The 505,140-nt window shown below is 37.8% G+C and overlaps 15 protein-coding genes across 32 annotated transcripts in view; 7 read left to right on the top strand and 8 right to left on the bottom strand.

Annotated features, from left to right (window-relative positions):
- LOC306852335 (MAGUK p55 subfamily member 7-like) overlaps positions 1-10,078 on the top strand; it is a 156,471-nt gene extending 146,393 nt beyond the window's left edge. For 2 of the 3 annotated variants that reach the window (XM_079389072.1, XM_079389073.1), the window contains 3 exons: positions 511-619; positions 2,251-2,394; positions 7,710-10,057. In XM_079389072.1, coding sequence (XP_079245198.1) covers positions 511-619; positions 2,251-2,394; positions 7,710-7,889 — 433 coding nt within the window. In that variant the 3' untranslated portion in view covers positions 7,890-10,057. Of the gene's footprint in view, positions 1-510; positions 620-2,250; positions 2,395-7,709 lie in introns of all 3 variants that reach the window. The other variant, XM_079389071.1, reaches the window with a different exon arrangement.
- Positions 10,079-39,635: 29,557 nt separating this feature from the next.
- Positions 39,636-107,359, top strand: LOC306852388 (outer dynein arm-docking complex subunit 2-like). Its single transcript, XM_079389148.1, has 20 exons — positions 39,636-39,740; positions 39,942-40,182; positions 40,347-40,504; positions 41,358-41,484; positions 41,733-41,839; positions 44,425-44,564; positions 45,636-45,752; positions 52,100-52,320; positions 64,690-64,824; positions 66,175-66,319; positions 78,486-78,632; positions 79,440-79,649; positions 80,481-80,714; positions 82,052-82,162; positions 82,331-82,485; positions 91,170-91,412; positions 94,040-94,154; positions 98,244-98,432; positions 98,673-98,894; positions 106,763-107,359. Exons 2-20 carry the CDS (start codon positions 39,965-39,967, stop codon positions 106,874-106,876), a joined length of 3,108 nt encoding a protein of 1,035 aa, XP_079245274.1. The 5' UTR covers positions 39,636-39,740; positions 39,942-39,964; the 3' UTR covers positions 106,877-107,359.
- A 9,579-nt stretch (positions 107,360-116,938) lies between these two features.
- Positions 116,939-144,259, top strand: LOC306852386 (homeobox protein Mohawk-like). Its single transcript, XM_079389144.1, has 7 exons — positions 116,939-117,075; positions 117,730-118,006; positions 120,346-120,505; positions 121,808-121,961; positions 126,595-126,924; positions 141,754-141,787; positions 141,864-144,259. Exons 2-7 carry the CDS (start codon positions 117,831-117,833, stop codon positions 142,054-142,056), a joined length of 1,047 nt encoding a protein of 348 aa, XP_079245270.1. The 5' UTR covers positions 116,939-117,075; positions 117,730-117,830; the 3' UTR covers positions 142,057-144,259.
- LOC306852387 (ras-related protein Rab-18-B-like) lies at positions 126,517-169,916 on the bottom strand. 3 transcript variants are annotated; one of them, XM_079389146.1, is made up of 8 exons: positions 169,718-169,916; positions 169,419-169,474; positions 167,690-167,751; positions 167,300-167,372; positions 166,948-167,066; positions 166,573-166,639; positions 165,575-165,772; positions 126,517-127,054 (listed from the first exon to the last, which is right to left on the bottom strand). In XM_079389146.1, the coding sequence occupies exons 1-7, from the start codon at positions 169,783-169,785 to the stop codon at positions 165,600-165,602; spliced, it is 618 nt and encodes a 205-aa protein (XP_079245272.1). In that variant the 5' UTR covers positions 169,786-169,916; the 3' UTR covers positions 126,517-127,054; positions 165,575-165,599. The 3 variants fall into 3 exon arrangements, with proteins under 3 accessions (XP_079245272.1, XP_079245271.1, XP_079245273.1); XM_079389145.1 differs by lacking the exon at positions 126,517-127,054 and adding an exon at positions 163,982-165,335 and having other exon boundaries at positions 169,718-169,904; XM_079389147.1 differs by lacking the exon at positions 126,517-127,054 and having other exon boundaries at positions 163,982-165,772; positions 166,573-166,635; positions 166,944-167,066; positions 169,718-169,890.
- A 524-nt stretch (positions 169,917-170,440) lies between these two features.
- LOC306852332 (actin filament-associated protein 1-like) lies at positions 170,441-220,229 on the bottom strand. Of its 2 annotated transcripts, none has more exons than XM_079389068.1 (17): positions 220,098-220,229; positions 198,304-198,432; positions 198,076-198,158; positions 187,073-187,181; positions 186,714-186,925; positions 185,754-185,933; positions 182,244-182,336; positions 181,440-181,512; positions 179,331-179,480; positions 177,457-177,668; positions 177,086-177,231; positions 175,189-175,306; positions 174,184-174,304; positions 173,521-173,685; positions 173,072-173,262; positions 172,783-172,947; positions 170,441-172,622 (listed from the first exon to the last, which is right to left on the bottom strand). In XM_079389068.1, exons 1-17 carry the CDS (start codon positions 220,117-220,119, stop codon positions 172,596-172,598), a joined length of 2,196 nt encoding a protein of 731 aa, XP_079245194.1. In that variant the 5' UTR covers positions 220,120-220,229; the 3' UTR covers positions 170,441-172,595. The 2 variants fall into 2 exon arrangements, with proteins under 2 accessions (XP_079245194.1, XP_079245193.1); XM_079389067.1 differs by lacking the exon at positions 220,098-220,229 and adding an exon at positions 204,725-205,140.
- A 274-nt stretch (positions 220,230-220,503) lies between these two features.
- Positions 220,504-286,307, bottom strand: LOC306852334 (actin-binding LIM protein 2-like). Of its 5 annotated transcripts, XM_079389070.1 has the most exons (23): positions 271,051-271,228; positions 263,676-263,831; positions 250,865-251,048; positions 247,932-248,044; positions 247,646-247,772; positions 247,302-247,395; positions 244,050-244,137; positions 241,409-241,467; positions 238,457-238,507; positions 237,461-237,538; positions 237,176-237,319; positions 236,767-236,799; positions 236,141-236,258; positions 234,997-235,230; positions 232,599-232,700; positions 231,633-231,686; positions 230,376-230,419; positions 229,358-229,463; positions 228,924-228,982; positions 227,841-227,898; positions 227,706-227,713; positions 225,529-225,609; positions 220,599-223,587 (listed from the first exon to the last, which is right to left on the bottom strand). In XM_079389070.1, exons 1-23 carry the CDS (start codon positions 271,064-271,066, stop codon positions 223,474-223,476), a joined length of 2,121 nt encoding a protein of 706 aa, XP_079245196.1. In that variant the 5' UTR covers positions 271,067-271,228; the 3' UTR covers positions 220,599-223,473. The 5 variants fall into 5 exon arrangements, 1 of the variants encoding a protein (XP_079245196.1); XR_013782573.1 differs by lacking the exons at positions 227,706-227,713; positions 271,051-271,228 and adding an exon at positions 286,006-286,307 and having other exon boundaries at positions 220,504-223,587; positions 227,837-227,898; XR_013782575.1 differs by lacking the exon at positions 227,706-227,713 and having other exon boundaries at positions 220,504-223,587; positions 227,837-227,898; positions 271,051-271,239.
- Positions 286,308-286,917: 610 nt separating this feature from the next.
- LOC306852644 (borealin-2-like) lies at positions 286,918-291,026 on the bottom strand. Its single transcript, XM_079389644.1, has 10 exons — positions 290,799-291,026; positions 290,583-290,714; positions 290,467-290,507; positions 290,334-290,385; positions 290,190-290,260; positions 288,479-288,528; positions 287,810-287,893; positions 287,642-287,708; positions 287,483-287,569; positions 286,918-287,390 (listed from the first exon to the last, which is right to left on the bottom strand). The coding sequence occupies exons 1-10, from the start codon at positions 290,914-290,916 to the stop codon at positions 287,340-287,342; spliced, it is 753 nt and encodes a 250-aa protein (XP_079245770.1). The 5' UTR covers positions 290,917-291,026; the 3' UTR covers positions 286,918-287,339.
- Positions 291,027-298,160: 7,134 nt separating this feature from the next.
- On the top strand, positions 298,161-308,036 carry LOC306852529 (rRNA N(6)-adenosine-methyltransferase ZCCHC4-like). Of its 6 annotated transcripts, none has more exons than XR_013782624.1 (14): positions 298,161-298,681; positions 298,777-298,895; positions 299,954-300,036; positions 300,211-300,489; positions 300,753-300,833; positions 305,387-305,459; positions 305,539-305,686; positions 306,134-306,234; positions 306,310-306,431; positions 306,658-306,733; positions 306,806-306,857; positions 306,952-307,084; positions 307,498-307,656; positions 307,770-308,036. XR_013782624.1 is itself a non-coding variant. In XM_079389432.1 (13 exons), the coding sequence occupies exons 1-13, from the start codon at positions 298,588-298,590 to the stop codon at positions 307,592-307,594; spliced, it is 1,458 nt and encodes a 485-aa protein (XP_079245558.1). In that variant the 5' UTR covers positions 298,161-298,587; the 3' UTR covers positions 307,595-308,036. The 6 variants fall into 6 exon arrangements, 4 of the variants coding, with proteins under 4 accessions (XP_079245558.1, XP_079245557.1, XP_079245556.1 ...); XR_013782625.1 differs by having other exon boundaries at positions 298,468-298,681; positions 307,498-307,669; XM_079389432.1 differs by having other exon boundaries at positions 307,498-308,036.
- LOC306852531 (putative E3 ubiquitin-protein ligase TRIML1) lies at positions 300,796-305,108 on the bottom strand. Its single transcript, XM_079389434.1, has 7 exons — positions 305,038-305,108; positions 304,440-304,608; positions 303,716-303,805; positions 303,260-303,490; positions 303,152-303,171; positions 302,847-302,989; positions 300,796-302,109 (listed from the first exon to the last, which is right to left on the bottom strand). Exons 2-7 carry the CDS (start codon positions 304,590-304,592, stop codon positions 301,517-301,519), a joined length of 1,230 nt encoding a protein of 409 aa, XP_079245560.1. The 5' UTR covers positions 304,593-304,608; positions 305,038-305,108; the 3' UTR covers positions 300,796-301,516.
- Positions 307,985-314,062, bottom strand: LOC306852530 (major facilitator superfamily domain-containing protein 8). Its single transcript, XM_079389433.1, has 12 exons — positions 313,681-314,062; positions 313,224-313,297; positions 312,829-312,872; positions 311,967-312,207; positions 311,349-311,462; positions 311,066-311,210; positions 310,853-310,911; positions 310,638-310,746; positions 310,426-310,560; positions 309,976-310,079; positions 309,031-309,257; positions 307,985-308,925 (listed from the first exon to the last, which is right to left on the bottom strand). Exons 1-12 carry the CDS (start codon positions 313,734-313,736, stop codon positions 308,707-308,709), a joined length of 1,527 nt encoding a protein of 508 aa, XP_079245559.1. The 5' UTR covers positions 313,737-314,062; the 3' UTR covers positions 307,985-308,706.
- A 15,449-nt stretch (positions 314,063-329,511) lies between these two features.
- On the top strand, positions 329,512-335,072 carry LOC306852528 (uncharacterized protein). Its single transcript, XM_079389428.1, has 4 exons — positions 329,512-331,056; positions 331,177-331,303; positions 331,473-331,601; positions 333,228-335,072. The coding sequence occupies exons 1-4, from the start codon at positions 330,743-330,745 to the stop codon at positions 333,279-333,281; spliced, it is 624 nt and encodes a 207-aa protein (XP_079245554.1). The 5' UTR covers positions 329,512-330,742; the 3' UTR covers positions 333,282-335,072.
- Positions 335,073-338,509: 3,437 nt separating this feature from the next.
- Positions 338,510-363,121, bottom strand: LOC306852340 (inositol polyphosphate multikinase-like). Its single transcript, XM_079389086.1, has 6 exons — positions 362,471-363,121; positions 360,555-360,640; positions 352,657-352,753; positions 352,393-352,565; positions 342,139-342,220; positions 338,510-341,584 (listed from the first exon to the last, which is right to left on the bottom strand). The coding sequence occupies exons 1-6, from the start codon at positions 362,616-362,618 to the stop codon at positions 341,052-341,054; spliced, it is 1,119 nt and encodes a 372-aa protein (XP_079245212.1). The 5' UTR covers positions 362,619-363,121; the 3' UTR covers positions 338,510-341,051.
- A 133-nt stretch (positions 363,122-363,254) lies between these two features.
- LOC306852337 (ubiquitin-conjugating enzyme E2 D4-like) lies at positions 363,255-382,840 on the bottom strand. Of its 4 annotated transcripts, none has more exons than XM_079389077.1 (14): positions 382,740-382,840; positions 382,225-382,393; positions 381,722-381,768; positions 381,337-381,485; positions 380,547-380,671; positions 380,351-380,453; positions 380,008-380,234; positions 378,922-379,074; positions 367,461-367,524; positions 367,334-367,365; positions 366,849-366,926; positions 366,663-366,768; positions 366,460-366,553; positions 363,536-364,213 (listed from the first exon to the last, which is right to left on the bottom strand). In XM_079389077.1, the coding sequence occupies exons 2-14, from the start codon at positions 382,390-382,392 to the stop codon at positions 364,168-364,170; spliced, it is 1,392 nt and encodes a 463-aa protein (XP_079245203.1). In that variant the 5' UTR covers position 382,393; positions 382,740-382,840; the 3' UTR covers positions 363,536-364,167. The 4 variants fall into 4 exon arrangements, with proteins under 4 accessions (XP_079245206.1, XP_079245203.1, XP_079245204.1 ...); XM_079389078.1 differs by having other exon boundaries at positions 363,545-364,213; positions 380,008-380,204; XM_079389079.1 differs by lacking the exons at positions 363,536-364,213; positions 366,460-366,553; positions 366,663-366,768; ... (1 more) ...; positions 367,334-367,365; positions 367,461-367,524 and adding an exon at positions 375,960-377,835.
- Positions 374,086-377,234, top strand: LOC306852341 (transcription factor A, mitochondrial-like). The gene is made up of 7 exons (XM_079389087.1): positions 374,086-374,311; positions 374,617-374,744; positions 374,824-374,894; positions 375,199-375,348; positions 375,494-375,589; positions 376,272-376,328; positions 376,621-377,234. Exons 1-7 carry the CDS (start codon positions 374,226-374,228, stop codon positions 376,861-376,863), a joined length of 831 nt encoding a protein of 276 aa, XP_079245213.1. The 5' UTR covers positions 374,086-374,225; the 3' UTR covers positions 376,864-377,234.
- A 6,151-nt stretch (positions 382,841-388,991) lies between the features above and the next one.
- LOC306852331 (protein bicaudal C homolog 1-like) lies at positions 388,992-504,138 on the top strand. The gene is made up of 21 exons (XM_079389066.1): positions 388,992-389,287; positions 404,197-404,243; positions 437,162-437,231; positions 460,671-460,750; positions 461,705-461,863; positions 463,164-463,217; positions 468,088-468,276; positions 473,213-473,464; positions 482,269-482,400; positions 486,326-486,539; positions 487,667-487,825; positions 488,168-488,349; positions 488,474-488,615; positions 493,326-493,479; positions 493,598-493,754; positions 495,510-495,549; positions 496,836-496,990; positions 497,202-497,355; positions 498,898-499,055; positions 499,911-500,010; positions 503,896-504,138. The coding sequence occupies exons 1-21, from the start codon at positions 389,092-389,094 to the stop codon at positions 504,024-504,026; spliced, it is 2,925 nt and encodes a 974-aa protein (XP_079245192.1). The 5' UTR covers positions 388,992-389,091; the 3' UTR covers positions 504,027-504,138.
- The last annotated feature ends 1,002 nt before the right edge of the window (positions 504,139-505,140 follow it).

Below are 505,140 nucleotides of genomic sequence, written 5' to 3'. Positions count from 1 at the left end.
CTTTCTAAGACGGATGTCCTAAAAATACACACCGGTGTTCTGTGACGCTGATCAGGGGGGAAAAAAATCAATGGATTGGATTGAACGAGAGGCAGATTAAATACTGGAAAAGTGTTTGTTTGTCTTTGTCTTCTCAAGAAGTCAAGTTACTCTTGCTGTTGGCATTCAAGCCTGACTGTGCTGCAAGGAAACAGGTGTTACTGATTTAAACTGTAACATAGAAGATTATATAAAAGAGCCTTGTGTCAGACTGTCTGGAATCGCCATGTGGGGAAGAATGCGAGTGATGGTGAACACACCATGCGTGTCTAAGCAGCCTTATACACTAAAAGCATCAGGACAGGCTGGGAGTAAATAATGGCTTAGTTTCCTGTCATTATACTGTCCATTGGCTTTTCTTTGTATTCTAGGGTGGGGTCACGTAGACCCATGGGCATTGCTTTTGCATTTAGAGCCATCAATCATTACATCAAACCTCTCCTGTTTTTTCTGTCTTTTCTTATGCCTCAGGTTCATTGAACACGGCGAGTATAAGGGAAACTACTATGGGACGAGCATCGACTCTGTACGTTCAGTCCTGTCCAAGAACAAAGTGTGCCTTCTAGACATACAGCCACATGTGAGTAACTCCTCAGATACACATTCTACCTCTCCATTTTACCTCCCTCTGCGTCACTCCATTCTTCAGTCTCTGTTCCAGATTTATTTTCCCCCCTTTCACAGGTGTGACATTCCACACTATTCCTACTGGATCTTTTCTGAGATCAGCGTGGTGTGTGTGTTTGAGTTTGCACTCATCCTTTTGGTCTTCAGGTCGGGCAGGAGATCTAATGTCATCTCTGCTAACTGTCCCACGTTTGAAGATTTCCTTAGGTTTTGTGTTATTCTGAGAGTAGTGTAGGGGAAAATGATTTAGTTGGTTGAGTCTTCGCAGAACTGTATCAGTGTCCACACTGAAGTCAGCGAAAGACCTTCATCACCTCTGCCTCAGACATCTTACCTTGGTGGTCTGAGCCTGGCTTCTCTCTTGGAGTAGTGAGAGAGAGAGAATAAGCCAGTGACATGGTTGTCTGTATTATGAAACACATTCTTAGTGTCAAGAACCTCTCCTTGTCCTTTGGTTCTTCTTTTTCTATACCTCTTATCTCTTATATTTCACACAGTGTGCCAAGTCTGTAAAACCAGGAGAGAGCTGTATCTGTTAGCATTCCCATTCATTTCAATGGCACAGACACCTTCAGTGGAGCAAGATATTTGTGAAAATTAAAATTATTTACTCACTCATTCCAGAGGTGTCGTTTCAAATCCTTATGCTGTTATTTTAGCTCACGGAATACAAAAAGAGACTTTTAAAAAAGGTCTTACATTTCTAAAGGACCATGGTTATCAAAATAAAAAAACACAATTTGTACAATTTATAGACCGTGTGTACATTATGATAGCTTTGTATGAAGAAGAGACTAAATTGACCAAATCTATATCCAGCATAGCTCTCCAATCTCAGTTGGAAGAAGGAACCAGAAGAATTTACAATTTTAAGAATTCAGAGTAATTTATATACAAATGTTTTTTTTTCTCTCCAAGTTGAAGCATAAATCTGATATGGAAATAATCTAAAATATAACAACAGCCAATTCAAATATGCTGTATGATATGATTTCAAAAAGTGTGATAATTTTGTGATAATTTTGTTGCTTTTTTGGCATTATGCAGCTTAACAGACCTTGGCCACTTTTTGCTACAGTAAATGATGTTGACATGTTTAAATTTTGAATGAATGATCCCCTTAAATGTACAGTAGCAAAAACAGGCTGTTTAATTATAGGGCTAGGAAATAATGGTGATTTTCAAAACTAGATCACAGCTATTGTGGAAAAATGCTATAAAACTTTACAATATGCTTTAAAGCCCATGATTAATTCAGTCAGTTGAAAAATCTCCAGACAAAAAATGTGGTAAAGTTCAGTGGTCTGATTGTTTTGAAGATTTCATCAGGATCTCGACTACCTGAAGTGTAATGTGTCTGACCAAAGAGCTTTATTTTCACTCATGGAGTCAGATCAGTTGAGCTCAGTGTGAATCAGCTGCTCTGTTTTCTGTCAAAATGTAACTGTGACTAACAGTAATAATGTACAGAAGTATCAATGTCAAACTAAATCATGATGGCATGAGTGATGCTGCTTTAATGACTGCGGTTCACCCTGCTCTCTTTATCTTTCTCCCCTTTTTTCCACATTCTCTCTCCATCAGACGCTAAAGCATCTTCGCACAGCTGAGTTCAAGCCCTATGTGGTGTTTGTGAAGCCTCCACCCATCGAGCGTTTGAGAGAGACCAGGAAGAGCGCAAAAGTCATCTCAGGCAAAGATGATAAGAACTTGTCCAAATCGTTCTCGGTAATATACACCACACACAGCTTCGACTTCATTCTGTCCATCTGTCAACCTCTCTCATCCTGATTGGATCTCTTTTCTCTCTCACAATAGGTTTTAGGTCGTGTTCACTAAGTTTTCATTCCACTATCTCACATAGTTCTTGGTGATATAAGAAATAGATTTCATCACTTACTGGCAACATTCACATCATTTATTATAGTCATTTTCCTTTTGGACCTTGCAAACAAATCCAGGTTTAGTGCTTTAACGTGTTTGTGTGTGTGTGTGTGTGTGTGTGTGTGTGTGTGTGTGCGTGCGTGCGCGCGCGCACCTCATGTGTATAAGTGTTTGTGTAACCGCTCCCCTGAGCATCAACCTTATATGAGACCCATGAGCTCACACTATACCTGTATGACTGCACTCAAAGAAAACACATGAAATCAATTAACACATACACCAGACCCTTACCCTGTCCTGCCGTTAGTTTGTGTTATGTGTGTGTGCAATATGGTGGTGAATATGCGAGGTATCTAATGACTTTCCCAGAGTTCAGCTCTTGCCTGTGTATCTCGCTGTGTGTCTGCACCGGGGCCAAGCGCGCTTGCTACAGGATAAGTGACCCCAGGAACCTGACTCCACCACACGCAGAGATGGCTTGATGCCGATTGTTACCGCAGAGACTTTCTATGTCGAATGTGGTTAGGAGCTCCAAACACGTGCTCACCTGTCAACCTGTTGACCCAACAAGTGTTCAAATGCAATAAATACTATTTTTCAGCCTTTTGCACAACACAAACTAGCAACAGTCACTCATGGCAATTTAGCACAGTGATTCAACTGAATGCTAATCATTTTAAAGTTATTTTGTATGCCTTTTGTTAGGATAGGACAGTAGTCAGGATAGGACGCTAATCAGTTTAACACATCAGCTTTGGTCTGTTTTATCCATTTTGATTTCATAGAAGCAAATTCTATCAGTCACACGTGTACCAACAGTTCATCTAGGCTGCAGTGTGACAAATGGATGCACAATATTGAAAAAAAAAAACTGACATTGTGATTATTTTGGAAATCCTTTTATTTTTTCCCAAATTTTTTTTTTTTCATTTACATTTTTCTAGATTAGTTTTTTTTCCCAATTGAATTTTTCTAGACTCTGTTTTAATGGTTAAATTAAACCAGAAACAATTTTTTCTGGTAAATTAATTTTTCTGGTAAATATTCCTTTAAAAGCCTTTTTTACACTGTCAAAATCAGTGGCTTCAGCGGCTCAGATGTTGGGGAGTAAATGACGTCTGCTATATTCATTATAATATCCAACTAAACACTTCAATCGCTTAATCGGAGACATTCTTGTCTTCCCCTGCACCGGAGTCGTAACAGCGCTCCGCTCACTCAGGGTGGGTCCAAGGTAAGACGGCCTTGTCAATCAACTATCGTGGGAGCAGTCTGCGTAGAACTACGTCATTCTGACAGGAATCTCAGAACAGCCTGATTTGAGAGAGGGGATTTTAAAACGTTTTTTTTTTTTAAAAACACTGAGTGGATTTTTGTCATTATAGGATGGATGTGTACACACACTTCCAACACACATTTATGCTCAAACAACTTGTAAAGTGAATTTTGCATCCAATGACCCCTTTCAGTAATGTATTTCTGTCACAGTTTCTTCAAGTTAAAATGAACTTTCATTTTGGCGGCTTGCTGTGAAGACCTTTAAGTTTCTGTTTGTATGATGATATTTTTATTTTATTTTTTTAAAGAAATGTTAGAATGCTCATGAAGTGACTCTCAGTAGTTCTACAGATTATGTATTAATTCATGTACTCATATTTTAAGGTCACACTTTAGAATGTGTAGTAAATTTATTCACTCATTCATTCACTCAGAGACACACAGAACATGCAGGATTCATATTTAAATAGTATTTTTGTAGCTTAATGTTGACAGGCACTAGTCCATATTGCACTTTGAATTAAGTGTTCTCACCTACTTTTAATTTATTCATCCAAAATTTGGCAAATTCCATGACATTCCGCTTTATACAATAAATCCCTTTCTTTCTTTTTTTTTACTGCATTCCATGATTCTTTTTTCCACATCACGGAAATCATAGGACCCTGTGTAAAGAATTACAGGAATTTTCACCCGATAACTTGAATAGCTATATTTGGGAAGAATTTTGTTGGGGAGTGCTTATGCATAAAAAAAAAAAAAAAAAAAAATATATATATATATATATATATATATATATATATATATATATATATATATATATATATATATATATATATATATATATATATATATATATATATATATATATATATATATATATATATATATATATATATATATATATATATATATATATAAATATAAATAAAAGCTGTGAAATGGATTTTTATTTGAGTGTAAATCATCATTTTAGGGTTAAACAATTTGGAAAAACATGAAAATAATTTACAGGAACCAACTGAAACCTCTTTCAGTAACCATAAATGGAGAAAAAAAGATTTCTTTCCACTTGAGCTTTGAGAGGCCATGTTTCCACTGTTTTTGACAGTGGGATATGATTATTTTCAATATGACTATATATGACTTTGAAGTATAAGAAATATATAGCAAGAGTACTGTTGTACTGTAAAATGAAGTATTTATAATAATAATAATTGCAGTTTTATTACATTTTTTTTCTTAATTTCCTAATTTTCAAATATTAAACCAGCATTTGTTTTTACGTTTTGACAGCAAGAAATATGTTCTTCCGGTTTCAAAGGTGAAGTAGCACTAGCACATAGTTTGTAGCTTAACTTTGAGACGCTGAAACACTGTATCATGAGCTGCTTGTGTGTACATGAACAGTGCTGAGCTTCACTCTTTTTGTAGTGATTTTAAATAAATCACAGCCTTCATGATTTGCCATCGTGTTAAACCATATCCCAATAATCCATTTTATTTTGATATATTGTGCAGCATTTATAATGCATTTCATTATTCTCATTTCAACAACTTTGAAACTAAATAGATGCTGGTCACATTAATTCAAACCACTGAATGTGTGATTAGACCACACAGTACTCCCCAAAGTTTTAAATTCCCCGAAAGCTCAAGGATTATGCCATTGTCAGTGGGAATGTTGCCCTGGCTATCTCTGTTATAAGAGGAACTGTACCAAAGGCTGTCCACACAATCCTCAGCAACTTCTGCCTGCTTTCAACAGGTCGCTGTGGGTACTAGTAAAGGGGAAAAAGAAAGCCTTCGTAGCTGGCCAAACTTAGCAAAAGTGCATTATAGACCTTGACAGTGTTAAAGGCACCCAGATTCAGCCTATTATAGGTACGTAAGAAAAATTGTGTTTGATGAAATGTCACAGACATATTTTATCCAGGACTTTGCAGTATTTCTGTCCCAGAGAGAGAGAGAGAGACGCTGCGTCTGTTAGAATCATGAACTTGAGCGCTGTCGGCTCTGTGCAAGAAAACAGGCATCCCTTTGTTTCTGTGAATCCAGTCTTCCATTCGATTGTTCTCCCTTTTAGTATCGCTTGTATAACATTAATGTGTAGAATATCAAAGTATCAATCATTCTCTTTTTAGGAGTAGCAAAAAAAAAACCTTGGAATTTCATAAAAATGTCATCAGAGGTGGAAGAGCAGAGGGTTTCATTGACTGGCATTAAATCGTCATAATGAGGAATGGAAACATAAGCTAAAAATTGGAGGATGTTTTTTTTTCTTCTTCTTTTTTTCTTGTCCTGTGCTCCGTGAAAGTCAGCCCAGTCCACAAATGAAGTGCCCTTACTTTGGGAATATAAAAACAGGGACCTCTTGACGACCCAGAGATGTCCTTTTTGAACTGGTTTAATGATAAGGGCAGGTGCACTTTATATGATCCAATAAAAATCGATTTTCCGGCAAGGATTGAGAGATAAGCAGACCTTACGCTGACTGTGGAGGGGGGGGGGAGCGACAGGCAGCTTAGTACTGAAGAAATTCTTCAGTTTTTGAAGAGGGAAGATCTGTATTTTGAATGAGAGAGCGCATTAGAACCTTTGGGAAATAAACAATCGGAAAGAAATGCAGAGGAAAAATAAATTTAAACCCTTGAAACTGATCAGATTTGGTAATAACACTCCCCTGGAGGCACAACATCTGTTATACCTCAATTAGCATGAGGTTTTTATTTGATGACAGAATGAAGAAAAAATATCTTCAGACCTTGGGCCAAACCTTTGACTATTTAGGCCAAATACAAGCTAATCCACCACGTTGAACCAGAGCTTTATTAAAGCCATGACCAAGTCAATGAACTGCGACTTTTGATGCATTCTGCCAATAACTGTCAGATTGAGAGACTGCTGTAATTTTCAGAACGCCAGCAGCTCTGTGACCCAAATGAAACAGAAATGCTGACTAAATCTCAACCCTTGATCAGGAAAGATGGGAAGGCTTCAATAGACAGTGGGAGGGGAAGTTGCACCATGGCTTCGTCAAGCCTGCAGCTGTCTTGTATGCTAATGCCAAATTCCAACATTTCCATACCTTACTATGTGCTTAGTTAGCTTCCCTGCAAAATTTCAAATGTTTTAAATCTGGTCAAAAGCTTCTGATTTAGAGTGGCGATATGTTTTATAGTGTCATATCGCTCTCAGTATGGGTTCCATGTTTATGTGTTAAGTGTATATTAGTAAAGCCACTCAAACCCTGCCATGTTCCTTGAGACTGGCACCAAATGCCAAGATTGCCCACATAAACACTTTAGGACCCACAAGCCCAGAAAGTTCAAAGGCCACTCTAGAAAGTCCATAACTAGCCTATACCAAGACTGTCATGTCATGAAAAGAGTTCTTAGTGGTGTGAGGTGATGTGTTTGTTATAAAGTATGTCTGATTTTAGGTTTTCTGCAATGTCAGTTTGTTTTGAATGGTAAAAATATTTAATGAATAATGACTCTTGATCATTTTCTTGGGCTTTTAATCACCAGTGTGTAACACATGCCAGGGTATAAAATTGCGGTCTGTTTATTCACTCCACTGTTCCTGTGATCAAAACCACTGGAGATTCAGACCTCAAACTATAACTCTAACTGTGTAGAACATTAAATATCAGTTTTATCTTTTATCACATGTTGATATTTTTGCATTTCTGCATCTAAAGCTGTTTTATTGTAAACAAAAAAGAATACTTTTTAATTAAGTCAATGTTGAGGGCATCTATGAAAGTCCTTTTTATAAGCTGTTTTTTTGAATACTGTGGGAAAGTGTGTGTTTGTACTTTTTTGGAGCATTTTTTTGTCTTTTAAAAATAACTTTGACTGAATTTGTTTGTTGTTTAGGAGGAGGACTTCCAGGAAATGATCACTACCGCTCAGATGATTGAAGACCAGTACGGTCACCTCTTTGAAAAGGTCATTGTGAACGATGACCTCACGATTGCCTTCAACGAGCTCAAGCAGGCGCTCAGGAAAGTGGAGACGGAAGCTCACTGGGTGCCCGTCAACTGGACTCATTCCTGAGTGTCAGCACAAAACAGGACAAAAAGAACAAGGGAACAAGGCGCCAAATTTGGGGGGAAATACGGGAAGGACTTAAGAACTGTGAAAGTTTTGTTTTATTGTGTATTTTTATTTTTGGCTGTAGATGGTGGCAGGGAAATATTTTAGTTGTCTTAACTCATCTGAAGTGGTTTATCTGTTTTTGGAGACTAAAGTGTTGTTTTTTGTCGTGGCGAATACAGCTGAACGGGTGTAACTGCACTCAGAAAGAAATTGTTTAGCCGCCGCTGAGTGTGTGTTTCTGACTGCCAATCAAGTGGTCTGGTGGTGTTGACCACTCCTTAGTGTATTTTTAACATTAGTTTATAGAAACCAAAGGGATGATTATTATTTTTCTGTGCTCAAAGTACACTTTTTTTTGTATTTCAGAACTTGTAGTCCATTGGCCTGTCACTCTGCAGCTAGTTTAATCAACACCGCATTAACAATATATATGGGGGGAGGGATCAAGTAATGTTCAGTAGGCCCAAAGTGGTTTTATTTAAATAGAAAATTTAATATATTTTGATATTTTTTGGACTTTTAAGCCCGTTCCCTGTTGAGATTTTTTTAAATTAAAATGTAAGAGTTGTGAGGATTTATTTAGCCTTTTTAGTAAGTGCTCATGGCTGATCAAAGCCTCAGGGTCCCTGTAGACAGAGCTTTTATTAATGTACGGTATAACCCGATGTGTGCAGAAGCTGACTTCTTTCTTTCAGTTCCATCTATCTGTTTTTCTCTATTCCCTTTTCCTTCCATTTTCATTTTACTTTATTGCCCAGTCCACAAGGACTAGCTGTTGTTGAGGGCAGGCATTTGGAAAGGACATATGAGGGAATGTACTCAGTCGGAGCTCATTAGTCAAGAGGATTGGAAGCCTAACAGCAGCACTTCCACAATTGAATCTCAGTGAAATTGATGTTAAATGGTAACCTGAAATGTTACAAAGCATTTCAGACAGGATTAGTTCAGCCAAAAATTTAAATTCTGTCGTAATTCAGTTCTATTGTATAACTTGGAGGACTTGAATATAGAACACGAGTCAAATGGACTTCAGTGGTGCTTTATTTTTGGTGCTCAACAGTCCCCTTCTAACATAACTCGTGTGTAACAAGTACAGAAAGAATGTCATATGGATTTGTAACCACTAGTGATGCTCTAAAATTTCAGCAACCTAAGACGGAAACAAAAAATAGTTTCCAGCCTAAATAGTTTTGATAGAACCAGTGACGTTTAATTAACGCTTCTCAGATGATGCATTTTGACTGTCACAATCTATTTTGTGCACCTAAAGGGAATAAGGTACTAAAGGGTCAGCAGTCTGGATGCATTTCAACATGAGAAAAAGAAAGCTAAAGTAAATAAAAAATAGTAAAATTTGTTCGACTGAAATATCAAGAGGTGGCTCATTTCTGAAGACTTTGACTCCTTTCATTTAATTTAATCATCTGAGAACATCGCACCCAGAAGTTACCCAAATTTAATTACCCAAGCTTTGTTTTTTTGTTTTTTTGGGTTTCGACTAAATTACAAATTTTATTTTTCAGTGTTATTGTTAAAAAAATAATTTTGGTGCATCACTAGTAACAACATGAGGGTGCGTAAATGTCGACAGAATTGTCATTTACTGGGTGAACTATAGGTGAAGTCTTTTCAGACATTAAAGGGATAAAGATATGTCACTCAATATGTGTTTTGTTGTCATTTTCTTCTTTTAATACATTGGTTTGCAGTCAAACAGTGTCAATCTCTCACTCTGTACTGTTAGTGTATTTAGTTTAGTCCTGCAATCCACATAAACACAAATCAAAATCAAGGTGCACTGAGGTTTGTTCATTTGCTTCACTGTTATGTTTGTCCTTGCCTTGTTTTTCATATATTTCTGTTTTTATTTTCATACAAAACAGATTCAAACCTTTTGGCAAGCTTCAAAGTCTTTCTTGAATGAAATATGCAAAGTGAATATTGAATCCTCTATTTGACTAATATACCTCTATATCTGGTTGTCTGTCCTCTGCCAAGTGGTCTCGGATGAATTTTGTGGAAGACTCATCTGAACAGCAGTTCATGTACCTGTATTGTTTCGTTCTGTCAGTGATCACGAGTTTACAACCTGTGCTCTTATAAAATATCTCCTCCAAATGGACATTAAATATGTCAGTCAGTTGTGTTCTGTGGAGAGATGTGTTTTTGTTCATAGTTCCATAATTAATAACCAGTGTTTCCTTTAATAGTTAATTCACATTCAGGCACAAAGGGCCAGCCGGACAGACTCCTCGCTCAGGACTCATTCACTACTGAGATCTCGCTGTCTGATGAAATGCCAACACAGCGACCCATAATCCTCCAGCTCCCTCTCCATCACACAGTCCTGCCGTTGCCGCTCAGAGCTGATAGTGAGCTGACTGATGAAAGGGATGGATGACATGAGACAGGAAGATGAACAGGGGTTGAGTGTAGCTGGCCAGGAAAGAGGTCACCATGTTTTTTTAAGATTGATAGAAGCCCACTTCATGTGTCACTAATTTCTTTTGTGTTTTCACCCTTGTTCTTAGTATTAGTAAAGGGAGAGTTCACCCAAATTACTCCATTTCTTCTGTGGAACACAAAAGGTGAATTATTGAAAGTTTTATTTTGGCTCCAGGGCAACATAACCATAAAAGTGGTCTATATGATTTGGGCAATGTTTACCAAGTGTTCTAAAGTCATACAATAGATAGACTTGTGAAATTTAAAACATTTTGACCTTTTTTTTTTTTTTTTTTTTTACGTGTTTGAGAGAAAGCGCCATCTCTGATCCATAAATGAACCATTCTTTTGAGTTGAATCTTTTTAACGAATCTGTTCGCCAGATTCACAAAACAGGTCTGAATCATTTGTTCATGAATCAGACAGATGCAGTTCTCAAGTTCAATGACTACACAGGTTGGTAATTGGTAAATAAAAATGTAAAGGTTCACCAAAAAATGTAAAAACTGTCACTTTTCTCGAAATATCTTTTTTTTTATTCAGCAGAAGAAAGTATGATAAATCATGCAGATTTGGAATGACATGAGGATGAGTAAACATTGTTTTCATTTGAATTGTGCCTTTAAATTTTGTTACGTTTCTCACAGACTTACATTATAGTGCACAGGTCATATGGACTCTCTTTATGCTTTTATTGTGCTTTTGGCAAAGGCAAGAACCAGAAAAAACAGGGCTTAAAACAAGGAAAGAGCCCAAAATGTCAGTGTTAAAACATTCTTGAGCACGTCCTTGCTCTCTTTTCCATCCATTTCCCCCTCACTTCTTTTCCTTTAGCCTGTCAAACACAGGAAGTGTGTCACAGGACTGCTGATCTGGTGAAGCGTGGGAATGCTGGGATGTTGTAATGCTGTTGTAATAATAATAAGGATGTGTTTGTGTGTGTCAGGTAGAGACCATTATACCAACCTCCTCTGATTACCATCTTTGTCGCAACAGGCCTGTCAGAAAGCCAGTGCCACTTACAGCCATGACGGAGCTCAGCAGGTTTGGCAGGAGTAAAATGAGGCAATGAGAGAGCGAGTCGGGCCGGAGGGGGAAAAGACAGACCGTCTACTTTAAACTTAATCAGCACTGGTGCCACCGTGCCTTAGCACTTGTCTGTCTGAAGCTGTGGCCATTGTGTTGAAAACGTTTTGATGCCTTGCTCACTTAGCACACCTCCTGATCTCTTTGAGGCAGATCCTGGGGTGAAAAGTCCAGCAGCCCCACTTAGTTTGTCTGTTCTCTATTCATTTAGTCTTTGTGGAGATTAATTTAGGTACCTCCATTTTTGTTTGTTTTCTCCATGTGTCAGAGGTTCTCAGGATTCTTTCAGAGTTCCCAGGGCTCTTGTGATGGTGCCACGCTTGGCTTTTCCTTCTTAGTTAAACCGTGCAAACGGTGTGGATGAATGATGGTCTGTTTCATTAGGAAAGGTTGTGTGTAGTATGTAAGCGAGACGCTCTCAGGAGGAGGGAGGAATGAGCGTCTTTATGTCTCAAGGTCGTGTTCATGACGTGCCCATCAAACAAACTAATGTTTGGCGTGTTTTTCAGAGAAACTCATGCATCCAGTGGCATCAAGGACATATTTTTGTAACTTTTTTTTTTTAATTGCTGTATGTTTTCTTTTACTTTTTTTAAACTATACCACTGTTCACAGCTTTGAGGTCTGTGAGTTTTTTATAACTTAAAGAATTCTCAAGGCTGATCATATTTATCAAATAAATATTGATTATGAAATACTAATTTAATTCCATTGCAATATATTTTAAAATGTAATTTATTTCTGTGATGGCAAAGCTTACTTTCTCGAGTCTTCGGTGTCATATAATACTTCAGAAATCATTCTAATATGCTGATTTTGTGATGAAGAAACATTTCTTATTGCTATTATTAAAATATTAAAACAGTTTTGCTGCTTAATATTTTTATAGAAAATGTGATGCCTGTTTTCAGGACACTTTGATAAATATAAAGTTTAAAAGAACATTATTTATTTATCTTTCTGTATTTTTTGCTACTTTTGGTGTTATATCTTATCATGTATTATTATTATTATTATTATTATTATTATTATTTAATAAATAAACCAAACTCGGTTGTCAATTTCAGTGATCGTAATACATTTATGATGTTTGGATATAAGTTGGCATTTTAGTTAACATTTAACACTTTAGTGTTTCATGAGGAAAAAGTTGTCAGTTTGAGCAACGTGTGTGTGTGTGTGTGTGTGTGTGTGTGTGTGAGAGATTTGTATTTATTTTTACCTACCTGCTCTGAAATCTGAGGGTATGCTTGGTCCATCAGTTTAAACAGGTATGACTCTTCTGCTTGCACCAACTTCAGCTCCTCAAGCATGAGGATATCAGATGAAGAATCAGTGTTCAGTATGTTTGACAAACCCTTTGTGCGTGTTTCTTTCTACGCTTTTAGCCTTGCATCAGTCTGTTTGGTGTTCTCCCGCAGCTGAGATCAGAGCAGACAGGAAAGCATGTAGTCAGATTAGGTTTCTGCCACACTGTCATTAATAATCAAGCAGCCCTGGAGAGGAACACGACCATTACCACTGACACATCTTCATTTGAATGAAAGGACCACGTTCCCCGCTTCAGTCAGTCTCTCCCTCTTGTTCTGTTATTTCCCACCACAACTCTTTTGCAGACCGTTATATTCACTATATGTCACTGATTAAGTCAATGATGTTGATTTGAAGATTATATACTGTACATTATCTTTCCATTCTGCATGCCCTCTCCAGGGAATGAAATCATCCCAAGCTTCTCTGGACCACAACGTGACTCAATATGAAGGTGGGGGAGCCAGAGGAGCATGGCTAAAATGAAAGCTCCGCTTTCCACTTTGTTTTAAAGTGAACCGTTTAGTAAATCCTTAAAAGGTTTCTTTCTTTTATCCAAATTGTCATGCCTCTCCTCTACATAAATCTCTGTAGAGTGTTGTGGTGATGACGTAGGCCAACCCACAGGTTAACATCACCCTGGTTCCCTTGTTTCACTCTGGCTTTTGGATTATTGCAGAAAATAATCTCTGTGGCCAACAAAAGTTTGATTCTTACATTTACATCATGATCATCACAAATCAACACAACTTTGATCAAATTTAAAGCCGAATTACAATCGAGAAGCAAATCTCTAACTGTGGCCTATAAACAAATTACGCCACAGCCACATGACTTCAGTGTCACCACCTTTAAGCTTCCAACAACTTTCAGTCTTTATTAAAATAATGAGACAATTTAAAAAAAAAAAATCCCTTAAAGTTTGTAAGAATAGTTTGCAGGAGTGAGATTATAAACATGCTGAGGCTGCAAAATTGGACTAGTTAGTAGATAAGTTTACCTGTTCAGCATAATGTTTAATGACCCCAACAACCTCTGTACACTGTAAAAAAAAATTTTTTAAGTTGTAATTTTTTACAAGCAAATACTATTTCAGTCGTCCAGTTAATGTCTTACTTCCCTTTGTAACTTAATTGTAAAATTTACTAACAATTTTTTTCAGTGTTGTAGCATCTACCTTTTTCAAGATGTTTTTTTTTTTTAAATCACAAAAGGGTATTATGTATTTTGTCGTAGAATAATACATTGAGCTTGTTTCACACATTCAACCAAAAACCTATTGACTTCAGAATGATACAACCAGAAGTTCTAAAATGCTGACTTGTTTCTGGGTTTTGACCTACAAAAATAAGTCATCCCTGCAGCTCTATTAATCAGGCCCTTTGTCCAGGGACCACAGAGTCGAGGAGTGAGAACCACAGAGCAAGCCATCCAATCCTGGTGTTTGAAACGTTTCTGCAGTGTTTCCCTCCTGCTGTGTAGATTATTAGAGGTCGAGGCCTCCTTCCTGATATACACTCCAATCATTTTGATTTAAAGGCCAATGTGAGGTTGTCTGGCCCCTTCTTCCTGATCCTGACCCCTCTCTCCTGTGGATGTGGTGCAAGCCTTAGTATTCTTCACTGGACTGGATGAGTTACACAGAGCAGAAGTGGAGGTGGATGCGTGGGTGGGTCACTGGGGTTAGGGGGTCTCTCTACTACTACTACTGAAGTTTGATATTCGTCCAAAAAGACACTCTGGAGGGACAAGCAATTTCTCTAGTGCTTAGATTCTCATTATTCCCAAACTTTTATCTCTCTACACTTTCCTCTTGTCTTCTTTGACCCATAATTCAAGCATTATCACTCGCTTTTTCACTCACAATAGTACATATCTCCTCTTTCTGTCCCCGTCCTGGCTGGATTTGAACACATAAGTCCTTGCGATGTGACACTTTACTGTCTGGCTTGTTAATACTTTGTCCTCAAGCTGTTTGTCTGCTTTGGCTCTCAGTCCACTCTGGTTTTCTCATCTGACCTTAGAGAGACAGAGAAAAGGGTAACAGGAGACAAAGAGGAAAGACATACAAGACAAAGGGTGGTGGAGTGGGTACAGAAGGGAAGAATGGGCTTTCTCTTGTATTAACTGTACATTACTTCACGTCTGAGATGTAGACTCTTGCAGGTCTGTGTAACCTTGAGCTGCTCCTCTTAATCAAAATGAGACGTCGGAGCATTTCACCCCAGTGATGGTATTAGATATGTAGATATGAATTTAATGTGTAGCAGTGAGGTCACCACTATGTGCATAATCATCTAAAAGCAGTTTGGAGGTCGAAGGTTAATGTACTTCATTTGAGTCGAGCACTGTTGCTATCCAACTGATGTATGCAGAGTTGAAACTCAGTTCAGGAACCTGTCTGCTAAAAACATAATGACAACAGGAACAAATGAGTAATTTTAAGGCATTATGCTGACAATGTGTAGACAATATGCAGAGGGACCACTGACGGTGTAAAGACGGACTGATGGAATGCATTGACTTCTACGTATGCACATGAGGTGTTTAGGGAAATAATTGAAAATGTTAAGGGAATGTATCGACAGTGTTTGCAGAACAATTTGGCTGAGTCTTGAGAATATCAGGGTAACTCGTAGGCTACTAAGAAAAGCCCCCCCCCCCCCCTGTTTTCTTAAACTCCCCCTCACTGCTCTCAATGGAGCCTCTTCAGTCCTAACATTATACTAATTACGTGACCAGAACAACCACACTCATAGTTAACAGAGAGCAGAGTTGAGTGGGTGTCAGGAGCTAAATCATCTGAATGAATTGTGAAATAAAAAAAAAACAACAGCAAAAATAGTGCATGCATGGGGGAAGTCACTGTTTATATTATATTTATTTGTATAGATTTAATGTGTTTAGTCATCAAATCATTTATTGTATTATATTTTTATTTCATATTTATATGATTAGGAATGCTAAAGCTTATTTATAAATTTTATATTAGTTTGACAGTCATTTATTTTATTAATTCAAGAAATTACTCTGTTTTCAGTAAGCATACATTACATTTTTCAAGGGACTAAGACATAATAATGTTACAAAAGTCTGGTTTCAATTAAATGCTGTTCATTTGTACTTTGTATTCATCAAAGAATCTGAAAAAAAAATGTAACATGGTTTCCACAAAAATATTAGGAATAATCTGAAATGTTTATTGTACACCATCTTTTTGCATATGCATTTGTAGGAGGATTGCAATAGTCAATTTTATTGTACTTGTGCCAGAATTTAAAGGGATAGTTCACCCTAAAATTAACATTCTATCATTAATTACACACCCTCATGTCGTTCCAAACCCATAAGACCTTCGATCATCTTCAGAACACAAATTAAGATATTCATAATGAAATCCGAGAGCTTTCTGACCATGCATAGACATTCAAGGGCCAGAAAGGTAGAAAGGACATCCTTAAAATAGTCCATGTGAAATCAGTGTAATTTTATGAGAGCTACAAGAATAGTTTTTGTGCACAAAGAAAACAAAAATAAAGATCTTCTATTCTGTCTCAGTCTTTGCCACGTGTTCATGAGAGTACGACAGTGTATGCGTGTGGTGCTGCTAACGCAGGCAGAAGGCGGCAGAAGATGATGCATGCTGTGCATAAAGTCTTTGTAAACACATCTGAAGATTCTAATGGAGAGGATGACTTGCAATTTTTTGCCCAGCCTTACATATTTGAACCAGAATATACAGATGATGAACTAAGAGAGATAGATGTTCTATGTCCCATGCATGTGTCATGGTGTTCTTGTGATCATGGATAGAAGACTGACGTGGAAAAGAACAAATTGTTGAAAGAAGTCATTATTTTTGTTTTCTTTGCATACAAAAAGTATTCTAGTAGCTTCGTAAAATTACGGTTGAACCACTGATGTCAAATGGACTATTTTAACAATGTCCTTGCTACCTTTCTGGGTCTTGAACGTGTCCGTTGTGTTGCTGTCTATACAGGGTCAGAAATCTCTCGGATTTCATCAAAAATATCATAATTCTAAGATATTTTTCCTAAGGATTCCTAAGATGGCGCCGGTGAGATCGGCTGCCGTCACGACTGCTCCGACCAAACTTTGTCTTCTTTTGTTATTTTTTCGTATTGTTAACTATAAACACCGGTTTCTTTTTGTAAGATGGCCATTCTTACATACGACAGGGCCACTCTTATTTCTATTGGTGCACAATGCACTAACCTTTCGCCGTTTTTGAACCCGGACCCATCCTGGCCAAGCGAGATCCTGAGGAGGAACAAAGGACGCGACCCGTACCGGCGTCCTCGAGGGAAACGAGCCGGCGTCAGGAACAGGCTGAGGGCACGCGCACACAGCGCTCCCTTACCAAGTGTCCTGCTCGCCAATGTCCAGTCGCTGGATAACAAACTCGATGACCTCAGGGCAAGAGTCAGGTTCCAGAGGGACATTCGGGACTGCAACCTTCTCTGCTTCACCGAGACATGGCTGAACCCAGCGGTACCAGACCACGCCATCCAGCCGGCCGAGTTCTTCTCGGTTTACCGCATGGACAGAACGCTGGACTCGGGGAAGACTGGTGGAGACTGGTGGAGACAGGTGGAGTATGTCTGATGGTGAACAAACACTGGTGCGACAGCGCGAGCATTGTACCCCTCTCACGCTCCTGCACACCGAATCTTGAACTTCTGACCATCAAATGTCGCCCTTTTTATCTCCCTCGGGAATTTAGCTCGGTCATCGTCAGTGCCGTTTATATTCCACCTCAAGCGGACACGGACACTGCGATATGGGATTTACATGAAACACTACACCTTCACCAGACACAGCACCGGGACGCCGCATTCATTGTTTTGGGAGATTTCAACAGTGCCAACCTCAAGCGTGCACTGCCGAACTTCCATCAGCACATCAGCTGCCCCACCAGGGGCGAAAGGACATTAGATCACTGTTACACCCCATACAAGAACAGCTACAAGGCACAGTCACAACCACCGTTTGGGAAATCGGACCACGCCGCCATCTTCCTCATGCCTGTTTACAAACAGAGGCTGAAACAGGAAGCCCCGGTGCAGAGGGAGGTCCAACGCTGGACGGACCAATCGGTGGCCGCTCTGCAGGATGCGCTAGATGACGCAGACTGGGACATGTTCCGGCGCAGCTCTGATGACGTCAGCTTGTTTACGGAAGCGTTTGTGGGATTTATAGAGAAACTAATGGATGATACGGTGCAGAAAACCATCATCAGGACGTTTCCCAACCAGAAGCCGTGGGCGGATAAAACCATCCGCGACGCCCTGAGATCCCGCTCCGCTGCCTACAACACAGGGCTCATCACCGGGAACATGGATGACTACAAGGCTGCATCTTACAGCGTGCGCAGATTGGTGAAGGAGGCGAAGCAGCGCTACGGGAGGAAACTAGAGTCGCAATTCCAACATGGCGGCTCTAGGAGCCTGTGGCAGGGACTTAGAACCATCACGGACTATAAAACACCACCCTCCAGATCGGGGAATGCGGACGCTTCTCTGGCTGACGAGCTGAACACTTTTTATGCTCGCTTCGAGGCTGCAGCTAATCACGCTAGCGGCGCTAGCAGTGCTAACTGCATGCACGCTGAGGAAGCCGGTGAGGACATCGTGTTCACCATCACGGAGCATGACGTGAGGAGGGCATTCAGGAGAGTGAACATCAGGAAGGCAGCAGGACCAGATGGCATCACAGGTCGGGTTCTGAAGGCCTGCGCTGACCAGCTAGCACCGGTGTTCACCGAGATCTTCAACCTCTCCCTGGAACAGTCCATAGTCCCCTCATGCTTTAAGCAGTCCACCATTGTTCCTGTCCCCAAGAAACCGCAGCCCACCTGCCTAAACGACTATCGCCCTGTAGCCCTCACATCAGTGGTGATGAAGTGCTTTGAGAGACTGGTCAGAGACTTCATCATTGCATCACTACCAGACACACTGGATCCACTACAGTTTGCATACAGGCATAACCGCTCCACGGAGGATGCCATCTCACACCTCCTCCACACCACAACAAGTCACCTGGACTGCAGAAAAGGGAATTATGTAAAAATGCTGTTTGTGGACTACAGTTCAGCGTTTAACACCATAATTCCCTCCACACTCACCTCCAAGTTGGAGGTCCTTGGTCTCAGCACATACTTGTGCCAATGGATCTCCAGCTTCCTGAAGGACAGACAGCAAGCCGTACGGATGGGTAAACACACCTCATCCTCCATCACCCTAAGTACTGGAGCCCCTCAAGGTTGTGTTCTGAGCCCCCTGCTCTACTCACTGTACACTTATGACTGTGTGGCCACTTCCAACTCCACCACCATCATCAAGTTTGCTGATGACACTGTTGTGTTGGGCCTGATCTCAGACAACGACGAGACGGCCTACATACAGGAGATTAAGAACCTGGAGAGTTGGTGCCAGGTGAATAGTCTACACCTGAACATCAGCAAAACTAAGGAGCTGATAGTGGACTTCAGTACGAAGCAGGAGCGGTCATACCAGCCGATCACGATCAACGGGACTCCAGTGGAGAGAGTGGACAGCTTCAGATACCTGGGTGTTCACATCACGCAGGACTTGACTTGGTCCTGTCATACCAGCACCCTGGTGAAGAAGGCCAGGCAGCGTCTGTACCATCTGAGATGCTTAAAGGACTTTAGACTTCCCTCTCGAGTGCTTAAGACTTTTTACACCTGCACCATCGAGAGCGTCCTGACGGGCAGCATCACTTCCTGGTTCGGGAACTGCACTATACAGGACAGACGAGCCCTCCAGAGGGTGGTGCGTTCAGCGGAACGTACCATTCACACCGAGCTCCCTGACCTGCAGGACATCTACAGCAAGCGGTGCCTGACCAGGGCCAGGAAGATAGTGAAGGACCTCAGCCATCCCAACAATGGACTCTTTTCTCTGCTGCGTTCAGGGAGATGCTTCCGCTCCATGAAGGCGAACACAGAGAGAATGAGGAGGAGCTTCTTCCCGCAGGCCATTCGGAGTCTTAACCACTCTCCACTCTAATCACACCACCCCACACTTCCACTTTGCACATTTTCAAATACAATCTGCACTAATTTGTAGAAGGTTACGTAAGGATAAATGAGTGGGACTTACATACCATTTGTCTTTGTCTTTAGTATTCCTTTTACTCACTTATACACTTTACTGCACTGCACAGCACACGGACACTTTATCACTGACATACACTTTACTTTTTATAGAATCTATATAGAATCATATTCTATTTTTTATTCTTCATATCTATTTTTATTCTCATATCTATTTGTTATTTTATTTTATTGCTAGTTTATTTCTGTATATATGTTTACTGTACTTTTTCTATTTGTATTTTTGTAAACTTGAGGTTTTTCTTAATTTTGTTGGACAATTTGTTGGACAGTCGTACAATACATTTCACTACATGTCGTACTATGTATGTATATGTATGTGACAAATAAAATTTGAATTTGAATTTGAATTTAATTTGTGTTCCGAAGATGAACGAAGGTCTAGGTTTGGAACAACATAAGGGTGAGTAATTAATCACAGAATTTTCATTTTTGAACTATCCCTTTAACAGCCAAAAAAAGCACGTCTTAACCCACTCAGCATTTGACATGGCTGTGATAGTTTCTAATTTGCACTACTCTTGGTAGATAGCGTTGCACATTAATAGAAATGAGCTGGCTGTGTGTATTCTGTGTGTATTCCATTATCTGCATCTTGTCAGTAGATCACCTGTATAACTTTCCACTTCCATTTTGCACTTTTATTGTTAGTTTGCCCTGTTTTTAATAAATCTGGCTGCAAATCGGCATATTAGAATGACTTCTGAAGGATCATGTGACATTGAAGCCTGGAGTAATGGTTCCTGAAAATTTAGTTTTGCCATCACAGGAATAAATTATATTTTAAAATACATTAAAATGGAAAACAATATTTCACAATATTGCTGTTTTACTATATTTGTGATCATAAATAACAGTCTTGGTGAGCATATAAGAGACTTACTTGGTCTTACTGATCCCAAACTTGTGAACAGAATATACTGTATAGTTTTTACTAACCATTTTCATTTCTGTTTTTTTCCACTTAGGAGAAGGAAGAATTTGTACAATGGAAGTGTTTGTAAGCTTGATGAGACTGTAGGACTGTTTTTTTTCTCAGCTTGAGTGAGAAGACAATGATTCAAGATTGGTCTCCAGACTAAAGCACACACACTCATTAGGTACAGTGTTCACTGGCTGAGACTGTCTATCCTCAGACTCTGACATGGCAGCGCTGAAGGAAACTGTGACAGTTGCAATCATCATCAACCAACAAATATTCCCCTGCAGGTTATGCACGCACATACAAACTGACACACTCAGCAAGCTTACGTACAAACTTGTCATTAAGCAGGCTCCTCAGTTTTGACATAACATACACTTTGCCTAAATTGGCCACTGTAGCCTCATAGGAGAATTTCAGTGGGTTCGTTTTTGGCCCAGGTGTGTGGGTGTTTATTCATGAGTGTCTTCTAGCTCACTTAGCTCTTGACCAGTAAATGTTGGACACTGATTATCCTTCCTAACTATATGTTTTCCAAAAAGACTTCTTTTATGAGTCAGATTATTATTCAAACTATTATTATCTATTAAATTATTTTTTTTAATCTGCAAGGACACGTTAAATTGATCAAAAGTGACATTAAAGTCATAATTACGTTGGAAAGAAGATTTCTATTTCACACAAATTCTGTTCTTTTGTATTCTTCTTTCTATTCATCAAAGAATGAATAGAAAGAAGAAAGTTAAGTAACACAAATGTCTTCAACATTGATCATAATAAGAAATTAATCTTGAACATATTAGAATGATTTATCAAGCATTATGTGACAAAACTGGAGTAATGGTTAATGGAAATCCAGCTTTGCCATCACTGGAATAAATAAAATTTTGAAATATATTAATGTTACGTGTCTGTTTCTGTTTAGTCCCCTTTTGCCCTTATTTGGTTCTTCCTGTTCTAGTTTAGTTAATTAGTAATCATCCTTTAGTCCTGTCACCTGTTTTGTGTTAATTATCTAGTTTGCTCCTGTGTTCCCCGGTCTTTATAAGTCCTCAGTTCTCCTTATGTCTTTGTCAAGTCTTAAAGTTATGCTTACGATTGTTTGAAGATTGATTTGTTGTATTCTGAAACTCTTGTGTTATTAAAGATCTGTTTTTCTACTTACCCGCTGGTTCCTGCAGTCCTTCGAGGAGCGTACCATAACAGAAGACTTGACCGAACAGAAGATGAGGAAGCAGCTGATATTGATTCCCCGCAAGGGAGGTTCGGGGATATTCAGCGAGCTTCCTCCGCTCGCGGCGATGATGATGCCGCCGCCCGCGACTATGATGATTCCGTCCACGGCGATGATTATGCCGCCGTTCGAGGCGATGAGGGTTCCGCCCGCGGCAAAGATAGTTCCGCTGTCCGAGGCGAAGATGGTTCTGCCGTCCACGGCGATGATTCCGCCTGCGGCGATGATTGTGCCGCCGTCCGCGGCTATCCCAAAACCGCCGTCAGTCACGGCCCACGCAAGCCTGTCAACTGATGCGCACGTGCCTTTGGGCATATTAGTGGAATTCGATGGGATGACTTGGAGTCCGGAGTCTGTTCCTGTGCCTGCTCCTCGCAAGTTCCCTCCTGTACCAGCTCTTCTCAAGTGCCCTCCAGTGCCTGCTCTTCGCAAGTGCCCTCCAGTGCCTGCTCTTCGCAAGTGCCCTCCAGTGCCTACTACTCGCAAGTATTCTCCTGGATCCCTGCTGTTCCCGTCTAGCCCTTCTGAGTCCCCGCTGGTCCCGTTTGGCCCTCCTAAGTCTCTGCTGGTCCCGTACAGATCCGCGCCTTCCAGAGCGCTCCCGAGAAGCCGCACTGGCAGAGCGCTCCCGAGAGTCCACACTTCCAGAGCACCTCCGAGAATTTGTGCTGCCTGAGCGCCTCCTAGAATTAGCGCTGTCCGAGGGCCCCCGAGAATCCCGTTCTCAGCCCACGGCCAGGAGTGCCGATCCCGATCCCCGAGAATCCAGTTCTCAAGCCACGGCCAGGAGTGCCGATCCCGATCCCAGAGAATCCAGTTCAAAGACCACGGCCAGGAGTGCCGATCCCAATCCCTGAGAATTCAATTCTCAGACCACTGCCAGGAGTGCCGATCCCGATGCCCGAGAATCCAGTTCTCAAGTCACGGCCAGGAGTGCCGTTCCCGATCCCTGGGAATCCGCGCTGCAAGAGCGCCCCACAGAAAACTTCCCCAAGAATTTTTTTTTTGGGAGGGGGGGGCTATAGGGTCACGGCCTGTGTGGCCAGGCCAAGTGCCAAGGCCACAGAATCTCCTGATCCGCCATGGCTCCCCGAGTCTCCAGTCCCGCCATGGCCTCCCTCCTGGGTCTCCTGTCCCGCCATGGCCTCCTGTCCCGCCATGGCCTCCTGGGTCTCCTGTCCCACCACGGCCGTCCAAGTCTCCAGTCCCGCCATGGCGCTCGGTGCCACCTGCCCCACCATGGCGCTCCGAGTCACCTGACCCGCCCTGGAGGCTTCCCGTGTCTCCTCCCTGTCCTGGCCCTGCTCCAGCCTCCAGGGCGCCCCCCCCCCCCCGACGCACCTTCCTGGAGGGGGGCGATATCTGTCACGGTTTAGTTTCCTTTCAGTTCTGTTTTGACCTTATTTGGTAGTTCCTGTTCTGGTTTAGTTAATTAGTAATCATTGTTTAGTCCTGTCACCTGTTTTGTGTTAATTATCTAGTTTGCTCCTGTGTTCCCCCGGTCTTTATAAGTCCTCAGTTCTCCTTATGTCTTTGTCAAGTCTTAAATTTATGCTTACGATTGTTTGAAGATTGATTTGTTGTATTCTGAAACTCTTGTGTTATTAAAGATCTGTTTTTCTACTTACCCGCTGGTTCCTGCAGTCCTTCGTGGAGCGTAACCATAACAATTAAAATAATATTTTTTTAAATTGTAATATTTCACAGTAATGCTGTTTTTAATCAAATAAATGCAGCCTGGTGAGCAAAAGAGACTTCTTTAAAAAAGAAAATCATACCAACCCCAAAATTTTGAATAGCAGTGTACATGTATAAATGATGTACAAGACCATTTGATAATTTATTGTATTTCTTTTAGAATTGTATAATTTGTCTATATTACCCAGGATCAAAATGATACACTGAACCTTGTCAACTTCGACAGGCTGACGTATCGCACACTAAAACACATTCACTAATACTGTGGCTCTAAGCTTTATATGTGTCTGCATGACCCGGTCTCTCTCCTTAACACTATGGTATGTTCACATCTCCAGGATGTGTGAACCTCCCCATAGCAATATTTAACCCTAACAGGTTGTCATCAGCTCAGAACATTTAAAACGTGTCACACGTTAGATGACTCATGTAACACACCATCAGCGCAAACACAACATAAAAGAGGCTTTTGCCCCTGACGAGAGCCTGGAACCACTAAAGCACTAAATCCTGGCCTGCGTGTAGAAATCCCTCTCTAAAGTAAGGTGCTGTGAACTGCATGCGAGAGCGGTCACCTTTAATTAGAGCTTAAGAGGCAGATGTTGCGCATATCACTATCTGATCTGAGTGAAGGGAAAATAAAAGAATTCTAGTCCTAAGAGCCACATGGAATCTGTGCCTGCAGAACTCCATTTCCACTGAATTCCACAGTTTTTTACTTGGTTATGATTTTTTGGCCCTTTTTTTTAATACTTTGACTAAAATGTTTATACTTTCTGCCTCAAAAAAAAAAAAGAAAAAAAGGTAATCCTGCTCCATTACTTGTAATTGCAACTTTATATCATAATTGTGAGGGGTTTTTTCACTTATAATGACAGCTTTATATCTTCCAGTTGTGATTTTTACATCTCGTAAAGTGACTTTTTACGTCAGAATGTTTTTGTTAAAATACATTATTTAAACTTTTTTGTAATTTGTAATGCAAAAGGCTTCCACATTCGCTTGTATTATATGAGTATATTGTTATAAAAGTATTATTTGACTACAAAGTTTTACATACTGTATTTTCCACAAGTTTTTTTTTCACATAAAAAATATACTGGTTCGTTTTTGACAAGACTTGTATAATCTTGAGCAAAAGTGCAAATACAAATACCAATTTCTATTTAAATTCCTTTTAATTATATATATTGCAGCCAGTTATATCTAATGATCAGTAGCACTTTATAATAAAGTCCTTTTAGTTAATGTAAGTTAATACATTAACAAGCTATACATTTGTTGCAGTATTTATTTATCTTGGTTAAAGTTACTAAATAAAATTTACTATGTTAGCCGAGGTCCATTAAATAATAATAACAGAAACAACTTTAGATGGATACTGGGTAGAAATCTTGACTCGCTGTCCTGTTTTTGGAGTCTGTCCAAACAGAGGAAAAGAATTGTTGAACCCCAGAGACCTGCCCTTTGAGTTGCCATTACGCCAACTCTCAGCATTTAAGCATGCTTGCCCCACTCAGCTTCCACCTGACGTCTACAGACACCTGAGGTATAGAAAGGAGGTGCGGACCGAGGGCTTTGTCTTTGATCAGGCCTCTGCTGTTAGCGAGCATGGCAGTGCTTGTGATCTGAGGAAACATCAGCGCTGTCTTACGTGACTTTAAGTGCTTTTCCATGGTGCCATAGAGGGATATCACTGTTACAAAGTTCTTCTGTTTTTTCTCCATGTCATGTGCTCCTCATTCCTTCCAGGTCTTTCCTCTCTATCTTCCCCCACTAAATTACAAGAACGGTGCAGTGTTGGGCCTATTAAGACCTAAACTCTTAACCAATGACCGTGTTAGACAAACAGCCCGACACCACAATGCACACATGCAACGCCACCCAGCACATGCAAGAGAGAAATACCAAGTGGCTCATCTGTGTCCATTCATCGAGACAGGAGGGCAGGGGAGAAAGGGAGAGAAAGAACTGTGAAAGGGAGAGAAGAAGCCTGTGATGTTTGCCCGCAGAGTTTATAAAACAGAAGTCAAGCTGTATTAAACCACCCGGCACATTACTGCCATAGACTCTGCCAAACCCTGACAGCCTCCCCAGACCGCACTTTCAAAATAATAATTACACCACGAGAGAGAGGAAAGAACATTAAGATGTGTGCTTCGGCTCAAACATGCCTTTGAAATCATAGAAGCACCAGTTATCAGCAGGAGAGGGAGGTGTGGGTGTACAACCGGACGCTGGGGAGCCGTCGTCAGTTGGAGAGCGGGAAACCCAAGGCATATGTAGTGTGGATTAAGTATGATGATTTGGGGGGAGGGGCAGGTCTAGAAGTCAAATGAGAGAAAATAATGAGCAGATCCAATAAACAGTCAGATAGAGTTTACTGAAACGTAATCCAGATTATATGTAATCTGGATTACGAAGTCAGATTCCAAAAATTAAGTATTTATAATTAGAGTAAATTACATTTTAAAATACTCGTAATCAGACTACAGTTACTTTTTAATGGATTACAAGATTACATATTATTCACACAATAGCATTAAATTATTAATAATTCATTGATTCTCCCTAATTTCTCTTTTTAATCTTTTAGATTTTCATTTCTAAAATAGCCTACTGATTATATACATATTATATATTTGTATATATAGTCCAGTTTTGTGGACATTCACACAAAGATCAGTCATTGGTCAGGTGGCGACAGCATTTGACCACTGGATCTACAAAAATCATTTCAGGTTTAAGAAGGGTTTCAACATTGCATCAACTACTGATGAACACATTCATTTTTATTTGAATTATAAGCCTACTCTGTAGGTTTTTTAACCATGTATTTGCACATATTCATGTTATTTCTTAGTTACGTGTAATGCAGGCATTGCAAAACTAAACCTTATTCATCAAATATATTTGCCTTAAGTACCCCTGAGATTTTAAAATAAATATTTCAAGTAATTAAGTATCACATTTGCATGTTCACGGTTTCTTTGATGTTGATTAATGATCACATGGCATGCAGGTAAATACAAATATATAATCTTTTTTAGTAAGTGTTTTATTTCAAACTAAAACTATAGAAATACAAAGACTGTTCACTCCTATACTTATGAATGGGAGAAACTGCAACGCGCAATATGGAGGAATAGTCCCACCTTCTAAATGAAAGAGCCAAATTTCCCATAGAAACCTGACTAGACCGGCCAATGCACATGTGCAGTATAATCAGGTTATGATTCAGCATGCGCATTGGCTGGTCTATCCAGAAAAATAAGATACAACATTCATGGGGCAATTAATTTCAGATTTTTGTTGTTGATTTGACATGTAATTTAATTGTGAGTTCAGCGAGCAGTTTTTGAGATTTCAGGATTCCTCCATTCATTAAGATAGGTCTTGTACGAGCTGCCCGGAGGCATTGCAAATGTGGCCACCTAGTGAAGAGACTTTCCTCGAAAGGGAGTTTTTTTTAAAAAGGATTTATTTTCATTTTAAAAATTTTATTATTTAATTAATTGTCAGCTTTTCATTAAACTCACAACCCCCTGCAGTTCCTTTACGAACCCTAGTTTGGGAAACCTTGATGTAATATAATGTTTAATGCACTTCATGTTGTAAATTTCAATGAATGGAACAAGTTTTCTTACTCTTTGCATTTTTTACATCATTATGCTACAAAATAATGCTATTTAAATCAATGTGATAAACGCGTTAAATCAAAAGTAATCTAAAAGTAATCTGATTATATTACCTAAAATGTGCAATGTAACGGATTACATTACTGACTACAATTTTTGTCATGTAATCTGGAATCAGTAACGGATTACAATTGGTAAGTAATCTACCCTGCTATTTGTGTCTTTATGTTGAATCTTTTTGTTGAAAATATTTTGGAAAAAAATCCATGTTTGATGTCATTAAACGCTTGATTTTCAGTGCAAAATGGTATCAGGAGGCTACCTTTAGACTGCAGGCAAATTTGACCCAAATCTGTTTTGTTTTTTTCTTTGTTTATAACAGTGTAAACCGCACAAACCACGTGGATTCTGATCTTTTCGATTTCGAAATTGTGCCACTTCCATATGTGGTCCTAAATCAGACACAGGTCCGATGTTTTGCAATTTAACATCAGTCTGAACAGTCATATCATGATTCATGCGACTTTTACGTCACTGGTTGTTCTTTGGTCACTCAATGAATATGGAAAACAGCTGTGAAGATAATGGGTCTAGAGACAGTGAAAGCCATATAAAAATGAACTCCCTTTCTCCTTGCTTTCATCGTCCTCATCGCATCCTTATGAATATTTTTGGCTTCCTCAGCACGTCATATTATAAATGAATGTGAAAACATTGGCATCAGTAGCATCCATGTTTACTTTTCTATGACCGTGTGCTGTTTTTGCTATTGTTCTTTGTACATACTGGTCAGTTTGGAACAGAGAACTTTGTGTCAGTACATCATAAATGGAACGAGGCATAAGTTTCCTTTTGGGGATTTATCATGTCGCATCTCACCGCATCCAGTGTAGCCAGCATCGCTGATTATAATAGGTTCTATTGTATTTTATCGCATCCAGTGTAGACACGGTGTAGGGCTTACAGTGTGAACACAGCCAAAATTATCAAGTGAGTAATATTCCGAGCATCAGTCTTCCCAAATGTATTCAATTTTATGTTGATATGATTTTCTCGAAGACATGATTTGAGGTTGCTTGATCAGCTTATTTCATATCTGTAAAGTTCTGGTTAAAGTTCTCGTTGATCTAGTCTGAGGTATTGGGGTTCTGTGGAACAACGATGAAAAATGTTAAATAAACAATGTCCAAAAAACCCACTCCAATATGTACTACTGTCACAAAGAACCATTATTGTTTTTTACCATAAATCCATATATTCATAAATATCCTTTTAACATCTATATTTGAAAGTCAGACTCCTGCTCCAAAGAAAGCACAGACACACAGCGGTTTGACATGCGCACACATCACATGAAAGCCGCAATTGTAGGTTTTGAAGCAGGCCAGGCCAGCACTGATATTCATTGTTACAGTGAAAACATTTTGTCGTATCTGATGTTGTTTTCTCAGTAGAGAAAGAAAGTTTAGTGCAAAAATAATTGACTTTATTGCCTCCCTTTTATAGTGTGGCTCCTTTACAAACACCCTGTGCGGTGATTTGTAATGTGTTTACCTTTCCCTGTGCCCGGTGGAAGTGTTGGCTTGGGCTCGGGATCTCAAGTTTGTGTTTGTTGCATATACCGTAGACATGAAAGTTATGACTGTTGTTTTAGAGCAAGAAAAACTTCAGAAAGATGAAGAACAGGTCTTTATTGCAGAAAGAAACAAATGTAAAATCTAAAACCTCAAGAATTTTCTTTCTTTTTTCCATTTCCCCCTTTATCCTCAAACTTTTTAACAAATTAACCCTTCTCTTGACTTGGGGTCATTTCTGACTTATAATAAAGCTGAAGATCACAACTTTTTGGTATCAGAGTTTCTGACAGAATTTCTAAACCAAAACAGCAAATGCAAGTTTTCATATTATATATAAATATAATGCGCTGTATTTCTGTTTTATTTAGATTTATATTCCCTTTTGTAAATTATGGAATTTAAAAATTAGCCTAAAAATTACATTTAAAGATATAAATGGGCCATTTTCTTTGAAATACTCAATTATGTAGGTCATTACATAATTTAAATATTATTTTAGTTTTTTAAATGCACGTTGGAAAAGAAAAAAGTTTTTTTTGTTGTTTTTTTAATGTAAAGTCAAATTGGGTTCAGTTTCTTAGGAAAAAGGGTCAGTGGAGTTACTATGACAGTTTCTTTTTTTTCCTTTTATTTCTTTTTTCTCTTTTTGTTCTCTGTTCGTTTTTCCAAGAATGTTAGAGAAAATAAATGTATATCAGGAAACATTACTGCTATTCTCTAAAAAGTAAGAATAAAAAAGAGCAGGTGCAGAGTCTATTTGAATGAAAATATTAAACAGACTGTTTCTTATAGTGCGGGTCAGTGAATCTCTCCAACCCCGCCAGCTAGTGCTGTTTAACAACCTGTTATTGCAATACGAGTTTCTGTCATAAATCAAAAAGCCAGTCTCCTTAAACCATCCTAGTTGCTTTGACAGTCCTGGAGCTTATCGTGCTAAACTAGGAAGAGATGAGCGCACGGCAGCCGTGAATCCCATCACACAACGCTTCATAAACATACTGATGCACCAAGGTCTTTCTCTGTCTGCTGTTGAAAATTAAGTGAGGTTGACTTTGGCACCCAACTCCCTATATGTGTCTGCCTGTCTGGTCTATCAAACCATTGTAAGGGTTTAAGCATTTTCACTTTGGCTCGTGCACGCACACACATTAACACACACTCACACTTGTACAGCTGCCTGTGCAAACACCCTATAAAACGGTCTATTATTCATAATGAGCAAATAACGGTAGCATTTATATTTGAGTCTGGGATGAGATGTAGCCGATTAGCGGAATGCAAACGCTTGTGAGTTCAGTTTGAGACAATGTGGAGTGCATCGGCTGAAAATGTGTGTTCATAACAGGTCATCAACTCTCTTGTTCATTATAAGTTAGTCTCACAATCTTACAGCTTTATCCCCCATAATCTTTGCTCTAAAGTCTGCTCACAAGATCAAGCTCACAGCTGGGAAGTAGCATGGTGGGCTTTTCTCGTTCCCCCCTCCTCATATTAGTCTATCTTACTCCATCTACTCCTGCTGATTTTCCTTTTTACGAGTATCTGACAGATTTTGCAGGTGTTCATTACCGTGACCAAAGTCACCCGTGTTCCAGCCAGGCTGCTTGTGGAGTTTAACGGAGTTGTTGAACTGTACTTAACTGTGCTGAACTGCTGTTGACTTCCATCCCTGTGCAGTAATGGGATTGTCCGCTGTGGGAGCTTTAGGTCTAGGTACGCTACTTCATTAAAGAAAAAAAATCCAGAGTGTGCTGTTGTAGACATGTAAATTATTTTGCATTTCATGCAACACAATTTGTGAAGTCAGTCGGTCCTCCAGTCAGATGTTTATTTCAAGGGGAATCGTTATTTTATAATACATATCGCTCCAACACTTGGCTACTTTAGCCACTTTTCCACTGTCGGTCAGGATGTTACCTTTCCCTACCATGCTTATTTCAGCACGATTACAAACCGTTGGCTAACGGCCCTCTGGTAGAATGTGTGTACTGATGTCAGCACTCAAGATTTTTCGCCACTGTGTTTAACCTCTGTTTCCAATAATCACAGTTTTTGTTAAAGCTACAATGTAACTTTTGGCCCTCTAGCGGTTAAAAAATAAAACTGTATGTGTCTTGCAGAAGAACATTGTTTTGGCCTACCTGGTCTCATGGCATAAATGTACGTTAGGGCACTTTTTAGCGAGACGTGAAATAAGTACCAATAAGTAAATATCACTGCAGCTTCCAAAAGAAATTAACACTAGAGGCAGTAAAACTCTGATGCCTTTTATTCCTTTTCACACTAATTTACAGAGTTTTGATAAATAAAGCATAATTTTCGCACGATTACTTCAAGAATATCATGTTATGACTTCAAAACAATATCAATATACTGGGAGATCTGAAAACTGATGCTTTTGAACGTTAGCATCACACATATCCAGCTTCATATCTATGGGTTTTCATAGACGGTAGGTTTGTTCGGTAGCTCACGGAGTACGTACTTGAGGAGCTCCAGTTCGAATCCCGTGTAACTACGGTTCGACAAAACAGTTCAAATCTGAATATAAGAAAGTTCAAATAGCACGGTTGCATCAACAAATGTGATGACACTCAACTCTACCTTTCATTCCATCCCGATGAGCCGACGATATCTGCTCGCAGCTCAGCATATCTAACAGACATATCTTGCTGGATGAAAGACCATCACCTTCAACTCAACCTAGCTAAGACAGAACTGCTTGTAGTTTCAGCAAACCCATCACTTCATCACAATTTCACCTTCCAGTTAGGCTCATCAACAATAATTCCTTTAAAAACAGCCAGAAACCTTGGAGTTGTGATGTGTTTGATGTTAAGATGAATTTCTCAGACCACATTGCTAAAACTGCCCGGTCCTGCAGATTTGCATTATACAATATTAAGAAGATCAGGCCCTTTCTCTTGGAACATGCGACACAAATCCTTGTTCAGGCTCTTGTTCTGTCCAGTCTTGACTATTGCAATGCTCTCTTGGCAGGTCTTCCAGCCAATTCCATCAAACCTCTACAATGAATCCAAAATGCCGCTGCAAGATTCATCTTTAATGAGTCGAAAAGAATGCACGTCACACCTCTGTTCATCAATTTGCACTGGCTACCAATAGCTGCTCGCATTAAATTCAAGGCATTAATGTTTGCCTACAGAACCACCTCTGGCTCTGCACCCCTTTACCTAAATCCATTACTTCAGATTTATGTGCCCTCTAGAAGCTTGCGTTCTGCAAGTGAACGACACATTATTATGCCATCCCAAAGAGGCACAAAATCACTTTTATAGACTTTTTCATTAACTGTTCCCATCTGGTGGAATGACATGCCCAACTCAATCCAAGCAGCTGAATCCTTAGCCATCTTCAAGAAACTGCTAAAAACACATCTCTTCCATCTTTATTTGATCCTCTAACTCTAGCACTCTCTATTCTAATTCTATTTTATCTATCTGTCTTTTTATTTACAAAAAACACACATTTGACCCTCTATCAATTGCATATTTATTATCTAACTACTAGCTTTTCTTGTTAAACTAACACTAGCTTTTTTTTTATTGTCTACTTGTTTCCTATATAAAAAAAAATTAAAACACTAGGTTTCTTTTTTCTATATTCTATCTACTCATTTTCTTAAAAAAAAACAACCTTTCTATGTGTACTGCGTTAGGCTAACCAAGACTTGTCATAGCACTTGCATGTTGTAGCTCTTTTGTTGGTTTTGATTGCCTCTAATGTCCTCATTTGTAAGTCGCTTTGGATAAAAGCGTCTGCTAAATGACTAAATGTAAATGTTTTTATATTAGTTTTGCAATTGGGTAGGTTTAGGGTTGGGTTTGGTGTAGGGCATATTTCCAACATGATAGAGCATTCATTTTTAGCGACAGTCTTCGGATATTTGAATTCTGAACCGCTGCAATACGTACCTGAAGCTACAATACGTACCTATATCAACGTAATAAAAACGTCCCAGGGTTGACGTATTGAGCCCATGTTTTAGCGCCACTCAGAGGACATTTCTCTTTGAAACTGCGGCGAAACGTGCAGTAAGGTACGTAAAACTGCTGAAAATTCGGCAGAACACGCTACAAAATCTCCAACTGGTTTTCGATTATTCGGATGTTTTGCTGAACATAGTAGTCGGCGGAGCTGCATCGCTGTTTAGACGCTTCAGGACGTGCAGACGGGGAAGCGAGCCGGCGCGCTTGTGAAGCTCAGACAGCGTGGATTTCAAATGCCCTTGCCTAGCACCCATCTGGCTAATCTCCGCCTCTACACCCAACAAAACGGACGAAATCCTCCTACTTTCCCGGTTTAACAAGGACTTTTCAAACTCTGCTGCTCTGTGTTTCATAGAAACCTGGCTGAACGACACCATTCCAGACAGTGTGTTACATCTGCCTAATTTCACGCTGATCAGAGCAGATTGCGATGCAGAATCAATGGGAAAACCGCGCGGCGGCGGGACATGCTTTTACATAAATGAGAGGTGGTGTACAGATGTAACTGTTAAAGAAGATGTGCTGTTCAGATCTAGAAACGCTTTTCATCAACTGTAAACCTTTCTACTCGCCGCGGGAGTTCTGCTCCTTCATTTTCGTGAGTGTCTACATTCCACCGCAAGGGCACGTGAGCACAGCTTTACAGAAATTCGCTGATCTGATCACAGACACAGAACAACAACACCTGGACTCTGTTTTAATCATTCTCGGGAATTTAATAAAGCAAATCTCTCCCGCGAACTGCCAAAATACAGACAGCATGTTACATGTCCCACCAGAGACAGTAATATATTGGATCACTGTTACACAGTGATGAATATCACTCTGTTCCACAAGCAACTTTATGACTCTCTGATCACTGTTTAGTTCATCTTATTCCAACCTACAGGCAGAAACTTAAATCTGTTAAACCTGTATTAAGGACTGTAAAGAGATGGACTAATGAGACAGGCTTCTCTGAAGGACATCACTGGACCCTTACTGGAACCCCTGCAGTTTGCCTACAGAGCAAACAGGTCTGTGGATGATGCAGTCAACATGGGACTGCATTACACACTGCAACACCTAGACAGACCAGGGACTTATGTGAGGATCCTGTTTGTGGACTTCAGCTCTGCTTTTAACACCATTATCCCGGAAACCCTTCATAATAAACTAACCCAGCTCTCCGTCCCCACCTCCGTCTGCCAGTGGATCAACAGCTTCCTGACAGACAGACAGCAGTTAGTAAAGCTTGGCAAATTCACATCCAGCACTCGCACCATCAGCACTGGAGCTCCTCAGGGCTGCGTTCTCTCCCCACTGCTCTTCTCCCTCTACACCAACGACTGCACCTCTAAAGACCCCTCTGTCAAGCTCCTGAAGTTCGCAGACGACACCACACTGATTGGCCTTATCCAGGACGGTGACGAGTCTGCTTACAGACAGGAGGTTAAGGAGCTGGCTGTCTGGTGCAGTCTCAATAACCTGGAGCTTAACACGCTCAAAACTGTGGAGATGATTGTGGACTTCAGGAGAAACCCCCCTGCTCTCCCCCCACTCACCATCATGAACAGCACTGTGACTGCAGTGGAGTCATTCAGATTCCTGGGCACCACCATCTCTCAGGACATTCACATTGAGTCCATTGTGAAAAAGGCCCAGCAGAGGTTGTACTTTCTTCGCCAGCTGAGGAAGTTCAACCTGCCACAGGACTTACTGAAACAGTTCTACTCCGCCATCATCGAATCCATCCTCTGCACCTCAATAACTGTCTGGTTCAGCTCAGCTACCAAATCTGACCTCAGAAGACTACGGAGGGTAGTCCGGACTGCTGAGCGAATCATTGGTACAACCCTCCCCACTCTCCAAGAACTGTACTTATCCAGAGTGAGCAAAAGGGCTGGTAAAATCACTCTGGACCCCTCACATCCAGCACACAACCTCTTTGAACTGTTACCGTCTGGTCGACGCTACAGAGCTCTGAGCACCAGAACGACCAGACACAGGAACAGTTTCTTCCCTCAGGCAATACATCTCATGAACACTCAATAATAAACGTGGAACACACAACTAATACATTATCCATTCACCACACTCACTTATTTTATTTTTATTTTTCTCATTTCTAATTTGCACATACTTGACCTGTACATACATAGTCACCTATATTATATATTATATATTGTTTTGTTTTTTTTGCTGCTTTGTACATTGGTTATTGGCTATTTCTTGTTATTTTGTTTTTATTACCTGTGTCCTGTCCTGTTTTGTGTAAAAAAAAAAAAAAAGCATCCGAAATGAAATAATTCTCTACCATAGTTTGTGCAAACGGTACATCAAAAGAGTACTATGGCTGAATACATAGTATGCGAAAAACAGTAGACAAAAAGAACCCGGATGACTTACTACTTCTGGCAAGATTTTGAAATGCGCATTATTTGATGGACACATTTACTATCCCATGAGGCAACAGGAGATGAGTTGTGAACTGATACTGTAGGTCAGATGACCATATCAACACCCCTTTGTAGTAAGTCCTTACTACACAGTACATGACTTCAAATGGTTCTCTGTGGAGCCTCTGGTGCTGTTACATCCAATCATGGTCTGGCCCCTATCCCCAGGGAGTGCGTGTGAAGGCATGGTGTCATTCCATGACCAACCAGCCAATAAATAACCGTACCTAATCATACTTGCTGCTCCACGGCACGACAAAGTGTAGACACATCAGCATACAGTTCCTGCCAATCAGCTGGTAAATAAACGTATCTGACCTTTGCTGCTCTGCGACACTTGAACAGAACACAAACATGTTCATCTGAGAAATGCGTTGTCTTCTGGGGTTTCTCACCACACTCGACATCCAAGGTGCATTTTGAGCCCCGGATTCCCATGGTGTGCACATGTGATGTCTGGTGCCAATTCATACACTGTCACTCTGAGAAAGGTGTACTTCTGACTTCTTGTTACACCCAAAGCAAGGTGCATGAGTGCTAGTCCCCAGAGACAATTTTTCCGGGGAACGTTTTTTTGAGCATGGTTTCTTTGGCATGTTCCCAATGAGAATGGGTAACAAATTTCTATCTGGATACTTTAGATCGTTCATGGGCCCTGTGTCTCACCTGGTTCCCCTTTGACAGCAACGTTGCCCAAAGTTGTCCAGCAACATTGCTCAAAAAGTTGCCCCGTGTATTATCAGCCTTAGTTGCTAGACATAAATGGGGATATCCAAATTCTGATGAATAATTCAGTTGTTTTCATACAACTTACTTGATCAGCGGAAACATCTGTATTCAACTGTTTACCTAAAACCCACAACTATAACTCTAGACTGATGATACACAGGGCAACTTTTTGAGCAACTTTAGTTAATGTTGCCGTCAATGGGCAACCAGGTGAGACACAGGGCCCACGACCGATCTAAAGTATCTAGATAGAAATTTGTTACCCATTTTCAGTAGGAAACTGCCTAAGCAGCATTGCTCAAAAAAAGTTGCCTGGCAAAATTGCTCAAAAAGTTGCCCTGGCCTGTATATCATCAGCCTAAGAGGAAATGCTTTGTTACTGAACTTAAGCAGATTTTTCTACTTCATTGTAGTTTCAACTTTTAAGAAAAAAATAAATACTTGTTTTTAAAAATTGAGATATTTAGGTCAAGTTTAACTTCACATGCTGTTTTAAAAATGCTGCACTCTTGTGTGAGATCTGATGCTTAAAACAGCAAGACACAGCAGTCAAAGACTGCGACTGCAAAGAAAATGATTTAGAAAGCAACACAAAAACGTGTAGTGTTTGAACTGGCCCTAACTCCTGTAGGTCGTGCCCTTTATCGCCCCAAAACTTGTATGTAATCCATCCCGAGCCTGAATTCCCCTCGTTAATGGACTGTTTTGAGAGTGGAGAGTGAGCTGTGGACGGATGCAATCACAGCATCCGTGCTTGAAGACAGAGCTGCGCCTCGTAAATCTTCTGCTGTGTGTTCCCACTTCAGCTCAATCAGCATCACTGCCGGACCGTTCCAGAAGCTGCCTTTGTTTATTATGCCGAGTTTGAGTCAAAGGCAGAGAGAGTTGGAGGAGCTGACAGGTGCTTCTGACCACAGGCTGTGTGTGTTTATGTTTGAAGGAAACTCTGGTGCACCAGCTCATTGTTCTTAGCCTTCTTAACGAACAGCAATTAGTAAGAGCTAATGAGTGAATAGTGGATTACAAGTGTTTTTCTGTGTTCGTTCTTTTCTGTTTGTCTTTCATTCTTTCTTGACATTCTATTTGAACCCTCTAATTCATTTTCGTTTCTCTCCGATCGATCACCTGTTTCCCGCTTCTGTAGCAGTTTTTAATTTTAATGTTTTTTTTTATGTGTAGGCCTATAGTATCCCTTTTCTACCCACTATTATTGTTAGATTTCTGAATAAAATTGAACTCAAATGTGCATTTTACTAGCTTGTCAATAGAATGGCATAAATTGCATAAAATAATCATACAGTCAGCATTTCTGAACAATCTTTAGCATAAAAAAATGTTAAACTTAGTTCATTTAAGTTAAGTAAATGTAGTTAAAATGTTTTTTCTTCCAAATTTTTTTCAAGGGCTTTCGGCCCTTTGGGGGACCCTTGACTCCAGTTTGAAAACCCCTGTGCTGGGATTCCAGTGCCATCATCTTGAATCTATTTTCAATTTATCATTGAATGATTGCAGACATGAGAGTGAGGGATCGCAATACTTTAACGATGGAGAGGGTCTGTTTTTTATTGCTCTCAGAGACTCGGCATTACCTCTTGTGGGCTCCCCTCTTTAGACTGTTGGATTTCCAAGAAGTGGCTGGGCCAGACAAAATGTCACACAGTAAGATCGACGACACTGATTTGCACCAATTTATTCAACTGAGGATGAAAGACTGGGCTTTTGCAAATACATGTAGAATAAAAGCATGTCTGGACTGTAGGTATAAATCAAAATGTTGACACAGTTAAGTGAGCATTTGCATTTCTTTTCTGCTTCAGTTCATCATCGCTATATGGCCGTATGGTTGCAAATGACCAGACTGTTGCAAAAAAGGAGCAAGAACAGACATTTTCCCAGGTTTAAAATCAAAGGCCTATACCGCTGCCTGCTTATTTCCTAATCTACACACAAAAAAAATATACAGTAGTATTATGGTAATTAAACCCATCCAGTGTTGTTTACTAGTGACGTTCGTGGAAGCTCTGAAATACCCATGTTTTATACCACTTGACAGACACGATTAAATGAATTAAAGTCTCTGCTCCTGTCATTTATTTTGTAAATTGAAGTCTAGTGGAAATGCTTGTAAATTTCCATGTAATATTAAATGCCTGGAGAAATTCTTAGTAATTATCTCTTGATCTGCAGCAAGAAGTGAAATCATTAATTCAGAAAGAGAGAATAATCTAAAGAGCACTATTTAAGTGAAAAAGCATGGACATTTCTGTAATGTTAATCTCCAGGTCATCGGTATGGTTTGGCAGTGAGCGAGAGGGGCTAATACACCTGGCACTAGGCCTTGCATCTGCATGATCTGAAAATAGGGAGCTCCTGTTTGGTTTTGGTTCACTTGAAAGCTCATGAGTGAGACCTATCAAAGTTAAACCCAGCGTGAATAATGTTGTGCTGAATTCACTTATTTTGAGAGGCTGTACGGGCAGATCAATGGGGAAATTAAGTCTTTTCTGTGGCCCAAATGCCTGTGTGTAATTTTCTGCCAAACCATACAGCACAGCACGGAAGTTTATTAAGAGCCTCTTAAAAGTGTGGTTCTGTGGGCACGCAACCCCAGAGAGAAAACAAACAGTTGACATAATACAGAAGCCTTTAATTCGGTCAGGTAAGCTCGTTTTGGACCTCACAATGTTTGCATAGCAAAATCATCCTAATGTGAATGTTGATCATCCATATTCAATAAAATGTTTCCTGCAAACACAAAAAGAAAAAGCTGAGCCCTTTGCCTACCAGTGTTGCCAACTAAGTTTCTGGGGAAGTTGCTAAAACTGGTAAACTGTAAACTATACATTCTTCAGCAGTGTATTAGTAGTTAGTTATATGCTACACTCTAAGAAGAGTCTGTAAAAATAGGGCATAATCCACTATGTTAATATGAAAGAATTTTCCATATTGATTTTTCAGTTTTTTTACCTGCATTTTAAATTATGCATTGAATTTTGTGTTTTTGGGTTACAGGGTTACAATGGAAAACGGATATGTCTTGGAAAATTAGTACCTTTTCCATTTTTATAGATATTTTTCTTATAGTGTACTAACTGATCAATAATCGCAGGTACAAGCTAACAAGGTGTAGGCTATCATAAATGAACAATTATTCAATTATTATTATTGTTATTAAATTGAACAATTGCAAATAGCAGTTACTTAATAGCAAACTTAATTCATGTGATGTGTGTTCTGCTAGGCATCTTTGGTTTCCTCTTTGTGTAATTTATCACTAAACAAAAGTTGCTAAAAGTTGCCAAATAATTTTTTTAAATAACTAAATTTGTTGCTAGGTGCTGTTGGAAGAAAAAGTTGCTAGAGTCTGAAAGGTTGCTAAATTTAGCAACAAAATTGTGCCTTCTCTTCTGTTTTTGACCCTCTCTTCTCTTCGTTGTTTGGCCGTATCTTAGCAACCGAAGCCTGCCAGTTGTTCGTTTCTGTTTACTTAGTAACTCGAAAAGTTATTTGAAGAGGAAAACGGTTAGAAACGTTGTATATACTTGTTTAGTCACGTGTGTTGGTGAGTAATAAACCGTTTTATAAATCGACATTTTCAAGAGGGTCACACATATTGCGCCTTTAAAGTTAAATAATAATAATAATCCATTAGATATGAGGGAAAAACCACATATCGGTCCTCGCGCTTTAATGCATGCATTGATATAGTTTTATCCTTCTCATGTTTTATTAACAGTGTTAACTAACTCTGTTTTAATGTTAGGTTAAGACTATCTGTTGTCCGTCATGGGAGAGACACTCTCTAGGGCAATTCAGTGGAGTTCTGATGCGGATGAACTCGAGAACAGCCCTCTGAATAATGACATACTGACTGAAATCCTGCTCTTCACGGAGGACTTCGACGACAGATGCCCACAGGAGGCCAGGACTCTATTCCGGGAGCCTTTACAATGGAAAACATCTCTAGAAGGGACTGATTTCACATCAGATATATATGACACCAGGTAATAGCAACAACTGGAGATTATGTTAGATGTGCAGTTGACTAAGAATAGCATGACATTAGCTTTAGAGAAATAAGAAAGATTACATCTAATTTAATTTTCTGCTTTGACTATACCATATTTCTGATTTTTCTTACCTACCCTTTGCCGTTTCCCTTTTTCAGAGGAGAAACAGCTGTGTCCCTGGAATGTGATGATAAAGGAAGTCCCCTTCTCCAGCTGAGTCCACCTGACATTACAGTGCGCTCATTTCACCATCTCTCTAACCTTTTGCAAATAAGCAAAGATAAAAAGATGAAGGAGATCCGGGCCTGTTTGGAAGGTGAGCTGCATGCAGAACATACAGTAATAATTAGTAGTACTACTAATTTGTCTGAAATAACGTTCTGTTATTCCTTATTTCTTGTAGCCAGTAGAAATATTAACACATTTGCAGCCTTCATTATTCCAGTGCTTACATTCATTTATGATGGAGGATGTGGAATCCCAAAATCTGAGACCACATTGAGAATCTGGATTTTATTTTTTAAACTTGGAACTAAAAACATAAAATGAGTAATATTTAAGATTCTGCCCTATTTAAAGGACCCAGTCAAATAACATTTGTGCCATTGATCATGTCACCTATACAGTCAGTCAGATGTTCTTCCACCGAAGCACAAGGAAAACATGATCACCAGGCTTTACACAAACTTATGGAGTTTTGTGCAGCTTGATTGCTGCTGTCATTTAAAGCAAGAAGAGGAATAAGTAAATATACTAAGACAATTTGAAATTCATGTTAATTTCAGTTCAGTTTTAATTGATAATATAACTTGTAATAAAAAAGTCAGTACCAATTAGACAAATGTGAAATAGAAGCATTTTCTCTAGTGGTCTTTGGCTTTTAGACCACAGTTTTTAAAGCACATTTTCCATCTTAAGATTAATTCCAGGCATGCTTTCTGCAGCTTTTGGATAACATTTTTAAATGTGTAGTCGATAAGCTTTTGCTAACACTTGGTGGACTCTTGTTTGTCCCAATAGTACCAGTGTTTTTTATACTGACACCTATCGCCCTGGTTCCAAGAGTCTTGGAGTGAAACCTGCAATGTGGCTAAGGGAAAAAACAAAGATGAGTGGAAGTGTTTTTGTATGAGAAACAGGTGTGAATAATATGTGTTAATGGCCAACAGTTAACAGGGAGCCAATACAGAAGATCTTTGGGCCCATCTCTCCCACAATACACGAAGACAAGCTATTCAATATCCTGCATCAGCTAGACGAGAAGCTGTTAAGTATTGCTATCAGACCAATCACCGGGTAAACACTCTTTCTGTATACATATACTGTACACTGCCTTCAATCAAAGCAGTCAGCCATGCTTTAATATCTTTTAATATAAATTTACAATGAAGATACTAAAAAAGATATTATATGTAGATCTTCATCCACACCGCTTGACAAATAATGATTTCGCTTTGGAGTTGTACATGCATTCATAGTTATATTACTGTTACTGATTAATGAGCTGTATTTTTGTTCTGTGTTGTGTGTGTGCTTTTGCCCAGAGAGGGCAGGCTAAGCCCAGCAGCTGTTAATACAGAGGTAGATCTGTTGAAGAGATTCTGTGGAACAGGAGAAAACCGGGTGCTGAAGTCTGTGAGCTACACATCAGGTTTGCATTATCCTCACTTTTCCCCCCTCTCCATCACTTCTGCTCATTTTATCTCTTTCTTTCTGTCATTCACTCACTTCCAGACTTATTTTCACCCTCAATCTGATTAATCTCATTTCTCTCGTACAAATTTCTCCCTCACTCGCTCTTTCTCTCTCTGAGTTGATGCTGGGAGCGAGTGATTATAGTTTTCCGGCATGAATGAGAGTTGTTAAATTGGACAAAAGTTGTACAGTAATTTAGACATTGGGAAAAACGGAGACAACTTCTCACGTGTGACTGTCAGACATGGCTGCAAATGCTTGACTGATGCCTTGTAAACTCAGTATTTTTTGCTTGTTTTCCAGTACTACAGTAAACATTCTTGAAAAGTAAAATTTCATAAAATAATAAGTCTTCATATAAATTTATTAAAATTAAGTGAGCTTATGCTTAAAACGAGAAAAAAATCTTCCAAGCGGGTAAATTAAATTTTTTTTTTCATTTTAAATCAAGCACCATTTTTCTTGTTACATAAATTAAAAAAAATAAAAAATCTCAGAAAGAAGAATTTTATCGTATGTCATTTTTCTTTCCAATTAAAGACAATTTGCACCAGATTTTGTACTTTTGTCTATTTTATTACTTCAAAGTAAATACATTTTTGTGTGTTTCAATTACGAACACATTAGGCAGACCTACGCTAACAAAAACGAGATGAACGCCACTAACGTGGCTGTTAGTGATGGTGTGCAGAGCTGCGACAGGAAGAGTGGTGCCGAGTTAAATATAGCCACTGAACTCAAGAGAGGTTGGTGTCAGATAACTTAAAAGATGGATCTGTAGAGACAACTGAGGTGACAGTTGGCCCCAGCGAAATGCTCACAGTCCCACTTTCAGAGTCGAACCTCATGCAGGTGTGCGGGGCCGACATCCATGCTGATGTAAAACGAACAGCCTGCCAAAAATGAAATCAATAACAACTGATATCAGAGTTCAGCAAACAGTTTTTCTCAAGGTTTTAGAGAATTCAGATAAGGAGTGGTGATGGTGCAGTGGATAAGACACATGCCTTTGGTGTGAGAGACCCGGGTTCGAATCCACTGTGAGACGCCAATGTGTCCCTGAGCAAGACACTTAACCCCCTAGTTGCTCCAGAGGTGTGCGACCTCTGACATATATAGCAATTGTAAGTCGCTTTGGATAAAAGCGTCAGCTAAATGAATAAATGTAAATGTAAGAGTGTTCTAGGTGAAAATTATGTGAGGTGCTCAAAAAAGTAGGCAAAGCATACTTCCAGAGGTGGGAATGAACTATATTCAGCTAAACAGAGTTATTATTTTCTTGACAGTACTAGAAGACTGTATAAGCATAAAATGTCTCTGACAATTTCAGTTTCTGCGGAATTTTGTGGGCGAAAAAAGATCCATTGTCCATTGTCATTTACATAGGGATCTATGAAGTCAATTTCAAACCAAGCAGCTTTCTATTGGTCAGTTTGGTGAATTTGTGTGAAATTTGCATGAGGAAATCTTTTGCCCGTGAGTGAAATTTCGAACTGTGGAGATTCCTGTAGAAAAGACTTGATTTCAACCAAACTACTAAATTCAGTAAATGTGACAACACACTAAGGAATCTCTGCCCATTTTTTTGACAGATTATCCCAGGCAAAATCCAGAAATTTCACTAGGAATCAGTGCAACTGGGAATTTTCTGTGAGGTTGAAAGATAACCCTAACCCAAAGCAGGTTTTTTACAGACTTGCCACGTTGAACAACCTAAAACTGCTTGTTTTTTTTTGTTTTGTCTGCGAATTTTCACTAATGTGACCACATATTTAAGATTGAAACATTTTCCAGGGTCATTTTCCTATAAGGAGCTCACAAAATTTAGTAGTTATGACCATTTTAGTGCTTATTGGCTTATGATTAACACTCTTAAATGTCAAAAAATCTTTTCTCTCTGCCTTACACTCAGTCTTCAAGCCATCACCATTAGTGGCAGTTCTGGATATCCTTTAAATATAACATGTCTGTAGTCTCCGCAACATGGAAACCATTACATATGTCAGATTTCAGTTTACAAAGAGATTCATCAATTCTTCCCTTCTCCCTGAGGAGAACGGGCAGATTTGCTTGTGCCATAACAATCAACTGTTTTTGGAAAGAGGAGTGCGGCCTGCAAATTTTGAATGATGGATGTGGCTTCTTTTGAAAAATGTGTCCCCGAATGCGGAGTAAAAATTGGAAGCTTCTATTGCAAATAAAAAGGGGTGGTGGGGGGGGGGGGCACCATGAGGATGCACAGGGCGATTTGGAGCATGTGGAGTATCGGCGGGGGTGTTTGGCGAGGGTGATTTATCTTGGGGTTATGTCTGCAGCAGCTCAGTCCTGAACAAAAATCAGTCATCTTCACTGGCAAGGCTACTGGGAGAGAGTGTCCATCTGCCCCGGTGGGAGCCAGCACTGTATGAACTTTCCAAAACTGAAGTTTTATTGCAAATATTTACTGTTGAGAGGTGACAACGGTGCACTAATTTAACATTTGACACGATATGCATGTAACAAAATATACAAATCTCTAAAGCATAAATCTTGCCTCCACAGATCACGTGTTCTCCAATGGTTGTCGTTCTCCACCGTGGAGGCAGATGGATGGAGAGATCTGCTCCCTTATAATTGAGACCTGTGACACAGAGCCCACGCTGTTCATCACTTGCAGTACAAGCGGAGTTTTCTTCGATGAGGTGAGAAAACTGTCAAGAAAGTAATAACAGTCATTTGGTATGTTGGTTTTAGATTGCTCTAGGAACACAATTCTCTGTCAAAACAAAACACTGTACTGCTACATTGATGTCAAAAATGATGGAATTCAGCTACATAACGTATCATCTGCCATTAGTAATCAGTTTCAGAAGTGTGGACATTCCCTCAGTTGATTATATATTGTATTTTTATCATGGAACCAATTACAGTGGAGACTGATAATCTAAACTGGGCATATCCCAACAAGCCTGACCTGAGCACCTAGCAGATGGAAATTAATGCATCCCATCGGAATGCTGAATGATGCAATGAGTTTTCTGAATCTGAAACATGTCAGGCTGTCGAGAGCAAATTTTGGTAGACAATTTGATACACAATGTGCTCTTAATGTGTTTGAAAGGTATGGTATACGGACACTTTTCCAAACATGAGGTAAATGAAACTGAAAAGTTTAGACATGACAGTTATATGATTCTGTTCCAGATCTGCTTCTCTTGCTGTGTTCAGTGTTTCTAGTCGCCCCACAAAACTAAATATGCGTACAATTAATCAAAAGCAACATTTCACACACCACAATATTTTTCATTCAGAGTGCCACTTAATCAAGTACATATCTATTTTTATCTTCGTGTTTTTTTCTTCAAACTAATTTCTCTCCCCCTCCACCTCTCTCTAAATGTCCTAGTCTGTGTTCTGTTCAATGCTTTCTGACACTCACCTGTTCATTGTACATTTGAGGTCAGTTTCAATCTACTGCAAATGACAGTGATGCTAATTGTATAGATTAGATATTTAATCAGAACAATTCACCTCTAAACCTCAAAGATTAAAAGTTCAAAGTACAGTTATGTCTGTGCATGTGTGTGACACTGATGGAAGTTTTATGTGAGTGTTGAAACTTTTCTCTTGCTCTTTCACTTGTCTTTTTCAAATATGATGTTATGATTGAGATCTATTGTAACCTGACTAATATCTCAGCCAAAATATACTTATACACCATTGGGAATGTTGTCAATATGTGTTTAAACTTGCATTATGATTTAATTTTCCAGAGAATCAATGGAGAAGGAGGTGTAAACTACTATATGAGAAAAAGTGAACTCTACAAAGACATTATTACACTGCTGAAAAACATGTCTCCCCATTTTTCTGCGGCTGCTAATGAACAGGTATTGCTTAACACCACAGGAATACAGCAGTTTTATCTCATTCAGCATATATTAGTCATGCCTTATTTCCTCAATTGTTGGTTTAATACCAGTGATTGGCATTGTTGGGTTTCCATTTCTCTGATCGTTTTAGTTATCCTCTTCTACTGCATTTGGCCTTAAAATGCTCCAGATGGCCATTTCTGAACACATGACAGTGGTTTCATTATAGTGTCTGCTGCACACCACAGCGTTTTGGAAATCCTAACCATGCTCTTGGGCAATCCTAACATGTGAATGACATAATTCATGGTTATGCACTAATCATCCAAAATTTGACAACACAATTGTGACAAACTTATATAATCCATCTCCTAACATTAAAAAAGCTCATTAATTGCACATCTCAGATGCTAGATGGGTTTCTTCATCTACCTAAAAGCGAGTATTGGAAAAGCTTGGAGCTCAATAGCGGTGGTCTGGATAGCCTGAAATTTCTGGCATCAGAGACGGATGACATCATCATGCAAGTATGCCATACTCTTGACAGACATGTGCAGCCAAGTAGACGTTTGCTATTAGTGAAATGGAGTGGATGTTATTCATAGTACAATAACATATATTTGTATTTGATATTTGTGAATTAGCAATTATGATATGGATGGGTGCAAGTTACCAGAAGACTGCAAGTGCCCAATGGGGTGGTGGTGGCGCAGTGGATAAGACACATGCCTTTGGTGTGAGAGACCCGGGTTCGAATCCACTGTGAGACACCAATGTGTCCCTGAGCAAGACACTTAACCCCCTAGTTGCTCCAGAGGTGTGCGACCTCTGACATGTATAGCAATTGTAAGTCGCTTTGGATAAAAGCGTCAGCTAAATGAATAAATGTAAATGTAAATAGCTTTGTTTTGATTTAGTTAAGGTACAGTATACGACCTTTCAAAGGTTTGATGTCAGTAAGATTTGTTTTTATAATGTTTTATAAGAAATTAATATTTTTATCTGGTAAGAATACCTTAAATTTATCAAATGTATAATATTACAAAAGAAATCAGTTTCAAATAAATTATTCCTTCTTAACTTAGTATTCATGAAAGAATCATTTCAGCACATTTTCAACATTGATAATAATAGGAAATTTTCATGTCATTTTTATTTATATAGCGCTTTTTACAAAACAATTTCTTTCAAAGCATCTTTACAGAAAATCATAATGTTCATGTTTATAATATAATAACTTAATATTGTCATACCTTAAAGTCACATTTAATAGATTAGAGCTGGGTAATAATTTAATTTAAATTTGCAAAAACAGTCATGTTTGCTATATAGTATATAAATCGATTTACTTGAGTCGACTGTATGTGTGCAGGTAAAGTTGAATATACTCATTTTTCCCAAAATATATTATATTTCATGATATTACTGTTTTTATTGTATTTCCGATCAAATAAATGCAGCAAAAGAGATTAACATTAATTCAAAACGTTAGAAAATCTTACCAACCCCAAATTTTTGAATGTTGTGTACATGTATAGCTTTTCATGTTTTCAATATTTACTTCTAATATCCGCAATTTTGCCATAAGCATATGGGAAGTGCTCTGACACATTGTATGGAGTTATAGCACCTCAGTTAACCCCTCTTTAAGTCTGATACTGCTCTCCTCTCTCATCCTATCTTATTTGTACTAATTTGTCTAATAAAGGCAAAAATTCGAAATAATAACACTAATAACAACTGAAAAAAATGCGTATTAAACATGTAGGCTACTGATTCAGCTATTCATTTTGAATTCCAAATATTTGTAAACAGACTCGAGGAAAGAGGCCAACACTTCAAACATAGACACACAAACAGAAGAGCTGTCCTTCAACTGGCAGCAGTGTGCTCCTCAGCCTGTGGTGTGAGGTATGCAGCCTAAGATTAATCACAGCTGAGGAGAAGAGAGCAAAGGGAAAGAAGGGACAACCTAATGTCTACACTTCTCTCAGAGTGTCTGCTTGTCACAATAACCAAGAGAGAGACAGATTAAGAGACTGAGCTGGAGAGCGAGGGAGTTCTCTCTTCTGTCACTGTGCTATTTTTCACATCACCACAGTGTGAAAGAATGTGAGAACAGGCCAGTTAGTCAGATCCCTCTGAATTAAGTAAAAGACAAATTAACAAATTGGGTCTCCGATAATGGCCTCAAGATGTGGTGAAAAGTGTGTTTATTGTGTGAGGTATGATATCCTATTTTTCATCACTGACATAATGTGTTTGTTGGAAAAATGTTTTGTTTTACAGCACCAAATATTTAGCCCTTTCTACATGAGATTTTACAGACAAGAATTATATCAAAAATAATTTTTAAATATACAACATCTTTCTTTTCTTTTCGTGTGTGTGTATGTGGTTTTTTTGGGGGGTGGGGGGGGGTGACTCAATGTTGTCCAGATCTGTCTTCAGCTTCATCGGTAGCACAGTTCAGTAAATGCCTTTTTGTTGATGCAGACAAAGGATTTCCTCCAACTTGTACTTTTTTTTTCTTAAAATAAAGTCCTCAGATCCACGCTAATGTTTTATGCCGACCGTTGGCGGTTTTATAACCGACATAATTCTGTCCTTGAGCAATATAAACGGAAACTCCATCATCGAGACAGATTTCTCTTTATGTTCGTTGCTAAATGATGGTGATGTTATCTCTCGCCGATATAGTTTGCAGATGGAAAGTGAAGGCAGACAGAAAGATTACTGCTCTACCATATAGTAATGGTTATTGTCTAGCACTACTCTGCCGGTGTAAAAAAACTCTGTCTGGTGCTCCCGTCAGTTACCTTGAGGACAAAAAGTATAAAATGTTCCTTTCATCTATTCATTCTGCATTCAGAGCCAGTTTTCAGACACAAACTAAGCCTGCTGCAGAGTTTTACCTTTACTCTCAGCAGAGATGTCCAAATTAAACTCTGTCAGGTCCAGGACAGGCTTCATCTTCCTTACTTGAGGAACGGTTCCCATGAGTCTGTGCTCAGTAGCTCTGCTCACCTTCCATAACACTTGCCTCTGATGAATGTTCAGTCTAAGTATGCTATCATTCTAAAGCTCTATGAGAAAAAGCTGAAGTAGAGCTATATGCTCTACTTGTTTATTTGACACTATGTCTCTGGATCTACATCCTTTGTAGGTCCTAGAACAACATCCTCAGTAACCAATCAAAGCCTTAACGCTTTAAAATCAGAAGGCAATGATTGAATAATAGGAATGTTGTTTCAGGAACAACAAAGGATGTTGATAAAGGAACATGTCCTACTTGTGTAAATCACGTCAGGCTGTTTATTTGGTACATAACAGTCACAGTCATATTTGCTATTGCTGAAAGGTGTCTGAATATTGTTGCCAATATATATTTTTTGATATTACCGTTCTTATCGAGACAGGAAATGCTACTTCAAAGTTCATATTGACTATGGTTAACCTACTGAACAGATGGTGCACTTCTGGTGTGATATTCTGGAATGATTTTTCCTTGCCATGTTGCCTTTGGCTTGCTCACTGGGGGTATTAAGGCACTATTTTCTGCAAAGCTGCTTTGAAACAATATGTATTGCTGAAAAGAATGAGGTGAATATTCTCAGTGCGGTTTTAGTGTTTGGTTTTTTTTAACAAGGCTGGATATGTGCTAGCAGGTTGAGTTCGATTATTGGTGGCAGTGAGGAGAAAGAGTTTATTATTCTTTGAAGCTATGATGCCAGGCAGGCGGTTCAGCGTGTGAGCGTTTGTGTGTGTAAAAATGCCCACCAGACTTTCATGTTTTATTATGCCAGCGGGCGGGAGCGCAACCATGAGCGCTAGCAGCTGACGGGTGATGGACAGAGGCCGTAAAGAGAGCCATAAAAGTAGTCTGCTTAGACACAAATCAAACCCCTCTTTGTTCTCCATATTTTGCATTGGTTCCTTGTTTTCTAGATTTCATAAGTTTGCTTTTCTATGTCTTTCTTTCCATGTCTTTCTAAGGTCTTCCAAACACATTTGTTCTCCTTTTTGCTCAAGACTCTCATCACCTTCTACAAATACACATTTATCCACCTGAAAGGAACCCGTTACGTTAGGGCGCATGTTGATTTGAGTGAAGATAATGCTTTTAGTCGCATAATGGGATTCTTGTAACCTGAAAAGTTCAGCAGAGAATAGGCTCTGCATTGCAGCCTGAATTTGCTGTAATAAGTCTCAGACACGCTCTGGTCCTTCAGCCATCAGTCAAGCACCGGACTGTGATTATTCGGTCCAGAAACCCTCAGCACACACCAGCTCTCAGCCAAAGACAACAGGCTGTATCTCCTAACATATCAGCTGCGTGAGGAACCGATGCTTTTTTATACTTTTATCAGATCAGACACTTTTAATCTAACATGCACAGCCAGGGCTGAGCAGAAGGTGACATTCATCAGGGAAAAGATATCATACTCTACTGCTTTGTCAGACTTTGACAGGAAGACTGTCGCTCTGTTCCAAAACCTAGTAAGCTTCCTCTGAAGAAGGTAGGATTTCAATGCATCATAGACACACTCTCAATGCGAAGGTTGTTTCAAAAGGTGACTTATTTATGCTGCCTTGAAAGAAACCTAGAAACTACAAATTCTAATGCAGAATTCTGTGTGTCCTTTGAAAAGCAGTAACAGAATGTAATGCAATGAAAAACAAACAAAGTGAAAGAAATACCTAGAAATACCTTTAATTTATTAGATTGTGAAGAATATTGATAAGGATACACTACCGTTCAAAAGTTTGGAGTCAATAAGGTTTCAGTTGTCAGTGCTTCCACAAAATATTAACAGCACAACTTTTTCAACATTAATAATAAGAAATGTTTCTTGAGCACTTCAGCAAATTAGAATGATTTCTGAAGGATTATGTGACACTGAAGACTACAATAATAACTGCTGAATTTAGCATTTCCATCTCTGGATAAATTACATTTTAAAATGTATTAAAATAGAAAAGTTAATATTATAATATTTCACAAAATGACTGTAATTGATCACATAAATGCAGCCTAAGAGACTTTTAAAAACATTTCAAATCTTACAGACCCCAAACTTTAGAACTGTAGTGAATATAAATATAAAATATTATACATTTTATATATATTGAGTAAAATATACTAATTTTTAATAACAATTTGACCTAAACATTGTGTATGTTTATGCATATTAGAGTATTGCATCATCAATTGTGAGTACCATCTATAATAGTCAGCTCACTGGGTTTTGAAATAGACTTCCCTTGTCTTGCAAATCTCTGTCTTTCTTTCTTTATAGTTAGATGTTGTAGTAGTTTGAGGTTTATTGAGCACTTTTTGAGGTTTTCTCTTGATATTCAGCCTTCTGTTTGGGATGCCATACACTGGAGAGTTCACTCTCCCTACTTGGTCTTGGACAGGGTTTATGCAGGTTTATTACTTCAATTATCATATTAAAGGTGGGTGGAGTGGTATAACGAAATGGATATAACGTTGGCTGTTCTTAACTTTGGCCTTCTTTAGGCCAGACAAGCTCATGAAAGGCACAAAGTGTGCTTAGCCCAGCTGGATCTACACAGAGTCCCTTGTGCCATATTAAAAGCGTTTTCCCTTGTGTACTCTTTCTGAACTCTTCCTCTCTCATACTATTCTCTCTTCTTCTTGCACTTTATGTTTTCTTGCTACATCTCTCTAAATGATGGAACCAATGAAGGGCTGATGGCAGGTGCCTGCGACTAAAATCTTTCCTGCCTCTTAACCATATGTCTCCTGTTGAGCTTCTTACAAAGTTAATAAAGAAGTAGGAGAAAGAGAAAGTCTCTTATAATTTCAAAAAATCATTGTTGCATTACTTTGCCACAAAGATTCCAATGACTGTGTGCCAAATTTCCATCTGCAGTTCAAGAATGTACAGAAACAATAAACCTCTCATATTGTATAGGCAATTAACAGAAGAAATTTTGGAAATATGTTTCTATTTTTATTTTTTTTATTATTTTTTCATTTATTCTCATAACTCAAAGGCAGGATTGTTTTTCTGGCAGCAGACTGTGGAGAAATGTATGTATTATATAAATGTTCAGGGATACAAATTCATAAGTGGGATTAAGTTTTTATACGTCTCTTTTTTAGAATGAAAAGTCTGCACTAGCTCGAAGATGAGTGTGTGATGTGCCTCCCCAATAAAGAGACAATATGTCAGATGTAAAATGGAAAATAAGAGTGCATTCATGAAGAACTTTGTTAAATGAAGAATACTTGAAAGGAAGAACTCTTAACTACCCAAGTCTGTGTATTTGGTACAAATTGAGACATGTCCTTTTCCTAACTATCTTGTTTATGTTTTATTCACTCTTTTCTACAGGACTTTGCCATTCAAGATGTGCCATCCACTAAAAAGATCTTACATGTGGAAACGGTTGATGCTGAGGAAACAGGCCAAACCCTGAAGTCTTACGATCATGAGGAAAAGAATGTGCCTGAGAAGGCGAGACAACAGTTTGTGCCGAACAAGCCGGGCGGTACGAAGAAGAAATTAGAACCATCTTTAAAATGGAAGAGCCTCGGCCTCACGTCATCTTATGAGTAAGTGATAATTCCAAATCCCAGTGGACTCCCAAAAAACCATCAGAGCTTGAACATCAGAGGCCACAACACTGATGATTGCTGGAGTGCTGCATGCATTCTACATACTTTGTAGATACACAGTTCAACAGTCAGGCAGACTTGGTTATATGTATTATGCATTAGTGGCTGTTCTCTTGTGAGTGTCAGTTGGTGAAGTCATGGCATAGCTATCCATAGTGACTGTCAGCTGATAAAGCCAGAGTTTATCACTCAGTTATGTGTTCTCCTCGTTGGATTGATCTAGCAGACAAATCAGCCCTTTAGCTATGTTGTTACTGGTAAACCTCCTCTGACCAGTCATCTAGGATTTCCAAAACAATAATCCTTTGTTTTGGAGAAATAAGAATTTCCCAGATGTGAAATTTTATGGTGTTCTGCCAGAACCAAACTTGCATTCAAATTATGTAAGCTTTCTCTGTAATGTGTCACAGAACTAGACACACTCTAGAGAGCTTTAGAAGGCTGAAACAAACATATTACCTGAGGGGAGAAAAAAAAACAATTAAACAATTCTCAAAAAATGAAAGGGAAATGCAACAAAGGCACCAGTTAAACTGAAAATTGAAGTGGCTTTTTAAAACATTGTACATGGAACATCCACATATATTCATAGATGATACTTATGTGGTACAAATAAAATATCAGACTAGACATGCAAATCATACAAGGCATGTAACATCATCACAGGTGAATTTAAAATTGGAAAAGTTTTACCTGACCTTTTTTGTACCACAAAAACAATTTAAATCATTGAGGGCAAAAAAGGCAGCTTTGGACTTCCGGTTTGCCGATGTAAGAGAGAGCAGCAGAGACGAAGACCTCCCACCCACACTCCTTTAAAATATATTAAAGCGTCTTTTTTTTTTTTTTTAAACCTAATTGCTTCACAATTTAAAATATAATAACTATATTCAGCTCAAAAAAGAGAAATGAGCAACTCGAAGCAGAAGCAAGGTACTGTGCCAGCAACACGATCAGGTGCTACCCTAGCGGGGAAGTTAGCAGCTATGGCGGCGAACGATACTGCTAGCAACAAGGATAAACCTGAAAAAGACAACACGGATAACTTGTTGATGAGTCAACTAGTCTCCGAACTGGCAAAACAGCGGGCCAGCTTAAAAGAGGACATGGCAGGCTTGATTCAGTCAAGCCGCTGCAGGCCTCTCTCGATACGTTACGCGAGACAGTAAGCTCGTTCCAACACCGACTCACGTCTACTGAAGTATTAGTCGGCGAAAACTTCGAAAGGCTCGTCGCCGCGGAAGCGTCGATTAAATCCTTGAAGGCACAAAATTAATCTCTTCTTGACCAAATTGATGACCTTGAAAACAGATCCAGAAGGTCTAACCTACGTATTATTAACATTCCGGAAGGCAGTGAGGATGGAAAAGACCCCGTCGCATTCGTATCTGGACTGCTTAAAGATTACTATGGACGGTGTGTTTGACAGGCCTCCTGAACTAAACCTGGAGCAGGGCAATCTCCAAGACCATTCATTGTCTGCTTCCACCGTTTTCAGGAAAAGGAAAAAGCACTTCACTGGGCCAGGCGACATGATGTTAAATTCAACGGAGTGTCACTGAGGTTATACCCGGACACGAGCGCAGCTTTAGCGAAGAAACGCGCCGGATTCAAAGAAGTCAAACACTCCCTCTACCAGAAAGGAATAAAGTTTCAGCTTCTGTATCCTGCCCGTCTCCGTGTGAAATTAGGTGAGGAAACTCACACTTTTGATTCACCTGCAGCTGCCGAGGCTTTTTACAAACAACGCATTCTTGCACAGAACTGACTGACTTTGGCCGTAAATGCTCTGTCTGCATAGTTATGTGGCACTGTTAGTATACTCAAGGCAATGAGGACTTTTTTTTTTTCCTTTCTCTCTCTACTTATCTAATACTTTAAGAAAAGACAGAATGTTTGTTTTTGTTTATTGCCTTTACGTTTATGCGGTACAATGCGTAATAATGACGCTGAGTATATATAGTGGTTTGGGATCCCTCAAGAAGGTCGAGTGGAAAAGACTGGATAATCAGGACTCGTGCAAGTTAAACAGGTTTCTGCGGCTTGTTTCAGTTGGGGAAACAAGCATAAGGAATATGTTGGGAAGTTTTATTCTGTGTTACGTTTATCCAAAAATGTTGTTTTATGTTATGTTTTCAGATTAATTTAACAGTGAGGAAACATGTATATTGTTGATTGCATCTTTGATCTGTGATTGTCTGTTTAAATTAATATTTGGCCATGTCTAATATGGCCGATTTAACTAAATTTCCTGGGGGTTCGAAAGTTAGATTTGTTAGCTGGAATGTGCCTAAATGGCCCAACCAAAAGAGGCAGAAGTTTTACATATTTAAAAAAAATTAAATCTGAAATAATATATTTACAGGAAACCCATCTACGCATTAGTGATCATTTTAGGCTTAGGAAATCATGGGTGGGTCAAATTTTTCACTCTAGTTTTAACTCTAAAGCAAGGGGCGCTGCCATTTTGATACACAAAAACATTCAATTTACAGCGTCTGCTGTCATTGCAGATCCTCAGGGAAGATATGTTATTGTCTCTGGGAGTTTATATCATGTCCCTGTTTTACTAGTTAACGTATATGCCCCCAACTGGGATGATGTGAGTTTTATTAATAAGCTTGTTTCTTTGTTGCCAGACCTTAACTCCCATTGATTTTTGGTGGTGACATAAATTGTGTTATGGATCCATCCCTTGACCGCTCTAATCCAAAATCTTTATCCTGTTCTAAAATGGCCCAAGCCATTTTCAAGTTGATCCTTGGCGATTTCAGTTCCCACACAGCAAAGTATATTCCTATTTCTCACAAGTTCACCACTCCTATTCAAGAATCAATTATTTTTTTTATAGATAAATCTCTCCTTCCTTCTGTTGAACAAATCGATTATTTACCTATTGTGGAATCAGACCATGCACCCGTGCATTTAGATCTTATTTGCAATTTGAGGTATAATGAAAAACCTTTGTGGAGACTAAATACATCCTTACTATCAGATCCTGCATTTTGTACATTCATAAATACAGCTATAGATCATTTCCTATTACACAATAGGTTAGAATCTACATCAGCATCTACATTGTGGGAGACACTTAAAGTAGTAATCAGGGGAGAAATAATTTCATATACTTCCACTCTCAATAAAAAATTTAAATAAAGACTAGATGATTTAATTGATTCTATTAAAAGATTAGATTACCTGTATTCCACATGTCCCTCACCTGAACTCTATAAGGAAAGGTTGAACCTTCAAATTCAGTATAATCTGCTATCAACAAATAAAACCGAATGGTGTTTATTACGTTCTAAAGGATATATATATGAACATGGTGAAAAAGCAGGACGACTTTTAGCCCACCAATTAAAATCTAAAGCTGCCTCTCAAATTATACCTCAAATTAGCAACATTGACAATGATTTAATAGCTAATCCCATTGAAATTAATAACACTTTTACAAACTACTTTTTAAATTTGTATACTTCTGAAAGCCCTGAATCTAACTCTGTAATGTTGGAATTTTTAGACAATGTAGATTTTCCCACCCTTAATTCTGAGCAGAAAACCTATTTAGATAAGAATATACAAGAAGAAGAAATTTTAAATGCAATCTCATTAATGCAGAATAAAAAAACTCCTGGGCCTGATGGCTACCCTATAGATTTTTATAAAACATTTGCAGATAAATTAGCCCCTATTCTTCTTGATATGTTTATGGATTCTTTGGAAAAGGGTAGCCTGCCACAAACCTTAAATGAAGCAAACATTATTCTTTTGTTAAAACCTGGTAAAGATCCTTTTCCTCTATCAAGGGGTACAAGACAAGGATGCCCTCTTAGCCCTTTACTTTTTACTTTAGCTATCGAGCCCCTATCCATAGCATTAAGATGCTCACAGCATTTTACGGGCATTAACAGCCCAGTCAACAATTTGATCTCACAATGATGTCACTATGAGCTCACAATATTCTCATGGTGTGGTCACAATGTGTGTGTCACAGTGAACTAAAAGTGTAACCACACAGCGCTCTCACTGTGTGCTCATACTTTGTTCACAACATGAGGTCACTGCACACTCACAGTGCGCTCATACGGTGGTCAAAATATGAGGCCACATCACACTCACTGTGCGCTCATACTGTGGTCACTGTGCACTCATACTGTGATCATTGTGCGCTCATAATGTGGTCACTGTGCGCTCATACTGTGATCACTGTGCGCTCATACTGTGATCACTATGCGCTCATAATGTGGTCACTGTGCGCTCATACTGTGATCACTGTGCGCTCATACTGTGGTCACTGTGCACTCATACTGTGATCACTGTGCGCTCATACTGTGGTCACTGTGCACTCATACTGTGATCACTGTGCACTCATACTGTGATCACTGTGCGCTCATACTGTGATCACTGTGCGCTCATACTGTGGTCACTGTGCACTCATACTGTGATCATTGTGCGCTCATAATGTGGTCACTGTGCGCTCATACTGTGATCATTGTGCGCTCATACTGTGGTCACTGTGCACTCATACTGTGATCATTGTGCGCTCATAATGTGGTCACTGTGCGCTCATACTGTGATCACTGTGCGCTCATACTGTGATCACTGTGCGCTCATACTGTGATCACTGTGCGCTCATACTGTGGTCACTGTGCGCTCATACTGTGGTCACTGTGCGCTCATACTTTGATCACTGTGCGCTCATACTGTGGTCACTGTGCGCTCATACTGTGATCACTGTGCGCTCATAATGTTGTCACTGTGCGCTCATACTGTGGTCACTGTGCGCTCATACTGTGATCACTGTGCGCTCATAATGTGGTCACTGTGCGCTCATAATGTGGTCACTGTGCGCTCATAATGTGGTCACTGTGCGCTCATAATGTGGTCACTGTGCGCTCATACTGTGGTCATTGTGAGGTTACTGCACTCATACTGTGAGGTCACCATATGAGACCACTGTGCAATAATTGTGTTCACCGTTATCTAAAATGGATCAGTCATCTCAAACATTTACAAGCACATTCTTTATTTCCATCAACAAAGGCAATCAAACAAAAAGTCAGTTTTTTTCTTTATTTTGTTTTCTTTTCAGCCTGGTGTTGGCATTGGACACAAAAATTTCAACTTGGCGAATACATTCAGCTTCTGGTGTAGTTATTGTGATGACTTTTTGCTTCTTCACCTCGATTTCATTGTGTGTTTGAAAAGACCTGACACATCCTAAAAACACAAAGAGCAAGGTGTTAACATTACATTTTCTGTAGCAACGTTCAGATGCACATACCACAACTTATAGACTTACTTTTCAAACATGTCAGGAGCACAGGTGGCAACACCTTCTTCCCATCTTTCCCCGTTCGGTTATACAGACAGAGAACATCATCTGTCGCCATGCTTTTTAAACTCTGTCTCACCATCTCACCTATATTGGAGCTGCCGTGAGTATGGATGAGATAGTGTACCTGACAAAAACATACATAATATTGTTATGATTAAAATATACCAGGCTTCAACATTTCATTTACATGGTATCTGCTGCAAAAAATTATCAATTAAACTGTCGCTTTGTTGTAAAAATAAACGTAAGATTTATATAGTAGTACTAACATAAAGCTCTCGATAATTTTTGTCTTCTTCAAGCCTCTGACAGAAGGCTTCAAACGTTTCAAAGCTGGAGCACTGTTGTTGTTTAAAAAGTTCCTCATGGGCATCTTCATCTGCCCGCTTCATGAGAACAGACTTAACTTTTGCCAAGTCGTTCATGATGACAGCTTGTCTCTGTTCCAACATTTGAATTTGTTGGAGAATCTTAGTATTCAGATCTGAAATTTTTTAATAATTAGATTCTTATTTAGCCAAGGATGTTTTATTTCTGTAGAATTAAATAATGTCTAATTGATATATAACATACCAAACAATTTCTCATTTTTCAATTTATCAATTTCTTATAAAAATTACATACATAAGGTCAGTTAAATTGCATTTATATAAATCAATTATATTGTTTATATAATTGTTTTCTCTAAATCAATTAAACTGATTTTTTCCTTAATCGTTTTATCCACAATGCACATGTAGGTGGTTCAGAGTTATAATTTAATTGTGGGGACATTTGGTACAATGTCAAAAAAAACAAACAAAAAAAAAACAATAACATCCCTTATGGAAATCATCCAGACAGTCACCTGAACAATGTGAATTTGAATGATCAAATTAGCTTCACCAGATTCAATTTAAGTAAAAATAAAAAAAGTTTTTTCATACTCACCAGATGTTTTGACACACAGAACTTTCTGAATAAGTGGACTCTTGACTATTTTCAAGAAAATACATAAGACAAGTACAATAATACAAAAATACATAAGAAAATTATAAAGCTGATTATGCTAAGTTCCTTAGAGAAGTTAAAACACAAGCTTACCATGGTATATGGGAGTTTTGGCCAGCTGAACATTCTTTGTCTTCAGACCAACTCGCTTCATTGCGTTTCTTGACTTCTTTAAATGCACATCATCTGTTTAGCACATGAAAATAAGTATGATCACCTAATCTTTTGCCATAACAAACCTTCAATGTATACACACCTGGTATCCTGGTTTGCACTGGAATTTCTTTAGAAGTCATGTGATGTTGTTGAAGATCGTGAAATTCTGAGAGGAAGACATAGAAGTAAGTGGCTTAATGTACATCAATACATGAATGCATGGGTTTTCAAACTGGGGTCGGGGGACCCACAACAGGCCTCCAGAGGGTTGTAAGGGTCTTCAAAAAATTTATACAAAACAGACAAAGCAGAAATATTAATGTATTCAAACATTGTTAGTCACATTTTTCAGTTCTTGATAGATACATTTTTCCTGAAGTGTTTATATTTGTTTTGTATCTTTAGTATGGGATTTGTAAGGCAGTCTTCTTTGTAAAGCTTCTATAAAACTAATACATTTGAACTAAAAATGTTTATCTTCAGGTTTACATGCCCAACATTACTCTTAAGTATGAATTTAAAAGTTTGTTTTTTATTACAGGAAAGGGGTCCTTAGCTAAAGGTTCATCATATATGGTGGGTTTTGGCAATATAAAGTGTAAAAACCTCTGCATAGTAACACATTATCCACACCATAATACATGGATTTATCTTTTGTACATGTGTGTACAGTATATGTCTAAATCACCTGAGAAAGCAGAGCTTTTGGGATCATCCTCATCTTCTTTCCCCACTTCTCTGAAGAGTATCTTTAAAGACAGATCATGCAGAAGAAAAAAACATTTTATTAAATAAAAGTTTAGTTAAAAAGTTAAAACACTCTCACACTGAACTTTCTGAATGAGTGGAATATTGACTAATGTTCAAAAGAAGAAATAAAATAATCAAAACTTGATTGAAAAAATATATAAAAGTGCTTTAGAGAGTTCAAAGTTCTTCATAAAAGTTAAAACAGGCTAACCATGGTAAATAGGAGGTTTGGGCAGTGGAACATTTCTTGACTTCAGACCAGATTGCTTCACTTCATTTCCTGACTGCTTCAAGTTCATATCTGTTTAGTACATAAAAATAAAGAATGATCACAGAGTTATGCCTAAATTGTTTTCTGCATACCAATAATTTCAGTATATACAGACCTTCACAGGAAGATGTCTCTGAATTGATGTCACTTTCATCACAGAGCTTATTTTTCCTTTTTCTCTTCTCAGGTAATTCCACAACTGCAGGGTCTCTCATTGAATAAGTAATTGAGTCCTCTGCTGCTGAGACCCCAGTTGTGTAATCTGAGATGTATTGATTTGCTTGATCATAGTCTCCTGTTAGTGGGAAATTTATGTATACTATGTGTATAATGGAAATTCAGTCAACTATTTATTCATCATAGAATGAATAAATAAATATATTATGATTAGCAAATTTATAAGACCACCTATCATAATAAAGAGAACATAAATATTTTAGAAATCTGTAAAATACTTATTTAAAACTAAAATATTGTCTTATATTAGACATATAACAAACTGAAACAACTTGAATTTGTGTTCTTATACCCACATTTCAGCCACAGATTAAACTATTCTCAGAAGTCACAAATTAATCAAGTGTAACATTTAACTATTAAAACCTATTTTTCTATTATGGACTGTAAGTACATAACTGTAATTGGGCATAATAAATATAAGTATAAATATAAATATATTGAAATATATGTTAGTAATGTTGTAACGATCTGACATAACAGGCCTAACAATTCACAAATACTGATATGCAAACTAGCTGCAGCTAGCCATCTGCTGTGATTACTGAAGCCAGGTAAAATGGCTGGTGCACATGTAGCATGTGTGAGCAGTACTTTGCTAAAAAAAAGACCAGACCAAATTGCATATCTAAATTATAATATCATCTGAAAGTATGTAAATAGCCCACTCACCATTTCTGCAGTGTAACAATTCCTTGCACAACTTTTTCTTCATCTTCTTTACATGTTTTATGGTGGTTGGAAAACCAGCTTAGATGGTGAATTTACCACCGCCAACTGGACAGGAGTGTGAAGCATTCACAAATGAGCTCACGCTTTACTCACATGGTGAGGATCACAGTATGAGGATCAGATGAACTGACAATGAGCTCACGCTGTACTCACATGGTGAGGATCACAGTATGAGGATCAGATGAACTCACAATGAGCTCACGCTTTACTCACACGGTGAGGATCACAGTATGAGGATCAGATGAACTCACAATGAGCTCACGCTGTACTCAATGGTGAGGATCACAGTATGAGGATCAGATGAACTCACAATGAGCTCACGCTTTACTCACACGGTGAGGATCACAGTATGAGGATCAGATGAACTCACAATGAGCTCACGCTTTACTCAATGGTGAGGATCACAGTATGAGGATCAGATGAACTCACAATGAGCTCACGCTTTACTCACACGGTGAGGATCACAGTATGAGGATCAGATGAACTCACAATGAGCTCACGCTTTACTCAATGGTGAGGATCACAGTATGAGGATCAGATGAACTCACAATGAGCTCACGCTTTACTCACACGGTGAGGATCACAGTATGAGGATCAGATGAACTCACAATGAGCTCACGCTGTACTCACACGGTGAGGATCACAGTATGAGGATCAGATGAACTCACAATGAGCTCACGCTTTACTCACACGGTGAGGATCACAGTATGAGGATCAGATGAACTCACAATGAGCTCACGCTTTACTCACATTGTGAGGATCACAGTATGAGGATCAGATGAACTCACAATGAGCTCACGTTGTACTCACACGGTGAGGATCACAGTATGAGGATCAGATGAACTCACAATGAGCTCACGCTTTACTCACACGGTGAGGATCACAGTATGAGGATCAGATGAACTCACAATGAGCTCACGCTTTACTCACACGGTGAGGATCACAGTATGAGGATCAGATGAACTCACAATGAGCTCACGCTTTACTCACACGGTGAGGATCACAGTATGAGGATCAGATGAACTCACAATGAGCTCACGCTTTACTCAATGGTGAGGATCACAGTATGAGGATCAGATGAACTCACAATGAGCTCACGCTGTACTCACACGGTGAGGATCACAGTATGAGGATCAGATGAACTCACAATGAGCTCACGCTGTACTCACACGGTGAGGATCACAGTATGAGGATCAGATGAACTCACAATGAGCTCACGCTTTACTCACACGGTGAGGATCACAGTATGAGGATCAGATGAACTCACAATGAGCTCACGCTGTACTCACACGGTGAGGATCACAGTATGAGGATCAGATGAACTCACAATGAGCTCACGCTTTACTCACACGGTGAGGATCACAGTATGAGGATCAGATGAACTCACAATGAGCTCACGCTTTACTCACACGGTGAGGATCACAGTATGACGATTGTGTGATCTCACTGTGATCATCGCATGATCTCACGTGTTGACTGGGAGTAGAGTCATAGAACATAGAATATCCTTATATGCCGATGATATGCTGTTATACCTTTCAGATCCGATTACAAGTATTCCGCAAGTAGTTAAGATATTGAATCAATTTGGAACTTTCTCAGGTTATAAGTTAAACTTTTCAAAAAGTGTTTGTTTCCCCATAAACAACAAGGGTCTCGATATTTCGAGTAAGGATATACCCTTTCAGCTGTCTGTATCAGGTTTTAAATATTTAGGAATAAATATTACACAGGGATTCTCTAACCTTTACAAAGAGAACTTTGCTCCTTTAATTGACAAGTTAAAACTACACCTCAAAAAATGGAACTCGTTGTTTCTTTCTCTTGCAGGAAGAATTAATTGTGTAAAAATGAACATTTGACCAAGGTTCCTGTACTTGTTTCAGTGTATCCCAATCTTTCTACCTAAATCTTTTTTTCAGAATTTAGACAGACTGATCTCATCATTTATATGGGGTGGAAAAACACCTAGGATTCGGAAGGAATTTCTCCAAAGATAAAAATCTCAAGGTGGATTGGCACTTCCTAATTTTAGGTATTATTATTGGGCTGCAAATATTTCAAAAGTACTTTATTGGCTTCAGATCCCCAAAGATGTCTGGTGTATTTCAGAGGTGAATTCTTGTATTTCTTCATCTCTTCTTGCTTTAGTTTTATCCAAATTGCCCCTTTGTATTTCATTGTATACTCAGTGCCCAGTTGTAGCAAACACCCTCAAGATTTGGTTTCAATTTAGACAATGTTTTGGTTTCAAAGATTTCTCCATAACCAGCCCTATATGCAAGAATCACCTATTCTTTCCAGGTCAATTGGACTCAGTCTTTAGTCAATGGCAACAGTTGGACCTTGTCAAATTCAGTGATCTTTTGCCCCATTCTCATCTCTCTCTTCAAAATACAAACTGCCGAGATCACATTTGTTTAGATATTTTCAAGTTCGGCATCTAATCCAAAACCATTGTCCCACATATCCCTCCATTCCTCCTAGTACAGGATTGGATGCAGTTTTAAATATTCCCTTACATTTGAAGGGAGTAATTTCTAATGTATATAACACTTTAATGTCAATAAAAAATATTAATCTAGACAAAATTCATGCAGAATGGTCAAAGGATTTGGGAATGGATATATCAGAGGAAACCTGGAACAATGCATTACTCAGAGTGAATGGAACAACCTCCTGTACTCGTTTAGGTTTAATTCAGTTCAAGGTCCTCCATAGACTTTACTACAGTAAGGTTCTTCTTTCCAAGATATACACAAATGTAACCGACACATGTGAGCGATGTCGCTCTGCTGAAGCAGATTTGGCTTATATGTTTTGGGCTTGCCCCAGACTGTTTGCTTACTGGACAACTATATTTACAATTTTGTCTGAGGCATATAGTAAAGATATTAGGCCTAGTTTTGAAATGGCTGTTTTTGGAGTACCTGAACAAGGCACAGTCATGTCCAAAAATTGTCAAGTCGCTTGTGCTTTCGCGTGTCTTTTGGCTCGGAGAAGAATATTACTTGATTGGAAATCAAGTAAGCCACCTTTAGTTTCACTCTGGCTTAGTGATGTGATGCTGTTTTTAAAATTGGAGAAAATTAAATATCCACCAAACATTTTTATTCAGTATGGACCCCTATTATCTCATATTTTGAAAAAGGTGTAACTCTTCCCCCAAACTAAAATTAATAGTAAAGTTAATAAGACCTGTGCATACTTAAACGGATAACGCAATCAAACCCAATGTGCTAACATTGATGTTAAGTATTTCCTTAGTTTTTGTACTATAAAAACTTTGTGATTTATTTATTTACGTTTATTTTATTTTAATTTATGTAAATTTTCATTTTTATTGTGTTTTTTTTTTGGGGGGGGGGGGGGGTCGGTGGGGTGGGTTGTGGGAAGAGGGAGTAAAAGAAAGAAAAAAAGAGAATGTTTGTCAACTCTTTGTATATAATGTCACCCTGTTCTTCCTTCAATAAAAATATATAAAAAAAAAAAAAAGGCAGCTTTGAAACTTTAAGTCGACTTGAAACTTTTTTTCCTATCCAAGTAAAATGACTTCTAGAAACGAGAAACAAATGCAGGCATTTGATTGTTTCCCATCTGAAATTGATTGGTTTGTATACATTTGTTAATTGCTGAAGTCATTTCATGTGAGTGACAAGTTCAACAATTCTGAAAAGTTTTTTAAAAATAATGATATGCGCAGTTAAATCATTATAATTAACATTAAGCAACATTCCATAAAACAAATAGTTAATTTTGATTTCATGGTGACTTTTTAAAATGTATAAACATGTTAAATATCTGATTGTTGTTATGTTTTTTTTTCCAGTGAGGTAGAGGAGAAGTCTAGAAGGAGCAGAGAAAGCAAGAAGATCTTGGAAAATGGCACCCCCGCATCCGAGAACAAAAAAAAAGCAAATTTTTCTGGATCATCTTTGCCAGGCTGCCAATCTTCTCAAAAAATTTATGCCACCATAATATCAGTCCACATAAAGCGCCTTTTCATTGTACATATGGTATTTTCTCTGAGGTAAAAACCTAACCATTGAAACAGGATCTGAAAAACCCTCTCCCAGGAACACGCATAATTGAATAACCCTTTATTCTCCCGGCCAAACATAAAAAAAAACTTATCCAATCACTGAATTGGAAATAAAGACTCACTTTCAGGGCAAATTATTTCAGCTGTGGATAAGTATTCATTTTATAGCCTTTAATAAGACACGGATGAAGCAGCCGTTCAGGTTGGTGTGCACATAGAACGGTCGTCTGGTGCTACTGGGAGTAGCGGTCTATAATAACCGGCCTGTGCCTGAGCCGCTGATAACCCTGTTCCTTCTCCTGACTCCTCTCTGTCTGTTTGGCGATGCTGAGTGAAAACTCCAGCTGTCCCCATAACATCGACTGCCAGAGTACACAGTCCTGCCTGTAAGGAGTTCTGGGTGTAGCCGCAGTCTCTCTTTCCCAAGTCCTACTGCTAATAGAAACGTTTTAAATGTAGCTTTCTGAAGATCGTTTGTGTGTTCATTGTCTACAAACACATTAGTAATATAATGCATAACACACTAAGCCAGCACACTTACAATCATTCGCATTGCGGTACACACATTTTACTTCTAGTAAGTGACTAACACCATTTTCGTAGTTTTTCATGGCGGGAATTACAAAGAGACAAGTCCGCTGCTGTCCGGCAATACTGTTATCCCCTGGAAAACATATCTGAGTCCCTCTGGCCTCTTCTCCGTGTATACTGGGTTTCATGACTCGTTTGACGAAACATTCATTTCAGTAGCCTGATCCGCTTTAACGGCCATCTGCGTTTGTGCGTGCGTGTATAAGCTTGCGATGAAAGAGTTCAGAAACGCACTGATGACCACTCCAGTCTTCCTCTCTCTCTGTTGCTCTGTCTCTGTTCTCTCCATCCCCTGCCGTTTAATTTGATGCCATGGCTTAAGATGACACTTCAAATACACACATGAGTTTGATGGCCGTTGTGTCCAAGGGTTTGAGCATGAAGGCCTTTCAGAGAGCAATAATTCATTCCACATTGGATTCAGAGAGATTTTACCAGAGCTTTGAGAGAATGTGCTGTGTGGTTTGGCTTGCACCTGCTCCAACTCTCCTCTGATTTGATGTATTAAGCTCTATTTATTATAGAAAGGGCTTTTTCTGTAATGCCCTGTTATGTATGGATAGTTCTCTTTTCTACCCTGAGAAAATTCTGTGGGAGAGTACTGTGTCTGAAAGACATGAAATTGTGGGCCAGCTTGAATATTAATACGTCTAATAGGTGCATATGTGTGTGTATGTGCAGTAAAAGCCCAGGAGGAGCTGACGATTTCAGTGAGAGTTCATCAGAGGATGAGGAAGATGAAGAACAGCCTGAAAGACGTGCCGAGATCCCCACCGACCTGCCCTCTGAATACTGGCAGATCCAGAAACTAGTCAAATACTTAAAGGTAAAAACACACATTGGCTTGTATATGAACACACCAACACTAGGGCTGTCATGGAGCCCGGTTTTCAGTACACAATTACTGTGGCCAAAATAATTAACTATAATGATATTATCATGATATATATATATATATATATATATATATATATATATATATATATATATATAATATTGTTAATTGTTCTCTTGCTATCTATAGAGAAATTATGCTGTCAGTAAAATTCACCTTTTTTTTCAAAACATATTTTATGTTTTCCGGAAAATAAAAATGAATCACACTAAAAATATTAATACTGGGAGACAGAAAGAGGTTTTGTAACTATAACATGAGCATACAAAATCATACTTCCTGTAGACAGTGTTGCCAGGGTTGTGGTTTTCCCAAGTTTTTTAGACTACTTTCATAATACAACTGCAATTTTTTTGGCTACTTTTATAATGTACTGCAGCCATTAAAGCGTTTATCTGTAGACAAAGAAAATTGATTCTTTTACTAATGTGCATTGATTCTTGGAATGAATACCTGGCAACCTAAAGAAGAAATAGTAACTGAAGAAAAGATGGCACATTTGGAGCTCCAGTACCTGTCAACTGTGATTGGACAGGGGGAAAATTAGGCTAATTTTTATTCTGTTTAGGCGACCTTTGAGTTGGCTTAAGGCTGAACATTTTTCATGGCAAGTCTGGGGTGTCTAATATCCCATCTTTTTAACAGAATCCAAAAAATGTCCACTCTGGTGAGCAAATTTTTTCGAGTACAGGCAGAGTGCCTCACTTTTGTCTGGCATCTCCTCTGACATGATTTTTGTGCAGCAGTATACCTACACATCGTTGTCTTTTTTCTGTTTTATGGTGGTTTGCAACCAGCATTAAGGTGCAGTATTCCCACTTGTTGGAGTGTTGACCAGATAATGGCACAGGATTATTTGCCATATTATCATGTGTAGTATTAACATGATATCAGCATTTCATTTTCTAAATGTCGTGTTTATCATCAATACTGGTATATTGCAACACCCCTAGTCAATACATTAAAGGGGTGTTTACAAATAACTCAATTTGCAAATCTGCTTTTATAATTTAGTAAATATTATCATATAGGCCTACTCTAGATAAAAAGGGCACTGATGTCAAACACCCAAGGGCACAGTGCATACACATTTTTAAAAGGATCTTCTTCAGTGTAGGGAGCTATAAATCATGTAAAGGAAAACATCCAAGCAAAGTTCAGCCGCAGGTAGATATTTTTAGCCCAGTAAATGTGATTTTCCCAAAGGGAGGTGCTCATCCTCTGGCTAACGTCAGGAAAAAGAAGCACTTGATTCTTACCGAATGATCTTTTGGAAAGTGGTTTTGAAAAGTTAGTTTTTTTGTGATTTGTGTGAGGTGTTTGGGGATGCGTTTGTTACAGTGCTGTGTTCAACTCTAGACAGGATGTGTTTGTAACGTACCCTTCCCAGCATTCTATCTGTCTGGAAACCACAGTTCTTATTTATGAGGGTTTGTCCAGTAGCGCTCTTATAATGTCATTACCATCAGAAGCCGAAACACAGTCTGTGCCCAACTAAATATCTGTTTTATTTTTGGAGTGAAGGTTCAGATTTTCTCCTCCCCTCTGTCTTTTCTTGTGCTCTATTCCAGGGTATAGACATGCGTTTGTATTTCTGGGAGATTACGTTTCTATAAGGTGATGCATGAATGATCGGACTTGTGCTTTAATGGCTGTTTATCTAGGGATATTTTTGCAATGTACATTACCTGAACTGTACATTTACATGTCTTCGTGTTTGCCTTTCTGTACACATGTACGCTGGGCAGTTTGCACCAGTGACTATATCCTTTCATGATGTTCATGGCAGTATTAGTGTTATATTAAGAAATCGTGCATGTCTTCAGACCACAAAACATATTACACACACCAAACTCCATTCAGTCATTGCCTGGATTTGTCAAAGCACGAGCGTTGAGTATAATTGCACGTTCACACATTCACAGACGCACTTTGTAACTGCGTCAGTGTGTAGAGGAGGTGGCCAGGGGCTGTTTGTCTCACTAGATTCAGCCCAACTGCCTCATTAGCTTGAATTAGAGAAACATGGCAGGCAAACAAAGTTGCATAGAAACATTCTCTCTCACTCTGCCTTCTCCCAATTACCCCGTTCTACTCCTCGTTAATCGCTTGTAAGTAAATGAATTGCTAGTGCCTTAGTGCTCTTATATGCTGAAATAGGGTTTGCAATTTTCACCAATGTGATTAGCCAAATTTTATATTACTGACTCAGTTTGACTGAAACGTTGCAGAGTGTCTCTGTCTGCTCAGGAAATGTCTAAATCTGCATCTCTCTCTCTGCAGTAGCTCAAGCCTCACTTACATAGCGCTCACTGTTTCTTGCAGACTGCAAGACTGAGGAATACTCTCTCAGAAAAGTAATGTGCATAAATGGATTTTTAGATTTTTTTTTTTAATAATCCTCAGCATGACATTAATTTAAAGAATAAATCATCTGCAAAAGCTACACTTTTCCATCTGTGTAGTGGCAGAAGTTGAAATTCCTGTCAGAATAGAACAGTTGATATTTGTAACCAGAGTAATGTATACGTCTTGTTATCTGACATGGCCGTTATGAGGTCTTGCTCCCTCTACTGGACAAAGTGAGTAATAAAATGAATGTGTCAGATCAAGCTGCCAGTCCTCCTCATCTCAGTCCTGTGTGATGCAGTGGAGTCAAGCAGATTGCTTTTCTTCATTACAAAAGCTTTATCCCTGTATAAAAAAAAAAAAAAAAAGGTTTATAAACGGTGCATGGTCAAATCAGAATTCTAATTAAAGCTTTTATTTTATATGGAGCGATTTCATTGAGATTACTTGACCAGCCAAATTGTATTCTCTTTACCAATGTGACATTCAGTACACTATGATTAAAAAAGTTTCTTATGCTCACAAAGGCTGCATTTATTTGGTTAAAAAACAACTAATAATTTCAAGAAAACAATTGTGCTGCTTAATATTTTGTGGAAACCATGATATATATGTTTTGAAGTTGAAAGTTTTGTGACAACATAAATGTCTTTACTGTCACTTTTAATCAGATTTGTTAATGTAGATGCTGAAAAAAATATTAAAATAAAAAAAATAATAATATAAAAAAATCTCACTGACCCCAAGCTTTTGAACAATAATAATAATAAAAAAAAATACTCAGCAGTTTGTCATTCTGGTCTTTTATCTATCATAGGAGACAGCAGCTGAAATTTACACAAAGATAAACAGTATTATCTACAGCAGTACACCCATTCCATCCAAATGGTTTGAGTATGTGTGTGTGTACCCTTGCAAGAGTAGGTGCTCGTAAATACACTGTGGATATGCTGTTTTGCATCAAGTTAATACTGTCCATTAAATCCGATACCTCTTTGCTCTTAAATCTAGAGGAGACTGCTCTGCTGTGTGGCTCTATGGCTCTATGGCTTCTCTCTGTGTAAATCATTTATACAGCTGTCTTTATCTTGCTCTGGAGAGCTTGCTGCTTAATTGAGGATAAATGATAATGATCAGACCTCAGTCAGCTTCTCTATAAATTAAATCTAATGTGTGTATCATACACAACACTCGTGCCAGAATGAACATTCACATTCTCTTTTCCTAATACCTCCTTGTTCTCCTGATTATTCTGCCACTTTTTTCTTTCGGTCATCTCAATTTTCTCCAGAGCATCAGTATAGCTTTGTTTTCTTCTTAGGTTTTATTTATATATCCATTTTCTGTTTGTCTTTTCCTCCTTTTTCCTTTCTGCTTTCTTTCTCTGTTTTCTCATCCTTCTGTGATTTGCTCTTCAGGAGAATTTGCTAATTTTCTGAGCTCTGTCTGCAATGGGCAGGATTTATGAATGCTGGCTCATTCCACACTGTTTTTTGCTAAACATTTCAAGTATTCTTTCCTCAGGATAGATTTTTATGGTGACACATGTGCTGTCACTGGGACCTGCTTTTCTGCTCTCAAACTGAACTACAATCTATCAGCTCGCTCGGTAGTTTTGTGACAGTTAAATTGTTTCAGATACCACTAGGCTTGGTTATTTATTGAAGACAAATGTTTTCAACAAGTAAAGAACAATGCAACAAGCTTTTCTGCCTTTTTAACGTTGATCACAGATGAATGTTTCCAACCTTTTTTTCTGAAGACGTTTTAATACAGCTGTCAGATATGGCCTGCAGACCTGGGCAAGGAGAAAGTAAGTGAAAACATTTTCTAAAGGACGTTGACACCATTTTATAGCGCATAAGGTTATTTCTGATACATCTGTGAGTGAGTGAAGCAGTTTTGAAGCAGCTTTACAGAAAATTATGATGTCAATGTTTAATGTTAATATCTTCATACATTATAGTTGCATTTAGCAGATTATAGCTGTGTAATAATATAAAGTACATTTTGGGAAGGTGTACACTATCAATCAGCTGAAATTTGCTATATAGTATTTATCATTTTATGTGAGTATACTTTATGTATGCAGGTAAAGTTGGATATACTAATATAAAGTTGGATATACATTCATGGCCAAAATATCGGTACTCTTGCAATTATGTCAGAAAATGCAACACTTCTCTCAGAAAATTGTTTCAATTGAAAATGTTTTGGTATTCACATGCTTATTGTTTTTGTTTGCACTGCAACAACACACACAAAAAAAAACAGAGAAGAAAAGTCAAACTTGATCAAATTTCACACAGAACTCAAAAATAGACTGGACAAAATTATTGGCACCTTGTCAAAATTGTAAGAAATAATTGCTTTTCAAGCATGTGATGCTGATGTAATTTCTATTTAGACACACCTTGCAACCTGTTAAAATGGAGAAAAGTTGACTCAACCTTTGTGTTGTGTGTCACACTGAGCATGGAGAAAAGAAAGAAGTGTAAAGAGTTGTGGAAAAATTGTGGAAAAACATGGACAATCTCAAGGCCACAAGTCCATATTCAGACATCTTAATGTTCCTGTGTCCACTGTGCGCAATATCATCAAGACGTTTACAGCTAATGGCACTGTAGCTAACCTCCCTGGACGTTGACGGAAGAGCAAAATTAATGAAAAATTACAACGAGGGATTGTTCAAATGGTGGATAAAGAACTCCGATTAACTTCCAAACAAATTCAAGCTGATCTGCAGACACAGGGTACAACAGTGTCAGCTCGTACTATCCGTCGCCATCTGAATGGAAAGGGACGCTATGGTAGGAGACCCAGGAGGACACCACTGCTGACACAAAAGCATAAAAAAGCAAGACTGGAGTTTGCCAAAACTTATGTGACAAAACCACAATCCTTTTGGGAGAATGTACTGTGGACAGATGAGATAAAAGTAGAGCTTTTTGGTAAAGGACATCATGGCCCTGTTTAAAGAAAAACAAATGAGGCCTTCAAGAAAAGAACACAGTCCCTACAGTCAAACATGGTGGAGGTTCAAAGATGTTTTGGGGTTGCATTGCTGCTTCTGTCACTGGATACCTTAACTGTGTGAATGGTATCATGAAATCTGACGATTAAGAATTTTGGGGACGCAACATAGTGGCCAGTGTCAGAAAGCTGCGTCTCCACCAGAGATCATGGTCTTCCAGCAGGACAATGACCCGAAACACGATTCAAAAAGCACTCAGAAATGGTTACAAACAAAGCGTTGGAGAGTTCTGAAGTGGCCAGCAATGAGTCCATATCTGAATCCCATAGAGCACCTGTGGAGAGATCTCAAAACAGCAGTTGGGAAAAGGCATCCTTCAAATCTGAATGACCTGGAGCAGTTTGCAAAAGAAGAGTGATCCAAAATTCCAGTAGAGGGGTGTAAGAAACTCATTCATGGTTACAGGAAGCGATTGATTTCAGTTATTTTTTTAACTGAAGGTGCTACCAAATATTAAGTTAAGGTAGCACTTAATAGTAAATATTAAGTTTTTTTTTGTGTGTTGTTCTAATGCAAACAAAAAAAATAAACATGTGAGTACCAAAATATTCGCAACTGCAACAATTTTCTGAAGGGTTGCATCTTCTGACAGAATTGCGAGGGTGCCGATATTTTTGGCCATGACTGTACTAATAAAATACCTATATTGAAGACTGGTGATCCTGCTAATGTAATTTAACTATAGACCCATCAGTATTTTCCCAGTTGTTTCTAAAGTAATTGAAAAGGTCGTTTGCAATAAATTTGTAGAGCATTTAAATCTTGGTTATTTTCCATTACATCCTATGCAGATTGGATTTAGGGCACATCACTCTACGGAGACAGCAAACTGTTATTTCGTGGAACAAATTAAATCCAGTCTTGATAAGGGAGGTGCTGTTGTTGCTGTCTTCCTTGATTTTAGAAAGGCTTTTGATACTGTTAATCATAATGTTCTTTTATCTAAATTATCAAAGTTCAGTTTTTCTACTAATACACATTTCCCCGGTTTCACAGACAAGGCTTAAGCTTAGTCCTAGACTAAAATGTAAATCTGAGCTGTTTCAACTGAAAGAAACTTGCACTAACTGATCTTAAAACATGTTCAGTTTTGTCTTAAGATGCACACCAGTAATGCTTTTTTCTAAGGCATGTTAATAAAAATTACTTAAATGTCCTAATTGGACTATGGCCTAATCCTGGTTTAGGCTAAGCCCTGTCTATGAAACTGGAATCATACTTAAATTTAAGAAAACAATGCACAAGAATTAATGATGCGCACCATTTCTTGACTGTAATGGACCAATTTTGTTTAGCTTATATATTATTGATCTGCCTACAGTTTGTCCAGAGGTCCAGGTTCAGATGTATGCAGATGATAGTTGTTTATAATTATGCTATGACAAAAGAACAAGTTGTTATCAAACTTACTGCTGCATTGAACAAAGTGGGAATGTATTTTTCCATCTAGAGAGTTGCTGAGCATTGTCCAGATATTTTAGTCAAAGGAGAGGTAATAAATATTGTTGAGCATTTAAACTATTTGGGTATGATTATGGATTCTAATTTAAATAATAAAAAAACATTAAAATGATCGCTAAAAGTGCTAGAGCACGTTTGTTACCTGTGGCTGCTGCTAAACTCTTAATGCACACAATGATTCTCCCTCATTTATCTTATTGTGCTACAAGTTGGTCCCATATAAGTAAAACTATGTTAAAACCATTATATACTATTTATAAACAAGCTGTGAAAACATGCTTATATCAGCTTGTGTGCTTGATGTATAAACTACTTCATGATCTTGCACCACCACCTCTTAAGCAATGTGTGACTTTCTGTAAGGACAATATTAGGCAGACTAGGTCATCAGTTAGAGGTGATTGTTTGACTAAATATAAGAAAACTGATTTTGGACAATCTGCTTTTTCAGTTGTGGAGTTATGGAGTGTGTTGTGATATTGTATGTGTTGTATGCATTATATTATTTGTGACTGAATATTGTAATTTTGTAACAACATCCTGCCCAGGGACTGCAGGTGCAAATTAGCTTTATAGCTAACTCTGGCACAACACTTCTGTTGTGCATTGTCCCTGTTAAATAAATGAAATAATCTAAAACTAAAAACTATCCAATATATAGAGCGGTGTGATAATATAGCTTACATTTTGTGACGTTGTAAACAATCAGTTGAGATTTAATATATAATATATTTTACTTTAAATAAATAAAAGATGTCACTGGGGTGCACCTTTGTACCTTATTTGCCCCTAAAGGGTACATGTCTTCTGAGAGACTCTGCCTCTCCAAGTCATCCCTTTTATAGCTAATCATGTTACAGAAGTAAAGATGGGCAGAGGCTCTCCAATCTGTGAAAGAGTGCGTAAAAAAATTGTGGAATACTTTAAAAACAACATTCTTCAACGTCAAATTGAAAAGGCTTTGCAAATCTCATCATCTACAGTGCAAAACATCAACACAAGTTTCAGAGAAACTGGACAAATCTCTGTGCTGACGTTGAGGAACATTTAATCATGTTACAGACCTGATGTCAATTAACTTAATTAGTTGCTAGATATTCTCCCAGCTGAATCTTTTCAAAATGTCTTGCTTTTTCAGCCCTTTGTTGCCCCAGTGCCAACTTTTTTGAGACCTGCAGCAGGCATCAAATTTGAAATGAGCTCATTTAGTGGATAAGTGTAAAATTTCTCCTTTTAAACATTTATGTTCTCTATGTTCTATTGTGAATAAAATATTGGCTCATGTTGTTTAACTCAAGCCAATATTTTACTCATGTTGAATAAAATATTGGCTCATGTTTCATTCGCTTCCGTAGCCTGATGGCAAAAACTGAGAGACTTAGGAGGAGCTTCTTCCCCCAGGCCATCAGGCTCCTAAACTCTAACTCTGTGTCATAATATCACTTGACTCCATGTAATATCACCATATCAACAAGTTGTTCATTCATAATTTTTTCTCCATGTAAATATCATATATCAATAAGCTATTCATAATTTTTCTCTACCTCATAATGCTGCTATTCAAATACCCTGTACAACTTTTTGCACATTATTTTTTGCACATTCCTCTCATTACTATTTGTCAACAACATACTGACCTGCACATTTATATTTATATTTTTTATCCTATCTTATCTTATTTTATCTTATCTTTTATTTTATGTTTGTACTTCTTCTTAATATTTGTATACTTTATAATTGCACTGTCCTTGGAGCGGACCTGACCTACATTTCACTGCTGGTTATACTCTGTATAATTGTGTATGTGACAAATAAAACTCTTGAATCTTGAATCTTGAATCTTGAATTAAAAGTCTTTTAGTTTTCATTTTATTCAAATTTAAAAAATGTCCCAACATTTCCAGAATTCCGGTTGCATTTTAGTACTCAAAGTGATAAGTATTAAGTATTTTTAAATGTTTTTAAAATTGAAATGTCTCTTTTGCTCACCAATGCTATATGTATTTGATCAAAAATACAGTAAGACAGTAATATTGTGAAATATTATTAGTTTAAAATTGTTTTATATTTGAATACATTTTAAAATATAATTTATTCCTGTGATGGCAAAGCCTTTCAGAATTTTCAGGGGCCATTACTCTAGGCTTCATTGTCAGATGATCCTTCAAAAATATTCTAATATGCTTCAAAAACATTGAAAAATCTTAATGATTCCAACTCAATGAATTAAACTTTATTAATAGAGCTATGTGATAATATGAAAGTAATAAAATAAGAACAAATGGACAAATTACAAGCAATAACACAAATAAATACAATAGAACAAAGATAAGATACAAAGATACAAATGAAATAAAAATTGCTTTAAGTTTTTCAGGTAGGCCTAACAGTGGTATTCAGAAACTAAAATACTATAATGTATAAATGAAAATACAGTTGAATCCATATTAAAGCTAAAGAAGTTATTCAGTCAATCGGAGCAGAGTGATTTTCTTTTATTCTTTAATTAACATTAATGACATCAGACAGAAGGTATATTCAGCAGCTGACACATCAGATTTTCTCCCAACTCTTTACATTTTTTATTTTTAACTCCGTTAAGACTGCTTACGAAAATACTCTCCAATATGGGCACCCTGGTGAATGATTTTGTATGTCCATTTAAGCATAATAAGATGCAAAAAAAACTCAATATAGTAGTAGAGTGCTGTCTGAATTGTGGCTCTCTGTGTGCATGCTTTGGTTGTGTGCGCACAGAAAACCGTGCCGGAGCCCTGATTTGAGTTCTAGTTCTTGGCTAGGGTTAGCAAAGCTTCTGGCTCACCCTAGCCCCCCCGTGGAGCCGGGCCTGCAGCTGAGATTGGCTATATATACAGTAGTAAGTGTAGTAACATCCCTAAGTAAGTTTGCACATCCCTGCAGTCACATATGAGAGGTGAGATAGCACATACTCAAACTCTATAACATTAATGTGAGTAAGGTGTATAGTAATATCAAATGATAAACCTGTCAGTCATCCGTGTTCACAGCTTTTATCTGTGTGTGCATCTGTCCTGAACATCTGTCTTCACACCACAGACTGTGAGTGAGGGCCCGTTAGATTCAAGACAGAGATATTATAAAAGACCTTCAGATGTTTTCTGATTTGTAAAGAATGTCTACAGCACATTGAGACCAAAGCTGCTAGAAAATGAAAGCATATGAACATTGGATTTCTTTTTCCCTGGTATCAGTACTAAATATAGCTTCATGTTTTTACAAGGATCATTGCTAACCCATCAAATGCTTTGAAGATGGAGAGAGTGGCAAGACAGAGAGTGCAGTGGATTCACTGCTAGTTTGGGTGCACATTTGGTCCAGCCGCTTAATGTGGACAACACATGTTCTTTTTCTCTCACTCTTGCTTTCTTCTTCTGTATCTTTCTGTTTTCAACTCTCTATGACTATTTTTCTCACTACTTATCACTGTCTCTGTCTGTCTCCTTCATCGCTTCATTAGTTTCTTCATATTTCCCCACACCTTTTTTTCAACTCTACCCTTCATTCTTCATTATGAGTCCTATCATGTTCTCCTGTTCTCACATCCACGTTCATTGTTTGTCTTCTTCCAAGGCATATTAAACCAAGTGCTACTTTTTAGAGATGTGCAATATACACCATATCTGTTACTTTTTATTAATATCCATGCCATCATCTAAAACTCATTTAAAGTTAATCTTAAAAAACACTAATAATTTAATAACATTGTTAAATGTAACCTTTAGCAAATCTCAAATGACAATGTTTTGATGCCTGAATTCACTTAGCATTCCTATAGTATTTAAGATGAATGATTTTATTTTAGATAAAATAGCACATATTTTAATATCAGACATTTATTACTTACTTGCCATAATTGTGAAAATAATTGCTTATTGTATTTTTCTGTCCTCTTTGCCATTCTTTAATTCTTCAATTCTATTTTATGCCACTCTTTAATTGCAAATAATATGCAATTAAGTCCCTGAAATCTTTACATTTAGTTCCCACTTAAGTATATTTTTTTAAAGTATATTATTTCCTTAACTACTCTTTTTTTTTTAATTATTATGCTAAAGTGTCCTACTTTTCACAAGGGGCTACTTGAACCAGAATAAAATAGGTATGCAAACTGGGACGTACCATGTGTCTAATAAACAAGGGTGCGAGACTGGCCTAATCACTGGATCTTATCTGTTTCGTGTTTTATGAAAAAGAAACATGAGTGTTTATTCAGTTTTGCACTTGAGTGTCACATTACAAAGGTCTGCTGCACGAGCAGCGTTACAGCAGCTTACATGCCTCTTTGGGACCTACTGCAATGAGCACAACTCCAGCCTTGGAGAGAAAAGCCTGTCTTTGTTTGTATTCATAAGAGCCGCTCCATAAAAAAAGGAGGAGAAAAACGAGGCATCACATTAAAAACACGCGTGGAAGTCAGGTTTCTGGTGTTTTCTCTAGAGGAAAGCTGATCTTAGATCTGTGGTTTTGACCTAAACAAACAGCAATCACTAAAGAAGCCACAATTTCTTGATTAAAGATGATTAATAGTGTAGTATTTTTGCTGGATCCTCTGCTTTATTTATCTGTCACTCGCTCTTCTGTTATTTCATTCCATCGATAAAAGACATGCCGTGAATGATATCAAAACCGCAGTCGTCTGCGATACATATCTGTTAAGGAGCTTGGCCCAACAAATGCCACATGTTTGGTTTGTTGTACTCACTGTGTAGGCAACTTCTGAGGAACGACCATCCTAAAACACTGTGTATATAGCAACTGTCAAAACAGAGCTTTTTCTAAGGCTAATCCATTATCATCTCCAACATTTCAGAGCTTGTTTTCGTTTAATTGCAAACTTAGGTCATTGTCTATGGTTTCAGGCCGCAGCACAGCAGTAGTCTGTATCAAAGGATCTCTCCCCACCCCTGTTTATAGTCACAATACCAAACACTTATACACAACATGTGGTCAACAAAATAAGACTCGAAGGGAAGTTGATTTTGGGGTTTGGGTCAAATGGGTCGAAAAAAGAGGTTCATGGAGAATTATATAATGCAAATCTGCCTTCACACTCACGCATATAACACATATAAAGTCATACAGAACTGTGAAGTCAACGTGTCGTTTTAGAGGAATGAAATATATAAAACAATAGCTGTTTTTGTTCATCTGCCCATGGGTTATGATGGAGCAGCTAATGTAATTGCTGCACATGTGTTTGTGTGTGAACAGGGGGCTAATCAGACAGCCACATTGATTGTGTTGTGCGCTTTGAGAGACTTTAACCTGGTCCAGGAGACGTGTCAGCTGGCTATCAGAGACGTGGGGGGGCTGGAGGTTCTCATCAACCTGCTTGACACAGATGACATCAGATGTAAAGTAAGTGCATCCAGACTCAATTAATTGGGTCAGAGGTCACAGTTTGAGTCTGAGAAATGTTTATTTTTCTGTTTTTCATTTATTTAGTTTATATTCTTACAGATGTACACTACTGTTCAAAAGTTTGTGGTTGGTAAGATTTTTAATGTTCACAAGATAAAACAGCAAAATTTGGAAATATTATTAAAATTTAAATGTATTGTAAAATGTATTTTATTACTCTGATTGGCAAAGCTGAATTTTCAGAATCTTAACTCCAGTCTTTAGTATCACACGATCCTTCAGAAATCACTCTAATATGCTTATTTGGTGCTCAAGAAACATTTTGTATTATTATCAATGTTGAAAACAGTTGTACTGCTTAATATTTTGGGGGAAATTGTGATACACTTTTTTCGGGATTCTTTGAACAGTAGAAAGTTCAAAGGAACAGCATTTATTTGGAATAGAAATATTTTGTAATATTATACACGTCTTTAAATGAGTCCTTGCTGAATACAGGTTATCATTTCTTTCATAAAAATACATACCAACCCCAGCTCTTTGAACTAAATTTTTAATTGTTACATTAAACATGCACAAGTGACACTTACTATTATAAAGGCATATCAAACAAAAATATGTTAAGGCCACTGCAATTTTTGCTCTTTTGACATTACAACAGTAAAGTAAAAGTTCATAAATTTCAAAAAATATACATTTAAATAATCAAAAAATATACATCCATACATTTCAATCAATTCAACAGCATTAGATATGTAAAGCAGTTATTCTAAAAATTGATACTTTAATCTCTTTTGCTGTTAGATTGGTTCTTTGAAGATCTTGAAGGAGATCAGTTGTAACTCTCAGATTCGGCAAACCATCGCTGATCTGGGTGGTTTGCAGACCATGGTGTCCATCCTGGACTCTCCTGACAAAGAGCTGAAGTGCCTGGCTGCAGAGACCATCGCCAATGTGGCCAAGTTCAGACGGGCCCGCAGGACGGTCCGACAACATGGTGGCATCAAGAGACTGGTGAGAAATGTGAAATCTGTTCCTGTGTGTGTTTGTCAAAACAGGTTGACTATGATTAAAAACTTGCATAAGGAAAGGAGACAAAAGGATGAAGGGTATGTTGAAGGTACATACATACGCTCTCTTTCTTTCGAGACTGTTTCTCCCAATCATTTTCTATGCCAGCATCAAAGGGAGCACATTGCAGGTAAAAACAGATTGAATGTCGTGCTCCCCCTCATCTTGACATGTGTGTTTATTGACAGAGTGACGCTCGGTATGATTAGAGCTTGTGTGTTACTCTGCTCTGTATATTTACTCGGGGCCAGACTCGGACATTCTCAATGTAGCTATCATAGATTAGTTACATTTAAAGACCCAGACCACCTCTGAATGGCACTCGCGTGTAATGCTGTGTTAGAGTGGTCTTTCTGGCTTGACAGCAGGGGAAACATGAAATTTACTCTTTGAAGGATGTGGTCATTTGTAGATTTTGGTGTGACATAGTCTGAATTTTCAAGCCCTCTTTAGTAACAGTCTTTGGCTGATGATGAATGTTTAGATGATTGTTGGCAGTTTCAGGGCAGGAGATTGTGTTCCACATCCTGCAGACTCAGTGACAGAAGTGCACTGAAGATGTCATAAAGTACACCATGACCCTATTAATAAAACATTCACGTTCGTTTTGACGTGACATGACTCTCCTACCTTAATGCGGAGTGAAATTAAAACAATATAAAGCACAATAATGTAATAATAATAATATGTGAAGCAGAGTGACAAATCTATTGCAGTATTTCAAAGCTCAAGCACAGGAAAGTGTGTTTGAAAAGTTGAAGTTGTTTCTGGCAGGTGGAGTTGTTGGACTGCTTGCCTAATGGTGTGTCTCTGAGTGCGGAGCAGGAGAGGGATGCGGAGGTGGCGCGCTGTGGGGCTCTGGCTCTTTGGAGCTGCAGCAAGAGCACCAGGAACAAGGAGTCTATCCGTCAGGCCGGGGGAATCCCTCTGCTCGCCCGACTGCTCAAGTCATCACAGAAGAACATGCTCATCCCTGTGGTGGGAACCTTGCAGGAGTGCGCTTCTGAGGTTTGCTTCATCATGTTGAACCAAAAGCAGATGCTTAAAATGTTTATTTGAAATTTTTTTAATAGCTACACTGAAATAAATTTAGTGTCGGATTCACTTTGAAGCAATTTTCAAAAATTGCTAGTAAATCTCACAAATAATTACAAAGAAAATGCAAGTTAATATTTTTGATTAAACATGACATTTTGAGAGTCCCTACAGGATTGCATTCTATTTTTTTGTGATGTTTGCAATCAAAATGACTGATTTTGTAGTGATAATGTACAGAAATTTGCAAAAACAAATTAGGATAGCACATTTACCATATTATAAATTGTTAGACACACAACACTCATGCATGATGCAAAGAACAAACAAAATGCATAATTCAGTTAGATAATTATTATTTAGTTTTTGTGAGACCTAAATTTTTGTTGTTATTGTTCGGTAAAATGACAAATTATGCAGGACCGCCAAAAAATGGTTTTGTTGATTTTGCGTTGGATTTAGGGATCGCAGAATTGCGAAAAACTTCAGTACAAATACTGAAATACTATAGTATGCCTGTGTAAAACGTAGAAGGAAATTAAAAAACGTAGAGACATTTATAATGTTAAAAATGTTTCAAATAAATTCTGTTCTTTTAAACTTTCTATTCATCAAAGAATCCTAAAAATGTCATGATCTCCACAAAAATAATAAGCAGTTTTCAACATTGATGATGATAATAAATGTTTCTTAAGCGCCAAATTAGCATATTACATTTATGCTGATGCTTTACACACTTCCTCAGAAACTGCGGATCAGGTTCGATTTTCTGCGTTTTCGCATCCATAGCATGCATTGTGATAGGAAAGGATGAGGAATACGGAAAAACGCACGCAAAAATTTCGTACTCGGTGTGCTTTAGTGTGTTAAAAATAATAATAATAATAATAAATAAATAATAATCTCACAGACCCCTACTTTATGAACAGTAGTTTAATTTTAATCCTAAATGTATTTTATAGCAATTATCTATATGCCATAGCATTATAAAAAGCATAAAATACTTTAAAGTATATTTATTTACATACACAAAAGTATTGTGAAACATAATGCAAGCTTCAAATGCTATATGTAAAGCCACTCTATACAAGGACACTTGACTGAAAATAGCACGCCTTACTTTTGACTGGCAGATTGTTTCTATTAAATGACCAGTTTGAAGATGTGAATGACTGTATGAGGCCAGAAGCAAGAAACCCTAGGATGAAATAAGCGCTATGCCGCTGCACGCAGTGTTGTTTGGCAAGGCAGAGTGGTTTTTACAGTAGGTGTTCAGCGTAGAGAGTCATTCTGTATGTTTGTGTTGGCAGAAGAGCTACAGAATTGCTATACAGACTGAGGGCATGATTGAGGATCTGGTGAAGAACCTCAGCTGTGACAACCAGGAGCTCCAAATGCACTGTGCCAGCGCTATCTTTAAGGTACGGCCGTATACACTCAACTACACTTTTCTTTGGCACCGTATAAAAGGACTGAGGTTGAAATGAAAATATTAATTTAGCCCTGACTCTGATTGTCAGTGTGGCACACAACTCGATGCTGCCTAAATCTGTGTACTGTATATGTGTGCGGCTTCACTCCTGTGTTAGTGTGCAGAAGATAAACATACCCGTGATTTGGTGCGGCAGTACGACGGACTGAAACCACTGGTCATGTTGCTCAACGAAGCTGAAAACAAGCAGTTACTAGCTGCCACGACTGGAGCCATCTGGAAATGTTCCATCAGCTTGGAAAATGTAGCTAAGTATGTGCATGTAACTGCAGAGCTTCTGCACAAACTTTTCTTTCATTTTTCAGAAAAATTATGACAGTTTTCCTCTTAGATCAACCGTAATTACTCATAATGTGTGGACAAAATATTTCATACAGTATATTAATTCACATATTTGATCAAAAATTAGAAAAAGATCAAAAATTACATTTCTGATCTTGCAGAATACAGGTTCATTGTGTGATCAGTAGATATTTTGATCTCAGAGTGGCATATTTAGACTAGGAGGAGTCCAGTCAACGTGAGATGCGTAATTGGCTCCAGATTTGGTCAAATTGTGCACCACTCATGAAAAGGGGTCCTTCAACTTAGTGAAGGATAGAGGATGTGCAATCAAACGCAGCCTTCGTTTTTATGAGATGTCTCATTTGTTCACTTCTAACGCTCAGATTTTCCATGGCTCAAAGCTGTCAACCATTGTCCATCTGAGTGTAGCTACAGAAGTGATTATTTGAAGAGAGAGCAAAAGTTTTTATAAACTCTGTGAATGAGCTCTGATCTTTTATTATGACTTTTTGCTAGAGGAATGTCAATTGTTCTTTTACCCATACCGCTAACAAAAGATGAAGTAAAGTGTTGATTTTATAGACACCCGTGATGTGTTAGTCGAGGCCGTTGCTCCATTAGTGGCAAGTGGGCTGTGGGAGATGTGGAATGCTTCTCTGAAACAGTCGTGCTGTAATAATCAGGAGTGTAACCTGAAAGACTCTTAAACTGTTTGTCACGTAAAGCACGCTGGTCTTTATTCCAACGTCACTTAGCTCAGTGAAGATGATGACTATCCTGCAGGCTTTCTTGGTGTAATTTTTCTGGCGGCTGATGTCTTTTAAGCCAGTCATTTTCCCCCATAAATACAAAAAAACCTTGGAATCATCATCTGGCTTGCCCATTCTGTCACACAAGCACTCTGTAGTAATCTTAGCTCAAGGGGGAATATTAATAATTAATCATAACTCTTTAGAATTAATTATAATATTTTGATAAGTTAATAGAATCAGCTTGATAAAGCAGAAATTACAATAAAATCAATTGATCAGGTCGTCTAGTGAACGCTCAGTATTGATTATTTATGAATTCAAAGAAATCTTAATTTCTAGGCTAAGAGAAATACCCTTTTTAAGGTACAGTACTACTCAGAGCATGTAACAAGATCGAAATCGTTAAATTGACTTTGTTGCAAGCAGGGAATCAGAAACAAATACTCGTATGTATTGTGCACAAAGTTTTACACTGAAAAAGCCGACCCCAATGGGTTAACTAAATCACAAACACATAACTAGACTAAATGAACACATACATATACACACACACACATCATACATACATGGTACATGGGATGGGTAAGTGGGACTGGTTGAATGAAACCGGACAGAAACAGGGGAAATGAGGCTTAGTTGACCATCTGAAAGAACCATCAGTCTCTAATTCAAAGCACAGTATACAACAGCTTACAACAGCCCTCTGTGTGGTGAAAGGAACGATACTTGCATTTGACTTGGCTGTGAAACGAGAGTCTCGTGAAGCTTCTGAAGAAGGTCTGGATGGTTCCATTCGATGGCCGAAGTTGCAATCTCTTGAAACTCCGAGGTTGTTCATAACTCTTTTTGGGGTTGAGAGAGTCCTCTCTTCTAAGTAAGCACATGGTTGTGTGTAAAATGGGGCCTGCTGGCCCTGTGGCCTGCAGTGGAGTTCTATGTTGGGGCCTGCCGAGTGCGCCCGCACCGGCTCAGGCGCTCCATGAGTACAACCATACGGGCAGCAATCAGAAGATTTAGCAGAAGAAGAGGCGGACCTGTGCGTGAGCCCTTTAAAGTCAGGGAAGAGTCACACCTTTCAGGATGGGCTTGACCATTGAGAAAGGCTGAATTTCCAAGCGGGAGGCTGGAAATATTAGGGGGTTTTATGACCCTTTGTCTGAGGGCATGGTTCGAAAGGCTCTGGCAGTCTATACTTTGATTAAATTACACACGCACCTGGCATTCTATGAGAAGTTGGTGTACACCAAAGTGTGTGTCATCAAATGAGCTTTAATTTGGTAGGAGACATGATATAGGTGGGGTTACATTAACTAGTACTTCACTCATAAAGCATGCATAAAACAAAATACAATGTAGGATAAACTATACAAGATAGTTAAAATCATACACACAATGTCCTGGGATGCATGTTTATCTGTAGAAAGGTTTGTCTATCAGTGACAAGGAGGAAAGTTTGTTTGTATGGGCATTGCGTGGGTTTCAGAAGGGTGCGTTCTTACGGCACATCTCTCATACTTTTGAGCAATAAAACAGACTTATCAGGTGGTTGCCCTGGTAACTGAGCCCTTTAGGGTGCTCTTTCGGCGGGAAGGGTCCATAGACCCTCACAGATTGTTTGTTGAAAGAGGGTTTGCTGGATTATTCATTAAATATAATGAATAAATGTGTGCCTGATTGGTCCAAATGCTACAACTCTCATATAATAGTGATTTACACATATTACTTTGCTTTGCAGTATGCGCTTGGGGACATGTACTCTACAGAGCTCAAAAATGCATTTTTTAATTCCACCATTACCGGTCTATAAATTATCAGGTGTTATTTTCACAACTTTGAAGCCAAGTGTAACGGAACTGCAGGACACAAAGGTAAATGGTTCAAGTGACAAGGTTTATTTACAGAGTGGGTGAACACACAGCAAAGGTGGACGACGTGGAAATAGGTGAGTGGTGATTCTTCGTGAGTATGGTGATAGATCGTCAGGATTCTAACAGGCCCTTCTTTCTTTGCAGGTCCGTGGTTAACTGCAGTATCAGAGAGCTCGGGGAAGACGGCGTTCACCAGGAGCTGGATCCTGAGAGCGAAAAGGATGACGAGGAACAGGGCAGAAGGTAAGACAGGTAGGGAATTTCAGGTAGTATACTCAGCCAGTAGCTTCGTAAGAGGTCAGTCCTGTAGTCACAACAGCTTGCAGCATGTTACGTCACTTCAAGATCGGACCAAGAAGTGAGCTGAGGGAAGTGCTTTTATGAGTGTGGTGATTGATGAGGTGCAGGTGCGGGTGATGATTGGAGATAAACAGGTGACAGTGATGAGTGACGGGGAGGACGGGCCATTCTGTGACATTACCTCCCCCTCCCGGATGGCGCGTCCCGCGACGTAACAACAATAATACCGGGGAGGGGGGGTGGGTGCCCTGGAGGCTGGAGCAGAACCTGGACAGGACAGGGAAGCCTCCAGGGCGGATCAGGAGCCTTAGGAGGCCAGGGCAGGACTGGAGGCTCGGGAGACCATGGCGGATCAGGAGACTCGGGGAGCCATGGCGGATCAGGAGACTCGGGATGCCATGGCGGGACAGGATGCTTGGGCAGCCATGGCGGATCAGGAGACTCGGGGAGCCATGGCGGGACAGGAGGCTTGGGCAGCCATGGCAGATCAGGGAGCTTGGGCAGCCATGGCAGATCAGGGAGCTTGGGCAGCCATGGCCATATTTTTTGGGAAGCCCAAAGGGATTCATGAGGCCATGAGAAATGAGCCATAGTGGCCCTGACCAAATGTCTCTAGCAAGGCCACTATGGCTACCAGGATTACAAGTATATAGCCCCCCCCCAAAATTTCTTTGGGAATGTTCCCCATAAGGGGTCTCACCGGAGGAGCGGGCTCTGTGGGGCGCTCAGAGGGAGCGGGCTCTAGGGGGCGCTCTGGAGGAGCGGGCACTTGGGGGCGCTCTGGAGGAGCGGGCACTTGGGGGCGCTCTGGAGGAGCGGGCACTTGGGGGCGCTCTGGAGGAGCGGATTCTTGGGGGCGCACGGGAGGCGCGGAGCTGGATAGAACCAGCGGAGACGCAGGGGGGCGCTCTTGCAGCGCGGACATTAGGGGGCGCACGGGAGGCGCGGAGCTGGGCGGGACCAGCGGGAACTCGGGTGGGCTGGACGGGACCAGCGGGAACTCGGGTGGGCTGGACGGGACCAGCGGGAACTCGGGTGGGCTGGACGGGACCAGCGGGAACTCGGGTGGGCTGGACGGGACCAGCGGGAACTCAGGAGAGCACTTGCGAGGTGCAGGAATTGGTGGGCGCAGACGAGGAGCAGGCAATGGAAGGCACTGGCGAGGAGCTGGCACTGGAGGGCGCTTGCGAGGAGCAGGTACTGGAGGGCACTGGTGAGAAGAAGACATTGGAGAAAGAATGGGAGCTGAGAACTCCGGGGGAAGAGCCTCATCCATTAGCCCCTCGTTCTGCGTTGGCGGAGCCTGAGTGTTAGTGGGCTGTGGAATCATCCCCATCTCCAACGGCGCAACGTTCATCGCCGGTTGCGGCGGATTCCTCATCGCCGCTGACGGAACATACTTCGCCGTGGGTGGCGGAAACATCCTCACCGCGGGCGGAGGAAGCAGGTGGATCGGCAACGACCCTCCGTTGCGGGGAACCAAAACCAGCCGCCTCCTTTTCGGTTAGGTCCGATCTTCTGTAACGGAACTGCAGGACACAAAGGTAAGTGGTTCAAGTGACAAGGTTTATTTACAGAGTGGGTGAACACACAGCAAAGGTGGACGACGTGGAAATAGGTAAGTGGTGATTCTTCGTGAGTATGGTGATAGATCGTCAGGATTCTAACAGTCCCTTCTTTCTTTGCAGGTCCGTGGTTAACTGCAGTATCAGAGAGCTCGGGGAAGACTGCGTTCACCAGGAGCTGGATCCTGAGAGCGAAGAGGATGACGAGGAACAGGGCAGAAGGTAAGTAAGACAGGTAGGGAATTTCAGGTAGTATACTCAGCCAGTAGCTTCGTAAGAGGTCAGTCCTTGTAGTCACAACAGCTTGCAGCATGTTACGTCACTTCAAGATCGGACCGAGAAGTGAGCTGAGGGAAGTGCTTTTATGAGTGTGGTGATTGGAGATTGATGAGGTGCAGGTGCGGGTGATGATTGGAGATAAACAGGTGACAGTGATGAGTGACGGGGAGGACGGGCCATTCTGTGACACCAAGGAGCTGATAAATCTACATTTTTACTTTATGATAAGAGCATTTTTTTTTGTATTTTATGGGATTGTTATAGACTAGGATCTGTAGAAGGATCTACTGTCTGGCCCCACACCAGCAGCAAATAGAATAGTATTGAAAGAGGAATTCAGAGGGAGGCTTGTGTCTGAAATGGCCCAGTAGCAGCATGGCCGCGCTCTCTCTCCACCTCATAAGTCAAAGCTGACAAAGGCTCATCCTGCGTTTACATCAGGCTTAGTTTGCTGAAACTGGAGGCAGGTGCCCCATGCCACATTCAATTCACTTAATGTCCCATTAGCCAAATAAGTGTCTTCTAAGAAAAGTAATGCTCTGTGAAAACATTCAGTTAAGATTGGGGCCACGCTAATACCTCTGAAGAAGCCTCGTTGAAATTTATGCTTAAAAGTGAGATTAAATAAGCCAGTAAGCAAAGTGTGTGAACACTACTGAAGGGCAAACTCCTGTTCATACCAAAAAAGATAACTATAACCAAAAATATTGAAACGATCATTCTGGAGAACAGTGGAGTCCAAGCCACAACTAAAAAAATAACAATACAGAGGGACAATATTGTTTTCAGATCATTTTAGAGTTGTTGTTGTTTTTTCTCCAGGTGATGAACAATATTGTTAAATGGGCTTAATACTCCTCCCAAAAATGAAAATTCTGTCATCATTAACTCATTCTCCTGCCGTCCCAGATGTACATGGCTTTCTATCCTCGGTGGAACACAAACAGAGATTAGAAAAAGTAATCCAGCCAACTGTCAAATGAGTGTTAGTTCATTTTGTGTGGTTTTTGATGCATTGAGGTTTTTTTTTATTCTGTTGAAGACAAGTCTTTTTGTTCTCAAAGCACTACATTTTTATGATTTTCTTACTTTTGCAACACATTTTTCACCATATTTTATGCAGAACAGGGTCTTTTTATCAGTGTATTCTTATATCAACTCTTTATCTTTATCCAGAACATAATAAAAATTAGTTTCATGCTAAATGTGCCAAACTAGAGTTACACCTCTCCCACTTGTGTTATGTTCACTTGCGCAGGTGGCTGGTTTAAAGTTTTAGATGTCAGCTGTATAGAGAACCACTGTGTTACTGGCAGAATATTTAATGCAAACTTGGACATGAAGAAAGAACTGGTTTTATTACATTTTTTTTTTTGTACAACATCAAGGTCGAACACAGCATTTGGAATAAAACAAACCAACCATTTATGTAAAATTAAATCTGCTGAGGGAGTGGAGTGCTAGGTCAGTGATCATTTACCAGGGAGTGTTTTCCCAATCCATATGGTCTCGGTGTAAGCGCAGTGTGCCATTTCAGAAACAATCAAGGCCTGGCATTTTAAGGCGAAAATCAGTTCAGAATGTATTTTACAGTGGTCATAATTTTGAGGTGCTTTTCCTTCTTATTTTTCTGAGAGTCCTGGTGTTGCCAGCAGCAGACAGCATGTCTTTGTGTGGCTGATGAGAGGGTCCAGTGAGTCCAGCAGAAAGAGGGGTTCAGGGCTGGGTCGAAGGGGCTTTTAGAAGGTGGTAGTGACTGAAGAGGATGTGAGGCCTCCACAAATGTGCTGGGAAAGGCATATGTTAACCATTTACCTGATTAATGATGCATAAAATTAAAATTGTTATAACAAGAAAAATATTATAATGGTTATGCTAATAACCTGAATTTTATTATACACAAAGTTTTATACTCAGAGTTTTTAGTTACATAATGCAATATCACAGTCATCTATGATCTTTCAGCTAAGAATTCACGAAATGCTTAATTACGTACTAATTTCTAGTGATGAATATTCTAAATAGGGCAAAATAATTTAAATGGACTGAAATCACTGACCGAAACAGTGACTTTTAATTAATGCCATCCAATGGAGTGCTTTACCATGTCAGCACTTTGCCGTTACCAAAACTGATGCTGGAGCAGCAAAAATATTGAGAGCTGGCTTATTGCTGAAGAATTTAACTAACAAAATTTGAACAGCGTACGGAGTTCAATTACCCAGTTACCTAAATTTAATTACCAAAATTTTATCCAAATAAACACTTGGTTTCAGTGTTTCGGTGAAAAATAAAATAACATCAAATAAATGAATAAAAATGTGTACCACTACTGATTTCTCTTATTTTCCCACGGCAGTGCCATCAAAGTCCATAATTGTTTCATTTTTAAATTACTGTCCTTTGCTGTTGCTAAGCTTTACAGAACACCCCATAGAAATTAACTAGAGATTTCTATGAACAGTGAAATACTATGTAAAATGTCCTCATAAAGTAGTAACAATTTATTGGATTTTATTATTAAATGATTAGTTTAAAATTAACCTACATTAGAAAAGTATAAAAAGCTTGTCTGAGAAAATGGGTGAAAGCAACAGTTGCGAAGTCAGGAATGTTTTAGCTGTGGGTCTTAGCAAATGGACAGTTGTTGTTTTGTGTTTTTTTGGTCACTTAGAGATCTAAAAATTATTTTTGCAGTCTTTAGGATGCCGTTAGGAGCTCTAAAACAATGCATACTAACTTTTTAACCTTTTTTGGGGGTGGTTGTAGCGCTGTTTCATGTTGTTTCTCTTGGCATGATTATTTGGCAGGTTGATGTTGGCTTTACAAAAATAGACAACACCCACAATCCATTAATCAGAGGTAACATGTAATTGCTCAATAACTTTAATGTAGCATGCTGATAACACTGCACGGATGGCATCTCTGTTTTACATGCTGTGTTTAAGTGTAGGCCTGACCTTTTTTCTGACTTTTATGCTGTGCTAATTTTGGCAGCTTTTTTTTATTTTATTTCAGTTTTACTTGCAAGAAAATGTTTGGTTGACTTTGACCAGAGCCAAGTGACCTTAGACACTCAATGGTCTTCAGGACTTCTTAGCCAGAAACCGTAACTGTGAATAAAAACAGCCATATAGCATAACCGTACATCAGAGATTAGTTGAGACTCCCTGAAACCACATTATTTGCCTTTTAAATGTTTACTGTAGTTCACCACTACTTGGCAAACAAATCCAGAATCGCACCAAAAGCACTTGTTGTCTTGCTCCAAACCAGAAAATGTGGTCATTGAGCATAAATGCATATTGAGCGCAGCGTGGGAAATGTTGCGGTGATAAAGCATCACCGGATTTATTCTCCTTTGAGATATCCACTATGCATATGAATGCTTCCTGTTGCTATTTAAGGTTTTGAGTCTTCATGTTTTTATAATACATTGCATGATGGAAAAAAACGCTTCATCTAATTATAAACAAACCATTTCATGTTTTTGTGTCCATTGAAGAAAGGTCCTTCAGAGCAATATTGACACAACTTGTTCTCTTTCATGGAATTCCCATGGATTTCCCATTATCCCATCAACTACCACATTTAAACACACAGGGGAAAATCGCACTATTCATTACAAAACTTTATACAGCTTTCAACTTTATTTTCAGCTGTGATTTAAATTTTTTGAAGTAAGTGTGTTCACAGAGGAAATGTGCCCAAGTTTGGGAAAAAAGAGTGCACCATAAATGCTCGTTGCATGGAAGCAACAGGAAATGGTATGTTTCTTGGAGATAAGCAATCGATGACTTGGTATATTGAGTCCTAGTATTATTTCATTGAAAACACTTCGGGCATGCATACGAGTAATAATTTCTTGCTCTCTTTCTCTCTCATAGGTTTCAGGAGTATAAGGCACTAGAAACTCTGGTAGGTCTGCTCAAAGACCAACCTGAAGAGGTACTTGTTAATGTAGTGGGCGCTTTGGGAGAATGTGGCCAAATATCGGAGAATCTTGCCACCATCCGCAAAAGCAGTGGTATCCAGCCTTTGGTCAACTTACTCACCGGCACCAACCAGGCCCTTCTAGTAAATGTCACAAGAGCCGTGGGAGCCTGTGCCACTGACCCTGAGAACATGGCGTAAGTCTTACCTCTTACCATAACATTCTTAAATGTGTCTTTTACAAATCAAATAACTCTCTACACAGTATTACTATAACACATTTCCCTTGCTCATATCAGAGTGTTTTCACTGTTTTTGTATTACCTAATCAACCTGGATCCAAAACAGTTGTCCAGAAACAATCCAGCAGCTGACAATGCTCATAGTATCCAACCTTGGCCTTGTAATCCCTCTCACTGTTGCCATTGGCTTGGTTTAGGATGACAAGGCATTGTTTTTGTTCTCTGTAAAAGATTCCATGTCCACCGCTTCTGCGGCGGATCCAACGGGTCCTGGGATGTGCCACTTGACCAGTCTTCATGCTCCACACAAGCAGGGCAAGAGCCCTCAGCCCTGCTTCTGTAATTACAGGGCTCAGAGATCTGTGTTTACTCTACCTGCTGTGAGACTCATAGCTGTGGCCAGGGTGGAGGCCTTTTATTGTCTCAATGCGGTCAGTTTGTATAAGCTGTAAAGCACTTCTGACAACGGCCATTGGACTTGCTAAACAGAAACAGGCAGGCGAGCATAAGCACAGATGAGTACACAGAATGTTTTTTTCAGCTTACTGTACAAGATTATGGTCCGTGTTAAGTGTCGTACAATAAAAACACTGTGTACTCATGAAATAATAGGAAGAAACATATTTTAGGGTGCTCTCACAGGCTGCCTGCAAAAACAAATGAACAACGCGACCAGTGTAGTCTAATTTTGGGTATCGAATCCGGAAATCTGTATCAATACCCAACCCTAGTGGTGACATATGGTTAACAAACAGAAAAACAAGTATCATTGTCTTTAATAAATGCAGAGCACAGAACTGCCATGTAATTCACACATTCACAGAGATTTGAGTATTGGTTTTTCTGTATATTTAACACATCTGACTCTCATTGCTTTTACAAGACTGTTATAGACTGCAGTCCCCTTCTTAATTAATGCTGGACACAAATGAAGAGCGTTTGGTTCCCCTCTCTTTGGCACCCAAGCTCACACAGCCTTTGTCTGAAAGATTAATACGTTTATGGATGTGAGCAACCACAGTGGTGTTGTAAAAGTCCACAAAGCTTGTTTTTGAAGAAATAAGGTCATTTATTTCATTTTAAATCTTTGAGTGACCAAGAACTTCAGTCCTGTAGACCTATGTACCAGCTCTTGAACATGTTGTTCTTGTTTTCTCATGGAATCTATATTTAGGACTTGTCTTTTTATTCCCATTTCCTTGTAGTAACAAAGAGTCTTTTTTAATGTTTTTCATTCCTCTTTGTTCCGTGTTGATGGTTTATTTTGAGATTTAAGCACAGTAGTCTACAAAGCAATTAGCATAGCTCATATTTGATGATTGTTTTCTTTCATAGAACAGCATGTTCAGGCCTGTCTCTGAAATTAAAACCAGTAAAAGGAATTCATGACGGTCTGTCCTCCACACGGTACAAAATAATCTGTCAAAACTCTCAAAATTATTGGTCAGTTTAAAAACATACAAATGACCTTTTCAGAATGATTTACTGAAATATTATATCTTTATACATGATTGATGGCCAACTAAATTTTCCATTTGTGTTGTCAAACACACAAACTTCCACGGCTAAACCAGCCCAGGAACTGATTTCTAGATACATCCTACTATTGTAGTGTTGAGTGCATCTTACCTGTTCAAATGCAGCATTATGTCCTGCTCCTGAAGGATTTAGTGGCCTGTTGGGATAGCGTGGGGCTCTCCCTGTTATCATGCTTTTCAAACTGATTTATTATGAGGATGGGGTCGGGGGGTACATTTGGCGTTAAGATAGCTCTGACCAGTGCTCAGCCCGGCCTCCGTTCACTGCCTCCCCCCTTTGCAGTGTGGTTTAGCAATTATGACAGCATTGAATGTCGGCCTTGTCGCTGGATGCACACATGGGAAACAGGTTACATGTTATTTATACCTGACAAACGGACCGCACTGAAGAGTCATTTTCCCGTTCTTCCCAGAGCCTGACTACATCCTTTAGTAGAATCATATCCGCAGCATGAAATACAGCCTGTTCTTAAGTAAACCTCACTCAGAAGCAGTGAAATATAGAAAGACTTGTCTCTGAGAATGTTTGACTTGGAAAACGTACTTTCCCTGGGTTTTTTCCTCCTCGGAGTCGCCGACAAGAACCAAGTTAAACGGTGCGCTCCGTGCAAGTGTGCGTGAATGTGTGTGTTTGTCCACGGTCCGCTATAAATATCCGCACGGACCTCCTAAAAGCATTGTACGGGTCAGGCCTCGGCCAGGCTGATGCAAACATGTTTTAATGGAGTTGTTGGAAGGTTTGGAAGGTGAGCAGGGGGTACCAGCGTAAGGGACTGAGCAGGTGGGATGTGATGGGAAAGCCATGCTGAGCAGCTTTCTGATCTGCTACTGGAATGTTTTGATCATCACACCAGGAGGGACAGTCTGATACAAAAGCCAATCTGATCCCTGGGGAAAACAGACATATAAACATATTGAGAAAACAAGTCAGGAGTTTACACTGTACATTGCACTCTAAACTATGTAATTTAGGGTGATAAATCAGGTTGGTGTGACATCTCTCTCAGTATCCAGAAGATACAAGTTGTTATTCTTCTCTCTCAGGATAATCGATCGTCTTGATGGTGTACGTCTTCTTTGGTCTTTGCTGAAGAACCCCAATCCAGAAGTTCAGGCCAGTGCTGCCTGGGCCATCTGCCCCTGCATTGAGAATGCAAAGGTATGTTTAATTACGCCCAGTTTCGAAACGTGTTCATCTGTATCTCGCCATGTTGAAATGACGGTGTTTCAATAAACACAATAGATTGACTAGAGATGCACAAGTTGCCCAAATCTAATGCCTTTGTGGTATCAGTACTGAAAGAACACGAAGAACAGAGAAGCTTACGCTTGCAAACGAACTACTAAATGCACATTTAACCTAGAGCGCTGCCCTCTATATCATTAACTTTCTACCAATCCACAAGTAAACATAGAAATCACACGTTCAGAATTACAACTTCCAGTAAGTCTGCTTTCTTGAGCCTCTTGTGTAACGGATTAACACAAATGCATTATTGTTCCTGTAGATTATCAGCACAGTTGCAAATGAAAAGAGCATTGTTATATAATGTATGTTTATTTTTTTTATATATAAATCAAAAGTTTTCTGCTTCTTCCAGAATTTTTTATCTTTTCTTTCTCTGTGTAGCCTCCTGGCTGTGATGTGTCGCTAAAACAATGCAGGTTCACTTCATGGACTGCAATGGGTCAGCAGCCCTTAGTATGCGCATTCGGGGAGAGGAGAGTGAGAGTTGGTGGCAAGGGCTATGTGAAATTGCATACCCATCCAGATCAGGAACCTGATCGGCCTTACAGCAGCAGTTATTTAGATAAAGGCCCATGTGGATTGAGTTAGCAGCTCCAGGGCCAGATTTATGAGAATTATGCTTGAGGTACTGCATCTGGGGATTTCAAAATCCCTACCATCGCACAAACACGCGCTCACAGCTGCTTACTATGAATCCTCTAGTGATTATTAGCTACTGTAAGATAGTTCAGCATGTAGTGTTGTCTGCTTTAATGAGGACCATGCTTAATTGGTCCAAATAATCAAGTTGTGGTCCCATTGATGATTTCTGTGAAGTTTTGTCTGCAAAATGTTTGAAGCACAACTCACACAGAAATCACTTTAAAACCAAACACTTTTCTGTTGGTTAACAAGGTGAATCAGCTTGAGCCAACTTTTAAACCTGTATAGAAAAATCGTTTGCCTTGGCCTCACCTTCACAATGCAGTTGAGTTGTACTCAATGTTACTATGTACTGATAAAATGTAAATCTTGAAAATGCAATGTAAAGGATAGATCTCTTTTTGGATAGATCTTCATATTCTTTCCTTGTTTTCATTAGAAATATATCGGCTTCTTGAAAGTTGTGACACACTGAGCTGTCCTGTCAACCTGCACCAGTGACACTAGTCAGGCATGTTAAATAGGTGGCAGAGCCTGTCGGTGAGAGAGATCACTCTGATATATATAAAAGATGAAGCCAAGTGGGCATAGAAAGAACCCAACTAATCACACATATTCAGAGAAGCTTTGTAGCGAATCCATAGTAAGGCAAGCACTGCTTTGTTTACAGTTTGCATATCCGCAGTCCTAGGTCTTCCGATGTCTCTTTTTGAATGGTGAAAACAGGCTACTGCCACCTGCTGGTTTGGAGAGTTATTTCCTCTAATGCAGTTGCAGAATATATGTGCTAGTTGGTCGGTGGATGTAGTATTTATTTACAGTGTGTTCAAGCAAAACCAGAAGCAGGTGGTGTGAGGAGACGCCATAATCTGCTTTTGTTGCTTTTGATGTGCGCTTTAAATTAGAACATCTTCCAAAAGCATTCATGTAAATGTTAAGTAAGTAATAATTGATAACAGGCTGTTGAATTATTAGAAAAATAATGCACACCCGAGGTGGTGATTACACCTCGGGTGTGCATTATTTTTCTAATAATTCAACGGACCGAAGTCAATTATTCCGCTTATACTATGGTTGCCACACCTCATGACATTGATCAGATGATATATTTCAAGGCATTCGTCCGGTTTTTCTACTTAAATCACTATTGTGAGTAGGATTATTTCTTCCGCAGCTCATCCAACGCCTCCCTTGCTAATTCCAAAACGCTGATCCGTTGATAGCAGACTAATGCAGTTAATAACTAAGTTATGAGAGGAGAGAGAGAGAGATTACCTCTGTGAGTCTGTGCGTCTCTCAAAAGCGTTCGGCAGCAATGTCTAGTTATAGTGAAACTTAAAGTTCATTTTCTTCACGAACAGCGCCGTTGTTGTTACCTCGCTTGTGAGAATTCATGTAGTTTTTAAGTTGTTAAACTATGTAGCACTAAGTATATTAACGTGTGTGCAAACTGTATGTGCTTCTGTGAGGGAGAGAGTGCGGGGAGAGATAGAGTAGGCTATGTGCTTTCCGTACATAATAAAACGTAATATTGTGGCAAAACATGGATATGATCTATCGTTTTTATCCTTTTGTTTGCTAAATTTATTTGTTTGGCAAGTGTCGTTGTGGGTTTTGGTTCTTTGGCTGTTTTAGGCTGTAAGGACCTTTTGAAATAACGCGAATCATTTGGCGAAGTGATATGGACATGGAACTCCTGCGGTGCCTGGAACTACATTCGCCGTGCGTTTCCCTGAAAATAATTGCACACCTTAGAACGTTCGTCAGCCAATCAGATTCAAGCATTCAACGGCCCCGTAGTATAAAATGTTATACTTCACACTCAATTCTCTGAATGCTATAATTTATTGAGTGCAATTCCCCAATTTTTCTCTCTCATATTCACTCTCTCAGCATCTTGTTCTTCCCTTTTTCTCTCTTGGGCCTTTTCCTTTCCCTATTTAAGCTAGGCTTACATTGGTTTTTGAACACTGTTTGTGTTTCATCCGTTCTCCCTTTTTCTCCCTCACTCTTCCTCCCTCTCTGCACGTCTCGCTTCGTGCTGTGTTTGCTGATGTGGAACTTAGTTGGGGATGTGTTTGTGGGCCCTGGGTTGAAAGGGTTCCTCAGTGACCCTATCGCAGCTGGTGGCTCTGCCATACTTCCTCTTCTGCTCCCGCTTCTCTCTCTCTCTCTCTTGCTTTCCCAGTGTTCATCAGTATTCCTGTACTGCCATTTCCTGTGTGAGACACGCTGCAGATTCCTCCCCTCTCCTCCCTGATCTCTGCCCAGACACACTAAACACAGAGCTCATCCTCTGGCATCACTTTAGACGCTCACCCTGCTCTGCACGCATGACCTGCTTTGGGTTTCCTCTTCTCTTTCTGGGTCTGCAGGATGGAAGTCTGATTTCTGCTGTGCTGTGTACAAGAGTTGATTAAGGTTAAGCTGTGTTGTGAAATACAGGGTTATAGAGGGACAGACTGTATTGTTCTCAAGAGAACCCCAGAGGACTGTACTTACAAGAGAGTCAGGGACTTTGTTCTCTAGGTTAGGAGACTCCAATTCACACAAAGCTGAACTCAAGTCATGGTTGTGTCGTGTTGTACATGACCAGAACAGAAGCAGCAACCTGTGGTACTCCATAATTATTCCTTGTCATCGCAAGGGACATCTTTATTCAATAAAAATAGCAGGTGGGAATACAAGATTGGGTTGTTTACTGAATGTTTGGCTTCATCTGATTCCAAAACCATAATGATATGCCTCTGTACCATCAATAAAGATATCACTGTATTATCTTATAATCATTTTTAACTGTCTGGTGCCATGCTGGCATGCTACATACCCTCTGGCACAACTGAAATGACTGGACTGAATATAAAAGAGTGCCTAAAGTTGCTATTTCTGTGCAATATGTGTGGGCTTGTGTGTTTTTAATGCCCGCTGTTCTACTGCGGTTGACCCTCTACTTTGGCATGAGCTTTCACGTGACCTGAGGCCTTTGGGAGAAGGCCTCCATCATGGTGCCACCAAGCCTAAAACCAGCTCTGCTTTACACACACGAAGACAAAGGGAAAAATAACAAATGCTGCTCCTTTTTTTTCAGCCATATTTCTTCTCTGAGGTGAGTATGTTCTCTAGGTAGTGTGGACTGATTAAGTTTGACTTGTTCAGGTTTCATATGTGACAGAATGAGTACAGACTTGCTGATTCTCACAGTCTGTGTCTTTTCCCAAAGCATGCTGCAGTGTCTCCATGTATCATAAGAGAAATGTGGCTATTCTCAATAGTTCCATGAATGATTTAACAAATGATAACACATAAAAATAAACGTTTTTGCAATTCATGACATTGTCTTGTTTTCTCTGTGTTTAGGATGCTGGAGAAATGGTGCGTTCCTTTGTGGGAGGTTTGGAGCTCATTGTTAACCTGCTAAAATCACAGAATAAAGACGTGCTGGCCAGTGTTTGTGCAGCCATTGCCAAAATTGCTAAAGATGTGGAGAACCTGGCAGTTATTACAGATCATGGTGTGGTTCCCATGCTGGCCAATCTCACCAATACAGTAAGTGCTGATCTAGTCATGTTTCACATTGACAAATTCCCTTCTCTGAAATTAGAGGCATTTTTGTTATTCTAATGTAAGCCAAACAAACAGTAAAGACACCTCATAGTATTAATGTACTTTTTCTTTTACTGAAAATGTAACCGTATGTTCAATTGTAACGATACTAAAAATGTATATCCGTCAATACTCGATTTAATTAGGTTTTCTCTGTCTCCCTCTCTTTGTGTGATTGTACAGGGGGACGATAAGTTACGGCAGTACCTGGCAGAAGCCATCGCCTGCTGCTGTACGTGGGGGAGTAATTGTGTATCATTTGGGGAAGCTGGAGCTGTAGCCCCACTGGTACACTACCTTCGATCAAAAGACCCTTCGGTGCACCAAGCGACGGCCCAGGCTCTGTTTGAGCTGTCTAAAGACCCTAACAACTGCATCACAATGCATGAAAATGGAGTAGTCAAGGTACTGCATGATCTCATTTTTCGCATTGCTAGCTGAGAGCTTTCTCCAAAGCACAAGCAGGGTTGGCACATGAAAACATCACTAATAAGCTTTGAGAGGATGTATTTCAAACTATTTTTGAGCAATGAGGGCAGGAGAACAAGGCATGTTTTTTTGTTTTTTTTTTAAGTTGGTGGGGGTGATGGTTTTGTAGGGGGAGCGGAAGTTGGAGCGTTTTCTAACCGTCATGGGAATTCAGCAGAGCAAACAGCAGTGTGTATACTGAGCTTCGCTCCGCCACCCCCCAGTTATCCCTTGAGCCCTAGCATGCCAGGGCTGCTGAGCATTGAAAGGCTGTTGCGTGGGGAACGGTTGCTCAGCACACTGCTGGGAAGAAGGAGCAGAATGTGACTGTGGCATGACTTTGGCCAGGACAGACTGGTTTGGGGTGACAGAACACTGCCGGGATACTTTCTGAGTGGCAGTTTCTGGAATCCACTCAATATGGTGCTCAAATCAAAAGATACACGCTATGTTAGACAACAATGCCTTACATGGTCTTTAAAACCTTCCGTAATAATTGCTCAATTTACAAGTAACTAAACAGATGTATGTATTAGGTGTTATGTAGGTTTTATTGTAGCTCTTGCAGGGTCATTTAGGGAAAACTTCTCTCCACTAAAGACAAAAATCAAGCATTTCAAGATGTGGCTGTTAGAGTGACAGGTCTAGACTGCAGCAGCTCAAAAGAAACCTAATGCATTTTATTATAGAACTCCATACTGTTCATAACCTAGTGATTAGCATAACCCTTAAAAAACTATTTCACTCTCTGAAAAATTGTACCTTTAGGGGTAGGACAGATTGTCCCTTGGGCAGTGCCCTTAAAGAGACATGTTTTACATTATTTTACATTACAAAATTCATAGTAGCAACTTAAGGGTATATATAACTACTCAAAGGTACAAATATGCACCTTTTAGTTGTGCATAAGGTACGAAGTTAAAGGGGTCATGACATGAACAATTTGCCTTGATCTTTTGGCATATAAGAGGTCTTTGTACCATCCTGCAAGTACCATGGCTTAAAACGTCCTACTCATAAACAAAGCATTTATTTAATTAAGCAACAAAAATAGCTTGTTTTGGATCCGAGGGGCAAAGTGACTTCACCTGGGTGCAGTCATTTGCATAAACACTGCCTCCAGAGCAAGACATCGATGAATAGTCTTTTCACCATAGGCCAGTGGCATTCAGTCATTTAACGCCTTGACACTTGATCACACAGAATGCAAGTGTTGCATTGTGTCAAAAGCAAATAGAAATTACAATTACTGCTGCTATCTTGTCTACACTGGATACAGTATACAGATGCGTGTTCGCTTTCTGACACAGTCCACATGCTTGATTCTGTCTTCAGAAGGACAAATGAAGTGAAAGAATGCTCGCTTTGAGCGGAACAAGTGGAGAGTTTATTTTTAATGGCACCCCGGATCGTGTCAGAGGATTGATCGGAGCATTTTGTTTTGTAAACGGGGCACGGTATTATGGAGAGTTCACAAAGAAATAATTTTTTCGAAAGATGAAGCAGTACTACTGTATATCTGACTTCAGCTGCATCACAAAGTTTAAGTAAATGATTTCATAATGCTTTGTCTGGAAATGACTGTTTTATTTTGATTATGTTTTCAAAACACACATGCAGTAGCGAGGGGGCGTTGATACTGTTTGCAGTGACGTTAGCCAATCATAACAGTAGACGATTACTGAGAAGCCTTAAAGGACACACCCCTTAAAAACAGCCTGTTTCTGAGAGAGGTTTAGAATGAGGGTTGAAAAATATTTTTCCCTTATTTATTGTTTTGTTCGTGCAAAAAAACTTTATTAACATTATAAGTAAACCTCAAGGAACATATTAAAGTAATAAACAAAAATCCATGTCATGACCCCTTTAAGGGTACTTTCCCAGTGACAAGATGTTGTATCTCTAAGTGTACTATTTTTGCACTATTTTCTGACACTGAAAGTCTAAGAGGTCTTTTATATAGACTAAACCAGCAACCTTCATGTACTCAGACTGGGTTCAGCATAGACTCGAGATACTCTCTACCTGATGACTGTGCAGTTAACACTAGTGAACTATGTATTCTGTATAAAAGATGAAATTTTATTTATGTATAATGTAATTCAGTTTGGGAAAAAATAAAATGTTTTGGCAATATTCAAATTTAACCACATTTCACTTTCCCAATGAGTTTTTCACATGAGAAAACGGTTTGAGAGCTCGTACGTACAGTTAAAATGCTTCCCCCACACCCCCAATAACAACTGGATATAAATTATGAGAGCGGTTGTCGTGTTGCAGCCAAATATTTTTTCCCATGTTTTTTTAATGGTGTGCTGTAGTCTGATGTGCTGGTGCAGTGAATGTGGTTCAGCTCAGCCCATAATTCGAGGCTGGACTGAACTTTGGGTGTTCCAAAAGAGTAATGTCCAATTTGCAAAAATCGTTAAGGCGAATGTTTTTTTGCCCGGTTCAAGCAATGACAAAAACTGGACAGCTCAGTGTTTGTGTCTGTGTGAATGCTTGTGTCTGCATGAGCTGCACCATCCAGCCTTCAATTGCACCCTCATTACCTCTTTAACTTGTTCTCACTGACATATTTGCTGCCTCCACCTGAACAACCACCAGCACAACTGTCATTTAAAATGATATATCGGCTATTGTGACAGAAGACATGTTAAAACAATATTTCCTAACATTGTAAATGGGTTTTGAGAGACAGTTTATCAGGGAACGATGTCTGCGCTGCAGTCTAATTTATGAAGGGGTGTAAAACTCAAGACTGCCTCTTGCTATTATTGCAATCGTATTTCAGAGTCTCTCAAGCTCTTGTACACCCAACAGCGTAGAGCTGTAACGATTTCATCCGCTCTCTTCTCCCTTTCTCGCTTTGCATGCTGTGCCCTCTCAGACTTATGTTCTGTCTGTAACTTTGCAACGCGACGTTCTTAATGGTGTAGAACTCAGTCCCCCAAGCTTTAGCAGAGGAAATTAAGCATTGAGAAGAAGGTATTTTACACTGGAAAATACATTAGAGATGGTCTCTGCACCCTCCAGCCTCTCCGAATTCTGCATTTACACTTTTTACACAATTTATTTAAACTCAAACAACTTTTAATATTCCATTTGAATATTTCATAAAATATGAAAGAGCATTTTAAATTGGTTCTGAAACAAAAGCCTTTTATGATTTTACAAGTGTGTTACACCTCACAAAAACAGGCGTACAAGTTCAGCCCATTTGGGAACTACTATGGCTTGGGTTGCTCATCTCTGAAAGACACTGTTCAGCATGTTGTGTTTATGAGCGTCCTGTGGTAATTAAACACACACTCCGTTTGATTTGACATGCACGCTCAGTATCTCACAGCTTTCATTCGGGTGTGCCTCGTTGTGCCTGATGCTCAGAAAACTCTTTTCATCCAGTTTCTCTTTCCCTCCAGCACACCGCCACAGCTTTGCAGATTGTTTGTTGAAACCATAAATCCTTGCAGACAGCTTTAGCCAGATTTTTCAGTTAAAGAACTCCTTTCATAGGCAAAAATACCTTTGCTAGACAAATTACAAAATACGAACGGTAATTATCAGCCGTTTTCATCTGAGAGGATTCCAGCTGGTGCGAGTTGCCAGATCTTGGTATGTTTTGTGCGGCTTAGACTGTGTTTTTTGTGGACTGCGAATCTGCGCTTATCTTGTGTGAAAGTCCTGTGATGTTGCTTCTGATTTCCCTCCTGTCCTGTTTATGTGTTCAAAACAAGTATGCGTGCAAATGTGCTTATATGTGAAAATAATATGAAGGAGAGAGCATGATTTAGCCTCGACCTGTAGAAATATTCCATACGTTTCCTTTTAGTCATGGTCTGTGTATAGCAGGTTGAAGCTGCTGTGGATATGGCAAGCAGATGACGTCCTTATATACACTTAGGCTATTCAGTCTTCTCTCTTTCCCTCTCTCTCGCTGAGCTCTCTGATCTGGCTACTGTAGCATGTGTCTGAAGTTTGGAGTGTTTTATGTCTTGAAACAGCATGATTTAACCCTCTATTTTGTCTGAGGTGAGGAATGCAGGGTATCTCAGGTGTAAGAATAGAAAAAGGTTTAAGAGTTGTGTGTAGTTACCTCGAAAAGCCTTAAAATACTTTTTTCTTTGCATGTTTATTCAGGAATAAGAATAAAGAAAACAGGAGGAAGAGCCTGGAAAAAAATAGACTGAGGATAATTTCAACCTGAAAGTGTATATGGAAAATAGTAAAAGAAAGGAAGAGACATCTTATGTTACATCTCTCCTCAACCACCACCAGTGTGCAGCATCCACTTAGATGATGCGACGGCAGCCACAGTACAACGGCGCCAGTGCGCTCACCACACACCAGCTACAGGTGGAGAGGAGAGTGTGATAGAGCCAATCAAGTGGATGGGGATTACTAGGAAATATATATATTTCCCAATTTAATTCAATGTTGAGTCGCAAATTCTTGATTCAATTTGATTCCAATTTTGAGTTCTAACATCCATTTTGCTTATATTTAAAGAAATTCTGTTGCTGCTAATATGTAAATTATACAGGTCATGTTTCAGACTAGTGTTCTTACTGTTAACTAAAACTGAAAACTTGTAAAAGTTGTTTTTGGTAATAGAAATTAAGCTGAAATTAAATAAAATATAAATATAAGATGGAAAAACTTGGCAACTAACTGAAATAAGTACTAAAATTACTAAAACTTAAAATTGAAAAAAATAAAGCTATATGTTGAACAAAAACTAACAATAAATAAAATAATTACTATTGTTCTAATAAACTAATGTTAAAATCAAAAGATTAATAAAAGCTAATTCAAAACATTATTAAATGCTATAATAGTATGTAAATTATATTAACATAACACTTTTTCAGACTGATTTAAACAGGTAACTTTTTGAACTATTAAAAGTAACTGCTCATTAGGGTAGGTTCAATGATCAGACTAAACTGGTCACACTTTTTGATTCACTAAAAAGAACCAGTTCATATGAGTCATTTGTCATGAATTGTATTACAGTGATCTTGTTGTGTGCAGCTCACAAGAACAATATGCCATTTAGGGGACAAGTCATTTAGAACTGGGGAAGAAAACTGGAATTGTGAAGTAAAAAGGTAAAGAAAAAAGTGAGGGTAGAGGACGAGAACAAGTAGAGGCGGGTGGACGGTGGGCTTTTACTGAGATTTAAACCCTCTCCTTAGGAAACGGCAGCTTACCGCTGCTGCACTTAACACCACAACACCTACACGCGTGACATGGCATGTGTGTGCAAGCATGCGTACATGTGTGAGAACTTACGTACATGTGCTTGTGCTGAAAGAGAAGCCTGGGAAAACATGTTCACTCTACCTTCCTGGAGGTCAGGATTCTCCCGCTCTTGCGGCATATAAGACAGAAGAAAGTCTTAGAGGCTCTGATTCATTTTTCAAATATGAGGCAAGTTATCATGTTACTGAGGTTTGGGAGTATTTAACAAGTGGACTATTATAGTCTGTTCAGGAACCAGCTGGGAGAGCTGAGAGGGGCAGGGGTAGACAGAGAGCAGTGCTTATCTGAGGCTCCGCTCCAGGCCCTAGGAGCCCCTGTTTGGCCACGGCTGAATAACACTCTATGAGCTCTGGCAAACGGTGGCTGACCCTGTCGCGGGCATCCTCTGACTGCTCACAAAAGCAGCTTGTCTGAACGTGCTGGCATGTTGCTGCAGCCTCGTGTTTGCATCCGTTCGCCTCTTCGAGGTGTTTTGGGATCTATTTTAAAAACGGCAAATCTGAAAATCCAGCTGAACATGATAACTGTTACATTCATGTGCTGGAGAGAGACTGCTGAAATTATGTGAAGAACCTGGAAGCGATTTTAACAAATAAAGACGAGGAGAGATGCTATCGAAGCTGTTGTTTTTGTGTAAGTCAGTTCAGTTCAGGAATCCGGTGGAGCTCACAGATAGAATATTAGTCTTTCCATCTGTTTATTCTTCACTATTTAACTTTTAGCAAGGAATTTTGGGAATGTCTTGCCTCTCTGTGCCTTGGCTTAGTGTTGTCTATATAAACTTGGTGCATGTGTGTAGAACATGAAGAGTTCAAACTCAGCCTTAACACAACACTTATCTCAGCCATGAATAGATCTCAAATCCACAAGCACTGACACCGTTTTAGAAAGGATTTTAAGGATGTACATTATATTACAGTATATTACCGGTCAATATTGGAGATTTTTTTATTATTATTATTTCAGTCAATATTAGGTATTGTCATCTAATTCTCACCCCAAAAAAAGAAAGATTCTATCATCATTTATTCACCCTCATGTCATTCCAAACCCATAAGACTTTGCTCATCTTCAGAAATCAAAGGAATATATTCTCTCGCCAATCTGTGCAACCAAAATGTTCACGCTTCCAAAAGTACAAAAAGACATTTTGTATTAGAAGTAATCCAAATGAATCAAGCAGTTTAATCCAAGAATTCTGCAGAAACATTATCACTTTGTATGATTAACAAATGTAGTATTTTATTCATATAAACATTGATCAACACACACACGTAGAGCATATCAAATACGGTAAACACTAGTGCAATAAAACATATATGGAACCATAAACAAATATGATTTTTTCGTGCTTGCTTGACTTGTAGTATTTAATTCACTTGTAGCACTTAAATCAATTGCGTAATCGGCCATAACATGAAAATATTCTTTGACTTACAGTATTGGTATCGGCCAGAATTTTGAAATTCTGAAATGCATAATAAATTATTTATTTGAATATATGTGTGACAACATGCTCATATCCTGCCTTTAAGCATTCAGAAACAAAAAGATCCATGTTTTTTGAGAATCTGGTTTGACCATGGCCTGCTAAAGTAAAACTTCTGGCCTAAATGTTCTGGCATAAACTGGATGAAGCTCAATGAATGACCTCCTATTGGTACTGCAGTGAAGGACACATACATACCAAACAGATTTAGACTGCCTGTTGTGCCAGTGTGTTTTCCCGCAGTTTGTGTTTATTTAGATTTAGGAACACAACTCACCACTAATCTTTCTCTGTCTGTCTCTCTCCCTCCCTCGACAGAAAGACAACTGTATTATAACTTACCCACAGTGTGGCATTGGCACAAACGCTACCCCTTAGGTTCACTTTGTGTGACAGTATAATAAGAAACTCTCACTTATCTCACAATAAAAGAAAAAGCTTTTAATATATGGTCTGAATGTTCCAGAAAGTGGTCTTTTTTAGAGTCTGGTGTTGAGAGAACGGATCAAAAGAAGCAGGTTACACAAGGCTGAAGTGGAGGGATCTGATATGACCTTTGATCTGATGGAGGGTGCAGCCAAACTGTGGTTTAGTACATGGCCAAATGTTCAGGGCTCTACAATAGGAGAATTTCTAAACAACTACTCAACCTATTCATTGCAGTAACAAACACAATTCCTCTAATACACTCACTCACATAAATTCTGTGCCATATTCTCACTTTCTACCTCTTATCTCGCTCTCTAAACACACCGATATGTGAGTTAATGAGCCGGCGCAGTGCCACTGCCATCCAGTAGGCAGCGGGTCTTGGCAGCCGCAGGAGCTGTAAACTCCTCTGGCAAAAATCTGCAGTGTGCAAACAGTTGCATTTATAGCTTAATAACAGATTAGATGTCTCCTTCAAGCCCCAGGAAAGAACTGCTGTAAGAGGCCTTTGTGAATGACTCTTATTGTAGCTATGCGGTTTTCGTTCTGTCTAATGAAAGGAGAATGTTGGCCAGCGTTATCATTTCATGTTGTTTCTGACATGTTCCTCTCTTCTTCACAGCTCCTGCTCATCATGATCGAATCCACGGATGAGATTCTGCAGGAGGCAGCAGCCAGCTGTGTGGCCAACATTCGATGCCTGGCACTGGCCAATGACAAGGCTAAATATGGGTAAAAGTGACCGCATCTTCCCTTCAATCTCACCCGAAGTGGGCAAGAAATGAGTTACTTTACCCACTCAATGAGTATAAATGGATCAGCTGTGATGCCCGATGTGTGTTTATTTATATTTTACTTCAGCTTTGTAATAATAGGAAGCATTTAGCCAAAGCTAAACATGTCATTAATTAATTCGTTGGAGTCTACAACCCTGGCTCAGCCCTGTCTCAGCCTTTTCCCTCAATTTCCTTATCGCAGCATCTAATTTAACAATAACAATAAACGCTTTCTTCTCCTATGTGTGTACACGCCAAATGTTCCACAGTTTACGTTCTCTGAAGTGGTTTCGAGCATGAATACAATACATTCACGAATGCAGCAGGTACTGTTGTCCACACGTCTGAGTAACAGGCACATCTGGTGATGTGACTTTTGTTTAAAAAGTTCATGCAACCCTGTAATTGAAGACTGCTTGCTGATTAAAGCAGAAGCACTCACCATATTTTCTTCTTCTCTCTTACTTAGATGCTTACAGACACGATAGTTATTCAGGCCTTATGATGACCACATACACAAACATATAGGGAAAATAACACCAACAAAACACACTCATACACATGGTTTCAACCAGACAAAGACAGTCCCATTAATGGGAAAAAATGCTCATAAATTCAATCAACAGTGACGTGAATGGGCAGAATGCTTGGAGAACTTGGAACAATGCCGTAGCAGGTCCCTTCTGCACTGTGAGTAAATATGATTTTGTGCATTATTGATGTGCAGCAGCTCCCTGATGAGATGGAGTATTTTGTGTTATTATTTGTTATTGAAAAAATATGAATGGCTCCTCTCAATGTCCTCATTAATTCTGCCTGTTAAAAGTAGGAGCGAGTATGAGGAAAATGAGACCACCTCAACAGTACAGCAGCAGCGTGCCTTTTGCTCAGACAGCCCCATAAAATGTAATCCTTAAAAATAATCATGTTTTATATTATCGGCATCAATCCAATGTCCAGTACTTTCACTACCAGATATAATGAACGCAAAACAACAAAACAAGCAAAGATACAATTACGCAAACTTGTGGAACAAACAGTGGAAATTTGTCATATAATGACTCAAATGTCAATGCTGCACTGTAAAAATGTGCAGTTATTCATTTAGAGGTATTTAGGAGATATTTTTTACCTGATCTGAACCTGATTCTTGACTTTAGATAGTGTAACATGCTGTAGATAGATTAAGTCAACTATCCTTTATTCTTATGACTAAATAAAAATCAGTGTTTCCATTGGGTTGGGTGGGTCCAACATGTAATTAAATGTAAATTTTTAGGTTTTTGTGAGCTTACTTTTGCCGATCAACCAAAATCAGTGCATTCGTGGTAATCTGTTGTGGTACAGCGTGTTTCTTTTAAGGACTACAGAGAACAGCCTCTGCTACAGAATACGTGGAAGACTGAATTCAAAGCAAGACTTATAGTTTTAATATTCTTAAATTGTGACAGTAAATTTATTAATAATGTATGTTTTTACTTCAACTAATAATTTAACATCTTATAATTGGATCTGAAGACATTGCAGTAATTATTACAGTTAAAGTTTAAGTTAAGATTTATTATGCCAGCCTAAAACACTTGTGATGATAACCAACCACCCAGTGCAATATCTCTGCTCACACCATGTAAGAAATCACATTTGCAGTTTTCTACAGTATTTAAATATGTGAAGTAGGAGACAAACGGAACTGAATATTTGAATGTTTGAATCAATATCGAGCTTGATTATAGCTGATTTCCTGTGGCTCCGTATTTGTCATACTGGATTCTCCTGTGTTGAGTCTATCATGTATGGCTAAGTGCAGTTTACTTCAACAGAATATAAACCAAGAGACTCTAAATGAGAATCATTGTCTTCTGAGTATACGACTCTGATCACCAAAAATAAATAAGGCCTTTTTAAACCCAAGCAGTGCAGATGTTACAACCGCTACCCTTTTTTTTTTTACTTCCCCTCTTCATCCATCTTTGTCTCTCTGTTTCTCTCTCTGAGGCTGATGACTAGTAGGACATGCCTAACTAAGATCATTAAACAAATGTTGCATGTTTGACTGAAGTACAGGAATTTATGGGATGGTGAGTTGAGGACAGAGGACATGTTTAAGTCATTGGGATGAGAATTAGTGCTCTAGCGTCTGTCTTCCTGCCCTGTCAGCTCAAAAGTGCAGACCGTTCTCAACCGCACTGCCTCAGCCTGTTCAAACCTCAGTTCGCTTCTTATCCAGCCATACTTTTGTTTTAAAAATGAAAATCGCTACCTGAAATCTTAAATGAGAGAAAAAATTTCATCTCAGTGGATTTGAACATGTGTCTCTGCAAACGTCTTGTGAATCTGTTATTTGATGAAGGATATTTTTCAAAGCTAATGAGGGGTTTTGTCATCACACTCACACACACACACCAGTTGAGCCCTTAATATTTGGAAGTCAGTGGGGATGGAAATACGCTGAGAAATGTTGCGGTCATGCTTCACCTAAACCTCCATCTCTGCCCTCACCGAGAAATCTGACCTCATCACAACAACCAGGAATCGTTCCCTTATTAGATTTTGATTGAATTACATTGAATACAGTCTCATTTGTATAAAATCACAATTCAGTGTGTTTACTTAAGGTCGTGGTGGGATGGAGTGCGTGCGCATGTGCTGCTTTTTGTGAAAATGAAATGCGTCTGTTTGAAGTGGAGGGTTCCCGCAGCTCCCTACGCAGTGGGAGTAGAATATTTCATAAAGAAACTAATGACTAGTAAAATTTTCTTCCAAATATCAGAAGTGGCTTTGCCTTGCCTCAAGAGGACAAGAAGGCTGTGTTTTAATATAAAGCCAAATCGGGAGTAGAGCATCATGGCCGTTAGAATACACTGGAAGTGCACGCTCACTTAACACACAGACCAAAGTTCTGCATGCTCAATTCACTAGCTTTTTAGAGATTCTTCTGGTTTCACACACACACTTGCATACTAGTTTGCTCAGTATGTAGCAACAAAGTGTTAGGTTTCTGTTCTTTTGTGGTCACAAACCCTCAAAATGTAATACGCTCTCAAAGGTTAAATATGTCTTGTAATGCCTTTGCATAACTAGATGGTTTTGGTTTGCTCGCTCACTCTCTGCTTATTGCTCCAGTTCCCTCCCTCTGTCTTTTTTTCTCTTTTAAATGGTTTAACTGCCTCAAATGAATTCTGACATTCCCATCCATAAAGTGTAAATAACTAGCTGGCCTAACAATAAATAAACAGAGAAATGAGAGTGCAAATACCACAGTGTCTGGGTCGGCTTTCAGACCTATCCCCTATAAAGAGCTCAATGACTTTAATAAAGAGTGCATTGGTGCTGACAGGCTATGCTTATGGTTACATACTTTATGGAGTTCACCGATTTATTACAATAGGAAAAATCACCTGTAGTATCAACCAGGGGCATAGGAATTATCTAAAATGGGGGTAGGGGGTGATAAATCTCATCAGCCTCTCTTCAAAATAAAGCAGTTTTAAAGAACTTAAGCATTTGGCCTATTGAGCCATTTTTATGAACTTTTACAATGAGAACTAAGTGTGTTTGAGCACGAGAGATTACTGTGTTCATGGTCAGTGCTAACAATAAAAGGTCAGAGATTAAAAACTTGTTAAATGTTAAAAGTTGCAAATAGTTTAAATTTGTTTAACAGCATTAACCTATTGTGTGTGTATGTATGTGTGTGTGTGTGTGTGTGTGTGTGTGTGCGTTTATGTGGTTTATGAGGACACAAATTTGTATAATGACATGGGTATGACAGAGGTATTACAATATGAAGGTGGTTTATGAGGACACTGCCTATGTCCCCGTAATTCAAAAGGCTTAAAAAACATACTAAATGGTGTTTTTTTGAAAATCTAAAAATGCACAAAGTCTCCTGTGAGGGCTAAGTTTAGGTGTAGGGTTGGTGTAGGGCAATAGCACACACAGTTTGTTCAGTATAAAAACCATTACGCCTATGGAGAGTCCCCATAAACCACAAAAACCAACATGTGTGTGTGTGTGTATGTGTGTGTGTGTGTGTGTGTATTTGTGCTGTCAAACGATTATAAAAGTTTTTGTTTACATAGCATATGTGAATACTGTGTATATTTTTGTATATATAAATACACACCCATGCATGTATATATTTAAGAAAAATGTTACTTTTATGTATATTTATATTTTTATATAATATAAATTATATGAATATAAATATATACATGTATTTTGTACAAATATTTTTGTGTGTAATTATATATATACATAATAAGTATACACATACTATATAAATAAAAACTTTTATTTTGGATGCGATTAATTGCAATTGATCGTTTGACAGCAATGAATCAATTGACCCTCCATAAAGACCCTCCCCCTTCGTTACTGTTTCTAGCCATGCAAGCCATGCCGCTCTCATGCTACACATCATGTTCTCACACAGTGAAAAATACATTGTGGAGCAAAGATGACACTGACAACGTAGCAACATTATTTCAACCACGGAAAGATTTCAATACACTATTTTTCAAGTTTAAGTTGCCAAAGTGATCTGCTCTCCTGACTGATTTGCTTGCTGGACAAAATAGCGGATTTGTCGTTATGATTGGTTGGTTAGCCTGTCAGTCAAGCTCCCTGAAAAGGGTCAGTTGCTTCTCTGTCTTGCTAATGTCAAGGAGACTGTTGGGCTTATGAATATTAATCTTGTCTGCATTCGCTCAAACTGAATGATTCAATTACTTATAAAGACATTGGCTGCATCCAAATATGCATACTTCCCTACTATATAGTGAACGAAAAACAGTATGTGAAAAGAGTAGTATGTCCGAATTCACAGTATTCATACAGGCAAAAAGTCCCTGAATCACTTGCAATTTCTGACAAGATTCTGGAGTGTGCATCCAATGAACACTTTATTATCCCATGAGGTAGGATTTGTGATGTGACTCAACTGACATAGGTAACATTACATATTTTGTACATCTGGATTACATTCATTCTACAAACATTCATACTATATAGAATGTTTTTTAAAAGTTGTTGAGTAATTACTTATTCAAAAGAAGTACCCACTAAGAGAGAATGATGTTACTGTTTTGCCTTAGTTTTTGCCGACGCAACAAAGCCGGCAGAAGCTTCAGATTGGTCCTAAAGGAAACATGTTTTTTCAACAAATCATTTAAATGAATGATTCAGTGATTCAAAACAATATGTGAAATGAGTACTATGTCCAAATTCACAATATTCACAAATACTTGGTGGGATTCTGAAGTGCGCAGAAAATGGACACATGAGGCAATAGGAGAGGATTTATGAACAGCAGCAAAGTGAAATGACTGATGCTGTAGGTCACATGACACAGGGGTGCACACAAGTTCGGCCATAAGAGAACCTGGAGATTTGGTTTGGTCCTCACACTGCACATAGTGTGACCCATTAAATAGAACTTAAAAAAAAGAAAATAATAGTGATAATATTATTGCACTTTATTTTAGTTTTTTAAAATAAAATAATAAGGTGTGATAATATTTTTATATTTTAAAATAAAAAGGGAGTATTAAATACAATTATTTTATAGTAAACTTAAAAATAAAATGCTAACATTTACTCTCATTTTAATCTGAATTTTCATAATTTTCAAACTTAAAATCAGCAAGCTCTTATTTTGGTAGATTACCAGAAAGTAAGTATATGCGCTGCTGGGTTTAGCGCTGACAATTGAAGAGCATCAGTGAATGAAATGTCAGAGTTTTGCATTTTGCTTTGAAAATGCCAGCGTGTAGCCTAGATTTATGCTTTCAGTTTGAATAGAAATCTTATACATTGCAGTTTGCCAATAGTAATTGTGCATTAACAGCTGTCAACCATGTCGCAATGAGCATTCTGAACTTATTTACACAGCGCACTTTTTATTTTGGTCTTGCATGAGTCCTGTGTACCACTTATGTGCACCCCTGCAAATGTATACATTTGAATTAAATTCATACTATATACAACATTTTTGTAACGGACGAAAGATAACATTCAAAAGAAGTAAAATGTTTTAAACAAATCATTTGAGTTAACAATTCAACGACTCATTCATAAAAACAGTTTCCTATGTAACTTACCTTACTGCTGTAACAATGCAACTTGCAGAATGTATTATATTATATTAGTATGATGCCAGTTAATGAGTCTGATATGACAATATGATTGTAACCTGATATAAGTGTATATAGCCTACTAAGTATACATTACCTACCTCCCACACACACACATCAAACACTTGGACATATAGAAGGTCTAGAGCAGCACAGACCTTCCCCTTTCTGGGTTCTAAACCTGCCTGGGAGGCTTGTGGCTCTGGACCAAGAATGATATTATCCTTGAATTTTCATCAGGATGTGTTCATCAAGCTCTCAGCACCCAACATGGGTGAGAGAAAGAGAGAGGAGGTTGAGACCGAGACGGAAAAAGACAGACAGAGGGAGTACAGCGGCAGGCCAACTGCTGATGATTATCAGATTTTTTTCTGCTCATATAGTGTGTTCGAGACTGTGTAATGGGAGCTTTTTGCTTTGGATTTTTACACAGCAGGAGAAGGTGGTGGTAACTGATCGGACCAGATATATCAAACTGCTGCCAGTCATCCTTATGTGCCACAATCTTTTATGGTTTTTACGTATTTGATGTACTGTTGCTAGTTGCTTATAATGCTATCTGTAAATCACATAATGGCAGCATGTCTAAATGTGCTCCATGTAATGTTATATTGAAGTTCCTTTGTTCTCCTGAAATCTAAAATAAACCTTGCGCTGTCAGCATGCACACAGGATTCTTAATATGAGGTCACGAAGCGTCCAACCTCAATACACCAACCGCACGAATAAGCAGCCACTTCAAAAAAGGACCAGTATTACCTCTGAAAACAGTGCAACCTAAAAAGATAACAGCGTGCCAAAACACAGAGCCAGGCGACCCAGTAGATTACTAAACAAAACACGACACGCATACTTCACAGGCATTGATGTATTTTAGGAAACCGTCTTTAAAAGAAAAACGCTGCTTAAAAAAGAAAGGCGAGGTGGGAAAAAATGAACCAAAAGCTCAACACAATTATTCTTCAAGACATTGTGTTTGCCAGCTTGAAAGACACTAATGCCATTCAGACTGGACACCGTAATGGCCTTAAGTATGTGTGGAAATGCTACTGCGAGTATACATACTTTGTCTTGTGCTCTAAATGTTTAAGGTAATTTGAAAAACACCGATTGAATCACTTTTAACAATCTCTAATGGGTGTAATTGTTGAACAGTTTATATTTTCCACAAGGCCCAATGATTTTAACAAATCTTGTCTGTGGCTTATTTCTTTAAGTGGCCCCAACAGCACAACTTTCAGTGGCTGCTCAACTCAAGGCCAGTGTGAAAATGTTGCTTTAAATGAGGGACAGACTGTATTAATGGTACCACAAAATGGATTTGAGCTTTTAATGAGAGGACATGTTGACTTCGAGCTAGTGTTAGGAAATTACAACTACGGCAAAAGAGCTACCTGCGTTTAATTTAGCCCAGTTCCATTACTCTTCGGTTCGCCATGTTGGAAACTGTGAGAAACATGGTTGGATCTCGTCTAGCCCTAACACATCCTGAAAGCTTCAGCGGTGTGGCATTTAGTTGAATAATACATCTTGGTTTGTCATCAAACTTGTGTGTTGAACGTGGGGTTTGGGTTAGTTCTTCATAAACACTTAATTGTTTTTTTATGCATATGCTGTTGCGGCAACTCAGCGAATAAAACACAAGTATGTTGCCCCAGCACAAGAGGAAATAAAATAGTAATGAAGAACACTTGGGTTCATTGTTCCCGGGTTCAGTAAAAGATGTCAGGTTTTCTCTTTGCAAGCCAACCTGCATCTTTAACTTGAAAATAAAGGTACCAAAAGGAGGTTTTCCCAGTGATGCTGTAGAACAGGGGTGTCAAACCGGAGCCCTGCAGAGTTTAGATGCAACCCTAATTAAATGCACCCGATCCAGCTAATCGAGTCCTTCGGGCTTATTTGAAAACTACATGGTTTGTGTGTTGGAGCAGGGTTGGAACAAAACTCTGCAGGGCTGCAGCCCTCCAGAAACCGAGTTTGACATCCCTGCTGTAGAAGAACAGTTTTGGGTTCCGCAAAGAACCTTACAATGAACAGTTCTTAAAAGAACCATTTTTTTCAACACTTTAATCCAGAACCTATTTTCTATAAATGCCAATGAAGAACCTTTATTTTTAAGAGTGTACTGTCAAATTATAGGTATTTAGTGATACCATCAGCAGGTCTTCGGTTCTCTCCGAGTTTTTCCTTGCCCACTGATGACCCACGGAGCTGCTTTGTGACAGCTTGATAGAAACTGTACAAATAAACCTGACTAGATCTTAAATAAGACACTTGGTCTGGCAGACACCCAAAGCACCAGGGCAGTTTACTGGTGAAGTGCATTTGAGGGTCATTACACTTTCAGCAAGGCTTCACAGCACACATTATCTCTCCCTCTTACCACACCACAGCAGTGGGCATCCCACAAAAAGAAGTACACCACAAAGTGATGTGACTACCTGCCCAGGGGCATGTGGTTTCCCTGGAGATGCCACTGTTGGAGTAAACCTGTGGGCACCCACATGTGGTAAACCCCTGGTAGACGAGAGACAGTAAGAGAAAAGACATCATTTCAGTGGTCGTTAGTGGTCGAGCAGCACTGTCTTTTTCTCTCCATGGACAGCATTCACGAGGGGAGTGAGTCACTCTGCTGATCTCCGGGAGTGTTTGTTCATTAAATAGGTAAAAATACACCCAAATAAAAGGAACGCGCCAATTATACGGGGCGTAAGGAGCGCACATGTGCCTCAGAGTTTAGTCACTTCACCTCCAAACACTACCCTGGATAAACCCGAAAGACACAGTCAATAGCATTCAATGCGACGTGTAAATCGTGTAATTTGGGAAAATGAGAGAGTACCAGATTCACATCGACGCTCGCGAGGGAACTCACGCGAGCAGTGTTTCCAGATAAAGCATCGCACATGGCGTTGATATAATTAATTTGTTTATATATTGGTTTATAGAGGTTCTTAAGCGAACTGGAATAGAAGTAATTGTAGACCTCGGTAACGATGTTTGGGAAAGAATTAGGTTGTTCAATGAAGTGATTCCGCTCTCAAAATGTAAAGACAATAAAAATGAGGTCTCGAGGGATTTTTCTGTCCTGGAGCGGTAAGCGTTTTTGGTGAACGAGAGGAACCCAGACTTCCGCAAGGTCTCTCGTTATTGCAGAGAATGAAATCAAATATATGATTTAATGATAGCATGGGATTTGATACGATGTCTGATATGAAATACACATTAGATTACTTTAAGATAGTCAGAACATGCACTTTAACGATAACGAATCACGATCTAGAACTTGAACAAGACAATTATCAGGGACGCTCATATGTACCCTTAGTAAAAACGTAGGCTATTTTATATAGGCTATGTGTATGCAGGCCTAGCCTACTTGACATTAATTTAGGCTACCTATTTTATGCAGCCTAAGTAGTGGATTTATAAGCTAATTTGTCAAATATTTAATACTAGTTCATTTAACACTGGTTATTTAGTTACAGAGAAAAGATCACTTCTTTAATTTCGTGCTATTAGTCTCTTCTCCTAAATATAAATGACTTATTTCTCCACTCGACTGTAATTTATCCATTCATTTGTCTAACGTCAAAAATGTGACCGTTTTGCACATCAGACTCAGGTGAAGCTGCTTCTGATAAACTGCGTCCAATAACACCAGCTCTGGCTGATTTGAGTAACTTTATACAACTCTCATGCAGTCTGCTGATGGACGCGTTCCAGACGTGAACCCACACAAGGGAATACACTGTTGCGCTGGATGTCTCCCGGTAGCCTCCCCCTGCAGGGCGGCGGAACCGGCATAAAACAATCACTGTATGTTCGCTGTCTGAGCCGCTTAGCTGGGAAACACGAGACGAGTCGTGTATTCATGTTTCCGGGCGCGCATGAATAAAGCACAGAGGCGAAAGCGGTTCGTGTGGTTTGCGCACAGGATCTTAGAGCGGAGAACATGTGAGAGGAATGGGAAACTGGAAACTGGATTGCACTTTACAGAAAGACGCAGAAGGGGTTACGTTCAGGTAGGTTCATTCGGCCTATATTTTACAAGTGTTTTCAGTTATGACTTTTAAATGTTTTCTCTAAGCGAGTCGTGTCGCGTCACATTCATTGAACAGTTTTTTGGTTCATTTCCATCGCGCACTATGGATTGCATAGAAGGTCCACAAATGTTAACTTTTGTTCCCTCGTGAATCGGGTTCTCTCTCCATAGGGATGTAAAAAAATAGATAAGAAGTATGGAAAAAATATTTAATCGCATCAGATAAAGTAGGTTAGCTGAAAAATATTTCTACATGTAAAATGACACACGTTCTGATCTAGTCGTATGAAATAGGTTATTTGTGCGTTACGCGGGATTATAGACCTCCTTGTGTCAAACAGGCATCATTCATTCTGAATACTTCTGATGGATGTAATGCAAGCTTGCATAAATAAACTCTGCAGAGGTTTCAAACATATCAGAGTTATCAGTTCCATCAAATATTCCTCACCCGCGCCTGTCTCAGACTTGCGCTTAATTAGACTTGAGTGTTTTGTTTTGACTGAGGCGTTTTTAGGCTACATTAAAATGAAAACAGTTTTTACCTACAGAGAATGAAGTTTGTTTGAAATGTACGTCTGGGGGGACTCACCGATGATAGTGAACATAAATGTCATCTTTTTCTGTTTCGCAGGATTTTGACAAGGCGCAGCGGCTCCGTTGAGTAGGACATCCCCGCGGCGGCCAGGGCGCGTTCAGCGGACACAGGGGGAAAGAAGGACTAATATACCAAAGATGAACGCAATTGTGTTTAATAAGTTAAGCAGCCAGGTTTTATTCGAAGAGAAGGCGAATGAGGTGGAAAGAAGCAGTCGAAATTATCTAGAGGTGATAGATGGACAGCATCCCGACCTGCTCGCCAGCAGCCCAGTCATCAAAGACAGCTCAGCTATCCGGCACAGGAGATCCGGGTATGTCACAAACTTCAGTGTCTTTTATAAAATGTACTGCAGGTTCGTGGACGTGTTTCCTACTTAAAAAAAATAAAAATAAGATAAAATAAAAATCCATTAACAATACTCCAGAAATGAAGCAGATGCAATATTTTCATCATGTTTCATTAAGTGAAATATTTGTTTCCATCAATTTCACTCGATTTTCTTAATCAGAAAACTTAGAAAAAATAGAACGTTTTATCCCTGCAGATTGTCACATTAGCACCGCAAGATTTAAAGGTTGGATTTTTTTCACAGTGGATGATAACTGCTTTGCACGTCATTTATTTTTCAGGACGGAATAATCAGTCTAATATACTTAGCAGGAAAAAAAAAACGAATATAATGATAGCCTGTTTAAGTAATCTGTGGTCATTTTAACGCTGTTAATGCTTTTAACCGCGTGACAGCACGGAGAACCTTATTAAAGATAAACATCAAGTTGTTCAGTTTTAGATCCAACGGTGAAAAGCAGGGGCACGTCCAACTGTTTGACTTTTCATAGTCTTTGTGTTTTTTCTTTCCATAGATTTGCGCTCAGTTGTGGTTAGAGAGCACATGGTTCGAATTTACAGCCTGTTCGCCTTCTTCTTATCTGGGATACGTTGAGGTTTCAAAAAGAGAATTTCAGGAAATTAATATTCACAATTCAATTAAGTCGCTGTCGATGGTGCTGAATTAGCGGGGGCTTGTCGTTGGGGTACATGGGGTCATTCGTGTTCGGTAGCAAATTTAAAACACGTCCAGGCCTGTTTCTAATAAATAAACATTTCCTTCAACTCTATGTGTGGTCCAGTCAATCACGAATATTTTTGTAGTGAAGGCGCAAGAAGGATCCATGTCATCCCTTATTTGCCCTCCGAACCCAGCGCGTTCAGCCTCACCGCCCCAAGCTGTTTACCCCAACCTGTTTTCTATTTGCAGACAACACAGTGCTTCATTATACGACTGCGATACACAGCAACACCGAACCTAAAAGTGATGTCTTGTGAAAAACTTGTGCAAACATCCTCCGCTGCGGGTGCGTCTGGCTCGCGCTTACTGAAGGTCCGTTTGCGCGTGTAAGCGGAGCCAATAGGATAACACTATATCCGCGCTGCTGGCCTCAAGGGGAATATCACTGCTAATGAAAATTATTAATATAAATACAGAGGTGTGTGTCGCCGATATCAAGAACAGGCAGGGAAAGAAACTTCTTTAGGTTGTTAATACAGTTCTGGGTTACAAGGAAAATATTTGCTGAACATGAACCTCGGAGCGTTGGGGGAAAATATGTTAAATGTGCAGTCAGTCAGGTTTTTGGAAGATAACAAGGTGATATAACAGCGCCATACTGACATCTACAGGTTTAAATAACCAGCTTCTGTTCTCTCTCGAAAATAAAGGTTCAAATTAGAAGAAAAACTGACTTATGGGCCGATGCTACAGGAGAGCATTTTAAAGTTTTACAAACAACTTCTCTCTCTCTCTCTTTGGAGAACCGCCTACTGAAACAATGCGTTGCTCTGAAGAACCTGTATTGGGTTCCTGATGAAAGAGGAAGCATTAAAGAACCTTTATTTTAAAAAGTGTGACACTTAACATGAATTGAGAATAAAAGTGACTGTCAGACTTTGTACACATTTTGTTGTGCAAATCTGCAGATTTGTTTTTATTTTATTTTTTCAAACCATTCCAGTCCCTAGACTAGAGGAATACATAGCACATGTGTCATTGTGCAGATGCTGGATTACATGCAGCTATTTCAGTGCACCTTTATTGTTTTTTGCAGCCGGACTGTGAACTGATTTTGAATGAAAAACCCTCACTGGGAGAGTTAATTATAGCATGATGCTGGTTTTAAAGAGCAGGAGTGTTAATTAGGCTTTCATGTAAGAATATGTAACCCTTACAGAATCTCTTAAAATTGAACATAACATTTTTAGATGTTTTCTTTTAAACATTGCTTGTATTTTTAATTTAAATTTTCAACAAAAAGTTCTAAACGTTTACCCCGAGGCCTTTGGTCTACTCATTGAATGTCACTTTTACATGAAGGTGGTTATTTCATATTGATAATCATAATAATAATAATAAACATTTAATTTAGTCTGTTAATTCTTCAATATATTTTGTAGATTATTTTCCTGACATTTCTTAGCAATAAAACACAAGGCAGCAAGAATTCCCCCAAAGAATTAAAAATACTTTTCTCACTGTGGAAAATATGTAATAAATCAATCCTATGGAATTTCTCCTCATGAGTGCCCATTCTGAAGTCTTGTGCAATTGTCATGAGATTTATGTGGCTTGTGTCGGTTTGTTTTTCTCCATAGGTCTCGTCAGAACCCAGGAAAGGTACGGCATAAACGGCAAGCTCTGCAAGACATGGCCAGACCTTTGAAACAGTGGCTCTACAAACACCGGGACAATCCGTACCCCACTAAAACAGAGAAAATCCTTCTTGCGCTTGGCTCACAAATGACACTTGTGCAGGTGAGTAAGTTCATTTTCCACAACTTTTCCATACACGTGCTACCAAGAGCTACTAGTTCTTGACAGAAGGATTATTAAAATGACAGTTTTCTTTTACATCGAGATGAAAATGCAGGTGTTCATTCCAAACACAAGTTGCAACCAACTCAGGTTTACTCTAGTGAAGGTTTTCTCTTTTATTGTTTAACCAATATATATATATATATATATATATATATATATATATATATATATATATATATATATATATATATATATATATATAACAATTCAGAGACATTCTGGCCTGTGTTTAACTCTTCACATATGTGTTTTCCAGTCCGTGCTGAGTGTCAGTTTGTGTGTACATATCTGTCTCAGTCTGTGTCTCTGTATATACATGAAGACATAAACATGTTCTCTAAATTTGTTAAGAATTGGCCCAGCCTGAAGATGCTATTCTGGATGACCCTACAAATTTAATCTGGTTCTAATATTCATTAAAAGGACCCATTTTTAAAAAATGTGAGCAGGCAGCACTGCAATATGGGGAAAAAAGACTTACAAACCCAAAACTTGTGCTCAATTTTAGTGAATAAATAATCTTACGTGACTGAGCAAATCGTGAACATCTCTAGAGTTTAGAATACACTTGAACTTTTCTCATTGCTTGAGTACTTTGCTACCACGTCCTGTGATACTCAATGCTTCCCTCAAAAACTGGCCTCCATTGACCAGCTTAAAGTGAAAAATATGCCTTTTGCTCTTTGAGAACTTTATATAAAGCAGAGGTCAGGAAACTCAGAGCTTGAATAACATTTTTAAAGCACAATGCCTGTCATAAGTGGCTTAAATGTGTATCGGGCATGAAAAGTTTTCCTAGTATAACATCTAATGGTCTCTGGTTTCTGTGAAATGGAGAAGGCTGGGTTAAATATTGTTTTTATTGCAAAAAGACAGACGTCGGGCAGAGGAAAAGGAATATTATTAGGTGAGAGTGGCAGAGGCCAGAATAAGCACCCAGGTCGTCATCGTCTCAGTTGAAGAAGACTTAATGTGATGTTACATTGACAGTGTTCCTGGGATATCTGCGTGTGGCATCAGCCTGCTATTTTTAATAGTTTTCATAGTTTCCCAATAAATAAAGCAGTATATGGAGCTTTTAGTCCAAACACACACATCTATGTATAGAAGACAGTATAGTAGAGAAAAACTGAATCAATAATAAACATCTTTTGTGTCTTTTATGAACATTCCTAATTCCTTATATTTATTGGTCATTCTTTCCTCAGTAGCATTCCAACACCCTCCCTCTTTTCTCAGGTGTCTAACTGGTTTGCCAATGCTCGACGGCGGCTGAAGAACACAGTTAGGCAGCCTGATTTGAGTTGGGCCCTTAGGATCAAACTCTACAACAAATATGTCCAGGGCAACGCGGAAAGACTGAGCGTCAGCAGTAATGACTCCTGCTCTGATGGTACGACACACACTCATGCTTGCACATACAGTCACACGTGTAAAAACAACGGAGCCTAATTATTATGGCAGTGCCCTTATTGAGACTTATCCAAAAACACATTCACAGAAGTGCCAAGGTTGAATGTGATGCTGAAACCAAGGATGTCAAAGACTAAATATACGGTTTAACAATCTGTCACTGAAAAACTCATATTGATCAACCATTGATTAGAAAATTGGTTGTCCACAATGTTCGTGGTGATGAAATGCACACTTAAAGGGACAGTTCACCCAAAAATAAAACTCCTGTCATGATAAAAAATTATCTTTTAAAATATATCTGTGTTTTTTGTGCATATAATAAAAGTCATCTGGCTCTAATGTTGGTTTGGACCTCACTCTCTTTTATTGTATGGACAAAAACAGTTCTTCAAAACATCTTCTTTTGTGTTCCACAGAAGAAAGGGTGATTAAGGTCATTGAGGGTGATTAAATGATTGCATAATTTGAATTTTTGGGTGATTTTACCAGTGTAAAGTTTAACAATCAGTCATATTGATCAAGCACCAATAAACCACTCATATTTGTGGTTGTTATGGTCCAGGATGACACACACACCAAAAGGGATACTTCACACAAGAATTAGAATTCTGTCATGATTTACTCACCTGTATGACTTTCTTTCTTCTGTCAAACACAAAGCATCTTGTAAAAAATGGGTTTTTGGTCCATACAATGAAAGTCAATGGGGTCCAATACTGTTTCATTTTATGGACACAAACCGTTCTTTCTTAAGTCAGTTCCTTTATTCAACAGCACTTTAGAGTTTAAGTCAATGATTATATAGGTTTACAAGACAAACGGTGTCCTGAAAACAACAAGGACAAGTCAAGAGATAAGTAACAGTAATGGTATATGATTTATTCTGTTTTATTCTGCCTTTTCGTGCCTTTTCCTTGGAATTGTATTAGTGATTAATGATCAATATCCCTAATAGTTTTCCTTCTAAAGAGGTGAGGGTGCATAAACTAATGAACTATCCCTTTAAGAAGGTGCATACGTAGTCAGACATGTACAATATGTGTTGCACAGATATTGCAATAAACACTATTCATCACTGCTTGAGTATATACACACAGTGCAAGTAAAACAGCTCTTTAAAACAAACAAGCACAAACAAATTCACCTATCCTGGTGCTGAATTTGTGTGTTGTGGTATTTATAAGAAACTGTTTGGGGTTTATTCAACATGTAGCTGAAACAGACCAGACAGGATGCTTAAACGCGGATGTTTTATTACAACGCAGTCAGTGCAACACTCCAAACATTTTTATAGCATCGTATAGCAGCCGAGCCATAAATCAGGATCGGGGTATGTCGAGCACAGCGCTTGTGTGTGCATCCTCCTCTGTGTTTAAGTTAACTGGACCGACGCGTAGGCTTACAGACAGTCATACACACTGTGATTAACACACCACAACGGGGCGTCAGGACTCAACCACAAACACTCGCACACAATCTTGCACTTACATGCACAAACACAAAAACATCCTAACTATCTAAAGTTTTCTCTTTTCCTTCTGTCTTTTACGCTCTAATTCACACGCTAAGGCGTTACAACTACAGGGATGTTGCTGGCTGTCTGACAGACTGCATGTTTGTTGGCCGTTATCGCTCAACATAAGCATCCGTACACAATGAGACATTCAGTCAGAACACTTATCATCCCCCTGTGCTTAACAGTGACCTCCAAACGCACACTCTGTATTTGGTGCCTTGATTAGATGTCTTGGATGAGGACACACACGCTGTGGTTAGAAGAGGAATGCCCAGTCTGTGCCTCTCACATCTCTCATTCTACAAATAACTTTTTTCTTACACTGAAAAATGGCACAGAAACTGTGTCAGCAGCCTAGCTTAACCTTTGACCTCAAATTCCGTCATTATCAAATCTAAACTTGTCATAGAATTTATGCACAGAACTTAAAATGAAAAATGATTGTGTCAACTCTTTTGAAGGTGTATTGATAACTAGTTACTGTATGTTGGTATATTGTTAAAAGTTTTGATGCGCTAAACCTTTTTTCTTTAAAGAAATTCACTTTTTAAACATTTACAGAGGAAAACATGTATTTCTCTTGATCAGAGCACACATAAAGCATAGAAAGATTATATTCTCACGGTTGAGTAAATAATACATTATTAATCTATAAAAACGTAAAAAAAATCAACATTTTAAATGACAATTAAGGTCATTGACCCTCCATATTCAATGATGTACTGCTTTATATATGTATAAAGAAATGAGGGGAGAATGTTTAGCTGAAAAAATTAAAACATGCCTTTTCTATCTGTATTTCTTCTGATGTTGGGGTTGATTCTGTGACCTGTTTTCTGTGCGATACACCCACATATTGGTTCACAATCATGATTATACAAGTAGAACATCATGTAACATCATACAAGTTGTTTACTATGCATATGGAATGTCTAGTTGTTTAGAGGGAACACTTTGTTGCACAGACGTTTCATCAGGTCTGTCGTTTCCAAGTCTGAGCTCAGTAATTATGTGCTACAGAAGATCTGAGCTTCAGACACGCTCTTCACACATTTGAGTCAAGATAGAGCCTTGCAGTGAAATCCTAGCTCACTTAGGAGGCATTCACTCACGCAATCCTATCCCTGTATCCTAGGAAATATTGTGTTTGTGTGAACTCCAGTGTGTTTACCTTTGTTTCCTACATTATGGAATGGTTGTCAAGGTAGAATACAATACGGGTGCACTAAAGCAATCTTTAAAAAATATTGACTTTTAGGATGTGGAGTGAGCAATGTGGTTCTGATACACTGAAAAAAAAAATCAAAAAAGTAATTTGGCCTTCTTAAATGAGTAAATAAATAAAAAAGGAATTATAAATGAAATTGCTGAAGTGATTTTATAGATTTGACATTTAGATTATAACTTTTAGATTTGCCTATACATGTGATAAGGCAAAACGTGTGCTGAAGACCACAAGGACAAGTCAAGAGATAAATAGCAATGGTGGAACTGCAAGTGATAAATGGTCTAATTTTATTCTGCAACAAAAGTATTAACTTCTGTCACTTCCTGACATTAATGACAATGTCAAAATAGAGAAAACATTTTGGACCTTCCATTCTGTTGTATTGCAATCAATAATAATGCTCTTGATTGTTTTCTTTCAAGAATGAACAAACAAAGTCTCACAAATCATCCAGTAATAAAACATGTCAGTGTCTCTTATTCATATTCTTTAATGATTCACTGATGGGACTACAGGTGGCTAAGCAAATAATAAGAGATGAGTGATTGGGTGTTTTTTACAGAAAGATCAACAGAACGGAAAGATCAACTGAACACGCTCTCTCCAAGGCTGAGATATGACATTGGAATGTCCGAAGAGTTTTTTTGCCCTGTTGATGAGAAAGTTAATACTTTTATTGGTTTTGTTACCAAAAAGCAGAATGAAATCAGATGATTTATCACTTGCAGTTCTACCAAAGTTATTTATCTCTTGACTTCTCCTTGCGGTTTTCAGTACTTTGGCAAAAATAACAGACAAGTCTGTACCATGATTAATGAACATCATACGGTTGTTGCATTTACACTTCAGTCTAGAACAAAAGCCGCTACTGTGTGAAAGTAGATAAATCTATATAGTCAAAGCAATCCATTGGCCCTAATAAAACTCTTTGTTTTACTACAATTCAAAAGTTTGGTTGGTAAGATTTTTTAAATTATTTAAATGCTCACCAAGGCTGCATTTATTTGATCCATAATGCAAATAATAAAAAAAAACAATGCTATCACAATTTAAATAATTGTTTTCTATTTTAATCTGCTCTAAAATGTAATTTATTCCTGAGATGGCTAAGTGAAAGTCTTCACAAATCATTCAAATACGCTGATTTACTGCTCAATTAGTTGCTCCTTAATATTTTTGGAAACAGTGATACATTTTATTTTAAAATTCTTTGATTAATAGAAAGTCCAATAGAACAGCATTTAATATAGAAATCTTTTGTAACATTATACATTTCTGTACTATCACTCCTGATTAATTTAAATTAAATAAAAGTATTAATTTCCTTAAAAGAAAATGACCAAACCACCAAACTTTTGAACAGTAGAATAGGTGCCATTCTTGTCCATCGGTTCTGTTTGTTCGCTTGCTTGATTTGCCTTGATTTTGTTCATTTTATCACATGCATATTAAAATATTTATTTAATCTTTTGTAAATATATTTGAATCTTGAACATTATTTTATTATATTTTCATACTTTTTCAAATGATGCCATTCTAGGCTCAAAGGTTCAGCTGTCCTCTGCTTCAGCCTCTGTAGCAGCAATCAGTCTCTCAGCACTAAATTTGATCTGACACACTCACTTGCAGTTGGGAGGCCCATGTTTTCAAGGAGTGTAATCCAGTCAAGAGTTTTCAATATGCTGGAGGCGTCATGCAGAAGAGAAGGGTGATTAAATGAAAATGTGACCGTGTCGCTCCCTGCTGAGATGGCGTAAAGGGCAGGAGATCAAAATATTGACTTTTTATAGTTCAGTTCTTTTTATTTTGCAAATGTCTTCTCAAATGTGTATTTACATATTTGCATGTATCCTACATCACCTCCAGATGGTGACCCAGCAGCACGGGCCCAGGTTGGGGAATTCAGCAAGCCAATGTACCAGAGCGTCATCAAGAAGGAAGCTGGCGCTGTGGGTGTGGGTCTTCGAGCCGCTGCAGACGCCTCATTGTCTGATGACTACGTGTCGCCACCTAAATACAAGAGCAGTCTGTTGCACCGTTACCTTAACGATTCGCTCCGCCACGTAATGGCGGCCAACGGTGTAATGGACGCACGGAGAAGGAACCACTCAGGCTCTTTCAGCTCTAATGAGTATGATGAAGACCTGCTGTCACCGTCTTCTTCTGAAGCAGAAGCCAACTTTATCTACAGAACTGGTGAGCTGCTGCCAGTCTTACATTCTTTCCTTGTCTGTGTGTCTTTGTGAGGAAGAAGGGCATCTTGAAGCGGTTTCTTTAGCCCAGTATCAGCTGTGTTTTGGTCTATGTATGATTTTGGCTTCTTGTCCTACAGCAAGGAGAGTCACAGAAGGGTCATATGTTTTCTCTATTCTACACATACACATAGTTCTATAAATCATTTCATTTCAGCTTGACATTTGCAAATATTATGAAATACGTTTTTAATAGTATGAAAATACTAGTAAGTTAAAAATATTTCAGTTCAATAGTTCAAAGAATGTGCACTTTTTTATTAAGCTTTGTACTTTTGATAAAACGTTTAAGATCATGGAAGTTCAGATTTGAACTTGCAATGAAACGGAACATACTGTACAGTAAACATAGTTCATCCTAGTCTTCAGCCCATTAACTATCAGTACTTCTTTAGTCAGTCAGACAATTATTCTCTCTTTTCAATCTTCATTCTCTCCTTATCTTCTTTTTTTTCAATATTACACACTTTTTCTCTCAACACAGTTTTGAGTTCATGTCCAGCATCCACTACTAAGAAACAAGAAGTCTTTAATCAAAAGAGAGTTTGTGAGGGAAAGAGATGTTTGTGTGTTATTGCAAGTGTGGAAGTGTATATCAACCTTATGGTTAAAGATGTCAGAAGCCTAAGTGTGTGTGTGTGTGGAATATAATTTTAGTCTCTGTCATGTCTGAAGTGAGCACAACTCTGACCTAAAGAATTTTCTCTTCGAGTCTCTTCTATTGTGTATCTTAAACATAACCACATCTCACCTCATGGTGGACTAATTCATAACATAGGTCACTATATAAAGTCTGAATGTCTCTTTAGGGGTTTCAGCTTTTAAATTCTGTAGAACATCTGAGAGGTTCTTAAAACAACTTATGAAAGTGCATTAATATGTATTTTTTAATGTTATAATTTTTAATGAGATTCAATGGGTTTTTGCAGTATATACATTACTGTTAAAAAAATTGGGGGTCCATAAATTTAATTAATATTAATTCAGCAAGGAGATATTAAAGTAATTGAAACCGGCAGTAAAGACTTTTACATTGTTACAAAAAAATTCTATTATAAAGAAATACTGCTTTTGAACTTTCTTTTGAAGAAATCCTTAAAAAATTAAATACAAATCACAGTTTCCACAAAAATGCAAAGCAGCACAAATATTTTCAACATTGATAAAAATTATATTAGAATGATTTCTGACACTTAATAAGTAATGAACCATTTTTGGCCATTTTCTACCGGTTTCTTCATTGCAGCTGCTACATAATGACTTTATCCCCTTTCTAGAGCTTTCATCTAACCCAGCATTTCTCATTTACCAAAAAAGACAAGCTCTGCCAAAGTTTAGGCCTCTCTAACTCGTCTGTTTAAGGTCAGCATTGGTTCGGAGTCTCTCTGTAGGAAGCGTCTGCAGTCCTCACAGTCAGCTGTGTTTGCTCCCATGTGCTGTTTAAGTCCTCCAGGTGTTTGTGATGTTATCGCAAATCTTTTAGACATTGCGAAATGACAAATATGTTTCAGGAGAGTTCTGGCAATTATTTAAGCCCTGTTCATCATCATCTGGAAGCATGTCAGCCTCTATTGATCATTCGTAGGAATGTATGTGAGATACTGTGTCTGCGACGAAGGCCTTCGAGCGCATGTGTTTGCTCTTTCTTCTCTTTGAGAAAGAGTTTCTTCAGGTCAGAACACTGCGTCTTTGTCCTGACAGGATTCATAACTGATAACATTGTTTGCTCTTCTTCGCTTACATATTGTTGTTCACATCAAGCCTCCGGGATCTCGCCGTGCAGTCTTTGTTTTACTTTGTTTCTCATTTCATTTCGCCATTTCTTACTGACAAACATGGTTTGCATTATTTCGGGGCTGAGGAACAGAATGCTGGAATTCTCTTCAAACCCAAAAGCTGTTGCTAACTACTTTCTGGACCAACGTTTAAACTCCCTGTGCGCTATGTGACGCAAGGCTGCTTATGTAGACACTTGCTGAGATGGACAGAGGGAAAGAGTTTTGGTGTATTTTGATGCTTATTTCAGTTTTAATCAGTTCTTCCAAAACGCAGTTATACTTTTAAAGAATATTTATGAGTTTTGTGTTTTTTCTCAGATTTCATAATAAATACCATTTTTTGGATAAGGATTCTGATGGCTTTCAGGTAGATGAATTGTCTGTTTGTCAGCTTGCAGATGAGAAGATCACACAGCAACATTTGCGCAACAACTAATAAGGGATCAATCAGAACAAAATACAACAATAAACTCTGAATTAAATTTATATTGAATTTGTCATTCAGTCTTGCTGCTGGTTAAAAGGGGTTTGTATCGTTTCCTCCTAAGATTTCACTCTCTCTTTTCCCTCTGCTATTCTCTTTCTTTCCATTTTCTTATTTCTACATTCCAGAATATTTTCATACAAATATTCCTCAAGTTTCAGACTAATACGGCATGAGGTTGAAATTTTAGATCTACGGTCTATGTTTTCTTTTTTTAAAACAGCTGTCTGTCTGTCTCTGCACTGTGTTAGCCAAGGCGCTAATGTTTTAGCTCAGACATCTTTAAACCAAAGTGGCATCTCAGAATTCACTGGTTAAATGTAGCTTAATGGAACAAATTGGATCTAAAGGAGCTCTCTCTTCCTTTCTATCACTCCTCACTTGACGTTTCACAGATCAGACGTGGCAAAGGAGCCTTCAGGCCAGCAAAGCCTCTGATGGAAAACTAAAGAGGCCATTGTGTAAGAAAAATACTAAATAAAACGCAACAGGAACCCTGATGGGAGTTTCATTGAAAACAAGAAGTGAGAGAATTCCAGGGTACATGCCAGAGATTTTATGTCAAATTGCACTTTAATGGGATATTTAATGGCAGGAATCTCACTCAGTGTTTTCCCTGCATGCATGGTACGAGCTTTAGGGCCGTCCTGTATGATATAGATCACTATGCCACACTGTCAGAGTGGATGGGAGCTCGCAGTAAAGTGAGAGCATGCAGGAAAATATTTCTCAGAACTTTCTCAGATGTATTTTCACAGGTTGCATCAGGGGCTGGTGGAAAGCGAAAGTGTATCATATGGGACATAAACTGGCTGCTGCACCATTTATTCTAGAGCGATATGTTATTTGTCCTCATATTGCTTTCAACAGACTCTGTGTGATCCAGTTATTGTAACCGATGTGTCATTTGAGGAGTTTATGAATATATTATGATATTATGCTTCAGTGAACTGAAATGAATGAGATGAAAGTGATATATATCTGAATACTTAAATCTAATTTGAGGGTTTTTGGTACTGCTGCCTATTACACCCGTTCAAAATATTTTGAGTATATTTAAGATTTTTTTATAATCCCTCTGATTTATATATATATATATATATATATATATATATATATATATATATATATATATATATATATAGATTTTTAAAAGAAATGAACAGTTTTATTCAAAAGAAAGCATTAAACGTAAAGGGCAATGATTCTCCTTCAGTCACCAAGAATGTCACCTGTGTTTAATGACATGAAAAGACATTCTTTTTCAAGGTCAGTGGACATTAAACAGAAGCAGGAGGCAGAAATATGTTAAATGAAAACAGAGAGGCTTGACAAGGCCACCGGGGCTTACAGGTGCCAGTCACTCATAAGAGTCCTGCAGACTCATTGGACTGAAGCCACCAAAAGAAAATGCTTTAAAAGTCATTGTCCAAGAAAAGTACAATCTCTCCAACTCAGAAACATTAGAGCAGATTTCAGGCCAACCTGACCGCAATCAGAGGCAGGTGGGCAATTCATCCAAGCCTAAACATGCAACCGAGTGGGAGCACGTAAATTCAGGCATTATTAATGTGCAGGGCCTGCTGTTCATCAGATGATTGACAGCCCTCTGTGTGTACAGCTGGAAATACACAGCACACATTTATTGCTGTTTTTGCACAGTTGTACTACACATCCAACCACATACAGTACATAAAAACATTGAGAGTCTGATGCCATTAAAAAGCTTGAAAGTCTCTCTTTCTCTCAAATCACGACAGCCTTTGGCTAACATATTTTAGCGTTGTTTGACAGTGACATACAGTGCAGGGGGAGGGATGTAGAATTTAGAGAAACAGCCTGGCAAGGCTATGGCATTTAAAGAGTACATGCTGAACTGCCTGATTTACGGTAGCTAACTGCTCACTGACCACAGAGCAGCAGGACACTGATCCAGCTCTGCTATACACATCCTAAATGGCAGAAAACACTTATGAAAACATCTCTATTTCATTTCGAACTTCAAAGCTGTAATATTAAGCTTCACCATTAGATTTTATGTTATTTTAGTACACGCTCAGAAAAAAAGGTACAAAAGCTGTCCCTGGAGCAGTACCCTTTAAAAAAAGTACTAATGTGTTCCACCCAAGTGACAGCTTTTGTACCTTATTTATTTATTTATTGTGAGAGTGTAGTAAATATTCCCACATACACAATTGTGAATGTGTAGTTGAGGCATAACATGCCCATGGTTGATCTTTTTTGATCAACATTAAAACCATTGGTTGAAATATAAATTCATTTACAAGGTAAATTGCATATTTTAGGTACTCTATATAATATAATTAATCTAATGTAATATAAGGCTGTTTAAAACGGTTTTAAAAGTATTTCATGTCAACTACCCATACGTGCTCACAGGAACACCAAGATTTCCTTCTCTTGGAGAAGTTTTCTCCATTCTCCCTCTCCATCCCTCACAAAACAGGGAGGGACGACTGGACAATCCTAAAGAAAGAGGAGGCTGAGGCCAAGATTTACTTCAGACTCTAGGTTACAGTTGTCAGGATGGGGTCTCATCATCCATCATCAAAGGGAGAGAGGAGAGCATGTTGAGAGAAGTGAAAGGTGGAGAAAAGAGAGATGAAGGAAGGGAGTAGGAAAGGAAGAAAGGGGAGATGAGCTGGAAATTGGAGGATGAAAGCTGAAGTATTGTGAAAGAGAGTTAAAATAGTGGATAATGCACAATTAAAGCCACATAAAAAATGAGATGAGGAAATATGCAACTCCTCTTGTTATAATGAGAGATATGAACAAATACAGAAACCTAGACAAGTGATTGCACTCAGTATACTACTAAGTTTTTGCAATAGTATTTTCATGGCTTTTATAAATGAATTTTTACATTACAATTTTTTACAGTGTAATAATAATAATACATAATCATGATAAAATTGTAAAGAGTAATCTAACTAGCATTTTTATTAGAAATCTTTAGTATTCACCGTAGGTTTATAAAAGGATCTTGGAGAGCAAGTAAGCACCCTCTTAGTAGCATGAATAAATATCTTATTTTATTTTATTTATCCAGACACTGTTAGAAGTTTTCGTCCATCTTTTATAATTTAGTTTTTGGAGCCATTTGTAACTTGAAAATGATTCATTTCAAAATGTATTCCAAAAACTGAATTCTTAGTGTCTCGGCACGGTTCTGTGTATAAACTGTTCTGAAGCTCAAGAGCAATATATCGTGATGCATTGCAAATAGTCCGAGGCACACTTGAAAAGTGAGTGCGTGTTTATTGTGGTGACTTGTGTGGAGGAGAGGTGTAAACAGACGCACACTGCTCTGGCTGCTTACATGTGAGAATAGATAGCAGACAGGAGGAAAGAAACAGAGAATGAATGGGAGGCTGTTAGTTGAGTGTGGAGAACCTAATGTCTTTAAACTGAAACTTCCACAATTAGAGCATCAGAAATAGTAAAGCAGGGCCTGTGCATATTTGTCTTAACTTGGAAAGTAAAGTTTTGTTGGAAGGGGGAAAACAAAAAGAGTCAGTTTCACAAGAATAGATTAACAAATGAAAATAGAAATAAGAGAATCAAAGAGCGCATGTTAAAAAAAAGAAAGAATGTGCATGTGAGAAGGAACATCATAGCAATTAATTTAAATATGTATTTTTGGATCAAGTCTGCAATCATTATTTAGTTCAGAAAACACTTTCAAACATTGTTATATTATATTCAATCGCAGTTTTTTTGTTTTTTTTCCTGAGGTTGCGGTTAAAAGCAATTCTGTATTCATCTCTGGGAAGAATTAACATACTAACTTGTAATGCGAGATCAAAACAAGCTTTTCCATTCTGCAAAATCATTTACAATGATTCCAAAGTTTCTTGCTTTTAATCATTTTTTCCATTTTGGAATGACACTAAAGCTGAAGCAAAACTGAATTTTATTGGAGCTGAAACAGGTTTGTGATGCGTTCTAGATGGAGCCTTATCTACGTCTGATAGCACTTTAAGCAAATGCTTTCAGTATGAGCCTCTCTCTCTCCCTCTCTCTGTCCTTCTGTCTCTCTTCCTGACATACGTCAGAGTGCAGATACTGTCTTGTAATACCTCAGTGGCGTGCTATGTCCTCTAGCTAGCGTGTTTGAAGTCTGTTTGTGGGACTTTTATAGGTAACGATGGGGTGAGAGATCAGAATCATTCGTCCAGCCATTAGCAAATAGCAGATCCACTCGTCCGTGTCCAGAACAGGAAGCCAAGGGATGACCTCTAAGTCTTCTGAATGGTCAAGACTGGATTCCTCTGAGAAAATTCCTCTTTTTCCAGAGTGTTTCCTTCATCATGAAATTCAAGGGTGATTTCCTTCACCCAAAAATGGTCATCCTTTACTCACCCTCATGATGTTTCAAAACTGTATGACTTTTTCTTCTGCGGAGCAGAAAAGAAGATCATTTCTTAAACTTGATTTCTTAAATTGGTGGTAGCCCAACATTTCAATATTTGAATGTGTTTTGATTACCATTGACTTCAATTGTCTGAACAAAAATCATTTGAGAGATTTCTCCAAATATTTTCTTTTATGTTCCACAGAATAGAAAGTCAAACAGGTTTGGAATGACGTGAGGATGAATGAATGATAAAATAATTATTATATCTCTTTAACAGTTTTAATATTTGTATCCTGTAATAATTGCTGTTCAAAAGCACACTGCATGTCATCCATTTATGTTAAATACAAAAAAAGAATCAATTATCAATGTGAACAATTACACCTGTTAATTATGAAATCATTTTACTATAAAAATAGCTGTGAAACAATGCACAACATATCATTACACAATAAACTGCATTAAATAACTGTCATGTTCCTATGATAGATTAAATTAATTCTACAGTCAGAGTAGTGATGTGATTTTCCTTATATTCCGTATTTTAAAAGCTTTTAATTAATACAAAACACCTAAAAAATAGCTACACATGAAACAATTGATATGTTTAAGACAGCGAGTATAAGAATAATCTGACAGCATCACTATAATCACTATAATCCATCACTACTTAGGCCTAAAATAGCATATTATTAAATATAATGTTAGTTACATAACACAATAAAACAACAGATGATTTTACTACAGGAGCAATTTTGCGCCCCATTTAAAACATCTGGGGCATTTGTGTCACTTTTGCCTGATGCCCATAGTTAATTTGTGACTCTGGTACAGACTGTTCTGTTATTTGGTTGGTACAGAGTGTGTTGTGGTGATTTGTGTTTACTCTGACTGGTAGATACAAAATGAGGAGATGATTTCACATATTTCATACAAAGATGCCAAGGCTGTAAATGCTATTGGTGGCAGCTGCTTTATCTTGGCCATGATCGGACTGTCATTGTTTGTCATCTGCTGTGCAGACGCACTGAAATCCTAAAAATATGAAATTAAATCTGTCTTAAGATGAGCTTTAATGTTTATGAGAGGCCATGTGTCCATGAGCGATTACTGATAAACGTGAATGGAATGGAGAGAATGGAAGAACGGAGTCAGTAATAGGTCTGCTGTTTAAAGACGGCCATTACAGTGAATGAAACCTCAACCAAAAGTATGATCTGGGAAGGCAATGGGAAAACAAGAACCATGACATTAGGTTTAAAAAAACTGAACGTCAGAGACAAGTTGAAGAGAGAAACAGAACAGAAATTATCACAGGAAACAGCCTAAAAAAATGGAAGCAAACTAAAAGACAAATTCATATTAAGATGGATTTATCTAGAGAGTGACCAGAAGAGACAGACACTCGAAAGAAAGACAGCGAGACAGAAAGACGGAGTGGATGTTGAACTAGGGAGGAGGAGGCTGTCATCCTGGACAGCTAGTGAGGGTAGAGCTGGCAGAGCAGAGACGACACATGTGCCAACTTCATTTTAACATCATTCACAGGCCTTCAGTGACATTATTAAAGAACAACGTTCATTTTTCTCAAGCACACTTTGGACGCCCAGAGTAAAAATGAGACACCAAGAACTGATGATGTCTGTCTGCTTTGGGCAAAACCAATTTTCCTGCCCTTTATTTGAAAGGCTGTGAAAGATGTGACTGATATTTTATAAACCAGTAAAAGCAGGCAGAGATTATGGTCATGGTTTTGGAAAACAGTTAAGACCTCTCCAGTTTTTCTGTTTGTTGCATTATAAATGTGACAAATTCGTTGTCTGTTATTTTCTGATGTTCACTCATTTTAGCAGGTTATCTTGTTGAACTATAACCGCTTCTCTTTGTTCTACATGCTGGGATGTTTCTCGACGACTCAGAAGCAGTACGTGCCATGCTCAGTCACCACAGATTGACATTGACGTCTTTTCCATTCTCGTCTACGTGGCTCCGTAGCCAAAAAGTCATGACATCTTGCCCAGATTCCATTTGTCACTTCTCTTCACGCAGCTGATAGATGGATGATCAAAAGAAAAAATGAACGGACGGATAAAGGTATATTTTCCAGCCCCAGTCTGCTCTTGACATGCCAACCATGATGCCATTCTGTCTCAGTTGTGATTGCTCATTGAGAGTTTGCACAGAAACAGACCTGTAATATTTTACCCAGTCATCCAGGCCGCCAATGTCCAGTCAACCCTGCCTGTAGAGTTTTCATTCTATATTCTACATGTACGAGTCATTTGCTACCCTTGAATTCAAGTTGTGTTAATGTCACAAACTTTTGCAGTCGAGGGACAGAAAGATCAGCTTGCTCTCTGTGTTCGTCAATGAAAAGGCCATTTTCTCTCTTAAGAGTATGTAATCTACACCAGATACTTGTGATTACTGAGTACTGACAGTACAGTACAGTACAGGACTGACCTGATTATACTTTAATAGGTTGGCTGAAAGGTCTAGTATTATTTCTGCTTAAAGGATGAGCAGAGTTTGAGATTATTGCTTGGAGTTTTGTGTCTTAGTGAATTTTGATCATCCAGTGTTTATGTGTGTGGATGCGTCTCTTTAAAAGGAATGATTCACCAAAGAATTCAAAGAATTCTCATCATTTACTCACCCTCATGTCAGTTTAAACATTTGTGACTTTCTTTCCTCTGTGGAACACAAAAGTAGACATTCTGAAAAAAATGGTTTGTTTTGCTTATTTTAATGAAAGTCCAGTGCTGTTTTGGATCAAACTGGCTTTCATTATATGCATAAAAACAACAGAAACACTCTTTAAAATATCTGCTTTCTTCAGAGGAAAGAAAGTCATACAGGTTTAAATGATATGAAGGTGAGTAAAAAATATCACAATATCAAAAATATCAAAAAGTTTAAATTGAATTTGACCTTTTATGGGCATTTTTTACCTTTTATAAAGCCATTTTTTTCTAAAAGTGTGCATCACCTTTTGAGTAATTATTTTTTTACATTTAATCAGTCAATAAGACATTTGTGCTTTTACCAAGCAAATGGAGTCAGTATTGACAAAATTCATCTTTGCAATGCAGAGGAAACATAGAAGTTGCATCTGAATGGCATTTAGATGCTTTTACACACTGTTTAATGCAGCTCAGAGGGATATGTATGCCAGCAGTTACAAATGCATAAATTATGTTTTGATATTTTAAACATAAAACATTGGCAACTGATGTTTGAAATTAATTAAAAAATTAAAAGATACTTTAAATGTGAAATTAAAACCGCCAGAAGGTGGCAGCAAGTCACTATTAACAAGTGAGTCATTGCGATTGAATCAAATCATTTAATGGGAGATTCATTCAGGAACGAAACACTATCATGTTGCTCAGAGACACAAAACAGTGTTGTGGCTGTGTTTGGATTTATTTTTGTTGGCGTAATTGAGCAAAAACAGGCAATACGCTGTCTAAAACGTAAGTCTATTAATTAACTTCTTGCTTATTGAACTGTTGTAAAAATCATTTGTAATCATGCTGATTTTTGGAGATAAAAAACGGCACTCTTCTGTGATATTGATTAACTATATGAAATTATGTAAATATATACATTTTCTGCCCCCATATCTTGAATTTTGTGATTATTCTAAATGCATTTTCATAGACTGAATCATGCAGTGAAAGAACGCACTCCCATGCACACACGCAATAGTCTAACCTAATAGGATAATTTGCTGTAATAGGATTAGTCCAATGAATATTTCGGTTTGTAATGCGTACCCAACCGAAAGCCTCGTACCGAACAGTTCAATACGAATACGTGTATTGTTACACCCCTAATAGATAGATAGATACTGTACATGCAATCTGCTAGCAATCAAACAATTTACTGCACAGCACAAGCTGACTGGCTTCTGCTGAAGCAAGCAGGCCAATGATTCTTCAGTCTTTGCAGCAAGTCTCTCTGAAACACTCCACCTCCCCCAGCTCCACCTGTCTAGATCTGCTATGGGATTTATGTCTGTCTGTTCATGCAGTAGCAGCATATCTTTCATGCTCATAGCAGCCACAACGTACAAGGCAAATCTAGTTTGCCAAGACCAAATAAATTAACATTGTCATATCCAATATGCCATTATTTGTCTGTGTAATTGAAAGCAGTTTGTGCAGTAGTATGTAGTGTACAGAGGCCATACATCTACTGCAGGTGTTTGCTGGTCTGACATCTCTCAGTATCTTGCAGAGATATCAAATTTTTTAGCACTTCTTTCTGATCTGTTCTTTCTCTTCCCATTTCCTGTGGTGATGGTAAGTGTACTGGGGTATTTTCAACACATCAGGCCTCTCTAAAAGCATTTTTATGGAGTATCACAAAAGTCCCCCAACACACAGCTAATAGAACCATTTCAAAACAGACCCGTTCAGTAGCAAAGAGCGCTTTAAAAACAGATTTAAAAACACCAGAAAAATAGTAACATCTAGAATATTTTGATTTATAGAGGATTTATAATTTCTTTGGCACAGCCATTGTTTTAAAAAATCTGAGATTTAGATGTTTTAGGCAGCAGCATTTGGAAATTGCAGTGGGTCTGCATCCAATTTTCAACAAGAGTTTCCTTGGGGGAGAGAGATCGGAGTCACAGTCTGCTCCCAAAAGAGGGTCGCTTAATGCACCGTGCAGACAAGCCCCCTTAGCACTGCTGGACACATCACATCAACATGAGTGACAGACATCAGCATCTGTATAGAGTTCAAAGGTTTTTTTTTTATTTATTTTTTTATACATGTTATGTTGATGAAGGCTACATTTATTTGATCAAAAAAAAAAAATCAGTTCCAGTCTTTAGTGTCACATGATCCTTCAGAAATTATTCTAATATGCTGATTTGGTGCCAATTATTATAAATATTAAAAACAGTTCAAATGTTATGTGTTGGATAATATGCATAATATTGTGTAAATTGTAATACATTTTTTAGGATGAAACTGAACTATGATAAATACAGTTCAATTGTTAGTTGTTTAGTTTTTAACAATATTTCAAACATTTAAAAATGTATTTCATATGGCACCAACAAAAATTGTTTTGTATATATATACTTTAAAAAAATCAAAGGTTTAAGCCTTTTTCTTATTAAAATCTCAACACAACACTAAGCCCTAGAAATATCAGAATGACTTCTTTTTATAAATTAAAATGTTCATCATGCAAGACGTATTGAAGTCATAGCATATTGTATTTCTGAACAATAACTGATGCAGAAAAAAAAAGTCATGACATTAGCCATTTCTTCTCATTTTCTTCTTTCTGTTTTCCAGATTCCATCTGTTTCTATTCTAGTGGCTTCACCTCTCACCCTCCCTCTCTTTCTTTTCTTCTATTCCTGAACATCAAGAGATTCATGTTATTTAGTAGATTAGATACCATTTTAAGAGTGAGGAACAGGAGAATGTTGTCTTTATTTGTTAGGCTAGTGGTTGTCAGTAGAAACCAGCCATACAACTGCCAAGAGAGTAAACTGAGCTACTGTCACTGTGGGAATAATGTCAGACAAAAGCAGCAGCTCTATCACACAATCTGAATGCTGTCCAAATCAAATTCATATTCTGTCCTGGAGCTGGTATTTTTAGGAAACCAAACCTGGATTTTCACAGTAGCAGTTTCTAAGCAGTCTATGTTGTTTGTATTTATCATCATATTCATACCGTTGATGAATGAGCTTGTCCAAGACAGAACAGACAGTTACGAGACTGAGAAAAGAGCAAACTTGGAAGAGCTGAATACTGGGGAAAAAAACTGTGTAATAATTTCAACATTTAATGGCATGTGCAGCGAAGGACTGAATATCTGCTTTTGACAAAAAACAGATCTAGATGTGTTGTTTGTATAAAGTGCAATGAGAACAGCAAATCACAAAGCCCTCTGAAAGTAAAAGCTTATCTACAAAAGAGAACAAACAGCCACCACAACCAAATCCTGTAAATACAGAGAGATACAGAATGCGAAAAGTCAAACTGACACAAATACGGTCAAAGGAAATAAAAGACATGAAATATTGTGACAGGAACATTATGGGATAATTCGGAAAAATACTGAGAGAAATCAAACTCAGACTGGATGAATTAAGGCGAGATTTCCCGACGGAGAATCTCTAATCGTTCCATCTTTACATGAACTACTTGTTTCGCAATCACACACTCCACTTTGGTTAATTGAACCCCAAACACATCTGTGAATTTCGAGAGGAGAAGCTCACTGTTATTCTGACTAACACGCTCATTCTCAGCCGTGTAAAACTATTAACACAACTGAACACACTGAGCACAACAGGATATTTCCCAATCAGCCTCACGCCAGCCTCAGGCGGTAATGGCCGCTGCTGGCCTTTCGTCAACACCCAGTTACCATTCAGCGCACATGTGAACGGTTTTTAAGGAAAAACAAGTTTAACACCGGCTCAGACGAGCCGTTGGGGATGATTAGGTGTTGTTTGGCCCTGCAGGTGTTCAGGCAGAGCTCCAATGTCCGTTCCGGATCCAAGGAGTGTGTGTGAGCACAAGGTTTGGGATCGGATGAGGGGAACGCATGAGAAGCGCTGCCTCAGGGGGGAGAACCGAGACATCCGGAATAATGGCATGGGGTTTAACTCGCCAAACTAATGCTACCCTGATCTGGATTTAGAGAATGATTCAGCGCCTGTAAAAGTCATTCTAGATGAAAGTGTGAGGCATGTTAAACCATAACTGTCATGTCCAGTAAGAAATCAGCCTGGCATAATATCATACCTCTCTTTACAATCATTTTACAAGATTGCAGGGTTATGTGTGCGCATTAAGAGGAAAAAATGACATGCTTGTTGTTTGGGGCAGTTTGTACTTGCAATTCAAGACTAGCAGTCTCATAATTTATTATAGATTTAATACTGAACGCTGAAATCACTTGGATGCATCGGATCGGTCTAATTTTGATCAGTCTTGATAATGAAATGCATTTAGGGAACAAAAGTTTCCTTTTGTCAATGTACAGTACATTATGTTTGTGCACTAATATGAAATAGAATGTACCGAAACATTTCTTGAACAAAATATGCATTTGTGATACAGAAAGATCCCTTTGTTCACAAAATTAGGCTTCCTTAAAAGAGAAATAAACTTGCAATTCTGAGGAAAGAACATGATAAACATGGGATTGCAAGAAATATAGTTAAATGTGGTTATAAACCCACAATTCTGAGAACGACCGAATTGTAAGCGAGATTGCGAGATATAAAATTACAATTCAAAGAAAAGTCATAATTATGAGATGAAATTCACAGAATTCTGAATTTACAAGACATTAACTCAAAATTGCAAGACACAAAGAATTGCTACATACTGTTATAAACCCACAATTCTGAGAAAGAAAGAAATCGCTAAATATAAAATCAGAAGAATAAAAGATACAAAAATCATAATAGATACAAAAAAATTACCTTACTTTACCTTAAATTGCAAGATATAAATTGGAATTTCAGGAAATGAAGTAAGAATTTTCAAAATTAAAAGTCAATTAACTTTTTTATCCTGTGGTAACAACAAATGCTGTTAACTGAATGTATCAACTAATTATATAAATCAACTAAACAAGTAAATATTTACGTTTATATTTACCATTTCATATTTGGGATTTCAAAAATGACAATATAAAAGACAATTATTTCATTTTTACTATCACATACAATTAAATCATTCAAATTAAATCAAATGTGTTATATACAAAAATGTATAATTTGTCAGTACCGTACACAACCTTGTGCAAGCGAGTGTGTGTGTGTGTTAGAGGAACTGGTGATTATCATTAAGTAATTAGCCTTAAGTGTGTTGCTGACCTCTGCATTTAACAAATAACACATTATCATTGTGCCAAGCATCTGGATATGGAAGATTCCACCATTCACAGAGTAAATGGAAACAAGCCTTTACAGTCTCCGTTACTGAAGCATCTCTCTCCTTTCACACAAGTAGCACAGACCTGCACATAAACAAGTCCTCCGAATGTTTACTTACAGTCCTACTCTGACTTTTCACATCTGCCAGCATTAAGATACAGTGTTTTGTTACTGACACTGGGTTTGTCTTGTGCTTGTATTTACAGAGACTTTGGAGCACGGATCAAATAGATCTGACAGGTGCGTATAACCAGAACTGTCACGCATATAAAAAATACCCTTCACATTCAGTAACAGGCCTTTTGTATATTAACAGAAGAATGCAGAAGGAGAAGGGACAGCGGAAAGACGAGACATACTGGAGGGAGATCAACGCGGCCATGGCCCTCACTAACCTGGCTCAACCCAAGGACACGGCCACCGCCACCACCACCAGCTGCATCATCCAGAAATCCTCACACATAGCTGAAATCAAGACTGTCAAAGTGCCTATCCTGCACAAATACTAATGCGCAGAAGAGCCCGCTCTTCTACCTTTGGAATTCAGTTATTTTGAATATTGTTTATTACTTTGTGGTACTGATAATGAATTTTTTTGTTTGTTTGTTTTTATTGTTATTATGAGTACGATGAAGCGCCCTGAAATGCAGCACTTGTTTAGTTCACAGATTTGTGCATTTCCTTTGGGTCGCACAAGCTTTTTTGATAAGTGTTGATGAGTAACGACAGTATTTCTGAACGAGACACTTTTGCAATGTTAACTTATTTTGATATTAATCAGAAATTTGTATTGTATCGCACCAAAGTGCCTTCATGCATCTCAAAGAAGAGATTAGTGAGAATGTACAGTTCATGTCCTCTCTGAATGAAATAAAACGGTTGAAACGACAGGAGGAGTGTGTAGCGCACTCTTCTCGCAGCCTACAGGAGCTGCTGACCTTCAAATGAAATCAGCACAAGTCACAAAGACATGCACGTGAGCCTCTGCATGTTTTGTCTTAAAAATCTCATGTGGCTGTGACTACGACATTGTTTTGTCTCTAAAATGGAAATCTTCAACTGTCACCTGCCAACAATAGCCGTGAGCCGAGAGATAAGTTCAGTCAGCCAACATCAAATTCCAGGCCTTCCTTCCCAGCTAACAAGCAACGTTCTCCAGACTTTGGCAACAAATGTTCTTACGGTATTTTTGAAAGCACGTTTGTTCATTTATGTGGTCTTTAATAACATTAGCACAGAAACGTTATTTATACATGGAATGTTTCCTTTCTGAAAAGTTCTAGTTGGATGTTCAGGTTTTTTACATTACTACTTGCTGCAAAACGTTCAGAGAACATTTCTATAATGTTGGAAAAATTGCAATGTTCCTTAAACGTTTGCATAACCAAAAAATGACTTAAAACATGAATTTTATGAATGAAAATAACCATTTTTAATGTAATGAAATGTTCTTAGAATAAGTTTTTGTTAGCTGGGTTAGTCTCTGCTTCCTCTCATATGCTCTCAGTTGTGTACATTACTCAGACAAACAATGAGAAAGAGAGAGACAGACTTCAAAGGTTTGGTCTGTATCTGTTTGAGACGAGGACTGTGACCCAAAGGGATATTTATGAATCCATTATCAGTGCTAAACCGAATGTGTTGCCTTCTCACGTTTTTACTCTGAACAAGGTACTTCAGTGGAAGCAGTAAATGATTTGGCCAGTCGTGTTTTACCCCCCTTTTCTCTCTCAGATGGTTAGAATTACTCTCAAATTGCTGTTTACAAGAAGTACGAGACATACTTCCATGTAAAAAAAAATAGAAAGAAAAAACACAAACCATTGCAGTATTACCACATCTCTGATTCAGTGAACGTCCAAACTTTTTTGCAATCTCCTTTTGTTTGTCCTGCGGTTTTATCTCTTTTAGTTAGTGTTTTTTCCTTTGGTTCAGCCAAGCTGTGCCAGTCTTGTATTGATTGAATGGAAAGAAATGATGTTCAATGCTATGTTATGGACGCCAAGTATGTAATTTAGAGAATTAAAAGCCACTTTTGGAGTGAGCGAGGTAACACTATCTTATGTTGGTTATCTTTTTTTTTTTTGGCTTGTGGTGAGAAGGCCAAAGAGACTTGTTCAAAAAAGTAGCATGTACTTATCTGACTACACTTTCCTGCCTTTTTTCAGTATTAAAAATAATACTCACAAACACCCACTGAGACTATAATTCATAGGCACTATATCCCTGTTTTCCAGCTCAGCAGAGTAGTGTAGCACATTTTTAGAAAATTTCCTAACAAAACTGGGAAAATGTATGATCTGATCTGCTTTTGAAATCTAATTTTCCATTCATTTTTTTTTTCTGTAATCCATTCAAATCACATGTGAATCTCTTTTGGCCTTTGCAGAGAACAAAGAGAAGAGAAAGCATCAATTTCAGTTTTAATTCCCTTGCACACTCAGCTCTAAAGGAACCTGACAGACAAACAGCTATTTTGTGCACACTTTAGAACATTTCAAATGATTAAAGACTGTAAAAACAAACTTGTAATAATAGTCTGATTTTTTTTTGTTAAGTTATATACTTTTTTATTTTAGAGACTGGATGTTTATCCAATGAAGGAATGCATAATATCTCATTTATTCTCTGATTTTCTTTTAATGTTCAGTTTTACGCCAGGAACCTTGTTTACTTCAACGGAACATTAAATAAAAACTTTTTTTGATGACAAGATGTTGCTTGGCGTTTCATCATTAGCATTTACTTTCTGCACAATCCTCTGAAATCCTTCTTCATATAAAACCTGATCAGAGATATAATTGGTAACATTTAAACATAGGGTATCCATTCGAGTTTTAACTCCTAGGACGAATAATTCACACTGCATTGAGACAGACAAATGAAATTTCACTCATTTGTCTCTGCGGCTTGACCTGAGTTCAGATGACGAGCTTCTCCTTTCTTTTTTAGCCTCTGCATCTTTCTGAAAGCCGTCTTGTTAACTTTGCCAGAGGCAGAGGCCTTGTTTGCCTTCACGCTGGTTTCAGCCCAGTAAATACAAAAACACCACACTGCACAAACAGAGCTGGAAATGGAAGATGAGAATGGAAGCCTGTGTGATCTTGTCTTTCCTTAAGGGTTTAATCCTGAACAAATCCTGGGAATGGACACATAATTCTTGTTGTGCAATTTACTGTGTACAGCACTAAGAGACATGAAGCTGCGCTCTTCGTTTAGCTAAACAAATAATCATTTAAGGCCTCCGCCGTCTGAACAAAGTGAAGCATTAATGTGCATTTCATTTACACTACAAAGTTATTCTTAAGGCTGATCCACGAACCTTGACAACAGCATCAGGCTGGAGATACGAAAACCCATTTTATGTTTTTTAGGTCTCAAACTAAAGCATCTATCCATATACACTCTCACAAACAAGTATTTAGAAACTCAAGTCAACAAAAATCATCATTGCTTTAGATAAAAAATGTCAAAACCCAAGTTTCGTCTGGAATGACTTTCTTGAGGTATTTTGTATTAAAGGGTGCACTTTCTAAAATAAAATGTTATTTAGCAAGATATTTTTGTTCTATAAAGCACAGACATTCATGTGTTTTACAATACATACAGCGCCCACACACACTCTTGCTAACCTTGTTGTAAATGAACGGTCTAAAAAAACGGACAAAAGAACATCAACACAAGAGAGAGAATATCAACAATGAATGAAAGATGAATAAAAACAAACAGAGCCACCAAGATTTCCTGACTGTTTAGCCTCTAATCTCTGTCCTGATTTATCTCGCTCAACTACTCCAGCATCCCTTTTCACGTTAATGGTTCTAGCATGCTGCTTGGCCTGGTTCTACATAATGTGGAATCCATGGTTAAACATGCCAGTCATGCAGAATGCGGGTGAGGCATGAGGAACAGAATAAGAGAGAGAGAAATACTTTATTTTTTTAGTATTTAATACACATAAACAAGGATGTAAAACTTCTATGAGGTATTGTTATACTGTTATATTATAATATTATAAATCTAATGGGATGCTGATGGACTGAAAAAATCTGAGGGAGGATGGCTTTCAGATCACATCATGATCAGACCTCCACCATAAAGGCCACTGGCACAAATCAAGTCCTCTTGTCTTTCTTTAGCTCTCTCTGTCCTACTATTGTCTCTCCTCTGTTCCCTGGTTTCTCTCTAAGCAGGCTGGCAAAGACTAGTGCTCTGAGCACAACTTTCCATCGAGGCCGTTTGCTGAAATGTTTGAGCAGGTTTTGTGGATCTCACCCATTATCTAGGTGAACAGGTTGGGATGCTGGGCCGGCCAGCTGTGTGACACACTCCAGACGTCTCTCCACCCTTCTCATCAGACACCGGGTCCAAGTTGCTGTCAAACACTACACACACACACACACACATCCTGAGCACAAAGAAATCCCAAAAATCATCTGAACATGGAAAAAGTGCTTCAGTCAGATGAAGAAATTTGACCCGTGTCCCATATTGGAATAATTAGTTACTTTCCCTCGATGGTCTGTTGGTTCATTAATTATCAGTTGCCTGTATGGAGACATAGATACAGAGTCCAGAACCTGAGCACTGACTAGCCACTGAGATAATATTCCAACCCTATACTGATTATAAATGAACATTCATTACATATTTTGTCCATTATACACAACAAAGAAAATGAGTATATATGTATAAATGAGTATATATATATATAAAATTGATTTATGTATGTATATTCATGTATGTGTGTGTATTTATACATACATACATATATATATATATATATATATATATATATATATACACACAGCACACACACATATATTATGCAGACAAAATTTTATTTTGGATGCGATTAATCGCAATTAATCGACAGCCCTATCACAAAGACATTATTTATCCTACAGGTGGCAGGAGAATCTCTCATTTAACTGGATAATTAAATGTATTTTTATAAAATATGATAAAACCTTATATTTACACAGTTATGCCAGAATACATAACTCCTTTTCATAAATCATTTACTTTTTGCATGTCTGTGCTACTCCCTTTGTTAGGCACTAATACTTTAAAAAAATGAGTATAAAAAAGTCGTGACGTATTGTCAAGTATGGTGACCCATACTCGAAATTGGTGCTCTGCGTTTAACCCATCCAAGTGCACACACACAGCAGTGAGTAGTGAACACACACCCGGAGCAGTGGGCAGCCATGCTGCAGCGCCCGGGGAGCAGTTGGGGGTTCGGTGCCTTGCTCAAGGGTACCTCAGTCGTGGTATTGAGGGTGGAGAGAGCACTGTACATTCACTCCCCCCACCTACAATCCCTGCCGGCCGGGGACTCGAACCCGCAACCTTTCGATTACGAGTCCGACTCTCTAACCATTAGGCCACGACTTCCCCAAAGGGAAGTCTGCATTTAACCCATCCAGGTACACCTGGAGCAGCGGGCAGCCATCAATGCGGCGCCCGGGGAGCAGTTGAGGGGTTCGGTGCCTTGCTCAAGGGTCTCACCTCAGTCGTGGTACGCCGGAGTCGTGAGACTCGAACCCATGACCTTCGGGTTACAAGTCCAACTCTCTATCCATTAGGCCACGACTGCCCCCTAACAAAATCAAAGAAAAAAATGCATTGTGTTTTCCACAAAAAAAAAAAAAATTAAACAGCAGTTTTCAACACTGATAATAATAACAAACATTTCTTGAATACCAAATCAACATAGAATGATTTCTGAAGGATCATGTGATACTGAAGACTGGGGTAATGTCTGCTGAAAAATTGGAATTGTCATCATAGGAATAAGTTACATTTTACAATATATTTAAACTAGTCATAATATTTTACAATATCACTGGTTTTATTGTGTTCTGATTAAGCATAAAAGCATAAGAAAATTCCTTTTTTTTAAATGACCAACCTAATTAATAGGATTTCCAAAAACAGGGCAATTTTTCAAAGCCATAAGAGAACTTTTTCCTTAACCGGAGCTTGATTGACCTTAGAAATGTAATATATTCTAAGATTTTTCTTTAACATCTTTTATGTGGATAAATGCCACAAAAACTACAATAGTCTGAGTCACAGATAAGAAGTTTGATCCACTGCATTATGTTTCCTAATGGATTATTTCCTTTAGATTTTTTTTGTTTTCATTTGAGAGGAGAAGGTGGTAGTTGGCATTGTTTTCCTGTAGCTCTTATTATTCTTCCAGATTCACAGATGTTTCAAGGAATCTCACTCCTTCCTTTATTCTGGCTAAGACTTCACTCTTCAGAGCAGCACGGATGCAAGCGTGTTTCTGTGGCCGTACTTCAGCGCACTAACCTGAGGTGCTCAAAACATTTCCTGTCTTTAATTCATACTGTGAACCTCCAAGAAACCACAAGAAATGTTAAGAGAGAAAATAAGTGGTTTCAAAGGCGTGTTATTAAAATACAAATGCACAATATGCTGCTTTGTGTAGCGCCCTGTGAAGACATATAACAGAAATGTTTTACGGAAAAGGGATTAATCAGACACTACTGGAATTTCCACTCACACTGAACGTGTTTTGGCCCAAAAAGGAGATGTATGACTTTAAATCTGAGGCTATATCATGAGAATAGATTTTGTTAAACCAATAGTAATAATAATAATAATAATGGTCACACTTTATTTTAAGGTAAGATTCTTGCAATTAATTATTACTTTTGCCTCAATAAACTCCTAATTTGCTGCTTATTAATAGTTAGTAAGGTAGTTGTTAAATTTAGGTATTGGGTAGGATTAGAGATGGAGAATATGGTCATGCAGAATATGTGGTTTATAAGTACTAATAAACAGCCAATATTTTAAGAATAGGCATGCAAATAAGCACCTAGTTATTAGTGAGAATTGGTCCCTATACTAAAGTGTTACAATAATAATAATAGTAATAATAATCTAGTTTAAGTTCTATTTAAAAGTATATGTATTGATTGATTGATTTATTCATTCATTGTATCCTAGGGAATACAGAGGAGTGATACGGACATATTTTTGAGAAGAAAAAAAAAGAAAAAGAAAAAAGAGAAAACACTAACCCTTGCAAGTACGCATTTCAAGGCATCAAAGGAAATTTTTCATATCTTATGCATGTTACTCACATGGGAGATACAAACTGTAAAATAGAAAACAAAAGCAATATTTTGAAGACTTCAAATTGTATATTTGAGTGCAATGGAAAATAACAAGAATAAAAACAGTAACATTGAGGTATTTTAGTGTCTAGTGTTTTTAAAAAATAAATTAATAACAATAATAATATTGTTAGCAGTATAAATAGTTAAAAGAAAATTTTGGTTGTCAGTGAAGGGCTACTTAAGCCTCAGAAATTGGGTTGTGGTTTTTAAATGAGACAAAAGTTTGGGAAACACTATTTTAGAGTATTAGATCATTACTTTAATTTTGACTTAATAATGTAAGTTCTATGTAAGTTTATATTCTCTTCCTTTGTTCGCTATGAAACAGGACAAAGATAAACAATCTGAATCTAAACTTCTCCTTTCTTAAATCAAGTATATTCGCTGCTATACTCCTGTGTTTTGTTTAGAATAACTGACTTTCATGTCTGAACTGGATCAGTCCTTGCCAGGTCAGAAGTGCCATGCCACGAGTGGTTATGACAGCAGAAATATATTACAAATCAGGAGCCCCAACCACACAGCACATAATGACAAGATCAAACATAAAAGACACGGAGAGGAGGGGGCGAAACCTCAGGGCCCATGTTTCTCTGTCTAATATTTCTAAACCGAAAGTTAAATAAATTCCTCAGTACAGTGAAGTGGAACCGCGTCAGTAGAGCAGATGGAAGGGATGGCAGCTGCAGCTGGAATGCGGTTTGGCTGAGAGGGACAGCTAGAGAAAGAAAGCAACGTCCTCACGCGCTTCAGCCGTTCATATTCTCCGATACACTGTTGATGAAGTGTTCTTCATTTACATGTGTGCATGTGTGCGGCATGGAGTCAAAAGAAAGTTCTTAAAAAATTGAAAGGTAACAGCGATGACTCCACTTTGGATAAACCTACTGTTGTCAATAAACAAACCGTCTAGACTCCAACTCAAAATATTGGTCTCTAGGTACGTTTTGTGATGTATTCTAGACTATACAATGATAAATACACAGAAATCATATTAGATGCCTATGTCCGCTTGCCAAATGTTTTCAGGCAGACAATATTTACAACTAAACTGACAGTAACATATATTAGCGCATCATATCACGATGAAATATTACAGACAAAAGTTTCCATCCGCCTAGAGTCACAGTGTTTTAAATGTGACCTCTGAATGGGGCTTATGATTTACAAATTACCATCTGTAATACAAAACCTCAATTCACTTTGCTCTCAGTGTCTCCCTTTTTCTTTCCTGAGCTGCTGTTAGTTCAACTATCTCTATGTCTGTAATATATCAGTCGTGAACGCTTCGCTCTCAGTTCCTCTCACACCTAATCTGAAGCCTAACCATAGCAGGGTGAAACAGGGGAGTTATATGAGAGTGCGGATATAACATTTTCAGTGTGTAAGATTTTTCTGCGGGTTACATCCAGTAATTGTCTTTATGAGTGAGTCACTGAATCATTTATTCAACCAATTTGTTCAAAACACTTTCAGCAATGAGTTACTGCCTTTATGAGTGAGTCATTGAATCATTCACTCAAACAAGTCATTCAGAAATGCTGAATTATTTAGGAAAGAAACAAGACAATTGATGCATCCAATATGCATATTTTCCAACTATATACAGTAGTAGGCTAAACACAACAGATGACTTACTACTTTTGGCAAGATTTCATAGTGAGCATCCAATTGACACATAAGTATGGTGGCTGAGAGTGCTCAACGTGCTGCAACTTAAGAAAACACATGCAAATAGAAAAAGCACCAGCAAACTAAGAAAGCATTTTCATCGGTTTGACAACATGTGCTGCAAATACTCAAAATACAGAAATGCGCTACAAATACAAGCAACACAACCCAATACAGAAATGTGCTACAGATACACACAATGCAACCAAATACAGAAAAGCATTGCAAGTAGCACAGACCACAACAGAAATGTTTCAAGGGAACCCCAACAACCCGTATGAAAATGAACCATGGTATTACAGTAAAAGTGTAACCATTGATTGCCATTTGTATAACCACATCTGCACAAATACCATGGTTAAACTATGGTGTAGCAAAACCATGGTTTATTTGTGGTCACCATGGTTTAATAATAGTAACCATGTTTTTTATTTTTTACAATGAAACCATGCTTAATTTTTGTAAAGGAAGTTAGTCAGCTTACATAACGTTCCACAGTTACAGTAATTGTGTATTTCATCAGCTTATTTTGGCTAAATATGCTGATGAAATACACAACTACTGTATATAATACCCAGTATATTAATATAATATCCAAAAAAGCTAAGGAATCATATGATCAGGATGTTAAAATAAACAAAAAGAGTAGAGGCTGATAGACAGGTTCGTCACTTGTTGCGGTTCACTTAAATATTTGCGATGTGGTCTGTGCATATTTGTAGCACGCTTCTGTATTTGGTTGTGTTGTGAGTATTTGCAGCATGTGGCATCAAACTGATGAAGATGTTTTCTTAATTTGCTGGTGTTTTTATCTATTTGCATGTGTTTTTTCATTTGCAACGCCTCGCAGCCACCATACATGAGGCCATGATTAATGTATTATGTTCAGATTACATTCATACTACACACATTCATACAATATAAAACATATATTCTAAGGGTCACAAAGCAATTGCTTGTTCAAAAGAAGTACCTTTTTGGATGCAGCCTTGGTGCTTTTATGAGTCATTGAATCATTCACTCAAATAATTAGCTCAAAAACACTAATTCAGGAACAAAACAAAACAAAAAAAGCAGTTAATTCTGTTTTGGCTGCTTTTGGCAATATTTTTATGGGTGGAGCAAAATATAACTAGCAATATTATGTCTAAAATGTAGAATTTATTGTGTTTTGTATAAAAGTAATACACTTGCAGTCGTGCTGTTGGTCTGAATATCAGCATATGGCTGTGATTACCTGCGGCCTCATGCCTATGGCCAAATGACAGGTTTAATAATTGTTGCACTCTCACTCACACACACTCTCTCTTACACTTAATGTGACATATTTTCTCTTAGGGAATCCACAATTACACATGTAAACTTGGCAGGCAATGTGGCATCACTTTGCCAGTGGGTATTTTGGGGCAGCACTCATACACGAGTGCTATGATGGCTTCATAAATCCGAATGCTGACGGACACTTTCCACAGGCAGGCCCCTGGCCCTTCATACACTGATTTGCTCCCTAACTCACTAATTTTTAAACGACTTTGTGTTTGTATTTTTGATATAACCCTGATGTCTGGATTTAAACTCCATGGCAGGAGACTTGTGGTGAGCAGGAGTCACTTTACAACATATTAAGAGAGCTCAGTGGTCTTTAAGCGAGGAGAAACGAGTCCAAAGACCAGAACTAGAGTTTGATAGAGGCCTTATCTCTAAATAAGTCTTATGACAGCAAAACAGTTTTTTCAATTACACAGTCAGTTATCAAACAAATGAGGTTAGTTCTAAAGAGAAAAAAAAGAAAAGTTGGGCCAGACTGCAACTTTTCCGCTTCTTTCTTTGTTTTGCTCCTGGAAAATGATTGATTGGCCAACATAATTGAATCAACATTGAATCTTTTTGCACATGCACATCACATTACAAATAGGGCTCTTGCTCTCTGTCATCTATCCAAAGCAATAAAAAGACAATAAAACAGAGAGATGTGCCTGGGAATCGCTCTATGATGGTAATATATGTTTCTCTAGATCCTCTGACTTCCAGTGTAGTTCACTGAAACACTCTCACTTTCCAGTCAAACAATTGCTAACCATCAAAGGTCCTATGAGGTCTCCATCATAACAGATGGCTTAATCCAGGCTTGAAGATTAGACAAACTACTGGATTTATAAAAACTTTTGACATTTGGGATTGTAGAATCTCAGAGGTGCAGACTTTTAATTCAAGTACTGGGTTGATACTATATGAAATTAAACAAATCCACACAAGTGAAGAAAACAATGTGATTGTTACATTTGATTATGAAATAATTAGTAATATAATTTGACTGCATTTTTAAAGAATTAACAAACTATATATTAATTCTTATAAACAATCCTATATACAGTTGAAAACAGATATTTACATACACTTCAGAAAAAAACAAAAACTTTTTTTTCTTTACTGTCAAACATTAAATCAGAGTAAACTTTTTCTGTTTTAGATCAATAAATATTAACATATTTTTTGCATTTGTTAAATGTCAGAATCGAGTGAGGGAGAATTTTATATATATATTTTTTTTATCACTTTCAAAGTCAGAAGTATACATACACTTCCTTAGTATTTGGTAGAATTGCCCCGAAACTGTTTCACTTGGGCCAAACGTTTTGGGTATCCTTCCACAAGCTTTCTACAATAGTTTGCTGGAATTTTGGCCCACTCCTCTTGACAGAACTGATGTAACTGGGTTAGGTTTGTAGGCCTTCTTGCTCGCACTCGCCTTTTCAGTGCCGCCCACAAATTTTCTATGGGATTGAGATCAGGGCTTTGTGATGGCCACTCCAATACCTTGACTTTGTTGTCCTTAAGCCACTTTGTAACTAATTTGGAGGTATGCTTGGGGTCATTGTCCATTTGGAAGACCCATTTGCGCCCAAGCTTTAACTTCCTGGCTGATGTCTTCAGATGTTGCTTCAATATATCCACAAAATTTTCTTTTCTCATGATGCCATCTATTTTGTGAAGTGCACCAGTCCCTTCTGCAGCAAAGCAGCCCAACAATATTATACTACCACCCCCATACTTCACAGTTGGGATGGTGTTCTGAGGCTTCAAAGCTTTGCCCTTTTTCCTCCAAATATACCGTTTATCATTATGGCCGAACAGTTCAATTTGTTTCGTCAGACCACAGGACATGTCTCCAGAAATTAAGATTTTTGTCCCCATGTGCAGTTGCAAACTGTAGTCTAGCTTTTTTATGGTGGTTTTGAAGTAATGACTTTCTCCTCCCAGAGTAACCTTTCAGCTCATGGTGGTACAGGACTCGTTTTACAGTGGATAAGGACACTGTTTTACCAGTTTCAGCCAGCATCTTCATAAGGTCTTTTGCTGTTGTCCTGGGGTTGATTCGCACATTTCGCACCAAAAAACGTTCCTCTCTGAGACTCAGAATCCGTCTCCTTCCTGAGCGGTATGATGGTTGTACATTCCCATGTTTTTTATACTTGCATATTATTGTCTGAACGGATGAACGTGGGACCTTCAGGCATCTGGAAGTTGCACCTAAGGATGAGCCACACTTGTGGAGGTCCACAATTCTTTTCCTGATGTCTTGGTTGATTTCTCTTGATTTTCCCATGATGTCAAAGAAAGAGGCTCTGTGTTTGAGGTGTGCCTTTATATGCATCCACAGGTGTGCCACCAATTAACTCAAATTGAATCAATTAACCTATCAGAAGCTTCTTAAGCTCAGAATGGAATCATCTGGAGTTTCCTTTTTGTTTAAAGACACAATAAACTAGTGCATGTATACTTCTGACTTTGATGAAAGTGATAAAAAAAATACATAAAAATTCTCCCTCGCTCGATTCTGACATTTAACAAATGCAGAAAATATGTTAATATTTATTGATCTAAAACAGAAAAAGTTTACTCTGATTTAATGTTTGACAGTAAAGAAAAAAAAGTTTTTGTGTTTTTTTCTGAAGTGTATGTAAATATCTGGTTTCAACTGTACATATGTGACCCTGGACCACAAAACCAGTCATAAGTAGCACAGGTATATTTGTAGCAATAGCCAACAATACATTGTATGGGTCAAAATCATTGATTTTTCTTTTATGCAAAAAAATCATTAGGATATTAAGTAAAGTTTATGATCCATTAAGATATTTTGTAAATTCCCTACCATAAATATATCAAAACTTATTTTTTGATTAGTAATATGCATTGCTAAGGACTTCATTTGGACAACTTTAAAGGCGATTTTCTCAACAAAAAAAATTGTTTGTTTTTGCACCCTCAGATTCCAGATTTTCAAATAGTTGTATCTAGGACAAGTATTGTCCTATCATAACAAATCATACATCAATGGAAAGCTTATTCATTCAATTAAAAAAAAATTATCATTATGACTGGTTTTGTGGTACAGGGTCACATATATTAATAAAACTAATTCATAATAATGAAAATATTTTATTGAAATAAAATACATTTTATTGAAAATTAAAATAATCTAAATATAAACTAAACTGCTAAAACACATAAAACGTCTCGGTTACGTATGTAACCCTCGTTCCCTGAAGGAGGGAACAGAGACGTCACGTCAGATGACCGACGAAATTGGGATCTCGCCAGACATTGGCATGCGATCGTTGCATCCAGCTGCCGCGTGAGCATAAGAGGCAGCAGGTGCACCACATTAATTCATGCTTTCGCTGAGGAGCCGAGCCGGTCACCCGGCAGCTCAGCGGTGGTACAGCGACTGTGGCGATGGGACGTGACGTCTCCGCGGAGGGGCAGCGAGGTGGGACACAGGGACCCGCCCTGGGGCCTGTGCCGGCCTGGCCTGTGACGGCAGGGGGTGGGGTCTGGGTGTGTATTGTAACACTCACCTGATTCCTCCTCGTGCGGGAGGAAACACAGGAACCCGGCTTGAGGCTTGTGACAGCCCAGCGTTTGACGACTTGAAGCGGGGACTCGAGTGCTACCGCCCTTGCCTGGTTCCACGAATGGGCAGGAGGGGTGCTCTTGGGCAACCACCCGCTGCCTGGCAAGAGAGGAGGAGGGAAGTGGTCCCGTGATGCACAGTTCACCACTCTCCTCCTCTTGAGACCCAGAGATTGAGGAAATCGCTCTTTTATTGATGTTTTGGGTACCAAAAAGCAAAATGAAACAAAAGATTCTCCACCTGGCCCTCCTCCAGGGGACGGAGTGGTGCGGTCACCATCTCCCGATGAGCAGTCTCCTCCGTCTCTGGGTCGCCCAACTCAGGGCCTCTTGCACTTGCGCTTGCCGCCAGGTTTGGCGGGGGCCTGGACGGGCTGAGCGTCCTGCCTGCAACCGGCTCCACGACGCTGCCTGGTGGAAGGCTGCTGCGGCTGCGCGGGAGCGGGGGCGGCCACAGGGGGGCACCCACGGCGACGAGCAGGGTGAGGGGCTGCAGCCGGGGTGGAAGCAACAGGTTTCCTCCGGCGCATGATGTGTTTGATTGCCTCAGTCCGCTTCTGTGCTGCCAAGAACTGCTGAGCAAAGCTCTCAACAGCGTCGCCGAAGAGGCCGGTCTGTGACACGGGAGCATTCAGGAACTGTACCTTCTCCTGCTCCTTAAAGTCAGCGAGACACAGCCAGAGATGGCGCTCCTGGACCACTAGCGTGGACATCGCACAACCCAGAGACTGTGCAGTCACCTTCGCCGCTCGAAGCGCGAGGTCCATCGCAGCACGCAGCTCATGTAGAACCGCCAGGTCATGACCACCCTCGTGCAGGTCTTTCAGGGCTTTGGCCTGGTGGACCTGCAATAACGGCATGGCGTGGAGGGCAGAAGCCGCCTCCCCACAGGCTCTATAAGCACTGCCAATTAGACCTGAGGAATACTTACAGGCCTGTGAGGGGAGACACGGGTCACCCCGCAGGGTGGTAGCGGCTGTTGGACATAGTTGCATGGCCACAGACCGCTCCACCGAGGGGATGCCCGCGTACCCCAAAGCGGCCCCACCATCGAGGGTGGTGAGGGAGGAGGAGCCACAAGATTTGTTTCGGGCAGTAAAAGGTGCCTTCCATGATCTTGTAAGATCCTCATGCACTTCTGGAAAGAATGGCACCGGAGGGGGGCGCTGAGAACCAGCACGACCCCCACCGAGAAACCACTCGTCCAACCTCGAAGGATCGGGACGGGACGCGGTGGAGGATTCCACACGAGCCCGACATTCTCGGCGGCCCGGGAAAGCATAGCCATCATCTCTGGGTCTGGCTTGGACAGTGCTACCACACCCGAAGGGGGCAACGCAGCCGAGTCGTCATCCCCGGAGAGAGAGCGCTTACCCTCTGACGACCAGATCGACATCTGGTCGTCAGAGGGGGCACCGAAGGAAACACCTGGTGCACCCCGTCCAGCAGAGGGCCCAGCACGCTCCTTCGGCAGCTCCACCGGCTGCGGAGTGCTTGAGGGGTGAGGAGCTCCACTTGGGGATGCCCTCACCGTGATCCTCAAATCACCTCTGACTCCACCCGATGCAGCGTCACACCGGGTGCCAGGACGAACGCTGGATCGACATAACGGAGTCTATTACGCAACTCTGAGATGGTTATGTCCCCACAAGAAGAACATGAAACATCCACGAAAGCGTCCTCAGCGTGCTGAATGCCCAGACACGTGAGGCAGCAATCGTGACCGTCCTGAGGCGCCAGGAAACGACCACACCCAGAAACGCACGGGTGATAAGACATCTTTAAAAAGACGCGATCACCCGTGTTACTCTTTTAGAGAAATTGCTCTTTCAGAGAAATGCTCTTTTAGTTCTGAAGCACGCAGGGGAGCTGGCCATCGCACACTCTTAGTGTGGCTGTCAGCTGGAAGACGATCTTTTTCTCCCGTCCAACGTGACCACCGCTGCTGCGCAGTAACGCCCGCACTCGCTCGCAGAAACACTCTCTGGAAGGGGAGAGCAGTAGCTTCACCACTACCACTCGACTCCGAAGCAAAAGGATGAATTAATGCGGTGCACCTGCTGCCTCTTATGCTCACGCTGTGATCAGTGGCAGCTGGATGCAATGATCGCATGCCAATGTCCATTGGCTCGTTTAGTTACACTAGAAGTGGATTGGTCTCTCTGGCGAGATCCCAATTTCGTCGGTCATCCGACGTGACTCGGAGTGACCGACTGAAAGGGAACTAAGGTGTTAACTGAATTTATAGAATATAAAGTACAACTTCAGTAATCATAAATTGAATTGTGCATGGTTAATTATTTTCACATATCAATACTGTTAGTTTCTAGCTGCTTGTTTTCAAACTTTTTGTCATAATTACAGCAGAAATACAGGCAATATCTTATATTGGATTTTGAGTACTGTGTTGGACAACCACTGCTTATCTTTACACCTGGTATTAACAGCTGTCTTGGGTGAACCAAGTGGTCATTACTAAATACTGCACGTGTGTAATTCATTTAAAAAAAAAAAAAAAAAAGTCCTAAAGAGTTTAAAATAATCTTCCTGTCAATTAAGCATTCAGCTAAAAAAAAACAACCTTTGTATGCTTTATCAAAATGCAGCATTACACTTACAGTACATACAGTAATAAGGCTACACATGTAATACATGTAGTCAGAGACTTTCTGCTCACAAAAGACACTTTAAATGTTAATATCCAGTGTAGAAAGGGTTGCTGAGTAACATGGAGGGATCTGAATGAGGGATATGATGGCCTACCTGGTCTGTTATGTGCTGTAGACTTACAATAATGCTGCTGGTGGCAGGACACATGACCTCATTCTAGTGTAGGCGCTACTGTCTGGAGCTTGATTGGCCAAATGTAAACATTTTAGCACTAAACCTTGCCAAAGGTGAAATCAGACTTGAGACCTCCAGCAGTGCAGTCAAAAGCACCTCAAAGCATGGCTGCTTTTGCACTTTTAAAGCCAGAAGTGTAAGAAAGAATTACTGGCACTCACAACATGCCCAGAAAAGCATTAATCATTAGATGGATTTTTTGTAACGTGCAGGGTAAAAAATTAAAATGAGCCAACAAATCATAGTTTGTGCATTAAAAAGCACCCTAAAGTGAATCTGATGCAGTTAAATCAGACCGGCCTGTTACGAACAGTAAGTAAAAACAGACAGGTTATCCACAACCTGGGGCAGACAAGTAAAAAAACAGTAGTGATTTACTGCTACTTTTAAGCACACCAGTATTACACAATATGATGGGTTCCATATTATATTCCGACAGAGATTGGCTATTGAAACATCCAGCCATGAAATTTCAGGCAATTTTGTGCATTCAACTTACCGGCATGTCACCAAGAGCACAAGATCAGACAGTCAAAGAGAAATAAATACTACAATTACTTCACAAGTCACGATTATTTACACAAAATAAAGAATCTGTTACCGCGTGTGCCAATCATATGACCCGTAGGACCACCAGACTGTTTTCATCCTCTTTCCTTTCATTCCTCAGGAACACAGAAAAGGGACTGTCTCAGTGAAACATGCGGTTTTTCCATGGCACTGCCTCTTCTGCTTGAGGAAAGCTTACACCCTCTCTGTGTTGATACAATGTGATTAGTTTATTATAGAAGCCTGTGGCTACAGCGCTCTATACTGTACTAGTCAGTCTGGTAGTCTTTATGTGTGCATGTACGTGTGGAGTGAATGACAGAATGCTCCAGGAATCCCACTGAGCACACTCGGGCCAATGAGATGTCACTTGGGAGCATGCTGAAAGCCACAGATCTGCTAAAGATGAATGAAGCCACTAATTCATGCTCTGGCCTCCCATGTGCCCACTTAGCTTTGTGCTAAAAACTGACTTTGAGAGCAAAGGACTTTTTTCCTTTCAGTGTAGGGTCTTTTATTTTCCATCACCACAAAGACGGATGGTCACGGTCATGTCAGAATTCATGTGGTAGACCTTGCATTATGGAATTTAGACAGTGTTATTAATTTCCTTTTTATTGATGAGGAAAGCGCTTCCGCACATCCGATGTCTGGAAAACAAAGGTGAGGAAAGAGAAGACGGCAAAATTGGGGATGGTATGTCAGCGCTCTGTCAAATATAGAGATTGAAAACGATGGATGGATTTGAGAGAGTGGAAAGCCCAGCCAAATCTAAATCGTGTGTAACAGATTTTACAGCCAGGACCGTCATCTGTCCAGAGCAGAGAAATGGAATTCAAAAGTTTGTTTTAGAGATTGAAGTCAGGGACCAGACAGTGAGCTTCTTTATACAGTACATGCAAGTTTAAAAAGCTCTGTGAGTCATTTTATCATCATATCTCTGCTCAATTCTCTTAACTATGTATTAATTGAATTGGGCAGCTCTCAGCAGCAGCCACAATGTAGGAAATAAACTCCTCAAAAGGTAAACCTGTATACCGTATCTACACTAAATCATGCATACAAGTATCCTAAATAACTTTTAAAGGGATCTTGAACTGCCTTTGTTTTTTTTTATTTTGTACGCACGGTTCGCTGAGGTCCACTTATATAGTTGTCAAGATTTTTACATCAAAGTATGTCCTAATTTAGAAATAATAGTCTATTTTCTGTCCTGTTTTGACCCCCCACATTGGAATGCTCTGTTTGCAGTGCTGGGGGGTAAGGCATTACAAGCAACGCGAGTTACGTAATAATATTTTTTTCCAAGTAACGCATTACTTTTTAATTTACAAGAAAATATCTGAGCTACTTTTTTCCCCATTTATTGACTGACAGTGCGCTGTGTGAACATGCTGTTACTGTAGTTCTAGACTAAACGTGAATGTGAGTGTCATCCCACTCGCAAAAAACAGATTTAGTATTCATCAAAATGAATTAAAACAGTGAATTGCAAACTCAGAATATTATTGCAAACCTTGTCTTTGGAGCATCTTTATTTTGCCTCTCTCGTTATTTACACTACAGGCGTGAATTGGTGGGCGGGGCTAAAGAGGCAGCGATGTAGAAGCAGGCATTGTTCTTCTTCCGCAGAGGTGGTGTTTAGCCACACTATTACATCATAGAGTGGTACAGCTGTCGTTTTGGCAGATTGGCTTCAATATAAGCTGTTTTTAGACTAATGAGAAAGTTAGAAACATTGAAACTTATAAGATGTTTTTACAATGACCAAGAGATCAGAGGAATTATGTTTTCTCAGTTCATGACCCCTTTCAGGCAGTGGTTCAAAACCTCTTTCACTTGATATTGTCCAACACAATATCAGAAGAATCCCTATACTAAATAAGATAATAATCCTCTGGTATTTCTGCTGTAATTATGATAGATTATAGTATTGGTTTTGTTAACAGAAACTGAGAGTGTTGATGTGACACCCTGAAAGTTTGATCACATGTATTTATAAGTATATATGTTGGATATGTATGTTTATTCCTTGTAATTGATTATATTAATGTATTTATGCATGCTATATCTATCTATCTTTGCTTATGATTTTCTTTATGATCGCTACAACTAACTTGTTAGATGAAATATCCTAGTGGACAGTTTGGGGGAGATGGTGCATGGTCCAGGGTTGCTATGGTAATGGTGAACTGCGAGAGAGGCTCAACTTTGAATAACAACTCAACTTTGTCCGTCTCATTATTTGTCAAATAGATTTAACTGCAGTACTGCCAACTGGACAGTGGGCGTGCTACATTGACATATTAAAATAATTAACCATGTGATTGTGAATACATTAAGAATATTATTTCAGTTTACTTTTTTGTTTGTTTGTTTAGCATTTGTATTGAGATTCTTCATAATATAATTAAACATTTTAAGTCATCCTATAGCCTCCTTGGAAGTTTGCTCAGGCCCCAAACTGATCTTTATTTACAGGGTGATTTTGACAGTGTGACAGTATGAATCTTCGATTTTTAGAATAAAAGTAGGAAAACTACCACTGGGGTATAAATAGATCATACAAAAATGAACAAATGAGATAATCTGAATTCATAAACATTAGCCACTAATTTACCAAAATGTAAACTAGATACAAATTGCTATGACATTTTGTTGGACACCCCCAGTTTTAGAACCAAGTTAGTGATATGCAGTGAGGGTACTGCTCCAGTGACATTTTTTTGCTTTTTTCAGATTGTGCAGGGTTGATATACGATATATAGATTTGTAATGCTGTTATTCGAATGTTTCAATATAGAGAGAGTGAAAGTTATTACAACCAACCAAAACTTATTAAAAGAACAATTTAGTGACTAAGTGAGACTTTGAGCTGCAATAATGGCATTAAAAGACCACAAAAAGCTTGCGAGCTGTTTCTGCCGTGTGACCAATATGAACTTCCAAGGTACATATCCAACTAGTCAGAAGAACTATTTATCTAGAAAGAATAAACTGTGGTTATTCTGACAGTTCCTGTATTTTAAACACTTGGAGGGAATGATTATGACAGTTGTAGAGGATTATTGAAAAATATTACGAGCATTACCACAGACATTTCTAATCAACTCGATACTTAACATAAATAGTTTCAGATCCAGATAGAGTCTTATTCTAGGTTAAAAAGGATTTGGAAATGGATGGCAGCCAAGCAAATTGCTTTTCAGACCAATGTCACGCTTAACCGAGGCTTCAACACTGGCCAAATATGCCATCAATAACTAGAGAATATGTGGTACAAAGAAACCCCGCATTTCACCCCCATTAAGATGCATTTACCGTAGAATTCTAATGAAAATGTTCCTTCGGTTTATACACAGCACGATGCGCTAAATGTGTCTCTAGTGTGAAATACAGATTCCGAAATCATCACTAAACCCTGACCCTTCGTGCACTTTCCACAAGCTATCCTCCGACCCACAACTGCTTTGGCTCCGTTCCCCCGGCCGATACGGCAAATCAATCAGACTGATAACGAGAGCAGGGTGTGTGAGCAGGCCAAATGCAGTGACGTTTGGGGAACTCGACCCCTTATGAAACCACCATTGCAGTCTCATGGAGGGACAGTGTGATGAGCCCACAGAGAGGCCGTCTGAGCACTGACCCATGCACGAGAGAGAGGGGGAAAAGAAAGAATAAAAGACGGTAGTTAATGAGACATGGGCTGATGGCCTATGCAGAAATGTACAGATATAAGCGCCTGGTTTGATGTAACGAGTGAAAGGAATCTGGAAAACAGAACTTAGAGATCTTCAACAGTCAATTATTACCATATCGCCACAAAACGCAACACAAATTCAAAAACAAACCCTGCTAGATATTACAAATGCACTGACAATGTTTCTTGATAATATAAAAATGCAGAAAGGCTGACTATCAATAATATCTGATTGCTGAGGCAGAGCAGTAAGTCAAAAAATGGAAAACTGAAGCACATTGTTAGCGATGTTGTTAATTTGTTGTTAATTAACCCAAACACATCCTTTATGAGATTAATCACATATTTACACATAAACATAATAAACATTCTACACAAAAGTTATGTGAATGTTGGTGCTCATAGCCTCGTAGGCAAGTGTGCCAACATACAGGCGTTCAGAGTTCAACTCCAGACTCGAGGACCCTTCCCGATCACTCCCCCTCTCTCTCCCGCTTCGTTTCCTGTCTGCTCTCCACTATCCTGCCATAATAAAGGCAAAAACTCCAAAAAATAACTTATTTTCACTGTTTAAAATTAGATGCCATTTTAGTCAGTCTAAATCTGACTAAAATTAATATATGATGAAAATATTTACAGGATATTTTTGTCGAAAAACAAGGGAAATTTAACACTGCCTCAGACCTCAGAAACTTGTAAAGATATTTTTGTATTAAGATAAAATTGAGTGCAGTATTTGAAGATTTAGAAATCCTTTTCATGAAATTCCAGATTTCTGCCTAAAATAAGCAGATAATGCAAACAAACAATAATTTGCTATAATTGAATTAAGGTACCTGAAGGAATACAGCATTAAAAACTCAACACAAGGACCTAAGAAAGCTGATTTATATCCTTACCCTGCAAAGACCAGAATGGCTGGTCACCCGCACGTTTAATTTTGGACACTGAGCCTCAGCATATTGGTCCAAACCAGGCCTTTAGCTACCCTAACCAGCAGAGTAATTAGGCCTCGGTATTATATTATGCAATTATAATATTGTGCCTGGAATATCCCTTCCTCATCCAAGGTGAAACTGGCAGGTGGGAGCATTTAGAGAAGATCTTCAGGGGAAATATAACGTACTGAATTACAGGACTAGTATGGGCAGCCAGTCATATAAGAACAATACAGTATAGACACCGCAAAGCGTCGATGATGTATGATCGACACATATATTCTTCAAATCATTTTGCACTTAATCCAAAAAGATCTTTCGGCTAGGCCTTCATTTGTCAGTTTGGAATTACGCACCTCCTGGTCAAAGGGCTCTGAAGACATATCCACACTGAAAAACCTGCAATCACTATGGTTACTGGACCTGCCTGTCTGTCCAAATGCAATAATTTGGATTCATCCACATCGGACGGGTGCAGAAACCATATGAAGATGCCATCTGAACACATGAATAAGCAAACACTTCAGTCACTACAGCATTCACGCAGAAATTTTACGGGAAACGGTGAAATCGCAGAGGCCTGGAGAGATACATTCCTGTGGTGGGTCATATTTAACAAGAACTCACTGCTGGAAAAAGTATGAGAGAAAGTGAAAGAGAGAGAGAAAACGGTATTCAAAGACAAAATATTGCAGCATTATAGTGTGAAACATCAACATTACAATGTATTTATGACCATCATCAGCAAATATTTACATACAGCAATGAATGTGCAATAACAGTATGCAATATTGCGTAAATGAGTTCTTGTGTATTCATTGGATTTACATTTTAACTTGCATACAAATAGAGAAATATGATTATGTAAGGAATCCACACCAAAATTAGTTAAAGTCCTCAGATCAATGGAAATATGGGATGATTTTGATATGCAGTGATTGGTCAAAACATAAACCATTACATATAACTGCCATAAAAAGCACAGAAGACATCACTGCATGCAACTGGAAACTATACGACACACTGATAATTGCCTAATATTTTGCATTTTCAAAACAAGTGAAAAGGAATGCATAAATGCGCAAAAATGAAAATACTCTGTGGGTCTATATACAAACCCAGCGTTTCCTTCCACATGTGCCACACACTTTCTGAAACTGCTGTAACTGAGGTTGGCTCTCAACAGGACTTTACCACCCAGTTTTTAAGCTACTAATACAAGACCAGACATCTGGGACCCCCTGGATGTTTCGCTAAAACAAACATAACAGACTAAATAGTCCAGATCGGATAGTGCAGATTAAACTAGGAGAATGGAAATATTCATTTGGCATCGCAGTTAAGTGTCATAGATTTTTTTGGCGAACCTTTATTATTTCTAAATTTGTTCTTTTATTCCATTTCTGTGTGAGAAAACCAGCCATCTATAGTCACACCCTAATGACTCACTCTAAGGATTTTTAAACATTTTTTCCTTTCTTTGAGATGGACAGAAATGTCAAGACAATAAGTGTCCATGAATCTGCAGGCAAAAATACTCCTATATTCAAAAGAAAGAAATTAACCTTTTCTCATTAATCTATTCCTTGCTATGCCAGATATTTTTACCCTCGTTTATAAGCACAGCAGAGACTTGTTGTGCCAATCTGTTTGATATATAAACTTTTCAAAAACATTTTTATGTGGGCGGTCCAGGTCAATAAAAGTAGTAAAACACAAATCCAAAATCCTTGGTAACTCTATTATTCTGTAGAGAGAGACGTAGAGAAACAGAGACGGAACTGATAGAACTGAATTGAAGACAGATATATGTAGCGAGAGAGAGGAAAGAGAGTTAACAAGTGATCGACAGTAGGATAAGTGGGATCCAAAGATGGACCGATAAAGAAAGAACGGAGTTCTGCACGTTGTAGACATCAAGCGAAGGCATGTTGATGGAAATCTGTGTTCTACTGAGGTCTCATTCCAGCAGTTTGAAAGGTCGAGTTAAACTGATGAGTGTTTACCTCTCCCTAAATAAGAAACACAGGCACTGGGACAAAACAAAGTAAAACACTACGAGAAATATACAAACTGAGAAGCAAACTGATCTGAGGTATAATAGAGTAATCAAGGTTTTCTTATCCCCCTCCTGAATACAAATGATGAGCGTGCCTTCTTAAAATTAATTTCATCACTAAAATAATGTAGTAAAGGTCCCCTCCAAGGCTTATCTAGTTTTCTATCTAGTATTTCTATCTAGTAATCTAACCTGCACTGTTTAAACAGCAGTTGTGTTAGAGAAGTGAGCAATATGCTCCACAGCTTCCTTGACCGGTTTCAGAGAGTTCAGACAGGGCAACTCCTCTTGTCTTGTGCACGCTCTCCCACAAGCCTGGAGTCTGCAGGATTTTCTCCACCAGCTCCTCAAATGCACATTGAACACCATCTCTCGTCTTAGCACTGGCCTCTGCATGAAAAAGAGAAATGTATTTCAAATAGAAATCTGTTGTACCATTATATACACCTTTACTATCACATTAATGCAGCCTTGCTGAATAATTTCTTTCAAAACAAATACAAAACCAAAAAAGAATTGTAAGAATAGTGTGCTACAAAAACATAAGAAACACTTCGCCTTTAATATTAAAAGTCAGGAGAAAGTAGACGCGAACAGGAAACATTACATCTGAAAAAAATCCCGCATTGGCTTCAAGCACACGGGCCGCAGCCATGGTGTCCATCTGCAGATTTCATTTGGTGTGAGGGCTTCACGGCCAATTCAGACAGATTGCTGCTTACATACCCACTCATGAGGCGTGTCACATGCCTTACAAACCAAACCCACAGCGCAAAGGAATGCAGGACATCACCCACAAATACATACACAGAGCTGTTACAATTACACAAGCTCAAATGAGAAATAAATCAGAACCATTGTAAAGTCTGACTTGAATTAACTGTCATGATAAATGAATGCTCAACTTTTACAAATAATTAATCTCTCAATTAAATAGCATAATCTTTGTTTTTTAGCAAATGGGCCCAAGTGAATAGTAGCATGTGAGTATTACGGCAGTTGAATAAACTAGCTTACGTCAAAAGTCTGATTTTTCCATGTGTGAAGAAGATGAGTCTTGAAATAAAATATGGGAAATAAAACCAAAGTAAAATGTCTATGTATTCCTATTTAAAGCTTGTGTATTAGTGAATAATGAGGGCTCACGAAATTCATCACAGGATGAAGGGAACATCTTAGTGACTACTCACCTATGAAAAGCATGGAATGTTTTCTAGCGAACTTCAGACCCTCTTCGCGCTCTAGCTCACGGTCTTCCTACACAAACAGAGAAAAACAGCTCAGAATCAGACATTGTTTCCATTTAGAGTTACGAATACAGAACCAGTTTTCTATGTCTACATCAGCATTATGTATTTAGCAATCCAGAATGACTACTATTTTTGTAGATAAGTATAGAGCAGTGTAGAGATGAAGAGCATATCTGTCAATAATGTCAGGCTTTGGAAATTGGGTCCAGGCAGGTGTTTTAACCTGCCTGGAAACATACGACAAAGAGTGCAAAGACTCTGCTGGACTTGTACAGCTTAAAAAAAAAAACATTAAGCACATTAAATGTAACTTGCCTTATCGATTTTGTTTCCCACCAGCATTTTGACAAGATCATTTCTTGTACAGTATGTATCCAGCTCATTCAACCAGTGATCCAGCTTAGCAAATGTCTCTCGCCTAGTCACATCATACACTAAAAAGACATTTAAAAACAACATTTTAAATTAGATGATAAACAATTAGACTTATCAAATTAGCCTAAATCAGACAAATATAACTATAAATATAACATTTGGTGTTTCATACACTATTCCAGTGTATCAGTGTATGTTCATGCTAGATACATAAACACTATTCTAAAGCGGTACAGCTTTTTCATGTTTTTTTAATAGTATAGTAGTGAAAAAACTGTTTATGCTTGCTTACCCAGAATGACACCCTGAGCTCCTCTGTAGTAACTGGGGGTTAAAGTTCGAAAACGTTCCTGGCCTGCTGTGTCCTGTAAACACGAGACAAAATTAAGGGAAATACTGCTAAATAACATGTAACAATGGATATGTTTAATTATAAAGACGTTACAAAAGAGCTGCCTGCCTTCAGGAAAAAAGCAAGGAACAACACTGTCATCTTGTGTAATATTAGGGAAACACAGTCAAAGTATTTTAAAGACTAATTTATATCCGTCTCGTACAGTAATGTCTAAACTCAGATATGATTTCCCTGGAAACTAAATAATAAATAGTTAACCTTCGCAAAGCATAAATCTGTGCCGCTCTAAAGTCTAAATGTAGGGATAAAATATGATTGACTGCTCACCCAGATTGCTAGCTTTGCTTTGTTTCCATCCACAGCCAGGGTTTTCACCTTGAAATCTACACCTTAATTGAAATAAATGATGGGTTTAGTACATTTTTAAATAATAACTAAAAAGAATAGAGAAGGCTTGTTTTAGAGGGTCAAGTGTAGATGGAAGAGTTTTATATACAGCAAGTTATAAATGTACTGTAACCAACCCCTAGCCTTAACTAAAAAAAAAACATTCTGCACTTTAACAACATTAAACAACACCTTTATTTACAATTTTTACAAATGAGGACATCCTCAAAAGAACTGGGACTGGGAGGTTTTGTTAGGTTTACACTGGGTACAAATATGGTTTTACCCAAAAAAAATGGTTTTAACATACAAACACTAGCAAATGTAAATAATCAGGTGAAATATTCAAAAAGATTCACAAGCATATATAGAAATACGGTCTAGATGTTTTATGAGGATTATGATAAAACCATTCATATATAGCGAGACAGATTTAATTTTTGATGGACCCAGATATTTGTCAGGCAACAAGCCCAGAGCGACTAAAGTTAGAAAGACCAGAATTTATAACTGAATGGAGAATTGTGGGTTTATTACGTACAGATAAAAAGAAAATAGGACGACTCAACCACCTGTCTGATCACTCAGCAAAGCCACATCAATTACAAACATAAGTGATTTACATTCATAAAAGAAAAATGAAAGTATGTGTAAAGATGACAGGGGAATAAATCTCTCAGCACTCTGTGAATGAAAGATCAGGAGGCATGAAGTACTCCTGAATTTCAACACAGGACTGACAGATTTACCAGAGGAAGCCAAAGAAGGAGATCTGAACTTGTTTGGTTTGGACTGGGGGGCTTTGAAAAGAAAACGGCGGTCACATCAACACATGTCAACCTAAATGTCAAAGTAACGGTCATTGCTTTGAAGAACCAATGAACTTCCACAACATACAGTATAAGGTAAGGTAACAATTATTTTTAAGGACCGGCTCTCACTATTAACTAGTTGCTTATTACTAACACATCGGCTGTTTATTCGTATATATAAAACACATATTAATGCCTTCATCTGCATGACCATATTTTAGATCCCTTAATCCTACCCCATTCCTAAACTTAACTACTTTACAAACTATTAATAAGCAGCTAATTTAATAGTGAGAATTGGTCCCCAGACTAAAAGTGTGACCAGATTATACATTGATCTCCACTGTAAAGACATTAGTGAAGAAGTGCAGCTGTTAAACAGGATCTGACATGGATAAATATACTTTTCAAAATTTAAAATTTCACTTATAGGTCCAGAATTTCAACAATGCAAGTAAAGCTGTTTTTCCAAGTAAGACCAGCACCAGAGAAGCATGTGTGGTTTACGTCAATGTGTCCTGTGATGGTTAGGTTTCTGTTTTCATTACATAATAAAGGCACATAATTAAACAAACTTAAAAACCAAGAAACTTCTCATGCTTACACAACAAGTAATCTGTGACCTGTAAACAATTTATAACCCATATAAAGAACAAGATGGCAATCAAAGCCTGTTAATCAATATATAATACTGTATTTTGTAATATATAAGCCTGTTTTTGACATGTCAGTTTTCAGAAATTCAAAAAACAATGTGACTGTCTGCTTTAGCTACAAAGGATGAAAACACTGCTGTGTTTATATATTTTGGACCTCTACTAACATTACCTTAGTCATACATGATTTTACAGACTTACCAATTGTTGCACCGATTTCTGGATCAAATCTATCATCTGTAAATCTCAAAAGAAAACTAAGAAAGAGAAGAAGGGAAAGAAAGGTGAATCAGACTTTCCGTCTTACTAGCAAATTATGACACATAAACAAACACAAAATAACAAATTTGTTATAATTTGAGAATACTGAATTGACAAACATTCAGTGGTTCCTATATAAAGCGAGGTCAGGTTGCTTTAATATAAGCAGCTGTGTTGTTGTTGTTTTTGTTGTTCCATCAGAAGACATCTGTAAACTTCAAGTATCTTAAATCTCATACCTGGATTTGCCCACTCCACTTTCTCCGATGATCAGTATTTTCAGAGTGGTCAAAATATCCTCGTTCATGTTTTCCGAAAGATGCCACTATGAGCAAAAATACTGTGGATAGGAATAAAAATACAGAAAATGGAAAAGCAAAACTATTATCCGAGGGCCAAACGTTTCTCTCTTCTTCGGTAAAATCTATCGATGGCGGTAAACGTCTGAAAAACACTACTCTGCCATCTAGCGGAGGTTTATAATAATCGTTGTATTGTATTATTGTTTTTCTTTATGCTAGAAATGCTATTTCCAAAAATAGAAATCATTCTAATACATCTCAATACAATACATTTTAAAATCTTTATTTAAAAACAACTCTGATTAGTCCATCCTGACTAGCGATGAGAAAAGTAACAGATACCACGCGACAAAGTGAGAAATCCGAATAATCTGATTGTTTTATCTTCGTACGCACGAGGTCGCCAGTGTTCTGTCATTGAACTTAATATATGTTACTAGCCGGATTTAAAGGGAACGTTCCATCTTTTTAAGTCTTTGGTTAGATTAAAATCTGAACCAAATTCAGGCCCTGTTAATTTTTAGTGTGTAATACAATAGTAAACTGCTGGAGTGAGTCATTGTGATTGTATATCATTATAGCCTCAAAAGAAATGTTGCCAGTTATGGTCTATAGCGAATTGTCATAATACACAAATTGGTACACACAAGCAATTTTTTTAAGCACTTTATTTTTATGTAGTCCTTTTGTTGCCAAGTTGACAACAGTCATCAGCAAAATAAAACAGCAATATCCATAAGGTGCAAAACAAACAACCCTCAAAGCAAAATGACATTTAAAGCAAAGTTTTTCACATTCCACATTCCTTTACTTTTGCAAAGCTGACTCAATCTAAAGGTTTTATCTTACATTGTCAAATCAGTAAATCACTTCGACTACAGAATAAGCAGCTGTGCAGAAAGACTGAAGCATCTCGTCTACTTTGAGCTGAAGACAAAGGTGACTTAATGTTGTCCTGTACAAATATACTGATACCAAACATGGATCCAGTGCAGACTTTTACAAAATGACTGGACAAAAAAAAAGCTCTGACCCAGCTCTGACCCTGCGTGTAGCGTAGCTTGAAAATGTGTAGCTTCAAATCACAAGCCAAACTTCACTGCTCAATAAACAAAGAGTTATAAATATGTCTTGAACATTAATACAAAAGTGTGTCTAAATTAAGCACCAAGACTCCATAATCTGGCTGAATTAGGAGTGAACAGTTTAAGCATTGGTTAAAAGCACCATTTTCAGTACATCAGGTGGCTGGACTTTGAGTGGTCAAAACAAAGCAGATTACAGTCTGAACTCTTCTTTTGTTTGCAAACGGATTACTTACAAGCTCTTACACCTGCACATGCACAGCTGAAGACTGCAAACTATAATGAACTTCACATATGCACGCTGTGTTATTTGTGTTAGCATACAGTACATGTATAACTGTCAGTGTATGATGCATTGCAGTGTTCTGGTGTTTCAGCTGTTTCAGTGCAGTGGCTGGAGTGTGTTCGGCGGAGGGGAAGTGTAGCAGTACTTTCAGGCACAGTTTCCAGAGCAGTCAGCCAGGAGAGGACCACACCCTGGCCTGAGCTGCTCTGTTCCCCATGGGCTGCTCTCACCATAGCCAAAAGTTTGGCCAGACCACTGGATTGAAAATAATGGGCCAGACATCGAGGAGGAGGAGGAGAGGCTGGTAAAATACTTTCATACAGATTACACTTTTCTGTAAAGAGCAAGCTTTGAATGATCACATTCTGTAATTTACATTTATCTTAAGACGTACTGTATATCCCAAAGCTGCTCTCTACAACTAGTGTGAAGCCCGATGAAAGGCATAACTAAATATCAACAGACAAACACAGAGTGGCTTATATTTATTTAAACATTTACAAATAAATACTTGGAGATTTTGTCTTCCATTAATGGCTTCTTGTTGAAGATAGAAACAGACTTTTATAGACTTTTAAGTGATTACCGACTGAGACCAGTGAGTTTAGCGCACAATATATTTAGTGGACCATAATCTGAGATGTTCTGTGTTCATGATAACATAAAATCATATTAAAATTATATTTCGTCTAATGTTACACTACCATTCAAAAGTTTGGGGTCTCTTATGCTCACCAAAGCTGCATTTATTTGATTAGAAACAAAGAAAAACACTGTGAAATATTAGTACAATTTAAAATAACTGCTTTCTGTTTTAATATATTTTAATTCCAGTAATGGCAAAGCTGAATATTCTGCAGCCGTTTCTCCAGTCTTCAGTGTCTCATGATCCTTCAGGAATCATTGTGTTATGCTGATTTGACACTCAAGAAACATCTGTTGTTATTATTATAAATGTTGAAAACAGTTGTGCTGCTGAATATTTTTGTGGATCCATGCTACATTTTTTCAGGATTCCTTGATAAACAAAGTTTAAAAGAACAGCATTAATTTAAAATATTGTTTTTATCTTTGCTATCACTTTAGATCAATTTCATGCATCCTGGCTGAATAAAAGTATAAATTCCTTAAAAAAAATTATACTGACCCCAAAATATTGAACTGTAGTGTATATAAATTTGGTTTTGTGGCATTACCGTTGGCCTCTATATGACAAATTGCTTGAGTTTTTCCTCATTTGTAAGTTGCTTTATAGTCAGATCATGATCCAAGGATAGTGCTATAATGATAAACAGCACTGGGCATCGGACTCAGTCAAGGTCTTCCAGAATTAATTCTGGAAAAGTTTGTCTATGGTTCAGTCAATTCAATTTCAACATCACTCATATATGGACAAAATTAAATAAATAGATACAGTGAAAATGAAAAGTTGGTGGAAAAGAACTTATGTGCCAGACTTCATCTCCCATTCCTGCAAAAAAAGAGAACAGAATGAACTCACAGAGGTAAAATATGCACTGTCAACATCTTAAAGTAAATGCAACTTTAGGATTATGCTTTTCCATAAGACATGTTAACTGCGATTTAATATCTAGTGTGATGAAGAAAATAAGTGCTATGTGGTTACTGACCTTGGCTTTCCTGAGGACGTGTCCTCGCACAGATGAGGCTTTCTGTTGTGTCTGACGCCGCAGCAGAGATGCGCTGTTGACTGGTAGAGAGCAGGTCTCAGTGTCACTGGTGTCACAGCTGGAAATGGGCGAGTTGTCCACCGTTCGCCTCATTAGCACTGGAGACTAAAAACAAACGAGACACATTTTGATACCTGCTTTGCTTTTATCACTAAAAATGAAAGTGACAACCCTACAGTTAGTATTACATCATGTCTATGTTAGAGAAATTGTTGCTTTTTTTCCAGACCTGTGGGCTGGAGCTGCCCGTTTTGGGTTCAATGGTCAGGCCCAGGGTGACACCTCCATTCAAGGCTTTCTTCAGACTCTCCTTCACCTCTGTCAGCTCCAGTTCCAGATTGACTCGTTCTTCCTCTTTTAGTTTGCATTCATCCTCCACTTTCTTAAGTCTCTCTGTCAAAGTTGCCTGGGAGCGCTTACCTGGATGAAATAAACACCGGGAGAGGTTATAACTGTCATTTTTCAGGATCCTTTAATGAATAGAAAATAATTTTTTTGAAATAGAAAACTTTAGAGATGTTATAAATGTCCTGTCACAATTTGATCTTTTTGATCCAATTTGATCAATTTATCCTTGCTTAATGTAAGTATTTATTACCTCAAACCTTTGAATGCTAGTGTAGAGATTTTTTTTTTTGCTATCTTGAACACTCTTGTTTGTCATTGACACATCCTCACCTGTGTTGTTCTCTATAGCAGTGCGGAGGTCCTTCCGGTCTTTTTTCAGCTGGGTCAGGCGGTTTCGAATTTCCTGCTTCCTCTTCATCAGCTCCTCCTCTTTCGCTTGGAGTTTCTTGGCATCTGCCTCCACTCTGTTTTTCCCGTACTTATACTGGTCCACACCTGTGAAGGTTAATGATGCATTATAATCAAAGTAAACCATCGTCAGAAAATCTTTCCATTTATAATTTTTGGATTCAGTCTTTTCATCGCATTAAAGGTCTTTGAGACCACAAACGCAGACTAAAAGGCAGACAGAATATACAGTATATCACATCCAAATATTTGCGAGTCCACGTAAATGGCTACTGGATGGTTAGGATGTCTGTGACTGACTGACTGCCCGTCTGAAACAGAATTTGGGGTGATTAAGTTTACAAAGGAGCATGTCAACAGATCCACTGCTGTCTAACAGCACTGCAATTTCCACATACCGGCATTCTCCACAAATCTGTGTGGCTTCTTTTTCCTTGAAAGAAATTAGTGGTGTAATAGCTAGGATAATGGATGCAGACTTAATGTCTGCTTAGTTTAGTTTCAGCCGTATGTCCACTTTTAAAAAAAAATTTAAGACTCATTTTGAGATTATCAGATGTGCTTTTATATGTTACAATCTCTTACTAGAGTTGTTGCGTTTCACTGGAACAGTGCTGCTGATTCCATTGGCCTTTTTGGGCTGGTTCTTGTCCAACTTCTGCTTTGCAGCGAACCCATTGGTGATCAAGCCTTTCTTTCCCTTGAGCTGATTGAATGAAAGAAACGTAGAAAAAAAGGTGAAACTGATATGTGGGGTACTAACAAACATCTGATATTTAAAGACTTTGATTTCGCTGTTAACACCTGTTACATTTTAAGGGTGTGATTTGTGATTTAGTTCTAAGATTACCACTTAATACAAATAATTTCACATAGGTTAGATCTGCAAACCACATCTACCAAACCACACATGTTGCTTGAGGGGACATTTTCTTTTAGTTATACTATAGCTGGCTGCAACCCTTTTTTCAATCCTTGGCCTATAAAATGTATCCTAGAGTGAACTAAGGCTTCAGTAAATCCATTCAAGGCCATGACCACACAGACATGGATATTATATAGATCAAAAGCATTCATTTCTGGAGCTGGGTGGTCCACAATACATGCACTATGCTGCGCGATTATTTCCATTCTGTGTTTGTTAATGTTAACTGAAAATACAAATCTGATACAGATATCCATTGTTTGCGATATACTGTGTTAGCCTTGGTTAGTCACCTGGTTAGTGTTAGTATTAGCAGCTGAGGGAGAGGAGGAAGAGGAAAGAGATTTGGTGGCGAGTGGTGTGTTGTAATGCCCCGCGGAAGATGACTGCGAGCGGATGGATTTGGGAGTGTAGCGGGCTGCTAGTTTGGGGGAGGGCATGTTTTCATAAAGATCTGTATTCTCATAATGAGACTCTTCTTTCCAACGACGGTCCCCTGAAGCTGGGGAGGAGTAGTGCGCATCTGGTACCTTCCGTATCGCAAGCGTGCAAGCAAGAGAAGAGCCATTAGGAAAGAAAAAGTGGATCAGGAATAGAGAGGATTTAGGCAGGATCAGAAAAGAAGGTGAGAATTTTATGGGTTTAAAGTTTATTAATTTGCTTACCGATCCATTGATGCAGGGCACGTCATCATAATGCAGAGCGAGCCCTGTGGGACAGGCGTAACCATTGACCGGGTTATCAAGGTATGGGTTTGGAGAAACTGCGCGCTTACTGGTGAAACTGTGAACACATACATAAATTCATTACTACGTATACAAATGTCACACAAAGAACTTAAACTCAGTAGTGTTGGGAAAGATACTTCAAAACTGTAGGTTTACAAGCTACTCATGAGCACTTTAACTACAGTCAAGTATAAACGAGAGTATAGTTCCTAGCCATATCGGTCTAGAAAATCCCGGCTTTTCATTTTCCGTCGGTCTTAGTACACGATGTAACTACAGGAGAGTCAAGCTTTAAATAGGACAAATATCGAAACTCTTTGGTCATTTTTGAGCGCGATGCTAATGGTCTAATCGATTCAATGATCTATGCTAAGCTAAGCTAAAAGTGCTACCGCCAGACCCAGAGATCGGCTGAATGGATTCAAAAACGGTAAAACTCAACTGTTTAACTCTAGGGGAGTTGGAAAATGAGCCTATTTCCAAAAAAAACTGTGTTCCTTTAATATGTTTGTGGAAACTGATACAATTTTTTATTTTTCTCACTGTTTATTAATATAAAGTTTTTTTTTTTTTAAAGGAATAGCATTTATTTGAAACAGAAATATCTTGTAGCATTAGAAATGTCTTTACTGTAACTTTTGATCAATTAAATGCATCCTTGCGGAATAAAAGTATACATTTCTTGAAAAAAATCTTACTGACCTCTAACTTTTCAATAGTACTATACAAATATATGAAATCATTAGTACATTTATTTAAAAAATAAATATATAACAAAAAAAGAAAGAAAAAGTAGTGAGTACAAAATGTATAATTTAATGACAGATAAAAACAATGAGAATTTTTTTGAATAACCTCAATTACAAATACAAGTTACAGATGAATACATATAATTAATCTAATATAACTAATACAACTATAGTAATGTTTTCTTTTTATTTATTATATAATTGAAAAAAACTTTTTTTTCAATTATATAATATAATTGAAAACAGGAAACTGCTACGTGTACTGCGTTAGGCTAACTGAGACTTGTTATAGCACTTGCCATTGCTCTTTTGTTGATTTTGATTGCTTCCGTTGTCCTCATTTGTAAGTCGCTTTGGAAAAAAGTGTCTGCTGTATGACTAAATGTAAATGTAATATAATATATAACATTGTTTTATATTAAATTAATTTTTTAAATATTTAATATTTTTATTTTTGTGCATTAAATATACTGTTGAACAGCAGTGTTATGTTAAACATATATTTTTAAATATTTCTGAAGATGCAAATGCAGGGCAGGAAACTTTTGCCCAACGATACAATTTATTCAGTTGTTAATCAGTTCTTTATGAACTGGTTTATTTGCATGAACACAAATGAACCAGTTCGGTAAAATGAATCAGACAACATACTACAATGCTACATACTGTGTAAGTGTTCAAGAGAGCTTTATTAAAGCTGAAATGGCTGTAAAGCTATGTGTGCAATACAGTTTTGAAAAAAAATACTACTATACCCATATGTGTTGAAAAATATAAGTTATTAAGGAAAAAAGTGGTAACATTTTATTATAAGGACCAGTTCTCACGATTAACCACTTGCTTATTAGCATGCCTATTACCATCATATTGGCTGTTTATTAGTGCTTATAAAGCATATATTAATGCCTTATTCTGCACGATCATATTTTAGACCCCTTAATCCAACCTAAACTTAACAATTACCTCACTAACTATTAATAAGCAGCAAATAAGGAGGCTGGTCAGGGAAATCTATGTGTTCCCTATAGTGTTACCGAAAAAGTGGCATGCTAATAAAACATTTTTTAGCAGTACTGGGTTCTCACCAAAATGACTGCTTGGCCAGCTGAATGACATTAGCAGTGGTTTCGACGTCAATGTAATCGTAGTGCAGTGCAGCAGGATCTGTTGTGGAGCCCGTTTCGGCCAGCAAGACCCCCAGCCACCTTCCCAAACTCTCAGAGGAGGAGGCCTGACGGGAAAAAGGGTGAGGAAAGATGCAATAAATGAGTGTCAGTGGAATATGAGACAAATAAAGCACTAATCTATGCAATCTCTGCGAATCCACTCTACACATGATACAGCAGTGACATCATTACGAAAGCAAGCCAACCAAACCATCCATCTAATCCCTGCCCTGAGGTCCTGTCTCAGACACATTAATTGCCCCGCAAGAGCTGAGGGACTTGGCACGTACCTCCAGAACAGCCACCTCCTGTCCGTTGCGAAGCAGACGGAAGGCAAAGGGATGTTTGGAGTCCAGCCCTGGAATGACCTCACACCCCCGCAGCGGCAGAGAGGCCATGTGTGTCTTCAGATCTGCCCGGTCCTTGTGCAGCAACAGCTGGTTGTCTTTTAGCTGGCACCAGCGCTCTCTCCAGCGGTTATTGGACAGCACGTTCAGATAGCCTGTTAATGTAGGATTGGGCCGAGAGATTTATAGTACAGCCAACAGACAGAACCACACACAAGCAGAAAACGTGTCAAAGTGTTGCTGATAGGGTTGGGGGAAGAATCATTTAAAAATTTTGCCAATCATTTATATTTTTTTCATGTTAATATTTTGAAAAAATTTATATTTAAATATTTTTACAAATTTAATTTATTCCTGTGATAGAAAAGCTAATTTTTCAGCAGCCATTACTCCAGTCTTCAGTGTCACATGATCCTTCAGAAATCATTCTATGATGATGATTTGGTGTTCAAGGAACATTTCTTATTATTTTCTATGTTGAAAACGGTTTAAAACTGCTGAAGATGATGAACAGAAAATTCAAAAGAACAGCATATATTTGAAATAGAAAAACAGTAGTATTAAACAGTAGTGTATTTACGCAAAGCACAATGGAGATAAAACCAATTGAAATACATCACAGTTAAATAAAAAAGAACTATACAGATAAACAGAAAGAATAACAATATCATAATACTGTTAGCCCATATTGATGCAGTATCGTATGTGACCCTGGACCACAAAACCAGTCATAAGTAGCATGGGTATATTTGTAGCAATAGCCAACAATACATTGTGTGGGTCAAAATTATCGATTTTTGTTTTATGCCAAAATTCATTAGGATATTAAGTAAAGATCATGTTCCACGAAGTTATTTTGTAAATTTCCTACCATAAATATATTAAAACTTAATTTTAGATTAGTAATATGCATTGCTAAGAACTTCATTTGGACAACTTTAAATGCGATTTTCTCAATATTTTAATTTTTTTTTTTGCCCCCTCAGATTCCAGATTTTCAAATATTTTTATCTCTGTCAAATATTGTCCTGTCTTAACAAACCATACATCAATGGAAAGCTTATTTATTCAGCTTTCCATGGTCCAGGGTCACATATTGTCTGGGCCTTGCTTTTGCTACTTTGTTCATTAAATAGACATTGCATTATCTAACTAAAGCGATTACCTGAATTTTTAGGACTGACAATATTATATATTATATATATATTATATATATAAAATATTAACAAAACCACAGCCAGCAAATTGAATGCTTCATTAACATGATTCACAGGCTGTCAATCACTAATGTTAGGAGTATCAACCTCTCTCAGGTGATGACAATGGCAAAAATCTAGGTATTATATGGTTGAAGAGCAAGACAATCCTTTGTTTGGGAAATGCATCCAAAAAACCTAGATGGAAAAAACTAGACAGAGTTTTGGCTGCATATCTGAGAGGATGAAACAATGGCAGCTGCCCAAAACAGATAAAACTAAATACTGAAATATGCAATAAAAAAGCCTTGATATTTACAACCTTTATTTGTCACTATAGATATTACAGATATTATTTAGTGACTGACTTCAGTTACCTGTTCATACCGGCATTATTCTACCTGTTCATGTATGTATAGGACAATGTAAAATCAATACTTTTATTCAGCAAGGATGACATTTATTTTTTATAAACTGGAACACTATTTCACAGTATTAGTGTTTTTACTGATTATTTTTGATCAAATAAATGCAGACTTTATAAGCATAAGAAATGAAAACCTTACCAACCCCAAGCATTTGAATGGTAATGTATATCAAAATGGTATTGCAACCGCTCACCACACGTTGGGACATCCTCCTCTGCCGATGAGGTCTGTTCATCTGTAGATGGCTTTTTCTTGCCCAGGCTTATGATTTTAGTGATTTTCTTTCCAGTCACACGTCCCACGGTGCCTTTCTGCTCTGATTTAGAGTTCTTCTTGCCCTTGGCTGCAAAAAAACGGCAAATTAGTGTCAGAATGTGAAATATATGTATGGAATTTTATAAAGTAATATATTACACAGATATGCTAGTTATCTAGAAACCCGTTGGTGTGGCAACAATAACAAGGGGTGGGTTTGGAAAATATTCTGTTTGTGGGGTGGATTTGGTGGGAAAAGACTGAATTATGGAAAATGACAAACGGCAATCTGTTGACTTTAAAATGTTAGTAATTTAGGCCAGAGAGTAAGAGGCTGAACTGACAATGACAGGACACGTCTTCAGACTTTTAATCCAAATCCTAAACAGTGCGTGAAACCAACTTCGTTCTTCTCCACGTTTTTCAGATACTTTTATCTGAGGAGTGTGGTCTGTGGTTAATGGTATTGTAAGAAACAAAAGATCTAGAAAAAACAAACTTAAACATTGAAAGTAAAAGGACACACTGTGGAAAACTGTTCAGGTCACATCCTATTCCAAAACAATGGTGGACAATGTGAGCAAACTAGCAGTTTGGGATCTGGACTGGGTTAAAATGTGTAAGACACTACAGCACAACAAATTACAGGCTTTTCCCCTTCTCAAAAGGCTTACTACAAAAGCAGCTTATAAGGACATAGAAAACATATAAAGATACAGTGAAACACTTGCTCTTCTCGCCTGACTTGGTCCAAGCTCAACTGCAGAAGATTACATTTTAGTTGGCAACTCCTTTAATTAAAGCGAAGCCCATCTGAACCCAGAGTCCTCTAAAGTTTCTCTGTCTCGGCACAGCAGCCTCAGGCATGAGGCAAAACCCAGAGCCACAGATGCAAAAACCATTGGCCCTTAAAGGACCTATACAGACATAGTTCTTCATTTTATCATGAGGGAAAATTCTGCGATCAGGCTAATAGGATTTCACAGCGTCTCAGCACTTACGACAGCTGGAAAGAATATGACGAATCTGATTAATCTGCACGGTTCTTTTAAATTTGTCTTCCATCTTTCATTAAAGAAGTGCAGTATATGGCTGCTGGTGTGGTGTAAGGATATCTAAGGTGCAATCAGACAGACACAGAAGAGATCAGATAGAAATAGTTAATGTTTCTACTGCCAAGAAATGCTTCCCTAAATTTTTTGTTTCTCAATACCTTTCCATAACCTTACACTTTTACAGGAATTATTATAAGACATCAGCCTTTGTTTATCTGTAGGTTTATCAGAGGTCAGCTGCCGTAACTCATGTGAAAACAGCACAGCAGTTACTGCGGCTTGTGGCCGTGATGCTGAGCTATCAATCATATGGGATTGCAGATGCACAAGTTTTGGATTCCACTCAAATTGGGCAATTCTTCACCAACACGTCTGAAGCAAGGCAGTCTCAAATTGAAAAAAATAAATATTTCCACAGAGCTGAAACAGATGTCCTGAAAAGTTCAATCCCAGATCAAGACAGTGTGGTGTAAATACTAGATAAATAATCCTATTAGGTTATTTAAGAAGGGTCTCCTTGCCCTGACTTTGCCATTGAGTCAAATAAACATCAACTTTATGGGATTAAATGTGTTGTTTTTTGCTCTGTTGTTTTACTAAGTTTGTTTTCTTAACCAAAAAGTTCACTTCATGAATTAAAACACTAACAAATGTGTGTTTTTGTTGATTTTATTTTAAATACAGTGATTTTATCTAGTAACTGACAGGGTTCCGAGCACAATTCCGCAGTCAGAAACAAATCAAATGATTAACAAATTGATGCTGAAAATGTTTATTATTATTAAAATATTATTTAAACATCACTGTATCAACTTATCAAATACTAATCAAACACTGAATCAAATATTTTAGACAGACAGCTATAGATAGATTAGCTTCTTATCCCTTTTTACAGTGTATGCCACAAAATACTCTTCCTTTATATAAAGAAACTCTACATCTGTCGTCTCCAATTATATGGCCCAAAAAAAGGACTGAACATAAAAACTCACCCGGAATGCCATCTGAGATGCCATTTTCATGACAGGGCTCTCCATCTGAACTGGGTCGATCACAGGACAGCTTCTGCAAAACAAGAGTTAGGTTACAGGTATGCTTGCAGTTACAGAGAAAACACGTATTTCAGCAGAAGAATGAACACTCAACAACACAAATAACAGTGAACTCATTGTTAAATTTAATGATAAATTGTTTATTGACAGACACATTAAATACATATACACAAAGAGTATAGAATACTAAAGCCCATACATTTAAACATCTGCAGTCTACCCAAATAAACCTCGAAGCGCATCTGTTTTGCATTAAGTGTGAATAATTAGACTATAGGCTCATGCATACTGTGCCAGTTTAAGAGGTTTGACATTAAACCCCCTTTAGATCTGTCTTAAAAACAGCACACACACATAAACAAGTGCAACATGCGCACGCTGCAAAAATAATGTTGCAGCACAGTGCATATTAAAGAATGTGTTCAAAAAATGATAAGATCACAATTCCTCCCACACCTATTTAACCTCGCCAGAAACACACATCTGTAGCTAGATGAAATTTGGTACGCGTATGCAGCTTTTATAGCCCTCCATGCCCTTGGCAGCAGAGCCACTGTGCAGGAGAGGAGGCGCCTGTGCAGGGTACTGAGGTGTGGTGAAGCTGGCAAGCATGCAAACCGCCACACAGTCTCACAAACCTGCATGTAGGTAGACCAGCATGTACTCTGCAGGCATAGTAAATCCACACACCCACACATACACACACACAAAGTAATATAGATAAATATAATTACGAATTCGCACCTTTTCCAGCTCTGCTATGTGAACAGGGGAACCAGAGCCAGCTCTGTCACAGTCCACCACTCCATTTCCATTAGAGCAGACTTCCTTCATCACCTTAAAGAGATCACAGAACAAAAAGTTAAAGTGCAAAATAACAGGCAGAAATTTGATATTTCTCAATATCCCTCAATATCTCATTTTTAAATTGTTCTATTATAGATATTGACCAATTTCTCGAAAAAGATTACATTTCCCACACTTTTGCCCAATCTGGAATTAAGATATTGCACTCTCAAAGATCAATTTAGCTGATATATTTTTATATCAATAAATACAGCTAGAAAACAAATGACAAACTAGAGAAATGTCCTTAGACCTATTAAAAAAGAGCAATTTTCTAGTGAATATATTTTTACAATTTGATTTGAGAATATATGACTTTTCCAAGACTTCATTATTTCATTAGATTTTATGATTTTTCATGATTTTTCCAAGCCTTGAAATTTTATTCCACTTCCCATGAGAACCCTTAAATAATCAAAAACTTTCTTTGCTCCCAGTCAAACTCTCCGCCACCTCCACGTTCTGCCATGCACATGCGCTCAAATAGATTAGGCACGTCACATGCAGTTGGAAGTGCAGCTGGAAGGCTGTTACATGCGTCATTGCTCTCGTGGCTGTCTATGCGCTGTGCAGTGGCTCTGTGTGAATGAGATATCCAGAGATCTCCAGACTGCACAGACTCCTCGCCGCCACATATGAGCGTGACCTCACATTACCTGGGGGTAACATCTAAAAAACCCATAACCATTGGTGTCGAGTGAACAAAGAGAGGAGCTCACCTTTACACACCCCCTTCCCAAACTACCCCCATGCCAAAGACCAAAATATAACCAAATATACTTTTTGTTGAGCTCCTCTGAGCGTCGTAACTTGACGCAGCACGTTGGGGTTTGGGAACCGGCTTACATAATTGGGCTCACGGGAAAATTGCAGGCTGTGGCCTCACTCTTTGGCTTTGACTGCAAAGAAGTGGGTTTCTGGGATACGCTCAGTCAAAAAAATATTTTGTGCTGTGCTAATGTGCCCTCGTTAGCATGAATATTTTCAAATGAAGAGTTAATATGGAGAACAACTGCATAAAAATCCAACAAAGTCAAAGCTAAAAGTCAAACAAATGTTTGCAGACATTCAAACTTTGAGTCTTAATGTAAAATTGACACAATAGAGAGTGATGAGAAGCAAAGCCAATGACAAGCATTCAATAAGGGCAGTAATTAACTATTTTACACCAATCAGCAGACAAACACACACCTACACACTCAGTAGCTAATAAAATGCAAGCCAACAGAAAGCAGGAAGTGACAAGAGGAATACAATTCTTAACATTATAGAATAGTCACGTTCATTGATACATTCAACAAAGAATGTACTCCATATCTTACCATTCCCGCCCAGGGCAGAGGAGACTCAGATGACAAAAAAGAGAGAAGAAAGAAGAACGAAGGGAAGAAGAAAGACAGGAGGTGGAATTTCCCCAAGCCTGTCCAAAGGATCAGAACAGAGGAGCTACATGGAGAGAACTAATCAAATAAAGACAGGAAGAGAGAGAGAATAAAGAGGCAAACAGTGCAGAAGAGAGATACAACACTAAAAAGAATTAAAAATGAATCATGGAAAACAACAAGCCAACACTTTCCATAAATAAATCATTAGCAAACTGGATAAAGCATTAACGAACCACAGACGCCTCTGGGCTTCTATAATGTTCCTCAATTTTGTTTGAAGACAAGAAGTATTCCATTAAAGCTTAAAAAAGTTTCCTTATCGCTTAATATTCCACTCTTTTTAATAATACTAATGGCTTCCATATAAACCATTTAGTTCCACTTTTAAAAACTAAGTTTAACCGAATCAGTGCAAAACAGAACTCATTTAGAAACAATCTCATCTTGTGAATATTTAAAAGTGTTTCAGTGGATTATTTACTGTGTTATTAATGATCTAATGTCTACTAGTGTCTAATGATTTCATCTAGAAAAAAGGACAATTAACAAGCTTTTTTAAAAAGCAATTTCACTTACAAAGAGCAATCTATCAATTCTAAATGCTAAAAAAATTCAATAAACTGGATTAAAGAAAGTTTACCACTTTTCCAAGACTTTTAAGGTTTTCATGATATTTCCAGGCCTAGAAAACTATAATTCTATTCGATTTCCCATGGGAACTCTGCAATAGTCAAAAATCAAAAGCTTTATTTGTCTCCAATTAAAACAGATGCCACAAACTTGCCACCACCTCCACATTTCGCCATGCACACTGTGTACAGGAATGAAACACAATGCAGAATGTGGCTGTTAAGTCATTCACTTTTGCTCCGCCTCAATTGTGACCATTTTTTAAAAGTGGAAATAAACTATTTTATATGGGAGACATTAGATGCAGAATTGAAAATAGTGGAATATTCAAGTTTTATTCATGTTTCTAGAACATGCTTCTTCATATTGGGAATGAGTTGGGTGTACAGTGTGTGCATGAATGAAACACAATACAACAAATCCCTCCAAGCTAGGGTGGTTTCTCAATTACTTCAGTATGTTTTTAGTACACACGACACCTGACCAAACAGCGCAGGGCTATGCTCTCTTCCTAAACAGCAATTACAGCTGTTGTTGCTTTCCCGGGCTGTATATTTGCACAGTCTGATGTCCACACCCACTTGAAGGTGCTGTACAGCTCACTGCATGTGCCTTCATGCCCGCAAATCAATAAACAGAAGCTCGTTACCACATGGAATCATAGTAACGGAATAGGAAAATCTTATTTTTTTGTCTTTATAAATGAGACTGTTGCAACGAGTGATGTCTTTATAAACAGTGCCACCAGAGGAGTGATGGACAGCAATGAGGGAAATGCTATTTTCATCAATCGTCCTTTGACTGCAGCTGGTTTTGATGATTTTTGTGCAGTAAAAGTTGCTTTCAAATTACAAACTCGTAGATCCATCACACGAGAGCCCAGACACTTTCACTAGAACTTTTCATGATGTTTGTGAAAACCAGATGTGGAGGAAAACAGCTTTAAATAGATATAAAACAGACTCTCAAAGTAACACATTATCAACAAGCACAATCTTCAGAGTCATTAAGATTAAAATCCTTTGAACTTAAATCACAAAATGTTTTTTTTTTAGAGTTTAGGCTCACACGAGACTTGCGCATGGAGGTGAATTGAATTGTGGGTGGGTATAAAATATTGAAATATATTGAACAAAGATATACTAGTATGTATAATTCTGTATTTAGTATGTACAGAGCAGCCTGCTTTTAACCCAACACACCCAACTGAACACAAACACTGAACAGCTGTACCTGAGGACTGCTACTGCTGGTTTGTTTAACTTCTATGCTGAAAAGCTGAGCATATCCATGTATTTCACCAGAAAAACCTGCTGTTTGACAGCTGGTTTCTAGATTTTTCATAATTGATCACAATATTATGCGCCTTGCACTTTTTGCGCAGTCTGATTACCTTAAGCCACTCTTCGGCCTGTTCTTTGCTCTGTACGGCAAGCACCAGAGCATCAGCTCCCTGATGGACAATCTTCAGTTCATGCTTCTTTTTCTTGCCGTCTTTGGGAATGTGTGTGATACTGCAGCCAGACAAGAGGAGCTCCATCTGTGGAGTCTGGTCTTTGGAGGACTTGTAGCACTTAGAGAAAGAGAGACACATTAGGGAGGCTGTTTATCTTATAAATATTTTCCTCTGAAATCATTTTGTTTACACACTACAACATAGGCTGAGTCAAACCAAGCAGAATCGCTTAGAAATAGAGGCAGTGGGAGAGTGGGGTAAGATGTGCCAGTGGATAAACTGAGTTACATTGATAATCATGCAAACTGCAGAATTTTCAAGTGACCATACATTTAAGCAAATCATATACATCTTTTTTTATATACAGTACTTTTTTACATGGCAAGTAACATAAATGTATAATTAAAAATAGAATTACTTATGTAGAAAAGTACATTGTTAGACTAAAAAGTAAATTGTTAGACATTTACCATTAATTATTAAATTAAGTATTTTTCCTAAAATAGCTCTGTGGGGTAAAGTGTGCCAGATGCTCTATTATTGCAACTTAAAGTAAACTTTGCCTCCAAATACATGAACTGCTATTGCAAATTATTTAAATGTCATTTTAACTACATTAAAATAATCTGAATATTAAAATTTTATGAAAAATAAGACCTTAGTATGACACTTATTTTACTAATTAATACATTTGCAAATTGTGCCTGAATCACTTTAGATTGAGAAGTTATTATATTTCTATGGCCTGTTGTCAGCTGACAGGAGACTTCCTGAAATATAATTAGCTGTTTTTATCTCATTTCTCCTGTCTTAAAGAAATGTAAAAAGTGGCACATCTTGCTCCACTCCCCTCTAGTATGGGAGTCCATCTGTGTGTGTGTGTGTGTGTGTGCTCACCAACAGTTTGTTCTCCTTTATGACACAGAGCAGTTTGGTCCATTGTCCAAAGCGTTTCTTTCGCAACAGGAACGCACAGATACGAGCATCTTTCACCAGGTCCATGGAGGCCTCCTCAGATGGCCACTGGTGACGCATCTTCTGCCCCTTCCCATCCTCCTCTTCCTCGTCGTATGACTCATATGAACTGCTCATGGCATCCGAGTCATAATCTGAGAACACAGTTTTACAGATTATTGAATTTTATTGAAATGAATGCAAAAAAATGCTCTTTCTTAGGTCACAGATGCAGCTGTGTTACTGTCATAGTTCTAAAACATATAACATATTTATAGTGTGATGTTAAAAACTGTCCTTACTAGAGGTGATGTACTCTGGTGCTTTCCCAGGGCCCAGCGGAACGGCTTCCTCATAATAACCTTCAGGAAGAGAGGAGCTCGGCAAGGGAGGAGGCCCATTGTCTGGAGGCTTTGGGATGGAGGGAAACAGAAGGAGAGAGAAAGTGGTCAGCTCAATCATACAGCTTCCTAGATGAGAGTGTTTGTTTCTGCTTTTCCTAGAAACGTGAGGACAAAAATATCAGCTTCACTGGCTCCAATAAATGTCTACAGCTGTGAAACCTCAAAAGCTAACAATATCAAAACATCTGAGGCTTTATCCATCTTATCTGAAGTCCATCTTAGAGGTCAAATGTTCATAAGCTCTCTAACATCACAGTGAGGCCAATACGAACCAACCGAGGGTGTACATATCAACATCTGTGGCAAGAGTCAAAAAGAAAGGTTAACAAACAAAACTGTCAGAAAAAGAGAGTTTTATGGTAAAAGAGCAGCTGGTTATGATGAGTAGAAGAAAGAAAAAGAAGAGAGTGAAAGTACAACACAAACAAATCAAAAGTAGGAAACAAGAGCAGAGTGAGCTACAGATTAGAAAGATGAGAATCAGAAGGCTGGCCAGCAAGTTCTGGAAAAAGAGTTCAGGGCTGTTTGCTGTTCTTTATTCCCATCTGGAGGCGCATCATTAAGTGTGGGCACCTTACCTAAAGCAAGTCGTTTGGCCAGATTTCTCCGTCTGTGTTTAAACAAAAACAACTGTAATAAATAAAGGTAATACCTAACAGTCACTCATTTAGCTTTCTGCAATAAAGATTCAGTTCCAAAATCTAGTGTGCTGCCTCTGCAGGGAGGAGTTTACGTCACCATAGACACTCTCCTGATGCCAAGACTGTACCCAAAGGTAGGCGGTATAATTATACTGCCTTCTAAGATACTTTCATTTGGCTAAATTGCTAGGGAAGGTTGCATTGCATCTATCCTTAGCAGAGAAGACAATCCTAGAAAGCACTAGAATGAGGTCAGTGGAAAAAAATCCATTCAAGATGGCAGATAAAGCAGGAGAAATCTTATAAATGTAAATAATTATACAGTTCTGAGGAAAAAAAACGGTCACACTTAATTTTAAAGGAGTAGTTTACTTCCAGAGTGAAAATTTACTGACATTTACACACTCCCATGTTATCCAAGATGTTCATGTCTTTCTTTCTTAGGTTCAGTCCCAAAGAAATTAAGGTTTTTGAGGAAAACATTCCAGAATTTTTCCCCATATAGTGGACTTCAAAGAAAGCCAACAGGTTGAAGGTCCAAATTGCAGTTTCAATGCAGCTTCAAAGGGCTCAACAGCATCACAGGCAAGGAATTATCTTATCTAGCGTAACGATCTGTCATTTTCTAAAAGAAATAAAAATATACACTGCCCTCCAAAAGTTTGGAAACACCCCTGGCAAAGTGTGGTTTTGGACGATATCAGCATAAATCTTTATAATTTTTTGGTGCAAATACATTAAAGTAACTTGACATTATCATTGAAGACCAGCAATAAAACATAATAATGGCAATATATACATGTCAAAGTCAGACATGCCCCTTTGCCAGCTGTGATGCCTGGTTACTGGTTTAAACTTGGTCCAGGTTTTTACAAGATTTTTGGGTCAGCACACTTTAATACTGTAGCTTCAACAATTGATTGCCAATTCAAAGTCAATGTTTGAATAAACTGACAGCTCGGATGCCCAGATTATGCAGAGCTGTAATAGCTGCTAATGGTGGATATTTTGATGAATCGAAAATGTACGTTTTTTCTATGTATAAACAGTTTATGTAATAAAATATGTTTTCGTAGTTAGTTTGTGTTGTCCCTTATCAGTGCAAAATTATCACAAATGAAAAAGGATTCATGTCAATTTTGTCCAAAACCCCACTTTTCTAGGGCGTTTCCAAACTTTTGTAGGGCAGTGTATATACTTTTTTACCACAAATGCACGTCTTGCACAAGCTCTGCAATGTGCATATGCATCTTCACGCATTACATAATCATGTTGGAAAACTCATCTAAAAGATTTGAACCTTCAACCCGTTGGACACCACTGAAGTCCACTTTATGGAGAAAAATCCTGAAATGTCTTCCTCAAAAACCGTAATTTCTTTTCAACTGAAGAAAGAAAGACAAACAGCTAGGACGGCATGGGGGTAAGTAAATTATCATTAAATTTTCATTCTGGAAGTGAACTAATTTCATTATTTCATTATTCCCTAATCCTTTAAGGTCCAGTTCTCACTATTAACTAATTACGACATTTGCCTAAATATACTCCTAATTACTGTTTATTAATAGTTAGTAATATAGTTATTAGGTTTAGGTATTGGTTAGGATTAGGGATGTAGAATATGGTCATGCAGAATATGTGCTTTATAAGCACTAATAAACAGACAATATGCTAGTAATATGCATGCTAATAAACAACTAATTAATACAGTGAGAATTGGTCCCTATAAGTGTTACCGAAAAAAATGCTTTAATTTAAATTAAAGAAAATCTAAATATCTCTATATGCCTTTCCATTCTTATTAAAGTTACAAAGAGTTTAAAAATCTGAAAACTTTTATGCATACACATACTTTTAGAATGAAATATACGCAAAGTTTTTTACACAAGGCCCCTGGTGTCTATATTCAATGTGTACATTATAGAACCTCATTAGTGTACGAGTGGGATTGTTTGAAAGAGAGAAAACGAGAAAGAGAGCTTGTGTGTGTATAAGCGCAAATGAGCGTGCACGTGTGAGTTAAAATGTGTTTAAGACCGTCTGATTTGGGCCTGATTTGGGTTGGTTTGGGCCCCACTGGCAGCACATGTGACAACCTGGTGTTGTCATGACGGCACAGGCCCTCCAGAGTCTCCCTCATTTCCCAGGCTGCATGCAAACAATTATGGTTGATGACAAACTCATATAAACGCTTTTCATTTTCCTTTTTTCCCCCTCTAACCCCAATGGAAAGTCTGTCTTTCTTTCTTTTTCTTTCATTTCAGCTCACAGAAAGCATTATTTTCCAGTGCTTTTCAGGTGGGGGGAATTACAACACATTTCAAGAGACCAAAGGACCAATGATCACAGTTGCCACCTGGCACACTTTATCACAATATGGTACAATAGTAACACAGAACATGAATGACTATTTACATTAAAAACAGTGCAAGACGACATGGAAATATGCTGTAGGAGGAAAGTTAAAACAGACTGTATGTGCTAAATGCTTTACTCCATTTTTCTTTTTAGGAAGTAACTGTTATGGGACCTTCTATGTTCAGATATTACCAAGAAATATCACACTTTAATGCTTTTTAGTCTATTGATGTTGGCTAGAACAGCATGGCCTAAATTTGCTCATAGTATATTGGCAAACAAAACATTAAATTGATTGTGTGTTGGGCTGAACTTTTCTGTACTCTGCTGAGGGTTTTTGTTCACATGTGTAATCAAAACTACAATAGAAATTGTAATGTTTTAGTGTGACCTCCTGGCACATGAGAGAAGGGTGTGTTTGACGTCTGAGGTAGAGGACGATGCTTCATCTCAGCGCTCTCATTTCAACTTGGCTTTAGATATAATGAAGACCAGAACATGCAAAATTCCCCATACACTCTTCATCTTTGCGGGTAGTTAAGAGTGAACATACTATAAATGTACACTGCCCTCCAAAAGTTTGTAAACACCCCTGGCGTTTATGCTGACGATATCAGCATAAATCCATATCATTTTTTGCTGCAAATACATTAAAGTAACTTGATATTATCACTGAAGACCAGCAATAAAACATAATAATGGCAATATCTACATGTCAAAGTCAGACATACCCCTTTGCCAGCTGTGATGCCTGGTTACTGGTTTAAACTTGGTCCAGGTTTTTAAAAGATTTTTGGGTCAGCACACTTTAATACTGTAGCTTCAACAATTGATTGCCAATTCAAAGTCAATGTTTGAATAAACTGGTAGCTCGGATGCCCAGATTATGCAGAGCTGTAATAGCTGCTATTGGTGGATATTTTGATGAATCGAAAATGTAAGTTTTTCTATGTATAAACAGTGTATGTAATAAAATATGTTTTCGTAGTTTGTGTTGTCCCTTATCAGTGCAAAATTATCACACATTAAAAAGGATTCATGCCAATATTCAGTATGATTTTTTGGGGGATGAAATGAATGCCAAGTTCTGTCAAGAAATCTAGATGGCACAGACTTATGGGTCACTAATGCAAACTAATGATATTCAAAGCTTTAAAACTACTTGGCACAAGATGATTGGTTCATGTTGCATACGCAGCAAATGAGCTTACTGCTTTACATTTAAATGGCTGGTTAGCATTCACTAGACCATTTCGCAGCATGCTTTCAGAGCTTTTCAGAGCATGCTTTACTCTGAAACTCTCCACCTCCCCAGCTCCACCTGTATGGATATGCTATGGGTTAATCTATATGTATTTGTGCAGCAGCAGTATGTCTTAAATACTCACAGCACCGTATCTGCATATGCACTGGCAGTAGCAAGTTCCTGTACCTGCTATGCAGCAGTAATAATCTACAACAACAGCAGCAGCAGCAATTCAGCAGCGTTTGCACATCTATTCCACCGTGATCAAACACATTAACACTGTCATATCCATTACCATGTTAAAATCTTTTGAGAGTTGTCATGAAAGACAATTTTATTCAGCAAGGATGCATTAAATATATCAGAAGTGACAGTAAAGACATTTAAAATGCAATAAAATACTTATATTTAAAAAAATGCTATTCTTTTGAACAGTCAAAGAATCCCCCAAAAATGTATCACAAAAATATACACTAAATATCATTATAAGCAGCACAACCTTTTAACATTGATAACAATAAGAAACGTTTTGTGAGCACAAAATCTGCATCGAATGATTTCTGAAATATCATGTGATGTAATGAAGACTGGAGTAATGGCTGCTGAAATTTCAGCTTTGTCATAACATTAATAAATTACATTTTAAAAGATATTAAAACAGAAATGAGTTCATTTAGAATGTAATAATATTGAATTAATACATATTTTATCAGCTAAATGCATCCTTGGTGAGCATAAGATAATTATTTAAAAAAATCTTACAGACCCCTAACTTTTGAGCGGCAGTGTACTGTCAAAAAGAGAGGGGAAAAAACAATGAAATATGAAAAACTAAAGGGGCAAAGATCTGTTTTTCTTTTATGGTTGTCATTTCCAGTCTGAAAGTTCCCTGAATACAGAAGCACTATTTATCAGTTCCTTCCGTCCCATCAAGACATAAACTGCTCAGCAAAACACAGAAGACGGCTGTGTACTGCCTGTTATGGTTTCGGTTCATCAGGGCATCTAAGCCCAGAGGGAGGACAGAATTCCAGGCAAAAAGTGCAGTGTGAAGAGTCTTGCTGAAGCAGCGTTCCGTACCAGAGCCGCTCAAGTATTTTTAGGCATAGTTCCACCTCTGGTCTGAGCTGAAAAAGCATATATCTGCACCTACAGAAAAAAGTGTACTTCCACCTATTCATGCAACATCTAGTCCATCAATATGTCTGTGCTTATGTATAAAGGTACGTACTTAACGTAGATTTCAAAAGTGAGCTTCAAACTTCATTTCACACTTCCTTTCCAGACCATTTCACCTCATTACATAGTGTATAGAGTTATTATGCGGTCCGTGATAAGTGTGAGTGTTAACAGACGTCTGGGCATGTCTGGGTCTATTGTATTGGGACTGCTGAGCAGGGTAGCCAGGAAAATGCACTCAATCTCACAATAATTCAATAATTTAACCTCTACATTTCCTTGTTTGGCTGCTTTGATATACAATGTACATTTGAACACTATTCATGCACAACAAATCGACTAACTCAGCGGAGTCAGTTTTGTGATGTTTTTGTCTCCACAAATAGTTTTCCATGTGTTTCAGAGAATCTTTTCGTTCTCGACTCGTTTTTTGCAGAAACTTTCCAGCAGTCCCACACAAAAAAACTAATTTTCCCGAATAAAGTGACTATATAAACTGTCACTTGCTATAACCTATAAAAGATGTTCGGAGGGGTAGAAATCACCATCTGTATTGGTATTTCTATGGCAACGGACAAAATGCATTGTTGTGCATGAATCATAATTCATTTTCCTCCTTTTGTCCATGACACAATGAGGGATTAGGTCATTGCATTCCAGACTGCGGTTAACCCTCCTTAAAAGGGAGGTGGGGGGGGGGTACAGTAGAGCCCTTTCCTTTAGCCCAACTGAATCTTGGGATTTCCATCGTTTCCCACTGTGGGCCTAGAAAGAGAGAACATACACTGCCCTCCAAAAGTTTGGAAACACCCCTGGCAAAGTGTGGTTTTGGACGATATCAGCATAAATCTTTATTATTTTTTGGTGCAAATACATTAAAGTAACTTGACATTATCATTGAAGACCAGCAATAAAACATAATAATGGCAATATATACATGTCAAAGTCAGACATGCCCCTTTGCCAGCTGTGATGCCTGGTTACTGGTTTAAACGGCCCAGGTTTTTAAAAAATGTTTGGGTCAGCACACTTTAATACTGTAGCTTCAACAATTGATTGCCAATTCAAAGTCAATATTTGAATAAACTGACAGCTCGGATGCCCAGATTATGCAGAGCTGTAATAGCTGCTAATGGTGGATATTTTGAGGAATCGAAAATTGTAGTTTTTTCTATGTAATAAAATATGTTTTGTAGTTTGCGTTGTCCCTTATCAGTGTAAAATGATCACACATTAAAAAGGATTCATGCCAATATTGTCCAAAACCCCCACTTTTCTAGGGCGTTTCCAAACTTTTGGAGGGCAGTGTAGATCCAAAAGTGCCCAATTTTATGATAGACTCTTGTCATCAACAGTCACTGGTACAGCATTTTAAGCAAAGAAACTTCATTTAACTTTGGGAGATTCAGCAAGAACGAGAGATGGTGGGAAAACATGAAGACAGGAGCTAAAATTGGCCTAAAAAAAGGGGAGTTTTTTCTTTAAACAGACTCCCTTTTGGGTTAAAAAGAGCAGAGAGATAATGAGTTTGTCTGTGTCTGTGATCATTAATGTGACATTGTGTGTTGGGGTGCAGTTGGGGGATGCTGGTGGGGAGGAGCAGAAGCCAACATCAACACAGATGGAAGTCATCATTGTCCCAGCGGAGTCTGCTATGGCTTCCCCATATTCTCCTACACGCACTCTCTCTCTCTGCTTAGCTACAAACGGCAGGATGTAATTCGGTGACTGCAGAAAGAGTACCACGGTCTTACCCCCTCCACAATAGAATCCACAAATGTTTATTGATACATGGCAGTGTTGTCTTTGAACTCACTGTGCACAATGGGATGGAAGGTTGCATTACGTCTTGAATTTTCAGCTTCTCAGCACCAGGTTTTTAAGATGGCGTGTCACAAAACACACCTCAAGACGGGGTTCTGTTCCATTCAGTTGCATTACACACTAGAGGAAGCCTTGGGGTGTGTTTTTTGACACGCAAACTTAAAGAGAAGCTAAGAATATTAACTTGATTAAACCACTGAAAAAAGTGCTAGGTTATAGTGTTCTTTTTATAACTTTCAAGACCAAAGGACTAACTAGGTACCACCTAACTATAAGTGTACTTAGTGCACTGCTGATGTGTAGATCATTGTTGCTCATTGTTTGTTGTGTTGTGGCTAATTTCCATTGTGTTGTGGCTTGTTTCCGTTGTGCTAATTTTGTTGTGTTGCAACTTGTTTCCGTTGTGTTGTGGAGATTTCGGGTGTTGTGCATTACTGGGCCACATACACCACAGTATTGATAACTACTCCCGAAGCCACTCCTAAAATTAAAATAAAATTAACTGGATCTTGGGAGCGACACCGTCTGCCACTGTGTGCATAGAAAGAGAAACTGTCAGTTCAAAAGTAACTGAACCTCCCACTATGTTGGACTCTTAACACTGGTACAGCATCATGGGTGAATAAACTTCATGTAACTTTGGTGTACTAAATTTCAAATTAAACATTTTTGTATCATGTCTTAGTACAGGTATAGTGTGTTTTAATTGTATGACATATTGGAAAAAAAGTAAAGTTTTCATTATTGAATTTTGCTGTCATTCTTATAAGGGCTATTGAAAGGGCACAGACAAAACTGTGCATGCATGTGCAGTAAGCATAACCTTCACTTGTCTCTAAGTAATAGTCACTATTGCTTGAAAGAACTAAATTATCACTTAGGAAGCTATGCATCAACGGAAAGTCAAAAATTCCTCCCCTGGGTTGAATATAGTACATGAACAGGGAAGATTTGCAGTGAATTTGCTGCCAAAGGTTCAGAAACCCAAAGCCACAGAGTTCAATTCAACACAAATACACACACAAGCACAGAAAGTCTCCAGACGCGATTCTTCCCCTTGCGTACTGTGGCGTCTGCTGTCCTGTCCACGGCCCTATCTCACCACCCACATGCCCAGCTTCAGTCTTTTTTCTTCAATCTCTCCCGCTGTGGTTTTGACCACTCATAGGGCCCACAGAAGGCTTTAGTCAAACACACTCACACACACACACTGAACGTGCAGAGTTAGGTCTGGCAGGAATATGACAAGGAGTCCGTTTATAAACCTGGCTCACTGACGCAATACTAAATCATCACATAGCTGGGGAGAGAGAGAGTGAGAGAGAAAGAGAAGAGGATGGAGTAGAGGGTGTGGTTGATGGAGAGCAGGAATAAGAAAAACTAAACATTTCAATGGAAAAGAAACTTTGTGTTCTGCCTTTCCTCGAGCAGGTTTTGCACAGGTCTGGCCTTGGACTGTAGTAAATGGATTTCTCTCCACTCATGTCTCACAGTCTATCCCACAAATCCCTGCCCCCGCACACCTTCCGGGAAGGGGAACAGCCGCCCCCTCACACACACTGGGGTTATGCACGGATGGCTGAGGTAGGAAAGGATGTTTCTAATTATACTGTAAAGTGCTGAGTGCGTAAAGGGTGGACTGTAAAACAAGGTGCTGGGATGTGTGCACTTGAGAATGACCAACCGCGACCCATGAACACCTGCTATTTATCACAAGCATTGGCTGCTGCCCTCAAACAAAGATGATTGTTACTCTAAGTGTCACACACGAGAGCACATAATGACGCAATGTGTTTCACGTGTGACGGACAAGACCACATCATGGTCGTGTGTCGCCAACTATGATGTCATGTGACAGAAAGCAAACTGATGTGAACACTTCCTGCTGCTGTTTTACAGAGCTCATAAAAAACACAGAACACTTCACAAAAAGAGACCATCAAACCACCAGCCAGTGGCATTCAAGGTTCAGACGACATAACTTCCAAATATAGGACAACACTATTTTTGTTCCTGGACTACAAGGAATGCTAAAACAAACTGAGAAAACCTAAACTCACTGTAAAGAAACCAAAGTTTTCCTTCTTGACCTTTAGTTTAGTAGGGCTGGGTGATATGATTTTACCAAATTAATACTTTTATCCACAGTACCAATTTATTACTTTTAATGACAGTAAAGTTCAATCTATTTAATCTATTCAAATAAATGCTGTTCTTTTGAACTTTGAACTTTCTATTCATCAAAGCTTTCACAGACATATTAAGCAACACAAGTGATTTTTTGAATATTTATCAAAAAGTTAAAAAGGTTTTGTTATATCGCCCAGTCCTAGTTTATAGTATTTGCTGTATTAATTGTAATAATATACACATTAGGGATGTAACGATTACCGGTTTGACGATAAATCATGATAAAATTCCCCACGGTTAGTATTACCGTTTCATATTTTAATTATCATTAAAACCGTATTTGATTACCGCGATCTGAACAACTCACGATAATAAATACTGTCCATCATAAAGCAGAGTGTAACAGTGTCACGAGCGCACGGCAGCAGAGTTTCATTCCGAGTGAAAACAGGGCGGAAATGCTGGGAGGTTTTAAAAGAGTGCTGAGGGAATTCTACACATGAATATATCAATGAATTAATTATATGAATGTACCTCTGAAGGATCTGACTGTCTTCAGAAACGATTCGATGGCATTTTGTTTTCATCTTAGCTCCATGTAATACCTAAAGGAAGTGTTCTTAAACACAATACTGCTTTGTTCGCGGGAATCAGCTGTAATTCAGCTTTTCCATATAAACCGCCACCTGCTGTCAGAGAGTGGATTTACAGACACTCATTTACATTCAGCCTGTGTGCAGTTTCTGTCTGGCCAAAAAACTGACCAAATTTGCATGACCTGCTGTAAATTTTAACCGGTTGATGAAAAACAAGCTTATGTGGATTCTACACATCTAAACAATTCAGATAAGCAATATAGAATTATTTATGGAGCAGATAAGTGGATAGAGAGTTGGACTCTCCGGTCCGGCAGGGATTGTAGGTGGGGGGAGTGAATAACCAACACTCTCTCCACCTTCAATACCACGACTGAGGTGCCCTTGAGCAAGGTACCGAACCCCCAACTGCTCCCCGGACGCCGCAGCATTGGCTGCCCACTGCTCCAGGTGTAGGTTCACTTGGATGGGTTAAATGCAGAGCACAAATTCAGAGTATGGGTCACCATACTTGGCCACACACCACTTCCCCCTCCCCTTCCCCTTATTAATCAATTATCATTTTGACTTAACTTTTCTTTAAAGGCTGAAATGTGAGGTTTACCTTTATATGAAACTTTTTCAAAGCTTTATTTGAACATTTACATTATTTATTTGAACATGCTATTAAATGGGTGTCAGTCAAGTTGTCATTTAAAATCCAGACCTCATTGGTAATGTTATTGTTTTAGTGATTATGCAAACAAAAAGTTATTTTATTTGCTGTTTGTTGATTTAAGTATAAAACTTGAAGTTATTTATGTACTTTTTGAGCATCTCCAGCACATTTTAACAATACCGTGATAATACTGATAACCGTGATAATTTTGGTCACTATAATCGTGATGAGAAATTTTCATACCGTTACATCCCTAATACACATCTTACCATCCAGGGGTGAGGAATCTCTGGTAGGGGCATCTGAGGAGGGGCCGGGAGAGAGGTGTGTATCTCTGTCTTACATGAGGGTTCTGAGAGAGCAAAACACACATAAAAAAAACTAAATTGATGCAGATTTTAAGGAGACATTAGTTATGATGAAGAGATATGGTGCAGTGTGAATAGTTCAGCTGAGGTCAAAGGCCAAATGAGTAGCCAAAGGGGGTTTTGACTCACCTCTAGTTGCTAGAACTCTGTGCAGGATGTTTAATATTTGCTGCTTCTTCTCTCTCACTCCAGCAGTTAAATACTCTCTGTCCAACAACTCCAGAAAGATCCGCAACTCTGCCAACAACTCCTCCATCGCTGAAAAAACACATACATTCAGATGTTCAATAAGCACAATAGGAGCTTCCGAAGACAAACTACCAAGTTTGTTTCAGCAAATCTTCTGCTTTGTTGAATTTCTCATATTGCCACTGTAAAGATGTGCCATGAGCTTTTCTGCACTGAGATGTTGGCTGGCATCTGGAAAAAGCAGTGAATTATGGGTATCTGTTGGCTCGGCACCTGAGGAATATCAAAGGCTATCAAATGTGAATTGCAGCCCTGGAAAATCAGAGGTCTATAAAACAGCATTACAATGGGCTCAGGCTCATACAAACACATAGCTGAAGGTTTACATAAGACTGAGGGCTGGAGGGGGGAGGATGGCTGCTGTAGGGACAGTTCTTGACATAAAACAGAGAATAGAGCTCACTGATTACAGTGTGCTATTACATGAAGTGTGCATAGCAAATTGAGTGTCACTGTATGACTGCTGGTCTAGATTTCAACAAAGACACTTACACTTACTCCTAGACATGAGCCAGTCTTTTTCAGGTTGGCTACAGTTCATTTGAATGCAGGTATTTGTCCCTCAAGATTGCAGTTCTTAGTGATAAATATTACACAAATTTAAAGTTGGAGTGGTTTGTGTCCATTCTTGTTGTAAAGGGATACACAAGACAATAACTACAAAAACTTTTTTTTTGCGTCATAGTTAAACTGATTGGCTGAGCACTGATTGATTTAGGAAGACATTAGGGTACCCTTACATAAGGACATCTAATTTAATCAGTGGAGTCTTGCTGATTTGCTAGATAATTCAAATCACATGTTCTTGTGTCCAACTGAATAGACATTTCCCCTGTTTGCACTTGAACTGCTCCTCAGTTATGCTGACTGTAATCTACTATCATAATTCAACAGGACAGCACACTGAAATATCCATTTACACACTTTTATAGAGGGTTTTGTCCAAAATTACTTGTCGCAAAGGTGATATGATCTTATAAATACACATGCATTCTACTGCACACCCTGTTTTGGCGATTTCAAAATCTCAAGTTAAATCATTAATTAAGAAAAGATTAAAATGAAAAACATAAGTATATTTTGCAGGTTTTTGCAGGAACAGTCGAGCAATCAACAAGCATTATAATTAAAAATTCAAATAATCTTTTAATAATTCTGGAATCATACATGTATGCATACTGTATATTTTACCTGGAAATAATGTGGTATTCAAAAAAAAAGATGTATAATAACTGCAGTAAAATGTGACCACATTTTTTAAAGGAACTTTTCAACTGTTTTGATAGATCTTAGATCTCATATTGCTGTTTATGATGGAAAATCCAAAAAGCTTATACCATTTCCAGTTGTTCCTCTATCATTCAACAGCTTGCACATGTCAGAGTGAATAAAGCTAATGAAGCACTTTCAGTGATGGCGGCCAAACAACATGAAAGCAAATACACTTTCAAAATCAACCGAGCAAACCAAATCGCTGTATTAAAGAGCACCAAGTGCCACACAAAAATGAGGACCACCTTCAAACTATGCTTGGGGGCAAAGTCAGGGGTGAGAGAAAAAGAGAGAGAAAAGAGAAGGGAAAAACTTTAAACAATCACAACCACCCACGATCACAAATCTCTGACTCTGATTCTTCTTCATTCGCATACTCTCAATTGACTAAGCCTAGTGTAAACAAAGCTAAATGATGAAAGATAGCAAGCAATGCGTTCAAACAGCCCATTTTTAAAATAGAGACATGCCACCAGCTGAGGAATGACAAATTAGGGACATATTAACACATCCCAACCAAAAAAACTTCAAAAAGGACTCAAAGTCAGCAAAATGAGATTTTACAGAGAACGTCTTGTCTTGTTTTACAAATACCTGCCAAAACGACTTGAAAAAGGCTGATACCATGCCAGAAAGGGTTTTAACAAGCAAAGCTGATTTTAATTCAGTGTTGACAGAGAGAAATAATGAATGGTATTCGGTTTGGTGGTTGTCTAGGACCAGTTTGACAAATTGACCCAGTGAACTTTTAGAATAAACAACACTCACAGTCTCTCCTGAACAAAAATCACATTATTCTGACCCAAATTCAATAACATAGAGGGATGTAGTCTGCAAAAGCAATTGTGATGCTGCCAGCATGCAAGAACTGGTATTATTTGTGTGCTGATGCAGTATGTGTGTACATTTGCGTAGGTGTCTATGTATATGTGGTTATGATCTACCACCCAGGCCGCTGAGAAGCAACAACATCCTTAAAATTCACAGACGGAAATGTGTGTATGTGTGTGTGTGTATATATGCGCGCAGATTACAGAGTACCTTTCTCTCTCATCCTATCTGACTCTTCCATCAGATCTTAAAGCAGTTCTCTTTAATGAGACCATCGAATCCATATGCTCACACATGATCTTTGACCTACCATATATATATATATATATAATCAGGCACTAACCCATGCCAAGTTTCTGTGGAGCACCCACCATCCCACATCCTTCACTCACGCTTCTGCCTTCTTTTATCTCTCTCACTCCATTTCTGTTTCCATACTGACCCAAGACGCTATTCATTTTTCTCACTTCTCACTTCAGAAGAGGAAAGATACGACAGCTGACAATAAACCTTTGAAAAAAGAAGATAACAAACAACCTCTTTGGCTTTGGTTAAGAAACCTGCCAAGAACATGAATGTGGACCTCTCACTCGTCTGTCCTCCCTTTCTGAAGGAGGCCGAGCTCTCATCCAGTACATTGCATCTCTTTCATGTCTGCTGACAGGATCCAGGCGGAGAGCTGGTGATGACTGAGATACAACACAAGCTCTTCATACTCCAATCCGGTCTTACACACCGAACAGCTTGGAGGATGAACAGATGGATGGAAGGAGGGACAGATAAAAAGAAAAACCTTCAGAGTCATATCAAAGTTCTTTGAAAGCAAGTCAATTGTGGTAACAGTAATTTTCTATTCTAAATAACTTCTATATGCCTGAAATCTCCAAAACAGCTTTTATGTTTCAAAATATATTTCAAATCAGTAATAAAATATACACATTTACACATCTTAATAATTATTTTGATGGTGTCACACAACATGACATTTTACAACCTGATCTACCTAAATCAAAATAAATTTTAAAAATCAGAAATTGTATGAATTGCATAGTTTTTTACAAAAAGCTTTCTAACAACTGCGACTGTAAAAGAGTAGAATAGCAGAACTGTTTATTGTTTCTCATTTTAATGTATTTCAGATTAAAGAACGTGTTTTAGATTAAACAAACTATCAATAAGCCGCTTAGCTCTTTAAGTTAAAGATTGGACAGCCACCATATTGAGAGTTACAATTTCTTTCATTGATTTTTCTATGATTGGTCCATCCGTTCATATCTCTGTCCCATTAGGACTCAAAATATCAATGTAGGTTGTATACTGTATAGGATCTCTCAAAGATCTAAGAGGCACTGAGTGCCTATAACAAAACTTTTGCCAGCTGGGAATAAGGCAGCTACTAGTCTGTGGTTTGTGAAATTAGGCTCCTTTACGGTTTGGCCTCATCATGGTTACCGCTCACTGCCACAGGCCAGGGCACACCAGAGCACCCCTCGGCTATACATGCCTGGAAAATAGTAGAAAACTACAGGATAGAAGATAATATTGAACAGATGCTCCACTGTCCCACTAATGATGGGCTTCAATAGCAGCATCTGTGTAGTCACATATTTCAAACGCACCGGGATCATCAATAAGAGAATATCTCAGTTGTGTGATTACATTTGTTGTGTAATTTAGCAGAAAATTATAAATCTTGAAAAGAGGCAACCTATTTGTCCCAGATATCATCTGTTTTTTGCAGAATATGTACAATACAGTTTAAATGTTTGGGGTCAGCATTTTTATTCATTTATTTATTTATTTATTTATTTATTGAAAGAAAGAAAGAAAGAAAGAAAGAAAGAAAGAAAGAAAGAAAGAAAGAAAGAAAGAAAGAAAGAAAGAAAGAAAGAAAGAAAGAAAGAAAGAAAGAAAGAAAGAAAGAAAGAAAGAAAGAAGATTTTCAAATTCCAGATAAATTCAGTTCTTTCTATTCAAAGAATCCAGATTAAAAAGTATCATTAAAATATTAAACAGCACAACTCTATTTAACATTTATAATAAGAATAGGCCTAAATGTTTTGAGCTTCAAATCAACATATTGGAATGATTTATGAAGGATCATATACACAACTATTACAAATCATGATAATATTTCACAATGTTGTTGTTTTTACTGTATTTTTAGAATAAAAAGAACATTAAACAATATTACTGACCCAAACAGTAGAGTAATAAATATTCCTTTTAAAGGTATCATTAATGTAAAATATTAAATCAAATATGCTATGTAAATCTATATTATATCTATATATAATATTGACAAATTAGTTTAGACCACAATTATGCTTATCACCCCCCACTGATCTGCATATTACAATTATAATTGAACCAATGGTATAATTGAACCAACTACTGAACCTATGGTACTACACTCCACTTAATAGTCATAAATGCTTGGAGTTCTTTTTTCTTAGAGTGTCCCAGTTTTTCAAAGAGGCAAACACACTAACCTCTCTGGCACATTAATCTCTCCCCTCAGGGACAATGTAGAGACTAGAGATCTATTAACTCTCTTATATAGTAGTAGTGAATATTTATGGTAGCAATTAAGAGAGGGAAAAAAATGAAAAATATGATAAAAGACTGCAGTGGAGCCAAGCAGCAGTTGACAGAGTGGGTGGAAAAGATGAAGGAAGGCAAAGTTAAATAGTTCTCTTCTTCCCTCCCATCTTTTTTGGTTCAGACATCTCTACTTGGAGGGAAGGAAGGGCTTTGGGGGTTTCTAGCACGTGTAAGTCTTTAAAAAGTCATAAGCGTGGAAACAGTCGATGAGGAGACCCCCTAAAATAAAGCCAAGTAGGCTAGCAGCAGACCAATACCCACATCACACACAGTAATCGAGTGCCAATTCGTACCATGTCTAACTGGTCTAACAACACTGTGCCATGTTCATAAATGCCAATAAACACATTAACCACCAGCGCAGCCCAGCTTGAGCTTTAGAACGAGATGAAAAGTTCAAATCCAAAAGGAAAATTGTCACATCTGGAACTATGCTGACATGTTTTAGTGCCAAAACTTCAAATAAAGAATGGTGTTGTAGTTTCACCATTCAGTAACATATGTAAAGGATAATACAACACAAAATAAACCAGACACTGAAAAAAGGAGAGGGCTCTGGTATCAACCTAAAGGAGTTTATTTTGTTACAATGACATGTACAATGTTCCCATAACAATCATTCAGAATTAAAGTATGACCACTGCAACTGACCAATCAGAAGAAAGCATCCCACAGAGCCTTGTAATAATACTCAACAATGCTATGGCAAAACCACAGTTGGCCCTTTACATGCACAAGCCCAAAGTCAATACTGCGCCCTGCACTCAGATACTGTTAAGCCATTGTGGACAATAGGGCTCTGTCATATCCAACAGAGTGCAAAGCTGTGATGCACGTATGGGATACCTGACACCTCACAGCTGCCAGCCAGCCAACCAATCACAGACGTCCTGCCTATCCAGCTCAAATTGTGTTTTTGAAAGTGCAGACTTCTGTGACAGAAGATAACAGGGCACCTGTATCACCCTAAAGTTATTATGGATGACTGGAATCGTTCGTTCTCAAATGTGATTTAATTATTCTAAAGTGCTAATACAAATATTATTATAATAGCATTTAAAAGAATTAGTTTCAAATCAATGCAAATCTGAACATTAAAAACGACAAGCACTTTTTAAAACATGTTTTATAATACAAACTAACAAACAGCAAACAATGACTTCCTTGCAACGCTATTAAACTGACCGCCTCCACATTTCAAATCGCAAAGGCTTTTCTAAATGACCTGAGAGAAAAGCTATGAAGGATTCAACGGAGAAAATCTGACTCACGGGATGAACTCAGCTCTTCCCTTTGAAATGTCCGTCATATTAAATATTGAGTATTTTCTCACTTACTGTATAGTTCAAATTCAATTAATCCGAAAAGCTTTTTGACAAACTTGTTCTTTACTCAAAGCGCGTGGCTATTCCAGAATGAGAAATGTGTTTCTAACAGAATAACGTCTGTTTGTTTGTTTGTTGTGATATTGCAACTCACTAAAAGACACATTGTTGTTTCATGCTACAAATGAAACGTCTGGTGACAGTAATATTAATCGACGCTCTCAAAGCGTGCAACAATGAATCCACTCATGGAGGGACGGGACACTCACCCCTCGAGGCGAACAGTATGGGGTCGCTCCGCATCTTAAAGTCAAACGCATCTAACTCGGGGTAGGTAGAGGTTGCAGGCGTGTGTCCGACAGCTGCTGTATTTCATTAAAATCCGCGCAACAGAGCCGTCTCTGTTTTCCCTGCTTTCTCCCTGTGCGAACCAGCAGCAGACCTCCTCCGCTCGCTAGCGCCCGGCAAAGTCTCGTTTCCTCTGAAAACTTCCCCTGAATCTCTTCTCGATCCTGACACAGAGCCGCTCTGTTCGCTTTCTGTTTATCGCGATCCCGACAGCAAACCGCTGCGCCTTCTAAGGGGAGCTGCTTGAAAACTTGAAGTAAAATCTCTCACTTTCTCTCCATGTCGTGCTCGGCGAAAAGTGGGACCTCCTTCCTCTCTATTTAGTTTCCTCTGTCTATTTCCTCCGCCCTGTAGCGCCACTTCTCCAATTCCACAGCTGGATACAGCGCATGTGTGTGGAGAGGGACGATTAACGAGGATAGGTTTATTACTCCCATATGCAAGATTAGAATATTTACCTCAGACTGATCAAGAGCATCTTTATCCTTGTCTGTATTTAATAAAAAACTTTAAGCCTAAAGAAGTTTTAAAATCAATACATGAGCTCATCCAAGGGTTCAACTTTGTAGATTCTGATTTATATTGATCTATAGGCGTTTTCTAATCAAATATTTTGATTCATCTTTAACACAAAGGTCATCATCAAACGTAATTGTTACTGTTTGCCATTTTATGTATATCAAAACTGCATTTGGTTGTATTTTAATTCGTGTTTTCACTGTAACGGAGTGCAGCATGCCAGAGATGTTATATAGCAAACTAAGGTTTCTTATTTTTAGGAGCAGTTCAGATGAAGAATTTGGGCTGAAGGAGCATTTAGAATCACCTGTGACTTCAATCAGAGTCAAAAGAGTTACATTTTAGTCAACTACAAACACATACAAGACAATCTAATTAGGGCTCATTCACACTGACAGAATTTTTTAAGAAACAAAGTGACCAGACATTATAATTTTATCACCTATTTTTTCATTTTACCAGACATTATCACTTATGCTGACACTGAAAAGTTGAATAGAACTATGGAGGAAAGAAAAGTAGACCCTGCCTCTAACATAGAAAGAGATGAGACAGAAAAAAGGTTTTCTCCTTTATTGTAGCACAAGTGAACATATTTCTCTGTCAAGTTTATACATTATTTCTATACATCAGCCATCTATTTATTGATTTATTACAGGACCTAAAACGTGAGAAACTCTGCAACATCCATGTGCTGGTGTGTGATGAAAACATCAGGGTCACTGACCTAGATGTTTTAACAGAGCATTAATATACAGTCTTTAGTGGCTAAAGTGTTTGTTTTACCACTTGTGAAACACTGGTGCTTAAATTTGTGACTAATGCTTCTCATGTTTCCAATACATGGGGGGAGTGAATAACTAGCGCTCTCTTCCACCTTCAATACCATGACTGAGGTGAGACCCTTGAGGAAGGCACTGAACCCCCAACTGCTCCATGGGTGCCGCAACATGGCTGCCCACTGCTCCGGGTGTGTGGGTGGGTTAAATGCAGAGAAAAAAAAAATATATAATTTTTTGGGGGGGGGAAGTCGTGGCCTAATGTTAGAGAGTCGGACTCGTAATCCAAAGGTTGTGAGTTTGAGTTTCGGGCCAGCAGGAATTGTACGTGGGGGGAGTGAATGTACAGCGCTCTCTCCACCCTCAATACCATGACTGAGGTGCCCTTGAGCAAGGCACCAAACCCCCAACTGCTTCCCGGGCGCCGCAACATAAAAAATGGTTGCCCACTGCTCCGGGTGTGTGTTCACGGTGTGTGTGTGTTCACTGCTGTGTGTGTGCACTTTGGATGGGTAAATGCACGAATTACGAGTATGGATCACCATACTTGGCCGTATGTCACGTCACTTTCACTTTCACAAACAGGTCCAAGGCTGATATGGCCTAAATCTGTTGTACATTTATTTGAAAATAAAAAATTAAAACTAAAGAAAAGATCTTTTAAAGATTTCAGTCAGGACTTTCTCAGCCTTCTCATGCATGTCCCATTTATCCAAAATTTTATCCCTCATCACCTACAGGGGGTTCACATGTATTACACACCATAAAGGCCCATAACATCATAATTTGGAATTTGTGATGAAAATACAAATTTTATACAAAAGGTTATTATTTCTTTTTAAGAATGTAATTACAAGTTAATGTAAAGGTATGACTGGATTGCAAATCATTGCACACGTGTGGGTGGCCAAGTGAACTCGCGTGCATGTCAGCAGGATATTGTATCTGGACACTGATCCATGTATTTGGCCTTGGCACAAAAACAACTATATGCTCTGACATCATACTGTGGGGAGGAAATCAAATTGATATGCAGACATTAAGTCAACCCAAAGCCTGCAGCACAGCAGAAAGCAATGGTGTCGTTGACTAAGAGGTTTCAACACAAAGCCTGCATTCCCCACACCACATTATCAGATTCAACACTGTATCAGATTCAAACAAGTGCCAGTTTTATGATAACATACTTATCTGTGTTCTGTTTGTTTAGTTGCTTTCCTCTATAACTTTATCAGTTGGGGTATACCTTGTGCATTTAACTTAAATATGCACCGTCATCTGCTTCTTGTGGCATCACATGAAAGTCATGACGTGTTTACTTTCTACTCACATTAAAAAAGGCACATGGCACAAGTCAGACAATCTAGAGTGAGTTATGTGGAGAAGACAGAGAGAGAGAGAATAAGGTTACTTTTGAGGTCATTATAACGGCACAATTCAATACAGTGCACACACAATCCAATAGAGTGATATTTTAGAAGAGTCAAGAGTCTTTAGAGAGATACAGAAGAAGAGCTGCAAGCCATTTAAAACAAAATTGTGAAACACTTCATTTCTGTCAGGAATCTCAAACATCGAGTCATTCAGCTAATTTGAAACACACAAACTGTGAATAGTGATAAAGAAACAAAGAATAGAATGAAACTGTATCTCATGTAAACAACATTATGAGCAAACCGCATCTAAACTTTATCTCTTCCCAGCTCCAGACACGCTGTCAAAACAAAGCAATTCTGTGATACCCCTCTACAGGACGTGGCCTTCACATCACTTGCTCAGGATGTTGGAAGCAGGGTGGAGGCCCCTCTGGCAAACTGGTAACTGTAAGGAGGGTAAGCTTTAAACAAACAGAACTCTAATGAAGCATTAAAGAGCCTGGTAGCCAGTGGAATGACTGTTTCTTCTAGGTTCCAGTGCAGGGCATTCATTACAGCAAAGGCTGTTTTGTCAGGGGCAACACATGAGCTGAATTCAAGGTCTTTTGAAGTGCATCTCACAGAATGTGCCTGTGTGTCACTCATCAGTGCTTATGTGTTTTCATGTCTCCAAGGAATGCAGCAATAATCTGTGTCCTGGTGAAACAGCTCATTACTAAAGTGCTTGGCCTCATTGGCAAAATAAACAAGCCAAAATCATATGCACACCACCTGCAAGACAACAGGATTTTTGATTACAAGACCTCAAAAGTAAATGGACTGAATTCCAGAGACAAGTTAATTTGAATGCTCTAGACAATGTTGTTTCTGCTAGAAAACTAGCATTTATAATCAGGGTCCCGAATGAACCCTTTGACATGCATTTTTCATCCCTGAAATGCTTGCAGGACTTGCTGAACCTTTATAATTGCTGGACAATGTTTTCCTGTTTCTGGAATGTTGCCGAGTATTTTTGATTCATTTGAAACTAGTGAATATCAGCTCTGCAATCTACACCCCTGCTACTCTCAGTATCCAAACAGCAGAGATGTGACTAAAATTTCAAAAGACATTTAGGCTGTACTCTTCTCTTACACACACACACATACAGTATAATCAAACCAAAACCTCCTTATGGAATTAACAAAGAGTAGACAGACAGGATTTAGGGCCACAGGAGGTGGATGATCTGATAAGACAGTTTATGTCTTCCAGGTTATATCCTGTAATATTCCAAAAGCATAATATCAGTGAGATTAAACACCTTGTATACCGAAGTTACACAAGCTATACCATATAAGTAGTATATTTGTATAGCCTAGTGCCTGAGAGAAAACATGTACACTGCAGTCTGCAATGAAAATTAATTTGTGCCAGATTGCAGAGACTGAATTTAGCTACACATGTTGCTGTTGTAAATACCTCAGATGTGTTCATATTCAAGGAAATGTGTTAAATGAACTGCAATGCATCCAATTGAAACAGCATAACTAGGTAGTCAACACATAATGGCAAAAAAGCAACAAACCTTGGCATCATTTTAACTGCTTGCTCTCCAGTTTGCAATTTTTCTCTGATAAGATGTTATCTCGTGTACACATGTGGAAAATTAAACTAAATAAGCACACACACAGAGAGATTGACTTACACAGGCAGTAAATGTGAATAATGGAAACATTCTGAGCTGGTACACTGCAAACAAAACTCTGTACACAGGTCTGGAGAAATCGTCATCATCATCATCACAAGCAATCAGGCTTCACAGACTGTCCGTATGGCTATGAGGTAAAGACCGCTCTGCTCAGCTGTAGTTGCATAATTTGACACCAGAGTCATTTTATAGTGCAGAAAGCTGCAGCGCATATGGATGGGCAGTATGGAGTACTGGCTGTGGTCCAGTGGAGGAAAGCCTTGATGAAGGGAAGACGGAGCAATGCTAAGGAGTATTTAAAACTAGGTCAGAATCAGAGTGAGCATGACTGCCTTTTGACACGCTGCTCATTTGAAATATCCTGGCTGGGTTTCAGACATACATTAGTGCTGTGTTTGGTTTGGGCAGGGTCAGCGGGATAGTGCACTACAAACCCGTCCAACAAAGGGTCTCAGTGGAGATACACAATCCTATATCCTTAAACCGCCCTAAAGAAGGCTTTGACAAAAAACAGCTCAACATTCCACACATGATACTCCGGACTGGTGCGGATGAGGCCACGCTATGTTCTTGCTCTCGTTTCCTCTACAGTGATGTATGCTCAGTCAAGAATAATCAATACGCGCACTGATATAAACAAAGAAAGTTGGATTTTCATCAGACTAGAGCAATAATTAACGTTCTTAAAATGTCATGTAAATGGTTTAGCCTGACTGAAATTGTACCAGTCAGAATTTTTGCATTTTTTTCTCTCCAACTGCTTCAGAGCAACCACTCTCTATTTATTATTCAGCACTGAAAGTGTAATTCAGTTCAAATATATTTGCATACTGGTTTTAACAGAAAATGTCAAAGCACACTGAGTACCAAGTACAGTGTTGGCAAGGACAAGATGACCAAGATAGGAGTTCAACTTGGATAACCATCTGCAACCATCCTGTTTTCAACAGGAACAAGCTGCTGCATGAAACTCATTCTATGCTTTCTTCTATTGCTCTATAAAGTATCCACTTTGCATTGATTCCCTAACTCTTTTTTTCCCAGAATGGTCAGAGTCTTCCTAATTTTGTGTATTTTTGCCTTCTTTCATCTACAAAGTCCACCTACTTTTTCAGTCCAATTACATTTCCTTCCTTCCTCTTGTTCTTCCCGATACCAATCCTTGATAACATACACATGACCCTCCCCCAATCCACACCCAGTCTCAAGTGCCAGCTGCTATAGCCAGGGTGCCTCTTTAGCTCCAGCCGTTCACAGCAAACAGTCAGATGGATACAAAGATATACGAAGGAGAGGATGGCCCAGCAGGACTACAAGTCACAACCACTAACACACACTCAACGCACACACCTCCCTCCATCAGGCCACCCCAGCACTTTGAGGCTCAGTCCACCATCTGGCCAGGCTGAGACTGTAGACGTGTTGTTGGGTATGGCGGGCCAGCCCAATGGGGGGAGGAGACCCAATTAAGAAATCAATCTGCTTTAATGAAAAATATATAAGCCCCCCCCACCTCAGTTTTTTTTCCAGTACATTTTTATCTGGTTTTCCTTGGATTGCTGAACTCAGCAATCAAATACAAATCCTTTCAGTAAATAGCGGACATCACACAGTCCTTCATTTCCTCAGATCCAGGCACTTTCCATCAGATGATCTTGATAAATGTTTCAGCCAGACTCAGCCAGAACCACAGACATTGATTTTCATCAGACCTCAGGGAGGAAGTCCACCCCCGGAGATTCAACAGCATGTATTTGTGCAGAGTGCTGATTTAGGATCAGATTCTCACATTGTTTACTGGAGTTTAAGACAAGGAGTGCAAAGAAGCAGCTCTGATCCAGAGACAGCATTCTTGATATGTGATCTTGTACATATATGGGTCCTGGCCTCTTACAGCAGACCAAAGTAGTCAGCCTAGGGTTGATAAATGAACCCAACAAAAGAAAGAAAATTAGATAATACAATACAAAAAGAAAAAGAACTGCTTTCATGGCCATTGAAATATAGAAGCGCATCCATTTTATCTATTAAATTCCAATTCTGTTTAGATTGAGTCAAATAACTCTGATTTGTGTCCATAATGTTAATTCTGACCCTAAGTGGACACACAGACCAGGACTATTTACATTGCAGGGGAAAAGTACATGCAAGGCATTCATTTAAACACCTAAATCAGATTGGTGTGTAAAAGTGGTGTAGACCTGAAATAATCAGATTAATAGGAAATAAGTATGAATAAAACTAAGTGACGAAAATAAGTGCATGTAAAGGTATTTAGAGTGTGCAAGGAGGAGAAGGAAGGAAAACAGAAGAATGTGGAAGACCTTTACTTCACCTGGCAGACACAAATTACCAAACCTCACCCTTACTGTCAGGGAGCGGACCAATCAGCTTTAAGCATCCAGCAGTCCCCCAAATATTCACACTGATCTGGGTCATCTATGTTGAACTTTAACACTAATAAAAAAAGATGGATTGATGGAAAAATCATGGTTCTCTTCTGATATTCTAGGTGTAGATGTAGCATGTTTTTTACTTTGTTACACTGATTACAAAAGCAACCGTTTTAAATCACCATGGGCAAAGACCATTTATAAAATCTGTTTCTTTTGTTTTGTATGTATTTTTATATTTTGTATGTATTTTATGTTACCTTTTGCTTTGTGTTTGTTTGTTATTTTATGTGGCATAGCCATAGCATGTAAAGACAGCATATCATTCCTGTCTATCAGTTTTGTGTTTTGTAAACTTGGTAAAATTATACTCATCATTCTCTCTGAAGACAGCATATGAGGCGGAGGCTCTGTGCGCAGCCAATGGCGGTACTGCAAAGGACCATTTAGAAGAGAGGGATGATGGGAATAGCATTCCAAAGAAACATCTGCAGAGCTGAAGTGTAAAAGTGCTGAATGACTGCAACAACAAACAACTATCATACACTGAAAGAAAAGAGAGAGGGAGGATAGAAAATAAGATGACAAAGACAATAACATTCACTCATATAAAATAGAAATATGGAGAAAAATATGAATTGCTACAACCTTATAGAATAATGTGATGCCAATATGTGTTGTGTAAAATCTAAGATTGTGCTAAATCTAAAATGCGATATATCAGAATCAATTTTCAAGTAGATTCAAGCCAAAGAATACTGGCATCTCTAATATGTATATATCCTATTCTCTGCATCTCTGAAAAATTGATGTTTTAAAATGTCATAACCATTTACTCCCTTGGCTTTCAAATCCAATCCTGCTGTTATCTAGACAATGTATGAGGGTGTTTATGATCTAAAGCAGCAAATGCCTGTGTGCTTTAATCCATGAAAGAATGCCATGATCTTAGCACTCACATCTCTGACAGTTTTGCTGTGGAAACTCTGTAAGATTTACTGAGGACTAAAAGTAGAAGCTGCTAAAGGTTACAATAACAATGTAACCTGTAAGATGCAATGCACTCACACACACAAACAAACATACACATTCAAACACTGGCAATGGTCCACTACAGAATTTCCTCTGGATCAAGTGAACCACCTGTTTCAACAGAAGATATTCCATCACAACACTGCAGATTGCTGTCTTCAGTGTTGGGAGTAACGCGTTACATTAAATAGTAATGCATTAAATAACGGATTACTTTTTGCTGTAACGCAGTAGTGTAAGGCATTACTAATCAATTTTCAGTAATATTTTACTCGGTACATGTTCAGTAACGCTTGCGTTACAACACCCTTTTGGACCAAAATAAAAAAAAATTAAAAATGTAATTTAAAGTCGGGCTCCAACTTTTTTACGTTCCTAGAGCCGGGACTTCGGGACAATATTCACGTCATAGTTCAGACGCGGGCCGGTCCTCGGGCCTGTTTTAGGCTTCTCCTTATCAATAATTGATGGATGTCTAAAATATAAAGATGAAAAAAATTGCCGCGCTGGTGGAAACAATATGAGTCCGTGCTGGTGCGACTTTCAAGAGTGGCTCGTTTAGTGTCCCGCAGCAGCAGCGAGCCATCAGCACAGCTGAAGAGTTCTGCGTTCAAATACCCACAATAAAGCTTGCAATAAAGCCCCAGCAAAAGTAATTACCATGAATGTGTCCGGGGGAAATAGTAAGCACACGCCATCTCCTCATTAGATGCGCCTTTAGAGAAGTGCATCTTCACGGATGAGGATTATATTAAAGAGTTTTTGTTTTTATTTATTTAGTTAAGTAGTAATTTAAAGCTTTCTATAGATATATTTATTATGTCTGTGAGGCATGTATTCGCTGTCTTTCGGTTCATTTTTGTGAAGCGCTCCTGTTCAAGATAAAAGCACAACGTTTTGTTGATATTGTGAGTGCACACAAATAAAAGTAGACCCTTTACAGTTCCGAATGATGTATTACTGTTACCTTTATGAGCAAAAATTACGCGTAAGTTGTTTCCATTGAAAAAAATTGCAATTGATTGCGCTGGTGCCTCCATGTCCTGTGCTTTAGCTTCCACTCCCCACAAACTACTGGATGCAGCGCAGCACATTTATCTAGGTTTAACGTTTAAACATTGTTATATGCTTGAACTGTTTTAGGGCCTCAGCGTCTCGGGCTAGGGCCTAAATTTGAGGCCCGTGCAGGTACATTTTGTCATTTTAGAATGTTTAGTTCTACTTAGGGGTGGTGATGGCGCAGTGGATAAGACACATGCCTTTGGTGTGAGAGACCCGGGTTCGAATCCACTGTGAGACACCAATGTGTCCCTGAGCAAGACACTTAACCCCTAGTTGCTCCAGAGGCGTGCGACCTCTGACATGTATAGCAATTGTAAGTCGCTTTGGATAAAAGCGTCAGCTAAATGAATAAATGTAAATGTACTTCTGTAGTTATTTTGGTGAAAGTAACTCAAAAGTAATAAAGGAGTCATGTAACGCATTACAATTCCGAGACAGTAATATTGTAAGGTACAGAATTACTTTTAAATAACAGTAACAAGTAATCTATAATGTATTACAGTTTGGAAGTAACTTGCACAATACTGGCTGTCTTTGGAACAGGCACAATTTCATCTACAGAAGTGTCATGTGCAGGTGACACTACTACAGTGAAAGTAGCTTGGCTGCATTAGGAAACATGCGGTGAGGACCAACCAGGGGCAAAATTTCATGAAACATTCTTAAAAATAAATTTCCTGCTTATTTTTATTACTTAAGAAAAAACTTTCTACCACCCAGCAAGCAAACCAAACCAAAATTTAACACCAAACAGACTAAAAGCACTAGTGTGAAAGCACACTAAGCTTGAAGTTTCAGTATGTATAGCCTCTGGGCTTTGTGTGGGTGTGTCAAAAAATACAGTGAAATACAGGGAATTTATTCCCACAAATCATAATACCTACACATTAACCTTCATGTACAGTACAATCAATTTAAAAGGACAGGTCTGGAGGCCTCGGCACACATCTCTGTGTGCTTAAAAAAGTTCATAATGAAGAGCATTTCAATTTTGCAGAACGCAACCAGAACTTGAACATCACCTTTATCACCTGGTTATTTTACCAGCAGCTCTATAAATGCACATAAGTACATACATTTACTACAGAAAAGCATGAAACCACTATTCCAAAAACATGTGAAAACAAGTCTTGTCTAAAATCCAAACTAAGCATTTTACTCAGGTACCCAAAAGTTGCCTTCATCATCACCCTAAAAATCATACTCTCCTATTAAAAATAAATTGGAATTGATGGAAAGTGGGTTACAATAACATGAATAGGTGGAAAAGCATAAAAAGAAATGTGTGAGTTTGTTTGTGCACCCCCCCCCCCCCCACACACACACACACACACAAGGATACTGCCTGAGCGTTGAAATATATGTTCTCCCTTTGAGATTTAGAACCCAAAGTTTGACTCACTTTTACTCCCCTTCTGACCCACAACAGGAAGTGACATAATCTATTAGTCACCGTCACTTTCCCCATAGACTACAGAGTGATTACTATAAAGTGGGCCTCTTCTGTTTACATTGTTTTTGGGATTTTGTAGAATACAGTGAATGTGTGAGTGTTCTTTAATTCCTGTCTCTATTCATCTGGCATATCAAAATGAATGCAGTAAACAGGTAACAACAGGCACAAAATTGGCACGAAAAGGCATGCCGAGCAGCAGAGAGAAGAGAAATTACTGTAGAAAGATGAGAGAGCTGCCTCAAGGTCTAAATACCAGTGCTTACAAATACACCTGCAGGATCAAACCCAAAAACACAGATGGTGTGTGTTTTCAGAACTGAAAGAATTCGGTGAAACACAGAAAGAAAGAGTTCATGTAGGTCAGCTGTTTTAGGAGAGAAACAGATACAACTGGAAATTGATCATTTTGAGTTTTTGTTAACAATTAACTACACTGGTTTGAAGATGATTATATTAGATGAAGTTTGTTTAATCACCTCCTATGAATACTAGTATAAACCAACAAACACCATCATAAAGATGTGTGTGTTCTTGTGTCTGTGTCCTCTTATATTCACTTTCACTGGTCGAGATCTTTGCACACTAGGACTGTTACATAAGCAGTCTTTCTTTAGCGTGACAAACTTTTACAATAATGCCTGCAGATTTTCTATTTGATTATTGCTGCATTTTTTAGGAAATTGTCTGGTATGAGTCATTCAAACAGTAAATTTCAGGAATCTATGAAGACAAATAACAAATCATTATAGGTTATTCTTAAAAGTCTAAACTAGCTCAGCTCCTAAAATCTCCAAACAATTACAGCACACTGTGCATTAATTATTTATGCTAACAGTTCTAGCATCTGTTAGCTATAAAACAAGCCTTTACAGAAAGACTGTTACCTTGGCTGCGACAACACACCCTAAACACAAAATACTTAACCAGAGTTTCCACCCGGCGAATAACACCAACCACATCAGTCTAATCAGATTCCTCTTTGCCTGTGATGTGGTCAGGAGTGTTAAGAACCACAGCAACTTTCATCTTCTGTATCTCTGCCACAATTTCCACACCTTCCTCAGTTATTTCCCTTATTTTCCCTCTTTCGCTTTCCATGTCATACACAAATAACGAAACATAGTGGAAACAAATAATGACAGAAATGACAGTAAACCTCCACTTTAAATGATTCCAAGAATATTCAATGAAAGCAAGAGAAAGAAAACTAAAGCTTTCTCAGACAGTGACTCAGAGGTCTCGAGTTCAGCTTGGTTTACAGCAGACACTCTGAGTCTACACACACACATGTACTCAAATGGGCAATTTGAAGTACAAGCACCTTCTTTGTGAACACAAACACACTTGAGTATGCTGAGTTCAACAACAACAAAAAAGAGCAAAGCTACATCTTCCCTCTGGCTATGTCTCGATGTAAAACCCTAATGGGACAACCTCCAAAGCTGAAGAAGAGCCAAAAGGCTTTTACTTTAAAGATCTGCCACTCCAGTCCAGTCATGTTACACAGCCGTGGGCAGTATGGGTAACTGACAGCGCTAGAGAGACATCTTGCACAGCTGTTTACACAGTGTTACTTCAGAACTTTATATTTATTTAATAAAACTATTTTTGTTTTTACTTGTTTAACTTATAAATTCATATATCTATATTCATATATTTTAATCATTGTTATACCCTTCATATTGTGTTTGAGCACCTGTTTGGACAAAAGTCTGGGTAGTGAAAAATGAGTCGTCCAAGAAGAGACAATCTGTAAGTTTTAAAGGTGCAGTGTGTCATATTGACAGCTAGTGGTTGAAATGGCTACTACAGTCCAAATTCAAAATGTTGGTTGTTTGTCCCGCCCACTCCAGGACACACAATTGGAATGATCGCTATTTACAAAGGAAGGTGACAAGTCTTACATTGGAAGTTGATGAGTTTATTAATCCATGTTTTACTATACCCCTGGTCATGATAGAGCTTTTTAGATGGATCCCACAGCTTTTTAGGTCGGGTAGAATCTATGATCTCTGACCCAATTTATACGTGTTTTCCGCATACTGGCAACCCGTGGTGTTGAAATACTATCATAGCAGCGGGAACATATTTTATCTGGGGGTGCTGAGGGCCGGGGCTTGATGTTGCAGGGCAGGGCCATGGTGGGGGATTTTTGACAAAATCCTAATATTAAACAGCCCAAATTCCCAACCCAAACAAGATTAACATACAAATGAAGACAGAGTTATGTGCGAACCAATATTTATTTGTGCTTTTGTGATTTTAGTTCAAGAATTTTTTATTTTCTTCAAGAATATTTCTATTATTTAAGGGGATTTTTCAAAATATTAACATTGTTGATACGCAAAAGTTTTGGTCAGTGCACTTTGGCAAATTCTCTCATCAGAAACAACAAAATGCAGATGTACATGCGATGTAAATAAGAGATTAATTCATCATACACTGCAGACAACACTTATTGTAGCTTATAGCTTTTTTAGAGTTCTTACACTCACGCTAGACTGAATTCAGCGATATTCTTTGATAATGTAAATGTTCTTTGCTCGCTGTATAATTTGTTCGTTGTTTGAATAATTGTGGACATGTGGCGTTATAATTAAACTTAAAATGTCTTTTTATTAAAGGTGGGGCAAGTGATTTCTGGAAGCCAATGTTGACATTTGAAAGGTTCTTGCTGCTATTTTGATAGCTCCGCCCCACACATACGTACGGCAACGATTAGCTCTGTGAAACAAAGCAAAACTAATGATACTCACCTATCGAGAAGGAACAAAGCAACCTCGGCAATCACTATTCAACCTAATGATGCATGTTACATTTCCTTATCTTTTTATTGCATCAGTAAAATTTCAACTGTCAATGCATTTCAAGTCTTCTCAGAAACCAACATATCTTTCCATAGGAATCAGTGTCAGAGGTCAGGAAGTGGTTTGGTATTGTTAAGACAGACAAACAATCAGCAGCTGTTCACAGCTGTATGTGACACACACACACTCACACAATTAAACTACATACTGCATCCCGAGGCAGACTAATATAAACCCACTGGAGACTTGTCTGTGAAAACTATCCTAAGGCACAGACTGCTAGACTAAAGCCACAAGAGGGGAAAAAAGCCTTTAAGGGAACTTGTACAAGTCAGTCTACTATACTGTATATTATCACTGCATTTTCCCCATCATTCAAAGCAGTGATTAGAAGATAACAAACATCCACAAAATATCTGTACGACTGCTTTTTTTCTCCAGCAAATTAAGCAAGACCAGTCATCCATCTTCACCAATGGCCTCTCTCTTTCTCGCACAGACACTGCAACAATGCAGGTCCGGATGTGCACTAGTAATGATGTCACTGCATCAGCAATCAGACTTTTGACCACATGTACAGACCAGTCATCAAGCTATCAGAGAAAATATCAAACTCCCACATACTGAGGCCATGCAACACTCAGCTATACTGGCATTTAGCTCTTGGATGACCTCACTTTGTGCGGTTACAAAATTCTTGAAATAAAGTGTAAATGAACAAGCTTACACATGCTATGCTACCATAAGGGTGCAACTCACATGCTTTTTCTCCTTAAATGGAATCAAATGTACCTAGTTCAAGCCTTTAGTGGTTCATGGTTTACAAAGGTGTTTGTTCTCTCCCAGATCGATATGAAACTGCCAGTAACATCAGCATTTACTTGAGAATCGAAGGAAATAGTATTTTTAAAGGGTGGGATTCAATAAGAAAAAGGTACTTTGTTTCTGCTCTGATTAGGAAGCAGAACATCCTGAACTGAACCTCCTGTTTGCATGATACAAATTGTGGTGAAAGTTCAGCCAAAAGCAGATGAACAGGTCAAGTTAGGCTCCATCGCCCATTTTACCAGATGGCCCTTGACTAACATCCCTCAAAGCGCTTGGTCACACCCTTCTAAACTCTACACTGGCTATTGATCAAAGATACTGAGCTTTGTCCACACGCTTATCTTTGTTTTTACAAATGATCGTATTTCTACCCAAGTAGTCCGAGAACTCAGTTTGGCCAAACCCAACCTGTTCCAGTTGATTATTTACTATTTTCTTTACCTGGTTTGATTGTTTTGAGACAGTCTGGACAATGAGATATGAGACGCGACCACTTTGGTGGATTTTAACGTTTTGTTCTGTTTTCTTTCATCTTAGAGCCAGAGTCAGTAAAGCCAACAATACACAGCATGACGGGTTTTATCGGCTCCATTGTCAGTTACTCCTTGAGGAAAACTAAACTGGAGATGAAAACACTTTCACACGGTCTCAAACGCTTTATATAAAAAGCCTCTCTAAATAAACATCCCCTCAACTTGCAAAACACCTGAGAACAACAGTAACAAATCTGCTAAAAAAAAGGGTCAGCTAGGGTAAACATAAGACTGAAATCTTAGACACAGAGATGCAATTATGATGTTGTCAGTGAGAACTATGCTTCATCCTCATATAAACGACAAAAACATAATCCAGCTTCCCTTTCCCAGTGGTTTAAGAGTCATCCCACTGCATTGTATCAAATTAATTGGATTTGTTCTTCATGATTTAGCTTTTCACCTCTCTCAGCCCCTCCCCCTCTGTATAATCATCAGAGACTGGGGCTCGAGACGCCAGCTGACCCCCCCCCAGCTGACCCCCCCCCTTCATCGGGATGCCTCGTGCTTCTTTGTGCTCAGCCTCAGCTCCAAAAGAAGAAAGGGGTTGATGGCAGCTCCAAAAAAAATGTGAAAAATATTAATACAGGATGACAGCTTCAGAGCTCTTTTGTGTTATTATTAGCATTTGTAAAGAAATAAACAATAGAAAGTAAGCCTACCACACTTACATTAAATGTTTTCTGAGTAGCGCATGTCCTTAAGAAACCTCAGTGTGTTGAAATCGACAAATTAGGAAATATTTCATGGATGGCCAAGACTCTTTCACAACGCATAAATAGCAACAACTGTCAAATAATTTTAACAGTGACATCTTACCTTCTCCGTTATTTTCCGTCATAACTTTACCGCAAGGTGGTGGACCTCCCCAGTCTCCGCGTGCACCTCTGTTGTTCCTCTGGCCTGTGTGAGCTTCTTCAGATTCATATCTGCGCTTCAGGGACCGCTCACGCTGTCAAATCGGTCCGAGATTGACAACCGTGTGAGCCAATCCGGCAGCGCGCTAGTAAAAATCCAACCAATAGCAGAACTGGGAGGCGGTCACATTTACAAACTGGGTAGCTAGATCAAGGAGTGTTGGAAGATATTAAGTTTCAACGTCTATCTACTTTGTTTATATAATAAACATATAGGAAGCACATCTATCTATCTATCTATCTATCTATCTATCTATCTATCGGTCAGTCTGTTTGATTCAGAATCTTTACAGAAAAAAAGCCAAACTGAACTGAAAAATTGAAGTAGCTTTATTTAGATGGTTATCCATCCATCCATCCGTCTGACTGTCTCAGCAACTTTCTTTACAGAAAAACACGAGTTGAAGTAGCTGTATTTATTGAGATGAATATCAATATTTCTTGCAAAGCAACTCAAAGACACTGTGAATGAAATGGGTGCTTTTACATTTCCCAAACTCATTACTTTGCACAGTCAGAACAACATTACAATCACAGTTATATGCAGTAGTTAGTTTGCATACTAGCACAAAACCACACACACCCATGGAAACCCCAATATGTGGCATTACCTCATCATAACACAAAGACAACTTCATAAGAATGTCTCTCAAACTTTCTAGGTATAAAATAATACATTTGTGTGAATGCAGTCGAACCCAGGCACAAACTCTCTTCATATGTTATAGTAGCAAAAGTAGGAAAGCAGCTCTCAAAACTGTTGGGTCAGAGTTCTCTTGGGTCACAGTCCTACATCTGCTTTGATCCAGACCAAGAGACTTCACACACACAAAAGAAAAACAAATTTTGAAATGATTCCCCAATAGCAAACCATATTTTTTTAGAAAACACAGAAATGCAGATATGACCTCCCCGTTTAGTCTCCATTTGAGTCTGTTTTTTAAAGGTTAGAACAGTGCTATGCTGAAGAATAAAGATGATCGAACACACACTGATCTGAACTCACCTAGTCTGAACTATTGGACTGCTGAGCTGGAGGCTAACAGCACTCACACCTACATGCGAGCATGTTTCTACAGCTGTTCAAATAAGACTAACACATTGGTCCTCCGCAGCTCAGCATGATTCTTCTGGGAAGGCTCCCGCCTACGCACTCAGACCAAAACACATTCATGTGTTTCAGACAAGCTTTACTGTACTGTATTTTCTCCAAAACAACCGATTTTGGCATGACTGATGAAGGCTGAAATTTACTGCATGAAAAATGTCACATTATGACCCTGAAGAATGAGATAAGCACACACATACAGTTAGTTAGAAACGCCATACTTTCACAATCAACGAAGTAAAACAATCTGAGTTTCCCTACTGAGCAGTTAAAAAAAAATCCAAAGATGCCTTGATATTGTACAAGATATAGGCACGTTACACATGGTTATTATTAATCAGAACTTAGTTTACTGAGTGGCGGTGTTTCTAACCGTTCCAGATTTCTGACATCTTTATGTAATGTATTCATATAATTAAAAGGACAAAATACCTTTCTTTTTTGCAAATTAGAGTTTGAGATTCAAAATATCTAGAACAGACATGGTATGACTTAAGAATGTGTCTGAAGAGACAAAACAATCTCTCAATCAAACAACACATGTAATGATTACTCAAAAAAGTCTGATATGAAGCCACTACATGATGCTCCTAATAAATGCAGTGCATGCCAACTGGGTGACATGATAAGTGTAACAGACATTTATATCAATATACTGCACACACATTTATTCACAATCAAAAAAAGCAGAAGAAAAACAATCATATTTGGGTTTTAAATGAAGCGCCACTGAACTGCATGTTTTATTAAGTGTCGTGTTGTAATAGTTTTGCTAATTGCTACAGAATCTGTTAACTTTGGCTTGGCTCCATGCTAAAGTCAATGTTGCAATTACTTGCAAATGGAAAATAAAGTATCTGGGAAACATCTGTATGAAAAAAAAAATTGCACACAAAAATAAGGCTTTACTTTGCCTTGAGCACTTTCATTTGTGTGGATTAAAACAATGTGAATGCCTGGCTAATAAAGTTTATGACCATAGTACTGTGCACAATATATATGGAGAGAGTATGTGAAGTCCAGATATCAGTTTAGAACAACTCTAAATGTCTTATTGAATAACTGTGTTCTCATGATAATGACAGCTGATGAATTGCACATTGACCTGAAAAAGCAAGCAAATACATAATAGAACACAAAAGCTACGCATTGTTCCAGCTGTTTGCACTCACAGTCATTCAGCAACAGTAAAGATTATTAAACATATCAACTAACACTGTGTCCTAACCAGGCGCAATACGACAAGTTCGAAAACTGATGCGTGAGGTGACAAAATCACACCCAATGAGATGTACAGTTCTGATGAACAATGAGATTTCACAGTGGGCGGGGCTTCCCAGCATGATGTCGTGTTGTGTCTTGTTGCTCTTTGCTTCTCACGATCGAGGCTGGTTAGGACAAAAAAAAAAAAAAAAATGACATGGAGGAGGTTTTTTCTTGTCGTTTTATTGCATCGCATCTGGTTAGGTCACATGTAAGGTGCTTCGTTGACTTCTCGCTCCGATTGAGTCTTTGGCCTGGTCATGCTAAAGCCATGGATGAATGAGCTTCCATAAAGCTGATATTACATGATAGATATTACAGTCCAAGCAGTGGCTGAGTATCATGTCTAGGAGGTAAGAAGAGGAACAGGCAGGAAGAGACAAGAGAAAGACACAATATGAGTCGACGAGGACAAGACTTAAACGTTGGACAACATTCACTGCAGTCAAAAATAAAGACAGATGGATATTATTACATAGCAAAAAGACGTACAAGTAGAGCTGGTTGGCCATGTTTCTCAACGGTATAAAATGTAAAGAAAGTGGCTTATATCAATATTGAGTGCTTTTTCCACAAAGACAGAATACAATGCAGTAATCACAAAGACAGCCGAGGGAGCAAGATCAAAGACAATCAAAGAGAAAAACAAGATGGAGAATTTAGTTCTGACTCTCTGGCATCAGACTAACATTCAGACCATGTGGTGCGGCGTTCACGAACAAAGCTAGGTGGCAAACAGCGTTGTGAAAGCGCTCCCTCTTCCTCAGCGTGAGATGGGATGACAGTAGCTATGCAGCAGAACGAAGGTGCATATATATTTCTCTCACACTCATCCTCCATGCACACAGGATGGATGAGAAGAGGTTTTCTCTTTATCTTTGCTTTCCGTCAAGCGATTCGGCGGCATTTAAAACAAGCGGGCTTTCTTCTTAAGGTCATTTTTCTTCCACAAGGCCAAACGGTCAAACTGTTCAATGGTCATCCCAAATACGTTGTAGAAGTCCTCAGGTGACAGGTGCCTCTGAAATGATAAGAATTACAATAAATGTAGTCAATTTTGATATCTGGCAAATTTAAGAGGGAGTTCAGTTGAAAAAAATAAATGAATTCAGTGTAATTCTAAGCCTGTACAACTTTCTTTCTTCAGTGGAATTTCAGTATTTTGACAAATATTCACACTGCACTTAACTGCAATGAAGATGAATGGTTAACAGGCAAAAAGGGCAAAAAAGTGGCATAAAATAATCATATGGTTTAGAGTGGTTATAAAACAATGAAAGCTGTGATTTAATGTCTATTTCAAATATATTTGTATGCGCTGCCTGGAAATATTAGTATTGTTATTGTACAGTTGTACTAAAACTATACAGTGAAATATTACAATTGTAATATGCCCTACAAACAATCATACTCATCAAACATTTTTTATTTAAAAAAAAGCATTTAAATCACATTTTAAATTTTTATCAGCAAAATTTAAATGAGATTTTCCCTCAAATCATAAAACCCTAATTCCAAGTCTTTTGAAACCATATGAAGGCTCTGTGTGAGGAACAGACCAAAACTGAAATGGTAATTCATTAAAAATTCTTCAAAAGTTATTAAAATCCATTTTAATTGTATATAAAAGAACAGTTTGGACATTCTGATAACTCCTTTTGTGTTCCAATTCGGGAAAATTTAAAAGACACGATGAAGTATAAATGAATTTAAACCAGTGCAGAATTATCTTTTTTTGGGGGGTGAACTATGACTTTAAAGCATGCAGCATAGCTCCATGATATAGTCATCCATCTATAAAGGCCTAAAATAACACTGTCAAACAGCTAATCAAAGCTTAATCAGAACAAACCCAAAGGACTTCTGCCAGGATTCTAAGCACTGTTTATTCTGCTAACAATAGCTGCATGGCGCAAGCGTCATTATAGATTAAAGACAGAGCGAAAATTAAATAATACAATATTACAATAATTACAACCATCTATGTGCATATGTCACCTAAAGCTTTGCAATGTTTGGAGACATTTGTTGCCTTTAGCACAATCAGGATTACGAGCACCACTGGGGGGCTGTGAAAGTTGCCATGCTTTTAAGCATATGACCTCAATTTTGGTTTAAACTATTACAGAATGGATCTGCATAAATCTTTATTCTTTCAAGTCCTGTAGTATGTGGTACTGCAACACTTGCAGATGTATGGGTATCTTGAACTCCTCCAAAAAGCTGCTGAAATCATCGTCTTTGGAAAGTTTTGGGTGTTGCAAGTGTCTCCCGCTGGGAGACTTAAATCATCCTCAATTCAAACAGATGTGACAAGGGCCTCTTACATCAGGACAACAGTCATATGATGGCAAACACACACACATTTTCAGATATTGCAATTTTAACCACAGTGATTCCAAACTAACAGTTACAGAGAGTTGGATCAGTAAATCAACCTCTCTCGTAACTCATGCTGAACATTTATCTTCCCCTTTCCATTTAAACCCACTAATAACACTGACACAATGTCCAGGAACACTGAGGATATATTATGTGTTGGCCGGGGGCATGTGGACCGTAGTCCATCAAAGCCATAACCTCACAAACACTCACACTGGGAGATGTGCTGCCAGGCATACACACAAACATACACAACTCTTCTCCTGGCTGCCTTCTTGCATACTTTGATCAAGACTAATGCTGACAAAATAATAATTAAAACAGAAATAAGTCAACCCATGCTCCATATTAAAAAGATGAGACATCTGTATTTAAATGTCAATCATTATAAAGTATCACTCAATCATCATAACTTGGGATGCTCCAAAGTGCAATCAATTAAAAATGTACAGTATTCACACTAAACAAAATCATCTACAGCATATTACAGAGTATGATTCAGCAAACAGGCCACATAAAGAAGGAATGAGATGGACAAAAACAGAAAAGTGGTCTACTTGAAGGTCTAATAAAATATTACCTCCAGTCTGGCGCGGTCCACATCCCGTGGTAGTTTTACTCTGACTCTGTGGGTCACAGCTAGCATGTCATAGGGATAGACCTGCAACATACATGCATGTGAAATACACACAATTACAAAAATGCACTCATAAGACATTTGTTACAAAATATATTTATTTCAAATTAATGCTGTTCTTTTGAACTGTTGAGTACAAAATCAGCATATTAAAAGATAAAATCAAGTGACACAGTTGTTTTATGTTGTAATAATATTTCACAAAATTGATGGTTTTACTGTATTTCAAAAACAAAAAAAAATCTTGCTCACCCCTTTTGAACAGTAATGTATATACATAAATCTCTGTACAGATTTAGTTTTGTAGTATATTGCAGTATAGTGTTCAGGAATCTATGATCAGCAACAGTGGTTCTCAAGTGGTTTTGCTTGAGGACCCGGTTTTACAGGTGCTGTTAGAATTATTTATTGTAGAAAAATGCATTCAAGCATTCAAATTTGTTATTGAACTATATGAACCCAACAATATTCAAAAATATTAAAATGGTGCATAAATGGGCTGAATGGAAAATTAACCATTTTGTCTCTAAATGTCTACTGAAATCATAGAAAGCATCTTGCAACCAATAATTAACCACACAAAATCCACCAGTGCAAGTGAAACTGTATTTAAAGGGATAGTTCACCCAAAATGGAAAATTCCGTCATTAATCACTCACCCTCATGTCGTTCCATACCTGAAAGACTGAAACAAATCTGAAACAAATATGACATTTTTGATGAACTCCAAGAGCTTTCTGACCTTGCATAGACAGAAACGTAACTGACATGTTCAAGGTCCAGAAAGCTAGTAAAGACATTGTTAAAATAGTCCATGTGACATCAGTGGTTACACTGTAATGTTATGAAGCTACGAGAATACTTTTTGTCTGCAAAGAAAATGGAAATAATGACTTTATTCAACAATTTCTTCTCCACTGTGTCAGTCAGTGTGTGCATTCCTCTACTTATAAACAAGGCGCAGGGCATCTAGACCCTATGTCAGAACACCAGCTCCTGCGTCAGCATCATCACACACATGCATCGTGGTACTCTCATGAACACAAACACTGACACGAAAGAGAAAAAATTGTTGAATAAAGTTCTTTTTGTAACAACTTTTCAACATGGACAATTTAATGATGTCCTTACTACGTTTCTGGGCTTTGAACATGTAAGTTGCATTGCTGTCTATGCAGTGTCAGAAAGCTCTTGGATTTAATCAAAAATATCTTAATTTGTGTTTTGAAGATGAACAAAGGTCTTACGGGTTTGGAATAATAATAATACATTTTATTTAGTATAGTGCCTTTAAAAGGACTTTCTCCCTTTCCAAAACAGGAGTTATATAATCAACAATCCTAGCCCCTGACAGAATTCTGGCTGCTGAATTTTGTAAATATTGAAGATTGTTAATAATACAAGATTTTGAGACTCCAATAAGAAGGGTGTTACAATAATCTAGACGAGAAAAGACAAAAGAACGAATTAGCCTTTCAGCAACAGAGAAAGACAGCATGGGTCGTAGCCGTACAATATTTCTGAGATGAAAGAACAAGGTCTTAACAGTGTTCAGCACAAAAGGCTCAAATGACAAGCTGAGATCAAAAATAACGCCAAGATTTTTTAATTTACTTTGTAACTCCAGAGCAACACCATCAACAGACAAAGCTAAAGATCCAGCATTACGAAGTTTATGAGGAGAGCCAAGAAGCATAACTTCTGTTTTGGAACTATTCAAACAAAAGAAATTTTCAGACATCCACAACTTAATCTCAGAAAGACAGTGTGAGAGATGGGAAATGTTCACATCTTGACCCGGATTAGAGTGGATATAAATCTGCGTATCGTCAGCATAAAAATGGTAATTAAGTTTGAGTGAAATGAGGGTGAGTAAATAATGACAGAATTTTCCTTTTTGGCTGAACTATCTTTTAATGCTTTCTGAGTCATACTCAATTTTCTTTTTTCGAGAATAGTTGCATGTTGTTGTTTTCCTTTCCATTTTTTGTTTATCCCTGATCAGAACAGTCCAGCCACCTATTTTGGGCTCACCAAAGTTAAGAATTACTGTTCTACAAAATGGGAAACTGATAAGACTTGAAAAGCTACAGCATTCCATTATACATACTATAACTTACCTTGTACTCTGAGAGGCATTGGAAAACAGGAGAGAGGTTAAAAAGAGAAAGAGAAAAACGAATTACAACCAATAATCTTTGTATGGAAAAAAAGGCAGTTTGTCTGTTGTCTATGTAAGTTAAATACTCACTCACCTCTCATTCCACTCCAGGATGAGTCATGATCGCCCTCATCCTCACCAAGATCAGCTGCCTGGTAAGAAGCAATGCATGACAAGACACAGCATATTTACAATTATATACAGAGCACATTTATTCACACATAGAATGCATGGCAATATCAAAACAGTAGATGGCTGTTTTTTCAACTACAGGCACATTCATGTCCCAAAGCAACCGATTTCAGCATGAAGTCACATTATTGGAAAAGTTCCAATATGCCTTCATTATTTATTTTTGCTACTATCAAATGAGAGTAACAATATCATGTTTGAACAGAGTAAATGAAATAAACAGCTGCTGTAAATGAAAGTTTTTCTTTAATTTCCTGAGGTTAAAGGTTAAAGTCTAGCACAGACAGAGGCTTGAATCATAAAGCTTGCCGGTGGATTTGGTTATAAATATTCATCTATGACCAGCTCTCCATTTCACATGCCTTTGTGAACGCTTGTGGAAAGTAAAGGCGAAACATGACACTAAGTCACACCAGATTACACATAAAGAATGGGTAATATTTCTGTTTTCAGGTAGTTTATTGTCCAGATATAAAGAACCGTTGCAAAATACTGCCACCTAGTGTACAGGAGAAGCTTTCAAACCGTTCTCGAACAAAGAAAACACTGGTAAAGCGAGATAAAAGATCTGAATCAGATTTTTAATAAAGAGTGTGCCTGGGTTTTTTGCTCTTCGTTACAGAGGATAGTCTATTAAGGGAGCCAGATTTCAAGATCAAAGCCGAACATGGAAAACAGCCAGAGGGTGGGAACAAGACACAGACACACCCTCTGAGCATTATGGCTTCCTCAGCTAAATCTCTACACTAACTGATCTGTGACTGTGTTTCCTGATGTGCGCGATTACAACAGCCCTCTGTGTCCCAGCAGCTGGGTTTGACAAATCCAACTGGGATCAAACAACATTCTTCACTGCTGAGAGAGCGAATGACAGCATTTGTGAACACAGCTCACATATATTCCCAAAAATCACACACTGATGGTGTGTTAAAAGGTTTGTGGGGTGCTGTGTTTGTGTGCAGATATCAGGTCTTATTAGGTTTACCTTGTATATGCCGTTCCGCCCATATCCTGGCAGCGAAGCAGACTTATTGTAGGGAAAGCCTGTAAAACAGAGAATTTAGAAAGATTTATGGCACTTTACTCTAGCATCATGTTCAAGGGGAGGACAGGCAGAGACCATTTAAAAGGAGGATATGAAAAATTAATAGAAAAATGAACAGAAGAAAATGTACCACTCAATATCAATATGGCAGCTGTAGAAAAGAAAGCCCCGCCCTTTTAGTTAAAACCATTTTTCATAAATTTTTCATTTTTAAAACCAATATTCATTAATAACTATGATACAATTTGTAGTAGTGAGTGGGGCGCCACTCACTACTACACAATTGTTGTCAGATTTCATTGCTACCTACACAGGAAATAGCTGCTCTGAGTGACCTGATGTGACTTTAATGAAATCATTAATTGGCCACTCACTGGGTTGAGACATATCGGTGGGTAAGCTGTGGGTGGAGGTCCTAGGGTCCATATCTGGAGACTGTCCATCTAGCTCACTCTTCAGGTTCATCCAACTTGTTCTGGTCTATTGACAAACGATAGCAGCAAGAAATACAATCAAATAAAGAATTTAATGGAAAGATGGATAACATATATAGGTTTGATTATATTACGAAGCGTGTTTAAATGTATTGAATGTGCACTTGAAGTGTACTTAAAATCTTTAAAATTGCACTTGTAATAATATCAAATTATACGTTTTACTTTAAAGTACATTTTAAATCATTATATTGTAATAATCTTCAATTACGCTTTGAAGTACAATTATTTTGATGTTGACTAACATATTAAAGCACATGTAAAGTACTTGATTATCATTTTAACTGTATTGTGTTATTTGATATTACACTTAAAGTTGATATATTTGAAATGAACTCAACTGCAACTTCATAATTGCAAATGTGTAATTATAAATATATTTAAATACATGACCTACAAGATTTAATATAAATCACTTTATATGTTAGTCTACCATAAAAGGTTGTCAGTACATTCAGCAGTACACTTTAACCATATTATGAAATTACATATAAAGCCTAAAGCCCCGTTCACAAAAAGAAAGATAAAGATAACGACACTAGTGTCCACACCAGCAAACGATATCGTCTGTAAGCGCACGCTCGTCTGCTGCTTTAAATCCTCTAGCTTGTTATAGCAGGATTGATTCTGATTGGCTGTCAAGGTTTTTCATCGTTCATCAGCTGAAAAAAATGTGATTCCAACAATATCGTTTCTCTGTGCCTTTATCATTGTAGCTGTGGTGTGGACTCAGCTATTCAGTTTGCACTCAAGTATATTAATTTAAAGTATAATATTTCCATAATAAGTAAAAAATGTACTCCTTTTTCACAAGGGTAGGTTGGATTAGATTACCAAAACAACTTGATACTGTATACCTGAATGGACAAACACACACACAGATGTTTATATAAATCACCTTTCTGTCTACGTCTTCACCATCTTGCCAGGAGGTTCTGGAAGCTGCAGCACAGTAAGAAAGTTTTAAATATATCCTAAAGGACAGTTTTCACTGTTTGAGAGAGTGATCAACACAAGTTACGTCATGCAGTGTACTACACACACACACAATAAAAAACTGAAAGAAAATACTGTTATATACTCCTACATGTGTGATCAAATTTTTTCAGTGTAGCTTGATTTGAGATAGTGTTCAAACTAATTGCAGTATTCACTACAGGAGAAAAACAAATTCACGGACAGAATCAACAAGCAAGTGAAAAGTGACACAACCAAACACAATGTCAAGGGGTAAGTTCAGAAGAAAAGGCCGAAAGAAACCAGTCAAGTGATTGATACCTCTACCACCCAATCACAATGAGCTTTACAGATGTCTTTAAACCAATCACAATGGATTGCACAAATGCCTTAGACATTTCATCAAACCAATGAGTTACACAGACACCATGTTTGTTTAACATCCAAGTTACAAGACCACAGATAGATGGGAAACTACCAATACTGCAACTGACAAATGAGTATGTATGGATGGACAGAGGCACGAAAATAAAATAAAGAATATATCTGACTGCTGTTTCCATGTCAGGATGAATTTCAAAAGACATGTATGAAAACATCATATCAAAGGCATTATTTACATTAAATGTACACAACCGTTAAAAAATGTGGGGTCAGTAAGATTTTTTATTTTTTTTTAATGATGCATTAAATTGATCAAAAGTGATATGAAGATATTTGTAATGTTACGACAATATATTAAATGACTGTTTTCATTGTATTTTTGATCAAATAAATGCAGCTTTGATGAGATTTGGTGAGGTTTTTTTTTTTTTTTTACTGACCTCAAATTTTTGGTGTATGTGTATCATCAAATAACAAACATCAAAACAATAAAGTTAATAGGTATTGAACAGCACTATTAATTCAGGGCTAACTGCTATTTAAAATAAACACAATGAATATCTAAGAAATATAACCCTTAGGCATTTGATCAAGAACCAACAATTAGGTACTGACTGCTCGATAACAAGTATCTTGTCAAATTCAAACCTTTTTCTGGGATTTGTAAAAACCTACAAGGCCTACTGTTTGGAGCTGAAATGGAAACCAGCAGACAGAAGGAGGGTCAAAGTTTACAGTTCCATGGCCACATGTACCATGGTGACATGCGTCACAGCATGCAAAGAAACATGGTTGTACGGAGACTGGACTGTACCATGCTGTTTGTAGATAGGGGGCTTTCTATAGATATTATCTTTGACTTTAGTCTCTGAGAATGGAAGACAAAGAGAGGAACAGAATAAGAAAGAAGATGAATAAAGAAGCATGAGTTATTAGAGCATGGAATCGGGGAAAAGAAAAGGCAGAAAAGGCCGTATATGACGCTGTAAAGGATTCCAGATATTGTAGTACATTTCATTCATCATGTTCATGATTGGCATGCATGATTAAGCATTTTGCCTTTGACAAAATCTTTGGCTTTGAAAAATGGATTTTCTGCAGTCAGAATTATGTATAACATTATAAATAATGAAAGCTTTATCTAATTTTTAACTTAGAAGATAGAAATGTCACCTAAAATGAACTGAGCCAAGAGGAAAATACAGCGATAAATGGAGTAATTGCAATGACATAATTTCTTAATAATTAACACATGTGTCTCTCTGCAGCTTGTTTAGGTCATCCCAACCTCACGTCTGCTTCTCAACTATTACTTCTAGAAAAAAAATCATTTAATGTAACACATGTGGGACATTTTAAGAGCTGTTTCAGCATCTGCCAGCATTGGAAACAAGACGTCATTACAATAATGGGCACAAAACACATGAAACTGATCATTAGATTTATTTTAAACATATACAGGGACGAGCAGTGACAGTAACAAGTTTCTTTCAAGCACTAAAAATAGGGCTTTGCTTAGAATAGTGACTTATAAATGTATTAAACTGATGCAAATCATGATACAATGATGTACAAAAATGACTGTGACCTTTCACAGAACAATATGAAGGCAGATTATGAATAAGAAATATTCAGTCTGCCAGAAGTTTTCATAAAGGCAAATATGTGTTGAAAAAGAGGATTTAACATTGTACAGAAGTGAGGACAGATCTGTGAGGAAAAAAACAGATCCCTGCTGATTTACCATAGTTAGCTAAATAACAAGTGTTTTTACACCTACCTGGGATATGGAAATGCCGTGGGGCCGCCACATATGAAGAGGAAGGAGATTTGCCATCAGAGTAGGTGGAGAGACTGGGGGTACTCCGACCGCTTTCACTACCTCGGGGGGTGAAGGTCATGGCAGACACAAAAACGAAAAGGAAAGAGAAGAAAAGTTAACAGGGCTGCCAGAATGATGATTCATTTAGTCTTAGATCTTCCAACAAACCTCACAATACAGCCAGCTCTAAAAAGTATAAATTTGTCTTTGCGTTGGAGTTTGTGAAAATATGTTGCGTTTATACCGATGGCATCTGTTCAGTAGACACTCAAATTTAATTTCTCTGTTTGAACTGAGTGGAGCCAGTACGAAGTGGACATGACTGTCATTGGCAGGCTGAATTGTGATGTTATCATCATACTCGGAAAAAAAATATTAAGTATTTATAATCTCAATCTTTTACCAAACTGAGAGTGAAGGAGAGAGAGAACCTCTTTTTCAAATGCTCTTTTAAAGTCATTTACATATGTTGAAAGCCAAAATACACAAACAATAATCTCTTTCTCTGTCTCCTTTGTCTTTTCTTTCTCTCTTTCACACACACTTGCAACTGTTCTTCAGACACATGCACACACCATTTAACACACAAAGTGCTGTTAGTAAAAATTCACCCTGTATCAGGGGAAAATCTTCCACACATCTGGAGCTGGGGGAGTAGGAAACTGTCATAAAATACATAAATTACTCATTAAAATATGATTTTATGGATTGCGACGCCCTTCTCATGTCCACTTGGTGTAATGCAGCATTTCATCACATATTCTGTGAATGATTTCGATCTTCAAGGTCTTCAATGATATCACACGATCAAGGCAGCTACAGTTCGTGAGGTTTTGCATTTGTAAAGAAGAGGCAATTTTCCTCTTGTGTGGCTACTTTACAAATAAGTCAATTAGAAAGCTAAGTGAATCATAAACGGCACACACCAAACACAACCTCAGTGCACTTTCATGCAGCATTAAAGGGTTGGCCTGGAACTACGCAAGGCCTAAGTTTATGCCACTGTGCCTGGCAAACTGACCCAAAATTACAGCTCATCAGTTTACCCTTTAATCTTCTCCTGTGAACTTTATTCCCACTCTCTCTACTTCTTGCAGAGAAACCACAAAACCCCAAACGGTTTCATCATACTCTCCTCCTCTTCAGAGACATCTTATCTTTATGAATAAATTCTTCCCAATATATTCTAGATATTCATAGAATTTGCATGTTCACAGTAGGGTCCAAAAACCTGAGATCTGGGGAAAAAAAATTTAAAACATGAAATGAAGAAAAAGTTTTAGGATTTCAAAAACCTTTTAAACGATGTTATGATGTAAAATGACAAAATACTTCAGATTTTGTATTATTTCTAGGTCACTAATCAAATTACTAATTAAATGCAAGTTTGTGATATTGATCTGTGTTCTGAAATTCTGAAACGTCTACACATTTTTCATTTCTATACATGGTCTCAGACTTTTGAACTCCACCTGCAAACTACTGCCTGTCTGAGTATGAATGTTAGGTCAAATAAAACACTTGAAAATGCTGAAAAGGGAGAAACAACAGCCACCAAGTAAATGGCAACATTAACACAAACATACAGACAGTCACTTTGAATATTAGATGTATGGTGGAAAATTTCACCTTAACAGATGAAGCACAACATCAACTACAGTACAACAAATAAATGCATATTGATGCTCGCCACCAATGTTCGCATTTGTCTTTGTGCATTAGGTTACTGTTTCAGCTCAAATATAATGAATATCAACATGTTTTCCATGCAAAATGTAAATGGAAAGTTGGACATAACAACTCTGTATAAACACAATACCAGCAAGCATAAAAATGGACTGGTCCAAGGACTGAACCTTGCGGTACACCTACAATCTCACATTACTGTAATACACTGGTGATACACAGTGAAAGAGAGACTGGTTTTTAGGGTTTACCGTGAGAAGGCAAATTGAGGTGCAGGGCTGTCCTAGGCCTACTTTCAGACTTTGCTTCTTGTTTGAATCCTGTCTTAATTCCTGTTCAGGAAAGGTGGATGAAGGATAGGCTAGTAATTCTATGTTTGTAATTCACTAGTCCTTCAATGTGAATGCAACCCATATGAAGCACTAAGAGTTATGGAGCTTGGTCCAATGGTTCTTTTGTGTTGAAATCCAATTCCAACAGCTGGAGCATCATGCACTTTGTGGCATTAGTCTTACACCCTTAAAATAGCGTTTTTAGTATTGAACTCATTCATTCATATTGTCAGGGGGATGTGAATCTTGTACCAACCAAATCCAAGACCATAAGCTCACACACATGCAGCATGTGGTGATTTGTACTGGACAAAAGCCTGCAGGCAGAACTGTGGTACCTCTGAAGTAAGGGATGTAGTTGTGCTGTTGGAGCAAAGCCAGAGTAGTGGGGTTGAGGGGCAGGGCCACACCACCACTCCCTGCCTGTGGTGTGTTTCTACCACTGCCGCTGTACAAAGGCAGTGGGGAGGAGCCTCTGGCACTACCATGGGCACTACTCCTCCCCGAAGTTGGAACAGGCAACAAGTTGGAATTTTCTGGATGAATGGTGTATTTGACACTCAGATATTGCTCTGAGCAAGAGACCCAGATGGTCAGGGAAGAATGGCAGTAATATGAGATCAGCAACTATACTTAAAAAAACAAATGATTCTTGAATTACTTTCTTCCATGAAATTCTGTATCAAATCAGTTTATTGTGGTTAAAAATGTAATTTTAGAATGGAATGCTTTAGCTCTGTTCCACATCTTAGTGAACTGCCTCACTGCCTACTGTCTTTACAACCTGCATTGAATCTCTTAAGTGAGTGATTTGGAATGCTGTACAAAAGATGATATCAATACAATGTTGAAAAAAGTTGTGATGCTTAATACTTTTGTCAATACATTTTTTTCTGATTCATTCAGTCATGGTGGTGCTTTTTTGATGAATTGTGGCATCCCCTTCTTTAGAACAGAAAAACGCACTTCCAAAACTGTGACAACAAAGATGGAAAAATAATTCATGTATTTAAAAATTGTATTTCCATCTCTGTTGCAACAGTTTTGGAAATGACTAACTGTACCCATATGTACAAGTCATTGGTGTTTGATGATGAGTTTTTGGCTCAAGGTATGCATTTAAAGTCATACCAGAGGTGCAGCGAGGGACTTTGCTTTCTGCAGACCAGTCAAGTTCTTCCACACTGACTGAATCAATCATTTCTTTTTGAACCCTGCCTTATACACAGAGGCATTGTCATGTTAGAATAGAAAAGGGTCCTGTCCAAACTGTTGCTATAAAAGTAGAAGCACACAATTCCCTAGAATATCATTATATGCTTAAACATTAAAATTTGTACTCATGGAAATTACTAAAGTAGTCAAACCTGTTCATTAGAAGGGGTTTCCCAATATTTTGGCAATATAGTGTAGTTACACAATAACTGTGCAGGTAAGAATAGCTTTGTGTCCGTAAGTATCATCATGTATGTGGAGGGATACCTGGTCTGCTGTAGGTCTGAGGTGAGCGGGAAGGAGTATAGCGGCCATAACCCCCTAAAGAGCTGTTGGAGCTGGGGCTGGAGGGCCTCCTGTGCCTGGGAGACTTTTCCCCATCTCCCTGGAATCAAACAAACAGTTTTTCAGTATGATATTGAAAGCGTTAGACAATTAACAATGTTAAACGGTAATCACTATGGCACTGGGACACACAGGAGGATATAAAGCTGCAAAAGAAACACAGATGTAACCAGTTTGCAATAATCAGTCCTAACTAGAAATAGGCTGATCATTGAGTGATTACACCACAGAGTTTTCAAACTGAAGATGGTGAAAAACACACAATACTGTTCATGTCTCCAAACCACAACTCTTCTACTTCACAAACAACTGCTCACAAAATATGAGGAAACAAGGTCTCATTCATTAATCATGCACATATTTGTGTGTGAGAAGGTATGTAACATTTTCACTTAGAAATGGTTTCATCACGTAATAAGTTCAAGTCCATATTCTGAATAAAAATTAGATATGTACATATATTCAGTATATATTGTAAGGCATGATTAGTGAACAAGACCCAATGAAACAATAACGGGTCCTGTTTCTTCATGTTAACTCTACTGTACCTCAGTTGGAGTAGGGGTGAGTTGCTGGGGTGACTGTAAACAAAGAAAGCAAATGAGTAAAATGGACTTGAATGCAATGATAGATATGTTCATGAAAAAATGAGATTTCCCCCTAACTAAGTTACATTGAAACTACTGTAACGCTTCAATGAATTATGATTTTTAGCCAAGCTATGATTATATATGATTGCATTTAAAATGGCACTATTGTAACAAATGAATGCTGTAGCTGTTGTATGAGTAATTATGCAATCCTTTTGCTTTTATGTCACCTATAAAGATACAAAACTGTCAAAAATGAGAAACAGCAAATAGAAGATACAAAACTGTCAAAAATGAGAAACAGCAAATAGAAGACATGTATATGTTATTCCCTCATGTAAGCCTGTATGAGGGTGTGTGTTTGTACCTCTCCAAAAGTCCTGTCCTCCACAGGGTAGCTCACATAGGGTGAGTATGAGAGCATGTCTGGTCTGTCAATGTTGTAGATCGCTTTGATTTTAGGAAGAGCAGCCAGGTCCTTGTAGTCCAGAAGTTCATCACCCAGCTTTGCCTTAAGAAAAAGCAACATTATGGCTTTAAAACTCTCTCTACACATATAGTTATTTGTAGGCTTGTGTGTTGCTGCCCACTGGTGGTGATCTTGAACAAATGAAAATTAATAAAGAAAAGAATCATTTTCAAATGCACTTACATAGATAACTCTGCTAGGGGAGCCCGATGCACTGGAGGCAGGAGCAGAGGTGATGCTCTCAGAGGAGGTTCTCCTCACCTGGAAACAAAAACAAGGTGAGAAAAACAAAGACACTAAACCCTAAAAGGAACAGGGACCAAAAGGCATTTTGTTGACTCAATTTAAACCCTGTACAAAGTAACATGAGTGATTATAGAACAATTCCAATGTGGCTGTTACTATTGTGCGGCATTAATAAGAGTTTATCAGTTTTCACACAGGTTATGAAGGAATCAACAGAAAGGTAGAAAATGTTTTGCCGTTAGGACAGAACAATACTTTTTTTTGGTGTTATATAGGAACAGATACACAGTATAATGCAATAAAAAATAAACATCATCTGTATTTTGTCAGGAAAAAGTAAACAAATGTGCTATAGTAAATAGGGTTTTTTTTTGTAATTAACCTCAATAAACCTATAACAGTTTGGTTATAGATTCATTAATATATATTGTAAAGTAAGATATATAAGAAATATTCTCTAAAAAGGCTTATTATTTTAAGCAATTTTGCTTCTCAAGTCAATGTTGCAATGATGTTTAAATATTCAAAATGGACAAGACAAAAATTCTTATTGAGAATTTTTTTTTTTAAATGGCATATAGGACAAGTGGGAGATTACTGTAAGTTGCACACTTAAGGGAAAATGGTCTGTCATTTTTTTAAATCAACAAACATCGAGCAATCATAAAAAAACATTGAGTATCTTATTACAATAAGCAATGCATTCAGGGTTGATTCACAGTGACTTCTCTATAGCCACACACTCATTTTAAAGTACTTGTCCAGACAATGTTAAAACTTGTTCTTTGGTTCCTGATGTTTACTGGGTGGGACTGGTGGTAGCCTACAATAGCCTGAAAGCCCCATTTTGGACTTTAGTGAGCATTCTATTCAAACTAAAAGCAGTTTGGGAAGTAAGCCCATGCAGAAGGGAGAGGGCCGCATGTCACAAACCTGCTCAGGTACATTGCAATGGAGATCACTGAGCTGAATCCGCACATGTTTCTGCAGGGAAAGGGTTGTTACAGTGAAGCGCTTCCACATACTGCATATCACCGTTGTTTAACTAGCTGGATTTCCTGTTAAATGATTTTGCGTAATATTTCAGAGCATGTCAGCTACCTAAACCAGAGCTCCTTTTTCATTTGCAACATCTTAAGGATAATATTTAAATCCGACACCTCTGCTGACTGTCTTTTTAGGGTCTGTCACTGATTCTAGACTTTAGTCTTTAATGACATTCAAGTCAATAAAAATTGTGGATCCGCTGATAGCAGTGTTTATTTGCACACTGTCAGTCCTTGTCTTGTGTTTCCCCTCCTCTCGTGTCCCTATTTGGCCATCCTCGTTCCTTTAATTAATAGTTAATGTGTCCCCAGCCCTGCATGTGATTGCCCCACACCTGTTTCTGTTCTTCCTTGCCAATTTCCCTGTGTTTATAAGCCCTGTGTTTCCTAGCCCCTGTGTCCGGTCTAACGTCATTGATGTTCGTCTCTCCCCAAGCTCCTCGTCTCATTGTGTGTGTCTCTCCAATAAATGTGATTATTGGAACTCCTACGTCTCCTCGCTCCTTGTGTCCCGAGAGGGAACGTGACAGAAGACCGGACCGAAACAGAAGTAAGCGGCGCTTTTCCACCCCCGCCTTTTTTTTCCGTTTTTGAAAGTTTTTTGTTTGCCCCTTTTTCCCCGCTCCCTCCACGGCGATGGAGTTCACCGCCCGCCTCGGCGCCCTCGTTTTGCGGGACCTCCCCTTCGTGGAGTACGCGGAGGAGTTCTGCGGGCTGGCCAGGAAGGCGGAGCTGCACGACGCCGTCATCCTCCAGCTCTTCCGGCTCGGGGCCTGTCACCACCGCCCCATGAACCTCCCAGACACCACAGGATTAACCTGGAGAGGAGGGATTTGCCTGTGTCTGGGAGATGTCCGGGCCCGAGCCAGTGTCAGCCCGTCCTCGTCAGCGGCTGCCCCGAGCCCGCCGCCACTCGCGCTTCCAGAGCGCCCCCGCGAACTCGCGCTTCCAGAGCGCCCTCCAGTGCCGACTCCTCGCAAGTGCCCGCAAGTGCCGGCCCCACGCACGTGCCCTCCCGTGCCGGCCCCACGCACGTGCCCTCCCGTGCCGGCCCCACGCACGTGCCCTCCCGTGCCGGCCCCACGCACGTGCCCTCCCGGGCCGGCCCCACGCACGTGCCCTCCCGTGCCGGCTCCACGCACGTGTCCTCCTTTGTTCCCGCTGGTTCCGTCCAGCCCTCCTGAGTTCCCGCTGGTTCCGTCCAGCCCTCCTGAGTTCCCGCTGGTTCCGTCCAGCCCTCCTGAGTTCCCGCTGGTTCCGTCCAGCCCTCCTGAGTTCCCGCTGGTTCCGTCCAGCCCCGCGCTGCAAGAGCGCCCCCCAGTGTCCGCGCTTCCCGAGCACCCCCAAGTGCCGGCTCCACGCACGTGCCCTCCCGTGCCGGCTCCACGCACGTGCCCTCCCGTGCCGGCTCCACGCACGTGCCCTCCCGTGCCGGCTCCATGCACGTTCCCGCTGGTTCCGTCCAGCCCTCCTGAGTTCCCGCTGGTTCCGTCCAGCCCCGCGCTGCAAGAGCGCCCGACAGAGTCCGCGCTGCAAGAGCGCCCGACAGAGCCCGCTCCTCTGTGGCTCCCAGGGGGGAGCTTCCCCAAGAAAATTTTGGGGGGGGGGTAAGAGGGTCACAGCCTGTGTGGCCGGGCCAAGGGCCAAGGCCACAGAACCCCTTGGGCCCGGAAAAAATAGGCCGTGGCCTCCCGAGTCCCCTGACCCGCCCTGGCCTCCCGAGTCCCCTGACCCGCCCTGGCCTCCCGAGTCCCCTGACCCGCCCTGGCCTCCCGAGTCCCCTGACCCGCCCTGGCCTCCCGAGTCCCCTGACCCGCCATGGCCTCCCGAGTCCCCAGACCCGCCATGGCCTCCCGAGTCCCCAGACCCGCCATGGCCTCCCGAGTCCCCTGACCCGCCATGGCCCCTGGAACGGGCACCGCCCTGGAGGCCTCCAGAGCGCCCACCCCCCCTCCCCATTGGATGGTGTTAGGCGTGAGGACACGCCTTCCGGAGGGGGGCGTAATGTCAGTCCTTGTCTTGTGTTTCCCTCCTCTCGTGTCCCTATTTGGCCATCCTCGTTCCTTTAATTAATAGTTAATGTGTCCCCAGCCCTGCATGTGATTGCCCCACACCTGTTTCTGTTCTTCCTTGCCAATTTCCCTGTGTTTATAAGCCCTGTGTTTCCTAGCCCCTGTGTCCGGTCTAACGTCATTGATGTTCGTCTCTCCCCAAGCTCCTCGTCTCATTGTGTGTGTCTCTCCAATAAATGTGATTATTGGAACTCCTACGTCTCCTCGCTCCTTGTGTCCCGAGAGGGAACGTGACACACACATTGTCTGCGTTGTTTTTTTGCCTGATTCTCTTAAGAAATTTTGCAAATCTGATAACAGCACAACCTTGCAAAATTTGCATAGAGAAATTCTCCAACTTGCAGGATGTTCTATGAGCTAGACAAACCAGACTACCGCAATCTTGCATATTTTACTGGGACCGCACAACATCACTCCACCACTGTGATCCAGGCACCATAATCAGCACTATAAAAGCCAAAAGTGAACTCGACAACATGCATCGGAACACTTGCCCAATTACAACACTTCTCCATTACTTCAGGAATAACAGCTGCCATGACCAACTATTCCATCATTTTTCTGTGGGCTAAAGTAGTGAGTTTTTTTAATAAGGTGCAATATATAATAAGCCTAATTTACAACAACCGAATGACTCCGTTTCAGATCCTTTAGTTCCTGGTCATATTAAATTACAGGTACATTAGATGCAGGTTTTTGTGTTGCAACTGTTTAATGAATTCACCCCCCTGTCTTCAGTCACAGTTTTACAGTTTGCTTAGATTTACCTTACTCTTCTCCTCCATACGCGCTGCCTGTCTGCAAGGAGGATGCCAGATGGAAGAACCTGTGAAAGAGAAAGCCCAAAATAAATAATAAGTCCATGTTAAAAATTTAGCTGGCTCTAAGAAATATTTGACACCTAAAATGGCTCGATTTCATTTTTTTGAGTCACTTATGCAATTAATTTTAACTAACTGGTGTCATTATTAGTGGATTTATGAGGTCAGTTGCCTTCAAGTTTACACAGCAATACATTCACAAGTATAGTACATCACATTAATTATAACATTAATTACATTCTTTTTTTCAAAAATTGTCTTGACATCAGGTAGATAAAAAGTCAGTATGATTCATTTTTAAAAGACATGAATACTTTTATTCAGAAAGGATGCTTTATATTGATCAAGTTTTTGTAACACTATAAATGTCTTAACTATTTCAGATGCAGTTCTTTTGGAATATTCTACTCATCAAAAAGTCCAGAGAAAAATGTATCACAGTTTCCACTAAAACACTAAACAGCACAACCATTTTGAACATTAACAATAACAAGAAATATTAGTTTAGCACCAAATTAGCATATCATTAGCTGAAAATTGAGCTTTGCCGTCACAGGAATACATTATAAAAATATTACTAAAATAGAAAACATTTTTAAATTGTTGTTCACAGGTTTTTTTTTTTTTTTTTATCAAATAAATGCAACCTTAGTGGCACTTCAAAAACATTTTAAAAAAGAACAGTAGTGTGCATTTTTAAGTGGGGCTTAAATAATTTTTTTGGCCACTGTATCTTTAAAGGTGCCATAGAATGAAAAACTGTCTTTACCCTGGCATATTTAAATAATAACAGTTCTGTACATGGAAATGACATACAGTGAGCCTCAAACACAGTTTTCTCCTTCATATGTAAATCTCGTGATTAAAAAAGACCACTGAAAAACAGGCGAATCAGAACATAACACCGACTGTGACGCAACAGTCGGGATCACTACGCCCCCAACATTTGCATAAACCCGCCCTTGTTCTAAGCCGGCCGAACCATCAGAAGCTCTGCAGGTATTGTAAATAAACAAGCGCGGACAACAGCGAAAATAACAAAATAAATGTTATGTTCCAGGCCGTGCAGGGATGGGTTGGTGTCTGTATTCAGAAAGGCACAGAAAGCAAATAACGCGAGCCACTAAAGGGACATGGTTAGCTCCTTGCTAGCGGTAGCCTGTTACAGTACATAAGATTTCACTCTCAATAAGGAGAGATGAGGATGATGGCGAATGACTTACAGATCCTGAGCACCACTGACAAGCATCTGATCTTGTGAAATGTGTGGTAAGTACTGTTGCTCCATAATGTAAACATAGTTTGTGTGATCGCGTCTCTTGAAAGTGAAAATATAACGCGATCGATGGATCGTTCAAAAGCAGTTTCAATGCCTCGCATATTAATAACGGCTCCCTGATGCCCGCGTTTTATATACAGTATAATTACCCGACGATATAACTGCGAGAGAAAGTATTTAAATATATATTTTCCTCCCTGTGCTTCCTTCTTGCTGATGAGCCGTACTGTGAAACAGCCAATCAGAGCAGAGCTCATTATTATTCATGACCCTGCCAAATAAGCCAATAACAGACCGTTTCATTCTAGGGAGAAATCCTAGGGTTGTAAATGGACATGTAAAATCGTTTCTGGAGATTTTTTGCCCTTACCTAAGCCACATACCTTCTGTGTAGATATCAGAGAACAATTTAAAATACTGTATCAATGCATTCTATGGCACCTTTAAACTACCTCCGTTCTAAATTCAACAAACATATTTCACATAACTTATCTGTCTGAGGAGTTAGCATGTTCATATATACCACCATATCAACTGGCATTCATAAACTAAGTAGCGCAATCATTCACCCTTTGAATGAGTCAGCAGTCTTTCATTTTATTTTAGCCAGATTGAAAAAAGGCTTCTAACTGATTCTGCTTTCTAAAAGCACATCTGACTATAAATATCCTTTGACAAACTGTAATGCAGTGAGTTTCTGTGGTAAATCACTGCACAGAGTTCAACGAGATACTGAAGTATTGCAATGTTTGAGGTGGAACACAAGAGAATATGATGTCAAAATGTGTGTTTTTTTCTTTATAATTTAAGACAGATCAACTATGGAATGTATTCAGGCTTTGGATGTGACTGGTTTGAGCTGGTCTAGCTCTATATGACTGTCTATCGCTGTTTAAAATACAAAACAAACTAACCATTCTTGTTTTTGTCAGTACAGATGTGTTTTCTTAAGCATAAAACTCCAAGTATACATATGATTCAAAAATCCTTGTCAGTAGTCATCGGTTTTGTCTGTGCCTGTCTGTCTGGTATCATGCATTCTCACACAAATCATCACATTTAATTTATCCTCTCAACCGTAACTGTTGCTAATCACAGCCAACAAATCTATTTTCTTAATCAATAATTTTTATATTGTTATACTTTTGTTGAATATAATATGTAAATACACATTAATTGTCAAATTAAAATAATTTACTAATAAAAATAGAAGCAATATTCATTGTATCGAAGTATTTGTTTTAATAAAACATCAGCAAATTTCTGTATCTGAATCAAATCATGTAAATTTGATGATGTTTAAATTACCTTGCAGGTACATCTGCTCCCCCTCCCCAAACATCTGCTCACAACGTGCACATCTGGCACATGTGGGATGATAGTGTTTTTCTCCAGCCTGCAGATAAACACAAAGCAGGGCATATATCAGTCACTCACCTTCACTGCAGAAATCCCTCAATGAACACATTTTATATACTCATAATGGAGGATTATTAAAACTGCATTTGTCTTAATTTTCGACAATGTAATTAATTGATTTATTCCTCAAATAATTCCCTTTATTTGCAGTTCAAATGCTAATTTGATAGCGGTAGGCAGGGGGACACCATCTGCAGTAAATATGTCTGAACAGTAGAGGGACCACAGATGCAAAGCTGCCACTCTTCTCTTCTGATAGCCACATTTCATTTGAAAACTTTTACCAAAAAAATCAGTATGTCAAATTCAGAATGTTTTTTTCCTCTTTTGACCAAACAATTCATTGTGAGAATTCATCATAATAAATGGGCATAATTTGAGACAAATAAAATGCCGTAAATAAATTGTATTGGTATATTTTATATACACTACCATTCAAAGGTTTGGGGTTTGGTAAGATTTTGTTTTACCAACGTAATCATAGGGGAACCACTTTTGGTGCTGTATAGCACCATATCTTTCAAATTTAGCATGGTAGTGTATTATCACCAAAAGAGAAAGAGATAAAGTCTTGTCATTCTCTATTATTCTCTCTAACTCTATTAATTAATCTGGTTATCAATCATTTTATTGTTTCTTGAGAGCTTTGTCGGGCTGTAATTTTGCACTATTCCTTTAAATATTAATTTCCAGTTAGATTTCGTTCACGAGGTAAATAGCTCCATCCACCCTGAAAGAGTACAGATTAGTCAAATCAATCGTTTATATTTTCCAGTCATCCATTCTTCATCAACCTTCATTAAGTCCTAAAAGACTCATCTGTGATCAGAAATTTTTAGCATGCTGTGTCACACTCCTTTTAGTGTTCAGCACAGCTGTAGATTTAATTTCTCATGTATCAAAACATGCATTGGAAAATCTACTCAGCCCCTCCTCCCTCTCCATTCACTTTCAACACAGTTACAGTCATGACATTTCAGGCTCGCATACAATTCCCAATAAATGCTACAGAGTAAATAAGACCTGCAAATCATCCTCTGTTTGTGCTCTCTTTCTGTTACATACTTTACAACAACAACAAATGGAACAAATCCCCTCAAATACACAATAAAATCCTTTACCTTTGATTACCTCAGTACCCCGATGCTGTCTAGGCTTGTGACCTGACATTACTCCTGAAAGGTGGGCTAATTATTCTTGCTAACATTAGGATACCTGTATCAACTCATCTTCAGTTCATGTAAAAAATGTTGCCGAGGGCAAAAACAAATGCCAAGATATTGTTTTGTATGACTTCATTTATTTTACATCTGCGCAAAGCACTTGGCATAGAAATTGTGTAATTAAATCTACCATCCTAAACCATGATGTCACACAGTGACTCCATCTAATTTTGGGTTACCGAGAGCAAGTGCCAATGGGACAGTCACTATAGCAACAGTGTCCCACTCCTGACACACACACACACAGATACACTTATTTATAGAGCTTTAAAGTACACAAAGCTGTAGATCTTTATGTATATGTAACAGGTATGAAATGCACACCTAATTTAACAAGTATTTTTACAAGCAACATTTACTCATATGAGACTGATAATGGGAAACGTATACAAAGAACAACTACTACCTAATAGGGTGCTTGTTAGGGTGTAGCAAAATAGCTGTTTGAAGAAAAATTTGGAAAAGTTTGCATGTAAGTACAAAAGAGAGTGAACAAACCAGAAAAAGTGAGAGGCAATATGAGGAGATATATTGTTCTATACTATAATTAGGCTTCAGATGGGTTGTGAATTGACTGTCTGAGATTGTCTTTGTAAGCACCCACTCATCTTCTGCCCCCTCCAACATGACCACTGTGATTACAGAATACCAGCCTGAAGCTCTCAGATGAGAATTAAAGCCTTTCACACACATTCAAAGCAAAAATATGATAAAACTCAACCAAGTCTTGCTATAAAATCAACATAAAATGGCATTAACAAGCAATGTGACATCTTTTAGAGTGAAACAGAATATTCGATGAGAAAAGCAAGACTTGATTGCGTTAGGTATTGACTTCATCAAATGTAGCCAGAATTACAGTTCTGTGGCTTTATTTTTGTCTGTTTACTTTGAGACATCTTGGTTTTTATGCTAGTGCACCCTTAAAAGTTTACATAATTTTTATTATCAGAAATGCACGTTAAATTTGAAATCTGTCTCTTCTAAGAAAATGGATTAAAAGAATGATGACTCATCTTGCACTGCAAATTTTTGTCCAATCAAATGTTCTCTAGCATGAAAATGGCCCTCCCCCTCATTCATGGCTGTCATGTAACCATATTGGCTATTTAAAAAAAAAAAATTCTTAAAAATATTAAGAAAAACATTTTTCCCTTCAATATGTAGGCCTACTGCACAAACCAGTGTTGTTACTATTAATGAAAAACATTTTCATTAATATTGTGTTAATATTATGGCTAAAATGTGTTTAATGTCAATACTGATGAAATTTGTATGGTTTTTGAATAATATCGGTCTTTAAATGCAAGATATATAAAGTGTACCTGAAGTATACTTGCAATACTTCCAATTTATATTTCAGTATATCTTTAGTTGGACTTTAGCACGACTTCTGCAGAGTTAAAGTGCATTGAGTACAAAATTAGTTGTTCCAATTTAGCAGACTTTAAGTATTTTATAATTGTAATATTTTTATTAAGTACATAAATATGTAAATGTATTTTGTATACTAAGCATGAAATAAATGCATTTCAAATACATTTTAGTATATTTATTTTTCACTAGGGCTGCCTTGTCAACTACCTGAAATAAATAAATTTAGGTTGAAGTACTAAAATCTTAAAAACTAAAACTGAAATGAAACAAAAATAAAAACTAAAACATCTAACAAAATCTAATAATAAAAGCTCATTTAAAATATTAATGAATACTAAAATAGCATATAAATAACACTGGTCCAAACTTTTAATTTCAATCTTGAATTTTTTTGGAAAAAGACAAGAGGGTTTTGTTTTGATTTCATGTGGACTTTAAGCAATGTTAAGAAAATAATTAATCCATCCATTCATCTACTTCCATCTATTAATGAATCCATTCATTAAAGGACCCCTGACAAATAGAAAAGATTTCTTCAAACCTCAAGTACTTTTCCAGTGATGTATTTCTTGCAGGTTTCACACTGGATGCCAAACATGGCGTGGTAGTCTGCCTCACAGTAGGGAATCCCATCCCTGCAGAACATCAACACTCATTACAGAAGATGTATTTCACTTGAACTCAAAGATGGTGACATATCTCTGTTTGCTCTCTGGCCTTGAGAATCCCCTGTTGTTTCATATTACAGCACATCAATTACATCGACTTCTTCCAGAGAGTTCAGCAGGCTTGCGGATCACCGTATCACATTACTGTGATCGATAAAGCACACACAAGCACCCATCTACACATTCACACACAGAGAAGAGTAAGAGTGGGACTAACTTGCTGATATATTCTGCATTAAGCACTTTATTGCACACTTTGCACTTGAAGCAGCCAAGGTGCCAGTGCTTGTCCAACGCCACCAGAGACTGTTCATTTTTAAACTCCTTTCCACAGCCACAGCAATCTGCAGAGAGAGCGAGACAAAAGTATAGTGCATTACTAATGAAATGGCAGGGAAAGCTGTCATTGCAGACATTTGGGAAATGAATGAGTGAGTGTGTGTAAGAGAAAGAGACTAACATAGAATGGAATAGATTGCAATGCAGAAACACAGAGTACTCACTGTGCACAGCCTGTGGGGATGCCGTGCTATTGATTGGCATAGGCTGAGTGCATTTCTCACAAACGCACTCCTTCCCATTAAACGTCACGCGGCCCCCAGCTGGAAACGGCTGCCTGCCAGAAATACACACACACAGTCACCTCATCACTCACCAAAGTTATAAAGTCACTTTCACATGAGGATGAACTTTAAACTAGTTTCTTAAACTACTTTCAATTAGGATCAGATGCAGGGACACTACATTATGAAAAACTCACTGTAAAATGAGGATTCTGTCAAAAATAATGTCATAAATAGCTTTTCTTTATCAATTAACTTCAATGAACTAAATTAAATCAACATTTGGTGTGACCATCCTTTGCGTTTAAAGCAGCTTTTGCCCACGGTGCACTTGCGCATGGTTTTTCAGATAGCTTTGTAGGCAGGTTTCTTGAAGCATCTTGGAGATGTTGCCACAGTTCTTCTGGATTTAGTCCCTCTCAGTTTTTTCTGGAATTCAAGTCATTCCAGACAGACTGATGATGATCAGATTAGATCTCTGTGTGGAGCACTGGCTGTTGTCAGACTCCTTGCGTGCAAACAAAACTCTCACTGGATTATTACAATTAATGGCAATATGAATGTTTGGAAATGTAAAGTGATATTTCCTACTGACACACTACAACAAAAGATTCAAATAACTGACTTAAAACCATTTTTAGCTGGTGAAAATAATACTGTTCTAATAATGCTGGAGTACTGTAACTTAATTCATTTGAGTTCATAAAAACATTTTCTTGATATTAAATAAATATAAAATCTAAATACATGTAGTTTATGTAGTTTAAACTTCAAAATTCAAATCCAAAAATAAAACATATTATATAGTCTTAGTATTAGTAAATTACTGGTTTTACAGTATATGAAAATAAACATCTTGAATATTCTGCCTCACATCACCTTTTGCATTCCACAGAGGTTTAATGTGAATTAATAGTATTACATTAAAACATTTTCTGGTGCTACAGCACAAAGAGCATGGCAGGCATAAGACCTCTTAGTTGAAGCAAGCCATTATAAGACAGGCTTATGATGGCACATGTCCAATCATCTCTTTGGCTGATGGTTCAGTACGAGAGTTGATGATATAACAGTATGTTGATCAGCATCTCATGCGCTCATCACCCAATGGAAGAGTGGAAGTCCATGTCCAATTAACACACCATTGCCTGACAGTGAATTTAAAACTAATGAGCTAGTGTATGTTATTCAAAACTCTGTAATGGATACTGGTTGTCTGTTTTTCTTGGTATAGCAACGAATACTTTGTTTCAGTGGTTGTTGGCCCAGTTTAGTTTGTAAAAATGTCATCATTTATTTCTGTAGACCTCTGTTCACACCTACTAGCCTGCCATTAAAGTTATAATAAGAGCAGTAACAAAAAATTCTTACTGGCAAATGTAGAAACAATATGTGTTGGAATAGGTTGGATAAAGTAATCAAGAGTAACTACAAATGAGATATTTATGAGGTGATTTAAGATCCAGTCGCACCCAAGATACCAATTGGGTACACCGCGTCCACAGAAACATGGGCATCGCTATGGAAATGTAGGAGGGCCATGTTCTGAGCAACGTCACATGCACATACACAACATCCATTCAGAGACTGAGGGACACCCTACACCACTCTGGAAATAAGTGGCCTGGGAGCAGAGCATTCACTTAACATTCTTACTGAAAGCTGGCGGGTCCCCTTTCCTTCCCCTCCCTGAGTAACAAGATTGCCTTCCCATAAACTTCACTCACACACACACAGTCGGCGGCAAAACATTTCGAAATAAAACACCACAAATGGCAGCTACATGAGCTAGCATGAATGCACACACGGAAACACTATAAGTACATTTAGTTTGAATCTCCATGAGATACAAATGGAATTTGTGCATCCAGGGCAAAACCCTACATGCAGTAAGTGCTGAATCTGATAAAGATGCATTTCACACAGCATTTGTCTTTATTTATTTTTTTTCACTTGCCAATACAACAGCAGTCTTTGACATTACACTGAAACCTACTAAGCCTATTCTTTTTATTCATGTGTAAAGGTATGAAAAACTCATACCTTGCATTTAGCAAACCATTTTAGAATTTTGTATTTATAATAATAATTATAAACTTTTATACTATTATATTATAACGTGTGTAATAATAATAATAATTCCATAATAAAAATAAAAATAATTTAATAATAATAATATAAATATGTACTTGTACATTTCTACATGCAGCGTGCAAGTAATTTGTGTCTACATTAATTACATAATATAATATAACTGAAAGAAATTAATAGAAAGCAAACACTTAATGTCTGAAGAAGGAGAAGATTAAAAATTAATTATTAAAAAAAATATATTATTAAGACATTACGTGTGTAAATTATTATTACTGATAAAACTGATACTGAATGTAATATGTGACCTTGGCCCACAAAACCAGTGATAAGGGTAATTTTTTTATGTATGGTTTGTTGGGATAGGACAATATTTGCAAAAAAAATCTAAATATTGAGAAAATTACCTTTAAATTTGTCCGAATGAAGTTATTAGCAATGGATACTATTAATAAAAAATTAAGCTTTGATATATTTACGATAGGAAATTTACAAAATATCTTAATGGAACATGATCTTTACTTAATATCCTAATGATTTTTGGCATAAAAGAAAAATCAATCATTTTCACCCATACAATGTATTGTTGGATATTGCTTCAAATATACCTGTGCTACTTATGACTGGTTTTGTGATCCAGGGTCACATATGTGATTATTAACATTTTGAATTTGGTTACTGCTGCTGTACCTAATCCAAATGAAAATATTCAACTGAAAACGTAAAGCTAAAACTGTTAAAGTACCAAAGTAAATGTTAGTGTGTTTGAATGTGTGTCTTACTTGCAGATGGCACAGACAAAGCAGCGCGGATGGTATGTCTTGCCCAGGGCGGACACAACTTCCCCTTCAATGAACTCTTCACAACTGAAGCAGCGGGTGCCATAGAGTCGCTGATAATCCAGAGTGCAGATAAACTCGCCCTGACGCACAAAAAAGCCTCCCTGAGCCAAATCACATCCACAAACTGCAGAAAAAAGAGAGAGACAGTTAAATGCTACAATGTGTTCATCTTTAAATGATAACATAACATTTCCAGAATGCAATCTGTCATTCAAAGTAGTCACTTGAACGTGTGCAAAACCGTAAAAGTTTATTTTGCTGAGGATATATGGAGCAGAAACCTGTTGGTGCTTCCATTTACGATCACTAATAGTCAGTGCTCTAGTGAAAAAATATCTAATATACAATATTATATATGATATATACAATATTAATGGATATACAGGCCTAATCTAATATACAGACTTCATGGATTCACAGACAATAATGAAATAAAAGCTCATTTTGAACGACAAAATCTATGATGAAAATCTATTGACACTTTTGTCAACGAATAAAAATGAGACAAAAATGTTTGGGAGGGACAGTTTGGGAAGAGATCCAGTCAAAAGTCTATGATTAATACCGAATCAAAATTTTGCTGTCAAAATTAACACTTGTTTGTGCTTAATGGGTCTAAGGAATAAGTATGCGTATTACCCATGATGACATAATGACTACCCAAATCATGTGTTTGGGTGTGTGTCCATTTGTTTATGTGAGCAGAGTAATTGTTGTGTTTCTAATCAGCACACATGACGTGATCCAGGCAGGTGCATGAGAGTGGACAGGACAAAACAAAATGAAACACAACCTTCCTCTAATTATCCCCTCTCCCTCAGACTCCCTCCATCTCTCCCCACTCTCTCTTTCCTTTTCTTACAGTCCTTTTTCCACTAAAACAGGAACCACATCACGAACATAATACACACAGACACGCTCCGATGACATCATTCGCAGGGCCGATCCATTTTCCACCTCCTCTGAGGTAAATGATAACTGTGGAATTTCCTTCTCTTCCATGGCTTTTCTTTCTGTGTGTCAGAGCTGGGATATCTCATTCAGAATAATAGACAAAAACAACTGCACCTTTTTCTTCAGTTCTTATTTTTCTGCTTTTATAATTTTAACTGTAAAACACTCTAAAAATGTTATGGTAAAAAAAAAAAAAAACTGTTAATTTGTTAACATTAAGCTTCCCTACTAAAAAACAATGTAGTGTCATTTTACAATAAAATACTGTACAGTTTTTATAAGCAAATAATAAGAACAAGTAATTTTATACTTTACAGTGAAAAACAGTAAATTGTCATTCCCAGAATTTCCTGTTTGACACTTCTCATTTTATGGATTTCCATTTAAACAATTGTTTTTTTTCCCCTTTTACAATTATATATCTTTGGGCAGTATGTTACATTTTATGTTGTTAACGTTTATTGTATTATTTAGTGTCATGTTCATTACCGTGATTTTTTATTTGTGTGCACCTTCCATATATTAGTTTTGTTTTTTTGCAAATTTGCTACTGTAGTTTTTACAGTAAAATTCTGACAACCACAGCTGAAGGTTTTTAACATGTTTAACAAACAAATACAAAAGAAAATTTGCCCTGTAAAATCCAAATATAAACATCTTTTTAGTCAGTACAGAAGGAAACACTCAATTCAAATTCAAAATCAAATTTGGACTATGTCCATATTCATTTTTACTGCTTTTTATTCTTACCGCAAGTCAACAATTGCCTCATTTTGTCTGTTTATTTTTAGTGAATAACAGGAGAAACATTTGAGAAGAAAGTTGAAACAGCAAAAACATATTGCTCTAAAAGAGCAACGTCTGAGCAGTAAAATTGTTACAATTCCAGTATATTATAGCATGCAACCTATTCTCTCCAAGTGCCTGACAGTTATCCACCTGCCTCTGTAAGATCCTATCTTGAATGACCTCTTTGCTGTTACATAATAAGCTTTAGCACTCAGAAAACAGGCTCTCTCTCTTGCTCTCTTTCACACACACCCAAATGCACACTTACACTAATACGTGTACTAATTCCCGTGCTAGCACAACACAATGCATTCTAGTAATGTTCCTCTCGTAGTAAAAATCCAAACAATAACACAGGAATGTTGCTCAGGAAATGGCAGACATATTTTCCACAGCTGCTAAAGAATGATTGGTTGGCGACTGTGATGTGGAAGGTTAGCTAGGTTATAGGCATATGCGGTGTGACAATGTGTGAATTCTGTTCCAAGTTAATCAAAACTTCCTCCTAAAACAGGGGTCTGCAACCTTCAACGTCAAAAGAGCCATTTTGGCCCCTTTCCCACCGAATAAAATTCATGTGGAGCCACAAAATATTTGATGCCCAAATAAAGATAACACGGCATATAGCTAAAGTTTTATATTCAGTTATGTAACTGTCACGAATCTGGTCTATGAACTTCCGTTTAATCACCACCAGAGGTCACTCCTCCATCACATTGACCTTCACACCACACAGACTGTTACATTTTACCCTGGACTGCATTTCCCATCATTCATTGCACTAAGTACACACAGCTGTCTCAATCACATTCTCACACCTGAGAACCATCTTACAATCACACACCCTTTATAAACCATGGACTTCTTTTCACAGATCGCCGTGTATTGTTCTGCGTTTAGCACTCTCCTAGTGGTAGCTGCTTTACCGAGCCATTCTGTGTTTGTTTAGTTCCAGTATTGTCTAGCGTTTATCACTCTCCTAGTGATAGCTACATTACGGAGCCCTTCTGTGTTTTCTAAGTCTTAGTTTAGTTTATTTTGTTTAGAGCCTCGTTTCCTGATTCCTGCCCGGGTATCATGGATTAACCCTTGTCTCGCCGTTTGTCTCATACCTCGTTTGAATTATTGCTCAGGTTATCGGACTACCCCTCTTCTCAAGCCCTCTGGATATCGTTCACCGATCATAGACCCACGCTTGCCCTAGGATGACTATCTTTTCTCTTTTAATTTAAATCTAGATTTATTCACATTGCCCCTTGAAAACCTCTACTTTAACACACTTGACCGAGAAAAAGTGCAGGGGAAGAGTTTAGGTTTTATTAAAAGTCGGGGGGACACCTCCCCCGCGTACACCCATACAGGGAGCCACCGCAAAGGGATGAAAGAGCCGCGGGTTGCCGACCCCTGTCCTAAAAGCACAAACTGCCTTAAAGAGAGCATGTAAGGTAAGAGGCCAGTACACACCCAGAGCAAGACTGAAAACAACATTGAACTTCTTATTTCATCAAGCAAACTAGATTTTTAATGGAAGCCATGGATGCTTTATTTACATGAATTTGACTAATGATAGACATGCATCTTATTTTGGCAAATTTAATATTATCCTATAGTCAATTTCATAAAATACTTAAAAAAAATTAAACACTGTTTTAATTTTTTGTGCAGTGAAATTTGAACCTAATATATAAAATGTTCATATACAAAGATATATTTATACTTTGTGAAAAAAACAATAAGTGTAATATACAAGGACACCATGTTTCAAAATTAAATAACTACTATATAAATAAATTAAGTTAAAGTAATATAAGCCAAATATAGCCAATTATAAAAAAAGAAGAATTATCTATTAAAATATTATATATACTGTAGAATATTTTCTTCATATTAAGATGACAGTTGACATCTTTTACTCTCGTTTGCATATAAATTCCTAGAAAATAAAATTTTCCAGTTACTAATTGGGCTGTCAATAGAGTAAAATAGTTGATAGATCTCATGATTTATTACAAATGTTTAGAAAGGAGAATTAAGTTATAATATCAAATGCCTGCTAAATTATTACATTAAACATTTATTATCTTAATTCATTGACTTTGACCAATACTTTTCAGTAAAAGTTTTTGTGGACCCTTCAGCATCCCATTGCAGCCCTGCCTCTGGACCCCAGTTTGAAAACCACTGCTCTAAGCATACTTTTGTACTGAAGAATGTAACCCAAACCCTGCAATGAAAAGAAGTCCTCAACACTGGGCAACACAGGGTGTGTCTTTCACCCTGTCGAGTATATTTAGCTCAGTTGCAGACAGAAAACAACACCTGAATAAGAGCACCATGGAATGTCTGTGAGCAACGCTGCTCTCATGATCACACACATGAGCAGTCTTCACTCAGCTGAAAGTGTGCAAGTTATAATGTTAGTTATCATTTTGAAATCTAGAGGATGTTTTCATCCAAAACAGCAATTACCAGAACAATTCCAGGAACAGCCCTCTCTGGGGTTAAGTGCTCCAGATGGACACCCCATCAGCACCTTGGGAATGAACACTTTAGGTGCATAAGCTCCCAAGAATGTCACACCTACCATATGATGACTGAAGGTTATAGATACAGAAAAGAGCAGATAAATTAGAAAACATGGAGAGAAAAGAAAAAAAAACAGCACAGCTAAGGAGGTTATACAAGCGGCACTAAAAAGAGGATAGGTTGGGCTAGGAGAAATGGAACATGGAAAAATGATGGTGGAGGAAGATAAGCAGACTATAGAATAGGGAAGGAGTGTAAACAAGAAAGAATTGGGAGGGTGAACTGAGAAAGTCACCATGGAAACTTGAGGATCTTAATATTGGACTCGAAATAAAATCTCTGGATTGCCATTCTCGACATGTCTGACTCTCTGAAACCTAAACTTTGCAATGCAACAAGAGCAAGCAAACAAGATTATAAAAAACGTGTTGGCGGGTGAAAGCAATTCCTTTACACGTTACTCACCTGAGGCACACTAAATCTAAGGGATACCTTTTGGAACAATCTCAGAAGCTATCGGTGAAAGGTCAATGAATCTGCAGGGTTAAATCCCTTTCCTCAAGGCCAAAGAATTGTGAAAGCTAGCACCAGTGACATGTATTTGGCAGGACTCACATCAACAGAGGGAAGCGTTTTATTCCTGTAGGGTAATATAACCACTCTACACACTGTCTAAGCCAACACTAGCTAGCTCTAGAGCTCCAACTGAATTCTCTGGCAATCTAAAATGGCGCTAGAGTGCATGCTTTCAGGGAGTTGGCTGTTTGGAGAGGGTCTGGAGTTCCTCTACATGAGAGGGGTTGCAAGTTCACATCAGGAGATCAAACTTTAAGCAACAATCCAGCACACAGGCTACTGATGTCACATCTATCTTAGAATTAAATAAAACAAAAGTTGAACATGTCATATTGAGGTCTCTGTAGAGACGTTCCATGAGATCACATAGATAGCAGCAGCTTCAACAAAGCAAAAACTCACATTGCCTCACATCTATAATATAAGATGACCACCCACAAAGGTGGAGGCGAAGACCACTCAGGGAACTATCAGGGAGTATTGTGACCACCAGACCAGGAAGGACTAAGGGGTCACAGAATTTGGCACCACCAGACTGAAGAGTGCTGAGACCACCAGATTTGGGACCACTAGACTCTGGACCAAATCGTAGCTCATAGTGTAGGGGGAGGAACTCAACAGTAATGCATAATCAAAGTACTGTTGTTGCATATACCTCTAGGCAAATATGATTTTATGGGCTAATTTTGGCCAAAATGGTCGGGTGCAGATGACTAATTAGAAAATAAGATAAAATGCAAAGCAATACAAAATACAAAGTACTTAGAAAGCGTGAGAGTATACTCTTTTTAAGGTCAATAAAGGCATTAAGTACAGCTACTGCGATTGGATAAGACAGTCTCCTAATTGACTGTGGGCAGTACTTTTAAGGTTGAGACTACCTCATCATAAACACAGTATCACAATATTACATCCAGCAGATGATGCAGAAAACAACACTATTAGGTATCAACACACCTTTGGCAATGAACCTCGCATCAATGACCTGATGAACAGAAGAACTCCTGCATCATCACCTTCATTTGGCACAGGATCAAAAGCTCCAGCTATGACATTCACCTTGAGAGTCCTGAGTGTCATTGCACTACAGCACACAGTGTTCTGTTCTACATGACGCTGAGTGTTGCTAATGACCTGCAGTTAATCGACAACTAACACATGAGAGCAAATTAGTGTGCACTAGCATAATGAAGAAGGTATGGACATGTAACTACATGAAGCTGACGGTCTACACAGCAGAGAAAATGGAATATGATAAGAAAACACATCTCTGAACAAGCACATACTGTACACACCGCACATCAAAGGCCTGGGCTACTAGCCAGACAGAACTAGTGCACTGAATAGATACATAGCCTACACAACAGTAAAAAATATATACACATACATACATGTATACAAAATAGATTAGGCTGACCACTCATCCAATAGAGCAAAGAGGAATGTGTTTAATTATGATTAATTATGGATCATTATCCATTTTTAGCTATTACGACAATTAAACACCAATTAAGTATCAAGATTTGTTTTTTAACACCAATCCAAAACTAAACTGAACTCTTGTCAGACGAAGAAAGGGATTATACAGTATTTGTTGTTGTATTGTTGTGATGTTGTTTGCAATATGGCACCTTTTCCATATCGCATATTACTATAAATACAGTTGTATCACTTTAAACTTCATATTATCTTTTCATCTGATGTCCAGTGAGTGTATAACGACTATATAAGTGGGTTAGTGGTATTAGTGTTAATGTGATACGCAGAATGTGCACTCCTGCAGGCCTTGAAAAGAGATCGCAAAAACAGAAACAAAATACCCACACCATTTTTACCATATTGTCTGATGTGAAATGACATGGATTGGCTTTAAATTACTGGAATGACCTATAATGTTAGACAACAATACTGTAATACCAGGATTTTTAAACAATGTTTTTGAAAAACGTATAAACAGTAATATCATTAAGTATTATTACAATTTAAAATGAAATATTTTTCTATTTTAATATATTTTAAAGTGTAATTTAGTCACGTGAATACACAGCTGAATTTTCAGCAATTACTGCAGTCTTCTGTGTCAGAAGGTCCTTCAAAACAAAAATTATTCTTATATGCTGGTTTGGGGCTTTAAGTGTGTGTGTGTGTGTGTATATATATTACATTAAAATTAAAATAAAAACCGGTTACTGAACACATTTACTTGACTAGATTGTTTATATGTTTTATATAAAGCTATAGTGTATATAAATACTAGGTAACACTTTAGTACAGGGACCAATTCTCACTATTAACTAGTTTCTTATTTGCGTGCCTATTGTTAACATATTGGCTGTTTATTAGTTCATACAAAGCACATATTCTGCATGATGTATTATGCTGCATATTATAAGCAGCAAATTAGGAATTTGAGGCAAAACTAGTAGTTAATGGTTTGTGAATAGCGAGAATAGGACCTTAAAATAAAGTGTGACCATATACTATACACTAAACCAAATCCAGCATTAACCATCAAGAGAATTATTTTTGCTTTATTTGATTTATTTATGAATCATTTATGAGGTTTTGTCAGATTGAGCTAATTTCTGTGGACAACTCTGACCTCCAAACTATAGTAACCATGTAAACTCCCAAATAGACACACACATAATCACACAACCAGAGCACAATGTACTTAATTAATTGTGTGCTACTGTATACAGCATGCAGTTTTATTTACAGATGAGTCAGCATCTGTAAATGAGCAGCAAAAAAATGCAGTTGCATCCTGCCTATTTGCTAGAGATATTCAATTATATTTGAGTGAATCTCGGCTGATCATAATCCAATGTGACAGATGGGATTACAGAATAATGTGTTCCTAAATCCAATGAAAATGTCAGAGAATGGGGGAAATCCATATTTGTCATTTCACAGCATCCATGGATTCAGTGCACCATTGTTGAGTTATTAGTGCTAAATTATGAATAGAAAGCCTCTGCGGCTAAATGTCCCCGATGAGCGCTACTAAAAGAGGAACTAAATAAAGTGTGTCATTTATTAATTCTGCTGAATCCTTTTGGATATGTGCAGTTGTTATATAAGTTCAGTTGCAGTGGGAAACAGTTTGAAATGAGAAACTTGACATAGCCTTGAGCACACAAAAATTGTGCTCTGTCCTTATGAGGGAAACAATTTAATTTTGTATGTTAAATCAAACTGACATGATTTCATTTAACTGGGAAATATGTACAGTACTTGGAGGTTTCAATGAAAAACTACTGAAACAACACTGAAATGACAACTAAACAAATCAAAAATTCAAAATAAAACAGAAGCAATATTATAGTCCATATTATGACATAGCCCATCTGTAAATACAAATTCTACACTACTGTATATAAAAAATCCCCTATATAACACAGAAAATTACATTAATCAACATATTTTTGAATTACAAAGCCAGTATGATGAAAATGTCCACGCATACAAATCTGCACACAGGCCTACAGAAAGCATATCACTTGCCAGAGACACACTTTTAAATATGAGGCTCTTCATGTTTCAGATGTTGAACTCTGGTGCTGTCAGGACAGAGAAGTGACACAGGCTGCCTCAGCAAAAATACAAGGATTTTTTAGGTTCGGACTTTCAAATCAGTTCAAATCAAATCATTTCAACATTTTCTCAATATGAGGTATCAAGATTCAATACTTTACTCTGGTGGGTGTGTGTGTGTGTGTGTAGAGATAGTGTGTTACCTGAATCACTAGGGGATTCAGGCAAACAAAAGGCAGCTGTATTAGGGTGTAGGTCACACATTTTAGTAGGAGTAAACACACAACCAGAACATGTATATTTTAGAAGATCTTTGAATGGTTGATATTTGATACGTAATGCTTTATTAATATTGAGTTAGAGCATGTTTTGAACAGATATCCCTCTCCAGTTACATTACATTTACAATTACTCCAATTTACATAAAACTATGCACTAAAGCTATGTTTATGTCCATAATGCTATACATTAAAAAACCTGCTGAGAAAATGTGCCTGTATATATATTTTTATGCATATGTGTATTTTGATTGAATAATATATTTGAGCTCACATGTTTGGAACGAGCGTTGGGCGTGCTCAGTCCAGCCTTTATGGAGCAATGAAACCCCCACTGTGAAGAATAGCATTGCCATGTTGTCATGGTGTGCATGAAACAAATACAGGCAGTTTTACGATAAGTGAATTCCCCCACGTGTCTCTGTACTTCTCCAGACCTCCATAAGAAGGCTCCAAAACATCTTAGAATGAAGCAATATCATCTGGTTTGTTTGATGTTTTACATAACAAATGAGCTGAAGGTGGTGTGACAGCACACTGAGTGCTGGAAAGACACACTCTCAAACACACTTCCTGTAAAAACAACACCCGCCCACATAACCAGTGTTCCTAGAATGACTCCTATAAAAGAAAAAACAATGAGGTACTGTATTTGTAATTGTTGATGTTGAAGAAATCATGTATGATTAATTATGTAAGTGCACATTTTAAACAATTAAAGGCTTAGCAATTAAAGCTAGAAATACTGATATTCCTTGCTTATTCAATTTTCGCCGATTCGCTTATTATGCAATTTTTATTAAGCATTTTGGATGAATAAAAATAAAAAGCACTGTCTCACCACTGCTGATGCTAATGGTGTGAAAGGTGAAAGTCAAGAAATAATTTTGTGCAGATTCCTTATTTAATTCTGGAATTACTAATAATGAAACTCAAATACATTACAAAATGTAAAAAATGCACTATATGTATTTAACTCAACAGTAACGTTTACAATTAAAAATGGAAAATTCAACTGTATACACTAGTGTTTAAAAGTTGAGGGTTAGTCAAGTCTATTAATTCGATCAAAAATACAGAGCAAGGAATATTGTGAAATATTATTACAGTTTAAAATAACTGCTTTCTATTTGAATATACTGTAAAATGTAATTTATTATGGAAAAGCTTAATTTTTAGCAGCCATCACACGTTTTCAGTATAACATGATCCTTCAGAAATCACCCCAATAGGCTGATTTGGTGCTCAAGAAGCATTTCTTATGCTCTCAGAAAAAAAGGTACAAAAGCTGTCACTGGGGCGCTACCTTTTCAGAAGGTACACTTTTGTACCTTTTTAAGTAAAAGGTGCATATTAGTACCTTAGAGGTAAATATTAGTACTTAAAATCTACATATTAGTACATTTTTAAAGGGGTAGTGTATTATTATCAATGTTGAAAAAAGTGGTGCTGATTAATATTTTGTGGAAACTGTTACTTTGTTTACTCTTTAAAAGCTCAGCAATAGAAATAGAATCAAAATCATTTGTTACATCAAAATCTCTTTACTGTCACTTTTGATCAATTTAATACATCCTTGTTGAATAAAATGTTTGTGGATATCGGTGGATATTGTATTGTGTTCACTCTCAACCCTAGTTCACTGTGTGATAAGACACATATATAATAAAGCATGACACATTGACTATTCAGAGAATACAACCTTTTCTAAATACACACCCATCCACAAAATAATGGTGAATTGCATATGACTGTCTATTCTGTTTTACAAAACTAGCCTTAACAACTCTGTATTAAATCCATAATTATTTGTGCATAGCTTAAAGCAGTTACTTAAAACAACAAGAGTTCAGGGTGGGAGGTTATCAAAAAAAGTAAGAGCAGCAACTGTAATTTGACTAATGGCGTGCAGTAACCGCACTGACTGATGCTGTGAGGTAAGAATAAACGTGCTAAACTCTATTAAGAAGATCACATTGTCTCCACCCTGAGGTCACCTAGCAACCCCTGTCTGTATTCACAACATCATCAAGCTGAAAACAGCTGGGAGAAATGATCTTGCTTATGCATAACCAGACACACATACACAGACAGACAAAGCAAGAATCCACAGTGAGCCATGTGTTTGGCTTAATTTGAGCTATTCTTGATGAAATCTGATCGCAAACAGATGAAACATTGTCATCTTAATAAACGTCCTCTCTACTCTATGGTTGTGGCAGACTGCTGTCACAACAATATGCACTCCACCCTCCCCGTTCATGGAGCACGATAGAGTTTGTTAACGTAAAAACAGTGTAATGCTGCACAACAAAATACCTAGAGGTTTTCATCACATTTATTTTGTGTTCAGGTTCTAGAAGCTATACAGGTCCTTCTCAAAAAATTAGCATATTGTGATAAAGTTCATTATTTTCTGTAATGTACTGATAAACATTAGACTTTCATATATTTTAGATTCATTACAACACAACTGAAGTAGTTCAAGCCTTTTATTGTTTTAATATTGAGAATTTTGGCATACAGCTCATGAAAACCCAAAATTCCTATCTCAAAAAATTAGCATATTTCATCCGACCAATAAAAGAAAAGTGTTTTTAATACAAAAAAAGTCAACCTTCAAATAATTATGTTCAGTTATGCACTCAATACTTGGTCGGGAATCCTTTTGCAGAAATGACTGCTTCAATGCGGCGTGGCATGGAGGCAATCAGCCTGTGGCACTGCTGAGGTGTTATGGAGGCCCAGGATGCTTCGATAGCGGCCTTAAGCTCATCCAGAGTGTTGGGTCTTGCGTCTCTCAACTTTCTCTTCACAATATCCCACAGATTCTCTATGGGGTTCAGGTCAGGAGAGTTGGCAGGCCAATTGAGCACAGTAATACCATGGTCAGTAAACCATTTACCAGTGGTTTTGGCACTGTGAGCAGGTGCCAGGTCGTGCTGAAAAATGAAATCTTCATCTCCATAAAGCTTTTCAGCAGATGGAAGCATGAAGTGCTCCAAAATCTCCTGATAGCTAGCTGCATTGACCCTGCCCTTGATAAAACACAGTGGACCAACACCAGCAGCTGACATGGCACCCCAGACCATCACTGACTGTGGGTACTTGACACTGGACTTCAGGCATTTTGGCATTTCCCTCTCCCCAGTCTTCCTCCAGACTCTGGCACCTTGATTTCCGAATGACATGCAAAATTTGCTTTCATCCGAAAAAAGTACTTCGGACCACTGAGCAACAGTCCAGTGCTGCTTCTCTGTAGCCCAGGTCAGGCGCTTCTGCCGCTGTTTCTGGTTCAAAAGTGGCTTGACCTGGGGAATGCGGCACCTGTAGCCCATTTCCTGCACACGCCTGTACACGGTGGCTCTGGATGTTTCTACTCCAGACTCAGTCCACTGCTTCCGCAGGTCCCCCAAGGTCTGGAATCGGTCCTTCTCCACAATCTTCCTCAGGGTCCGGTCACCTCTTCTCGTTGTGCTGCGTTTTCTGCCACACTTTTTCCTTCCACTGCCACTGAGGTGCCTTGATACAGCACTCTGGGAACAGCCTATTCGTTCAGAAATTTCTTTCTGTGTCTTACCCTCTTGCTTGAGGGTGTCAATGATGGCCTTCTGGACAGCAGTCAGGTCGGCAGTCTTACCCATGATTGCGGTTTTGAGTAATGAACCAGGCTGGGAGTTTTTAAAAGCCTCAGGAATCTTTTGCAGGTGTTTAGAGTTAATTAGTTGATTCAGATGATTAGGTTAATAGCTCGTTTAGAGAACCTTTTCATGATATGCTAATTTTTTGAGATAGGAATTTTGGGTTTTCATGAGCTGTATGCCAAAATCATCAATATTAAAACAATAAAAGGCTTGAACTACTTCGGTTGTGTGTAATGAATCTAAAATATATGAAAGTCTAATGTTTATCAGTACATTACAGAAAATAATGAACTTTATCACAATATGCTAATTTTTTGAGAAGGACCTGTACATTCAAAGTGCCTTTCAAGATTCCTTTAGGGTAAAAGCCAATATATAACTGTTTGAAAACTGCCACACAATAATAGTATATAGATGGATTGAGTGGTGTCGTGATTGACGTGTTACCTTTGCAGACAAAGCACTTGATGTGGAAGTGTTTGTTCTGCACACGGAGCACCTCGCCTTTGCAGGGCTTGCCACAGTTTTGACACGGGACGGGGCCGCTCTGCCGCTGTCCCTTCTGCTGCTCCAGGGGACTGTGAACAGCCTCCTGGTGAAATGCTGTGGAGACACAGTGAGAAAAAAAAATTGGCTGAAAAGTATATACATCCCCAAATACAGCATCAACTGACAGGTATAGAACGTTTAGGAATCAGTCAACAAACTGTAATAATCTAACTTGACCACATTAATCTGAATATTTGGGGGAACGTATGCTAGTATGCTATTGCAAATTTAGACATTGAATAGTCAATATTAAAAACATGCAACTATTTTGAATACATTAAATATATAATTATTTTTCATTATTAATCTTAAAATATGTCTATTAATTATATTTATTAATCTAAATGTTAATTATTTTTATTAACCTTTTTTTTTTAGGTTTAACAATAATGTAATACATTACTTTGAAAAGTAAATTCTGGAGTTATCTACATCATTATTATTTTTTATTTAATAATGAATATTATTATTTATTATAATATATTTGCCATAAATCTTTATTAGATTATTATTATTATTTGCCATGAATCTTTAAACTCTGGGTAAAACCAGCGTAGCTTTGGAAAAAAAAAATGTGGCCACAAAAAAAGAGAATGGATTAATGTCATGGGAATGCATTCTTGTTTTTTTCCCCCTGAAGATCATGAGCGGGGATCCATGCTAAAATATTACATGACCTTGTACCCTCTCACACCATTGTTCACGGATAATCACCGGAACAGTAAAGAAGAGTTTGCGGTAGACATGTATGACGTCAGGGCTCTGCTCTCCTTTGTAAATTTTTAAGCTGTCATTAGCGTCTGTCTGGCACCCAATATTCACACCTACTCCATTACAAAGGCGTGTAAACTCAAACAAACACTTTAATACAGTCCAACACAGCTAGAGAAAGACATTCAACCTCTTGTTTTAAAAGGGCATGTAGCAAAACTGGTTCTGTTGGATGTCCTGATCTATTCTGTAGTGGGATTTTCACAACAGGTGTTCACTTTGTGAAGTCTAAGGGATAAATGGCTACAGAGAAAGGTATTTTTGCTTGTTCTCAGAGACGAAAACCAGTATTTGTCCCTCATTCGTTGAGAAGTTTGTAAGAGCTGCTGGTTTCAGCTCGCTCACACAGACTTACTGAGCCTTTGACTCTAATTAGATAGAAGTACTTTGGGAGGAAACTACAGAAATCATTGAATGTGTGTTTGTTTGTGTGTGTTTGACTGCATTTGTCATGTCACGGGGAACCTATCTGCCAAGTCATAATAATGGTCAGCTGATGATCAGATTTTATTAAAGACTACCAAGACAAAACAATGCTTTTTTTTATTTTTTATTAACTTGCACGGATTAATTGTTCACCTTAAGACTAGCAATGTGCACTAACAAAATAAATATGGTCAATTTTGATTTCATGCAGACTTTAAAGTCAATCTGAATTTCAATTTGCAACCAATTTTAACTTGTAATGTGACATATTTCAGAGAAAAACATGTAGAACAGGACTTTCAATCACTGGAAATAGGTTGGATCATGGCACTACAAACCAAAATGTGAGTTTGCTAAAACAGTGCCTAAAAACAATTTGGCTGTTGGTTAACATTATCCAATATAGTCTGAATGGACTAAGCAACGTCAGCAGTTTCTCAGCATTCTCATGAGTGAGATATTCCTCGAAACTCTAAATAAATCATATGAAGTCCTCTGAACCAGAAATGTACACTCTAAAAAAAAGGTGCTATATAGCACTAAAAGTGGTTCTAGTCCCATCAGCTCTCATAAAGAGGTCAATGCATTTAACGAATGGCATGTACATTCCAGCTACCACCACAAAGAAAGACCTATGGGAACAGGAAGGACAAATGTTTTCATTCTAGACTAGCATGCAATTGTTTTTCATGTTGTCCACCATCAGTTTAGACACATCTACATGTTTAAACCTTGGGTGAACCCAGTGTAGTTATTGTTAATTAAAATTAAAACTATTAAAATCATTTGAAAAAATCATTCAGAAGAAATAAAAGTTTAAAAAATAAACAAAAACTGCCAAAACGTTTTGTTTTCTCGCACAAATTGCATGTATTCTGACAGCGCGGCACAAGCTTGCGGCACCAGGGTTCAAAGTCCAAAAGAAAAACTGTGCTGAAATAGTGTTATTCGTCAGTTGCTCAGTAATATTTGTATTAATTCTTACAAGGCATGTGACAATGTGATACGTGTGACAAACATCTTCCTAAATTCGTAATGAGAATCAATTTATATCTGCTGTTGTCAACAAAAAGAAGCACTGTCTTCCTGCGAGTTTCTGCCAAAATAAGCTGAGAAAAAGCAAGAACTCCATCACAATTTATAAATGTTAATATTAGAATTTTACTGTTGTTCTGTAAAATAAATAAAAAAATTAAGACAATAATAATGACAATTATAATTACAACAGCTCTATTAATACATTTATTATAATATTCACACAGTGTTCAAATTGGGATCTGTAATATTTTCCTATGGTTTAAAAGAATTATCTTCTGCTCAGCAAGGCTGCATTTATTTGTACAGTAAAAAAATACATGCCTGATTCAAGAAGGAGATCTCAAAAATGGACAAAAAATATTATTTTACTAACTTATGCATTGTTGGTATAATGTCTGCTAGATTGTTAAAATTTTCAGTTAAATAAATATTTTTAAACTGTTGTTTTTTTGTTTTTTTTACCAAACAGTAAAAAACAAATTTTGGCTATTTAATTTATTCAGTGGCGAAAACAAATTGGCAAAATACATCGGGAAAAACTCGACAGTGTTTGGTATTTGTGTTTCATTTTGTTCGGTGTGTCTTCTTCGGCCAAGAATCCTGATTTTGGTGCATCCCAGAATAAATAAATTTACATACATTTTTATTTCAATTATTTCAATTGAAATACACTTTATTTCAATTACTTGTACATACAAAATAATTTAAAGTTTAACAAATATTTAAAAAAAAAAAAAAAAATTGACCAAAGCACATAAAACTACTAAAACTTAAACTGAATTTACAACTACATACAGAAACAGAAGCGGATTTAAAATATTAATAAACACTAATATTATATAAGTTCACTGCACAGTTCTTGAAAAGGGGTTCAATGTTACGGCAAAAAATAGCCAATCATAAACCGTCTAAAAGGTTACCTCATTAAATATTCATACACATTGTTCCTCTCAGCATCTGAGACTGTTAACTCAAATCACGAAGACATTTGTCATCCAGAATTAATTTACGTTGATTACTTTTTGTTCTTCTGCAGAACAAAAAAGTGTGTTGAGGATCATTTTACGTACAAAAAAACAATGAGGCATTTTGCAAAATAGCTTCTGTGCAGAAGAAACAAAGGGCAAACTATTACTATAGCTTTCAAGTCACAATGTCTGTGAAGTGTAAAAGCCCATATACTATAAAGAGATTGTGGTTCCAGTCAGCACAAAGCTTCATAAACTAGCAAACCACATCATAAAAGACAGAAAACTGTGAATGACTCTTATAAGCCTAACCACATCTCCTCTGATAAGAACTTGTAAGTGAGGGTGGATCATCATCAGGTTCTCATACAAAAACAATCCAGAGTTTTCCCAAATCTCTGATTCCTTTCAACCTGAGCCAAAGATCTGTGGTTAAAGTAATAAAGGTATGAAGCCGTACTGCAGTAGTAAGATCCCTATCACTGCCGCACCCGCTCTCTTCATACACTCATCTCCATGCTTCAAATGTCCACATCATATAACATCAAAACCTCTGTAAGCACGAGCAACTAAAGGTCAGCGTAAGGGAGGAGTTTGTTCCACATGTCGCTAAACACACACACACCTTACTTTTCACCAACTTGCTCGTTCATACAGCCAGAGTCATCCATCTTTAAGCAGGTTCTCCATAAATAGAGCATCTAGTCAACCCGTGGGGATTCCATCATGCCCTACTACATTCTGCTTGAGGTCCATGCGCATGGTTGACATGACTGTATATTTGAAAGGCTCAGATTTCCACCGCAGGATCCCTCTGCCATTCAACTAGACAAAAATCACTCATTATTTGCCTTATTTTGCAAATGCAATTGTGGGTTTTGGGGTATGATTGAATAATAGAAAGCCTTTGGATACTAGAGCATTCATCCTATTACTTATGTGCTGCAGCATAATTCAATACTGCAGCTTAGTTATGAGTAATATGGGGAATGTGGGGAAGTCGTGGCCTAATGGTTAGAGAGTCGAACTCGTAATCCAAAGGCTGCGGGTTCGAGTCTCCGGCCGGCAGGGATTGTAGGTGGGGGGGAGTGAATGTCCAGCGCTCTCTCCACCCTCAATACCACAACTGAGGTGCCCTTGAGCAAGGCACCGAACCCCCAACTGCTCCCTGGGCGCCGCAGCATAAATGGCTGCCCACTGCTCCGGGTGTGTGTTCACTGCTGTGTGTGTGTGTTCACTGCTGTGTGTGTGTTCACTGCTGTGTGTGTGCACGTTGGATGGGTTAAATGCAGAACACGAATTCCGAGTATGGGTCACCATACTTGGCAGTATGTCACTTCACTTCATATAAGACCTATAATGGTCACAGTCACATTTTGATGATTCTTCTGTATTAAATATCACTCATCAGCTGTGCAAGGTGAAACAGCCAATGAGAAGTTTCCAAACGGCAAGACAAATAAATATGGAAAGAAAAAAATAAGACAAGAAATGAAGAGAAAATGTATTGTTATATAGTTAAAAAAATATTTCATTCACAACCAGCCGTACATAATCATATATAACAGTATTAATAATTAATTAGATAAATTAGGGATGAGGGATCATTAGGAATCAATCTGATTATTATGTTTACTTTATGGCAGTCACCTAATAAAAACAGATAATATAAATTTGTTATACTAAATGGTAAACGATACTACTTTTTTTGTAAATAAGAGGCTACAAAATAAAATTATTTATTTTAATTTATCCAAGTGATTTTAGACATCACAATATTGTAATGTACAGTATAAAAAACGATGTTCACTTTAAGATTTGCTAAAGATTACATTAAAGTGTTATTAAATTATCATTGTTTTGTATAACTTGGAAATCCACAAGCTAGTATACATCAATGTGCAGCTGTACATACCCCTTTTCATTTAGTTCTAGAGTTAAAGGTTTAACAATTTTCAGACGACTGAGGAAAAACAAGTAGCTTACTGTGCACTGGTGAGGAAAATCCTGCAAAATGAAAAGATTTTGGTGGTAAAGTCACAGCAAATACTCCAATAGATGCTTACATCCCTCTATAAGAAACTTAAAGCACTAATTTGTCCACAAGGCTTGCAGCTGTGTGTGTGAGGATGATCCTCGGACATGGCAGGATGATTAAAGGATTTTAAAGCAAATGACACGCTCATGAGCACAGAGTGCCCATTTTGAGGCAACCAGAGGTAACTCCATTTCAGCAGCTTTCTGCCTGGGAGGACAACAACAGGAACCACAGTAATGGATTTAAAGAACTTAATTAAAGTCTCACTCATTGTGGTAGAGAAAAGCAAGATAAACATCCAAGATGCCATATATTATATTTGTGCACTTATGTTCATTGATATACCAATTTTGTACTCCCAAGGACAAATGAAACAAAAAATATCTCGGATGCACCATTACGTTTTGCAGAGCAAGAATCAGATTGTAGAAATCCAGTTCAGATTTGCAAAGACAACAACTACCTTTTATATTTAATTTCTTAATATTTCTTTCAGATCTGTTTTCCTGCATTAGAGAAGAGGTAGAGTACAGAAAGAGAGTTTGTTTACTGTCACCAAGGTCAGCACTAAGGTATTTCTGCAGCTGCTGAGACTCTTCCAACAGTTATATCATGACTTGGATGTGTTTGCCCTTGTGAAAGTGTGACAGTAAGGCCATCCAAGCAATTTAGAGTATTGCTTGTGATCTCAAAGTGTTGGGGGCCAAAACTGCAGGATTATTGATTATCTACTGATTTGCTGTCAGAATGAGATTTCAAGCTGATAAATATGTCACATTATTACTTTAGAACTGTTTTTACTTGTAAGCAGTGCTTCAGATGAGACGACTTTTTTGTGCAAAAAGAAATACTTTGGATAAAGGAGGAAACGGCTTAATGTTAGAAACATCTTAATGATAGATTTGTTTATTACAAACACATAGCCTTTCGCTCAAATCAATCAATGGAATATTGTAATGTTTTTATCAGCTGTTTGAACTCTCATTCTGACGGCACCCATTCATTGCAGAGGATCCACTGGTGAGCAAGTAATATAATGCAAACCTTTCTGCAAATCAGTTCAAATGATAAATTAAAACTCATTGATATCTTGGATGAGTACATTTCCAAATTTGGGGTGAAGTATTCTTTAAAAAAAAACAAAAAAAACATTCTCAGTTACAAAGTCAGCACTGTCACTGGATAACGCACAATTTCTGTTTTCAAAGTGTTTTGAATATTTAAAAACAGCATGTTTTTAAAAACTAATTGCAGAGTAAAGGATCACATTGTATTCACTGGCAACCAACCAAGCTTATCTCATCAACCACCTTAACACCAATTCACATGAAACTTTCTATTTTTGCCTGCTAACAACCTTAATGCACACAGAACACATTTAAAAAGCTATTATCTGCCTGTCTAAACATGACAGTCAAAATCAAACCTTGGTTTTTAGCCTCACAGTAGGCTATTAGACATGCAAACCTCTAATAATAATCAATTTCTCTTTAATTGGCACTCAAAAAATAACTACATGTCAGCATGTCAGTATCTGTTCTCCCTCCCCTTCATGTTTTCCCTGTCTCCTTCTATCACACACACACACACACACACACACACAAAACATCTCTAGACTGCTGTCCAACAAGGCCAGATTGCATCTAAACTCCTGGAGTGCAACAGCGTGTCCTTCTGCCCAAACCATGAATATTCTCTATAGGTGGATTGTTATTGTTGTTGTTTTAATAGACAACCATCATAATAATGTTTTGCAGAACCTCAATCTAACAAAAATACTACTCACATTTTATGACTGTATATTTGCTATGCATGCTTACTAAAATACATCATGAATAAAAATGCCATAATCTTTAAAGCTCAAAATTCAGTGATGATAAACAGGCTGAATAGCATAACATTACAATATATTATCATGTCTCGACATTACTAAAATGAAATCAACATCCCATTTACAAAGCGGCATAAACGCCACCTGAAATAATAATAATAATAATAAAAAAACAGACAGAGAGTCAAAGCGCAACATTACCTTTTTCTTCAGGCATCGTCTCCCGTAATCACGTCTATTCTGTAAATAAGAGAATGAGCCTGCTGTTTAAAAAAATATATATATCCGACAGTATTTCAGTGGAGCACAGCGGTCTGGTAAGCTCCTCTCGCGAGCGACGGAGAAATGCGCTTCACACAGCGAGACTACAGGAATGAACGCAGGTCATATGATTCCCGAGCTATTGCAGCAATCCATTATAAATAGAAGCTTCTCGATCAAAAGCATGACACCCCTTCCCAAATATCTGAGGGCGTTTAGCCTACCGTATTTTCTCTGTGTGAGGTTCGCAGCTGGACTATCATTTAGCCCAGTTGGAAAAAAAAAAAAACAATTAAGAATCAACCTGTTATCAGCGTGAGAAACATGCTGCCTGCATACATTCAAAGGTTTCCGCGTTTTAGGCTATAAACTTATCTATCATGTCTATTATATATCAGGTCTATAGGATACTGGAATGTCATCAAAATATATATTTTATATAATGAAGCATACATACCATAATTTCGTGTTTTTTTGTTTGTTTGTTTATTACCATTTCCAAATGCTATAAGTTTCACATTATTCATAATATAGCCTACAATTAATTCAAATTAGGATAGGCCTATGTACCTTAGGATCCTAAGTCTCCTTCCTCAAATTATTATTAGGCTTATTATTATTATTATTTATATTTCATCTTAAAGAGACATCCAAAAAAAATGTGTTCCACTTTTCTAGCACTTTAATTAATGAATTAGTAAAAATGTGTTTAAACTATGAAAAATATAAATATTAATATGTTTATTTAATATAAAATGGATATACACAAGGATATAGCTAAACAAATTAATGATGAAAAATTTTATTATGTAGGATCTCCCAAATAAACATGAAACAGGCCAGAAACCAGAGTGACCAACTGCATCCGTTGCTATCCTATAATGCCACACTCAGCCCTATCTGACTCTAACCCTTTATTTTATTACTACATACCTTTGCACATGAGATCATGCCTTATATTGAATTGTTTGTGTTTTCCGTTTCATTTTGAATCCACCTTTCCTTGGAAAAGTACTGGATTGTGATGGATTGGACGCCACAGATTTTATCATCAGTGCTCTATTAGCAAGACCACACTTGAATGCAGTCGCTCAGATGAAAGTTCTGAAATATGAACAGAGTCATGGCAGGCATTTATGAACCGCAGAACTTTTCACACACCCGGTCCATTTAATTAATGCATTCATGAGGTCAGAGCGGCTCAAATCTTTTCCAGTTCTGAAGACCCCTCAATCCAGCTCCATCTCTGTACACAGTTCACTCTTTGATGTTTAATCGCGGAGAATGAGTCAATGTCATACTGCTATCTCACTCTCTCACATGTCCTCTATAAGTCCTGAATAATGATCAGGCTTGTGAATGGGCAGCTAGCACCTGTCTGGGGCTTTTGCAACAAAGGCAGGAGCCATTTCAAATTCCAACACTTGAAAAGTGAAAAGTGAAGTGACATACTGCCAAGTATGGTGACCCATACTCGGAATTCTAATACTGCATTTAACCCATCCAACGTGCACACACACAGCAGTGAACACACACACAGCAGTGAACACACACCCGGAGCAGTGGGCAGCCATTTATGCTGCAGCGCCCGGGGAGCAGTTGGGGGTTCGGTGCCTTGCTCAAGGGCACCTCAGTCGTGGTATTGAGGGTGGAGAGAGCGCTGGACATTCACTCCCCCCACCTACAATCCCTGCCGGCCCGAGACTCGAACCCGCAACCTTTGGATTACGAGTCCGACTCTCTAACCATTAGGCCACGACTGCCCCAGCTTACTTACGTCAGTACAAACCTCAATTAACTGCAAAATGTTTCTTCTCCTCTCCATGGAGATTAGAAGTTAAGGATCCATGTTAAATGGAAAACCAAACAAATAATTACGCTTTTTTTTTTACTGTGCTAAATTTGCTACCATAAGCATTTGGCTCCCGTTTCTGTCAGCACCATTAAAATGATTGTTTAGACACTGCTGAAAATCTGTGCTGGCAATCAATGGAAAAAAATAATGAAAGAGGCATTGTTCTAAAGTGAGAGATGGCAAAAGAGAAAAAAGGAGCGATAGAGTGAGCGAGCCAAGCTCGGCCTCCAGAGAAAACACATTACATAATTCCCTTTGTATGATTTGCAAAGATAGAGAACATGTGTCTGACTAATTTATGCTAATTTTTCTGTCCGTCGAGATTATTTATTTTAAAAGTTTGACACCCTGTGGGTGTTTTCTTCTCTGTATGTAGTCATCATCTTAAACAAATTTGCTTACAAATATTAGGATATTTTCAGGCTATTTATCATCTGGACATCATGATCAATAGAGACGATAGGATAGCCAGAAGCAGATAAGTTGGCAAACCACTTAACTCTCAACCACTTAAGTTGTTTAGGATACCCAACCAAATCTACAGAGATAAGTGTTACACATAAGCGACCTCTTCTGAATATATTCAGGTATATAACAATATAACATATATATTCTGAATATAACAGAATCTTTTTAAAAGTGTTTTTAGTAATAATAAATAAAACAAACATAAAGTGTGTGTAATTAATACAAAAAATAATAAAACAAAAACTATATCATGTAAAATTGTGTGTGTGTGTGTGTGTGTGTGTATAGTTCACTCATATGTGTGAGAGAGTGTATAGTACAAGCAGTATTTGAACTGGTTTGAATTGAATATTGTGACCTCATCAGGATCCAAAATAAAAGAAAACAACGTATACACTCACAGAGACACATTCTGTACACGAACACTGCCAGTGTCAAAATAGCTCAACTTCACTCTCTACACTTTGATCTACATTTAAAAGTCCTTCAACACTTTTACTTCAACTTCATTCTATATCCTCTTTGCCTGAGCTAATGGAGAGAGTAATAGGGGCCACAGAAGGATAGAGATAACAGAGAGAGAGAGAAACGGGGATGAGGATGTACTCTGCTTGCTCCAACTCAAGACACCCTTAAGATTCAAGTCATGAATAATTTACAGAGGTCCTTTACTCTCTCCACGTAACCTGAGACTCTAAAGCACAGCAGCGGTGCTCAGGTGTCAAATCTCAACAACACATACAGCTGAGGGTGAGAACTACAGTACATTAGGTTATGGAAATTCATGGAAATCCATGAAGACAACTGTAATTAAACTATTTAAAGATTTTTCCTGGAGTTTTGGTGTTGTAATTTGGTCCCATTCTTGCCTGATATAAGTTTCCAACTGCTGAAGAGTTTGTGGTCGTTTTTGACGTATTTTTCGTTTAATGATGCGCCAAATGTTCTCTATAGGTGAAAGATCTGGACTGCAGGCAGGCCAATTCAGTAACTGGACTCTTCTACTACGAAGCTATGCTGTTGTAAAGTTGCAGTATGTGGTTTTGCATTGTCCTGCTGAAATACACAAGGCCTTCCCTGAAATAGACGTAGTCTGGAAAGGAGCATATGTTGCTCTAAAACCTTTATATACCTTTCAGCATTCATAGTGCTTTCCAAAACATGCAAGCTGCCCATACCGTATGCACTTATGCAGCCCCATACCCAACTGAACACTGATAACATGCTGGAAGGTCTCCCTCCTCTTTAGCTCGGAGGACACGCCGTTGTGATTTCCAACAAAAATGTCAAATTTGGACTCGTCTGACCATAGAACACTTTTCCACTTTGAAACAGTCCATTTTAAATGAGTCTTAGCCCACAGGACACGACGGGGCTTCTAGACCATGTTCACATACGGCTTCCTTTTTGTATGACAGGGCTTTAGTTGGCATCTGCAGATGGCACGGCGGATTGTGTTTACTGAGAGTAGTTTCTGGAAGTATTCCTGGGCCCATTTACTAATGTCAATGACAGAATCATGCCGATGAGTGATGCAGTGTCGTCTGAGGGCCCGAAGACCACAGGCATCCAACAAAGGTCTTCGGCCTTTTCCCTTACGCACAGAGATTTCTCCAGTTTCTCTGAATCTTTTGATGATGTTATGCACTGTAGATGATGAGATTTGCAAATTTGACGTTGCGGAACATTGTTTTTAAAGTGTTCCACAATCTTTTTACACACTCTTTCACAGATTGGAGAGCCTCTGCATATCTTTACTTCTGAGAGACTCTGCCTCTCTAAGACATCCCTTTTATAGCTAATCATGTTACAGACCTGATGTCAATTAACTTAATTAGTTGCTAAATGTTCTCCCAGCTTAATCTTTTCAAACTTTCTTGCTGTTTCAGCCCTTTGTTGCCCCCGTGCCAACTTTTTTGAGACCTGTAGCAGGCATCAACTTTGAAATGAGCTCATTTAGTGGATAAGTGTAAAATTAGCCTATTGGCTCATGTGATTTGAAAGTCTTTTAGCTTTCATTTTATTCAAATTTAAAAAACGTCTCAACATTTTTGGAATTCAGGTTGTACTTAGAACGTCATGTTTAATTCAATGCGTTACTTGCTTCATTTTTTTGATAATTATTATCTTAATTGTTCTACATTTTTGGTTTGTCAATAGTACAGTAAGCAACATTTTATGAAGTGAGAGGAAAACCACGATTGAATCAAACATCTAGAAAGTCTAGGAGTCATTTTCTTTATATACAGCTAAATCTGATGTTAATTCAAGCTGATTAATTAGCTGAAGTTATTACACAAACACCTGCGTCATTAACACCAGTTCTTCATGGTTTGAACAATGGATTTGTGAAGTTACTGCGATTTCGTGAGTAGTTATTTCTTCAAAAACACATTGCACTATTTTAGCAAAAACAGCGAGTTGTATGGAAAATGCATCCCTGCCTGACACAGCAACACTAGTTCAACCAATGGCGTATATGGCAGGACTATCTGTTTGTGCAACTAATGGCAGACAGGGGCGTGGTCTGGAAACAGTCATTCTTTTAGTCAAAATTGATAAAGTTATTCAAAAAATATTGTATTAGAAAAACATTACTGTAATTTGAGTTCCGGTTTCATAAAGATTGTTGAAATTGCCCTGCAATTTTCCTTCAATTTTTAACAAAAACATACCAAATTTTTGTTTTAAATCTGCTGATTTATAGCTCCTAAGCTGAGAAAACTGACCACAAGAAAATTCATACATGACCTATCAGTTTAGCACGAGTATGGATTTGGATTTGCCCCCTAACCTCAGCACTCTTCTGGTTACCATGGCGGGATGAGAGGGGTGATGGGTAGAGAATCATCACACTCTGCTGTAACATTCCATTCCATGCCAAAGATACATCAACAATATACACACACACACCAAGCTCAGAAATCATCAAGGGCTTTGGGCAAAAAAGACACCAAAATTAACAAAACATTCCCCCCAAATTTAAGATAAGTTGACAAAAAAACAACAACACACAATTGAACTAAATATAACAATGGTCACGTTGGCCAATCACACACATTTCTGTTAAGTATATGAATGCAGTGGCCAATCAGAGACATTTACTTTATTTCTATCCATCTATCTATCTATCTATCTATCTATCTATCTATCTATCTATCTATCTATCTATCTATCGTTCTCTCTCTCTCTATAAGAAAAGAAAGAAGAAAGTAGTGACGTATTGTCAAGTATGGTGACCCATACTCGAAATTGGTGCTCTGCGTTTAACCCATCCAAGTGCACACACACACAGCAGTGAGTAGTGAACAAATGCACACACACACACACACCGTGAACACACACCCGGAGCAGTGGGCAGCCATTTATGCTGCGGCGCCCGGGGAGCAGTTGTGGGTTCGGTGCCTTGCTCAAGGGCACCTCAGTCGTGGTATTGAGGGTGGAGAGAGCGCTGGACATTCACTCCCCCCACCTACAATCCCTGCCGGCCAGGGACTCGAACCCGCAACCTTTCGATTACGAGTCCAATTCTCTAACCATTAGGCCACGACTTCCCACTATATATACATACATTAGTACTGTCAAATGATTACTCCAAAATAAAAAGTGTGAACTATGTATATTTATTATAAATACAAGCACATGCATGTATATACAGTCGTGGTCAGAATTATTGGCACCCTTGGTAAATATGATCAAAGGCGGCTGTGAAAATTTATCTGCATTGTTATTCCTTTTTATCTTTTATTTTAAAAAATCACAAAAATCTAACCTTTCATTGGATAAGAATTTAAAATGGGGGGAAATATCATTATGAAATAAATGTTTTTCTCTAATACACATTGGCCACAATTAACGGCACCCTTTTATTCAATACTTTTTGAAACCTCCATTTGCCAGTTTAACAGCTCTAAATTTTCTCCTATAATGCCTGATGAGGTTAGAGAGGTTATTCCTTCATCCAGAATCTCTCCAGATCCTTCAGATTCACAGCTCCATGACGGTGCTTCTTCTCTTCAGTTCACCTCACTCATTTTCTACAGGGTTCAGGTCAGAGGACTAGAATGGCCATACCAGAAGCTTGGTTTTGTGCCCAGTGACCCCATTTTTGTGTTGTTTTTGAGGTTTGTGTTTGGATTATTGTCCAGTTGGAAGATCCAAACATGGCCCATTATAAGATTTCTAACAGAGCCAGTCACTTGTTGATTTTTTATCTATTGGTATTTGATAGAACCCATGATGCCATGTGTCTAAAAAAGATGTCCAGGACCTCCAGCAGAAATATAGACCCACAACATCAAAAATACAGCAGTATATTTCATTGTACTGGGTACTTTTTATTCCTGTGTTTACCAAACCCATCTTGAGTGTTTGCTGCTAAAAAGCTCATTTTTTAGCTTCATCTGACCATAGAAGCCAGTGCCATTTGAAGTTCCAGTTGTGTCTGACAACTGAATATGCTGGAGTTTGTTTTTGGATGAGCTAGGAGAATTTTTCCTGAAACCCTCCCAAACAACATGTGGTGATGTAGGTGCTGTTTGACAATTTTCCTGACCCCGAGACTCAACTATTTTCTGCAATGCTCCAGCTGTGGTCCTTGGAGAGTCTTTAGCCACCCAAACTCTCCTTCTCACCGTGCATTAGGACGATATAGACACACGTCCTCTTCCAGGCAATTCCGTAACATTTTATGTTGATTGGAAAATCTTAATTATTGCCCTGATGGTGAAAATGGGAATTTTAACTGCTCTAGCTCTTTTCTTAAAGCCACTTCACTAATTTGTGAAGCTCTATTATCTTTTGCTGCACATCAGAAATGTATTATTTGGTTTTTCTCATTGTGATGGATGATTAAGGGAATTTGGGCTTTGTTTTCCCTCCTATTTATATTTCTGTGAAACAGCCATGGCTGGATAATTTTCATGTTCATAATCACCCTGGAGTGCTCAAAATTGTGGATATGAATGGGAATATACTTCAGAGATATTTTAATCATAAGAATTTCTAGGGGTACCAATAATTGTGTCCAACATGTATTTGAGAAAAACATTTATTTCATAATGAGATTTTGCTTTTAGTTCAATGAAAGGTTAGATTTTTGTGATTTTTTAAAATAAAATATCAAAAGGATTAATAAATCAGGTTTATTTTGAGAGCCTTCTTTGATTATATTTACCAAGGGAGCCAATAATGCTGACCACAACTGTATTTAATTAACCCCATAACTGTCACCTGCCCGTATACGGGCAACCTAAATTTACTTCACTATATTACTATTAAATCCTAATCTAGTCATGGCAAACTATATATCGTTGGAAAGGTCTAAGACTCAAGAATACATATTTGTTGATGATTTTGCAGAAAAAATATATTTTGGAAGAGTAATGGATAATATATGAAAACAGTGTGCATCAAAAAATCTGTATCATTACAGGAGTTTTCACCTTCGTAACAAAAAGTCAACAACCACACTTTTAATCATTCAAACTTTGATTTTCATGCTAAAAGTTCATAACATAAACATTGATTCTAGTATTTAGCCAAAAATATTCAGAAAATAACATTATACATAGAGAACAGAGAGAGTGCAGAAAAAGATGCAGTGTGTGCCAACAAAAAACCGCTGTGATCTGCCATGCATGTAATTTGTATTTTTGTTTCAAGGCAGCACGAGACTGTTTCAATCACTGGCATGATGCCCAAAACTTGTAGGTTAACATTTATAAAGTTGTAAATAGTTGTTAACAAGAGGGGAAAAAGTTGTAAATAGGTGAAAATTGTAAATAGTTTAGATTGTAAAAAGTTTTGTCAAATGTTTGTGGTTTAGTTTTTATAGTTTTCTTTTTTGATTCATTCTTGTTTGCTTGTTCCAAATGAAATGTTTATAGAAATGTAGCATTTATTTATATAAAAACAATCAAACAAATAGTAAAAAACACAAAAAAAACATCAATGTGTATTGTGGTGTCATTTGCCAGATCAAGTAACTAGGACATTTAGGAATCACCAATAGGGTGTGCCCCTAGTGGATTTTTGGAGGTTATGCAGCTAAAAGTCTTACAGAAAGCTCATTTTTTGAGTTTTTGACCTAAAATTTTTAAAACAACTTGGTTAGAATTTTGGCTTTGACTTTCTGTCTTTTTTAGGCTGAAACCTATATTAATTTATATATTTTTTTAATAAAAGAAATAATATATATTTTATTATATTTTTATAACACTAAACTTAAATTTCAATAACTTTTATATAATTTAATTCTATAAATAATCTGCCAAGTGTCTTCTTTTAAAAGAGACCAACCATAAGTCTTTAGTCCAAAGGGTTCATGAATTACAACCATTTAAGTTTGGGTAGTGCATTTTCACATCAATGCTCAAAAAGGGGGGTGACAGTTTTAAGAAACATATGCTATGTCTATATATTATATATATATTTTTAGAAATATAAAATATAACAAATATATAAATGCATATAAATGTAAAATATATGTGTGGATTTATATATACAGTGGTGTGAAAAAGTGTTGGCCCCCTTCCTGATTTTTTTATTTTTTTGCATGTTTGTCACACTTTAATGTTTCAGATCATCAAACTAATTTAAATATTAAAGATAACAAGTAAACACAACGAGGTCACGAACAGATGGCCGGATATTGTCCTTCAGGATTTTTTGGTAGACAGCTGAATTCATGGTTCCATTTATCACAGCAAGTCTTCCAGAACCTGAAGCAGCAAAACAGCCCCAGACCATCACACATATTTTACTGTTGGTATGATGTTCTTTTTCTGAAATGCTGTGTTACTTTTACGCCAGATGTAATGGGACACACACCTTCTAAAAAGTTCAACTTTTATCTCGTCAGTCCACGGAGTATTTTCCCAAAAGTCTTGGGGATCATCAAGATGTTTTCATGGCAAAACTGAGACAAGCCTTTGTGTTCTTTCTGCTCCGCAGCGGTTTTCGTCTTGGAACTCTGCCATGCAGGCCATTTTTGCCCAGTCTCTTTCTTATGGTGGAGTCATGAACACTGACCTTAACTGAGGCAAGTGAGGCCTGCAGTTCTTTAGATGTTGTTGTGGGGTCTTTTGTGACCTGTTGGATGAGTCATCACTGCACTCTTGAGGTAATTTTGGTCGGCCAGCCACTGTTCCATGTTTTCGCCATTTGTGGATAATGGCTCTCACTGTGGTTCGCTGGAGTCCCAAAGCTTTAGAAAGGGCTTTATAACCTTTTCCAGACTGATAGATCTCAATTACTTTCGTTCTCATTTGTTCCTGAATTTCTTTGGATCTCAAAACGATATGTAGCTTTTGAGGATCTTTTGGTCTACTTCACTTTGTCAGGCAGGTCCTATTTAAGTGATTTCTTGATTGCGAACATGTGTGACAGTAATCAGGCCTGGGTGTGGCTAGAGAAACTGAACACAGGTGCGATAAACCATAGTTATGTTTTAACGGGGGGGCAAACACTTTTTCACACAGGGCCATGTGGGTTTGGATTTTGTTTTCCCTTCATAAAAAAAAAACCTTCATTTAAAAACTGCATGTTGTGTTTACTTGTGTTATCTTTGATTACTATTTAAATTTGTTCGATGATCTGAAACATTAAAGTGTGACAAACATGCAATAAAATAAAATCAGGAAAGAGGCCAACACTTTTTCACACCACTGTACCTAAATAAACAGTACACATACATATAGTTTGTAAACAAAAACTTTTATTTTGGATGAGATTAATCGTTTGCCAGCACAAACGTTTTATGTGCACAAAGTGTAAAAATGCCGACGTTGATTAATTTCACTGAAAACAATCTACAGTATTCTAATTAATTGAAATCAATCAAATACTTAAATATAAATTTAAATTAAGACAACACACTCTAAAAAATGCTGGGTTAAATTTTTAACCCAACCGCTAGGTCTAAACAACACAATCGCTGGGTTCTTCTTATTTTACCCAGCATTTTTTAGAGTGCAGATGCATTTAATATGACAATCCTAAAAAATGCCCTTAGAAAGTTTTGTGTTGTTTTTTTTAAACGTCCTTGAAAATCAATTCCAGGGGCAATTAGTGCCACCTGGAAAAATTATTTTCTGAGCCTGACACACAAACATAAACTAGAACATTGTTTTTAATCTACAAATAAGAACCACAGAGCCAATTCAAGAACCCTACATAGCACAAAGCAGTTCAACAAGAAGTCTTTTGCTGAACCAAAGGAGCTGCCTTGACTTCTGGGATAAGAGACATGCTTGATCAGACAAAAATGACAGTCTGAAAATATATTTAGACATATTCATAGTGTACAAATTAAGGAAAGTCTATACATGCATGCAAACTGCTTGCAAAATGGTTGACATTGTTTCTATATCTCATGAATAAGCTGGCAACAAAATCTGGTCAAACCAGATGAGGCTCCATCTGGGGTGACACGCAAACCGTTCATGAGCACTGACTCAGCAGTACTATATTCGGCAGAGCTATACATTCCAATAATATAATGAAAATGTTCAAAGGAAAATGCATCTTATGAGTTTCATTACTGTTGTGCAGAGGCATGGTACAATCCTAAAAACATGTGACAGAGCAAAAAGTTATTTTGAGCATTTGAAGTAAGTTATCAATGCAGAATATGCACACAGACACCCGTACACACACACAGTCACAAGTATAGCAGCAGGTCATCTCTTCTCAGCTTGCCTTTAGGGTTTGATGGGTAAACAGAAGCCTATTTTGCATAAAAGTGCAAATAACTGGTCATATTAACAAATTACTTTTACCTTTGAGTAAAAACTCAGCTCAAAGCAAACACCAATATCAAATTTCAAGTCATTAGCACATACATGTGCGCAATCAAATGTATAATGGTGTGACTGTATAGCATCTTTCAATAACTCAAATACATGTGAAGTGAAGTGACATTCAGCCAAGTATGGTGACCCATACTCGGAATTCGTGCTCTGCATTTAACCCATCCAACGTGCACACACACAGCAGTGAACACACACACAGCAGTGAACACACACCCGGAGCAGTGGGCAGCCATTTATGCTGCGGCGCCCGGGGAGCAGTTGGGGGTTCGGTGCCTTGCTCAAGGGCACCTCAGTCGTGGTATTGAGGGTGGAGAGAGCGCTGGACATTCACTCCCCCCACCTACAATCCCTGCCGGCCGGGGACTCGAACCCGCAACCTTTGGATCACGAGTCCAACTCTCTAACCATTAGGCCACGACTTCCCCTATGTGTAAATTGAGTCCCATATTATAACTGAAAAATACATAAGAACGCATTAAAAAGTGTATTACGCAATATGCTCATGATAGTTGCAAAAAAATTCAAATTAAGAGTATTTTTGATATGTAGCTTGAATAGCTCTGCTCCCAACCCCTATATTTAAATAACCACAATACAAGTGATATTCTTCCGCAGTAATTTTGTCTAGTTTTACCTTGTTTTCCAGTGCAAAGTCTAAAGATTCTTAAATCAAGATACTTACTTCAGAAGCAAAATAAGAAAACGTTTAATTTTTTGTGAATCTTGAATCGAAAAATCAATTTAATTCAAAAGCAAGTTTTCATACGCCATTGACAGATTTGATTTAGATTCTAATTTAGATTTTCATAATTGTGAAAAATATGAATGTTTAGATATTTGCATTGGTAACCAATATACTGATATTAATTTTTTACAATGCATGCAATATTTAAATGGCATGACTTTAAGACTTTTGCTCTGATTTAAGACCTTTAGAAGGCCTCAATTTGTAGAGGGGCCGTTTTAAGAATCACACAAACCATTTGTGGGATAATACAATCTAAAAACATGAAATATTAACCAAGCATTCAGAGCAGACCCATTGATGCACATCAAATGACTAACAGACCTTAGTCAGGGGGCCGTTTCATACAACAAGTTTACCAAACAAGCCAGGCTTATTTCAGTTATTCTGACTTAGTCAATTGATTTGGTTCAAAATATGTCAGACTAACTGAAATAAACCTGGCTTACTTGGTAAATCTGTTTTATGAAACAGGTCCCAGGTTAGACATCATACTGTATTTAGCGAACCGATAAAAACAAGGCTGTGAGAGAATAGACTTGGTCTTTTCAAATGGCATGCACGATATAAGATATGTAATAATTTCCACCAAATCACAACTTTCAAAACTGTTTTATGGAGCTTGTGTCTACTAAATGTATTTTTTCATTAACAAGTTGCTTCAGCTAATCGGTATGTTGTTAGTAAACAACAGTACAATCCACTAAACGCTGCACTTCTATCATCACAGCCTTGATTTCACTCCTGTCAAGAGTTAAATATGGTGCTACTCTAAGGTCTATATGACAGCCAATGTGATGGGGAGGGGTGTGTGTTATACTGTATATGTATCGAATACACCGATACTGTTCTTGAAATGTCCCTCCAAACACACCTGCTGATGATGAAATGGCATTCTCCCAGCATGCATCCAACCAAGGCTCAATTAACAAAACCAGCTGGGTTCATGTAGAAGGCAAGGGTGTATATTTCAAACACTTTTTCAGTGATATCCAATTTGTGTCTGCTTTCTGAAGGTCAGAACGGCACCTCAAACAGCTTCCACGCTATTCTTCAACATTACGTGAAAAAAGTGAACCTTCTGATTTTGTCCCTACCGTAGCTAGTGTTTGATGAATAAGATGGAGGCCATTTCTCTCACAGTCAGTACCAATAAAACCAGGACAAAGAAAATGTCACAGGCCCACTCTAGATTTCAGGGCTAATTGCTAGTGCCTGTTTCTCAGGGACGTACTGTAGCAGGAGTGATATCACCAGCTATTTCTCTATTTACTTCCAACAGCTGTAAAAAATTTACATTCAGCCTGCTCAGTTTCTGCAAAGAGCCAAAATCCACAATCTTTTATGTAACCAAATACCTTCTAAAGGAAAGTCATAACTTGCCTAATGCTGCAGTTCTCATCTGGTGGGTCACAGCAATCAACACCAAAATAAAAGAGACTCATCAACTTTTAAAAAGGAGGAGATATTGACATCTTTTGTTGTAGATGTCAAAGGGCTTCAATCCAATCAAAATTAGTATTTTGGTGCCAATTTGTGTCATTAATGCCAAATTTACACAAACTGTGAAATGGCATTTATATGTATATCTTGACAGACTGTTTAATGCTGCTTGGAGGTATTATAAATATATAACCCAAACTAATAGTAAATAGTTCACCAGCAATGGGGAAAAATCTGTGCCAATCACAAAGTGTTTTGTGCTGTAAACGCCCGATTAAATTAATTTCACTTTAATAACAAAAAAATTAAAAACCAAAAATACATGCCACAGTGTTGGGACAGCACTTGACGCTTTACATAAAAATAATGTGTCCTCAACTAAACCCAGTTAAGAACTGCCCTATGTGCCAGCCTCACTCCCATGATGATTTAGCTAGTACTCTATATTACATCAGTCCGATTTGAATTTCTGGCACAAATCATGCCGACCTGACAATAAGGTTATACAGAATGCAAATTAACCAAATTATGCATCAGTTTAGTTCACATACTGTTCCAGAAGATCATTTTTAAAAGATACATAACATTTGTTTCAAACAAAATGTATCAGTCTTCATATTAAAATTAAGCAACCACTTTATGAACCTTGCAGAATATGTACAGCAATATGTAGAAAACAGAAACCATTGGCACAAACAGCCTCCTTAGTCTATGACTGCGATGCTATTAGGAAATGTAACCCAAGATAGAGGTTACAGGACATCATTACCACAAAAAAAAAAAAAAAAAAAAAAAAAAAAAAAAAAAAAAATTGAACTTGCAACTACAGACAATATTGATTAAGGTTAGAGATCGACCACCTTGACAGCAAAATCAACTAATAGCTGAGATTGCAAAGACTATCCTTCTAACACCCTCAGTGTTAACTTAAGATACAACAATTATAGTGCTGTAGACCTATTCCTTTAAATAAAATCAACAAAAATACGGGTTGTATAAGTTATTAAACTTGCTGCTTTTTATAGGACTTCCAAATGCACATACACGGTCTGAAAATAAGGTGCAAAAATTCTTCCTTTAGTGGTACAAGAGTTCAAAACAGCACCAAAAGAATAGGGATTACTAATCTTAGGTACTACGCAACCTTTAGGGGTAAAGGCGCAAAAGGTATCCGACAATGCAAACGAGATAAATCATGACTATGCAGGTTTTTTTTGTTTGTTATATATATATATAGGAAAGAAGCATAATTCAGACTTAAGATTTTTAAGACTTAAAAAAAAGAAATAAAATAAATTAAAAAAAAAGATTTATAGATAAATGGTGCCAGTTCTCAAAATAAAAATTAGCCCAACAAAACATTTCCCTTAATAAACCCCTTAGTGATCACCGTATTCAAGTTTTACAACTTAAAAGGGTTTTGACAGCACTACATTACGCATAACAGGGCAGCACTGACACATAATGAGCGCTGGAGGATAGGTGGGTGGAACCAGACTACCCCGTACAGACATAGACAAATCTTTGAGGTAATGAGATTAGTATAGGCGACGCACTCCCAACACACTCACCGGTGCTCATCGTTATCCGCAGACCTTTCCAGACTCCAATGTCATGCAAGTCTCTAGATCGTCATTCACCCCGAGCCATCAACGCATTCACCCCGAGCCATCAACGCGCTCCGTGCATCTTTCAATCGCACAAGTGCTCGAGCCAACGTGGCAATAATGTAATTAAAAAAAAGATCGCGAAATAAGCCCTCGCACTTCCGACTGAAGAAAAGTCGTTGTCATTATACGCTGTAGAATCGCTAATAAACGTAGTGCGCAGCGTTGCAGGCGCATGCAGGAGCGGGGTGTGGCCATATGGCTGTGATGCGCGTGTGCGTATTTGCCTCAGCACCATTCCTGCACGAGACGCTCAGTGACAGTTGTGCGTCTGGGAAATGGAGTTTATGGGCGCGAATCAAACTCGAGATCAGCCACAGCAATAATCATAAACGAAATAACAATTAAGCACTATGTCACTTTAAAGCAAAACTCACCACAAAAAGTGAGGATTTCCATTTGTATTGTCCCAAGAAAAGAGCCCACTCTGATATTTGTAACAGGATATAACTGGGGCCCCCAGGGGCCTCGGGTGGCCCACAACAAGCCTCCACGCGACACTTAAAGTAATAACCACCATTAGTCAAAGCAAAAACCGTGCGGGACGAGGTGTGCACATATAGTGACGCCATGCTAGAAGCAAGCCTAATAATATACAGATATTAATATTTGAAAAGGCATGTAAATTTATGGCTCAAAAAGTAATAAGACAATTACACTTAAATGGCTGTACGGTGCAGTATTGAGATGCTATTATAGCTTACATTTTCCTTTTTTTAGTTTTTTTAAGTAACTTTTTCAAGATTCTTTAAATACCTATAGTTTAATTTTAGTACATAAAGTTAAATTAAGTGAAAGACTTTGAGAAGTTTTTTTCCCCAATTAAGCTTTACTTCAAGTAACAAATTAATGGTTTTAGTTCACTGTATCAACCCTGATATTCAGCAACTGCACAATAGGAAAATGTGCATAAGCAAATTAACACCATCTAGTATTGAAGTGACAGCTGAAGTCTCTTCAGTTGATGGAAAACTACATGAGATTGACAACCACTAATACCACAACTGACAAAGTCTGATTTGTTAGGCTCTAACAGTTAAAGCAAACAATCAGCAGTGTTAAATGAAGTAGCTTCAAGATATCTTACTTGGAAAGGTGTGGGGGGGGGGGGGGGGGGGGGGGTACAAATTGTATGACAAACCAAATTAAATTAATCACTTTATTTAAATCTCTTTACAATAGTTTATTTATATTTAAAAATATAAATTAAAATACCAGCTGCAGTTGATTAAGAGACATCAGCATGTGTTATTTGGCCCCACTTTTTTACACAGATAGTCCATAAGATCCTGCAACAAGAGTCACAAATGTCTGGTTATGCTACATTTCAGGGCCTCTTTAAGCAACCACATGAAATTATGCAGGTTTTAAATTTGCTCACTTTAATTTTTTGCATCTGATGTACAGCCGCATCATCCAACAACTCAACATTGATGTCATCTTTATTGTCTTCAGAAAGGAACAGTGTCTTCAAAGGCAGAAAATAACCATTATTGAATGTTATACCGAGCAAAATAAATTACACAATATTATAACTCACTTCTCCATGGGAAGTTACTATTGTGGCTGTCGCCATCATTTCATCACCAACGGAGCGACTCATTTGTCTGTTCATCAGTTAGATTTATAAAAAAAAAGCGCCCTTTTAGTGAAAAGCCACACAGTCAAGAAACTCACTGGTAAAACCACATAAGCGAGGAAACATTACCTGAATTTACCCAACCCGAATGCCTGATCACGGTTTTTTACAATCCGCCCTTGGGTTCTTTTTGCACTTATAGTGGATGCAGACCTGTCAGAGATCAGAACTTTAGGAAACAGCCTAACATGTACAAAAGAAATTTAACCCTCTGGTGCCCATCACTTAGGCAACCAATTACAATCCTCTTCAGTCAGAACAGACAAAAGAAAAAGACAAATTAATGGAAAATGTACACTATTTTGTTTTCATTTCTATTCTTTAACATTTTGTATTGTGAGGGGATTTTGTAGGACTGCAAAATATTCACCTATAAAAGCAAGCACTTTTTTTTTTTTTTTTTTTTTTTAAGAAAAAGGAGTAAAAGGTACTTAAAATCCAGTGCATTAAAGGCATATTGGTGCCACCTGGACTGAAAAAAAAAAAAAAAAAAAAAAAAAAAAAAAAAAGCGCAATACCATGTAACCGCTAGATTAATGTACAGCCTCATTTATAAATACATTACAGCGCTGTGCAATTCATAATTTCAGAAAAAAGTTTTAAGTTTTGCATTTGTAGATACACACACGCACTACTTCATTGTGATCGATTTGTAGATTGTACCGTTCCAATGAAGTTATAAATTCAAAACAAACTGCAGTCTAAAACGGCCAGATTAAATCAAATTTAAAAATTTACCTCAGACTTCCAGTGCTCTTGCTGTTGTGCAGGGTCTTCTTAGTGGGCTTCTGTGATGACAAGGCTCATAAGTAAAATTTTAATTAGGCACCCACATACAGTGCCCTCCATAAGTATTGGAACAGTAAAGACAAAATTGCTCTGTTGGCTGTGGAGTCAAGACACTTGCAAATATGATTAAAAGATGAATATGAGACAAAACTACAGAATGTCACATTTTATTATTAGCCGTTTCAACATGTTTTACCAAATAAAAATAACAGCACTTTTAGAGTTTCATCCCTCTATCTGATGTGAGCATAAGTATTGGGACAGTTGAACAGAAGGCAGATATAAGAGATTAAAAGCTATTATTTAGTTGCAGATCCCTTACGCACAATCACAGCAGTGAGTCTGTGACCCATAGACATCACCAGATGCTTGGTCTCTTCCTTTGAAATACTTTTCCCAGCCTTTAATGCAGCCAATTCCAATTGTTGCTTGTTTTGGGGAGTTGCTGCCTTTACTCCCCTCTTCAGCTGGTGAAATTCATGTCAATCTCCAGATTTAAATCCGATTGAACTTGGGCAATCTTTGCCCTTATAAATTCTTTGGCAGGGTGTTTTGGGTCATTGTCCTGATGCAATATGAAGCACTTCCCAATGAATCTGGTGGCATTTTCTTGAATATTGGTAGGCAAGATGGTATTGTACCCTTCCAAATTAATTCTGCTACGGTTATCATACATTAAGTCATCAGTAAAGTTGAGAGGGCCTGTTCCAGAGACAGCCATGCATGCCCATGCCATGACACCACCTCCACCATGCTTTACAGATGAGGCTGTATGCTTGGGATCACTGCAGTTCCCTTTTTTTCTCCACATTTTTGCTTTCCCGTCACTTAGATAAAGGTTCATCTTTGTCCATAAACAGTTCCAAAACTCTTCTGGCTCACCTTTGTGCGTTTTTGCAAACTCTAATCTTGCCTTTCTATTTTTGGTGCTGGTCAGAGGTTTGCATCTTGCTGTGTAGCATCTGTAATTCTGTGTCAAAGTCTCCAGAGGACAGTAGATTGTCAGAGCATCACCCCAGCTTTCTGGAAGTTGTTGGTGATTTTACAGACACGTCTTTTAGGGTTCATTTTCACAGCTTTTATGATTTGTCTGTCATCAACTACTGTTGTTTTCTCAGCCGATCAGGTCGTTGTCGGTTGCTGGTGTCGCTGCTGGTTTCCAAACTCTTGATTTCTCCATACCCTTTGTTTTTGCTAGAGCTCTAATTGACTTCCTCTTTTCTTTTAGCATCCAAATTGCTTGCTTTTCTCTCAAAGTCAGCTCCCTCATCTTCATCCTGGTTTGTGTGTGTCATCATCGAATGCAAGATTCAGAATACAGAAGTAATGGATATAACTGATACGACACATTCCCTGCTTTTAATATCTGAAGAATTAATGCAGCAGGACACAGCTGATCACTTAGAAAGACCTGTGAGGCAACTGTTCCAATACTTATGCTCACATCAGATAGAGGGATGAAACTCTAAAAGTGCTCAACTTCTTAGCTGGTAAAACATCTGTGTTGAATCACCCAATAATAAAATGTGACATTCTGTAGTTTTGTCTCATATTCATCTTTTAATCATATGTCTTGACTCCACAGCCAACAGAGCAATTGTGTATTTACCGTTCCAATACTTTTGGAAGGCACTGTAGATGACAAATGGAGAGTCAGTACCTTTGGGCCTTCAACTGGAGCAGTCTTGTTTTGACCTGATGACCTTTGTTGGCCTTCTCTGGCACTCAAACCTAAAAGAAGTTAAAGCTAACCTTAAATAATTTAAAGTTACATTTAAAAAGAAAAAACACTAAGTGAACAAACCTTTTTTGCTTTGCTTTCGAGATAAGGGCTTCTGCATTTCTGGAGACGCACACTAAAAGAAGAAAGAAAGAAAACCACCACCAGTACTGATGTAAGTGGCGAACACCAGAGGGCAGCAAAATCATCATTTTACCGTGAGCGCCATAGTGACCTCCCCCACAGACGTGTCATCATCTGAAAAAACATTAGGGATTATAAATAATAATAAAACCATCGAGACATGACAAACAGGCTCTGTAATTGCCTTACCGTTCATTAGGTCTTTTATCAGCGTGGTGTGGAGCGACTGCGGCATTTTCATCAGCTCTATTTTGAAGACTCGGTCCACAGTGGCCAGTAATTTGTTCAGATTAGCCTCCATTTCGTTTATTCGGTCCTGGGCTGTTCCAGTGCAAGTAAAGAGTGGATTCGTTTATATATACAGAAACAGGAAAGAGCATGTGCTGACTGTAATACACGACTGACCTTCCTTCTCAAACTGCTGTATGAACAACTCCTTTCTCTTCGTAATCCTAATTTTCTGATCATAGTCGATCTGACCGTCAGAATCCTGACTGCCTTTTCTAGTTCTTCGTAGAGCCATGCTAATAATTACACAAGCTCTTCAGATCCCTTTTTTTATTTTTTTTTATAAACAATTCAAAACTCAGAACAGGTGTTCACCAATTACCTTCTTCTGTTTTAATAGCGAATGGCAAGTTGACAATTTAAAAGGTCACTAGCGCCGGTTACTGGCCTGGATCCTCGGTGTTTCCCAAACGGAAGAGAACTGCAACATAAAAACGTAAAATTAAAATAAATAAATAAATTTATAATACAACAAATTAAAACACTAAATAAGTATTATAAAATACATTGTATGTTTTTTTCTATATTTTATTTGTTTACTTGTATGTCATGTGACCATTAAGCTACCTGAACATGTGTTGTTAAAATATTTGTTTGTTTGTTTTGGAAAATACTCAATCTAAGATGCTTGCGGGCATATACAACTCACAACAAAGAAGTGGATAAAATAGTAAAAGAAAAACTAAACTGACTAAAGAAGCGTTAAAAAAAGAGTTTAGGCGGGTTAAGGCTAGAAGGGATACGTATAGCGCCACTGGGCATGCGCACATCAATACAGCGTAATTTTTCTCACACTGTACAATAATTACTATTTTTTCATTCTTGTAAGGGGTAGGTTTAGGGTTGTGGTAGGTGTAGACGTTAATAAAACACGATCTAATAGGTAGAAAATTTATTTCATTGTTCATTTCCGGTCGGAGCTGTATCCCTTCAAGTCACAACCATAGGCTGTGTCCAAATTCAGGGTCTGCATCCTTCGGAGTACTCATTTGAAGGATGTTACGTCACAGCGCCGCGACGAAGGCTGTCCAAATTCGTAGGATCCTTCAAATGCGGCCCACAAATACGTCCTCCTTTTCCCCGAATTGGAAGGATGGGTGTGATGGATCCTTTCCCGTCCTACCTATCCCATAATTCTTTTCGGCAGAGCGTAATGGCGGACGAAGCGAGCGGTAGCGGAGTGGGAGAGGAGTTTCTCTGACAAAACAAGCTAAAGTTTATGCTTCGGCTCAATGAATTTGTAGGAGAAATTAGTAGAATACTTAAAAACAAATAAAAATAGGCTATAATGGCTTACCTGGATGTGATTGTCTTGTAGTCTGATATAAAAAACTCTCCGACAACGAGCAAAGAAAGTATTTAATTTATTTAATTGCTTTATTTCTTCCAAAAGAATTAAAATGAGGAGAATAACTCTTTGTTTGTCCATTTTCCCGCTTCTTGCTTGGCGCTGTCACGGTTGCTAGGCGACAGGATATGAGCAACGGGTAAGGGAGGGAACTGAAAGAAGGGTAGGCTGTCCAAATTCACAAACACCGACTTCCGGGTTTTGCGGACGTCGGAGGATCCCTCCTCCTTCAACCGGGTAGGAAGGATCCTAAGGAGGATGCAGACCCTGAATTTGGACACAGCCATAGTATGTCTATGGTCACAACCGCTTAGGCGAAAACACGCGACGGGTGCCCAGACATTGAGGATGATTACACTGGTTTCCGGTTTGATCGTGGTTTGAGGAGGAAGAGGACCGGAAGGACGGACGAAGTGGCGCGCACTTTGAGGAAGAGAAACAGGACTTTACTGAACAGTCGAAAGAATCGCTCGTGAAAGGTTTGGATTACGAAGTCCTGTGAACATAAGACTGACTGGAATACGAAGTGAGAGTTGGTGGTGAGTCGATTGAGGAGTGGTGTGGGGGGCATCGGCCGACGGCCTGTATAGGTCCGGTAGCGGTGTTGCCCCACGGATTCTTTGTCGGCTAAGCACTATCAACTTTAACAGGATGGCGGGGAGGAGTGTGGATGGTATGGAATATAGTGAGCAAGAGGAGGGGAATGATAGCGATGGGAGGAGAGGAAGTGAGTGGGAAGAAGTAAGGAGGGAGAATCCTGGTAAGAAAGGGACAAATCGTAAGAGAAAGAAGAATGGAGTTAGCTCAACTGGATCGGAAAGTGAAGGGAGAGATGATGAAGGAGAGGATAGTAGAGTAAGACTGTTTAATGTAGTGGTACGATTTGAAGGAGAGGGGGGAGTTAAGAGAATGGATCCACTTAAGTTAACAAAAACAATAAGAGAGCAAGTTGGAGAAGTGAAATATGCAAGAATATTGGGAGATGGAAATCTACTTATAGGATGTAATAATGAAGGGCAGATTGAAAAGGCAAAGAAGATGAGATGTATTGGAAAAATTAAAGTAGACAAAGTAATAAGAGTGGGAGAGAGAAGAGCAGGTGGTGGTAAGGGGGTGATATATGGAATTCCACTTACTGTAAAAATGAAGGAACTAGTGAAAACATGAGGGTGCAAAGCAATGCAGTTAAAAGTGCTGTAAGAATGACAAGGGGAATTGAAAAAATAGAAACAAAAACTGTTGTGGTGGAATTTGAATCAAAGGATGTGCCAAAGGATATGTATTATGGATTCATGAGATATAGTATAAGGGAATACAGGCCTAACCCAATGAGATGCTATAAATGTCAAGAATTTGGACATGTGGCTAAAGTGTGCAAAGGAAAAAGAAGGTGTGCCAGGTGCAGTGGGGATCATGAGTATGGAATGTGTGGGGAAGAAGTGAGGCCAAAGTGTTGCAGTTGTGGAGGGAATCACAATGTCGCATTTTGGGGGTGTGAAGTGATGAAAAAAGAAGTGAAAGTGCAACAGATTAGAGTGAAGGAAAGCATTTCTTACTCTGAAGCTGTTAAAAGATCTGAAAGAGAAAAGGAGAGTCAGAAGAGAGAATATATGAATAAGGGGACAAGGGAAGTCCAACAGGAGCAAAAGGAGCAGTGGGAGGAGAAGACGAAAGTGGTGACATTTATAGCGGGAGTGATAAATGCTACAGCTGAAATCAGATCTAAAACGGAGAGAATTCAGATTATTGTAAAAGCAACAATACATCATTTAAACATGGCAGGTCTCAAATGGGAAGAAGTGAGGGATGAATTAAGTGTACAGTCGAGTCAAGAGACGACATGGGTGGGTTAATCATTATAATAATGTTACTCCTTCAATGGAATGCGAGGAGCTTGATTGCAAATGGACAAGATTTTAAACAGTTTATTGCGAGTAGGAGAGAAAAACCAGACATAATATGTGTTCAGGAATCTTGGTTTAAGCCTAATCTGGATTTTATTATATATGGGTATGTAGCAATTAGACAAGATAGGGTAAATGGTGGTGGAGGGGGTTGCGTTACATTTGTAAAGCAGGGGATTCCACATAGGGAGTTATGCATAGGGAAGGAACATGAATATGTAGTAGTGGAAGTATGGGGTGTAGGGAAGAAATTTGTAGTTATAAATTATTATAATCTGTGTAGAAGGTTACAGTTAAATCATCTGGAGGAAATAAAGGGACAAGATAGTAGTAATATTGTATGGTGTGGGGACTTCAATGCGCATAATACATTGTGGGGAAGTGAAAAAGTGGATATTAATGGGCAAGTGATAGAAGAGCTATTAGGGGAAGTGTGGATGATGATTAAAAAGATGGGTGGGGAGAGGAGAGATTGGAGTTACCCGGTATTGTGTAATGGAAACGAGATTGCAGTAACAAATAAAGAAAAGGCTGAAATGTTGGTAAATACGTTTGTTAAGATACATAGCTCAAATAATTTATCTGAAGAAGGGAAGGGAGAAAACTAGAGCTGAAAATTTGGAGGCTCTGAGGGTGATGGGAAATGTTGAAGGTGAACAAAATGTACCATTTAGTATGGGAGAATTAAGTAGAGCATTGGCAAAAACTGGGAAGAATGCACCAGGGAAAGATGAAGTATGTTATAGCATGTTGAAGCAGTTAAGTAAGGAGGGGAAGAAGAAGTTATTGATGTTATACAATAAAGTGTGGGAAGAAGGGAAAGTACCAAACAGCTGGAAGGAAGCAGTTATTGTTCCAATAAGAAAACCTGGGAAAGATTCAACTAAGCCTACAAATTATAGACTCATTGCCCTGACTTCTCATCTCTAAGCTAATGGAAAGAATGGTAAATGAGAGATTAATGTATATTATGGAAAAGCAAGGTATGGTGACTGAATGCCAAAGTGGATTTAGGAGGGGAAGGGGTACAATGGATGCAGTGGTATGTTTAGAGGATGAAATAAGAAAAGCTCAAATAAATAAAGAGACGATAGTAGCAGTATTCTTTGATGTTGAAAAAGCATATGATATGCTGTGGAGAGAGGGGTTGATGATTAAGTTGTATAAAATGGGAGTTAGAGGAAGAATTTTTAACTGGATTAAGGAATTATTGATAGGAAGAACAATTCAGGTCAAAATAGGGACAGATTTTTCAAGCAAGCATGTAGCAGAGAATGGAACGCCCCAGGGGAGTGTAATAAGTCCCACATTATTCTCAGTAATGATAAATGACATGTATATAAATGCATCAGCGGGTACATGGGGAGATCACTATTTGCGGATGATGGAGCAATATGGAAAAGGGGAAGGAATGTTGATCATATAGTTAAGAAAGTACAAGAGGGTATACAACAGGTTGAGAAATGGGGAATAAAATGGGGCTTTAAATTTTCTGTTGAAAAAACTAAAGTAATGTTTTTTACAAGGAGGAAGATCAATGAAGGTTTTAATTTAAAACTATATGGAAGTTATTTGGAGAGAGTTGATAAATTTTGCTTTCTAGGAGTACATTTTTATTCAAGGTTGACATGGGTAGAACATATAAAGCGTGTGGAGGATAAATGTAAAAAAGTAATAAATACAATGAGATGTCTGTCAGGGTTAGAATGGGGAGCGGACTATCAGTCACTGAAATATATATATGTAAGCTTAATAAGATCAAGGATAGATTATGGAAGTGTGGTGTATGGTTCAGCAGCCAAATCTGTACTTGCGAGACTTGATGTAATACAGGCTAAAGCATTGAGACTATGCTTAGGAGCAGTAAAAACATCACCAGTGTGTGCACTACAAGTGGAAGCAGGAGAAATGCCACTGGACATTCGACGTAAACAATTGCTGGTAAATTATTGGATTAATCTTAAGGGACATCGTGAGGGTCACCCTGCGAAGAAAGTGCTGCAAGCGAACTGGGAAAAGGAAAGGGCGCAAAAGTTTAGCTTTGGGTGGATAGGAGATGAGGCAGCTAGAGAGTTGGGGGTGAGCGAAAAAGAGTTCTGCCCTACTGTTGTATGGCCCAACTTTCCAATATGGAAGATTGAAACAATGGAAGCTGATTTTGAATTACATAGAATTAAAACAATAAACAATAGTGTAGACCTTCTACAGATATGTGGATAATAAATACAGAGATTATATTCCGATTTACACCGATGGGTCAAAAGATCCTGAATCAGGAAGGACTGGATCAGCTATTTTTATAGTTAATCAAGGAGGTGAGGAAAGCAAAAGAACCACGGATGATCTAAATGTGTATACAGTTGAGTTATATGCAGTCATGATGGCATTAGAATGGATTAGGAAGGAGGGCAAATAAGTAAGGTTTTATTTGGTAGTGATTCATTATCAGCACTATACAGTCTCAGGACAGGTATGTCCAATAGCTGGCAGGATGTGTTATATGAAATATTAGCAATATATGCAAGAGTAAAGGAAAAAGGTAATGAGATCCAATTGATTTGGACCCCAGCTCATGTAGGCATGTTTGGGCAATGAGAGAGTGCATAATTTAGCTAAACAAGCAATTAAAAAAGAGAATATTTATAGCAAATATAAAAATATCAAAATCTGAAGGGAAGAGTATTGTCTGGAAAGAAGCAGTTCGAGAATGGCAGCGTAAGTGGGACAGGGAAGCTAAAGGAAGACATTTGCATGCTATTCAAAATAAAGTTGGTACATCGAGGAACTGGGGAGGGACTAGGAGAGAAGAAATAGTGATGACACGATTAAGAATAGGACATAGTAATTTAAATAGTACATTACACTTTATAGGGAAGCACCCTACTGGTTTGTGCGAGTACTGTCAGTGGCGGCTGGTGAAAAATATTTTAGGTGGGGCTGTTTGTGCGAAAAAAAATTTATTTCATAGATGTGATTTCCTGCATTCTAGTGCATTTTAGGCCACCCATGTCCCTTGCTTATACCAATAAAATAACTCAAACCAGTCAATACCAATGGTCTAAAAAGACAATATTATTTGAACTGCCATGTAGAAATTAACAGTTTCACAGGTAATGATAATGAACAAGTTGCATGTTTATTATGCTCCGTGTCCAGATAGAAAAAGTGCAAACGCATAACGATAAATTATTATAGGAAATACAACAATCTAGTTCTTTAATCAATCCCCAACTGTAGACTACATATCTTTAAAGTTCACTGTAGACAAATTGGATAATGGATAACAGTCTGTGTTGATACTAGAGAAAGAGAGAAGGCACTCAAAGAAAGCGTGGGACAACATTCTTGAAGAACACCAAGTATGAGAAGAAAAATTATTTTAACATTTTAACTAGTATGAAACACAGTAATCCAGCTCAGAACTTCAAAACAAAAAAAGCAAAGCAAACATACAGTTACATTCCTATATTGAGATCACTATTTTAATGGCAAATGTGTGTGAAACGTGGTGTGTGACTGTGAGTGAGAGAGAGAGAGACTGAGAGAGTAAGAGAATGACAGCATAAAAATGAATACGCTATATTCACTCAAAATTGTGGCAACAGATTACAAGCAATATTATTAAATACATTTAACAAATTAGAATTGAGTAATAATTAATCTAATTAATTCCTTAAAAGTTAACCATTTAAAATCAGTAAAATTTACAATTAAACAAGTAAAATCTGAATTAAGAATTCTTTCTTTTTTTAATTTACATTAATGCTACTCGCCGGCGCTGCCATACTGCACTCGCACTCCTCTGAGGTAAATGTCCCGCGCAGCAGGTGCACTGCTCTAATCTTGGTACTAGGGGCGATATTTTCAGAGCCCCCAAACCATAAAATTCGACGACGATGATTGGCAAAATATAAACTTTTTTGCGTAGCAACAGGGGAACCATTGGCTTAAATTCCAGCACTGTAGGGCTGAGCGAACTGGAGCCCAGGGAAGACAGCCTATTGGCTACTACTACACCAACATGAAGTGAATGCAAATATCATTCTGGAGAGTTCTAAACACATTCTAAAGTAAAACCATTAATAGCATGTCATTAACACGGATCATTTTTCAAAATGAGAGATTATTAAAAACTTCTTATTATTAAATAAAAAAATAAATAAAAATAAAAAACTGTCAGGGAGGGCGGCGCCCCAGCGCCCTCTATGGGCGAGCCGCTGCTGTGTCAGTCATTAGAAACCATAGAACATGTACTTATAAGTTGCAGAAGGTATGAAGAACAGAGGAGAATTATGATGGATGACTTAATAAGAGATGGGTTGACAGGGGCAGGTATAAAAGATATTCTGCAAAATGGTGTAATTAAGCAAGGCAAGAAAAATATTTGTAATTTTTTAATTAGAGCAGGTTTGATGAAGAGAATATCGCGGAAAACAAGCTGGAGGAAATAAGGTGGAGTAACATCGCAAGAAAATAACCCAGAAGATGGCGGTAATGCAACGCTCATGGATGCAAGCCGCCGTTAAACCTCAAAGAAGAAGAAGAAAACACGCGACGTCATATGTGTGCGACACATTTAGATGTCTAATAAGGCAGCCTCCTGTCAAGCATGCGAGTGTTGTTTTGATTCTCATATGTAAGGTTTCTGGCAAATATGGGTAAAATACTGGATGACGCCGTGGATAGTGGCGGAATAGAAGTGATTATTCAGAATGAAAGGGACAAAACTGCACCACGGTGTCCGCATGGTATGAGATCAATTGTACTTTCACTGGTGTGTCAGTTTTCTTATCCTAAAATGTAATTAATGCCATATGTAATCATCGATGCGTGCTTTTCACAGGACCAGCGCTGTTGTTCGAGAAAACTGGCAATGGAGAGGAGAAAGGAAGGCGATTTTACGCGTGTTCTGCTTGTCGGGACAGAAAAGACTGCAACTTTTTTCAGTGGGCAGACGAAAAGGTTAACTAGGACTAACATAGTGTTTGTTATTGTGCCAGTTTTAATTGAACCGGTTTACTTTTCAAAGGTTTTTTTTTCATGAAATACTAACAACTGTACATGCAAACTTAATTTTGAATAAAATTTGACGAATATATTAAATCCTGTAAAGCCTGACATGAAATAATAGTTATGGGTCAAAGACGAAAAAGGGGTTTCAAGCATCAAAACAGTAAGTGTAATACAGCTCTGAATTGTTGTTTTTCAATACATTAAAGTGTCCTGTTTAATTAAATAGTTTTTTTTCTGCGCAAAAAAATAAATGGCATAGGCTACATTTTTACCATGATTTACAGGAAACAGCCACTAATGTGTCATTCAGTGTAACAATCTTGTCAGGCATATTTACCACAAGAATCAGGTTATGACATTAAAAGACTAATTAGTTTTACCCCAAATTCTGCTTACTTTTAATTTGACATTTTTTAAACTATACCACTAAATCCCATTTATGTCAGCAAGAATGTTTTACTCATTTAGAATGCAATAAAATGTAATAAGCTCACTTATTCTTTTATATATGTTAATACGTACAGGTCAGAATAGGTATGTGGTTTCGATTTTTACATAAAAATAAGTTTTACACTGTATGACAATTATTTCACATACATTTTGACACTTTATTCTCCCAAAATGTAATTGAAACCTTAAAACTAAACACTTTACTTGCATTTAATGTGCCTTCTGTGTATATAAAATCACTTTTGTAAAATTCCTATGATGCAGACATTAAAATATCTTTGACCCTTAAACAAATGTAAAAGTTATGAAAGTATACAAGTCTATTTTTTTGGAATAGAAAAATGGAAATATCAATCAGGCAACAGAAGACGCGCAGTAGATTGTGTCAATTAGGTTTTTCAGCAATGTTTAGAAACATATGTGCCAAATATGATACAGTAAGCTTTATAGGGTTAATGAGCTAAAAAATTACAGCTGAACACAAGCATGTAAGCCATAATACAACAAAAATGAATTCTAGTTTTTCATTCACTTGATGCATTTCATTTATGCTTCAGATATCTGAGGCAAGGATGCTTGCTAGAGAAGAACAGAACCGCTCCAAGATGCCTCTTTTCAGTCATCAGGAATACTGCTCTAGGTAAATAAATTTTATTTTAAAAACTACACTCATCAAATAAGATACTGGCTTGCCTGTTTATGGAAAGAGGAAATGACTGAAAACTGAAACGAAAACCGATTGAAACTAACCAATAGTACCAGAGATACTACAACTCACCAAAATCTTTCATGTGTACGTTTGTTTCTTTTACAGATTTAGAGAGTTTGTTTCTCTCCCGCTGGAGCAGAGAAGGTTCTGTGTGGACTGTCAGCTGCTGATTCTTCCTGGGGAATGGGCGAATCATGCGAAACACAAGGCACTTTCTGAGGACATCACAGTGCAGCGATTGAAAAGGCCCAGTCTACTTCTGTGTCCTCTAGACAACAAGAAGTGTAATGCACAATATCTGTTTGCGGATCGGAGCTGTCATTTCCTCCTGGATATGCTCTTGGGGTTAGGCTTCCAGAATATTCTCTGTGTTGGGACACCGCGGTAAGTATAAGCAGTTACTGCTATGCAAATTTCTATATTTTAAAAATCTTAAAAGTGTGTGCAATTGTTTTTCCGTCAGTAAAATTGACAAAATATTGAATGTAATGTTTTCCTATTTTGATATTGGAAAGTTGCTTTGACACAATCTGTATTGTTAAAAGCGCTATATAAATAAATAAATAAATAAAGGTAGTGTACAATCGATTACATATCTCCACATTTCAATTTTTTATAATTGAAGATTCTCTCGTACACATTCACAGATTACACGAGGTGATTAAGTTACGGAATATGGAGGGCAAGAGTCCGACAATGAAGAGTTTATTGCTGGATATTGATTACAGGTAAACACAATACAACATAATTTGGTTACACTTTATTTTAAGGTGTCCTTGTTACAGTGTAATTATACATTTAAGTACTGGGTAATATTAATTACATGTACTTACTATATGATTAGGTTTAGGGTTTCTTGAATGTAATTATGCATCATTTATTGTTATTATAATAGTAAGTCCATGTAACGTGTAACCACCCTCAATACCACGACTGAGGTGAGACCCTTGAGCAAGGCACCGAACCCCCAACTGCTCCCTGGGGCGCCGCAGCATTGGCTGCCCACTGCTCCAGCTGTATGTTCACTACTGTGTGTACACTTGGATGGGTTAAATGCAGAGCACAAATTCCGAGTATGGGTCACCGTACTTGGCCACACACTACTTTTACTATTTTTACATTGTTTTGCATAAGGTAGAAGAGTAGACTGTTCCTCCAGTTTACCTTGATAACCATTGCTTTTTTTGGTACAAGACATAGGCCTATACATTATATGCTTGCACTATTACTAACTGTTAATAAAGCTGATAAGGATTGTCCTGTATCTAAGAACTATAATATACATTACCGTTCAAAAATGTTGAGTCTTTTTAAAGAAATTAACACTGTTATTCAGTAAAGATTTACTAAATAGATCAAAAGTGTCAGTAATGTTCTAAAACAATGTTACAAAAGATTTCTGCTGAGATAATTAAAGACTGAGATCGCATATTTCCATATGATGATGGCCTTTGTCTTTGGGTGAAAAAAAGCGGAAGGCAGGGTAGAGAGGCTCAGTAAACTGATGATGTGCTCTTTCAAATATAGCCGTTTGCAATGCTGAAAACTCCTGTAGCGTTCTCATAGTCTCAGCATCATAAAACACCAGACGGCCCTTCTGATACTTTACAAACACTCCTACTCTGTTTGGTGCTGCCCGAGCTGCTGTGACGGGTAGTGCCACATGTCGATCGTTGTGCCAGGCCAAGAGATGCCCGTTCTGAAACTCAAGACTCCACGAGAACCTGTTCCGTCCAAGTTTGGCACCTTTGTCCCGTCCTCTCCTCTGTAGGCTGCCATAAGCCACGCCCACAGCCCATGATGGACAGCAGTGCACATCTACCTCCCAGTAGTGCTGCCCTGATGTAATAGCAACAGAGCCCAAAGCACAGTATAACTGGTCAAACCTTAGAGGCTCATTGAGAACACAGTGGTCCTCTGAGGAAAGGCACAGGCTGCGTCCTTCTGAGGTCACCTTGATCTGTTTGTGACAGGTCTGTTTGTCAATCACCACATTAAAGGAATCTGTCAAGATGAAATGCAAGAATATTCAGAAACATCTGATTTACATAAAGCATATTCTGAACATTTCTTGTTGTCCATTAGCTTATCCTTTCAATACAGTATGATATATGGAATATATAATACAGTCTAAAAATGTATGCAGACACATAAATTATATATATTTTAAATATATTATATGGATATACACTACCATTCAACAGTTTTAGATCTGTATGATTTTTTTTAAACAACTTATGAAATATTACAATTTAAATATATTTGAAAATTTATTTTATTTCCATGATGGAAATTTTCTTAATTACTTTATTCTAACAATTCAGGGGGGACATACATGTATAATTTTACACGATTTCTTTTTTAAATAATTGAGAAATTCTGTTCTTTCAATTTATAATATAATATATATTAAATATATTTATTAAATGTATTTATTTTATTTATTTCAACATTCTTTGATAAATTGAAAGAACAGAATTTCTCTTTTTTTTTTTTTTTTTTTTTTTTTTTTTTATAGAAATCATGTCAAATTATAAATGCCCCTACTGTCACTTTTGGTCAGTTTAATGTGTCGTTGCTGAATAAAGTATTAATTTCTTTATTTAAAAAAAAAATCTTACTGACCCCAAACTTTTGAACAGTATATATACAGGTATAATATATTGTAAAAATATCTATTTATAGAATATATTTAGCATTAACTTGATCTGTGGGTTTTAGAGGCTGATAGTGTTTTGTACCCAGCAGCAGGCTCTTTCGTTGGAGCCGGGCTTTCAGATCTTTTGAGATGTTCCTAAGAATCTTCATGAGCTTATGGATCCTTTCTTCATTCATTTTTATCGCCTCTTCTGCTGGGTCCAGTTTCTTACGACAGCTAGTCAATCTAGTTGAAAATACATTGGAATTAACCGTACAGCATGTTTGCTATCGAAAAGAACATGGAAAGGCATGTTGTTTTGAAACATAATTAAGTTATCTATAAGTATTTGTATTAAGGAACAATCACAAAGTCCACTATTCATGAAATTGAAAAATATGGCCTTACGTAAAATCCTCAGGAAACGGCTGAAAGCAGAGAAGAGAATGTTATTCCATACATTTTGTCAAGATTATTACAACAACATGAAATGCATGTTTCATCTTGGATGGTTACCTGCTTCATGGATTCTGCTGGGCTCTGTTGAGCTGACTGAATAGTGCTGATGTGTTTCTGCAGGAGGCCGAGGTGTTGATTCCAGTCTTGAAGAATTCTGTTTATTTTACTGCTGGTCTCACGGCGGTCTTGCTCTATCATGTCCAGAACAACCTTCTCATCCTCCTGCAGAGCTAAATGTAGCTCGTCAAAGCACTCCTGTACCTGCTGCTTCATCGCCTCAGAACTTGTCTTCAGCAGAGATGTACGATTCATTAGTTATTTAACAATTATAATAGTTAGCTGTCAGGCAGACATTCGGTATACTTTCCTGGTCTGATTTTGAATGATTCATCAGAGACTCTTATTCAAAAGATTAACATTTGTCCTGCTTCTGATCAAGCCCTCCATGGCAACCACCAATCATATAGACCACTTTTCACCATCAAATCAAATTCCCAGCAGGGTTTCACTTACATTCAGGTTTGCTTGCCGCTTTTTAATAGATTCCATATGGGACTCTGTTCTTTTCCTCTCCTTCTTCAAGTCATCCAACCAGACTGGCAGCTGTTTACACAATATTTTTGAATCATTTATATATTACTGCACACTACCACTTAAAAGCTTGGGGTCAGTAAGATTTTTGTTTATAAATTAATAATTTAGTATGTTTATTTACCAAGGGTGCATTTAATTGATCAAAAATAAATTGTTATATTGAACTTTTTTCCCCAAAAGAACCATAAAGATGTTAACACTTTTATATTTGTATATTTGCCCACAAACATATTAAGCAGCACAGCTTTTATTAACACTGATAATAATAATAAATGTTTCTTGAGCACCAAATCAGCATATTAGAGTGATTTCTAAAGGAGCATGTGACACTGAAGACTGAAGTAATGGCTGCTGAAATTTTAGCTTTGGCATCACAGAAATAACATTTCACAATATAATTGTTTTCACTGATACTTTTATACAGTGATACACGGTGAGCATAAGACTTAAAAAAAAAGTTTAAAAAACTTTTTTTTCATACCATACCCAAATTTTTGAACATTAATGAAAGTCTTAAACTTGTTTTTCATTGAGCACATGTTCAACCTTAACAACAACTATAACAATATTCCTATAGTATATTTCTGGCTTGACCACATTCTTATGTTTTATTTGTCTGGCAGGTTAGAAAATCTGTCATTACCTCTGAGGGTTTTGGAGAGTTGGCTCCAGTTCTCCTGATCAGTTTTGGAGAGCGTGGGAAGGGCTGGGTAACTTGTGTCCCTGAACGAGCCTCGGTAACCAGACAGAAGGAACTTATTTCCTCTGATAAAGGCCATAAGTCTTCCTCTGCCATCTCTACGAAGCCTCTTCTGAGCTAATGGGAGTTGATGCACAGAAACATCATAAACGTGACTTTAGTAGTTTTTGGTGATCATAATTGTGTCATTATGTACAGCTGCAAAATCTAATGCATGGAATGGAAAAAGTTCAAAATGTTCTAAATTAGCTGGTTTTCTCAGAGGACATCCAAACGAGTTCCTTCTGACTTCTTGCTAATGCATAAAATGTCACAGCAAGCCTTTACTAGAACATACTGAATGCCAAAGCAAGGAACTGAACATTTTAATCATACTTTTGAGCTGCCTGCACATATAGCTTATATATATGAACATTAGCACATTATCAAGTTACACTATTCTTGAAGTGCTTTAAAAAGTTTGATACTTCTTTTATTGTAATGAGAATGTAAATTAATTTTGTTGTTTGATACTGAAATAATATCCAATAAAATGACTCACCTAAGAGACTGATAAAGTAGTAAAAGCGTTTGGTTGTCGTCCTCCTGCACGCACTTCTGTGTTCGTCTGTGGAATGTGTTAAAAAAATGTGTGTAGCCCCTTTTAACAAGCCAAAGCCTGCTGCATATGCGCACGTGTGTGTGTGTGTGTGTGTGTTTGTGTGCACACTTTTGCAATGTTCTATAACTGACAGGATTATGTCTACTCAATTCCAGACTTGTTGACCTGCTGCAGGGTTTGGAAATGGCAGCAGATTGTGGTTTTTATTTTGCTGTTCTGAAATGCATGTTGACACTTGCAATGCATGCATTTTGCAATTATCAACCTTTTTGTTTTTCTACCCTCTTAGGTACTGCCAGTTTTACGGGCAGGATGAGTTCTGTCGCTATAATATGTTCAACCATCACTTTTTTGATGACGAGGTAAAAATCAAACCACCTTTGACGTCAAATGTGGTCAACTGTAGTACATTCTGATAAGTCATGATACGCTGTTTTGCAGGAAGCGGTCACATTTTTTCAAGGCTTTCTGCGTGAGGAGGGAGGAGCCAAGGTAGTCATGATAACAGACCCCCCATTCGGAGGCCTAGTGAAGCCACTAGCCAACAGTTTCTCTCAAATGTCAATCGCCTGGAAAAATCAGAATAAAGGTATGAGGAATGGCATGCTTTTCTAAGATTTCACTTTTTTTATTTTTTTGTACTTGTGCATGTTTTACTTTCAAAACAAAATGCATTAAGGAATGCTCCGTTTTCAACAGTTTACCAAAATTCTTCCATTATCTGCTCAACTTCGATTTGGTTTTTTTCTTCAGTGGAAGACCAAAGTAAAATTGTGCTTGTTGATCTCACACAAAGCTATTATATGGCTTCAAATTACTTTTATGGTATTTGCATACTTGAAACCCTCAGTTTGCCCCATTTATTGTAATTACATTGAAAGGAGAGACCAGGACAATTTCACAGAATTTCTCCTTTTATATTACATGAAAGAAATAAAGTCATACAGGTTTGGAATGGCATGAGGGTGAGCAAGTGTTTAAAACAAATAGTCTTCATAATCTGTTATCATTCTTATCAGTTGTTGTTGATTTTTAGTAAGCGATGCAGGTCAGATACCAATGATCTGGATCTTCCCGTACTTCTTTGAGTCCCGTATCCTGGAGTGTTTTCCCTCCTTCTCTATGCTGGATTACCAGGTATTGTGTGAATATTGTGTTAGAAGTATGTTAATAAATATAATACATTTACATGTATTTACACTTCATTGTCAGGTTGATTATGATAACCACCCTCTATACAAACACGGAAAGACAGGCCGTAAACAGTCACCTGTTCGACTTTTCACCAATCTGAGCCCCAAAGATATCATTCTACCAGAGGCTGAAGGTTACAGGTGCATAAAATAAGTTTGTTTTGATTTGGAAGAGATGCCTGAAAAAAAAAAGTCTAAAAAATGCATTGTTTTTAAAATAGCTACCAAACATTACAAATAAGCAATCACTATCAAAATGTCATTTTTGTAGTTTTAAATTTTTTTATATATAATTCTCTATAAATGCTGTTATAAACTGCTTTAAGGAGGTTTAACATTTAACTATTTTTTTTTCAATCTGTCTCAGATTTTGCAGTGTTTGTGGGAGGTATGTGTCAGCAGGAAACAAACACTGCCCAAAGTGCAACAAGTGCCCATCTAAGGTGAATGCTTATGTCCAAGTCAGCGAATGGAATAGGAGTAGATTAACTGACATTTCCCTATTTATCTCACAGGATGGGCGAGAATGGAGGCACTGTGATGAATGTGGACGGTGTGTGAAGCCTTGTAAGCAAGTTTGGATTCATTCATTGATGAATGTTTCCAAATGTGTTTATTTCTCATTCTTACCACTTTCATTCTGCTCTTATTCTCTCTCCAGCATGGCGTCATTGTTCCTCATGTGGTCACTGTGCTCTCCCTGATCACCCTTGTGGTCAGAGCCAAACTGGTTGTTTTAACTGTGGCAGCCAAAAACACAAACTTAGAGCTTGTCCTAAGAAACACAATAAACTGTGAGTATAATCCAGGGTTATTATAGTTAACAAACAAAAAAATGTTACCTGAATGAAATATTGAAATAAAATATTTAAAAAAAAATTACATTTCCATTAGTTCCCAATTTCTTACTTTATTTAGTCTAAATTAATGTACTAAAATAACTAAAACTGAAATAATTTTAAACTATATTGACATTAAGGACCTAAAAAAATAATACAAATGACAAATACAATTACTAAAAACTTAATATAAATATATAAATTCTAAACCAATTAAAAAAAAAAAAAGTGTTTAAAAAAAAAAAAAAATTTTTCAGAATAATCAGTCAAGATGCTATACCGACAATACTGTAATAACACTGCACTCATACAAACTGTTTTTTCAAGTCTATTTAATATTATAATTGTCTTGTACGTTTTGCCAACAGAATGATTGTGCCAGGTGGCCGTGGTGCTCCAGACCTGTTAAAACACATTGCTGGTAAATCCACAACTAAGAACAAGAGGAGAAGAACAGTTACATGATCTCGCTCACAGTGCATTACAGGATGGGTTTGTGGCTGTTGAAAATTGAATCATCACAAACAGTGAGATCACAAAGTGTGAAACGGCTAACTGGTGTTAAACCTACATTTATACAAGAAGGATGTTGTCTATGTACAGCTAAAGTTGTCTTCTTGCATCTTGTTTTTGTCACAAGCTCATCCTACACTACAACTTTCTCAGTACAACTGACACATTGTGTGAACAAACCTCATCCACGGTTTGGAGTAACGTTTCAAAGAAGCTTTGTTCCAGCTTATGTGGCTCAAACAGTGACGATCTGTGGAGAAAACCTTTGAAAACAACTACTGTATTACTGGAATGGATGTCATGTGTAATTTTTTTTGTCAAAAATGACACGGATTTCTTGTTAAATATCATTTTAATGTATTTAAAGAAACGGGAATAAAAGAGCTGGAAAGCATGTCATACTTCACTTTTTTTTTTAAAACATTAAAAGGAACAATGTATTGCCAGTTCTCAAATTTTGTGCTTTAGAATTTGTGCTTAAACAAAACAGCATTTGGCTTGAATTTAAAATACAGTAGTCTTGTAGGTGATAATCACCCGTGATTATGGATGCAGCCAAAATCAAGTGATGCTCAGCACCTAGTGTACGTTTTAAGCTTAGTGTTATTAAAAAGAAAAACTTCAACATCCGTTTCAAGCCTGTCCCATCAGTGCAGTTTTTCAATTTAAGATAGATTGAAACCGAAACAATCATAATACATTACACCTCATGATCTGCGATACTTCTTAAACCATTGAGCTGCCAATTATTAATACTGCGGTTCACATGGGACTTTTTTTAGTCTGCCACTGTTTGATTTTATATGGTGACAATCCATATCATGCTGCTACAATAGTGGTTAAATTCACAGTTTAGTTAACAAGGGAAATAAGTTCAACATATAGAAGATAAAAATATTCACAACCACTTAATCCTCTTCAGAATCATGATTATGCTTGAAAAGCTCCACAATTTAAACTTTAAGCATCTTTAAGTCAGGCCCACTTTGTTAATGTTAATTTAAACATCTTTAAGTCACGCCCACTTCTCTGAACTGTCCTTTAGTAGTTGGTGGTGGCACCTGTCAGTCATGACATTCCTCTTCTATCCTTCTGTGGCGTATGGAGAAGGCAATAAGTCGTTTGTACATAACACAGAGGAGAACGATCGCAGCTAGTACTATGCCACATATGACACTGAAGGCCCATCGGGGTCCAAGGATGGTGTAGAAGTGAGAGACAAACACCGGGCCGAGGGTCCGCGCAGCACTTCCTGATGCTGTCAGCCAGCCCATGTAAACCCCCTGAGTTCACACACAATTAGGGAAGAGAATAAATAACATTAATTTTAACTAATCATCATGTTACTTTAATTTAAGATTTGAAATTTCAAAAGAGAAATGTTTTACCTGTGGTTTGGGGCCCAGTATCTTTGAGTATAAAACATAGGACACCACGTTGCATGTGGGATAACCCACTCCAATCAGGATGTCAGAGGTAATGTACTGTGCGAGATGAATTACAGGGGTAAACAAACACCAGGCCTGTTCAGATGGGCATCCAGTGGGCTCCAGAGAAGTATTTGAGGGTGGAGTGGGTACCATTCGTAGTGCTGGTATAGTGTTATTCTGAATGTCTGTTTATGGGGATAATATTTGTTTAATATACACTTCAACTGTAATATACTGTACATTCGCAAGTGTGGGTTTTTGTTTTTAGAAGAGTTTATTATGCTCACCAAGGATGCATTTATTTAATTAAAAATACAGTAATGGTTTTCTCTTTTAAAATAACTGTCTATTTGAATACATTTTAAAAAGTAATTCATCTTTATGATAGATAGCAAAGCTGAATTTTCAGTAGCCATTACTCCAGTCTTCAGTGTCACAAGATCTTTTTAATATGCTGATTTGGTGCTCAAGAAACAGTTCTCATCAATTTTTGAAAACATTCATGCTGCTTGATATTTTTGCAGAAACCGGGATAAATAAAAAGCATTTAATTGAAATCTTGGTTACACTTTATTTTGAGGTGCCCTAGTTACAGTGTTACTACAAACGGAGTAATATATATATATATATAAAAATTAAAAAACCTTACTTACCATGTGGTTAGGTTAAGGAATAGGGTTTTGTTTAAGGTTAGTTGCATGTTATCATGCATAATTTACTGTTATAACTGCAGTAAGTAAATATAACATGCAACAAGGACACTAAAATAAAGTGTAATTTTACCATCCTTTTTGATCAATTTAATGCATCCTTGCAGAATAATAATTATTTATTTAATATCCTTTTTCAACAGTAGTGTATATTGCCATTTTAATAATAAAATACCTTATCTGGATACCTTACCTGCCCACTGTATTTTAGGATATTGATTTCCCCATGGCAACAAGATAAAGAAACCTGCAAATATGATAATCAAGCCTCCAAGCATCAGTGGCCGATCTCCCACCCTGAAAAAAAAAGAGAACTGATTTTATCTGAGATCTGATCAGTCAGCCTTTAAGAGCAATGAGGAAGTCATGTATTCAAAAACTGCTAACATCCATTATATGCGTTGGGTAGAACAGAAAAAAAAGCAACCAACACCAAAAATTCCTAAGATGACGACTTTTAAGAGTTTTTATGGCACCATAAGCTTGAGATGTGTCAAACTGAAGTAAAAAGAACATGACAATGTTCTTCAAAACATTTAAAAAACATGAGGTATTACAATAGAGAAACAGCAAGTGTAAAAAAAAAAAAAAAAACTAAAAACAAATTCCAATAACCAAAATTAAAATCTTAAACATTTTTTACCGTACTGAGAGCACTTTTACCACCAGGAAGACGAAGATGGACAGAAAGCCAATGGCAGCCAATATGATACCATTGTACAAAACAGCTTCTCTTCTTGTCCATGCAAACATGTCCATTGATAGAGGAGTAGATATACTGAAGGGAACATTTACATATGAATATGCACTAATTAGCCTTTAAAAATTAGTCTAGATTAAAGTATCACCACTTACGTTTCAAACACAGCAAAAATGAAGAGAATGACGAAGAAAAGGACATTCGATGTGAACACTGCAATCTGGTCAGTATCACCTTTTACCTCAGGAGCCACAGCTACTTGCTCTAAAGACAAAGACAAAACACTGTGTAAAATGAAGTAGATTACAGTGTAGATTACACCACTGTAATGCAGCAGTGAAGTATTTAAACCATAAAATAAATATCTTACCTTCTGAGGTGTAGTTAATTGCACGGATAGGTTTTCCATGGTCATCCACATAGTGCTCCCTACATCATTTAAAACATTTTCAATTCTATGCATTGCTTAATTCAAGTGCAGTCAAATAAATGTAAGCTTTTAGTCAAACCTGAAATAAAACACTCAAATGTATATCATATAACTGTTGCCAAATGCTATACAATATTGAGGTTAAATCATTACCTCAAGACTAATATAACCAGTAGAATGTTAATGATCCCGAAGCAGGCTGCCAACAGTGCTGGAGCGGTGTACATATTAACCTGAAGCTGGATGACTTTCACACTGATGCCAGTCTCTCCAATGAATGACAAAGCAGCCTGCAGAACTGAGAAATTAACGCAATCAGCATCTTTTAAAAGTTAATGAGCCCTAATAAATTAAAGACACAAAGTTGGGAACAATTACTGATTTTCACTTCAAATGCATTCTGCAACTAACATGCTTTTACTGCCTTCACACACACCTGGCCCAAGTATGAAGCCGAGAGCTTGACTGATGCTCATGTTAGCCATTGCACTGGTTCTTTCCTTCAGGGAAGTGGCACCAGCCACATAGGACCTCACAACTGATACATTACCTACAGGACAGGATAAAGGACCTTAACAATTCATATAAATAAAATACTTTACCTTGTGCTTGATAACTGTTAGAATAATAATTAAAGTTTTTTGTAAAATAAACATTTTAGAATTTTAAATTATATTGTATAGCTAATTATAGTAGTATTGTCTTATTTAAAGTACATATCTTTAAGATGCAGTTACTGATCAATATACAGTAAAAAAATTAATTTTAAAATACTATTAAAATGTAAAATAACCGTTTTATATTTTAATATATTTTAAAATGTCATCACATGGTCCTTCAGAAATCATTTTAATATGCCAATTTATTTGTGGAAACCACAATTCAGGATTCTTTAATGAATATAAAGGTCAAAACTAAAGCATTTTTTTTTTAAATAGATTTTTGTAACAAAATCTCTTTACTGTCACTTTGGATCAATTTAATGCATCCTTGCTGAAGGAAAGAATTAATTTCTCTTAAAAAAAAAAAAATTATGAGTGAGATGTGTGTTTACCTGCTCCAATGCCCACAAGTATACGAGCCAAAAGCATGTGAACTTTTTTGTGTGAGGGAGGTAGGTAGACATAGGCGTAGTAAATGTTAGCAGAGAAGTTGATGAATGTAGAGCAGATTAGAGGCTCTCGTCGAGGCCTGTGATTGGACCACAGTCCAAAGATGGGTGAGGCCACCATCTGACCCAAACTATATGCAGCAACCACCCACCCCAAGAAACTGGCATCTGCACTTTCATCAATCTAAAAAATGAAATATAGAGCATGACTGATGGATTTACAAGACATCACAGACTAACAAGACCTGAAAAATATGTGCAACTGCTTTCAGTCAACTGAGCAAGCACGAAAAAAATTGTGCTCAGGGGACTATATTTTTTTAATAAATTTACATAAACAATAACAAAAAAAAAAAAAAATGTGTAGTGCCCCAAATAATCCTAACTCTAACTGCACACACTTCAGCATAGTCTATATAAAGGACACCCCCCCACCTTCATAGAATTGGAACCTCTACAGATTTTAGGCAACATTTAACACTCATGTGAAAAATCGATAAATCTAAAAATTCAGCAGGTTTCAGTAGATGCATTTAAGAATCTTTGGCACACTTTCTTAGAAATGAAAGGCACATATACCTACTTCCCCATTTCACTTCCAGTTTGTACATCAAGCTTAACTCAGGGTATCACACTCTGCACAGAATTTATAGAACTGCCGTACTAACGAACATTCACTTCACTCAAATCTCAGCTGCATAGAATCTCAACTTTCATGAGTTTGATTCCCAGGAAATGCATCAACTTACAAATGTATAGCCCAAGTATTATGTAATCTAGTGTGTGTAAATGCAATTACACTTACTTTCTTCAGATAGGGCCATATGGAAGTGATGACAATCGTAAAACCTAAGAAAAAAAAAATGCAATCAATGATACATATTATACGCATGTACTTTGTACTATACAAACAATGCAACTAACGTTAATTTATCTACTGTAATTGCAACAGCTGTACAGAGAGATTCCAGCTTGTTTTACTATATTTTGTCAGGTTTAAATGCATAAAATGTTGGATTGCACTGCACAGTGCACAATTAAAGGTTACAGCAAGTTTTCAGATTTAAAATGAACAGATGCATGTTTGTTCACTGTACCGGACAGCACAATACATCTGCACAGCAGGGTTCACTGTAATCTGATCAGTAACACGGTCAAACCAGGAATATGGGTGTGATAGAGTAAGAACATGTTTCTTACCAACACTGCTAAGGAACATGGTGAAGTACATGACCCTGATGGCCCTCCAGCGGCTTCTGTCTGCATCCCCACCACTTACAGAGGAAAAGACAGTTTATTAACATTCATGGATATATAATCATAGCTCTTGATTGTTTGCACTTAATAGGTATACACTTAAGCCCATTTAATTACAGTGATTTCATGCATTATGCATGCATTATGACAGGATCTCATGAAAAATATAGCATTCATATCTTCACTGTTTCATACCTAAACTTTCACACTGGCATGAATTAAATCTATTTTGAACTCATGTTGTGCATTAGTGACTGAAATGCCCTTGCGACATAACACACAGATCAACATTGTTAGATTGCTCGAACTAAGTATTTTCAATTCAGAAATCATTTCAGAACAGAAAACAAGATCGGCCCTGCCAGACTGCGTCATTGCAAATACAATTATCAACACTTACCTTGAAACATCGTCTCTGAGAAGCGGAGAGTTTTCGTCAGGCTCCACAAGTGACATTATTAGTGATTACGTTAAGCAGCTTCCGAAAATGAAACGACGACACGACTCAGTTAATTGAAGGTCAGCTCTTTACATTGACTTGCTCTTTATAATCAAGATAACTTGATTGAAAACTTTCTAGATTTGCACAACAGATATCTCGAAAACGCATTCAGGTCTTTGTATAATATTCCCATTATAACTGTTACAGGCACAATAGTGTTCAGAGTAATTCGGCGTTATTTCACGCGCAGTGTGAAGTCCATTGTTGTTGATTCAGTGCAAACTTGAATCAGCTGAACGTTTCACACGTGAGAACCAGAAACCCACGACATCCAGATTTCAAAATAAAAGTCCTAAATGTACTTTTTTTTTACTTTTCTCTTTCATATTTTAAATTTTCATCGTATTGTGTATATATGCATGTATGTGTATGTATGCATGCATGTGCATGTGTGTGTGTGTGTATATATATATATATATATATATATATATATATATATATATATATATATATATATACACAAATTTATATATACACACACACACACACACATTCATATATACACAATACGATGAAAATTTAAATATTGCACATAATTTAAATATATGCACATATATAGCCCGAAGCCCGGCCCTAGAGGCGTAAAAAAGTCGGGGCCCGTCGGGCCCGGGCAGAAATGCAGGGCTCTACAATGACTTACTTCTTGCGTTGTCATCCCGGAGGGAGGTGTGCTAACAGGGCTTGCAGCAGGTGAATCGGTCGTGCCATTAAACTGCCTTGTGTTCTTTTTGCCATGGTGGCTGTTTGATGCTATGATGCTAACTGCAGAATGGATTTCAAGGACTGCGCGCACAGATCTACGGCCAACGTTGAATCCAATGTTTATATTTTTCCTACGAATCTTTGAGTTAACATGCACTAACCATGAGTGGAATGAATTTGCACCGCAGCGCCCCCACACCTTGATGCTCATGACAAGAATAGCATGTAGTTATCTTTATTGAAGTGAATTAGGTTTAAATCGCCGTCATGCATGAATGAATATTTTTGCAATTTTACACAATAATCCAAGATGATCACATTACACAAAACTGAAATTGCACGTCAAAATAACACATTGTCAATATTTCTTGAGACCCCCCAAAATTTCACAAATCACGTTTTCAGGCAGGGCCGGCGCTAGCCATTTGGGTGCCCTAAGCACAAACGCTTGGCGGTGCCCCCCCCCACCACCACCAAAGAAATAACTACCATTCAGAATTTCTTAGTTAGGTTCTCTTTACTTCCAAAATAACTGCTGCAAATAAATAATTGGAACAGAACAATGTAAACACAGAAAGTTAAAAGTGCAAAAAAAGTTTAAAGTGCAAATAACAGTATAAGTGTATGAATTTTATGAAGTATGAATTTTAAAGTGCACATTTTAAACTGCAAATAACCATACATAACTGCACAGTAGAATTTACTTCTACATACTCCTGGCCTTGAGTTGCTCCTTGCATGTATTTTAGCATTGACCCTGCATTCAGAAATACAAGACACAATATTCAGGGATTCTACTGAAATGCATTTTTGATTGAACCATCAACCATCATACAAAAATATTGCACACATTAGTCTTTTATATAGGCCTATGTGTCACTGGAACATTTAAAATTCAAAACTCTTATTTTACCTTTAAAAGAGGTCTGATGAGGCACAATATAATAATTCTGTACATAATTTGTAGGGCTGGGAAAAGATTAATCGCGATTAATCACATCCAAAATAAAAGTTTGTGTCTACATGATATATGTGCGTGTACTGTGTATAATTATTTTGTATATATAATTTATATAATTTGTATAATTATTTTGTATATATAATTTTGTATAATTATTTTGTATATATAATTTCTATATACAAAATAATTATACACAGTACACGCACATATATCATGTAGACACAAACTTTTATTTTGGATGCGATTAATCGAGATTAATCTTTTCCCAGCCCTAATAATTTGACAACTCTGTGAATATGAAAATATACAAACACTGAGATTGTGGGGTTTTTTTTTCTAATTTCAGTTTCACCAACAGATGTCGCCCTTGGCCGAACCTCTTGAAAATGACCGCATAGAACAACAACGAAAAAACTTTATCTAAGCGGTCTAATTTGGCAAAATCACATCACGTTCAGTTGCAGGGTTTTTCTAAAGTTCACCTTACCAAGAGGCAGATAGGCATTATATTGAAGCGAAGAAATTACAATAGGGAACGTTCTGCACTAATAGCTATATGCACACACATCTGTAACGTATAGCCTACCTAGGGGGAAAATTAGCTTTATTTGTCATTCAAATATGACGATGAGGACCCCAACGATTGGCCTTCCTTTCCTTCTCAAACAAACTGCATCTTTAACAGCCCAAGTTTCAAAATTTCCCGGGGGAGAAACCCCCGGACCCCGTTAAAATAAAAGACTCAACATGCAGGGCTAAAGCCCCGGATCGTTTGCACTACTAGCGACGCGGACGCGCCGACGCCCCTGGACATGCTACACGCACAAAACTAACATTTTTATTTAAAACATTGTCTTACCTGCAAGCGACGCGCGAGCATCATCCCGCTGTCTCTTCTTTTTTCTTTTTTCCGCCCCCGACTCTTGGTGCCTTTTCGAGGCCATGTCTGAGGTCGGTGTCGGCCAAATTTGAAATTGATTGAAGCATAATTGAACAGACCACTGGGAGGTGGGGAAGGGGCGGCACCAGAGGGAGACTGGCACAGAGATTCACCTTTTTCTCGACTAATTTGGTCTAGGCCTATATTACTTTTGTATTGCTTTTGTATATTAACATGCTAGAAATATTTTATTTGTTATTTATACTAGTAGCCTATATTGTGATGATATTTTCACGACCCAGATTTTTTGGTGCCCCCCCCAAGCACTTGGTGCCCTACGCGCAGTGCGTGATGTGCGTGTGCGGAGCGCCGGCCCTGTTTTCAGGGGAGCCCATGTCTTATTAAGGGGAGCCGAGCTCCCCCTAGCTCCCCTGTAGTTCGCACCCTGTATATATATATATATATATATATATATATAAACAATGTTCATTGCACACACTGTAAATCAGGAGTGGGGAACGTTGATCCTGGAGGGCTGTTGCACAGACATATAAAATACCTATAGAGGCCTCATTGGCAGTCTTTGTTTGAGCCGTTGCTGCGATACTTCAACCGTCCGCCATGTTTATCCGGGCAAGACTGCCTTAAAAACAAATGGAGGTAAACGGGGGAGCTGCGGTTTTTTCAGGATAAACAAACGATAACGTTTATATTTATCAACCGATTTCAGTGGTTTGTGATCTACATGGATATAAAAATAACCCTGCCTCCAGTTATTTAGTTAGGCTTGGAAAATTATTGATTTTCTCAAGAAATTGTGAAAGCTCACACTCATGTTGATTTGGTTGATTTTTTCGGTTAACAATTCTAATATTAAATGTAATATAACTGTGACATATACATGTAATGTAATTTTAATGTACATTAAATAAAATGAAGTTGTTTCATTGCTCTGTCTTCAACCCCAACATTTATCTTGTGCCTCAGGTCAGAGCGCAGTTCGTTCCTTTTGAAATACTGGAAACAAATCGAAATAATACATCTTTAAGCACTAATAATTTACCATCATTGAGAAAATTGAATAAAACCAGCGAATACATCAAGAAGTGACACACTGGTAGTCTGCTTTTTATTTTCATAGCACTCTATACAGATATAAACTCCACAACAAACAATAATAAATGTAACTGATAATCCTTCAGTAAAACGTACAGTTACAGTGGTAAAATATTATGCACTGATACAGTGTACAGTAAAAATATAGTAAAAGTGATATGTAATATTAAAAAGTATATGTAGTACAAGTTGTAGTAAAGTGAATAATATAAAAAGCTATATAATAGAGTTATATAATAGATTTATAATAGAACAAATTATACGTGTAATACCATAATAAATGAATAACAATAGATGAATAATAGCAAGTAGAATATGTAATATCAAGGGTGGAATAATACAGAATAGACAATAAATTAATAGTAAATTATAAAGTATATTAATCGTGAAAAGTACCGTTTTATAATGGTATTTGTGTAATAATTAATAAACAAAGGCAACTAATAACAAACCAAAAATTTTGGTCATGAATTCATATATATACACGCACACACACGGTTGTGAAGTTTGAAGTTGTGACGTCAGTTTGAAGTTGTGACGTCAAAATCTGACTAATAAAGACTAAGGCCGTTTCTCAATATGCGTACTTGTCTGTACTTGTGTTCTTGTGGACTTGTGAAACGTCATCAGTCGCTGCCCAAGTACTGTTCCAATTCAAAGTTCACATCTAGCCAAGTCCAGTTCAAATCCCCGGATGTGTTCTTGATCCGCCCCTTTTACCGAGGATGCATCGAGAGGTGACTTGTGCGGACTTGATACGGGCCATAACCCAGAATTCAGTTCGTCCTCCCGTCCTCGAGAGTTCGTTCTTCTGAGTCGAACTTGGCAAGTCCAAACTCGAAAGGACGGAAGTCCAGACTCTGCGAACTTGGTATTGAGAAACGCCCTAATTCTCCACTGCTTCCCTCAAGAATTTCCTATAGACCATTTCACGGACGTAAACAATAACAAAGGCGTTGGAGCGCTACTGCGCATGTCTGGTCCTGAAGCATTTCCGGTAGCGCCATTTTAAAATCTCAGATCTATAAAAACATTTTACAATGGGGGGGTTTTCAATTAATGAGTAAAATAATGTAAACAACTTGACGGTGCTTGACATTTTGCTCTACAATGCAAATTACACACACCCATGCAGAAACAAAATGTACAACAAAATGTCAAAGTATAGTTATGTTTAACAGAGCAGAATATGACATGCCCCCCCCCCCCCCCCCCCCAAAAAAAACTTTCTATTAATCAAAATAATTACAACATCAAGAGCATGATAAACAATGATTTTTGTCATGATATTTCAGCTTCACTCATGTTTTTCATGTGGCATTTACATTATGCAGTTTTTGTGTAAATTCACATACATGATCAGCATTGAACAGCCTGTGCAAATAATTTGAAATGCAGACTATAGTATTGTGATTGACTGAAGAAACTGGTTATTTTTTAAATATTTGACAAAAACGGCAGAAACATTTAATAAGCTAATTATATTGTTATAAAAATTACCCTACAAAGGTTAAACATGCTCCTGGAAGTCTGTTCTGGGGAGAGAGAGTGGTTTGAATATGATCAGGGTCATTCTGGCCATTCATTCAGGGCTGTTCTGCACTGAACCAAAATGATTATGGCCCCAATTAAATTAAGCATAATTCAATTTAGCTAGTTTAAACCATTTAAATTTAGTTTTTGATTTAAATTAATTATTAATTGGTATTATGCGAATTACATGTGTTTTCAATCCAAGTCACGTGAATTAATTTAAATTCAGTTAAAAATATTAAATTTAAATTTGTTCTATGCGCAAATGCACATTTTCCCTGGCGCCAAAAGTCAGGTTCACCGCGGGAAGTGAAGACATTTTCGTTTCAGCGCCGGAGTTTTCATCATTCGGTCTGTTTGCACAGCAAGTAATATTTCATGTAATACAGCACCATTTATTACAGTAAATAGTTTGTTCGCTGTATAAAGAGTATAATATGCTCTAGTTCAGAAAGAGATTTTGGGATAAATTTCACAGCGACCAAGGGTCACATCCTACTCCGTGTGCGTGTGCACATACAAATAACGTAAATATTTGAATTTGAATTTGAATTTATTAAGGGAAAGCCCCTTGAGATGCTACATCTCATTTTCAAGGGGCACCCAATAGCACACACAAAAAACAATACAAAACAGCACACAAATAATGCACCAAAAAAGCACCAAAACTACCCTATTCACCCACCCACAGTCTACAACTATAAACAAAAGCATATACATACAAGAAAACATATTTTAGTACAAGCATAAAAAACAAATATACAGATATACAAACAATATACAAATATAGAAAAATAATAAACAAGAATTAATATAACTTAAAGACAATTCTCAACCCAAAATTAAAAACATAAGCAGGTTATTTTCAAATGAGATAGTAAATTGATCCTAAAGAGACGGAAAGATGTAATTGATCTAAGAGAAGAAGGGAGATTGTTCCAGTCAAATGGAGCTTTATATCGAAAAGACCTACGACCGACTTCAGTAAAGATTTTGGGAACAAGAAAATGCGGATACTGCATATGTCGAAGGGAGTAAGTAGATGAAGATGGAACCAGAAACTGTTTTAAATAATTAAAATAAATACATTTAAAGAGAAACTGAAACCAGTGATATTGCCTTCTGGATTTAGGTTGAAGCCAATCGAGAGCTTCATACAACATACAATGATGAATTCTATAGGGACATCTTAAAACAAACCTACATAAAGAATTATAAAGAGTATTTAAAGGTTTTAAATTGGTATCAAAAGTATATTGATAAATAATAACTGCATAATCAATAATAGGAAAAATTAATTGGGAGATTAATCTTTTCCTTACTTGAAATGAAAAACAGTTAATTGAGCGATAAAGAGAACTTAGACACCCATATGATGTTTTAATAATACAATCAATGTGATGCTTAAAAGACTATTCAGGATCGAGCCAAAGACCAAGATATTTAAATAGGACAACTTTAGATAGAAGTGACCCATCTTCAAAACTAATATCTAAATCAAAAGAGTGAGGACGATGGAATCTTTTAAAGAACACCATACTACAGGACTTCTTTTTATTAATAACGAGTTTGTTTTTGTAAAACCAATCCTTTAAGGAGTTAAAGTCTAACTGCAGAGAGGACTGAATAAATGAAATATCAGAATGAGAAGAATAAATAACAGTATCATCTGCATAAAGCTGAATAGAAGAGTGTAAACAAGTTTTAGGAAGGTCATTAATAAATAAACAAAAAAGCAAAGGACCAAGTGTTGATCCTTGGGGAACACCCTTATCAATAACCAGATAATCCGAGTTCGAGCCTTGAAAAGAAACATATTGTTGTCTGTTATGAAGATAGGAATTAAACCAAAGAAGAGAATTTTGATCAAAGCCTAAAGAGTGTAACTTATCAAGCAGAAGATAATGGTCCACCATATCAAATGCTTTAGAAAGATCGATAAAAATAGCACCAGTAGGTTGACATTTATCAAAAGAAATAAACAAATCACTGGTAAATTTCATTAAAGCTGTGGTAGTGGAGAAGTTAGGTCTAAAACCTGACTGAAATGGAGACAAAATATTAAACTGATTAATATAGTTGGATATTTGATTAAAAATTAATTTCTCAAAAACCTTTGCTACAGTGCAAATAATAGAAATTGGACGGTAATTGTTTAAATCAGATGGGTCACCACTTTTGAAAAGAGGAATAGTCTTAGCACATTTCCATATGGATGGTATTGAACAGGAAGACAAAGACAAGTTAAACAAATCAGTCAAAGGATACATTAAAATGTGAGAAGCAAGTTTAACAAATTTAGCTTCCAAGCCATCCGGACCGAGCGAACTATATTCTTTTAACCCACATATTACGTTAAAAGTATCAGAAGGAGAAATTTTACTAAAAGAAAAAGATTGATTTAAACAGCTGCTGGAAAAGTGAGTGTCAGAATATTTAATAGTAGAATAAGTACCTAAGGATGTGAAGTACTTATTAAATAGATATCTGTAAGGGATCAGTGATATGTTCATTATTTATTATTAACTCTTTTATAGAGGTTTTATTTTTCTTATTTAAAACGTTATTTAAATGGTTCCAAAAAATGTCTGGGGTTACGAAAATCTTGAGAAAAACAATCATTATAGTAATTAGATTTTGCGTTCCTTGTCTTAGTTTTACAAATATTCCTAAAATGTCTATAACATTCCCAGTCCTCTGGTAATTTGGTTTTACGATATACGGTCCAAGCCTTGTCTCTTTGTTTATAAAAATAAATCAGATCTGAGTTAATCCAAGGAAGATGACTGCCTTTAACTCTTATTGTTTTCAGAGGAGCATGCTTATTGATTACATTAGTGACTTCAGAATAAAAAAAATTCCAAGCATCATCAACTGAAGGAATTAACTCAAGCCTATTCCAATTAATGGACACTAAGTCATGAATGAAACAATCATAATTAATATTTTTGTATTGCCTAATTGTAATATATTTTGGAGGAAGGCAAGGAATTTGTATTTTCCAGACACAAAATATAGCACTAAATGGTCACTTAAACAATCAGACATTACACCTGATTTAAGAATCCTTTCCGGATTAGTGACCAATATCCAGTCCAACAAAGATGATGAGTTATGACTAACTCTGGTAGGCTCATTAATTAACTGAGTAAGATTAATGCTGCTAAATAAATATTTATCATTAGGGAAAGCACGATCCAACCAATTACAATTAAAGTCACCCAAAATAATAAGTTCAGTATGCCTACCTAGAGAGTTAATAGTTGACAAAATACACTTTGTAGAATCAACAGAAGCAGATGGTGGTCTGTAAAAACAACCTATATATAACTGTTTGTTATCACGAAAAGAAATATGAATAAATAAACATTCAAAATTGACTGGTGGTATTAACGGAGTTACACACACAGAATTCAAATGAGCAGCAACACCACCACCTCTAGAAGGCCTGTCAGCTCTGAATAAAACAAAATTTTCAATTTTAATATCATCATCCCTAATTTGATCATGTAGCCATGTTTCAGAAATAGTAACAATATGAGGTTTATAAAGAGAAACCCAGGCTCTTAAAAGATAAATTTTAGGGAGAAGACTTCTAATATTGAAATGGACAATTTTTAAGCCCTTAACTAAATCTATAATTCAAACACTAATTAATAATATAATAATAGTTAATTAATAAATTAATAATTGAAAATAAGTTGTAGAATCGATTAGGGTAACATAAGGGTAAGAGCTGCAAAACAACACACTTAAATACACAAATAAAAACATAAAAAGAAAACAAAAACATAGAATGATCAATACTTTGAAAGTAAAAGAAAAGGAAAAAAATTATATAAATGACCAAAAAAAAAAAATTACTTTTTTTTGTGTGACGAAATGTACTTTTAAGATATTTTTGGATGTGAATGTAGTTTTATAAGCTTAAAATACGCCGTTTATTTATAAAGATAGCATCTATTTAAAAGATTGTCTAAAAAATCCCACCTATCGTCTGTTCCCGCCTAAAGTTAGCTTTACCACAGCCAGGCCTTTGGGAATCTGCCGGCCTCTAATGTAGTTAAACATGAGATATACATCTTTTTGGACGTGTATTTTTAATCTTCTTAATTATTTGCTCTAGAGCAGTTTGTTTTGGCGGTAGGTAAAGTAACGTTAGTGCTAGCAGTAGCGGCTCTCAGGGGAGGCACAGCGTCTCCAAAATATTGAGGTGAAAATGGAAGGAGGATTTACGTTAATGTTAATAAAATTCACAATCCATTTGAGTTTCGGTTCATGCCTCAGAATGTAATTGTTGTATTTTCACAGCTGTAATACCATAACATTTTACTGAAGTTGGAAAGGGCCACTTTTTATTGCGAATGTGCCGAATCTGCTGATGTAATTTCAACAGCTAACGTTAACGTTAAGTAATAGAGTGGTGGAACTATGATGTCACTTTGTAGGCGAAAACCCGGAAGCGAGTTAGCATTTTAGAACTTCCGGTTACATCATCCCAGAGTCAATGCTGTTTCTCAATTCCAAGAACGCAAAGAACGGACTTGGGTTCTCGTGGAGACCGGTCTTGCCAAGCTTCCTTGGAAGAACGAACTCGGAAGGACGCGAGAACACAGAACGCACACTTATGAGAACCGAGATGTACTGCGTTCTTGCTTAACTGACCGCATAGTCTCGGCATAAGCAGCGGCCAATGAACAATATTACAAAATGTCATAATTTATTAAAACATTTCATACTATTATATATATATATTACTTTCATATAATTGTATTGTGTTTTATTTTACAGCGTTATATGTTTTATTGTTAAGATTCATTTTAATATGCCAATAAAAATACAGACTTTCTCCGGGTCTTATAACTATATTCAAATTAACCAAAACAAAACGATAAATGTTTACTTTCAACTTCAAGAGCCGTCAAGTATTTGCGAGAGCGAGTTTAAAGCTTACAGGCTTCCGTACACCGGCCGCCCACAACGTCTTCTGGGATTTCTAACGGCTCGATTCTCTCAAGTCTGCACTCGATGCATCCTCAATTTCAAGAACATATCCGGGCACTTTCATGCATCCTCTATACTTGGGTTCTTGAGAATTGGTACTGAACTTCGGCGGTTAATGATGACGTAGAACGAGAACACAAGGACGCAAGATCGCTGAAGAACGCATTTTTTTTTTTTTTTTTTGCTTAAACATACAAAAACACCAATTAACAACAGTCAGAAAATTCTTAATACAATTCAAAAAAGTCCAAATAGCAGCGTAACAAAAAATACAGATAAACATAACAGGAAAAACAAAAAATAAATAAATACAGAAATACAATGCACGGGGCTTAATCATCAAAAAACACCTTCAAAAGGCCACATAGTTTAAGGGCTTTTTCAGAACGCATGATCTTCAAGGATTTGAAGAAGATTATTAAATCTTGCTGGAAAAGTAATAAAGTGGGAGGGTTATTAAAGAATCTACATTTATGAATGAAATAATTGGCCAAAATCAAAATATTATTAACCAAAAATTCAACATCACAATTTCGACAAAAGGACAAATATTTCACAGTTTTAAAATCAAAGTCAGGTATTACATACTTCAAGCTTAACCAAGCATAGAGATCGTCCCATAATTTTTTTGAAAATTTGCATAAATAAAACAAATGTTCCAATGACTCTATGTCTGCTTCACAAAAAGTGCATTCATTACAATCCAAATTAAATCTGTGTCTGAGGAACTCATTACAGGGATAGATATCGTTAATAATTTTAAACTGAACTTCTTTTGCCTTTGGTAGAAGTGGAAAAGAGAGAAATCTTGTTCTAATTCGAACTACTTTATCTTCAGGATAATCAAAAACAAGAGGTCTCTTCTTTACTTTTGAAGGGAAAATCTGTGTATTTACTAATGTTCTTAAAACCTTATTATTACATCTCTGATCAGTAAAATTAAAACCAGAAATGAATAGATTACCTAATCTTGGTATCACAGATGAATAACACAATGCGCCTTTAATCAACTGAACCAAACCAGCAGGAACAGCTTTCAACAAAGACACATATAATTCCTGAGTACAAATAATATTGTATTTTTCACAAAAATCATCATAACCAAGGAAATTTCCATTCCCATCCATAATGTGAACAATGGACCAGACACCTTTGTCCATCCAGTCCTGAAAAAACACAGATTTCCTCTTTACAAGGATACACTTATTATTCCACAAAGAGCAACTATGCGGTGAAAAGTTGTGTTTGTATATTAATTTCCAATATAATAATACCTGACTATGGAAAGATGATAATTTACACTTTAATTTCAATGGCTCAAAATCACACCTTAAAAGGAAATCAATGCCCCCAAAAGAATCAAAAATCTTAGAGGAAAAGCTAAACCAAACTGAATGTTTATTTCTAAGGAAGGCTTGGAGCCACCTCAACTTAAGGGTACCATTCATTACATCGAAATCAATTACGTTCAACCCTCCCTCACTAATCTGCTTCACTATATCTGATTTTCTTATATAATGGTGTTTATTTTTCCAGATAAATTTATACTGAATTTGATTAATGTCTTTTATCCAACTATCAGATATACTCAAAGAAAATGCAGGGTAAATCAACCTGGAAAGTGCTTCTGACTTCTGTATGAGAATTCTTCCAAATATAGAGATATCCCTTTGAACCCACATATTTAAAATACTTTGACTTTTTTTAATATTATCCATCAGATTACGTTTTTCTCTCAGTTTAGGGTCTTTAGTAATCACAATTCCTAAATATGTTATCTCATTTTTTAAAGGAATATTGAACAGATGAGATTCAGCATGATTATGTAGTGCCATCAGCTCACACTTTTTTAGATTCAATTGCAGACCAGAAGCTTTTGAAAAATGAGACACCAGATTAATGGCAACTGGAATCTGCTCTGCATCGCTAAGAAACAGGGTGGTATCGTCTGCTAATTGACTTATCAATAACGGAGTCCCTAAAACATTCAAAGGCCTGATATCTTTACTATTTTTCACATAAATTGCTAACAGTTCAGCTATTAAAATAAATAAATACGGACTTGTCGGATCCCCTTGTCTAATACCTCTATTAATGTTAAACCTCTTAGAAGTCCCAAAAGGTAACGATACTGAACTATTTATGTCTATGTACAGCATCTCTATTAATTTAACAAATTTATGACCAAAACTAAAATACTTTAATGCATGTAAAATGAATTTATGTTCTACAGTATCGAATGCCTTATAGAAATCAAGAAACAAAACAAACCCATCATCCTTAATTAAATGTTCATAATCAATTAAATCTAAGACAAGTCTAATGTTGTTGTGTATTAACCTTCCTTTGATGAAACCGGATTGAGTTTCACTTATAATTTGACTCAACCTAAATTTTAACCTATTAGCAATTGCAGATGTAAGAATTTTATAATCAACATTAAGTAGGGTAATCGGTCTCAGATTGTCAATAATTCTTTTGTCTTTGTTTGATTTTGGAATAAGAATAATTAACCCCTGTTTCATAGTTGGAAGTAAAGAATTAGATTCAAAACAGTCCTTTAAAGCTTCAAATAACAAATCTTTAATATCCTCCCAGAAGAATTTGTAAAAATTAGTAGTCAAACCATCCTGACCAGGAGATTTACCCAACTGCATTTTTGTAATAGCATAATCAAGTTCCTCTAATCTCAGGTCTCCATCACAAATTTCTCTAAATTCAGTATCAATTTGTGGAATAAAATCTTTTACCTTTTCAAGAAATTCCTTACCATTATTTTCAGAATATGATGAAGCATAAATATTACTATAAAATGAGTATATTTCCTCAGATAATAATTTTGGATCTGTAACTACCACATCATTAATGATTAAACTATGAATTGCATTACTTTGCTGTCTCCTCTTTTCTAATTGACAAAAATAAGCCGTATTCTTCTCTCCTTCTTCCATCCATTTTGCACGAGACCTTACAAAAGCTCCTTGTGCTTTCATTAGATACATAGTGTCTAATTTAGCTTGAAGAGAGAGTAACTTTTCAACATCTTGAGACATTTCTTGTGTATTACAACAGGAATTAATTTCTTCAAATCTCTGCTTTTTTGTTTAGCAGCCCGAATTGAAATTTCCCTTGTTTTAAATTTAAAATACTCCCATTTAATCCCGCTAGAACGTAAAGATAAGTCATTTTTAATCTCACTAACCAAATTTCTTATTTGACAACAAAAAGCTTTATCCTTTAAAAGTTCTGCATTAAACTTCCAATAGTCCTTCTTAACGGTATGTTTGATTGCTGGTGTCAGAGTTAATGAAATCAGACAATGATCTGTCAAGGGTGCCGCAGAAATTGAAACATTAGCAGCAAGCTCAGAATATTCCTCAGCAATGAGCCAAAAATCTATCCGTGATTTAGAGGATCCATTAGGTTTGACCCAAGAGAACTGACTAACATTAGGATGCTTGACCCTCCATATATCTGTAAGGGAATTTAAATGGCAAAAATCCTGAATAATGTTATTGAAATGGTGGCTTGTAAAACTAGAAGGAGATCTGTCCAGCCACTCATCAGGAGCCAAATTAAAATCACCTCCAATTAGTACCAAATTTGTCTGAAATTTCGATTTAAGATGTGTAATCGCCTCTGTAATATTAGACAACAAAATCTTGTTTTGCCCACTACTGTTATAACCATAAACATTAACTAAAATAACAAAAATACCTTCACAGTTAACCACAGCCGTAAGCCAATGTCCATGAGCATCAGACTGAGAAGTCACAACCTTCCCAGGGCAGTTGTTAAGGCATATGGCGACACCTGCTGATCGACTGGAGCCATGACTGAACAAAACTGTGTCTCCCCACTGCATTTTCCAAAAAGCTGCATCTTCTTCTGTGGAATGAGTCTCTTGTAGAAAAATAAAATGAGTCTTCTGCCCCTTACAAAACAAAAATATACCTTTGCGTTTTACTTTGTCCTTTAGCCCCCTTGCATTCAATGAACAAAAAGATAAATGAGATTTTAGTGTAAACATACTCCACTGGAACTCACAGTGAACAAACAGAAAATGTCACTGAACAGTCAGAAAAGAGATCTGAAGAAAGAATTTACAAGACAAAAAGAGTCTCTCAACCATCAATATTTCCCTTTTTCAAAATATTTATCATCATTGAAAAATTTGCTTTCCTTCAATGAAAGCAAAAGGACCCCGAAAATACGCCGCTTTCCCTTCTGCTCTCGCTTGTTTAATGCGTGGCCACAGCACTTGCCTTGCCTCTCTGTCCTCTTTATTTAAATCCTCAGCAAAATGACAGATTTGCTCTCTGTAGATTCTCTTTGAAAACTGCATGATGATCTGACGCGTGCGATTTCCTTCTTTTCTGCCAATTCGATGGACCGTGTCAACCGCTTCTTCCATTTCCCAGGGCACACCAGGAGAAATCTTGGAAAGCAAGGTGATCACCTCCTCTCTAGTGTTCTCGTTCTGTTTCTCTGGAAGACCTTTGATGCGTAAATTCCACCGTCTTTTGTAGCGATCCAATTCGCCTACCCTAGATCTCAGCTCTTTATTTTCTTTTTTGAGATCAGAAAGCTCCAGTTCCAATTCAGCTGCCTTTTGTTTGTGAGCTTTCATCTCTCCCTTCATTTCAGAAATCACGCTACAGTTCTCTTCCATTTTTTTTGTCAACACCTCCAACTTCTCTTCCTGCTTGTCAAATCTTTTACTGAGGGAGTAAATAGCCTCGAGGATATCCGCATTAGAAATGTCTTCCTTATCATCAGGACGTACTTTCTTCGTAATGTGCACTTTACTGGGAGTAACAGGAAGATTCTCATCACTACATTCCTCCAAGAGACGCTTATTAGCTTCAACACACACTTCCATCGCGTCAACATAATCATGATCATTTCTGATACTGATCGCGACCTTATCTTCCACTTTTCTTCCTCTACCCGCCATCTTAAAATGATGAAAAACTAAAACGTTAACAAACTATTAGGGAAAAGTATAAAAGCACAAAGAAAACTTTTGAGACTCGATTAGCCGTTACACAAAGCTGCTATCTAGTACGCCATCTTGGCCGGAACGCCCTGAAGAACGCATGCTGTGTCCAAATTCAGGGTCTGCATCCTCCTTAGGATCCTTCCTACCCGGTTGAAGGAGGAGGGATCCTCCGACGTCCGCAAAACCCGGAAGTCGGTGTTTGTGAATTTGGACAGCCTACCCTTCTTTCAGTTCCCTCCCTTACCCGTTGCTCATATCCTGTCGCCTAGCAACCGTGACAGCGCCAAGCAAGAAGCGGGAAAATGGACAAACAAAGAGTTATTCTCATTTTAATTATTTTGGAAGAAATAAAGCAATTAAATAAATTAAATACTTTCTTTGCTCGTTGTCGGAGAGTTTTTTATATCAGACTACAAGACAGTCACATCCAGGTAAGCCATTATAGCCTATTTTTATTTGTTTTTAAGTATTCTACTAATTTCTCCTACAAATTCATTGAGCCGAAGCATAAACTTTAGCTTGTTTTGTCAGAGAAACTCCTCTCCCACTCCGCTACCGCTCGCTTCGTCCGCCATTACGCTCTGCCGAAAAGAATTATGGGATAGGTAGGACGGGAAAGGATCCACCACACCCATCCTTCCAATTCGGGGAAAAGGAGGACGTATTTGTGGGCCACATTTGAAGGATCCTACGAATTTGGACAGCCTTCGTCGCGGCGCTGTGACGTAACATCCTTCAAATGAGTACTCCGAAGGATGCAGACCCTGAATTTGGACACAGCCAATGAGAAACAGCCAATGGTTTTTTTGAATGAGATTTTGGTTAAATCCCTTAAATAAGGTCCGTGGTTTACACAGGCTCAAGATACTTTCACGTTTTATTCTACGACATAAAACACACCAGTTACACCCCACTCGTGATTTTTTAAAGCTGTTACGTTTCTTTAAAAAGACGGTTGCTAATAAGTTGCTAAATGGGACTACAGGCGCTGTCGGATACAATCAACGTCATCACGCCGGACAGGAACTCATTCTAACCCGCTTTTACAGTCTCGTGCTCTTTTGGATTAAAATTCATCCAGAATAAATAATTATCATGGAAAATGTTTCTAAAAATAAGTTTAAAAGTGGTCGGAAACATGGTGGTGGTGACGTTGAAGGAGAGCGACCGTGGTGCTGTAGTTCGTTTATAGCCTAATGTTAGCTTTTTAGTTCTGGCGCTTGTATTTAGGCTTCAAAATTCATAAAATTTGTATTACTTTGTAAAGATTATCTCGATGGTCAAAACGTGTAAATTTCATGAACTATGATTGAACACAGAGCTTATTTTTGCGATTATCCAAAAGCCTATGGGAAAATCCTATTGGGTTTTTGTCGAGGGAACCAGTTTCATGCTAACAACCGATCCGCCTACAGAGTGACGTCATAGTTCTCCCGGTTTCAACGGCAACAACATAAACAAACGTTACTGCGCATGCGCGCTTTTGTGGCCCAAACTTAACTTCCGGTAAACTTCCGCAAACAATAAATAACAACAGCGAAGTCCCTTTAGAGTATATTATTTATAATAATAAGCAGTATAAATAACAAGTAAATCATAGATTAATGAGAGAGAGAGCGATAAGTAAATTAGCTAAAAAGTTAAAACTATGTCTAGCCAATATGTTTTTGAGTTGCCATTAGAAGAAAAAAACCGCTAACGTTACTTTGCCAAACTTAAATGCGACAAGGTTAACGTTACTCTACCAGACCCGTTCAACAAAATGTTGAGACAAGAATTTTTTTCTACAGACCTGTCTAATTTACCGGAGGTCAGTCAGGTACACATCTTTGAATACCTAGTCGAGAAGGAATGCGTATATACAAGGGAGGCGTTCAAGGCATATCGGAGCTTGGATGCTTATAACTATTTTCATTCCGGAAAAGTTCAAAACATTCTAACTTACACGAATGGAAGTACCTGTGTTGTTTACGGGGAAATGGAGGCTGGTCAGACGCTTTCAAAGAGCTACTCCGCCTGGATAGTTGCAAAGAAGTCCGGCGAAGTCCAGAGTGGGCATTGCACCTGTATGGCAGGGTAAGCATGGCTGGCTAGCTAAACAATACAGCACTGTTACATTTTACAGTAGCATTTAGATAAGCTTTTTCAATACTGCCATTTATCCCGCTGATAAAATGTCTGTTTGGATTTATGCAGCAATGGAGAGGTGTGTAGTCATGTGGGTACGATTTTGGTTACCGTGGAGCAGTGTGTCCAGGATGGACTCCAGAGTGGCCCATCTATCACTTCAAAACCAAGTGTTTGGTCACGGGTAACTAAGAAGGTGAATAGTTTAGCAATTATTATATTGATTAATAATAATAATTGTTATCATTATATACTGTTTTTTTAATGGGGGTCATACAGCATTACATATATCATGTGTATTTTCCTTAATTGTTGTTACTATAATGTGTATTAGTGTATAATGTATATTTCAAATATCCTTTTAGGCTGACCCACAACCAGTAGCTCAGTGCAATTTCTTGAAATCTGGCAAGAAGATCAAGCTACAAGCTCCCCTCTGCCTTCCCACTGTAAATCCAGATGGCTCACCAAAAAAGCTTTTTAAAGCCCTGAAAGTAAGTTATAGCTTTACCAAATCAACCAGTTGGTCTAATGTAAAATACTCAGTACTATATACTGTATGGCAGAGTAGGTAAGGTATTTTCACCATTTCTTTTAGGAAGTTGTGCCAGACTGCGCTCTCTTTTCTGTCATGTGTGATAACAGTGAGACAGACACAGCCTCTGAGACAGGTAGTCAGGATTTCCCCAGCAGTCAGGGAGAGCAGGATGCTCAGGGAGAGGATTTCAATGTGTTCGGCAGCTTAGCTCAGCCCCACGATGAACATGGTAGTGCTCTGAGCTGTCTAAAGTGCACAGCATTTTATGATGCATTCATTAAACTGAACCCAAATCAAGTGGTGGAACTAGAGAGAAACACAAGGAAACAGAGCATAGAACCACTCTGGCATGATGCACGCAAGCTGCGCATAACAGCAAGCACAGCCAGCAAGGTGCCTCAGCGTGAGGCAACTGACCCGGCTAAGTTTCTTAATGAACACCTTTACCCAAAGTTCCAGGGGAGTGTGGCCACAAGGTATGGGAAGGAAAGCGAGAGACTTGCTAAGGAGCAGATTAGAGAGAGGGGCTGCATAGTGATGGACAGAGGGCTGGTGGTGTGTGAAGGAGACCCATGGCTGGCAGCAAGCCCTGATGGTATCATTAATAACAAGTTGCTAGAAGTAAAATACCCCATCACACTCAGTACTTGCACATCCCTTAATGATGCACTCACTTCCACAAACCAAGACATCAGAGTGGAGGTCGGGCAGTACATTTTGAACCCAAAAGGCCCCAGAGGTTACTACAGGCGGTTACAGTTAGGGATGCACTGTCTCGGGCTGAAAACATCCTGTCTTGTTATTTGGACCCCAGTACAGCACCTGGAGCTTGATGTGCCTTATGACAATGGTTTTGTCACCACATATATGCAAAGGCTACGAAGCTTTTACTTTAAACACATGCTACCAAACATTGTGGATTCATTTTTTGAGGGAAGACTACAGTTGAGTGAGCACTACATGAAAATGGTCTCAAAAGCAGCTCAATAGTGGTGATCTGAAATCAGTCTAACAAGAAAAAGGGTGTGTGTTTTTTTTCTAAAGAAAGCATTGGTTGTTCCAGCCTTTTTGAGCTTTTTACATTAAATACATAAATACATTAAAAACAGCAGAAATCATATTCGTCAATCAGTAAATCAGTTAACCAACAGTTGTTAGTGTTCTTTATTGAATATATAATTTCATTTTATAATTACAATCTATGCGAAACATTGTGATACACAAGTGCAACACTACAAATTTTACAAGTTCATGTTTTTCGTTATTATAATTAATGTATTTTCATTTTAATTTATTTATTAAAAAAAGTTATCTATCAAATTAATTTGTGGTTCAGTCCTGTTTCATTTTGGTACGAGTGGTTTCCCCAGATTTGAAAGTGCTGCACAAACAATTAATATTTTATCTATTGTGCAAAGACTGTTATCATTTCTCCGTTTGACCATGCTGACTGGCAGGGTGTTCCGCAGAATTCTGAATGACTTCAGTTTTCCTATGGCCCTTTCCACATGGATTCTCACTCGTGATATTTTTCTAGAGTTTGTCACCTCTAATCCTGTCAATTGTTTTCTTCCCTTTGTAGATGCTGGTATATGAAGACGGACACATTTGGTGGCAAAATATTCAGGAAAATTGAAGCCTCGATCAGCCATTACATGGTCTCCTTGTTCAAGGAGGTCAATCAACCCAGAATTGTTGGTTGATTGCTTCATCAGGACTACAAGAAACTGCTCTGGAAGGGTAAGTATGGTTGATGATGCATTCCATATTGATGACAGGTAAGTGAGGAGGGTGAAAAACACAGAAGCAGATGGTAGGCCAGTGTAAAAATGAGTGTGCTTGTCCTCATTTAAAATAAAATCGGATAGACTGCCAAACATATGATCTTGTAGTCGTTTTTCTTGAGACTCCAGTTTCTTCTCCAGTGAAACCATTTTTCTTTTTAACTCAATGTTTTCATTTTGTAGTTGGTCAATGTCTGCCATTGACAGATCTGTACCCACAGCAGTGCATCCTTCTTCAGAGTCAGCCCTGGTAACCTCTAAGGAAGGTGAATCAATGGGCTCAACCACAGAAGATCTCCTCTGATGCCTCTGGTATCGTTCCAACTTCTGTGAACCACCAGTAGTGGTGTTTTTGTGTGCAAACACTGATGGAACATAATCAGGATGGCATGGGTCCACTGATGGTGCACCTAAAGTAAAACGAGTAACAGGCACAGTTAAGTGTTCACAGTACTGCACCTTGCTGGGCATCATACAAACTTTGCATAATCCATAAGTTTTCTGGTTACATTAAAATTTTTGAGTATAAAATGCATTTCTATGATATTGTAAAAAATTATTAATAAAAAAAATATTAGTAACCTACTAGTACAATGAACTTAGATCAGTCAAATTTATTTGTAACACTTTTCACACTGCAAATTGTTGCAAAGCAGCTTTACAGATAAAATATATAATTGATAATGTAGTCAGTGAAAATGTTGTAAAATCCCTTATTTAGTAATTCGTTTAAAGCTTCCTTAGAAAAGCTATGCATTATTGTATTATGCCAGAGACTGTAGATGGTTCGCACTCTGAAAAACTAGACAAAGTCTTTTACAAAAAGAATCAAATATTTTAATAGAGCAAGAGCAGACGTTTCAGCCATCCAGCTATTCTCAATGCTCATAATGAGATATCTGCTTATTACTGCTGGTCAGCTAGCTGTCTATGGCTTATCATGAGTTTGTTACCTGTAAAGAAGTGAGTGCTACAGATCCTTGAATTCTTGCCTGGCAGCCAAGCCTCTCTCCGCACAGCGGTGATCCATGCTTGCAGTCTCCCCTGGTCTTTTGGAAACCGAAACATTTTTATTTTTGACAAGGCATTCGTTCCAGAGGTCTGGTTGCATCCCACAGCACAACAACCTGAGCCCAACTTCAGTCTATTCATAACCTTACATTTAACAGCGTTTGTTGTCGGCGCCATATTGCCATTCTAGATCAGTGAGCCAGAATGATAAACAAACACAGAACAGAAGTTAACTTAGGCAGACGCGTAACCGTGGCAACGCGCGTGCACCCGATGAAACCGTCTATAGAGAAGAGGAGGGAGAGTTGAGCTCTCGTGCCTGCGTTGGTAAAAAAATAAATTAAAAAAGACAGAAAAACAATGGAGTGGAAAACGCGCTCTGTGCAAAAAGCCTCCAATCGTTACGATTCGCGTGTTACCTAAAAAAGAATTAGCTTCTATTGCGACTATTCATGTAAAGCAATGGGTGGTGCTTCCTTGAACATTGTCAGTAAACCATTTTCACAAGGCTGATGGCGCGTTTAACGATCATCAGCATCGTAAATCCTTAAGTTTTTCATATTTGTGTTTTTTAAAAAGATGTATATTTATAACACTATTCTTTGTATTATATTACCTTTGCATCAAATTACAAAAAAGAAAAAGAAAAGAAAAGCTAACGTTAGTTAACGCTACTGTGAGGGTGTTTCTAATGCAGCGTCTATGGGAGGGACAGTAAATTTGACATCGTTCTCTCTTCTGACTGCCGTTATCAGGCTCATTTCTTTTTTTCCTTTTATTGAATGTCGTGAAAACACTATGGTTGAGTTTTCTTTTGCTATTTGAGCAAATGGGAATGCAAAAAATATATATATTTGTGATACTCTCCCATTCACTGCTCTTCAAGTTAACCCAACTATGACGACTTCCGCTGATACAAATACCTTTACTACTAAAACATCCTTCGTTTTGCTATCTTTAATAGTGCACTGCAGCATGTAAAATGTGTCTTAATCTAGCAATAATAATTATCGTGTGCTTGCTTTCACTTGAGGTACTCTCCTCCACATTCGGTTTGTGTGGTGTGAATTGAAGTCATTTTCCTGAAGTGTTTCAAGTGTTCAACGATTTGCACAGTAAGTATTTTTATATTATGCACCACCACTCATTACAGTAAACAGTCAGTTGACTAATGTAATCAAGTTGCTCTGTAACATCTGAATGCTCATATATGGCATTGTAACGCCTGTTTATTTGCGTAATTGTGTTTTTCTTTTATGTGTTTGTCAGTTTAATGTTTCAGTGTAAATATCTTTACTAAAACATCCTCCTTCTTGGTAGCTTTAATGGTGCAGCATGTAAAATGTGTCTTAATCTAGCAATAATAATTATTGTGTGCTTGCTTTCCCTTGAGATACTCTCTGCACATGCGTGTGACTAGGACACACGATTTTCCTGTTGCCAAAGGAAGTTTCCAGGTTTGCGTGGTGTGAATTGATGTCAGTGTTTCCAACGATTTACACAGCAAGTAATATTATATTACTGGGCTCCAGACTGCGACTAAAATGGTAAAATTTTAGGGCTGCAACAACTAATCGATAAAATAGATTATTATCGATAATGAAAACAATCGACAACGATTCTCATTATCGATTAGTCAGGTCTCCCCACAGTGCACATCCAATTTCAGTCGGCCACGTCTAATTACAGCACTGATCCAAGCTGCCCAAAACATGAGAATTCTTTATTTTAAGCTTCAAGCTAATGCATTAGCATCATGGCTTGCCCTGTCAGGCATATATACATATATCCTTATCTGTAAATGTAACAAATTCACAGTTTTTGCAAAAAGGTCCGTCCTGATAAATCTTTACTAAATGAGAGCCAGGGCGGCGGGCGCGTGCATGCGTGTCAGACAGACGGAACTTGCCCTCATGTCGTTCCAAACCTGTAAAAGCTTTGTTCGTCCTCAGAACACAATTTAAGATATTTTAAATGAAAAGCGGGAGGCTGTCCCATTGACTGCCAAACATTTTTCACTGTCAAGGTCCAGAAAAGTATGAAAGACATCGTCAGAATACTCCATCTGCCATCAGTGGTTCAACCGTAATGTTATGAAGCAACGATAACACTTTTTGTATAGAAAGAAAACAAAAATAACGACTTTATTCAATGATTCGGCACTGTAAAGTCGCCGTAGCGCCATTTTGGAGAGCATCCGCTGGACGCACATAGCGTACGCAGTTCTGTGTCAGCTGCAATGGAAAGATCCAGTGGGTGCTCTCCAAAATAGCGCTACGGTGACACGGGGAGAGACAGAAGGGATGAATTGTTGAAAAAAGTAGTTATTTTTATTTTCTCGTATTCTCGTCGCTTCATAAAATACTGATTGAACCACTGATGGCAGATGGAGTATTCTGACGATGTCTTTAATACTTTCCTGGACCTTGACAGTGAAAATTGTTTGGCTGTCAATGGGACAGTCACGAGCCTCCCTGTTTTCATCTAAAATATATTAAATTGCGTTCCGAGGACGAACGAAGCTTTTACAGGTTTGGAACGACATGTGGGTAAGTTATTAATGACACAATTTTCATTTTGGGGTGGAGTAACCCTTTAATTACTCACCCTCATGTCGTTCATCTTTGGAACACAAATTAAGATATTTTTGATAAATTCTGACAGCCTTCTGACCCTCCCATAGACAGCAAGGGTCCTTCCATGATAATGGTCCAAAAACAGCAGGGAGATTTGGTAAAATAATCCATGTGACATCAGGGTTCAATACTAATTTTACGAAGCTACTAGAATACTTTGTGCACAAAAGGAAAAAAAAAAAACTATTCAAATCCGTCTCCATTTTGGAGAATATCCACTGAACTCAAGCGGTGTATGCTCTTCTGTGTCAGCTGCGACACACGGATACATTGTATTCGTTCAAATCAAAGTGTATGTACTACGTAGAAAACATATCCATGTGGCCAGGAGCCTTACTTTGTTTTGGGGGTTTTTTTTGTTGCCTGGAGCCCTGTATTATGCATCACCACTCATTACAGTAAACAGTCAGTTGACTTTAAATGGCACATGGGTCCACCAAGCCAGGTGCAGGTGAGGAGAGACAAGCGGTTCAGCACTGGTCGGTCATACATGTGACATTAAAAAAACCCAATGATGAATCTGTGTGTGTGTCTGTGCATTTATCACATCATCTTACACCCACCCAGATCAATTTGACACTTGCAGCATTCGGTAGATACGGCATGAGTTCTACACCAGTTCACGCTTTCAGTCACCCCCTCCATAGAGATGAGCCCATTACTGATCATGATATTCATCCTTTAAATATAATGACCAAGACATTACAATGGCCTAATTTAACAGTGATTCTATTTGAACAACAAATGAGATTTGCCTTGCCAAACACCACTAATAATGACATTACATGCTAATGCTATGCTGCAGTGGCTTTCTGTCTTCAGAATGTGAGAGTTATATTAAAGCAATGGTTTATCCAAAAAGGAAAATTTGTTAATTCTTTCACCCTTAGGCGATCCAATGTACATCAGTTTGTTTCTTAATGGGAACAATTTGGAACACCACAATAACCCACACTTTTTCCATTAACATCTTATGAAGTGAAAAGCTGTGTTTGTAAGAAACAAATTGAATAATTAAGTTGTTTTCTGCTATATTTCTTTTTCCAGTGATAATTCATCTCGTCTGAATCAGGAGAGAAATATGCAAGCGAAAACAGAGTGAAATGGTTCTAAACAAATATTTTGGTGGATTTTGATGTTTGAGGTCAACATGGGATGGACTTTTTACTGGAGTCGGTGTTATTTTGGATTATGGACTCTGCCAAAAGCAGTCTAAAGTTAAAACGCCTTGCTGGATTGGTTTCTTACAATCATACAACTTTTCACTTCACAAGATGTTAAATGGGGCCGAGTGGATTAATGAAGATGATGAATAAACTCATCTACATCTTGGATGACCTGAGGGTAAATATATTTTAATTATGTGTAAGTTTTGAAAATCCCAAATTTGATTGTGTAAAACATCCCATAAAATGAGCACAAGCAACAAAACTGGTATTAAATGTAGATTTTATTAATGAAAATTTGCCAAATATACACACAATATCATCCAAGTAAATATTAAGTTCATATGTCTATATTCAAAAGTGGTAATTCGTTAGGAGAACGATTAGATCAGGGTTGAACAGACATTGCATCTCCAAAGACTACACACTATACAGGTCAGTAAGCATCAGATTTGCTTAAACCAGAGCGTTCATTGATCGGTTTTCAGTTCGTTCACTTTTCGATGATAATTGCCAAATACAACAAACTTAGTTTATACAATTCTCATGAAAAAAATAAAATAAAAATCACTATAAAAACAGTTCAGGGCTATGATTCTACCCAGGAAACCATGGCTAACATTTGAATACATTATTTATTTGGAAACCATCTGAATGTGATGACATTTGAGTTGTAGTTTTTATTTGCAGAATTCTGCCGCCTTGTGTTAATCCCTAAGTTTATACAAAGTTTAAGTCAGGTTTTCAAAAATGGACGTATTTTGTGACACCACTAACCCAGGCCTGTATATTTCAGCATATTGAACAGCAAGCGTTAGGACACCAAAGAGATAGCATCATATCTTTCGGAAAATGAATGGCAAGGAAATATTCCTGGCGTTCCACCGAACAAAAGATCTAGCCAGTGTACAAATGTTGATGTGAGTGTTTAGACTTCATTTGTCCGTTTATTGAGATTCAGCAGTTGCATGCCCTTAAATAAGATGATCAATTTATTCCACAGGGAAATATCCAGTCTCACCAAAGGCTCACTAAAGTGCTTTAAGCACCACACATACAGTAGTTACCAATTAGGTGCTATATACTATTAAAAAACAAAAACAGTTATAAAACAAACAATCAGAAAAAGAAATCAAATGACAGACCATTTTCAGTAATTAACAAAAAGCATAAATGTACACATTTTCACTTCCTTTCAGTGCATAAATAAGATGATTAATGGACATTAATTATTGAGCTATGCATGTACGACTATATAACAATGTGTCTTTGTCCAGATAACCATAAAGGTAGAATGTAAACATGACATAAGTTATTATAATGGAGAGCACTATTCCAGAGCTTGCTTAGACCACTTGCAGTTCTTGAGGTCTACAGAACACCTTTAATACACCAGGAACTATTTTTTTATTTGATAGGCACAAAGGCAATTTTTAAACTTTGCCCAAAGACACATTTCTACAGAGCTATGCTATTCGTGGACTTTTTGTCTTTATGGGTACAAACAGAAAGCAACTTTCCTCATGTTGTGCCACTTTAAAGGTGCATGTGAACAATGTTACATTGTTTTTTGTACACTAGCCGCAGTATACTAGCTGTGGTCTTTTCACATCCATGACAACCAAGCTAATAAAACATAATACATAAATAACACAAGTAACATAACAAAAGAGATACATGTGAAACTTGTAGAAGGACACCATTTCCTGATGAGTTCAGCAAGACATATTGAGATGTAAATGAATGATTGTTATACACGTAAGCATAAGACCAATTTATTAAAATGCTATGCCTGAGATTTGAAAAAGGATGCAATAGATAGGTTTCCCACACAAAAGACCAATGAATTTCCATTCTTCTTCTGACTTTTTCCAGTGAAGGCCGAATAACACATTTTTGACATTTTGACAATGCACTCAAAATTAGCAATTTCAAGCTAATGATTTTGTGTGCGTGTGTGTGTGCATAACTAAAATGAATAAATAAATAATCAAATTAAATGAAAAAAAAAGTAAAAACTCATATTGAGCAACATTAAATGTCTATTTTAGCTCCTATCATGTCCTATGCAGTCACCTAATTAATGTGTGCAAACAATTTAATTAAATACCTGGACACCCAAGCAAATTGGTTGGTATTCCGAAGAAAGACTATTATTAAAATCACAATTCAAGTTCACTTCATTAATGGAAACTTTGGCATTTGATGTAGACAAACCTCAAGGGCTGTACAATGAAAAAAATAAATGATCTCAACTTCACTACTTTCACTGTTATTTCAGTCATATTGCATCAGTAAGCACAGAACATGAACACACTTACAAAGGTTTAATTCTGTTCAAATCATGTAAAAAAAAACAAATTCGATAAAATTCACAATTCAACAGGTCTGAATCAGGCAGGGTCTTATTGGCAGCATAAACGAAAGAAATATATTTTCCTACATCCTCGCTCGTCAAACTCCTATTTTCAATTACATTGATAAAAAAAAAAAAAAGAAAAGGATAAAAAGAAAAAAAAAAATCCCGCAATGACTCTGGAAACAGGAACTAATACGTAATATCTGAGGCATAATATGATGAGTGTTTTTTCTTTTGTCGGGACAAATACACAAGCATTATAGATTCATTTACCTGAGTAAGATATCAAACTGTACAAAGCTTTTAAAAGACTAAAGCACATACAGTAGACAAAGGATTACAAACATGTTACTCCACTGATGGTGTAGGTAGTGCAGATTTGAGAAAGGCGGGTGGATGGACATGAAAGTGGCTACACAATTCATACCTTCAACAATAAGAACCACTCCATCACTCCTGCAGAATCTGATGCAGGACCTTCAGTAGGTTCTTCAAGCCGTAGATGTAACCCTGGTCGGGAACGTCACTAGGGAAGACATGTGTAAAGTCAATCATCTTTACCTCCACGTCACTGACTGTTTCCTGTCCCGCTTCGCTCTTGCTCTCCTTCCTGTCCTCTTCCAGTCTTGCCAAGCCACGGTTGCCGTTGGGCTGCTGCGAGGAGCTCCAAACGCCGTTGTCCTGTTTGGCTTGGTAGTGGCTCCGGCCGCAGCCTTTCTTGTGCAGGGAGTACATGGTGGAGAGGCTCTGATCGATGTTGTTGTTCTGCTCACAGGCCTCGGGTGCGATCGGGCTCTCCCGTAGGGTCTGAGAGACGAGACTGGGAGCGCAGATGCCCTCGTAGACGAAGAGCAGAGAGCTTGCATAAAAGTTGAACCGACTCTGGCCCTCAAACCACTGAAGGATCTTCTGGACTTTGAGGATGCTGGCAGTGATGGCGTCTTTGCGGAGAATGTCGCCGTTGTAGAAGAACTTGGACAAACCTGCAAGACAATGAGGATGATGTTCGTAACTGAATTATCAACGAGTCAGGAAGGAAACAACCATAGATGATGTCAAATGTCTTATATTGCGACAGTTAATATGAAACTATTTCAATTTTGTCATCAGGCAATCCTAGACAAAGCTGAACTTGGATGTGAACTGACTGGCTCGGTTGACAAAAATTTGACACAGACACACACACACACACACACAAAATACAATACAATAAGTAAAATAAAAAAGTAAAGAATATTTTCTGTGGTTCAAACTGCGAAGCATGCTTCTCAGGGAATCAAGTGAAAATCAGTAATAATAATATTGAAAAAAAACAAAAAAGGGAAACCTTTGATATGTCCCAATAGCATTTTACAAGACAAATTTCAATCCACGAAAGAACACCGTGCTTGTCAAGGCATTTCAAGGGGTCTTTAAGAGTAAATTAAACTGGTTTTCCTCATTCATCTTCAGTAAATGCAACAGAAACATAGTCTGTTTTAGGTAACAGTGTTATGGTGTCAACAATATGATGCTTTGACCCTGTGGTTGACCTTACCTTCCTTGATCGTGTCCTTCACGAGACCTCTTCCATAATGCTGGTCATATGTGTCAAAGCTGTTTGAGCCAACTTTATACACCTAAAAGCCAGAAAGAAACATTTTAAACTAGAGTTGCATATGAATAATCTTGTCACAGATCTGGCTCTCCCTCTAGAGGACATTCAAGGTCATTACAGTATCTCCTCTGATTGAATTAACTCCAGTGAGGAAATGAAATTCAAATTGAACTTCTGGAAAGGGCGATGAGGAAGCCAATGTAATATTGTACTGTGTAATTTGGGTTTATTTTGAGAGGAGCATTAAGTTCCTTTCTATATCATCCAAATCAACAGCACAATTATGAGTAATGGCTCTGTTTGCTTGGTGGTTATGCAGATCGGCTCTTTTATCCATCTGTTTTTCCGTACGGGCTGGCAGAGAGCTAAACTCTTGGGATGGCCTGAGACTGAGAATTTACATACCGTCTGCTCCCCATCAATATTTCACCAAGAAACTGGACCTCACTGCCCTTTCTATGTGCAATTTTAGACAACTCCCATCCTGAAGATTTCAAATTTCCATATTTTTTAAATGTAGTAAAAGGTCAACCAATCATTTTCCTTAAATGACTGGACTGTGCTTCTTTTACTTAAGCTGCCCTTTGAGACAGAGTGGTAAAACAAACAAGACAAACATCCAACATACACAAATAAAAAAAATAAAAATAAAACAAAAGCTCAATTCTTGTTTGAAATGCAAATTTTAAATATGAAAATACAAATATAAATCCACTCTGACGATTACACTGCAAAAAAAAAAAAAAAAAAAAATTGGGCACAATGTACTGTATTAAATGCAGCCTAGTAAGTACTGCATTAAAATTAAAGAATTTTCTGTATTGATTTTTTACAGGCACTTTACCTTTATTTTGAATTTTTCACTTCATTGCATTGTGTTGCAGGGTAAACAAAAATGTTTGTATAATTAATTGATAATGTCCTGGCAGAAATTATCAGTACATTTCCTTTTTTTTTTTTTAACAGTGTATATAATACTAAGTGGGTTGTTGAATGCTTGAATGTGATTAGTTGTTGAACGTTCTAAGGTAATTATGCAATTATGTTAGTTCCAGGCAGATCTTTACTGCATCACATGCCCATATCACCTCACAAAATTATTTCAGTCATTTCAAAAGGTCCTTACAGCTTACAATAGCAAAACATCTAAAACCCACAATGACACTGACTAGGCCAATAAATGTAAAAAAAAAAACAATAGGATAAAATGACAACATTGTTTCCCCACAAAATTATTATTTTTTTTTTTACTAAATGATTACGTTTTTATTATCAATGGAAAGCAAGCTTTCTTTCGCAGCTAAAAAGCTACAGAACATTTCTCAGTAGCGAGGTGGTAACACCACTGTTCTTGAAGCAGTTAAACTTACAGTTTCGCCATTAGTAAAGAGGCTGCTGCTGAACTGAAGAGAAAAGCACAAACTAAGGTAATAAGAGTGTATTATTATAAGTGTATTAGTATAAGCAATCATGACATCTGAACCCAGAAGACCAATTCATCATGGGATATATATATATATATATATTTTTTTTTTTTTTTAATGAGTAAAACAATGTCTATGGTAAACAACTTCAGTAGTTACTTACTAGAAATAAACTTAATAGCTTCAGAATTTGTGTTTTCGATATGGGTGTGTGTAATTTACATTGTAGAGCAAAACATCGAAGTATTGTCAAGTTATGTTTACTACAGACCTTATTTTACTCATGAACTGAAATTGTAAAATCCCAGAGGCAAATCTCGAGGGAAACCATGGAGAATTATTCTTTCATGTTTTAACTTCATACTTGCACCACTCTATTAACACTAGGGCTGGGTATCGTTCAAAAATTTTCGATACGATACCTTGAGTTCAATACCGGTTCCTGAACGATACTTTTTTCGATACCAATTTTATGAAATCAGTTTTAACAAGTGTGACGAGTCGGCTGCCTCCCCCCTTATCATCATCACCACCCCGTCCCGTATTCGCTACCCTTCACCAGGCTCCCGACAGGAGTGGGTGTGTGAGAGAGGAGGGGCGCTGAAACAGCCAGGGCTGGCGGCGTGTGATGAGGCGCACCTGATGTGAATAGAGCCTCATCACCGCCGCCGTTTAAATGCCGAGCGCGCCTCTCCTCGGGAGACCAGTCTCTTCCCTGTGCATGCACGCTGGTGTCCTCGTGGGTCCAGGAAGGGCGCGTCGAGTAGGAAGACTGCCGCACCCGTTACGGCTGATGGGCCAGGATGCCGGGCCGTTTAATCCCCCAGAAGCTCCGGGGGCCAAAGAGTAGGACGAAGCTCGAGAGAAGCCGCCGCCACTCGCTCCCGGAACCGAGAGGGGAGCGCGTGCGACCACCGGACTCCGCCCCTTCCCTGGACCCTTCCTTTCTGAACACTGCCCTTCTTCACGTACCCCACAGCACGACGAGGACACCAGATCCCCTGTTTATTTTGGACACTTTTCCCCCCTTGGACACTATTTTGATTATTATTGTTTAATAAAAACCTCTCCGAGGCCTGACGCCACGCCCACTGTGTCTGTCGTTTGCTCCTCCCGCCACACAAGATTACATTATCTCAAAAAAAAAAAATTTTTTCAGCTTGTTGACATGTATACAGACTCAAAGCCTCATCTCCTCAGCCACTGCACAAAGGAACAAAATATATCCAACAATAAATCAGTGCAAATAATTTTAAGAAAGTTCAAATAGTTTTCAGTTTACACATCTGTTAGGCTACATTTACACTAGTGCGTGTTTGTTTTAAAACGCATAGCTGAGACGAAAATCATCGTTTCTATTAATTTATTCTAGGTTGTTAAAGACTTCAAGAAATTGAAAATCGCCTTATGAAATTTTTTATTTTTCCTCAGAAATTCTGAGTTCTGTATCTGGTTTTCAAATGAAGGCATAAACAATTAATTTATCTTTAAATTATTGAAAATCAAAGTTTATTCATTTATTTTGGCAAACAAAGGGGGTTTACTATTAAAATTAAAACATGGAAGAAATGTGTGATCATTACTTAAAAAAAAAAAAAAGTTTTAATAGTAGCCTATAGTAGCAGTATGTACTGTCTGCTGAACAATAGTAATATATTTCGGCTGCAGTGTCTTCCAAGTTAAACCAAATTATTTAATTTATTTTAAAGGCATTTGGCTTTATTAAAGGGAAGATGCACTGACACACGTGTCACACATGCACGTCAATAGAGTCAGGAAAGTTTTACGTTACATATTTAAATCCGTGTACAAATGACAAAAGGCAAAACATATAAAGACCTCTTCTCAGACAACCTGCACATTTCCTCTGAGATAATAAAGAACGACATTGCTTGGCATAAGTGAAGAGCGCTGAGTAAACCTCATCCATCATGAGCTGATGATAAAGAGTTTAGAGGTCTCCACCCGTGTTTCTCAAGAGAGAAGCAAAAGACCCTGAGGATGCTGGGCGAGGCCACGGTGAGATAAGCTCATCCTGTCTGATGGTACAGATATCCAAACATATCCTTCTCTCTCTCTCTCCCACACACCCACCCCCACACATTAAGTCACTTCATACTAAGCAAATGATGTTTGTATTATGCTAACCCCTACCTCTTCTTTAACAATTGTTATTTGAAATATATACGCTATTTGTCAAAAGTTTGGAATCATTACAAATTTGTAATGTTACTGAAAGACATTTACATTCAACAACGCTGTATTTATTTGAAAGAAATGCAGTAAAACAGTAATATCATGAAACATTATTACAATTTAATTGTTTTCTATGTTTCTTATTTTTATTGATACTGGAAATAGTTTTTCTTGATTGAATTGTAGAAAAATCTGAAAATTCAAAAGAACAGCATTAATTTGAAATTGAAATATTTTTTACATATATAAATATCTTTACTATCACTGTATATCAATGTAAACAATTGATAAATTGATAAAAAAAAAGTTCCTTCATTATAGTTAATAGGATTTGGTTATTTGCTTTAGGCTATTCTTCTCTTTTTTGGTGAACAGATTTTACTTTTTTTTTCTGACAATATGACTCACTGCATGAACTTCTCTCCGTTCAGTTTTAGAATGTGAAGCAGAGGAGGATCGAATGTTTTTGGAGACCACAGATGGGATTCTTAAAACTACTTGCACAACATAGAAGAGGATTTGGGGATGTTAAGGGCTCTTTGGACCTGTGGGTCCTTAGAATGGCTCACCCTTTCAAGGCATTAGTCCATCACTGATGTCATACTACATGTAATGACACTCAAACAAGAAAAGCTGTCATCATCTGCGTCAATCCCCAAAAGTATGTCAAGCTTTGAAAAATTACAGATATCTCTGGAATTTTCTGTGCTATTTCCAAGATTGAGTCACATACACAAGCTGCCAAGAAAACGTATGACTAAACAAGTCAGATCGGTAGCGTAAGCTAAATGAACAGGATGTCTTACGCAAGACAGCTGGTGCAGAGGCCTCGTTCAGATCCACACGGATCGTTTACAGAACATGGATACCAAACAGATACAAATATAAGCACTCTGTATGCTCATTAATAAAATAACAATTTCAAGAGCATTAATATTGACACACTACTGGTCCAAATTTTCACCACTGATAATAATAAGAAATGTATCTTGAGCAAATCTGCATATTAAAATGATTTCTGATCAAGTGTCACTGAAGTCTCGAGTAATGATGTTGAAAATATAGCTTTACATCACAGGAATGAATTACTAGTGGTTAAACGGATCAGATTATGCTTAACTACAGTGGTTGAGATGATCTAAATTCACCAGTTTACAGAGGATTTATGATTGCGTCAACTATTGCAGTAAGTCCACTTTTTTAAATAGGCTTCTTAGGAAGCATTCTTGCATGCTCCGTTTGATTATACAGACCAAATTTCCCTCCCAAGCTATCTAAACACTTCACTCCAGCAGTGTTGACGACAGAACTACTACTGCCTGATGTGTCCAGGGCTCAGTAAACATGTGACTGCAGTGCACACAGCGCTATGGCTTTACCCCCTTCTGTCTGCTCTAAAGCTGCTGACTGTTGATTAAGCCTAAAACCTCTTAAAACACAAGGCTCTGGCACCGGCTGTACCGAAGATCATCATTAGATGAAATGGCAAGACCTCTGGAAGAGCAAAGCCACATTCTGGACTGAAAGATCAAGTTGAGTAAGGCAGCTGTAAGTAATAAGTACTATACTTCTTTATCAATGAATAAAAGCATCTACAGACATCTTAAGGACTGCAGTGTTTGGGTTGTATACAGGAAGTAGTGATGATTCAAAAGAGTCAGTAGAGAGTGGAACAACCACATCAGAACGTGTTAGGCGAGTCTTTGACATCAGCTGCCTACTACTTGAAGCCACTTTGACACCTCAACCCCAGCGGTTCTGCTTCATATTACACAGCATACACGACCCACATGCAATTCACAAGTTTCACAATGTGAAGGTGACAGCAGCTAACCCTTCTAAAGCATTCAAAAACAGACCTATTTTGGACCTTGCTATATCTGCACTGGGGCTGCATGAAAAATCGCAATGAAATAGCAATAGCGATTGGCATGCGCATCTTGTCAGTGAAGCACGGTTCTGTGCAGGGCTCTGAAACGGTTCAAGGAACGAAAACCGGAAACGAACGAAATTTTGACAGGAACAGAACCAGAAACGAAATCAAAATTTATAGTTCAGAACAGAATCAAAAATTTGAAATGGCCATTGACCGCTTAATAACGTTATTTAATATTTGAAATTTCCTGTCAACCAATCACAAATTCAAGTAGAATGCTACGGCCTATATTGGAGATGTGGCGCTGACGCGCTCAGCTGTGAACTCGTCAAAGGTAAGTCGCAATATGGCAATGCACCGGCATTAGAGTTTATCCGAGGATAGTGTAAGATGGATTCAGATCACACGCACCTTCATCGCTTCTGTGAATGGAGAAAACAGAATAAAACTATAGGCTTACATAAAAAGGAATATGTATAGGCTACGCACAAGATATACTTCACTTAAATCATAGACAGATTAACAAAACGAAAGACAAAAAAAAAAAAAAAAGAGCTGAGTTTCGGTTTATTGTGACACGATCCAAAGTTCATGGAAAGGAAAACGACAGCAGAAAGTAGTTTTCTTTACTTTGCAAAAGCTTGACAGAATGTATCTGTATACCAGTATGGCTATCGTGCCGGCGCTTGACGCGCACACAGACAACATATTTTGGCGATATTGCAGCCTGTTGATTATAAAAATACAATTATAGAACCATATAAGTAGCACTGCTCCGTTGTACAATCTGTTGCATTCAGCTTGACCACTGATATGCAAAGGATGATGATTGATGCGAGTGAAGCACAAAGCCTATTTCATAAATAATAATAGTTTAGCATCCAGATAAGACGCGAATATGAAAACATTTGCAGGGCTCCAAACTGCGACTAAAATGGTCGCATTTGCGACCAAAAATATTAATTTGCGAGTGAAGTTTTTGCTGAGGTCGCCACTGGCGACTATATATAATTTGCATGAAAGGACTTTTTTCCCGATTGTTTTGCGCTCACGTCTTTTGTTACGTTCACTATTAAACTTACATAAGACGATGCGCATCAAAGTTTTACTGAAAAGAGTTTCAAACAGTCCTCGTCTCTGCCGCACACAGTCTGCTGAACGCAGTGAGAGAGACCTGAAAGGGCCTGTTTAGGCTACACCTGGTCACTTCATGCATTTTCTCTGATCGGATATCTATATGATTTGTTAAAACGTTTCCCCATTTACACTTGGCCACATAAATGTGTCTTCGCAAAACGGATATAAATCCGTTCTTCAATTCCCGCTTCATATGCAAATATAACGGAGTTCACGTCAATGAAAGCAATGGATAATTTTATTAATTATCAGCTAATTTCAATAATCACAGATCTTCTTATCGAGATCTTAGTCTATATGCTGTGTTCTGTTAATGCATGGACTTCCTGTTATTTGAAGCGCACTTGCCATCCAGTAATCGCAAAAAGCTTTGTGCTGTCTTACTTTTTAATAAACAAAGTATCAGCTTTAAAATGCTACGAAATTCAAATGATGCGGTTTGGGTGCTCTTTAATGCGGACCACAAGCGCACACTGTCGGTAATATAAACAGCAGTACCCCGCGTCCACACGGTCCGTGTATGCGTCCGGATCGCGCGAGCGGAGAGTATCGCACTTAATGCTCAGGCGCGATCTCTTTAGCACCTCAGTTAAAGCAGCAAGTGCACCCATTATATATTTCGATTTACTACTATAGTATGAAATGAACATGATCAAAAGGTGGGCAATAAGAAAGCCTATAGTACAACTTACTGCTGTACTCATTCAGTGTTTCAAACTGAGGAAATGTATAAAGCTTGTAAACATTGCATTGTAATACATTTACCTCAGAATAACCACTCAGTGTCCATAAACTCATCAGTCAGCTAGAAAAATAACTATAAAGAGGAGCGGTTTGCTATATTCATGCGCTGTTGCATATTATTTTTACTTATTCTGTTGTACATGATTCAACTCCTCCTATAAAATTGCATTTTACTAATGAAGAAAAACAGACTGAATGTGTGAAAGACATGACAACATTTATAGGACACACTGCACTCAGTTGCCAAGTGATGCTTATGGTCCATGATATTGATACAGATTCTGTGTAACGAACAATTCTTTGTGACTGTATATTTCAAGTTGTAAAAAGACATTTAATTCACACTTTAAGTGAACCTTAGTCCCTCGGTCGACCTGATCATCTACAAGATGGATTAAAATGCTGATAAAGCCTAGTAAAGATAAGACATAAACACATGACAAAATGATTGAAATGTTAAAATAGGGGGGAAAAATAAAATGATAATAATAAAATAAACCACTTTTATTCTGTGGCACCTAAAAAAATAATTTGGCGCCTAAGTTTTTCTTTTATAGGAGCCAATGGCTCCTTACTCGATTTTTTTGTCTGGAGCCCTGATTTGGATTCGAGCCGAATGAGAGAGGTAGGCATCAGTTTCACCTTAAATTAATTAATTTTTGCCTAAAATGTATAGCCTAAAAGCTTTAAATCCTCCATTTAAAACCTAGCTTTAGAGGATTTGTGGTGGAGAGAAAGGAACTGTGTTTATAATGTTTGTAAACATTTTGCTTTTACCAGCATTTTAGCCTACATTATTTCGGAATGTAATCATAAAATGCGACTTAGCCTATGTTTTTGTTGCCTCTCAAAACGCAACTTTATAAGAGCGTTTAACAATGCAGCAAACATTTTTAAATATCTTGAAAAAAATACTTAAATGACGTTAAAGCATTAGCAGATATTTTAGTTTTTGTTTAGTAGGCTACATTTGGCCAAAATCTATAAAAGACGATGCTGTATTGCAATGATTAAGTGCAGCGGGCTAAGATACCAGATTTTCTGTGTTGTTTTTTTCTTTTTCTTTAGTAAAGAAAACGTTGTACTTTATTATTATTATTGGCAAAGAAATAAAATAAATAAATAACGTTATTAACCGGTATTAACCGGTTACGGAACGATAATAATACATGAGGAACGCAGGAACAGAAACGTTAAAATATCGATTCTGCTCGGAGTGAACTGATTGATTTTTTTTTTTCGTTTTCAAGCACATTTTCATTATAATAAAGTATATAATAATGCAATGCTAATTGAAGAAGCCACATCATCTCACAGAAGGATTTATTTCAAACACTCGACTGACGTCATGAAGTGAATTTGGAGTAAAAACATTATTAAATGTGGTATTTTCACGTGCTTTCAGAGGGAGCAGCATTTACTACACAGAGCCGTAGTTCACTGAGAAGCTAAGCAAACAGCTTTCATTATTGCAAACTATTTCTACATTTTGATAATCGCGTGATTATTTTTGCATAGCTTGTCAGTGAACTACTGCTCTGTGTAGTAAATGCTGCTCAATCTGAAGGCACGTGATGAAGATTTACTACTGATTACAGAACCGGCTTTATTGACAACATGCGCCTGACTATCGCTTTCGATTAAAGGGTTAGTTCACCCAAAGATGAAAATTAGCCCATGTTTTACGCCCGGAATGGCTTGCACATATGACAGTCAGCAGAAGTGAGAAAAAAGTTTAACATTTTAAATATGGATGTTTTTCTTAGAAAAACGCATCAGTTTGCTATAGGAGCCCTTTATTCACCCCCTGGAGCCGTGTGAGGCACATTTTATTATGGCTGCACGCACTTTATTTGACTACTTTTGGACTGTTGAACAAAAACACCCGCCTACTCCCATTCTAAAGCTTGGAAAAGCAAAGAAATTTTTAGATAACTCTGACTAGATTCGTCTGAAAGAAGAAAGTCATATACACATAGGATGCTTTGAGGGTTAGTAAAACATGGGCTAATTTTCATGTTTGGATGAACTAACCATTTAATTGTGCAGCCCTAATCTGCACACTAAAAAGAACCCTTTATAACTGCCTGACTATATATGAAAGTATCTAGTGCTGCAACAACTAAAGGCTGGAATACACTACACGACTTCACACATTTTTATCCCGATTTACAGCTTTGACAAGTTAATGCTATAGTTGCCAGTCTGTATATTGGAGTTGACAGATTTTATAAAAAATTTAAAAAAATCATGCATTGGATGATCGTCATAGAGTCAGATTTTTTAGCTTTAGGTTATGAATCCATCCAGTTGGAGGATATCAAACATTAGATATTTTGAGTTTTAAAATACATTGTTTTCATTGTCACTCAGCAAGTGTATGAGGCCTAGTGTCTTAAAATATGTTGAGATTTAAATGTTGTGTAGTGTATGCCAGCCATAATCAATAAGAGAGGGGGAAAAAAAACTCAAATATTTAAAGTTAGGCATTTTTATAAATTTTTCATGTAACTGTAATTATAAATTTTTTGTGAGATCAGTAACGGTAAAGGGACATTCACTATTTTTGATTTCACCGCCTTAAATTATTTTTAATTCAATATCAAAATTGATGCTCCACATTCTGCCTAATATTTTATTACGTTTTTTATTTTTTTATTTCAATCAATCAATCCAAAGAAATAAATGACAGATTATTTGATAATAAAAAGAATTGTTAGTGTATAGTGTATTGTTAATTGCAAATTGGTAGTGAGCGTGTTTGTGTACTTTTTTCAGAAATAAATCAATAAAATAATTTTAAAGACAAAAACATACCCTCATTCCCAGAACCAAGAAGCCGATCTCCTCCATCAGCGGGTATTTCCTGATCTGCTGTTCCCGTTTCTCCTGTGAAGCGAAAGGGTCATAGCTCTTCTGGCCAATCTTCACATCCATGATGCATGGCTTCTGAAACCTGCGTGTCACATCCTCCAGCTTGAGGTACAGGTCTGTGGAAGAGAGCAAACAGACATGCTGACTAAACATGCTGTACAGTATATCCACCAATCTCCTCATAGCTTCATGCATCCATCGGTGTACCTGTGGGAGCGTCTTGTGAGGACCACGTGCCATAGTACTTGGGAAGGTGTGCTTGGAGGTCTACAAGACAGGGGTCGCAGTGGTCTTCAACATACACCTGACAAAAACAACAAGATCCCACGGTGAAATTTCTGTATCGGAATGGATTCATCAGTATATATCGTTTAATACTGTAAATGTGCAGTCACTTTAGCAAAACTTGGCTACATTTCGCAGACAAGAAAAGTGTAGCAATATATCAATGTATGAAGCACACCTCACTAGGGCTGGGTATCGTTCAAAAATGTTCAATATCGATACCGATACCTTGAGTTCGATACCGGTTGCTGAACGATACTTTTTCCGATACCAATTTTATGAAAACAGTTTTAACAAGATTACATTATCTCAAAAAACTTTGGTTTTATTTTTCAGCTTGTTGACATGTATACAGACTCAAAGACTCATCTCCTGAGCCACTGCACAAAGGAACAAAATATAGCCAACACAATAAATCAGTACAAATAATTTTAATAAAGCTCAAAGTTTTCAGTTTACACTAGTGCGTGCTCGTTTTAAAACGCATAGCTCAGACAGAATCATCATTTCTATTCATTTATTCTAGGTTGTTAAAGACTTCAAGAAATTTTAAATCTTTATCCACTTTCATAAGTGGATGTTTTATTTTCTTTCACAATATGTTTTATTGTTATTAAATTCTATGTTGTAGTATGTCTAATTTATTCTTAAAACAGCCTTATGAAATGTTTTCTTTTTCCTCAGAAATTCTGTGTTCTGTATCTGGTTTTCAAATGAAGGCATAAAACATTCATTTAATTTTTCTTTTAAATTATTGAAAATAAAACTATTTATTTTGGCAAACAAAATTTTACTATTAAAATTAAAACATGGAAGAAATGTTGTGTGATCATTCATTAAAAAAAATAAGAGTTTTAATAATTTTAATAGTAGCCTAGTAGTAGCAGTATGTACACTCTGCTGAACAATATTAATTTATTTCTGCCGCAGTGTCTTCCAAGTTAATCTGAACTTTTATTTTGACGGGTTTCCGGGAATACCTTTATAGTTCTGTGTGTATATGATATGACGCAAGTTTTACTCGAATCAAACGGTAAAATGCTGATGAAGTGACTCTCAGAGCAGTTCTGGAGCTGTCGTTCATGTGTTTATGTCCTCATTTAGTGAGACAGCAGACGCTGAAATGTCACGCGAGCTTCAGTCTGTGTGTAGTAAACAAACCGCGCGATATAGAGAGCAGACTGCTCCGTGCGCTTTCGAATCGCTCTCGTGGATGTCAAACACTGATCAATCAGCACCGCGTCACTTCTAGTCAAACACACCTAGTGCTGCAGGCTTATTGGCTCACTGACGTTAATGAGATTAACCCCTTAGGTATCGAAATTTGGTACCGAACGACAAGACGTTTTTTGATACTCGGTGGTATCGAGGCAATTCGGTCGGTGCCTAAAAAGTATCGAACTCGATGCCCAGCCCTACACCTCACACAGAAGTCATTTTCAAACCAAGCAGCTTTCTGTTGCTCAGTGTGGTGAATCTGTGCGACCAACTTGAACATAGGGCTGGGCGGTATAACGAGTTTGTACGATATATCGATATATTTTTTTATAAACGATACGGTATGAGGCAATACCGTTTATATCGATTTACAGTAGTTTGAAACGAGCACATCTGAAAAAATATCTAGAGGAGGACTGAACTGCTGTGGAGAAAGTGCTTAATACAATTTGTTCTAAACATGTGACAAGCTTTATATTAAGAGCTTTAACAAAACTCGTAAGATAAAGTAGTTTATAGTTTCAGTTTAAAGCGGCTCGCGCTCGCCCCGTCAGATGCTCTGACAGAAAGGCTGCGTGTGCCGCTGACAGAGATGCTCGCCAAACAGACAGAGCGCAATAATTCTGACTAAAATATACATTTTGCTTAAATATTTGTAGTTGGACAATAAATGTGACATATGTAGAATTTTAAACCTACAATTAAGTGTATTTGTATGATAGCACTAACTGTAATGGGGTAATCAATTTCTTAATCAAAAAAAGTATTTTTACTCAACTAGTCTGTGCTATTTTATGATTTTAATATTTAGTTTAGTAAATTTAACTTCTGATTTAAAAGCATTATTTTTGTTTTTAGATTGCAATGTTACAATGTTAAAATGTAATGTGGTTTTAACCATTTTTTTGCACATAATATATGCCTACATGGTTACATTCACTTTATTTGTTTAATCCAAATACAAAAGCGTAGAAAATAGAGATATATGCCGTATACCGCAAATCAGCCAAAAAATACAGAGAAATTAATTTTTGCTCATATCGCCCAGCCCTACTTGAACACGAACTAAATCTGCATGGGGAACTTTCATGTGACACTTTCAATCATCGTTTCCTATAGCTTGTTTGCAATCACGTGATTCTGATGATGATGCGCGAAATTCAGATGGAGGGTAGCAGAATTGATGAGATGGAGGAAAGTCCGTACTGTACTTGTTTAGACACTATAACAAGAGAAAGGTATAAATAGAAAATCACAACATATGCTGGACTTGATCCTTGTGTTATGAAGAGCGATTTTTCAACTAAACTGAAATAATTGCCTGCCATCGAGGTGGTGGATATTGACAAAACAACTAACCCTGATTGCAGAGCCAGACAAGCTCACTCTTGAAACTTTGCTGCAGCAGCACGTACAGGGTGTGTGGCCATTGGTCCTGTTAGCAGCTGTATACTGTAAGAGAATTTTGTGCTGCCTAGACTTTCTTTGAGAAAATGTGATTCCCAGTGCACACAAACTCAACTACTGAGTGTACTGTTGGTTACAGTGCCCACCCCCTCCTTTTTATTCATTTTAAATTGTGTAAATATAAGTGTTTATACTTTTAATATCTTAATTTTTTAATAAATTGTATTCATTTTTAATTTCTTATTTTTTTCTTAATTGATTGGTTTTTGAATGATTTATTTCCAATTAGTTTAGTAAATGAGATGTAAAATAAATATGAAAGTAACCACAGCAATTATTAGGCTTGGTTTTACTGTACTTAAATTAAATGGTATGATATCATACATCAGCTTTATATATATATATATAGTAAAGTATATTTATTCTGGTCAACCACTACATATAACAACGATTTAAACCCTTGCTTTGGTGCAGTGCTGGATTGACAGGTGACTGGGTGGCCCTTCACTGTCGTCCAGGACATTAGTGTTTGCACTACAAATACTATGCGTTCACGTGTGTCACTACTTCCTTATGCAATTTTAACAATTAGATCACAAATTGTTGGATTAGATCACAACACAAATTTTAACAATTAGATCACAAAACTTTTTGGATTCCATTACAGAGCTGATCACACACGATCAGATGACCAACACGGATCTTTATACGAGGCATTAATGGGTTTTTAAAAAACAATTTCTTCAGAAATGCTAATGGCTCTGTTTCAGTCTTCTAATTGCACCAAAGACAATGGATGACAGAATAATACACAGAAATGGAAATTCTGGGTTCTTCATGTTGTACTAAACCTGTATGACTTTTGTGGATCATAAAAGAAGATATTTCGAGAAGTGTCTCAGTGTTTTCTGTCAATACAAATTGAAGTCAGTGGTCATCAAAACTTTTTGGTTACTATCTTTCTTCAAAATATCTTTTGTGGCCAACGGGAAAAAAACAGGTCATCATTTTTTTGGTGTGGACTCTATCCTCTATATGTGCATTAGGTTTTATCGATCCGATACTCAGGATCGGTATCAGCTCCGATACTGGCATTTTCTGCAGATCGGGTATCAGTCAGACGAGACCGATCCAAATCCGATATTGTGTGTATACTATTCTGTGTTATTGTTAAGCCCCACGAAAGCACAAAAACATTAGAAAGCACCATAAAGTCAAAGTCCAAGTGTTCTGAAGCGGTTCCATAATTTAATGTGAGGAACATATGAATATTTAAGTCATTAAATTCAAGTTCACGTAAACTGTTCTCTCTGCTGCATCTGTCTGTAATTCTCCATTCAACATTCAAACTGTGTCACGTTCGGTTAAGAGAGTCAAGACGATGAAACTCTCTCCAAGAGCGCTCAATAACTAAAATTTAAAACTGTTAAAAGAAAAGGCTCAATAAACTATCGCACAGATTTAATAAGCTAAGCATCAATATCTCTTTCCTTTGTGCTTTGAACTTCTCTATGCAGAGCTGCGTGCTGTAACTCCGTGCTGTTTCAAGCGCATCATTCTGCGCACGGGAAGCCAAAAGCGCTTTGTGCCACTCTCTATTGGAGCTTTTCATATTATAATGCTTTTGCGCAATGAAAGATTATTTATAGCGTTTCTTGTTCTGTCCTATCAAGGCTATTAATAACCTAATGTATAGCACAATAATGGAGGCAGCAACATTTATGATATGATAGATGGGACTCCTCTATCATATGTCGCTGCCTTCATTACTGTGCTATACATTTAAAAGAAATTTAAATTTTGTAGCTTATATTTATAAATAAATACATTTACTTGTTTTCATTAATGTATTTTACAAAAAATACAAAGAGCAATGTGTAACATTTTACCAGGTTTAGACCTTCACATATTCACTTTTATTTGTTCCCCACTAAATAAATGTTATTTCACTAAATGTTTAGATTTTATAAAATTGTGCACTCATGATTTTTCTAGAATAACTTTTGCTGCCAAATTATCCACTAACCTAGTTTGTAATAGCCTAGTATTTTATGATAGATTATGAATGGGCCTGTTTACACCTGGTCACTTCATCCGTTTTCTCTGATCGGATATCCATCTGATTTGTTAAAACGTTTCCATTTACACTTGGTCACATAAACTTGTCTTTGCAAAACAGATATAAATCCGATCTTCAATTCCCGCGCTATATGCAAATTTAACGAAGTTCACATCAACGAAATCAAAGCGCTGCATTTTATTAATTATCAGCTGATTTCAATATCAGAGACTGCAACAGAAGAGAGCACGGCATCAGCACTGGAAAGATCTGCGTCTTCGTCTTACTTCGTCGGTTTCATTCGCGGCAGTTTGCGCCTCGGCTTTCTGAAGAGATACTCAGCTACTCATCCGTGGTGACACTTGTTGCATTAGCGCTGTCATATCTGACTATAACATGCCATATAGCCTATAACACGGTCTCACATGTTTATTATTTTAACCTTTTGTGAGGAGTAAAATTTGCATATGTGGTTTCAACAACCAGATGCATTTACACTTGTCCAGTTTAGTCTGGAATGTGGCCCAGACAACTTCCTGAAGTGGTTTGAGCGATCGGATTTATATTACAAAAAGCACGACCTGTTACCAGGTGCAAACAACCCCTATATATTTTTTCATGTTATTTTTCATTAAAATTAAGTCTAGTAGATTGTGTTTAATCGGATCGGTTCGGAATTGGCCGATACTCAGAATTTTCTGGATTGGATCGGAAAAAAATGGTATCATTGCATCCCTAATGTGCATACCAGTGGCATGTGGTGGTGTTTAAAAATGAGGAGGCAGTTACTTTATTGTTTTCTATTTCATTTAATATTTTAAGTACTAATTTTACATTTCATAGTATTTTTATGCATTTTTTTTTTACATTTATTCCAAAATAATAACTAAATGCAGTAACAATTTGAACAATATTTTGGAAACACTTTACAATAAGGTTTCATTAGCTAACATTAGTAAACTACTTCAGTAAACATGAACTTAAAATGAACAATAATTCTACAGCATTTATTACTCTTAGTTAGATGCTACACCAAGTGAAAATAGTAGTATTTTCTTGGTAATATTCTATTTACATTAAGTGCAAAATATAGATTGTATTTTCACTGTTAAAATAGCAAGATTTTCTGCTATTTATACTAGGCTACTTATTGCAAATAGTGGCAAATATCTAATGTACTGAATGTAAATTATAATTTTAATTCAAATTATTAAATGGATGCCACCATATTGGGAAAATATGGTCCCTACAGCTACCCGATGTGATGAGATTTCAAAACTGAGAAATTGAAAAAAGGTGGAATTGAACCCGGGTCGATCACATCAAAAATGACTGGCATGCGCTTTACCAACGCCACTGGAGCCATGCTTAGACCACTGTCTTTTGTAATGTTGACTAGCCCAATCACACGTTGGTGAGTGAAGTTAATGTAAATATCCTCGGCTAACAAAGCGGGGTATTTGCACTTAGTCTAAATAAACACTCCGTTTCTTTATTTGTGAAGTGATGTTCAGCTGTTTGTTTTTAACTTATTTTCGGGTCAACATCATAAAAGCCCTGTAAACACTGTCACAGACCCGAAGATACATCTTTCATTTCATCAAGCTGAATGCTCACTAACTGACACAATCATCACGATTTCAAGTTTAATTTTGATGTGACACAAAGCAGTGATATCTAAGCGGGTGAGTTGATTACTTATTTTATAATTAGTCTTCATTCAGTCCGAGAGCTCACACGAAAACAAGAGGTGGGATTTATCGCACAAACCAGTCACATCCAGTCATAACTGACCATATCCAATCATAGCGTGATGGAGGCATTGCCTCCTCTCATGTGACTTTCCCCCATTCATTCTCAATTACCCCCCACTAAACCCATGGCATGCTATGAGGTCTCTGTTGAAAGTCATTGGGCCAAAGGGAGGCAAGTAACTTGTAACTTAAACTAACTCCACTATAACTTTTCCCGCAGGTGTAGCTATTGGACAGTGTTACTAACTTTATAGAAAACGAGTGACTTTTATACTTTTAATGTCATAGGCTATTTAATAATATTTGCATTATTTAATTTTTGTAATATCAATTATTTTCTCATCTAATTTTTTGAGGAGACACTGCCTCCCTTGCTTCCTCAGAGGAAACTCCCCTGGTGCATATTGTAAAATGTATTTCGGACCACGTGTGTGAAATTAACAAGTCCTTGCAGGTCCTTAAAAAGTCCTTAATATCTAATTGTCATATAAGACATCTTAAATTTGGGGATAGAAAGTCAGGAGATGCGATACAGCCTAATGTGATTATTAAACTTGCACTGTTCTGCGGTTTTAGAGATGCATAGATTAGTAGATGCATTATTTGATACATTTCCATTGTCTCTCTAAAGTTTGTCAATGCGCTCAGGCACATGTGCTCCTTAGAAAAAGTGTTAAAGGGATATTTCACCCAAAACTTAAAATCCTGCCATTAATTATGAGTGTCTTGGTATTGTCATGAATGCACATCGAAGACTGACACAGCAGAGAAGAAATTGTTGAATAAAGTTATTTTTGTTTTCTTTGCGTGCATAAAATATTCTCGAAGCTTCATAAAATAAATGTTGAACCACTGATGTCACATGGATTATTTTAACGAGATCCTTACTACCTTTCTGGACCTTGAACGCGTCAGTTCCATTGCTGTCTATGCGGGGTCAGAAAGCTCTCAGATTTCATCAAATATATTGTATTTGTGTTCTGAAGATGAACCGAACAAGGTCTTATGGGTTTGATGGCGAGTAATTAATGACAGAATTTTCATTTCATATCCCTTTAAGTCCTGATCTCAGAGTTAGATTGATTATTAAAACTTCGTTAGCATCATAGTTATTGTCTTTGGTGCGAACGGGCCTTTACTAACGTTATTCCAGTGGGTGAATTTTCCTTTACGTAAACAATGCCTTTCTGGGATCCATGCATGTATGATGAAATGCAGGATATATAATTTTTGTATATTTATGACCATGGGTTATCAAGGTGATTTGCTTCTGATTCGAAGGGCGTGTCAAAATGATAGACAGCGGTGATAGACAGCGTGTCACAGATGCTGTTGTCAGACCTTAACCAGTTTTGAAGCCAGAACATTCCAGTAACGCTCACCATAATGTAGAACTGCATCTCTCTGGGTCCTCTTGGAGCAGGCTGCAGCTGTTTCAGCACCGTACCATCAGGATGTTGCAAGATACCTGTGATTAAAAAATAAATAAATAAATCTCATAATCGTTATGATCACAGTGCAAATACCAAACAATAAGCACACGCTAACACTTTCGCAATACACATCGATTTATACAGATGAATAAACGCTCGTATCCATTGAGTTAAGTGAAGGACTGTGAATAGGCCCTTTTGAAGCTGACGTGAGGGGAAATCACAGCAGTGTGCGTAAATGACATCACAGGCTAGCCTATATGCTGCTAAGAACTAGGCTGATAGGGTTTAGAGATTACGGTCATAGACTGTGAAGCTCTGGATTTAGGTCAGGCTCCCCCTCTTTAAAAATAGCTATTTTAAAATCTATTCACATCATTGATAAACAAAAGGAAACACACGACCAGGATGAATTTATGACAACAAACATGATCAACCAGGAGGAATTTGCTACCACAGACACTATTTAAATAAAGCCTTTATTTAAATTAATACCATATATCTCTTTTACCTGAAGCAATTCTTCCAGCGACTCACAGTACATCTAATTTATACATTTACACGATATCGTGGCTACACTCTAAAGAAAACAATAAATTGCTAATAAAACAAAGCCTGTTTTAGCATCATTACAATTTTTTTGCATTGTAATAACACTATCATGACAATTAAAACACTCCCCTCTTATTGCAATGCATCTGGATGGTTTATTTTTCAGTTTGTTTGCTATTTTATAATCTTGAATGATTATGCTCATTCATAAAAAAAGGTCACATTTATTATGAAAAAAATGTTTGAGGATAAAATTAAATAATGGAATAAAATAAAAATACAATAAAAATGATTCAGTACACCTTTTTTAAATAATTTTATTATAAATATTAATAAATCTATTAATAGTTTATTTTATATTACAGTTTTTGTTATTAGAAGTTATGGTAATATGCCTAAATACTTCCATAATGCAAAAAATAAATAAAATAATAATAACAATGGTCTTAAAAAGTAGACTGTTATGCAAAATAACATTTTGTGTGGCTCAAACAAATGTGTGACAGGCTCTGTGAGGTTCACCCAAAAAGAATGTTGCAGTAATAACGAACTAATAGTGGATGCAAATGTACAAACAAACAAAAACAGATTTTTAACAAACTGTTTGTCTATTAATTTTTAATGCAGTGTTAGCATCAGGGCTATTTATATGACAAACACAAGGTCAGCACCATAATCCATAAAATTTTAAAGCATTATGTAAAACATTTTAACTTGACATAAGACAAAAAATCTAAAATACATTCAGGTGATAATTACAAAATATACCACTTAAACATGTTTCTGAATAAAAACGTTTTCAGGCAGTATTATAAAAAAATTACAATCCACTGAAACGGTGTTCTCAGGATGAGTGTTTACTTTTTTTCGAGTTATCCTGATTTTTATTCATTTATTTTTTTGTGGGAATTTTCATAAAATTCTGCAATCACAATATTTGTTGGCCAAAACAACAGTTTGACATTTTAAATGTAACATTACACATTTAAATGTTTTCATGAATAAAATAGCACACATATCTTTAACTTTAAAAATTCTTTAATTTTGCTTTTTCACTCATGTTTATAATGCTTCATAATTGTTTTTGTGTAAATTTCACTGACAAAAAGCATACAAAACGTTGTTTGATATATATATAAAATGTAGCTTTTATATTTTTAATTTGACATTATTTCTAAATGGTACATTATACATTTTGTCTTAATAGTTTTGTGCTAAAAAGCATACGAAAGCTTGTTTAATGGCAAGTACACAATTATAAATGACAGAATCCTGGCTCAAATGAATAGGAATGACATCAAATGTGTACTGACCCACTTTATCAACGCCATACTTGTGTCCGGCCACCTGATGAGAGAGCGGCACGCAGCCGTCCAGGTGAGCGCTCTCAGGTAAACACACGCCGCGGGTCATTACCGGACGCGCGAGCTCCAGCCTCCCCAGCGCCACAGACGAGTCCATTATGATGCTGAGCTGACACTCACACCAAAGACTTCACTGCAATGGCTCGTTATTTCTCTAAACTACTGTCCTCGACGCACGAATTCATCCTGACTTGTGTGACCGCTCGCGTGCCATCAGTCACGGCGCCCACGCTCGCGACCATATAACGAGCTTTTCAGCCGGGCCACATCCCACTTCCTGATTTCAGAGATGTTTACACTCCTCCCGCGGTAATTGGTACGAGATGGTAGATACGGAGCGAGCGGAGCACAAAGATCGACACGATATTCTGGCGGAGTGAGTCATATCGCACTGAACCGCGCTGTTTGTTTCCGCCCCGAAACGCGCTGCGTGTGACGTTCCGACGCACAGCGAGCGGAAAGATCACGTCGCGCTATTTATTTATTTAATTATTATTATTTCTCATTAAACGTCTAACGTTACATTAGGTATCATTTCGGAAATGTGAAAATATTAGGAACAAAAACATGAACTCTAACAGTGAAAATATTTCTATGAATGGCAGGCTCACCTCTAAATACTTCCGGGTAAAAAAAAAAAAAAGTGTAATCTACGGATACGATAAAAGTCTGTTGATGTTACTGAATGTTCAGTTATGGTGACGCTGATAAAAACTAACTACTAAACAAACATCGAGATGGAAAATATTTTATTTAATGAAACGATTTGTGTTCTCAGACTATTGAGCAATTAAGAAAATCCCTCAGGCGTAATTTGTGTAATGGTACTGGGAACAACTGTTTACAAACAGCAGCCAGATATATAGCTAAATATTACTAAGGGGAGATAGAAATTAACCTCTAATTAAGTCTTTTGTTTACTCTTTAGGGTCCAATGCACACAGAAAATGTTTCAGAAAGCAACAGAACAAATTAAAACCTTTGATTAGGCAGGAAGAATAAAGAAACTGCTTCAGAGGGATACATGATATATGCAAAATGAGTTTTTTTAATCAGAGACACTTGCAAGCCTGCATCAGATCTAGTGGAAATCAAGGCTTTTTGTTGAACTGATGGCAACTTATACTCAAAGAAAGCAAATAAAAACACTTGTGTACCAATATGAGCAAACGCAACTTAACATATGAGAAACACAGGTGCACGCTTTTAAACAAATTTTAATGCAAAATAAAAGAAAAAAAATAGATCCAGTATAGTTGCTCTTAACTATACAATAAAAATATCTAAAAGAAAATGTAATCAACTGAATGAGAGATACAATAAAACAGTCTTCAATTTCTTAATTGCCCTCGTGTGGGGTAACTGTAGTTGTATAACATCATGCCAATCTTAAATAGGATTTATGAAACAAGAAAAAGTGCCCAACACCACTGCGGGGAATGACCAAAACGCACAAAACCAATAAAAAGCTTAATGTCTTTTTGTGCAGCGCACAGTCCCCTTCAAAATACTAGTTCAGCTATTATTATTGGTCATTTCAGATGGCAAATGTTAACAGTACAATGTGTTTAATAATATAACCTAATCTTACTTTTAGATGCTAGAATTTACAGTGATTTGTGACTTAAAAAAAATGTCTTAAGTCTTCACATTGCATACTTCTGGGTCCATTCTCTTGCTAGTCTGTTGTACCTGGTGCAAGAAAATCAAAAATTAATAAGTTTATAAACAGTCTATTTCGTCTAACCAGATATTCTAATCTAACTTAACACGTATGGTCTATGTCAGTGGTTCTCAAACCTGTCCTGGGGACCCCCTGCCACCACATATTTTGTATGTCTCTTTTGTAGGCCACACCCATTTCAAGTCTTGCAGACTCTACTAATGAGCTGATGAGTTGAATCAGGTGTGTTAAATGAGGGAGACATACAAAATATGCTGCGGTTGGGGGTCCCCAGGACAGGTTTGAGGACCACTGGTCTGATACGTGCACTCGTGATGTTCCAAACCTGTTTAAAATGTACACAAAGGGTGAATTCTTGAAGAATAACCAGGTGATTCTTGTCAATATAATGAAAGTGAAAATGCTGTAGTCAGTGCAAAACATTAAAGTTCTCTGAAGTCATATGAGAGCTTTGTGTAGGAATAAGCCACAATTTGAGCAACTGTTTAATAAAAGTCTTGATATCTGTCCTAGCTCTGCTTCATGCATTCACAAGCACAGTAGCGACATCCAAGATGTAAACAAGGTGTATACTTTGCATTGGATCGTTTCAATGAATCGAAGAATCAAGTTCACAAAACTGGTCTGAATTCATTCATGAATTGGACTGATCTAATTCACAAATTCACTGGCTCAATGGGTGCTACTCAATTCTCAAATAGGTGCTTCCTCGTTTCTTCGCTCTGCCATCCTTCAGCCCATGACTTGAAAATTTATCTAAGTCAGCCATCTTGAAGAACATGTCAATTCTCTAATTACACCAGGAGTAGGCAAGGAACGAGGAGTGAGGAAGCATCCAGTGGAGCGTGAACACACGGTGTGTCTCGACGAAAACCCTGACACTGGTATAAATTCTTAACCCCTTCACATTTTAGATTTATGTTTCACCTTTGCAGTACATTTCACATACACAAATAATATGTAGGCCTAAATATATGCCTTTGAATTGCACATCAAATTTCCATGAATTTGAACTGCACGGTTTTAAAATAAATGTCAAGTAATGCATATCCATCATCAAACAAACAAGAAACAGGTAAGGCTTTTGGAATAGTAATAATAAAATAAATGCGTTTAAATATACAGCAATCATCAAATCCAATTGGTTACACAGCTAGCCATATTTAAAATGTTCAAATTAATAAATTTGTTTTTACAATGATTTGTTGCTTCTAAGCAATTAGCATCATAATATTAAATGATAATTTTATCATTTAGATCAAATCAAATAGATGCAAATATTTGATTTGATGCCAATAAACTATGCCATGTTTTTTTTTTGAGTGCATTTTCTTACCCATTTAATTTATGTATGACTGACAAACTCGCAGCACATTCAGTTTATTAGTTTGTTACAAACGTGTAATCCAAATGTTATATGCAATTTAGATACATAAATCTTAAACATTTTCTGAGTGAATTTCAACTAGCTCAACTAGATCTTGTTTTATTAGGGAAGGGAGGAGAAGGGGTGTGTGGCCAAGTATGGTGACCCATACGCGGAATTTGTGCTCTGCATTTAACCCATCCAAGTGTACACACAGTAGTGAACATACAGCTGGAGCAGTGGGCAGCCAATGCTGCAGCGCCCGGGGAGCAGTTGGGGGTTCGGTGCCTTGCTCAAGGGTCTCACATCAGTCGTGGTATTGAGGCTGGAGAGAGTGTTGGTTATTCACTCCTCCACCTACAATCCCTGCCAGACCCGAGACTCGAACCCACGAACTTCGGGTTGCAAGTCCAACTCTCTATCCATTAGGCCACGACTGCCTTTAATTATTAATTTCTTTAATAACCAAACTTCTAAATTCTCAAGGGATTCCTCGAGTGCAGTTGTTGATGCTTTAAATTAAAGCAGTGATTAAATGATCAGGAATATTCAAATAAGTTCTTTTGATTCCACTATCCTCGTTTTTCCTCACATTCTAGTTGGGAAAACCTAGGGTGCAAGGAAATGAAACGAGGATGCACAATTTAATAAGAAGCACCCAATGATCTGAACACAATGGAGGAGAATTTTATCAGTGAATAACATCTTAAATATTGGTCTTTTATACACAGAGCCACTGTATGATTTCAGGAGACTTGAAATAAAGCACACAAATATTCGACTTGAGCACTTTTTCAATACTTTTGTATCCCTTTGATACTCGTTTTCATTGTCGAATGGGTTTGGAACAACATGAGGAAAAAAAGAAGACTTTAACTATATACTTACTTTTCTTTGTCTGATTTGTAGATGTGTGCTATGTCTGGGACTAAGGGGTCATCAGGATTTGGATCACAAAGCAAAGAACATATGGACAAAAGAACTGAAAAAGAGATGAAAACAATCACAATCATGAAAGCATAGGCAAACTGGGCATTGCAAATTCTATAGTTCGAATAATAAAGAAAGAAATAATTAAAACACACAAGTACCTTTTGAAACCGTTAGAGCTGGAGACCACTGCGACCTCAGGATGTCCAGGCAAATACTTCCATTACTGTTAATGTTGGGATGGTAGATCTTTGTTGTAAATGCTACCTGTTAAATCGAGATGGGTGTCAAAATGCCATTTTAAGACAATGTGGCAAGTACACGGAGGTGGGGTGTAGCGTCACTACCTTTGGTGGCTTGAAGGGATAGTCTGTTGGAAAGTGAATTGTGAGAAAGAAGACCCCTCCTTGGTATGGACTGTCACTCTGCAAATCACAGGAAATTACAATAGAAATTACAATAGCAAACTGTGTAGTTGTATTAAAATAGGTTACATACATCTCAGATCGGCCTTTAACACACTATGCTGTTGCTTAGTAACAAATATGCATAAGTGAAGTCACAACAGAAGATAGAAAATATCTTAAAATAGATAACGGATATAAGAAAGCAGCAGTCAGGTTCATTGGTGTGTTTGCAATCTATCTGACACATGCAGTCACAGAAAAAAAAACTATTATATACTGTATTTATTTTAATATGCTCAGACCTGGGACAGTGTGGCAACTCTGGCCTGTTTTCTCTCTAAATTATTCTTAAAATTGACTTTACATCACATTCAGCGTGTATTAAGCGAAGCAAACTGCTAAATGCTAATGAGGTGAGTACTTACAGGTCCCATTATTGTTGCCTGCCAGTGAAACACTAAAAATAAAAGAAGAGACTTATTGAAATTCGTCCAGTGTGTCAGATGTTATTATGTAAAACAACTCAATTAAAAAGACAGACAGTGAACTTACAGTCATCACCAACCGGTCCAGCAGAGCACTGAGCAGGAGGGTCCCTCTGCAAGTCTTGAAGCTCCTGAAACAGAAGAAGAAATTAGGATGACATTATTACTCCACAATTATGTTTCTAAATATATGTATATAGCCATTCTAATGTTAAGTGGCATATGTGGAAAAACTCTTTTACTAATTTCAGTTTTCAAATAATTTCAATCCTCAAGGCCATTTTTGGGGGGGGAAACAAACAAACAAGTTCACACACGTGTCTTAGCAGAGGAACCACAGGTGTAGCTCATTAAAATAAAAGCCACCTGGCTTGATATTTTGTTGTGTAATAAAATTACATTCAAACATTAAGTTAGGCTTCAAATACATTTTGTGACATCCAAAATTATCACAGGGCTCTAAATTGCCGAAATTAAAAGTGCTTTAAACAAATTATATAATTTAGTTTATGAACATCATAAAGCCTACAGTACCATATATGATATGCAACTTTTGCTGAAAAATCTACTATGTACATTCTGTGCATACTTTTTTTTTGCTGTGAAATCTTTAATGAAGTGCACATAACTTGTTATATTCTTACCGGAATGAAGCATCTTAGGTTTACGTGCTAATTTATTCATCAGAAAAAAATAGGTAAAAATGTATCAAATGTGATACATCAGGCTTATAGGGAATATTTAGTTGTTCATGGGAGACAGGTCAGAGAGACAAGATGTCCCATTTTGGTGCCTGCATCAATTTTAATTTACAAAACTGATTTTAAATGCATAAAAAGCATATTAAATGCAACTAAAGAGTCAACTTTGTTTCAAATAACTTATGAAAATATCAAAAAAGTTATCATACAACATTATTATATTTTAAATGCCTTGCTGACAAATGGGGCTTGGCGATATATCAAACGTGATGATCATGCGCATCTCGTCAGTAAAGCCGGTAATCGAAGGCGATTCAGCTGCGATAATGAACGAGATATTGTGTAGCTTGTCAGTGAACTACGGCTCTGTGTATTAAATGCCGCTCCATCTGAAAGCAGGTGATGGAGGTTTACCACTAATCACAGAACCGGCTTTACTGACAAGATGCGCATGATTATCACGTTCGATAGATCGCCCCGCCCTACTGACAAATCAGTAAAACCTTTGAAGGTTTGAAGGAAAGTGGCAAAGATTGGTAAAGATTTAAAGGTGCCATAGAATGCATTGATACAGTATTTTAAATTATTCTCTGATATCTACACAGAAGGTATGTGGCTTAGGTAAGGGCAAAAAATCTCCAGAAACGATTTTACGTGTCCATTTACAACCCTAGGATTTCTCCCTAGAATGAAACGGTCTGTTATTGGCTTATTTGGCAGGATCATGAATAATAATGAGCTCTGCTCTGATTGGCTGTTTCACAGTGCGGCTCATCAGCAAGGAAACAGGGAGGAAAATATATATTTAAATACTTTCTCTCGCAGTTATTAATACGATTGGTCGATCGCGTTATAGTTTCACTTTGGCTTTCAAGATACGCGATCGCACATGCTATGTTTATACTATGGAGCGGCAGTACTTACGACGCATTTTACAAGATCAGATGCTTGTCAGTGGTGCTCAGGATCTGTAAATCATTCACCAGCATCCTCAGTCATTTCTCCTTACTCTGTTTATGTGGTAAGTGAAATCTTATGTACTGTAATGTAACAGGCTACAGCTAGCAAGGAGCTAACCATGTCCCTTTGTGGCTCCTGTTATTTTAGTAGAACGTGTTATTTACTTTCCGTGCCTTTCTGAAGAATACGGTAAAAAATACTGTAGCAGTCAGATGAAGATCACAAATATAGGAAGAAAATCCAAATACTGAATTTTATATGAATCTTTCTGAGGGGAACTGACTGTTTTTAGTAATGGCGTTTTCTTTTCATTTTGTCTCCGTATAATGCATTTAAATTAATGTTAATACACGCAGTGCTGCTCTGTTTCCAGCGGTAACCAAGGAGTTGGTGTATAATTGCGTGTCATTCAGCCCGCCTGCTGTTTCTGTGTCATACATGCAGATGTTTTATATGGCATAATTTCACAAAGCTAAAGTCGGGTCATTCTGTTTTTGCTTCACATTTTGAAATGATACAGTCTAATATAAATCAAACCTTGCACGTTTTTTTTATGATCAATGCATGATTAAAATGCAGTGGCTACCTCTAATTTCAAATGGCTATGAAAAATCAAGGTGCAACTAAGAGTGAAGAATATGCAAATGTTATTTAATATGTGATTTTTCAATATCTGTACCCCAACATCTACAAACATAAAAACCTAAAGCATCATTTAATTTCTATATTTGTGCTATAGGCCTATGTTTATTTGTGCTATTACTTGTGCTATACACCTTTACTAATGTTTAAACTTTGTTTATTTTTGGCTAGGGATTTTTGCTGTGGTATTGAAATTCAAAGAGAATTGTAAAATATATTTGGTATCTAAAATATTGGTGTCATATAAGCTTATTTATTATAATAGAGATCCAAAAACAATGATAACAGCAACTATTTTTTGTGTGTGTGTGTCAGGGCCAGTGAAAATGTTGTCAGGGCAAGTAAAAATCTGAACCACTGGCCCGACTAGGCCAGTAGAAAAAATGATCCCTGCATAGTCTGCCATTTTTGTTCTCTGCGCTTGTTTATTTACAATGCCTGCAGAACTTCTGATGGTTCAAACTAGGGCAGGTTTATGCAAATGTTGGGGGCATAACGATTAGTGATCCCGACTGTTGCGTCACAGTCGGTGTTATGTTCTGATTCGCCTATTTTTCAGTGGTCTTTTTTTATTCACAAGATTTACATAAGGAGGAGGAAACTATGGCGTTTGAGGCTCACTGTATGTCATTTCCATGTACAGAACTGTTATTATTTAACTATGCCAAGGTAAAGACAGTTTTTCATTCTATGGCACCTTTAAAATTACAAAGTATTATTTTTTGGGGACTGCACCGTGATCCTTAAAGTATTTTAATGTCATCTAACATGATTCTTGTTCTATATATGACTGACAAGATTTTGTCTTCTGTAAATTATGCTAAAAATCTTTTTTTGCTTAGAAAAAAAAATAATTACAGGATACATTTCAATGCACAGGTGAAAAACCAAACAAATAAAAAAAGTATTAAACTTGTATTGATTTGATGCTTGAAAACCCCTTTTCATCTTTACTTTACTTATGTCATTTAGCAGACGCTTTTGTCCAAAGCGACTTACAAATAAGAAAAAGTAACTAAAACTAAAAAGTTACAACTCTATAATTATCAACTCTATATTTTATCCCTCATATCTCTCATTCATCACTGTATTTATGTATTACATTATATAGTCTGCCCCGACATTGGAAACTACATAGCTTTAGTCATAAAAGCATTATTAACATTACATTTTAAGACATTATTGAAAGATAACCTGACATTTATCCACTATGCGAGTGGTCTGCAAAACTGTTATAAAGATACATTACGAGAACTTCATCCATATAAACAGCGTTTTTAATCATTTTTAATGTTATAAAGGGAAAAAAATTATCTAATGGTTCAATAAACTGTTTCTCTCTGACTATCATTCCACAGAGAGACAGGTATTATAGGGTTAAGTTTTTAATGCAAACAATATGCACTAATAATACACATGAATTTGTAACAAAATATATCATTGCATAATTATTACTCTTAACATAAGCCCATTTTAATAGAGGTAGACAATCTGATTATGTGCCTTCTGGCAAGGACTTAGGGACTTAAGAGTGTGCGACACGCATCACGCTGTTGCGAAACAAAAACTGTCAAAATGACAAAGTGATGGCGTCACGCTGGAACTTCAGAGAATCAGGTTGTGTTGCTTTGTGTCAAACACACAATAGCGCCTACCGACCATATCCAGATAAACTACAACAAATCAATTGTATCAGCTGTGAGGTTTAACAAAGCACACAAAAGTGTCCGAATCCACACAAAGATTGGCCTCTTTTAGTGCGGCTGCTGCCGAAGCTGGAGCAGGTTTGCGGTCTTTGTTCAGTTCTGGGCCTTCTCGAACACGGATGAATACACCACATAACAGGTTTATTCTTAAAATGATAGATACTTTCAGCTCGTTTTCACTGTAAAGAATTGAATAAACTACGCGTTCTGATGGAAACAATTACTCACTGTTTGTTTTTTACACGTATGAATGTGTTTGTGTGCTAGTAACGATACGTTACTGTGGTTGACTGACAACCTTGACGCACCGTTTTAAGTTCTGGTTCACCAGCTTTGTTAACAATAAAGCCTATTCTACATTTATGAACGTTACCTCAAGCAGACAGTCAACAAACAGTGAAAAATCGTCATGACTGAGTGAAGAAACACTGCTAGCTAGCCGTTATATGCTACATTCCGTCGACATATTAGATTTGTATTAATCCTAAACAGTATAACTTGATTCACACTACCAACACCAAACAAAAATAAGTGATATATTATTAGTTAGTAACATAAATGATATTTTAATCCCGATATTCGATATAAACAACGTTAGCAGGTTAAAAAACTTGGCTAATGTTGGTCATGTAACGTTACGCACAAAGGTCTTACCTTCTGTATTCTCTTTAATGCCATGCTGCTTTACTGTATGTACCGCCCCAGATTTACGCGATTATATTATATGTCCGATATTATTGCTATGAAACAGTTCAGCAATACTGTGTTTCCCTGAGTAAAAAACGAATGTGAGCGGCGAGAAAGAGAGACACTTGTAGCACAGCAAGCTCACACTTCCGGTGCGGCGCTGGGGTAAACAAAATAAAAGTCACTATGTATCATTTGCAAGAGCATTAGCAGTTCACAGTACTGCCAAAAAATATCAATTACGTAAATTAAAGATATGGAGAATAAGAGAACGCAAACAAGCGCATAGAGGAAACGAAAAGGTAAAGGTGCAACAATAATAATAATAAACCTACAAAAGAAAAGACTTTGGCACTGAACAAAATTTATGATGCGTTCCACAATGGTTTATTTATTTATTTTTGATGTGAAATCTTTATTCTTATTAAGTATTAACATAAGAATAACTTCCATAATGTTAATAATATTTTAGTTTAAGTTTCGTTGCTGGACTGAAGCAACTTAGATTTACTTATGTACATTTTTATGAAGAAAAATCATATTAAATTTATAAGTTAAATTATATATTTTTTGTTTACTGTGTTGAGAGGTGCTGAAATCGCGTTTGGTCTCGTACTGTATCGCATATCTTGTCAGTGTGTGCACTTGCTTGGCCATTTGTAGTTGATTAACAGGAAAGTGGGTTCAGCTGAATTGAAATGGTGATTTGTTGGATTGGTATAAAAAAGGTTATTATACCGCGGCAGTCGTCGTGTGAAGCCCTCTTAGTGTGAATACCGAAGAGTGTAAAGACCATCAACTCTACCGTGCGACTCCACCGGACAGGGATAGAAGTATCGCTTTTTATTTTAGTTTTTTCATTTATATGTTTATTATTGAAATGTTATATGCATGTGTCAATTTGATTTAATTTCTTTATTTTCTTAAATATGTGGGTATATAGTATTTATAGAGTTGTAACTTTTAGTTTTAGTTACTTTTTCTTATTTGTAAGTCGCTTTGGACAAAAGCGTCTGCTAAATGACAAAAGTAAAGTAAAAAGTATCAAATATGACATCATGCTTTCGAGGAATGTCTCCATCACCATTGCATTATAAACAATTAAATTATATTAAAACATATATGCATACGTGTATGTGTATGTATATGTGTGTATGTTTTAATATAATTTAATTGTTTATAATGACGCTTTTGTCCAAAGCGACTTACAAATAAGAAAGAGTAACAAAGTTACAACTCTATAAATACTATATACCCACATATTTAAGAAAATAAATAAATTAAATAAAATTGACACATGCACAGAGCAACATTTCAATAATAAACATATAAATGAAAAAACTAAAATAAAAAGCGATACTTCTATCCCTGTCCGGTGGAGTCGCACGGTAGAGTTGATGGTCTTTACACTCTTCGGTATTCACACTAAGAGGGCTTCACACGACGACTGCCGCGGTATAATAACCTTTTTTATACCAATCCAACAAATCACCATTTCAATTCAGCTGAACCCACTTTCCTGTTTATCAACTAAAAATGGCCAAGCAAGTGCACACACTGACAAGATATGCGATACAGTACGAGACCAAACGCGATTTCAGCACCTCTCAACACCTTAAACAAAAATAAGCGTTTCCTAGCAACGGCAAATGCGCTAAACATGAGACAAGTAAATACACTTACATGTATGTATATATATGTATATGCAACTGTACTGTAAATATTGTAATAATCTCATTGGTCTATCAGAATGTCTTAATTTTTGGCCACATAAATAACAACAGCAGCATGTTTTGGTCTTTTTTTTACCCTGACTTTTATTTTATATCTCAGGCTTCAAAGGGTTAAAGCGTTTAAGTACACGCTTTACCAAATAACACAATAATACAGTGCTTCCCGCAAAAAAATAAATAATAATATAGAAATGATTTGGTAAATCTTGCTATTTCCCAAATGTTCTTTAAGAAATTTGAATGGAAAAATTATCCCATAATGCAGTTCGCTGAGATCATGGCGCCTTTACTGGAGGAGGTGGACCTGTAATTCACAACCAAAACATTAATTTCAAGGCCGCTATTGTGTATCTTGTTCTCACCGTGCTTTGATTCATTTTATCGGGAAGATCACAGCACGTGTATGATGGCTCCGTTCAGTTTGATGTCAGTCGGGGCTAATCTTTTGGTAAAGTCTTTGGGTTTGTTCTCGAGTGCATCTGTTGTAAGGTGAGCATGCTTCAAGTTTAAGGTTATTGATGCATGACTTGTTTATTAGTTAATGTGTCATATCTAATGAATTTTATTGTAGCAACATATTTACATGCAGCTACGATAAAGACAGCTATACTTTCATATTTTAACAGCCATATGGTCAGTTAATGTAAGCTATATCGTGACAACGCTGCACTAGCTCAATAGCTAAAGTTATATATTTTTTTTGTAAGATGTAAAAAAAAAAACTTTTTTAACGAATAAATTGTGTACCATCCATGACCCAGTTTTTGTACAGTGACAGTACTTTGCAATTGTAGGTGTTCATGTGTAGCTCCAGTGTTAAAGAGCTTTAGCACCACAACCGGGGGTCCACCTAAGAGACCCCTGACAGCATACATGACTTATGTGAAAGAGATGCATCCCACCATCAGCAGACAAAATCCAGGTATCTGCTTCAGTCGCAAGGCAACCTTGCATTTCTGATTTGTTTTGAAATAAGATAATGAACAATCTGTTTTGTTCAGGAGTCAAAAATGTGGATATTGTCCGAAAGTTAGCACAGCAGTGGAAAATACTGACTCCTGAACAGAAGCAGGTACATTCTTGCTTCATGTATGTGTGTGTTCATATGTTTTAGTGTATTTTGAGTAAATGTCATGCAAAATAAAATGTGTACATCTCCATTACTGTACATTGTATATACATTCATACATGCATCCAGGGAGCAATATAAGGTTTCTGTGGACAACACAAACTGCTGCTTTTGCAATAGAAAAACATCAACCAATCAATATTTATAGGGAATTTTTCAGCCACCCTGCTCTTTACTTATTGCTCTTGATATTGGCCATTGAAAATTCCTCAGTCATCCACTAATTTGAGCTATATCTCATGTGCAGCCATTTCAGGAAGCATCTTCAGTGTCCAGGGAGCAATATAAGCTTGATCTGGAGAAATACAAAGCCCAACTGACTCCTGCACAAACTGCTTCTATTGCATTAGAAAAACGACAAAAAGTGGCCAAAAGAAAAGCAATTAGGAGAAAGAAGGTGAGTTTTGCCTTCCATTATGCAACTACTATACAAACCCACCAATGAGACACTTTACACTGACTAAATGTTATTTAATTTCTTCTTCAGAAATTAAGTATTTTGATTACCTTTATAGTAAAGGAATATTGTACTTCACTTGTAGGAGCTGAACAGTCTTGGCAAGCCGAAACGCCCCAGGAGCGCCTTCAACATCTTCATGTCGGAGCAATTTGAGGCAGCAAAAGGAACTAATATGCAGGTGAAAATGGACTTTAGTTCTTCATATTCAAGATTCAGACTTTATACAGTATGCAAAAAAGTGCTGTTCAAAAATTTGTCATGAGTAAGAAAAGAAGTCTCTTATGTCTCTTATATGGCTGCATTTGTTTAATGACATACAATATTACACATAAAAAGTATTATAATAATAAAAGTCTGTCAATGTAATTTATTCCTGTAATGGCAAAGCTGAATTTTCTGCATCGTTTCTCCAGTTTTCAGTATTACATGCTCTTTCAGAAATTATTCTGATATGCTGATTTGCTGCTGAAGAAACGTTTCCTAACTGCTTCGTATTCTTGTGGAAACTCTGATACTTTTTTCAAGATTCTTTGATGAATAGACAGTTCAAAACAACAGCATTTCTTGTTTATTAAAATCTTTGTAACAAAAAAATCAGTTTTACACACCCTTGCTGAATGAAATTGTTAAATCATTTAAATACAATCTTACTGACCGCAAACTTTTAAACTCTGGCATATTTTGTATAAATAATTTCAATTTATTTTTGCATCTGGTGTATTAATGCATTTTAAGTTCACAGTTTAACAAAATATATTACAGACCATTAAAACTTATTTGTATAAAATGCAATTAAAGTATTTAACAGAGTATTTATTGGTTGCAACAAATGTGTTGAATGTCATTTTTTTTCTTTCCAGACAAAGATGAAATCACTGAGAGATGACTGGGAGCGTTTCAGTGCAACACAGAAACAAGTGAGTTTTGTCTTGCGCATCAAAAGTAGGGATGCGACGATACCATTTTTTTCCGATCTGATCCGATTCAGAAAATTCTGAGTATTGGCCAATTCCGATCTGATACCAGTGCAGGTTTTTTTTTTTAAATCAATATTTGTCAAGCCATGTCAATCGTGTATGGCCAAACACCGACTACCGGGGCAACTGTACTCACAATTATCTTATAAAACAATACAAAATTATAAAGCAATTGAAAGCTTGCTATGTTTTGCTACAGATCCTTTATCTGACTTCACTGCTCAATTTTCAGATGTACATTCAGCTGGCAGAGGATGACAAAGTCCGTTACAAGAACGAAATAAAATCGTGGGAGGAGCACATGATAGAGATTGGAAGGGAAGACCTTGTTCGGAGAAAGGAGAGGAGAACCATCAAAGCCAAAACCACCAAAGACATAAAGAAGAAATCCAACGTAAAAGTGCTAAAGGCAAAAGCACCGAAAAAGAAGACAGGAACAGCAGTGAAAAAGACTGTGAAGAGCACCAAGAAGTGAAATGATGTATGTGACAGAACGTGTTGTACAAAGGCCAGTACCGTCCTCAATAAAAAGCCTGTGCTTTCCGTTACTAGAGCTGCATTTATAGTCTTCAAAGCATGAAAGGTTTAAAACTGTGAAGAGTCCTTTATGACGCCTCATCTTTTCAATAAATCCCTTTTTGCTGGTTTCATTTACTCACTGTATCATGTAAGCAATAGTTTAGGTCCTGATTATGATTGTTTTTATAGTACTTGTATTGCTTTTAAGCTTGACTGGCATCAGTTTTCATTTGCTTCTTAGAATGAGTTTGTATATCATGCTTTAAAAGAGGACGCCATGTTTTGTATAATGTCTTTACTTACAAAATAAACATTAACATTTTCTATAAAAGCAACGGGAGTTATTTACAAAAGAATGCTACACAACTTCAACAAAACGTTTAAAATTTCATAAGTGTGCTAAGATTAGAGATGTAGTACACCCCAACGTGAAAAATTAGTCATTTACTCGACCTCACACCAAACCTTTATGACTTCATTCTGTATAAAACAAATTCAGATATTTTAAAGAATGTCTGAGCAGCTCTTTTCATCAATCACTGAACGTCTTGAAGATTTTTCAAAATTTCTCTCATAACATGAAGAGTGAGTAAATGACAATTTTCATTTTTAGGTGAACTATCCCTTTAAATACAAATCAAGTGGCCTCAGGTTTAGGCAGAATATTATCTTATAATGCCGTTGCCAACTCAGGGCATGACACCTCACATTTAATATTTTTTTACATTTAAAAAGTTATTTACAGTATAATTATAAATATTCTCCTGGGATAAAATCAGGACTTTGAAGCCGAGCTGGGATCAGATGGCAGTTTGGCTTCTTGCAGCAAAGTCTCAAAATCAGGTGAACACACCAGTTTGTGTGTGATGTTTCCGAGCACAGTCATGTCTCCGGTCAGACCCTCTGACATCCGCACACACACTAGTTGCTGCAGATACAAAAACGATCGTATCCCATGAAACATGCTTCTTGTAAATGAGATCTACAGTCCATTTGTTTCTTCATCTGAATAGATTTTGAAAAATGTAGCATTACGTCACTTGACTGATAAAAACATCACAATAATCCAAAAGTAATCAACAAGACTCCAGTCCATCAATTAATGTCTTGTGAAGTGAAAAGCTGTGTGTTTGTAAAAATAAAACCCATCAAGACATTTTAACTTTAAACTGTCACTTCTGGCCAAAATAAAAATGATTTAAATTTAATGAAAAAAGTAAAAAAAAACTATGGATTTATTACAAACAGTTTTTCACTTCACAAGACATTAATTGATGGACTGGAGTGGTGTGAATGACTTGTAGATTATATTGTGATGTTTTTATCAGCTGTTTGGGTTCTCATTCTGACGGCACCCATTCACTGCAGAGGATAGACTGGTAAGCAAATGATGTAATGCTAAATTTCCTCAAATCTGTTCCAATACAGATAATAGCTCATCTACGTCTTAGATGACCTGAGGGTGTGTACATTTTCAATAAATTTTCAATTCTGGGTGAACTGTTACTTTAATAAATAAAACAAATCCAGTTAACTTCAATATTGGGCTGTGCAAAAATATACATACCAGAATGCTACCATAAAGCCCAAACTTACTTTCTTCCATGAAACACAAAATGGGATTTATAATTACACTGTTTAAAAAGGCTGCAAGAACAACAAAATGCATCATAAAAGTCATAATGCATGTTTTAATGCACCATAATAACATTTTGGAGATTGGCAGGCCCATTTGTCATTTATTTTTATTATAAATTAAAAGAAGAAAAAAAAGAATAGCAATCAAATAATCTATGTTATAAACATGCTGAAACTAGATGAAAGCTGAATAGAGAAGAATAAAAGACTATTTACATATTCTTGCATTATGATTCCACTGTTTTGTTTTTTATTAATATAAACTTGTCATACAGATATTTTTGGGTGTGATACGTTTGCACAACTGATATATATATATTTTTTTTTTACATTTTGCTACACTGCATCTATTAAAAATGACAATATGTTAACTAACCTGAAGGAAAGAGAAGGCCGATCCCTCTGAGACATCTAATGTAACATTTCCCATGACCAGCTGAACTTTACCAGACTTTCTAATTTGCAGTTTTCCAATCATACCCTCTGAGAAGTCTGACAGCACAGGTACAGCGGCTTTATCAGGCTGATCCTGAAGAATGATATCACAACAGCATTAAAATCCTTCAGGAGGACAGTGAAGATGACATAGAATGTTTATAAACGAATGTGGTTGGCTTTTTAAATGCTCATTTAATGAGGAAAAAAACTCCTTGATCTTTTTAAATAAGAGAAAATTATAATGAAAAGTTAAATATTCATGCTTAAAGGGATAAAAAAATGAAAATTTGATGTTTATCTGTCCGACTTTGTTTCTTCAGTAGAACACAAACTAAGATTTTTAACTCAAACTGTTGCAGTCTGTCAGTCATATAATGGCAGTCAATGGGACCCACGGTTTTGAGAGTAAAAAAAACACACACAGATAAAACCAAATTAAACCCTGCAGCTCGTGACGATACATTGAGGTCTTAAGACACGAAACGGATCGGTCTGTGCAAGAAACTAAACAGTATTTTTATCATTTTTTACCTCTGATCCACAGCAATGTCCAACTGTCCTGAGCGCTTTCACAACAGCCGGCGCGTGACGCATCAACGTGCTCTGGCATAGTAGACGCATGCACGGAAGCGATCTATCGCACGTATACGTCACTCATTGTTTACACCGTCACGCGCCGGCTGTTGTGAAGGCACTCAGGACAGACTGATCGTTTCATGTCTTAAGACCTCAATGTATCGTCACGAGCTGCAGGGTTTAATTTGGTTTTATCTATGTGTGTTTTTTTTACTCTCAAAACCGTGGGTCCCATTGACTGCCATTATATGACTGACAGACTGCAACAGTTTGAGTTAAAAATCTTAGTTTGTGTTCTACTGAAGAAACAAAGTCACCCACATCCTGGATGCCCTGGAGGTAAGCAGATAAACATCAAATTTTCAGGGTAAAAAATAAATTAAAAAAAAATATATATACAATACAATAAATATATATTATTAAGGCATAGTATGGAATATAAACTTACCAGAGCTTTAATTTGTGATGAGCGCTTATCTTGGGTCTTGCCTTCTTTTCTGGGTTTCTCTGGGCTCGAGGTTTTAGGTTGACCAGGTATGGTATCAGGAAGTTGAATAAACAGTAGTTCTTCCTTATCTGAAACACTCAGCTGTTGGAACAGTTCTCCAACTGTTGGCTGCTGCGGACATGCAGACATGCCCCTCGCTGGCACAGGGTATTTCTGTTCAGCTTTGGCTGATTTCAGTGCATTATCAGATGCAGATTTAGTTACTTGTTTAATGTAAACAGAACAAAAACTAGCAACAAAACAAGCTAAATAAAAATTATTGTTAGCAGAAACTGTAACTTACATGAACTAGCTGCATCTGTTGACAAAAAGTTGCATGACTGATAGAGTGGAAGTCTAATTGGTCTTTGCTTGGGATCATTTTTTAATCCAGGATCATCCAAAAACTGCAATTAAACCAGGAAAACATTAAAATGCTACTGATTAACTTTCAAGAATCCATGAAATTTGTCAAATGATAAAGGGTCATTGAGACGTACATCATCTCGTTGGAGTTTTTGTAAAATTTCATTATCATCATCCTCTGTGTTGTTCTTTTCCTTTTTAATGCATTTTGTGACGAGTGCTGGATCACAATCACTCAGGTTAGAGCTGCTCCATTTACCTGTGAGATCAAAAACAGGCACACGAATGTTGACTTGATGAAATTTTATTTGATATTTAATATTCATTGTACCACCAAGAGTCAGCAGTAAGTGCCAATTTATTTATTTGTATAGCGCTTTTCACAATACATATATCTTCATGCCTTATAGTTTCATTTGACACATTAGGGCTGAGTGATAAAGTACTGTATTTTGATATAAAAATCAAGCTTTTGATAATTTATAAATCACATTACGCAAATATAATGCACTTTATGTATGCAAATATAATTTTATATCTAGCTTCATATACAGAGCTGTGCAATAAAAAAATGTTCACATTTTGTGACATTATAAACAACTAAGTAGTTGTGATTTACTATGTAGTACATATTGCTTTACATAAGTGTACTGTATGTATGTAGACAAAAATGGATCACTGTCATGGTTAAATGATGCATATAAATGACAGGGTTAAACATATTGCCCATTCCTAACCAGTTAAACTGAGGAGTTAACTGAAAGTCATGGCATAATACTAACTTAAACGTAAAAACATTGTACTTAATATATATCTCCAAAAACAGCTGTGGGAAAGAATAAAAAAAACAAGCAACTACACTTCTCTGGCAATACAGTACAAATATAATGTCAAATCACTACGTGCTTTAAAAACGTGCTTTACCCAGCTTCCTGTAGGTGTCTGCTGGACCCTGCTCAAAGATGGAGTGAGACTGAATAGTCTGAGGTTTTTCTCGTCGCCGTCTCTCTTTCTGTCTGTCTTCCCTCTCTCTTCTCTCTTTCTTTGGTGCAGTGTGCATCTCCTCCTGTAACCTCCAGAAAACAAGTGATTTATATGACAAAGCCATCTAGTTGTCTTTTTTCAGATAAGAGCTGAAGATACGTTAGTCTGAAATTAATCTCTGGTGTTTAAACTTTAGGAGAAAAAGGGTTTGCATTATTTATTATGTTTCATTAAAAACTCTGAATCAATTATGTGTTTGTCTCTTTAATTAAAAATGTTAATGGAATGTGAATGTGGCGTTTAGGATTAAGTATAAAATACTTACTCATCTTTAGTTTTGCGAACAGAGTGAACATTTGGTACAAAGGTTTTCTGTAAGGGGAAAAAAAGAATAAATTGTCTTGAATATGAAAAATGTAAACTATATTATTGCACAGCTCTAAATATAAAGTAGGATATATAAGCAAACACTGCACACATGCAGTTTATATAGCAAATTCCAACTGCTTGATTGTTTGTATTGTCGCAAAATGTGAACTATATTATCGTAAAGCTCTCTATTAAAATGTATAAATATATCCAACCCTAGTCATGTTCATACAGAAAACTCAACTGCTTGATTGTTTATATCATCATATGTTAGCTATTATTATATATCTCTCTCTATAAAATTGGATAAGTATATATTATAAATTACAATAAAATCTACATTATTTTCTATAAAGCTGCTTTAAAAAAAATAACACTGCCTTGACTTCTAATATCTTGTGTGTTTTAAACAAAGTTGAGAGCATTTGATATTGAACCATTGACATTAGAAAGTGCAACCTTTTTATGTCCTCCCAGGGTCAGATCTCTGGAGCGCAGAGAGGTCAGTCTGCCTGGTGGGGGTGGATTCAGTGATATTCGGCCTGGCAGAGCTCTACCCAGAGCAAAAGATGATCTGAGAGGGGCAGATGAGCTCGCGTCTGCATCCCCATCTCCATGCTCACACATCCTGCCAAAACCCAGAAACACTAACTGAGAACACCGACTCTAATCTGTTGCCTAGCAAGACATTTGTTTGGGGCATCATAGGTGATTTCTCAGACTGATGCAATGTAAAAGAGCCTTGGAGAGCTATGTGTTAAAACAAACAGACGCTCATTCAAACACAGTTGCTGCGCGCTCACTGAAATTACACTTCAAGAAGCGCGCGCCTCCATTTTGTTAGCAAGCTATCAAAACAAAGCCTTTAATACCAGTTTATGCCGTTTGCACCAGCGGATTTGGAAATGCGTGGAATTCGGATAGAAATACGGCTCTCTTAAATACATATAACTGAAATTAAAGACCGTACGTACTTGAAATTGGTGTAAACACCTTAAGTCATTTCTGTTAAATCCCTCCAGCTGACAGCTACATCCATACAGACGCATCATGGGTCACGTGATCCGGGTTTACCAAAAAAGTCACAAAAGAAAATATATTATATTATTTTATATACTGTTGTTATTTTATTATCATTATTTAATTATTTATTTTTAATGCAGATATTGTAAAAAAAAAAAAATATATATATATTTTATATATTATATTATATATTATATATGGTCTTATACTGCGTCATAATTTTCTTACGATTAAACTGTAAACTATTTTATAACTACTATGTTATTTATATTATATTACATTTAAATATTATTTATATTATATTAATAAACTTATGTTATTTTATCACCATAATAAATAATTTATACATATAATGTACTTCATATAATAATTTAAAGCATTTATATTGTAAAATATTAATATTTTTTTTATATTTATACATTATGACATCATATTAAACTTTAGCCTGATTTTAAAACTACTGTTTATTATAATTAATAAACTAATTATATTATATTATTGTTTTATATACTAATGTTATTTTATCACATTGATAAAAAAATATTTTTAAGCACTTATACTAAATTATATATATATATATATATATATTCTATACTTATCTTGGTCTTATGTGGTTTCTTGTATGGTGTCATAATTTAAATAAGTCTTATTAGACTGCATTGTATTTTATAACTAATGTTTATTATAATGAATGTAGTAAACTGTTATGTTGTATTATTTTATGTTAGGCCTATTTTATAACACAATATATGACATATACATACATAAACTGTAACACACATACGGTATCTTACTGACTTATTATTAAACTCTTTATTATTAATACTTTTATGAAATCACCACTCATCAGATAAATCATGTGTCACAGATGCAGACGGACTCAGAAGGTAAGTGCAATAATGTGTCTTTATTTACAGGACTTGGGTGCTGGTGATCGTGAGACAAGGTGAGTAGCTTCTTGGTCGTGAATCTTGCAGGTGTTGGGTGATAGTGCTAATCGGGTCTTTCTGCCTAGCAGGCGGGTGGAGCGTGATCGGAGAGGAGTCGGATCCCAGACAGATGATCACACACAGACGGGTCTGAAGACTGAGAGGAAGACGGGACGGAGAACAGCAGGTTAGTACACAAGGTAAATGATCAGAGGTAATACTCATCGACTGGAGAGCTTCAGAGTAGAGTCCGGCAGGTAGCAACGAGATCGGACAACTGTGGTGGCTGGGGTGAGTGCTTATGAAGTGTCTGTGATGAGGGTGATGACGAGGTGCAGGTGTGCGTGATTAGAAGTCAGGTGAGGCAGATCTTGGGAGTTGAGTGACGGGGGAGCCTGGCCGTGCTGTTACAGTACCCCCCTCTCCACGGCCTGCTCCTGAAGGCCGACCCCGGCGTCGTGGTGGCCTACCCCGACCACGTGGGGCTGGGAGCTCCGGGTGAGCGGCATGGAAGTCCGACAGAAGGGTTGGATCGAGAACATCCTCTCTGGGTACCCAAGAGCGCTCCTCGGGGCCATAGCCCTCCCAATCTACAAGGTACTCCAACCTGCCACCACGGCGCCGGGAATGTAGGATCTCTCGCACCCTGTAGATGGCGCCTTCGTCTACGATGAGAGGGAGAGGGGGTTCCTCGACCGGACCAGGCTCTGGGGAGACAGAAGGGTAGAAGGGTTTTAGCAGGGACACGTGAAAAACAGGGTGAATTTTATACTGAGGGGGTAGTTGAAGTTTGTATGTTACTGGGTTGATCTGCTCTAGGATGGTAAAGGGGCCAACGAATCTGGGACTCAATTTCCGGCAAGGCAGGCGCAGGCGGATGTCCCGAGTGGACAGCCATACCTTTTGTCCGGGGCGGTAGGAGGGTGTGGCAGCGCGGCGGGCATCGGCTTGGATCTTCTGCCTGCGCACTGCCTGCTGCAGCTGGTGGTGTGCCGCGTCCCAGACCCTCTCGCTCTCCCGGAACCAGTGGTCTACTGCAGGAACATCCGAGGGAATACCCGTCCACGGGAACAATGGGGGCTGGTAGCCGAGTACGCACTGGAAGGGTGTAAGACCTGTAGAGCTTTGGCGTAGGGAGTTCTGCGCGTACTCGGCCCAGCCCAAGAACTGGTTCCAAGAGTTCTGGTGGCTATGGCAGAAGGTTCTTAGGAAACGGCCGATTTCTTGAATTTTTCGTTCAGTCTGTCCGTTAGACTGCGGATGGTAGCCGGATGTCAAGCTGACGGTCACACCTAGGAGAGTGAAGAAGGCCTTCCAAACACGTGATATGAACTGGGGTCCCCTATCGGACACAATATCTTCTGGTATGCCATAGTGGCGGAATACATGATTGAAGAGTAGTTCGGCAGTCTGAAGAGCCGTGGGTAGGCCTGTGAGCGGGATTAGGCGGCAGAACTTGGAAAATCGATCTATGATGACAAGGATGCAGGTGAAAGTGTCCGAGACGGGCAGGTCGGTGATGAAATCCACTCCTAGGTGTGACCACGGGCGGTTAGGTGTGGGAAGTGGAACGAGTTTGCCAGAGGGGAGATGACGGGAGGTTTTGGAGATGGCACAGTCCGGACAGCCCTGAACGAACCTTCGTACGTCCCTGGCCATATTGGGCCACCAGAAGCGATCTTGTAGCAGCGAGAGGGTGGCGTTGGCCCCGGGGTGGCCAGTACCGAGGGAGGTATGCGACGAGAAGATGAGCGGGGTTCGTTGAGTTCTAGGTACATACTGGCGATCTGGAGGGCAGCCCGGGAAAAGAAGGCACATGGATGGAGCTTGGGAGGCGTCCCCTGCTGCTGGGACAAAACCGCACCAACACCAGTGGTGGAGGCATCTACCTCCACGACGAATGGCAGATTCGGGTCAGGGTGAACTAGGAGTGGTGCGGTTGTGAAGGCTTTCTTTAGGTTCAGGAAAGCTGTTGTGGCGCTGGAGTTCCATGCAAGAGTTTTGGTTCCCCCTTTGAGGAGGTCTGTGAGAGGGCTGGTGATGGTACTGTACTGAGCAATGAAACGACGGTAGAAATTTGAAAATCCGAGAAAGCGTTGCAGTTCCTTGATGGTACCCGGTTGTGGCCAAGAGGTGATGGCCTCCACCTTCTTTCTGTCCATGCGGACACCACCCCTTTCTATAATATAGCCCAGGAAGTGGACGCGGGTTTGGTGAAAGGTACATTTTTCGGCCTTGAGGTAGAGATGGAACCTCCGCAGCTGTTGAAGGACCTCCGCAACGTGTTGGCGGTGTTCGGCCAGGCTCCGGGAGTAAATCAAAATATCGTCAATATAGACGATGACGAAACGATGGAGGTACTCCCGGAGCACCTCATTCATGAATCCCTGGAAGACCGAGGGAGCGTTGACGAGTCCATAGGGCATAACCCTATATTCATAGTGGCCGGTGGGCGTGACAAAAGCGGTCTTCCACTCGTCTCCCTCTCGGATCCGAATGAGATTGTAGGCGCTGCGGAGGTCCAGCTTGGTGAAGATAGTTGCGCCGCGGAGTTGTTCCAGGGCCGTAGGGACAAGAGGAAGAGGGTACCGATACTTGACTGTGATGTCATTGAGCTTACGGTAGTCGATGCATGGGCGAAGGCCACCATCCTTCTTGGCCACGAAGAAAAAGCTGGACGCAGCAGGGGAGGTAGATGGTGTGATGTAACCTTGTCGCAATGCCTCCTCGATGTACTCCTCCATGGCCTTCTGCTCTGGTAGTGACAAAGGATAAATCCTTCCCCGCGGTACTGACTCACCCGGTAGCAGATCAATTGCACAGTCCCATGGCCGATGCGGTGGTAGCTGAGAAGCCCTTTTTGGGCAGAAGACGTCCTGAAATTGGCTGTATTCGGCTGGGATGTCGACAGACTGCTGGGCGACAGGGCTCTCTATGGAGGTGGAGTAGAGGGGAAGTGAAGCTTGGGTCTCAGCGGTGGGCGACGGCAATGATGGGAAACATCTTGGGAAACAGCAACTACCCCATTTTAAAACCTCACCGGTACTCCAGGACAACGTCGGGTTATGTTGAATGAACCAGGGGAGACCCAAGATGATGTCCACCCGTGACTCCTCTATCACCAGCAAATGAATTTCTTCCTGATGCAGGCTGCCCACTTGTAGTAGTAAAGGCCCCACACAGTGTTTCACCAGACGACGGGAAAGGGCTTTACCTGTTATGGTTTCGATTTGGTAAGTTGTCTCGGTGTTGATGGTCTGGAGCTGGAGCTGCTTGCAGAGGAGACCAGAGATGAAGTTCCCCGAAGAGCCGGTGTCGAGGAGGACGGTGACTGACAGGGAAAAGGAATCGGTGATTAGCTGAGCCTGAGTGGTAAGAGGTTGCATCTTCGGGAAGGTAGGTCGGAGTCCACTCACCGTCAGCCGTGAGGGACGAAGAGGGCAATCCAGGATGAGGTGAGAGTTGCTTCCACAATATAGGCACAAACCCCCTTGTAGACGTCTTCGGCGTTCTCCGGGAGTGAGGTGATAGGAATCAGTGATCATAGGCTCAGGTGGGTTACTTTCAGACGAGGGCAGCGTGGATGTAGTGCGGGGGTTATTGGTCTGGTGGGACTCAGGGCTGCAGGCTCGCATTCTGTTAGAGCAGCGTACTGCCAGCTGGATAAACTTCTCCAGGCCGAAAGTGTCATCGTAAGCTGCAAGTTGTAAGCGCACCGAGGGGTTTAAGCCCTGGCGGAAGGCAGTCAGAAGCGAGGGCTCGTTCCATCCGCTCGCAGCCGCGAGGGTACGGAACTTGAGGGAATACTCACGGGTGGATAAAGAGCCCTGCCGCAGCCGATACAGCTGTTCGCCAACTGTGGAGTCGCCTGGTGAGTGGCTGAAAACTTCGCGAAAATGGCTCATAAACTGGGAGAAGGAGTGAGTCGCGGGACCAGCTTGAGACATAATAGTTTCTGCCCACTTGAGCGCTGGACCGGTGAGTGAGGAGATGATGAACGCTATCTTAGATTTATCTGAGGTGAACATTTGTGGGTGAAGATCGATAGTGAGATTACACTGCAAAATGAAACCATTGCATTCTTCTGGTTCACCTGAGTAGGGCGCTGGTCTGGCCATGGGACTGGCGAACATTACCGGAGAAGGAGAGCTGATGGCTGGTGGATTCAGTGGAACGGGGGGTGGTGAAGAGGTGGTAGCTGGTGTGAGGAGCCTCTTCACTAAGTCGACTAGCTCTTGGAAGGGATCAGGCGTGCTCATGTTGTTACCGGTCTTGGTCCGATCTTCTGTCACAGATGCAGACGGACTCAGAAGGTAAGTGCAATAATGTGTCTTTATTTACAGGACTTGGGTGCTGGTGATCGTGAGACAAGGTGAGTAGCTTCTTGGTCGTGAATCTTGCAGGTGTTGGGTGATAGTGCTAATCGGGTCTTTCTGCCTAGCAGGCGGGTGGAGCGTGATCGGAGAGGAGTCGGATCCCAGACAGATGATCACACACAGACGGGTCTGAAGACTGAGAGGAAGACGGGACGGAGAACAGCAGGTTAGTACACAAGGTAAATGATCAGAGGTAATACTCATCGACTGGAGAGCTTCAGAGTAGAGTCCGGCAGGTAGCAACGAGATCGGACAACTGTGGTGGCTGGGGTGAGTGCTTATGAAGTGTCTGTGATGAGGGTGATGACGAGGTGCAGGTGTGCGTGATTAGAAGTCAGGTGAGGCAGATCTTGGGAGTTGAGTGACGGGGGAGCCTGGCCGTGCTGTTACATCATGCTTATAATAGGAAATATTGTGTAAGTATTATATCAACCTGTCCAGGGACTGCGGGTGGAAATTAGCATTTTTTGCTATAACCTGGCACATGACATCTCTTCTTTTTTAGACTAATGTTTTTTGTGCATTGTCTCTGATCAAATAAATAAATTCAATTCAATTCAATTCAATATCTATTATAATAATAAAAATACAAATATATCGATAATAACCAAACATTAAAATAAAAAAAAACGTTCAAATGTAAAAATGTATATAAAAAATGTATATAAAAAATTTCAAACAAAGCATGGTGGTTTAAACACTGTCTCGAAAATAAAAAAAACGTGAGCTGCTTATCCAGACATAGACTGCATGTATTTGGGGGCATCCTAATGGGCCAAAAATGGTGTTTAGTAGAAGACAGCTCGATAACTTTTGTGACAGACCCCTTCCATCCACCCTTCCTCTGGCTCATTTTGAACAAAGGGCGGCGCTCTGCTTTTGCCTGCCCTCACTTCATACTCCTCCGGTCAATGTAAGTCACGCAGAGCCCGTGGTCTCTCTCCGCGGGAATGATCTGATCTGACGGCTGCGGAGAGTCAGCGGTGCTCTGTGAAGACATGGCCGCTCAGTGTGAACCCTTAAGCGGATACTTACAGCAGCAGTCCGATCCGGGCTCCAACAGCGAGCGCAGCGCTGATTCCCCACTGCCCGTGTCTGAGGATGACTCCAGCGGACCCACGGCGCCTCCGGACCCCGAGTGGACCGAGGAGAGGTTTCGAGTGGACCGGAAAAAACTGGAGATCATGCTATTAGGTAAAACTGTTTCCATCACAACTATCACCAATTTTAGAGAGTTTAAACAGTTTGAAAGAAACAAACAAACACTTTGCATGTAAAACTCAAAATGCACAGTTGCTGTTTTTAACTGTTAAAAACAGTTGTTTTATTTAACTGAACAAACACTGTAATGTGAAATCTAATGCATTGCTTCCAGCTTCTGCAGATCCAGTTATGTTCCTCTTCTCCTTTGTTTAACTCCTGTGTGTGATTTTCACTTCCATACCCATTTTGTTTTCAGAAACATTAGTTTAATAAATAGTAGGCTGTAATGAAAATTATATGAAATATTCTAGCGTCCCAGATTTAGAAAAGCCAGTAGTTGAGGCTCCATTGTTCAGTTTATATAGAGAGCTTCCAATTGCTTTGAAGAAAGTTTGTAGTGTAGTTTGGAAATGGATATAACTGTCTGTCTATAACAAATATATATATGACTGCTATATATAACAAATATATTTTAAGGAATGATTGTTCAAATTATTGGTTGTATAGTTTTTAATGTATGCCTGGAAAACTACCTTTTCCACAGCATTACTGAGTATATATGTTTTTTTGTTGTTGTTTGTTTGTTTTTCTGATATTCAGGTGTTTAGTGTAAAATCCCAGTTTTGTTTTGCTGTAAGGAGCTGTACTGTAAGGAGCTGTACTGTAAGGAGCTGTACTGTATATTCTTTCACAGTATGTGTGTAGTGACCAACTCAACCAATAGGGTTCAGTGTTAGAACATTTCTGCTTTTGACATTTAGCCTTGAATGTTGTGTTTTCCTCAATTTGTTGAAGTAATTTTAAAACAAGTGACACTGTGGTCAGCTGCTTCAGAAGAGTGGAAGATGAAGTTAAATTTAATTTTTGGACAATGAACTATCACGTTTTTGGCTTATGATTCTGACTGCATGTGTGTTTCACTTAGTAGAGTACAGGGCTGAGCAAAGAAAACTGCTGTATAGGTTTAAGTAGAAAATCATTTATAAATGCCACTTTTTCCTTTAATCTGCTGTCGCTTTATTTTTTAACTAGTGAATTTATCAAGCAGTTGATAAAAACCAACAAGGACTTCTCATTCCCATGGCTCTGTAGGGATGGTAAAACGCTTTGAAGCTCTCTGCTGTAATACTTTGTCCATGTCGGGTCATGCTTTCTGCATTTTTTCATGGTTCTGAGTGAGTTCAGAAAGGGACATCATCATCATCCTACACTCACAAAGTCTCTAAGTTCAGTTCACCACAGCAATCCATCCTGCTGAGGTCATTCAGCATCTCCTCGGTTTTAAAGTGTATTTGATCAACCTTCCTAGAAGACGCACAGAGAAGCTTGTGTAAATTATGAGATTTATTTTCCAAACAAAATGATTGGAATTCAGCAATGCTCAATTTGATATGAGATCAGTAAAATCCATGATGCATTGTGAGAGGAAAAAATACATATTTCAGTTTTTCTTTGAATAGACATTCTGTTGTGTCATATTGTATCATTTCATCAATGGATGCATACTTCATTGGTAGCTGTTACAAGATTTAGTGTTGTTGTTTTTTTTTTAAAGAAGGACTCAAAAATTGTTAATCATAAGAGCAATTTTCACACATTTTAAAGTTCCAAGTTCAGTCTTCACATTTAATAGCTGTGACTGGAGAGAACTGCTCACCGTCTTGTTAACATCACAGGTGTTCGCTCCAAAAGGACTTAGTCCATCAGATATAACGAGAACAGTTAAGCAACATTCAAGACCGCTTTTATGAAGCTTATTACACTTCTTGGATGGGAACAACTATTAATCATTTCATTTTATAACTATTTTAGCTGGTTCATGTGGAGGAATGGCTCAGTGCCGTTCTGGAATTCTCTAAAATCAGTAATGTATCACATAAAGGAGGCCTGAAATTGTTTTCTGTTCCAGATGTGTATTAATTATTCAATTTGAGTTGAAGGAATGTGTTCATACCAAGATAAATTGTGAGCTGTGTCTGTTTAATCTTATGTTCACTGCACCAGTGTCAAAATTATATACATGCTTCTGTGCCTGAGGATCAGCACCCATATAATGCAATATACAGTCTGTAGTGAGCTGCCTACATATATGCAGCATTTTAATGAATCATAATCTCCCAGTCACCTTAATTATTAGAAATGCATGATATGATATGATATGATATATATATATATGTATATGTATATGTATATATATATATGTATTACATTTTTTACATTCAGTATTTAATTATGCATGCTCATTTCTCAAATTTTTATATTTTAATTGCCTTCTATAGCTCAAAAGTGAATTATTAAACACATCAATTTTAGTTTTTTTTAGTTTTTTTTTATTCAGACAAAATAGTATCTAATTTTAATATCACTTATCAGCTATAACATGAAAATAATTATTGATACGTACATCGGTATGGGACAGAATTTTAGAATTGGTGAATACATAATTATGTTGCATTTTAAGATAGTTAATAATATATAAATCAATTAGTCAGTGGTAAAGATAAGTGGTAGCTATACAACTGAACTTATTCATTCTTTATACATAAGATTTTTGGGCTGATTCTTGTAACATATCCTGCTTTATTTACTCTGAGACCAAATGACAAAAAGACTCATGGAAACAAGCCAGATGGATTCAGAGTTGGGAGCAGTCAACCCAATTGTTCACGCTATACTGTAGGAATGCAGTGGTGACGCTGAAAGCCTTCTTCATGGGTCAAGATAAGCGTTTAGCAGTCACTGACTGCATATTTTGGAGATTGTTTATTATTACAATTCCTTGACTTTCTAGGTACTGTTTGCACAATAAAGGAGTAGTACTCTCTGTCAAGGGGTTTTTCCAAATTTCCAAAGCCCAGATTGTTTTGCATTCTGTGTCTTAGATGAGATGGAAACCCTTGCAAAAGAAATTCCCAAACAAGTTTACATGACAGCTAACAGAGTCAACGTCTTTGATCAGTGTAAGTCAGACTCGGGCACCGAAGTGAACTAGCAGTCTGTTTGAGAGTCCTAACAGGAAGGGATCAAATGCCTTGTTTAACAAGCATAACTCTTATCACAGATGGGACTGATCCATTCCGGGCAGCCCAAATAAAACATTGTTGCTTCCTGGTGATTGTGTAAAATACTTCAGTTTTTATAGTGTGTTTATTATGTGGAAATTTTAGGTGAACTGTTTCACCAAGACATTAGCCTTTGGGTTTGGCTTTAGAGTTATTTTTTCCCATTTTTAAGACTTCTGTTTACTAGGTGTCACGTTGCACTAGGAGAGAGGAGCGAGGAGACACAGAGATTTCCAATACGGCGTTTAATTGAGATTTCCAAACACACGGAATATGGAGCTTCGGGAATCGACGAACAATACAGGACATGGGAGACAGGGAGACACAGGGATTAAGAACACTAGGAAATCAACGAGGAAGACCAGGAACAAGTGGGGAGTAATTAAACAGGGCTGGAGACAAATGAACTAATGATGACAAACGAGGACAGGAACAGGAAGGCCGAATATGGGCACGAGAGGAGGGGGAAACAAGACACAGGACTGACACTAGGATTATCATTTATTTACTATTTATTTACTATGCATCCTTGCTTACTAAATTCCTAGTAAACTGAGACATTAAAATGGCATTCTATTTATGGAAATACAAAGAGTACATTCTGAAAAAGTGTACTTTGGCTAGCTGTGTTCTGGGTATGTTTGTGCTCGTGCTTGGCTGAGGCCTGGTTAAAAATTTTATTCTTTTTGTTGTCTGTTGGATGAAAGTATAGAGACAGGAAGTGAGTCCGGTGAGGAATGTGCTTCTGGCTAACTGTCCTCTGGATGGAGGCCTAGGGACACACTGTTCTCTTTTTCTTTCAGAGGGTAAACGTGGCATTTTCCCCGAGAACTACTGCTGAGGTGAATCGCTTGTGGCCTTGATCTTGAGTTCATAGTAGTGTGGTGTTTTAAGCATGTCCCACAGACAAAGCAACTCAGCTGGCACGTAGCAAGCCTAATACATTGCAAAAGGCCAATAAATGTTGGAAAGAATGGAAATCAGTCTGTAAAAGGTGGTAGAATCAAGTATATTGGGACCATTCAGCAAACCCTGGCTTGTGTTGTTCGGGTCTGAGAGACCCTTGAGAGATGGTGGGCGGAAGAGTCCCAGTGCTCACAGCGCATAATTCACTGCAGCTGTTGGAGAGTCTCTGTTTTTGAAAAATGCTGGCGCGGACCAGAGACTTTGTTATGACAAGGAAAAGAACGAGCCATTACACTACAGCTATTAACTCAACTCATCTGAGTCAAAAACCAAATGGTTGTTTTTCAAAGCAATCAAACCTGTAAATGTGGTAAATCTTAGATTGTCACATTTTTTTTATAGGCGTACCTGTTATGTTGAAGAGACAAAAAAATATATATTTTATGTATTGGCATTGGCATTATATACAAAAATAATCAGTAATTACATTTCCTAGTTTGTGTTTAGGTTCATATAAAACAATTTTGTAGAATCCACCCAAGAGTTTCTCGGCAGAATGGGTAATGTCATTGGTATTTATACACATATTGTGCTTAAAAATCCTCACAGTTTAAGGCGCAAGTTATAGGATGAATTATTTCCCAGGATTCCAGGATTTTGGCATGCCTACTGTCTATGGTTTCCCAGATATTGGCTTAAAGCAGCATTTAAGCTTCCTGCATGGTCAAAGACGTGGCACTTTTTTATTTATTTATTTTTTGACGAGAAGTTACATTAAACATCCAGTATGTTTATGTTTAGACATGCAGTGGGAGATAGTTTTAATTTCTACTTTAAAATTCATGTAATTTTTATTATTTGTGCTATTTTTCATATTTGAATTCAGTTTAACATCAAAGTGAAAATGTCATTGTGTTATCAAAATGTAGAAAAACTCTAATTAAATTATATATTTTTTGAAAATGTTTTTGAAAGTAATGATTATACCACTTAATATTGATGCATTAAAGTTGCAATGTTAGAGAAGTACCGACAGAACTATATTTTTACATACATCCATGTGTAAACAAACCTACGTGACCATAGCAACCCGAGATTATCAGGGATTCATTAATATATATATATATATATATATATATATATGTGTGTGTGTGTATATATATATATATATATATATATATATATATATATATATATATATATATATATATATATATATAATTTTTTTTTTTTTTTTTTTAAGAATTTATTATATTATTTAAAAAAAAATATTACAGAATTAAATTATTATATTGATCATAGGCTACTGAACTGTATGCAATCGTACACGATGTAACCAGCATTTGAATTAAGTTAATCACAAATAGGTTAAATGTTACATGAAATACATAAAATAAACTAGACCTACAAGAAAACATTTTTTATCCATCCCACAGTTTAGCTGTGTGTGTCCATTAACTGATCGTCTTTTTCCGTAATATTTGTATATTATTATTAGCTATTATTATTATTATTATTAGCCTATTATTATATTTTTATATTCTTTCCCCTTGATTTTGATCTCTTTACATAACGTTCTTTAAACATTTTCTTTTTTTTAATTAGGTAGTCTAAGGGGCCTTTTACATTGGGCATGTTTGCTGCGATTGTTCCTGGCACCCACCTAACCCCCTGACAACCAACACCCCCATACTCACTTGATTCTTCCAAACCCTAGTGCATTTGCGTTCATCTTATGTCATCACAAACGTGCACGGCACATGATAGAAAAGAGAATGTTGGTGAATATATTGTTTTTTAATTGATTTGGTGTTATTACGCGTGGCAAATTGAATGGCACTTTTGACGAGACAGCTGATTGTGAGCCATTCATTTGCTGCTCTGAGTGCACTATACATCTATGCCCCACTATATGCCGTGTAACATCACTGAATGCTAACTCTTACTTGTGTCCAAAGTAAATCATCACCACTGTCATCCCTTACATGTGTTTTGTTGAACTAATGATGTCATTATCAGCTAAAATGCCTGTACATATTACTTTACTTCCTGACCAAGTGTGCACTCGAGTCCGAGTTGCTTTCAAATTCACTTGAAACGTGCCACAGTTCCACTGCACCCGAACTCAGACCATCTCCTTCAGGTAGTCTCGGGTTCGGTACTCTGGTGCGCTTTGGGCCCACATGACAGCTTTCACATTCATATTTTTTCATGCAAACCACGCCCTGTTTCGAACTAACCTGCCAGTGTGAAAACCCCCTAAATGACACATAGATAAATCCTTCACAGTAGGATCTAAAACATGCATTTAGAAAATAGATGAATAAACAAGCATTTTACACTTACTATGATCTATTTTATGGCCCCAAAGCAGGTAATAAAATGGGAGATTCTTAAATTGAGCACTCCTCTTGATGGATCCTTATCCCAGTAAACAGAGCCAAGAAAGGCAGCTGCCGATAATGGTTTCTCAATACACTGTCGAGTCCAGCTTTTGGTGGATAGTGCGTATGTTGATGGTATGTACCCTCCATCCACGGATAATTTGGAGAAAGCGTGCATTCTTTTAGACTGACTCACACTCAGCTGGGACATGTGAATGATGTGCCACAATCTGCAGACAAACTGCAAGCTTTGTTTATCATTTTTAATAATTTCCATTAACTCTCTTTACGGGTCAGAGACAAAGGATTTCCGAGTTGATGAAAGGAAAAATCTTGTAAAACTCAATATGTGCCGGCCAAATTCATGGAAGCGTAATCTTTGAAGTCTATTCATGTTGGTTTCATACTTTTTTGGGGAAATGTTTATTCCATTTTTATAATAGGTTTGATTTAAAGCATTTTGGTCATGCAACATGAGAAGAACGAAATTTTGCTCATTGTTGCTTCAAATTTGTTGCTTAACATAAATAAGGCCCATTATTCTAAAAATGTCAAATGGTGCAACCAATTAAAAGTGATAAATAGTATTTTCCTTGTACCTTTGACTGAATACCATACGTATTTCTATGTAAATATGTGTTTTTAATTATTTATTAAACTATTATTTCAAAATGTTTTTTACTAATCATGAATATTTTGAGAAGTTATTCCACCAGATATCTGAAAACCCAAACCTACTTTGCCACATTTTAAATAGTTTAAAATATCTGATATTAAAAGACACTGTGTAATAGTGTCTTTTACTGTGATCTGATCTGATAAAAACTGTGATCTGATATTTCCTCTTGCATCTACATTATGGGGATTATAATTATTTTATTGTTTAGTCATCTGTGCATTGCTAGGTATGAAATGCTATTATGGAAATTGTCATTGTACGTCATTAAATGTTGCAAACCTCTGTGCTCATGGTTGCTAACACAATATGAAATGGTCTCTAGAGATTTTAAAATGTTTGTAATCTGTGATGCATTTAACTTGCCACTGTTTATGCATGCAAAAACCATCAGACCATCAGTATTCTGCTGTTTGCATTATGCAATATTTCCATGACATCAGTTTGAAAGATCATGATATTGTAGCCAACAGTTATGAGGTCAGCAAATCCTGTGGGAGCCTCGGACCCGGCAGCATCACACGTCTGTGCAATTGTTTGGTGGTTTCCAGGCAACAGTGGGCCGTTGTTCCCGCAGAGGTCCATTGAACCAGCGTAATATGACATATTTAATAGTTACGCTTTCCATCATAAGCAATTTAAAGTGCACAAATAAAAGATAGAGTCCCTCTGAAGCAAACTTGTGTCAAGTGCCAGAATTCCTAAAGAACTGAATAGGATCTCATTAATTCTCAGTTCATGGGTAACTCCCACCTGTAATTGAACTTATAACCCTTGTTTTTGCAGGCTAGAACTTTGACCATTAAGATTCCACACTGCCTTAAGTAAGATCAGGAGTGCTAATAATATGTAATAATGTTAACAGTTGTGACAGAGCAGGATTAAACCACAGTATTTTTTCTATTTAAGAATCTACTTAAGACAGAAGCTAAGCAAAGAGAAATATTATAGGCATATTGTAGTAATCATTAGAATCATTGTTCTAACTTTAGCTTTTAGGGAATCACTCTTAAGATTTGATATTTATATGATTAATTGAGATTCATCAGAATGTCCAACTTATACCTTGTTAACGATACCTTATTAACAACTTGTCCAGCAAGCATTAAAATCAGCACGTTATTTCTTAACAATTTTGTTTATCTTATTCGCGGCCAACGATAAAACAAATCAAATAGTTAGTTAATCATGTCAACTACGAAAAGATATCTGTCTTTGAAGCTATTATACAGAAGTTGGCGTGAAGAAGAGTAAAGAGCAGTTGCCTGACCTCCCAAATGTAGTTATGATGAAAAATATGTGTGGTAAAATCAGAGTAACTCACTGCCTTGTGTGGTTTATTGCTTTTATAAAATGGCAATGACAGCTATAGAATAAATTACACCAGCGTTTTCCATTTATTACAAGTACCATGGTGCAGTAATGTAGAAGTAAGCTGATGTGCAGTCACAGGCGTACATTTATTGTCTATTTGACAATGGCTTCTAATGATGCCTATCCTATGAAACATGTTAGAAAAGTATTGTGAAGATGAAATACGTTAACGGAATAGTTCATATAAAATTTTTTAATTCTGTCATCATTTACTCACTCTCTTGTCATACCAAACTTGTGTGACTTTCTTGATTTACTCTTAAAAATAAAGGGCCACCACAGTGAAGCCATAGAACGGGTGTGCTGCAAAGTTTAGCTCCAACCCTAATCAAACACACCTGAACCAGCTAATCAAGGTCTTATAGGTATACTTGAAACATCCAGGCAGGTGTGTTGAGGCAAGTTGGAGCTAAACTCTGCAGGACATCGGCCCTCCAGAACCGAGTTTGGACACCCCTGCCATAGAAGAACAATTGTATGAACATTAGTGTGAGGAACATTTTTAGTAAGCTAAAGAACCTATTACCACTTTAAATAACCTTTTTGGAATGGAAAGGTTCCAATATTCTTAATGGAACCTTAGATGGCAATAAAGAACCTTAATGTTTAACAGTCTTCCTTTGACTGTCTGTTCCGGAGCTTATTTTGGCCAACTCTGATCGACACTGAATCTTTCAAATATTTAATGCCACAAACCTGGGAAACTTTGGTAAGACCAATAATTAGTTAGTTAGAAGTGCTCACATCATCAACCCAGTAACTAGTGATGCACTGAAATGAAATTTTCACGTTAAAGTTTTCATTTAGCCAAAACCCAAAGAGGAAAATAAAGGTATCTGGGATTAAATTTGTGAAATTAAATTCTTTATGCTTTTCTCAGGTGATAAATTAAACCAGTCGTTGTCAAGTTCTTTGGCGACGAGTCTCTTCTCAATATTTTAGCAGAACAAATTTTGCATATTGCTACTCTAGCATAATTTTTGGTCATGGTGAAGTGCTGATATATGTATGATATGTATATATGATTTGTGTGTGTGTGTGTGTGTGTGTTTTGCTGTTTTATTGCCAAAATGTTGCCAAAACATGATTTTGTGATTAAAAACCTGTGAACCAACTCCTGAAATTTACATGCATATTACATTGATGGTCCAAAATGACTACATTCAAGGTATATATTCCACAGTTTCTTGCATTTCCTGAAAATTTAACCCATGACTTTGCTGTTGTTAGTGCAATGCTCTACTGTTTGATCTACAGGAATGTGAAAAGTTGTGTATTGGTCGAGCAATCTGATTGGATTTTCACAAGTGTTTTCCAGTTTTGTGTGCAATATCAAACAGTGACAGAACAAACTGTGGGTGTCCAGACCACCCTTGTCATTGGTACATGGTGACCACACATCAAATGTTTTGAGCAACATGGAGTTAAATGGTCAAATTCCGTTTTTTTTTTTTTTTTGAGAAGGTTATGGTGTTTATGAGGTCTTTCCACAGTCTCATAAATCCATTAGCTCCTGTTTGGGTTTGTTTCTTGGCCAATCACAGAAAAAATTTGTAATTCTGTTTTCTCTCTGAACGTAGTTAATTTGTAGAGTTCAATTTGTTCTCAGGGCTTCCAGATGTTCCTCCACTGGATAGCACGTCTTAGCGGTAAAGTAGGACTGGTTTAGCCGGTGCCTGTGGTTGGAGCAATTTTTAGTCAGTCTGCTCTGAAAAAAACTCTCCCTGTAATTCATTGGATATAAATAAACATGTCACATTTGCCTGGATTACAGTAGACACACATTTTAAAGCTTGGCCCAACAAGACTATGCTTGCATCTCTCAATGTAGGTCATGTTCCTGATCTGCAGAAATCTGAACTAAAAAAGTTGTAGATGTCTATCGACAGCTGCATTTTGTGGTTTTGAAGTCTTTAAACAACATACAGATTTGCTGAAAAAGTCATGGTTTTGTATTTTATTGATTAACTTAAATCATATGTTCTTGGATAACCAAACAAGCATGTCAGTTTACTTGTCTCATGTGGGTTACATCTACATTTTCACATTTAGCGGATGCTTTTATACAAAACCGTGAATTTAGTGTATATATCGGTTTGTGGAGAATCATAATCATTACTTGCTGTTGGTAGTCCCATGATCTACAATAGGGTTTCCCAAATCAGTTGATGAAAAGCTAATAATTAAATTGAATGTACAATTTAAATAAATCAGGCTGCACAATTAATTGTAATAAAAATGTAATATTTTAAAATCTTAAAAGCTTAGTGTGAATATCAAAATAAAGGCTGTGATTTAATTAATATAGTCTGTATTTTGCCAAAATAAAAGCTTGAAGATTTGAACATTTGAAAGCGAAGAATTGAAGACATAAATATTAACGTTGTAACTTGCAGTGTAAAATAAAATAATTCATAAAAATTATAAAACAAAATTAAATTTTTATTATATAAATATTAAATAAATGTCAATAATTCATTTGTTATTTTATAGCACAATTGTAAGGTACAACAGTAACTTATTTGTCTTTTTATTTGATAACTTTTATATTTTAAGTCTAATTATAAAATATTTCAAGATTCGTCACGGTTCGTGGGTTCACTGTGTCATCCTCGTTCTGTTTTGGTGTGTGTGTGTGTGTGTGGGTGTGGCTGATTCGCTCCAGCTGCGGATCATTATCAGCGCTATATCGGTCGCTCTCACGCTGTCCTGTGCTGTCATGGTCACTGAGTTCCTCACGTTCCTGTTTCCGGATTCTTCGCCTCCAGAGCTCAGTCGTCTCCTGGACTCCGTCACCGGACAATTGGCCGCACCTTGCATCCCTGCGTTACTGAGCCTGACGGACGCGGTGCATTCTAGTTTTCTGACTGTTGTTATTCTGACGTGTTTTTCAATAAGCCATCATTGTTCCCGCAGCTTGAATCCTCCAGTCTTTCGTTATGACAAAAACAATCAAAATAAAGACTCAAAATGCTAAAAAAAAAAAAAAAAAGATTACTTGCATGTCATGTGACCATTAGCAAACCATGAACATGCAAGTGTGACCTTAAATTATTAACTTAAAATCTCAGGGGTTACTTTAAGTAAATATTTTATGTCTAACTGGTTTAGCTGACAAAAAGTCTGGAAAGCTTGATCTTCAAGAAGAACTGTAGGAACCCCTAGATGGGGTTCAAATTAACCCACAGCTTTACTCACTATACCACACAATCTACATTAAAAAGATACGCTTCATTTAAACCTTACTTTACTTTTACTTTTGTCATTTAGCAGACACTTTTGTCCAAAGCGACTTACAAATAAGAAAAAGTAACTAAAACTAAAAGTTACAACTCCATAAATACTATATACCCACATATTTAAGAAAAGAAATTAAATAAAATTGACACATGCATATAACAACATTTCAATAATAAACATATAAATTAAAAAACTAAAATAAAAAGCGATACTTCTATCCCTTGGTGGAGTCGCACGGTAGAGTTGATGGTCTTTACACTCTTCGGTCTTCACACTAAGAGGGCTTCACACGACGACTGCCGCGGTATAATAACCTTTTTTAAACCAATCCAACAAATCACCATTTCAATTCAGCTGGACCCACTTTCCTGTTTATCAACTACAAATGGCCAAGCAAGTGCACACACTGACAAGATACACGATACAGTACGAGACCAAACGCGATTTCAGCACCTCTCAACACAGTAAACAAAATAAGCGTTCCCCTTCAATTCGGTCACTCTACATTGCTTTGGGGGAAATACATTTTCCTCGAATATTACTGAAGCCTTATTGAATCACGCCAGTGAAACTGGCCAATGGCGTTCAAGCGCGCGAAATATGAGGGGGCTCGTCACTATATAAAGCAGTGCTTGTACGTCATTCATTCAGAATTTTTTCCTTCAGCAAGAAGCCTATCAAAGAATCTACTACTCACCATGATCTACACGCTGCAGCGGACACACCTTCTTCCCCTGCTGTGTTCCGGTAAGTGAGCTTCGGACGAACAATGATGACCTCTCGCGATTGCCTCTCCTGTGTAGAGCCAATCGAACCCTCTGATGGCCACGAATCGTGCGTCTTCTGCCTGGGTCGCGCCCACGCGGAGGCGGCGCTTGGGGGGTCGGACTGCCCCCACTGCGGAGATATGAGTCTCCGGACTCTCAGGCTCCGTGTGGCCATCGTCCAAGGTGATGAACTCGCCCAACTAGCTCTGCCGCGCTCTTCCTCTGAGCCAAAGAGTAAAGTGCCGCGAGTTTCTAATGCGGATCTGTCCGGGTCGTGTGACGAGACCGTGCCGGCTCAGTGCCCACACGCTTCTCACCCCCCTGCTGCAGGTCCCCTCCCAGTGCACTTCATGGCCGCTGATCTCCGCTCCTCCCCCAGCGCGCAAGATGTGGTGTCTTTCGGAGCCATGGAGGAGGATGAGGATGATGCCATCTCGGTGGCAGCGTCTGCGAGAGAGGAGTGGTCCAACAGCCCACTGGATTACACTGCGCCCGGCAGTGACGCTGGGGACCTCCATCACAGTGATGTTGAGCTCCTACGCGTCCTGACCAAGGCGGTTGATGAGCTCGGTCTGGAGTGGGCGCCTCCTACCGAGCCGGCCAGAAGCCGTCTGGACGAGTGGTTCCTCCAGTCGGACCGCGGCCGAAAGGACAGCCCGCGGAGACCCGGCCCCTTTTTCCCGGAGGTGCACGACGAGATAGCGAAGTCGTGGAACGCACCGCTCACCAGTCGGGTGCACAATCCTGGATCCTCCCTTCTGTCGTCAGTGGACGGCGCCGACCGAGCGGGGTATGTCAAACTTCCCCCCGTGGAGGAAGCCGTCGCTGGCCACCTCTATCCTGCAGCCGCGGCGAACTGGAGGGTGAGAAACAACGCGTCTCTCCCCTCTAAACCTTGCCGCGCCACCGCAAACTTCGCTGGCAAGGCTTTCTCGGCGGCGGGCCAGGCAGCTTCAACACTGCATGTGATGGCAATACTTCAGGTGTATCAGGCCAAGCTTCTTCAGTCCCTGGATGAAGGTGGCCCGGACCCTGAAGTCTTCAAAGAGCTCCGACGCGCCACAGATCTGGCCCTCAGAGCGACGAAGGTGACAGCTCGAGCGATCGGCCGCAATATGGGGAACCTTGTGGTGCTGGATCGTCACCTGTGGCTGACTCTGACCGAGTTGAAAGAGTCAGAGAAGACGGCGCTTCTGGACGCTCCCGTGAATCCCTCAGGTCTCTTTGGAGCGGCGGTAGAGACATTCACCGAGCGCTTCGTTGAAGCGCAGAAGCAATCGAAGGCCATTAGCCACTTCTTACCAAAGCGCGCTGGCGCGATCCCTCCTGCGAGTTCCCGCTCATCCTCAGCGCAGCGCGCGGGAAGACCGTTCGCCCCTCCTACTGCGGTTCACCGCGAGCATGAGCCGGCGGTGAGGCCGAGACAGCCTTGGCCGAAGCGTCGCCAGGGCTCGAAGGGCCAGAGACCCCGCCCTGACAGAGACAGCAGGCCACCGGCTATGGGATTAAAGCCGCGTTCCTGATGTTGTCTCTCGGAGGAGGAAAGCTACACTCAGCGCCGAAGACGAGCCACTGAGAAAGTCTGCTCGCTCTGCTGTGTGTGTTCACCACGCCCCCTTGCCTGTGGCGGGCGGCGAGAACGATTGTCATGTTTGTGTTTTGACTGTTCCACAGTGCAGTGCAATAAAGTAAAAAAAAAATACAAAAATCACCTCAATATCAGGGCAATTTTCCTCCTCTCACTCCCCTCTCCCCCATCACTCACTCTCACACTCGTGTGGTATTAAACTCCCCGCCCCCCAACGGCGAGTTATCCCTCACGGTGTGCAGTCCGCCTCGCCCGCTGTCACAGTTCACAGAAGCGTGGCAGGCACTGCCAGGGGTATCAGAGTGGGTTATGAAATCAATAAAGAACTGCTACACGCTTCAGTTCTTCCGCAGATCGCCCCTAGCAACGGCAAATGCGCTAAACACTGAGACAAGTAAATACACTTACGAGCTGATTTTAAACTTCCGCTGATAGACTGTTTCTCTTAAAGACTATTTCATTACACTGCCTTTTGCTGGCTCTTGAACCCACTTTCCTGTTTATCAACTAAAAATGGCCAAGCAAGTGCACACACTGACAAGATACGCGATACAGTACGAGACCAAACGGGATTTCAGCACCTCTCAACACAGTAAACAAAAAAACAAAAAACAAACAAAAAATAAATAAATAAATAAATTCTTCTAAATGTAGTATCACAAAATGTATTACAATACTGCATAAATAATACTTTCGAAAATAGTAATGCATTGATTTTTCTACAGAGGTAACTTGCTGCAAATGGACAGGAAAATTACCCATGCCCTGCCTAAATTGCACAGACATTTTTCCATTCAAGGCCATGTGGAAGAATGTGTTGATATGAATTGCTGATTTTGTTAATACACCAGCATAAGTGATTCCTGATGTTACACTTCTGAAATGTCCCATTCTTCTCCGCAGCTGCCACGGAGGGGCGAGTCAACGGAGGTGAGGACTTCTTTCAAAAGGTAAGGAAAACCACATTGCTTTGGCATCCGCATGCAGCAGTGGAAAATAGGTTAGCATCATGTTGCATGTGTAATTATTTCTGCTGAAGGACATACTGCAATTAGTGCTGCACGATACAGCAGTGCAACAGGTTTGCGGTTCTCGAGCCTCAAAATACCTCAAAATACCACCATTGCGGTAATAGAATAAACACGGGACTTCCATAACTAGTGTTGTATGCCCAGTATGTATTTGCTCGGTCAAATTTGAATCAAAATGATGTATTTGGCAACATAAAGAGGCTCACTTGATTTTCTCATTTGTGTAATTGCAAATATTGTGCCTGTTACAGTTTAGCATGCCAATCTCGAGAAGAAATGACAGCACTTTCTAGGTCAAATATAAGAAGCATATTTAGAAAACTGTACTGTTATAAAAACACGGGGTCTTAATTCAGTTTTCTATGAAAAAATGGCTTGTGATTAAGAATGTTTTGAAGGAACCGTTTAATAATATATAATACTGTATATGAGACACACGTATTGTATTGTGAATATAATCACTCTGCTGTGCATTGTGCCTAACATTCTTTAAAGGGATAGTTCATCCAAAAATAAGAATTCTGTCATTCCAAACCTGTATGAATTTCTCTCTTTTCTTCAGAACACAAAAGGAGATAGTTTAATGAATGTTAAAGCTGGGTGAATTCAATACAATGGCAGTACATTGTGGCACATTTAAAGGAATAGTTTACCAAAAAAAATTACATTTAGATTGAGACCATTCAAACTCATGTAGATGAGTTTGTTTTTTTCATCTGAACAGATTGGAGAAATTGAAATGAAAAATTTAGCATTCCATCACTTGCTCACCAATGGATCCTCTGCAGTGAATGGGTGCCGTCAGAATGAGAGTCCAAACACCTGATAAAAACATCACAATAATCCACAAGTAATCCACACCACTCCAGTCAATCAAATAACATCTTGTGAACTGAAAAGCTGCATGTTTGTAATAAACAAATCCATTATCAAGGCGTTTTAACTTTAACCATAATCCATAATAATGCTTCCTCCTGTGAAAAAGTCCATCAACTGTTGTCCTCTCACCTTAAAATCCACTAACATATTTGTTTAGAACTTTTTTTGCAGTGTTAAAGAGCAATGTGAATGGTGCTTGATCTGAGAATATTTCTCTCCTAAATCAAAAGACAACTTTTTTACTGGAGAAAGTGGACTCGCATTAGACTAGATGACTTATATTACAGCTGGTTTTTGACCATTAAGATGGTTAAAAATGTCATAATAATGGATTTGTTTATTACAAACATGCATGGATTACTTACATTACTTGTGGCTTATTGTGATGTTTTTATCTGTCGTTTGGTCGCTAATTCTGACGGCACCCATTCACTGCAGAGGATCCACTAGTGAACAAGTGATGTAATGCAAAATTTCTAAAACTCTGTTCTCTGACTGGTAACAAATTGAGAAATTAGTAAAATATTAGATTTTTATGATGGTTATTCAATTTTTTAGATGATTTCTGATGGCTCTTGTGACACTGAAGTAGTGATGGCTGCTGAAAATTCAGTTTTTCCATCAAAGGCATAAATTGCATTTTAAAATATAGTAAAATAGAAAACAGTTACTTTAAATTGTGGTCATATTTCACATTTACTGTTTTTACTGTATTTTTAGTCAAATAAATGTAGCCTTGGTGAGCATAAGAGACTTATTTCAAAAACATTTTAAAATTTTACTGCCCCTAAACTTTTGTTCCTTTGGTGCTGAATTATTAACATTGGCAATTTTATTCTAAATCAAAAACAAAAAAAATCTAAAATTACATGAGTGATATATGTGATACTTTACTTACTTTACTTGGCAACGCTAAAATCCCAATTAAAAATATGCATCATAAAATGGAAAAATAATTACATTCAAAATGATCTCTGCAAAAGTATACAGGAAGTCTGTGCAAAAGTGTGAAGTGTGTGATAAATCACATTTACTAATTTACACATTTACTTCCTGAAGGATAAACAATTCAGGTCTCCTGTGCGTTTATGGCCGCGCCAAAGCAAGCACACTTGATGTATTTGGATTCAGTGGGGTAGAACAGTCTTTGGGGCGAACACTTGCCGGCTTAATTGGCAGGCTGTGAATAAATACAGGCTGGAGAAGCCAGACAGCTCAGGGCAGGAATGAGATTCAGCACCTGAATCAGAGCGTGGTGGCCTTCAAAATAAACACGCTCGCAGGCAAGTCGATATTGGTATGAAATACAGTCCATGCCAAAGTTCCATTTGTTTTAACCTGTAAGGTGTGGGAAAATAATCAGACCCAGTTAAGAGAGCTTGGAAAGTGCCTGTTCTGGAAGATACGGCTGGCTGCTCCGTAAGCCTTGGGCTGCCACAAATTTTGGTAGTCGCAGCTGATGCGAAGCTCCAGGAACACCAGATCCTGATTTTCAAACAAACACAACCTACCATATCATGAATGGTGTGTTAACAATGACCATTTCTCAAACGACACCCTAAATGCTGATTTACAGTCTCCATACAAAAAAAAAAAAAGTGTAGGATTTAATTTGAAACTATTTTCACTCAGAAACTGCTAGTACATTTCACAAATAATTACAAAGAATTGACATGTAACATATGGAATTAAAGGTTTAGTTCACCCAAAAACTAAAATTTGATGAAAATTTGCTAACCCCCAGGCCATCCAAGATGTAGATGGGTTTGTTACTTCATCAGAAAAAAATCACCAATGGATTTGGACATTTATCACTGAGCTTAACGTAATCGATCTTTGGAGAATTCAGAATACTAAATCTAAGGACTTTCTCTAGGATAGACTACATATTTCTCAGCCCATCTTTAATTTCGTCTGATTCCTCCATCTCTATATTACCAATTTTATTATCTGATCATTCTGCTGTGCAGTGTTCCTCTTTCCGATGTTAAAGCCAAGTCCCCTAGATGGCGCTTTAACATATCATTATTAAGTAATCAGACTTTCATTACTTCTTTAAAAGAATATATTAAGGAGTTTCTTGAAATTAATATGCCCTCTGGTGTGGATCCTCAAAAACTGTGGGAGACGACTAAGTGTGCTATACGAGGTTTCTGTATATCTTTCTCTTCTACTCTTGCCAAAGCGAAAACCCGCCAGTTTACACAATTAGAAAATAAAATCCAATCATTACAGAACCTACAAAAACAACATTTTACGGAGCAACAGGCTACACAGTTATCCTCTTTAAAAGAAGAATATGATTTGCTTTCACAATCAAAGGCGGAATTTATTTTACATAGGACTAGGCAAAAATATTATTTTGAATCTGAGAGACCTAGTCATTTATTAGCTCTTAGGTTGAAAGAATGCGAGTCTAAGGCATATATAAGCGCAATAAAATCATCGGATGAGCAGGTCACCACAAACCCTGTGGCAATTAATGAAATATTTAAAGGTTTCTACACAAATCTATATAAAGCCGAAACAGATTTTGATGAACCAATCTGTAAGCAGTATTTAGATAAATTGGAACTGCCTCGGATCTCACAGATGGATAAAGAATCTTTGGAGGCCCCATTAAGTTTGGAGGAACTCCATGTCTCTTTAAAAAGCCTTCAAAAGGGCAAATCGCCAGGCCTAGATGGTCTCCCCCCGGAATTATATTTAGAAATTTGGGATTTGGTAGGGACACTTATGCTTAATTCATTTAATTTTGCAATTGAACATGGGGTATTTCATAGAGATCAAAAAACATCACTGATTTCATTACTTCTTAAAAAAGGGAAAGATCCATTAGATTGTTCCAACTACAGACCAATTTCGCTTATCTCATGTGATCTAAAAATTTATGCTAAAGTTTTTACTTCTCGTATGGAGAAAGTAATTCATAGTCTGATCAAGGAGGACCAAACTGGTTTCATCAAGGGGCGTAATGCATCTGATAATATGCGTCGACTCCATCATATTCTTGACTTTGCGGACTCCCACCCAACCCCTTGTGCAGTCTTTTCACTTGATGCAGAAAAAGCCTTTGACAGGCTAGAGTGGAATTATATGTGGGCAGTTTTGCAATGTTTTGGCTTCGGTGAACACTTCATTTCTATGATTAAGACATTATACCACTCACCTGCTGCATCAGTCATAACTGGTAATGTTATTTCCCCCCCATTCCCTTTACAGCGGGGAACGAGGCAGGGCTGTCCGCTTTCCCCTTTATTGTTTTGTCTATCTCTTGAACCCTTAGCACAAGCCATCAGGAAGTCTGAAGTATCGATTAAGATTCATGATCATAATCATAGTATTTCGTTATACGCTGATGATATTATTCTATATTTAGACCACTTTGATGTTTCAGTCTCTAATATAATTAAGGAATTTGATAATTTTAGTAGCTTATCAGGATATAAAACAAATTGGAGCAAATCTGCTTTAATGCCAATTAACAATATTAAAGTTAATTCTTCTATTCCCTCATTCATCCCTATTAAGGAATCTTTCACCTATCTGGGCGTTACCATTTATAAAAACATTCATAAGATTGCCAGGGACAATTTTAATAATATTTTAGTTAAGGTCAAGAATGACATTCAAAGATGGAAGAATCTTAATGTTTCCCTCCAAGGAAGAATCTCCACTGTTAAGATGAATTTGCTAACTCGATTTAATTTTCTTTTCTCTATGCTACCGCTTTCTCCCCCTCCAGGTTACTTTAAGGAGATCAACTCCATAATTACGAAATTTATCTGGAATGATAAATGCCCCAGAATTAAACTTACCACATTACAACATCCTAATAGCGCAGGAGGACTGGCTGTACCAAATTGTGAACTGTATTATTGGTCGGTCCAACTTAAGGCTCTTCATACTTGGGTTGATCCTCAAACTACAGTTTCTTCGAGAGTGATTGAAGCTGACAAGCTTAAACCAAATAGACTCCAGGACATTTTATTTACTGGCACAGGGGAAAAAAGGGGATAATTATAAATTTGGCCCGGTTGTGGCCAATTCTATTAAAATCTGGAAAACGGTTGAACGTCGGATAGGAGGACCCTTCAAATTTTGTAATAGTACACCTTTATGGCACAATTTTAATTTTGTATGCAGAAATCGCCCATTTGTCCAACCCTCTTGGTCTTCTTTAGGTGTAAACACGTGCGGTGATATATATGATAACTAGGGCCTATGTTAATTTCAGACGTTAAGAACTAAATTGTGTCTACCAGCATCTGCATATTTTGTCTCTCTTCAATTACGTTCAGCTCTCAAAGCGTATGGCGTTCCTTGGTCTTCTCCCGTTCCTCTCATCCTATGCGGGACTGGATTGCACCATCTGCTGGTCGGCCATCTGCTTCCTTAATATATAATAAGATTCTTGATTGCATTATAAAACCTCTTTCTATTAAAACTATTTGGAATAGGGAATTATCTGACCTTAATTTATCTGTCGACTGGGAGAGGGTGTGGTCTAATCTCAGTTTAACATCTAAAAATCTGGCTCATCGTCTTATTCACTTCAAAGTCATTCATAGAGCATACGTAACTCCTTACAAAAGATTCAAAATGAAACTACAATCAAATTTCAACTGCCATATATGTAATACTACATCATCAGGTACTTTTCTGCATATGTTTTGGGAATGTCCTATCACTATCAGCCTATGGACACATGTAAACCTGGTTTTATCATCCTTACTGCAAACTGATTGGTCAGTTAACCCAAGTTTGTGTCTTCTTAATGATGATTCTGGTCTCTGTATAAGTTCGATGCAAAAGAGAATGTTGTTTGCTGGCTTTACAGCTGCGAAGAAGACAATAATACAGAACTGGTTTACACCGCATATGTGTGGGAAAACATATTGGATCCGTAGCCTCCTGCAAATAGTGTCTTGTGAATGTACAACAGCACGAATCAATGGAGCCAAGCCTTCTACCATTGATGCTTGGCAGTGCTTTCTCTTTGAAATACGTGACTGTATGGAGGAGTGACTTCTGTGGGTTTCTTTTTTCTGTCCTTCCCTTTCTCCCTCCTTTTGACTGGACTTTGAAATGTTGAGTATGTGTCTGTTGTTTTATTTTATTATTTTATTTTATTTATATATATATATATATATATATTTAGTGTTATGTATGAAAAAAAAAAAAAAATATTGATAACAAAAAAATTAAAAAAGACTTCTTTTAAAGGAGTCTTTTGACTGTGAGGAAAATATTTCTGCCAACTCAGCATCCCACGCCCCAAGAGCATGTCTTTGGTAGAATGATACCAGTCCGCTAAAATTACGTGTGTTTTCAATAACAACATTGCGTTCCTGTCCATCATGGCTGCTGCGTTTTCATGTCTGCGCCATCGGGTATTCCATGATCCTGCACAATGAAGGGATTCAGCCCTTTTTCCTTAGTCGTTTCCCTCACGCTGAGAGCTCCGATCAGGTAACAGCGAAACCTCAGGAAACCTCGCCTCATCTCTCTGTAAAATGCAGCAATGTTAACTAGTTTTTTTAACAGAATATTGGCTTAGCTACTCATACTGCTATGTAAATACTCGTTTTGTAGATTGTGTTCTAGTTGCCAACTAGTTTTGCTTTTGTTGCATTATGCTTTTTCAGTACTGAATGAAAGAATGTTTCATTTATTTAATTTATTAGAGGAGTTTGAAAATGCATGCATGCATCACTATTAGACCTTTTATTGCTTGTACTTAGAGTTGGTTGGAAAAAAATTTGAAAGCTACCTGATATTACCTTAAATTTAGTTTTGTTGGTTTAAAGGTGCCATAGAATGCATTGATACAGTATTTTAAATTGTTCTCTGATATCTACACAGAAGGTATGTGGCTTAAGTAAGGGCAAAAAATCTCCAGAAACGATTTTACATGTCCATTTACAACCCTAGGATTTCTCCCTAGAATGAAACGGTCTGTTATTGGCTTATTTGGCAGGGTCATGAATAATAATGAGCTCTGCTCTGATTGGCTGTTTCACAGTACGGCTCATCAGCAAGAAGGAAGCACAGGGAGGAAAATATATATTTAAATACTTTCTCTCGCAGTTATATCGTCGGGTAATTATACTGTATATAAAACGCGGGCATCAGGGAGCCGTTATTAATATGCGAGGCATTGAAACGGCTTTTGAACGATCCATCGATCGCGTTATAGTTCACTTTCAAGAGACGCGATCACACAAACTATGTTTACATTATGGAGCAACAGTACTTACCACACATTTCACAAGATCAGATGCTTGTCAGTGGTGCTCAGGATCTGTAAGTCATTCGCCATCATCCTCATCTCTCCTTATTGAGAGTGAAATCTTATGTACTGTAACAGGCTACCGCTAGCAAGGAGCTAACCATGTCCCTTTAGTGGCTCGCGTTATTTGCTTTCTGTGCCTTTCTGAATACAGACACCAACCCATCCCTGCACGGCCTGGAACATTAAATTTATTTTGTTATTTTCGCTGTTGTCCGCGCTTGTTTATTTACAATACCTGCAGAGCTTCTGATGGTTCGGCCGGCTTAGAACAAGGGCGGGTTTATGCAAATATTGGGGGCGTAGTGATCCCGACTGTTGCGTCACAGTCGGTGTTATGTTCTGATTCGCCTGTTTTTCAGTGGTCTTTTTTAATCACGAGATTTACATATGAAGGAGAAAACTATGGTGTTTGAGGCTCACTGTATGTCATTTCCATGTACAGAACTGTTATTTAAATATGCCAGGGTAAAGACAGTTTTTCATTCTATGGCACCTTTAAACTAATTTATTTAGGTTGATCTTGTGATGTTAAATAATATTTTTGACTTGAATACAAATTTATATATTAACACAGATATAAAAATTACATATTGCCATATAATCAAAAAATCCCAAATTGTGCAGCCCTACAATCAAGCACAGTTACAAATAAGCATTTTTTTAAATCAGATTTTAATTCGCAATCACACTTTTTATCAGAAAAAAAAACTGCATTTTATTTTTCCCCAAGAAAAGCAAGCAGCCCTAGAAAATACTATAAGTCCCATATTTAGGGCCTAGAATATCATATACAGTGTAAAAAAAAAAGTTGAGCCAACTTAAAATTTTAAGGCAACCAGCTTCAGCAGATTTTTGAGTTTTCTCAACTTAACATTTTAAGTTGGCTCAAAAAAGGCTCTTTTGATTTGGGCCAGTAAGCAACCACCTACAAACCACTCTTAAAACACTCACAATGGCATAGTAATTTGGTAATGAACAATCAGAAGACGTTATCAACGCTTATAGCAATGCTCTGACACCGTCCACACTAGCACTTTGGCGACACGGGCTTGTGTGACTCAGAAAATGTAAACATCTGTGTTTTAGTGTAGTTAGATTATTTGTTTTGGCAAATTAAACAATGAAATTAATTGATAAATGCTCCTCTGGTCTTGCATGATGCATTTTTTCATCTCTGGTATGGATTACCGTCATTGCTAACTCATTTTATAAACTCTTCTTTGCCCCTTCAAACCCTCAGTTGTTTATGAGGATGAATTGTAAACTGTTGTGAAGTTATTTGCAGAGGTGGGTAGTAAGAAGTTACATTTACTTCGTTGCATTTACTTGAGTACATTTTTTGGGTAACTAATACTTTTAGAGTATATTTTAAAATGGGTACTTTTACTCTTACTCAAGTATATTTTTAGAGAAAAAACGGTACTTTTACTTCGTCACTGTGGGCGACTCTCCTCTCGTTACTGTATCTTAATGCAATACAAGTTAAAAATGCTTCGGTTTATTCCAAACGCGCCGTCTACTTTTCTCTGGGCAATGAACGATGCCCATTCGCGAATGATTCATTCTTTTGAGTCGATTCTGTTCGAAGGCTTGATCAAATCAGTTGGCAAACCAGTGAATCGGTTCGCGAATCAGTTTGAATGATTTCTTCAGTTCCTGCCGCACGCGCTGAGTCTCTGAAGCGGTTCTCACTCAGATAACAGAAAGTTTAAGAACATAAAGAGCGCTGAAGACGTGGCTTTGGATCTACAGTCAGTTGAAAGCAAATCTGCAAAGGTTTGTTTGCTAGAGCTATATGAAGATCTTTATTAGATGAACACTGCGTGTGCTGTCTACTGTTCCACAGGTATAGGCCACGATACCACTATGACATTACCAGTTTGTTGTACATGTACCTTACATTAAATACAATGTATAATTTATACATTAAATAAGCTGTCACAGAGTATGAAATGAACACCCGCGGAACCGGCGTTAGCTCTGCGCAGCGGCGCGCGGCCTGTTCTAGACACAATTAATATTCATATTTTTACAATATTTACACTTGCAAAAATATAGGCTACATTTGTTTACATTTTGCAGAACAGAAGATCCATCAATATGCATTTGTTTTGTTATGTTCAGAGCAGTCATGTGAGGAGTTTTCAGAGGTTTCAGTGTCAGAGGTTATAGAATAATACATAATTAATTTACTTTAAAATATAATTTAATTCAGTGATGCAAATCAGAATTTTCATCAGCTGTTACTCCAGTTTTCGGAGTCATATGATCCTTCAGAAATCATTATAATATATTGATTTATTACCAGTGTTTGAAACAGTTTTGCTGTTTAATATTTTTTGGAACCTGTGACATTTTGTTCGGGATTCTTTGATGAATAGAAAGCTAAAAAGAGCAGCACTGATAATAAATCAACATGTTGGAATGATTTCTTATGTGACACTGAAGACTGGCGAAAAAGGCTGATGAAAATTCTGATCTGCATCACTGAAATAAATTACATAAAAAAATAAAACAAAAATAAAAATATTTTGAACGGCACACACACACATTACATAAATGTAATCTATATATCTAAATAAAAATAGACTATATTCAGTACCTATATGACCCAAAGTAACTAGTAACTAACTACTTGAGTAGTTTTTTTATCCGATACTTTTTTACTATTACTCAAGTAACTATTCAGACGATTACTTTTACTTTTACTTGAGTAAATATTTCTAGAAGTACTTTTACTTTTACAAGAGTACAGTTTTTGAGTACTCTACCCACCTTTGTCAACAGGCTGATGTGGAATTTTGGGAGGGAAATGAAAAGCAGGTGCAAGCTGGCTGGCTCAACTATGAAAAGCCTTAACAAGAAGGGTGAACGCAAAAAGTAAACATGGCACTTGTCTGTACAAAGACCTGTATTGCACTGTGTGCCATAATTTAATCGATCTCATAATTGGGCTTTTAAAAGTGTCTGAAGTTGTACCCACTTGTGCAGAGCCAATAATCCCTATACGCAAAGTGCGCAAGCTGCGTAGGGCCCCTGAAACACCAGGGGGCACCCTTGCTCTCAAAGATGATTTAATTTTAATTTTGTTTTGGAATTTGGCCAGCGGTTATGAAAACATGAATATTCATTTATTTTAATGTGGTGTGCTGTCACCCTCTCTACGTAAAAATCAGTCAAATCATGTAACATGAATGTCTTACAGGCTCTTGCTTGAGACTAAAAAAACGAGTTGAAAGCGTACTGAGCTGCGGAAGAGACACTGTTTCTCAAGCGCTTTCTGTGAGCGCGATTCGAGACTGAGTGAACACGGAAGGTGTTTCATTCATTCATAACTCTCGACCCCCCCACACCGACACAGTTTTGGCTAGGGCCCCTCGAAGTCTAGGATCGGCACTGCACTTGTGTAGCCACTTGTTAGCAAAAGCTTTAAAAAAATCTCAAGTGGCTATTACTGATGTATTTTATGTCATAAAATAAACCAGAAAATATCTTGCTTGACAGACCTTATTTCAGGCATTTAACCAAAACCCCATTCAAAAAATCCCATCAGCACGATGGAAACAAAAGTTCTAAAATTCAAATTTGTCTCCAGGTTTTGGCCTACAAAAATACATAATTCCTGCAGAACTCTATTGTATGGGTTCAGAAGATTTAGGATATAGCACACAAGTCTTTTGTGATGAGTTTATGGTCTCTTTTTTGTGTCCTTTTGGAGCTTGACAGCCTCAGGTCACCATTTACATCCATTGCATGGAAAAGAGCAACATGAACATTCAACAAAATTTCTTATTTTGTGTTCCACAGTAGAATCTGTTTACTAATTAACCTGTGATGTCCTCACCCTTTCCTGATCCTTCCTGTTTTCAATTTCTCCTCGCTGTTCAAACCTTGTTTTTGTCTATGAAAACATTTGGTCCCATTCTCCTCTGAGTCTGAGTTTTGCCTTCTTTATTTGACCAGATGTCATCAATTATAGAAAAACAAACACGATTCGTCAGTCGTGCAGGATGCCAATCTCAACGATGCACAGGGTGAGCAACAACATCTCGCACAGTACGCTGAAGCCGTGCGCTCATGGAAACACTGATTTGGGTCGTTTGCTAGACCTCCACCCACAATCCCGTTCGCTGGATGTGACACACGAGCTCTGAGGTAAGCCTCCGTGTGCTGGCGCGATGGATCAAACTTCTGGCCCTCAGCGTGTGTTTGTGCCTCACACAGATATAAGAGAATCTGTTTGTGAAAGGGATCATAAGGAACTACTCAGCTAGTTTGTAATATTGCCAGGCTTTTCCCGCACTTCATGAGGACTGGACTCGTTCTTGCTCACTGTCTCTCTGCCTGATTTCCGCTGAGCTTAATAATGAAGTGCTCTGGACTTATTTTTGACCTCTCTACTGTGCATTTTTTCCAAAACAAAAGGCAAGGGATTTTCCCAAGCCTGGATCAGGGTGTGTGTGAGGTCGGAATATTATTTATAAGTTCTCATTAACTCAAATCGAGAGAGCTGTTTTGAATGTGATAGTACATTTCCTTTCGTTGGATGCCGTTGTATCCCTTCAAAGGAGCAAAACGCACATCTTTGAGTTAACAGCGCTTTGGGGCTCTAAAGACTCCATTCATCTCACAGAAACTGCGCTGTAAACATTTCCATTGTGAAATGTTCTACAGTTTGAAGAATGGCTTGCTTTCTTGCCTTGATCCTAAGCGAAGCTATTTGAAATGGGGTGTAGATCAATGTGAGCACATTACATGATGACTGATTAAAAAGTAGTCAGAGTTAAAAATGGAACTCTGTGCCACTGAATATTAAATCCTCTGACCTCATTTTCCTTTGGGATTTGTAACATTTGGCTCTCAACGAAGGCGGACGCATTTTTCTTTCCTCTCCTGGTAGGGACACTTATGCTTAATTCATTTAATTTTGCAATTGAACATGGGGTATTTCATAGAGATCAAAAAACATCACTGATTTCATTACTTCTTAAAAAAGGGAAAGATCCATTAGATTGTTCCAACTACAGACCAATTTCGCTTATCTCATGTGATCTAAAAATTTATGCTAAAGTTTTTACTTCTCGTATGGAGAAAGTAATTCATAGTCTGATCAAGGAGGACCAAACTGGTTTCATCAAGGGGCGTAATGCATCTGATAATATGCGTCGACTCCATCATATTCTTGACTTTGCGGACTCCCACCCAACCCCTTGTGCAGTCTTTTCACTTGATGCAGAAAAAGCCTTTGACAGGCTAGAGTGGAATTATATGTGGGCAGTTTTGCAATGTTTTGGCTTCGGTGAACACTTCATTTCTATGATTAAGACATTATACCACTCACCTGCTGCATCAGTCATAACTGGTAATGTTATTTCCCCCCCATTCCCTTTACAGCGGGGAACGAGGCAGGGCTGTCCGCTTTCCCCTTTATTGTTTTGTCTATCTCTTGAACCCTTAGCACAAGCCATCAGGAAGTCTGAAGTATCGATTAAGATTCATGATCATAATCATAGTATTTCGTTATACGCTGATGATATTATTCTATATTTAGACCACTTTGATGTTTCAGTCTCTAATATAATTAAGGAATTTGATAATTTTAGTAGCTTATCAGGATATAAAACAAATTGGAGCAAATCTGCTTTAATGCCAATTAACAATATTAAAGTTAATTCTTCTATTCCCTCATTCATCCCTATTAAGGAATCTTTCACCTATCTGGGCGTTACCATTTATAAAAACATTCATAAGATTGCCAGGGACAATTTTAATAATATTTTAGTTAAGGTCAAGAATGACATTCAAAGATGGAAGAATCTTAATGTTTCCCTCCAAGGAAGAATCTCCACTGTTAAGATGAATTTGCTAACTCGATTTAATTTTCTTTTCTCTATGCTACCGCTTTCTCCCCCTCCAGGTTACTTTAAGGAGATCAACTCCATAATTACGAAATTTATCTGGAATGATAAATGCCCCAGAATTAAACTTACCACATTACAACATCCTAATAGCGCAGGAGGACTGGCTGTACCAAATTGTGAACTGTATTATTGGTCGGTCCAACTTAAGGCTCTTCATACTTGGGTTGATCCTCAAACTACAGTTTCTTCGAGAGTGATTGAAGCTGACAAGCTTAAACCAAATAGACTCCAGGACATTTTATTTACTGGCACAGGGGAAAAAAGGGGATAATTATAAATTTGGCCCGGTTGTGGCCAATTCTATTAAAATCTGGAAAACGGTTGAACGTCGGATAGGAGGACCCTTCAAATTTTGTAATAGTACACCTTTATGGCACAATTTTAATTTTGTATGCAGAAATCGCCCATTTGTCCAACCCTCTTGGTCTTCTTTAGGTGTAAACACGTGCGGTGATATATATGATAACTAGGGCCTATGTTAATTTCAGACGTTAAGAACTAAATTGTGTCTACCAGCATCTGCATATTTTGTCTCTCTTCAATTACGTTCAGCTCTCAAAGCGTATGGCGTTCCTTGGTCTTCTCCCGTTCCTCTCATCCTATGCGGGACTGGATTGCACCATCTGCTGGTCGGCCATCTGCTTCCTTAATATATAATAAGATTCTTGATTGCATTATAAAACCTCTTTCTATTAAAACTATTTGGAATAGGGAATTATCTGACCTTAATTTATCTGTCGACTGGGAGAGGGTGTGGTCTAATCTCAGTTTAACATCTAAAAATCTGGCTCATCGTCTTATTCACTTCAAAGTCATTCATAGAGCATACGTAACTCCTTACAAAAGATTCAAAATGAAACTACAATCAAATTTCAACTGCCATATATGTAATACTACATCATCAGGTACTTTTCTGCATATGTTTTGGGAATGTCCTATCACTATCAGCCTATGGACACATGTAAACCTGGTTTTATCATCCTTACTGCAAACTGATTGGTCAGTTAACCCAAGTTTGTGTCTTCTTAATGATGATTCTGGTCTCTGTATAAGTTCGATGCAAAAGAGAATGTTGTTTGCTGGCTTTACAGCTGCGAAGAAGACAATAATACAGAACTGGTTTACACCGCATATGTGTGGGAAAACATATTGGATCCGTAGCCTCCTGCAAATAGTGTCTTGTGAATGTACAACAGCACGAATCAATGGAGCCAAGCCTTCTACCATTGATGCTTGGCAGTGCTTTCTCTTTGAAATACGTGACTGTATGGAGGAGTGACTTCTGTGGGTTTCTTTTTTCTGTCCTTCCCTTTCTCCCTCCTTTTGACTGGACTTTGAAATGTTGAGTATGTGTCTGTTGTTTTATTTTATTATTTTATTTTATTTATATATATATATATATATATATTTAGTGTTATGTATGAAAAAAAAAAAAAAATATTGATAACAAAAAAATTAAAAAAGACTTCTTTTAAAGGAGTCTTTTGACTGTGAGGAAAATATTTCTGCCAACTCAGCATCCCACGCCCCAAGAGCATGTCTTTGGTAGAATGATACCAGTCCGCTAAAATTACGTGTGTTTTCAATAACAACATTGCGTTCCTGTCCATCATGGCTGCTGCGTTTTCATGTCTGCGCCATCGGGTATTCCATGATCCTGCACAATGAAGGGATTCAGCCCTTTTTCCTTAGTCGTTTCCCTCACGCTGAGAGCTCCGATCAGGTAACAGCGAAACCTCAGGAAACCTCGCCTCATCTCTCTGTAAAATGCAGCAATGTTAACTAGTTTTTTTAACAGAATATTGGCTTAGCTACTCATACTGCTATGTAAATACTCGTTTTGTAGATTGTGTTCTAGTTGCCAACTAGTTTTGCTTTTGTTGCATTATGCTTTTTCAGTACTGAATGAAAGAATGTTTCATTTATTTAATTTATTAGAGGAGTTTGAAAATGCATGCATGCATCACTATTAGACCTTTTATTGCTTGTACTTAGAGTTGGTTGGAAAAAAATTTGAAAGCTACCTGATATTACCTTAAATTTAGTTTTGTTGGTTTAAAGGTGCCATAGAATGCATTGATACAGTATTTTAAATTGTTCTCTGATATCTACACAGAAGGTATGTGGCTTAAGTAAGGGCAAAAAATCTCCAGAAACGATTTTACATGTCCATTTACAACCCTAGGATTTCTCCCTAGAATGAAACGGTCTGTTATTGGCTTATTTGGCAGGGTCATGAATAATAATGAGCTCTGCTCTGATTGGCTGTTTCACAGTACGGCTCATCAGCAAGAAGGAAGCACAGGGAGGAAAATATATATTTAAATACTTTCTCTCGCAGTTATATCGTCGGGTAATTATACTGTATATAAAACGCGGGCATCAGGGAGCCGTTATTAATATGCGAGGCATTGAAACGGCTTTTGAACGATCCATCGATCGCGTTATAGTTCACTTTCAAGAGACGCGATCACACAAACTATGTTTACATTATGGAGCAACAGTACTTACCACACATTTCACAAGATCAGATGCTTGTCAGTGGTGCTCAGGATCTGTAAGTCATTCGCCATCATCCTCATCTCTCCTTATTGAGAGTGAAATCTTATGTACTGTAACAGGCTACCGCTAGCAAGGAGCTAACCATGTCCCTTTAGTGGCTCGCGTTATTTGCTTTCTGTGCCTTTCTGAATACAGACACCAACCCATCCCTGCACGGCCTGGAACATTAAATTTATTTTGTTATTTTCGCTGTTGTCCGCGCTTGTTTATTTACAATACCTGCAGAGCTTCTGATGGTTCGGCCGGCTTAGAACAAGGGCGGGTTTATGCAAATATTGGGGGCGTAGTGATCCCGACTGTTGCGTCACAGTCGGTGTTATGTTCTGATTCGCCTGTTTTTCAGTGGTCTTTTTTAATCACGAGATTTACATATGAAGGAGAAAACTATGGTGTTTGAGGCTCACTGTATGTCATTTCCATGTACAGAACTGTTATTTAAATATGCCAGGGTAAAGACAGTTTTTCATTCTATGGCACCTTTAAACTAATTTATTTAGGTTGATCTTGTGATGTTAAATAATATTTTTGACTTGAATACAAATTTATATATTAACACAGATATAAAAATTACATATTGCCATATAATCAAAAAATCCCAAATTGTGCAGCCCTACAATCAAGCACAGTTACAAATAAGCATTTTTTTAAATCAGATTTTAATTCGCAATCACACTTTTTATCAGAAAAAAAAACTGCATTTTATTTTTCCCCAAGAAAAGCAAGCAGCCCTAGAAAATACTATAAGTCCCATATTTAGGGCCTAGAATATCATATACAGTGTAAAAAAAAAAGTTGAGCCAACTTAAAATTTTAAGGCAACCAGCTTCAGCAGATTTTTGAGTTTTCTCAACTTAACATTTTAAGTTGGCTCAAAAAAGGCTCTTTTGATTTGGGCCAGTAAGCAACCACCTACAAACCACTCTTAAAACACTCACAATGGCATAGTAATTTGGTAATGAACAATCAGAAGACGTTATCAACGCTTATAGCAATGCTCTGACACCGTCCACACTAGCACTTTGGCGACACGGGCTTGTGTGACTCAGAAAATGTAAACATCTGTGTTTTAGTGTAGTTAGATTATTTGTTTTGGCAAATTAAACAATGAAATTAATTGATAAATGCTCCTCTGGTCTTGCATGATGCATTTTTTCATCTCTGGTATGGATTACCGTCATTGCTAACTCATTTTATAAACTCTTCTTTGCCCCTTCAAACCCTCAGTTGTTTATGAGGATGAATTGTAAACTGTTGTGAAGTTATTTGCAGAGGTGGGTAGTAAGAAGTTACATTTACTTCGTTGCATTTACTTGAGTACATTTTTTGGGTAACTAATACTTTTAGAGTATATTTTAAAATGGGTACTTTTACTCTTACTCAAGTATATTTTTAGAGAAAAAACGGTACTTTTACTTCGTTACTGTGGGCGACTCTCCTCTCGTTACTGTATCTTAATGCAATACAAGTTAAAAATGCTTCGGTTTATTCCAAACGCGCCGTCTACTTTTCTCTGGGCAATGAACGATGCCCATTCGCGAATGATTCATTCTTTTGAGTCGATTCTGTTCGAAGGCTTGATCAAATCAGTTGGCAAACCAGTGAATCGGTTCGCGAATCAGTTTGAATGATTTCTTCAGTTCCTGCCGCACGCGCTGAGTCTCTGAAGCGGTTCTCACTCAGATAACAGAAAGTTTAAGAACATAAAGAGCGCTGAAGACGTGGCTTTGGATCTACAGTCAGTTGAAAGCAAATCTGCAAAGGTTTGTTTGCTAGAGCTATATGAAGATCTTTATTAGATGAACACTGCGTGTGCTGTCTACTGTTCCACAGGTATAGGCCACGATACCACTATGACATTACCAGTTTGTTGTACATGTACCTTACATTAAATACAATGTATAATTTATACATTAAATAAGCTGTCACAGAGTATGAAATGAACACCCGCGGAACCGGCGTTAGCTCTGCGCAGCGGCGCGCGGCCTGTTCTAGACACAATTAATATTCATATTTTTACAATATTTACACTTGCAAAAATATAGGCTACATTTGTTTACATTTTGCAGAACAGAAGATCCATCAATATGCATTTGTTTTGTTATGTTCAGAGCAGTCATGTGAGGAGTTTTCAGAGGTTTCAGTGTCAGAGGTTATAGAATAATACATAATTAATTTACTTTAAAATATAATTTAATTCAGTGATGCAAATCAGAATTTTCATCAGCTGTTACTCCAGTTTTCGGAGTCATATGATCCTTCAGAAATCATTATAATATATTGATTTATTACCAGTGTTTGAAACAGTTTTGCTGTTTAATATTTTTTGGAACCTGTGACATTTTGTTCGGGATTCTTTGATGAATAGAAAGCTAAAAAGAGCAGCACTGATAATAAATCAACATGTTGGAATGATTTCTTATGTGACACTGAAGACTGGCGAAAAAGGCTGATGAAAATTCTGATCTGCATCACTGAAATAAATTACATAAAAAAATAAAACAAAAATAAAAATATTTTGAACGGCACACACACACATTACATAAATGTAATCTATATATCTAAATAAAAATAGACTATATTCAGTACCTATATGACCCAAAGTAACTAGTAACTAACTACTTGAGTAGTTTTTTTATCCGATACTTTTTTACTATTACTCAAGTAACTATTCAGACGATTACTTTTACTTTTACTTGAGTAAATATTTCTAGAAGTACTTTTACTTTTACAAGAGTACAGTTTTTGAGTACTCTACCCACCTTTGTCAACAGGCTGATGTGGAATTTTGGGAGGGAAATGAAAAGCAGGTGCAAGCTGGCTGGCTCAACTATGAAAAGCCTTAACAAGAAGGGTGAACGCAAAAAGTAAACATGGCACTTGTCTGTACAAAGACCTGTATTGCACTGTGTGCCATAATTTAATCGATCTCATAATTGGGCTTTTAAAAGTGTCTGAAGTTGTACCCACTTGTGCAGAGCCAATAATCCCTATACGCAAAGTGCGCAAGCTGCGTAGGGCCCCTGAAACACCAGGGGGCACCCTTGCTCTCAAAGATGATTTAATTTTAATTTTGTTTTGGAATTTGGCCAGCGGTTATGAAAACATGAATATTCATTTATTTTAATGTGGTGTGCTGTCACCCTCTCTACGTAAAAATCAGTCAAATCATGTAACATGAATGTCTTACAGGCTCTTGCTTGAGACTAAAAAAACGAGTTGAAAGCGTACTGAGCTGCGGAAGAGACACTGTTTCTCAAGCGCTTTCTGTGAGCGCGATTCGAGACTGAGTGAACACGGAAGGTGTTTCATTCATTCATAACTCTCGACCCCCCCACACCGACACAGTTTTGGCTAGGGCCCCTCGAAGTCTAGGATCGGCACTGCACTTGTGTAGCCACTTGTTAGCAAAAGCTTTAAAAAAATCTCAAGTGGCTATTACTGATGTATTTTATGTCATAAAATAAACCAGAAAATATCTTGCTTGACAGACCTTATTTCAGGCATTTAACCAAAACCCCATTCAAAAAATCCCATCAGCACGATGGAAACAAAAGTTCTAAAATTCAAATTTGTCTCCAGGTTTTGGCCTACAAAAATACATAATTCCTGCAGAACTCTATTGTATGGGTTCAGAAGATTTAGGATATAGCACACAAGTCTTTTGTGATGAGTTTATGGTCTCTTTTTTGTGTCCTTTTGGAGCTTGACAGCCTCAGGTCACCATTTACATCCATTGCATGGAAAAGAGCAACATGAACATTCAACAAAATTTCTTATTTTGTGTTCCACAGTAGAATCTGTTTACTAATTAACCTGTGATGTCCTCACCCTTTCCTGATCCTTCCTGTTTTCAATTTCTCCTCGCTGTTCAAACCTTGTTTTTGTCTATGAAAACATTTGGTCCCATTCTCCTCTGAGTCTGAGTTTTGCCTTCTTTATTTGACCAGATGTCATCAATTATAGAAAAACAAACACGATTCGTCAGTCGTGCAGGATGCCAATCTCAACGATGCACAGGGTGAGCAACAACATCTCGCACAGTACGCTGAAGCCGTGCGCTCATGGAAACACTGATTTGGGTCGTTTGCTAGACCTCCACCCACAATCCCGTTCGCTGGATGTGACACACGAGCTCTGAGGTAAGCCTCCGTGTGCTGGCGCGATGGATCAAACTTCTGGCCCTCAGCGTGTGTTTGTGCCTCACACAGATATAAGAGAATCTGTTTGTGAAAGGGATCATAAGGAACTACTCAGCTAGTTTGTAATATTGCCAGGCTTTTCCCGCACTTCATGAGGACTGGACTCGTTCTTGCTCACTGTCTCTCTGCCTGATTTCCGCTGAGCTTAATAATGAAGTGCTCTGGACTTATTTTTGACCTCTCTACTGTGCATTTTTTCCAAAACAAAAGGCAAGGGATTTTCCCAAGCCTGGATCAGGGTGTGTGTGAGGTCGGAATATTATTTATAAGTTCTCATTAACTCAAATCGAGAGAGCTGTTTTGAATGTGATAGTACATTTCCTTTCGTTGGATGCCGTTGTATCCCTTCAAAGGAGCAAAACGCACATCTTTGAGTTAACAGCGCTTTGGGGCTCTAAAGACTCCATTCATCTCACAGAAACTGCGCTGTAAACATTTCCATTGTGAAATGTTCTACAGTTTGAAGAATGGCTTGCTTTCTTGCCTTGATCCTAAGCGAAGCTATTTGAAATGGGGTGTAGATCAATGTGAGCACATTACATGATGACTGATTAAAAAGTAGTCAGAGTTAAAAATGGAACTCTGTGCCACTGAATATTAAATCCTCTGACCTCATTTTCCTTTGGGATTTGTAACATTTGGCTCTCAACGAAGGCGGACGCATTTTTCTTTCCTCTCCTACCCTTACCCTCCCTGCTTTGCTCTCTCGTCTCGTCTACGGTCTAATACTTGAGAGACTCTCTCTGCACTGCTCTCCAAACTGAAAAATCATGGATTTGATCAACTGGTCTCCCAACGCATTTTTGGGTTCGGGGAACCTGGCTGTCCTACTGGAACGTTCGCTACTGGCTACACGATGGACGCATGGGAGAGATGGCGGGTCGTGTGTCTGGCGGCTTTTTCCGTCGAGGACATTGAAGACATCTACCTATTCGGAACCATGATAACGGGGTTTCTGCTGATTGGATTAGGCTTTGCCTGGGTTATCGGAAAATTCAGGAGACGGGAACAGCTGTCCAAAGCCTCACAAGGCTGCCCGTCATGATTGAAGCAGTGGGCAGAGCGGTCAGCACTGAGACTGAGACTATCAACCGCAATATGGATTCTATCACGGATAAGCTCACGGCTTTGCTGAGAAAAATTGATGGATTTGGAGACCAGAATGGACAAAGAGAGTAGCTGTGAAATTGGTATTCAGCTACTCGCCCCAAGACCAAACAATTCGCAATCTTATCTTCTTTCGGCTACCCAAAACAACCCCCCGGAAGAGCGCTGCAGTGAGACGCTCTTGCATTCCTCCCCCATTGTACAGACACCTGCTGATTGTCGACTCCGTCTGGGTCCCGATCAAGGCCGTTTTCATGGCAATTGCTGTGTCGCTATCACAATCTGCGGACTGAGACAACTTGATTTGAATACCAGCGTGGCGAATCTCCAGGCTTACAAATACACAAACTCACATACATACACACACATATACCCATATATACAGACATTCCATCCACCCCCGATCCCTCGCCTTCGCCGCTTTGTTCCGCCAGTCCGACAGGCGGGTCTGTGACCGGTGCTGAGAATAGCTGCTGGACCGGATGGCTGTTTGTAGGAGCTGGATTACCCCCCACCTGTTGCAAGTCGTGTGTCTATGGTGTATTGATTATGTGCTTTTGTTGCTGGGGTGTTTTTCCTGTTCTCACACTGTACTCCCATAGGAGCATAGTCTGGGGGTTATTTTTTTCTCCCCTCCTTCCTCATGTTTAAGCTGTATTTATTCCTCAATTTCCTGTCTTCCTGTCCTGTCCACCCCCCTGTCATATTGTATTGTATGTATGTTTGTGTATGTATGGACAGGTTGATGGCTAATTTCGCTGGTACTTGTGACTAGTGACAATAAAGGGCTACTACTACAACTACTACACTCTAAAAAACGCTGGGTTGTTTTTTCAACCCAAACGATGGGCTGAGGTCTCTGGGTAGGACGTTGGGTTGTTTTAACCCAGTTTTGGGTTGAAAATTGGTCTTGAACATAACCCAGCGGCGCTGGGTTGGGAACGCGGACGTGAAAGAGAGCACGCACGTCACGTTAACATCGGACGACACCAGTGCGAGAAGCCACCATTTTCTCCGCTTGAAAGAAGCGAGAAGCGAGTGAAAGACGTTATGGTAAGTAAAGATTAAAAATGTAAAGTCATAATTCATAGTCTGTGTCCGGGAGCATTTTGAGGTTTCATGGAAGGCGGAAATAGTCCGAAAAGAGCTTATATTTAAAAATACGCGGACGCGGTTTTCGCCTCAGAAACGGTCTTAACGGACTTTTTTTTACTGAACGGAAGAGATACTTTTAATATAACGTCCGTGAGTGTCTTATGTCATATTTACATAAGATTTTACATTATCTGCACCTTTCGAGGTGTTAATAGACGGTTATTAACACATTTACATGTTAATTCGTTTTCTTATTTTTCGCGGTTAAACTGAATGTAGTTTCCTAAAGGAAACGGCGTTATGTAGTAAAGACTAGCTTCATTATTTTGAGGCTGATGAAGTGATAATTGTTATAAGTAATGTTTTTCATGTAATATTTCAGACTTGTTGAGCTTGTGTCTTAATGCCCGCGCCGGGAGTTAACGACACTGAGGCCTGCTCGTGTGAGGACGCGATATTCTCAGCTTCTTCAGAAGAGAGGGAAAGATAAGGCAAGTAAACTTCATAATCCCATGTTATCAAAAAAAATTTTTTTTTTTTTTTTTTTAACTAAGAGTAAAATAATGTTTGTTTTTTTGTAGATGTTGAAAGCTAGAGACATAGGAGAGCATCATTCTTTTGAGATTGATGTAAGTTATTTTTTAGAAAATAAATGTTTCTGTTGTCTCCTGCCTGTTTATTTCACATTTTGATGCAACAACAGTGTGATTACGTGTTCATATTTTATGTAAACATTGATGTCTGTGTTTTTCATTGCAGAACTCAAACCAACTTTGGAGTTGTCTGATTTGGAGAGTCATCATTATTGGTCTTCCTTCCTTAAAGGAATAGTTCACACAAAACATCATTTACTTGCCCTCATGTCATTACAAACCTATAAGACTTTTGTCTGTCTTTACAACACAAATGAATATATTTTTAATTTTCTCTCATAATTCTTTGTTAATCCATTGAGAGTCTGGATAATCTGTATTTTCAAGATTCATGAATTGCAATGGAGGACAAAATTTAAGAGAATATTAAATATATTTATTTGTGTTCCAAAAATTAGCAGAGTTTGTATGGGTCTGGAACAACATGGGGGAGAGTAAATTATGACCATTTTAATTTTTTGGTGAACTAACCCTTTAAAGAGCAGCCCTCCACATACATGGAAATCTGTGAGGTATGTGAATGTCATGTCTGTTTTAATGTTTCAGTAAAGAAGTAGCTTTCTGAAAGCAATATATTTAAACAATATTTCATGCCCTCACACTAGTACTGCCACTATAGCATTCTAGAGCGCTGTGGTAGACAGACATTAAACAACCACACAAAGTGGCTGAAATGATAAAACAGACTATTTACCTATCCTTACTGATGTGGATGCACTTCTATCTGAAAATGGATAGTTTAATTCAATGTTTTCTTTTTTCAAATGTTTTTCTCTTTTTAGGCCACTGATGAAGAAAAGGCGGTGACTGGGATGAATGCTGGTCAAAGAGGAGAATGACATTTCCCCCAAACTGATGCAACAGTGGTTTTAAAGGAGGACGCTGCCCTGGATGTTGTAAAAGATGTCACATGCTGTGCTGATGGGGCTTCTTCATGACTACATCAATTATGCAAAAGAGATCATGAAAATTGGCAGTGATGCATGATCAGTATTCATGGACTATGAAACAAACTGTAAGTGTATAATTTGTAAAAACCAAATGTTAAATGCTTGTTCTGTGTTTAGTAAAACTGGAGTTTACACTCTGTCATTTATACACATGCTCACATTCTTTCACACACATGCATCTGTTGAATGTTATAATATCAGTGTTAATATTGTGGTTTATTTGTGTACTGTCATGCCAGAATAGTTTGTAAAGTACTTAACTATTAACTAATTGTACAATTATTGTATAATAGTGTTTTTGTATATTTTTATGCAATATATAAAATTGGCCAAAAGTCCAATTTGATCAGAAGTTATATTCAATAAATGTTCAATGCTTCATTTATAAACTCTGTAGCTGTTAATGCCATACTTTTCTGCATTTCTTCTTACATGCATGTTACTTTTTGACTGTTTTCTCTTGTTTTTAATAAATATTTACCTTTTGAAAGTCATTCTTTGTGTGATTTTAAAATGTGAACAAGATTTGTAGGTTTAATTTGGGATCATTTTAGCCTAGCAATGTAGTAATTTTAAACCATAAAAAAGCAACCCAGCATGTTGGGTTAAACATAATAACCCAACTTGTTGGGTTAAAAACCCCAGTGCTGGGTTCGTCCCTTTTTGACCCAGCGCTGGGTTGCCAAATAACCCAAATTGGGTTGTTTTTAACCCAGCAGTTTTTAGAGTGTACTATTTGTCATAAAAGCATGTCTGAGTGGAGGAGTCACTCACTCATACAGAAACAAGATGGTTACATATTGATGGTCATAATATATGTCGGAGGTTCAGGCTTTTTATTCCAAAAGGGCTGGTTTCTATTATGCTAATGAGTAATGCTTTGCTCAGCCATGTAAGTGACAGATATCTGGCCATTTAGCCATGTGCTTTTTGATCACGGATACCATCAATGAAAATAAAAGCCTTGTTCTGTCCAAGTTTCTAAATGACAAATTTGATTATACGCAATTAACAGTGGAAGTTTCCTTTGATCATTTGTCTAGATGTCCAAGCAGCTTAGAACCTCAGAGTAGCATCACTGCAGAGGTTTGGACGATGTGCAAAACAGCAGTGGTTCAAGATTCAGTGGTTCATTCAACCTCTTCTTCTGTCTTTATACGCAGAACTGTAGCTAAAAACTCTGTGAGCTCTGCAGTGTATTTTTGCTGTATGCTTGTGTTTACATTCATGATCTTAAACCAGTTATGCTTATTAACCTTAGCACTTTAAATTGTGTTATTTTAAATATTTTAAAGGACCCAAACTGTAAATTCTGAGAAAAAACTGACAAAAGCCCGGGAATTGTTTAATTGTTTCTTATGGGAATGTAAGCTAATTTCTGTATTTATGAGGGCTAATCAGGAATTTTATTGCTGCTTGAATCCAAAATGTCATTACTAACCTACTATTTTTACTAACACCAACTGCCGTCCGAATCCACATCTCTGTGTTTACAAGAATGGATCGATTGAAAATTCACAGTTTAAATCCATTTTGACCACTGCCGTGAAATGTACAATAACTGTTTCACTTTCCTGTAATTTGCATGTATTGTAGATATACTGTACACTTTTATTACTGAAATGCTGGAAAGTATTTAGAAGAACAGTATTTCATCGCCACTTCACCACAGCGAGTGGGAGCTGTTAAGAGCAAAAAGAAAGAAGAGAAAAGCAAGTTAACATTTGAAACGGGCCATCACTATTGCAGCAATAGATTTTCAATACAGTTTTAAAGTAAAAATATAAACCAAGCAGCTTTATGTTTACCTTGTAAATAAGAGGTTGCTTATTTGTGAAAATTTCCCCATTTTTAATGACATTCATCATTTTAAGAGATAAAATGCAAGCCAGAAAACCATTTCAACTGTAGCAAATCTATATTCCTGTTTTAAAATAGGAGATTGGAATAAAAAATAAATACGATATATAATAAATACGAATAATGGCTTGCTAAAAACAGAGCTGATTTTGACATGGTAAAATAGGTGTTTTTTACACTACCGTTGAGAAATTTTAACCAAAGTATGTTATAGACTTTTCATTAAGAACCTAAAGAATCATATCAACTTGGCATCCAATGGGCGTCCGATCACCCTTTTAACAAAAGTAACATTTTGCTCATAGACATCATATTCAGAATATGGCTGCAACCTGATTATAGGTGTGCATGTAAACATGGTCAGTCTATAACAATTGAGATCTGAATTGAGTTTTGAGTTGCTGAGAAAAACAAAGAAAAAGTAAGGTAAATATCACTCTTGGAACAGATGACTTTAGACTCCTGGCAAATTATAATGAGAGTATTCAAGAAATTCCAGAACAGAGTGAAGCTGTACTGCAAGACTCAAACAGTCACGCAAAGCTGTATAAACATGCAGTGACAGCTTTGTTGATTATAACAGGATGGGAGCGTTCTAGCATTTGTCTTGTTTTGGTTTCTTAATTCATTAAAACTAGCAATATAGTTTTCATGCTGCTCAGAGGGCTAGCATGACGTTGAGTGTTTAGTCAATGTTGATTTACTGATCTATAAAACAGCTTTTAGCAAATCATCCGGTTTATTTGCTGAACAGTAGATGTGCTTTTGTTTTCAGTGAGCATGAATAGAGCGCCCTGGTTTGTTTTTCAATTCCCCCGATGCTTTCTATTTATGGAAGGGAATCTTCAAAGACAGCCATTTTTGAGGAGATCAAGAAAAACAGGGTGAGATTATGCATGTCCTCCCATTCCATATGATTCTGTAAAAACTGAGGCTTGTTTCTTACCCTGCAAGTCAAATGTCTCTGATGCTGAGCTGAATTTGTATAATGTGTCTCTCTCACTTGTGTAAGTTCACGCTCCCTACGTATCCAAATTTTGATAAAAAACAGGAACAATGTCACCCCGACCCAGTGGACCAAACACACTTCAGAGCATCAGCTGAGTCAATAGAAGGCCCCTTGTATTTTATAATGACACTTAAAGCTGTTTATGTGAACTAAGGCCCAAATTGAGTCTGGTCCTAAGTTCCAGAATTCCTTGCCGAACACCTGTGGCACCGCACAGCGGGACCAGGGCAGGAAACAGGTGGCAAACACAGTCTTGCATAATTTTGTCCATTCTCACGGTGGAGCACAGCAGGAGTGTGCGTGCACCAAAAACATACAGTAATCGCATGGTTTAATATATAACGCAAAGTCCTTTTTTTAAAAAACAAAACAAAAAAAACATGTCTTAGTAGTCTGGCACATGGAGTACACAAATGATGTTCAAGCTTTTTCACCCATTTTTTATTCTTTCCAACACATTTGTTAATGGGAAGCCATTGCAAAACCTCTGTTTTATGTGCATATCTACTCATATTATTTCATAGAAATTGCGGGAACATTTTGCTTTAATGGATTTCTGCAGATTGAAGGGCAATGATAGGCTTATGTTCTATTATATGTAAATGTATAACTATATTTTGATCCCAAAAGACATATTTTGTCTATATATCTGCCACAAAAATGGTGTTTTATTATCTTTTCTCATTAAATGTTATTTGTATCATGTACTAAATTTGTATTTAATTGGATTAATTCTTTTTAAACAATTTTTAGAACTGCTTGTTATTCATTTTTTAAGTAATTAATTTCTTCTTTTTTTTTTAGCTTTTTTCCCCATGTTGCAGTAGATGTCTTGGCTAAAATGTTAAATTTTTATAAAAATGTTTTGTTCATATTTGAACTATATTTTTTATCAGATTAGCAGATATTGTAGGCTTATTGTGCTGTTGTCATCACCTTTATATTCACATTCCAATTTATAAATTCAAAGAATAAAAATGAAATTTTAAATTTATACCTTTTTTGTCATATCGTGTATTTCATTTGAATATTAGTTTGATGTAAAAAAAAATAATAATAATAATAATCGATTTCTAGTACTTATTATATTATTATATTTTTTATGAGTGTTGTTTTGCTGTAGATGTTCAAAATGTTTTGTTGTAAGTTTCTGTACATTTGTTTATTCATATGTGAGATATATTTAGATTAGACTAGAAGATATCTTAGGCTCTTTGTGCGTTTGCCATCAACTTAATATTCACATCCTATTTTATAAATTCATAGAAAAATATTAAATTTGATCTGGCCCTAAAAATACAATATCCTTGAAACTACATCTCTGGGCTACCAGAGCTGAGTATTAATTCTGGGCTTGTTAAATTAACAGCCCATTTCATTTGTAAGAACATTAAAGCTGTTACAGAGCTATCCAGTAACATGTAAAATGGTTTGGCTGGGTAGGTTTTCAGGAGCTGTGTGTGGTCTGTTTGAATCATCTTTTAAGCGGGCACAGCTTTGCCAAAAACAGCATTCAGAACAGATAGCAGGATGCCAGCCAGAGTTCTTTGAGTGAGTCTGTCTAAAACGGAGCAAACAGAATTCTTCACAGTTGTAATTGATAAAGAACTGTAAAAGAGGAATATGAGATCTAGAGTGGCATCACTAGCATTCAACACACTGTTCCAAAACATTACATACTGCCTTGATGTTAACTGCCTTCAAAGGCAGAATCTTAAATGAAAGCTTATTTTGAACACTGTTTGTAGGCAACAAATCCTGGCGTATCATACAAGTTTCTGTAAAATGATGTTATGCTGCTTCTTGCACTTTTCACGGGACATTCAGAATGGCCAGTGAGTGGTACTAAAGTGGTACTAAAAATACATTAATTTTATCTGAAACAGATGAAGGTAAATTAGGCATCGGTTTTTTTTTTGCACTAAAACACTAAACCTTACCCTAAACCTAACCAATAGAATTAGCGAAAGCAAATATGAGATTAAAAAAAAGCTTAACCATGCCATTTTAACTTGATGCTAGAGGATTTGGGGATTTAATTGTGGCTTGTACCCGTTCTGCTTCATAAGTGTAATTCTGTACCAGGTGAGCTATCGAGCAAGTTTACTATATTTGAAAAACCATACATATGAAGCTGTTTATGTGATGAAAATCACATAATGTATTAGTTTACAAATCATGTGCTATGTTACTAGCATATTGAAATCATAACATAGTATTGTGGAAGGAACTATGCAAAAATAAGTTTATTAATCGATAAAATGCCCAAAATATTTGTAAAAAATGAATATAAGTTTTACTGCCTCTACTGTTCATTTCAATTGGAAATGGCAGTGAATTGTATATATACAGTAGGTATGTTTTTGGAGTTTCGCGAAAATATAATGGGCTATTTCCAATGATTTTCAATATTGTGCGATATTCATTTTGAATTCAGCAAAAAAGAAGGCATCTTAGAAGGCATAATAATGCAGTTTAGTGCCAACCATATAGACCAGCATTCGCATCTGGAGTGCTTGTGATGCCCACAGAAGGAGCTTACTGGGTTTTGGAACAGAGCCAGAGGTGACATCTGCTAGTAAGAGCCCTGGGAAGTGTCTACTGCCCAAAAGTGACTTCATCTTATTTGCTTCTTACTTAGTAGAGACACCTCAGAGTCATCTGTAAGACCTCTAGACTCTGTAATTAACCAGACAGCTACAATCTGAATCAGTGACCCTACAGGACTGTACTGGCCACTGCTGGTATCGTAAGATACATCTGCACAATGACTTTTACAAGCACTTTACTGGCCCTCACATCCTGTTCAAGCTCTCTCCCGATGGCTGTGGGCTTTTACATGCTCTATTTGTAATGCTGAAAATATTCAGAGGGATATTTTCTGTTTTACATTTATAGTTCCTTGGTTTCCACCAGAGATTTTTGACTTATTGCTCTAGATACTTTGAGATATTTTAATTGGGTGGTATTATTTTACTCTTACTGAACAACATATGTGACAGAGCGATATGGATCGTTACATGGGTGGTTTCAACAGATTATATTACGTCAAGCTTTATGTTGGGGATTGATGTTATTTGGCTAACAAATGGTGACTTGGTGTTCATAAGTTATTTTCAAATCCATTCTTACTGGATTTATTAACATTTTAGTTACAATGCTTAGACCATATTGATGTTCCTCTAACAAATTATTGAGAAAATGAAAATTTTGTAATTTACTCACCCTCATGCCATCCTAAATGTTTATAACGTCACACACCAAACAAGATTTTTGGAAAAATAAATCAGAAAAAAAATATATGAAGCAGCACAACTGTTTTCAATGACAATAGTAAATGTTTTTATGAGAAGCTAATATGAATATTAAGAGAATGAAAGAGAATGATTTCTGAAGGATCCTGTGACAGTGAAGACTTGAGTAATGCTGAAAATTCAGCTTTGCATCACAGGAATCGATTACATTTTAAAGTATATTTAAAAAGCAACCAGTTACTTTTAATAATATTATAGTTAATAATATTTCCATATTATTAAAATGACTGTTTCTATTGTGTTTTTTATCATAAATGCAGCATTGTTGGGCATGGACGAAAGCGTTGGTGAGCTTCCTTCAAATGTATTAAAAAATGTACAGTAGTGCAGTCATGCAACTCTTGGAGTAAAATTTTCCCTTCTGCAATTAATTGAACTCAAACCATTTATTGTAACTTACAGACTTAAACATTTTTGCAAATGTTTTATAATTACAGTAGATGCACTCTCTTAGGGGTTTTTTTCCATAGACAAAAAAACGTCTCAGGTTACGCATGTAACCATGGTTCCCCGAACGAGACGCTGCGTCCGAAGACGCTTAAGGAACGCCTTCAGCGTGACCGCGCTCTGAATCATCTGTACAATCAGTCCAATGGAAGGGCGAGGCGTCACGGGCGGGTGACGTCACGACCAGGAAGCTATAAAGGCACGTGCGGCAGAGCCGGCTTCAGCTTCTAGGAATGAAGCAAGCGCTGGCAGGGATGCCGGAAGTGTGGCTTCGAGACGCAGCGTCTCGTTCCCTTCGGGGAACCATGGTTTCATGCGTAACCTGGGACGTTCCCCTTCAGGAACATGAGCTGCGTCCGAAGACGCTTAGGGAACGAGATACCCACGCCACCAGACTGACAAGTCCCTGCCTAGTGTGTACTAGGACGAGAGGACAGAAGAGCCCGGAGCGGCTCGAATGTCGAGGTCATAAAACCTTACAAAAGTGAGGGGCGTGGACCACCCAGCAGCGTTGCAGATGTCCTGCATAGACACACCTGCTAGGAAGCCCTTGGAGGCCGCCACACCTCGGGTTGAGTGAACTCTGACTCCCATCGGCGAGGGGAGCTGAGAGGACTCATAGGCAATATTAATAGCATCCACTATCCACCTACTGAGGGTCTGCTTAGCAGCAGGAAGACCCCTCTTAGGAGGACCATAGCACCTTTCTCCACAGCTCTGTGGATGTACAGTACGTGCCCAGTACTCACACTGGACACATACAATTAAGCTTCTGCTGGTCGGGCTCCTTGAAGGGAGGAGGATAGAAGCCTTAGCGCACCGCGGAGGAAACGTGTAACTAGGGGGTGTCTACCCACTGACTGACCACAGACAGGAACGTGGTAGGCCGCAATGTCCGCCACGTACACCTTAATGGTGGAGTAGGTTAACCCTGCGGAGAGACGGGGCTGCAGAAACTCCAGAACTGTACCAATCGGGCAGTTAACTGGGTTGAGCTGGCGGTCTCCGCACCATGAAGTGAAGAGTGTCCACTTCAGGGCGTACAGTTTCCTCGTAGAGGGAGCTCTGGATTGGAGGATGGTCTCGACAACCTCGGTTGAGAGACCGGAAGCTATGAGCTGTGCCCCCTCAGTGGCCACACGTGAGAGGAGATCTCTCCGGACGAGGAGAGAAATCAGGTCTGAGAACCATACTCGGCCCGGCCAGAACGGCGCTACCAGTAGTAGACTGACCTCGTCCCGGCGCACTCTTGCCAGAACTCCCGGGAGCAGAGCGATAGGGACAAAAGCGTACAGACGAAGCCTCGGCCAAGTCTGCACCATAGTATCCAGTCCCAGAGGAGCTGGAGGAGTCAGAGAGAACAGGTCCACCTGGCCAAAAACTCTCCATATCTGCTTCACCACCTTGGGGTGAAGCATCCATTCCCCGGGCCTCGGCCCCTGTCTCGACAGAACGTCTGCTCCCACATTGAGATGCCCAGGAATGTGCACTGCTCTTAATGAGAGGAGTTTGCCCTGGGACCACACAAGGATCTGGTGCGCCAGCTTGTACAAGGGTCGCGACCGCAGACCTCCCTGGTAATCTTGAACACTTTTCTTTTAATGTCTTACGGAACACCAGTGTTTCAGTATGGTTAACCACATAGAATAAAGTTAGTTTATCCAAATAAAATTCCCAAAGCATCATTACGCGTTGTTAAGGTTGAGAGATAAATATTTTGATTATGAATTACCTGTATATGCATGTTGTTTTCTTTTTCTTGTCATCTAAATCTCAAAGAAAGGTGAAAAACTCCTCCCATGTTCAGTACTGTGAAAATGTAATCTTGACAGGAATGCACATTTCTTTTTCTTGGCTCTTCTCTGATATTGTAAGTAATTAGTGGTATGTCATTAATAACATATTAGCCAGACATTTTATTCAGATGACCAACATCAGATTATTGGAATGTGGATTACCATGGTGGTCCCAATTTCTGATGTTGACCGTTATTATGGAGAGGAAGTGAAGACAAACAGCAGTGCTATACATGCAGCAGCTTTATCACAATATTGGATAGTTAAGATGAAGTTATACATATAGTAGATGTACCTTTTTTGCAAGTTTTTAAAAGGCTCATATAATAGAATAAGAGTGAATGATATAAACTGTTGGTCAAAAGACTGGAATAATTATGCTTTTCGATGTTTTTGAAATAAGTTTTTTCTGCTCACCAAGGCTGCATTTGTTTAATCAAAAATACTGTAAAACAGTAATACTGTTAAATATTATTGCAATTTAAATGAGCTGTTTTCTATTTTAATACATTTAAAGTGTAATTTCTGTGTATTCCTGTGATGGTAAAGCTGAATTTTCAGCTTCATTACTCCATTCTTCAGGGTCACATGAACGTTCAGAAATCTTATCTTATCTAATATGCTGATTTTGAGCTCAGTGCTCCGTTATAAAAAAAAAAATCAACTAAATGTATTAGTATAAGTGAAACTGCCTGAAAAAAAGTTTAGAATATGGTCCTTTTAACATGTACGCCCTTTTCTGTCCCACAGGTCATGGAGGAGACAGATACTCAGATTGCATGGCCTTCCAAGCTGAAGATCGGTGCTAAGTCAAAGAAAGGTAAGAGCTGTGGTGTCCCTCATCTGAAATGTGCTCTGCTGAAGATTTGTGTGTACTAGTTTCTTATCTTATATGACACAGGACCAGTCACAAGGGTCTTTTTTTATTATTTTATTGAGATTTATACATCATCTGAGAGCTGAATAAATCAGCTTTCTGATTTATTCAAAGAATCTGAGGGAGCAAAAAAATCTAAATATTGAGAAAATCACCTATAAAGTTGTCCAAATGAAGTTCTTAGCAATGCATATTGCTTATCAAAAATGAAGTTTTGATATATTTACGGTTGGAAATTTACAAAATATCTTCATGGAACAAGATCTTTACTTAATATCCTAAAGATTTTTGGCATAAAAGAAACATCAATACAATTTTGACCCATACAATGTATTTTTGGCTATTGTCACAAATATTCCCCAGCGACTTAAGACTGATTTTGTGCTCCAGGGTCACATATTTCCATGCACTAATTTCAGTCAGTCAGAAAAAAAAAATTAATACGAATTCACATGGATCCACCAAAATGACTAATAATACAATTATTCATGCCTGGCCAGTAGTTGGCGACATCACTTTGTAAAGAAATACTATGCTTCTGTGGATGTTTGTATTTCTATAGACTGAACACATAATATGCATACATGTGACTTTGCCATTTTCACAAATTCACATTTTTTGCAGTTTACACATGATAACAGTATCATTTTCAAATACGGTACTTGCACTTTGAATCCCGTTTTCAAAAGTTTGCGTTTTCAGGCCCCCCAAAACACTTGTTGTCTAAATGAATGGCCAAAACACATAAAATATTTTCCATTTTTGGCTGAAAATAGTGTCTTGTAAATAACTTCTCACTCTCCTCCACTGACCAATAACCATCAACAATAAAAAGAGCTAGCTAGTTTAACTGATTCTTAACACGTTCTGTGACAAGCGGAAGAGATGAGACCTGTTTTCCAGGTTTTTCATCTATTTTTCAGATGCGCTGTATCAAACAACTGTACATCAATATAAATGCAGAATTGCCTCATGTCTTATAGTTTAGAAAAAATATATTATAAAATATATATCATACAAACTGAATATACCACCCAGCCCTAGTATTTGCAAAGTATTTTTGAATCCCAATTAAGAAAGTAGTGAGATTCTAGGGTTTACATGGCTAAAATTTTCATATTAAACAGCTTATTTAAGATTTCATTCTGACTGAAATTTCAATCAGTTCACATGAATCATCAATCTGATTATAAATGAATTATATGGTTGCATGTAAACGCACCCACGATACTGTTTAGCATTCAACACTCTTACTCTTGTTTCACTGGAATTTGTCTTATCGAAGTGTTACATAAATGATGTGGTTGCAAAACAACATTTTAAATATCTTCACATAGTCATCACTGACAGTATCTTGGCTTCAGGGTCAGATGGATCCTCCTAGTAGTATCTCAGCATTGGCTACCCTGATTACAGTCATCTTTTGTCTAGTTATTGTAAGAAGAGGACAACTTGCACTTTATATTATCAGTCCTGTTTTGACCATATGTTTGTTTGGAATATTATCTTACAGTGTATCAGTGGATATTCATGAGGTTTGCACTGGGCTGCTTCATTCTGTTTTGGAATCATCCGAAACTTAATCACTATTATTGTGTTCAAGTCAATTCAGTTCTTCCATTTTACCACTTTACATATTAAACTTTGGCACATAACTCGGCCTGAACTGCTGCTGTGGAAAAAATGAATGAATTTGCTACAGAAAAATGAATGTGGAAATGAATGATTAAATCATGTGGCTTTTTGAGAAGAGGTGGACTATTGCTTTTCTAAGCATTCAGACTTAAAAGATTTGACTCTTTTGACTTGGAAAAGTAAGCAACCACTCAGAACAACATGCATTGCAAACACAAAGCAGTTTGTAAGAAAACAGAAAAGTCTTTTAACGCATATTTAAAATAGAAATCAATGTAATAATATTTTACATTATATCAATGTTTGTATTGTTTTTTGGTCAAATAAATGCAGCCTTGAGGATAAGAGGCTGTTTTGAAAATATGAAAGTTTTACCAACCAAACCTTTAAATAATAGAGTGCAAAGTATAAGTACCAGAAATACCATATTCCATGTATTTTGGACCTGCATACTATTGTTTTGGCATGGTACTATTTTGAAAGTAACTTTATTCTTGGAATACCCTGGTAAACCAAGAAGCAATTGCAGTACCATGGTATTACCATCTGAAACATCACTGGTACCATGGTACTACCACAACACCTATACGTACAATTCAATACTTTCCAAATGATGCACTTTTCACAGAGGTAAACTACTGATGAACTTTGCTGAGTCTCCTTTGATACTGAAATATTTTTTTAAGTCATAATGTCAATCAAACATTTGTAAAAAAAAAAAAGTGTTTCATTACTCTCTGTAAAGTTTTAAGAGCTTATGGCAACAGTAATAATGTTGCGATCAAGAGGACGGAATGCAAACAATGACAACAGCTTGGCCATTCCAAACAAACATCAGATCAAGTTCATATGCGCTAACAATGTGTTTTCATGGTCAAAGGCCAGTCGCATTCCTGCGAGTGGTTTATGTTGGCGCGGGCATTGCCTGAGCTGACAAAAATGTTACATAATCATTTGTGGTTATCTGGTGATTGCATGCAACAAACATCCCAGCTAATTAATGATGGAAAACACATGCAAGGTTCTGACATGTGGACTGCACCAGGCCCGGCTTAGCCTTTGCGGCCTTCAGGGACCTGCTGTTTCCTGCGAGTCTGTCTGCATCTTATGATGACAGTTAAGACGTGTTGATCCTGCGCAACACCTCTGGTCAGGCTCTGGTCATCTAGATAGCACAGCATGCGATTGAGCCAACAACCTTGACTTTTGTCACTGGGTGTATGTAATTGTTGAGGAGCAGAGATGTTTGTAGTTTAGGGGATTGAATGCACTAGCCCTAAACTAATTCACTTTATTCAAATAACTTTTAACAAAAAAAGTGGTATATACATTATACAATTTCCTGTAAATTGGCTCATAATGTTATATTTTATGTGACTGCATATATTAGTATGTTGTTTAATGCTTGTAGGCCATCAAAGTTACCATATTTGTGCATTATTTCAAACTGTTTTATAAATGATATAATATAATATAAATTATAGTTTCTAGTTATTGGCAACTAATATATCAATAGCAATTGCATATGTATTATCCACATCTGTCCTCTACCTCTCTTTTCTTAGTAAATTATGGAGGAAAACACTCTCTTAATGAAATTCTTTTTTATAAATCAAATCTAGATGTGATGTTAAACAAAAGTATAACCATTTGAATTCTTTGCGTAAAGGAATTTAATCTTAATTGAAGCTGGACACGTATTAAAAATCTGCCATAATCATTAAGTTTGAGAAATGTTTATATTTTTTAACATTTATAATGTATATTTCTATGGCATTTTTTAAGTGTTTGCATGTCCTTTGAGTTTTAATGCAGTTTGAGAAACTGAGAAATTTGTGAGCATTGCTGCATACATTTACTTTTGCCTTCATACCAAGTTCATTGGAAAAATGTGTCTGTGGCAACATTTCAGCAAAATGTTATTACATTGCTTCTTGCACGTTTCACAACAACATGAAAGTGAAATGTCCAGCAAGTTGCACTAAATGTGCATTACTTTTACTACCTACACTAAACCTTACCATAAACCTAACCAACAATGTTAACAATAGCAAACATGTGATAAAAATATATTTTCTGAAGCAACCATGCCATTTTAGCTTGATTCTACAAGTCTTTGAACTCTTTTAACACTGTACGTAATGCTGTACCGGGTGAGCTACTGAGCAAGTTTACTACATCAGAAAAGCCATATAGAGCTGGTTTTGTGATGCAGACTTCAAATTGTATTTGTTTACAAACATCATGCACTATGGTAAAATCATTTGAGTTTAGTTTGCATTTTTACAGTGCACTATTTTTCACTGTGAGTGTCGTTACTGGAACCAGTATTTGGTCATTTTATTTTTCTGCAAAAAAAGTGGAAGATTACTAAAAATTTTATATTTTCATCTGTATGCTAGGCATGTCTCTTGGTGGCTGAAAGTGCTTTACTAATACCATGGCCTCAACTGCTTAATAATGACAGATACTTTGCAGACACATTTACAGGCTCCTAAAAGTCTCTGGATCATCTGGGATGGAACCAACACCCACAGTTATGTGTTATTATCTCTCGCCTCTATTGACCAAAGAGCCATCACAACTAATGCAGTCATCATCGCCTTCGTATGGGCCCTAACTGGAATGCTAGGAACTAGAAACGGCCCGAGACCAAAATGCAGCTTGCGGTATATTTATGTGGCTCCTGAGGACGCATTCCATTTCTGCAGAGTCTGAGCTGACATAGGGAGTTTTTATCTTAGTCTCTGAAGTCGCTTGCGGTCTGTTTCACTCATTTGCTATCGTAAAGCTCAGGTTGATACTCCGCAGACCTTCACACAGCACTGTCACAAAAAAGGTTGAGTTTGATTTCCTCTGAAAGACTTTGCTTCTTTCAGAGTTTTCATTCTGTGTGTGCATGCTGACATTAAATCAAAATGATGTCCTCTTTGTTGTATCTTAGCGGCATGTAGTGAATGTCCTGTTCTAAAATTAGCAACATTTCATTTGTTGCTGGAACTTTTCAAGTCAACATGGATTCAGAATTTACCCTATATGTATTTTGTTAATGGTTTTTTCGAATGAGTCATCTGTGCATGTTATTGTAAAAAGCAAAAAAAGCTAGTCTTTGTTATCTTCCTTAAACTCTTTTAGGACTGACATCACTATGCACTGCTATTTGTCAACCTCTTGTCACAAACCACTTTTCATAATGTAATCACCATGCAATCTTGTGGCCTTTTCTGATTGAATATCCTGTTTCAATTGCAAATACATCATATTACAAAAATAACATGGATTGTGAATGCTGCTTTGTTGCCTTTAAAGGCTAATGTGATATTTTATTTAAGACATAATCAGTTTAAATAGAAGAAGCAATATATATATACATATATATATATATATATATATATATATATATATATATGTATATGTTCAGTGAGGGAAAAAAAATTGATACCCTGCTGATTTTGTACGTTTGCCCACTGACAAAGAAATGATCAGTCTATAATTTTACTGGTAGGTTTATTTTAACAGTGAGAGACAGAATAACAACAAAAAACCCAGAAAAACACATTCAAAAAAGTTATAAATTGATTTGCATTTTAAAGAGTCAAATAAGTATTTGATCCCCTATTAATCAGCAAGATTTCTGGCTCCCATGTCTCTTTTATACAGGTAAGGAGCTGAGATTAGGAGCACTTTCTTAAAGGGAGTGCTCCTAATCTCAGTTTGTTACCTGTATAAAAGACAACCTGTCCACAGAAACAATCAATCAATCAGATTCCAAACTCTCCACCATGGCCAAGACCAAAGAGCTGTCCAAGGATGTCAGGGACAAGATTGTAGACCTACACAAGGCTGGAATGGGCTGCAAAACCATCGCCAAGCAGCTTGGTGAGAAGATGACAATAGCTGGTGCAATTATTCGCAAATGGAAGAAACACAAAATAACTGTCAATCTTCCTCGGACTGGGGCTCCATGCAAGATCTCACCTCGTGGAGTTTCAGTGATCATGAAAACAGTGAGGAATCAGCCCAGAACTACACGGGAGGATATTGTCAATGATCTCAAGGCAGCTGGGACCATAGTCACCAAGAAAACAATTGGTAACACACTACGACGTGAAGGACGTTGAAAATGGGTTGTGGATGGGTATTCCAGCATGACAATGACCCAAAACCCATGGCCAAGGCAACAAAGGAGTGGCTCAAGAAGAAGCACATTAAGAGTCCTGTAGTGGCCTAGCCAGTCTCCAGACCTTAATCCCATAGAAAATCTGTGGTGGGAGCTGAAGGTTCCAGTTGCCAAACGTCAGCCTCGAAACCTTAATGACTTGGAGAGGATCTGCAAAGAGGAGTAGGACAAAATCCCTCCCGAGATGTGCGCAAACCTGGTGGCCAACTACAAGATACGTTTGACCTCTGTGATTGCCATCAAGGGTTTTGCCACCAAGTACTTAGTCATGTTTTGCAAAGGGGTCAAATACTTTTTGAAATAAATTTCATAATTTTTTTTAAATGCATTTTTCTGGATTTTTTTGTTGTTATTGTCTCTCACTGTTCAAATAAACCTACCATTAAAATTATAGACTGATCATTTCTTTGAGTAGTGGTTCAAACGTACAAAATCAGCAGGGGATCAAATAATTTTTTTCCTCACTGTATCTATGTATGTATGTATCTGTCACGTTTATGTTCCTGTTTGGTCATGTTCCTGTGTTGCTTGATAAGTTCATTCAGTTCCACCTGTGATATATATATATATATATCACTGGTATTCCGTCCATATAAGCTGCGAATGCTCCGCATACCAAGGCCATCTGCGAGAATGAGTTTGTGGGAGTTTTAACTCCTGTTCAATGGGAATAAAAAAATAATAATTTAGATGCAGAGACACATATAGAGCAGGGGAATCCCCCATCTTCCCACCCTCTAAATATTACGTATCATAATGTAACTATGTGTAAATGTTATTTGGCGGTTTTTACTTGGAAATGCAGCTATATTTTTTTTCTAGCATTCGAATAACAATGGATAAACCTGAAACGATAGAAGGAGGATTGGAGATGAATTTCATTTAAAAAAAAAAAGGTATGAAATGTGCATATATATATTTTTTATTTATTTAACCTTTATTTAACCAGGAAATTTAAAAACTCTTGAGATTTAAAATCTCATTTACAAGAGGGTCCTGGCATAACTGAATGCCCGTTTACCCATATTAGTACGAACTTTAGGGATGCTTAAAAGATAATAGTCCTGTGAGCGAAGCCCATAATTCTTTACATCTTTTTGAAAGATATTCTGCTGTAAATATGAGGGAAGTAAACCTAAAATTACTTTATATATAAATAAATACCAATGCTTAAGTCTACGGGATGACAATCCCGGCCATCCAACCCGAGAGTACAAAGAACAATGATGAGTAAGGGCTTTTGAATTTGTGATGAACCTTAATGCTCCATGATAAACTGAATCCAACGCCTGTAAACAATGCTTAGGTGCCTGCATATATATGATATCACAGTAATCCAACACTGACAAAAATGTAGCTGCTACCAATCTCTTCCTTGCTGCAAGAGAGAGACAATACTTGACTCTAAAAAAAGGCCCAGTTTCGACTTTAATTTCATCACAAGGTGCTGAATATGAGGCCCAAAAGAAAGAGAATCATCAATTAAATTAAATCAATCAATTAAACCCCAGGTATTTATACTTGGATACTACTTCAATTTCCAAACCCTGAAGAGTAGTAATTGAGCATAAGTTTGAATGTGCAGACTTTCTTTTTGTAAACATCATAAATTTAGATTTCTCTGCATTTAGAACAAGTTTTAATTTGCTCAGTGTATGCTGAACTGCATCAAAATCAGATTGAAGATGATTCACAGCCTGGTCCAATGTTGGTGCAGAAGAGTAAATCACCATATCATCAGCGTATAGGTGAAAACTTGAATGTACAAGGTTATTCCCAATATTATTAATATATAAAATAAATGATAATGGCCCAAGAACCGATCCCTGTGGTACGCCGATCTTTACATTCCGAGTACTAGAAGTGAGTCCCTCTATATTTATACATTGAGATCTATCCGATAAGTAATTAACAAACCATCCAACAGTATTTAGTGATAAACCTACGCTAAGTAGTCTCTGCTTCAAAATTTCATGATCTACGAGATCAAAAGCCTTAGATAAATCAATAAAAAGAGCAGCACTATGGTTTTTATTATCCAATGAAACCATTAAATCATTTAACACTTTTAGAATTGCTGTGGATGTACTGTGTTTTTTCCTAAAACCGGATTGGAACTCTGATAAGACATTTTTAGAAGATAGAAAGTCTTTTAATTGATCATTTACAAGCGATTCCAAAACCTTTGATAAAATAGACAATTTCGAAATAGGCCTATAATTATTCAATACAGTTGGATCACCCCCTTTAAATAATGGCCGAACATAAGCAGTTTTCTAGATAGAAGGAATTTCATTTGTAGATAAAGAAAGATTAAAAAGATAGGTTAGTGGTGGCGCAATAATATCAGCTGCCAACTATAAGAAATGTGGATCCAACTTATCTGGACCAGCCTGTTTCCTACTATCTAAAGATTTAAGTGCCTTATTAACCTCTGAAACTGTTACTGGATTAAAATCAAATAATTGATCTACCTTAAAATGATTTACACTAGAGTACATTTACATTTACATTTAGTCATTTGGCAGACGCTTTTATCCAAAGCGACTTACAATTGGGGAATACAAAAAGCGATTAATCTTGAAGAGGCAATCAGACAGAGGAAGTGCTCTTAACACCAAGTCTCAGTCATTGTTCAAATAAGTACAAGCTAGTAAGTGGAGAGAAAGATAGAGGGAAAGGGTTTTTTTTTTTTTTTTTGAGTTTAAAGTACTGCCGAAAGAGATGAGTTTTCAGTTGTTGCTTGAAGATTGCCAGAGATCCGGCGTTCCGGATAGGGGTGGGAAGATTATTCCACCAGCCAGGAATGGTGAACGAGAATGTTCTGGAGAGTGATTTTGAGCCTCTCTGTGATGGTACCACAAGGCGTCGCTCACTAGCAGATCTCAAACTTCTGGAGGGGATGTAAGTTCGTAATAGTGAGTGGAAGTAGGAGGGTGCTGAGCCTGTGGTAGTTCTGTACGCAAGCATCAGTGTCTTGAACTGGATGCGAGCTGCCACTGGTAGCCAGTGCAAGGAGGTGAAGAGAGGTGTAACATGCGCTCTTTTGGGCTCGTTGAAGATCAGTCGTGCCGCTGCATTCTGAATCATTTGTAGAGGTTTGATTGTGTTTGATGGCAGACCAGCCAGAAGAGCATTGCAGTAGTCCAGTCTAGAAACAACAAGGGCCTGGACAAGAAGTTGCGCAGCATGCTCTGTCAGAAAGGGCCTGATCTTTCTGATGTTGTGTAGTGCAAACCTGCAGGATCGTGCAGTCTTTGCAATGTGCTCTTTGAAGGTCAGCTGGTCATCAAAGATTACACCAAGATTTCTGACCGAAGTTGATGGGGTAATCATTGATGAGCCTAACTGAATCGTGAAGTCATGCTGTAGAGTCGGAGTGGCAGGGAAGACCAGAAGTTCCGTCTTTGCCAGGTTGAGCTGTAGGTGATGTTCTTTCATCCATGCCGAGATGTCCGCCAGGCAGCCTGAGATCCGTGCAGCTACCGTTGGGTCATCTGGTTGAAAAGAGAGATAGAGCTGTGTGTCATCGGCATAGCAGTGATAGGAGAAGCCATGTGCATGTATGATGGGACCCAGCGATGTAGTGTATGTGGAGAAGAGGAGGGGTCCAAGAACCGATCCCTGATTAACTCCAGTGACCAGTTGATGTGGTTTGGATACCTCCCCTCCCCAGGCCACCCTGAAGGATCTACCGGTGAGATAGGATTCAAACCAGCGAAGTGGAATCCCAGTGATGCCCAGTGATGAGAGTGTAGACAGGAGAATCTGATGATTGACAGTGTCAAAAGCAGCAGAAAGATCCAGCAGAATGAGGACTGACGATTTGGAATCAGCCTTTGCAGTTCGCAGGGCTTCAGTGACTGAGAGTAGCGCAGTCTCTGTTGAATGGCCACTCCTGAAACCTGACTGTTTAGCATCCAGTTTGTTGTACTGTGAAAGAAACCGCGAGAGCTGGTTGAAGACAACTCGTTCGAGTGTTTTCCCTATGAATGGAAGGAGAGAGACAGGTCTGTAGTTATCTAAAATAGAAGCGTTTAATGTAGGTTTTTTGATCAGTGGGGTTACCTGAGCCTGCTTGAATGCTGTGGGGAAGGTGCCTGTGAGGAGAGATGTGTTGATAATGTGTGTGAGTGTCGGTAAGAGTGTGGGAGAGATTGTTTGGAGAAGGTGTGAGGGGATCGGGTCGAGAGGACATGTTGTAGGATGGCTGGAGAGGAGAAGTTTGGATACTTCTGCCTCGGTGAGGGGACAGAAGGAGAAGATGGGAGTTAGAGCAGTGGATGTGGTTGATTGGAGGTCCTGTGGAGTTGAGAACTGGTTACTGATTGTTCTAGTTTTGTCTGTGAAAAAAGAGGCAAAGTCATCAGCGGTTATCAAAGTGGTGGGAGGTGGAGGAGGGGGACAGAGGAGAGAATTAAATGTTCTGAAGAGATTACACATGTCTGGAGCGCTGGTGATCTTGTTGTGGAAATGTGAGGATTTGGCAGTGTGGACTTCAGTAGAGAAAGATGAAAGCAAAGACTGATACCTACTCAGGTCCGACGGATCGTTTGATTTGCGCCATTTTCTCTCTGCCGCTCTGAGTTTGGTCCGATTTTCACAAAGAATATCGGATAACCAGGGGTTAGAAGGAGCAGCCCGTGCTGGCCTGGAGGAGAGAGGACAGATGTCGTCTAGACAAGAGGTTAAGGTAGAGCATAAAGTGTCAGTGGCTGCATTTACATCCAGAGAAGAGAAATGGGTAGGTGAGGGAAGAGAGGAGGATACTACAGAGGAAAGAAGGGAGGGGGAAAGGGAGCGTAGGTTGCGTCTGAAAGTAACCGGTAAGGGAGATGGTGGCACCTGGGTAGCAAAATGTAAAGTAAATGTAATGAAGAAATGGTCAGAGATATGTAGTGGTTGTACCAGAATGTTATCTGTAGAACAATTGCGTGTGTAAATTAAGTCGAGTTGGTTACCTGATTTGTGCGTGCTAGTAGTGGTGAGGCGTTTGAGATCAAATGAAGCTAGGAGTGACTGGAAGTCTGTAGCATAAGGCCTGTCTAGGTGAATGTTGAAATCGCCGAAGACTAAGAGTGGAGTGCCATCCTCCATGAAAGAGGACAGCAGTCCGTCCAGCTCATCTAGGAAGGTTGGTGGTATTTGGCCCGGTGGACGATAGATTACCACAATCTGGAGTCTTATAGGAGCTGTCACAGTAACGGCATGCAATTCAAATGAGTTGAGATTGCCTAGGGGAGAGTGGGTAGAGTATTTCCAATTGTTAGAAATGAGCAAGCCAGTGCCCCCACCCCGGCCAACTTGCCTAGGGGTGTGAGAGAAAGAGAAATTGTGAGAGAGAGCAGCTGGGGTTGCCGTGTCTTCTGGACGAATCCAGGTCTCAGTCAAGCCCAGGATGCTGAGTGTGGAATGTAAGGAAAATGCAGAAATGAAGTCGGCTTTGTTGACAGCTGACTGGCAACTCCAAAGACCTACAGAGAAAGAAAGAGGTGCAGTGGAAGATGTAGAGATGCGCAGGTTAGCAGGGTTACGTAACCTTCTGCGTGTATTTTTAGAGCGAGGTAGAGAGAGAACCGGAATGGTTTGGAAACACATGATAGAGGATAGAGTATAGGAAAGCGTGAGGAAGATAAAAAGGATACTTAAGTGAGCGCTCGGTGTCGTTGCTCGGTCAAAGTCGCGCAGGAGAAAGTCGTCTGTCTTTACACTCGTTGGTCTTCACACGAGGAGGCTGAACGCTTCCACTGACGCTTCCGCGTCAGCGCTCTGACATCAAATAAATACAGTCTAAGAAACTAGAGTGAAAACAGCCGTTGCCGGCTTCTGATCAGCCCAGCCAATAAGGTAGGACTGCTAATAGCTCAAGACGAAACTAACACTTTGCACAATCACACAGACTCGTTCTCAGCTGAGGCGCAAATTATTCTAATTACCAGTAAGTGCAATCAAACAGAAAAAACAACGAAAATGCAGAGTAGAAATAGGTAGGAAACGAACTATTCCTTCCTAGTAGCAAGTAAATTATTTAAACAACAGAACTGCGACCAAGTTATTCAAAACACTTACGCGAGCTGTCGTCCATCTCTTCTGGTGACTAATCGGCTTTCCCAACCTTAGAGCAGTTAACTTAAACAGTTAAGGAATTAACATGGGTCAAATTTTGGGACTCATGAAGTGAACCAATGGCCACAAAATGTTCATTTAAACAATCTATTATCTTAGCTTTATCCACAATTTTACATGAATCCTTAATAATACATGATGGAGAATCTGAATTTGAATGACTTCCAATGAGACTTTTAATATTTTTCCAAAATATTTTCGAATTATTTATATTATTTGAAGTTTCTAAAAGAAAGTAGTCAACCTTAGTCTTTCTAATTGCAGCAGTGGACATATTACGCAATTGTCTGAAAATCAACCAGTCTTCATTTAGATTAGAACTTCTGGCTTTAGACCAAGCCAAATTACGATCTCGAAGTAGATTTGACAATTTGGGGGTAAACCATACATTATGTCTACCTTTAACTCTAAATTTTCTAAAAGGAGCATGCTTATTTATAAAATAGGTAAAACTTTCATAAAAATAATTCCATGCACTTTCAACTTCTGGAATAAGATAAATTTTTCCCCAATCAAAATGATATAAATCATGTAAAAAACCTTGTTCCTTAAAGTGATTCATATCACGTTTAGTAATAATACATGGTTTAGATTTGGGAATTTTTGTATTCCTAACCGTAGCAACTACACAGTGGTCACTTATATCATTTGCGAATACAGATGCCATGGAATATTTATGAGGGACATTAGTTATAATTAAATCAATTAATGATGAATTTTCAGGACATTTTAAATTTGGTCTAGTTGGACTATGTACTATCTGAAAAAGATTAATAGAATTACAGTAAGCTTTTAAATCATCAGATACTAACACCGATCAGAACTAATTCTTTAGGGTCTAGATCTGATATTATCTGTGCCAAAGAAGATAAGGTTTCATTTACTGCTGAGGGTGGCCTATAGCAACCAACTAATGTAATATTGCAGGTTTTAGAAACCTCAATATTTAAAGCTAAAAGATCAAATTGATTTTTTACTGATTTAGATAAAAGTACATTCGTAATATATTTATTTTTAATAAAGACTGCAACTCCACCTCCTCTATTAGATCGATCAGCCCTATAAACATTATAACCGACAATGCTAATGTCCTTATTTGAAATAGAATTTTTTAACCATGTCTCTGATAGAACCATAATATCTGCATCAGTTGTATCTGCCCAGATACGTAACATATCCAACTTTGTGAGTAAACTGCGAACATTTAAATGAACAATCCCAAGACCAGTCCTTGATTTAAAATCAGAAGGTGTGTTAAAACTTGTGACAACATCAGGACCTGGATTCAGTTGAACATTTCCAGAAATCAGAAGTAATAATACCATAAGCGCCCTCTTCAGTTTAGATTTCTTGGATAATTTTTCCTCCTTTAAGTTCCTGAAAAAATTTCACCTTTAACTCAATCCAGTTTACACTACTGCGGTAGCTATTTTTCTAGCATTCGAATAACAATGGGTAAACCTGAAACGATAGAAGGAGTATTGGAGATGAATTTCATTTACAAAAAAGGTATGAAATGTGCATATATATAAAATTTCACCTTTAACTCAATCCAGTTTACACTATTGCAGTAGCTATGTCTGAGTGAAACTGGATAAAAAATAATAATACATTATTCAAACGTTTGCACACCAATGCTGAATTTATTTAATCAAAATACATGAATATATTATTAATCAGACATTATTTTGAAACATTATTAAAATTTAAAATAACTGTTTTGTGTTTTAATATATTTTAAATTGTAATTTATTACTGTGCAAAGCTGAATTTTCAGCATCATCACTCTAATATGCTGATTTGCTGCACGAGAAACGTTTCTTATCATTATCAATGTTAGAAAAGTTGTGCTGCTTAATATTTTTTGTGGAAACCATGATACTTTGTTTTTTTTCTTTGATTAACAAAGTTTTTTTACATAAATGTCTTTACTGTAGCTTTTGATGCATCTTTGCTGAATAAAACATTTTCTTTTCTTCTAATTATAATGTTATGAGGCCCTGCTCCAAAGCAGAGCCAAATTCCAATGGCAGAATTAAACAGTTTGTATTACTAACGCAGGGTGAAATATAAAGAGTGTGAAACATGGAGTAATATGCCCCAGAACTGTTAATCTTGGGATAAAAATTACCCTGGATTAACAGTTTGTGTAGAAAAGTGTGAGAAGCTCATTAGTGATTAGATTTTTGCACTTTTCCTGGTTTGGCTCCTCTCTCAGGGAAAAAGTACAAAATGTTCAATGTTCAATTTATTTATAAAGCACATTTAAAACAACTTTAGTTGACCAAAGTGCTGCACTTAAAACATAAACCTAATTACAGCATTTAAAAAAATGGACAAACCTAATCGCTGCATTAGTATTGCATAGGCTTACATACAACAGAAAAAAACATATGACCTTAAAACACCCAATCACCTAACAATTAAAAGCACAGGAGAAAAGATGAGTTTTTAACAAACATTTAAATTCAGACACTGTAGAAGCAGTTTTGATAGATAGAGGCAGAGTGTTCCATAATTTTGGACCAACAACAGAGAAGACTCTGTCTCCCCTACATTTTAGTCTTGTTCTGGGAACCCACAACATATGTGTAGTCTGAGATCTCAGTGACCTAACAGGATTATATGCAGTAAGCAACCCTGAGAGATATGGAGGAGCAAGGCAATTTACAGCCTTGTACACAAAAAGCAAAATTTTAAACTCAATACGATACTGCAGTGGTAACCAGTGCAGCAAACGTAAGATAGGTGTAATATGTACCCATTTGCGACTGCCCGTGAGCAAACGGGCAGCCGCATTTTGAACCAGCTGAAGTCGATGTATAGATGAGACTGGCAAGCCATAATAAAGCGAGTTACAATAATCGAGTCGTGAAGAGATAAAAGCATGTTTTACACTCTCAAAACCCTTACTGCTCAGGAAGGGTTTAACCTTTGCTAATCTACGAAGATGGTAGAAACCGGAGCTCACAGTGGCATTAATTTGTTTATCTAGCTTCAGTTCGCAGTCAAGTATAAATCCCAGATTTTTAGCGTCATGGACTTGATATGGGGTAAGAGAGCTCAAATCGATTGTGCTCAAGTCAGTTTTGCCATTTGATCCGAACAAAACAACTTGTGTTTTATCATTATTTAGATGTAGAAAGTTATTTATAAGCCACATTTTCAGTTCAAGGAGACAGGCGGTTAAATGATTTACAGCAGAGTTATTATCATGCTTAAGTGGTATGTAGAGCTGAGTATCATCGGCGTAGCAATGATACGATACACCAAATCTCCTAAATATAGATCCCATGGGTAACATATACAGTGAAAACAATATTGGTGCCAAGATTGATCCCTGGGGAACACCACATATAGAATGCACTACAAAAGAGGAGTACTTGCCGATGCTGACTGAAATTCTTCTGTTAGACAGAAAAGATCGAAACCAGTAAAGTACAGTGCCCCTAATACCTATACTCCAACCTAGACAACAGGATACCGTGGTCAACAAAATCAAATGCTGAACTAAGGTCTAAAAGCACTAATGCCATAATATTGCCCGCATCAGTCGTAATTAAAATATCATTAAAAACCTTCAAAAGGGCAGACTTTGTACTGTGCAAAATTTTAAAACCAGACTGAAAAACATCAGAAATACCACTAATACTCAAATGCTTTTGCAATTTCAAAAATACAGATTTTTTGAGAATTTTTTCTAGAAACTGGAGATTGGAAATTGGTCTTAAATTTGAGTGAACTGCAGGGTCAAGTTAAGGCTTCTTACGAATAGGTAATACAGACACTATTTTAAAACAATCCGGTAAAACCCCTGTTAGAAGACAACTGTTTATAATAGTCACTAAATCTGAACCAATAGTCTCAAGTCTCACATTTCTGACTCGCCCTCTCTCCTAGTCCATCTTGGCCAGTCCAACTCAGGACGCTGAATAAATCTCAGGCTGCTGTATGGAGAGATTTATAGGGGGACAGGAGAACAGAACTCCCACTGGCCTGCTCTTAAAGAGGGGCAGCAGCTGTAAAAACAGTCCGAAGCGCTCCGTTCTTCCAGTGCTTATCACCCGGTCCACCGCTTGGTTGCATCAGGCCAGGCTCTCGTCTCCATGGAGAGCTGCTAGGCTGCTGGCGTGTGTGGCCCAGTATGCTCCCACAGTGGACCCAGAGGGGATTTAACGTTCCCTCCTTTAAATTAACGTCTTTGGCTCTTTTGTCGGCAGATTTTGGATACAATAGACTTGCCCTCTTGATCCCAAAGAAATAAATTTCTTCCCAGAATGACTCTGTTACAGTGTGAGGAGCAAATGAGACGTTACCATAACAACAGATGCGAGGAACATTGGAATTTTATGGCTCCATCAGGATTTTATGACTGATACAAAACAAGTTCTATAGAAAGTTCCATAAATGTATTCATTAATGTAAAGTTACTGCAGTAAACTTTAAGTAATACAGAGAGAAATTAGAACTCAGGCTTTAGCCTTGTTATTTCTCATGCATACAGGTCAATAAAGAAATTAATAATGTAATAATATTATTATACAGTATAGTATTACTTCAAGCAATATATTTTACATTGTGCTTTAGTTTTAAAATATTCAAATTAGGCATAATTATTTTATTTTTATTATTTTAATGTATTATTTTGTTAATCTGACCAACAGTACTACAGATTTATAATAATTAGAATTTGAAAGGTATACTTTGAGAATATAAATAATGTAATATAGTAAACCTTTTTCTTATAATATAATTTTATAGTTGATACTATATATATTCTATAAATAGTTCCATAAACGTACTTACTAATTCAGACTTGCAATAAGCTTATTATAAAATAAATAAAACAGAAAAACAGAAAAATACGATTTCATGCATTAGCATTTTTATTTACTTATTTATTTATTTATTTATTTATCATACTCAATGTTAATATTTATTTATTTTGAAAATTAAACATTAAACTATACACATAAAATAATATATTTTGTATTGTGACGTTAGTAACATTAGTTTTAAAATATTTTATTTTCTTATTTTATTTATTTTAATGATCACTTTGACAGGTCTCTTTTGCCTGAAATAAGTTATAATTTATAAATTATAATTTGAAATATATGCTTCATAAGAATATAATATAATATAACATCATATTATTTGATGTATTATATGATTATATAATACATGATTATAAAACAATTATCAAAAAAAACCCTCATATTTCATATTTTAAAATGTAAAACCTAAAACCTTTGCTGTCACTGTGTGATATATATATGAGCAATAAATGCTAATGTAAGTGGCAAAAAGGATATAAAATCATCAAAATTTATAAATTATAAAATAAATTCTGTTGGCTGTTTTTTTGTTGTTGTTGTTGTTTTTGATTGGTTTATTTGGTACTAATTTGCCACTAATATAAAAACTGACACAGTCACCTATGTGTGTGTGTTTGAGCTTGTAATGGTGCAGTGAACACACACCAGTGTTCTGCTACATAACGAGACATTCACAGCTCACGTCTATGTTGTATGGGACTTTATATGAACACAACAGCAATAAACACTTGGGAGGCCTCTTCGCTGTTTGGAGGGCCACAGGAAAGCCTGAGCCTCTACATTAAGGTCTCAATATTATCATCAAGCCTTCTTTGGTTGCAGCCCTCACACGAGAAGATGTTATCACATCTCCATTGCTGCCGCTACATCTGTCTGCTCATGATGGTCCAGCAATCCAATGTATGTAGTAGAAAAACAGAGCAGCTTCCTGCTTTGCCTTCATGCAAAAAGGCCTGTGTGACCTAAGCGCTCCATTAAAAGAATCACTGTCATTTGAAATGGAATTAATTGCTAGCCTCCATAATACATTTCTTCTTTCATGTGAACAGTGCTGAATTGAGCCAGAGTGTGTGAGTGTATTTTGTTTTTGTTAGCTCACAAACATCTGTTCGGTCACACACAGCAGTAGAGGCGCATCGTTTTCACACTGTTTGTTGTGCAAGATGTCGTGACACCAGATGTGCTAAATCATGTGACTTATGAAGCACATGAGAACGCAAATTTAAAAGCTAAGGAATAGGGGAGATTTATAGGACCTGTATTTTGTTGAATCTTAAAAACGTGGATGCAAGGATATTATTTTGATGTACTTGAAGCTTCTTGGAAAAATTGGTGAACATAGTTGTAAGGGTACTTTCCTCCTTAGACCACTTTAAAGTTTAAAGCAACAGAGAAAGTCTTGAGGTTGCCACCTAGTGGTGCAGCAATCCTAAAACCCACCAGTGACAGATAATCTAGCATGTGGACACTCAACACCATTTTTAAAAATCATCCCAGTATGAGTGCAATCAAAATTGAATCAAGTATTAATCCATATTAAATTGCAATTATTAAATCGCGTTCCTGTAACAGTTTAAACAGAAGAGCGTGGTGATAGCAACACCAAGGTCATGGGTTCATGTCCCGTAGAATGCATGAACTGATGAAAATGTATATATTAAATATAACGTAGGCCTAAGTCTCTTCAGATAAAATTATATGCCAAATGTTATTGTAATTTAATACATAATTTGTAAATTTTACAAATGAATTCATTCATTTATTCATTTAATTTAATTGTGTTTCATATGTAAAGGATGTAATAACTTACCAATTATGTAATAAATTACAATAAAAGTTTCAATTATTCCTAAAAAATATATTTAGGATTAAAAAGCAGCTTTGCATTATTTAACACTTGTGCTGCAAGACTCAAAACGTAGAAAATATTTTTTGTTTGTTTGTTCATTTGTTTATTTATTGGCTTCATTGAAAACCAAGAGGTAAGATTATTAATTCTATTCTATTCTATTCTATTCTATTCTATTCTATTCTATTCTATTCTATTCTATACTTGTGTTGCAAGACGCAGAACAGTACATTTTAATATTATATATTTAATTTTACAGACACACATTTACATTTATGCATTTGGCAAAGTATTTTATCCAGTAGAGGAACATAAGCAATTTGTCACAAAATATTTATAGTATACAGTACCATATTTATTAAAAGGTTACATTTGGAAACAATGCAGAGAAGAAAAAAGACAATTTGTTTGTGTGTGTGTGTGTGTGTGTGTGTGTGACTGTGACATTAATGTATATTTCTAAAACAAACATGCTTCTCAGGATGTAGATGCACATTCTCCTGACGTCTTTTTAGTACTAACTCCTATTGCTGTCTTTTACTACGGCTGTTTTCACTCACAGTGGCAGCACTGCAACAGTTTGTGGGTCTCTCAACACATGACACAATCCTCTGTGGGCATTTCCAAGCAGCCTGTAAAACGCTGCGGCCTCCAAAACAGCATGCTCCATTTAGCTCACACCACCCCTTGTGTGGATAAACAACTCTCTGAAAAGACATTTCCCTCTTAAACTCAACATCTCCACTAACCCAAACTTGAAAAATTATAGCAAATCAAAGGATCCTAAACCAATCACCAAACATCAAGCTTTCTATAGTCAGTAGCAGTCAAACCGATTCTTTCCATTGATTCGGCATGATGAATCATAACTGTAATGAACTGATTTGGTTGATGGTTTTTTATTTTATTTGGTTGTTTATTTTCTCCCCTTTTCCACATTCCCCCACTGTGTTGGAAATGACTGATTTAGACTCTCAGAGGAATGTGTTTCAACAGATGTGCTTCTCACCCCAATCAGCTCACTGTACCGCTTATCAAAGCCAGCTGTGGATGGAGGTGTGTGTCAGCAAATCATCCTTAGATGGAGCTATATTTAAACACTGTAGTCAAGAGGTGTGAGGAAACCATGTGAAAGAACATCCATGATGAGTTTTTCTAATCTGCTAGTGGTTACTGTAACTACACATTATTATGGTCTTTCTTCACTGATAGCTATAACATTCTGGCCATATATATATATATATATATATATACTGTATATTTGGTGTCCTGTCCTTGGAAATGTCCTTGTTTTACAGCATGTTTTTCACTGCTTTTTGCCATGAAGAACTCTACCTGGATGGAGCATTATTATTATCAATAATCAAAAGAGAATGTGTTATTGGTTTCAAGGTAGTCACATACTATCTATTCATGTTAAATCAAAGCAATACTGTTTGTATTTACTGTATAAATGGGTAAATGGGCCTGAACAGTAGTAACAGGACTAAACAATTACTCTTACAAAGATCCATTTCCAAAATCACCAGCATAAAATAACATTTGAAAAAGATTTACTGTAAGTAATTACTGTAATATTAAATGTAGTTAGAAAATGTTGCAAATATGTAGCAAATAACTATAAATAATAATAATAATGACACATATATATATATATATATATATATATATATATATATAATTATGTTAATAATTGTCAATTTTGGTTTTACTTTTTTGTTTACTTTTGCAATGTGTTTTTGTAAAGTCATAATTTTGTCATAATACTGGTTTGATCAGTTTGATATTTGCAATGATTAATATTTACTTTTTTCATGGTGTGTGTTTTGTTGAATTAAATAAAAACCTATTTGATGCTTCCATTCCTCGTACCTATTAATTATAATAATTAATTATGGAACCTACAACAATTAAAAAAAGGGAAAAGCATGCAAAAATTTATTGTTTTATTTCTTAGATAATAACAGGTGAGATTTCAATGATATTTTGACAACGGAACAAGGAAATATCCCCAGTTTCCATTTCAGAAATCTGCTCACCTTATTTTAAATATTGTAACTCTATTACAAATTATTAAGATTACTGTACCACTATTCTTAAATTAATAGTACACCCCAAAAAAATATTTTTTTTATTTTTTTTAAATTGACTGGCCTGTTCATCACAACAGGTTTGGAGAAATTTTGCACACCAAAGATCACTTGTAAAACACTTGCTCACCAATGGATCCTCTGCAGTGAATGGGTGCCGTCAGAATGAGAGTCCAATAACCTATTTAAAACATCATAATAATCCACAAATAATCTACACAACTCCAGTCCATCAGTTAACATTTTGTGAAAAGAATAGTTGCTTGTTCGTAAAAAATAAATCCATCATTAAAGGATTTTAACTTTAAACCATTGCTTCTGGCCAAAATCCCAGTCCATAATCCCTAATAACGCTTTCCGCCACTTTCCACTAGCGCATTTTGCTACCAAAACAATAAAGGTATACCTCGTTTTTAATTAATAGATAATAACAAGTGAGATTTCAATGATATTTCGTTTTTATTTCAGAAATCTGGTCACCTTAGTTTAAATATTGTAACTTTGTTGAACTTTCCATCTTAATAGTGTTGTAAACGACTAAAACATATACCCCCGGTTTCAGAGACAAGGCTTAAGCCTAGTCCTAGACTAAAATGAAATTCTGAGCTGTTTCAACTGAAAGAAACTTGCACTGGCTGATCTTAAAATATGTCACTCCCTTTGTTTTGTCTCAAGATTCACACCAGTAATGTTTTTTTGTTCTAAGGCACGTTTATAAAAATTTCTAAAATATCTTAATTGAAGTATGGCCTAATCCTGGTTTAAGATAAACCCTGTCTACGAAACCGGGCCATAGTTTAAGCCTAGATATTTCCATGAAAATCTCAGGAGTCCCAAACAATTTGTCTGTGCTTTTCACAAAGCCACCCTCTCTCATATTTATAACAATAAATGCACCAACGTCATGAAGATTTATGGTTCTGAAGCAGTTTAATAAGACATTTTTGCTTGCATGCACAAATTTGAAAGTTTGGTGCATTGTGGCAGCCTTGAACACCATCCACACCAGCATTGTTTTACTCTGTATGCAATAGATATATTACATTTCAACGTGTTCACCACTCTTGTAAACCCAACCCTTAAGGGGATGCCACTCAAAACTGGTGAGGTGGACAATAATTGCCAGCGTGGAAGCTGAGCGGTCCTAATCATAGGGTGTAATCCTACATGTGTTAAACCACACTCAGTTGGCGCATTTTCATGAGTAAAACCACAGAAAATGGTCACATTACATGCAATTTTAACTAAGGCCAGTCTTATTGTAGTGGCTAACTCTAAACGCTCGGCATGTGTTCTGCTTCATGGAATGTTGCTGGAGCCGGGCTGGAGCGAGTTCCACCCGCAGTGTCCGTCCAGTCAAGCCGAATGGGTGTTTTGCAGGATTTTGTGGTGGAGAAATTCGCTTCTGCATGGGACAGTGATTTAGCCTGGCTTTTCCACTCATTCCTTCTGGCATAGAAAGCTCTCATCACAAGCTTCCTTTAAGCGCCGGAACATAATCTGTAGCACGGAAAGCCAGACGTGTAGCTCTAGACCTGGAGCCTTGTGTTTGTCTTCCTCCTTCTTCGCAGAGAGTGAATTATATGGCTATTCTTAAACTGCCATGTTACTAAAACATGTGTGGGGTCATATGAAATTTGTTTGATTTTTTCCTCAAATTACATTTGATTTTTTCCCATGTTACTTGTTTTGCTGTAACTGAGTTCCTGAAACTTTAACGATGTATTAATTTATGAAACTATTAAAAATAATGTAAAAATTTGGTGTTCCGTGTATTTAATTAATCTTTTACAAATGTAATCAAATAAAAAAATAACAATTAATTTTTTTTTTGCAAACAAGGTGGGTCTAAGTGGGTGTTTGTGGACCAGACATTATGGCATTAGTCAGAAGCCTTTCTGTGGGACACTAAGCAGAGGTCTATTTCATGTTGGCATGAAGGTTGCGAAAGTGGATTAGTTCAGGGGAATTTGGGGGTTTTTGCAGCACAATGAGACAGATGTTTATGTGCAGAAGTCAATGACAGAATGAGCAAGTGCTGGAATTATATAAATATTGTCTGGATTTATTTAACCGTGAAGCACTGTATGCAGTTTTCTGCCAGCACTATTTGAACCCAACATTATTAATGTGAGATAGGACTTTTATATGATTAATACAACATAATTTATATGATTAAATGTCCATATCATTGATGAAGGTTTCAGATGAGTATAATAACTGCTTATCAATATAATAACTGCCTGATTGCCTATACAGAACTGACTTACTACTTCAAGGTATTTTGGATGTTGTTGTTGTTTTTAATACCATTCAGAGGTTTGAGGTTGGTAACATTTTCTAAATGTTTTGAAAGAAGTCTCTTATGCTCACCAAAAAATATAGCAAAAACAGTAATAATGTGAGAATTTATTACAATTTGATTCAATAACTGTTTTGTATTTAAATATATTTTAAAATGTAATTTATTCCTGTGATGCAAAGATGTATTTTCAGCGTCATTACTCCAACATTCAGTGTCACATGATCCTTCAGAAATCATTCTAATATGTTGAATTGCTGCTTAGTTAGTGGTTTGTTTAACTAATATTTTTTTTTTGAAAATGCTGTATATAGGTAAATAAAGCTTATGACATGCCTTACATTATGTATTTTCTCTTTCAGATCCACATATCAAAGTCAGTGGTAAGAGAGACAATGTGAAAGAAGCCAAAGAGAAGATCATGTCTGTCCTGGACACAAAGGTGAGCATGTCAAGTCAGATCAGGTGATTGTTATTTGCTATGTCATTGTGCATTTCAAAAATGCGCCATTCGTTTTCCCAGTCATTTTTGGTTGCTGTAGTAGCTGGATGCATTTGGTTTTACGACAGCTGTGATATTGGAAGCAATTGAATTTGAAGATCCTGAGAGGAACTATGTGGAGCTTAGCATCAGGAGCTCCTCCTATATTTATAAGGAATGTATCATGGCTTAAATCGTATTGGGCAAAAGGAAAACACATTATAGCATTGGCTGACTGAAGCCATTGGTGGTTCAGGGGCAGCTGACATCTGTGGTTTGCTTTAACAAAACAAAACATTTCAAACAAAACGAAATCCTTTATTCTCATAATTTATGCCAGACATAATGCAGAACATCCACCAATGCCAACTGAGTTTGTTGTAACATCACTGTAGATTTGTGAGGTAATTTCCCTCAAACGTTTGACGTGAAATGGGAAATGGTGTGTAGTGACATCTCTCTGTGGACTTGATGTAATGGAAATCTGACTTGACTCTAAATCATAGATCTCATTCAGTCTGTCACAACTTTAATAAAGCTGCTCAGAGGGTAGGATCTGTTTTCCTGTATTTAAAACTGAAGCAATTTTGTTCACTTGTAAAATATGTTAAATGTTTTAATGTTGGAAGTGCAAGCAAGTTCCTCAGCTCGAAAAAACACTGCACTGAAGCAAAACACAATTAGCCACCATGAGCAAACATGGAGTATTATGTGATGGCAAAAGTTAAAAACAGTTGTGTTGCGTTATTTAAATCAGATACATCTAGTATATTCTGGTATACGTATATGCTGTACCTCTGATATATATTGGAATGCTGTTGGACAAATAGAAAATTAGACATAGAAATGTCACCTTCAAAACCAAGGTGACTATGGTACTGCAGTAAATACAGTCCAACTCTTTTGTTTCTTCAGAGCAATCGAGTGACTCTAAAGATGGACGTCTCACACACCGAGCATTCACATGTCATTGGCAAAGGGGGAAACAATATCAAGAAGGTGATGGAGGACACGGGCTGTCACATCCACTTCCCCGACTCCAACCGCAACAACCAGGCTGAGAAGAGCAACCAGGTGGGATTCTGACTTACCCAGCTCATGTAAACAAGCCAAATCTCATTTCACCCCAACAATCAAAAGACAAGAAACTGCTTAAATTTGTGCATAATCAAGAACTATGCCTATTTTTACGACCGTTAGCATCTTTAATATTGCAGCATTATTTTTTACAACCCAAATTCAAATTCAAATGTTGGGAAGTTTTTTAAATTTGAATAAAATGAAAACTAAAAGACTTTCAAATCACATGAGCTAATATTTTATTCACAGTAGAACATAGATAACATAACACGTTTAAACTGTTTTACGCACAAAATGAGCTCATTTCAAATTTGATGCCTTGCTACAGGTCTCAAAATAATTGGGACGGGGGCATGTTTATAATGGTGTAGCATCTCCTCTTTTTTTCAAAACAGTTTGAAGACGTCTGGGCATCAAGGTTATGACTGATGCTCGACCCTGCCTGTTTCTGACCACGCTTTGCGTATGGATCCACACGTCTCTCGTCTCATTCGCCCCATTACACGAAACATTTTTGATCAAGAAACATTTCTTATTATTGTCAATGTTGGAAACTGTGCTGCTTAAAATATTTTTTTGTCAGGATTTTTTTTTTTTTGTAACATTATAAATCCTTATCCTTTAAATTGTATGCATCCTTGCTGAATTAATAGATTCATTTCCCTTAAAAATATATTTTGAATGGAAGAGTATATACAAAAATAATAATATAATAATAATATTATAATTTATACTTATAAATCATATGTATATTTATTTTGGGATGAAACATGACCTGGACATGTTCTTGACAAATTTCTTGATATTCACCCAAAAGATTATAATTTCCATCTCAGTTCTAGAGCTGTTTTGATTTCTAAAATGAGTTTATGTATCACTGAGCTACTGATTGTATGCATATTGTCTGCAGCCTAAGGGAGGATAAAGACTGACCCGTAATTGGATGTGAGATATGTTTCCAGACTTGATTAAGTGGGGAATGTAGAAATTGAGCAATGATATGGCACTGCCTCAGTGTGGGCTCATGTGTTGTGTTCAGAGTGGTTACTTGCTGACAGGTGAATGAGAGCCAGCCAGGGCAGAATGAAGAAATCTCACCTCCTAGTGGTGCTCGTATGATAACATTTGGCAGACGAGTATTTTTCATTCTTAAGGGATTAGTTCACGCAAAAATGAAAATCATTTACTCAGCCTCATGTCGTTCCAAAACGCATGAGAAAACAAATGAAAATCAAATAAAATATAACTTATAACTTGTTCTCCGTGAATATACAAGTGACTTTCTTGTCTGCAGGTGTCCATAGCCGGCCAGCCAGGAGGAGTGGAGGCTGCCAGAGCCCGAATTCGGGTAAATAAACATTCATAATATGATTACAAACGACTGTGTTATTCTGCGATAAAGGCAAGAAGTAGAAGTGGAAGGCTGTTATTTATCTTGAGGAAGTTGCCAGGTACAGGGTAATGTTAACATAAATGATTTTTTGGATGAGATAAACACATTCCTCAACATCCCAGCGGTCATCTCGGCAACACAACAAGCAGCATTCATCCTTCTCTGGATGTTTTAGTTGAGAACTTGGTGCTTGAATCAGAACCGCTGCCCTCTGTTGGTATTTTGTAAGCATTACAGTCACTTCTATCCATTTTGATGGCATAAAAACCTTCCTATCACAAAGCTTTACAGCAGGGGTGTCAAACTCAGTTCCTGGAGGGCCGCAACCGTAAAGAGTTTTGTTCCAACCCTGCTCCAACAAACAAACCATGTAGTTTGCAAGTAAGCCTGAAGGACTTGATTAGCTGGAGGTGTGTTTAATTAGGTTTGGAGCTAAACTCTGCAGGGCTCCAGCCCTCCAGGAACTGAGTTTAACACCCCTGCTTTACAGGCAAAAGCCTTTTAATAGGGTAAAACATGAGGAATAAGAAGGTTGTAAGAAGCTTTTAACACTCAAGGTCTTGAGTTTTACTTATAAGACCAGCTATAATAATGGCTTGATGCGGAACACATGGTGTCAATTGAAGCTGGTATGAAACTGCGGTTCGAGTGATATCTTGACTGTTTGGCCGGGTGTCGCCTGTGCGCTCCTGCTCCATCCAGACTCTCTCCTCGGATTTCACCAGCACCAGGGCTCCGCACACGTGCTTCCTCCTCAGAGGGAACCAAGAAAAACAAGACAAAGCATTCGAGCACAGCGGGCTTCCTTAGTGTTTGCATGAAGACCGAGCCCCAATTAACTCGAGGACGTTCTTCACCAGAAACTATCATAAGCATTCACTATTGTTTCACAAAGCAATTTGTATAAAATGAGTACCTTTGAAAAACCAGGCTGCTCCATTTTTCATGTCTAAAACATATAAAGTTCTGTGAGTAAAATGTACATTTGAGGGAAGGATGTTAGTGGGGCAGCCTCACTTTTTCTCTTCCTCAATTCCCAGAACTGCTGGGAATTCTTCTCTTGACCATCTAATCATCTCCACTTTTTCCTCTTTTCTCTCTTCAAAAGATCTTCACCCACAGTCGTTTTGATGCTTTATTGTGCCGTTACACCCATGCGAATGGTATAGCGCGAGCATAATTCTCACATTTAACCTCAAGTCAAGTTTGAAGTCTCTTTTCAGGCCAACTGAGACTGTTGAGGTAAAGTTAGAATGCAAATTAAGATATTTTTATGAAACCTGAGAGGTTTCTGTCCCTCCATTAAAAGTCCTGGTAATCAAAAGTTAAAAAGTTATAAAGGAGGCATAAAACAAATCCATGTCAATAGAGTGGTTTAATCCAAGTTGTATAAAGAGATATGATCCCTTTATATGATGAGTAAATAATGACCACATTTTATTTTTGGATCTATTTAATGTTATGTTGTACAAAGGTCAATGATAAATAACTGCACCCACAATAAAGAAAAGAAAAAAATATTTCAACATTTTTTATTTTAATTTCATTTGTGATGGTTTTGATAAAATGTTCTACCATTTTCAAGAAAAAGCTTCAAAGTATAAATGAATCTAAAAATGTTTGATGTAACAATAAAGTAAAAAGAAATAACGCATTTCAGTATACACATCTTATTGTCTGACGAAGAGCGTCTAAGCTCGAAACGTCGAACATAAATAAATATTTTTCTATTTCTGGAGCTATGGTGTGCCCACTTTGATTTGATTCTTGTGTGGTGTAACACCCACATTGAGCTTTTTGCCTATTGGATGTTCGCTCTTGGACTGTTTTTTGTACACATCTTAATCATTATTTAAAAGTAACAATCTTTTTTTTTGTATATCATAAAATAATTAATTCATAAAAATGAATACAATTGGGCAATTGCACCACCACATTATATTTTACAACCTGAACTAACCTTGCCTTGTCATAATAATCTGAACTTGAGCAGTTTTTTCTCTAAATAAAAATAATAAAATATTATTCCAAAAGTAAAGTTCTGAAACATTTTCATTGATTACTCACCCTCATGTCATCCAAATCAGAGTTTCTTCCGCTGAACACACACAAAGATATTTTGAAGAACATGGGTAACCAAACAGTTGACAGTAACCATTGACTTTCATAGAATAGAAAAAAAGAATTCTGTGGAAGTCAATGGCTACTGTCAACTGTTTGGAAAATAAGGGTGAGTAAACAATAACAGAATTTTCCTTTAAGGAATATTTGTGATATCAGAACACTACGTTGTGGTCCTAAATAACGATCAAAATGTATTTTAATTCAATAAACATCATCACAGAAGAATTGTTTTCAAACATTGAACATCATGTCATTGACCCCCAAGCAAAATGTTTGTATTGCATATTTGTTTTTGAGACCCCGGCGTGTTTGGCCATGTCTCAACACTTGATGCTTGAGCGATTAACCCGTTTAAAGATTAGCCTTGCTTTCTTGGCGGGACCTAGTTCATTTCAATGGAATGATGCACAGAGCATCCTCCTCGCTCTTTGGATGCATGTTGTCTGTGAAAACAGAAAGTAGATACAGAAGTTATTGATTCTACAGAAGGTCAGAGGAAAGCTCAGACCTCTTGTTTGTAAAAGATCAGAATGCAGAGCTCCCCTCCAAATTCCTTATTAACAATAAGCGAAATAAAACAGGAGGTTTTTGTTTGGAAAGCTTTGCTTATGCATTAGCCTTTGGTTAAAAATAACCATGGTTTTGGTTTTAATAGCTCAAGAATGAGGAGAACCATTAACAAAGATGAATGATTGGAATTCATTAAGTGTATTTACTTGTCTCAGTGTTTAGCGCATTTGCCGTTGCTAGGAAACGCTTATTTTGTTTACTGTGTTGAGAGGTGCTGAAATCGCGTTTGGTCTCGTACTGTATCGCATATCTTGTCAGTGTGTGCACTTGCTTGGCCATTTGTAGTTGATAAACAGGAAAGTGGGTCCAGCTGAATTGAAATGGTGATTTGTTGGATTGGTATAAAAAAGGTTATTATACCGCGGCAGTCGTCGTGTGAAGCCCTCTTAGTGTGAAGACCAAAGAGTGTAAAGACCATCAACTCTACCGTGCGACTCCACCGGACAGGGATAGAAGTATCGCTTTTTATTTTAGTTTTTTCATTTATATGTTTATTATTGAAATGTTGTTATATGCATGTGTCAATTTTATTTAATTTATTTATTTTCTTAAATATGTGGGTATATAGTATTTATAGAGTTGTAACTTTTAGTTTTAGTTACTTTTTCTTATTTGTAAGTCGCTTTGGACAAAAGTGTCTGCTAAATGACAAAAGTAAGTAAAAGTAAAGTAAAGTAATTCCAAAGCTCGCTCCATGACAGATGCGCTGCTCCCAGCTAAAGTTGAACCTAATAAACATCTCCTTGTCTAAAGGGAGAGTGACTGTCCTGACCACATCTAAAAGTGCAGAGAATGTCTTTCTTTTTGGCCCCCGGTATAGAATATGAGGGTGAGCAAAGCCCCCACAGCATATGGGACTGATCAGAGCTGCATTTTTAAGGCTTGGCTATTCATTCTGTTTACCAATTCAGTTTGGTAAGGCACGGTTTGCTGGGCTCTTGATGACCCTAAATCACAGTTGAATGATGGGAAATATTTGCTTATTCCGCTTTGTTTCTGAAGACTTCATGGCTTGAATGTCGGCCAAATGCCCTGCTAGCAGTAACTGCAATTTTGGCCAGCATTCATTCATAGCAAACCATGTTGTTTACATTTAAAGCCAAGCACGCACTATCTTGTCACCCTGTGCACATTTAAAAATGATTTTCTTGTTTCCCTTTGTCAAAATCATTATGCACACAGGTAATTGTAGACTGTGTGCATCAGTCACAGTGGCTCTCTTCCTCAACTGTGGCTATAGTCCCAAAATGGCATTCTTGCTCACAGCTAAGCATGAGTTGATTCTTGAAGCCTTCAACCAAAAATGAAAATCTGCAGAAAAAGTATTCACCCTCAGGAAATCCTATGTGGAGATGAGTTTGTTTCATCAATGGAACATATTTGGAAAAATGTATCATTACATCACTTGCTCAACAATGGATCCTCTGCAGTGAATGGGTGCCGTCAGAATGAGAGTCCAAAAAATCAAACGAAATCCATAAAGGTGTTTAACTGTAAACCGTCACTTCAAAAATATACCAAAATATGCATCCATAATATCGCTTCCTCCAGTGGAAAAAGTCCATCCCCTGTTGTCCTCTCACATCAAAATCCACTGACATTTGTTTACAGCATTTGGATTATTTTTGCTTATGAACTGTGCTTCATTATAGATAGAGGACTTGTATTTTAGCTTGAAGCAGTGGTTTGAAGTCAACAAAAAGCTTGATGAATTTGTTCATGCAAACATTCAGCTTTTCGATTTACAAGATGTTAATTGATGGACTGGAGTTGTGTGGATTACTTGTGGATTGTTGTGATGTTTTTTATCAGCTGTTTGGACTCTCATTCTGATGGCACCCATTCACAGCAGAGGATTTTTTAAAACATATTTTTAGGATTTTACACATGTTCATTCAATGCATTTAAATGCTATTTTTTCACAAGGAATATCTTGGGATGTTGCTCATGTGGGAAATGTGGGTTTGAATTGGTTTCCAGTTTACTCTAGTAAAATGTTTCAAAATGTTTTACCTATAATCCTAACTTGTCAGCTGCAGAAATCACAAAATTGATATCAGTCTAATGACTATATTTCAATATCAATCATTCAGATTGCATTAACTGATGTTGTTTCTTGGTCTTCTTACAGGAGTTACTTCCGCTGGTGTTGATGTTCGAGCTGCCAGTCATAGTACAGCCGAACCCTGACCCCAGCTCTCCTGCCATCCAGCATATCTCCCAGACATACAACATCTCTGTGGCCTTCAAACAAAGGTCCAGACTCTATGGAGCAACAGGAGTAGTGCGGGGCTCACAGAATAATGCTGCAGCCGTGAAGGTGATACACTCACATATGGGGCAAAATCACAAGTTGCAGCCCCCCCCCATATTTTTTAGGTTTTTATAGAATTCATGTTCTCATCTAAATCATTTAAATATTAACTTTCATATTCAACTTTCAAGTTTCAACTTCACAAATAACATATTTCCCTCCACTGCAGCTCTCAGAAAACACAACAAACAGTCCATAACTGTGACACAGGATCACATCATATGATGAACATTAATTAATAACATTAATAAAGGATTTAATTTATGCATTTATTCACACATAAACACTGATCATTGCACATACTGTACATAGAGCACATCAAATATGGAAAAAATGGTGTACTGGTACCTTTTTGCATATGGTCTGAACTGTGAAGTAGTTGATAACCTCCAAAGCTTTGTCAAAAAGTTTAAGAGTTTATTATGTAAACTTAACATTGTGTCATTATTGAATGATATGATATATCTGCAGTGATCTTAAAGGACAAAAGAATAAGGCTTGCATTGCGAAAAGCAGTGGGTAAGAAAAGATTTCTCAGCAAAGGAAGAAATCACAGGGCTTATTGTTAAAACACTGGCACAGTATATGGAGTCTTTGGATATTGCATACATTACCAGTTGGTAGATCTCATGGTACAAAACAAAATGTAAATTTGTGGTTGACATTATTTTAAACAATCATTTATTAGATTTTTTTTAATCATTTATTTATTTGATATTTTCTGCAGAGTTATTTAGGAGGGTTGTTGAAAATGTTACAGTGTATTTAAGTTGGGATATGCTGTGATGTTTAAGATATATGAAAGTGTTGATTATTAATATTGTGTAAAGTTTTTATTGTTGTTGCTTGTTTATTTATAAAAAAGAATCCAATTTTGTCTCAGTTCTCAATGACTAAAACTAGAAACAACAGACTAAATACAATTGTCATAGTATTAGGGTGCGGCGCAGCGCAATGCTTGTTCTGCGTCAGCAGCACCATGTGTACGTGTTGTTTACGTGCAGATCAAAGCATGCGCATGCGTTGTGGTACACTCCAAAATGGTGCTAGGGTGACATGGAGGAGACAAATTTTTGAATAAAGTTATTTTAGTTTATTGGCGCACAAAAAGTATTCTCGTAGCTTTATAAAATTACAGTTGAACCACTGATGTCACATGGACTATTTTGTCGATCTTCTTGGTACTTTTCTGGACCTTGAATGTGGTAGGACCCTTGCTGTCTATGGAAGGTCAGAAAGCTCTCAGATTTCATCAAAAATATCTTACTTTGCATTCCAAAGACGAACAAAGGTCTTACGGATTTGGAACAACATGAGTGTGAGTAATTAATGACAAAATTGTCATTTTTGGTTGAGCTATCCCTTTAAATTAAGATATGTTGACTTAAGATGCAAAATGAAGATAGAAAGCCTTGTATTCTGAGAAATTGAACAAAATTGAACTGTAAATGGGATATGAAAATGTATTTTGCCTTTGAATTAACTTATTTTTCCTAAGTCCATTTGTGGACATTTGTTATGTTTTTATCATAAACGCACTTGATTTTAATCAATTAAATCAATTGTTTCATTTATTACATTTATTCTAAATAGAGATCGGTACAAAGTTGTATTTTCAAATTTTGAAGTACTGCTAATACAAGTTATTGTGTGCATCTCATTTACTTTGAGAGAATATATTGACTTGGTCTTAAAAAGGTCTTCAAAAATGATTACATTTACCTTTGTAAAGCCTGCAGAAACCCTAAATTGTAAAGGAATATTCCTATGGGTTAATATGTTTGCAAAGCATTTTCATATCCTAAAGAGAACATCCTCATTAGCTCCAGAGAAGATCACAGTATATCCTCCAGCTTTCACCTACACAGCCTTTGATCTCTGTGTGTCTGTGGTGTTTGCCGGTGGCACTGAACTCTTCATGTTGTGCTAATGACTGCCGGCAACACTTTAGACTGAGTGTCTAGTGTGAGAGAAGCCTACTATTCATCCCAAGGAGAATCTTCTTCCATCTCTGATCTTGAGGAAGGGTCTAGGGTTGGAGTTGTCCTGTGGGCTGCTGGCTATGCCTGGTATGTGTTGAGAGCTGGAGTTTGGTGCCAAAACCGCCTACGAACATGGCCAGAAAGGAACCCCAAAAGAGCCCCTCTGCCTTTCCTCTCTTCCCCTAGTTTTATGGTGCGTTGAAAGAAACTCCCCGAACTAGGCCATTCTCAGGGTCGTATATGCCAGATGGAAAAGCAAGAACATAAAGAGGTTCTTGTTTACTAAAACACGCTCCATTAGTGTCAAAAGCACCAGTCGTATTGGCAGATCGTAACCAGGGTGGTTGTGATTGACAACCTGTCTTGAAAAAGTTTGAAAAAGCTGTCTGTGAGGTATTCATGGTTTTGTTCAAGGTCAGAAATAAACTTTTCCATTAAAGGGCTATATTTGTTCCCTGAATTGATTTCCAGAGACATTTTTTTACCTTTGTAAATGCATTTTTTTATAATTACCTTAGATGTATCCGTGTCTTTTTATATCAGATATTTAAATTTAAGCAGTTACTTCCATCAATTAAAACACTGTAGACTGTTAACAATAAAATTTGATCAACAAAAGTTATCTTTACACTGCAAACATGTAAGTCACTTTCTTTCTCGCAATTATGAGTTTATATTTTGCAATTGAAAGTTATAAATTCATAATTCTGAGATAATATCTCACAATTCCAACTTTCTCTCCGAATTTGAAGGTATAAACTTACAATTATGAGTTAACATCTTAGAGTAATCTTACAATTCAATTTACAATAAATGATAACATCTTACGATATGACTGTTTTCTTAGAATTGCACAAAGAAAAGTTTGCAAGAATTAAGCCTAGTCCTAGACTAAAATGTAAGTCTGAGCTGTTTCAACTGAAAGAAACTTGCACTGACTGATATTAAAGGGGTGGTTTACTGCCTTTTTTCTTTGCTTGATTGTGTTTATGTGGTGCAATATAACATGTCTCGTTTGTTAAAAAACGCCTTATTTTTCATAAATTTCACCTTTATTGTAAGCCGCTTTCTCCTCTGTCATTTGAACTTCCTGATTCTATGAAACCACTCCCTCAGAAACAGGCTCAGATTGGTTAGTTGGGCCGGTGTGTTGTGATTGGCTAAACTGCGTACTGCACATTGTCCGGACACTTCACGGCCATTACCTTTATGGGCGAACGTTGCATGTGCTCCGGTCAAATGTAAATAATGGTGTCAATATTGCCGTATCAGTTTGAGCCAGAATCAGACCCAGAAAGCGGTAATGAAGAGAGTCAAGCAGAACCTCCTCAAACACGGCTCTTACAAAACGTTTCTGAATGGTAAATTAATTTTTTTATTATTATTCAGTATTATTTTTTATTAAAATGCTACTGCTGTTTGTTAGCTTTTGAGATACGGGTTTCTTCTGATTAAACATTTAATATAACTGAATACATGACTGAGTAATTACATGAAAATTATGTCATAAAGTATACATGGAAAATACATTTACAAAATTAGTACATAATTACAAATTCAGGTCCAAAATATTTGTATGCGTTTGTCATAGACACACGAAATAGCATAACTAACTGGCTACTAAAGCCAGCGTTGGCATTTGTTTACGTCCTTGATAAAACTAAAACATTACGTCTGAAATTATACATGCAAATACATTTAAAATTATTAAATCTTACTTACAGATTGTGGCCCAACAACTGCTGCCTCTGGTTTTAAAGTTGGAACTGCTCCATGTTTTAGTAATAGTTTCTTGTTGAATCCGGCATTGAACTCGTGTAGATTCTGGAAGCTGTCTTCCGTAAAATGCGCAGCACAGAGAGCTAAATTACGATTGTAATTGTCAGGAACATAATCAAACATAAATTTTAACCATTGCTGACGAACTACAGCATCCGTAGGAAGCCCGAACACAGAAGACCTGACAGTTGGGTGAAAATAACACACTTTCGACGGCATGGCTACAGCTCTCCACTATAACTCTTCCTCTTCGACAAAGCCACAGAACATGGCCTTGCCTCCTTTTTTGCATGTTCCGGAGGGAGGGTTGATGTAAATTTATGGGTTTGTTACGTATGAAACCCGGGAAGTATCTCGTTGTCATCCCATTTGAGTCGTTTTTGTAGGCATTAAACTTCCTGATTTTTAAAAGAGGATATCTCCACTTCCATTGAACTTTCAGCGCAGCAACTTTGCAGATACTGTTCATGCACCAACAGCAACATTACACACTATTTAAAATGAAAAAAGTGAAATCGCAATCAACCACCCCTTTAAAAAATATCAGCGCCTTTGTTTTGTCTCAAAATCCACACCAGTAATGTTTTTTATAAGGCACGTTTGTAAAAATTACTTAAATGTCTTAATTGAACTATGGCCTAATCCTGGCTTAGGCTAAGCCCTGTCTATGAAACCGGGCTTTAAACTCAGAATTGTGCAAAATAAAGTCAGAATTGCGAGAAAGACAATGAAAGCTTGTTTCCACCATGGAATAAAAATAAATAAATATGTAATTGTGGCTTTTTATCATCTCGCAGTTCTCGCAATTGCGAGTTATAAAGTCAGAAATGAAACAATTGCAAGTAATAAAGTTGTAAAATAAAGGAATAAGGAAAAAATACGGAGAAAAGCTCCAAAGGATTGGGAGATATAAACTCGCAATTGCAAAAATGTAAAATCTGAATTGTGAGATAAAAAGTTGCAATGACCTTTTTAAAAGGCAGAAATGGGTTTCTAAACAAAACAGTTACTCAAAATGCTGCAATCAACACTTTTTATTCATTTTCACATTTCATTTTGATTCTGTCAGTTGTAATAGATTGTGCAGAGGCATTTTTTAAATTCGAAAGGCAGCTTTGTTCATTACATGGCATTTTTGCCCCAAGTCCCCATTAATTTCCAACCCTGTGGTGTCGTTGCAGAGGGGCACGGCAGTGTTACTGGAGCACCTCGCTGGCAACCTGGCCAGTGCCATCACGATCAGCACGCAGCTTGACATTGCACCCCAGCACCACCTCTTCATGGTGGGCCGCAATGGCAGCAACATCAAGCACATCATGCAGCGAACAGGTGCGCAGGTCCACTTCCCAGACCCCAACTGCCCACAGAAGAAATCCACTGTCTACGTGCAGGGAACCATTGACTCTGTGTGTCTGGCTCGCCAGTACCTGATGGTGAGAGATTTTTTTTGTTCTTTATTTCTCATGCCACAATGTTTGTGCTGCTAACATGAATGATGCCACAAATCATGCAGCTTTTAGAGGAAAGTGTATTATTTTTTTTATAAGCATTCAGACTTGTTGGTCAAAAAATTGGTGAAAAAAAATACACTTGCAGCGCAGTGACTCATTTTCTTTTTACTGTTCTACTCTTGTTTTCCAGTAATAGAATCAATCACATGATGATCATTTTGCTTGTCCTGATTTATCAATTTATTAAAAAAAATTAAATAGGAAATTATATCATAGACCCCTGCAGAGTCTCATGACTGTGTGTCAAAGTCAATAAATATCTTAAAATATCAGTTGACCTTTTTTATGACAGTTGATAGCAATGCACTGAAATTTTTGCAAGCCAAAATGTTTGGCCAAAAATAAATTTTCGGTTTCTGAAACAATTTTAGAGAGCCAAAATCATTGATGAAATTAATTTACAGCTTGTAAACCACATCACATTTACCTTTGAACAAGTATATTTATTATATTTTTCTTAACCTGTTGTCTTCATTATTTGATGTGTGTTTTTATAAATCTGTCATGAATACAAATTACAATATTACAACCACAGTTTAATTGTTTGTTACAGCAACTACAACCCGAATTATGGAAATGTTGGGACATTTTTTTTTAAATTGAATAAAATGAAAACCAAAAGACTTTCAAATCACATGAGCCAATATTTTATTCACAATAGAACATAGATAATATAACAGTTATTTAAACGGAGAAATTTTACAATTTTATGCACAAAACTAGCTCATTTCAAATTTGATGCTTGCTACTGGTCTCAAAATAGTTGGGACTGGGGCATGTTTACCATGGTGTACAGTACCGCCGCTCCCTATACGCAGAGTACGCAGTTTGCGTAGGGCACCAACTCCCAGGGGGGCACCATCCCAGTTGCTCAAAAAAAAAAAAAAACGTGACGCGCCATTCCTGCATCCGCGCTCGCACCTCATGTTTGCGGCTGAATGCAAATGATCATAATTGATGGACAATTATTGTAAATAATACAATTTAAGGACAATTTTATTTATTAATTTACTTTTATACAGCATTTTATTAAAGTTCTATTTTGTTGGTATATAGCTGGTGTTTTTTTGTTTGTTTGTTTGTTTTTGTTTTTTTACATTAATATTTGAGGGAGGGGGGGCACAACAATGCAATTCTGCTTAGGGCACCCATTTGGCCAGCAGCGGCCCTGATGGTGTAGCATCTCCTCTTCTTTTCAAAACAGTTTGAAGACGTCTGGGCATCGAGGTTATGAGGTTCTGTAGTTTTGGTGTTGGAATTTGGTCCCATTCTTGCCTGATATAGGTTTCCAGCTGCTGAATAGTTCGTGGTCGTCTTTGACGTATTTTTCGTTTAATGATGCGCCAAATGTTCTCTATAGGTAAAAGATCTGGACTGCAGTCAGGCCAATTCAGCACCTGGACTCTTCTACTACGAAGCCCTGCTGTTGTAATAGCTGCAGTATGTGGTTTTGCATTGTCCTGCTGAAATACACAAGGCCTTCCCTGAAATAGACGTCGTCTTTATATACCTTTCAGCATTCATAGTGCCTTCCAAAACATGCAAGCTGCCGATACTCTACTTATGCACCCCCATAACATCAGAGATGCTAGCTTTTGAACTGAATGCTGATGACACGCTGGAAGGACTCCCTCCTCTTTAGCCCGGAGGACTCAGCGTCCGTGATTTCCAACAAGAATGTCAAATTTTGGACTCGTCTGACCATAGAACACTTTTCCACTTTGAAACAGTCCTTTTTAAATGAGCCCTGGCCCACAGGACACGGTGGCGCTTCTGGACCATGTTCACAAATGGCTTCCTGTTTGCATGATAGAGCTTTAATTGGCATCTGCAGATGGCACGGATTGTGTTTACCAACAGTGGTTCCTGGAAGTATTCCTGGGCCCATTTAGTAATGTCAATGACAGAATCATGCCGATGAGTGATGCAGTGTCATCTGAGGGCCTGAAGACCACAGGCATCCAACAAAGGTCTTCGGCCTTGTCCCTTACGTGCACAGATTTCTCCAGTTTCTCTGAATCTTTTAATAATGTTATGCACTGTAGATGATGAGATCTGCAAAGCCTTTGCAATTTGACGTTGAGGAACGTTGTTTTTAATGTATTCCACAATCTTTTTACACCCTCTTTCACAGATTGGAGAGCCTCTGCCCATCTTTAATTCTGAGAGACTCTGCCTCTCTAAGACATCCCTTTTATAGCTAATCATGTTACAGCCCTGATGTCAATCAACTTAATTAGTTGCTAGATGTTCTCCCAGCTGAATCTATTCCAAATGTCTTGCTTTTTCAGCCCTTTGTTGCCCCCCTACCAAATTTTTTGAGACCTGTAGCAGGCATCAAATTTGAAATGACCTCATTTAGTGGATAAAAGTGTAAAATTGCTCCGTTTAAACCTTTATGTTCTCTGTGTTCTATTTTGAATAAAATATTGGCTCATGTGATTTGAAAGTCTTTTAGTTTGCATTTTATTCAAATTTAAAAAACGTCCCAACATTTCTGGAATTCGGGTTGTATTTAATACATTATTAAAAGGTTTTAATAAAAACTGCCAATTCTTTTTTTATATTTATACAACTTATTTGTTTTTATTTGAGTGTTGATTATTAAATCATTAAATAATTGCTTCCATTATCCTCATTTGTAAGTCTCTTTGTATAAAAGCATCTGCTAAATGACTAAATGTAAATGTAAATACATTTGATTAACTGATTAATTAACTTTAATTTTGGTTTTGATGTTTCAGTAAAATCATTTCAGTGCATCACTAAAATATGATATTTACAAAATAGAATATACTCTTTACCTTGAATATATTTATAAAATAATGTATTTATAAAATAATTTATAAAATAATGATTGAGATATATGATAATGAAAATATATTACAGTGTCACTTTTTACTTGATGGTTACATCACATTACCACAGTAAAATTGCACAAGAAGAAATACTGCAGATGATATTAAGAACTGACTTGGACAAGTAAATAGCCACCTAGGCACCACAAGGTAATCCTTAGCAGAAGTTTCTCTCTACTCTCATCTAATTTCATCTCATCTTCCCTTAAGCCATCACACAAATAGTGGCTCTATTTTCTCTCATTATGTGGTGGTCCTTTTCAAATTAATTGGTCTCCAACCAACAGAAGAATATTAAACTGACAAAGGCAGGGGCACCAGAAAAAAAAACACAATTCTTTTGAGGAACACACAAGTGGAGAGCATTCCCTCGCTCTGAAAGCAGAATATTTAGCCCTCCACCACACTGCGGTCCTCTCTGGAGACAGATATTGGCCCATCTGTCCCCCAAGTCCTGATTTAAACACTCAGCTGGAGGCCGAGGAAAGAGACAGTACTCAAGAATAATTTATTCTCAGTTTTTGGCTCAATTTAGATCCATTAAGGACATTTTTAGCATGCACAAATAAGACTGCCATAGCAGACTTTCCACCACACAATCTAGGCTCTAGAACTTTTCCTGCATATGTAGAAGTTTCTTTTTTTGTTTTGTTATCAACATTTTTAATTTTTATTTTTCATACATAACACAACATAAAAAAAACAATATATATATATAAAAAATAAAATAAAATAATAAAATAAAACAACAGACACATACTCAACATCTCAAAGTCCAGTCAAAAGGAGGGAGAAAAGGAAGGACAGAAATGGTAGAAGGCTTGGCTCCATTGATTCGTGCTGTTGTACATTCACAAGACACTATTTGCAGGAGGCTACGGATCCAATATGTTTTCCCACACATATGCGGTGTAAACCAGTTCTGTATTATTGTCTTCTTCGCAGCTGTAAAGCCAGCAAACAACATTCTCTTTTGCATCGAACTTATACAAAGACCAGAATCATCATTAAGAAGACACAAACTTGGGTTAACTGACCAATCAGTTTGCAGTAAGGATGATAAAACCAGGTTTACATGTGTCCATAGACTGATAGTGATAGGACATTCCCAAAACATATGCAGAAAGGTACCTGATGATGTAGTATTACATATATGGCAGTTGAAATTTGATTGTAGTTTCATTTTGAATCTTTTGTAAGGAGTTACGTATGCTCTATGAATGACTTTGAAGTGAATAAGACGATGAGCCAGATTTTTAGATGTTAAACTGAGATTAGACCACACCCTCTCCCAGTCGACAGATAAATTAAGGTCAGATAATTCCCTATTCCAAATAGTTTTAATAGAAAGAGGTTTTATAATGCAATCAAGAATCTTATTCTATATTAAGGAAGCAGATGGCCGACCAGCAGATGGTGCAATCCAGTCCCGCATAGGATGAGAGGAAACGGGAGAAGACCAAGGAACGCCATACGCTTTGAGAGCGGAACGTAATTGAAGAGAGACAAAATATGCAGATGCTGGTAGACAAAATTTAGTTCTTAACGTCTGAAATGAACATAGGCCCTGGTTATCATATATATCACTGCACGTGTTTACACCTAAAGAAGACCAAGAGGGTTGGACAAATGGGCGATTTCCGCATACAAAATTAAAATTGTGCCATAAAGGTGTACTATAACAAAATTTGAAGGGTCCTCCTATCCGACGTTCAACCGTTTTCCAGATTTTAATAGAATTGGCCACAACCGGACCAAATTTATAATTATCCCCTTTTTTCCCCTGTGCCAGTAAATACAATGTCTTGGAGTCTATTTGGTTTAAGCTTGTCAGCTTCAATCACTCTCGAAGAAACTGTAGTTTGAGGATCAACCCAAGTATGAAGAGCCTTAAGTTGGACCGACCAATAATACAGTTCACAATTTGGTACAGCCAGTCCTCCTGCGCTATTAGGATGTTGTAATGTGGTAAGTTTAATTCTGGGGCATTTATCATTCCAGATAAATTTCGTAATTATGGAGTTGATCTCCTTAAAGTAACATGGAGGGGGAGAAAGCGGTAGCATAGAGAAAAGAAAATTAAATCGAGTTAGCAAATTCATCTTAACAGTGGAGATTCTTCCTTGGAGGGAAACATTAAGATTCTTCCATCTTTGAATGTCATTCTTGACCTTAACTAAAATATTATTAAAATTGTCCCTGGCAATCTTATGAATGTTTTTATAAATGGTAATGCCCAGATAGGTGAAAGATTCCTTAATAGGGATGAATGAGGGAATAGAAGAATTAACTTTAATATTGTTAACTGGCATTAAAGCAGATTTATTTTATATCCTGATAAGCTACTAAAATTATCAAATTCCTTAATTATATTAGAGACTGAAACATCAAAGTGGTCTAAATATAGAATAATATCATCAGCGTATAACGAAATACTATGATTATGATCATGAATCTTAATCGATACTTCAGACTTCCTGATGGCTTGTGCTAAGGGTTCAAGAGATAGACAAAACAATAAGGGGGAAAGCGGACAGCCCTGCCTCGTTCCCCGCTGTAAAGGGAATGGGGGGGAAATAACATTACCAGTTATGACTGATGCAGCAGGTGAGTGGTATAATGTCTTAATCATAGAAATGAAGTGTTCACCGAAGCCAAAACATTGCAAAACTGCCCACATATAATTCCACTCTAGCCTGTCAAAGGCTTTTTCTGCTTCAAGTGAAAAGACTGCACAAGGGGTTGGGTGGGAGTCCGCAAAGTCAAGAATATGATGGAGTCGACGCATATTATCAGATGCATTACGCCCCTTGATGAAACCAGTTTGGTCCTCCTTGATCAGACTATGAATTACTTTCTCCATACGAGAAGTAAAAACTTTAGCATAAATTTTTAGATCACATGAGATAAGCGAAATTGGTCTGTAGTTGGAACAATCTAATGGATCTTTCCCTTTTTTAAGAAGTAATGAAATCGGTGATGTTTTTTGATCTCTATGAAATACCCCATGTTCAATTGCAAAATTAAATGAATTAAGTATAAGTGTCCCTACCAAATCCCAAATTTCTAAATATAATTCCGGGGGGAGACCATCTAGGCCTGGCGATTTGCCCTTTTGAAGGCTTTAAAGAGACATGGAGTTCCTCCAAACTTAATGGGGCCTCCAAAGATTCTTTATCCATCTGTGAGATCCGAGGCAGTTCCAATTTATCTAAATACTGCTTACAAATTGGTTAATCAAAATCTGTTTCGGCTTTATATAGATTTGTGTAGAAACCTTTAAATATTTCATTAATTGCCACAGGGTTTGTGGTGACCTGCTCATCCGATGATTTTATTGCGCTTATATATGCCTTAGACTCGCATTCTTTCAACCTAAGAGCCAATAAATGACTAGGTCTCTCAGATTCAAAATAATATTTTTGCCTAGTCCTATGTAAAATAAATTCCGACTTTGATTGTGAAAGCAAATCATATTCTTCTTTTAAAGAGGATAACTGTGTAGCCTGTTGCTCCGTAAAATGTTGTTTTTGTAGGTTCTGTAATGATTGGATTTTATTTTCTAATTGTGTAAACTGGCGGGTTTTCGCTTTGGCAAGAGTAGAAGAGAAAGATATACAGAAACCTCGTATAGCACACTTAGTCGTCTCCCACAGTTTTTGAGGGCATATTAATTTCAAGAAACTCCTTAATATATTCTTTTAAAGAAGTAATGAAAGTCTGATTACTTAATAATGATATGTTAAAGCGCCATCTAGGGGACTTGGCTTTAACATCGGAAAGTGGAACACTGCACAGCACAGCAGAATGATCAGATAATAAAATTGGTAATATAGAGATGGAGGAATCAGACGAAATTAAAGATGGGCTGAGAAAATGTAGTCTATCCTAGAGAAAGTCCTTAGATTTAGTATTCTGAATTCTCCAAAGATCGATTACGTTAAGCTCAGTGATAAATGTATTCAGTAATTTAGAGGATGGATTGGCTGTTGTATCAGATTGAGATTTATCTAAAGCAGGATTTATGACAGCATTAAAATCCCCACCCACCACTAAAGGGCAATCAATCTGCTCAAGCAGAGTTTTGGAAATCTGTGAAAGGAATGCACTGTCTGTCTCATTCGGACCATAAATAGAGACCAAGGCTAACCTATTATTATATATTTTGCATCGGATAAAGACAAATCTACCCTTCTCATCACTACCAAGGTGTTCAATTGTTAAATTTAACTTCCGGTTAACAAGGATAAGCACCCCCTTAGTTTTATTTTGAGCGCAGGAAAAAGCTGCTAATTTGTAATACTTATTCTGGAAACGTGCAGCGTCGGATTGCTTTAAATGTGTCTCTTGTATTAGGGCACAGGAAATAGATTTACGATGTAAATATTCTAACACACGAGTTCGTTTAACAGCAGAATTTAACCCATTCACATTTAGTGATAAAATATTTAGAGTATGCATTGAATATATAGCGTGTAAACGTTGTGTTTTTTGAGAGAAGAAAAAAGCAAAAAACAAGTTTAGCCAGCGTCCATGTCCATTCTGCCATCATCCGCTCCTGGGCAGCTGGGACCATGTTCATCCCGGCCATCAAACTCCTCCCGCCGGGCTGGAGAGACAGCGGCCGCCGTTCCCCCGCACGGAGCCGCGGCATACGTCTTCTGCTGGGACAGGGAGCTAATAAAATCCTTCTGAGGGGAATCGAAGCTTTTCTGTTCCCCCTTGTGCCGTAGTTTGATTACGACCGGATAGATGAGGAAGGGCTGGAGACCAGGCGCTGTCATCTTCTTCAAAACCAGACCAAATGCCTTTCTCCTGATCACTGTAGCTGGACTAAAGTCGGGAAAAAATAGCAGTGTGACATTGTTCTGTGCGCATTTCACCGGATAAGCCTTTCGAGCACCCTTCAGGATATCTGATCTGTCATGCCATCTCAGTACACGGAAGATGAGAGTGCGCGGCCGGTCAGAGCCCCTCCCTCCGTCATACACGCGATGTCATACGTTGTAGTCATAGTCATACGTTGTTCCTCCAGCACCTGTCCTCCATATCCGTCACCTTCTCTGTGAGTCGCTCCAGCTGATTTCTTAAGCCCGTGACTGTCCTCCTATCCTCACGTGCAGCTGCTTGAACAGAATCTACGCAGAATCTCACATGTCTGTTTCACCGCGGTAGCTATGGTCTCAAACTCCTCTCTTAGCTCTTTAACAGACTTGTTGGTCACTTGTATGTCTTCACGCAGTTTGCGTAATGCTGGAATCAGCACAGAGTCCATCGCCTCTCTTACTGCCAGATTCACAACTGAATTCAACTTGTTTTGCTGCTCTTCAAATGCTAGTTCGATGCGGCTAGCAATAGCATCGTCGAGGTCTTCTCTGGAGATTGTGGAATCTGATTTTTTTTTCATTGGCGATTGCTCAATCTCTCTTTTCCGATCCCCTTTGTCTGCCTTAGCACTCATGACAGGTCCAATGCAGAGTGGTTCAAATTTTACTGACAGGATCATACAAAATATGGCAAAGTGAGCAGAGCGAAAGACTCAAGCCTGCATCGCCGTCGATGGGTCACGTGATCCCCCATATGTAGCAGTTTCTTCACTGCCTGCTGAGTTAGCTGTGTCGGGAGAGGAAAAAGAAGGTCAAGGCCCAGTAAATGAAAGCCTTACGCCTGGAGTACCTGCTGCTGTTTTTCTTTTCAACATGAGAAGTAGGTGATGGATCACTGCTGAATAACTGTTGCTGCTTTAGGGCCGAGGCCAACAGAGTCCTTGAAACATTTAAAGTTCGGCTGTATGAATGATTTACAATGGTGTAGAAAAACTTTGTTCATTTCTTTTTTTTCTTGCTTTCTTCCTTGTGCTTTCCACAGGGCTGCCTGCCACTGGTGCTGATGTTTGATATCAAAGATGACATGGAGGTGGAACCGCAGTGCATTACTTCCCTAATGGAACAGCTTGATGTGTTCATTAGTGTCAAACCCAAACCCAAGCAACCCAGCAAGGTATGCACACTCACACTATTTACATAAGCCAAACTCGACCTCACATTCGCAACATATATCACTTATGGTGGTGGACACTTTTAGATGTTACACTTTGAGCTTTTCTCAGGACTCACTTTTTGTTTTTGAGCCATTTGAGCAATGACTTTTAATCAACTAGTTTCAAGGGGATTTTTAGTGGATGTATGAAGTCAGTTCTCCTCAGGTGCACACACAGTTGTTCACAGTTGTAAATTTAAGAGTTTTTACTCTAAAAGTATATTAAATGTAAAGTTACATCTATTACAGTTATAAAATTATTATTAACCAATTTACAGGTTTTTGCCATAGCATTTTAGGGCCAGATTCACTAAACAGGGCAAATTAGCCGATGGGAGAGGAAAATTCTGCGGGAGATTTACTAACAATGAGCACATTAAATAATGGCGCAAATACCAGTAATTTGATAAGCGCAAACATTAGTAAATTGTGTTGCGTAATTAATTTTAATACTCTCCTCCCATAAATTTTGCGTCTGAAAGGGAAACTCCTACAAATGCATATTCAATAAGGTCGGGCGCAAAAATAACTGTGTCTACACCTTTTCAGTGCTAATTCTTCACTGCACATCTTTAGTAAATCCTGACAGTAATATTATAACACCAAAAGATGGTTTGGTAAGTATGTTTTGTTACACATCTTTTTTTTTTACACAGGTTTTACAGTGTGTGTGTGTATATATATATATACACACACACACACTGTAAAACCTTTTTATTATACATATATTAGTGCTGGGAAATGATTAATCACATCCAAAAGTTTTTGTGTAAATAATATATGTGTGTGTGCTGTGTATATTTATTATGTATATATAAAGACACAAACATACAGTATATATTTTGAAAAAATGTATATGTTTATGTATATGTGTGTGTGTATATACATAAATTAATAAGAATTTATTTATTCATAATAAAATATATTCACATAGAATACAGTTTATTTTAAGTTGTGATAATATTTCATAATATTACTATTTTACTATATTTTTGATCAAATAAATCTTTGGTGAGCATAGGAGACTTTCAGAAACATAAAAAAAAAAATCTTACCACAGTAGTCACTGTAGTGTAATATAAAGACATTCATACATTTTAAGTCATCATTAAGTCTAGATTAAGTCTCCAGCTTTTTGATGCCACCATGTATGATACCTTGAATCCTCAGATCAAGCATTAAGGCCTAGTTCTTTCAGAGGCTTAAAATTACGATGCCTAGTCTTGTAAAAGTAATGTATGGAACGTATAGGATTTGTGGGTGGCTTACTAACAGGATGTGGAAACTGGGAACGCTTCACGTCCTTGGTCATGGTCAAGGGTGAAATCCTATCCGGTGTTTTAAGCTGAACGGCAGCACTGTAAATTATCAGTCTTAGTATAAACCTAGGTTTTTCCATTTCAGTGATTTGTGTTGATGCCTCTGGCTTCTCTTCTTTCACTCTACTAATAGACTAATGTGACTAATGTATACAGCACATATGCTAAGGAGGATTGCTACTATTGCTACCAATAGAAAAGGAAATATGAGAACACGTAGAATTTCAGTACATTCACAGAAATCCTCCACTCTCAGGTTCAATTAAGTTCAGCAAGTTCACCACTAATAGATCTTTACAACCTCAGACTCAAAGGGATCATTAGAAATAAAAGTTTAATTGGTCTTTTGAAATAAAAGAATTTGATGTTAAGGGGTCATATGATGCTTTTTTAAAGATGTGTAACAGAATATGTTGATATGCTTCAATGTTCAAAAAACATTATTTTTCAAATACTGTACATTATCGTCGTTCTTCTATGCCCCGCCTCTCTCAAATGCTTCGTTTTCTACAAAGTCCCTCCTTCCGACAAGTTCAGTCTGCTCTGATTGGCCAACTGGCACAGTGCATTGTGATCGGCCGAACACCACAAGTGCGCATCGCATTCCATAATCGCGAGCTTCATCTTTCAAAATAAATGTAAAGACAGTTAATAATGTCCTTAGTTTTGCCATCAGTTCAAGAACAGAGTCGCGTGACAGACACAGTGATGAAGCTCGTATGTGTTTGCACACAAGCCCGCGTGTGACAGCTGACTCCACTGTGATGTGACCCTGTCTCTCTCCCTCAATCTCACACACGCACGCACACACACACAACGTGCAAAAGTCCGCATTTGAACAGTCAATAGAAAATACTTAAACTAATAACAAAACATACTTACAGTCGCTGATTCAGAAGCACCAGATTGTCATAGCAAAGTCAGAATTACCTCCTCTCCTAGGTTCACGAAACGGTCGTCCATAAAATGCGTTGCTGTTCTGTTGTAAGTAATCTTAATGATTCCTAAATGCATCTACTCTCGGAAGGCCAAATAAAGTGCTTTTGCTTTCGCCTAGAAACACACAGCGTCTCCCTGTCATGGATTCATCAACACTACTGCAGTTACTGAAACTTCTTTCTTTGCGTGAACATTTGGGCGGCATTATGAAAATATTTCCACATCGTGACGTAAACATGTGGGGGCGTATTTGAACGAGCCGTTTTAGGGGGGCGTGGCAGAGTCTTAACTTTGATAAAGAATATCTCTTTGGTTTTGAGACTTTAGTCTTTGCAACTTCAGGGATCTTATCTATGCACAATCAGCTTGTAGCACTCCAAAGAGAAAGGGAAACTTGAAATCGCATCATATGACCCCTTTAAATTAAAACATACTGAAATCAGAACTTCCTTGCTAATGAAAAAAAAACAGTGTATTGAAACTAAATTTACTCCTAAACAAAAGAAGAATTAAAAATGAAAGTGAAATATGGTAAAGTTCACCAAACCATGTGATGTTTCTTGCTGTGTGCAGAACCTGCCGCTTTAAACTTCTTTTAACATCTACAATAAGTGGACTTCAAGTGCAAAAATTTTAAAAATCATGAATTAACTCTCTTTAAAAGGAAACAACATCCACATTATATTCATTATGATGCCATTCTGTACTACAGAGGCAAAATGTACTGATTATGCCAACACTAGAAGAGTTTTTGGACTAATTTTCTCACTCTGTTTTCTCTGAATCTGAGTTCAGACCAAACCATCTGTCACGCGACAGATCATACGCAAGATGCAAATGCAAAAGTTGAACATGTAAGAATAGTGCATTTACACAAAAAAATTAAATAAATAAATAAATAAATGAAAATCAGCACAGTGGAATGCAAAAATATGTTCTGTATGAACTTAATGCCTGTTTAGACTAAAGGTCATTGCACACTGAGTCCGAAATTTTTACATGTTAAAAAATAAATACGACCTCACGTTGTGTCAATCACATTTGCACACTCCCTCCGAAACTTTCGTCTGTCAAAAAAAATCAAACCAGGTTCGATTTTCTGCGTTTTCGCATCCGTAGCATGCATTTTGATAGGAAAGGATAAGGAATACGAAAAAAATGGAAAAACACGGTTGTGAAAATTTCGGAATCAGTGTGCAATGACCTTAAGAATGATAATTACTGTATAACATTAACTAAATTATCATCCCCACCCATGCATGATAACATTCTCTGATTGGCATTCGATGTTTAGATCGTTCATCAGTTGGAAAAAAATCACTTTGAAAGTGATTCTAACAACATTATTCACCTGCACCATTATCGATATAGTTTAAATAGATTTTTAAAACTTTATCTTATTGTTATCATTAAAGTTAACGTGTTTGGTGTGAACGGGACTTTACTGCCTGTGACAAATAATTATTCTATTGTTGATAAAACTTTTTCTGCTGGACTCTGCTGTTGTTGTTTTTTGAATGACACCAAACAAATACTGTATGACTTTTGCATGGTCCTAAAATATAGCGCCTACTAGTGGACAGGAGCTGATTTCTAAACTCTAAATCTCTTTTTCTCTGGGCTGTCAGTCAGTGATAGTGAAGAGTGTGGAGAGGAACGCTCTGAACATGTACGAGGCCAGGCGTTATCTGTTGGGTTTGGAGAGCAGTGGTGTATCAGTCCCCACCAGCATCAGCAGTAACAGCAGCAGTCCTCTGTACGCCCCTGCTCCACCTCCACCTCTCAGCTGCCCTGTTGGCCTTGACATCCTGGCCTCTGCTGGCCTAGGCCTCACCAGCCTAGGTAAGAAAACGGTACATTTATTTCCGGTGGCTATAAAAGTACATTATTCTTCTAATCAACTTGAGTTTAATTAAATAAATAAATCTGATTCAGTTCCTGAATATGTTTTTTTTGTGGACTGATACAGGAGTACACTTTACAGTATTGAAGAATCCAAAATGCAGGGGTGTGTGAACAATTCAAAAAGCGAGGGGAACATTATTGTCAGCTTGATTTATGAATATTAATGAGATTATGTAACATACTCCCAGTAGTCTTAATTGTTTTGTTGAAAGGCATGTAAGTGGGTGCAAAGCATAACAGGATTACCACTTCCACTTCATTGCTTGGTCCGCCGACTAAACCAGCTGGCTTAGACTTTTGCATGGTCCTGAAGTAGTTTTACATGAGTTTTAAATTCTTCTCTTTGCACTGAAGATGAGTAAAGAGACTGTTAAATATGAAGATTTTGGAAGCTGAAAAAGTTAGGGGAACTAAATCATTTATGATTTCTGTCTCCCTGCTAAAATATAACCAAAATTACAATAATTTACTAGAATTAGATTAACATTTGTTGTCAAAATGAACAGTACATAAGATGAACAGCTGAATGAGACGTACTAATTGCACAGTAAGTGCTTTCAAAAATGAAAATTTGCTGAAAATGTTCTCACCCTCAGGCAATACAAGATGTACAGTAGATGGGTTTGTTTCTTGATCTGAACAGATTTGGAGAAATGTACTGTAGCGATACATCATTTGTTCACCAATGGATCCTTTGCAGTGAATGGGTGCCATCAGAATGAGAGTCCAAACAGCTGATAAAAACACCACAATAATCCACAATTAATCCACACCACTCCAGTCCATCAATTAACTTTTGCAGTAAAAAGCTTCTTGTTTATAATAAACAAATCAGCTGTTTAGACTAATTCTGATGGCACCCATTCACTGCTGGAGCCATTGCTGAGCAAGCAATATAATGCTGATTAAAAAAAAAAACCTCTCATTCACCTTAGACAGCCTAAGAGTAGGTAAATTTGCAGCAGATTTCATTTCTGAACTATTCCTTTACATGTACAGAAAATGTCTTATGTTGAAATTGTGTTTTTTGGTTTATTGTCTGATCTTTTTGAACTGACCTGTAGGTTTGCTGGGACCTACGACAGCCTCCATGACAGGACCCTCCACCAACTCCCTTCTCAACGCGCTCAACAGCTCCATCAGCCCATTACAGACATCCACCTCTGGAACACCCAGCCCCAATCTCTGGCCCAACTCACTGGCCAGTCCTGCCAGCACTCCAGGTAAGGAGAACACAGACAGACATCCACAAACAAACACACTCAGTATGGATTCTTCGTCCTATATGTTCACATTTTAGTTCACACTTTAGTTATCTTGAAATAAAATAAAACTTGAACTTGAAAGTGATTCCTTTGATTTGTGATAGGGTCTCAGTCCACTTTACATTCACATTGTTGTTATTTAGAACTCAGTCTATTTAATTTTATTTTATTTAGAAGACAGTGCATTATTATATTATATTATATTATATTACACAAGACAAAATGTCTTTTTATTATACCTTATTAAGATAATATAAAATAAGATATTTCAAACCAAACGCGATAATTGTTTTTTCTTAGGTTTCTCATCACCCTTGATGATCCACCCAGCCACCCAGGCCACTCTAACCAGCATCTTGCTGTCAGGGGTGCCGGGCTACACCCAGAACACTCCGTCCCCTCCTCCTGGTCTCGCCCCCATAGATGCCCAAGTCAGTGGAGTATCAGACTGCAGTAAAGCCGTGTCCCCCCTTAGTGGCAAAGTGAATCTTCTTTTACCATCATGAGATGATATATAGTTATGCTAAAAAGTCCTGTATATCTCTCATAGTTAGTTTTCTTTGACTTCCTTTTGACCGGAATATCGTGTGCATGTGTGTTGTGTAGCAGCCCAGCTCCATGTACAGCAGAATGTCTGCAGCGTCTCTGGCAGAGAATGTTCTGACCGCAGCTCATGGCGACGCTGTACAGGAAGCCAGTCCCCACTGCCCTTCTGAACCGCTGTCCAGCAAGTCCAGCCAAGACCAAGGTCTGCATTACCCACAGCTCCTCATTAGATCCTCAATATAAGATGCATTTCTCTGCATTGCAAGTCATTTTACTTTTTTCTTAGTAAAAATATTCATAATGCTTAATATAGATAAAACAGTTTGCCAGTGGGATCAGAAAAATAAACTAATTGTAAAATATTAATATTAACAATTGTTAATTGGTATACATATACACACAACCAAGATTTGTGGTCCTTTTGTGGTCCTAATAATACTTTTATTATTATATCAGCAAGGATACATCAAATAGATAAAAGGTGACAGTAAAGACATACATAATGTTACAAAAGATTTATATTTGAAATAAACAACAATAAATATTCTTTTGAGATTTATATTCTTCAAGATTCAAGAGTTTTATTTGTCACATACACAATTATACAGAGTATAACCAGCAGTGAAATGTAGGTCAGGTCCGCTCCAAGGACAGTGCAATTATAAAGTATACAAATATTAAGAGAAGAAAAGTAGAAAAAATAAAATAAAAGAATAAAATAAAAGATAAGATAAAAAATATAAATATAAATGTGCAGGTCAGTATGTTGTTGACTTAAATAGTAATAAGAGGAATGTGCAAAAATAATGTGCAAAAAAGTTGTACAGGGTATTTAAATAGCAGCAATATGAGGTAGAGAAAAATTATGAATAGCTTATTGATATGGTGATATTTACATGGAGTCAAGTGATGTTATGACACAGAGTTAGAGTTTAGGAGCCTGATGGCCTGGGGGAAGAAGCTCCTCCTAAGTCTCTCAGTTTTTGCCATCAGGCTACGGAAGCGCTTACCAGATGGTAGCAGAGTGAATAGACGGTTACCAGGGTGATTTGAGTCCTTGATGATTTTAACAGCTCTATTTTTGCAGCATTTGAGGTAGATGTCCTGCAGAGAGGGGAGAGCAGACCCTGAGATGCGCTCAGCTAAGCGCACAACTCTCTGTAGTGCTTTGCAGTCCTGATTGGAGCTGTTTCCATACCACACTGAGATGCACTGAGTCAATACACTTTGTATGGTCCCTGAATAGAAAGTTTTCAGGATTGCTGGTGAGACCCTGAATTTCCTCAGCTGTCGCAGATGGTACAGTTTTTGCCTGGCTTTCTTGACCTGTGTTTGGATGTGTGTAGTCCAAGTCAGGTTCTCGGAGATGTTTACACCGAGGTACTTGAAGCTACTCACCCTCTCCACAGGGGTCCCACTGATCATAAGAGGAGTGTAGGGCTGCTGCTTTCTCTTCCTAAAGTCCATGATCAGCTCTTTAGTTTTGCTCACATTCAGAGAGAGACAGTTGTCCTGGCACCATGATGTGAGACTCTCTACCTCATCCAAGTATGCGGTCTCATCGTTGTTGGAGATGAGGCCCAGAACCACAGTATCATCAGCGAATTTGACAATAGATGTGGAGCTGTGAGAGGACACGCAGTCATGCGTGTAGAGAGAGTAGAGCAGGGGACTCAGGACACAGCCCTGTGGGGCTCCTATGTTCAGAGTGATGGAGTTTGAGGTGAACTGGCCAACTTTCACCACTTGAGGTCTGCCGGTGAGGAAGTCTTGAATCCAGTCACAGAGTGAGGAGTTTAGGCCGAGGTCTGTGAGTTTAGATGCCAGCTTGATGGGGACTATAGTGTTGAAAGCTGAGCTATAGTCAATGAATAGCAGCCTTACATAATTCCCATTGTTGCTGTCCATGTGTGTGAGGGAAGAATGGAGAACGTGAGAAATGACATCGTCCGTGGATCTGTTTGGGCAAACTGAAGAGGGTCCAGAGTATCAGGGATGGAGGAGCAAATGTGGCTCTTTACAAGTCTCTCAAAAACCTTAATGACTATAGATGTGAGGGCAACTGGGCGATAGTCATTCAGGCAAGAGGGTTTATTGTTCTTTGGCACAGGGATAATAATGGATTTTTTGAATGAAGTGGGAACCACGGAGGTAGCAAAGGACTCATTAAAGATAGACGTGAACAAACCAGCGAGCTGATCGGCGCAGGACCTCAGAACACGGCCGGTTATCCCATCAGGTCCGGCTGCTTTCCTGACGTTCACTCTCTTTAGTGCCCTCCGAACCTCATCCTCCGACACGGTGATTACAGGATCATCGCTGCTCTGCCTGCTGCTTCCTGACGCGCTGGTCGGCAGAGACGCGCCGCCGTCGTTGCCATCGAAGCGGCCGTAGAAGATGTTTAACTCGTCGGCCAGCAACGGATCTGCTCTCACCTCCGCGGAGGATTTGTTTCCAAAGTCACAGATGGTCCTCAGTCCCTGCCACATCCGTCGAGAGTCGTTGAGCTGGAAATGAGACTCAATTCTCTCTCTGTATCTGTGTTTAGCGGCTCTTACTGCACGACGGAGAGCATAGCACGATGCTTTGTACTCGCTCGTATTCCCAGACAAGAGCCTCATTGTAAGCGGCAGTGCGTGTGTTAACCGCGGCACGGATTGTTCTGTCCACCCACGTTTTCTGATTGGAGAATGTCCTTATCGTTATTGTTTCTGTAGCTTGCTCGGTTAGCGTGTTTACGAAGCTTAATGCTACATCCGTGAACTCGCTGACGTCAGAAGAACTCGCCCGGAACATGTCCCAGTCGACGTCATCAAGCGCCGCCTGCAGCATAGTCTCTGAGTGGGAGGACCAGCACGTCACTACTCTCTGCACCAGAGGTTCCTGAACGAGCCTTTGTTTGTATCCCGGTGTTAGAAAAATGGCGGCATGGTCCGATTTGCCAAAAGCCGGTAGTGAGCGGGCTTTGTAGGCATCCTTGAACTGAGTGTAGCAATGATCCAGTGTGTTTGGTCCTCTAGTTGGACAGGATATGTGTTGATGGAAGTTCGGCATGACCTGCCTGAGGTTGGCTTTGTTAAAGTCCCCCGCGATGATGAAGGCAGCGTCAGGATGTTTGTTAATGTAGCCGCTGAGCACATCGTGAAGCTTAGACAAAGCCAAGCCGGTGTCCGCCTGTGGTGGAATGTACACAGCAGTAACAATGATCGATGAAAACTCCCGGGGCAGATAAAATGGGCGGCAAATAACGGAAAGATATTCCAGATGAGGCGAGCAGGAACGTGACAGAATGGAGATATTCCTGGGATCACACCATTTCTTGTTGATCATGAAACATACTCCTCCACCCCTGGATTTACCGGCCTCTGCTGTTCTGTCCGTCCGAAAGACAGAGAAGTTATCACTCGGCATTACAGCAGTGTCCGGGACCGAGGACGAAAGCCACGTTTCTGACAAACAAAGGATGTTACAGTCCCTTATGTCCCGTTGGAAACTAATCCTGGCTCTAAGATCGTCCATCTTATTCTCCAAGGATTGGACATTAGCGAGGAGAATGCTTGGAAGAGGAGGACTGTGAGCCCTTTTCCTGAGACTGACTCGAATTCCAGTGCGCTTCCCGCGGTGTTTCTTGATCCGTCGCCTCGGGGGGGGTATTGTTTATCTCCGCGTTCCGAAGAATCTCCAGAGGCCACGCAGGATTCGTGGATAAAGTGTCCTGAAGCAGGTTGGTGTAGCGGTTTCCAATGTCCAAAAGTGTTTCTATGTTGTAGGTGATCAGTGCCGACGTGAAATGTGTAAAAAGAGAAAGTAAAAGTAAGTAAAAAAGAAAGTTGAAGCAAAATCTCAGCGGAGCGACCCGAATGGCGTCCGAACACAGCGGCGCCATCTTGTTAAAAAAAAATAAATAAAAAAAAATCAAAGAATCATTTAAAAAAAATCCACAAAAGCAGCACAACTCTTTTCAATATTGATATAAGAAATGTTTTTTGAGCACCAAATCAGCATATTAGAATGCTTTCTAAAGGATCATGTGACAACAAAAACATTTTTTAAACACGTTTTAAAAGTTGCCATCACAGGAATATATTTTAAAAATGAAATCAGAAAAGTTATTTTAAACTTTACTAATAATATTTCACAATATTATTATTTTCAATATTATATTTGTGATGAAATAAATGCACCCTTTAAACATTCAAAAATCTTACTTAGCCCAAACTTTTGAACATATATAAAGCATGTTTATTTTTTTTTTTTTTTTTAACTATTACAGTCAGTCAAGTGGCATATTCACCAAGAATGATCCCTGACATATGTCAGAATTGAGTAATTTTATCTGGTAAATGCCAGCTTTATTGAAACTGCAGTGCATGCCATGTGAATCGACATTTCATGCATGCCACTTTGCGAGGCTACATTAATTGAAAGATATATTATACTCTCTTTTATTCGAGCCTAATGCAACCAGTGACATTCACCGCTGAATTATGTTAACCGTTTGATTCGCGCTTGAAACAACTCCTTGACCTTCTCTAGATTGAAAGCTAGAATTTCTTGACTTTGGTCAGTATAATTATGGATAAATATAATCTTGGTTCCAAATTATTATACCATTCCTTCCTGCTCCCTGAACGGGGCATCTGTGGAAATACAAGGCCAAGGTTTTCCATGCTCCAGCATTGTTAAAGCTGTTTGAGTTGGCCTAACATCCATTTAGTCAGTGTGTTTTTGCTTTCAGATGAGGCGAGGTCAATTCAATCTCATTATTCCTTAAAAGCAGTGAAGGTAAATGGCGTGTTAGATCCTCTGATGCTGAGTGCTGCAGGACTACAATCTCTTAAACTACTCGACTAAAACGTACAATATGGCTTGAGGAAAGAATAACACTGTTTCCTCTATGTGTGTGTTTCAGGATCGGATACGTTCGTGGAGGTGGGCATGCCTCGAAGCCCCTCTCACTCGGGAAACAGCAATGAATTGAAGCAGATGTTGGCGTCTTGTAAGACGACGTCAGGAAAGAGGCAAGCCCTGGAGCTGCTTCAGGGCACCAAGAACTCCCTCCTACAGTACGATCACATTCACAATCACTCAACAGTCAATCACAAGTCAATATTAGAGTTAGCCAGTAATGCAGCTTGTGATTAAACATATTTGTTCTATCTATCTTTTCTTTTATCCATGTAGTTCAGACTGTTTGCTGACAGACTCTGACTCCAGCGCCTCAGAGAGTCCAGTGGCTGATAAACGAGCTCCAGGCAGTGAAAGAGCAGCCGAACGGGCCGCTCAGCAGAATTCAGACAGAATCCGCCTGTCGCCCCAATCCTCCTTCACCAGCATGCAGGTAATGAGCCCTTAATGTTACTTAAAAACTCTTTAGAAGAGTCAAAGTGCTGCCCTTAGTTACAAAAATGATTATCAAATAAATAATTTAGCTTTTGCCATTTCAATCTAACTTCCCTCATGGAAATGATACTCTACTGGTCAAAAGTTTGAAATTATTAAGTTCTCTTAATGTTTTTTTTAAAAAAGAAATCGCTTATGCTCAGCAAGGCTGCATTTATTTGATCAAAAACAATAATATTGTGGAAAAATTACAATTTAATAGAATTGGTTTCTACTTGAATATATCTTAAAATGTAATTTATTCCCGTGATGCAAAGCTGAATTTTCAGCATCATTACTCCAGTCACCGTCACTTGATCCTTCAGAATTATTCAGCAATTATCTATTATTTATAATGGTTCTTATTATTGTCAATGCTGAAAACAGTGAAACTTTTTATTCACTATTCTGCAATTAATAAAAAGTTCCAAGCATAATAGTCATCTGAAATAGTCATCGTTTGTAACATAATAAATTAGTGCTGTTAAACGATTAATCACAATTAATCGCATCCAAAAATAAACGTTTTTGTTTACAGAGTATATGTGTGTATACTGTGTATATTTATTATGTATATATTGTCACGGTGCACACACGAGGAGGATACAGGAACACGCAGACGAGGAGGTGAACTTAAAATAACAGTCTTTAATCAAATCCAAACAAGGCAGGGCAAGACAAGGCAAGGCTGACACAGACAGGAACACCAAGGAGTAACGAGTAGACCAGACAACACGAAACTGAACAGGCAGGAACTTAAATACACAGGCTAATGACTAAAACACAGCTGAACAGAATATACTAATAATCACATTAAACAAGGACAGGAAACAAACCAAATATGGACACAAGAGGCGGGAACACATGACACACACGACAGAGGACTGACATATATATTGAAGAAAAATGTTACATCTATATGTTAAATATAGTTATAAATTATATGAATATACATGTAAATAAATTTAAATATTTTCAAAACATAATGTATGTGTGTATCTTTATATATACATAAATATACACAGTACACACACATATTATGTAAACAAAAACTTATTTTGGATGCGATTAATCGCGATTAATCGTTTGACAGCACTATTATAAATACTGTATATTTACTGTACTTTTGATCAATTACTATTCTTACTTATCCCAAACTTTTGAATGGTAGTGTATCATGGTTTCTACAAAAATATTAAGAAGAAAAAACTGTTTGCAACATTGATAATAATAAGCAATGTTTCTTAAGCAGCCAATCAGCATATTAGAATGATATCTGTAGGATCATGTGACCCTGAGTAATGATGCTGAAAATTCAGCTTTACATCACAGGAATTACATTTTAAAATATATTCAAATAGAAATAATACCATTTCAAAATATTATAGTTTTACTGTAAATAAATGTAACCTTGTTAAAGATAAGAGACTTCTTTTTAATTATTCCAAACTTTTGACAGGTTCTATATGTTTCGGCTGTGTTGTGCTCTCATGCCCTGCCTCTCAATACAACGCCATGTTTCTGAAACGACAGAAAGTCGGCACTATTCTGTTCGCCACAGTCTGTTAAGTGGTTTTGACGGAATGAGGCAATGTTTACCATTTGCCTTTCTCGTTCTATAAACCAAGCTGACAGGAGAAATGAGGGACATAATTCTTAAAATCCTTTCCAACAGCCTAAACATTCTTTGCTTTCTCTACGTTCACCTCTACAGGCGTTTGACTACGAGCAAAAGAAGTTATTGGCAACCAAAGGTATGTGCTTGACAAATCAAATCACAGTTAAAGCTATATACAGAGCCTTAAAGAGTGTCTCCCACCCATCTATATTGTTAAAAACAATTCTGCTGGTAGGCTGCTGGGGGAATTGGAAACAGGTTGTGTTTAGTCTAGTGTGCCAGCAATGAACAAAGCAGGAGTACAGTGTCTTCGCACGCTGAATGTCTGGCAGTTAGTAGGGTGTCATTAAAGCCCTGTTTCACATTTACGGTAAATATACTCTGCCTCATAAAGCTTCTCCACACCTCACGTCCTGTGTCCAGCGTTCATACTGTAAACTATGGACCTGAGAATGAGGAATGTACCCAGTGTTAATGCTGTTCTTGCCCGCACACTGCAAACAGTTCTTTGTTAATGATTTTTGTTGGAACTGTATGGAAATGTGGCACACTGTTTTATTGTAAAACTTTTGGGTTTTGACCGATTTAGCACTGTGCAGGGGAATTTGGCATCAAATTCTTGATCAACTAATTATAATTCCTGATTCCTACATCTCACACAAACCACCAATAACATTCATGTTATTGAATACCACCCGGGTCATGTTTTGCCACAAATTGACAGAAATTTTTTTTATTTTGTGAATTACTTCACAATTCCTCCAACGAAATGTATTTTCATTTTAATTGTATTAAAAAAGCATGGTCATTACTGTAATGTGAAAAATAATGATATATTATTAAAATGAATAACTATATAACAGATAAATATATTTGAAAAATAAAACAAGTATCATATTTAATAATAATATGATTATTAATAATGATAATAATATTTATCTGTACTGCGTTAGGCTAACTGAGACTTGTAATAGCACTTGCACGTTGTTGCTCTTTTGTTGGTTTTGATTGCTTCTTATATCCTCATTTGTAAGTCGCTTTGGATAAAAGCGTCTGCTAAATGACTAAATAAATAAATATTTATGCAGATTTTTGGTAAATTACTCAAGTTTTATTTCATATTTTCTGTATATATATATATATATATATATATATATATATATATATATATATATATATATATATACAATTAAAATATACTTTTTTGTGCATATATATTGTTATATACTATTATTTTATTTTTATTTTTTATTATTATTAAAATAAATATGTAATAGAATATACTGACATTTTTCATTTTTGTAATGTAATTATATTTTTTAACCTCTGTTTAGGGGTGAAATATGACCATTCTTAATGAAGTGACCTCCATTTGACAAGTTTTTTTTTAAATACATCATCTTCTTCTGTTTCTATGTTCAGCCATGTTAAAGAAGCCAGTGGTGACAGAGGTCCGAACCCCTACTAACACATGGAGCGGTCTGGGCTTCTCAAAGTCTATGCCTGCAGAAACTATTAAGGAGTTGCGCCGGGCAAACCATGTGACTTATAAACCTACCATGTCAACTACATATGAGGTAAAAGCACACCAAGCAAAAGGCCTAAGCACCTCTCTCCTATGAATTGCACACTGAATTGTACACTGATAGTAGTTCGTTTGGTGCATTCAGTGTGTACCATATATTGCTGTGTTCTCACTGATGACGATTAGCTCTATTATTATTTTGTATTAATGCAACACTGCGGTATTTTAGTGGAATAAACTTGATATGATTTGTGTTTTATAAGGGATCGCCTCTAGCCCTGTCCCGCTCCAACAGTAGAGAGGGGATGGCGAGTGGCAGTGACTCGGATAACTGGAGGGAAAGGAATGGGAGCGGGCTCCCAGCACACAGCGACTTCCCCTCTCCCATCAGCCCCAAAAGGAAGCAGAACAAAACAGGTATGCTTCCTCAGTCAGAATGACTGAGCTCAGTGTTTACTTATGGTTAAATATCTCAATTACTAAATATCAGTATGATAGTGATATTGAAGGTAATTTAAAAGATCATTTAACTTCACAAGTGAAAGAATTGAGATAATACAAGGCACTCTCACTAATATTGCTCAAGCAAACTATACAAGGAACTCAACAAACAACTAAGTAGCTAACACATCCTAGATCAATATAGTTTGATTATCAATATAGTTTGATTTAACATTCAGTTGTTTTAGCACTGTAAATCACTGTTAGTGCCTTTTTGAAAAAAAGTACATTTTAACATGCTCTTACAAAAGAGTACTTACTACAAAAATGTTACTCTAAAAGGATATACTTAAATGCAAACTGAATGTAGTGATTTTGGAGACTTCATTTGCAATTACAGTAAATGAAAATGTATTATAATTTACATTTATATTAAATGCAATTAGTTGAGAGTGTTTTTGACTTAACTAGGACTTAAGTACAGTACATCATTATATGTAATAATTACTTATATGTGACCCTCGACCACAAAACCAGTCATAAGGGTCAGTTTTCCAAAATTGAGATTTATACATCATCTGAATAAATAAGCTTTCCATTGATATATGGTTTGTTATGATAGGATAATATTTGGTTGAGATACAACTATTTGAAAATCTGGAATCTGAGGGTGCAAAAAAAATCAAAATATTGAGAAAATCGCCTTTAAAGCTGTCCAAATGAAGTTCTTAGCAATGCATATTTCTAATTAAAAATTAAGTTTTGATATATTTACGGTAGGAAATTTACTAAATATCTTAATGGAACATGATCTTTACTTAATGTCCTAATGATTTTTGGCATAAAACAAAAATCAATAATTTTGACCCATACAATGTATTTTTGGCTATTGCTACAAATATACCCCAGCGACTTAAGACTGATTTTGTGGTCCAGGGTCACATATTGACTTTGAAATATTGTTAAAGTGTACTGACAAATCTACTGGCAAGCATTTACTGTATGGTAAACTGAAATTTTGAATCCTGCAGTTGAAATTAATACATTTAAAAATATTTCTACTTTAAATGTAATATAACACACTACAGTTAAAAAATTAAAAGTAAAATTAAATTACAGTTGAAATCAAGTTTTTTCATATGCTTTTTATGTTACACATCAAAATAAGTGTACTTCTTTAAAGCATCAAAAGAAAAGCCAAAAACTGTGATTTTAGAATCTACCTAAAAAGTAAACTTATTATAATGAAAGTGCACTTTTTAAAATTAAGTGTTCTACCCTCTTTAGTACTTAGGGTGTTTTTGTTTCATCCATATTATATTATCTGCAAGTGCAGTTTTTGAAAAATATATTTTTAAAATTTGATGCATATTACAAGTGCACATTCAATATAATAAATACACTTCTTTTTCTCAAGGCTATGAATGCAGTTCCCTAAACAAGGTATCTGCAAAGATTTAAAGTGCTGTTTGATAACCAGGTAGACACTTAACCATGATTTTGTGTATTTTGGATTAGAGCACTACCTAAGCAGCAGCAACTACATGGACTGCATCTCATCGGTGATGGGAACTAACGGCTGTAATCTCAACACATCTTTCAAAGGATCAGATCTGCCTGAGCTCTTCAGTAAACTTGGCCTCGGGAAATATACCGACATCTTCCAACAGCAGGAGGTACAGACAGAGCTGCCGATATCTTCTCTATCAGTGTTGCTGCTTGAGATGAGAACATGTAAATGAGCTTTAGATGATTTCTGCCACCGGGAGGTTGTTTTTATGTCTTATTGCTATTAGCACTTAGCCTGTTTTAGTTGCACAAAGTGCACAGAACTCAGCAGAAATCATGTTGAAAATGCACTTTGAATCAGTCTTTGGCTAAATAGGCTTTTATGAAGCAACATGAAATACTGGAGCGAACAGCTGACTTATTTTTCTGAATGGCTTGACAAGCTGTCAGGCTTGAAAATTTCCACACATAATGAGTGTGAACAATTTGGATGTAAATTTTCCTTTTCTTATTTATATATATTGGATTTCATGACAGTCAGGTCTGTAATAATTCTGAATGAGACCTACTCTCATTTAATGACTTTTATTACTTAATGTAGTAACATATAGATGACTTCATTTTCTGTGGAGCCACAGCTCTGTTATGCTGCAGAAACACTGTCAGTGTGACAGCTCTATCTGGCTTGCATTTATGCTGTCAAACTGGCCTAAGGTTAAAATGACGCAACTTCCAGCTCAGAACTGAAACCTTCAGAATAGCCAAAAAGATCTGCAATTCACACATTATGCCAAGTATTATGCCTATATTTCAAGATGCCAGAGATAACATCGAGGAGTCCAAAATTTGGTTCTGGCTTTTATCTTATAAACATATCATCAGAAAGTTAGAGAGAGCGCTGTGGTGCAGTGGTCAGTACACATGCACTTAGACAAAGGTTGATTCTGCACTGTTATACCATTCTCCCTCCTTCTCCCCACAGTCATTTAAAACTAAAAATGCAGTTTGTGCCTGTTTCTCAGATCGACCTTCAGACGTTCCTCACACTGACCGATCAGGACCTGAAAGAGCTCGGCATCACTACATTTGGAGCCCGCAGGAAAATGCTGCTGGCCATTTCAGGTCAGTTCCCTTCCAAACAAAAACTGGGGCTGCCATAGTAATATTACCAGCAACATTTCACAATTCTTTATACCTTTCTTGATTCCACAGCAATCAGTCAAGATACAGTCAATCGATTAAAAAATAATTATTTAATCTTTTTCTGTAATTAATCATGATTAATCACACCTAACATTACAGTTTGTAATCCTAATAATACTTTCACACTGAATCTCCAAAAGTAATGCAGAAACAAAATGTAGATTGTATAATTTAAATATTCATTTATTGCTGTCTTTTACCATGAATTATAAATAGTCCAATATTGCTCTTACTGATGCCTCTAAATAGATTTGAATCAATTTCTGGGGATAAATAGAGAGAAAATATAGCCATTCAACATTACAGTAAAATTTGTGCCATAATTTTTTACATTTAATAGACCTAAACTGTTACAGAATATTGAAAACTTTTAATTTAAGTGAACTTAAAACAATGTTGACATAAACCTATTATAATAGATGTCACATTTATCAGTGCCTTTAATACAGTATCTTGGATATAGTGATGCTTCTGTTGATATTATGTTTTTCCCACTAAGTTTATTTTGTGCATTCATTTTCATTTTCATAAATAAGAAACTTAATTGGTAAAACAATTTGTATTTATATTTTTATGTGAGCATCACAAGTCTGGTTGGCAACCAGACAGCCAAATTTATTATTAATTATTTATTATTATGTACTATTATTATGTACAACCCCAAATCAGAAAAAGTTGGGACAATATGAAAAACGCAAATAAAAAAGAAAGTAGTGATTTATAAATTTACTTTGATTTGTATTTCATTGCAGACAATATGAACACAAAATATTTCATGTTTTGTCTGGTCAACTTCATTTCATTTATAAATATACATCCTTTCCTGTCATTCAGACCTGCAACACATTCCAAAAAAGGTTGGGACAGGAGCAATTTAGGGCTAGTAATCAGGTAAATTGGTTAAATAATGATGTGATTTGAAACAGGTGATGTCAACAGGTGATTGTAATTATGATTTGGTACAAAAGCAGCATCCAAGAAAGGTCTAGTTCTTTAGGAGCAAAGATGGGCCGAGGATCGCCAGTTTGCCAACAAATATGTGAGAAAATCATTGAAGTGTTTAAAAACAATGTTCCTCAAAGAAAGATAGGAAGAGATTTAGATATTTCACCTTCAACAGTGCATAACATAATTAAAAGATTCAAGGAATCTGGAGGAATTTTAGTGCGTAAAGGACAAGGGCGCAAGCCTAAGCTGAACAACCGTGATCTCCGATCCCTCAGGCGACACTGCATCAAGAATCATCATTCATCTATAAGTGATCTCACCACATGGGCTCAGGACTACTTTGGCAAACCTTGGTCAAGTACCACAATACGTAGTTACATCCACAAATGCCAGTTAAAACTGTACTGTGCCAAAAGGAAGCCCTATGTTAACAGTGTCCAGAAGCGCCGTCGACTTCTCTGGGCTCGCAGGCATCTGGGATGGACCATCACACAGTGGAAACGGACGCCGTGTGATCCGGACCATAGAAGAAAAGGATCATCCAGACTGTTACCAGCAACAAGTCCAAAAGCCAGGGTCTGTCATGGTATGGGGTTGTGTCAGTGCCCTTGGCAAAGGTAACCTTCACTTCTGTGATGGCACCATTAATGCTGAAAAGTACATAGAGATTTTGGAGCACAATATGCTGCTTTCAAGAAGACATCTTTTCCAGGGACGCCCATGCATATTTCAACAAGACAATGCAAAACCACATTCTGCACACATTACAAAGTCCTGGCTGCGGAGGAAGAGAGTATGGGTACTTGACTGGCCTGCCTGCAGTCCCGACCTGTCTCCGAGAATGTATGGTGCATTTTGAAGCGCAAAATGCGACAACGAAGACCCCGTACTGTTGCCCACCTTAAGACTTGTTTGCAGGAAGAATGGGACAAAATTACTCCTGAAACACTTCATCACTTGGTGTCTTCAGTCCCTAAACGTCTTTTAAGTGTTGTGAAAAGGGATGGCAACATTACAAAGTGGTAAGTGCTTTACTGTTCCAACTTTTTTTTTTAAATGTGTTGCAAGAACCAAAATTGGAATACGTGTTTATTTTGAAAAAAAACAATAAAATTCATGAGGAACACATTAAATAATGTGCTGTTGTATTGTTTTCAATGTAATACAGGTCAAAGATAATTTAACAAAGTACTGTTTTCAGTTTGATTTTAATTTAACATACCGTCCCAACTTTTTCTGATTTGGGGTTGTATTATTAGTTAACAAATAACTAAAGCTGGCATATATTTTCAGGTATTTCTCAATTTGTTTTTCCAAATAAAGTCAGTAATTAAAGTAAATCAAAGTGTATTCCCTTTTTTATTGAAATGTTTTTTTGATTAATATTAATGGCAATAATAGGTGGCAGGTCTGTTAGGTTGATTGTAATACACAGATAGATCTGATATTTTTGTTGTATATTCACTGAAGACATACAGTACTGTTTGCATTAATACCAAGTTGACTGTTCATGCACACAGCTGCATTACTGTGAGCACTTTTCTAAGAGAACCCACTCAAATATATATGTGATTATTGGAAAACAGCCACTCGTTATTCAGACAGCCCTCGGGTACCAAACTGAGTCAATATTTACTGCAGAAAGACTGGTTAAGTAAGACTGGTTACCTTTCTTAAGAAAGTTTAGTATCAACTTGATACCAACCAACAGAACAATAACCGTGATAGCAGATGGACACAACATGCCATGCAAGATTTTCATTTTTAATAGCTTCGAGTAATTTGGACAGCTGCAGGGTTTTGGGATTACGATTATGATTTATTGAGGTGTCACAGATTAAATTGGATTTGACTTTCCACTTACGTAACTGGCCAGGGTTGACTGACTGTCCACATCCCAGCATGACAGCAAGTGGAAGTGACAAGCTTGGCCATTAGACATCTCGAACATCTGTGATCTATTTTGACCACCCACTGTTCGATAACCATAATGACTTCCTGCAGTCTGGCAAGGATATTTACTAAAACAAATACATTGTTCCTGTTTTATCAGCCATGTGGTTGGAGAATAAAACACAATGCCTGGGGATGAGGTAGCCCTTTTACCGTTAAAAATTAAATTGTGGTGCAGATGGGATTCTGAAGTGTAGAGGTACGAGGAAGACAGGAAATGACTGCAGGCCTGTGTTTATTTCTCTGACTGACCTCGGACACAATTTACTGTAATCTAGACTGATGCAAGTTTGGTACCAATGAGAGATGTCCTCTCCTTTGTCCTCTACAGCAGGAAAATGGAAAATTGGCACTGTCAAGTCCACCTATATAAGTGAGATCTGTCATCAAATGCAGAGACTGAGCTGTCAAAAAACTAGTGAGCTGTCAACATTGGCAGCATTTTAAGGTTGTATACCTTATTTTGACCAATTATTAAGGCACGCTGCAGTATAAGGCCACAAGCTGAATAAAAAACAAAACGAGAAAAACGTTGATTAGAAATATATTAATTCTTTGCTGAAAAGTATTTAAAAAATGAGATTTATTTTAAAATGTGCTGTTTTACACAATATTTGCATGTATATCTGTGTGTGTATAATTACTAATGTATTTCATGTTGTCAATATCCACTGATTTCAGGAAGATGGAACTGCTAACTCAATGGAAATGCTATCTTGTTTTCAGTAGTTTGGTTGAAGCGGTTGACCCATACATGCATTTGTTTGATATTTTAAAAATGTTTTGACCATGTAATTCGCAATATGGAGAAAGATCTGTCACTACTTCCATTTTCCTGTGATGTTAACATGCATGTATGCAGTGTAAACTATGAATATTTAAGCCATCTTTTTGTTTTGACAGAGCTGAACAAAAACCGAAGGAAGCTCTTTGAGCCGCCCAACATCCGCTCCTCGTTCCTGGAAGGGGGGGCCAGCGGTAGACTACCACGCCAGTTCCACACAGACATTGCCAGTGTGAGCGGGCGCTGGTGAGCCAATGCACCAACGGACAGCCTGAAACTGTACAAATTCCCATTCCCAACTCCAACCTGATATACAGTACTGGACCAAAACCCCGGACCTTCTGAAACTGTGCCAAATAAACAAAGTCTATGGATCAGAGGGTCAAAGAACTGTATTATATGCAGTATGGTACATTATGCAATATGGTACTCATGTTACAATGAAGGAAATGTAGTGAAGGATCTTTGGAGCTCCTGCACTGTGCTTGTATATGGAGCAGGCAGATTTTATTTATATGCTCGTCTTAGGCTTCGACATACAAATTCTTTGCACTTTAAAAAATGCTAAATATTTTGTCCATGGACAGATTCGCCTGATTAGATGCGCCTAGATTTTATTTAAAGCACTTAAATGGATATCAAGACAAAGTGTTCTGCACAAATTATCCATAAGGGAAGCTTAACTCATCCCACGGCTGCATTACAGTGAAATCACCAGCCTGTTGTTATTACTTATGGATCTTAGTCAGAGTAGACGGCATATTGCATTTGACAGAAATGAAACGGCGTGTACGTCTATCCCTCACAGGCTTGTTTTCATTCAGCTCAAATTAAAATAGTTTACCCTGACTGAATTCCACAGTACATTGTCTATATATTATTCCTAAACCTAGTTTGCTCTTAAAGGGAAAATTAAAAATCTAAATTATTTTAGTGTATGACTTTAGTTCTTCTATGGAACTCAAAAGAAGATGCTTCAAAGAATGCTTCAGCTATTTTTGTCCATATAGTGAAAATCAATTGAGTGCATTAGTTGGTTCTAGAAGTATTTTTGCCAATCATTTTTTCCCCAGAGGGAATATATATATATATATATATATATAAGATTCTTTTAAAGTGTTAAAAGCTATTAACCAAGTCATTTTTTGTACTCATTCATGGCTATTTCACCACAAATTCTGCTGTTATAAACAATTATTTTAAAAATGATTGAATGAAGCGTTTACTTAAGTTCAAGCATTTTAAGGAATTTGACCACATATGAAAGAAAGCTATACGTATTATTATTTAGCAAGCCTGTAACCACTTTAATGATTAAAAAGAGCATTTTCTGGTAATTCCAGGTAATTTCACATAGAAATATG

This window comes from Barbus barbus (assembly GCF_936440315.1).
Source record: "Barbus barbus genome assembly, chromosome: 32".
NCBI classification, from domain to species: Eukaryota; Metazoa; Chordata; class Actinopteri; order Cypriniformes; family Cyprinidae; genus Barbus; species Barbus barbus.
This window is presented reverse-complemented; position numbering and strand designations above follow the sequence as displayed.

Bases quoted from the DNA above. Each gene is read 5' to 3' on its own strand.
- LOC306852386 (XM_079389144.1), top strand. From the start codon at position 117,831: ATGAACGCAATTGTGTTTAATAAGTTAAGCAGCCAGGTTTTATTCGAA. The intron at 118,007-120,345 runs GTATGTCACAAA...TTTTCTCCATAG, and splicing joins ATCCGGCACAGGAGATCCGG to GTCTCGTCAGAACCCAGGAA. The intron at 126,925-141,753 runs GTGAGCTGCTGC...TTGTATTTACAG, and splicing joins CAACTTTATCTACAGAACTG to AGACTTTGGAGCACGGATCA.
- LOC306852331 (XM_079389066.1), top strand. From the start codon at position 389,092: ATGGCCGCTCAGTGTGAACCCTTAAGCGGATACTTACAGCAGCAGTCC. The intron at 404,244-437,161 runs GTAAGGAAAACC...TCTGTCCCACAG, and splicing joins GTGAGGACTTCTTTCAAAAG to GTCATGGAGGAGACAGATAC. The intron at 487,826-488,167 runs GTAAGGAGAACA...GTTTTTTCTTAG, and splicing joins CAGTCCTGCCAGCACTCCAG to GTTTCTCATCACCCTTGATG.
- LOC306852332 (XM_079389067.1), bottom strand. From the start codon at position 204,758: ATGCGGAGCGACCCCATACTGTTCGCCTCGAGGG. The intron at 177,232-177,456 runs GTACGTGCCAAG...TTTTCCCGTCAG, and splicing joins AGGAGGTGGCTGTTCTGGAG to GCCTCCTCCTCTGAGAGTTT. The intron at 173,686-174,183 runs GTAAGAGATTGT...TAACCTTCACAG, and splicing joins AGTGAAACGCAACAACTCTA to GTGTGGACCAGTATAAGTAC.
- LOC306852531 (XM_079389434.1), bottom strand. From the start codon at position 304,592: ATGGCAGAGGAAGACTTATGGCCTTTATCAGAGGAAATAAGTTCCTTC. The intron at 302,990-303,151 runs GTAAGGCCATAT...ATTTTCAACTAG, and splicing joins CCGTTTCCTGAGGATTTTAC to ATTGACTAGCTGTCGTAAGA. The intron at 302,110-302,846 runs GTACAAAACACT...TCATCTTGACAG, and splicing joins ACGAAAGAGCCTGCTGCTGG to ATTCCTTTAATGTGGTGATT.
- LOC306852340 (XM_079389086.1), bottom strand. From the start codon at position 362,618: ATGGACTCGTCTGTGGCGCTGGGGAGGCTGGAGCTCGCGCGTCCGGTA. The intron at 342,221-352,392 runs GTATGTTTTTGT...TCTGGCTTTTAG, and splicing joins TCTTGGTTCTGGGAATGAGG to GTGTATAAAGTTGGCTCAAA. The intron at 341,585-342,138 runs GTAAGGTCAACC...ATTGTCTTGCAG, and splicing joins GAAGGACACGATCAAGGAAG to GTTTGTCCAAGTTCTTCTAC.
- LOC306852529 (XM_079389429.1), top strand. From the start codon at position 298,588: ATGGGTAAAATACTGGATGACGCCGTGGATAGTGGCGGAATAGAAGTG. The intron at 298,682-298,776 runs GTATGAGATCAA...TGCTTTTCACAG, and splicing joins TGCACCACGGTGTCCGCATG to GACCAGCGCTGTTGTTCGAG. The intron at 306,858-306,951 runs GTAAGCAAGTTT...TTCTCTCTCCAG, and splicing joins TGGACGGTGTGTGAAGCCTT to CATGGCGTCATTGTTCCTCA.
- LOC306852530 (XM_079389433.1), bottom strand. From the start codon at position 313,736: ATGTCACTTGTGGAGCCTGACGAAAACTCTCCGCTTCTCAGAGACGAT. The intron at 312,873-313,223 runs GTAAGAAACATG...TTTTTTTCTTAG, and splicing joins CATGTTCCTTAGCAGTGTTG to GTTTTACGATTGTCATCACT. The intron at 310,747-310,852 runs GTAAGATATTTA...CTTTGTCTTTAG, and splicing joins AATTAACTACACCTCAGAAG to AGCAAGTAGCTGTGGCTCCT.
- LOC306852341 (XM_079389087.1), top strand. From the start codon at position 374,226: ATGATGGCTCCGTTCAGTTTGATGTCAGTCGGGGCTAATCTTTTGGTA. The intron at 374,312-374,616 runs GTGAGCATGCTT...TTGCAATTGTAG, and splicing joins TCGAGTGCATCTGTTGTAAG to GTGTTCATGTGTAGCTCCAG. The intron at 374,895-375,198 runs GTACATTCTTGC...TCTCATGTGCAG, and splicing joins TGACTCCTGAACAGAAGCAG to CCATTTCAGGAAGCATCTTC.
- LOC306852388 (XM_079389148.1), top strand. From the start codon at position 39,965: ATGGGAGAGACACTCTCTAGGGCAATTCAGTGGAGTTCTGATGCGGAT. The intron at 52,321-64,689 runs GTAAGTGATAAT...TTTTTTTTCCAG, and splicing joins GGCCTCACGTCATCTTATGA to TGAGGTAGAGGAGAAGTCTA. The intron at 91,413-94,039 runs GTAAGTCTTACC...CTTCTCTCTCAG, and splicing joins ACTGACCCTGAGAACATGGC to GATAATCGATCGTCTTGATG.
- LOC306852387 (XM_079389146.1), bottom strand. From the start codon at position 169,785: ATGAACGAGGATATTTTGACCACTCTGAAAATACTGATCATCGGAGAA. The intron at 167,373-167,689 runs GTGAGCAGTCAA...TCGTGTTTACAG, and splicing joins AAGCAAAGCTAGCAATCTGG to GACACAGCAGGCCAGGAACG. The intron at 166,640-166,947 runs GCAAGTTACATT...CTGTTTGTGTAG, and splicing joins TGGGAAACAAAATCGATAAG to GAAGACCGTGAGCTAGAGCG.
- LOC306852644 (XM_079389644.1), bottom strand. From the start codon at position 290,916: ATGGCTCTACGAAGAACTAGAAAAGGCAGTCAGGATTCTGACGGTCAG. The intron at 287,894-288,478 runs GTAAATTTTTAA...GATCTCTGACAG, and splicing joins AAGAGCACTGGAAGTCTGAG to GTCTGCATCCACTATAAGTG. The intron at 287,391-287,482 runs GTGAGCAAATTT...CTCTTGTTGCAG, and splicing joins ATCAGATGCAAAAAATTAAA to GATCTTATGGACTATCTGTG.
- LOC306852337 (XM_079389077.1), bottom strand. From the start codon at position 382,392: ATGTGTGAGCATGGAGATGGGGATGCAGACGCGAGCTCATCTGCCCCT. The intron at 366,927-367,333 runs GTAAGTACTCAC...TGTGATTTGCAG, and splicing joins AGGCAACAATAATGGGACCT to AGTGACAGTCCATACCAAGG. The intron at 366,769-366,848 runs GTAGTGACGCTA...TCGATTTAACAG, and splicing joins ATCCCTTCAAGCCACCAAAG to GTAGCATTTACAACAAAGAT.
- LOC306852334 (XM_079389070.1), bottom strand. The intron at 237,320-237,460 runs GTAAGTGCATTT...CTTTTTCTTAAG, and splicing joins CCCCTAGCAGAGTTATCTAT to GCAAAGCTGGGTGATGAACT. The intron at 235,231-236,140 runs GTATCCCTCCAC...TCTCTTGCTCAG, and splicing joins TCAGACCTACAGCAGACCAG to AGCAATATCTGAGTGTCAAA.
- LOC306852528 (XM_079389428.1), top strand. From the start codon at position 330,743: ATGTTGAGACAAGAATTTTTTTCTACAGACCTGTCTAATTTACCGGAG. The intron at 331,057-331,176 runs GTAAGCATGGCT...GGATTTATGCAG, and splicing joins CATTGCACCTGTATGGCAGG to CAATGGAGAGGTGTGTAGTC. The intron at 331,602-333,227 runs GTAAGTTATAGC...TTCCCTTTGTAG, and splicing joins AGCTTTTTAAAGCCCTGAAA to ATGCTGGTATATGAAGACGG.